We start from the raw sequence: 576,716 nt of genomic DNA on the forward strand, positions 1-576,716 counted from the left end.
ATATACCCCCCACCCACAAGGCTCAGGAAGAGGAGGTGGAAAGAATGTAAGAGTCTCAGTATGGGAAGCTGCATTCTGAGGAATTGTCCCTCCCACAAAGAGACTGACTGATACATTCATAACCCCCCCATCCGGGCCTCAGGGGAATGGGGTGGGGGGAGAGAATATAATAATGTAACCCTATGAAAATATGATCATTATGCAATATGTTCATACAATTAAGTTATCAATTTAAAACCACTTAAAAAAAGAACTCTGAAAAAAATTAGAAGTTTGAGAGAGGATTAGATTTAAGGGCGCTGTGTTCATGAATGGGATTACTGCCCTTAAAAATGCTTTAGAGACGTTTCCTTCTTTTTCTCCTTGTTCAACTTCACCTGATTGGACAGAGCACTCCCTGTCTCCAGAGAACCCAACAACAATGTACCAATTAGGAATTAAAATTCCATTATTTCTATATTACCAAGTATGTGATATTTTGTCATAGCAGTAGGATTAGACTATGACAGTGTATCAAAATGCCACAAGATGACAAGATGATGAGTGAAATTGTATCCTGGTTAGTTCCCAAATGCCTTAAAATCCTGTCTACGTGTGGATGACAATAAATTAGTGCATATTTTCCATATGATGCAAGTAAAGCTCTATGAAAAGCCACAAATAAAAGTAATTATGCTTGGCCAGGCATGGAGGCACCTTCCTGTAATCTCAGCACTGAGGACGCTGAGATACGGGAACCATAAGTTGGAGGCCAGCCTAGACTACATAGAAAGATCCTATCTCAAAATCATTAAGTATGTAATATAAAAACTAACTGATTCTAGCACAAAAGTTTGGGATTGTATCATGAGTTTTTTCAAATGTAAGGGAAATAGGGTGTAGGAGAAAATAATTTTAATGTTAAAACTAGAAGAATTTCCTGTGCATGGATTTTGGGGTCTATATTCCTGTGTTTGTATTCCTGGTTCAGTTCCTACCTGGGTGACTTTAGAATCTATAAAACATGGCTTATCCATAGTTTTTGCGTTTTGTGGTGCTGTTTAAGAATGACATCTAACTGGGTTGCATGAGTACATGGTTGACATTAATATTAATGCTAATCTTTACTACAAAGCCCTACAGTGAGTCAGGGCATAAGCATCAACAGTAACATGCACTGAAATAACTTGGAACACTCTCATCATACATTGGAAGTTGTTTCTTTTGATTGTCAAGGCTTTAATAATTATGATGGAAATGCACATGGGTGAACCCTTCCAACCCTTTTTGGTTTAATCCTTTGATAAAAATGGAATTTCATTAACTTTCTTGGGTAGATTTTCATTTTCTTTTCTTTCCTTCCTTTTCTTTTTCTTTTCCTTTGAGGTAAGGTGTCACTGTAGCCCAAGCTGACCAAGAATTCACTATGTAGTCTCAGGGTGGCCTAGAACTGATGGTGATCCTCCTACTTCTGCCTTCCAAGTGCTGGAATTAAAGGTGTGCACCACCACACACAACCTTAGGTGGATTTTCTAAAGAACATTATGAAATGTAGTTGTTCCAGCTAAATTAATTGTGGAAAGAAGTGGAGGACAGGTGGTGGGTGGAGTGGTTGATTCCATGGTCAAATAAGCTTGGGAAACTCCTCATGAATTTTTTTTTTGAAAAAAAAAAATATTTGAGAGAGAGAAACACACACACACATACAGAGACAGAGAGACAGAGAGATAGAGAGAATGTATGAGCACAACACGGCTTCTGGCCACTGCAAACAAACTCCAGACACATATGCCACTGTGCATTTGGCTTTACAAGCAAGTGCCTTTAACCTCTGAGCCATCTCTTCAGCTCCAGTGCAACTTTTTAAAGACTTTTTTCAAAGACCTTTGGTGTTTAACAAGTGTGAGCTATTGTCTGCATTTTATAAATATTAATGTATTAAACCAACTTCAAAAGAGGTATTATCTTTATTTTACCAATATAAGAGCACAGAGGTTACACATAGCTTATGGATCCTGGCCTCTGCTTTTAATATGGCTCTGGTATTTGTGGAATGCTCTGAGCTCCCAGTGGACACTGGCCTTCTGACTCATTAATTTCTCCCCAATTTATTGGATCACAGAATCCACCTTTTTTTGCAGAGTGCCTTTAAGACTAGGTTACTCCACATTTCACTAATTTGTTGACCTCAGTGTGGCACTTCACCTTTATTTAAAGCTGCTGTATAGAAGGTGAGGTGATGGAGCTTTCTTCCCAACAGTAGTAGTTAGTGAGCCTGAAAATAGCTGACTGCCTGCTGTGTGATAAATGGAGCCTCTGATATTCCATGGCTATGTAGCTAATCCATACTGCTGGATTTTCCTATCTGCAGGACACAGTTATTTATTTTATCTGCCAGGATGAAATAAACTAGTTCTTGAATCATAAACAACAATCTCCAATTAGATCACAAATCACCTTACAGCAGCCAAGCCCATAAGTTGAAAGTGCGCATATTCATGCACAGTCTGATGGCTCCAGCTCTTGGAGACAGCCCATCTCTCCAGGTAGGCCCTACCAATTCAACTTGAGTCTTTTTCTTACCAAGCCATTTCAATTCTAATTGTTCTAGAGTTTCCCTCTATGTTGGTAAAGAATTTTTTTGCCTATTACCTGAGGCTTACAATCCAAAGCATGACAGAGTAAACTCCAAAGACAGAAATAAACACTCTACAGTCACCAAGCTCCTTAGGAAGTTAAAGGGGGAAAAAGACACACACAGTAGAAATGCAATGCAGTGATCTTTTTTTTTTTTCATTTTTATTTATTTATTTATTTGAGAGCGACAGACTCAGAGAGAAAGACAGATAGAGGGAGAGAGAGAATGGGCGCGCCAGGGCTTCAAGCCACTGCAAACGAACTCCAGACGCGTGCGCCCCCTTGTGCATCTGGCTAACGTGGGACCTGGGGAACCGAGCCTCGAACCGGGGTCCTTAGGCTTCACAGGCCAGCGCTTAACCGCTAAGCCATCTCTCCAGCCCTGCAGTGATCTTTTATAGCTGTCTTGGCAGCTATAAAATATGAGATATTTGAACCACAGTGTGTGCTTGATTTAAGACAGCTAAGCCTGAACACAGAGTCAGAAAAATGAATAAATTATCAGTAGCCCTAGACTTCTTATTCTCTAAACCTAAATGACAAGCCCATCATGATTCTCAAAGCAAGTAGAGTATTTTATAACTAACCTGTGCTTTGAGTCTTCTGCTTTGTTCAAACATGTGTGCCAAATAAATTTCAAGCATTCCTGACTACATGGAGTAAATATATTGTTTGTTACATATCACCTATTAATCACCTGAAAAATAGCAATTCTGAGAGACTTTTATGTGTTTTGTTTTAAATGTTTTTAGGTAGGGACTGTTTAAATGTGGTTGGGTTGGACTGAGGTCTTCATCCACGATAGATAGTGCTCCTATGCCAGCTTTCACTACTATGCCAGCTTTCACTACTATGCCAGCTTTCACGTGCTAAGGGAACACTAAGAAACAAAGAGGGCCGAGGAGTAACTCCATGAAGTGTCTGCTTGGCATGTGTGGGTCCCTGGTTTTCCCAGCACCACAACAAATAAACAAACGACATCAAAAACCCAGAACAGCATTCATAAGCCTTGGTGATTTACAAGAAATAAAACAAAAAGCTAAAACAAAAATATCTCCTCCTTTAAAATATGTCAAAAGTTAATATATACTATACACACTAGAGAAAAGACAGCATCTTTAACTAACAGTGTTGGAGAATTTGGATAACCACATGTACAACATGAAATTAGACTTGCCTCTCTCACCCTGCACAAATGTCAGCCCTAAATGGATTAATGGCCTCAATAGAAGACCTGAATCTTTGAAACAATTAGAAGAAAAAACAGGGAGTACACTCAATGATATGGGCATAGGGGAATAGTTTCTGAATAAGACCCAATAGCACAGGAAATTAGATCAACACTCAATGACTGGGACCTCGTGAAACTACAAAGCTACTGTACAGACAAGAAAACCATCAATAGAGTCAATGTACCAATAGAATAGGAGAAAATCTTCACCAGCTCTACCTCCAACAAAGGCTTAATATATAAAATTTACAAAGAACTTAAAAAACTAAAGAACATAAAAATCAAGCAACCAAATAAAAAATAGGGTAGAGATTTGAATAGAGAATCCTAATTCTGACTAGTATTGTACAAGATGTTACTACCAATAAAGAGGGAGGGAAACAGTCCAGACAGAAGGTGGAAAAAGTTTAACCCTCTTAAAAACTGTAGACTCTGGCTGGTAACATCCAGGCCGAGAGTTGGGTTGCCCCCACAGTGAGTAGACACCACAGACCCCAGTCACAGGACAGCGGAATACCATGCTGGAACGGAAAGGGAAACTGCCCCCCACCCCCGCCCCCGCTAGCCCTCATAGTGCTGGAAAGCCCTGTTGGAGCCACTGGAGGACAACGGACAGCAACGGCATGAACAAGCAGGGCCTGCAGACTATGAAACCAACTACCAGACAGGAAGCACACACTTGTGCAATAGTGACATGCAGCCTCTGGGTAACCAACTGTCCTCTGATAGGACATGAGGCCGGCTCAGTGGGGGAGAACTAATGTCAGAATCCTATGGTCAGGAAGCCCAGACTTCAGAGAGAAGCCTCCACTGCTCTCTGGAGAAGAACAGTGGGCTTGCATACCACAGTTCTCTCCAACTACTTTGCATACCCCTTTAACCCAATTTGCTCTCTCTTTTGGTTGGAGAATCTGCTTCATTTTACAGTTGGCAGAGAAGATGGAGGAGATTGAAGATCCATTGATCAGACAAGAAGATAACTGACTGCTCACCTCATGACTTGCTGCCTCTTTCATATCTGCCAGGGTCCGGGACAACCAGCTCCAGGCATATGGTGACAGACACAGTGATCAAGTAAGGCCCCAGGAAAATGAGAACAGGGAAAAGGGAATAGAAGAGTATTACATGTTTTTAAAATAATCATAAAAATCATTTAAAAATAAATCATAAAAAAAAACTGAAATAGGGCTGGAGAGATCGCTTAGCGGTTAAGCACTTGCCTGTGAAGCCTGAAGACCCTGGTTCAAAGCTTGACTCCCCAGGACCTACGTTAGCCAGATGCACAAGGGGGCGCATGCGTCTGGAGTTTGTTTGCAGTGGCTGGAAGCCCTGGCGTGCCCATTCTCTCTCTCTATATGCCTCTCTCTCTCTCTCTCTCTCTGTCTATCTATCTGTCACTTTCAAATAAAATAAATAAATAAATAAAAATAAAATAATTTTTAAAAGACTAAAATAAAGTCAATGATAAGGAGATACAGTTTTCTAGAAAGCTCTATCACTACATGAAAATACATTTAGGAGAAAATAATTAATCATATTGAAACAAAAGCCATCAATATTTGATGCCAAACTTCTTGTTCACACTCTCATTTTGTTAAAAGGGGCATCATTCTTCCTTTTCCTTGGAAAGTCGGGGTCATGACCCAAGAATTTTTTTTTTTTTTTTGAAAACTGCTTATTAGGAGAGGACTCACAGTTGGCTACGTCAGTAGTATTTCTAGTTTATGGTTTCGTCTTTTGTTTCCTTCCTTCTCTCTTTCCTGCTTCTTACAATGAGAATCTCATTGCACAAAGGTTCAATTCTGTGCTTAAGCTTGTCTCATTCATGTGGCAAAGGAGAGATCTAAATTTAAAGGATCTTGGCCCTAAACCCTAAGAAAGCATTTTATTAATTTAGAAATTTTCTTGGCTGGGCTGTGGGCAATAGAATGAGGCTTCAGGGTATGCCTAGGAAAATGCTGATCAACCTCCACTGTGCCAGTACAGACCACAACTTACTTTCCCAAATTTAACTAGACTCAAGAATGTCAATGTAAAAAGGTCATTAGGAGGGGCACTCTTGATTTCTCAAAGCTGCAGTGTACCTGTGTCATGAACCTGTTTCCTCTGTAGCAGGCTTTGCCAGGCCTGCCACCGAAGCAGCATTCTTTTTAGAGGCACTAATAAGACCTTTGCAGTAAACAGCATCCTGTCCAATGAAAGCAAAGCAGTTTGCCCACCCCCTGATTCATTTCAATTAGCAGATATCAATGTGATGCCCACTATTGCTGGGAAGTCATGTAGGTACTGAGCATAGATAACATTACCTCTTTTACCCTCCCCATGTTTTCTAGGGCATTGATTGAGAGTGTAAGGAATCTACCTCTGCTGAAAGGCCACCTCTCTTTCCTTAAGTGTGGAACCATCTACCAGGAAGGCATATGAGTAATTTAATAATGTTTGCTACAATGAAATGACAGTGTGGGCTTATGGCTGGAGAAGTGTTCATTGGGAGGTCAGCTATAAAGGGGCTTCCTGGTCACTGTATCTGGGAACCTTAGCCATGAGTACTCTAGACTCCATTTCTGACTAACAGTAAAGTGAATATCTGGGCCAATTCTATGATTGAAACATTTAAAAATAGATTTAGGATTATTCCCTGTATATTATGTTAACTTGCCTTCTGGAAAGTTTGTCCCATTATTATGTTGTAAATTGTTGGAACCCCACCCTATATCTTTAACAACAACATTAACTATTTGCTAATCAGATCTAGTAGAAACTTATTGTCATTTTTATATTCAGTCATTGCCAATAACTTTAAGAACTTCTGAAATGTTGAAATTCTGCTTACTAACATTCTGAGGCACTCTGCCCACTAGTGTTCCTTCTTCAACTGTCTCCCCTTGGCTTCACTTATTCATGTTGCAGTGTCTTGAGTGTTCATTCACTTGGCCACATTTTTATTTTGCCAGTGTTTACTTTTCGAATGATCTCATTGGATCCCATGGCTTTCAATACCATGTTTTTGTCAAACACTCCCAAATTTATGTCCCTGTTCCAGACATCTCTCTTGACTTTAGAGCCATAAATTAATTTCTTATTCAACAACTTCATTTTGATATCTGATTTTTTAAAGCATGTTAAATACAAAATGTTACAAACAGAACTTCCAGTGTTCCCTCACCCATGTCTGTTCTGAGCTTTATCTATTATAGTCCATGGCAATTGCATTGATTAAAAACTAGGCTGAGATACTGGGGTTTTCTATGAACTCTTTTTTGTCCCATATCCCACATCTAAACTACTAATAAACTATGTTGGTTCTTCCAAGTGTAGCCACAGCCTGGCTTGTTCATTCCCAGTATTACCTCTGCTTCACTGTAACTTGACTTGGTTTGGTTTTATTATCAGTGCTATGATGATCCAAATTTGATGCCCTTGCTGAGATATATTCCCCACTTTATTTGATGAATAGATACATATTATCCATTTATATCTTTTTGGACTTCACACTTAAGATCACCATACATTCACCCTAATTACCCCAAAGGTCAAGACTGACAAAAGACAATAGTCCTAGGTCCTGGAGCTCTCAGAATCACATATTTTTCTTGGCCAGGGGCTAAGTGGGCTTTTCCTACCCTGCTTGCTACAGGTTAACTACTCCCTACAACTTTAGCTTGCTGTTGCCTTGCCCTGGGGTACACTGTCATGTGATTCTGCAACTTTTTCCCTGTATGAGTTGTTCCAGAGAAGGGAGAGCTGAATTAATCGCAAATGGCCAGTGATCTAGTCAATCATACTTCTGTCTTGGTATTTCCATGCAAACCACTGAATGATGGGATTTGGAGAGCTTCCAGCATGGTAAATGCATTGAGCTTCTTGGAAGTTGTATACTCAGAGAGGACATGGAGTTCCCCTTTTCCCATCCCTCACTCTATAACTTCTTCTATCAGTGGTCTTGAGTTGTATCCTCAACTATTTGTGATAACAAATAGTCTTTTTTCCTGAGATCTGCGAGTTGTGTTGGCATTGATCCTGAAGTCGGACCTTGGAGAAACCCCTAGCTTATAGCTTATTGGAATTTCAGGAGGTCTAACACTTGCCATTGATGTCTGGATTGGGAGACAGTCTCAGAAAGCAGTGTTAGTCCACAGGTTTGTGGATCTGTGTTCACTCAGAAGTAGAAGAATACCCATAGAGCTGGATAATTAGTTGATGGAAAACAGTTGTTTTTGTTCAAATACCATACAGCTTCTTGTCTCCTCAGGATGACATAGACACATTTGTTGTCCAAAGTGTCTTCTGAATAGGAACAGATCAGGGGCTGGATTCTGTGACATGTGCTCTCAGTATGGAAGCTTGTTTATATATGAGTAAAACATTTCATATTTTATAAACTTAATTTTAAACCTCGTAGAAATGTTTTTATGTGTGTATGTTTGTGTGTGCATGCACATATGCATGTGTGGTGGCCAGACATCAATGTCTGCTGTTTTACTTAAATTCTCTCCACTTTATTTTTGAGAGTGTCTGTCATTGATCCTGGAGCTCACTGATTTGACTAGACTAACTGGCCAGAAAGGCTCAGGTATCCTCCTGCCTCTGCTTCTGTTGCACTAGGATTATAGGTACATACGGCCAGGCATGTTTATTTTACATGGGTACTGCAGATCCAAACTCAGGTGTTTATGCTGGAGCAGAAGGCACTTTACTGACTGAACCATATCTCCATCCCCCATTTTCCCTGTTTCGCAAAATGAGAAATTAGATGCAGACATACAAAAAGTTATGGAATGATACAAGCCAAATTAGTAGTGAATAAACAAGTTATAAATGAATAAAGACAGGAAAGGGAGGCATGTCTATACCCCACTATGTGTTCTGAATATAATCTTACATTTTTGTGTTCTTCCTTTTCACTCTTCCATAGCTTAGGATAGGGACTGAGTGATATAACTTGGAAGAGGAAATAAAAGTGACATTTTCTTTATTTTATTTATTTGCAAGCAGAGATACAGAAAGGGAAGAGAGAGGGGAAAGTAGAGATATACCAGGGTCTCTACCCACTACAGACAAACTCCAGACACATGCACCACCATGTGCATCTGGCTTACATGGGTCCTGGAGAATTGAATCTTGGTTCTTATGTTTCTCAGGGAAGTGCCTTAAGTGCTAAGCTACCTCTCCAACATGAATAATGAGATTTTTGACTTCTGGTTAAGGTGGTGATATAGGAACCACTGCCAAGCAGCATAGGTAAGAAAAAGACCTTCCCCAAATAAAAACAGCAAAATACACTCTTCTACTAAAAAGTGAGGTGTATAAGAAATGATCAACAGCAGCAGAGAAGTAGGAGAGATCCAGAGCATGCAGAATGCAGAGCCCACACAGGCCCGCAGAAGTGGGTCCAGAAGCAGCGGCACCAGGCCCACAGGGCCACAGCTGCCAGGCTCAGCTTAAGCCACAGGAAAAGCCAGGTGAGGGGATTTTCCACTCACACTGGAGCTCCTCACAAACTCAAGAAATGTGAAGGAGGACCACAGAGGCCAACAGAGGAGCAGATCATGAGGTAGAGAATCACATGGACCAGCTAGAGAACTAGAGCCACCATCCACAGCCTCCCCTCCCCCACTGCCAGCAAGCACAGAGACCTGGGTATGGGAGCTCATAGCACCCAGCACTAGTGACCAGAGCAGCGATCTAGCGACCCAGCCAGCCTACTTGAACCCAAAGCACACCAAAGAGGGTACCAACCAGGAGCACAGCATAACTGAGACCAAAATCATCCCGAAAGATAACTGGGATTACACCAGGTGAGAACCCACCAAATAAGCCTGGCATATAGCCTTGAATTGGAAGTGCAAATTGCACCTTCCATATCAAGATAAATTACATGTTAAATATGATGGATGATTGGATATGCCATTCTTAAATAAGCTATATTTGGGGCTTGTTATTTGTTGCTTCTTGATTCATAGTGGCTTTGTTTCCTCTTTTCTTGTTCATTAGGGAAGGGTCTCATTTGGTCACAAGCTGAATTGGAACCCTTAACAGACCAGAACTCTTAACCTCCTAGGTGACAGGATTAAGGGTGTGAGGCAACACAGACCCTAAGGGACTGTGACTGTGATAGAGGATCTGGTTGTCATAATACCTACTCTTGCATAAATACTCTATGCTGTTTTTTCATTGAATGTATACATTGTTTAGTTACATTTTAGGATCTGCCTGCTTTTTTTACCACTCAACCTACTTACTCTCATAGCTAGAAAACCCAACATCAAAGGTCACCTTTGTAGACATTCTTAGAGTCTTAAGGGCCACATCTAGCACCTTACACTCCTATACTGAAGATATATAACATCAGATTGATTGATACATCTAATAATACTGTAGCTAACTAGAAAATCCAAGCATTAAATTAATCCAAGATGCAAAAATATGTACATTATAACACAAGAAACACCAAAAATCAAGACAATATAAATCCACCAAAAAGTATTAATGCACCAGAAATGACCTCCTATGAGAATGAGTTAGAAGAAATGCCTGAGAAAGATTTCAAAGGAATGATTACAAATAGGCTCAAAGAAGTCAAACAGGAAATCAAAGGAATGAAAAGGGAAATCAAAGGAACCAAAGAAGTCAGAGGAAACCAATTTAATGAAATAAAGAGGTCAACACAAGACATAAATAAGGACATAGAAATAATAATGAAAAACCAGTCAGAATTACTAGCAATGAAGAACATAGTCAATGAAATTAAAAAAAACTCTGTAGAAAATCTCACCAGTAGAATGGAAGAAGGAGAGGACAGAATTTCTAATCTAGAAGACCAGGTAGCAGATCTAATACAATCCAAGAAAGAGAAAGTCAAACTAGTAGGAAAGTATGAATGGGAATTTCAGGATATTTGGGACATTATGAAAAGATCAAACATAAGAATTCAGGATATAGTAGGAGACAAATTTCCCTCCAAAGGCAGAGTAGGCATTTGCAACAAAATTAGAGAAGAAAACTTCCCCCCAAATGGAAAAGAGGTGCCAATGCAGATACAAGAATCGTTTAGAACACCAACCAGACAAAATCTGGAAAGAACCTCTCCTCGCCATATTATAATTAAACTACCAAACCTACAAACCAAAGAAAACATATTTAAAGCAGTTAGAGAGAAAAATAATATACAAAATATACAAAATATATACAAAGGCAAGTCCTGAAGGATCACAGCAGATTACTCAACCCAAACTTTAAAAGCCAGAAGGGCTTGGAGTGATGTATTCTAAGTTATGAAAGATAAAATTTGTCAACCAAGTTTACTTTATCCTGCACAGCTATCTATTCAAATAGACAGAGAAATAAGGACATTCCACAACAAAAGCAAGCTAAAGGAATATTTGAAGACAAAACCAGCTGTACAGAAAATTTGAAAGAAGCTTCCATGTTGGAAAAAAAGAAAAGCATACATATAAGGAACCTGGAAAAAAACAAACCATATGCAAATACTAGTTAATAAAATAGAACAAAAGTAAAACTGGAAGAACTACAAAAAATGGCAAAAGTAAATTCACACCTTTCAATAATATCTCTTAATATCAATGGCCTCAATGCCCCAACCAAAAGACATAGGTTTGCAGACTGGGTTAAACAGCAGGATCCTTCAATTTGTTGCCTTCAAGAAACTCACCTTTATAAAAAGGATGGACACTTTCATAGGGTAAAAGGTTAGAAAATGGTGTTTCAAGCAAATGTGCCTAGAAAACAAGCAGGGGTTGGTATCCTAATATCTGATGAGGTATACTTCAGCCCAACATTAGTTAGGATAGATAAGGAAGGTCACTTTATATTGATTATAGGCTCATTCCAACAGGATGACATCCATGGGGACTCTCAACTTTATCAAACAAAAGCTATTAGAACTAAGGTCACAAATAACACCAATCACAGTTGTACAGGGTAACTTCATCACCCAGTTATCATCAATTGACAAGTCATCCAATCAAAAAAATAAACAGAGAGGCATCTGGATTAAATGAGGTCATAGAACAAATAGACCTAACAGATAGACAGAACATTTCATACAAATGCTGCAGAATACACATTCTTTTCAGCAGCACATGGAACATAGCCTAAAATAGACCATATATTAGGACACAAAGCAATCTTAACAAATACAGGAAAATTGAAATAATTCCTTGCATTCTATCTGATCACAAGGGAAACAAACTACAAATCAATAGCAAGAAAAGCTATAGAGCATACACAAAATCATGGAAACTAAACAACACACTACTAAATGATGAATGAGTCAATGAAGAAATCATGAAGGAAATCAAAAAATTCAGAGTCAAATGATAATGAGAACACAAGATACCAAAACCTTTGGAACACAATAAAGGCAGTCTTAAGAGAGAAATTTATAGCTTTAAGTGCCTATATTAAGAAATTAGAAAGGTCTCAAGTAAATGACCTAATGCTTTGCCTTAAAGCCTTAGAAAAAGAAGAACAAGGCAAACTGAAAATCAGTAGATGGGAAGAAATAATAAAGATTAGGGCAGAAATTAATGAAACAGAAACCAAAAAAAAAAAAAAAAAAAAAAAAACAACCCAAAGAAAAACAAAGAGTTGGTTCTTTGAAAGGATAATCAAGATTGATAAACCCTTAGCAAATTTGACCAAAAGAAAGAGAAAAGAGACACAGATTAATAAAATCAGAGGTGAAAAAGGCAGCTTCACAACAGATACCAGAGAAATTCAAAAAAAATGATAGGGACATACTATAAAAACATATACTGTACAAAGTATGAAAATCTTAAAGAAATGATGATTTCCTTGATTTATATGACCTACCTAAGTTAAATCAAAATGAGACTAATCACTTAAATAGACCTATAACAAGTGTAGAGATCCAAGAAGTTATCAAAACTCTCCCAACTAAAAAAAAGTCCAGGACCAGATGGATTCACTAGTGAATTTTACCCGACCTTCAGGGAAGAGCTAACACCACTGCTTCTTAAACTTTTCCATAAAATGGAAAAAGCAAGAATCCTACCAAACTCCTACACAGCAAGCATCACCCTAATACCAAAACCAGGCAAAGATAGAACAAGAAAAGAAAATTACAGACCAATCTCTCTCATGAACATAGATGTAAAAATTCTCAACAAAATATTGGCAAACAGAATACAAGAATATATCAGAATGATCATTCACCCCTACCAAGCAGGCTTTATCCCAGAGATGCAGGGATGGTTCAACATATGCAAATCGATAAATGTAATACATTATGTAAATGGACTGAAGGACAAAAATCACATGATCATCTCCTTAGATGCAGAGAAAGCAATTAACAAAATCCAATATCCCTTCATGATAAAAGTTCTACAGAGACTGGGAATAGAAGGAAAATCTCTCAACATAATAAAGGCTATTTATGACAAGCCTACAGGCAACATATTACTAAATGGGGAAAAACTGGAAGCTTGTCCACTAAAATCAGGAGCAAGACAAGGGTGTCCACTGTTTCCATTTTTCTTTAATATAGTACTGGAAGTCTTAGCCATAGCAATATGGCAAGAGACACACATAAAATTGATACAAATTGGAAAGGAAGAGACCAAGTTATCATTATTTGCAGATGACATGATTCTATACATAAAGGACCCTAAAGAGTCTATCAGCAAACTGTTAGAGTTGATAAACACCTATAGCAATGTAGCAGGATACAAAATAAATACACAGAAGTCAGCATCCTTCCTACATGCTAACAACAAACATACAGTGAATGAAATCAGAGAATCACTCCCATTCACAATTTCACCAAAAAAGAAAAAAGTAAATAAATAAAGTACCTTGGAATAAACCTAACCAAGGAAATGAAGGATCTCTACAATGAAAACTTTAAAACACTCAAGTGAGAAATTGCAGAAGACACTAGGAAATGTAAAGACATCCCTTTTTCTTATATCAGAGGAATCAATATTGTGAAAATGGCAATCTTACCAAAAGCAAAATCTCAAATATCTAAAACAACACTGAGCAACAAAAATAAGGCTAGTGGTATCATCATACCTGATTTTAACCTATACTGCAGAGCCATTGTTACAAAAACATCATGATACTTGCACAGAAGCAGACATGTAGATCAATGGAACAGAATAGAGGACCCAGATATAAGGATATAAGTCCAGGTATGTATAGCCACCTGATATTCGACAAAAATGCCAAAACTACTGATTGGAGGAAAGACAGCCTCCTAAGCAAATGGTGCTGGGAAAACTGGGTATGTATCTGTAGTAGAATGAAAGTACATCCTTCTGTCTCTCCATGCACAATAATTAAAGACCTTAACATCAAACCTGAAACTCTGAAACTGCTCAAGGAAAAAGTAGGGGAAACCCTTCAACATATTGGTCTTGGAAAGGACTTTCTGAATATATCCCCATTTGCCCAGGCAACAAAACTACAGATTAAGTGCTGGGACCTCATGAAATTACAAAGATTTTACACAGGAAAAGACACTGTGAATAAAGCAAAGAGGCAACATATGGAATGGGAAAAAATCTTCGCCAGCTATATATCTGATAGAGGATTATTATCTAGGATATACTAAGAACTCAAAAAATTAAATAATAAGAAGTCAAACAAGCCAATTAAAAATGGGCTATGGAGCTAAATAGAGAGTTCTCAAAAGAAGAAATACAGATGACATATAAGCATCTTAAGAAATGTTCTACATCACTAGTCTTCAGGGAAATGCATATTAAAACTACATTGAGATTACATCTCACTCCTATCAGATTGGCTACCATCTTGAAACAAATGACCATAAATGCTGGTGAGAATGTGGAAAAGAGGAAACCTTTTACTCTGTTGGTGGGAAAGCCATCTGGACCAGCCATTGTGGAAATTCGTGATGAGGTTCCTAAGAAAGCTAAAAATAGATCTAACATATGACCCAGCTATAGCACTCCTAGGCATATATCCTAAGGACTCATCTCATTACCTTAGAGATACTTGCTCAATCATGTTCATTGCCGCTCAATTCACAATAGCTGGGAAATGGAACCAGCCTAGATGTCCCTCAACTGATGAGTGGATAATGAAGATGTGGCACATTTTATACAATGGAATTCTACTCAGTGGTAAAGAAAACTAAAGTTATGAAATTTGCAGGAAAATGCACAGATCTGGAAAGGATTATACTAAGTGAGGTAACTCAGGCCTAGAAAGCCAAATATCACATGTTCTCTCTCATATGTGGATCCTAGCGACAGATGATTGGACTTCTGTGTGAGTAGAAAGGAAAATAAGTAGCAAAGGCCAGTAAGCTAGAAAAAGAGATATAAAGGGAAGAGAAAGGGGCTGGAAAGATGGCTTAGTGATTAAGCACTTGCTTGTGAAGCCTATTGACCCTGGTTTGAAGCTTGATTCCCTAGGACCCAAGTTAGCCAGATGCACAAGGGGGCGCATGCATCTGGAGTTCATTTGCAGTGGCTGGAGGCCCTGGCATACCCATACTCTCTCTCCCTCTTTTTCTGTTTGTCATTCTCAAATAAATAAATAAAAATGAACCAAAAAAGGGAAGAGAAAGGAAGTGGGGATACTTAATAGGATGGCATTATATATATGTAAATAGAAGAATAGATTAATGGGGGTGCAAAGGCCCAAATGAGGACAGAGGAAGAGATTGAGTAAAGGAAAAGTGGAGGGAGGGCTAATCAAAATCTAAGATGATATAAATAAATCATCTGGAAACCTACTTTTTTGGAAAATGGAACACTCAGGAGCCATAGATTGTTACTAGAAAATTTTCAGTGGCAGGGATGGTATACCTCCAGTGAGTTGTTGGCCAGGGAGGTCCCTGATGCCCCCAAAACATTCCAGTCCATTTCTGAGGCTCTTTGTTTCACACCAGGAATAGATGGTAAGACAGTATTGCTGAAGACTCCACATACTTTGGCTGAAAAGCCACTGAGAAATGCTGCTGGAACTGAGCTGATAACCTCCTCCATGTAGACCAGCTGACAGAAACCTGGAAGAAGCCATTCTGCATGCAGTTCAATGGGAGAGAGAGAAATCACCAGTGAAGATACTCAATAGTGGACACTATTTTGCCAGCCAGGCTAAATGAGCCAATGGGTGCAATAGTCTGTCATGGTGGAAACCAACTGCTCTCTAATTGGACTGGTGGCCTGCTCTGTGGGAGGGAATACATCCATGATACTGAAAGCCTAAAACAGGGGTAGTCATGAGCCCTAGGGGTGTAACATCTGCTGATGTCTGGATAAATATATATACTGTGCTCATAAAGTTGCCCAGTAAAGCACTTCTCTTAATGTTCATACCCATATATTAATACTATGCTCACTTTTTGTAGGTAACCTTCTCTTTTCCTATGGCAGTAACCTTGGGATGACCCAGAAGGCATCACAGTGCTGGAAAGAAGTGACAAGAGTGCTCATCACTGTAATATCTCTATCACATTTTCCAAGGCTCAGGGTCCATTGTGGAAGAGGCGGTGGAAAGTATGTAAGAACCCAAGGAAGGGTAAGACTCCTTACAATGTGCTCCTCTAGACAGAAAATTGCCTGGATATTCATGATCTCACAGTGCCTTAACTACCTACACAAGACCATCATAATAGGAGGAAAAGACCATGACATCAAAATAAAAGAGATACTGATTGAGAGGAGGAGGGTATGATGGAGAGTGGAGTTTCAAAGGAAAAATGGGGGGAGGGAGGTCATTACCATGGAATATTGTTTATAATCATGGAAGTTGTTAATAAAAAGACAATAAACTAATTTAAAAATAAAGAATAACATTAAAACAAAAAATGAGATTTTCAATATGGATAAGAATCTGTACAAGTAACACTGGCTTTTACCCAGGTTCTGTGGCTCTGACCTCAGTCTTCATGCTTGTACAGAAGTGCTTTAATATCCAAACATAGCATCTCCCAAGAGTCAAGTTTGCAATTTTAAAACATCATTATTTGGTGACACAAATCAGCACATCTTTCATAGATTATAAAAATGTAGCATGGCTGTTATTGGGCAATAGAAAATATAAGGTTAGTATTTTAGATCTTTTGTTTGTCACACTAATCCTTGGAAATAAGACTGTTTTATGATCATCTCATAGGCAAACTGAGCTTTGAGAGGTTAGATGAGTGATGTCACAGAGCTTGTATTACTGTTGGCAAAGATGCCATTTATCTTAGGACTCTGCACTGGTTTGAGTATGCGAGCAGATGCTACTCTTCCAGCTCCTCTTGGTCCAGGCCCTGGTTGGATGCTTATGAGAAGCTCAGAGCAGCCATCACTGAACTGTCCTCTGGATTTAGTGAAAGAGTGAAAGCTTCCAGGCTCCTGAGCAGGGCTGCCTTGGGAAGTATTTGCACAGTTATATGTCAAGAAACTCAAACCTTCTGTAGAATCTGTGTGAAGAAAATGAATTCTCAGCTTAGTGCCTCAGCAAAGAGTCCCATCAGCAGATAAAACAAAAAACAAAACAAGTCGCCTCTGCCTTTTATGCTCACATGCTCTGTCAGAGTTCATTACATTCTACACAACTAGGGAGTCTCCTAGACAGCACAGCCCTCATTTTAACCTTTCTCTCTCACAAAAGTGCTCCTATTCTTTTTGGCTTATTACTGTTTAACTGGCTGGGAACTGGTCTTGCTTATATGTGATACATCTTCTCCTCTCCTTAGGATGACATCTAATTAAATTCCAAATGAACCCGTTTTACAACAGGGTTTCTCATCATCTTCCTCCACCTTCTCTTCTTTCTCCTCCTCCTTACAAGTCACAAGCTCTCTTTCTTTATTTATTCTTGCTTATTGGATTTCTCACTCTAAGACATCCTGAATCAGATTTGAAACATACTAGAAAAAAATAGAATTCAAAGTCTTGTGGCATTTAGAATAATTTATGCATCTTCTAGGCTCACAGCCTAAAACAGCAGGAGAAATGTACTTCCCAGTTTTACAAGGTTCATGTCCCAATGAATCCTAGAAAATTTCTAAATTCCAATTGCACAAAGAAATTCTGGGGACAATAACACCATGTGATTTTGTAACCCTTAACTGTAGAGTACACTATAATAAGCATGCCATGTGATAGAAGTACAAATGCTGGAAGAAGAGTCTGTTGCCACGATGAGAATGATGCACAGTAGAAAGTGGTTGATTTAGCAACAGATATTGGCATTTCCAAATTGTATTTACTCTGTGAGGCCCAATGCATCTGTCTTTAGAATAACTGCAACTCACAGAGAAACAGAGAACCCATCACTACTTAGAAGATGGGATCTCTTTGGAACACTCATTGGTTTTCTCTTGAAATTTCCAAAACAATAATTGCCCTACACTTACACTTAGAGAAGCAGATGTCTAACTGGCATTTCCCAACGTACCCAGTACCTGGATCAGCTCATTCAGTCATTTCTATTTCTGTGCTTTCATCTTTCCTTCCTGTATATATGCTACCCTCCAGGGGAGTAGAGTGCATGCCTGAAATGTGGCTTCCTTGAAGTGGGAAACTTGTTAGCTTCTGCTCTGTCAGCCCCCTGTGTCACCTAGGCACAAGCCAGGCTCTCTGGCTCTCAGTGCAAATGAACTTGAATCACAGAAGCTGTGATCTTTAAACACAGAGCCAGTTGGCCTTTTTACTAGTGACATCTTCACTGTTTCCCTGATGATTAAATCAGTTATTCATCTGCTACCTTGGAGAGCTTTCAAAAATTTCAATATTCACCCTTTGAAATCCTCTTGCTATCTGGAATATTGGATACAGATTTAAAATATTCTAGACAAAACAGAATTGGAGACTTAGTCTTTAGTTTTTTGTCAGTCATGATATTCAGATCACCCTGGACTTGAAGTTGTTCTGTCCCCACAGATTTGCTGAGTTTTGTAGTAACTGCAGACACTTCTGAGTACTTAAAAATTAATTAATTCTGAGGATATCCTGGTAGTTAAGTACTAATATTAAAAATAAATAATTTGCTAAATTATTTATTTCAGAGAACATATCTTAAATTCAAGCCTCTTTATCCAAATCTTCTACATCAAACCTCAAGTTATTTATTATGTCTACAATGCGCAGAAGGAAATGACAATGTTTGTCTGTTTTGTCACATCATAGAGGACGGTTACCTTCCATCCCAGTCAGTCAGTTGTCTAGGTCACCATGAGCTTTTTAGGAATTAAAAAAGGGACACTTGGTTTAGGGAGATGGGCAAACCTGGGAAAATTTGGCCAAATCCACATGAAAAGATTGCATTGTATTGTGTCATGACTGTGGGGAAATGGAAATACAGAATTTGCTGGAAGGGTGGCTCTGAGGGGAGAATTATATCACACATGGGGTCTGGTGTTATTAAGGGCAAGGGTTATGTCACACATGTTCAATGGGCCTGGGTGTTTAGTGGCGACTGAAGATATGCAGATGAATGTGGAGAACTCAGAAGGGCTGGTAGTCTTGTAGCAGCAGCTAGATTTTAAAAGTTGCATTCAGAACTGCCAGGTTTTCCCCATGTAACTCATTCATCACCCAGCCTGATGAGAGTTTGGGCTGATTGAAAGCTGGAGTTGCTTTGAAGATGAAAATTGAGGGTTATAGATGCCAGTGGGACTCGTTGGCTTTAGCCACACTGCATTGTGCATACCTTGTTTGCCTACTGAGGCACTCTGCTATGGTCAGCCCCTTGACTTCAGAGCCCACATTTTCCTGGGTTGACTGTGCCTTGTGAAGATCCACTTACCTGCCAAGATCAAGTTTAAGTTCAAATACCACTTGCTTAAGGAGTGCCCTGGCCTTTTCCTTACAGAATTAACTTTTCCCTTCTGCGATTTCACAATACTATGAAAATATTTTTATCCTGGGACATATAACACTTGATTTACTATATTTTAAACAAATATTTGTCTTCTTCAAGATAACTGAAAGATCATAGTTCTGTTTATTTTCTGCACAAGCCACTACCTGGCACAGGTGTTCACCTAGTAAACTGTGGCTAAACCAAGGGGGACAGTATCCCACATGCATGCCAAGAGTCCCCGACTCTAAGCACAGTGGCTTGGAAGAAGTCAGCGAGGAGATCTTGCTTCTAGAGTTCTAACAGATAAATATGCAGCCAATGTTAATATTGTGATTGTCATTAGCAACTTTGTCCTCTAATATAACTCATTAAGGTTCCTTCCCTGCATTGCTCAAAGGAATGGCATACATTAAGTGACTAGCTGACTTTCTGTTTTTCTAGTGTCAGGGAAAGTGATATCAATAATATTTGCATTAACAACTTTTCCATTTTGGCATCACAAAATCAGTCCATATAATTTGAAGTTGAAATTATGTATTTACTTCATAATATCCAAGCATAATCAAAGCTGTCCAAAGGGTGCTAGCAGAAATCAAGTTTCAAAAATAATTCCATAGGTGCTCAGGGAATTCCACCACATGGAATTCCTGTGAGCTTCAGATAGCCTACATTTCTTGGTCCTAGGGTCAGGCCTATTTGTACTTGGTGGTGTTAAAAAGATAGTCTAGAAAGATGTATTGGGAAACATAAGAAACATTTGAGATTTGAAATGTCACATATTTCATATAAGTTACCTGAAGCATATATCAGATAATTATTTCCAGTTTGGGGAAAGAGAGGTTAACTAATGGAGGACCTTCCAGAATTTATTAGAAAACACCAGAGTAATTTGTAGAAATAAGACTAGTGAGGGAGGCAACAGCTGACTGGAACTATTTAGACCAATTTCAGCTTTAGAATTTAAGTGGATATCCAAGGTAGGAGAATTCAACCCTCCAGCAGGCACTGGCTATAGAGAGGGCAAAGTCTGTTCCCTGTTGCATGCCAAGACACGCTGCTTCCTATGTTTTTTAAAGCTCACTGGACTTGGTGTCAGTCCCCAGGGCAGGCGGGGTTAGAAGCAAAAGGATAGGCTAGCATGCCATTAGCCTGGTTGTAATCAGCTTCTTCCATAATTGATAAAATAAAGGAAAGGAGACAGAAATGTTTTGAAAGACCAAGAACATTTAAGAAATTAAAACAAAATGCTCATTTATTGTTTTTAATATGCAGCCAAATATGACAGCAGTGTTATACAAATAGCTCCCTTCTTCCGCTTCTAAAATCCCAAATTTGTTGACTCCAACTGAAAGTGAAAAAGACATGGTTTACTTCTGAAAATAGTAATCAACTGCAAGAATATAGGTAACATTTGGTCACCACCAGCTTCCAGACCTTATTATATAATCTTTGAGGTCAATACAGTGAATATCAAATTTTTGCTAGGAAGAAAAAAGATGCCCCCAAACTGTATTCAAAATCAAAGAATTGCATAAAAATTGGTATAAGAAACTATGTAGAAAAAAACATGAAAGAATGATTCCAATGATAATGATCTCCATGTAAGTGATAGATGGCAAGTTAATGAACTGTAAGGAAATATATTCAAACTTAGATAATTCATCTTACAGTGAAAATAGTCAGGAAGTTTGCAGAATTATGTAGCAAGGTTCCAACAGAGTCCACACATCTTTTGCTCTCAGATGCCATCAGTATGAGTTCAGATACAACTGTTTGCACATTTGCAGGTTCAGGTGTCCAGCGTGAGGTCAGGATGAAATATGAGCAGGCTATGCGGGCACAACTCGGGCAGCCTTGGCATGCCTCACTGACAGAGCACAGCCCCTGGGAATGATGTCCAGAGACCTGGAAGAAATTCAGAGCGCCCAGTTTTCTAAGCCCTGTGATAGTGAAGGCTGGGAAAACCTTCTGTAAAATTAAGCTTCACCTGAAAGGCATGCACTTGTTTTGGATGTAGCGAGCTCTTGCAATGGACCCTGCTCCCCCACACAATCTTGCTTTTTGTTTGTGTTGACTGGTTTTGTAGGGTAAGATTTTCCCCAGTGTTCTTTTTAGCAGTACCACAGTGAGCTTTGTGATTGTGAGCAAGGGAAAATTATGCTCACTTTGAAATGCTTCGCAAATATCTGCCCAGGTACAGTTGGCCAAAAACATGGGCAGAGTTCCCATGCTCACCCCAGGTGCTCAACTTTTCCTCTTTGACCTGTCAACGCTTCAAATGACCACAAGTAGTGTGGCCAGAAATAGTAGTAAATTTTGGGCATTTGAAATTTCCAGGAAAGATGCTCTCTGTCCTGTTTTTCCTCTTGAAAATAATGTACTTCCCAGGCCATGTCCAGATGCTTCAGTTGGAAAATGAGAGATCTGTTTGAACTCGTCAGAGAAGGGCCTTCTCCCTCCTCTCAGTGAGCGCCACCCTGGCTGAGATTTGGGATACACAGACTAGCTGTGCCTGGAGACACATAAGTGATTTCCCTCAAATGATTTTGGGATTTATTTGCAAGAGCAGCTCTGATACTTCATGGTATTATTTTTACAGCAGCTCAGTGGAAGACACTTGAGTTTATTTCCCTGCTATGCATATGACAATCTGAGGATGTCACTTTTCAAGCTACCCTCAGAATGGTATGTAGATATCACTATGTCTGTTCAATAGCACTGGGGTGCAGGCCTTTTGATGGTCAAATTCAACAAAGTCAAAGCTCTGGGACCCCAAATAAAAGTGCTCTTTAGTATCTATTCTTCAGGATGATAATTTTTAAATTTTATTTTGTTGCTTTTATGTGCAAGGGCCTCAGTGGTATTAAGATTGGTGGGTGATGGTTAAATTTTAAACTGGGTACATCCTATGCTTTTGATTTACCTCATAATGCTTGGTGTCTCTTGCATAATCTGTTCTTCCCTGTCTGGATGACTGAAGCCAGAGCTGATATGCATTGAGTATTCATTTGAGTAGTGACATGGGGAAGTTGACACTCTCCCTCATTATACATCGAGATCATTACTGCTTCCCTTTGATTCATGTCCACTCATCTAATACTGTGTAAATATTACTCCCAATGTAGCAGACTGTTACAATGACTCCAGTGCTATGTCTGTATTAGATAGGCAAGCCTGTTGGGCTCTGGCTCTTGATACATTTTGCTTATTAGCTAGTACAGAGGCTTGGGCAGGAGATATTTTGGCCAGTCTTTCTCTTCTTTCCAACATGGGAACAGGGCTAGGTATAAAGGTATCTTTAGTTAGAAGAACTCTATGCTTTTGTCTTATCAATAGAAGCCATGAAGGAAGGCTCCCAAATACTACAAGCTGCAGAACCATTTCCTCACTCAAAATAAAGAATTATCAGGCCCCAGATGTCTGTGGTTTTAAGAAAATCTGAGAAGGTCTGATACATGACAACAGCCACCACAAGTGTGCATGCTTCCTGGACCCACTAGTGCCTTGAGTGCTAAAAGTGGTAATGCTGATCATTTTAAAACTACGACAGAAATATTTGTGCAAGAAAGTAAAGTGTTAACTATTTATATCTGCTTAGTAAGAATGCAAGAAAGCTGAGAAGTATTCTGGGCCAGGGGCACGCTTGAGCCTGTTCTCTTCATGCATGAAGTTAACAGGTAACTTGAAATAGAGTGAAGAGCACCAATATGCAATGATGTACTATATTTCATAAGCATTCTTCAATCTAATTTTTTTCTAACACCCTAAGTAAAATATGGACTTGCAACTGGAACTTGATAGAGGAATATAAATTTTACCTACTTGTAAGGTTACGTTTGAGGATATGATTGCAATAGGAGAGGTTTCGTTGCCTGAACTGTTTCTCACTACACACACATAACTAGATCTAGCGGAGTAATTTATCCTAGTGGATACTCAGCACACAGTAGCGGAATTTAGTGATTTAATGAATAAACAAATACAGAGATGAAACAAAGTATATGGGAAGTGTGAAGTATGTTGGAAAGGTAAGATGATATGGGTGTGGAGTGGACAGTGTGACTGACTTCACATTATCTGTTCACCTTAATAGTTCCAAATAGTTTATCGAAGAAATAAAAACTGTGGATATATATGTAGTAGGAAAACCTCCAATGAATAGTTTTGGTTCTAAAATTCATCCAGGAAGAAATGAAACACAGACAACAATTTTAAATGGGACAGATAAGTACCAATAGTGTGGATGTCCCCAGCTGGGGAGAGAAAAGAGGGTGTTATGCATACCCAAATAATGATCCTGCAATACCTAGAATGTGAAATCACTGCTTGTTATAAAAATATAGCATTCTTAAGACTGGTCCAATGATCCATATTATAGGAAAAAGTAGATAATCCACATGTAAACATAGTTAATTCTGATAAAAACTGGACCTTTAAGTTGTTTGGCTGGTCCTAATTGCTTATAAAGGGATGCAAGCAATAAGAATTAGAACAAAAATGACCACTTGGGAGTGTGAAATTTAAAACTCGGTCCTGATATTGGAAAAATTACTCAGTCTCTTTGGGTCTTGGATTTCTCCTCCGTAACATGAACTGGTACATGAACAAGAACAGAACAAGGGGTGGGGTTAAACAAGGAAAGCAAGAGCTAGATTTAGGAATTGGTGGAGCACATTGCAACAAAATATTAGGGAAATATCTAAAGAAATTCAAAGCAAAAGAATATTTCACAGTAGCAAGAAATCATGCCCAAAGGACCTATTTCTAAACTAGTTAAGTAGTAATGCTTCGGAGTATAAGTATCTCGTACAAAGCATGGATTCTAGCAAAACATATTTTTCCAGGCAATTGATGTAAGTAACTTTTTCAAATTTATACTTACTACAGAAAAAGTACCATTTTTTTTTTAGAAATTGAAACATGATGCTAATTTAAGACTACACATTCCTTTCTAAAGTCTGCATTTGCAGAATTTTACGTTCAAAAGCAAGTCCCACATAGTTTTATATTCTAATAACATATCTCCTTACATCTCTGTAAGAGAAATAAAATAACTATAGGATTATTTATGTCTGTGTTATGGAAGCCTCTGCTGAACTCCTGGGCTTCCTTTTACTGTGAAGAGTAACATAGGATAGCAGAAGAAATTAGAGACGTGGAGTGACTCCACATACATAATAGAGCTCACGTGTGCAGAATGAACCCAAGCACATTTGGCAAGATGGTGGACAAACCTTTCAGTTGGATGTTATGTAGAGCAAATATTAGACATGGACAGGAAATTAAGCAATTTTGCTATGGCTTTGGATGACTTCTCCTTTGCTTTTGTCTTTGATCCTTTCTGGACTGTTGTTCTTTCTTTGAGTGCAATTTTGAGCAGGCACTAGACCTACAGATGTGCTTTATATGGATTACATTAACATATATTTTCAAAACCCTGTATTTCTCTACATTTAACTAGTCTTCATAGTAATATTTCAAGGAAGATAGGATAACATGTTTTTATTTTTCCAAACCTGGAAATTGAGATTTATGAAGATTCAGTTGATTTTTCCAGGATAATCTAGAAGAGACTCAAGGCTGTCAGTTTGTCATTCCAGGGGATCTCTTGATTACAGGAAGAAAAAAAAAAAATCATTGTTTGGATGTCTAAAAGCTGCCAAGTATTCTTTCTTTTCTGCTTCTACAAGGACCTAGAATTAAAAGGAAATATTTCTACAAAACGTTCCAATAGCAATTTCTACAATGACAGAGTGTTCTTTATAGCAGCCGTGGGCCAAGTGGGCTGTTGCTCACTTGAACTGTCACTAGTGTGATCGAAGAACTGAATTTTAAACTGCATTTTATTTGAATTAATTTGAGACTTACCATACACATCTGTCCAGTATATATAATGATGTGCATCATAATTCTAGATAGTCCATATAAGAGTCTGTCAAATGCTGTAGATATTTCATACCAAAATAATTGTGTTCAAGTGACTTTATCTTTGATCTTCAGCTTTCTATTTTTAAGTATATTTTAAGGTCCAAACTCTACATAAGCAAGCCAGCATATGGTATGTGCTTCTATTTGGCTTAAGATAAATAATACATTTATCATGACCTTTAGTTTCCTTAACCACTGATTATTATTTTTTTATAAATCATTAAGGCAAAATAGCTAAGTTCCTTTGAAGTGCCATTTCCCTGTTTTTTATAAGGTTGTATGTGTCCCTTTGTTATTCTTCTTTTAAAACTATATCTGTCATTCTTTCTCCATGCTTATAGCATTTTGAGTAATGTACAAATGTGCATTACATATGTGTTTTAATACATAATCCAGGTAAAGTCCAAGGTATTCAGGTCAATTATGACATTTCTAAAAATTATCTTTCCCTTGTAGCAAACAGGCACCAGAGGTACAGAGTGTGAAAGTTTCATAAAGGAATGGATTCCACTACTTCTCTTATTATTCCACTCAGAAAATTTTATTCCCTTTAACTCTTAGTTCTCTCAGAAAATTTCCCCACACTTTAGCAGCCATTTTTACTTCCAAGAAATTATCCTTGTTACTTGGTGCTTTGGTTCACTGAATATTTCAGAGTGTTTTATTTGTTTATTCATTTAAACAGGCTTATCAATTCTTTTAACTCTAAAATGGAAGGTGACTTCTGAAGAGTGTGAATATGACATTATGATTTATATGCATATGCAAGATACTTAAGTGACTGTCACTTGCAGTTGGAAGCCATACCAATACCAAAGGTATCATCATTTTATCCTGAAAGGAAGTCGTCTATATGATCTATATATATCTCCACCCATAGAATACCAGTTGCACCAGTTACATTGGTTAGTCATTTGGTTATTGCTGTCTGAACAAACCTATTCCACAAGAATTAGTTGTAATATTTCCTATAAATTGGACATAACTGCAGTAAGATTGTCATCACTTCCTATTATCACCTTGCTTTCTATTTTTGCTGTTATTAATTAAGAAGACAAGGAAAAAGTTGCCACTCATATGGTATTTAAAAATGTAAAGCACAATAGATTTAGCAGAAAGGAGCACTTGTTAATGTCATACACATGTGATGTTAAACTGTGACAGTCTGTTAGGGGACTGATGTTGTCCAATGCAGCCGTTTTATACAGCTGTGAGTAAAGTGCCACTTTTGAGACATCTTTGCCTTTTGAGACCTGAATCTGCAAACATTAAACACTGTACCTTATATGAACCAAAATTTTCTTGGCACAGAATAAGTTTCCTGGATTAGGCTATTGATGGAATTGTACTGCACAGTATACAGAGTACCTGCATGGACGCTTCAGAGATCAATAAATATTAACTACTCTCTTGCTGGAATGATGCCTTTCGGGATCTTGATTGCAATCACAGGGTAAACGGCAGCTACCTTTAAGGAGCCTTTGCATTTGCTACATTGCTTGGGGAGGCAAGGGGCTAACAGAAAGAAAGACTATGGTCAGGGATGGAAGGAGTCGATAGAAATGAAAGAGCAGCTCAAAAGGGCAGCCAAATGGTGGGTGCTGCAACTGACTGATCCACTTGTGGTACATGACAAAAATATTCTAATTTTAAGGATTATTTTACAACTCTGGAAGTAATGCAGTGATGTTGCATTTATTTTGTCTCAATGACAAAATACACTCTTTAGAGTCACAAGAGCCTGCCTTGTGTTAGTTATAAACAAAATATATTTATATATTTATATATATTTATGTAGCTACTATGTGCTTTAAAGAAAATTACTGCATGATTCAGCAGGGTTCTTTCACTATTTTTATCACCAAGAATTGAATGTGGACTTGAATGGCTTTTTAGACAGGAATTGACAATAACATGGGCTTTTCATACAGAAATAGCGTATTTTTTAATAACCCATATATTTTAAATCCTGTAAGATCTTTGTCTCAAAAATGATCACAGGACTCTTTATATTATTTCCTTTTGTTCCTCCAGCCATAAGAGAAGGAAGCTTCCAGGATGGGAAATGGAGCCAATGCTTCTTGAAATGAACCACATGGTCCATTTTAAGGAATGAGAATGGAAAACCCTACTTACAACGGAACCTCCTTCAGATCCTTAGCTGAAAGTTTGGACATTTTAAACTCTATAAAGTGCTTCCATTACCAAGGAATAGATAGGCACAGTTCAAACCTCCAGTGCAGATGAAAGATTGATCCTGTAAAGTAATGGACTTGTTGAAACAGCTGTATTTAGAGCAGATAACAAAATTCTTTAGCCAGAGTTTTGTGGGAAAGATAGAAAAGCTCTTAGTTGTGTTTGTTTTGCTCTCACATGAGCTATTGTTCCCAACAATTGTGAAATATTCATACTTGCTCTTTTGAGTGAAAGGGTTCAGGTTTTGGAACACAGTTGTCTTTGAGACATCAGAGAGTGCATTTGAGCCAGAGGTGTATATCCCTTGTGAACTAAAGCTTTATTGTTACTTTGTTTCCTCGATCCCTTTAAAACCCTGCACCTAGGCCCAGAGCTCCATCACCTTGTCACACTTCCAGAAGTCCACAGGAGATGTTCCTAGTGAACCATGAATACCATTCCCCTAAGGAGTCTATATTCAGTGTACATGGTTTCTTGTACAAATTTCCTTTTTCCTTTTTGTTAACTTCCTGTGCTGGGCTTATTTAGAAATCTCGTCTTCTTCCAGCTACAGCAGCTTATGGTCCGTGGTGTGTGTGTGTGTCTGTGTGTGTGTCTTAAAGGTATAAGCAAAATCTTAGTCTTAACACCTGTAAGCCAGTACTGGTGCTGGTCTGTCCTAGTAACTTTAGCACTGCTCTGATACAATGAAGCCTTCTTTCTCTCCAACTGGTTCTACTTCAGCATAAGCAGGATGTCCTGAACCTCGTCGAAACTTCATCGCGGGCCATCTGCTTGGGCGTCTCTAAAACAGAAAACATAAAAGCAATGCATGTTAGGGAGACTTTATCATCAGAAAATATATTTGTCAAATATTGTGGCTTAACCTCTTAATTAAATTTCGTATCACAATAAATGATTGATCACCAGTATAGTTGGGATTAATATGTGTTCTTCTGTAAATTCTCTGAACTCTGAACGCGCAGCAGGTGAGATCCATTCTTCACACCTGACCTCAGAGGACTGAGGGCTCTAGACAGCGAGATTTAGAACATGCCTTACAATCCTTTGTGTCTGAGATGTATAAATATATAGGTGAAGATGAACTATAATTTACAAGTCTTCTTAGAAGGTCTTACTCTGGAGCTCAGACTGGAACTTACAAAACTCTTACTCTGCCCTCCTGAAAGCTGGGATTACAGGGGAACACCACCGCACATAGCCACAAGTCTAAATTTCATCCATCACCATTGATTCTTCCCCTTTTCTAGAAATCAATTCCAATATCAATTTGGTGTGTTTTTTAATTCACTTAAAATATAAAGTCATGAATGTAAGTTCCTAGAACTGTGCTTTTAATTAGCTCTTAGGCTTCCATCAAATATGCTAAAGAAATGCCACCTAATATCATAAGAAACTAAAATCTAGTATACACATTTATGACTTTTTATGTTTGGACATTAAAGATACAAAACCATATTATCAAAGTTCATGGACAGTTCTGAAGCCTATGAGATTAATATTTCATAGTAGACACTAGTGCTACAATATGGGATATCTGTGTTGACAAGAAAGCATTTCTCTCCAGCACTCTGTCCAACAAACATTTTGTGATTTGCAAATAGATGTGCTGAAATGAATTATTAAGTTACAGCCACAGAAGACATTAAAATGAACTGCACAGTCATAGTGACACCAGAAATGATTACTCCATTTATCAAAGTGCCTGCAATTTTTTAGTAAATAAGGCAATAAATATTGAAGGAATTTTATTCTACCTAAAGAATTTAATACAAAAGGTTAAATATCAGTGCACATATACTGACACTTGGTATCTTGCTAAATTTGCCAATGTTCATGATTAATGGCTGTGGGAGAAGTAGTTCACATCAAGTTGAAATGAGCATTAGCTCTACATTCTGGAAAAACAGCAACAAAGATAATTACATTCTTTCCACTAATAATATGTGCTGTCTGTATAACAGTGTGTGGTTACAATCCCTGATGAAACCTCATATGATAAGTGACATTTCACGATCTTTACTACTCAAAAGAAAAAAACTAAACTAAGGTGTCTCACAGCAAAACACTATTCCTGTGGTGGGCCCAAAGGACATTACAGGCTAAGCCTCCCTAGGTAGAGTAGTGCTGGAAATCAGCTGCTCCTTTTTGGTCATGGAGGGGATATAGGACACACATTTGCTATGCTATTTATTTCCATGATTTTTGTGCAGGGTTTCTCCAAAGCCGTGATTTCCCTAAGAAGCAGCATCAAGGCTTCTCTTCGGATCTCTCTCTTTCCAAAAAGGAAAAACCAAAACGAACAAACAAAAAACAAAACAAACAAACAAACAAAAAAAAAACCTATAGCCCATGAGTCAAGCCAGCCAGGACAGCTTTGCCAAATGTACTAATTCCCACACCTAGCACTTAAAGACACAGTGCTGAAGGTAACTCTTTCTTAGATTAAGATAATGATGCTGGTGATTGTTGGATTTTATTAAGCTTAATATTTATGCTATATACTAAAGGATTAATGGACAGGACCTCCTTTAATATCCACAATTCAATTAGTTATACAAATCCACAAAGCTCCAAAACAGGGAGTCAGGAATAAACCAAAATTTATGTACTTCCAGAGTGTTGTAGTCCTTCTTTTCGCTGGGACAAAACACCTGAGCAAAAGTATCTGATGGGGAAAAGAATTCACTTTGGCTTACAGTCTTAAGGGGAAGCTCCATGATGGCAGGGGAAAACAAGGCATGAACAGAGACTGGACAGCACCTCTGCCACCGCAGGTGGAAAAGAGCAGCAAGAGAGTGAGTTAATCTCTGGCAAAGGGGTGCTGGCTAAGCATCCCTAAGCCCGCCCCCAATAACACACCTCTACCATCAAGGCTCCACCTCCTTGGGCCACCCACCGGGGACCAAACATTCATGACACATGAGTCTATGGGGGACATTTGATATAAACCATCACACAAAGTTAATTTTGCCCACTATAGAAATTGCTATTAATTCAAAAGTTTATATATAACTCAGTCTAGAAAAAAAGTAGTTTTGGGAAAGAGCCTTGTGTTGGATTTGGACAGCTCTGGAAAGGGAGTTATAGGCACTCAATAAAGAAATGGGGGTAATTTGAAATTCAAGGTCCAGATAGAAAACACCCTTGGTACACAGCACCAATAGGTAGCTGATGTGAAAATTCTCTATGCCATGCTGCTTTCCTCTACAAGAAGGACATGAAAAGTGGTTAAGGTCAAGTCCAAACACAATGGCCTGTTTCTGATGCAATCTCACCTGGAAGCCAAAAGAGAATCCCCCAGGGCAGGTGTCCTTTAATTGTAATGGCAGCATCAGTGTTCCAGCAGTCTCTGAACCCTGAGGTTGTCTACCCATTTGCTTTCTTAAACATGTTTGTTTGCAAGCTGTGGACCAAAACTTGAGCTTCCCCAGTGTGAACATATAAATCCACAGGGTCATGTTCAGACATAGATTCTGGCTCAGAAGGCCCAGGAAGGCCCCAGACTACATTTCTAACCAGCCCCCCGAGCTGCTGCTGTTGGGCCACACAGTACACCTAGGAGCAAGAGTGACAATTCTTTCAAGTCTCTCCAAACAGAAACATTCTCCAGAGAAACAATACTGGGCTTTGACCTTCTTTTGAGTGCTATACGCCTTCTTGAGACTTAACTGAACACACTTTTCTTTTTTTTTATAGCTAATCAACTTTTCAATATTTACTTTTGATAAAGTCAGATTGTCCATAGAAAGGGTGTATTTTTGTTTTCAAACCCTGAAACACAAGTCCTTTCCCTATTTTCTTCATTCTGTGTTAAGTATTTCTTTTCTTAGCCCATTATAATGCTGTGTGAATTGCCAAAATTAGCAAATAATTGTAGACGATGCCAGTTGCATTTAAATTTCAGATAAACAAGCCATTTTAAACTGCTTAATTTAACATACTTATAAAATGACTCTTTATTTGAAATTCAAATCTGGCTAGTGTTCTATACTTTATTTGGCAACCTACCTGTAGGATAACACACTGTCCAGTGAATTAGCAATCTAGTTAAAGTAAGTTTTTTGCATACAAAGAGTAAGTTATAATGGTTATTTTATATTATGGTGAGACCATACACCTCAAGTAATAACATGTATATAACATAAACCTTGGGTGTTGCTTATTTTAAAACACATTTCCAGCTTGTCTATTTTGGTTCTTCTTCACGTAGAAATTGCCTTCATTCCAGAACTATCCTGTGAGCTAAACTGAAATATTATTAATAGCCACCATTGATACAAATGCAAGATGAAAGTTGTCCCACAGCTCATTCTGGGGTGTGCAAACATGTTATACTGTTCATGTGATTTTTCTGAAAGCTAACATCCAATGTACAAAGTAACTGAATTTCCATTGGTTGCTAAATTAAGTACAGACTCAGTATATTTAGAAATGCTTTTAAATCATTTATCATAATAATTTATCATTTTATTATCTATTACTTTTTTTACTGTTGGATTTCTCTAAAATGACTGAAAATAAAATCATTTGGGAGGTGGAAGTAGAAACATATCCCAATGCTGAGAGCTGCCTCTGTGACCCAATCTCCCAGTGGGTCCCAGGCAAGCGCATTGTTAAAGTTCCCCAGTGAAGAGAGAAGGGAGAAGAGAGCGCTGGCCTCTGTTATCCCATCCACTGCCCATCAGTCCCCACACAGTGATACTTCCACTATCACGTTATCATTTTTACTTATACAAACTGCCAATTTCACTTAATTTCCAGGAAGACTCCAGATCTCCATTTGCAGATGAGCCCTCAGTGCTGCTCGTTCTCCTGTGTTGTTTCAGACATCCCCTTGTGGTTTCTTACCACCCCTCATGATATTTTAGCACAGGACTGGTTGTTTCTGTGGCTGCATTCATGTAACTCATGGGCATATGTCCTGTTCTCTCTAGAGATCTTAGACGGCTCATTCTGCTTTACTCCAAAATATCTACAGCAGAAGTCTACTGAAGACGTTCGAAAACTACTCATATGTTAGTAAATTTTATTAACTTTTAACATGCACTCTGTAAACAGACAGTGCTCCCTCAGTACCCACAAGGGGAGCAGACAACTTTTGTTCACCATGGCCACCAAAGGAGATTCACCGTGAACACTGCTGATGGTAGGCATACGTCATTGTGTATCACAGCCCCACGTTCTTGACAGGCAAGCTATGTTCTTGACTTGTTTGTTGTCTTTGGCTTTAGTTCATTATCAATCACCTTGTTGTCCTAACTGAGCATAGTAGTCACGCCTAGGCGTGAGGATGTTCAGTCATGCATTGAAGTTATCACACATGCATCCATTGGAAACACAGTGCTAACATTCAGGGATATGTAATATGTTGAGGGTCATGTATTTGCTTGCATCTAAAATTGCAAAGAGGAACTAACCAATACTACTAAGATACAGTCACACAGATGAGATTTGAGACTACATAAAATCAATTGTCTACTGAAAACTTTCAGTAAATTCTGAGATGCCAGGAAAATACCTTCAGTTGGATTTGGGTCAATAAGGATGGTTCCATGAGAAGAGTGGATATAGACAAGACAGAATTCAGCTCACCATTAATTCAGGACTCCTAGCCCATGACCATGCTCCTTATAGAGCACACTTCTGTAAAAGACCAGCTGCCATTCCTGCCAGCGACTTTAATTACGTGGCTTTCTGATACTAGACTATACTCCTCCTAGACCATTTTGGAAATGTCCATACTCATCTCTATGCTGCTCACTCCACTTCACCACAAAGCAGCCCCCTTGTGTGTGGCACATGGAGCTGTGCTGCATTATAACCTTTGGACACAAAGGTTGGGCTTTCATTAGTCTGAAATTAATTCTACAATTATGCCTTTGCTTACATTCCTGTCAAGTTCTGGGCTGTTTACATATTTTAAGGTTTCCACCTTCCCTTCTCCATAGTGTCCTTTTTTCTCTTGGATTTCAGCTTCCATTATTATAATTTCCATATTTCTCCCCTCTTTTTATCCTCAGTCTTTGTTTTTCTTCAACTGCTTTTGTGAAAAGACCCAGTTGTGATGTGACTATCTGTTCAAATCAAACATACTTCCTGATCACCCTCACTTACCTATGTGAACATTGCCTCTTGATGCTCCTAATTCTCTTACTAGAAATTTGATTTCCTATTTGCTTGCATTCTGCCCTTTGGTGTTATCTCTTGTTTTTTTAAGAGGTAGGGTCTCAGGTAGGTTCAGGCTGACCTGGAATTCACTATGTAGTCTCAGGGTGACCTCGATCTCATGGCAATCCTCCTACTTCTGCCTCCTGAGTGCTGGGATTAAAGGCGCATACCATCATACCCGGCTGGTATTATCTTTTATTCTTTTCTTCTTCATTTCATATACTTAGTGAAATAATCAGGACACCGTCATCACCTTTACCATTAAGGAGCTATACCAGTTTTAGATGTGGCTTAATTATTTGAAATATCAGTCACTTTGTCTGTCAGGGAGGTAGAAGAATTCACACATTTACTGACCTCACTGGAGAAACAGTGAAGATTAAAAATAATTAATTGGAAGCATTTTTAGACACAGGTATTCACACATTCATACAAATGAATAAGTAAATTCTATCTTCCTCCCTTATTTGGCTATTGACTAAACCCTATTCCATTTCCTCTATCAAGACTCAAATTCAACTCTCAGCAACTCCTGACACATGCACTGATACAATCTTCTCCCTTCTGAGATTCTCAATTGCCACAAGTCATTATTTTGCACTAAAATTGAGCAATAGTTTGCTATTGGGCAGGCAATCTACTCTAAAGAAAGCTCATTTGTAGTAGGTGTGGAACCATGCCAGCTAATTGCACAGTTCCACCGTCTAACTGACGAGATAATGCTCTGTAGACCATAAACGTTCTAATAAAGTCAAACATGAGTTAATGCTGCTTACTACAACAATAAGACTGGACAAAGTCTTCAAAAACCTGTCCTCATAAAGGTATTATATGTGTCAGGAGCGCATGCATTTCTATATGAAGTCAAAGAGCTGGCAAGTTTGGCTCTTATGAGCTGTGATTTTAGGGTCCATAAATATGAAGTGATTTTCTACCTTAAAGCAGAAAGATGTGTGCTTTACTCACATTTTAATCAAATAATTAGGAAATAACCCAACCTAGTAGGACAATTCATGACATGACATCTATAAGAAAACATTATTCAGAAATAGAAATAAAATGATGACTATAACTATAATCCTGACAAGGGGAAAGAATATAGCATTAATGTGGTAGGGAAATAAAGACTATGTGATTTAGAACATCAGTTGCAATGATATTAAGAGACACACTGTTATAAACAATAGTGAGGTTTTACCATGTCTTACATTGAGCCTCAAGTGATGCTTCTTCCTGACTTCCACAGAGCTTCACTGAGGACGTCTTTCATTCATACTGAGAGAAGTGCTGATAGCTTGATAAGCATTGTAACAGGGTTACAGGAGTCACACTATCATTTTGAAAGTGATTCTATTTGCAACATCTTACAAATGAAAAGAAGGAACAAAAAAGAAAGTTGCCTGTGATATACCAATTAGCAACTGTTTTTGATTGTCCATTCAGTGGCATAATACTGAAGGCTTCATGATCAGCACTGTGAAATATTGAGGTCACTTTTCCCTTTCTTCCCTTCTGTTCTTTGTCATTTGGATAACTCCCTTACAATTGCTCAAGAAAAGAGGGAAGATTGAGAAGTTGATACACTTTGTGCAACTAAAATGAATGACAACTGTTTAAAATCATGCTTTTGAATGGTTCACATATATAAGATGTAGAAACAATGTGAAATAACATTTAACATGCAAAAAAGACAGTTCTATTCATAACATGGAATTATAGAAAACTTGTGCTGTATGAAATAGGCTAGTAATGAAAGAAAAATACTGCCTGGTCTCATATATGCAATTAATAGTTGAATGCAGGGCTGAAGAGATTGCTTAGTGGTTAAGGCACTTGCCTGTGAAGACTAAGGGCTCATGTTTGACTCTCCAGATGCACAAGGTGACACAAGCATGCAAGACCACATATGTGCACAAGGTCACACACATATCTGGAGTTCTATGGCAGTGGCTAAAGGACCTGGTGTGCCAATTCTCAATCTCTCTCTCTCTCTCATTCTCATACAAAAAAGGCCAGCCTCTTGAGCTTGCCTCAAAAACAGTTTTTAAAAAATATTGAATCCATAGAAACAGCATAACAGCATTAGCAAGAGTGAGAATAGAGGGTGAGAAAATGGTGGAAACTATCAAAAGATATACAATGTGGTCTGTAGTTAAGACACTTGCCTGCGAAGTCTAAGGTTCCTTTTACATGAGCTGGGTGTGAGTCAGCCACACGTGGACAGGAGAGTGGGAAGAACCAGGACTGGAGGCTCCCACCCTTTTACATGAGCTGGGTGTGAGTCAGCCACACGTGGACAGGAGAGTGGGAAGAAGCATGTTCTCTACCTGCAGTGAATATACTATAAAGGCACAGTGACCATTGATTGCAATTAAATAGAATTGAGAAATATGAATCACAATTTAAGAGAAGTTATTGAAGGCAAATATTTTACAAATTCCCAAGGTCACTTGACAGAGTATGGGACAAAAAAAAAAAAAAAAAAAAAAACAGACATGAGTTAAGTGGCCAGAGCTTATGTTAAGATGACCTATGAGTGGTCAATCTATGAGTTGTAACAAGAGCTTAAGTAGGACTGGCTCAGCAGTTAAAAGGAGCTTGCTTGCAGAGCCTAACAGTCTGGGTTCTATTCCTCTTATATCCATGTAAAGTCACAAAGTGGTGCCCATATCCAGAACTCGTTTGCAGTGCCCTCATACTCACTTTCTGTTTCTGCCTCTTTCTCTGTCTCCCTCACAAATTAAAAAGAAAAAAATTAAAATATAAAAAGAGCTAAGAAGATGATCTTAGACAAAAGAAGAGGATAAAAGTAGTGTTAAAAACCTTCAAAGTGGCTTATTTGTAAGTAAAAACATCAATAAGTTCTCCCTATCTCTTTAAAGAAACTTTTAATTGCTTAGCACAATTAAAAAATGTTTGTGGAAAGGATTGTAGAAGAAAGTAAAGAAAAACTTTCACCATCTTTGGCTCTGTGACTTTCTCCTATCCTAAGTAATTCTATTCAGAAATATAAGTTTAAAGCATTTAAAACACTATTTTAGTAATATATTCAATTTTTATGCATACTTAACTCATAGCAAACTTCTCATATTGTGACATGACCATGAAATTTAAGAGATCACTCAGTACTCCAGACTTCTATGAAAGGAGAAAAGTTGATTGTCTCTTCCCTTAACTAGTGCCTCCCAAATAATCCTAATTTTTGGATAGAACTAGAATATTCCTTACATGTGTATGTGTTATTTTTTGCTCTAAGTTTCTCAAAAATAAGATGTCTTCAATGCTGCATTCTCGGGCTCAAGCCTACAGGTTTTCTACTTTTCTGAAATATTCAATTCTTGGGAAAGAGTCTTCCCCTATTAATAAAGCTAATTTTATAGGGAAGATATACCTTAAATTCATTCCACTTTGACCCATTCATAACGTTTTTACTTATTTATTTTTTGAAACAGGGTCTCATGTAGAGTAGGCTGACCTTAACCTTGCCATGTATCTGAGGACGACAAAGAACTTCTGATCCTCCCGGCTCCCCCTTCTGAGTACAGAGATTATAGGCATGTACCACCATGCCTGGTTTTTGTCTTTACTCTGTGCTAGATCTTTAACCCAGGGCTTCATGTATGCTGCTCAAGCACTCTACCAACTGACACAGTTCTCAGCTGTATTTAAATACCCCCATGCTATGCTAGACAGGCATGCTTTGCTGGTGCAGATCTCACGGCTCAGGAAGCCTGCAGCATCTCTGATTCCTTCTAATTAATAGACAATGTTCAAAGACAGCCCACCTCATACCTTTCCAAGTTATGCTTCTAGATTCTGGAGTTTATCACACAGTGCTTTCAGGAGCAGTCAGCTACTTGGCTCATAGGAAAGACCTTTACAACTAATGGGAGCCATGCTGCTAGAACTTTTCATTCATTGGTGGTGTGAGCTTCAAGTGTTACATGTTCGTACTCCCTCTCCTCTGACCTTTAAAAGTGCATTACTTACTGTTACTTATTTTCACTTATATGTGTGTGCGAATATGGTATGTGTGGAGGGATCATGCACGGGCATGTGCCCTTGTAGTGCCCCATGCCCCTGGTGCAGAGGAGTGAGCCTGCCTGCCGTGGTTGGTTTCCCTTCCATCACTCTTCTGCATCTTCCTATTTGAGCCAGTCTCTTACTCACCCTAGAGCTTACCACTTGTTCCATGAGCTCCAGCAATTCTATTGTCTCTTCCCCTATCAACTTGGGTACAAATGCATGTGGCCTTACTCAGGCCGTTTATATGGGGCCTGGATCTGGAATACAGGACGGTCTGTCAGATGCTCACAGAGGAAATGGATTCATCATTGCAAACTCTTCTGAATATGTTCGAGGCTGACTATGCCCTTCTATCAATATGGGGCTCAGAATAGACCCCACTGTTTTTGAATGAGAGCACCCTTCTTTTCAAGAAGCATAAGATTCATTTTTTTAAATGTAATTGTACAGTGTTGGGAATTGAACCCAGGGTCTTGTGCACGCTTGTCTAATACTTGGCAACTGAGCCATGCTATTGGACCCATATGATATATTTTTAATTATCAGCCACATACTATGAATGATACATTTTGTGATTACTTCTGAACAGAACTCAATATTCTTTACATAGTCTCATGAAACATCTAATTTTCTCCATATTCCATCTAAGTATAGTCAAGATTTGAGTCTAGTTATAAGCAACTAATATACATATATATATATATACATATATTAATATACTAAATATTATACTGAGATATTCAAAGGTTAACTCTGAGAAAAGAAAGAAAAGATACCAGATTACACATTAACTCAGTTATAAACAAGGAAAGAAAAACTTGATAAACTAATAAGAGAGGGTAGTCTTTATAAAACCCACGGGACTTTAAGTCACCCTATGATGACTATGTTAAGCTGAATTACTGACAAACTTCTTTTCTTATTATAAATGAAAAGTTTGTTTCTTCTTCATAATGAAAGTGTCATTTCCTTCAAAGTCTGTGCCACACAAACACACAATATTTATAAACAACTTTTCAATGGATGGTTTTTCATTTACACAAAATTTATCTCATGTATAGTAATTTTAATCCCAATATTTATCAAATTAGGAATATAGTAGTGAGCTGAATTTGGCAGTGTAGGCACAGAACCAATGGTTGATAAAGATTCATTTTGTAAAGTTGCTTTTGTTTTTAATTAAAAGCTATTTATTTTATGTTGAAATTTTAGAGTTATCATCACAAGAAAGTATAGCAAAATAATCCATTTGCAAATTAAAATGCCTTTGTTTAAACATTTTTAAAAGATGACAAAAACATAATTACTGCAATCATTTGTAATAAAGTCCTTTATGTTTATATTCCTAGATTCTTAGTTGTGTGTGTGTGCGCGCGCGTGCGCACGTGCACTTGTGTCACAGACTGATGTCAGAGGTCTTTCTACATCATTGCCCTCTTCATTTTAATGAGACAGGGTCCAGCACTAGAGCCCATACCACAGGTCACCAGTTCAGCTAGACTAATTGGTCAGCTTGCCTTGGCATCCTCTGTTTCTGCTTCCTGGGTACTGGCATTGTAGGTGGTTACCACACCCACCTGGCTTTTACATGGATGCTGGCAATTCAAATTCCAGTCCTCATACTTGCATGAAAAGTGCTGTTATGGTTAAGCCATCTCCTTAGCCCCTCCTTAATTCTTTTATCTCTGAAATTCAAAATTTAAATTGTAGTTTGTACAATAGCAAAATCAAGCATGCTATGATAATCAGCATATTTCACAGAGTAGTTTTAGATTTCTGCCAGAGCAAAATCATATTATGTGGGAATAGTGGGCTGTACAATAATATAGTGTATTATGTTTATTATCACATGAAACAATAATTATTGTTGAAATTAAAATATATATTATCTATTCTGCAAATAGAAAGCTAAAGTATTTATTTATTTTAAATAATTTTATTTTTATTTATTTATTTGAGAGAGAGAAAGGGTCAGAGAGAGAAAGAGAAAGATAGAGGAAGAGAATAGGCCTGCCATATGCCACCTTGTGCTTCTGGCTTATGTGGGACCTGGGGAACTGGACCTGGGTTCTTTGCCTTTGCAGGCAAATGCCTTAACTGCTAAGCCATCTTTCCAGCCTGTAAGTATTTATTTTAATCACAAGCAGTTACCAAAGTCACAAGGACAACAAACTCAACAGTTGCTTCCCCATGTACAGTAATATTCTCTTCAAGATATAACAAAAGTACCCAAAAAACTAAAACATACATAATATGCTTAAAATGACATAATTCAGGTTTTCAAATGCTCAGGTGCACTATAGCTTTGCAGGCTATAATTTACTTATTTATGTGATTCTTTCATCTGTTCTGACTTGCCCTGAGGGGACTGTGTGTGTGGGTGGAGGGGTTGTATGTGTGTCCATCTATCTATTCCCACAGTCTTATGTACCATTAAAATAATCAGTTAATGGTCTGGAGATATTGCTTAGTAGTTAAGGCACTTGCCTGCGAAGCCTAAGGACCCATGAGTGACTCTTCAGATCCCATGTAAGCCATATACACAAAGGTGAGGCAAGTGCAGGGTTGCACATGCCCACTTGGTGGTGCAAGTGTCTGGAGTTAAATTGCAGTGACTGAGGCCCTGGTGCACTGATTCTCTCTCTTCCCCTCTGTCTCTCTCTCACTCTAAAAAACAAAAATTATCAGCTGGGGAATAGTAACTAAGAAGGAATAAGAGTACAGAGCTAAGTGTTATATAAGATATCTCATTCAATATTTTAAATAGTTCTTCCTAGTAAAGGTAAGAAATATTTCATAAAATTAGAAACACTATTTCAGTTTTTTTGAAATTAAATGAAAACATGTTAACCATCAGAATAAATTAAAGAGACAACTATGATAGAAATGTGATTTTAATGACTACATGTGAAAAGGTAATTACCATGAGCTTGAACTGATGTTTCCAAAAACATCTAGAGATGTACATAGTTAAAATAAATAACATAGGAAAATCAGTCATCCAAGTAGTGCATCTTTACTCCCTCCAAACAACCCATTCTTTTACTCTGTTTTCCCTCATTTTCTGCTCTCATTCTATAATTCAGCTTCTTTACTTAGGAGCTGAACCATTCCAGCTAGGGTTTGCCTCATCTTTCTTTTCTCACAGAAGCTCATCAGAAGAAGAATCTTTTGTCATCTCTGAGAATAGATACAAGAAAGATTTTATTTCAGTGAATCATTTCTTCATCTTGATTTTTCCTTAAGACTGAAATAAGACCAAGAAATTCCTTAAGGGTAAAATTCAGTAATAAAACATGTGTGACTTCAGCATAAAAATAGATTTATGGTTGTATGAAATGATTTCTCTATTTACTATCTAGGTTAGTTAACCAGTGTTGCTTGCCTGAATCCCAAAAGGCATTCATCCCAGAGCTGTACAGAGAGAGAGGGAGAGAGAGAGAGAGAGAAAGAGAGAGAGAGAGCGAGAGAGCACAAACTCTCAGTAAACACATCTTTCTCTCAAGGAGTAGGCTCTGAGTTCTTTCCTGGCTTCCTTCCTGCTGACAGTTCTGATTGCCAGGAAAAGTTGAGGGCCACAGCTGCCTGTGTTTCTTCATGTTGCCCATGCATCCTCGTTAGCCACATATACTCTAGTGCCCGATGGCTGTGGGGCTGTCGCTGCGCTGCTGCTGCAGGCACAAAGGCTGAGGTCCGAGGGGTCTTGGCGCTGGGATGTGCTGTCACGTGGCCTCAGCAATGGCTTCACCATCCTGAGTCTCCATGTCTACATTAGATTGAATGCCGACAAATCAGCCAAAACACACTGCTTCCTTCAGTTCTAGGAAGCCTGGTTTCTTCTGGTTTGTGTTTATGTGGGTACACATAGTTACAGAAGAGATAAGAACCTGAGTTGTGGAGGTGGTTCAGTGGGTGAACATGCATGTCCTGAAAGCATGAAGACCTGACTTTGATCTCCAGCACCCACGTAAGAAAGCCTGGCCATGTGTCTGTAACCACGTAAGAAAGCCTGGCCATGTGTCTGTAACCTCCACACTGTGGAGGCAGGTGGAGACAGGAGAATCACTGGGACTCCTGGTGAGCTTCAAGCTCAGTGAGAGACTATATCTTGGGGAAATAAGGAAAACTATCAGATGCATCTTCCTCTGACCTTTGGGTAGCAAGTACATCTGTATACACACATGCATAAATAACACACACCAACACCACACACACACACACACACACACACACACACATACACACACACACACACACACAGTGAGAGAAAAAAAGAAACCCTTAACAATATTAACGATAGTTTGTGTGTTTTTTCTATGTTATCACATGTGCCTCTATGACAGAGCATATGCAAAGTTGTTTTCAGTTGTACAGTCCCTAGGTTGCCTGCATGTTGAGCTCCTGTGTGCTTGACTCCACGTGAATCTGCTTCCATGAAAGGAAGGTAATTCTGTCCCCTCAAAAAATGACACGCATTTTGAGGCATGACGTGAATAGTGACTGGTATCTAGGCATTTATATGTTTTTTTATTGTGAAAACCTTTTATAGCTTCTAAGTCAAACCAATGTACCAAATTGAATCAAGGTGTGGCTGCTTTCTCCTTTAAGTGAAGCGAACTGTCTAGGAAGGCAGCCTTTTTATTTGCCGGATATTTTATTTAGTGTTTCTTAAATAAATATATGCAAACGGTCCATAAAAATAGTGGCAATTATCACCCCACTTGTCACAAGTGATAAAAGATCACGACAAACTCATATATTTGGTCATTTGGCTAATAATATCTTACTACTCAAAGAAGGTAATATTTGAAACATTCAAAACTACATATTCAATGTGAAAATGCCTAATTTAAAATATGTGCCTCCTCTCTCTCTCTTTCTCTCTGCTGGTTGGGAGTGACGCCCTAAGTGTAAGAATGGGCTCTTGCCTACTGTGTTTGGGACAAGCACATGGCACAAGCATACAATATGAAATCAGTGACCAAGGAGATGGTCAAAATACCACTTGTCTATGTCAGAGTTCTGCCTCTCAACAATTTTAATCCACTTTCTGTTTTGCTGAAAATCAGCTGGTTTCTTCCTTATAACAAATCTGGAGATTAATATCATTTTTTTAATTCCCTGTCCTCGCAAAGATTTTTTTTTATAAGCCTACATCCTCCAATAAAATTATAGTGTGAAACACAGGTGATTTTATAATTGTGTAGTAGCCACAATAAAAAGTAAAAGTAGGAGAAAATTTTTCTTGAGACAGGATATTATTATAAAACCCAGGCCAAACTCAAACTTGTAATACATCTACCTCAGCCTCGTGAGAGTTAAGATTAGAGGAATATGCCAACATGCTTAGGAATTAAATGTAATTTTAGTAACGTATTTTATTTAAACTAGGATTCCCAAGATCTTTTTATGTCAACATGAAATTACATGAACTAATTTTGAGCTATTTTAAATTCAAATTTTTGTACTGATGCTCCAAATTCAGTGTGTGTCTTGGATTTACTCTTGCCATATTTCGATAGGCACATATGTGTACTGGCCACTATATTCCCACACTCCTCTTTCCCCTGCACTTTTTCAGCCTTCAGAGTCTACCAAGCCCTGTTACCAGAGCACCATGTCAATGTTTTTTTCTGAAATGAGAGCAGCATTATTTCTATAGTCATTGCTGTCTACCTTGAAATCTTGAAATTATCCTTTTGTTCTGATGTCTTTTTTTTTTTTTTTTTTTTTTGAGGTAGGATTTCAATCTAGCCCAGGCTGACCTGAATTTATTCTGTATTCTCAGGGTGGCCTTGAACTCATGACAATCCTCCTACCTCTGCCTCCCAAAGGGTGGGATTAAAGGCGTGTACCACCACACCCAGCTGTTCTGATGTCTCTCTCTAAAGATATTTCCAGCAGAGTGAGGTACTCTTACTTTTCTATTAAAGATTATTCAGAGAATATTTTACAATACAATCTGTTTTTCAAGGTTTTAGTCATTTTTGAGGTTCTTATAAATTTCCCACTGTATGTATCTAGAACAATTAAACTTGCATAGGTAATGTTTAAATGTACTAAGAAAATTCCAAACAGTGTTCACCATTGCTTTTTTATCATAATTGCTAATTTAAATTATTTTGCTTCAAGTCTAAATAGAATGTTTTCCTGGGGAGTGCTGGGGGTGCAAGAATATGGATTTAATTACCAGAGCATAAAAAATATTGTCATGAAGCCAGGCGTGGTGACGCATGCCTTTAATCCCAGCACTTGGGAGGCAGAGGTAGGTAGATCAATGTGAGTTCAAGGCCACCCTGTGATTACACAGTGAATTCCAGGTCAGCCTGGGATAGAGTGAGACTCTACCTCAAAAAAACAAAAACAACAATAAGAAATTGTCATGGGAATAATATAGTTATCATTATATAATGTTATTTTTCTTTACTTTCACTTAGAGTATATTGCATGTGTTTTACTTAAAAATCTTGAATAGTGATAGGTGAAAAGAGCACTGGATATCACATTGATTTCTATGACTATATTTGTGTAACAGTGAAATTTATCATAAATCACTGAGTATATGCCTAAAATATTCAGCAGTAATTCAATTTGATTTTGAAGCTCAATTACTCTGAACCACCCAAAGAGATAGTGGTTTTATTAATATTTAATAAAATTAGTGAATACATGTTTATTTTAATATTTGTTCTCTGCCAGTTTGTTTCAAGATAATAAACTTCATTTAAAAAGATTTTAAGGGCTGGAGAGATGGCTTAATGGTTAAGGTATTTGCCTACAAAGTCTATGGACGCAGGTTTCATTTCCTAGTACCCACATAGGCCAGATGCTCAAGATGGTGCATGTGTCTGGAGTTCATTTCTAGTGCTAGAGGCTCTGGTCCATTCTCTTTCTCCTCTTTCAAATAAATAAAAATAAAATATTTTAAAAGCTTTTTAGCAAGGTGTGGTGGTGCATGCCTTTAATTCCAGCACTCGGGAGGCAGAGATAGGAGGATTGCCGTGAGTTTGAGGCCACCCTGAGACTCCATAATGAATTTCAAGTCAGCCTGGGCTAGAGTGAGACCCTACCTCGAACACACACACACACACACACACACACACACATATATATATATATATATATATATATATATATATATGATTTCTAAAACATATATATATATAATATGATTTTTAAAACATATATAGATATGAAATATTTTGAGAAAAATATTATTCTTGTAAAATAACAGAAAAGGCAGTAAGATATATAAAATGCAAATAATGCAGGATAAAAGTAGAAGAAACAGCTCAGTGGAGACACTTGTTGGTTAGAGGTGATTTGTTGAAAAGAATCTGTGTGCTGAAGGAGGCATAGTGGTTTAGGAGACTGGAACTGTGGTTCCTGATCCTGTATATGCAGACACCAACATAAACTGGTCATTCTCTTATCTAATCCCAGTCTGTAGAGTGATGACTCACTTTAGTACCTCATTTCCTTCCTACAAACAAGTTGTTTCAAAGCTGAAGTCCATGTACACATTATATGAGGAAGAGTGTCTGCACACACAAAATTTATAATAACTGGTCCTTATTTTCTGTGGGAACAAAATATACAGGCTACAGTCCCTGCCATTATTATTGTCACTCAAAATGGACAATAATAACAACAGTTACACAAATGGGTACCACTTTAGGCAATGATTTTGGCAACATTATCAAAAGTCTTTAAACTTCTTCTTTCCCTCGATTCTACTTTCAAGGATCAATTGGAGGGAATACTGCATGGTCTAAGATATACCTCACTGTACATTTACACTGCAATGAATACAGAGAAGCCTTCCCGCAGGGAGAAGGAGAGCAGCCTAATGGTTAAGGGTGTGTCCACTGAGGTGGGAGAGTCTGGGCTCAGATTCTCACTCCACCATTGAGTGGAGGAGTGACATTGAGTAAGATGTTTATAATTGCTGTCTCAACTTTCTTATCTTAGAGGAAGATAATCTTAGTGCCCCATGAGGTTATCATAAGGATTCAATGAGGTGACTGGAAATCACTTCCCTTCTCATTAATATGCCCATGAAGTGGCTAACTATGAAAGGAAGAAATGAGAAAAGCACACTTTGGGAAGGATACTCTACATTAGAAGATTGGATATGTACATTATAGTACATCTACATAGGCTGTCACTAAATATAATCACAACAAATACTGTCTCTCACACAGGAAATAATCTATAATTTCTGTAGCTAGTCATGGAAGCCAGGATATCACTATGAAATGCACATGATACGTACTAGGTGGAATTTTTTACATCAATGAACTTTGAATAAATTAGTGAAAAATACAACACTTTGCCCAAATCAAAAACAAGGACATGTTACACAATTTAGTGGGTGGTATTCAATGAATTTTGTATTTGACACATATGTGGCTGTCAGAATGACGGTCCCAAAGATATCTGTGGAGTTACCTTCAAAACCTATCAATGCTAGCTTATATGGCAGAGCATGGGGTGGAGAAATTATTTTGGGTTACTCGGATGGGCCCAGTGCGGTCAGCATAGGCCCTTACAAGGAGGTAGAAAGGTCAGAAGTAGCTGTTAAAGAGGTGATGATAGAAACTCAGAGTGGAAGGATTGAAGGAAAGACTTAGAAACAAATAATATCAGCAGTCTCTGGAAGCTAACAGCAAGGCCACCATTCTCCCTGGGAGCCCAGAAGGAACCAATTCTGGCAACACTTTGATGTGGTGACATTGACTTTGGGCTTTGATCTCCTGCATTATAAACTGATGTGTTGCTGTCTTGATCTACCAAGTTTGTGATGACTGGTTCCAACAGCAATAGAAAATAGCACTCCAGTTTGAATTGGGTGGGGAAAGCAGTTTGATGTGTAGTCATGTGACAGGCCTTTCTGTTGTTGTCAGCATAAGACTCAATCAATGGAAGGTTATTGAATGGAACAGTTGATAGCCTTGAAAACCATCTTTGCAAAGAGTTGATAATGGAATAGAAAGATGATATTAAAAATAAAATAAAAATGATATTATATGGGCAAATATTAAGTTATAAATAAAATCCAGAAGCAATTTAGTTAAAATATTAATAGTGATTATTTTTGCATTCTAGATGTATAAATAATTTTCCTTTTACACTTCTACAAAGTCCAGTTTTCTATTAGTATCATTTTCATCATGGAAAATCATTTATTTCATTTAAAAGTAGATAACATTAAAAGTAAAATTCAATGTAAGCAATATTGCCATATTCCATTCCCTTTTTCATTTGTATTTATTTATTTGAGAGTGACAGACACACACACAAAGAGAGAGAGAGAGAGAGAGAGAGAGAGAGAATGAATGGGCACGCTAGGGCCTTTAGCCACTGCAAATGAACTCCAGACATGTGTGCCACCTTGTACATCTGGCTTATGTGGGTCCTGGGGAATCGAGCCTTGAACAAGGGTCCTTAGGCTTCACAGGCAAGCTCTTAACCACTAAGCCATCTCTTCGACCCTCAATTCCCTTTTAAAGTACCAAAAGTTCTAATGTAATTTCCATATCCCTAGTTGTATGGCTACCATGTGGTTTGATTTGAGAATATTCTTTATCTTAGTAGTAGTAAAGTCATGATCATCACCTTCCAGAAAGCACCCAGCCAGTAACCACCCATTGTGAGCAACATGACTAGAGAAGAGTGCTCTGGAGGAATGACTTAAACAGGCTGGTATTTAACTTGACAGAGCACAGAAAGACAGAATAGATATGGAATCTACTGAATGATTCTTCAATGGAAAGATGTGGTATTCCTAGAAGTATGGTGGGTTGGATTAAAATAAATCCTTCACTCTGAGCTTCAACAGGATTAAAGGAAGGCTAAGTCCCCACCTAGCTTCAATATTCTATAGATACATATGCATATAAATCATTCCTACAGAGATGCAGATGTAGTTAGAGGCTCTTACTACTAAGCAACAGGACTGATTCACAAAGGCAATGAAAATTATCCTCTGCTGTTTTATAGTCTCAAGTTGTAGTCATGGGGGATTGCTGTGACCCAGCTTCAACCAGGTCCATTGCACTACCAAACTTGCTGCTAATACCCACCACCACTAGTTACTTTATAGTATCCTCTTTTTTCACAATGTCAGAAAAAAACTGCACAGTGCACTTAAGAGGTTAAGCATGATGGCTGTAGCAACAGTCTGACATCAGGCTGGTCACTGTGACACTCAGCTTGTTACTTGGGATCACCTTCTGGAATGCATTCATAATCATGGGGAAGAGGCCTGCATTCTTGCAGGAAAATCTGGCACATTAACAAAACTGGTTCCCACCTAAATATGGGTTGATATTTTCAAATGACTCTAGAGTGAAATGAGATTTCTATTTCAGGAGAATGAAATTTCACTGTAAGTTTGAAATACCCTAAGATATTTACTATGCATTTTTTTCCAAGAAATACTGGTAAAAATGTACTTTTAAGAGAAACAACTCATTTAATATGGGTTTTAATGAACTTAAAAGTCTTTCAGATTGGAATGAATTGTGCACATATTTGGTGCCAATGTAATGCAGAAAGATAAAGGTCAGAGAAAGATATGGAAAAGGAAAGTAGGTCCACATATACTGGCAGGAAGATGGCTGGGGAAGTGTGTAATGTACACGGTACTGAAGGCCACTGGACACCTGAATCCTAAAACTGAGGTGAGGGAAGAGCTTTCTTGGGGAAGAAATAGAATGAACAATTTTTTAGGGGAATGGAGCACTTAGGGTGTATATGGAGAAGAAATAGGAGTGAAATATAACAGCAATTCTAAGTCCAGGTCGGGGAGTAATGGGGTAAAGTGTGAAATCATAGATAAAGCCTGGATTTCCACAGATGAGAGCGCCATGCAGGACTTTGAAGCAGTTATTTAACTCACTCATGGTTATTATACAGGTCACAGATAATTGTCAGCCTGTTATTCAGAAACATTATACTCTCTAACTCAGAAAATGAATACAATTTCAAGGAACATTTTTATATACTGTGCAATGAATGAGACTTGACCTTTACAAGTTTGAAACTCTGCAAGGCATCTGATTTCTGAAATTTCTCTAGTATTTCTGCTTCTGTTTGGTGTTGCAAACATGTTACATTGAAAGCTGCACTTAAAAAGGACAACTTCTGTGACCTTCAGGGGCTGACATGGGACCCTGTCACAAACACGGTATACAGTAGTCTCTAGCCTTCCTGCTTCTAGACTTCTGGACACACAGACTTCAGTCGCTGTAGACACCCCCTACTCCTCCTTGTTTTGGCTCCTGGCATAGGTACTAGATTTACATTCTGTATACGAGAGCACAATGCTGATTCAACATGGTACTCGTACTGTGTGCCCATGAATGTGTGTGTACATTCACACATAAATGAATAAATACATACACATCATTTAAAATGGTAATATCATAGAATGAATTGTTTTTATATCTGACATTTGATAGTTAAAGTCATATTTTGTGTATTTTATGAGTATTTTCAGAGTTGGACACACCATATCTGTCATGCAAACAGCTGAATCTCAGCATTTATCTCTCAACCAGGTCAGGTTTTTCTACCTTCGGGACATGATGAATTTCAACCTATGATTAGAACACCCAGTTGACATACTTGGTATAAAAGGATAGAAAAGTATGGTTTTTATTTCCCTGTAAAAGGCACTATGGTTTGTTAGTTTAAGAACTTCAGAGATAAGGGAATGACCTCATCATGTGAAATCAATCTATCGATATATCTATGTGCATGCAATGTGTATGAGATTAGCCAGCTAGAAAATGACTCATCACATGCTGAGTATTAAATACAGGTGGTGTTCACAAACACATGTGGTTTCTGTGCTGGTATGGCTTTCATGTGCTGTGTGTATGTCACTCACCTCAATGAAGAAGATGCTGGCTGCTGATGTTGGGTGGTGATACATATAGACTGTCACTAGAATGGCTGCTGCTACAATGAGGGTCAGGATGAGGACTCCAACGATGAGGCCGGCATGGAGCGCTCCTCCTTTCTTCTCAGCTGCACTGTCATCTGTGGAGGCTGAGACAACATCTATCTGTCAGGACTTCCATAACTCTTAGCTTTGAATTTTATTCACAGGGAAATTTATGTTTTTAGGAAAATAACAATGAATCTTTATTACTTTATATTCAACTGTTCCTTTGTCCTTAAGACCAATATTTGAAGGTATTTGAGCAAAGAAAACTATATGATATTAATTTGTAAAAATAAATTATGATTTTTTTTATAGCTTAGGGATCAAATCCAGGGCCTTGCTCATACAATGCAAGCACTCAAGCATTGAGCTATATCCATGTCCCCATAATAATATTTTTATTTCTAGTTCAATAAGCAAAACTAATACATTTTAAACTAAAATATAAAAAAGTAATCTCAGGTTTTGATTAACCATTCAATCAATTTAGCTTCCATTTTTTCCACATTAAACTAAATTGCCTATAAAATAAATCGCTTTTTGAAAACACCCTAATTTCTTTATTAAAATTTGTTGGTGCGAAATTTAGGCATTTTCAGAAAGTCTGCATGAACACAAAACATAATTTTCAAAATTTGTTTGAAACTGAAATGCTATATAGCAGCCCAGTTGTGCTGGATGCTAAATACCTTTTCCAGTGTACACTTTCTACCAGGAAAGCTATGAGGATGAGAATACACCTCAAAGCCACACCCTGGTACCATTTTCTCTACCTTTCCTGAGACACTTGCAGCTGTAAAACAAGTTTTCTGAGTTAGAAAAAAGGGGGAATTCAATTCTCAAAGTTATGACTACCCAACCCAAAGTCAACCAACCAAATAAAACTAATCTCTGAAGTCTTCTAAGATTCTACAATCTTTGGTGATTATTCAGGCATTTAGAGCTTTCCCTAAATTATGTGCAGCAGGTAATTGTATCTTAGTGCATAAGAGGATTGGTATTTTTGAATCATTAGACAATTCCTCAAGACTGATAGGTGTTGCAGAACAGAAGCTCCCAATATTTTCATTAACGATTTAGCATTTTAAAAATTATTTTTACCTTTGACTCTATGTGTTCACCATCTCTGTTCTATTAAGTCTCATTTAATAAGCACCAGTTTGTTTCTATTTTAAAGCTATTGTTAATTTTAAAAGGCATGATTTCCTATTAGAATGAGTGCTCTACATTAGCATAAAATTTTTTAAAGCAAAGAAAAAAGTAATTCTTTATAGCAACAACCTTTTGATAGATGAGATGATTGAAGTGAAGGAGAATTAAGAAGTTGGCTAAGATTGCCGCTAGGGTCAATCATGACAAACTGACATAATCTTTGAACTTCTGATTAACTTTTCCTCAGTTTACTCTAAAATGTAAGTACTGCTTCTTCTCACTTTATGGTAGGAGTTCTGGCAAAGAACTCAAGACTTGGCACTGTGCCCCAGTAGGGCACAGAGTCACTTCTGTGGTCAGCATCTACTGTCAGAGATACTTTTTCATGTTTTGTGGTAGAGTGGGAAGGACAATGAGAGGAGAAGAAAGATAAAAGCTATTGAAAATGGGTGACCGACGTTGGAATTATTTTTCCTATAAAAATTAAATGACCACATCTGTTTTGTCCCAAGTCACCTAGTCTTCACTATATGGTCAGTGATAATAACTACCACACAGGTTTTCTGGGAAAACTTAACATTTTCCCACATACACAGTTCTTGGAGAGTATTTGACATGTAATTAGCACTTAACTAATGCTTAACTATGTTATTCTTACTGCATTTGCTATGAGCAAAGTCAACATGACTTTTTCCTTCACCATTTCTTGCTTTGAAAAGTTTGACCTCATTATTACATATGCTTGTATGACTGCATCCTTAGAACTTCACTCATTTTTTTCCAAGATGACATGTTACTTTCATAGCACAACAGAATTAATTAAAACTGTTGACATGTACTTGGGTTTTTTTAAAGCCTTGAATGCTACTTTGAACCCCATGTGCAATTTCATTCATCCTTCCCTACCTTCTTTCAACTTTCCTTCAAGAATCTTCTTTCCTCTCTGTCCCTTTTTCTCTTCACCAATTCATTCCTCCCTTCAATTATTTCCATTGTCTTTTCTTCCCTTCCTACAAGCCAGTCAGCAACTATTCTATATCTTGGGTTCACAGACTTTTGTATACAACACATTGTTTCAGCTTCATGTCTTTTGTATGTGCAAAAGGCACTGAGTTGACCTCAGGCTGTCACTTTCCATGTGGACAGGAGGTCCACGTTGACAGGAGACAAGAGGAAACAGATTTCCCTTCCCAGAGAAAAAGAAGAGAAGAAAGCAAGGATATGTTTTATGCAGTAAGAGCCTGCTAGCACAAAATTTTTCTTTGAATTTTAGTAGCTACACTGCCAATCTTTGGAATATAAAGTAAAATCAAGCTTGTATTTTCAGTGTTGTAAACCTCATTTACTCTCTGGTCAAGGCACACATATTTACTCTCACTATCATTACTTAGCCACACTCTCTGTAATGATTTAAGTTACATTATCACCCTTTTAAAATGTACATTTATTTTGCTGATGTATTTTAAGACTGTTTGTATTTAAGGCTTGTTATAAAGCCTAGTTTGTAAGTAACCAAAAAAAATTTCATAATACTTTGGATGATGATTTTAATAAAATAAGCCATGTTTATGGTTTCTCAAATAATCTTAGGCAATAGACACATGTTTATAGATCTATGAGTATCAAATGACTATGGTGTGTCAAATGTGTTATTATTACAGGAGACCTTTAAAGGTTTGTTTTCATTTATCCTCTCTTCTTCTGCTTCTTTCTTTTCTTCCTTTCTTCCCTCCTTTCTCTCTCTCTCTTTCTTTCTTCCTTTTTTTCAGGTTTTTGAGACAGGCTGACCTGTGTAACTCAGCCTGGTTTTGGACTCATAGCCAGATGAGTGATGAGAATGAGCCATCAGACCTGGCTAACCACTTTCTTTTTGGCTGTCTTCAAGATTATAGAATTAGTGAAAAAGCACCCTTATACTAACTGTTTTCTTAGAAACACCATATACTTACTTATTAATGCACAAAACCAAACAAAACCATTCACCCATCAATGCTGGTCTCAATGTGATATCACATGCAGGAAACATCAGATCTTATTTGGCTTTAAAATATGCATTAAAACTATAATAATTAATGATAAAAGGCAATAATATACCATCAAGTGGGATCTCCAAGTTAAAAAGTACATAGAGAACATCACAATAAACTTCTACAAAATAAGGGCCTTTGTTGTACCCAACACATCAAAAGTATTATCCACCTTGATCAAGTAGGCTTCATTCCAGGGTTAAAGAGATGGTTTAACATACAGAAATTGGTCAATGTGATATACCACATAAATAAACTGAAGCATAAGAACCACATGATTGTCTCAATTGATGCAGAGATGGCCTTTGACAAGATACAATACCACCTCATGATCAAAACACTTGAAAGAATAGGCATGGAGGGTTTATATCTCAACACAATAAAGGCTATGTATAAAGTTCATAAAGCCCAAATAATACATCATGGGTAAAAACTCAAGGAATTCCCACTGACATTGGGAAAAAGGCAGGGGTGCCCTCTCACCACTGCTCTTCAGCATAGTACTAGGAGTCCTAGCCCAAGCAATAAGACAGGAGATAGAAATAAAAGGGATTCAAATTGGAAAGGAAGTAGTCAAGTTAGCCCTATTTGCAGATGACATTATCCTATATGTAAGAGACCCAAAAGTCTCCAACTCAAAACTTCAAAAGGTGATAAATTGCTTCAACAAAGTGGCAGGATACAAAATCAATGCACAAAAATCAGTAGCTTTTCTATATGTAAAGAACAAATATACAGAGAAATAAATCAGTAAAACTGTCCCATTTTCAAAAACAACAAAAACATTAATGAAATATCTTAGAATAACACAAACAAAGGATGTGAAGGAACTATATAACTAAAACATACAAACACTCAAGAAAGTAATAGAGGTGGACTTAAGGAGATAAAAGACCTCCCATGTCCTGGATAGGTATAATGAATATTGTGAAAATGGCAATTCTACCTAAAGCAATGTACAGATTTAATGCAATTTCAATAGCAATAACAACATCATTCTTCACTGAGACTGAAAAATTGATCTCAAAGTTCATATGGAATGGCAGAATGCATTAGATATCCAAATATATCCTCAGCAAAACAGACACCTCTGATGGTAACACAATACCTGATCTAAAGCTATATTGCAAAGCTATAGTGACAAAAACAGCATGGTACTGGAATAAAAACAGAAACATATTCCAATGGAACAGAATTGAAGACCCAGACTTTAGGGAAAGCAACTACAGCTGCTTGATCTTTGACAAAGGTGGCAATAATGTAGACTAGAGGTAAGACATCATTGTCAACAAATGGTGCTGGACAAATTAGATGATCATATGTAGAAAATGAAATTAGACCCACTCATTTTGCCATACACAAAAATCAAGTTCAAATGGATTAAAGACCTCAATACAAGACCTGAAACACTTCAGCTACTGGAAGAAAAAATAGGAAGCATGCTCCACAATATAGAACTGGGAAAAGACTTCCTAAACAAAATCCCAGTAGCCAAGGGAATTAAACAAACACTCAACCAATGGAATCTCAGGAAGCCAAAAAGATTTTGCACAGTCAAACATACCATAAGCAGAGCCAATACATTACCCACTGAATGGGAGAAAATCATTGCCAGCATAGACAGAAGCCCAATATCTAGAATATACAAATAACTCAAAACACTAAACAATAAATCAAACAACCCACTCCATAAGTGGTACAGGGAACTAAATAGGGAGTTCTCAGAGGAAGAATTACAAATGGCTAACATATACTTAAGAAAATGTTCAACATTCCTAACCATTAAGGAAATGCAAATCAAAACAACTATGAGATTCCACCTTACCCCAGTAAGGATAGCAAACATTAAAAAATCAAATCACAGGCTGGAGAGATGGCTTAGTATTTAAGGTACTTGTCTGAAAAGCCAAACGATTCAAGTTCTATTCTCCAGGATCCACATAAGCCAGAGGCACAAGGGGCACATGCATCTGGAGTTTGTTTGCAGTGGCTAGAGGCCTAGGAGTGCCCATTTTTGCCTCCCTCTCTCTCTCTGTCTGCCTCTTTCCTCTCTCTCAAATTAATAAAGTATATACTTTAAAAAAATCAAATAAAAACCAATGTTGGTGAGGCTGTGGAGAAATGGTAACCCTCATTCACTGTTGGTGGGGTTGTAAGGTGGTATAACCACTGTGGAAATCAATGTGGAGACTCCGGAAAAGGATGAATATAGAGTTATCAGCAAGCCCTGTTATTCCCTTACTGGGCATTTACCCTAAAAGCTACATATCTCAGATCAGAAATATGTGCTCAACCATATTTATAGCTCAATTTATTTTATAGCTGATCAGTTCATAATAGCTAAAACCTGGAATCAACCCAGGTGCCCATCATTGGATGAATGGTTAACCAAGATATGGTATATCTACATGATGGAATTCTACTCAGCAGTAAGAAAAAAAATGACACATTGAAATTTGTAGAAAAATGGTCAAACTTGGAACAGATTATTCTAAGTGAACTCACACAATCACAGAACCACAACTGTCACATGATCTCACTCATGCAGTTACTAACCTGGATCAGCCCAAGTTGTTGACATAACTGAATAGCATCTAGAGGCTTGGACAACAGGGAGGGCAGGGCTTTGGGCAAGGAAAAGGGGTAGGGAAACCAAATCTGAACCCAAATCGAGCTGGTACCATAGAATCATGTATCCTGGAAATCAGACTAAAATGTGGAACTCTCAATCAAACCTTAGAAGGAACATCTGACTCAAAGGGACCTGGAGAGAATGAGATGAAATCTAACCTAAAATTTCTCCTGCTTCTCTTTTTCTCTGGCTTTTTCTTTTTCTTTGACTCTGGCCTGTAATCCCCTGTACCAGGATGTGGTCTACACCCATAATCGGTTGTTGATCAGAGAGACCTACTAGATCTCCCAAAACAAACAAGACAGTCTTCTGTCAAAGCACTTGATTACCCACCAGAGGTTAATGGTAAGACCCTACTGCTGAAGACACCAATTGCTGTTGGCACAGATCATGGAGAGACATGATTTGAGTCCAGAGGAGAGCCAGACCCAGATAATTAGCCCATCTTGTGCTGGAAGGTGATACATGAGTTACCAGGGGAAAGTGGCCAACATTTGTCCAACAACTCAAAGTCTCAGTGACTCAGCAGACAGCCTGATGTGATGTTCACATAAGTGCAATAGTGGCACACAGCCATGGTGGGAAACCAACTACTCTTGGATTGGCTAACCAATCTACTCAGTGGAAAGGAAACCATATTTGGAACTGGACAACAAGTCAGAATCATTATCCAGATAATGACTCTGCTTTCTATTATCTAGTTCCCACTAACCTTACACTATAAAATTGTCTAAACCCTTATAATTCTCTCTAAATTAATAATGGTTATCCTATTTAACTGGCACTGACTTCACTCTCTGTTGAAGAATCTGCTTCATTTTTTTTTAGAAGGGAACTGGATTTGAGAGGATAAATGACCCAGAACACTCCACCCTGCCCCCCCCAGCTGAAACTATAGAGGAATTGGGGAAATGAGCAAGAATTCTGCTCTGTTAGTTAAGCTACTATCAGCACAAGGGTGATGGAGAAAGATACTGAGGACACTCAGCACCTGCCAAACCAGACATCATGCTCCTAAGTGTCCATCACTGAAGTAGACTTAATATGTTCTCAGCACGGCTCAGGGAATTTTTTGGAAGAGAGGGTGGAAAGATTGTTAGAGCCACAAGTTGGGACATCTTGCACAGAGACACTGCCCCTCCCCCATAACTGACTTCTGCCCCCATAATTCATGACTCATAATCCCCATGAGGTTGACATGCACCCCCAACAAGGAAGGCCTCTTCAGTAAAGGGGCAGAGAGGGTTGAAAGGATGGTACCAACATGTGATGTTTATGTACAAAATATGTCCATATCTAATAATAAAAAAATGAAAAAAAATTGCCGGGCTTGGTGGCGCACACCTTTAATCCCAGCACTCAGTAGGCAGAGGTAGGAGGATCGTCGTGAGGTCAAGGCCACCCTGAGACTACAGAGTTAGTTCCAGGTCAGCCTGGACCAGAGTGAGACCCTACCTCGAAAAAACCAAAAAGAAAAAAAGGAAAAAAAATAATATAGGAATATAAATGGAACAGCAATTATATCAAAGAAGACACACCCTTCTCAGATGCCTTGAGTGACCTGTGCAGGCCTGAGGTTTGTATTTTTCACAGGATAAAGATGGACATTCAGACACAGAGAGGACTGAAACAATTGTCACAATTGTCAGGGCAATATGCTATTGTTTAGTGTCAGTCCCCACAATCATGATCACAACAGATTTATAAAGCAATGAATATTTAAGACCTATGTCAATATGATTCTATGTTTCAATTGTCTACTACATGAAAAGTATATGACTAAATGAGTTTATAGGAAAGAGATGAAAATTATAAGGAAGTAGGCAAGAAGGAAGGAAATTCAATATTTCTTCAAAGTGTTACACTAATTCTATTTTATTATTATTTTTATAAGATTTATATTTATATAAAACTGACATTCTGTACTTAGAAGTATAATTCTCTAATAAAAGATTTTTACACATTGATAAAAAGATTTGAGCTTATTAATTACATCTTGTCATTACAAAGTCCAAGAATAAAGTAAAACTAAAATAGAAATATCACTTGTCAACTTTATTCAGTCTAGAACTAATTCTTCTAGACCCACAGTAAAACCCTTCAGCCCATAAATTCTACAGTGTGTTAATATCCTCTTGGGGCTGAGGGTGTGATGAATTGCACAAAGTCCTGTACAAATTTACTCAAAATGCATAAATCTTAAAAAGATGATGTCGAAATGTTCTTTCCTAAAGCTTCAGGTTGAAGTTAAACTGAAGTGTTCCACATTTGGAGTCAAAACAGAGATGGACAGCTTTCCCCCTGGGGTCTTATCTAACCCATGTACACATTAAAACATGGATCAGAAATTAATCAACTGCTGAAAATTTTAACTGAATTGATTCTCCTGCCTAAATTTTTCTTGTATCAGATCTGACTTTGGTAGTTTATGTACTTTGGTCTTAGGTTTTACTTTCTATGCATGTGATCATGAACTTGACTGAATTCAGTTTCCCCTGGTGTTTCCTAATTTATTGTAATTCAGTTATTTCAGGTTCTTAATTAGGGGTTTACTGTTTTGTAGATGTTTACCAGTCTACCAATATTTTCAGGCATTAAGATGACTCTACCCTATTATAAAAGGTATAGTAATATCACAGTAGGTGTCACTGTGACAGTCCACTTAGAAGTCACTCTATGATACTGGCATTTGAAGGCTTCTAGCCTCATGACATAAGTAGAGCTTTCCCACATTAGTATGCAAGTCATCAGAAGGAGTGATTATGAAATTTTTATCTACTAGAAGAGGGAAGATACTTTCCTGGAGTAAACCATTTTAGTTTATTTTTTTTAAATTTCTAAAGTATAGGTGCTTTTCTGTAGTAATCTACCTATGCCACCAAGATCTTTAGCATTTATATGTTTTATCCTAGCTTTTAAATATTTCTAATGTTAGCTTCCTATATCATCTCATCTTTCTTTATCTCAAATATTTTTAAATTATTATTATTTTTTTAATTTTTTTTGTTCAATATTTATTTATTTATTTGAGACTAACAGACATAGAGAGAAAGACAGATAGAGGGAGAGAGAGAGAATGGGTGCGCCAGGGCTTCCAGCCTCTGCAAACGAACTCCAGACGCGTGCGCCCCCTTGTGCATCTGGCTAACGTGGGACCTGGGGAATCGAGCCTCAAACCAGGGTCCTTAGGCTTCATAGGCAAGCGCTTAACCGCTAAGCCATCTCTCCAGCCCTTAAATTATTTTTGAATTAAATCCACATTAAAGAAATCCTAGTATTTGAAGTTTTTAGCTAATTATGAAACTGAAGGATGTCACGGTAAGTTTGTTTACTGCCGTGCTCACCCCTTGCATGGTGAACACATTAGAATTTCATTCACAGAAAGAATGTAGCAGTGTTTCTCAAGTGTATATACAGTGACTTTGAACACCAAAATAAGGTTGTCAAAGAACTGCCAGGGTCTAGTCGTTCAGAACCGAGTAGCTCCTCATACCTTTAACCTGAACATTCTAGGAGGAATACTTACTTTGAAACAGCATTAAGTCTAGAATCACCACAATAAATGCTTACTGTTCTATCAAACACATCACATCCTCAACATAGAATAAGAATTCTGTTAAGGGCTGGCCAGTAGTAGGCTACTTATCTAGCATGTGCAGGGCTCTGTTTCCATTTCCAGTACTAGGGTAAAATAATTAATTCACTGTGTTCATTGTGGAAAGACAAAAGTATATATAAACTACTAAGCTACCTTCAGGGCTTCTGAGAACAGTCTGAAGAGCTCACCTTGTCCAATCAAAGGGCTGATCATCTCCCCTCTTCTCTTCTATCCTCTCTGCTGTACAATACGCATGAGAGTCATCCATTGCACAGTGGTTTCTGAAGGTGTGAGGCCATGCTTACAAAGTGCTTCACATAGTCCCGAACAGTCAGTATTCAGTGAGATATTCACTGTTAGCACCACTCAGACTATCTGCTATTCTCCACAGTACTATGCAATTCCTGCCCTCCTTCCTCTCAATCAAGGGTACATTATCAGGGCAATATAAGGCCTCTTGGAAGTGTGTATGGAAAAAGGGCTCCAGTCCCTCCCTGAAGCTTAAAGGCTTGCTGGGTGAGAGGACCAGTAACTCAGTAACTTGTTTTCCATTGGGAATATCAAGGTCAATGCCATATTCACTTGCCCCACACCCCACCTCTTGGGAAATATATTTCCTATGTAATTTCTTGGGCATGAGAGATAGACTCAGCCACCAGCATTTGAATAGTGAAACCCCAGCTGCTGAGGTTCAGTCAGGTAATTAAGTAAAATCCCACCTTTAGTGATGATAGGAAACAGCTACTTTTGTAAACTACAAGAAATTAAGCCAATCACAAGTTCATTGGGGCCATGTTGATGCTGTAATGAAAATTTTCACATCTCAGAAGAGGGATTGGGCTCACTTAGTTGATGGAAGTATTAATTTGGCTATGTGTATCTCAACATTAGTACCAGAATTCATGGTATGCTTAAAATACATACACAGCTTCTATAATTTGTTGTGGTTTGATGTCTACTACCACTTCAATGGAGGAGAAATGTGCTCTGTATATCTCAAAAAGAACTTGAAAATTTTCATTTATTATTAGAATTGACACATGGTACATAATACTTGAAGGGTGACATGAAAGCACAGATGTCTGTTTTTGCAGAACACTTACATTTCACCAGTTAGTATCAAATCAACACTGGTGTGATATGGCTTATATTGTATCTCTAGCAGGAATGGCTGTTAGCCTGTTTGGAAAGAAGGATGTCACAAAAAGTTGTGTTTATACACATTCTGCCCCCTTCCTATGGAAGCTCAGTGTGCTGGCTGTGGGCAGAAGATGGTTAGTGCAGAGGTGAGCAGAAGCTGCTCTTGCACACAAGAGACAAGATGAGGTGAGCCAGAGGCCTTGCACAGAGCCCCAGCAGTGGGGCAGATCACAGACTACCAGTTGGATTGCAAGGGACTTGCTTTCAATTGTTGGGGTGTGTGACTTGAGGAGCAATAAGGCTCCTTTTCACACACATATTGTGGCACACACGCCCCCGTTCCCACATTCACAAAACATACATAAATGAAATACACACTTATGAAATTGATTCGGTGGTTTTAATTAGGTGTCTGGCATAAACTCATGTGTTTTCAGTGCTTGTTCACCAGTTGATGGCAATTTGGTAGCTGGAGCCTTGCCTGGAGGAGATGTACTTAAGGGGGCAGTGGGGTAGTGTTAGAGGCAGCTCACTAGCTAGGCCTCAGTTCACTCCCCTGCTGCTGTAGAGGTGATGTCTAGCCTTTGCTCCACCATCTTTTCCCTTGCCATCATGGAGCTTCCACTTGAGACTTTAAGCCAAAATACCCTTCCTCCCATCAGCTGCTTTTTGTCAGGTGTTTGGGGCTAGCAGTGGGAAGGTGACTACATCTCCAGCATTTGTTACCGTACATCATAGCTTTAGCAAGAAAATAACCCACTAAATGCTGACCTAGACACCTGTGTCACATCAGAAGCAGTGCTCCTGCTAGGTTATACTTCATGGAGGCCTAATTTCCTATGAATGATGGGACTATAAAGTGTGAATGCAATGACAAGAGCACTTTCTTCTCAGCGTGCTGCACAGATTAAGTTAACCATGCCGATCCCCCAGAAGGTGCCTGGTGTATAGCTTACAGCTCAATAACTCCTAGCTCAATTCATCATAATTTCCATGGTTAAAACTGTAGTGTCTTAACTGTGCAAGGGCTGTGCAGGGAAATAAAAAAGGAAACTTTTCATGAAGTACTTCAATTACATAATTAGCTGTGCAGGAAGGTTGTATTAATAATTGAAATCAAAACATGAATCAAATAACCAGGAGTATCATAATCTATCCATAGTAATTACAATCTGGCTTGCTAAGGATGAGGCTTTCTGTTTACTGGAGAATTTCAGGTAACCTCAAAGACCTTACTTATAATAATTATTAAGAAAGCATGGGGTTGGAGAGATGGCTTAGTGGTTAAGCGCTTGCCTGTGAAGCCTAAGGACTCTGGATCGAGGCTCAATTCCCCAGGACCCGCACACATCTGGAGTTTGTTTGCAGTGGTTGGAGGCCCTGGTGCGCCCATTCTCTCTCTCTGCCTCTTTCTCTTTCTGTCTGTTGCTCTCAAATAAATAAAAATAATCAAAAAAATTAAAAAAGAAGGCATGTACACTGTTGCTAGAAAGATGGCGCAGTCAAAAGGTACATAAACATAAAAACTTTACTGTGACCCTAGCACCTACATACAATGCTGGGGATGGCCGTGCAGGCCTGTCACCTCAGTGCTGAACCACTGGCAGTTCTTGGTTCAGAGAGAGCATCTTTCTCCAGGAAACAAAGGAAGGAGACTAGAGGAGGGACACCAACACCATGGTCTCCTGTGGCCTCTGCACACATGTACATGGGGTGCTCGTCTGCATGCAAATACATGTATCATACACACACATGTCACATACACACGTGCATGGGGTACTCATCTGCACACACATGTATACACCATATGCACACATAACAAATGCACATGTATATGCACTTTGATAAAAAATATGCCTAACTACCTCACTTTTCTCTTTATTTAAGAAAGGCAAAATTTGCATCATTGAAATGCATGGTCAAGAGGTGTATAATTTAGCAAATTTAAGTAAGATTATATATTAAGTAGCCCTCATTAAAATAAAGTTTGGAATACTTTCATCTCTCTAGAAGGTTCTCTTTCCCATTGGTAAGTCAGCCTTTACCACCCCTCTCTCATAGATGACTACTGCATTGATTTAATTAACTTTGCATATCTGTAAATTTAATGCAAATTGAATCAAACTACACATACTCATTTGATGTCTTTTGCTTAGTAAGATGTCATTAGTTCATTTTGTTCCATTATTATGTCATTAGGGTATTTAAAATTTTTTCCTTATGTTTTCTTCTTTTATTCATATATTACTTCATGTTATGGATAGTTTGCATTTCTGATCATACAAGATGTTACGTATTCTTAAGCATACTTAAAATTGATAGACTGCATATATTTGCAATAATGCTTTGTTATATGATTCATTGTGAAATGATGCACTCAAGCTTATAGCCATCACCTCATCTACACTGCATTGCTTTTTGTGGGAAGAAAATTTAAAAGGAACTTTGATCTATAGGCAATACAGTTTGATTGATCCTCTTTGTTGGCTTTTGTAGTTCAAGAGCATGGTGTATATGGTTTCAATATTTTCAAATTAAATATATTTATTGCTCAGATTATGGTATACCTTGGTGATATCTATATTTTGAAATACAATTATATTCTTTAGCTTTAGGAACAGAACTCTAAAAAAAATCAATATATTTAAAGTGATTTGCAGAACAGGTCAAACTACATCTTTTTCATTTTTAAATATTTTGGAAAATAATATTTTAAATAAATATCTTAAATATTTTAAATAAATATTTTAAAAATACTTGGAAAATATTTAAAAATTGTAATGCTTTTCTGATGAACTGGCCACTCCTTCATTCTTGTATTTTCTTCTTTCTCTGTCAATGCACATCATAGTTTGACATATAAAGTCACTCCAGTCTTTGAATGGCTATGTTTGAAATGTATATATTTTTTGTCACTTTACTTGAAGCTTTTTATGATTACCTGACTTTCTTTTTAATGTAATTTCTCCTGCATAGCATAGATGTTTTGTGTGTTTAGTTTTCTGTGGTGCTGTGGATTCAAGGCATACTGGGCAAGAGCTCCATGACAGGAACACGTCTCTCTCTGCATCTTGCTTTTTAAAAGTCAGTATGTTAAGCTATGCTTGAGCATTATTTATAATTAATATGCTTATTATCATTTTGTTGTTTGTTTTCTTTGTGCCTACTTGCTTTGTGGTTTTCTCCTGCCTTTTGTAGGTTAAACTAACATTTCTTAGACTTCCAGTTCTATGCCTATAGTATTTTTAGCTCAATTTTTTATAGAATTTGATTTTTAATCTTTATTAAAAATATTTTATTTTATTTATTTGAGAGAGAGAGAAAGAAGGTGTGTGTGTGTGTGTGTGTGTGTGTGTGTGTGTGAGAGAGAGAGAGAGAGAGAGAGAGAGAGAGAGAGAGAGAGAGAGAGAGAATGGGTGCACCAGGGCCTTCAGCCTCTGTAAATGAACTCCAGATGCATGCACCACCTTGTGCATGTGGCTTACATGTGTCCTGGGTAATTGAACCTGGGTCCTTTGGCTTGGCAGGCAACACTTTAACTGCTAAGCCACCTTTCCAGCCCTAGTTCAACTTTTTAAAACTATTTCTTCTTTATTAATAAAATGCATTAAAACAGCTGTGATTACTTTATTCACCAATTTGGCAATTCATTATTATAAGTGAAATAATAACATTTGTTCAAAGTAGCAAACAACAGTGTTGTGAGTTAGCTTTATATAATCAACTCCTGTCTGTACCACCTAAGACACATTCAAAATTTTGTATGGAACCCTGCAGGAAAACCAAAGCTAAAATTAGTGTTAATAAAAAAACAAGCTACTTAAAACTTATCTATTAAAAACTGAATGAACTAAGTTTATCTACTTATGGATTAAAATACTCTCTAGAGTGCTATTCTATTTTAAAATTACTTCATCTTATTCTCTGTATCAATATTTGTTTGTTTTTCTTTTTTTTTTAATATTTTTTGTTCATTATTTATTTATTTATTTGAGAGTGACAGACAGAGAGAAAGGCAGATAGAGGGAGAGAGAGAGAATGGGCGAGCCAGGGCTTCCAGCCTCTGCAAACGACTCCAGACGCGTGCGCCCCCTTGTGCATCTGGCTAACGTGGGACCTGGGGAACCGAGCCTCGAACTGGGGTCCTTAGGCCTCACAGGCAAGCGCTTAGCCGCTAAGCCATCTCTCCAGCCCTGTTTGTTTTTCTTAATGGACTTATGAACAGAATTTAGGGCTGAACATTAACTGCCTGGGAACCGTCACCAGGTCAGGGTCTCCAAACATCTCCTAGCCTTTATCATTGGTAGAGGATTCCCTTTCCTACTTCCCCTGGAACTATTGTGAGAATTCTCTCAACTGCTAAACATAAGATTCTGATCTCTTCCTAGTTACTATCATGATGTTACTTTGCTTCTTACAATAGCAGACCTCACTTATTCCTGGGGGACAAGTCCAGGACCCATGAAACATCTGTCAGTACAAACTCTTATGTTTTGTTTTTCTCTATGCTTCTCAGCATTGCTATATAGTAATAGAATTAATGTTCTTTCCATATTTTATGTCCTTTGCATCACTACTCCAGTACTTGGAGAAAGTTATTAAATCACATAAGAATTCCTTGGGTCCAATCACTACAGTATGACAATAGCTGAAAAAGCTAATGAAATGTCTAATAGACAGGTTGTGCAGGGTGGATACTCTGGATAAAAAGAATATTCATGTGCTGGGAAGGATGGAGGGAGACAGTGTGAGATACATCAATTTACTCAGAATAACATGTGGTTTAAAACTTATAAATTATTTCTAGAATTCTCCATGCAATAGTTTGGAACCATGTTGAATGCAGATAACTGAAGTACAGGTTACTGTATGCTAGAATAGTTGAAATACCCTTCATTACCCTGTCTATCCCCACACCCGTGCTGACTGCCCCTCCCTCCTTGCAGATACACCACATCATGCTCAGTCATCTTTTAACTCGAGTTAATTCATCCCAACACTAATATGTAAGTAATCTCTTAAAAGAAAACAGTAGCTGTTTTCCCTTTGTAATCAAGCTTCTTGAGAAAAGTATCTGTCCTTGTAACTTTTCATACTGTACAAACTCTGAGACTCTATAAGTGGGTTGTAGAGGAATACAATCAATATCAGCTATTGTTCTCATAGTACTTCATGTGATGTTACTGTTTGCATTGTGTTTGTTCATTTACTTGACCTGTCTGTGCCATTGGCACTATTCATAACTTTTTCCTTGAAATGTTTTCCTTTTTTGGTTTCTGTGATTCCTAACCTTTCTGAGTTCTGTGATACCCAATGCTTCTGGGCTTCTGTAATTTCCAATTCTTCTGGGTTCCGTAGTACCCAATCCTTCCAGGTTTCTGTGATACTTGATACTTCTGGGTTTCTTATTGTCTTTTAACCATGTAGATATTTTTTTCTTCACATAACTCCCTATGTTATATTCCCTCTTTAGTACTTTGCTTTCTTCATTTTATAGTATTCTTGTGACCACCTCCCACTGACATTTTTAAGTACAATTTTCATATTTGTGCTGATAATGGCTAAATTTCTTTCATATGCTCACATTTCTCAAGAGGGCTTCAGATATGTAGAGACCTGCTCCCTAAACTTCATCCAGATGCAATAGCCACTTCAAATTAACATATTCAAATTCAGCTCATTATCTTCTTCTAAACTTATCTTTGTTCTTCTATTTCCTATCAAATTGTCACGATCATGCACCCAGATAACAACTCAAGTCCTAAGAGGCTTCTTATTCACTCTTCTGTCACATAAAGCACACATCTAATCAGGAATTCCCTATGTAAATTCCATTTCACCATAACATTTTACACAGCCATTGTCTTTATCAAACTGTATGTTATCCCTTTGCCTTTTCTCAAGACTATATTTTCTGGACTCAGTAATGTTCCTTTCCCACCCACAATACTTCAAGGATGGCCTACTCAACATGTGAACTACTCATGACACGCCCTGGCTAAAGGAACTATGGCTCCATTATTCCCTTTCCTTTTCTCCCCTCCCCCTCTCTATCCCTCTGTCCCTTCTGTTTCTTCCTTCTTTCTCGCTAAGACTCATGTAGCCTAGTTTATCTTCAGACATGCTATGTAGCTAATAACAGCCTTGAAACTCTTATCCTCATAATTACATCCTCCAAGTGCTAGAACAGTATGTGTGCATCATGTACCACTACACCAAGCTAAATTTCTAGGGATGTATGTGTATGCCAGTAGTATACAAAGCTCTTATTATGACTACATGTTTTACCTTTAAAATACAGTAACTTTATACATGTTTAAGACACTGGAAAGATACCAGTGCCCAGTAGCCCTCATAAGTCTCAAATCCCCAAATCCTATATATAAGCAAAATGTTTATTCCCATGATCAAGAATAGGGCATATAGGGGTGGGCAAGGTCGTCCGGAGTAAGTACTCCAGACCCGTTTCCTGGCTCCTCCCACCTCTCCAGTCTGAATTTCTTCTGTGGACAGTGTGCTGGCAGATGTGGTGGTCTGGAGTGAGTAGGCCAGAACCCTGTTTCATGTCTCCTCCCACCTACCTGGGTCAGGGTTCCCTACACCTGTCTGTGTGTGGACCAGGTGGAGGTCTGAATGAACAGTCCAGAACTCTGTTTCCAGGCTTCCCTACCTCCCTGGTCTGGGTTCCCTGCACCAGTCTGTGTGCTGGAGGGCACAGTATGGAGGAAGTAGGCCAAACCCTGTTCCCTTGCTCTCCCCATCCCCCTGGTCCTGGTAGGTCCCATTGTGCCTTGCTTGTGGAGGCCTGGTCCTTGGGTGAGCTGTGGAATCAGGCCTTTTGCTTTTGTATCCCAACTGGCCACTGGGTACCAACATCCCTGTTCACCTGACTCAGAGGGTGCACAGGCCAAAGGAGAAAAACTAGCTTCCTAGCTTCCACCACAATAAAATAAAGAGTCTAAGCCAGGCGTGGTAGTACATGCCTTTAATCCCAGCACTTGGGAGGCAGAAATAGAACTGTCATGAGTTCAAGGCTACCCCAAGACTACATAGCGAATTCTATGTCAGCCTGGGCTACAATGAGACCCTAACATGAAAAACAACAACAACAAAAAACCCAAAACCCCAAACCAAAACCAAACAGACAAAAAGAATCTTCCTAATATGGGTAGACAACAACATAATGTGTAGACACAACAAAAGTCAGAAAACTGAGATATCTTCACCAACTATGCCTAGCCCTACAATGGAAGCCTCCAATGAAATAATAAAGAAATCAATAGAAATCATTTCCAAAATGAAAACAAAACCAATGAGACCCTGATCAAAAAAATAGATGAACTCGAAGAAAGCCATTATATCAATGAAATTGAAGAGAATAATTTCCTAGAGAGTTCAGCTTTTGACAGTGTGCTTGACTTGATTGAAGAAAATGTTAGAACCCTCCAAAGAGATATAAATAAATTGAAGGTAAGTCAAGAAATCAAAGATCTCAACAAAGCTTACTGAAGACTTGATCAAATGCAAGAACCAACTCCAGGAAGCATCAAGAAAATCAGATCTCAAATTGAAATTGTGCTTCAAAAAAGAGATGGACACGATGCAAAATAACACAACAGAAAACAAAAATCAAACAGAAATTATAAAGACCTCTCTAAAACACCTCACCAACAGAGTTACTCATGTGGAATATAGAACCTCTGACCTGGAAGACAAGAGGGAATAAATTGATCAGGAGGCCAAAAACCTTGCTAAGTTGCTAAAATATCAAGTGAACAGAATATGAGGGAACTGTGGGAAACCTTAAAATGATCAAACACTTGGATCATGGGTATAGTAGGAAAAAAAATCCAGGCCAGTGTCATAGAAAACATATTCAACAAAACTATGGAAGAAAATTTTCTGAATCTCTCTAAAGAGAGGCCCATCCAGATATAAGAAGCCCGCAGAACACCTAATGGACAGGACCAAAGAAGAAACTCTGCAAGACACATCATAGTTAAAACTCTTTACAATGAAAACAGAGAGTGTTAACAGAAGCAAGAGAGAAATAATTCACAACATACAAAGACATTCCCATGAGAATTGCATCAGATTTTTCAATGGAAATCCTGAAAGCCAGAAGGGCCCGGGAATGGCACATTTCAAATTCTGAAGAACCATGGCTTCAAACCCAACTTACACTACCAGCAAAAGTATCCTTCATAATAGATGGTGAAAGAAAAACTTTCCATGAAAAAAGTAAAGTCTATAATTATATGAGCCAAAGCCAAACCTACAGAGAATACTTGAGGGAATACTCCACACAGAACAGTCAAACAACCAATCTCAAGAACCAACAAGAAGAAGATCACAATGACCAAAATAGACCAGTCTCAAAATAGTACAAAACACAGGAAAGCACCATAACCCATAAAACACACCATCATGGCAGGGCTTAATTCAAACCTCACAGTGATAGTCTTAAATATCAATGGTCTTAACTCACCCATCAAAAGACACAGGTTATCAAGATAGATCAAAAAAACTGGGACCCTTCAATCTTCTGTCTTCAAGAAACCTCACCACTAAAGATGAACACCTCCTCAGGGTAAAAGGTTAGAAAATGATATTCCAAGCAAATGGCAATAATAAAACAAGCAGGAATTGCTATATTAATATCTGATAAAATAGACTTCAAACCAAAAGTAATCAAAAAGGACAAAGAAAGATACTTCTTACTCATCAAGGGAAGGATCCAACATAAGCACATCTCAGTCATAAACATATATGCATCAAACACAGAGGTACCACAGTTTATAAAAGAAAATCTACCTGACAATAAAACAGAAATAAATGCTAACACCATCATAGTCGGAGACTTAAATACTCCACTATTATCAATAGATCATCCAAGCAGAAAATCAACAGGGAAATAATAGAGCTCAACAACATCATATATCAACTAGACCTAATAGATATCTACTTTCCACCCCAACTATACAGAATATACATTCTTCTCAATATCCCATGGAACCTTCTCCAAAATTGACCATATATTAAGTCATAAAGTGTGCCTTCATAAAGTCAGGAAAATTGAAGTAACCTGCATCATGCAGACCACAATGCTTTAAAGCTAGAAATTAACAACAAGAGACACATTAAGGACTCCTCCAGCTCCTGGAGACTAAACAACACACTTTTAAACAATGAATTGGTCATGAAAAAACTCAAAAAATAAATTGTTAAATTCCTAGAATTGAATGATAATGACAACACAACCTACCAAAACTTATAGGACACAATGAAGGCAGTCCTAAGTGGAAAATTCATAGCACTAAATGCCTTCATTACAAAGTCAGAGAGATCCCAAATTGATAACCTGACTGTCCACATAAGGGCACTGGAAAAAGAAGAATCCAATCCAAAGAGCACCAGACAGAAGGAAATAATCAAAATTAGAGCAGAAATTTATGAATTGGAAACTAGAAAAAAAAAAAAAAAACTTAAAACTTGATGAAGAAAAGAGCTGGATCTTTGACAAAATAAACAAAATTGACAAAGTCCTGGCCAAATAGATCAAACAAACAAACAAACAAACAAACAAAAAACCTGAAGTCTCAAATTAACAAAATCAGAAATGAAAAAGGAGAGATCAAAACAGTCAGCAATGAAATTGGAAGAATCATTAGGGCATATTTCCAAAACCTCTACTCCACAAAATTAAATAATCTAAAAGAAATGGATAAATTCCTAGACATATACTACCTAACAAAACTAAACTCAGAGCAGATTAATCTCCTAAACAAACCTATCACATCCATGGGGATTGAAAATGTAATAAAAAAATATCCCCCAAAAGAAAAGCTATCCAAGACCTCATGGCTTCTCAGCTGAATGCTATCAAACCTTCACTAAGGAACTGAAACCAATTTTTCTTAAACTGTTCAGCAAAATCGGAGATCAGGGAATCCCCACAGACTCTTTTTATGAAGCTAGCATCACCCTAACAGCAAAGCCAGTCAGAGATGCAACAAACCTTCATTGAGGAACTGAAACCATTTTTTTCTTAAACTGTTCAGCATAATTGGAGATCAGGGAATTTTTATAGACTCCTTTTATGAAACTAGCATCTCCCTAACATTAAAACCAGACAGAGATGCAACAAGGAAAGAAAACTATAGGCATATATCCTCAATGAACTTAGGTGAAGAGATCCTAAACAAAATCCTTGCAAATTGAATTCAATAACACATCAAAACTATTATCCACCTTGATCAAGTAGGCTTCATCCCAGGGATGCAGGGATGATTTAATGTATGGAAATTGGTCAACATAATACACCACATAAATAAATTTAACCATAAGAACCAAATGGTTATCTCAATTAATGAAGAGAAGGCCTTTGATGAAATACAACATCACTTCGTGATCAAAACACTGGAAAGAATAGGCATGGAGGGTTATATCTTAAAACCATAAAGGCTGTACATAAAGCTCCTAAAGCCCCAATAATACTTAATGGGGAAAACTCAATGAGTTCCCACTGGGATTGGAAACAAGATAGGGGTGCCCACTCTCACCATTGCTCTTCAATGGAGTACTAGAAGTACTAGCCCAAGCAATAAGACAGGAGAAAGAAATAAAAGGGATTCAAATTGGCAAGGAAGAAGTCAAGTTAGCCCTAATTGCATATAACATGACCTTATAGATAAGTGACCCAAAAGTCTCCATCTCAAAACTTCTAAAGGTGATTAATTCCTTCAGGAAAGTGGAAGGATACAAAATCAATGCACAAAAATTAGTAGGTTTTCTATATGGAAAGGACAAATATACAGAGAAATAAATCAATGAAGCTGTCCCATTTTCAGTAGCAACAAAATAATTAAATACATTGGAATAACACTAACTAAGGATGTGAAAGACCTATATAAGGTAAAAATAAAAACACTCAAGAAAGAAATAGTGGAGGACTTGAGAAAACTGAAAGACCTCCCATGCTCCTGGAAAGGTAGAATTAATATTGTGAAAATGTGCATCCTCAGCAGTAGGAAAAAAATGACACATTGAAATTTTTAGAAAAATGGTCGAGCTTGGAACAGATCATTCTAGGGGAATTCAACCAATCACAGAAAGACAACCATAGCATGGTCTCACTGCTCTGCAGTTCCTGACCTGGATCAGCCTGAGTGGCTGGCATACCTAAATGGCATCTTGAGGCTTGTACAATGGGAAGTGCGGGGCTTCGGGTAAGGGAAATGTTGGGGGATTTTTTTCCTCTTAAGCCCAGGCCATGTGTGTTGGGGATAATTCTAAAGTATAATTTATTTGAGCTGTGGAGGGGCAGGCAGACACACACCCTCTCTCCCTAGACCTGTGGCAGCAGCACTCTTGGGTCCTCACACTGGAAGAAGTTTCCCTCTCCCACCCCCGCAGTTACGCTAGCATGGGAACAGACACATTTTACTTTTCTTACTGTCTTCACCTTTAATCTTTCTTGAAGTGCACATTTCTAAAATCCCTTTTCATGTTTTTTTTTAAATTTTTTTCATTTTTTATTTGTTTATTTGAGAGTGACAGAGAGAGAAAGAGGCAGATAGAGAGAGAGAATGGGCGCCAGGGCTTCCAGCCACTGCAAATGAACTCCAGACACGTGCGCTCCCTTGTGCATCTGGCTAACGTGGGTCCTGGAGAATCTAGCCTCAAACCGGGGTCCTTAGGCTTCACAGGCAAGCGCTTAACCACTAAGCCATCTCTCCAGCCCTCATGTTTTTTTTTTTTTAATCTAAAATCCATGTTTGTTTACATGAGCTCCATGTGGTGATCTCCCTTCTCCCCACTTCACTTTCTCTTCCTAAGCCCTCAATTTTCTCCCTTCTCCACATCTTTGTAATATCTGAATAAAATGTGGTGCTTTAAAAGTCATTTTCTTGAGCCTGGAGTTGCCAATTCTTTGGTTAATTTGCAGATATGAACTTAGGGCTTGGGGTTCCAGGAAGCACACCAGAATCTCAAATCTTCCTATTACACTTGGAAGTCACATGATTATTTTCTGAGAGGCTCTATCATGTTCTTTGATTCTACCAGCAGCAAAAACTTTACCTATAAATCCTATCTCTACATCAATATAGTGGGGGAAAAGCATATTCTGATGTCATTTTTCTTTTTATTTTCTCTTTTCTCATGATAGAAAACAATATTTTTCAAGGTTTTAAAGTGAACAATGATGCTGCCTGCAACTTTAGAGGTCAAAATTATTTTAAAATATTATCAGCTTCTAGAGTTCATTAAAACAGTGAAACATAGGTAGGTGTGGTGGCACACACCTTTAATCCCAGCACTCAGGAGGCAGAGGTAGGAGGATTGCCATGAGTTCTAGGCCACCTTGAGAATCCATAGTGAATTCCAGGTCAGCCTGGGCTAGAGCGAGACCCTACCTTGAAAAGCAAAAAAAAAACAAAACAAAACAAAAAAAAAACAAACAAACAAAAAAAAAAAAAACAGTGAAACATGAGAATCTTTGCTAAGACATAAAAACTGCCAAAATCTTAAATGGACAAATTTTCACACAGTATATTCAGAGTTACAACAGTTAATAGATATAATACTTTCAATAGATATAATACTTGCCTCTGTGGAGCAAGGTTGCATGCGGTTGGAAGCATTTTTCTTGTTGCCAGCTATTAAAATGTTGTTTCAAGGAAGTGATAGAGTGGAGAGCAATTGATAGATTGAGAGTAATATGTAATATGTATCATTATTATTCTGAGGAGTTTGGCTGAAAGAAATTGAGAACTGACTCAAGCTTTGATACTCTAATGTACTCTGAGAGGGGGTGACAACTGTATTAACTGAGCATTTTGTAAAGTGAAACATCTGTATTTGGGCTCTGTTCTAGAACTTAGATATTAGATTATCAAATTATGTCATGTATTTATGTATGTGATATATGTATGTATGAGTGAATGTATGTATGTATCTTTGTATGCAGGCATGTATGTATTGCAGTATTGGGGATTGAACCTAGGTCCTCATACATGCCAGACAAGCATTCTTTCTGTGAGCGATATCCTCAGTTTTCTTATCACTTTTAATTTGAGGTAGGCTCACCACATTGCTCAGGATAGCACTGAATTCAGAGAGGCCTTGACTTTATGGTTTCACTTGCCTCAGCCTCCTCAGTAGCTGGGACTACAGGTCCCAGGACCCATTATAAACCTGCATTTTTATAAGATTTAGCCCAATGAGTTTTTAAAAGTATTTTTTGAGAGAAAGAGAATAGAGAAGAGGGAGAGAGAGAGAAAGAGAGAGAGAGAAAGAGAGAGAGAAATAGCAAGAGTGAACCCGAGCCCCTGCCACTGTAAATTAACTCCAGATGCATGTGTTATACTGTGCATCTGGCTTCTTAGTAGCATTGGGGGAATTGAATCCAGGCCATCAGGCTTTGCAAGGAAGTACTTTTAATTGCTGACCAGCTCTCTGGTCCACAATCCAATGATTCTAATATTTCTAAGTATTCATGGCAAAACTATTCACTCTTATAATGTTACTGGAATCACGTGGAGTCAGAAAAAATATTGATCCCTGAGGTTAAGATTTAATTCATCTAAGATACACTGTTTAGAGTTTTTATAAAGCATAATAAAATTAGATAATAACTCCATGAGTCCACAGAAAAAGTAGAGAATCACTCTTCTAAACAAACATTTAGGAGAATAATGCTAATACTGGGGAAATTTCAAAACATTGAAGGTAAAAGCATTGTTCACTATTACAGTGTATATGTGCTTAGAACAGAGTAAGGTTAACATGAAAGGTAGTCAAATACAGTCAAAGATAAAACAAAATGCCATGACATTTTATGGTGCTAGAAACAGAAAGTGATAGATATTTAATAGCCTGTCAAAAAGAAATAACAATTTCCCTTTGCTTTTAGAACTGTGATGTACATTAAAGAATATGAAGAAAATAAATAGTAGGAAAACCAGTAAACAATATGCTGCCTCAATGATTTATATATGAAAGTCAAAAAACAATTTGACTAAATGATAAATGCAACCCTAGACACCTGACCTATCACTAAAGATGAAGTAAAAATATAACTTTAGAAGCATTTCACTGAGAAAGTCAGTCGGAAAGTCAAAGTTTGAAGAATATTCTACTATCTTACCTCTAGATAAAAAGTCTTAAGATGTGCCCAGAAATAAGACACTGAACACAGTGAAATAGGAATTCAAGCCAGTCCTTCTATAAGAGTTTCAAAGTTTATTATGTTAGCTCTTTGAAACTACTCACTCTAGAGGTGCGCACTTTTGAACTACTCAATCGGGTGCCATCAGTCTAGCTGGCTTAGCATTCCCTGCATGGAGACCCCAGCCGCAGACTCAAACACATAGCTGCTCAGTGTCAAGGCTGAGTGAGATTTTCTAGCACTAAAAACAAAAATGACAATCACAGCACCCTTCTATTCTATGTTAGGTTTGAGTATAAGACTGATACTTTAAATACTAGCAATTTAGGATTTCTGTTTAAACAATTTTTAATAGGAATTTGACTCGATCAAATAGAAGAACCATTAAAGAAATCAATGGGGAATGCAATTTTGGTACGTTAATAAAATTGTCAACAAATTGAAAATAATGAAATCTGATTAGGATTTTGGTACTTGAAATAAGTTTAACAATCACAGTATAGCAGAATGGCATACTTTACTTTGCTACCTTGAGTTTAATTCTGGTTGGAAACTTTATCCTTCAATTAAAAACCTTGCCAGTGATTCAGCTAGCAATTTCTTCTCAGTTCTGAGTATAATTTTATTCAGTTTTCATCTTGAAGACATTTATATTTCTAATTACATAGTCAGTGCCATTTTAAAGCTGCTTATTCAAATGCCAAAAGAAAGGCATTTAATGGTTGTACCCACAAAAATGTATAGCTAGGTCATTCTTTAAAGATATAAAACTTCTAATCATTATCCTCAAACTTTAAAAACCTATAGAAGATGTTTGAAATATATTCTCATCTGCTCAGAATAGTCTATTGTAACTGCACATGAAAGTTTTCAGAAAATGTATTTTTAAAAAATATTTTAAGTAAATGTCATTTATCTATTTAAGAGAGAGAGAGAAAAAAGAGAGAGTGAATGGGCACACCAGACCTGCTTACTGCTGCAAGCAAACTCAGATGCATGTACCACTTTATGCATCTGGATTTATGTTGGTATTGGGAAATCAACTCTGAGCCAGCAGGCTTTGAAAATAAGTGCCTTTAACCAGTGAGCCATCCCACAGACAAAGGAAATGTGCTTTTAAAATGAGCTCAGACATGAACAAAATTGGGTCTTACTATGATATTTTAGAACCACCTGCTACTTGATGCATCTAAATATCTAAGAAAATAAGATCTGAATGCCTAATATACCAAAAACCCTACATTGAAATCTTAGAGCTTATTTAGCTTGATTTCTTAGTATCATAAGCTATTTCTTTTTTCTTTTTTTTTTTTTCCCTCCCGATTAGAGTCTCACTCTAGCCTAGGCTAACCTGAAATTCACTATATATTTTCAGGGTGGCCTTGAACTCACAGCTATCCTCCTATCTCTGTCTCTTAAGTGCTGAGATTAAAAGGCACATGCAACCATGTCAGGCTATCAAAAGTTATATCTAATGCATTGCTTTAAAAATTGTTTGCTTTTAGGATTATTTGATACTTTAACAAAACTAAGAATTGTACTGCAGACAATTGGTAATAATTGAGAAAATTACTTATAAGTGTTTTTCACAAATATATTACATTTATGACATATTAGTTGTATAAAGGTTTTATGACTAAATATTAGAGAAATTATCAGATCAAAAAATCTCTATAACCATCTTGAAGAATCTTTAGAAGGCAGGCTTGTTGGAAGCAAAGCATTTGTTCAAGCCTTGCTCACTGATACAGCTCATGCCTGCGACAACACTTTATAGTTAGCAAGTCGCCAGCTGAAGTGAGTGAAGTAACTCAGGTGGTGGTAGGGCTCCAGCAAAGAAAACTCTACTCTCTCATGCAGAGAATCTCACCCTATATGGATCAAAGTTTACAGAAATACTTTGCTTTTTCTTGTTAACATTACAGAGTATCTTTTTTGTTGTTGTTCATTTTTATTTATTTATTTGAGAGAGAGAGAGAGAGAGGGAGGGAAAGAAACAGAGCAAGAATGGGTGTTGTGCCAGGGCTTTCAGCCACTGCAAACGAACTCCAGACGCGTGCGCCCCCTTGTGCATCTGGCTAACGTGGGACCTGGGGAACCAAGCCTCGAACCGGGGTCCTTAGGCTTCACAGGCAAGCGCTTAACTGCTAAGCCATCTCTCCAGCCCCAGAATATCTTAAGCAGGCAAAAAAAAAAAAAAAAAAAAAAAAAAAAAAAAAAAAAAAAAAAAAAAGGTGGAAAGGGAAAAAAAGCAACATGGAGAATTCCGAGTAAGATAGCTGCCTAGGAGGCACACCGCCCAACTCAGAGAGGGATTTGAGTATAACAATAGCAAAATACACTCTTCATCTGAAACGTGAAGGTGTGTACGTTTTCACACGCCACAGTGTAGAGGCAGGAGATCTATCAGAAAGGAGGAAATTGGCGAGAATTCCACCAAGGGGCTTGCGGACCTGAACCCAACCCACACGGACTCTGCAGATCCACGCACCTGCCCAGCACCCAGCTACAGAAGCAGAGACCGAACAACCTCATCACCCTCCTTGCAAGGTCAAGAAATCTGAAGAGAGACAGAAAAAGAGCTGCTGAAGGGGACAGAGGCGGGACCAGCTGAGCAGTTCCAGTACAAATCTAGGCTTTCTGCACTCTCCCATCCCCCAACTGACAGAACAACCCTCCAGAGAATGCATTGAACTCACAGCGGCAAGTCACCGGCACAGCTGATCAGAGCACCAGATTCTCAGCACAACACGGAAGGATGCAGGTGTGCACTCAGCATTGGTGAGATTTGAAGCCATCCCAAAAGGTAATGAGGCTGACTGACAAAAACGCAGGTACATAGGCCTGCACGGGAAGTGCGCATCTCTCTTTCCATATGAGGGCAGGTTATGGGTTACATATTCTTGGTTGGCTTTCCTATTCTCAAGCTGTATTTGGGGGATGACTACTGTTGCCTCTGATGCTTTCAGAATCATAGGGCCTCTGTCTTTTTCTTCTATCATTATTGGGGGCAGGGTCTGACTCGGACCCAGGCTGACTTAGAACCCATTACAGAATAAGTTTCAACCTCCCAGCTGACAGGATTAAGGGTGTAGAGCAACACACACCCTTAGGGGTTTTGGCTTTATCAGGTTATCTGTTTGTTTCAATCCCCATGCTTACATACTCTGTGCTGGTTTTAATTGGATGTTTATATTGTTCAGTTGAATTTTAGAAACTGCCAGCAAAATGCTCCACCCAGCTAAACACAATACCTAAATACCAGGCAAACTGAACCCCTAGGATTGCTTCTGTGTTTGGATGGAGCACAAGAGCCACACATGCCCCCTAAACTCCTACTCTGAAGGAACATGAAGTTGGGTTCCCAAGTCTAAGAGCACTGCACATTATTAGAAAACACAAGTATCCAATCAACTCAAATTTAAAAACTGCACCACTGTAATACAAAAAACACAAAGAATCAAAACAATACAATCCCACCCCAAATTATAAATTCATCAGAAATGGCCCCCAATGAGACTGTTTCAGATGAAATGCCTGACAAAGATTTTTAAAAAATGATTTTATCTACACTTAAAGAAATCAAAGAAGAAAACAAACTAGTGAAGGAATTCTAAAAGAGCAGAGAAAACCAGCTTAATGAAATAAGGAGATCATTGTAAGACATGAGTAAAGAAACAGAAATACTGAGGAAAAACCAGGCAGAAATCTAGCACTAAAATACAGTCAGTTAAATAAAAAACTCCATGGAAAGTCTCACCAGCAGAATGGATGAAGGAGAGGACAGAATAAATATCTAAACTGGAAGAACAGGAGGCAGATCTAATACAGTCCAACAAAGAGAAAGACAAGCTAATAGAAAAGTATAAATGGGAATTTCAAGATATCCAGGATACTATTAAAAGATCAAATATAAGAATTCAGGATATAGTAGAAGGAGAAGAATTTCAATCCAGAGGCTTAGTAGGCATTTTCAACAAAATCATAAAGAAAAATTTCCCCAAATTGGGAAAGAAATTCCAAGGCAGGTAAAAGAAGCTTTTAGAATACCAAACAGACAAAACCTGGAAAGAACATCTCCTTGCCACATTATAATTAAACTAGTAAACATGCAAACATATATACATGCATGCATGCATACATACATACATACATACATACATACATACATACATACATATCCTTGGAAAACCTTAAAGTTTGGCACCAATTAGATGCTATTTTAAATATGCAATTTGTTAGCTTTGCTTCAATGAACAGATGAAGACCAAGCTCAAGACATTTCCACACTTAACGTCCCATTTCTTAATTTTGGTACATGGGTACAGATTAACCATTTGACTGAGTAGAAGGACATTTGCTCCTAGGGCCTGTAGCTTTGTACATAACAACACAGAAACTGCAATGACCGGAACAACACAGAATAGTGTGGGTGAGTTTTCCACCTAAGAACTGGTGATGGCCGTTAAGTAATGCACATATAGTGATAAACACAGGGTTAAGATTTCATTTGTTGCTTCAAGCCAACGCTCTGATTTCTTTCCTGACATACACAAATAAGAATAAAATGCCACCTCACTCTGTCTGGGGAATCCCATATGCCATTTGTCATATTAAAATGAATTAGATGAAAAATGTTTATAAAAGAAAATGTTAATTCCTACCTCCAGTATCTTTGAGATGTAGTGCTATCTTGGTATCATCTGCAATAGAAATTGAAAGTTATAACAAAAATGTTTTAAAGATTCATAAATGTCACATACAATAATTTATTCCACTCAAACAACTTGATTTTGATGACTTACTGATGCAATTTTTAGTTCAATTACAGCAAGATCTCCCTTTATATGATGTAGTATTGAAATTTCTCACAGAAATTGTTAACTAAGACATGAGTCAGATATATGATCCTTAATTTTGTTACAAAGGTAAATAGTTACAATTAAAACTTGAACCCGGCCTGGGGAGATGGCTTAGCAGTTCAAGCATTTGCCTGCAATGCTCAAGGACCCAGGTTTGATTCCCCAGTACCCACATAAGCCAGATGCACAAGTGAGCTCATGTATCTGGAATTTGTTTGCAGTGGCTGAAGCCCTGGCAGCCCATTCTCTCTCTCTCTCAAGTGAATGAATGAATAAATAAATAAAATACATTAAAAAAACTTGAGCCCATGTATTTTTAGCTATCTAAAACAACGTTTTGTAAAAGAACTAGGTGCATCTAAAATCATAAATGAAAAAATACAGAATTGGAATACTCTAGATTTGTCAATATTTACATAAAAATGTTTTTGCATTAATGACAAATGTAACCAAAAATCACATATGGAAAAATCTTATCCTGAAGGAACAAACATTGGGATATATATTTTTATTTCAATGATTATATTTCAACCCAAATAGGGCTCCAATTACAGGAATATTTTCATAGTTTTTAATAAAATAATAATCCAAAATAATAACTAATAAAATGCATTTGACTTTTGGCCTACATACATTAAAAATTAATGTTTCCCATTGTTTTGGGAACTTCACAGTATCTGTCTATAGATCACGGACTAGTATTTTATTATTCTATTCAGTCAATATGAATACATGAGTACAGATGTATAATTGTATAATTATCTACTGCTCAGGATCCAAAATCAGTGGACATTTTGCTTTCCAGTCCTGTGTTAAGAATGTAGAGGTTGGTGGCTACTAAGTTTAGCAACATGAAAAAAAAATCTATATTTGTTTTTCTAGGAAAAGAAAGAAGCCATCTCACAGGAACCAATTAATACCTAATAGGAGGAACAGAATATTTTAAAAATCCAGCATATATTCTGTCTACATTTTTGAGATTTAGGAATTCAGTTTGCCAAACAAAAATTATCTCTTCAGGAAGCAGGAAGTGCTTCTTTATATGCCAACCTAGTGATAATTTCCCTCTTTTAAACAATAAGCAAATAGTCTCCTGGGCACCTTCTGTGGGCAGGCTGGTGGGCAGCTGTGATGTTGCGGCTCTCCGGGTGGTGGTTAGGACCCTGACTTGCGTGGTGGTTGTGTGTGTTGTTGTGGTGGTTGGGGAAGACGTTTCTACTGGTCCTATGTTCTCACACATCTTCTCTTTTGACTAGTAAGAGACATGAAAAGGAAAATCAATTGAGTGATCACATGTGATTTTCATAAACACATCAAGGAAGTCGAGCTGCAAAGCAAAAATAGTTTCTCAAATCATGAATGAATTTGTACCAGACTACTTGTGGATATTCTAATTCACAAAGTATATAAAATAGGAGAGAAGTGAAAAATGGATGTTACAAGGAATGTCTGACTTTAGATCTTTGGATTCAAATTTCTTATCTATTTAATTTTTCATAATTCTATTTTATCTTGACTTACATTTTATATGGATCCACTTTAAAAATAAATGACATCAAAGGGGAAAGATAAAGTTATAAGAAAAGCATACAGTTATAAATAAGGTTTTATGCATTATTGGGTTGTGAAGGAAGAGTACATGTGGTATAGTAAACTGGCAATGCTACATACAAACCCTTCTGAATGCTCTGGGATACTTCACAGTCTCAAAATTAATCTGCAGTAGCTTGAATGAAATTTTAAATTGTATTTTTTTCTTATGAAATATTCAAAGCCAAACAAGTAAAGAACTCATTTAAACATAGCCTCATTCTCCCTAGGAAAGCTATGCCAGAAACTACTCAGAAGATGTGCTCCAATAAAAAGAGAGGTTTTAAAAGTTCCCATGGTTTATAACTATGTGATAATGCACAGTTAAATGTACTATCAAATAAAATGTAACTAAGAACTACTGATTAATCATTGAGGATCTTCACAAATTGAGCTTAAAATTTATAAATATGGAAAACATCCATAAATAATTAAAAACATTCATGGAAAAAAGTTCTATAGACAGAAATATTACTTACAAAACTACCATGAATATGCCATTGGCCCAGGTAATGAGTATAGCTTTAGACAAGGAGAAGCCAGGAAATATACTACAGGTGTTGTGGAAAGATATTGCCATGATGAAATATTCAATAAATGGAGTTTGGGATTTGGCTGTCTTGGGACAGGAGTGAGGGAGGGGGTAAGTCCCCAAAAGTCAAATTTCTATGCTCTTTAACATACAAAACCCAATTCTTTTTTTTTTTTTTTTCTTTTGGCTTTTAGAGGTAAGGTTTTACTCTAGTCCTGGCTAACCTCAAATTCACTATTTAGTCTCAGGCTGGTCTCAAACTCATGGTGATCCTCTTATGTCTGCCCCCCAAGTGCTGGTATTAAAGGTGTGTGCCAACATGCCAGATTCAAAATCCAATGCTTAATGAAATAGACTTAAGTGTTTTGTCGTTGTTGTTTGTTTCTTTTGCTGTGTGTGATGGCTTAATTATTTAATTAATTGATTGGCATCTTGATTGGCAATTGATTGGCATCTTGACAGGACTAGAATCACGCATGGGGAATTCTTCCAATTGGGTTGATTAAGGTGGGTGGGAACTTGCCTTAAAGGTGAGTGGCTCCATTCCATGGGCTGGGCTCCCAGCGTGTATGCAAGGGGAGAGCTGGGTGAGTGACAGCGTCCTCCTCTCTCTGTTCTTCCCTGTGCAAGAAGCGTGTCCTCAACTGCCATGCTTTCCTAGCCAGGAGAGGTAATAACCACGAACTGCAAACTGAGACAAACCCTTCTCTATGGTGCTTTTTTCAGGTATATTGTTACAAAACAAGAATGGAAACGAATTTGTCTTATATTCTTTTGCTGTTATTTGGTTTTTTTAAAATGTTTTATTGTTGTTTGTTTGCTATGTAGCCCATGTTGGTTTTCAGGCATAGTTTTTAAATTAGTAAGGTTTGTAAGGGGATTGCACATAAGGTCTACCGTGTCTGTCCCATACAATCAACAAATACATACTCTCCAGAGAAGAAAAGTAGAAAAAAAATGATTTAAAATATATTTGATTTTTTTAGACAATGGAGAAATGCAGATTAACTTTATGGCTAGAAACATTTTATACCCATTAGATTTTCAGTAATGAAGAAACCTGAAAACACCAGAACTATCAGGAATACAAATGACGGAAACTCAAAAGAGTTCCAGCACTTCCATTTAAATTGGTGAACCCAAAGTAATTTGGAAAGAAACAACTAATAAGTCTAGAGAAATTTTCTACTTCAGATGCAGCAGCTATGCCTAAGTGTTTTTCTAGTAGCAAGACTCTGGAAATTAATAAAAAGCTGAATGAGAAAAATATGATTGGAAGAAGGTAAATTTCAAGAAGGCAAAATTTTTGTCTTTTTTTTTTAAGTCTGCATCCTGATCTACCTGGGGCATCATGAAATCATAATAAATATTTTTAAGCAAATGAATGTTGTATTCTGATCATAGAATACAGAACTATGAACAATGAAGGCCCTACAACTACAGGAACCAACATGGACACAGGCAAAAAAACAAATATATTAGTAACAAACCCAAATTTTGAAGTCTTTTGCTCTTAATAAGGAAAGCTGGGGATACATTAGAACAGGAACAGACAACTTCTTGTCATTGATAATTTTAGTGCTTCAATCATGGTGCAATCATAAGTACCAGTTTTCTTATTGTGCTTCAGAATTACATTAGTGTTATTAAAATGTTAATGAAGACATTTTTAAAGAATAAAAAAATTAAAAAATCTTCCATTCAGCCAACTACACAGTGATTCTCCTGTCATCACCACGTTCACAGTGGACTCCAGAGGCACTGAGTTAGTTAGACACTGGCCTGTCTGATCAATACGGCCAAAGTACTTGTCTCACCACTCCCAGGGTGACGCCTGGCTCTGCAGGGCATGAGGTTGTGCTGGTCTCCTGAACCAAGCATGCTGGCAGCTCACACACAGAGAATGACATTCATAACTAACACAGGAGATTCTCTTTGCTATTTACAGAATAAATCATCTCCTGGTATCAGACATAAAATCGAATCCTAGTTGGAAGTATGGAAAATGGACTGGAGTTGGTCAATTTTTTTTCTTACCTGTAAAGGAATGGATCATTTACCACAAAGCTAGTGATGCTGATAATTTAATTAGAGAACAAAGTGAAACAATGCATATTGAGGAATGCATTAGATTCTTCTCCTTGGGGAGAAGGGGAACTTTCACATTTTCAGTGGTGGAGACGGTACACAGAACATAGTGGATTCTCCAGCAGCACGCTCAGCAGAGATGGTGGTTTGTAGTGAAGCAGGAAAACTGAAATATCTGAATCACATTCTGAAACTCTCCCAGTCATAGACAGATATGCATTCTGAATATCCTTGGACTGTGATTACATATGAGAAACAATGACCTGAAAACACAATCACCCAGAATTTTTCTTTTTATTAATGCATTTTCTTTTGGATTGTATTGTTAGATAAATGAAATAGATGGCTTTGTATATAAACTGTAATGTCCTAAGTGAATGCCATAAAGTTAAGTAAAGCTGCCCTGGTAATACTACTATCCCTAAAACTCAAGAATGCTCATTGATGACTGGTTAGTTAGATTGTGGAGCTAAGGTTCACTGTGCAGGTCAGTCTCATCTCAAGCTCAACAATTTTCCCATATGCTGGGATGACAGGTTCACACTACCATGTTGGCTTCAAGAAAGTTCATACAGGGGACATTGCTCAGTGTTAAATGCTTTTGCTTGTACAGCCTTTTGGCCCAGGTGCAATTCCCCAGCCACACATGGGAAGCCTTATTGGTATTCATTTGCACCTATAAGAAAGACCCCCAACATGCTCCCCACCCAACAAAGCAGAAATCCAGAAGCTGCTTAGAGCTCAACACTAATGTAGACTTAAAACACACCTGACCATGGCTCAGGGAATTTTGCAGAAGAGGTGGCAGAAAGACTGTAAAAATCACAGAGTGGGAGGGAAGGTCTAGAGGAATTTTTCCACCCCTCCCCCACCACACTGACTGTTGCTCTCACAACTCATAACCCACAATTCCATGGTAAATACCAGAAGTCCCACAGAAATGAGGAGGACCCTCAGTGGAATGGGGGCAGGGAGGACAGGAATGATGGTACTTAATAATATTAAAAATTTAAAAATATGGTGGCACACATCTTCAATCTCAGCACTTAGGAGGCAGAGGCAGGAGGCTCACCATGAGTTCAAGGTCAGCCTGGTACTGCAGATTGAATTCAAGGTCAGCTTGCACTCAAGCAAGAACATAACTCCAAAAACCAATATATGTATGTATGTATGTATGTATGTATGTATGTATGTATGTATGATATGTATTTTTGAAATGTTCTATTCATTTGTTTCTTATTTAGGTATTTCTAGCACTGAAGATTGAATCTAGGGCCTTACACAGCCAAAGTAAATGCTACACCAACCCACAAATATTCTCAAAGGTGTATTTTTTTAAGCTCTTTATGAAGTACTCTACCCCAAATGAATTTTGACAAAGCTTCCACTATGCTGCTACCAACAATTTTTTAAGATAACACCTTGGCATGAGATATTTTACTGAATAAGAACATTTATATAATTGTTAACTTTTCTTTAAATTGATGACTTAATTAGGGAATAATGAATACTTTTCATTAGGAATCTTAGAGGATTATATAACCTTCAAATGAAATTCACTAGAACACTTTTAAACAGGCTACAGTTGCTACCATCGTCTACAGTTAGTAAATCATTCCACTGTACCATCTTCTCTGCCATGTTTATGTTGGTAATTGTTACACTATTTCTCTCATATTGCTGGTCTTCTTAGTTGAGCAAAAATGAAGAACAATGATTTCCTACACGGTAACCAAGCAGCCAGTGTTTAGGAAAACTGGCATCTGTGGGTATGAATTCAAATCCTGTTCCCCATTCTCCAGCCAATACTAATGCTGTGATTCCTTATATATTCCACCTACATTCTTTCATCCTTCCTCTTTTCTTCTTGGAAACCATGGCAGCTACCTCATAGCATGGAAGCAAGAGTAACCTGAGATGAAGCATGTGAGTATCTAACATCAATCACTATCTGGAACATCATAAGGCTCATTTTCAGTAACTGTTAAGTGCTTTTATAGCTAAACTGACATTGCTCTCAATAAGTTGTGATGGGGCAATGAATGACAGTTTTGTTCCAGTAATTTAGAGGAAAGCATACACATACCTCTTCTGGGCATCCACTGTCCACCCAATCTTGGCGATGGCGATCAAATCCACTAGAGCATCTTTGGAGAAAGCCCCATTGTAGTGGAGACAAAAAGTACATGGTGCAAGGAGCAGGACATAAAGAAAAGAAAAGACTGGTAAGTAGGCAGTTCTCACCATTTTCTTCTACAGAACGGGGAGGCAGGGAGGCACACATGGAGTCCTACTCTTAGGACCACACATGACAACACGGCACGCACTATGCAGAGTACTTCGTCCTTGCACAAAGATAAAATCAGCCACTAATCCATCATATTGGCTTTCTTCTTTTTTCACAGTTGCCTCCTCATCATTAAATCAGGTGAATTTAGACATTTTTTTGTACTAATCTTTTCTTTGATTGTTTGTTTTTTGAGGTAGGGTCTAACTCTAGCTCAGGCTGACCTAGCATTCACTCTGTAGTCTCAAGGTAACCTTGAACTCACAGTGATCATCCTACCTTTGCCTCCTGAGTGCTGGGATTAAAGACATGAGCCACCACATCAGGCTCTGTAGTAATCTTTTTTTTCTCACCGATTCTTATTCACCTATTTGTTTATAAACTGACTTCATCACACAAACTATTGTGCAGTAAAGGGATTAAGTCAGCAGTTTGGAGGTTTTCAAATAGTTCCTGGGAGAAAACCTCTTAACTCTGTAATATCCTGATGACTGGAATGTAAATTTAGGTCTTGGATTGTGCAAGACAGTCTATGCTGACAATATGATTTACTACAAATGTTAGCATATATTCAGCTTGGCGACCTGAGCCATAATATAACTGACCACTTGGCAAGCTGCAGTCTTAGACATAAATAAGATTAGTCACAGGGGTGTTCCCTCCCTGGGTGCCTGGTCCCCAGTGAGAACCCTGGACTCCCAGGCATGAATGAATGCCCTTGGTCAACAACACTTGTGTGTTGTTGTATGTTGTTGCTGGGAGGATTGAGGGCTGTAACCATGGTTTTCCTGGGAGAAAACAATGAAAATCTTGTACCTGTCTCACCCCCACTTTGCCCTATATACCCTTTTCCTACTTTTAATTCATTTCCTTTTTCTATAACAAATGACAGCTTTGAGCATGACATATTTTCTGAGCTTTGTGAATCCACTGAACTTGAGTGTGTTCTTGGGGATGTGTAACTACATTATAATTAAGCCATGCCATAAAGGTCTGAGTTAGCAAGCACCAGGTACTTAAGACTTTGTTCATACTCTTTTCCTTAACTAGAATACTTCTGTCTCTTTGCCTTCCCAATTAAGCCCATGGTTTCAAGGTCCATCAATTGCCATTCTGAGCAAGTTCAGATAAACCCTTATCATTACTGTGAGTACCTCCCTTTACCATTAGGTTTTCTCCACATTTCATATGCTTATGTCTTAATGATCAAATCTGTGAACATTTTAGATTTCTGCTGTCTTATACTGATCACATCTAATAATCTAATATCTGGTATTTTTCTCATAGAGAAATTCAACTTTTTGTCAGTTTATTAAAATTAAATATTTACATTGATCCTCAATTATAATATTTAAATATGCATTATATAAGGCTCCATGGTGATATATTTTAGTCAAATAGACATTTATTTAATTTACAAAACAAATGGTAGTCATTCAACTTGTATATTTCTTATAATGTTTAAGGTTTTCATTTGAAGCTTTTTTTATCTTCAAATTTTTCTTGCAATAAATTCATATGATAGTGGCTTTAACTAAGAATCCTATCCAGAGATCACATTCCATGGCAAAAACTAATACAATTTAATTCAAGTGGAATGTGCAAGCAGCATAATGTCAACAACAACAACAACAACAACAAAAAAACAAATCCATTATGCTTTCCAGAAATGATCCACAGAAGCCTTGGTGTGTCACGTCTACCATGTGTGTTGAACAAACTTAAGTGTGGAATAAACATAGTATGTGATTTGGCATCCTGATGGTCATAGCAAATCCTCAGTTGGCTGAGGGCACTTCTGGTTACCCAGTGAGATTCTGAGTTATGGTGGTGTCTGATAGATTCTGGATTCCTGTCTCCAATGAGATGATTTAAACACACACATACACACACACAAGCACACACCACACACAAACACACATATAATGATATTAACCATGTCATATATCAGTGTATTGTTTTCCCAAGTTTTTTAACAGTGATCCACAAAGAAGCTTCCATATTAGAATTACTAGTGATGTTTGTTGAAATGCTGTTCATAAATGTAACTGAGTAAACTGTGAATGAATTTTGGGCAACTAGGGCTCAGCAATTTTCACTGCAAACAAGCACCCTTCCTTCATGGTTATTACCACACTGAGATTCAGAATCATTACTTCACCCTGTAGGATATGCGCAAACCCACACCCACTCCGGCTGCCTTCTCAGTATAAGCCAGCACCATGCTCCCAATGCACGAACAACAGTAAACTGCTTGTGGCTGTGCTCCTTCATGATGCCATCTTTGAACAAGCCATTGAACACATGTGCTGGATTACCCAACTAGAAAGCTCTCCTCTCTTTTCCCTCCCATCCAGCTATGTCAGTAACTTTTCATAAGTGCATCCAATATCAAGGACAAGCATGTATTATTATAAAAGCATGCATTACTATATTATAATTTGGTTCTTTCAAGTTTATCTTATAAGACTTTGGAGAAAATATGGTTAAAAGTAAGGTGCTTGAGTTAGAATTTTGTCTTAAGCACAATGTAGTATGTGATCATAGCCAGGCAATTGTGTTTTGTTTCTTCTTTAAATTTATTGTATTATGACAAATTGGAGTTATATGTAGTTATTTGGTATCAAGCAATGTTACAATATATGTGTTCAATGTAAAATGATTCAGCTTAATTAATTAGCATACATTATATTTCTCCAAATACTTTTCATGGTGAGAAAACTAGAATATTATTTTCTTAGAAACTCTGAAACATACAATATACTGTTGTTAATTATAACTACTATCCTCTGCAACAAATCTCAAAAATGCTTCTTTCTATTTTATTGGAACTTTTTATCTATGAAATGAGCTAGAAGACACTAAAACAAAACTTAGGGTCAATACATGGTAAAGATCTAGAAAGAATCAGTTGGTTTAATACTGAAGTAATACTGAAATAATGCCTTTTAAGTAGGTATGCAGCAAAGCTGACTAATGAAAATGACCAGAACAGGGTCTTCACCTTAAAAACAAGACTCATGTTATCTGATTATAATAATTATTATAGATTACTATGAGAAAAAAATGCAAGTTTCTCTTGCATGTGAGCCAAATCTCTATCTGATACATATCAAAGGAAGTTGTACTGTTTTGTAAGCAGTCTTCACAGAGTGCTTTGTAAGGACCTTTGAGCACCAGTGATTCCCAATGCTTTTGTTTCCAAGTTACTTGTTTCTTACTGGAACTTAGTTCCAAAATCACAGAAGCCTATGCTTCTAAGCAACTCCACTCTTTACTCAGTTTCAATGAGATGTTGATTTCCAAGTCTCTCAAACCATGTTGGAAGAACTCTACTAGACAAGGCAGTCTAGCCAGGCATGGTGGCACACGCCTTTAATCCCAGCACATGGGAGGCAGAGGTAGGAGGATCTCCATGAATTTGAGGCCACCCTGAGAATACAGAGTGAATTCCAGATGGGCCTGAACTAGAGTGAAGCCCTACCTGACAAACCAAAAAAAAAAATAATAATAATAATAATAATAAAATAAAAAGAAAAAAAGGCAAAATAAATGAAAATAAATGATATTCTACCTGCTCACAGCATCTGTCAACTAAAGAGATAAAAAATAAATTTCATATTTCTTGCTTATCTCAGTTTTTAAAGAAATGGTTTCAGAAATAGAACTACGTTTGCAAGGATAATATATTTGATTGAAGGGAATAAATGTTAGAAGGCATGCATATGCAATAGACAAGGATAAAAAATGAAGCACATAACTTACTAAAGGAGTGAACATGTATCATTTTGCCAAAAGACAAAATTACAGAAGAAAACTTAGGAAAGTGATTCCTTCCGCATAGTCTAATGAGCCAGTTAAGGATTATTTCTGAGATCAGAAATCAGCAAACTTTTCCTGGAAGGGAACAGAGTGAATGTTTCAAGATTTTCAAGCTCTCTATGCCTTTGTCCTAACTGACTAACTCAACCATTGTTAGCTTAAAAACAAATAAATGTATCAACAGATAGGTATGGCTATGTGCAACAAACTTTAATTGCAAACACAGTAAGTTGGTCTATTTGGTTTACTAAAATCTGTTCTATATTCAAGGCCTGCAAAATTCTGAAGATCTTGGGACAAATGTCTCTCTAGATGAACCTTGATTATTTATATGGTTCCTGCAGGCTTCGGTATATTTTTCAGGGTGTGCAATCTTAGTGGAAAAATCAATGGCATATTTACTAAAGTTTCTTGCCAAGTGAGAAAAACAGCATCTTTCATGAAAGAAATGAAAAGATTTTGTGAAAGAAAGGTATTTTAGATGAGATGAAAATTTTAACTATAACATATTTTATCCTACAGAAAAATATAAAATAGAATGGTGGCTATGAGATATTAAAATCATCCTTTGTTTGAAATATTGGAAAACTTTAAATTTGAAAAGTGGGTCATAAAATTAAAGATGTTGTTAATTATTAGTATTTTAATAAGAATGGCAAAAAGTCATATTCCATCTGCTATATGGGGTGTCCTTATTCTTCCTAATTGGTTTTAAGTGTGGTAGAAACAAAGCTCACCTTTAAAATGTTTCTCCTTAAATGTATGAAATTGGAATCTGAGCCACTTACTAATACATACTTCTGTGAGAATGACAGATGAGTCTACATGTAAACTATTGAAGAGACAACACTGCAGGATAAGTTATAACATTTTACACTGGTATGTAAGAATGTGGATATTAATTGTACAAAGTCAAGTATATTACTCTATGTCCATAGTTGCATTTAATGTACTCCCCTTCCACTTCCCTTTCCTCTTCTTTCAATTTTTTTAATTTTAGCTCATTTACTTAAAGCCTTTGATGCAATTATTGCTCAAATTCATAATTCAATATGAATAAGAAGTGTTAGAAGTCGAATATAGGGATTTTTTTTTCTCTAAACAGGAAATATAAAACTTGGATAAAATCACTAGATATTACATACTGAGAATGATGTCATTCATGAATCAAGTGTTCACACATGTGGCATCTAATAAAAGCTCAATCTCTTGTAGATGTATAGACTATACAGGTGCCCTTCTATATTGCAAACTTAACAACATCAGGGACTTTTATACCCACAATTCTGCTATCTCATGTAAAAACTAGCATCTTATTCCTGTCCCAAAATAGATGGTTAAAACAAAAGCAAAATCCTTTCACTTTTTAGTTTGTCTTCCATTGATACTATTTTCATAAGGATAATGGATATTATTACCATTGACTCTTGATGCTGGAATTCTTCCTGTGAGTGTCAGCTCTTATGAGATGAGCTCTTTTCAGATACAGACTTGTGTGGGGGAGGAACGGAGTCACTGACAGCTTTGAAGCTTATCTGAATTAGGTTAATCCTTCCAGAAATCATTCTGACTAAAAGGCACTGCTCATATTGGCAAAATGTCCACATTTTTGGTGTTTTAAAGAAATAAAGAACACATAAAAGCAGAAGGAAATATGAATTCAAATTTTGATGCATAGAATCAAGCCAGTTTTATACTCCACAAACCACTAATCCAAAATTATGGCCAAGTAATTTCTATTATCTCAGTGACATTAAATTTCAGCATGTTTTCATCAAAGACATAGAAATAATCTTATCCCAGTTATTATACTCAGTATTCATTTTAGATCCATGTTAAGAAATGTTTGGTGTTTAGTACCAAGACAATGAGGTATTTCCTTATTCAGAAATAGGTAACAGCTACTTGTCTCACAGCACCTGATGCACTTGCTTGCAGAGCTAGTCACTGAAAATTTCAGTGTGTCTCTTGTTCTCTGCTTCACTTTCAAGTGCTGCTGCCTTGGGTGGAGTAGCTGCTTAGGGTGTGGGGTTCGTGTGTGTTCACATGCATGTGGACACGTGTGTGCACAGGTTTGTGTAGATCAGAAATCAATGTCAGGTGACTCCTCAATCATTTTACATCTGGAAGCACAGGCACATGCCACCATTCCCAGCATTTCTTGTAGGTGCTGGGCATCAAGCTCAGGCCTCATGCTTGTGCGGCAAGTGCCATGGAGCCACCTCCCTTGCCCTAATCAGGAAACTTTAAAAGATGTGAGTGTGGCCAGGGTTGGACTGCAAGGGTCTTTCATTATAATTTCACAAGTTTAAGCTCCTTATTTGGATGTTGTGCTTGGGTTTTGTTTTCCCTTTTTTGTTAAACTAGAAGAGGCAGACCTAGCAAGAACAGAGCTTTTCACTGACATTCAGGTCTGGATGCTTTGCCTGCATCTTGCACATGTGAATAAGTGAGAAAGACAAAGCATGCAATTTTAAAAGAATCATACATAGATTATGGTACCATAGACTTTCAAATCTTTTGAAATAAACCACAATGAGAAATATACTTAGTATCAGGTGTTTCTGTATGCACCCAAGCTAGGTGGTATAGTGATTTAAGTTCCACATGAAATAGCTGTATTTTCTATTTCACTTTAATTCATTAAAAGAACAGGCTGTTTTCAATCTGATGGGTATTTGAAATTATGGCCTTAATTGTGAGCCTCAATTTCATAAACATTTTAAAATTTAAACATATTTGTGCCTTAAACAGCATTGTGTGAAGATTTAATTAGCCATTCAACTTGAGATTTATACAAAGTATAAAAACAAAGTTATATGCCATTGCTAACATAGTTTTTTTTTCTACTCAAGTCTTTAATGTGCAGTTATTTATGTAGTAGTGAAATTGGCATCTTAATATACATATTTGCATGCAGATAATAGTTTGGCCATAAATATCCATTAAAAGATAGTTCTTGACAATAGCATAAATTCCATAAGTCCTCTTAACATGTTATTCTGTGTATACATGACGATTTCCATGTCAGTTTATCTTTTATTGGTGCTTTTCTAATGTGAACTAAACATAGGACCTTGTATCTGCTCAACAAGTGCCACTAAGGTACATCCCAGCTCCCATGTCCAAAGACATGCTTTAGCATCTGGCTCCTCATTTGTGAAATAGTTTCACCTTCTTTAGAAATAATCATAGCTTTTCAAGCATGAATGATAATCAGAGGCTGAAACATGGTGATTGAGGAAGATTATGACCATAGTTTGATTTTCTTGTTTTACAGTTGTATATACATAAATGTTACTGTTTTCTTATTGATTGACACTTGTTTTTCCACTGAGGTATTTTATTCATATTTGTGCTTTCTTTATACCCCTAAAAAAAAATCCAAGCATTTTCCCTCTTGCTCCCTCATGGTCCATGGTGCTTGCTGGGGTTGTCAATACAAAGAAACCAAACTGACAGGATGGGAGCCAATTATTCTGCCATGTTTCTAAGTCTTTGAGCTGTACACCAGATCTGGAGCTGCTCATTCCCCACTTGTTTAACCTGCCTGTGAGGTTCACAACAATTTCCCAGCTCAGTGATCATCGGTGATTTCAAATCCGCCAATGTGACCACACTTCACCATCACTGTCAGAAACCTAATAGTGACTTTGGAGGATGGCCTCATAAGGACATGGATTTGGCCTCTTGTTTTCAGCATTGTTGATGCTCCCAACAGCATCGGCCAGGACGATCATGATGGCCACATGGGAAGCTGGCGGAAAGCTGGATTGACACTTTCAACACATGTGTTTTGATCATAAACACCTTTCTTTACCTTTACTTGAACCTCTCCTTCCCCACTAGTTCTTCATCTATTTTGTGTTTTTTTCTTGTGTTTTTGTGTGACCCACTGGGTTTAATTAGCTTTTCCTGCATGAGCATGGGTGAGAAATTATTTACCAAAGCATGTGCAACCTGCCAATAGCTACACTACTGCCGAGAAAGTGTCCTGCTCCCTTAGCCAACCACCATTGATTGCCAGTAACCCCCCTGGGTGGGATGGGTCCTCACACCTTTCCCTGTCTCCCACGATGAAATGTTGATGACCCCAGTATTGTGGGGGTCTTGTACAAGTTACAAAGCTGCTGTGATGACATGGAGATATTTTTATTTTAAATAATGAAGATCCTAATTATTACTGCAGTAAAGTTAATCCCCTTTGTAGCTTTAAGCATAGGTTATTACAGAATGAGAATTTCCTTTAGTTAATGCTGCTAGGTTTCTCCTTAACTAGATGCACTTCTAGAGTCCCCGGGTTGTGGCACACTAGCATAACCTGCAGAAATGAGGAGCACGCGGCTCAGTTGACTTCAGTTTTAAGTATTAAAAGCAACTTGAATCAACAATCCTAGAATCAGCAATCAACAATTTGATGAGTAATTTTCAACATGCATTTTTAGTGAAAAATATTGCCTTGTTTTGTATGACCTGCAGGAACAAGTAATGGGAAAGTGGTGGAAATTTGTTGGCGCACGTATGAGTTACCTGGCATGTACCTATGGCACATCTGTCAGTTACAGAATTCCCATCCTCACCGTGGCAGTGCCCTTCACATTATTCCCATTTGACTATTGCACAGTGTGGAGCATTTACTAGCCAGCAGAAAGAGCCTGAGCTTTAAAGATGCACGAGCACCAATGGAGTCAGGCTTTGGCTTCTCGGCATATTGCACTGGGTGGAGTAAACACGGAGACTCCTGTTTTGTGAAAACAAAGATTGTAAAGTCTACCATTGCTGTATTTTTGTGGAGATTAAAATGATAGAGAAAACACTTTTATTGTATTACATAGTAGATTGTGAATAAATGTAAGTTACTTTTTTACCTGCACCCTTCCTGACAAAGTGCCTGTTGAGCAAAGACACTGTAACCTAATCACAAGAATGCACTGGAAGCCTCACAGACTACCCCGGTTACCCCACAAGTCAGTGCCGTAAAACAGAGAGGGGAAATCCTCACTTTTTAATTAACAAATTCTTTCAGAACCTAAAAGTATCCTAACAATGTCCAACTTTGCAATTCTGATAGAAAATAAATGAGTTGAGTCTTAATGGAAAGAAAGAAGAAAATGAAAAAGATTCCATCCCCATGGCTAGGAGTTACTGAAGCAAACACAGAGCAACAGAGACATTTCAGGATTCCATTTTCTAAAATTCTTTATTAAAACATTCTCACTTCATACCAATATTACACTAAGTAGCACTTCGCACTGCCTGGACATCTGCAGAAAAAAGCCATAAGTAACTCTTGCTTTATTTTTGGCTCTGAGAAAGGAATATAAAATCATGGGGGTTTAGGCTTGCTGTGTCTTTGTATCCTTTTGCTTACACGGTTTTACTCCACAGCATTTAGGTTTATGCTTCTACTCTAAGGACCGTCTGTCTTCTTTAGGATTGTCAACAAGTAACTCACCCTCACTCTGCCCCCCAACACCGCCGCAAAGAAAAACAAACAACAACAACAACAAAAAACTCATAAAAAAAATAAGCTGAACTCTAGCAGTGAACATGATGTCCCTTTGTAAATGACAGTCTTCTCAAAGAAAGGTTTCATTTTAATCTCTTATTTTACTGTGCTAGTACTCAGAATTTGCTTGGGAATAGAGATTGACAGAGACAGAGATAAAGGTGGTATTTGTTTAGTTTCCCCAAATGCTTGCCTGAATTGTTCCCACTGTGAACCATCAGCATTTGGAAAAGGGCCATATGGGAATATAAGAGACCATTTACTATTCTCCAGCCTCTTCGGGAAGACTAACCAATAAAGTGTCCCAGCAAGTCATGCCTTTGTCTTCCTCTGCCTCCTTAGATGACTAGCAAGTAATGGGTGGTGAGTCAACATATTGTGGGTCCTTAGAAATGAGTTGCAAAAAATGCATAGATAAAAACATTATTATTATTTTCAACCAGGAAAACATGGTATAGCTTTCAAGTTGTTCAGGGTCCAGAGTCTAGTTTTGCTAAGGACTTCATTCAGTAGCTGCGGGGGGCAGAGCCGAGCCGGCACATATATCGGGGAACTCCCACCCCACCCACAGACTGATTTCAAGGCAATCTCATTTTATCTGTGGTATAGTTGGAGTTTCACTTTTCAAAATATTTATTCTGCTCAAAAATAAAAAGGTTGCAAACCATTTTAGTAGATCACTCCTACACTTTACCTACCAATTAATCCAGGCTTGTTATCATTATGTTTTATAATGTCATTAAATCTTTCAGATAAGCACTAAAATCTCATTTAAAATATAATATGACATAGGGAATTTTAAGAAAAGAAAGTAATGTTTTTTCTCTTTAGGTTCCTAGAAAATAGAATGTGAGGCAATATAGAGCCAGATACTAGTAATGTGGAGAATATCATAATCATTCAAAAACACAAAAATTCAGACACTTGTTGACATATTTTTCAAAGTGCACTTTTACATTCTATAATAGATATAACATTTCTAAGATAAGTTTTCTAAGACCTCAGCTTAGCTCAATCTACTTTTATACCTATATGGTAGTCAATATTACATTACGTTAATCACTCAAAATGAAAATACTAATTGTCCTATCTCATCAATTTATTTTGAGTAAATTGTTCCCTCATTGAGATTTGAAGTCATGGGCCAATTCAATTTTATCTCCTAAATTCTTAAGAGATTATTATAAGTCTACATAAATTAAGTTTGGTGGAAATATTTTCCTAAGATTTAATAGAGATTGCTACAATATTACCAAGATAATTCCATTATCATTGCAAAATGTCAAATTGGAGACTTTTGATGGATATATTACCTATCAGTGTCCTATTATATGTGGTGTGTGTGTATGTGTGTGGTGTTCAATTTCTCTCTTGAGTTCCAAGATGCAACAACAATGAGATGGTTTGGCTAGGGTGTAGATCAGCAGAGGAAAGCGTGCTGAGCATAAAGGAGGCTGGGTGTTGCCACCCTGCTCCGCAAAAGAAAAGGTGTATGATTTTAGTAGTGGTTTTTAGACTATAGAAATTTTGACTTGGAAGGTTGAAAGGTTTCTGAGGCTCCTTAGGTCCAGATCTTTGGATAGATGGCCCACAATGCATTAGGAAATTAGTTCCACTTTAACAAATGATTCTGGACATCAAAGAATGCATTCTTCCATATTTCCTTTATTTACCAAGCATATAAAGAATCAAATTAATAAATACTAATTCTACTACAGTTGTACGCAGCTTATTTTTACCAATGTTATTTGTCTTACCAAAAACAGCAAAAAAAACAAAAAAAAAAAACCCTAGGATTTTAAGAATTTGGGAGTAAAGTAATTTTCTGTTTTATAAAATACAGTCAGTTTCACCTTATGCTAACAGAGGAATTCTTGGCTATGTAGTTGTTTCTTCAGATTTGTTTTCTTTTCTTATGTTTTCATTTTTTGAGGTAAAGTATTGTTTTAGCCCAGCCTGACTTGAAATTCACTATGTAGTTTCAGGGTGGCCTTGAACTCATGCAATCATCTTACATCTGCCTTTGGAGTACTGGGATTAAAGGTCTGTATTCCCATGACTGGCTCTCTTACAGATTTGCTTTCTTAATATTGCTTTAGGGTAGCATACAGGGCAATGGATTTTGTTATGGTATTTCATACATACTTTGTTCTTATCCATCACCTTTGCAACTACTCCCTCTGGCCAGTTCCTCTCTCCTCCACTCCCTTTACCCAGTGATCTTCTCCACTACTCCCTCTGGCCAGTTCCTCTCTCCTCCACTCCCTTTACCCAGCGATCTTCTCCACTACTCCCTCTGGCCAGTTCCTCTCTCCTCCACTCCCTTTACCCAGCGATCTTCTCCACTACTCCCTCTGGCCAGTTCCTCTCTCCTCCACTTCCTTTACCCAGCGATCTTCTCCACTACTCCCTCTGGCCAGTTCCTCTCTCCTCCACTCCCTTTACCCAGTGATCTTCTCCACTACTCCCTCTGGCCAGTTCCTCTCTCCTCCACTCCCTTTACCCAGCGATCTTCTCCACTACTCCCTCTGGCCAGTTCCTCTCTCCTCCACTCCCTTTACCCAGTGATCTTCTCCACTACTCCCTCTGGCCAGTTCCTCTCTCCTCCACTCCCTTTACCCAGCGATCTTCTCCACTACTCCCTCTGGCCAGTTCCTCTCTCCTCCACTCCCTTTACCCAGTGATCTTCTCCACTACTCCCTCTGGCCAGTTCCTCTCTCCTCCACTCCCTTTACCCAGTGATCTTCTCCACTACTCCCTCTGGCCAGTTCCTCTCTCCTCCACTCCCTTTACCCAGTGATCTTCTCCACTACTCCCTCTGGCCAGTTCCTCTCTCCTCCACTCCCTTTACCCAGCGATCTTCTCCACTACTCCCTCTGGCCAGTTCCTCTCTCCTCCACTCCCTTTACCCAGTGATCTTCTCCACTACTCCCTCTGGCCAGTTCCTCTCTCCTCCACTCCCTTTACCCAGCGATCTTCTCCACTACTCCCTCTGGCCAGTTCCTCTCTCCTCCACTCCCTTTACCCAGTGATCTTCTCCACTACTCCCTCTGGCCAGTTCCTCTCTCCTCCACTCCCTTTACCCAGTGATCTTCTCCACTACTCCCTCTGGCCAGTTCCTCTCTCCTCCACTCCCTTTACCCAGTGATCTTCTCCACTACTCCCTCTGGCCAGTTCCTCTCTCCTCCACTCCCTTTACCCAGTGATCTTCTCCACTATTCCCTCTGGCCAGTTCCTCTCTCCTCCACTCCCTTTACCCAGTGATCTTCTCCACTACTCCCTCTGGCTAGTCCTTCTCCCCTGTGCTCCCTCTGGCTAGTCACGCTTCTCTCCCCAACTCGTCTCTAGTCACTCTTCTGCTTTTATGTCACATGTGTTCCATTATAATTTGAAATGCCCCTTACACAAATGCCCTTACTCACTAAGACCTCTTTTCTTCTCTCATGATTCTACTCTTATGGCCTAACATGCACACACACACACACACACACACGCACACACACACACACGCACATTTAACATCTAGGTTTCACATATGGGAAAAAAACATGAAGTATTTGTCTTCCTCACTGGTTTATATCACTTAACATGGTGATGAAAGCAATTCAGATGTGCTTTTTATGAAATTAACTAGTATACCTCTTTAATCCACATGGGAAAATATGTACAGCAACATATATATATGTATATATGTATATATTGCATATAGAGACCTGAATTTTCATGATTCATTTTTCAAATTACTTTTTTCAATTAAATTTAATTAATTAATTAATTAATTAATTAATTTGACAGAGAAAGAAGAAGAGAGAGAAAGAGAGAGAGAGAGAGAGAAAATGGGCGTGCCAAGGCTTCCAGTCACTGCAAACAAACTCCAGATACATGCGCCCCTGTGTGCGCCTCCTTGTGCATCTGGCTCACGTGGGTCCTGGGGAATCAATCCGGGGTCTTTTGGCTTTGCAGTCAAGTGCCTTAACTGCTAAGCCATCCCTCCAGACCTCAACTTACTCTTTATTGTTCATTTGCAGAAACTGTCATATCAATTTGCTACTTTAAAAAAAATGATAGTATTAGGATTGTTTATTTATCCTAGAATCATGATATACTTTACTAATCCATCAAAACCATAGTCAATATTTTTCCAATTAAGTTTTTTAAATACATGTTTTATATTTTTATTTTATTATGGAACATGCCCATTATGTGACATTCATTTATTTGCCCAACTTGTCCTGTAAAGAGCCAAAGGATAAATCATGGGAATTCATAGGCCATACCATCACATGATTTCCATCCTTGGAATTCCAGAGACATTCCACTGTTGGCTTAAATTTTGGATATATCAACACATCTTAAACTCAGAAACAATAGCAGGGATTGGAGGGTATTCAGAATGCCATGATCGTATTTGGTGCAGTGAACATGTGATTTATTGGGCAAACGCTCCAAGTCTGAGGGAGAAGGAAGGAAGTGACTGAATGGAACCAGAGAAGAAAGCCAGGGCCGGGGCCCAGAGACCAGCCCTTGTGTTCATCCCACAGATCAGATGCTCACACTCCATATACAGCACTGACTTCTTTACAAATTCTAGGTTTAATTTCAGTATTTTTGTTACACATTTTTTCTGTCACCTAATATGTGTGTATTCTTGATCACCTTGTTATGTTAGATAACTCAGGTTCATGTTTGCACAGTAGATTGAAGTATTTTCAATGCTTTGAGCCCATTCTTCAATTATAGATCACAGAATATTGTCTCTTTTCACAAAACATATGGCTCCAGTAATTACCATTGTGTGACCTTGGCTTGTCATTCAATCTTTCTAATTCTCATTTACTGAATTTATTAAACAGATGTCCTAACAATTTTTATGTGATTGTGAGGATTAAATAAATAACAGAAATAATAGATTTCAGTGTCAGGAAATGGTTTCAGGAGGTATGTTGCACCTAGTAAATACAGTACAAAGGAAATTATAATTGTTTCAAGCACCTTCATAAATATGGCATCCCTAGTCTTCCAATAGCCTTCCCATATTCTTTCAAAGCCTTTAAGATTGAGAAGGAACAGCAGCAAAAGAAAATCCAAGCAAGGATAAAATAACTCTATGTGTTAGTGGAGTGCAAAGAAGGTTTGCATTAATTTTGATAAGGGCACAGGTTGATGCAGAGGTCTTCTCTGGAGCAGGTCATCAGACAGTGCTTTAAGAATATACAAAAAAAATCTGTATTTTTTTAGGAGAGACAATCATTAGATATTGTTGCAGTCAAGGTCATGATTCATGGAGAGAGTGACTGACAGGTTCTCCCTTGACTATGAATTCTTACTGAAAACAGAATTCAATACCCAAGGTTAAAGAAAGAAAAAGGCAGATTTCTAGGAAGGAGCCAAGAAATGAATCTCATGAATCCAGAATCTGCCAGTCCCTGTCTATAAAATTCAAGAAAGTGAACAGGGAAATTCTGATATTTATCCAACTGCCCCCAAACTCCCATGTTTCTACTGAATTGTGTCTATGTTTTCTCTAAAAATGGGTCTGTTGCAGTTATCTTTATTGCTGGAACAAATACCCAACCAAAAGCAGCTTATGGGAGAAAAGGGTTTATTTCAGGCTTACAGAATCCAAGAGAAAAACCATCAATGGCAGAAGGAGCTGGCTTACTTCCATAGATAACAGCAAACAGACAACACCAAATAGCCAGCAAAGAACAGCCAGAGCTCGAACAGGCTCTCTACACACCAAGTAGAGCTGGACTCACTATCTACCCCCAGTGGCACACCCTCCAGCTGGCTTCTGCAGACATAAGTTGCAAGCTTAATCAAAAATATCTCAGGCTATGGGCGACATACATTCACATTAAAACCATCACAGAGTATTCAGTTGTTCTGATCACTGTACTCTTATTAAGAGATATACCTTCATAATAGGATTACTAGAAGTTCCTAGGAAGAAGCAATGCAGTTTTTACATGCATTGATAAATGCATTGACTCTTTCTATTAACTACTATTGTTATGTTTTCTTTTCTTTTGATGTGTGTGGGGGGGGGCATTCATGTATTTATGTGGACACACACACCACAATGTGGGCATATGAAGGTCACATGGGGAAGCTAGAGGAGAACTTTTGCATGTTAAGCATAATCTTCCACCTTATTTGAGACAGTTTCTCATTCATTCATCAGACTACTTGATCCCCCAAGCTGCCAGAATATTGCGATGTCTCTGTCTCCTATCACCATGTAGGTGGGCTGGGATTACCAAAGCCTGCCATAGCTTCTAGCTTTGACATGGGACCTGCAGATCTGAATCCATGTACTCAGGCTTATGAGCACAAGCACTTTATCAAGTGAGCCATTCCAGCCAGCCCCTTGGCAGTCTTCTATAAGAAGTGAATTTGTCTCTCTTACTCAGGACTTGGCAGAAAATTAACACTCTAAACATTTGGAAAATATCATAAAATAATAAGCCTATGCTCCTATCAAGAAATATGAAATTGTCCTATTTTAACTGTGCCAAAAGATACATTTCAAAAGAAGGTAGAAAATTAGAAACTATTTCAATGACTTTTTAATTTTCTTATATAAACTTTGAGCTGTCCTGAATGTTTCAATGTTTGTACTTTGTATGTCTGTGTTTTAACATTAGAATCCGAGAAAATTGAAGAAATCATTAACTATTCTTGTTAATGCTTTCATTAATTAAAATATTAGACTCTTAAATACAAGAATGTCTATTTAAAGGTACTCCATTGTTCAATACTTAGGTCAAATTTTTAACAGATGCCAACTATAAACTTTACTTTTAAAAAAACATGTTCAGTTCCTTGTAGTTTAATGATTATATTCTTTTTTCCAATAATAATTTGGCATCTACAGTTTTTCTCAAATTGCACATATATAATTTAATTCTTGGGTGATTAACTTTTAATTATTTCAGAGGAACTCATTAGTTTATTAGTGCAAGTTGAGGGAATGGAATTATAATTTAACAATAAAATGATCCATTTTTCTATGCTACGTTGTGTTTTCTAAGTTGAATTTATTGAAGTAGAGCTTTCTAAATTATAACCACATAAAATGTAGTTAATGTAGCTGCCTAACACATCAAGAAACTTTAGAATTACTTGAAAACTCTTGAAAAACACAGCCTTTGCTGCCTAGAAGATCAAAAACAAACTAAAAGAATGACTTGACTATCTTAGCTATCAGGAGGCTTGATTCTAACACCTATTACTTTAGTGTTTAGAAAAAAGAAAACTGGCTTCTCTTCTGCATCCATATCCATGTTTAGGACCTGGCAGAGGCCCACTGTCAAATATGGTCATTAGGCTTTGCAGGCAAATGTCTAAGCTGCTGAGCTGTCTTTCCAGCCCTTAAGATTCCTAATTAAAATTTGAAAATGATTACAAAAAGTCTTATACTAAAATACATTCAAAACTTACTTCACTCCCTTTAGGAACTGTAGCTCAGAAACAGTTTGGCTGTATGAAATTTCTAGAAGTACCCAAATTCCTTTAGAACATTTATCACTTCAGTAGAAATAATTTCTAAAAAATATGCTTTGACCTGGATAATGACATTCCTAAAACTTCTGATATATATACTGTCCATCCTGAAAGTACTTTAAATCAAGCTTTATTTCATTCACTACTAATACATCTTAACAGCATGTGTGTGTGTGTGTGTGTGTGTGTTTGTACATGTGTGCCTGTGTGAATGCCTGTTTGAGACAATATCCATTCCTGTAGCCCAGGCTGTCTTCAAACTCACTATGTAGTCCAGGCTGGCCCAGAACTTGGGACCTACATCCTGGCTGAGTTCCTAAGCAGTTAGGTCATAAGTGTCCACTACCATATCTAGCAAAGAGCAAATATCTTTGTTTACATAATTTGTTTTTGTAGTATTGCTCAATTTCATAATAAGAACAACTGTTGGAACACAACTTTGGCAAATCATCTCCAGTTTATATTCATGCAGATGTGCTTGTAGAAAGTCAAATTTCTATGGTGTTCTTTTCAGACAACCTCACAACACCCTGAAGAGGGCAATTAAAATGTTGGATTCCCAGTCTACACCCTGGGTTACTGAGTACATGAATTAGCTAACTGGTTATCCCACTACATATCCTTCTTAACAGCCCTTTCATGAGGACTTTTGTGACTCCCTTGAATAATTTAGAAACACTCCTTTGGGGATGTTTCTAAAATTTGGCTGGCCAGATGGAGAAATACCTCCTGATGTCCTAGAAAGCTCAATGTAGTTAATTGAGACTATACTAATGAGGATGAGTCCAAGACCACATTTCGTGAGCATGGCTACCATGTCATTCTTTGGTGCTGACTGTGGATCATCTAAGCTGACAGTTGTTCTGATTTCTTCCATCAGAAGTGACAGCAACACTCTCCTTCCCTGTTTGTGATCACATGGTAAGTGATGACAAAGCTTTTGAATCAATTTTTATTTATCTGATTTTGAGGTGTTTCTGAGTGTTTCTGTGCAGATTGTGACTATAGGTAACTTCAAATATGAGCTTAGAATATAATGGCCAGATAGATCTAGGCCCAGACTTTCTCCAGGATAGAAAGGGCAAGAAACCACAATTATTTCATCCACTACTAATAAATCTTAACAGCAGTTGTTTGTGTGTGTATTTACATGTATGTGCCTGTGTGAATGCCTGTTTGAGACAGTAACTATTTTATTTTATTTACTGATGTGTTTTAATTTATAAATTTCACCCTTGATCCTATTTGGCCACCATATCTGGTTTCCCCATTACCAACTGTGGGTTTCTGATTCTCTTCTCCCTTTCATCTTTAAATCTTGGAATTAATTAACCCTCTCAGATAAATTACCTTGCTATTCACTTAAAGAAGACAGTAAAGTTTGTATCTATTGGAGAGTGAGATTCTGAGGAGAATAAGAAGGGAAAAATAGTTAAAATATTCTATGAATTCTCTTAGCATACTATCTCTCAGAAACCAGAAATATTGTCTTTTAACAAGCCCCATTCTTCTTTCGGGAGCATCAAAACAGACAGTGAGGTTTCATTGATCTTAAAGTTGTTGGTTCACTTAGAACCAAATGATTTCAAAAATACCACTAGGGTTATACTTAGCTCTTCAAATGCACCCACTTTAAGAGTTGCAGAGATAACTCATAAGGAGAGAGGTCATCCCCCTGATATCACTATTTAGAAGCATAAGACTTCTGATGGGAAAGGTTGAGCTCACTATACTAGATCAATTGTTACTTTGTATCTTTTCTCCTCCACAACCTAAGGTGTAGTTTTAATTTCCATTAGCTAAATGAATATATGAGATGGACATTATACTTTGAAAATTAGCTATGCTATGTAAGAAAGGTATTGTATCCTTAATTATTTTATGAAAAATATATTTCATATTGTTAATGAATTATAAGCCAGTATTTCTATATAATTTTTTCACTATTTTTCTCAACTTTTATTAACATTTTCCATGATTATAAAAAAAAATCCCATGGCAATACCCTCCCCCCTCACTTTCCCCTTTGAAATTCCATTCTCCATCATATTCCCTCCCCATCTCAATAATTCTACTTACATATATACAATACCATCCTATTAAGTACCCTCCTCACTTCTATATAATGTTTTGAAATGTATTGTTATTTATGCAATTTTTGTTGCTGCAAAGGAATTCAATTCATTCGATGAAAAATAATGGTGAGTGTGGTGCTTTGAATGGAAAATGTCCCCCTTCCACTTAAGTGTTTGGATAGTTGATCCCCAGGTGGTGACACTTTCAGGGTTCTGGAACCATTAGGATGCAGAGCCTTGCTAGAAGTAGTGTGTCACAGGGGTGGGCCTACAGGTCTCATAACTAGGCCTCATGTGGGATTTTCTCTTTACTTCCTTTACGCTAATGTGACGATGTGATACTGGACCTTCGCTCCTGTCATGGTTTTCTTGCCTTGATGGACTCTAACCTTTGGAACTGTTGGCCAAAATAATTCTCCCCTTTCCCAAGCTGTTTCTGAACAGCTATTTTGTCCCTGCCATAAGAAAGTAATTCATATGGTCAGTGTGGGATAAACTCAGGGAAATGCAATAAAACTAAGAAGGTCAAAAGAGTACGTGATGCTCGCACAAGTGCAATAGTGGCACACAGTCATGGTGGGGAACCAACTGCTCTTGATTTGGCTAATTGACCCACCCAGTGGAATGGAACCCATAGCTGGATCTAGGAAACAAGTCAGAACCATATCCTAAAAATGAGCCCACTCTCCACTATCACTACCACCAATCATGGGCTATAAGAGGGCCTATACATATTAAATTCTCTCTAAAATAATAATGGTTATCTCATTTATTCAGTGCTGACTTCACTCTCCATTGGAGAATTTGCTTCTCTTTTTCAGATGGATGCAGATTGTGATGAGAAAATCAGCCCACTGCACCTCAACAGTGCCCCAGCTGAAACAAAGAGTAATTTGGAAAATGAACAAGAGTGCTGCTTTCTTGGTGAACCTGGTATTAGCAAAAGAGTGAAGGAGATAGACACAGAGAGCACTCAACTCCTACCAAACCAGATATCCAGAGACACAGAGGCTCCCAAGACCTCATCACTAAAGTAGACCTAAAATGAACCCAACATGGCTCAGGAAAAATTGTGGAAGAGGGGGCGGGAAGATTGTTAGAGCTACAAGTTGGGTCATTATGCACAGAGATATTGCCTCTTTCTCATAACTGATGGCTAACCCCACAATGCATGACCCATTTTCCCCAAGGAGGAGGGTCTTTGGGGAGGGGGAGGACAGGCTGATGATGGTACCAACATGACTGTAGACATATGGTGTACATAACTAGTAAAAAAAAAATAAGCTGTGAAGGAAAGCTCTAGATTTCAGCACAGATTCATTGTAGCTGGAATAGATGCTGCCCTGGAAATAAACTTGTTTTATTTTATTTTTTTAAAAGAGTATGGATAAATAGACAGGAAACACTTCCTTTCTACCATGCCCCATTTATTTTAACTAAATATTTTATGTTATTATTCTATCAAGACATGTTTGCTCCTTTCATGAGAATTTCATTTATTCTTTCAGAGGATAGAGTTATGGAATAACTGATTACATAACTTTGATTAGGTCCAAGAAAATGTTAGGTGCAAAAATATGTACAAGCAAGACACCAAAAGGTTATTGTTACAAAATCAAACAAGAGTATGACATGCTTAATTGTGAGTGTTGACATCTTATGCCAAATCTCAGTTTAGTTCTCTATATAGTAATTGGGTTAACATTGTCAAAGTCAGTGGGTAGGAAGAGATTAAATTAGCAATTAGTATTCTCAGGACAATGGACATTTCTAGCCTCAATTAGCTGCATAATTCAATCCAACAATATTGTTGGGTATTTATATTCAGACAGTGTGAGGAGCTATGGTTGGTTCTGAAGTAAGAAAAGCTGCAGTTCTGTACCTCAAAGCACCTTCACACATTGTAATTTGCTCATATTCATCCCTATTTATCCTTTTTTGTCTTCTGCTTCTTCTGGCCCATTTTCTTCCCCTATAGATGTGATATTTATCTTTTTTCTCCATGCCATTATCCTCTCTTGCTGTCCCGTTTCAGTTTCCTTTTGAGAAGCCACTGGTCTAATCAGCCAGCATCCTGAGTTCTTTTTCACTGGGCTCTCCTGCTTTCAGCTCCAGAGAGTGACAAATCGAGTCACTGTTCACTGGATTTCCTCAGTAACAAATATTTTTGTTAATATCCCTTTCACAAATATTCTTTGTCTATGAAAACATGCATGCATATATGAATATACTTTTAAAATAATTTTGTATGTAAAGGAAAATTAGCATTCTACTTCATTATGCTATGCCATAAGGCTTACTGCTGGCACCTTACAGGCTATTGCCAATTTCAATATTTTCCATAGCTGATATCATTCGCCCTAATGGGCTTGAACTTAGTATGGGTTGAGTATGCATGCAGGTTCACAGATTCCATGCACACACATGCAGAGGTCAGAGGAGGATGCGAGTGTTCTCTTCTGTCTTTCTTCCACCTTAATTTCTTTTTTTTTTTTTTTTTTTTTTTTTTTGGTTTTTCAAGGTAGAGTCTCACTCTAGCTCAGGCTGACCTGGAATTAACTATGTAGTCTCAGGGTGGCCTCGAACTCACAGCGATCCTCCTACCTCTGTCTCCCGAGTGCTGGGATTAGAGGCGTGCGCCACCACGCCTGGCTCCACCTTAATTTCTTGAGACAGTGTCTTTCACTGAACATAGTGATTGCCATTTTTATTTATTTATTTGTTTATTATTTTAGTTAGTTAGATTGTCTGAACAGTGAGCCTCAAAGTTCCTCTTGTTTCTAACCCACCTCAGCATTAGGGTTACAGGTATGCATGGCCATGCCCAGCTTTGTACATGAGTGGTAGGAATCTGGAGATCAAACTCAGGACGTCATGCTTGCACAGCCAATGCCCTTACATAACGGTCCATCTCCCCAGCCCCCAACTTCTTTCAAACCATAATGACTCTCCAATCTAAGCATTTAGATTTTTCTATTTCCTATTTAACTTTTCCATTTGAAGTCTGACAAACATCTTAGACATATTCCCAATCCAAATTGTTTCTCACCCCTCTTGTTACATTCCTTATGCTATCTTCCATACCTTAAAAACAGTGTGAATGTCAACACATTATGCTTAAACAAAAGTTTAAGAAGTAGCCTCACTCATATCTTTCCATCTACCTTCACTTCTTATACATTAGAGTGTAATTTCTCTCTGTCCAAAATGTGCTCTGCATTGTCTCATCATGTAGTATTCCCAGTTATTATCCATGTCCAACCTACTTGTATCCCCCTGTAGACAACTGATCATGTTTGCTACCAGTTCTTCCTTTCTATTGTGATTTACCTTCACAAAGAAAGACAACCAGAAAGAATATTGTAAAGAAGGAAGGAAAGAAAGAAGAAATAAAGAGGAAAAGGAGGAAAGGAAGCAAAGAAGAAAGAAATCTAGCTTGGAGCTTTCAGAGTTATAGTTTGAAAATAGAGTAAAATCACATCTCCCCTCATTAACTTCTAAGATCTAAAAACTTTCCATTATCCTGAGGATAAAATTTTATCTGGCTTATAAAGCCCCCCATAGGCAGGCACTTAGCCATCTTGCTGACGTCATGCGGCTCCACTTCCTGTGCCAAGCTTCTCTCCTCTCTTCCTCAGATCAAGTGGAACTCCCCTGTTGTTCTGTCACTTTCTCTGAAATGCCTTTGGCTTTCACTGCAACTATTCTATATCTGTCAAATTTTTCTTCATTACCTCTTTCTAGGAACCCTTATTGGCTTCCTAGACCAGAAAACTACCTGCTTTTTTTTTTTTTAATTTAACAGATCAATCCTCATCATTACAAGTTCCATTTAATTATTAATTCAACTATGTTCTGGTTTTCTCAATTGAACTCCAAACTCTGTGAGAGTTGTGGCTTTAATACCTGCTTACCCTTCTAATAAGCTCAGGCTTTGAGTAAATGCCTAGTGATACATTACTATTAAGTTAAAAATGGTAAAATAGTCCATAGATATAATTTAAAATTTTATTTTAGATTTTATATATTTATTTTATATATAACAGGCTATACACTTTTATCCCCTTGCCCCAACTCCTGTTACCCTTGTGACCCTCCTCAGTGGGGTTATGGTAATCACTGTGGGGTCATGAAGGCCTCAGTAAGTCCCTATGGAGTAATGGGGACCATGCCTCAGGGTATTCCTACCCACTCTGTGGCTCTTACAATCTTTTCTTCCCCTTTTCCTCAATGTTCCCTGAGCCATGGCAGACCTGTTGGCAGTCTGACTTACTGTTGAGTTCTCCGTGGCCTCTGCATTTCTGCTTTCATAGGTTTTGATTGATCTTCATGAATGCTTCTCTTACTGCTAGTCTCACAATCAGCCCCAGGATGATGGTGACAGACACAAGGATTAATCAATGCATATTTGCAATTAAAAATTCACCTTGGGTGCTGATGGCTGATCAGTGTAGTGGCTCCTCAAAAGGATAAGGAGAGGGGGGAACAAGAAAGAACAATAGGGTGGGGATTAAGACAAATAACATGCTTCCCTTCAGAAGCATTATCTTTGGGGACAAAAGGGAATCAGCAGGAGGGGGAAGACAAGAGAGGGAAACAAAGGGAAATATGAGCAAATCTCAATGGTGGGCATGTAAGAAAATGCCATCATGAAACACATTATTTTCTGTGTTGTTTTTAAAAATCTTACTAAAAATAAAGTCAATAAGTAAAACTGTTTTATTAACCATTTTGCTACAAATATGCTAACATTACCCTGTATATTTCTCTTACTGTAGGTCTCATCACTCCACATTTCATTTAATACATATTTATTCACTCAAAATATATCTTTTCATTTTAAAAACTTCAGTTCTATTGGGAAGGAGATTTTTGTCATTTCCCACAACTGAATGCAGTCTTGAACATGAACAGAGGAAGGCAGTGTTTGTTGTTGAATGAGTGAATATGTAAGATGGAGATGAATGTGACTGATTCAAGTCCTCTCAATTTCCAGTGAGGAAATAATACACACTTACCTAGAAAAAAATTGAGCCAAATATTTTAAGAAAGTAATTTCAATCCTGGGTCTCCTCATATGTTCCTGTAACTCAATGCTCTTAGACTTTGGGCAAGCCACTACACACATTTTGCCTTAGTTTTTGCTCCCTAAAAAATAGGAATTAAGGGAAATGAACAAACCAATGAAAATTATCTTTTTTGAGAAAACCCAACTTGAGAATTCAATAGTTACTGGCAGCTGATTATCATTCAGGGCTGAAAGAGCACTTGGAAGGAAGGAAGAATGGAGAGAGGAAAATACTCACAGGTGCAACTTGTCTTCCTACTTAGGGTTAGACTGCTTTTGGTTAATGTTTTTTTCATGAAAGCACTAAAGTCTAGGGAAATAATGTTAGGCAGTAAAATAAAGTTTTGAGGCTCATAGGTCCAAGGAGAAATGTACAATGCAGTGGGGAAATTAAGTTGAACAAAAGAGCAATGAGGCATAGTCAAACCAATTCATTGCACAGGCCGTGATATGTGTATAATGGGGTTACTGAAGAAGCCAAAGTAAACCCAAGAGTTTGAATTAACATTTGGTGTTGAACAAACAGAAAGCAGTACCGCACGGAAAATGCACACTTGTAGAAGCATTATGTGATGAGCTACTGTGAGTCACCACTTCCATTAATGGTAAAATGTACACTTTCACTAATTTATAAGAGCCTTAGGTATGTTGTGATTTTTTTCTATATTTTTCTTGTACCAATTTCAAAATCATATACTGGTCTTGCAGCATCAACTATCAAAATACTTGTATTTTTAATAGCATGTTGAATGCTTTTCAGAAAGCAACGAAGATTTGTTTGCTGAATGTACCAGCCACCTACCAGATTTAGGCAAACCCAGTGAACTGTCCAGGCCCAAACTTGGGAGTCATATGGACTGGCGCTCAGTTGCAGACTTAGCATGAAAACCTGGAACCCTGCAGAAGGAACTTAACTCAAAGCCCCTGAGGTTCCTCTGCTCCAAAACTACTGTTAAACGTAATATTTGAAGAGTCTTGGGCAAAACATTTGGCTGAGAAGTCTCTCAGTGAAATTAAAGGCTAGCAGTAGAAGAAGATTCTCATGCAGGATGTTTTGATTGTTCAAATGGCACGTTTCAAACTTTAAACATGTATTTCCACAGAAAGTATATATTTTAAAAAGTGGCTAGTGGCAGGTATATTTCTACATAAGCCTTCCAAGTTTTCACGTACCATAACATTATTTTGCCTATAATTTCAGCACTTGGGTGGCTGAAGCTGGAGGATCAAGAATTCAAACCCAGCCTGGATTACAGAGCAAGATCCTGTCTCACACAGTAAAAACTGAACCCACTGCACTCTGGCTTGTGCTTGTTTTCCTTGGACATTCCCAGCATTAGCACTGCAAACGCTCTTTTCCTGAGTCTCACTTCAGTCCCAGAAAAATCTACTCAAGATTCCTTCATTTGGCAACTAATTATAATTTATTCAGTTTCCCATTTGTCTGCCTATAGTACCCAGGTACATACCTAGGCTGTAGAGATGTAGGACACATTATATATGGTCTTTTCTTTTAACAAGCTTAACAAGGAAGACAGACAAATAAACAAGCATTGACAATTCCATCCTAAATGCTAATCATGGGACCAGAGATATAGCTCAGTACATACAGCATCTATCTAGTATGCATGAAGCTTTGAGTTTGAGGAGGTAGAGGCAAGAGGATCAGAGAAGTTCATGGTCATCTTCGGCTTCATAGTAAGTGAGTTTGAGGCCAGCTTGGAATAAGTAAGATCATGTTTCAAAACAAAACAAAACAAAAAGCACAAAAACTCTCATGATGAAAGTTTGTTCAAGCTAGTAGCCAGTGAACTTGATCTTGAAATGGGTATAAAGAAGCTAATCAGTGTGTTCACTTATGTTTTCAGCATTTTCACATCAAAGTCAGTACTACTTAAATATACCTGCAAAAATGCCATCTCTTAAATTCCCTTTGGTTGTATCTAAACACATTTTGCATAATCCTGATATGAATGTAAGCTTTATGAAATCTTAGCAAAACATAAATAAGCACTAACACTTGGTTTTACAGCAGTTCTTCCCACTCTGAATATCTAAATAAGTTAAAATGTGATTTTAAAGAGGCCTACTGCCTGCTTGCTTTTTCACTATGAGAAATTCATCACTCTAAGGAAATTATTGGCACGACATGTTCAATTGAAGACAAAACTGAGGTTACCACAAATAATACTGTTCATACCCAACATTATAGTTGTTACCACAAATTAGAAGGTTAAAATGTTTCTTAAAACTTGTTATGAGAGAATTGCCATCTATTTTTATTCTTCCTAATGTCTCAGAACATGCCTCTAACATGGCAGTCAATGTTGGGTGACAATAAATAGCCTATCTGTCCTGTGGGAATAATAGTCGTTGAGTAACAGATTATATTTGCTTTCTAATCTGATAAGGTGATTTTTCAGTGACCTTGAAGGTGTGATGGGACTTATTCCCAGATAGATTCTAACCTCATGGGTGGGAGGAGTCATCTTTATATGCTCATTGCTGGTTGCAAGCATCTTGGGCATAACTGACATCAAGAATGGTTGAGCAAACAGCATACATTTACAAGTCTAAACCTTATGTTCCTGGCAGGTGGAAATAGTCATAGGATATACTTAAGAGTCCCTCTGACACCCACTAAGATGTGTTTACTTTGTCCAGAGCCAAAAGAAGTTCAGATGGTTGCTTCCTTCACTGAGTTGGCTCAGTTTCCATTAATTTCTTCAAGTGTTTGGTGGAAGTATGTCCATCCATCATTGTGGGAAAGTCAATCTTCTCTCCCATATCACCTATCCCCCACTTGTCCAGCTTCTGAAAAACTCTGAGGATAAAACCATCCTCTCTACCAATAAAGAAAATCACTAAGCATTTTTCACACCAGCAGCTTAAGTTTACAAGTCAATTATAGGATGAGGTTGAAACCATCTACATGCCCTATTTATGTAAAGTTTGGGTAATGCCATCTTCATATTATAGCAGCAGCTTTGAGTAATAACCTGTAGGAAAATATAGGAATTTTTAAAGATTATGCATGTGATTATTGTAGCCCATTCTTGCCAAGGCAAAGCTAGACCATACAATGTTTTCTGTTGAATAGGGACTGAAAGCATCATTGTAGATGTTCAGCAGCTCTCTCAGCATGTATGCTTAGTCTCAGAGAAAACTACCAATCGATGTCAGAGCAGGATCTTATTGACAGTGAAGGGTCCTAGTCATGGTAAGCATTCAGACAAATGAATATATTAAAATCCCCTCTTTTGGGTAGTTTGTGTTTGTATTTTAATAATGTGATTATATACACATTGTGTATATATTATATTTATTATATATATTATGTGCATATTATATGTAACATCACATGTATATATTTAATGCTTGACATACATTTAAAATTCAATAATAATGCATCTTTCTAAACATGGTAAATTTCTTATTACTATTTTTACCTTTGAAGTCTACTACACCAACTACAGTTGAAGCCAATCTGAGAGGACACACAGGGACCACAGCTATTGAACTGCAAACAGGCTAGGAAATAAGAGAGAACAGACTCATCAAGACCAAATGACAGCAGGGAGAGGCAAATAGCACTGCTTAGCAAAAATAAAAATACCGTTTATGTGTACGTGCTCAGGGTCAAATTGCACATCTATGCCAAACACGTTTTTACTTACGTAATTGGTACAACTACTATACTGGTTTTTACTGAACTGATCAGATTGCCAAATGTGCAAATCTATTTCCACTTATGTTCTTACTTAACCAACTTACTAGGCAGTGGGGTCATCTCCACAGCGGAAATGTTGGTAATTTTTGACATTTGTAGCTCAACTCGGTGATATTCATAAATTGTTCTTCTTCGAACATCTATAAAAACAAAGGAGAGAAAATGAACTTTCAACATTCCTGATTTATAAAACATTGGAATAAATTATAAACCACTGTAATAGTGGACATAGAATTACATACTTATTTTAGCCTCATATAGCTTCAAAGTCAAGCATCATCCCATAAAACAGTTATTATTTAAAACGAAACCATGAAAATTTTAAAAAGACTTATAATCATGTACCCCTGCATCAAGAATTTCTTCTTTAATTGGCAAAGTTAACAGTCCGAGGAGGGCGTCTCTAAGATATCAGACCCCCACCTGCTGACACTCAGCTTCAGAGCACACTTGCTAAAGATGCTTCCTGGTAGGTCGTCATAGTTTGAGAATTTTTGACATATGAAAGTACAAAGATACAAACGCATAGATACAATGGCATAGTTTCTCCAAAATTAAAGCTAAAGTAAAATTTTAAGAATAGGTAGTAGTTAAATTTTTTCAGCATATAAAGTTAATGTAAGAATAACAATATAAGTGTCTTAATGATTGGAAATAGTAAAAAAATAAAAGCAGTGTTCTGGTACACACTTTGAGAGGTACACACTTAGAGAGAAGATATAAATTTATTTATAACTTATACTATATAAACTTTTCATCCCTCACATCCCTTCACATATGTTTCATTGCTCATCAGGAGATTCTGCTTCAGGATCAAAGGGAGGAATGCACAACAGAGCATTTCTTGGGCTAGTTATGGTATAAGAGCTACTCAATGAAAACCATTCAGGTTTGAAAAACTGGGAAACTCTTGAAAAGCCCCAATCCAAGCTGAAAATGGTGGCTTGTACCTTTAATCCCAGCACTCCAGATGCTGAGAAAAGAGGATTTCTATGAGTTCAAGGTCAGCCTGGGCTAAAGTGAGACCCTTCCTCAAAAACCCCTAAAAAACAATTTCTTTTTGACATAATTGAAACAGGCATGTACATTTTCTGGAGGATATAATTTCTCAGTAATTATAGAAAATAATGATTCCACAGTAGAAGTTTTACTGAGTTATATAAATCATGGTATCCTTTTAACTTTTTAACATGTGCATCCTTATGTGGGGTGTGTGTGTGTGTGTGTGTGTGTGTGTGTGTGTGTGTGTGTGTGTGTATTTACTTTCTTGTGTTCCAGTTTATTTATTGAGGTATGTCTCTCACTTGGGCCCAGAGATGGCTGATTCAGTGAGTCAGTATGCCCTAGAAATCCCTTGTCTCCACCTTCTGAGTGTTTATATTGTGTATGAGTAAATAACTACACCAGATGTACTCACACCTGCCTCTCTCCACCTTCCAAGTGCTGACATGATGTATGAGTAGACAATTACGCCAGGTGAAATCACGCTTGCACGACAAGTGCACTATCCACTGAGCTATTTCCCTAGGCTCTTTCCCTCATTTTAATTTTAAAAACAACAAAAATTATTGCTTATCTTTTGCCTTTGTCCAAGTACAATGAATTTCCATGTATTTTGTCCATCAATTTAGCTCTCAGATTAGAGTGGTTTCGCAGCACACCTCGAGGAGGGATATTCTTGAGTCGTTCAGAGTGTCCATCATATTAGTTTATGATTAACATATTAGTACTCTTTTCACTTCATATAATACTTTGAAAATCTCCAGTACTGAAAATAACTGGGCAGCCCCTGGAGAGAATGAGCTTTTGCTATGCTTATTCTATTGTATGCTCAGAGACCTCCAACTATTGGGAGGAGATAAATTTAATAAGACCCAAACTAATGAGAATGATTTTTTGTTTGATGAACTGCCAATCAATGACAGCTTCCAAATGGTCATTTCTGTAGTGTTTCAGAGACAGCTCTGCAAAAACAAGTCATTAGGAGTTTATATGCTAGCTGTCTTTGCCAAGACTAGCAGCTTTTATTTGAATCCAGAGATGTCTTTAGTTTGTAGGTCTCCAAAAATATAAGCCAAAAATTATGTTGAAACTAATGCTCAGTCTTACAGTTGGTGATACAATTTCAACAACTCATTTAATACATTAAAAACAAACAACAAGACTACAGTACTTTTACCTCCTTCTGGATACTATTCTACAAAATATAACTACCAATAATGGAGAAGAGGGATGGCCTGAACAGAAGTACTTTATATAAATTGGAAAAGGATTAACCCAAAAACCATGGTCTCAGGCTAGGTAATCCCAGGCCCAGAACTGAGTTATTCCCCATAGTGAGCTGTTGGCTAGGGAGAGTCAAGAAACCCTCAGAAGGATGCAGGTCTTTATCATAACTCTTGATTACCTGCCAGAGCTAGAAAGTAAGACCTTATTGCTGAAGACACCACAGGCTGTGATCATAGGACATCAAAATACCACACTGGAAGTAAAAGGGAAGCCAGCAGTGACCCCCCCACCCCCATGCCAGATAAGCCCTCATATTGTTGGAAAATGCTATGCGAGTTACAAAGAGACAATGCTCACTAACAGCGTAGATAAGTAGGAGACCTTGCATGCTATGAAATCAACCAGCCAGGAAAGAAGTACACATCTGTGCAAAAGTGGCACACAGACTTTGGGGTAACCAGCTGTTCTCTGATTGGACATGAAGCCTGCTCAGTGGAAGAGAACTCAAATCTGGTCCTGGAAACCAAGCCAGAATACCAAGGCCGGGAAATTAATGCTTCAGAGAGAAGCTCCCACCTTTCTCTAAATATGAAGAGTGAACTTACACAGTAACAGCTTTACCAAATCATTAATCCAAGCTGCTCTCACCCTTGGTTGGAAAATCTGTTTCATTTTATAGATGGTAGAGAAAACTCAGGAGATTCAACACCCATCAACACAACAAGAAAAGATAGTCACTGCCTTCCAAAAGACATGCCATGACTACCACATCTACAGGGGCCCAGGAGAAATTTCAGAGGAAGCTATGACATGAGTATAACTCCCACTGCTATCCTTAACATCAGCTCCAGGGGAACAGCGACAGGCAGTGTGGTCAATCAAAAGACACTGAATCAGAAATCCCGAGGTTATAGAGAACTCAAACTACTAACAGACCTAGTAAGGCTCAGGGACCACTGCAGAAGAGGGAGGCAGGAAGATAGTAAGAGCCATAGGGTGGGTAGAAAGATTCTGAGACACAGACAGCCCCCCCCCCCCCCCGTCTTCAGGGAATGACTAAGATCTTAATTAGTCAACAGTGAACATCCTCAACTCATTGAGGAGAGCCCTATGGGAAAGTAAGGGAGGGGGATGAATATTAAACTACAACTATTGTTTAAAAAAATAAATTAAAAATAAACATGACCAGAGTAGCATATAGGGAAAATGTAGCCAGTGATTGTTGTGTGCAAATAATGAACTTTAGGTTTGAGAAAGTCTGATCACTTTCAGTAGGGTACAAGTTGATCATATGAAAATTAAGATTCCTTTTCACCCTCAGGGAATTAAACATGACTCAGCTTATTTTTTCTCATTGTTTTGAAAATATTTACACAGAGAATATATGAATAATTTCCTAAATGAATCTATTTACCATATTATCAAAATATATTGTTTTAAAATAATCTATTTATGCATACACACACATACACATACACACACACACACACACACACACACACACACACACACATATATATATATATATATAGAGAGAGAGAGAGAGAGAGAGAGAGAGAGATTGAGAGAGAGAGAGGGAGAAAGAATGGGCACACCAGAGCCTCTAACCACTGCAAACAAACTTCATATGCATGTGTCACTTTGTGCATCTGGCTTTACCTGGGTACTGGGGAATCAAACTCCAGTCCTAAGGTTTTGCAGTTAAGTGCCTTAACTCTCTCCAGCCCTTTCTAAATCTCTTAATGTTTTGGTCAAATATGTGATTTTCTAGCACTTCCTTTTATGTGTGTGTCTGTTGCCCATGCTTAATAGGCCCCAAAGGGTTATATCTTATATCTTTTCTAGTTCCAATTGAACCTAAGTCTTAGAACTGGTTGTTGAGCACACTTTAAGATTAACAGTCCCAGCATGAAGACTCAGAAGAAAAAACAGACTCCAGGTTAAAAAGGGATGGTTTTATAGGACTTATGAGCAGCCTATATGGTGATGCAGCAATTGAATTAGCTAGTTGGACTTGTGAAATAAAGCATGCAGAAATTTTAAAAAATGCATTAACTGGGCTGGAGAGATGGCTTAGCGGTTAAGCGCTTGCCTGTGAAGCCTAAGGACCCCGGTTCGAGGCTCGGTTCCCCAGGTCCCACATTAGCCAGATGCACAAGGGGGCGCACGCGTCTGGAGTTTGTTTGCAGTGGCTGGAAGCCCTGGCGTGCCCATTCTCTCTCTCTCCCTCTGTCTTTCTCTCTGTGTCTATCACTCTCAAATAAATAAATAAAAAATGAACAAAAAATATTTAAAAAAAAATGCATTAACTGCAACCTTTTCTTCCACTTTGTTGCAGTCAGGTTCACATGGCTGGCAGAAATCACCAGAAAGAGCAGCTTCTGGGGAAAAGGGTCTTATTTTGGTTTATAGACTTGAGGGGAAGCTCCATGTGGCAGGGGAAAACAATAAACAGAAAACACTTGACCAGAGGGTGGACATCACCCCCTGGCCAGCATAGATGGATAATAGCAACAGGAGAGTGCTAAACACTGGCAAGGGGAAACTGGCTATAATACCCATAAATTCGCCCCCAACAATACACTGCCCCCAGGAGGCATTAATTCCCAAATCTCCAGCTGTGAACTTAGTATTCAGAACACCTAAGTTTATGGGGGACACCTGAATCAAACCACCACAATGTTATAATTATATTAAATAGTAAGTAAGGGGAAAAAAAGTTACCATTAGATAAAGCCACTACACCTTCGGTGACCAGGAAGTGTTAATATATCCTCTGGGTTGTTCTCTCATCATTTCATTAGCACCTGCAGCTTCTGGACATTGCTGAATCATAATGAGCACATTTCACAAGTTACTTGCTCATACATAAAGAAAATCAGACCTATGACCTAAAAACAGTTGCCACTTTCTTTCCTTCCACACATAAGTTGCTAATTTACAAACAAGCTACTATTACTGATTTTCTTCAAGAATTATTTTTCTCAAGAAGCAAACCCGGCCAGTGCTGGGGCAGGAGGTTAACATGAAGTCACAGTGGACTGCAGATCTGTGACTAACGCCACGGCTCTACCAGCCTGGGAGACGCAAATCCCTGATCACAAGATTGGCAGGAAAAGTGCAATGCACGCTTGCTGTCATAATATGTCATGTCATTAAGTCATCGCATGTTAAATAATAATTATTAAATTATTATCGTTAAAGGTCATACTATTTTTTTCAGAAATAAATGCATGACATCATTAAATGCAAGTTGGTTAATGGAGTAAAATTTCCTCATTTATAATCAAGTATTCACTGAAACAAAACAAGAAAGGAAATACCAGTGATAAATCAACCAGGTCATTGGCACTCACATGAGGTCATTAGGCTTTGTAGGTAAGTGCCTCAACCACTGCACAATCTTCCCAGCCCCTCATTCACAGTTTTTTAAATCTTTTATTTTTATTTATTTAGTTTTATATTTTATTCATTTGAGAGAGAGAGGGAGAATGGGCATGCCAGGGCCTCTAGACACTGCAAATGAACTCCAGATGCACCTGGCTTATGTGGGCTCTGGGGAATTGAACCTGGGTCTTTTGGCTTTGCAGGCAAGTGCCTTAACTGCTAAGCCATCTCTCCAGCCATACTTTTACTTTCTTACAAACTGTAAATTTGAGTTGGAACAAGAGTGCTGTTTTCTTGGTGAACCTGATACCAGCACAAGGGTGAAGGATATAAATAGAGAGAACACTCAAGACCTACCAAACCAGATATCCAGAGACACAGAGGCTCCCAAGACCTCCTCACTGAAGAAGACCTAAAACTAACTCCACGTGGCTCAGGGAAATTCGTGGAAGAGGGGGCAGAAAGATTGGTAGACCACATGTTGGAACATTATGCACAGAGACATTGCCTCTTACCCATAGCTGATGGCTAACCCCACGATGTACGACCCACGTTCCCCAATGAAGAGGTTCCCCGTGGAGAGGTGAGGACAGGGCGGAGGCTATCAATGGTACCAACATAGTAGTATACACGTTATGTACATAACTAATCAAAAAAATTTTTAAAACTACAAAAATAATTTTAAAAAAGACCAGAGGGGACATAGCTGAGGCTGACTCAAAATGATTTAACCCAGTTGTTGAACAAGAAATTATGGAAATATCAGGTGATCTTTGAATATATGACAATATTAAAATTTCCTGGTAATTAAAAGACAACTAGAGCAAAAATGAAATATCATAGTCTGTTATTAAATTCACAATGTTCCAAATGATAACAGTGTCTGACAACATGTGGTGAAATGGGTGTCTAATATAATGTAAACAGAACAACCAGCTGGTGTAACACTTATGATAGGCAATTTGCCAAAATGCATTAAGACATAACTAACATTTACCATCAACAAATTTACTTTTAATGAATAAGATGTGTATAAGAGGTAAAATGCAATGATTTTCATCATCCTTTCACTAGTGATTAGTATGCAAACAGATATAACAACAACTGAAAAGGAAGTTTCTATGAACTATGAAATATAGGAATTTACTGTAGCCATTATTGCCTATATTTTAAATAAGTATTTAGCTATGCAGAATAATGTAAATCTTAAAGTTATAGATGCTTACAAAATATTTATAACACAATGTCAAATTCCTCAGTGTATGTCTAAATATGCACATACTGTTGGTGCAAGATTGCATGCAGAAACATGAAAATCTTGACATGTAGTAGTAGATTTCTAGGTAGTTCACATATTCTTTGGAGTTCTGTTTTACAAATTACTTTGAACTTGAATTGACTATATTCCTATCTCAATATGTGTAATTATTAATTAATAATCTATAAATTCCTACTTCTGAGAAGTTGAATAATGTTTTGTATACAAATCCCCATTTATATCTTTGTACCAGTGGAAACTGAAACAACTAGTTTATGTAGTTCTCTTTCTGTTAACTAAAGTATTATGAATATATCTTATGAAAAATAGAAGTACACACAGACAGCTATAGGAATAGATATTGAGAAATACATTGTCTCAAGCATGGAAAATGGAAAGTGTTTCATAGTACATATTTCCTATGGGCCCTTTCTCCTGGGTACCTGGGCTGGGTCACCACCTCTGGATCAGTACCACTATCTTTGCAAGGATTAAAAATATAATAATTGGGCTGGAGAGATGGCTTAGCAGTTAAGTGCTTGCCTGTAAAGCCTAAGGACCCCAGTTTGCGGCTTTATTCCCCAGGACCCACGTAAGCCAGATGCACAAGGGGACACATGCGTCTGGAGTTCATTTGCAGCGGCTGGAGGTCCTGGCATACCCATTCTCTCCTCTCTCTCTCTCTCTCTCTCTCTCTCTCTCTCTCTCTCTCTCTCTGTTGCTTTCAAATAAATAAACAAAATTTTTTTTTTTTTTTTTTTTTTTTTGGTTTTTCAAGGTAGGGTTTCACTCTAGCCCAGGCTGACCTGGAATTCACTATGGAGTCTCAGGGTGGCCTCGAACTCACAGCGATCCTCCTACCTCTGCCTCCCAAGTGCTGGGATTAAAGGCATGCGCCACCACGCCCAGCTCGCTAACAAAAATTTTAAAAATATAATAGTTATTGGTACAAGCATTTTCTTACTTTGTGCCCATTTTACACATAAAGAAAAGATAGAAAGTAAACAATATCTTCAAAGTCTCTTAACCAGTAGTCATCCTGCAATATTGTGTGTACTTTCTCTAATTGAAAAAAAAGTTATTATTACAAATAAAAGCATTAGTTACACCAAAATTTTTCTTTTTCTTTTTGGAAAGAGCAAAGTAATTTCCCTTATAATCTCAAGATTGTCTATTAGCTCCCTAACAACACTTTAATTTCCTTTGATATTTTAACTATAGATCATGGGGAAAGAGCTGCCTTAATTACACTTCAAAGTTAATTCAGAAATCATTTGCTATTTTGAAGCATTTACAAACTGAAAAAAAATGAGTTTTTTGTTGATGCTATGAGAAATGGTCAAGCAGAAATTTTATTCAACTTAAATTGCTTTACAGCATTTTGAATGCTTAATCAACTCTAAGAATACTATGATAATGGCAAGGTCATAGGAGTATGTGGGTTTTTTTTCATCAAGGCTGAGTCCCATGTTCCTATGCTGCTGTGGCTACATTACATCCAAAGCCTAGATTCTAAAACCTGTATAACTAGCATGGGTTAAGCAACAGAAACCTCACCTTGTAAGAACAGGGTCCTGCGTAATGTATCTTGGAATAGGGCAAAGAAGAAATCACCCATTCTTTAGGATAATAATCAGTTGTCCCCTAAATCTTTTCAGGAGAGGAAAAGGTGGGGGCTTGAAACAATAAAGGATTCATATTATCAACAGGGATTACTCCCAATAGTGAGAGTTGTTAACATGGGAACAGAATTTTGAAAAGGGCTTAAATATTTACTTACATTCTGATAGTATTAATAACTAACGTCTCTAGGAATCATCTTATTTCTCAGTAAAAAAAAAAACACAAAAAACAACAACAACAATGAAAACAATACTTGTTTAACTTGTATTATATAAATCTTGATTTATCACAATCTCTGGTATAAGAAATATGGCAGTTCTCCCCTTTTTAAATTGGCATTAAATGTAAATTTATTCACTTATACAGGAGCTCATATCATAAACTTCTGTATTTTATTACATGGGAACAAATTCTTAAGATTAAAATTTCTTCTTGATAAAAAGTCTGGAGTAGATCACACCAATTCCAATTTTCTTGATTCTGTATGGTGTCATCTATAACCAGGCTGGAGACATTCAACATTCAGAACTTGCATTTCTTCTTGGCTGATCTTTCTTGGGATGAAGTAGCCTGATCAATAGGTACTTGGAATGCCATTCCATGTGGGCAGCTTGCCTAGACAAGCTGTGCTTCGAGCTGTAGCCCTCAGTAATACTTGTGAAATGCGTGCTAAGCCCCAGACATCAAACATAACCTGGCATCAAGATTCATAAGAATTTTCCAAATTTAATTAATTAAATTCATATTTTGAAGAATACTTTCCCCCTAAATTAAAACAACAGATCTGAAACTGAATTTTGAGATCATGAAGTCTATAAAAAAGGAAGATTGAATATAATAATCACATGCCAAAATACATTTATAAAAAAAGTCTTTTTGCATTCTAGAGGGTTCTGTTCTCTAAATTATAATGTATCAGAATAATAAAGTGCAGTAAAATATCTTCTGAGAAAACTCTTCCATGGATGAAAAGAAGCAACAAATAAAGTAGAACTAACATTTTCTTTTCTTGTGCAATAACTGACTCGAGTCATGCTTGATTTAACACCTTTGAAAGAAAGAATGTGAGTACTCCCTCTGAGCTCTCTAGGGCTCTGGCTCTCATTTAAGAGTTCTGTCAGGAAGCCATTATGTTGCCTACACATCTGCATATATCCTTGCTTTGTTCTCAGTACAATTTAGTTTCTGGAAAATTAGTCTTGATTTAACAATTCCCTTACACCATCTTCTCAGCTAACACGGAGAAATGCAACAAGGAGAGGGTGAACATAGAGCTGCCATTTCTAAATGCCATTTAGAAGTAAGATAAGCCTCGTACTGCTGTTAGGCAAGTCGCAGCTCTGAAGAGGCTGGTTTCTACTTCATTTACTCTCTGCAAGTGAGAGATGACGTATTTAAGCAGAATCAGTTTAAGTCAGTCCCAGAAGCATACACATGTGATGAATTATGTCTACTAATATATGAAAAAGAACTTGAATGAAAGGAAAAGAAATGATCTAATCTCTACGAATATTTTATTATCTCTTATTTTAAAGAAACATTTTTTAAAAAAGCAAATATTACTAGGATTAACACCTTTAGAAATTTTTTGATAATTTTGGGAGTAACTTTTAAAAGGCAATGTTTACATGGACAGAACTGCTAAATAATATAGTCGACATTTTGACATTCTTTCTTTTTGCTCTTTCCCTCTGGTGCTGGAGCTGGACCCAGAGTCTCCTGCACGCTGAGCACGTGTTTCATGGAGCACATCCCAGCACCATGTGACTGAGTAACTCAATGCACATGTTTTGGGTCTACAAACTAGATAAGCAAAATCAAACAGAGAAACATGTTTTCTCTGGTAGGTACAGATTCTCCTACATTTTTATTTGTCTAAATAGTTTTTGCTTCTTACTTTATCCCCCCCCCTTTTTTTTTTTGGTTTTTCGAGGTAGGGTCTCACTCTAGTCCAGGCTGACCTGGAACTCACTATGTAGTCGGAGGGTGGCCTTGAATTCATGCCAATCCTCCTACCTTTGCCTCCCAAGTGCAGCGATTAAAGGCATGAGTCACCATGCCTGGTTTATTTTCCATTTTTAAGTGTTATAAATAAAGCATGGCACAAAGCACTAATTACACAATTATATAAAATAAATAAACATGCCCATTTGCAGGCCTATCAATCAATCAAATAGTCAATCACTGATTTATGTTCATTTTTCTAATAACTCTCTCCACTCAACCAAGCCAACTATCCAAAGAATCCAAAATTAGCCAAAGCAATTAATTACCCTTGGATGGCCATGTGATTTCTCTTTCCTTAAACTTATTAATACTGGAATAATGGAGATGGGAGCCATAAACCAAACTGCAGAATTAGCAAGCAGCAATGACATAGGTGATTCTTTCTTCAGTTTTCATCAGCTTAAGAGCAATAATACCCTTGTGATTTACCCACATAGAAGGTTCATATTTTCAATTCCCTTCTACCTACTGGGGATTTGCTGGATCCTGTGGACAACGACAAACGCATCAGACAATCCCACTTTCACTGGATGATTGGTTGAACTTATCTGTGTGACCAAGACAGGGATCTGCAAAAGTAAAAGCAGAATTATATGTGTTAGACTCAAATGATATTCAGGGAGGAGACTGTGATCATCTTGCTTAATGAGCAAAATTAGGTGATGGAGCAGAGGGAATGAGGGAGACCACAGAATAAAGATGAGAGGATCAAATTTGCTCCACTTTACAGTTAGGCCTAAGCTTCAGTTTCCCAGAGAGACAGGCAAGACTTCTGGAAAAAACCACAAACAAAAGGCATGTCCTCGGTGGTGTGCTCTGGGGCCTGAGTCAGTTCCTGGAGAAATGTCCAAACATACCCAGACACGTCACTTTCGCAACCTTTCTCCCCTTCTTCCCCAACCAATCAGAGATGTACAACTGTAACTGCTGCTTTAAAAAGATTACCTAGCCCGCCTAAAATTCCCCTAGCTGTGCTTAAAAGGGGCCTGCATGCTCCTTTCAGAGTTGCCATTTTGTATGAATGGTCGACCCCCTCATGCTGGCTGATTCTGCAGAATAGACACATTCTTTTTTACATACTATTTGAGTCTGGGGTCTTTCTTCAGCTATCCTTGGACCCTTACAAAGACATACAATATACCTCAGAATCTTACCAATGTATTCTATGAGATCAAGAGAAAAGAGACCTCCTGGTCCATTAGAGGGCTACTTAATATTGAAAGAAATAGATTTTCAGAAAATCTAACTGATGCAAGATTCTATAAACTTATCACACACCAAGGTGGATCATAAATAGAGCCAGCCATAGTTTCATGTTCTTCTCTCATTATTTGTTTTCCTATATGCCTTTTTAAAAATATTTCATAGACTTTTATGAGCCTCTATTTGTATGTGATCTTACAGATATAAAACCTAGAAGAGCAAGTCTTTATAATACACACTTAATTCCATAAACACTGATTACTGTGCAATATTAGTCATAGAATGTATGGCTGATTTACTACACAGGTAAATTTGTTTAATTGTAATGCATGATGAAGTGTACTGTTCCAGATGAAGCTCCTATGGAAAACACTCAGTGAGCTATGGGACCTTTCGTGGTCTCATACCCTAAATTTGAATCTTAAGAAAATAAAAGATCTGGGGCTGGAGAGATGGCTTAGCGGTTAAGCGCTTGCCTGTGAAGACTCAGGACCCTGGTTCGAGGCTCGGTTCCCCAGGTCCCACGTCAGCCAGATGCACAAGGGGGCACACGTGTCTGGAGTTCGTTTGCAGAGGCTGGAAGCCCTGGCGCGCCCATTCTCTCTCTCTCCCTCTATCTGCCTTTCTCTCTGTGTGTCTCTCTCAAATAAATAAATAAATAAATAAAAATTAAAAAAAAAGAAAATAAAAGATCTGTTTATAAAATACAATACTTGTAGTTACAAAACAGAACGAGGGGCTGGAAAGATGGCTAAACTGTTAAGACACTTGCCTGCAAAGCCTAACAACCACAGTTCAATTTCCTAGTACCTGCAATAAGTCAAATGCACAAAGGGGCACATGCATTAGAGTTTGTTTGCATGGTCTGGAGGCCATGGTGCCTATTATCTCTGTCTCTCTCTTTTTTTTTTTAAATTTTTTATTTATTTATTTGAGAGTGACAGACACAGAGAGAAAGACAGAGGGAGAGAGAGAGAATGGGCGCGCCAGGGCTTCCAGCCTGTGCAAACGAACTCCAGACGCGTGCGCCCCCTTGTGCATCTGGCTAACGTGGGACCTGGGGAACTGAGCCTCGAACCGGGGTCCTTAGGCTTCACAGGCAAGCGGTTAACCGCTAAGCCATCTCTCCAGCCCTCTCTGTCTCTCTTTTCTCTCTATCTCTCTTGCTTAAAAATAGATATATTTTTTTAAATCTAGAAGTTCAAAACAACAGAACTAGGATGCATTGAGAATATATGAAGAAATGATTCATTGTTGTAAATGAAGTAAGGTCTTTGTGTCTATTCTTCTACACAAAGAAAGATACCACTAAAGATAAAATTCCTCTATTTCTAATTTACAGAATTAAAAATGTGCATGGGGGCTGGAAAGATTGCCCAGTGGTTATGGCATTTGCCTGCAAAGCTTAGTGACCTGGGTTTGATTCCCCAGTACCCACATAAAACCAGATTCAGAAGGGGGCACATGCATCTGGAGTTTGTTTGCAGCAGCTGGAGGCCCTGGCACGTCCATTCTCTCTCCTTCCCTCCCTTCCTCTCTTTCTCTCTCTCTCCCTCTCCCTCTCCCTCTCCCTCTCTCTCTCTCTCTCTCTCTCTCTCTCTCTCTCTCTCTCTCTCTCCATGAAAATAAATGAATAAATAAAAACTGGGCATGGGACCATATTCAATAAATAACAGTACAAGAAAACAAATGGTAAGAATAAATGCATCAAATACCTTTAGGTAGAAAGCAACTGTGAGCCACATGTGGGTATCACATTTATGTATATGTGTGTGTGTGTGTGTGTGTGTGTGTGTGTGTGTGTGTGTATGTATAATCTGACATTATTATATTATCCATAACAAACAGGATAGCACCATGAATATGGAACTTGAGTCAGAGGATAGATATGAAGAGTTCCCATGAAATCATAAAATTGTGTTGAACTTTTCACATAGCTTTATTCCTGAAAATTGTGGCATTATCTTGAAATGAGGAATGGAAACTGGCATTTTCCCACTGTATACTATTTTATCACACTGTTCCATCTCTTAAGGGATGCTGAAGTATTACAAGTTTTATAGCAGCATGCCCAGTTCTTAACCAACATCACGGTGATACACCCTATTTGGCGACCTAGAACCAAGATTAGAATCTTCCAGTGGCACATGAAGGACCTCCTCCATCCACAAACCATTATTTCATGATTTTGAATATTTTAACCCTATACACTTTCAAGAAGTAGACTATTAAAAATGATCCAAACAGAGATTACACGGTGAAATATTCCACCTATATGTAAATAGAGAAGTGAGTAGAAACTGTCAGCCAAATTCTGAGTACTACCTGACAAATCACTCCCTCCCATGTTACTATCTGAGTCATAATTAACTGTGGGAGTATATAAAGCAGAAAGGAAATTTCTGAAAATAATATTTACTATGCAGAAATTTATTCCAGAAAGCATATACACTATCCATGATTGATAAGAAGCTATAGAAAGTATTAATTATTCATCTATCCATTCAGTCATTCATCAGATATGAGTAGAACATGCGTCTTACATTACTTTGGTCACTGTGAAGAACAATACCAAGATCCCACTTTGACAGAGCTTCCAAGCCACAAGGTAAAGACAAGCATCGGAGCAAGTGAAGATAACAGGGCAGAAGGCTAGAGGGCAGCTGGTGCTAAGAGGAAAACTACAGAAAGGTGAAGGACTAGAGAAGGCTGGAAATATCTGTGAAGAGGAGAGCCACAAGGCATCTCTGATAGGAAGACACTCTTCCACCATGTCACAGGGAGTACATAAGCTTGACATGCGGTGTTTGGGAAACAGCTCTGGGTGGTGAGGCAGCCAGGGCTTGACTGAGGTGCTTTTGCTGTGCTTTGGAAAATAAAGGTTCTTTTATAAGTGAAGCAGAAATAGTACACATAGAGGCGGCAGTGCAAGGAGAACATCAAAAGGGAAGTTTATTCCTTGAAAGCTATGATAATGACGTTAAGTTTTAACGTAAAGTATAGGAAGATTCAGCAAGACATGGTGACACATACCTGTAACCTCGGCACATGGGAAGTGGAGGCAGCAAGTTGGGAGTTTAAGAGTTTAAGGAGCTAGCCTGGACTACAAAGCAAGATTCCCAAGAAACAAAAACAAAACAACAACAACAAAAATCTTTAACAACTAAGCCAGGGCTGGAGAGATGGCTTGTCAGTGAAGGCGCTTGCCTGTGAAGCCAAAGGACCTTGTGATTTCCCCAGTACCCACAAAAGCCAGATGCACAAGGTAGGGCATGCATCTGGAGCTCATTTGCATTGGCTGGAAGCCCTGGCACACCCATTCTCTCTTCTCTCTCTCTCTCTCTTCTCTCTCTCTCTCTCTCTCTCTCTCTCTGTCTGCCTCTTTCCCCCTCTCAAATAAATAAATAAAAATAAAAATATTAAAGGGCTGGAGAGATAGCTTAGCAGTTAAGCGCTTGCCTGTGAAGCCTAAGGACCCTGGTTCAAGGCTGGATTCCCTAGGAGGACCCATGTTAGCCAGATGCACAAGGGGGCGCACATGTCTGGAGTTTGTTTGCAATGGCTGTAGGCCCTGGCACATCCTCTCTCTCTGTCTCTCTCTCTCTCTCTCTTTTCTGCCTCTTTTTATCTGTTGCTCTCAAATAAATAAATAAAATAAACAAAAAATTAAAAAATAAAATATTAAAAACTAAACCAAACTCAAAATAAAAACAAAAACATGGCCAAGATTTGAAGAGTTTTAAACAGAGAAAGGAAATTCTTTTACATCTCAAAAAAAAAAAAAAAAAAAAAAAGAAACCTACTCTGTCAGTTGTGCGATCAATGCTACACAGTTTAAAGGAGTCAGAGAGGAGGCATTGCAATTGTCCATGACAGGTGGCAGGCAGATCTACGCTGGACCAATGGCAGAGGTGGCAAAGAGAACCAAGTGATGAATTATGGTTGAACTGTACCACTATCAAAATGGATTTAATAGGGCTGGAGAGATGGCTTGGTGGTTAAGTGCTTGCCTGTGAAGCCTAAGGACCCGATTCAAGGCTCCATTCCCCAGGACCCACGTTAGCCAAATGCACAAGGGGGCGCACACATCTGGAGTCCCTTTGCAGTGGCTGGAGGTCCTGGCACACCCATTCTCTCTCTCTCTCTCTCTCTCTCTCTCTCTCTCTCTCTCTCTCTCTCCTCTCTCTCTCTCATCTCTCTGTCTCCTTCTCTCTCTCCCTCTGTTGCTCCCAAATAAATAAATAAAAGTTTAAAAAATGGATTTAATAGTAAGAGAAGAAGTAGGATTAAAGGGTGACCCTAAGACTGTGTTTCAGAGATAAGACAAATGGAGATGAACACTTCATCAGGAATTCTCCCAGGCCAGCCTCAGTGTGCTTAGTCACGTGGAAGTCTGTAAGAAGGGCATGTCTGTGCATAGAGAACCTGGACACCTCTAAAGAGCAGGCTAGGAAGGTGGAGAAGCCAGAAGGGCAACGGGTGGGGAAGATAAATTCACAATAACACTACTGGCTTCAAACTTTTCTTTAAAGTTATGTACAGTTCATGAGCAAGACTGGGAATTCTAAAGTGATGCTGTTTTTTCTTGATGAAATATTAAAATGGATGAAAACATACAAGAACTCTTCAGTTCCTTGTGTTTCCCAAAAAGATACTCAAATGTTTCAATAAAACTATTATACCTCAGGTTTTGGGAAAAAAAATCTGCTTTGGCCAGTTGAATTAAGTTCCTAATATCCTTAAATATGTCTGTATCTCTCTACTCTGCATATAATTGTTTCACTTCTTTCTCCATTTATATATGCTGTTATTACTTCAAAATGCCAAAAGCTAGCAGATAGAGCTGGGATGTGAGTGGGGTCTGTCTTGGTATAAAATGAGACACCAGTGTGATCCGTAAATGTTCCAACTGTGCTTTGTAAACTGAGCAGCTATTCCTCTTATATGAGTCTGCTGTTATTTTCCAAGTATATTCTGACATAAATAATAAAATAAAGACACAGTTTTAAACAAAAGAATGAAAGACCAATAAGATGTCTTAGAAGGAATATCAAAAGGCACATTTAAATAAACTGTTTTTCATTAGTATCAACGAAGCATGTGTGTGTATGTGTGCATGTGTGTGTGTTGAGTGTGTGTTTGTGTATATAAACAATCTGTTTAGAATTATAACAACTGCTTGATAAAATTAGCACAAAAATGGAGTCTGTCATATTGTTAAGATTTAAAGATTGGTCTATACTTAAAAGGATACAAGTATCCAAATCAGTGAAATATGACAAAAAATGTCAAACTACCAAAACTAAGAATTTTATGAAAAGATATTTTGTCCTTTCTACATAAATTGATATTTGTCCTCAAAAACCTCTTGTGAGTCAAATTGGGGATGTCAGTAGGTTAGTGTGAAATAAAAACCTCCAAGTACACACATTTTATTTTAGTTGAAGAAATGTGTCTGCATTACCTTCACATGCCTGTAGAGTTGCCGTTCAGCGATTAAAGCGGAGGCAATCGTGAATGATAACTCTCTGAGAGAGACTGGCAAGCGCCCTCACTTCAGAGGCGACACGGGAGGGACATAGACAGGGAGAGCTGGCATCGGGGGGAGCACAGGAGCCAACCCCGATATGCTTCCACTTTGTTTTACACAGCATGTATAAATACTCCTTTTTCCAACATATTTTGATTATTGTTCCACTTTAAAAGTTACAGATGAGTTTGTTATTTGTTACAAATTTTTCTGAAATGTAATATTGAGGCAAATTAACCACAGAAGCTGGACGGCACTGGAAAAGCTAGAGGAGATGAAAGGCAGGAGTGAGCAATGCTAGGGCAGGATACCCTGGCCTTTATTAGATGCTTCACACACAAAGGTTGTGGTCTCTTCCACACTATTGTATCATTTTCCAGGATATAGGGCTTACAAGATCCTTAAGACATCAGATTTTACATCTTTTAAGAAGTAATGGAGGCTGGAAGGATTGCTTAGCAGTTAAGGCTCCTGCCTATGAAGCCTAAGGATTCATGTTCCATTCTCCAGTTGCCACAGGTAAGTCAGATGCACTATGTGATGTAAGTATATAAGGTCGCATGTGCACACACGATGGTGCCTGCAGTTGGAGTTTGATTAAAAAAAGAAGAAGAAGGAATGGAATTTCATTTTGTTCCCTTCTTTGTTCTTTCCTGAAACCTCACTAAAATATTGATTTGTTTTCATGATGGCTCTACTATCTGCCTGACCAAGAGTGCAGTACATCAGCATGAGCTTGGCTGAACAGTGTGGGGAAACATGTGCCTATCAGAACTTCACTGGAAAAGAATTACTCTGAAGTTAGTAAGATAAAATAGTGTCTAGGCACTTATTATTTAGATTAACATTCCAGATCCGATTTCTGCATTGTTCAGTAGGTAAAAGAAAGTCAAGTTCAGGCCTGGGAAGATGGCTTAGCCCGTGAAGTGCTTGCTTTAGAAGCTTGAATTCCTGAGACCTATCCCCAGAGCCCATAAAAAAGCTGGGGATGATGCTGCTGGAAGAAATTGAACAAAGAAGCAAGGCCCAGATGATATCCTAAAGCACAGTTCACAGTTCTAGCTATGAGCCTTGACCAGGAGGACAGCACGAGCCCGGGTCTCCTCCCTATCTGTGCAGCTACACCTGTTTGTATGCTATCTCCTCAGCACAGCCTTGGACACCGACACTGCTGAACAAACAGCTTTATGCTCTAGGCTTCTACTCTTTTATCACTGACTGATTGCTAAGGAATTTTCTGTTTGTGCCCCCAAAGCATGTAATCTTAGAAACTTGTAACCCATCAATAATGTAAGGAATTCAAGCTGATGTCACACTCCCTGCCACATTTGTCTACAAAATCTCTGAGCTATCAGAGCTCAGTACTCAGGTTTTAGAAAATAATCCCTCAAGTCTCTGTCTATATGAATAATTTTTCTGATTCTCCACTCTGTCTGGTGCCATCTCTGAGTGACACAGTCGCCTGTAACAGCAGTATGCACCTGAATTCCAAGAGGTGGAGAGGTCCAGGCCAATGAGAGAGTATATCTCAAAAGGACATGGACAGAATACTTGAGAATGATTGTCCTCTGCCCTACACATGTGCCTACACACGTACGCACACGCACTCCCTCCCCACTGGAACACTCACATGCAGATGAACACACATGCACACCACAGAAAAATGTCCATAACCAAAAAACAAACAAAAAGTCATACTCTTGTTAATGACAAACTAATGCATGAAGCTGAGACTATTAATGCCAAATTGCCTATAGCTACATTTGAAGAAACTTTAGTTAAACTTAACATTATACATTCTAATTTGTTTCCTTTTAGTGCATAGCTATTGAACTCTCATATGTCAGACACTGCATAGCAAACTGACCATTGGAATGCAGAGATGAATGAACTTAGAATCATTTTTCACATCCCACATGATACATGCCTATAATGACCACACAGAGGTGGCTGAGGCAGGAGGATCACCAGTTTCAGGTCAGACTAAGCTACATAGCCAGCTCTATCTAAAAAGAAAAAGTAGTGATATTCCCTTTGCCCCATCTGTAGAAAATCTGAAAGAAAATATGTAAAATGAAGTTGATAAAAAAAGCATCCCTTGAATTCAAAGTGGGGCTTCAACACAAGCATACACTGACCCAAGAACAACAAGAAACTGTCAAGGAAACAGTTAGGTAAGCATACTTCACACATTTCCCAATTGCTGTTGTGAATAAATCTAAGTCAAATGCTTTCATGGTTTCAGACATCTTTAACAATTGCACATCCAGTTTTAATTTGAAACCTTCTAATGTTTAAATGTTGGGGATACATTTATTTTACAAACACACACACAATCTAAGACCACAATCAGTGTGACCTCTGATTTAAAGACTGCCCACAAAGGAAGTGGCCAACTAGTGTTTGGCCTTCATGGGAAAGAAGACAGTGAAGGGATGTCCACATAGCAAAGCCTAGGCAACTGGCTCAAGGTCACAACGCCTGAGGTGGTGAGTTGTCTGGGCAACAGCCAGACAAGGGAGCTTGTGGAGACATGGCCCGAGAGTGAAACACTGAGCGGAGAGAAGAGATCAAGGAAACACAAAATCTTGCATTTGTAAGAGGCACCTGAAAGGTATGAGGTTGTGACTTCAGGGGCAAGGAAACTCACTAGTTATAGACCATCAGGTCAGGACAGCCGGGCATGACCTGACCATGGGTAGGAGCACCACCCTATGAAACAAACCTCCTCATGTCACCAAAGGCAAAGAGCAGGCAGCAGACAAGTGCCGTCACCTCATACAAAATGCCCCACGACAACATGACCAAGAGCAGAGCTGACAAAAGGACACACTGCCTCTTTCTGAAGTCATTTCCCAGAGAACATGCACTTTGATTCTTTGTTGTTTTATTAACTTACTGATTTATTCCCAGTGTTTGTTATTAGGACATAATCAAGGAAGAACCACTCAATTTGTCATATTTTTACATTTAGAGGGAAAATAAAAAGTTAAAACACCAAGAGCTTTTCTATGTGGGATAACTAAAATCATATCCAAATATGGAAATGAATTAGATCCTAATATATCTATAAAGATACAATTTTATACTTCAAGTATTTAAAATTCAGACAAATGCTATGATATACAATTGTTTGCATCTACAGTTTTCTTAGAAACATTCTTTAAGAGCTTATAATCAGCATTTCATTCCATCTGTTTTTAATCTTCTATTAGAATATATATATGTATATATATACATATTCATATGTGACTTATAGAACACAAATATATAGATTTTGTACTTACACATTTAGGTAGCTTATTGGACAAATATTATCTTACAATTTTATATTTATTGTACTCACACATAGCGCTCAATACTATACTATAGCATAGAATTGAAGTTATTTTATGGGTTTTTTTTTTTTTTTTTTTGGTTTTTCAAGGTAGGATCTCGCTCTAGCTCAGGGTGACCTGGAATTCACTCTGTAGTTTCAGGGTGGCTTTGAACTTAAGGACTTAAGGCAATCCTCCTACCTCTGCCTCCTGAGTGGAGGGCTGGGATTAAAGGCCATCATGCCCGGCAATGGGTAAATGTTAATGCGCTCTCTGTTGAGCTCTTCCTGGCCTCTCTCTTGAATTATGTTTTCTTTATAAATTTAGCCAGCACCATCTTTAATACTGTCAGGCTGATGACCATGCATGAGGGTCATTACTGTATAAATAAGGAAGACAGTCTTCAAAGAAATTTAAAAGATGCATTAGTGGACCCACTGAAACCTACAGCCAATCGGCACTGGTGAGTTTTCACCATGTGCTCTGCTTTTGCCAAACACTGAGAACAGCAGGGGCGCGGGAAGCTGCCGAGAGGGTCAGCGCGAGCCTCCGTGGCCATGACGTCTGGCAAAGCACCATTTACCCCGCCCACAATACAACACTCTTCAGAAGTACAGAGAACATCTAGTTACCAATCAAAATGCAGAGGGATGCATACTGGCAAATATTACAAAAATAAATTCAGAAACAATTATTTTTTTCCTTGTCATGCTAGGGATTAAGCCTGGAGCCTTGGACATGCTAGGCCAGTGCTCTAGAAGGAGCTAATCTGTTCACCATTAAATTTTACAAACAGAACTTCAGCAAGATAATGTATTTTAAATTTTCAGAAAAAAAAAAAATCTAGAAGGGAAAGAATCTGCTTTCTGCCAGAAGAAAACATGCTGAGGCAAAGAAACGACATCTGTGAATCCAGAGGACAGAGATGCTGAACCAGTCTTTGAAGCCAGATGACAAGAAACTGCTAATATTCCCCACAACCAAACAGGAAAACCATAATGAGAAATCGTTCTTCAATTAAAGTAAAGAAAAAGAAAAACTTGGTATTTTAAATACCAAGCCAGAACAAAGGGAGGATAGAGGAATCGGTCCCTTACTCAGCAATGCGAGGCACCCTTTGAGAACAATGTAAATAAAGACAATTTTGATAGTAAGACTGGAGAGAATGGCCACATTAAGAACACAAACCTGTTTTGATAGTGTCTGGAGTTGGTGAGAGCTAAGACGCTAGACTTTCTGACCCCAATCATTCCAGAAACCTTACCACTGTAAAACTGTTGAAAATTTAAAAACAAACATTTCCCAATGTACCGCTACCATCCCAAGAATCCATTAGATTACAACAAACAATAAGAATGAACTAGGCCTTTGAAATCATTCCCTCAGCTTCCAAGGAATGTGCTATCAAAACATAGCTCCAGATAAAGCAATGTAGAGCAGGAGTTATCCCATATTATCTTCCACTTACATACGTTCCCAAGTAAACAACAGAAAGTTTCACCTAGAATTTCTCTGGGAGAGAGTGAAAGCATCTGCCACAGTTACCAGATCTTAAAGGTTGTTCTACTGAGTTGAAATTCCCCTAGCTATCACCTGATGAAATAGATGAATTTTAGAAGATTTGATCATAGTGACTTATTACTACCAGTCTTTTTATAACTAGGGATTTGTTTTTAAAAGAAAAGGTAATCATTGAATTTAAAAGAAGATAAAGTGTCTGTATTATTATGAGTAAACAATGCCCATTAATGTACATTGTATTTCTCTCCTAACTACCAACTGTCCAAAAAGCACATCTGTAATTCTTGGGGCTTTATTCCTACATCAGTTATCAAGTAGACTTTAATCACACTGTCAAGGTAATTTGAAATCAAATACACTCTTACTCTAGTCTAAACCATTTGCAAACTTAAGTCTACAATTTAGCGAAGCTTCCTTTTCTTTTGTCAGTTTGTGAAATGAAAGAAGTGTAAATATAAGCCCTTTCTTTCTTCAGTCATTTAGGTTCTCATTAATTTTTCTTATCAAATTTAATCCTTAAAATAAGCCTTACCCAACAGGATAACAGGGTCCACTCCTGGAGCACTCAGTACTGTGAAGCTATCCCCATTTTCAGTTTTAGAAAACTAGAATACAAACATTTTTTTTGTTTTTATTTTAGAGGTAGACACTTGGGAAAGCTTGCTCACTGGAAGCTGGCAGCAAGAACCAAGGAGGTAACCACCCCTTGCATATCAGTCAGGGACCAGGCGAAACCACAGAGGAATTGGCAAGATGGGCAAGAGCGCTGCTTCCATGTGAGCCGGACAACCTGTGCCAGGGTGATGGAGACAGACACTGAGGATCCTCGAATCAACCAAAGCAGACATCCTAAAGCCTCCGAGAGCTCAACACTTTAGTAGGCTTCAAACACACCCACCAAGGCTCAGGGAATTTTGCAGAAGAGGGTTCAGAAAGACTGTGAGATTGGATACCCCCCAAATGACTGACTACTGCTCTCACAATTCATAGCCCACAACTCTGTAGGGAATACCAGCAATCCCACTTGGTATCTCAGTGGAATGGGGGCAGGGAGGACAGAAATGATGGTACCAACCCATAATGTGTCCATACAAAGTTTCCACTTAATAAAAAAGAAGAAAGAGAAAGAGATACAAATTGAAAGAAGATTTGTTTACTTATTTGCATGCAGAAAGAAGAGAGATACGGAGAGAGGGAGGGAGGGAGAGAGAGAGAGAGAGAAAGAAAGAAAGTAAGAGAGAAAATGGGTACAAATCTAGCTACTGCAAGCAAATTCCAGAGGCATGGGCCACTTTGTGCATCTGACTTTATGTGGGTACTGGGAAATCAAGCCCAGGTTTTTGGGGTTTGCAGGCAAGTGCCTTAAATGCTGAGCCATCTCTTTAGCCCAAATGTGAACATTTTATAGAAATCAAGTAGGCAACCCTAAAATCCTATAAATACTAATATTGGTACATAGGTGTAGAATCTTGGGCTGGGTAGATGACCCAGCCAATAAAGTGCTACCATGCAGGCATGAGAACCTAATTTCAGATTCTAATTCACATTGTGTCATATTAAACACCAACGATTCAGCTATCAGAATGTATTATATTAGCTGGACTAGCCAAACTGGTGACTTCAGGTTCAATGAGAGAACCTGTCTCAAAAAAGTATGATGGCAAGTGATTAAAGAAGACACCCAATTTCAGCCTTTGGCTTTCAAATGCACATGCACACGTGTGCACACACACATATGCACGCACATGCAGCCAACACATACAAACAAATACACACACACACACACATATATATGTATATATATCAAACACACATTACATATGTAGAAAAAAAATCTTCACAAATTGGAAATGGATTTCCTCAGACACTTATTGTAATATTGCTGCAGCGATTTTACAAAACCATGGGTCATAATGGCAATGCTAGCAGAGGTCAAAACTTATAATATTAACCACCAACGAGCGATATTTGAAGACCAAAACCGTTTACCTATTACTTACTTCTTTGTACCCAAAGATGATGCGTCCGTCCTCGAGCAGCGTTGCCTGGAACGTGAAGCTACCCAGGTTGTAGTTGTCCTGCAGGTGCACGTGGTCCCACTGCACAACCAGCGCCGTGCCTGCGGCCCCAAGCACGTGCAAGAGAGAAGAGACGCACTGAGAAAACGCACACTCCCTAGTTTTGAGAACATCTATTCATAAAAACATTTGCTTTCACATCAAGTAACTGCATTGCTTTTCTCTTTTCTAAGTAGGGTCTCACTCTAGCCCAGGCTAACCTGGAATTCACTTTATAGTCTCAGGGTGGCCTTGCTGAGATTAACTGCATATGCCACCATGCCTGCCTAAAAGTTAGTTGCCTTAGGATTTTAATATTAATGGGTATTACCTGCTGAAATTTCCATGAGCTGTTTTCTACTTTAAGAACAGCCCAGTGGATTGAACAGACTTTAATTTTTTTTTTTTTTTTTGACAAATGCTGACAAAGGAACACATTTGAAACAGTTAGGCCTACTTGTGATAATATCTTTGTGTATTTAGAATTACACTCTTCCACACTGAAGAGGTGCCTTTAAAACTAATGGGAATTGTCCTCTTTAATTAACAATGCCTCATTTCTGTCTTTGTGGCATTGATTTGAGGAACACAAAGTAGCAGAAAGGGTCATGGTCTAGGATCCCCGAAGCTCTCTTGCAGGAAGTAAGGGCAAAACTGCACAGCTAATATAATACATTCTGATAGCTGAATCTTTGGTGCTTAATATGACACAATGTGAATTATGAGTTGAAAATACTATCAAAGTCAAGTTGCTGATGAGAATTCATTGGTTCAATTGACATCATGCATTTTTTATATTTTAAATAGAAAATGAACAGTAATGAGTTTTGCCTACTCTAGATTTTGGATTGAAAATTAATCTTGTCACCAAAAATTTTGTTGAAAATGAGATTTACAGAACTAAAAGAACAAAATCTCCTGGAAGGAAATTCATGATTTTTAAAGAACCATTACTTTTTGGTAGAACTCAGTTTTAGCAACTGTTTTGTGCATTAGTAATAAATATCTCAAGATAATTGACAATTTTTATTAGACTTCTTAATTCCAATATTTTAAACACCTGATCCTTAAAGAATGTTAACGTACAGAACTATATTTCTTTTGAGGTAAAGCATTAGAAATAACCACAGAATACTGTTGAGCCTAAATTTGGTGCTTTAAACTATGGAACATCCATCAAGTTTATAGGCGACGTCCAGGGCTCTCCCTTCTTAGGGCCATATATATATATATATGGAATGACTTTTTTTTAGAATGGTAAATGGTAAGAGAGCGCTTGCTAGGAATCTTCCCATAATTTTATAATTTCAAGGGTAGGTATTCTCATCATGAGGGTCTTTAAACTTCTTTCTTATTCCCTACGCCTATAACACTCACATCCATAGTACCTAATCTGTGGCACACCTGGTAGTATATTTCACTTTCAAGACAATTGTTTAACTGTTCTTATAACTTGCTTGTGTAAGCTCGGGCCTAATTCACCTGTGTGGACCTGTTTCCTCTCCTGTAACATAGGAAGGGTAATTCTTTCTATTAAGGAATTTCTACAGTTTATACAACAGAATATAACAATTCAAATTCTTTGTGAAAATGAGAGGTCTACATAAATTAGTATTTATTGTGAATTATGATACTGCTATTTCAAATATATTATTAGAAATAGACATGAGACAAAACAGAGTATACAGTATTGGGTGAGTATTGTGCAGTACTGGGACCTGCCCAGGACTTGCTGATATCTGAACCTCTCTAGAGACTAGTGGAAAGTGTTTTGAGGATCAGTGTTTTCTGGAAGTTTTAAACTTTGCTAACTATTTATATTTGTGCTCATCAAAGGACCAGTATTTCAAGCTTCAACTTTGTTGAAATAGTGCTGCAATATAATACTTTCTGGTGGGGAGATGAATAGGAATGGCTTTTAAAGAAAAAAAAATGTTTATAGTAATTTATTTCCTTCTATTTTTTGCATTAGACAGTGACAATTTAAGAGACTATATGGGCATTAGAAAACAATTAACTAAGAACTAAGTTTATATTTGCAAAGCTCTGAGTGAACCACTTTCAGACATGCCTGACCTGCATTCTGTCTCGGAATTTACTTAAGCACACCAATCAGAAGAGAGGAGTCGCTGGACCATCATATGTATTATTAGCATTCAGGTTCCTGAACCATAATTAACTGACAGGTAATGGATATTATTTCTTTTTAAGCTTCCAAAATACAAACAGAAGTGGAATACCCTAGTGCTATTTAAGGATGCTGCTAACCTGGGTTTTCTGATTTTGTGCTCCACCAGGCTTCTGCTCATTGGTAAGAAGTACAGTGTCTGATTTGCTATTTGTGAGCCACCAAATTATTTTTCTAATGAAAGGGATCATTTTAAGAGGTTTTCTCTTTTGTGCTTTAATGGTCTGTTCTTGTGCAGACTGCAGTTATCTTCCGGGCTGGCTAGAACGCCTGGAAGCAGGGGCTCATGTTTAAAGTCTAGTGCTGTGGTTCTTACAGAAGTTGTCTTAGAAGAGCCTGTCTTCTCTGCCCCTTCTCTGGAGGGTACTTGGAATTCCTGACATGTTTGAGAATATTTCAGAAAGTAGCTATGATATACAGAACCTTATACTATTTAAATTTGCTTCTCTTAAAAAACACAGATTTACTTCAATAAGATAAAACATATTTTGAATATTAATAACTATATAATTCTTCAAAATAAAAACTCATCTTAAGATTTGAGTTTTTATTTATCTACTCATTGAATATTTTATTGTAATCTTCTTGTGAAGTACCCATGCGCAGCTCCAGCAATGTCCTATTGGGTGATCACAGTCTGTGTTTCCAATAATTTAGGGGCCAGTGGAGTGCTAAACATTGACTTTCACAAATCACTTAGAAAAGGAACAGGGTATATGTAAAAGAAATGACAGGAAAGAATTACTTAGTTCACTTTCTGGTTTTGATGCTGATACTATACAAATGTGCTCATTAAAGTCCCATACTCATAATGAACGCCCTTGCCATCATGTACTGGGACATAATCAACACTCTTCAAACATGTTTATTTAGTTGTAATAAGTTTCTCAGGTAATTCTAAATGGAGACCATGAATTAGTTTGATAAGTTCCTGGCTATAGACCTGCCTCATAAATATACTTACAAGTTAGTTGAACACACTATGGCATTAACAGTCATGAGTTTGAACAACAGATAAAAAATAGAAGGACAGAATGCATTACATTTTATAATAATAGTAGAAAATAGTTTCTATGACTAACACGTAGAGTTTTAATATTGTATTTCACTTTGGTATGTCTAAAATTGTTTAAAATGCCTTTCCCAAGGTGTATATCTAAGCGTGTTTAGTGATTATGGCTACCTATGAAATGGCTTAACCACTGGTTTTTAGATTGCTTTTACAGTGAAATGATACCATTTTTCCTAAGGCTACTGTCACCACCAGGCCAATAACACTAGTGTATTTTATAGTTGATTGTCAGAAATAAGACAATAGTAGAAATACCATTGTGTACCCTAAATGTTTCCCATATTTTCAGAGATGAAACTGTCATTTGTACAAATTAATACTATCTTATACAGTATGGAAATTTTTTAAATTAATTTTTTCCAATGCAAACTACTCTTTGCTTATATGTTTTCCTTATATCAAAGTTACATCTTTCAATAAGATATTGAGGTAAAGATTCATTTCTAGCTCTATGGCCTTGAATTTCTTATTTTTAATTTAATTAAATTAACTTATTTATTTGGTTTTTCAAGGTATAGTCTTGCTCTCAACCGAGATGACCTTGAATTCACTATATAGTCTCATACTGGACTTGAACTCACAGTGATCTTCCTGCCTCTGTCTCCTGAGGGCTGGGATTAAAGGCGTGCACCACCATGACTGGTTCTTATTTGGTTTTTAATGACATTTAACGATGTATTGTATGTTTTTCCTATTTTATACATCCTCCAGAGATGTAGAAGTTTACATTGTTGTCAGTATATGCACTAAGGTCTTGCTGTGACTTATTTCATGCTTTAAAGTAAGAAAGTTTTATTTCCTTACATGAAATTTAAATAGTTTCCATTTTATATTTTTGACAGGGCATGTTCATATACACAGAGGCTATCATAATGTGTAAAGATTTAATTTCAACAGAGAACACTACTTGCCTCTACTTATATTCGCACTAGCAAAATTTGTACATATCTGTTATTTTTTCAATAGGAAAGACTTAATGCAAATAGCATCACTTACATGCATTTGCTTAATTTGAGATACTTTCTACAACAACTCATTTATTAAAGTGTGTTATAAATGTGACTAAACATTTTGTGAATGAACAAATTAGTGAATAAATGAATTTGAGCCATCTGACCATGTAGTTTATACTGCTTTGAGCAGGGTTTTTTGTTTGTTTATTTGTTTGTTTTTGAGGTAGGGTCTTGCTCTAGCCCAGGCTGAACTGGAATTCACTATGTACTGTCAAGGTGGTCTTGAGCTCTTGGTGATCCTCCTACCTCTGCTAACCAAATGCTCAGATTAAAGATGTATGCCACCATACCTGGCCCTTTTTTTTTTTTCACAGTTTCTTACTTATCATCTCAAAGTATTTATATTAAACAACTTACAAATCTAGTCTATTGAAAAGTTTCCAAAGAATTGATATGGATTTGATGCTCATACCATAAAATATATATTAAATAAAAGTAGGTTAACTGAGATGGCTCAGCTAAAAGCATTTGCTTGCAAAGTCTGCCAGCCTGGATTTAATTCCCCAGTACCATGTAAAGCCAGGTGCAAAATTTGATGCATGAGTCTGGAGTTTGTTTACAGTGGCCAGAGCCCCTGGCATGCCCACACTCACTCTCATGTTATCTCTCTCTGTCAAAGAAAGAAGGAGTGAGAGAAGGAAGGAAGGAAGAAGAAAGGAAGGAAGAAAGAGGGGAAGAAAAGGTTAATTAACATATACCGTTATCAAAATATCTGACTGTAGAATTTCTGGATACACTGGGATCGAAGTTTGCCATTAAAGGTGCTATGTACTGTGTGGCTGTTAGCATTCGGTGTACAACTTCTCCAGTGTAGATGAAACCTGGAATTAGAAAGATAGGAAATATGTTTTAAAAACATTTTTAAAGCAATATATTTTTAAAACATATTTAAACAAAAGATAAAGTTATAATTAAAATAGTTATAGCTCAATTACAAACATATTTACGACTATTACCTAGGACAGATTATTAAGTTAAAAAATTCACTATAGGGCTGGGGACATGGCTTAGAAGTTAACAGCCTTGCTTGCAAAGCCTGCATGTTAGAATTTAGTTCCCCAGTACCCACTAAAGCCAGAGGCACAAAGTGCTGTATGTATATGGAGTGTGTTTGCAGCAGCAAGAGATGATAGTACACAAGTACCCTCTTTCCCTCTCTCTCTGCAAATAAAGAAAACTCAGGGTTTTTTTAAATTTACTATAATACTAATGTGAATCAAATATTAATTTTAAATTTTCTTTTATTTTAATGTCAATCAAACATTCAAGTATGTTTTAAAGCAATGATTAGTATCAAACTCAGGGCCTTGCACACACAGTAAGAAAGCAATCTAACCATCATTCTGCCCATCCACAATCCTAGGTTCCCTTAAACTGCAGTTTTAGTGAAGTACATTACAAATCCTCACATGCTAAAATGCCGAAAACGTTCCTAACCCCTCTCTTTCTCTTTAATAAAGAGAGTTAAATACCCATGACAAAGCTTTCAAATTCCTCAGATTGCCAGAGCTTTTATGATTCTAGGACCCTATCAAGCAGATAAATTCTATGTACTTCAGATAAAATGGTAAAATACTGACAATCTACAAGTGCACCTTCCTGGATCATACTAACCGACTTCAGCAGATGCATGGTGATAGCCATTGACTATGGAGAGCTTTCAGGTATGAATTAACTTTCTATAAGTTCAATGTTTCCACTCTAACCCCTTTTCAATTATTCATCCCAGGTTTATTTACTTTGTATATTATCCAAGACAAATTGTTAATTCTACCCTGGTGTTTTAGTTCCAAGGTCTTTAGCTGTCTAAAGTAAGAGTCAGCTCAGGGAGTATTCACTAATTTCAATATTAGTCCCAGAAATGCACAACTGAGAGTGAAGAAGGAAACACACGTGCACACAGTGTCCCGTGATACATTTAAAAGCCCATTAATTGTGACAAAGAGTTGTAAGGCCTCAGCTATTATGACTTAACGAGATAGATGAACCTTTATAAAGTCTTAAAAACTATAAAATAATGTCTAAACCTCAAAATGTTAAATTTTACCACACCTTATGGTCTGAGTAAAGGTTTCATTGGCATATTCTGGTCTTTATTGTTTTAAAATATAAGTTATGATTTCTAAGTGAGTTATTCCATAATTAAATCTATAGTTATTTATACATTTTATAAACTTTTCTTTTAAAAATAACAGGTATGGCTGGAGAGATGACTTAGCAGTTAAGGCACTTGCCTGCAAAGCCTAAAGATACAGGTTCGATTTCCCACTTAAGCCAGATGCACAAGGTGGTGGATGCATCAGGAGTTTGTTTGCAGTGGCTAGAAGCCTTGGTGTGGCCATTCTCTCTCTCTCACAATCTCTCTCTGCCTCATTTTCAAATAAATAAATGAATGCTTGAAAATAACAGTTATGCTAATATGGTCAATGCTTTATTATATTTATTCCCAGATTGCCAGTCATTCTCTGATGTCCACTTTGAACTATTTTTTTATGATCTATAATTTATTTTACTTCTCCCTGATCTTTCCCAAGATTTATATTTTCAACATTAAAATCAATAAAAAATTTCTGAACATGAAACTTTGAAGGAATTAGACTCTGAAGGAAGTTTTCAGAAAGAATAGCTACATGTAATTATTATCGACTCCATTTTCTTTATACTTTAATAGGAGAGACTGTATGACTCAGTGTGTAGACCAGAGGAAGCTAAACTGTCATCAGCACAAAATCTCTTCTTCAAACCAATTGTGTAAGAAAAACAAAAGCAATTCCTTGAAACATATAAGTTACAAAATTCAAGAACACTGATGATTTCTGCTACTTCTCTTTTTTAATTAATTTATTTTTTAATTGCCACATAGTCTTTGTATATATTTGTATATATTGTATATGTGAGATCCTACCTTGAAAAAGAAAAAGTTACTTCTTTTTCTTTTTTAATGCATTGGCTTATTAATTCATGAGGAGAGAGAATGAAAGAATGAGAGAGAGAGACAGAGAGAGGAGAGTGAGGAAGTTTTGGCAGAAATGCTTTCTGCAAGGGCTTCCTGCCACTGTAAATGAACTCCAGACACATGTACCACTTTGTGCATGCACTGTGCTGTGCATTGGCTTTACAAGGGTCCTGAGAAATTGAACCTGTGCCAACCCAGGCCCGCGGACTTTGCAAGCAAGTGCCTTTAACTGCGGAGCCACCTCCCCAGCCCCAGTCTTTTTATTTTTAAAAATAACAGGTTTCAATAGGAATTTTTAAAATATATTTCATTTTGGTTGATTTCTCCTCTCCAGCCTTCCCCCACCTCTTTGTACTGTCTTATTCCCAATATTGAACTCTCTATTTTGTTCTATTGCCCAGTTCTCAATAAGTCGAACATGCAAGTTGGGCTGGAGAGTCGGCAGTTAACTGAGCTTCCTGGACAAACATGAGGCCTGAGAGGACTTGAAACCACCTGGTTCAAATCTCTAGATCACATATAAACAGCTGGATGTGGCCAAGTGTGCTGGCAACTTCAGGTCCACAAAAGAAAGCGGAGACCAGGAAAAATCACCCTGACATGCAAACAGCAAGCTTTGCATCAGTAAGGGACTTCAGCTGGATACCCAACTTCAGGTCCAGGCTGCCGCAGGCAAGTGCCCCACCCTTCCCCACAGGTGTGTGCATAGGGTGCTGAGGGGCACATACACATGCACCACATGCATACACCACACACACCAACCTCACACATGCCACATTTCACACGTGAGAGAAGGAGTCAGGTAGCTTTGTCAGGTAGTTTAGGGTGACTGGACCCCTGAAAGCAAAAAGCAGGAATGTCTTTAGGCTTGCCCTTGCAGTCTGAGCTTTACTGAAGATCAGAGAAGAATCTGGCTCCTCCTTATCTCTTGTCTAAGCAGTTCCCTAGACCTTATTTTCCACATCTGAGCACCTTCCTGGGAGGGAGGTCTCCTTCCCTAGAATTTAAGTCTAATCCTGGCAGCATTGTTGGTTAAGCTTAGACTCCAGAACTTGGCCTCATGGCTGACCCTTTCCTGAGCCAGCCCTTAACCCAGACCAGTCAGCTGTCTCTCTCTGCTCACCTGAGGCAGAATGTGAAATCTACTGTCATAAGATTATAAATAGATAATTGCCAGGACTCAAGCCTCTCTAGGGGCTGCCTGACCACCCCTTCTGAACCTCCAGGTTCAGGTGAGTTTCTCCGCCTCTTAGCCTGGCTGGGCAGAGGGAGGAAGAAGACCCCTGTTCCCACTTGGGCTCTCTGCCGCCGCCTGCCCTCTCCTCGGCCATGGCGGGAGCTCTTTGCACTTTTTTTCTTTCCTCTCCAACTCCCTATTCATGGCTCTTCCCGTCCCAGCGCGTGAGCACTCAGAGCAGTGGTACATTCATCTTCCTCCCCTTGCATCTGTACTTTCCTCAATCAATGCGTTGACTTAATAACTATCCTCAGTTTGGTTTGCCTAGAGTTTGGGGTTCGAATGCCCTGTAATAGACATGTAAGCAGAATAGAAAAACACTCATCTCTAACAAAGGACTATAGTTAATTCTAAAGTTTCTGTATTTTACTTACAGAAATATTCCAGCAGAATTTGATACTAAGGGAAGAGAAGCATAAAAGTTCTGCAAGAGCAGGGAATACTACTGGGTGCTGCATAGGAACCAGCTACGAAAATTAATACAACCAGATTTCTCCAACTTGATGCTCACAGCTTCCAAGTCGTTATTTTTACCTTCATCTCTTGCATTTGGCTATTCTATGCAAGCTCAGTTATAGATAATATTTATACTCTTATTGGTCTCTCACATTTTATGGTAATCTAAGGAATGCATTTCAATTATTTTCTTCAGATTTCTCTGAAGACATCTGAAGGGCTAATCAAAATTCCTTTGTTCATCACGAGCTTCAAGTATAAATAGAATCATCTGTGTAGTCATAAGATTGGGAGAAAAGTTATTATCACGGTAATTTAGGACTCAGAAAAATATCATCACTAAAAAGAACCAAGAGAAGCAAGCATGTTTTACCACAGCTAATGAATTTCTCTTCCTTTGACACGATCCACTAGGAATCCTGGAGCCAAGTTCTGAGCTTAGTCATGGCTTTGTCCTTGCTCCAAGGCTTTCCTTGAAATGCTTTCTGCAAGTGGCACAGGGATGGGGAGAGAGCACAGTGGATAAAATCTTTCCTCTTAAGCATGGGAGATAGAATAAAGCCATCCTGTCCTAACTACATCCTGACTTCATTTGTTGGGGAAATAAAACAGCTGACACTTGCCTGCCAGGGCACCTTTCAGTCGCAAACTCACTAACTCTCTGAGGGCCACATCTGCATTGGTAACACTTTTGAGATTTCTTATGTCCCCAAACATAGCTCAGATATGCAAATAAGTTAACTCCAGGATAAGTGAAACAACTGCAGTTCAAAGACAACCCCAAGATACAAGAGGCAACCTACATCTGACACGAATGTCATTATTTTATGGTCTGGCCTTTAAAAACACTGTACCTGTGAGCTTCTGGGCTAAAAGCATTTCGGGTATAAGGCCCCTCTCGGTACCTACCAGCTTAATAGAAGGGACTCCCAACTGGCTACAAAAGTGTGGTGGTCTGTAATTCTCTCACACTGACTATAACAATTACCCCAGCACCCACATAAAAAGCCAGGTGCAGTCAGTCATGCATGCTTATACGCCCAGCTCCGGGGAGGCAGAAACAAGTGGGTCCTGAGACTTGCAGGTGAGCTCCAGACCCACGAGAGCGGTCTCTGAAAAGGTGGACAAGGCTGGGACATGCAGAACACCTGCTGTCAAGCGTGGGCCTGTGAGAAAGCCCAGCGCTGCCGTTTGATTCCATGGTACCTATCAAAGTAACCATGTGGGTATGTCTATGTGCTTCTGTGGCCCAGGCCTGAGATGGAGTTATGGAAATCAGAGGTTAGAGCATCAATGGGCTTACACACACACACACACACACACACACACACACACACACACGTGCAACACAGTGACTTTAGATTTAATGACATACTCCTCAAGAAAACAGATGAATGAAAAGAGGACACCCGGGTGCTTCCCTGGCCTCTATGCACATGTGCTCAGGATATGCACATATGCCCACACATGCATATACTCAACACACACATCACATCACCCATCATGATACACATTCTACACATGTGCAAGTTACATGACACCTGACACTTAGACATTGTTCTAGCTGATGGTAAGTTTATACAAGATACATGATTTTGAGATTGTGGTTCAGACCAAAATGTACAATCTGTGTTTACATTATTCTTTTTCTCTTTGGTTTTTCAACTTAGGTGTAGCTCAGGTTTACCTGGAATTTACTACTTAGTCTCAAGGTGGCCTTGAACTCACAGTAATAAAGGCGTGCGTGCACCACCACACCTGGCTGTGTTTGTGTTATCCTTACCCAGGTTAGGTGTACCATTGAATTTAACTGCAGGGTAATAAATAGTAAAATCTCTTAATGTGCACAGCCTTTGGTGCCACTTTCCTTACATTCTGTCACAACTAGCACCTTGGAAATGTATTAACTTCCCATTGGTTGCAAATGATTGTTTGATTTAACTGGAAGTGTCATAGAACTAAAGGAAGCATGGGGAGGCTATAACCGCCTGTGCAAAGTCTATAAAACTTTACTGCACAAGGGCCACATAACATATTCTACTTGATCAACTTTCTGTTGATATTTTTGACCCTGAGGCAAAGCTGGAGTCAATCCATGTGCCTCGGAGCATTGAAAATTTGCAGTTAAATGGTTCCTTTGGAGTAAAATAACAATAGTGAATGATACCTGTGTTATCTTTGTTAATGCATATGTACTGTGATCTCTACTCATTAATCAAATAGATCTGAAATTTCTGGATAACGATTTAGAGAAAAAGTTCCTCTTTCTGATTTCTCACTAAACTCATATATGGAATGTTCTGTTTCTGCTCATGCAAATCTGACTTGTTTATAGGTGCTATTAATATATGTGTGTTAGTCATGGAATGTTCATGGAAGGAAAGCTGCTTGAAACAAAACAATGAAGTCTATGCAAAATTCACTTATTTTTCCTAAGCTTCATTTTATAAATCAAAATAAATTTTCACACACTATACACTATCACCTTTAAGACAACTAACTATTCATCCATAATTGAGTTAGCCTCTTAAACAAATCTCAAATGACAGAGGTAATTTAGAATTTAAAAGTTGTGGTAAATTATCTGGAAATGTGAATGTCTGATAATTACAACTGTACAATGACAAGTTTTATATAACAAGCTTCCTCTAGGAAAAAAAATGTTGCTTACAGTTCATGCAATTCACTGAGATGATACTGGTTTTAACGTGCAGCCTAGATAGCTAATAAAATATTCTGAAATTCATGAGAGCCTGTAATGTCAATCACGAGTATTTTTCCTTCAGAATTCCAACCAGCTATCAAGTTTACATGTAATAATGTCATATTCTATATTAAAATATATCCATGGGCTTGTCTCAGGCAACATATAATGCTGTCAATCATCAAATATTTCCCTTATGTTTTCAAACAGCTGGCAAGATGAACCTATCAAATATATTTCATAAACTAAATTTAAAAATATACCTGTTAAAACATCTTTCATAATAAAGATTCCACAGTGTTGGCTTAAGGCACAACTGGGTACCATAAACCATCAAAATGCCATTTCCTATGGGAGAGAATTCAACTGATAATTTGGTAATGTTCCATAGACCATGTTCATGAGATTACTGCTCTATGTGCTGTGTTGAACATAACAAGTGTCTCTCCAACTGCAGAAGAAAGAACAAGAGCCAAAGGGCAGACGAGATTCTGAAGAACCATGATGTTGATGACAATTTCAGCCATTTTAATTTTGAACTAGTAAATTTTATTACTATAGTTTCTATTTTTCAGTCTTGTTCTTTAAATAAATCAATGTAAGTTGTTCTGAGTTCATTCATATTAATACCTCACAGTTACTGTCAACAGGCCCTATCTTCTCAAATACTACTGATTATCTGGAATTTCTAGATTTGGGCACCCTCATTGCAGACTGTATGAACAGACCCCTCTAGAACTTCAGAGTTCACAAACTACATGCCTCTTCATAGAAGCTCAAAATTTGACTTTTTCATTTTGAAAATTGAGTTTATCTTTTCTCTTCAAGCAGATCCAGGGAATGGTTAAAGTCTCAGTTATTCAGGGAGTGATTCCAAAACATAGCACAATAGGTATTTACAATACTTTCCACACTCAAACAACTCAAAAATCATCCACTGAGAATAAGAATCCCTTTGCAGTGTTAAAACATCCAAGTAAGAGGTGGTAAAGCACAACAGTAAGAGAAGACCCATCAAGACAGCAGGAAAAATAGCTTCGGATTGCTCACATTATCTTTCCTCAAGACTACACTGTCCCAAGGGAGCCGTAATGTTCATTTGGCTGTCCTGTCCTTAAAACTCCAGAATGCTTATCCTCACAATTCTAGCTTCAAGTCCATCCCTGTTGACCTAGTCATGAGGGTTCCCCCATCTTAATGGCCTTAGTTCTTACAGATCCATGATCCAAGCTGTATGCCTGTGATTCAAGTACTAGGATCCAAGTACTAGGTCTATTCATGACTCCAAGTTTCACTAATGTACCCACAGTATCAAACCACAGGTGAGCCCATGTGGAGTCAAGAACTAAGTCCACCCCCACCTTAGCTGAGTAACTGACTCTAGACCACCAGCAGCAAGTCTGCCCTCAGACTCCATTGGCTCCACTTGTTTAAAAAGAGTGAGGGCTGGGCTGGAGAGATGGCTTAGTGACTAAGTGCTTGCCTGTGAAGCCTAAGGACTGCAGTTCGAGGCTCAATTCCCCAGGACCCATGTTAGCCAGATGCACAAGGGGGTACACGCATCTGGAGTTCATCTGCAGTGGCTGGAGGCCCTGGCGCGCCCATTCTCTCTCTCTATCTGCCTCTTTCTCTCACTGTCTGTCACTCTCAAATAAATAATAAATAAAAATAATAAACAAAAAAATAAAAAAAGAGCGAGGAAAGTGGATAGGGCTGAAGGACACCATTTAGCAAAGCAGTGTATACATATAGATGGTTTAAAAAGAGCAGAAAAGGCAAGAGAATTGTTTAAAAGAATACTGGAACACTCTTCAAGTCTGGGGAAAAATAATAAACATTCTGATTCATGAAGCCCACAGTACTCCAATTAGATTAAACATAAGTCATCATGAAGACAGATAATTTTTTCTAAAGTAAAACCAGAATTTTATATATATATATATATATATATATATATATATATATATATATATATACACACACACATATATACATACATATATATATACACACATATATACATATATATGTGTGTATGTACGTATACACACACATATATATATAACACAACTGTACTGACATAAGACAGACATTGAGACCAATGATTCAGTGAAAAGCTTAGGAGTAAATCCACTTATTTATAGTAGCTTGATCTTCAATAAAGGTGATCTTCCATAAATGGGATTAGAAAACATGAAATTCACTTGTAAGTAAATGCAACTGAACCATACTATACATTGTAAACAAAATCTTTGCAACATGTAGTCACCTGTTATATATTCACATATATGCACACATAGAAATAGAGAGAAAGACAATCTTAAATTACATAACTCCATAATTAACATGAGCCATATATTGAGCATCTTAAAATCCAGGCACAATAAAATCCAGGCAGTTTGCTTTTAAAGACATTTCAGCCAAGGATTTTCCTTTACTTTTTGCTGACCCAGATGCATAGACCTATCAATCTCTTGGTTAATAACAGCTGGGTTGAGCTGTTCAAAATTGCATTTCTTTTCAGATATAATGAATTCTCCATAAAGTCTGCCCGCTCAATCTTAGGAAGCACTGTAACTGCTGAGAGAAGTGAAAGACTAAAAGGAACCCAAAGCCTTTCTGCCTTTCTTTCACATTTACATATTACATGTCTCTCCACAACTCCAGCTGTAAAAATAAGCAAACAGAAATTAAGTGTATCTTTTGTGAGGTGAGTTTCTTGAAGACAGCAAACTGAAGGCTCAATTTTTCTGATCCACCCTGTTAACTGTGTTTTTTGATGGGTGAATTAAGGCTATTAATAACTGTGAGGTTTGATTTGATTCTTGCCATGTTGGAGTGCTTTGTGGGGTTTGCTGTTTTCTTTGACTTTGTGCTTTTTTGATCTTCTTTAGTTTTGGTAATTGTAGTGTGCTTCTTGTAGGGTCTTGAGATTGGTTGTTTGACTCTTCTGTGTGGGGAATTTCTTGATGTATACACTGTAGATTTGGCTTTGTGATCATAAAATCGTAGAGCTGGCTTTTATCATAGAAAGTTTTCCTTTCACCATCTATCATGAGGGATACTTTTGATGGGTACAGTAGTTTGGGTTGGAGCCATAGCTTTTTAGACTTTGAAGTGTTCCATTCTGGGCCCTTCTGGCTTTCAGGATTTCCATGGAGGTAATTTTGATGAGGTTGCCTTTGTATGTAATGGGGAGGGAGGGGCTTGGGGGGAAAAGGAAGGATGTGTGGGGGACCCATAAAATCAAACCCAAAGTGAACTGGTACCACAGAAACCTTTATCCTTGAACATAGAGTACAAGGTTGGACCCTCAACAGGAACAAAGAAGGAACACTTGAAAAGAAGGGCCCTGGAGAGGGAGGGATGAAACTTAACCTTAAATTTTTTATTTTTTATTTTCTTTTTCCTTGGCTCTGGCCTATAACTCCCAGTATCAGGATGCAGTTACCACCCACAATGAGCTATTGATCTGAAAGACCTACCAGGTCCCCAAAACAAGACATATTTCTGTCAAATCTGATTATCTGCAGAGGTAAATGGTAAGACCAGACAGCCTGTCTAGTGCAGACAGGCTCTACATTAGCTACCGGGGGAAAGTGTCCAACAACTGTCCAAGCAACCCAGGATCTACGCTATTCAGAAGCAAACACTCTGACAGGATGTACACACCAGTGCAATGGGGCACACAGCCTTGGTGGGTAATCAATAGCTTTCTGATTGGCTAAGAGATCTATCTGCTTAGTGGAAAGGAACCCTTATCTGGAACTGAGAAACAGGTTAGAATCCTAAGGAGACAAAAATTATGCTCTCCGATGTCAAGCTTCCACTAATCTTTGGCTAAAACAGGGACCACATCCATCAAATTATCTCTAAATTAATAATGCTTATCCCATTTAACATGAGAAAGAGATGGTAAGACCCTATTCCTGAAGACTTCACATGCCTGAGCTGCAAAGTCACTGAGAAATCAAGTTGGTGCTGAGCAGAAAACGTTCTCCCTGTAGCCCAGCCAACTGAAAGCTGGAAAAAGCTGTACTGTATGCAGGCTTATGTGAGACAGAAGTCATCAGTGGTGAAACAGTGGACACTGGAAACCTCAAGTTTGGCCTGACAGGCCAAATGACTGAAAGAGTGCAGGAGTGGCATGTCTGCTCTGGGGGAAACCAATTACTCTCTAATTGGACTGAAGGCCCACTCTACAGGAGGGAATACATGCCTGCTACTGAAAACCTAATCAAAAGCCTTGGCAGGGGAGGTCATGAGCCTTAGGTGTATAAAGCCTGCTCTTGTCTGGATAAATTCATATATTACTCTCACCAAACTTCCCTGAATCACTACACTTAATGTTTGTACTCCTATATTAACACTGCTCTGACTTCTCTTTTCAGATGGTAATGACCACTGGGATGACCTAAAAGGCAACATAATGCTGAGAAGAAGGGATGGAGGAGTGTCCAGCACTGAAACATCTCACACTCTCCATGGCTCAGGGTCCATAGTGGAAGAGGTGGTGGAAAGAATGTAAGAGCCAAAGGAAGAGTACCACTCTCTACATACAAATAAATGTCTGGACAGAATTTGGCCTCAATACCCAAGACCTCACAGTGCCTACCAATACTCACACAATACCCTCGTAATAGGAGAAAAAGGGCTGGAGAGATGGCTTAGCGGTTAAGCACTTGCCTATGAAGCCTAAGGACCCTGGTTCGAGGTTCGATTCCCCAGGACCCACGTTAGCCAGATGCACAAGGGGGCGCATGCGTCTGGAGTTCGTTTGCAGTGGCTGGAAGCCCTGGCGTGCCCATTCTCTCCCTCTGCCTCTTTCTCTCTCTATCGCTGTCAAATAAATAAGTAAATAAATAATAGGAGAAAAAGATGTTGACATCAAATTAAAAGACAGACTAAGAGAGGGAAGGGATATGACAGAAAGCAAAGTTATGAAGGAGAAAGTGGGAGAGGGGAGGGAAGGGGAGGGAAATATCATGGTTTGTTGTCTGTAAATATAGATGTTACCAATAGTGTGTGTGTGTGTGTGTGTGTGTGTGTGTATATATATATATATAAATGTATATATACATGAAAGCTTACCAAAATTATTTGTTATTCTTAACTGATTTTAAAATAAATAAATATATATCCTATAAAAATTAGAGCTTGATTAATTTTACAATCCTTATACACAAAACAAGCACTTCACTGTGACATTGTTGTTCTAGCTTTTGAATTAAATGAAATAAAATGTTAGTTTATATATGTATTTTACTTAGAAAATACCCATGACTTCAAAGAAATATATTTTCTCTGATATCAAACTGGTTATTTTTAGAATTCTAAAGCTGAGTAAAAAGGTTTAGTTATTTCTAAGGTATCATATCACTAATTGGTTAATTAACTACTTGATGGATTGTTATTTTCCTTTAGAGGTCTAACTCAGGGTATCACATATGCCAGGTAATAAATCTACTATCAAGCCATTGTCTCTGACTTCACACATTTTTTTAAAATTACTTATTTATTTATTTGAGAGTGACAGACACAGAGAGAAAGACAGATAGAGGGAGAGAGAGAGAATGGGAGCGCCAGGGCTTCCAGCCTCTGCAAACGAACTCCAGACACGTGTGCCCCCTTGTGCATCTGGCTAACGTGGGACCTGGGGAACCGAGCCTTGAACCGGGGTCCTTAGGCTTCACAGGCAAGCGCTTAACCGCTAAGCCATCTCTCCAGCCCCACACATTTATTTTTAAGGAAATAAAGTCATGAATTTATTTAAAAGTGACATGAAAAATTTATCACTAAGGTTAAAATAATTAAGCTTAATGAATGAACTTAAAAGTAGTACATTTTCAATTTACTAAAATGTATTAAAATAAAATTTATGAGCTGGGTATCATGGCACATGCCTTTAATCCTAGCACTCGGAGGCAGACGTAGGAGGATCGCCAAGAGTTCAAGTCCACCCTGAGACTATATAGTGAATTCCAGGTCAGCATGAGCTACACAGAGACCGTACCGTGAAAAAATATTATGAAAATGAAATATAAGCCTCTTTAGATATTGTTCTGTTTTGAGCACTTGGCATTACAATTCTATCCTCCACATAAAACTTAAAATCCTTCCAAAGTCTGGGGTCATCTGCTATTTGTACCCACAACTCCCCTGTTCTGTGCAGCACATAAAGCTTCTCCATACCTCTGTCTGAATTGTCTCGTATAAGTAGGGGAGAGTTGAAAACACTGTGTTAGCTTTGCTTGCTCTCACTACAATTTTAACTGATATCTTGAGGAGGGAGTGATCACTGACAAAGAAGCCCAGTTTGGAAGTAGCAGTGATTGGAACAAGTCAGGTGTGAGGTGGCAGGAAAGCTTAGTAGGCATAAAGAAAAGAAAGGAAGAAAGGAGCACAGAAAATTGAAAGAGAAATGGGGTTAAAGTTCAAATGTGCAAGCAAAACAATCTTAAGGTTAATTTTAAACTTTTATTTTTCCCTACAAAACCAAGAGAGAAATGGAAAGATTGATGAAATTGGAAATAAGGGTTAGAACAGGAGCAAATGATTTCTAATTCTAAAAATTTTCAAGTTCATAACCTAGAGGATGAGGTGGAAGTCTGGTAAGAGGCTGGTGGTTATGACTGCTGTTCTGCAAGTGGACAAAGTGCCTTCTAAATATTTATTATTTTGCCCATTGGTCATAATGCTCCTCTCAGCATTGGACATTGAAGTGTACTATGAAGTTGGAGGCAGTTAGTAAAGGAACTCATAATTGGTCAAAGTGCTTAGAATAAGCCTAGTCACTGGCAAGCTGCCCACGTTGTATTATATAACTCCTACCCCCCCCGCTCATGGAAGCTGCTTTAACTTACCATAGTAGGTAGCATTAAGACATGACTGTAGAAGGGGCTAGTTGGGAAGAAGAAGGGGTTCAGTGGCTTTGGAAGGGGGATAAGAGAGGGGAAGGGGGTAAATATGATCAAAATATATTATACATATATATAAGAGTATCAAAAATAAATAAGACCTATAAAAACAAATTTTAAAACAGACTAGAGGCACTGCCATGATTGTACTTAGTCAGGTCAGGGATGCTAAGAACAACTATTGATGTATAGGAATAGCAGGCCAGGAAAGGTCTGGAAAGATGGTGCAGCCAGGGAAGACCAATGGCAGCAGTGGAATTGTTCTTAACAGAGAGGTCTGCAGTAGAGCTCTCCCACTGGAGGGAGCGTGTAGCAGGAAGCCTTCTGACCTGGTCTTCATCTGCTCATGAGAAGAGACCTATTGAGGATAAAAAGGCTCAAGGTGGTAGTCCTTGTCATTTATTGCTTTCCTTACCAGTTAATCTATTATATCTGTCCTCAAGTAAGCCAGGTAAGGGCTTCCACCCTCCGTGGCATTCCATTTTCTTTCTGCCAATTCTCAACATGGCTAAAAAGAGTCCTGCTCCCAAACAGCTGCATCTGATAAGTGTTCCTGGTCTCCGGCCTGGCAGCCTCCTTTCTGAGCACCTCCAGCTCTGGCTACATTGCTTTGAACTTTCATGTCAGGTTTTCAAATTCTCCCTGGCACTTACAGTGCTAAGTTCACATATATGACTGTGTGTGTTTTCTTTTTACTTTTGCCAGACATAGTTCTTATAAGGCAGAAAAGATCTGATTCAGATTTTGCTATACCTTCATGAATATCTGGAAAAGAGCACTGAGCTTTATGATTCCATTTAGCAATCTGTGGGCAGATTCCATGGCAGATGCGGTGTTGGAGTGGGATGCAGAGACGAGAAGATAATTGGTCTTTCTGGCCCCAGGAAGAATGCTGTCTTTGTTTTGGACCCGTGTTGAGTAAATATCTTTCCTACTCGAGTAATCACTTTTTAATTATAGTAGTGTTTTGAAAAATGCATTTCAATATTTTCCATTGAAATTTTCTTGTAACTGTTTTCTGTCTTAAAGAAAAGATCAGAAAGATAACTTTCAAATAGAAAATCCTTTGTTCCAACCACCAGGAGAAAATTTATATACACAGTGATAGTTGCTCAGAAAAAAATTCAATTGAATGTAATTCTTTAGAGCTAAGCTTAAAAACAGAAGCGGAGAATATCCTAGAAGAAGAAAGACTAGTATATAATGAGTTCTTATTGTTGTCAAGGTATCACTGGAAATGTAACTGAATATAGCAGCTTAAGATAGAAACTGATTTCACTCTAGAAGCAAGAACTTGATCTATTGTGCGTATAAAAAAAAGTGTGTATTAAAAAAAGTATACAACCACTAGAAGACAGTAATTCCTATTGGGGAAACAATGTGGTAACTGAAATAAACAATGCATTATGAGAAATGATGACACAGTAGATCATTGAAGCAAAGTCCAACACTCCAGAGCTAGTGCAAAAGGCACTTTAGGAACAGGAAGGTGAAGACAGTGTTTAATAAACAGCTCCTTGGTCCTGGGGAGATGGCCCAGTGGTTAGTGGTACCTGACTGTAAAGCATGATGTCCCGGGTTTAATTTTCCATTAGTAGCACATGCATGTGCAACTTCTTTGCAGCAACAGGACACTGTGGTGCACCTCTATTTTTTTCTCTCTCTCTGTAAGTCTGTCTCTCTCTATGCATGTTTCTCAAAGAAATAAACACATTTAAAAAACAGTAACTGGTGTAGGTAGATATTTGAAATAATGTAATGTGCTGTTGTATTAAAGCAAAAATATAAATTTTATTACCTTTCTATGCAGCAGGTTAGCTTTTAAGGAAATGACCATAGCTCCTTTTCACATTTATTAAACAATTTACTATGCAAATTTCAAAGATTAACTTCTCAGAAAGATGATCAAGGTTCTATTGATCTCAGTTTTGATCATTTTAGCCTTTCTTCTACTGATTAAAACGGAAAGTAGTGGAACCTCTTTTTGGAGGAAATACACAAATAGAGAATAAAATATCTATATAATGGAGAAAAAGATCTCTTTATATAACTTTCCTTTGATTGCATTATAAACTGTTTGGAACCACATATTTTGTATTTGTCTGTAGTCAGGTGTGTATCTATCATAAAATTGATAGTTACTGAATTTTTGAAGATAGCAAGTAAAGCTTTATGGTTTTAAGGTAAAATTTGCTAAGCTTAGAAGGCTGCAAGATTGAAAATGAATGGTAACTTAGAATAACAACAAATGATACACTTCTACTTTTAAAATTTAACATTGATCCAAGCCTACATCCATCTCTATTCAAATGCAGATGAACCAATGGGACACCCTTTCAGCTATACTGTGACTATGCTCAATGTCATCCGCAATTTTCTTTATAGAAAGCAAGTAAGGGCATGCGGCCCAGTGGTACAGTGCTGCCCTAGCACGGACAAAAGCCATCACAAAGCAATTAAGTTAGCACATATTCAGAGTCATTTATGACATATTCAATATGTATGCCATGTCCTTTGTTCGTATTAATACTCTACTACCCAATATCACCCCTTACCCATCTCCCCTCCCCAAACACACACACATACACACAGAGATCCTTTTCCTCCCACAAATAGTCTGTCTTCTACTTTTATGTCAAATATACATATATACTACAAATACACACACACACACACACATACACACATATACATATATATAGATAGATAGATAGAGAGAGAGAGAGAGAAAGACAGAGACAGAGAGAGACACAGAGAGAAACAGAGACAGGGACAGACAGACAGAGAGAGATCTACATATGAGAGAAAACATGTGATAATTCTTTCTGAATATAGCTTATTCCACTTAATATGATATGATGATCTTCAGTGGCATCCATTTTTCTAAAAATGACAAACCTTTTTCCTTTTTATGTCTAAATAAAAATCGTGTGTGTGTGTGTGTGTGTGTGTGTGTGTGTGTGTTCTCCATTCTCTATCCATCCATTGATGGACACCTAGAAGGATTCTATAGTCAAGCTATTGTGATGCATGGATGATACACAGAATGTCATAGCAGTCACTAATGACTTTCTTGTCTCCCTCATATAGTAAGTATCCACTATCCACCTGCACAGGGAGAAACATAGTGTTGCTGTTATACTTGTCCTCTGCAACTTAAGTTTTTACCCTAAGAATTTATTTATTCACCTAAGCCCAATATTTTCTAAAAATTATAGGAAGTCTTAGAGTTGTTATTAAATATTAATTTCCAAGACTGCAATCTTGAACAAATCAGATAATCTCTGAGTTTAATTGAACAGATATCATTCATATGCATGTGTGTGTGCATGCAAATAGCTTTTTTAACTCTTTTTAAATTTTAGAGAGAGAGACAGATGGACAGAGAACGAGAGAATTGGCACACCAGGGTCTCAGCCACTGAGATTGAACTCCAGATGCCTGTGCCACCTAGTGGGCATGTGTGACCTTGCACTTGCCTCACCTTTGTGAATCTGGCTAACATAGGATCTGGAAAGCCAAACATGGGTACTTAAGACTTCACAGGGAAGCACCTTAACTGCTAAGTCATCCTTCCAGCCCACATGTGTATATCTGTAAGCCCACAAAAACCACTGAAAAATAAATTTCTGAGAATCCATAGGCATGCACTAATGCTATTGAGCTGAAGTACTGACTGATTTTTCATTTAGTGGTTATTGGTAACAAGATCTAGTAGCTTTTTTTCCCTAAGGTTTCTCTATTACCTGAAATATGGCATTCCCTTACAACACAAAACCTAATAAATGTAACAAATGAAAGATGAAATTTTTCTTCAGTGAATTTCTAAGGATATATTGAAGATTTATAATTAATATCTTATTGCATAGTCTGAGAATGAAAAATATGCAGGAAATAAAATCCAGCAATTTATCTGTGCGTGATGGTGCATGCATTTAATCCTAGCACTCAGAAGGCAGAATTAAGAGGGTCACCATGAATAAATTCAAGGCCATACTGAGACTACATAGTGGATTCCAGATCAGCCTGGGCTAGAGCAAGACCTCAGGGTCGGGGAAGGGAACGGGATTAATAGGGAGAATTGCAAAGTACTTAATTTGTATTTAGAGTCATATGGAAGCTAGTGCAAGTATCAACCTAGAAGAATCATTAGAAAGAATTTCTTTAGGCATGATCATCTAGATTAACTAGTCCCTTCTTTTGTTCAACTTTTCTTGTGAAATTATTTTCAGCTAAATATATACACTCTTGCTCTTAAATGATACCTTGAAATGTTTTTCATTCTGAGAAAATACAACAAAATAACAAAAGCTAAACATCAATCAATGTATTTTATCTGGTGGAATGTCAAATCAATTGCTTCCAGGTGCTCATTCTTTATTCTGTCTGTTAGACCAACAATGATAGTTTCTAACATTGGGAAATCTGGCTGAGGAGATGACTCACTGAATAAAATGCTTGCTTTGCAAGCATGAAGCTCAAATTTAGATCCCTAGAACCCATGTAAAATGTTAGGCATGGTGGCATGCATTTATGATTCCAATGCTAGTGGAGACAGGTGGATCCCTAGGTCTCATTAGCTATTCTAGCCTATTTAGTGAAGTTTAGGTCCAAGGAAATATCATACCTCAAAAGTAAGGTGGAGATCAACTAAGGAGGATATCTAATAGCAGCCTCTAGCCTCCGTATGCATGCATACCCACTCACACATGGACATACATGAAAACAGAACAACATACACACACGCATGCTTACATCAAAGTTTTTAAGTGCTTATGAGAGAGTATTTAACCAAATAACTTGCACTGACATATACTAAGAAACCATTGTAAATGTTATGCTATGAAGAAAATGTACAGGATTTTATGTAATGTAAAAATGTTGTATGTAGTATATAATGAGCACTTAGTATACATTATATACTATATTGTACACAAATAGAATATGCTGTATATGATGTTGCTGTGTATGATTCTGCATACAAGTGAAAAATATGTGGTATACTTCATGCACAGCATGTGCCATAGCTGACATAGGACATAGCTAAGGGCAGCTGGGAGCACCTTGTAAGGCTAGAGCTGAAAGATTCTGGACAGTTGACAGGTAACAGTTTCGGGAGATGTTTGACAGTTCAGGTCAGAAGAAACAGGTTAAATAAGAGCTACTTACAGATGAACAGCGATGCAGTTCCTTTGAAGATCTAAATAGCATAAAGAGAAGAATAACTCCCTTGGGAACTGGATTTTGTTTTGCAGTAGAATGTTTGTTTAGCCAAATCCTAGTTCCAACCCTCAGCATTCTCCACACCAAAGTCTTTCAAACTTGTCTCTTTGCAGGCACTTCCCCCAGCTTTTCCCCACAGGCACGGCCATCTCCACACTGCCAGCGAGGGCCTGGGGAGGAGACAGAGGCTATTTCCCAAGCAGACCATGAATTTGCAGTCATCTTTCTGCCCCAGCCTCCTGACCGCTGGTGTTTTAGGCATAGGTTTTAAGGGGCATGGTATCAGATTGTATAGTGCAAACTTTAGGAGTGAAGCCACAAGGAGGGAGACACTTGTGACACCAGTGTAGAAAGGAGTTATCTTTCAACAATCAGTGCAATAATGAAGGGATTCTCTGATGGACTCCTTCGGAGCCTCCATGATTCCTTTGATGTAGACAAAATTCCTAAAATTATCCAGGTCACCTGGTAAGCCTTGCCCTGGCACATGAGTTACACCCACCTCCTTTAGCAGGTCTCATTCTGACTTCTGCCCTGCTCCAGAAGTAAACAGGCTTAATGGAAATATTGATCTTGAACATCTGGAGAACATCTATTTTCTTTTAATTTAGCCTATGGAACATGGAGTCTGTATGGACAGATTTTAAGTAAGGCAGTTAGCTGATTCTTCAATAGATAAATTGTATAATTACTTTCTTTTCTTTTTCCTTTTCTTTTTTGGAAGCAGGGTCTCACTCTATTCCAGGCTGACCTTGAATTCACTATGTAGTCTAAGGGCAGCCTTGAGCTCACAGGATCTTCCTACCTCTGCCTCCTGAGTTCTGGGTTTAAAGGTGTGTGCCACCATGCTTGTATAATTATTTTCTTAAAATCTGAAGTTACTATGTTGTTCTGTGAGGTCACAGGGCAAGGATCTGTAGTAAGTCACGTGAAGTAATGATTTCTCAGGGCATTAGACCCCTGGGGTGGCAGCCAGAGCCCATGGGGACAGCTGAGCCAGGAGCAGATGAAGGACAGCTCATCAGGAAACAGGCTGCTGTTCAGTTTTACCAGTGACCATTCACTATTATTCCACCTCGCTGAAAGTTGCCAGAAACAGAAAGAAAGGAAGGGCTGAGAGAGACTAAAGTGCCGCTCTCATACCTGACAACCCCCCTTGTGAATTAGCAGCAAGATGCGCTCCCCTGTCGCTCACCACCTCTGCCACTAGCCTGGGGAGCACACAAACTGCTCTATGTGTTCCGGAACTAAAGAAGAACCAATGTTTCACTTTTAATGCATATGTTATTGGTTCCAGCCAATAATCTGGACAATCATGACTGTCAATGTAGGTATTTGATATTAAATACTATCTATAATTCATTTTACCTAAGGCTCAAAATTAGTTTTCTATGAAAATGACATTACAGATTGTGGTTATGTCTGCAGGCCAGTCTGAAAATAAGATAATGATTTATGTGACACAAATACTTATTGCACATGTGACATTTCTGTAACAGAATGATGTAGCAAATGAAACTAATACTATCTTTCCAGATACCTGTGAAACTCTGCTTGGAGCTGCAGTGCTACATGATGGTCACCTCTTCCCTAAGGTCCAGCGCCAGTGGTGCTGCCCCCACCCACAATCACGAGGAAGCTCTGATAATTCTGAGGGGCTTGGAGAGACTGCAGAAAGTCAGGCAAATGGCTGTGGAAGATGTTTTATTTTGTTTTTCCTATTTCATTATATCTTCTTCTTTCGTGCATTATGGCTATCACTGTGACCCTGATTTATTTATGCTCCTAAGCCTTAGAGTCTGCCCCTGCTTCCTAGAGGTAGGACATCTAGACAGCCAGCTTGTAGTGAGGTTTGAGGACATGCCCCTAAAGTCCCAATTGCAATAAATGGTCCCTCACAGCACAGTAAACGGTGCTCCCCCTGTAACAACGGCTGTCACTTACACCACACTTACCATTGCTATTCAGTGTATTGTTCTTTAGAGTAAAAAATGGGCAGATCACAGAGCATACCGTGATTTCCACGAAAGCTTTCCTCAGACACTTATCAGGAGTATCTAGCTTGTTTAGATAGCAGTGTTTATGGTTTAGAATAAAGAGATGGCATGAGCATTCCCCTCTCACAGTTTGAAGCTAATTCCTGCTCCTCCACACAAGCTGAGATTGGACACAGGGCAGAAGGTCTTGTGGTGGTTTGGGTAATTCTCTCCCTTGTGGTCTCTGCTCTCTTGATGCAAACTGGTAAACTCTATTTCCATCCTACTGACCATGCTTTGCTGAAACAAGTACTGTGGGTAGGAATGATAATAAAAAGAACATGAGACTGGCAGAGATGTCTCTCATCTCCTCCTCCTCCTTGTTCACTATCTTCAGGTTCTTTTATCTAAGTGCAGAGTTTATGCCCTCAACCAAACTAACAGGTATTTGAGAAGAGACTGAAGCAACAGGTACAACAGCAGTAGTCTGAAGATAGCAGGTCCTCTAAGAAGATCGGAGGCTCTGCGTAGTAACAGCGAAGGTGAGAGAAACGCAGCATTCATAGGCAAAACACTTTGTGTAAACAGATGCACCAAACTAACAAATGTCCTTGAGAGACTTAGCTGTTAGGGAAAATGCCTTGGCAGTATTATTAAAAACACAAAGTATCCTACAAAATGAGTTATAAGAACCTATAAAACATATATGATACATGAGATTAAGTCTTAAGGAGGTTTTAATAAGAAGCTGAAGTTGGTCTAGGAAAAGTTCTGATAGAAAATCTAAAACACAGCAAGACATTAAACACAGGAAAGCTATTTTTTATTGTTAATAGTTTTTTGAAGTGAAAAAAGTACTTCATTGTAAACACTTTAAAACGAGTTTATTCAAAAGAACATAAAAATCACATTTGATCTTACTGCCCAGAGATAACATAGCAGTTCATATTTTCAATTTCCTTATATCCTTCTCCCTCTGAAAATTTACTTAATTTTCTTAGGTGATACAATTTCTCAATGTAAATATGACTATGCCATACTTTGTCTTCTTTGCTCAAATTTTCTATCTGCCCACAAACTTCCTTACTCTTAGCTGATGAATAAACTTTATTTCATCATGAGTGTAGAAACTATTAAGAATTTGCTGTATTAAATGTTTTTGAGGGTGATTCTTATGCCCTTCAGCTCTGTTCGTTCAATTTAATGTTCTGAAAGATGTCTTTCACGTTCTCTCACCACCCCCCTCTCTCTCTCACACACACACACTTTTGCTCCAAATCACACAAAACAAAACAAAAGCTAACTTTGGTGCTACATCTCTACCAGCTGTGGTTTTCTTTCTTTCCATCTCTTGACAGAATCATTTTAAAAGTTTGCTACATAAAATGTTCTCCCTGTGGTCATATTCCAGTTCTCCTCTTAGACCATGCTTCTCAGGAGTCCTTCAAAGCTGTTCTTACCAGTGTCAGAAGTGAAGCCCCCACTATTTACCTGATACTCAACAGGGTTATGGTGAGACCAGGGTGACACTTTCAAACATACAAATTATTTAAAATTATATAAGTGCATTTAATAAAGATAAATATAACCCAGACTGGATTCATTGTTATAATTTTTCTTTCTTATTATAAAATAAATTAACACATGAACATGTCATGGGTTCTGAAAAGTGTCAGAGGCCTCTGCACTGGGCTCTAGACCCAAGGGGTATGTGTGCACCTCAATGAGTTAAGTCTTTCCACATTCACACCAGTGCTCCACAGAGCAGCTTGTCCCCTTGTGAACTTTAGTGCACCTCCTTTTAGTGACACTGCGCTCTGGTTTCTCTTTTCCTAGGCATTGACTGCTATTTTGAAATCTCTTGGAAGCAGGAACATTTTTTACTCATCTGATAAATCCTGAGGTGTTCCTGGTCTGACCCCAGGTCCTCCTCTCTAGTCACTGATGCCAGACATTGGCTGTTCTTGCTTGCTCCTGTGGCTTTAGAAACAGACCAGTCAATGTATACCTCTTACATTTAGGCTCATAAATCTTAATTGCTTAATTGACATCTCCACTCGAATATTTTATAGACATCTCAAATTTGACTTGTTTGAAACAGAATCTTAGCCTCTCTTCCATACTTGTTTTCCGTGGAATTTTGCACCAAAATGTGACTTCCATTCAGTTAGTGGCTCAAGACATTTTTTTTTAACTTTTTAAAAAATTATTTTAGAGAGAGAGAAAGAAAGAGAGAGAGAGAGAGAGAGAGAGAGAACTGCATGCCAGGGCCTCAGCCACTGCAATCGAACTCCAGACACTTTCGCCACTTAATGGGAATGTGCTACTTTGCACTTGCTTCACCTTTGTGTGCCTGGTTAACATAGGATCTGGAGAGTAGAACACAGGTCCTTAGGCTTTGCAGGCAAGCGCCTTAACTGCTAAGCAATCTCTCCAGCCCTCAAGACAAAATTTTTAAAATCACTCTTGGCTTCTTTTTCTTATATCCCATTGCCTAAGTCATAGCAAGTATTATCAACAAGCTCTTCAAAATATATACAGAACTTGCCACGTGTGGTGGCACATGCCTTTAATCCCAGCACTCGGGAGGCAGAGGTAAGAGGACCGCTGTGAGTTCAAGGCCACCCTGAGACTACATAGTAAATTCCAGGTCAGCCTGGGCTACAGTGAAACCCTACCTTAAAAAAACTAAAAACAAAAACAAAATGCATACAGAATTCTCTTACTGATGGAGTATGTCAGAAGGGATGTAAAGCCCGTTCAGTAAATTAAAGAGGTAGTATGAAGTGACTATTGGGGAAGAGTCTTCATTCATTGAGAGAGACAAGGAGAGAGAAAGACAGAAAGAATTACCCAAATATATTGCAATTTAGGACATGTGAAGCTACCCATCTCAAAATATTGTAAATACCTGTAAGATAATATTCAGATAGACTAACTAGATGGCATTGTAGGATGCATATTTTCCAATAATATGACAGGCAAAAAGTATGAAATACAAAGATAAAAGATGAGAAAATCAGAGTCACATCTTAGGGCATTCTTATACAGATACAAAACGTTGGAAGGAGCTCAAATGAGAACAAAAGCTACAAACAGCTGGGAGAAAACCCCCAAGATTCTGCCAAGGGCAGAGAATGTTTCACAAGTAGATGATCAGCAGAACTTAATGGTGCAAAGTCAAGGACAAAGATGTGTCAATGGTATTACATTTGTTAAGGTGTTGAGCACTAATGACTTTGGGAGTTTGGCTGTGGTAATAACAAGCCTAGAAGGTACAGTAAGAACATGAAGGACTTTTCAATGAGATACATCCATCAAAGATTCCTAGTAGAAGAAAAGAAGCAGCCTAGTAAGAAAGTAGAAAATCGAGTGGAATGCATTATGAGACACAAAGCACATGGAAGATGAAGGAAGGAAGCAGGCACCATCAAGCAAAAGAGAGGCATGGTACTAAGCATGGATACATAAGGAGTCTCAGCATGAAGAAAACAGTGGAAAACAGTAAAGTGCTCGTGGTAGCACACGTCCTTAGTACCAGAGCCTAGCAGACTGAGGCAGGAAGCCTGCTGTGAGAGCGCGAGGTCAGTCTGGGCTATAGAATGAGTCCCAGGTGAGCCTCTCTAGATTAAGTCCCTGCGTCACTCCCCACCCCAAAAGTGAAGATTTAGTTTACTTTATTTAGGCTTAGAATTCAACTGTCTCTTTATTCACTTGACATTATGAACCTTCTGCTAGTTCCTTTCTGAATAGACCCCAGAGTAATCTACACGCTTTGGAAGAATGTGAATAAGGAGGTCAATATTACTCTATCTTCAGAAATATTTAAACCATTTGTTAGGAGTCACTATATTTTCAAACATCAACCTTTCCTTTTAAGTTATTTTTTTTTTAAATTTTTATTTATTTATTTATTTGAGAGCGACAGACACAGAGAGAAAGACAGATAGAGGGAGAGAGAGAGAATGGGCGCGCCAGGGCTTCCAGCCTCTGCAAACGAACTCCAGACGCGTGCGCCCCCTTGTGCATCTGGCTAACGTGGGACCTGGGGAACCGAGCCTCGAACCGGGGTCCTTAGGCTTCACAGGCAAGCGCTTAACCGCTAAGCCATCTCTCCAGCCCTTAAGTTATTTTAATTGTTGTTTTTTTTTTCATCACAAATATAATAAAAATATAAACCATGACTGTTGGCCAGTGAATAAGTTAATACTTAGTGGGTTCAAATTCAATTCCTAAAATGGCAAGGAAAGCATGCAAGGTAAGATGGCAATTGCCATGTCATCACAAACATATTTTACAATTGATTGTTCTATTTTGTTATATGTTCTCTTATCAAGGATGGATACAACTTAAGCATGCAATTTTGGTTTCAGTTTAGATGAGAGCTAGCCAAACTGTGTTTTGGTAGTGAACATTTTGAGATCACTATAGTAGACATTAAATCAGAATGTAAACTATACCAAATTATTAGTGAAAATTATTTCATTAACCTGAACACTCTCATTTTCTTTTCTATCACCCCTGATGCTAAGCCGCTGATAATTACTCTACAAGCCAAAGCAATTTCAAGTTAGACTACATACTAGGCAGGAGGAGCAAAGCCCCAGGAATGGCGTGTCCTGAGCAGCAGAGTCATAGTCAAGCATGAAGCAAGTGTCTTCTGAAGTTCTCAAGACGTCTGCACTTGGATAACTACACAATGACAATTATATTCCATCCTATACCTAGAGAAAAACACGTATACCACATTGCCTCTATGCTATTGATTTTTCTGTTATGTTGCTATGGAAACCTACCATTTCCTTTTATTATCCCACAAATACATAAAACAAAAATGGAATACAAATATATAAACAGTTGGTTTCTAATTCCCACATGCAAAATAAGCATTTGGTATCTTGGTCCAGTGAGGAGGAACAGTGTTGGGTTCTGTCTGTGAATCATAGATTTAACCAGTGGCCATTCAGCATGCTTTTTTTCCAGCTGCTACTCTTGGTTTTAGGTGGTGGGGAAAATTTCAATGGACAGGCAGCAGTTGCTAAAGCAAGATGCTATTACTCATTTTGCAATGACTGTCTATTTATTTTCAGTGACAAGAAGGAAACATGTTTCTGTTTGTTTTCTTGAAGCCAGTGGTCCAGATCCTTCCTATAAAGTTTGTGACAGAGAATTAATTGTTAGACTCAAGCTTTCAATTATTTAATTTTCAGAACAGGTGATATGTGAAATGTTTCCTTTATTTTGACATCTATATTGTATAATGGATGTGTTCGGATAATAAACGCAGTTGTATGGAAGCTGTGTTGATTAAAAGAAACATTGCACTTTAGAATGAATTACTAAATTACTAAACTATTAGAAAAATAAATTATTAATCAAACAAGTGCCTTTAATCACTGAGCCATCTCCCCAGAATAAAGAACTAACCAGTCAGAATTAAGGGAATCTTTAACAGCTATTCACTCTCTCAACCAACACAATGCTTTTTTATTTTTTTGTTTATTTTTATTTATTTATTTGAGAGTGACACAGAGAGAAAGAGGCAGTTAGAGAGAGAGAGAGAAAATGGGCATGCCAGGGCATCCAGCCACTGCAAATGAACTCCAGATGCATGCACCACCTTGTGCATCTGGATAACCTGGGTCCTGGGGAATCGAGCCTTGAACCAGGGTCCTTGGGCTTCACAGGCAAGCACTTAACCACTAAGCCATCTCTCCAGCCCATAATAATATTTTAACCTCTTAGAACCTTCCCTTCAGTCTCTTCATGAGAGATGATGAGCTAAGATGAAAATAACAATTTTTTTTATGATGTTGAGGTTATAATCCAGGAGCACATTTTTGCTTGTTTTTCTCTTAAGCACTGTTGATTTAGATCTTCTTCCCTACCACTAAACAATGACAACAACAATAATAATCATGATGATGCTAAACCTTAAATCATTGTTTTGAAATTCTGTATGAGGGAAATAAAAGTACTCAAAATAATCACATTTTAGTAAATTTTCAGTGCAAGATTATTTAATGATGATTTGTGAAAATACTGAATTGCAACATAGACATTAGTTTGGGAGTTAATATTTAATCACATAAGAAAAGTAGTCATAACATTGTTATAATCAAAACAGCAAGTTGTACAATACACATTTCCAGATTCCTTTCATATGCCATGTCAACTCTATCAAAAAAGGTTAACAGTTATGGCCTTTTTATTGGTATTAATAGTGATATATTTTGTTTGTTAATTCTCCTTAGTATTTTCCAAAATTTTAATACATAATTCTTAGAAATGCTTTTGGCTTTAATAATAAGTTTGACAAATAGCCTAGATAAATTTCTATTTTATGTGTTATTTCATTATTATATTTAATAGATTATTAAGTTTGGAATCATCAGTTGTTGAGATAATTATAGCTACCTCTTTTTGACTTCTTTCTTGAAAAAAATCTACATTCTTATGTTCATCATCTTTTTTAAAAAATATTTTTTTGTTCATTATTTATTTATATATTTGAGAGTGACAGACACAGGGAGAAAGACAGATAGAGGGAGAGAGAGAGGATGGGCACGCCAGGGGTTCCAGCCACTGCAAACGAACTCCAGACGTGTGAGCCCCCTTGTGCATTTGGCTAACGTGGGACCTGGGGAACCAAGCCTCGAACCGGGGTCTTTAGGCTTCATAGGCAAGCGCTTAACTGCTAAGCCATCTCTCCAGCCTGTGTTCATCATCTTTTCTTGTATGTATGTTGACAATTGCAGAAAGCTCCATTCCAGATTTGAAATGATGTTTAGTATTAAGGTAGAAAATGGGGGCGGGGCGGAGTGTTGGTTAATACATTTAGCATCTTTATTGGAGCCAGTTTCTCAGCACAAACTACAGAATAAATATTTTCTTATACATATTTTCTAGAACCAGTTTGTGGGCCATCTACAAGTTATATAGTCTGTAGATAGTAGAGACATATTCTCATAATTAGTCTGGCTCATGGCAAGATGCAATGATTTTGACCCAATTATATTCATTTTGGACTGCTGTGAGTAAATTTATGGGTAAAGAGGCTAGTGTATAGACATTTTTTTATAGCAGCAAAGGAAACATATTGAGATAAAAATGGCATACATTAGCCACTTGGCACATCATCCCCTAACAAAATATGTGCATGTATGCATCATGCATATGTGTACATCTCTGTAAAACTTTCAAAGTTATTTAATATATTCATTTAATATCTTCTTACTCCTAAGATATTACTTAAAAATTAACATTTTATTAAACTTTCCATTTCAGAGGATGATATATTTTCAGCAAGGTGCTGAATCAAATTTGAGAAACTCTGTATGAGCCACAGATGTCTATAATCAAGTTCCCCGCACTTTTGCAGAAATATCCTGCATTTTTTTAAATGGCTATTTGGTTATACAGTATACATTACTGATATTCTACTAGCTTTTAACTCAGCAACTTTTTCCCTATTCAACCATAATTTATAATTAGGAAAAGAAATTTATAAGTAAAATCAAAATAGAGTCATCCAAGTCCAGAATGGGTAACAATGTAAATATTTCAAGAAATAAATTAAGGAAATGGGCAAAGGATCCTGCTTTCCCAATTTTCCTGTAAAAATTAAATTAATACACTAATAGTATCTCTAACCTGCCATGGAAAATAAAGGCGGGATAGACATCAGAACATTGGTTTCTACTTCAAAGTCCATGATTAAATTATTCCTTTCTTCCTTACAGAACTCAACATGACATGGGTTATTTTCAGGCCTCAATCTCTCTTTCATCACAGTCTGCACTGGTGGAGCAGACCACCTGCTCCATGCAATTACCTTAATACACTCTCCACGTCACCAAACTCAGATGACCTACTTATCGATCAAACAAGACATCTCTTAACTTTGTATGAAATATGCCCGCAAGTTTAAATTACTTATTCACAGGAGACAAATGCAGCCTAACCTGTACCCCAAACTGTGGTTTTTGTCTCATTGGCTCATCAGAACCCTATTCCCAAGGGACACATTACCATATAGAAATTAGATAGAGCTAAAAATCAGGCACATGGAGGAAGAAATAGGAGCAAGATAGTTCTTTTTAAACAGGTAAAGAACAAAGATCCAAAAAGAGAACAAGGAGATACCATCTCACTTGTCCTGGCAAAGCTGGAACCCAGGGTCTGACCCAGTCTCATTCAGGATGACTATGAACAATTCTTCGTAACAGTGCCCCTACTTCTCTCTGACATATCTAGGTATGCTGGCCCCTCCTGATCCAGTCCCTTGAGTCCAAAACCCCAATCAGCTCTCTCCCTTATCCACCTGAGCCTGAAGGTACACCCATCCCAATAAGCTATATAAAGGCTTGCCAGATGGGTAAGAGGGTTTTGGTCTTGGCTGTTCTCTTTTCTTCCTAATGCCTGAGCCTTGGGTCCCTGTTCTGGAAGGCCCTTCTCCCATTCCACCCTGGCTAGAATGAGGTTTGGAGAGAGGAAACATTTATTCTTGGTTTTGCTCCTTTCTTGTATGCTACGGGTCCTTTACTAACTGATCTCTTAGCTTTTCTTCTACTATGAAGGTAAAAATACTATACCCTCCTGCCTTGCTTCCAGTTTGTGTGTGTGTTGCTTTAAGTTCTGCCCATTTTCAGTTTCCCTAGAAATCCCCTTCACATTTTTCTCCACTCCCATACTCAGCTTCTGGCAAGGGCTCCGAGATCCTGCCCTCCACACCCTTCACATATTCCTTCCAGTCTCATGCTCAGATTCTGGCATGGGTTCTCCGGTCCTGCCCTCCATGTAGGTGTGTGCCTATTCCAGCCAATCCCTGGACACCACTTTCCCCCAAATAAATATCACAATTAATAATTTAATTTTTTCTGAGTCCGTTTTGTTAATTATTTGACTTAAGATGGACAAGAATCTCAAAGTTGTGTTCATCAGTACCCCAAATTCTGTAACAACATGGAAAACTGCAGAACTGTTCACTGCAATCCTCTCAGCTAAAACCAAGAAGGCAATTGATTTTGATTTTCTGTGCATATAAAATAAATATTCAGACATAACTTTCAGGGCATATGCTTTTTGTCCAATATGTGCCATACTTTTATTAACATCTTTTTCTCCAACTTCCTTTCCCAATACTTGCACCTAGAAATTTGCTTGGACTTTCAAGTTTCAGGACTTTTTGAAAATATTTGTTGTGATTTGAAAATGAAATGTCCTATAGATTTCTGTGTTTGAATACTTGCACCCCAACTAGTGAGGTTGTTTTGGGACCTTTGGGAAGTGAGATCTAGCTGGTGAATGTGTGTCACCAGCAGATGACCTTGAGGATAGAAACTAGTCCCACTTCTGACCCAAGCTATCTGCATTTCTTGTCTGCTCTCATGATCTGACCAGCTGCTTCATGCTCTGTCAGCATTGACTGGACCTGGTCTTGCTGCCATGATCCATTGCACCTCGGAATCCTGAGCCAGCATACGCTCTTCCTCTATTCAATTACTATCACAATAAGGACATGCATTCTTCTTCCCTTCAATTATTATTACAATAAGGACATACATTCTTCCTCCCTTCAATTACTGCCAATCAATCACAACAAGGCAGTAATCAAACATACAAAATACTAAGTTTGCTAATTATTGATTGTCAGAATGTAAGCCTGGAGGCCTCATGCCATGGAGATTTCTCCCACTTGATCCTCTTTGGTGGACTCAGGGATACCCTTCCTTGAAATCTGTGTAATGTTCCTATTTCCTCTTCTTTCCCCTGTGCTCTGCCTCTTAGTTTCCTTCATTAGCTATTTGACTGCCAACTAAACACTCCTTTTTTACTCCATCTTTTCCCTCACTTCCCTTTCCACCCCCATGTCCTTTACTCTCTCTTTTTCTCACACTATCTTCATCTTTTATCTGTTCTTTACTTTTTGTTCTTAGTTTATTGATAATTCCAGTTTTTCCAAAATGACATTTTCTCCTCCCATAATCAGGTAATTATCTGTAAGAGGGCAACTCCAAAATTGGCCTCTTCAGCCCAGATGTAAAGGAAAGTAAAGTATGCAGTGCCCTTTTGTGGGTGTTCCAGAGCAGGCTGATAGTTTCTTGGACTAGGCAGGATCCACCCTTAAGGGAGGGATCTTAGGATGATCCCACGTCACATCCTCACCATGCCGATCCAAGCTGGTCTGGTCTTGCCTATGTCAGCTCTGCTCTCTACCTGCCCACTTGTGGGTGGATTCCTCCTTTGAGCCCAGGCTGATTGGCTGGGCACCTGGTACAGGGGTAGATTAGCATGAACTCGAAAATACATCTATTCTGAGGACAGATTGGCTCTCTCTGTAACTGTGGAAGCAATAGTTTTGGGTGTTAGCTCCAGTAAAAATTTCTCTCTTCCACCCCAGGCGACAATGCCAAGGTATGAAGGGACACTTTTGATCACTGTCTTTACTTTTAATCTCTTCAGAAGCATGCATTTGTTTTTAATCCAGCTCGTATTTCTTCATCTCAGGCCCGTGGTCAGCCACACAGGCTCCTAGACCCCGGTGTGTTTCCCTTCTCACTCTACCGTCCCTTCTCAGCCCTTTCTCTGGGATAGCTGAGTAAAATAGGGTGTTTTCAAAATCAGAAATGCCAATTATTTGCTTAATTTTCAGATATGGACTCAGGGCTTGAGGCTTCAGGAAGCACCCCAGAACCCCAATTTATTCGTTACCCTTTTCTTAATTTCAGATAAGACAGTTTCCTAAGTCAGCATTGCAAAAGTGTTACAAGCAACAATGTTTTCATAAGATCATCCTTAGGAACAATATATGGTGTCTCTGGCCATATTCTTTGAAGCAAATCAGCATATCATGACCCCCATTCATGAATTTAAATTAACATTGTAAACCATGAACATAAATCTTAGAGGAGATACATTTATCTAAAAACTTAACCTAATATTGTATAACTAAATGTGACCTTGTAACTTGTTTTGTAAATCATCTAATCTCTATAACCATTTCTTTATCAATTTCCATAGCTTCTAAACTCTAACCATCCCCACACTAAACAAAAATAAAACAAAATAAATTGACGATCTTCCATTTTGTCCAACTGTTAGCGAGTCCATGTACCTAGCTTTCGTATCGCATTTTCAATACTACGACAAAAAGCCCCGAGTGAATTTTGAGCCTCTCGTCCTCGGCTATGTGTCGCGGTAGAAACAGCTATGTGTGATCTTCTGAAAACCTGAAGTATGGCTAGACCAAAGTGAGATTTTTTAAATGCATTTATTATAAATATTATTATTATTAACAACATATTTTGTATGGCTACATCATGTGTTGGCACCCTCTTTTATCCAGTCCCTGCCCCCATTCTGCTAGGGATGCTCCTCATTGGGGTGGCAGGTATTCCCCATGGGTTGTGGTTGATGTGCTGTGGGAGCAGCAATGCACATTGATTTTGAAGAATGTGAGAAAAAAATTGAACATACATCACTGGTGATTTTAAGTAGTGATAATATTTTCAAATAGCAATATTTTGGAAGTATTTGGTTAAGTATATTCTTAGTCTTGAATACTGCATTTATTTTTCATATAATTTCAAGAATATTTTAAATTGCATCATCTCACATTTGTGGACAGATTATATTTCATTGAGACAGCGTTATCAAGACTGCTGACATTGTTATCTACACTCACAGCATCTGGCTGTCACTTATACATGTTTCTTTAACATATGAATATATAAATTAGCAGCAGTGTTTCCATATTGTCTTATAAAATGCTTACAATCCACTAGTATGATATAGGTCTCAGATTTAAAAACAAACTTCCAAACTAATAATCTTAATATTTGGTGGCTCTGAATGGTATCAGCTATCACAGTGGTAACAACACTCCTTTACTACAGAAGGAAAGAGAAGGAACATTCCAAGGTCACTTTGACCCTTTCTGCCACCTCTGAAACATGAACTAAGTTAAGTTAGGATGCACATGAAACCACATCGCAGCTTCCATAACTTCCCACGAGATACACACCGTGGGACGTTGATGAGGACAGAAGCTTCCCAAGCTTTCTACCACCTCAAGCCCCAGGATTTCTTCTATGAGTTACTTTGCGAACACCACCATTGACAAACTTGTAGCACAAAGCTTGGCTCAAGACTGGAAGACAACCAAACCCGCAGGAGCTGTCGCCTGTGCCTTAGCCATCCTGGTGTCGAAAGCCTCTTTCTACAACAGTGGTAACTCCTCAAAGATCTGAAACCATAACAAAGGTGTTTCCACCAATGTGCATGATTCCATCATCTTCACTTCAGCTAAAATGGTTATTTTGGGTACAGAAAATTTAATAGAAAAATACATTATGAATTATCTAATTTGTTAACTAAGTTTTCTTCATTTATTTTTAAATCTCTTCCTTTATGCTGTTTCAGTGAATATGGGGAAAACAGAAGGAGCTTCCCATTTCCAAAATTATTTTACCTTTTTGATCTCAAATTGTGCCCAGTCCTAAGTTTCTCCACCTTGATTAGAACAGTGTTTATTCAGGGCATGCCTTATCCTGGGTGACTCCATTTTATAAGTAGCATCCAACTCCATCTTCAGGGTAAATACAGAAGTAGGATGGCTTTGTACATCAATGGACTGTTTAAACATCATCATTTACCCAGCACAACCCAGAAGGCTCAGACTGATAAACTATTTCTGAAAGTAGCAAGTGCCATCATAGAAATTTGCCAAAGCAAATTTGAGATATAGGAGCACACAGCTTGTCTTACAATGATATTGGGACCATCAGGACTAAGAACATATCAGGAATACCAGAACCAGGAAAGGGTGAATGTCTGTCATCTGGACCCCATGAAGAGCAGGATACCAAACATTTACCCCATCAAGTGTTGCATATGTCAAGGGACAAGCAGACAGGGAAATCCGAACTGTCTCGGGGCTTTATCTCAACTTGGTACCCACTGTTGATGTGGCCTACTCAACATACTGTCATTCTGTTTAAGTGACTGTGTTGTCAATCTTTCTCCCCATGTGTTCACCTGCATCCTGTCCTGCCCTCGCCTCCTACAGTTTCCATAGTCCTGCACCTTGCTTCAGCAGCTAGACGCAGCCCCGCCCCCCAGGCTTAGCTCAACACTACTCCAGCAGCCTTACTCCTGGGGCAGCAGACTTTCAGCGGACTGGTTATCTGACCTTGGCTATTGTAGAACCCCTTTTGGCCAACTTTTGACTTGCAGGCTTCTTTGAAAGCCCTTGATCTCTGCTGTAGCCCTTTAACTCCTTTGTGGCCATTCCACAAGCTCTATACACGTATAGATGATGATAGGTAGACAGATAGATAGATGATAAGTATATACTGCACATTGTGTAATGTGTGGCCTGTCACTTAAGATTGGATTAAATGGGCTGGAGAGATGGCTTAGCGGTTAAGCGCTTGCCTGTGAAGCCTAAGGACCCCGGTTCGAGGCTCGGTTCCCCAGGTCCCACGTTGGCCAGATGCACAAGGGGGCGCACGCGTCTGGAGTTCATTTGCAGAGGCTGGAAGCCCTGGCGCGCCCATTCTCTCTCTCTCCCTCTATCTGTCCTTCTCTCTGTGTCTGTCGCTCTCAAATAAATAAATAAAAAATTTAAAAAAAAAAAGATTGGATTAAATGACCCTGTACTTGTCTTCACTATGAAAGAAAACAAGACTACTTGGCAAGTTACTCCAAACAAGACTACATTACCTTGCAGTTATTCAGTAGATTCTGACATTATGGAAAGACACAGAACTGTTACTATGTTTCTAACATAGTACACCCACAAAACACCCAAATTTAAAAGGAAAGTTGTTTCATGTCTTTTCTTTTTCTGTGTTTTTTTTTTTTCTTTGAGACAAGGTATCAGATGGGTTTTGAAAATGCACTGGCTAGCATCTAATTTGTGGTCCTCCAGCTTCAACATCCTGAGTTTATTTATTTATTTGACAGAGAAAGGCAGACAGCAAGAGAGAATGGGTGCATCAAGGTCTCTAGCCACTGCAAACGAGCTCTATATACATGTGCTACCTTGTGCAACTGGTTTCACTTGAGTACTAGGGAATTGAACCTGGATCCTTTGGCTTTTCCGGCAATCAACTTAACTGCTAAGCCCTCTCTCCAGCCCAGGCATTGTGAGTTTATAACTCCAAGCTCAATCAGACAAATAACAAGCAAGCAAAACTCCCTTTTGATGCCGAAAGACGTGAACACATGGGCAGTTTACAAAATGCCTCTTATGAATCTGTGTGTGTTCAGCTTATACTACTACATCCTATCTGTAAAGTGCACTTTTTAAAAATTGAGGGTCAGACCTAGATGCCGGCTCAATGATACTGATTTCAAGCTGTCAAAGAATAAGTTTATGTTGCTTAAAACCAAACCAAATCTTCAGCCATTTATTATAGGATCCAAGGCAAAGTGAATATGAAACTTGTCTGCAACATTATGGAATGTTCATATTGGTAGTATGCAGGAACAGTCTCTGAGTTCAGAAGTTCTGGAGATTTCTCTTAACTTTGTTTTGACTGCTAATGATGTTATCACTGAAGCCATTTATTGCACTATAAATATTATATTTGCATAGCATAAAATAAGGAAAAGTTAGCCAGAAGAATGCAGATACAAAGAACTTTAAATCTATGCACACGATTGCCTCCAGGGCATCGAAGGGGAAGGACTTCTGAGCCCATCCTTCATGTCTCCCTTTGTCTAACTCACCCACCCACCTCACACTGAGTCACCTTGCTTGGATTTTATGCCTTCTTAAATTCTGTTGTTCTTTCAAATTTTGCCAATGAACCTAAGAGTGATGTCAATTGTGTTTTTTTTTTTAAATTTTATATGGGAAGTACTTTCAGTTACTCAATTTGGGTGGGAATTATATTTGAACTTTAAAAGAATAACTTGGGTCAGACGTGGTGGCACACGCCTTTAATCCCAGCACTCAGGAGGTAGAGGTAGGAGAATCGCTGCAAGTTCAAGGCTACCCTGAGACTACATAGTGAATTCCAGCTCTGCCTGAGCTACAGTGATACCTTGCCTGGGAAAAAAAATAAATAAATAAAAGCATAACTTGGTATTTCATAATATATGCACACATTTTCTATTACTATTTAATTTCCCCATTGTCTTCCAGAGCTTGGCACAGGATTTGAATATGGACCATGATTGAATGCCCGTGGGCACAAGATGGCCAGCACTTAGGAGAGCTGCTTTGCCAAGCAGTGAAGGTTCCATTTCACTTGTGGTAAGCCAACTTCCCTGTCTTCATTCCCTTTGCTGCTGGTGGTACTCTAACCCAGCCCCAGGGTTTACCAGGGAGTCGCCCTCACAGCAGCTAAGAGCCTGCATTCTAACTTACATACACTGGAAAATGTTTAAAAATGGATTTCAAACTCAAGCTTACTTTACAAATGAAGATGGATCCCGTGTTACGGTGGGACCAGCAGAGCACGAGTGAGGGCTCTTAGACTTGGGTCCCTTGTATTAGTTCGTGATCCTTCTTGAATTTTATTTTATCTTCAGTGAATTCTATACAGTAAAAGTTCTGTCAAAGACCTTTTGTTGTCTCCTTTCTAGTTTTCCATCTTGGCCTCATTCAGGTGCCATTATTTGTAACTACAAAAATGATGAAAAAAGCCTGCCTTTCATCTATTTTTATGACATGAACAAAGTAATGACTAGTAATTTTCTATACAATATCTTGAATGACCCACCCACGGAGTTCCTATAGATGTTAATTTTATCTAACATGGGGGACTTTCCTATAATGTCCCTAAACTGTCCACTTAACTTTCTCAGTGACCTTCTCCATAAGTCTGTAGATAAGCCAGCCAGCGATGCCTCACCATTCTCCAATTGCTATAAACAGTGCCTCTGCCTCTGGTTTCTGGGTTTGAAATTCTTCTTGCCAGTGTTTTGACCTTGAAAAACTCTATGCTTGCTTTAAGACACAAGACTTCTCCTATGAACTCAATTTTGACTCAAGCAATAGAAAATGACTTTTTTTTTCTGGTCTTCCAAAGTCCTTTTGCAAGACCTCTCCTCTCCTGTCTCCTCCTCTCCCTCCTTTTGTCTCCCCTCCCATCTTCACCTCTCTTTCTCTCCCTCAAAAGCATACACACCTTTTAATTTACAAGCAGAGCCATTTAGTAATCCCCATTATGACTGTGATTGGATCTCAAGGTCCATGACATGCAACACCTGTGGTTCGTCAAAGCACAGATTGAATCACCAAGGTAAGAACATGCTCGAAGTTTTACAACTATGTGAGTCCAATTTCTGCCCACAAATCCCCGAAATTAGGTGGTTTACATAAGATTAAATGCACATTTAAATATACCTATATTGACATGTACATATCTTAACAAATATAAAAAGTAGGTTGAAACAGCTAGCCTTTATTAAGTATTTGTAATTTGCCAAAGACTGTTCTACATACTTTATAAATAGTGTAATATATAACCATCATAATACTTTTTAACGTAAGTACTATAGACATACTGTAGTGTTTTGAAACAGGTATCCCCGCAAAACATATGTGTTCTGAATGTTTGCTCCCCAGCTGGAGGAGATTTGGGAAGTGGAGCTTGCTAGAGGAGGTGTGTTGTTGGGGCTGGATCTTGAGGTTTATTAGTCAGCAGTTTGCCAGTGCTAGACAGCTCCCTCTCTTGCTACTGTTTTCCACCTGCTATGGCAGAGATGATGTTTGCCTCGACGCATGCCCTGCTGTCCTCTGCTATCATGAAACTTCCCTAACAGACTGTAAGCCAAAATAATTCCTTTCCTCCCTTAGCTATTTTTTTGTGGTGCTTTGTGCCAGCAACATGAAGGAAACTACAATAGATACCCTTTTTATAGATAAGAGCACTAAAGGAAAGAAAGTCCAAAGCTCTTATGAGCTTTGAACTGTGGTCACATTACTACCTAGCTCACACCTTTCACCCACGGTCTTTGCCGCTTACTAGGTGGTTATCATAGGTTCTCTTTACAATCCATCTCCTTGTCTTGGTGACAAAGATCATCATATTTTTGGAATGTTTAATCCATGGGGCTCACCATTGTCTCATAAGCAAACAAACAACAACAACAACAACAACAAACTCTATTACTGACAATAGATTTTACTAGTAACAAACAGCAGAACCCCAGATGAACTGCTGCTTACTAAAACCCCTGAACCTCCAGGATCTTTTTTCCACCCTGAAAACATGTCTTATTAGCTTTTAATTTTGCTTTCTTCTAAATGCAAAGCTAACATTCTCATTTGCCTTAAGGATTTCCAATAAAATGCTTCAGTCCATATTGGAACACTGCACTCCCTCACTGTAGCGTGGGCAGCGATATGCAGCTTTTGAAGCTCTTCTTGCTCTTCCCACGCAGGACTGCTTATCAGAAGCTATGAGTTTAAGGAGGTTTAAAATACCTCCAGGCCACCTGGACCCTAGCTATGAAATGTTTTCATTTTCACTCTTTGACTCATTGCTATTTATTTAAATAATTTTAAGAAAAAAAAAAGATTTACAGAGCATACTCTATAAGAATTTATATCTCTCACCTCTCCCCTTTTTTTGACAGGCTTAAACAAACTCTATTAGCATTCCCATTGAAGCAGGAGGAAGGTAGTATTCCCAGAAACTATAATTAATGTGTCTATACAGAAAATACCAGAAAGGTTCAAGGTTATGTCAGAAGCAGTAGGTAAACCATTATGAAAGAAGATTTTAATGAAATAAACCTGGGACATGAAAACCACAACCCAGTTCAGAAATGCCTACTTACGTTTTCTTTAAAGCAAACTGCAAAGATATTGCCCTTGGTTGTAAATTATCTACTTCATTAGGTTCAGAAATTATGTTTCCATTATTAGCAAGTGGCTTTTCATCAGTGCAAGAGTTGGCGAGACTTAAATACTTAAAATGCATCTGCTGAAGGAAGAAAAATCACTGAAGGTTTGGAGCTGATTGGACTCCATGTTCACACAGAGTTTTATATGTAGTTCAAATATGTCACTGGACAGCACCAATATATATTGGCTTGAAATTATTCCCTGGGCAATGCAAATGGAAAGAAAATGATGTGTGTAGGTGGCCTTTCTAAATAGAAATGGATAGCTCCGAAATTTTAAAAACAAGTTACTGATCTAAATACTCTTAAATAGTCCGAGTTACAAGTAGGTCCTTATTAAAATCAAGCTGACTAGTTCACATAACAACCTCCTCTTAAAGTCCAAGATGGGGTTGAGAACAGGATTTGAAAATTTAATATGTGATTGCTAGAGAGCATGTGATAAAAATATGGGGTCCCCATTCGCCTGTGTGACCCCGCCTAGCAACAAGAAAGATGCTCCATGGACACTGGAACTAATAACCTAAAACGTACTTCAGAATACCTTCACAATGACATTTTCAACATAAATTGTTCTTATTTTTTAAATTTTATTTATTGATTTGCAAGCAGAGAGAGAAAGAAGAGAGACAGACAGAGAAAGAATAGGCATGCCAGAGCCTCCAGCCACTGCAGATGAACTGCAGATGCATGCATCTCTTGTTCATCTGGTTTACGTGGGTCCTGGGGAATCAAACCTGGAATCCTTTGTCTTTGCATGCAAATGCCTTAACCACTAAGCCATTTCTCCAGCCTTTAAAAAAATTATTTATTTTGTTCTTATGTTTTACTTGTCCAATATTAGGGGCCCACAGGGAGCATTTTCCTAATTATAAATTTATGCTGTATCCTTTAAATTTTAGAATAAATTTCTGATATGTTGTTTGCCTTGCATTTAGGATCCGTAAGGCTCAAAGAAGTATGCTTTACTCTTACACAAAACATTGCCTTTAACATAAGGCATGTAAGTGGCACGCAGGCATTCAGACCTGCACCACAACATTCATTTATGCTGGAGTTTGCTGCTTTGAGGAACTCCTAGATAGTCATGTAAGAACGGGTGTTTATAAGGTGGCTGGGTAACATTCTGTTTCATCAAATTCTATTCTTAATAAGGGAAAAAAATTCCTCTTTTACTATTTTTTGAGATTGTGTCCAAATGGCACATGGCTCTAGTGTTAAGTTGGATTAGCCACCCTAAATCTCACATTTGCACAGTCCTGAGAGGAAAGTGAAAACAGGCTTTGCACTGGGGAAAATGTCACACACACACACACAAAAGTAAAGATTTGCAGAGTGCACTAATTTCCTAAAGAAAACATCATAACAAAACAGAAGGAATGGCCATGCATAAACATTACAGCTGGGAGCACAGATCTGGACAAAAGTTAATCTACACCAGGCACTCACTATCTGTAGGTACTGTCAAAACACAAAGCAGTGAAAAGAAGTGTGTCCCCAATGGAAAACTCTGGGAAAAGAGTCGCAGCGCAGAAGTGACATTGAGCCTTGTCAGAACAATCTTACTCTCTGTGGTCAAAATTTTGACCTGTCAGGCAAACTATAATGAGAAATTAGATCCTCTATGAAGGATTTGTGGTCACTCTCATTTTCTTTTAACTATTTATAGGCTGCTGGGGTTGAATTTATGCATAAAACTTCTAATTGCTTTCTCTAAGGTGTAAGTGGAGAGTTTTATAAGTGCATTTTGACTGTAGTCTTTACAACCAGGTGTTACATAAAGACACTCTGGTTCTTAAAGTGTGTTTTCCCCCTTAGGCATGCATAGTAAACATGAGAACCACCAGGGGAGCTGTTGAAAACTACATTCCTGGGTTTGGCTGCCAGAGGCTAATGAAGTGGGAGTGAACCTAGAGGGGCTCAGGGGGAGTCTTCAGTCCTCCGTCTCCACAGCGGCCTTCCTACATCCGCTCATATAAAGTCCCAACAATGAACTGAAATGCAAATCTTCTACATTTGATAAATGAAAAATTTAGAAAACTGGCTTCTTTCATTCAACTGAAACAGCAGCACTTTTGCAATTACTGTGCGCATGCTGACTAACCTCCGCTGCAAAACCATTTTCTAGGTTGATCTCTCTGAACCTGCCCTCTAACCAGATGACTGACCTTCGGCGCCTTCTATACGGAACCTTCCAGCAGCCTCTGGAGGCAGCCCTCAGATAGCTTTTAAAGAAACATTCCTGACAACTTTCATGCAGTTGTTATCCATTCAAGCATTTTATGAGCTCTGTGGCAGCTATCTGCTGAGTATAAAATGTTGCAAACCATGGTTGTTGTTTTGTCCATGAAAATAAGATTATAAAACACAAACTGAAGTGAATAGCAGCTCTTCTTAAACCAGTAGATGGCAGCCAGTTTAGTACCAGCTGTTTGAGCAAGGCTGTGGTGTCAGACTCTGAGCAAAGCAAGACATAAGCTCTGCAGGGACAAAGAGATGCATGTGTCTAAACTTGACCTTCAATTTTTGCCATACAAAAGGGCAAGCTACAAAGTTGTCACTTGGAAAACTTTGAAAAGTTACAAAATTCTCATTAGGTATATTTTTACAAAATCTCTTGACTTTACCTCTGTGATTGCCTAGCTTAGCACATTCAGGAGACTCTTCCAAATATTCCATCCGGTGTACCCTTGGAGGCATGTGGGGAAGCAGGGCTTGTGGCCAGCCTATCAGGCCAGCCTTTCCTTCTGCCCAACAGTTATCTACTGAGAACAGTTATCTACTGAGAACTGCTGTGCTCTATAGGTGTCCCGTTTGAAGAGTCTCTCGGTTTGAAATTCATTCTCCTTGGCCTGGGCTAGCCCATGGTCCTGTGTCTTCACTGAAAAGCAACCTTGCCCGTCTTTCACAGGGAAACCCTGGTTATTCAGAACAGCTGTCCACTCTGGTCTCATGAATGTGCCATCCTTTCTTCTGACTACCCTTCTAGCAGGCCTGCCAGGCTTCTGCTTCTCAGAGGATGGCTCCTCTCCTTGAGCTCAGCTCAAAGACTGGATGGACAGAGCAACAACACTGCCTGAACTGAGGGACCTCTGTCCCACAGCATCTTGTGTCTGAAGTTCAGTTCCTGCCCAAAGTCACCAAAGGCTTAGACATCCTAATTACAAATGGGCCAGATTCCTTTTGGTTGGTTCAGCTTCTTTTATTAGAATGGGGTGACCTCTTCCAAACTCTTTATAATAAAGGCCTTAAATCAGTTCCTGCAATTCATTGGTAATAAATGAGCTTTGGCATTTACTCATTTTTTAGCTACAACATTTGTCTTAAAACCACTTTATTAATTAAAAATTACTAATGATCACCAAACTATAGAAAAATGACCCCAATAGATGAGTACCAGTCTATGGGAAGATGACTCTGATAGATTTTATCCAAGGCAGAGCCACAAGTTAATCTTTAATTTGTAAAGAAAAATGAATTTTTGTCAAACATTAAATCTGAGTGTAATAAAATAAGTTGTATCTTTCTGCAATCTTATCAATATTTCCTCTTCTGTTTTCTAGGCTTTATAACACTCAGGAAAATGTTCCCAATCTCATGTAAAACACTTTTTTCTCTAATTTTCTAAAATACTTCATATTTATAATAAATCATGTTAATTTAAATACTATTTTCAAATCCTATGCAAAGAGAAATTTAAATTGAAGAAACATCGCATATTGATGGTAGAAATGAAATATAATAAATACTATAAAATACATTTTTAGCTATAGATATCAAAAAGTCACTTGGTCACTTCTTATGATATTATTTACAGGGGATAGAATTTAAAGTTAGCATTGTTCAGGGCTCTAGGCATAGCTCAGTGCTACAGTGCTCGCCTAGTATGTGAAAGCCCTGCATGCAAACACTTACAACTATTGTTTTTTCCTTTCAAGCGAACATTTGGAAACTAAAAAATGCAAAAACAATCCCTCATAATGCAAACAATCTGTATTTGCTTTCCTTTGATTCCATTTGCAATGCATTTCTCAGTAATTGCCATCATAGTGTTAAGTGTTTATGTTAACACATGATAATAACGTATTTAGTTATGAAATGTACTTTAAGTTTTATTTTAAACTATGTAGATATTGGTAGTTTATTCTTTCAAGCCAATTTACTCTTCTTTAACTTTTCTATACATTTCTAAGATAATTTTTTTTCTTTTATAAACTAAAAAAAATTTATTAGCATTTTCCATGATTATAAAAAAAATCCCATGGTAATTCCCTCCTTCCCCACCCCCTCCACACTTTCCCCTTTGAAATTCCATTCTCCATCATATTACCTCCCCATCACAATCATTGTACTTACATATATACAATATCAACCTACTAAGTACCCTCCTCCCATCCTTTCTCTTCCCTTTATGTCTCCTTTTTAACTTACTGGCCTCTGCTACTAAGTATTTTCATTCTCACACAGAAGCCCAATCATCTGTATCTAGGATCCACACATGAGAGAGAACATGTGGCGCTTGGCTTTCTGGGCCTGGGTTACCTCACTTAGTATAATTTTGATGTATAGAAAAGTTAAAGAAGAGCAAATTGGCTTGAGAGAATAAACTAATGTAAAAGTTTAGAAAAAATATGGTTTCAGGGTATTTCAGAGAGAATAAATGAATTACCTAAAGAGAACATGAGAACATATTGAAGAGGCAGAGGTGGAGGTGGAGACACAGAGGGGAAGCAGAGGAGGAGGAAGAAGAGGGAACTGAGAGGAAAATTAAACTTTTACCTTGTTTAATGACAAAATAATAAATGGTTATTTCATAAACAGCACATTTTATGCTATGTTTACTTTGCCACAATTTAAGATGCTTGTGTGTATGTGTGGCATATGTACATGCATGTATACATTCGTATGTGTATGGGTACATATGTGTACAGACCATGTGCATGTGTGTTCATGAGCATGTGGAGGACAACAGTTGATATCAGGTGTCCTTGAATGTTTCTCTGCCTTGTTTATCAAGACTCCCACTTGAACCCAGAGCTCACTGATTCAGCACCCTACCTCTGTCTCTGGTTGCTAGAGTTACAGGCTGAAGCGATGCCCACTGAACACTTACGGAGAGCTGGCATGTGAACTTTGTTCTTCTGGCTTGTGCAGCCATCTCCACAATCCCAACAATATACATTTTTTAAGAAAGAATTTTCATTCCATAATTTATACAATATTGTTTCGTGAAATAAAATGGTTCTATAGTCCCTTAAATTTCTATATAACTATGAACTGAGTTTTTTAATGAGCTGTAGAAGTTGGAAATATAAGGTACTTTGTTCCATCTTCTTTGTCTTCAGCAGAAACCTTTCATTTTAACAATTCTAGCAATATATCTCACAATATTTCCATACTCCTCAGGATGGGCAGATCAACAAGGTAGTGGGACTCCGTCACAGCCCACTGTGATCGGCCAACAGAGCACTTGACCTATTGCTTTCTGGATTTACGTTCAAGCTTCAGGACGAGCAAGATGGATGCTAAATCAGAATCTGGAGAAAGTCTTACCTTTCTACTAGTTCTCCATGTGTTGGAGAAAAGGTACTGAAAACAAAGATAACATTGAGACAATGACCATTTAGAGAAATCTGTCCTTTAATCTAAGGCAAAGCTTTATAATAAACTTAATTCACAATTTATATTTGGAGTTAGGCCCATTTCTGGTAAAAATTTTCAGTTTTCATCAATTTCTCATTGTTAGAATAAAATACTCTACCAAAAGCAGCTTATATTAGACTTTATTTCGGCTCACAATTCCAAATGGTACTTCCACCATGGTGGGCAAAGTGTGGTAAAAGCAGGAAGCCAGAGTTAAGTCACAGGGAGAGAGAGAGAGAGGTGTGAATGCTGCTCCTCAGCCAGCTCTCCCCATCTATGCAGTTTAGGACACCAGCCCATGGAATGGCACTGCCTACAGTTAAGGTGGCTCTTCCTTTCTTAATTAATCCATACAAGATAATCTCTCACAGACATGCATATAGGACAATTCAATTAAATAATCCCTCTCCAGTGATTCTAGGTCTTGTCAAGTTGACCAACAATATAAATCATCACAGATCTCCTATGTGTTATTTTTTAGTCTTGCAGATTAGCACTTAAATGGATCTCAAGTCTAAGAAAGGCTTCGCATGTGCTATCAGGGTGGAGACCCTCCCATCACTGAGGCTTTACCATGGCTAACTGTATGCCATGAAGATTGTCCTCTAAGATCTTGTTATAGAGATCACAGCCTAAGAAGCCGAAAAATGTATGTTACCTAGAAACTATAGGAATTCTTGTTATACATTGATATGATTCCACAATTAAACATCTCAAGATTCTGTTTTCAAATTCTCTCTCTCTCTCATATATTTGGATTTTTGAGGTAGGGTGTCCCTGTAGCCCAGGCTGACCTGGAGTTCACTGTGTAGTCTCAGGCTGGCCTTGGATTCACAGTGATCCTCCTGCCTTGGCCTCCTGAGTGCTGGGATTAAAGGTATATGTTACCACACACAGCTAAATACTTCATTTATTTATTTATGAGAGAGAGGGATAGAGCGGGAGGTGGGGGGAGAATGGGCACCACAGAGCCTCCCAGTGCTGCAAGTGAACTTGACGCATGCGCCGCCTCGAGCGTCAGTGGTGCTGGGGAAGCTAACCAAGGCCGTCAGGCATTGCGCACAAGCACGTTTAACTGCCGAGCCATCTTTCCAGCCTACACACTGCCTGTTTTTTTGAAGTTATCTAGACAGTCCTGATGCCACCACAGACAGTCTTTGGAGATTTAGAAATTTAGAATTTAGAAATTTAGAAATTATTTAGAAATGCAGATATAATCATTTTCATGGGGTGGAAATTCCAAGCTATTCACATTCTGTTATGTTGCCTAGTCATGAATGGATGAATCAGTTTAAATCAGCCATTAAAAAGTTAGAGGTGCACTGAAGGGAAGGCTTAGCCATTAAGGCATTTGCCTGTGAAGCCAAAGGACTCAGGTTTGATTGCCCAGGACCCATGTTAGCCAGGTGCGCAAGGGGGCTCATGCATCTGGTGTTTGTTTGCAGTGGCTGGAGGCTCTCTCTCTCTCTCTTCCCCCCGCCTCTCTCTCTCTCTCTCCCCCCCCCCTCTTTCTCTGTCAAATAAATAAGTAAATTATATTTTTTAAAAAGTTAGAGGTGGCAGGCTGGAATTATGTAGCTTAGTGGTTAAGACACTTGCTGGCAAATCCTAAGGGTCGCAGTTTTGATTCCCCAGTACCTACAAAAATCGTATGCACAAGGTAGTGCATGTATCTGGATTTTATTTGCCGTAGCTGGAGGATTTGATGTTCCTTGTATCTCCCAAATAAAGAAATAAAATATTTGTGAAAGTCAGATGTGATGAGGAGTCAAATTCCTTAATGAACCCCAAGTTCCCTCTTGTGTTTTGTGAAGGGAAATAACAAATGATGTCACTAAGGAAACAACAGAACAACTAACTTAATAGGTAAGCCACATTTTATATGTAAAGTATTTTTAAAAGTAATAAAAGAAAAGTTACATGTAAAAATTGCCATAGTAATACAAACTAGTCACACTTTCTATGAAGTATCTATTTATAGCAATAATTAAGTCTACATCAAATCCTTATTATGTTCTGTCACTGTTAGGGAAATTATGATGTGAGAGATTAAATAATTCATTTAAGATGATATAGCTATGACAAGTTTGGCCTATGAACCTAGGTATTGTGAGTTAGGAGTGTATCTCACAATATCTCTTCTACTTTTTTCAGAAAATGAAGTTTAATTTGTAGATTTGATTGGAATTTATATAAAGAATTTCTTTATTTCATTGCTGAGATGGCAAAAGTCTCATATCGGTCTTGCAGTGCTAAAGACATTATTTTCTAGGATCAGACAATGTCATGTGCCCAGTGTTTTCACTTTAGTAAGTAAACATAATCATTTAAAAATATTTCATTTATTTATAAGAGAGAGAGAAAGAGGCACAAAGGGAGGGGAAAAGAGAAACACACACACACACACACAGATAGAGATAGAGAGAGAGAAAGAGAGAGAGAGAGAGAGAGAATGGGCTTCAGGACCTCCTGCCATTGCAAACGAACTCTGGATGCATGTGCCCCCTTGTGTACCTGGCTTACTAGGTACTGGGGAATTGGAGGTCCTTAGGCTTTGCAGGCAAGTACCTCAACTGCTGAACCATCTCTCCAACCCTAGACTCATCTTGATTCCCTTTATTTCCAACTGGGTGATGTTAGTAAACTTAATTTTTTTCTGAGTCCTTGCTGCCATGACTAGGAAAGAATGCCAAAGAGCCCTGGCCTCAATGTTTCCAATGAAGCCCAGATCCACAAAGAGGTGAAGGGTGATTTTCAGAGATAAAAATGTCTGAGTGAATGTCCAGTGCTAATGACAGATGGCCTCTTCTGAATCTGCTATGGCAATGGAAGATGACCACCCCCCCTGTCCCCCATGTCCACCTTGTGTGGATGAACCTGTCAGGTTGGTTTGTGTGTAACTCTCTCCTCCTTCAACCCATGTTTCCACCTCTGATAGTTTTCTTTCTAGTTAATCCTAACATGGCTGTAGCTCCTGGTAGCCTCTTGGAACTTTTACTGTTCTAATCTCCACCTACTGGTCCCAGCTGCAGGGAGCTCTTGCTAATGAAGTACCAAGCAAGGAAACAGAGAAACTAAGGATGCCTGAAAATATGTAGTAGATAAAGCCGCAGGGAAAGGAATTGCAGTAACGTCAGTGATACTGCTGACTCTGCTGCTGACAATGGATGGTTTGTAGGGAAAGGAAATGATCAAAAATGAGCTCACGAGTGTTTCTGAGCTATATTTCAGAGCATCATTTAGATACAGCAGTTCAGATGACACACGATTTGTTATTCTGTCCCAACATGCTTGAGGCATGAGTGTGTATTTTAAATTGGTAGGCCAAAATGGAATGGGCTTGCTTTTGACAAACACGTGCTCCTTCAGCATCTTCCCACCATGCACCTGGATGCTCACATTCATTGCACTCTGGTAATAATAATTTGAATAGGCAAAACAACTCCATTCAGAAAGCTAAAGGGTACATCAAGTTCTGTTTTATGTGGTTATACACTAGAAAGAAGACAAGTTGGTACATATAAACAAATCATTGTGGATAATAGCTGTCTCCCTCTCTTGGAAAAACTTTTATTTCTGATATTAATCAAGTCTTTTCAAAAAACATAGCATATTATTTGGAATTATAATTAAAATATTACTATTTGAAAATCAGAAGGAAAGAAAATAGAAGATTTAATAATATACTTACTGAAAAGTTAAACAAGGAAATATATATGAAAATACATTTGTTATTAAACAACTTATTGAAAACTTATAGGGCACAAACAATTAATTACTGACCAGGCATAGACAATTACACTAAATTTGCACTTAATGTAACATTATCAAAAAGAGTAACTTTTTTTGGGAGGAGGGACTGGCTGATAGACTAGGAGGGAAGAGAAGGGACATTTATACTTTATTTTTACCTGCTTTTAAATGTCCATGGATTAGTTTCCTGGTATTAAAAAAATCATTACTTTACAGAAAGTTTTATATGTTGTTAGTTATATGAGAGTTAAAAGAAAATGTATCTAAAGTTTTAAATAGTTTTTAAGTGAAATGTACTATTAGGAATTTTCTTAGAAAGGCACATACGGCAAACCCTTCATACAGTCAAAGTAGGTAACATATATTCCAAATTAGCTTTTTAAGATATCTTTGATTCCCAATCACATATGCAACTATTTGTGATTCCATCAATTATTTGATTGTAAATCATCACCTGTCCACACAGTTTTGTTCTGTGAAAGGGGTTATCTGAATCATCTCACCTCTTCTCTATCATGTTCTATGAAGGAGCAGTTAACCCACCTCTCCATACCTAACTTCTCACAACCATATGTACACATGATGGGGTCAAGTTAAAATACCATCACTATTTATGGCCAGAGGAATTAAAACTGAAATTCTCTAACTTAAGTCTACATTTTAAAAATATTTTATTTACTCATATATATATATATATATATATATATATATATATATATATATGGACAGAGAGAGGTAGATTGAAAGAAAGAGAATGGGCACACTAGGTCCTCTAGTCACTGCAAATGAATTCCAGACACATTCGCCATCTTGTGCACCTGGCTTTAAGGGTGTACTGACCTGGCTTTAAGGGTGTACTGGGGAATCAAACCAGGGTCCTTAAGGTTTGGCAGGCAAATGCCTTAGCCATTTAGCAATCTCTCCAGCTCCAACTCTACATTTAAAATCTTTTAAAAAATCACATTAGGGACTTCCAGTTAAGATGGTGGCATAGGTACCACGCCAAAGCAGCCTAGGGGGCAAAAAAGACCGAAAAAACTCAGCAAAATACACACTTTTACTAGAAAGTGAGGTGTATAGGAAATAGAAGCGGCAGCAGAGAAGTAGAAGAGTTATAGAGCATCCAGAGCCTGCACAGGCGGGAAAAGCGGCTCCGGCAGCTCGGCCAACCGCCGTGGCCGCGGCACACCAGAAAGCCACCAGGCTCGGCTCCGGCCGCAGGACAAGCCAGGTGCGGGCGCTTCCCCTCACACCGTGCTCTCTGCAACTTGGGAAACGTGAGGGGAGAGCGGCAGCGAGCAACGGAGGTGCAGACCTCGAGGTAGAAGAACACGTGGAACAGCGAGAGAACCAGAGCAGCCGTGGCTCCCTCCCCTCCCCCACCGCCGGAGCCCAGCTCCAGCGAACACAGCAGCGGCCCGGGACCAGCCATGGCAACTTGGGCTGACAGCGGGACCCAAGCAGGATCAGAGTTCGGCAGCAACATCAGCGGCTCCAGCACTGGTAACAGCGACCCCAGCAGCAGCGGACCCAGGAGCGGCAGCAGCAGCAGACTTGGCAGCAGCAGCTTCAGGGGGAGCAGCGGCAGTGGACACAGCAGCAGCAGCTTCAGCAGCAGTCGTGGCTCCAGCAGTGGCAGCTACAGCAGCAGCAGAGGCAGCAGCAGTGGTGGGTCCAGTAGCAACACCTTCAGCAGCAGTGGCTACAGCCCAGCAGGGGCAGCTTGAGCAGCAGCAGTTCCAGCAGCAGGGGAGCTGATCTGCAGGGCCACATTTGCCAGGCTCGGATGGCCCCACAGGAAAAGCAAGTGCCCAGCTCCAGAAATCAGAACAGCAGCCCGACGACCCAGGCAGCAACTTGACTGAGACCAAAATCATCCAAGGTAACTGGGATTGCACCAGGGAAGGGTCTCACTTGGTCGCAAGCTGACTTGGATCCCTCAACAGACCAGAAATCTTAACCTGTTTGTTGATAGAGGATCTGGTCGTTATAATAACTACTCTTGCATACATACTCGGGGCTGTTTTTGATTGAATGTGTACAGTGTTTAGTTAAATTTTAGAATCTACCTGTATTTTATTCCACTTAGCCTACTTGAATACTCCATAGCAGGGAAACTCAACCCCTAAGAACATCTTTGTAGATACTCTGAGAGTCTTAAGAGCCACACCTTACACCTTAAGGTCCTACCCTGAAAATATATTACATCAAATCAATTGATACAGCTAAGAATACACAGATAGATAGAAAATCCAAGCATTAACTTAATCCAAGATGCAAAAATATATACATTATAACACAAGAAACACTAAAAAGCAAGACGATATGAATCCACCTAAAAGTTTTAATGCATCAGAAATGTCCTCCAGTGAGAAAGAGTTAGAGGAAATGCCTGAGAAAGAGTTCAAAAGAATGATTATAAATTATGTTCAAAGAGGTCAAAGAACACATGAAAACAATCAAAGAAGAAATCAAAGAGGAAATCAAAGGAATCAAAGAAGATGCAGGACACCAATTTAATGAAATAAAGAAGGCAATACAAGACATAAATAAGGAAATAGGAATAATAAAGAAAAACCAGTCAGAATTACTAGCAATGAAGAACACAGTCAATGAAATAAAAAACTCTGTAGAAAATCTCACCAGTAGGATGGATGAGAGAGAGGACAGAATATCTAAGCTAGAAGACCAGGTGGCAGACCTAGTACAGTCCAACAAAGAGAAAGACAAACTTATAGAAAAGTATGAATGGGAATTTCAAGATATTCAGGACACTATGATAGATCCAATATAAGAATTCAGGACATAGTAGAAGGAGAAGAACTCCAATCCAAAGGCATAGTAGGCATCTTCAACAAAATCATAGAAGAAAATTTCCCCCAAATTGGAAAAGAGGTGCCAATGCAGATACAGGAAGCCTTTAGAACCCCAGCAAGACAACACCCAGAAAGAACCTCTCCTCGCCATATTATAATCAAACTTCCAAACACACACACCAAAAAAAAAAAAATATTGAAAGCAGTCAGAGAGAAAAATCAAGTTACCTACAAAAGCAAGCCCATCAGGATTACAGCAGATTATTCAACACAAACTTTTAAAGCCAGAAGGGCTTGGAGTGATATATTCCAAGTTCTGAAAGATAACAACGGTCAACCAAGGTTACTTTATCCTGCAAAGTTATCCATTCTAATAGATGGAGAAATAAAGACATTCCATGACAAAAGCAGGTTAAAGGAGTATTTGAAGACAAAACCAGCTCTACAGAAAATACTTGATAGAATTCTCCATGCTGAAGTAAAGGAAAAGCACACATATAAGGAACCTAGAAAAAACAAGCAATGCTCAAATACTAGTTAACAGAAGAGAGTACAGGTAGAACCAGAAACACACACACAAAAAAATGGCAAACATAAATATACACACCTTTCAATAATATCTCTTAATATCAACGGCCTCAATGCCCCAATGAAAAGACATAGATTTGCAGACTGCGTTAAAAAGCAGGATCCTACAATTTGTTGTCTCCAAGAAACTCACCTTTCTACAAAGGATAGAAATTATCTTAGGGTGAAAGGTTGGAAGACGGTGTTTCAAGCAAATGGGCCTAGAAAACAAGCAGGGGTTGCGATTCTAATATCAGACAGGGTAGACTTTAGTCCGACGTTAGTCAAGAAAGATAAGGAAGGTCACTTTATATTGATTATGGGCACACTCCAACAGGAGGACATTACAATCCTAAACATATATGCACCTAACATGGGGGCTCCCAAATTCGTCAAACAAACACTATTAGAACTAAGGTCACAGATAACACCAAACACAGTGGTGGTGGGTGACTTTAACACCCCACTCTCATCAATTGACAGGTCATCCAGGGAAAGAATAAACAGAGGCATCTGGACTAAATGAGGTCATAGAAGGAATGGAACTAACAGATATATACAGGACATTTCATCCAAAGGCTGCAGAATATACATTCTTTTCAGCAGCACATGGAACATTCTCTAAAATAGACCATATATTAGGACACAAAGCAAATCTTAACAAATTCAGGAAAATTGAAATAATTCCTTGCATTCTATCTGACCACAATGGAATTAAACTACAAATCAGTAGCATGAAAGGCTATAGAGCATACACAAAATCATGGAAACTAAACAATACACTACTAAATGATGATTGGGTCAATGAAGAAATCAAAAAGGAAATCAAAAAATTTATAGAGTCAAATGATAATGAGAACACAACATACCAAAATCTCTGGGACACAATGAAGGCAGTTCTAAGAGGTAAATTTATACCCTTAAGTGCCTATATTATGAAATTAGAAAGGTCGCAAGTAAACGACCTAATGCTTCGCCTTAAAGCCTTGGAAAAAGAAGAACAAGGCAAACCAAAAATCAGTAGATGGGAAGAAATAATAAAGATTAGGGCAGAAATTAATGAAATAGAAACAAAAAGAACAATTCAAAGAATTAATGAAACAAAGAGTTGGTTCTTTGAAAGGATAAACAAGATTGATAAACCCTTAGCAAATCTGACCAAAAGAAAGAGAGAAGAGACACAAATTAATAAAATCAGAGATGAACAAGGTAACATCACAACAGATTCCAGAGAAATTCAAAAAATCATAGGGACATACTATAAAAGCATATACTCCACAAAGTATGAAAATCTGAAAGAAATGGATGATTTCCTTGATCTATATGATCTACCTAAATTAAATCAAAATGAGATTAATCACTTAAATAGACCTATAACAAACATGGCGATCCGAACAGTTATCAATAATCTCCCAACTAAGAAAAGCCCAGGCCCAGATGGATTCACTGCTGAATTTTACCAGACTTTTATGGAAGGGCTAACACCATTGCTTCTTAAGCTTTTCCAGGAAATAGAAAAAGACGGAATTCTACCAAACTCCTTCTATGAGGCCAGCATCACCCTGATACCAAAACCAGGCAAAGATAGAACAAAAAAAGAAAATTACAGACCAATCTCCCTCATGAACATAGATGCAAAAATTCTCAACAAAATATTGGCAAAGAGAATACAAGAGTATATCAAAAAGATCATTCACCCTGACCAAGTAGGCTTTATCCCAGAGATGCAGGGATGGTTCAACATACACAAATCTATAAATGTAATACATTACATAAATGGGTTGAAGGACAAAAATCACATGATCATCTCATTAGACGCAGAGAAAGCATTTGACAAAATCCAACATCCCTTCATGATAAAAGTCCTACAGAGACTGGGAATAGAAGGAACATATCTCAATATAATAAAGACTATTTATGACAAGCCTACAGCCAACATATTACTAAATGGGGAAAAACTAGATGCTTTTCCACTAAAATCAGGAACAAGACAAGGGTGTCCACTGTCCCCACTTTTATTTAATATAGTTTTGGAAGTCTTAGCCATAGCAATAAGGTAAGAGACACACATAAAAGGGATACAAATTGGAAAGGAAGAAATCAAGTTATCATTATTTGCAGATGACATGATTCTATACATAAAGGACTCTAAAGACTCTACTAGCAAGCTGTTAGAGCTGATCAAAACCTACAGCAATGTAGCAGGATACAAAATAAATACACAGAAATCAGTAGCCTTCATATATGCTAACAACAAACACACAGAGGACGATATCAGAGAATCACTCCCATTCACAATTGCATCAAAAAAAATAAAGTACCTTGGAATAAACCTAACCAAGTAAGTAAAGAATCTATACAATGAGAACTTTAAAACACTCAAGCGAGAAATTGCAGAAGACACTAGAAAGTGGAGAAACATCCCTTGTTCCTGGATTGGAAGAATCAATATTGTGAAAATGGCAATCTTACCTAAAGCAATCTACACATTTAATGCAATCCCTATCAAAATTCCAAAGGCTTTCTTCATGGAAATAGAAAAAACAATCCAAAAATTCATTTGGAATCACAAAAAAACCTCGAATATCTAAAGTAATACTGAGCAACAAAAAAGAGGCTGGTGGTATCACCATACCTGATTTTAACCTATACTACAGAGCCATAGTAACAAAAACAGCATGGTACTGGCACAAAAACAGACATGTAGATCAGTGGAACAGAATAGAGGACCCAGATGTAAGCCCAAGTAGCTATAGCCACCTGATATTCGATAAAAATGCCAAAAATACTCATTGGAGAAGAGACAGCCTCTTCAGCAAATGGTGTTTTGAAAACTGGATATATATCTGCAGAAGGATGAAAATAGAGTCTTCTCTCTCGCCATGCACAAGAATGAAGTCCAAATGGATTAAAGACCTTAACATCAGACCGGAGACTCTGAAACTGCTACAGGAAAAAGTAGGGGAAACCCTTCAACATATTGGTCTTTGCAAAGACTTTCTGAATACAACCCCAATTGCTCAGGCAATAAAACCACAGATTAACCACTGGGACCTAATGAAATTACAAAGATTTTGCACGGCAAAGGACACAGTGAAAAAAGCAAAGAAGCAACCTACAGAATGGGAAAATATCTTCGCCAGTTATATATCTGATAGAGGATTAATATCTAGGATATACAAAGAACTCAAAAAGTTAAATAATAAGGAATCAAGCAAGCCAATCAAAAAATGGGCTATGGAGCTAAATAGAGAGTTCTCAAAGGAAGAAATACGAATGGCATATAAGCATCTAAAAAAATGTTCTACGTCACTAGTCATCAGGGAAATACAGATTAAAACTACATTGAGATTCCATCTCACTCCTGTCAGATTGGCCACCATCACGAAAACAAATGATCATAAATGTTGGCAGGGATGTGGAAAAAAAGGAACCCTTCTGCACTGCTGGTGGGAATGCAATCTGGTCCAGCCATTGTGGAAAACAGTGTGGAGGTTCCTAAAACAGCTAGAGATTGATCTTCCATAAGACCCAGCTATAGCACTCCTAGACATATATCCAAAGGACTCATCTCATTTCCTTAGAAGTACGTGCTCAACCATGTTTATTGCTGCTCAATTTATAATAGCTGGGAAATGGAACCAGCCTAGATGTCCCTCAACAGATGAGTGGATAATGAAGATGTGGCACATTTATACAATGGAGTTCTACTCAGCGGTAAAGAAAAATGAAGTTCTGAAATTTGCAGAAAAATGGATGGACCTGGAAAGTATTATGCTAAGTGAGTTAACCCAGGCCCAGAAAGCCAAGCGCCACATGTTCTCTCTCATATGTGGATCCTAGCTACAGATGATTGGGCTTCTGCGTGAGAATGAAAATACTTAGTAGCAGAGGCCAGTAAGTTAAAAAGGAGACATAAAGGGTAGAGAAAGGAAGGGAGGAGGATACTTAATAGGTTGATATTGTACATATGTAATTACAATGAAGGTAATGGGGAAGTAATATGATGGAGAATGGAATTTCAAATGGGAAAGTGTGGGGGTGGGGAGGGAGGGAATTACCATGGGATATATTTTATAATCATGGAAAATGTTAATAAAAATAAAAATAAAAAAAAAAATCACATTAGGGCTGGAGAGATGGGTTAGCGGTTAAGCGCTTGCCTGTGAAGCCTAAGGACCCTGGTTCAAGGCTCGACTCCCCAGGACTCACGTTAGCCAGATGCACAAGGGGACACATGTGTCTGGAGTTTATTTGCAGTGGCTGGAGGCCCTGGTGCACCCATTCTCTCTCTCTCTAGCTGCCTCTTTCTCTTTCTGTCTGTCACTCTCAAATAAATAAAAATGTACAAAATTTAAAAAAAATCACATCAGCAGCTTAACAAATAAATTGATATTCATATAGAAAGAAAATAATGCTGAAATCCAAACAAAAATTTAGTGATACCACTAATGAAAATATACTTTATCAATGGCATAGAGGACTAATTTTGTAATGCTTGAAATATTTATATTCTGATCTATTTTTTAACTAGAAAGATGATTAAATGCTTCCAGATTCTGCTATCAGTGAGCCAGAAAATACAATCATGGTTCTCATTCATGACGTTCTTTATTTGTATGAGTGAATGAAGCTTGTGAATATTAAAATGCTTAATAAGTATAGATTGTATTTTATAGCTTATAAATAATGGTGTTTAGTTTTATTTTACATTTTAACTAGAAACTTAAGCTTATCCATAATGAGATGTTACAAAGATTTGCCACAGTAATTTCTGAATTATTTTCTAACTTGAAATTGTATTGCTTTTAGGAATAACAGAAGACATCTTAAAGTCAATCCAGATCTCCATCTTAAATAAATCCATGACAGATGGAGAGAGAGAGAGAGACTGAAGTTTAAAGGCATGGGAAAGGACCCAAGTTGAGGTCAGATGAAAGGAACTGTGGTTTGAGTTATCTACTTTATTTGTTCAGCTTGTTTTCTCCACAAAACATTCCATTTTGATATTTTCCCCCACGTTCAAGGTAGAATAGGTTCAAGAGTATAATACACAGTCAAAAAAAAAAAAATGGAAGTCATCAGAGTAAACAGCAATGTGGTCCTGCTAAAAATCCCCAGCCCCTCACCTATTTAGAATAGCATGAAAACAAATTTTCAAACCTGATTGATAATTTTTATTGTCTCGCAAGCCTTCCATAGTTACTGACCTATTTAAGATTTATAAGGTTACTGAGTCCTTTGTCAAGTGAATCTTTCAGTTTATAACCTGCAGCTAATCACAGAACAGTTCTGGAGCCTTCTGCACTCCAGTTTCTCACTATGCATCACAGTGCACCGTCTGGGCTGGAAGACTCCCCAGCCACAATGATTAAACAATTCAAAAGGCAAGCCTTGCACTGCCCACTTCTCACCTTCTCCACTGCGGTTCCTGTAGGAAACTCACATCTACTTTCCCTGCCTTTGCCTTACCCTCCTACTTGCCCACTATTGTTATGTTAGGGCAAATCTCGTCTAAGGATCCCAGAGGTTTCAGGATTTCTCTTGAATTACCAATATTCACATCACTCTTGAAACCTTCACTGAACTCTCATCACCACCTTGTATTTGAGGTAGGCTGGTTTGTCTGCTAGTCCCACAAACATCCTCAACAAGGCTTTATTATTTTCGCTTGGATCGTCATCACTTTACTCTAAATGACACTTCTCTCTTCAGCTCTTTTCATCTTGCTTCTTTTCCGGCCAAAAGTCTGCCTTCCTTTTGGCCAACACCAAAGATTATGTCTTTCACATCTTTTTTAAGCACCTTCCTGCTTTTTCAGTACTGCTGAGCAGCCTTCTTCTTTACTGGTGATTCATGACACACCCTTCCTCTCCTTCAGTACTAAGCTCCTGGTCAAGAGGAGCAGCTTATACTTTCTGTACATCGAAGCTTCTTATGCAGTAAGTACCGTTTGCAGGAGCTTAATCAGCAGATTAAATCAATGAGAAATCGCTATTTATTTAATTAAAAATATTTATTGAGAGCCTATTTTTAGTTTGAAGAAACTTAGGTTAGTGTCTCAATTATCTTGGTGAGGCCTTTTAAAACAAGGTACAGACATTTTTATAGATAAATCCCATACTACTATAATTTAAGAGAAAGAAAAGGAGTATCTTTGCATTGTTATTACAAAGAAGGTAGAGCTCATTCAACACACCAGGTTTTCCACTTAATACTGAGGATTGTTTTGAAGGAAAGGGAACATACTTTGAAACAATAAAGATGGCACAACCATCTGCTTGGATTTGTTACCACCCACTCCAATAAGAGAAATCTTAATTCATATGAGATTAATCATTGACGTGAATTTTAAAGTTCAACCAATTTGAGAAATTGAAAATGTCAACCTGTTTATAATTATTGTATATGTAGTTCTTTAACACAACTAAGAATGCAGTTTTTAAATTCAGTAGAACCCTGGAAAACTAAATGTCAGAAAGCACGTGTAACACCCCTATTATGAAGTCACCATGTTCCAACCTCCCTTTGGAGATGACAGGCAATGGAATGTGACACCAGCTGAAGCAGATCATCTTTCACTTTACCTTTCTGCTTTTCATTAACTCCTTCCAGAACATTAACTAAAGGGCTGGGAATGCAGTAGCGTATGTCCCATGAACTAACAGGTTTAGTCTTAGTATATATTTTACTTTAATAGAGTCCTTTTTCATCAAAACATGAGTAGCTTTACAACTGAAGATTTCACTCAAACCACCGCCTGTTTGGCTGTAATCAGTGCTCACAGTGCCATTCCTCTTCTTGGGTTGAAGTAAAAGAGTCACCAAAACCACTCACATAAACTATTAGAGTATTCTTCCAAATGAATATACTAACTGCAGGGTTTCCATGATTAAAAGAATTATTCAAATGTCTAGAGTCATCTTCTTAGTGTGTTACTGAGTTAGGGATTAAATTCTAACTGAGCCCTAAGGCATTATTTAAAGTTGTCCCAAACTACTTTTCTTAATATGCTGTATTTTATTTTGTAAGCATAAACCTAAGTTTACTCATATTTCATTATTTACTGTCCCAAACATACTCTGCCCTTTTCTTCTTTTATATATAACTCAGACTTAGTTATTCTTTATTATAAAATCATAGATATTGTAACAACTTCCAAGAAATACCTTATATATAATTTCTCCATAGAGTCTTGGATGATCCTCATCCAAGCTTATCATCCTTGGAAACCCACATTTCAGGCTCTGTATTTTATAAATGATTCACACATTCTGCTCGGCCTTGTCTACTTGCTCCTTGAATTAAGCGTTCCTAAGGCAGAATGCCCAGAGTAGGTGCTCAAAAAATTAGCATGCTGATACTTGTGAACAGAACTCTTATTTTGTGATTTTAACATACATACTAAGTTTAAATCTTCTATTAAAATATGGCAAGAATGGCTTACATGGGCTCCTTGTCACCCAGGAGAGGACCTGGAAAAAGAAAGGCCTTGTGTCTGGTCCTCCAGCCGCAAACTCCCACAGCCCCTTCCTCACCCTGTGCACTCTAGCACATGCTGTCAGTCCCTTTCCTCTTTACTGTTCTACTATTTGTTTTCATTAACTTTTTTTTTAACTTTATTTTCCTCCCATGTAAAGCTGGGACACTTTCTAGCACTTTGGTTATCTCTTTTGGTATCACTTCAAAATCATCATGTCTAACTTCTAAGGCCCACTATAGAGGACTACAGCAGCCTTGTGTTCTGTTGCTTGTCTCTAATCTAACCCTTTGCCTTTGTAGAGAAAAGTAAATATTTAAAACTTTAAATTGGATGTCAGCATTTACTTTAAAGATTCACAATTTGTCAGTCGACATAGGAGACATGAAAGGAATATAAAATAATTTAAGCTGATATAAATGGCTAATATACATGTAGTTTATGTCAGTTTTAATAATAAAAGAAAATAAAAATATATGGATAATTCCTTTAAATACCTTTTAGTTGTAACTCTATTTCACTTTATTTTTCACTTGCATATTCTTAGCATAGTTTCAGAAAGTGAAATAAAACCTACAAGGAAGCAGAACTGAAGCTAAGCTAAAATTACAGTAACTACACTAACTTTGTTTTGCTGAGGACTTCCCCAAAGCTGTTTTTTCTTAGGTTTTGTTTATTCTCATGAGTTTTTATTTTTTGTTAGAAGACAATGATTTTTCCAAAAAAAATTTTTCTCTTGAAATATTGGGTAAATTAAAAACAATAAGTAGAGTGAAAAGGTAGATGCTTTATAATGATTCATAGAGAACCACTTACCCCCAGTTGCCACAGTGATTTCACGTAGAAAATGACCATAAAACGGAAAATCGAAGGACAGATTCACTCTCTGAAAGGAACAAAACCAGAAAAGAATCAATAATGTGCAGAACAGTAAATGTAAAATAAAAAGCTTTCCAATTAAAACAAACGATGCTTCTATTTTTCCCCATTAGTATTATAGTTGATCTTTAAAAATGAAATCTGGGGTAGTACAAGACATATTTCCTGGTAATTAGACATCTGAAGTATGTGAAAAGAAGGGGCTGTGGGAGGCTTTGTTCTATTGCACACTTCCTGTCTTACAAAGAAGACCTTAAACTTTAGATTCTAAACCAAGCTCTTCTCCCCATCACAATCACTGCTTCCCTGTCTACTGACTGTCACCCCGGAAGAGCGACGGGTCCTGGGAGCTCTGAGTCAGTTTATCAGTTCCTCCAAATTAGTAGAGCATGTTGTAAGACAAGACACACTGAGTGAACAATAAACTTCATTTACACTATTATATGTTCAATTTGTTTTCTATAAATCCTACAATAAAAGGAAGTTTCATGAATGAACATATTTTGCACCCACACATATAGAGATGAAAATATTTTCATGTTTTAAATTTAATGGGTTCTCTATATTTATTTATTTTTAATGCAATTGTTTACTTATTTGCAAGAGGAGAGAGAGAATGAATGGGTTTTCCAGGGCCTCTAGTCACTGTGAACAAACTCCAGATGCATGAACTACTTTTGGCATCTGGCTTTATGTGAGCGCTGGGGAACTGAACCCTAGTCATTAGGCTTTGTAGTCAAATGCCTTAACTGCTGAGCCATTCTCCAGTCCCAGGTCTACATATGTGCAGAGTTGTAGGATAAAGAATAATGCTTAGTAAAGAGCTACTTTTATTTGGTATAGAGGAAAATATGAGTGCATTAGATAGAAAGATCATAAACATTGATCTTCATTTTTTTTTTTCTGAAAGGGGACTTGAAGTCTTACTGTGTAAATATAGTGCATATGTATTCATTTTAAAATGATACATGCAGGACCTGGAGAGTGGCTCAGCATTTTAAGACTGCTTGCCACTTACACTTGAGGGTTTTATAGCCTGAACCACCAAGTTCGAATCCCAAGAACCCATGGATAAAGCTGTGGGTTATGATACACATCTGAACAGGATGTCTGTTATAAAAAGTGGAGAATGAATGGGGCTGACTTGTTGGGTACAGTTGAGGGCCCCAGACCACAGGAGACCGTGGCAGGCCCAGACCATGATAATCGAGACTGGCAGGAGTGAGGCCGCTCCCTTCTCCCACTTGGGGCACGTGGGTGCCTGATAAGACTTAGGTTTTGGTTTCCCCACGGACATGTGACCTTCTACCACTCACCCAAAAGGTCCCTACATGTTAATGAAGTATCAGCCAACAGCCCTCACACAGCTAATTCCCCTGTGACCCAAACCTCCACCCTAACCCTGTATGTTAATGAGGGATCATCCAGCAGCCTTCACACAGCCCTCTTGTGACTGTACATCCACCCTAACCCTGTGTGTTAACGAGGGATAGGTCAGCAGCCCCCACACAGCCAATACCCCTGTGACCCATACCCGTACCTTTTCCCACTACTACAAAATGCTTATAAGTCCATTCCCCTAATAAACAAATGAGCTGTCTTCTGACACAGTCTCCTGTCATCTCATCGCACTCGTGGCCACTCAAGACTCTGCTCTGCAGCTGCCTGGACGCCCCTGGGAAACTGATGTGCAGTGGCCTAAGGGTGGTCATGAACCTCAGCTGGCACCTGAACAGGGACCCTATGAGATGCAATGGGATAAGTGAGTGCTCCCCCTGAGGGGCATCAGGCCCCTGTGGCCTTGCCTTCATGACTACGAGCTAGCAGATTTCTCCCTTTCCTCCTTTACTTTGATTTGTGCCATCACGAGGGACCAATTTGGCCAAGGTCACTCTTTGGCACTGACTGAAAGCCCTAGTTGTCTGTTTGGACCCCACTAGCCCACATAGGTGTTAAGCAACAATCCCCCATCAATTTCAGTAACACAATGACCTCTTAAAAGCCTGTAGGGCAGTCACCTGTCTCTTGAACTTGTGGACAGGCTTGTGTTAGGACTTTTGGGGAATGCCCCCTGTGCTCTCCAGCCCTCGGGAATGTTCCCCTCTGGTCTTGGCATCTCCACACTTTTTCTATCATGGGTAATGTCATTTCCCACCAAAAGGAGGCATTAAGCTTTCCCAGAAGGAAGCCATCTCCTTTTGGGAAGAAGTCCTCCAGATTGCCTCCTGGATGATTTTGGAGGATCCATGTGACCCAGACATGTGGACCCACATAGCTTATCTAGCTAGGTAATGAGAATTTCAGGAAGGAAATCCCCCCTCACTCCCTTTTCAACTCCTTTCAAGCTTCTCTAGGGCAGTGGCCGGGCTGCAAGCCGGCCATGCAAGTGCCCTGCGGCAGCTCGGGTCCACTGGTAGGCATGTGTGCATGGATACAGTGGCCCTCAGCTGTGTCTCCACTTCCTTCTCTGGTGGCCCCAGCCCCAAAGAAGAAGAAGGTAGTGAGTTATCTCAGTTGATTGTTCACAGTCACTTAAAGATTGAATCCCTTGTTCTACACCCTCCCTCCTTTTCTCCCAATTATAGCCATTATTAGGCAATGCATTAGCCCTCCTAAGTCCACCACACCAAAATTAGATGATGACTCTGATGAAGAAGGCCCAGAGGACAGGCCAGTGGCAAGCCTCAGTTCCCTTGAAAAGGCTATAGAAGAAATTAGGAAGAAAATTACCCCAGACTCCTCTATGCCCACCCCCCTTTATCTGCCCCTACTATCCTACCCACCTCCTGGCCTGGGCTGCTCCCCTCCAGACTCATGTTAAATGGGCCAAAAGAATCCCAACATGATAAATTCCCCTGAACAGGACCCTTCTCCATCGGCCCCTTCACTGACATTCACACCACACCTATGCACGCTCTGAGATAATACTGATACAGATAATCAAGCAGTTGCAGCTTTTCCTGTTAATGTCCAATTAACATGAGCTTGGACCCTACAGCAGTATCCATAATCAGGCCAATGACCTAAAAGACCTCAGACAGGCAGTCAGGGAGGATGGACTCCATTTGCCATGGACTAAGTCCCAAAATCCAGAGCCTATGGGGCTCCGTTAACACCCCCTAGGACTGGCTTGATAACTGCCAATCTTCACTGCCTAGTCCCCTATTCCTTCAATGTGAAGCCCTCTGTAGAGATGAATTCCTCCAACAAAAAATCTCCTATGGCTTTGATGTTCAGACAGGTTAATTTTTCCATAGGTGATCTACAGGCCCAACAGCGCCCAGGGTACTATGACCAAGTACACATCTTTGCTCTCCAGGCATGGGACAGAATAATCTCTGCCCCCAACCTCCAGGACAAAACCTCTTCCTTACTGCTCCTTCATCAAAAGCTGGAGGAAACCCTCTAAAGAACAAAAACCAACCTAGAGAGAAAAATTCCTAACCCAACAGTCAGGGACCTCCTCCTCAAAAATATCATTTGGAAAGGCATGACTTCAGAATGTAGGCTAGCTTGTCAAGGCCTCAAGGATAAACATTATGATGAATGGATAGTTGTTACTCAAAATATTGTGACTGCCTCACATAAGGCCACCTCTTTAGCACAGGCCTTCACAGCAGCCTTGAAAACTAAAGGAAAATGCTTTAATTGTGGGGATGAAGGACACTGGAAAGGGTATGTCCTCAATACCAGACCACTAAAGGCTAAACCCTCTTTCACCACTGCTGATACAAGTCTCTAACCTCATATGCAAACAAATGGCCTTCCTGTTGGTACAACACATAAGGTCTCACAGCCCCTTACCTGGCCCCCTCACCAAGGAGAACACATTAGCAGACCAGGTGGCCTCCTATGGAGGCTCAACAGACATGTTCCTGGCCACCTTTGAGGAAGCTAAAAAATTCCATGCTGACAAACGCATAAACCATAAGGGATTACAATCATGCTTCCCTCTTTTCCCTAAAAAGCAACTCCATCGTGTATTAAAAATTTGCACTCTTGGGCTTCACTAATAACAACACTTACCCTTCAAACAATGGGCATCAACCCTGGAGGCTTCAAGGCCAATTCCCCCTTAGGCAGATTGATGTCACTCACATCCCCCAATTTGGCAAGTATAAAGAATGTACACTATCCATAGGAGATCCCCAGGATGAACACTGGCAGACAGGGGGGACCGGAAAACTCTATGCTCGTAGCCTCTTACTATCTCCCTCTGTTGATCTTCAGATCTCCAGACATCTTACCCCTGCCTCCCTCCCAGTTTGTACTAACCACAACATTCTCTCACAGGAAAAGCAAGTCACAGAAAAGATACAAGCCACCATAATCTGGGCACAATACATCCAGTACATGGCCAACCTTCTCCCCTTTACTAACCACCCCAATGCTTCTAACTGCTTCTTTTGTGTGTCCACCACCCACCCCCTGTTGATGGTGGTCCCTATTAATGCCACCCTTGAATACCTCACATCTAAAGCGAGCTATTCCCAACCCTCCCTTACTGATATTCCCCTCTTTGATTCCAGTCAAGGTATGCCTCTTTGCCTGTCCAGCTCTAAGCTGACCAGAGCTGAATGTCTCCTCAATATTTCCATAACCAGAGCTGCTTGTGTCAAGACACCCACTCTCCAATGGTGTCAAGGCTAATCACCCCTGCATAAATGCTTCTTCTCCCACTTACTGTTCCCCAGTCTTGATTGTTCCACAAATGTATCTCTATGAGAAAGAACAGGCCTACAAACTCCACCCATCTCAATCAAGAGAGATTTTCATGCCCCTGCTGGTGGGCCTCGGTGTGATGCTGTCCCTGGGTGCCTCTGGTGCTATAGGAGCTGCTCTTGTCCAAAACCTCATGGGGGGGGCTTCCAAAACAAGCCTGACCAGGACATGATATCAACTACTATCAGCTTCGAGCCTCTTCAGAGACAATTAAACTCTCTCACAGGTGTGGTACTCCAAAACCATAGAGCCTTAGACCTCAACACTGCTGAACATGGGGAGACATGTGTGGTCTTGGAAGAAGAATGTTGGTTTTTTGTCAATGAATCAAATGTTGCTGAAAAAAAAATCTTAAAGCTCTCAGAAAAACTCTGCGAGGAGCTACTTGACCACTATAAACCTGATGAGCCCACCACCTGGTTCTCTAACCCCTTAGTCACTTGGCTTCTCCCCTTCCTTGGTCCCCTCCTGGCTATAGGAACCCTATTACTTGTGGTCCCCTGCCTTATCAAGGTTTTCAGACAACAAATAACTAATATTGCTAAGGTTGTTACCAATCAGGTCCTCATGCACCATCTAGCTCTATCTAGACCTGTGATAGACTATAAAGTTTTCACTCTATAAGATAATGCTGCCCCATTATAAAAACAAAGGGGGAGTTGTCAGGCACAAGTGAGGGCCCCAAGCCACTGGAGGTTTAAGCAGGCCTGAGCTGTCAGGGCCCCAGGCCACAAGAGGCTGCAACAGGCATAGACCCCGATAATCTGGCCTCAAGACCTGCAGGAGTGAGGCTGCTCCCTCCATCTCCTGGGGCACCTGGATGTCCTGATTAGAGTTAGGTTTCAGTTTCCCAGTGCTCATGTGACCTTTCACCACTCACCCAGAAGGTCCCTAATATGTTAATGAGGTATCAGCCAACAGCCCTCACACAGCCAATGCCCCTGTGATCCATACCGCCACCCTAACCCTATGTGTTAATGAGGCATCAGTCAGCAGCCTTCACACAGCCAATCCCCCTGTGACCTGTACACTGTACCTTTTCCTGCCACTACATGCTTATAAGCCCATTCCCCTAACAAACTAATGTGCTGTCCTCTGACACAGTCTCACCAGTGTTTTTTTTTTTTTTTTTACCCCCGTCACACTAACAGTCACTTATGACTCTGCTCTGCGGTTCCTGTACAACCCTAGGAAACTGATGGTCAGTGGCCCAAGGGTGACCAGAAGCCACACTCATTGATGGGCAGCTATTCTAGGTCAACAGAGAAACCCAGTACCAAGAAAATAAATATCTGAGTGATAATAGGAAGGACCCCTGAGGCTCTTTCTCCTCTGGCCGCTGTATGCATGTATATGGGGCACACATCTGCATACACACATGTGCATACAGCACACATGACCCATGCCAAACAACATATATAATCTACACACACACACACACACACACACACACACACACACACACAATAATGATACATGCAAATCCTAGGAAAACACAGGAGTGTAAATTACTATTCTATCTGCGTGAAGTGATATGAAGTACCCACAGTGATACTAGTCAAGAAGCAAGTTAAGTATTGAGGTAAAAGAAAGACAATCACTTGAAATTCTAAACCCCCCAAAACAAAATCCAAAGGAAAAGTACTTAGCTAGTTTGAAAACCAACAACACATACAGGCTTCCTAAACCAAAAGCCATTATGTTAAAATTCTACCATTTATATATTGTGTTTCTCTGAATATACCAATTATAAGGGAGAGAAGAATATCTACTGGAATTTAGCACTTTCAAATTTTGCAAATAAATGCCTTTTCATTTCCATCAGAGATTTCTAATGACTTATTTGATGTAAAATTAGTCATTTAAAATTTACAATAACTTTCAATTAAGTTTTCTTTCCTTTTTAATGAAAGCTACATCTTCAGGAAAGGTTTCTCATCATTTTAAATTTTTGCTAACAGGAACAAAAATCCATTTTTCTTATACTACCTCAAATGAGTGGTTGCTCATAACAGTAATATGAAAGCAGTGGTGAATGATAAAATTACTTATCTCAAAGAAGATGTAAGAAAGAATTCCCTAACAGCCCCTTTGTAGGTAGTGGTTTCTCACCATTCTCCTCTCTCGCTCTCTCTCTTTATTATTTATTTATTTGTTTGTTTGTTTGTTTTTTGAGGTAGGGTCTCATATCCCTGGCATGCTTGAAACTTACTCCGTAGTCCTGGGCTGGCCTTGAACAAACAGCTCGGCACCATCATATCTGCCAGTTTCTCATCACTCAGACCTGCTTACACACTCACACAGTGTAAACCTGTCAGTCACAAACTCTATCAGTTGTTACTAGTGAAGAACTAGGAGCACATTTCACGAAATTTCCCACCAAAGCAAATATTACAATGTTTGAAATTAGACTAGTACATATAAATAATACAAAATTTGTATAATTTTCTTACAAACCAGGTATGTATTGAAGAAGGTGTATTAATACATAATTCTTAAGAGTACCACGCATGACTACAATGCTTCTCTGCTGCTGTGGCCAGGTTACCTGCTTCTCACCAGGACCTATCACATTCATACAACAGTGCAAGTCTCTTCAGCCACTGCTGATGCCCTTCCTCTCGAAGAAGCCACAGACTTCCTCATAGGTATCTTTGTTATACTTCCCTACTTCCCTTTGACTCATGCTATCTAGCACTTCACTCCTCTTCTTCAAAATAATTCAGGGCACAGTACTTTGTTCCTCAGAATAGTACTAACACACTGAAAATGTGTTCAAAGTCCTGCCACTAAGTGCTACTTCACAACTTTGTCCCTTGTATTCTCTTCTGCTGGTCATCACAAGAAGTTCTTTGAAAATGCCACTCTTAGCTGTGGCTCCTGTACTGTGTGACAGCTCTCTGATTAGAATAGTCTCTCAGGCTTAGATACCATGACTTGTATGTGTTTAGCTTGTCTACCGAAACCAATTCATACATAAAATCTTAGTGAGATTATTTGTAAAATATGTTTAGAAGTCATTTGTTAAAGGATGTAGGGAAACTGAGAAGAAACAGTGAGGGTTGGGGAGATGGCTAAGTATGTAAAGTGCTTATTGTGCAACTCTGGGTGCTGGAGTTTGGATCCCCATCCCCTACATAAAGGCCAGAAGTTATAGAGGACTTCTGTAAATCCCAGTGTGCCTATGGCAAAAAAATGGATGTGGAATCAGGATGATTTCTGAGAAGCTCTTGAAAAGGAGTGGTGAACAATGAAATATCCTACTTCAAAACAAGATGGGAGGCTATGGCTGCCCCAAGAGGACTTGGCCTCTGACATCTACATGTACAGTGGCAGGTGCATGCTTCTACTCACCTTTATGTGAGCACAAAAGCACACTCAGTAAAGAAATAAAAACTGAAAGAAAACCCACAACAGCTATTTCATTGGACATACTGCCTCTACAGCCCATTGGGTCTCTTTGTGGAGCAAGACTAACAAGAAAACATGCCTGAAAATCACTTGAGGGCAGGAAACTGAGACATTCATCCACTGATACCCATTTTCTGTGTCGACTGGGGGTGTTTAGCTTCCTACGTTGGACTGTGCAGTATAATTTAGACAAAAAAGGAGACATTACTTGATCTGAGAAGTTGTTAGCATGTTAGAAACAGTCTTCCAACCCATCAGTGTGGGGCAAAGAATCAAAAGCAGGTGCTGATGGGGAGATGCTTGGGTTTCTACCCTGACTTCTTGGCTCACATTGTGTCTTCCTAGAATATTTCACTTAATATTCTCAACATTTACATGCACACACAAGCAACTAAGTATGGCTTCCATTACAACTATGTCAGAAGGAACATTTCTGAAAATCATATGGTTAAGTATGACCAAGTGGGAAACTAAAAATTTGAACTTAGGTCTGATTAATTATAACAACATTAACTTCAGTTTCTAATACTTAATCATAGTGAAATAGATATGTAATATCAAAGTTAGGAAAATTATTTCCCACCTTAAATATGCAGATAATAACACAAATAAAAACATTTAATCTCCAAAATTTCATGAAGTGCCTTGAAGTTTAATAATTACATATTTGATGTAAGTTTCCATGACTAATTGGATAATTAAATGTCTCAGGATGGCATAATGGAGGTGCTGGAGGGAGCTGAAGAGAAGTTTTGTTTGTTCACTTTGTCATATAATTGGACAATAATATGTTAATTAACTTCTTATATAGAACAGGCACCAAGTCTAGGAGCCAGAGTTTGCCAGTAAACACCACAGGGTCCTTTCAGTGGCGGAGGGTATATCAGCAAAGAATGAACAGCAGAACCTTCGGGAAGCAGTGTTCATGAAGAGAAGGGCTCTGACCCAGACACATGGCACTAAAACACATTTTAGAACAGTACCTAAGTTCTCCACAAAGTCCTTTACATAAAACCTCTAAGTTTGAAAGTATTAGATGAACTCATGTGGGAAACGCTTGGAATTCAGGCACAGGCAATGACTTTCTGGATATAACACTAAATGCTGAGGAATACTAGAAATCATTGGAAAATAGGATTGCATTACACAAAACAACTGCTAAATGAATGGCAGCTTACAGTAAGGGAAAAAAAATCTTTACCAGCTATTTTCCAATAGGCAATTGATGTCCAGAACACACAAGATCTCAAAAAATAAACACAAGAAGTAAATAATCTAATTCATAAATGGGGAAGGGCTAGAGAGATGGTTCAGTGGTTAAGGCAATTGTTTGCAAAGCCAAAGGACCTTGGTTCAATTCCCACAGTACCCATAAGGCCAGATGCAGAAGATGACACATGAGTCTGGAGATCATTCGCAGCGGCTGGAGGCCCTGATGCATGTGCACTCTCTCCCTCTCTTCCTATCCGCCTCTTTCTTTCTTACTCTGTCTATCAAATAAATGAAATATTAAAAAGTAAATGGACAAAATAACATTCTTAAATGAAGGATACAAACAACTAACAAATATACATGAAAATGCTGATCATTTTCAGATCATTGGGAAATGCAAATAAAACTACACTGAGGTTCCATTTCACCCCAATCTAAAGAATTAGCATCAACAAATCAAAAAACAAACAAACAAAAAAACAAATGTTAATGAAGCCATGATAAATGAATGCTTGAGCCTGGGGAGATTCCTCAGAGGTAAAGATGCTTGCTCCACAAGCCTGCCAATCCAAGTTCAGTTCCCAGCAGCCACATAAAGTTGGATACAATATAGTGCATGTGTCTGTTATCCCAAAGCACCTACAGCAATGGCAGGCAGAAGCAAGAGAATCCTGAAGCTCCTGGGCCAGCTAGCCTTTCCTTTCCAGTGGCAAAAACAAATCTGACCCTCTCAGGAAATAAAAAAAGGAGGATGGAGAGGACCAACCATCCAAAATTGCCCCTCATCTCCACACATGTGCTGCCATGTGTGTGATCTCATAAACACATACACATACAAAAGTACATATGTACACATATTTAAAAAAATGCAATAGGCTACAGAGAGAACTACTACTCTCTAAGAAGAGTGGACATACACATCAATCTCTCTCCCTAATAACTAGACTTATTCTTTTTTGTTCACACTGTCCTTACTTTAGGTTGGAGAATCCGTTCTATATTATAGATGGAGGATTATAGGGAGAACAAGGATGCTGACTATCTACATGAGATGTGTTGCCTCCATCTCATCTGCCTGGGCCCTAAAGTCATTACACAGGAAGCAGTGACACAAATGCTGCACTCATTGCTACCAAGAAAACCAGTCCTACGGACATCTTGTAACTCTGTGGTTGCTCAAACCTCGTCAAAACAGAGATCCAGAGGTTACACAGAAAGCAACACTAACTCAGATCCATATCTTGCCTGCTAAGGCTCAGGGAACATTATGGAAGAGGGGTCAGGAAGTTTGTAAGATTGTGGGAATAGCTTGAGGCACTGTGTTTCCCACACCCCCACAGAGACTGACTGAGGCCTATTGGCCCCACAATCAATACCAATAACCCATTGAAGACCCTCAGCAGAACTGGGGCAGAAGAAAAGGAGTCTAAGAGTACAACCATTTTGCTTTATAAAAGAAATACAAAAAGAGCTTTCAGGGTTTGGAGACATGGCTAAGTAGTTAAAGGCACTTGCTTGCATACCCTCAAAGTTCAGGTTCATTTCACCAGAACCCATGTAAACCAGATATACAAAATTGATAATATATCTGGAGTTATTTGCAGTAGCAGTAGACCCTGGCCCACCCATACTCCTTCCCTCCTTCCCTCTCCTCTCTTTGTCTGCTTTCTCTTCCTCTCTCTCCAATAAGAAATAAGATATTAGATAAAACTTTTTTAAGAAAAAGGAACTTTTCTACACTGTTGGTGGGGATGCAAGTTACTTCAGTCCCTACTGAAATCAACATGGATATTTCTCAACTCTAAGACTAGAACTTTTAAAAGAATGGTTTTTGTTTATTTTTTATTTATTTGAGAGCGACAGAGAGAGGGGGGGTGGGAGGAACAGAAAGAGGGAGAGAGAGAGAGAGAGAGAGAATGCTTATGCCAGGGCTTCCGGCCACTGCAAAGGAGTTCCAGATGCATGTGCTCCCTTGTGCATCTGGCTAATGTGGGTCCTGGGGAATCAAGCCTCGAACCAAGGTCCTTAGGCTTCACAGGCAAACACTTAACCACTAAGCCATCTTTCCACCCCAAGACTAGAACTTTTATGTGGGCCAATTATACAGAACTGGTTATATACCCAAAGGTACACCTAAAGGCATTATATCATAGAAATACCACATTTATCATGGCACTATATAATTAAGTCTAGAACCAGCTAAAGTGCCCATCAATTGGTAAATGGGTAAAGAAAATGCACTAAAAGGGAGTAGTATTCAGACACTGAAAAGAACAAAATTATATCATGTATGTGTTGGAAAAACTGAGTGGAAATAGAAATTATCTTACAAGTGAAATAAACCAGACATCAAAAGACAAACACAAATTTCATACATTTCCTTCATACGTGGAATCTTAAATAAGACATGGAAATAGAAGGGAGCTTCATGGAAGACGAAAATAAGTAAAAGGGGATAAATATGATAAAAAATATCACATAGATATGTGTGAAAGTTCCATAGTGAAACCCGCTATTTAGTACAATTACCATATGCAAATTTATAAAAAGGTTACAGCATGGCATGGAAGGGAAGGATGAAATTGTAGGATGAAATGCAGGAGAAATTCATCACTGGGAAAATCTAGAATAGAGCCCAGATTTTTAGTAGGAAGAATGATAAGCCACCAGGCCACTGAGGTACCATCACAGGAGTAAGGGCAGCTTTGGCTAGGTGTGAGAACACTCACCGGGACACTAATTACTTAGGCATCCTTTAACTATATAACAAAAATAAACTCAAAATGACTCAAAACTCTCCAGGAAACAAAGAGGTGTTACCAACTCACGAGTTTAATGGAAGCCTGGGCTTTGTAAAAATTGCAAATGTAAAAAAAAAGACACTGGTCTAATTAACCTACCTTAGATATTGTGCTATATTGGGAAATAATAATGCCAATGTTCAGGGAAATGGCTATGTGTAGCATCACATAGTGGAATGATCAAAATGTGATATGAAAACTCAAAAGTGTAGCAAGGCCCTAATTTGATCCTCAGAACTGGTGGGGGTGGGGGGTATTCAAGCCAGCTCTGAAGTTTCAGAGAATAGAAAGCATGGTCACAGTAATAAGTTTGCCAACTTTCTAATTTTCTATGAAAGGTGGAGAAATGGTCATTTTGAGATGAGCATAAGAAGTGTAAGTTGGTCATGCAATGGAAGATAAATTAAGGGAGCATGCTGTAAAGAAGTAATGGGATCATCAAGTTTAGGTGGTTTGGTGCAACTGAGGGCAGCTACACTCATGTGTGGCTATGACATGACCAGGTACTCTAGACTGAAAGGATAGGTTCCCAAAATATGTCCTCTTGAAATTGCTGTTGTCAAGGCAACCAGACACACTCAGGCTCATCCTGCTCAGTTTCCACGTGTGCCTGCATCTCTCCTCTTTTTGCTTTCTATCTGATCAATTACATGTATTTTAGACTGATTGTGATTTCTGCTCTTGCTGGCTTCTTGCATGTGTATGTGCTCTGCATGTGTGAATGAAGTTTCATCAGAGTGTGGGCACATGAGTGAGCACGCATGCACAGGCAAGGTCAGGCCAGAGGTTGTTGCCAGGTGTCTTCCCCAATATCTCTCCACCTTATTTTTGAGACAAGGTCTTTCTGGACCTACAGGTGAGCAAGAAGGCTACACTAGTTAGCCAGAAAGCCTTAGCACTCTGCTTATCTCTGCCTCCCCAGCGTTGGTATCACAGGGAACGAGCACCACCTCTCTTTGCTTCGGCTGGAAAGCCAAACTCAGTCCTCATGCTTCAAGAGCAAGGCCTTGATCCATTATGTCATCTCCCAGAGGGAGTAGAGCTATTGTTCTTATGACACAAATACTCTGACAACAAATACGCTCTCTTCTCATTTACCTTGTCTATTGTTCAGAGTATTACAGAGACAACTTATTAGGTACCTTGAATAAAATATTTTGAAGATAAAGACCTATTAATAGGATTGACAGTGAAGCATGGGCATATTTTTAATTCTCCAAACCATTTTTTAAAGAAACATCATGTAAAAGTTGGCTTTTGTTTCAAGATACCTCCTTATTTTAGTGATAAAGATACATTTTTCTATTTCCCCTGATCTCTATTTTTCCTTTATAAGAGACACTACAGCTTGAAGTTGTTTGTAGGAAGAACATTTGTAAGAACCAAAGTTTTAAAAATTACTAATCTTATAAGATCATGACAGCATAGGTCATAAACAATACAGTAAGTACATATCAAAGCATTTTACACATGTTTCCATATTCTATTTTTAATCATTCAAATAACTTTTTTAGAAACATATATTTATAGCTTGAATCTCTTAGCTAGGAGAGATATTGTTATTTTTACTTATTTATTTGAAAGAGAGAAAGAGAGAGAGAAGGAGAAAAAGACAGAGGGAGAGAGAGAGAGAGAGGACACAAGAGGGCCTTCTGCCACTGCAAATGAACCCTAAGCACATGGGCTACTTTGTGTATCTGGCTTTTCTTGGGTATTAGAGAATTAAACCTGGGCTGTCAGGCTTTGTATTCAAACACTTTTAACCACTGAGCCATCACTATAGCCTAAAGATATTGTTATTATGTAACTTATTTCATTTTAAAAAAATAAAACAATTTTCTGGCAAGAGAGATGGCTTAAGGCACTTGCCTGCAAGGTCTAAGGACTCACTTTGGACTTCCCAGGTCCCATGGAAGCAGATGCGCAAAGTGATGCAAACACTCAAGGTCGCGCGTGCTCAAGGGGCACACATGACTGGCGTTCCATTGCAGTGGCCGGAGGCCCTGGCATTTCAGTTTTCTCTCTTGCACACACACTCTCACTCTCTCACATAAGGGGGGGGGGCAGTTGTTGGGCCTGCATCAAAAAAACACACAATTTTATATAAAATACTGAGTTAAGTGTATGAAAGTATGAACTCAGGAAGAACTCCAAAATACGAGAATACTATTCAGTGTTAGTTTACACGATGTCCTAGTGACGTTTGCATGGACATTAAATTCACAACTTAGTTTACATTTAACTTCCATGGACATTTCTAGTAACATTTACATGGACATTTAATTTACATGGACACACTAGTAACATTTGGCTATTTTTTAGTAAGATTTTGTTTTGCTAAGTGAAAATGATGAATAAACATTAGACAAACTTGATTACTTCTCTGAGTTTGGGGATCTGATACTCATGCAAGATGCACATAGCAACTGAGCAACTTTGTTCAGATTGAATAAGGCTCCCATACAATTCATCCATCTATAAATGCTTAGGATATGTTTTTGGCAGTACTGTTCTTTTACTGTTCCCAAGGCATATATTTATGTAGTGATTTGAATTAGATGCCCCCAAAACTCGTGTGTTTTCAGTGCTTGATCCTCAGCTGTTGGAAATTTGGGAGGTGGAGTCTTGCTGAAGGAGGTGTATTGCTGGGGGTGGATCTTGAGGTTTATTAGCCCTAGCTTGCCAGTGTTAGTTTGACTCACTCTCCTCTTGCTGTTGTCCAAATATAGGCAAGGCGGTGTTGCCAAGTCTTTATTCTACCTCCTTTTCCCTGTCATCATGGATCATCCCCTTGAGACTGTAAACTGGAATTAAGACATTCCTCCCACCTGCCACTTTGGGTCAGGTGTTTTGTCCCAACAATGGGAAGGTAACTGTAACACTTCATAATCTTCTTGAAATGAAGGTTTATTTTGAATTTTGAATTATCCTCTTCTAAGTTTTGAATGTCTTATAATAATTTTATAATTAGAGAGACCTTAAATTACATTCCAGCTTTTGTAGTAGCTGTATGACTTTATAAATCATTTTTCTGTCATGACAAGACACTTCTTTAAAAGGTTATTGAAAGGATCAAATGATTGAATACTACCTGAAACTTCATAAGCACAAAGTAAATGATAGTTCACAGTATATCACGAACAGGAAGTTGTCTAGCATAACAACAGATTTTTAAAATTAGTTTACTAAATATAATTACCTTTATTTAATTTCTAATTCAGAAAATGATTATATGTTCTTTCTAGTACATGAATATATTATAATATTTTAGAAAATTCATTAAACCAATTTAGGTAAATTTCTTTCTAGTAAAATTGATTTTATAATGACACATGATATTTCTGTGCAGTGTTATGGTGCTTTCATTTTGCTTTATTGAAATAGTCAAAGCTATTATATCTATCAGTGGAAGGAAAATTGTTTTAGGATTTAATACATCAGACATCATGGTATGTATTTTGCCTGCACCTATCTTTAATGTGAAATTTAGTAAAAGTATAATGATAAGCAATATATTTTTTAATTATAAAAGAAAAAAAACTTGGGGCTGGAGAGTTGGCTTAGCATATGAGGTGCTTGTTTGAAAAGCCAAAGGACCCAGGTTTGATTCCTCAGGACCCACATACGCCAGATGCATAAGGCGTCACATGTGTCTGGAGTTTGTTTGCAGTAGCTAGAGGTCCTGGCGTGCCCTTTTTCTCTTCCTCTTTGTATCTCTCAAATAAATAAATAAAAAGAGAATGTAGTATAATTATTAAAAATAGAAAAGAAAAACACATATATCCACAAAGCATGCACACAACACACCCATGTGCATACCAAAAAATTATTTCTAGGTTTAGGAGACAGCTACATGGGAAATGTTTTGCAACTTTTTTTTTTTTTTTTTTTTTTTTTTTGAGGTAGGATCTCACTCGAGCCAGGCTGACCTGGAATTCATTATGTAGTCTTAGGGTGGCCTCAAACTCATGGCGAAACTTCCACTGCCTCCTGAGTGCTGGGATTAAAAGTATGTGCCACCACACCTGGCTTTTGCAGGTTTTTTTAAAGCTTGAAATTACTTCAAAACAAAATTACAAAAAAAAATAAAGTAAAAAAATTCAGGCTTGGCATGGTGGCTCATACCTTTAATCCCAGCACTTTGGGAAGCAGAGGTAGGAGGACTGCTGTGAATTCCAGGCTAGCCTGGGACTACAGAATGAACACCAGGTCAGCCTCGGATAGAGTGAGACTCTACTTCAAAAATAAAAATTCAAATCACGTTTGATTTTTGATTGATAACAACCACATCTTTCTATCTCCCTGCTTTATACTAGTGATTCATTTACTCTACATTATCAGGCCTTCAATAATTGTGTTTCTAATTTAGAATCCAAAACATTTACAAATGACTTTCATGTTTGGGTGCTTGGTAGACATAACAACTCAGTTGTTATGTGAGTCTCATTGTTTATGGGTCACCCAGGGCCCTAGTAGGTCTTAGATATTTGCTAACTAAAGAATGGGAACTGAGTGTAGAGCTCAGTTTGCACCAAGACAGTGAAATGTGTCCAAATGTCCCTAATCACATATTTTTCATTGTACTTTTTCTCATTTTTTTCCCTTAAAATGTGTAATAATGAAACATAGGCAACATGCAAATATGTAAGACCAAATTAAAACAAGTTAGAAAATGCGAGTAAAACACAGGACGGTCTCAGCACAAGGGCTGGACTTGCAGAGCGCCATTCTGGGTAGAGTTCTAGGATGGCTACAGAGCCATGGCAAACGGTGTCCCCTGAGACCTTGTGGACCTTGCTCCCTGAGTCCTTCCCAGATGGCCTGCACAGCGTGAGCCTCCCTCACACTGACTCGACCGCCTGAGCCCTTCTCAGATGGACTGCCTGGCCTGGGGGACCAGATGCTTCTCCAGCTTACCTTCCAAGGAAAGGTCCAGTAAGTTATGTTCTAGATTTATATGACATTTATTTATTTTCTTTTTAAAAGCATTCTATGGTAATTGTCTTTACTGTGAAAAGAAATAACTAAGTATATTTGCCTATACAAGTAATAGCAGGTGAAATGAAATGGAAAGATAAAAATGTAATGTGCTGTGTAACAATACTCCAGGTCACTCTAGCCACATAGTCCCCTAAAATTAGCTGTATTACCTTGTGTAACTACAGTGTGTAATGCTTGCATAATGACAGAATTACCTCAGTATGCAGTTCTCAGAATCTATTCCCTCTACTCAGTGGTGTCTGACTGTGCAGAAACATGGATTAAAAGTGGTATGTGTGGTGACTGGAACGTGGAATGTTCCCCAGAGCCTCATAGTTCTGAGGTGAAGCCCCATGCTCAATCCCTAGCTGGTGGAGCCTGTGGGAGCTGCAGCTGTACCTGAGGAGGTGTGCTACTGGGGTCCAACTTGAGGTTTATTAGTCGAGCCTTAGTGGATGCTCACTAGTTTACTCATGCACGTCGCCTCCCAGTTGATTTTCACGTGAGGTGAGGCCCAGTTTCCGCTCGTGCCACGCTCTCCCTGCCACCATGCAGCTTCCCCTAAAAACTTCAACTTGAGGTCAGGCGCACGCCTTTGATGCCAGCACTCAGGAGGCGGAGGTAGGTGGTTCGCCATGAGTTCCAGGCCACCCTGAGACTACGTAATGAATTCCAGGTCAACCTGGCCGAGAGTGAGACCCTACCTCGAAAAACAAAGCAAAGCAAGCAAACAAACAAAAAAAACCCTTAAACTTGAATACCAACTTTCCTCCCATGAGATGCTCTGGCCAGGTATTTACCCCAACAATGAGAAGGTAACTGCTATTTTAGGTTTAGGTTTCTACAACAGTAAAATATTAAAGATATAATTTATTTTTCTACAACTTAAAGTAAGATTCTGCTTTCAAGCTACAAATTATTCTTATGTAGTCTAAAATACAGAGTGTAGTGGGTCAAATAATTAATCCTTTTCCTATATAAAACTTGAAAAACCTGTATTTTAACCAATTTTCACTTTGTGGGCAGAGTCAAGAGGATCTGAATAGAGCTGGGCATGATGGTATGCACCGTTAATCCCAGCACTTGTAGGAGGATCACCATGAGTTCAAGGCCACTCTGAGTAAATTCCAGGTCAGCCTGAGCTAGAGTGAAAAAAAAAAAAAAGGAGGATCTAAATAGTTAATACAATGGTTGGAAACCTAATTAAAAGTTCAAAATGTTCATAAAAGGAGTGATCAATATGCAGATATACAGATAGAGTAGCTACTCTTCACAAGGACTGTCCATCAATTGAATTGATTTTCAGAGTTAGAAATTCTAACCTCTTCATCATTCTCAGAGAAGAACTGACAATTTAGTTAAGCCTTCATGTGGAGTGACATCAAGGGAATATTCATAAACTTGAGAAAAAAAATGAAAACATTTTGCAGAAACCTGATGCTTGCTCCTCTGAATTTGACATTAAGAAAACTATTGACATATGCTTTTCCCCCTAATTCAGCAAATGTTTATGGTGTCTACAATGCATCTGGTGCTGCATAGAATGAAGAGAAGCTTGTGGGTGAGTATACAAGGACATCATCCTTCGCTGAGATGTAGATACTCTCTCAGCTTTACTCTGATCTCATGAGTAAATTTCTGAAAACAGGAAATTGAAAGGAACTTCTTTCTCTGTATCTTCTGACTGGCATTGCATGATTGTCAGCACACCAAAGGCTGATAACAACTCACAGGTACTTGAAAGTGTTGAGACCCATTCAAGTTCACAATGTGACTTTTGCCATTCAGTAGAGTTCATAAAATTGTATTGCTTATGAATTTTGAAAATCATCTTTGGAGGACAGCTAAGAATTTTGGATTTCCCATGTCCTTCTAGAAGCCCGGTTTCTCCAATTTGAGTGTGCAAATGAACCACCTATGCTTCTTGCGTAAGCTGAGTTCTGGATTCAGGAGGATGGGAAGTAACCTTCCATGTTTCTCTCCCACTCCAAGAGCTGCTGGTTCTGAATGCCTGAACTCATTTTGAGTAGCAAGGCTACATGCTACATAAATGGTCTTTAGAATTAATTCTGAAACCATCACTGTGAGGAGACTTTGGCAAGTGGAAAATAGGTTAAAAGGACGAGTCGGTCAGCTTTTGGATAACATCTTCTCATTGTATTTGCCTGGTTGTACTTACAGGCACTGAAACTTTCTCCTGAAGGAGCAGAAGTGATGATTTCAAGACTCGTTTCTACCTGAGTTCACAGGAGATGCACCACACACAGCAGTACTTCATGGGCCCATGATCCTCAAACAGGGCGGGCCGGGAAAATATTCCTCTGAGTGTCCTCTATAGTTTAAAAAGAGCCTCCCTGTCTTCATTGACTACAACTTTATCTTCAGGAAATTAACTTCCATATCCCCAACAGAGGAAAATGACTGTTTAAAATTGAGTACATGCATGCATATTCTTCTTCTTATTATTATTATTATTAATCTAAAAAGATTGTGCTAAATACTGATTTAAGCATAGTACAAGTACTGAATCATTCAATCCAAATGACAATCTTAGAACTAAATTGCTATTATTATTCCCATTCAGCAGATGGGAAAAGTGATTAAGAAGAAATAAATACCATCTCCAACGTCACGCAGCTAGTAGTTAGCAGAGTGCAGACTTACCCCAAGCAGTCTGGTTCTAATCTGTACATGCCAACATTTTATCAAGCTGCTCACCAACTGGCAGGCATGCCAAAATTGGGACTGCCATGGGCAATGCTTGTCATTCTTAGTTGAAACAGAGATTCAGATCAAGTGCCCTATTAACCCTTATACTTCTCTGCTAACTCATATCTCTTCCTTTTTTTATTGTTTTTGTTTTTGAAGTAGGGTTTTGGCATAGCCCAGGCTGACATGGAATTCACTATGAAGTCTCAGGGTGGCTTCCACTTAATATACCTTTTTGGAAATAATTTTAAATCAATTATATATTAAATCAAAAATAAAAAGTACTCTTCTAATTTTACTAAGATTCATTGATTTTTTAATGAATTTTATCACATTTTATTAACTTCCTAATTTTTCCAAGCTAAGCAAATTATGTAGCCCTCCTTACAGTAGCAGATTCTTTCCTGCAAGTTAGCCTACATGGCATCAGGACTTATGTGCCCAGCCCCAGACTATTCATCACATCAGAGAATTACTTGCAATTTGTTTTCACATGCTGAATGATGAAAATAATTCCTAGCTGAGTTGGAAGTCCTGTATAGAATGGAACACAGATTGATCCCTAACATCATGAAAGAAAATGAAGGAACTGATTTTTTTCAAGGTCTTACATTGTAATCAGCTTGGATTTGACCTTATGATGCCTAATTCCATGCTTTTGAACTCTCTTATTCTTATAAGCAACTGTTACAATATAAGAAAACCACAGAGAAGTCTCCATAGGTAGTCTCCATGCCTCTCCTTAAAGAAGCATTATCTAAATATAATATTAATAGAAACGATCAATGTAGTAGTGTATTCCTAAAGAAAACAATAACTCTTCAGAAAACTTAATTTTTGTAACGAAGATATATGTGTACATTTACGCTATTAGAGAACTCAATTAAGGACAATTTAAAATTTTGAAACAATTACCACATCAAAATTATTCTGTTTTATCAAAAGCCTTACCTGGTAGCAGACAGGGAGAGAGACAGGAGGGTTTATCTCATAACAGAGAGGGAGAGGGACAGTTGTGTTTTAAGCATCTCACTTTGCTTTCTTCATTTAAACACTCAACCTCCTACCGTCATGGAAAAGTCAAGACAAAGTAAGTCATGGTGTATCTAGGTTTTGCAAAGAGACATGGCAACTTTTTGGCAGATACAAAACGTACAGAGAGACAGTGTAGGTATGGACATCTATAATATCGTTATCAACTCAATCCATCCATCCACACAATGCTATGTGTCTGCCTACCTTTGTGCATCTGTTCCATCTGCCCCTTTTTGACCAAACCTGGTTCAGTTTCCTATGAGCTGCCGTCTCTACTAAGTTTTTGTCTACATTTCTGCAGCACTCAACTTTAACCAAAATTCCAATTTTAGCAAAAAGATCATCCTTGCTATGTCATCAACCTATAACAACAACAACAACAAAACATCTTTCCTTGCCCAAGCAAGTGAAGCTTCTGAATCTTCTGCTAGAACCACCTTTGTGTGCTCCTGTGCAGCCCAAATTATTACTAAATATTTATTTATTTGAGGAAGATGAGGGAAATAGACAGGTGGGGCAATGAGTATGGGCATGCCAGGGCCTTCTGCCACTGCAAACAACTCCAGGCACATGTGCATTTTGTGCATCTGGCTTTACATGAGTAATAGGTAACAGAACCTAGGCCATCAATTTTGCAAGCAACACCTGTAACCACTGAGAAATCTTTACAGTCCCACTTTTAACAGTAACAAAACTCTGCTAATTGAGCTTAACAGAGCCCTCATTCTCACACTTACGATCTGGCGAGGCTCCTCTCTACTGCCATATTCATGTAGCGTCTTATCTCTCTTTCCTGCTTTACACAAGAATCCCACAGGTCAGTTTAACCAGAATCTCTCTTACTCCTGAAATTTCTTTTCAGTATTTACCCAGGGTCTTCCCCTCCCACCCTGCTTCTCAGCTGAAAAGTAGAAGAAAAACAGTAACTTTGTACTTTATATTCAGAACTGAGCCCAGTCCTCTATCAAGACCATTCTATCCCACTACAGTAGTCTCAAATAAAATACTTTTACAGTTTCAATTGCTATTATCCTGGGATTTTTTGATAGATTATTTGTTTTATTTAAAGAATTAGAACTTTCAAATAATAAAACTATAACCTCATTATTCTTTCGAGGGTTCAGTGTACATGCATGACTATTTTACTTTTATTCTCATAAACACATGGTGAGTATTCAAGGCAGGCATTGTTATTGCTTTCTTCCAAGTTAGAAAATTGAAGTCCAGAGGAGGCAAAATCTAAAGAAAATAAGTGGGGGAATCCAAGGTCTCATAATGTCTACAACCACCTCTTTCTCACAGGGTAGTAATCAAGCTTGATATCCAGCAATATGTTAAGTAATAGGGATATAGAAATATACCAGAAAATGACAAGCAATATGTTAAGTAATAGGGATATAGAAATATACCAGAAAATGACAAAAATGTGAAATATGAAAAGTCCACATAGAGGAAAGTAAACATGTCTGGGCTGGTTTCCAGCTTTATATTCAGAAAATTCTAGACCAGCAACCTGACAAGTGAATAAAAGATGAAATGGTCAAAACTATGAGAAATTTTATATAACATAATGGCTTCATTGCTTGCCATATGGTAGGAACTTATATAAAACTTTCATTTTCTTTACTTAGGAAGGCATGTGTCTTGCTTTAATTTGTCAACTGCAAAGGAGATTTAACATCTGCCTTATTGAGTTCTTAAATGATGATCTAAGAAGTTCAATTTAGACGAAATATGAATGGAAAAATGTGAAAGCACATGGAATGGGATTCTAGTCTCCATTTATATAATATAAACACTAAGATTATGATTCAGATGACAAAAGGAGAGAGAGAGAGAAAGAGAGAGAAGGGACATTCTGACATGCCAAACATGAATTAAATAATTCCTGAATTTTATTTTACTTTCGATTTGCTCTGAAGTGACACTGTTGTGGATGAAAAGGAGGGGAACCTCTGCTTTATGTCTACGCTCCTCTTCTTTTCAGATTTTGCCGATGGTGGGGCGGAGAGTATTTTTTTTTTCTTTCAATTGCCCCATTCCCATGTCCTGTCTGGCCCCTCATTCTACAAAAGCAAAGGAGAATGGAGAGTGGCCTCTTTAGGTAGGTCTTGCTCTTGCCGAGACAGATCAAGCTTATTGAGCTGGCCCTAAGTATTTCCCAAGCAAGATCTTTCTTTGCTTTTTTTTTTTTTCTGGATTAATTTGTTGACAGAATGCTTACAAGTGAGCATGCAAATTACATCAGTTGGTGATAAGATTTAGGAAATACACACTTATTCCCTTGTAACTTATTTAAATCACCAGACATATTTTCATCAGAAATTGTCTATTAGGTCATGAGTAAATCTTTTCCATGAAATCCATTTTCCATAGGTAGCGTTTTCTTCTATTTCAACCTCTGGTATCAAAGAATTGCTATGGCACACACACTCATATGAGTGGACGTACATGCGCATGTGTGATTTTGATAAGAAATCATGTGTGTGGGTATTAATAAGCATTCTTAGCCATAAATTTATTTTAATATTATAATTCATTTTCTTAAACATCTAAAAAATTTAATTTATTTTATTTGAGACAGAGAGAGGGGGAGAGAAAGAGAGATAGAGAAAGAGGGAGGGAAGGGAGAGAATGGATGCACTAGGGACTCCAACCATTGCAAGTGAACTCCAGATGCATGTGCCACCTTGTGCATCTGGCTTACATGGGACCTGAAGAATCAAACATGGGTCCTTAGGCTTTGCAGGCAAGTGTCTCAACCACTAAGCCATCTCTCTAGCCCTTAATATTATAATTCTTGCATGCTCTCTAACAACTTGATTTCTCTTGATATGTGTTTGAGGTACATGTGGTGTGTATATGTATGTGATAATGAGTGTGCCCCACACACTCTCACAACTCTGATCTTTTTCACACTTACAAAGCACAACACATACTCAGACACATACCTGTACTTATGGGAAAAGGATTAAGAATATTATTTTGTTTCCTTTTTTCAGAAAAAAAAATTCAACTTGGACTCCTTCATTTAAGTAAATCTTATATCTTGAGACAACTTTACTTAATAGAATATTTTAATTTTTTTAAATTTCCTGAAAACTTTCTTGGAACAGTAATTAGAAAGTGATCCATATGTTAATATTTCCTCAATTGCCTTCCCCACTTTTATAATTTTTCCTGATCCTCTGGTTCTGTTTCCATTGTGCCTTCTCTCAAGATGAATCAAGTGTCAGACTTGAAACTACAGAATTTGATGCTTCTCCTATTTGTTTTAAATCTTGCATTGGTTCAGTCTTTTCTTCCAATGCCATCTTTTGCAATGTGTTTATTCTGTGACATTATGTGTTTTTGGTTTTATACCTCATGCTTAAGAGAGTTTGGACTATGGGGATGTTTGAACAGTATTGGGATTGATAAAAATTATGAGGACTTTAAAAGTTGGACTTAATGCATTGCATTTAACATCATGGGTGGTGATGGGTTTACAGGGGCCAGGGACAGAATTCAGTGGTATTAACAGATGCTCCCCCCATAAAATCTATGTTTTAAATGTTTGGTTCCCAGATGGCAATTTAGGACATAGAGCCTTGTTAGCAAAGATACATTGTTGGGGGTGACCTTAGGGGTGTTGTAGACATCACCTCCTTGCTGTTTTCCACCTGCCATATCAGAATTTATATTCAGTCTCTGTTCATCCCATGCTTTCCCCTGACACCATGGCACTTCTCCTAGAGACTATAAATAATAATTAATAATAATACTAATAAAACTTTGCTGCCATGAGGTGCTTTTGGTCAGGTGAATTATCCTAGCAATGAGAAGGTAATTTCAAGGTGTGATAAATTTTATATAAACATATTAAGTAATGGTCTGACAGTTTGTCTATGTTAACATTCCAGCTTTACTTCCTGACTAAATACTTGTGCTTTCTCCAGAACTTAATTTTCTGATTTGCAGTGTTTGGATATTGAAAATATTAGATTCATAAAAGTATTGTGGAGACAGAAGGAGCCGACCCATTCAAACAGCCTAATACAGAGGATCTGATATCGATGGTTACTCAAGGTAAGTGTGATTACTTTACATAGACCCTCCTTCACTTTCCTGCTACATCAGGTACCTCAGAATAAATTATTTGCTTAAAGAAGCACAGCTGGTAAGAAATGAGCCCAGGCTTAACTTACCAGCTAAAGCCTTCCATATTTTACTCTTTCCCTTATATTAAATTCCTTTGATAAAGCCCCAAGTTATACTAACATATGTTGTCTGAATCACAGATTCATCTTGGTAAATGTTTCCTGATATCAAGATCAGTAAATCCATGTCAAGTGGAAAGTATGAAGGTCAGATAATTTTTTCAATGTTCCCTCAATTTATGATATAAACCTGAAAATCATCAAAGTGGATTCTTGAGTTTGAATCAAGTGTGTAACTTAACAAATACACTGTGAAAATTGGGTCAAATAATGAGTTTATCAAAATCATTCTCTCATTTTCCTTAATGATTTATGTGCAGCTATTCATGGTATGCATTGTATAACAGAATATACTTGGAAAGTGATCACATGGATAAGGCTATGCATTAATTAATCAAACAATTTTCTTGCAGTAGGAAAGAAGAGATCTTAAATGCCCAAGTACTTACAGCTGCTTGTCTATGAGTATTGGACAATATCCCATGAATCTTCACTTTGTCCTTTTCCATTTGGTCTATGTTGACCCACAAATCCCGGCTGGCAGAATCAGCTGGACCATATATCCTAGATATATAGTAATTGTGATCTGTGTCCTCCTGCAACAACAGAGAATAATGTACATTAAAGACTGAGGTCGTTCCCATAAAGTGTTTAAAAGAATCCTATCAGTAATCTTCAAAATAAGCAAGTGATTCAAAAAACCTCTAAGAGAAGTAAATTAAGATCAAAATAATATTTATAAAATTAGCAATATTCCTTAGAAGAAACTTAAATGCAAAAAGCTGAGAAACAAACTTACATTCTGTACACAATAGTCTTTTGTTATATCCATGTTAAGACTTAGTTGCTAGCTAGAAAAAAGTCTAATTTAGAAATATGTACTCCAAGTTTGAGCTATAATTACCACTTAATGACAACAAATTCACATGTCATTTTTCTTTATAAATAATGATATATCAGGGTGTGCTTTTAGTTAATGGCCTTAGATACTTAGATAATAGACATAATTGTGGTTAAAAAATCAGTTATCTAAATTGTCATTACTGTTATCACCATAGAACATTCACAATGCTTTCATTTTTCAATGTTTCTGACTCAATGGGAAGATTTAAATGTGTTAAAGATGATTTTGTCTGAGGAACATCCACACAGATGATCTAATGTTTGGATAATTCAGATTATATTTTTTTAATTACAAAATGCAGTGGTGGTGCTGGAAAGATGGCTTAGTAGTTAAGACACTAGCTTGCAAGGCTTAGGGACTCAGGTTTGATTCCCCAGTACCCACATAAAGCCAGATGCACCAGGTGGCACCTGCATCTGGAGGGCTGGAGGCTCCAGCGCCTCCCTCCCCCTGCTTTCCTTCTTTCTCAATAAATAAGTGAAAACACACACACACACACACACACACACACACACACACACACACACACGTATACATGGTCTTAAGTAACCCATCAAAAGACACAAGTTAGCAGAGTGGATCAGAAAAATCAGAGTTCCTTTGCAGTGGCTAGAGGCCCTGGCACAGCCATTCTCCCACTCTACCTGCCTCTTTCTCTCTCTCAAATAAATAAATTAAATTAAAAAATAATTTAGGTCTGCAGAGATTGCTAGTGTCTAAGGCACTTGCCTGAAAGCCTAATAAGCAAAGTTCAGTTCCCCAGTACCCACGTAAAGCCAGATGCACAAACTGGTGCAGCATCTGGAGATGGGTGTAGCGGCTGGAGGTGCTAGCATGCCCATTATGTCTGTCTGTCTGTCTGTCTCTCTTCTATCTCTATCTCTCTCTCCTTGTAAATAAATTAATTAGTTTTTTAAATGGAAGTGGTGCTTTATTAACGTGAGGTGCTGCTAGATCAAGTATGCCTTGGAATGTTCAGATAGATATCAGAAAAAAGGTTAGTGATTTAAATAACGCCATTTAGGATTGAATCTGTCCGATATATTTATTGTTTAAGAATTAATTGAATAAGACACAAGTAATTTTGAAATCCACGCAAAACAATATACATGCATATCCACAAATCTTCAGGCTAATGTGTACAAAGTTGATTATAGACAGGAAACAGAATATTCTAAGCAGTATTCTGAAGGGATTTTGCCTCAGACTGAAAGAAAGCCTATGACTAAAAATGTCAGTGATGAGAAGAGAGTATGAATGTAACCAACATCTTGACTTTTTTCTTCCTTAATAAAGATTCTAGGTCAATTTCCAGTTAAATTTGGTTTGTCATGCAGAATTCTGCGTGTGCCCATTCTGGAAGAAAATAAAGTCCGAGGAAAAGAAATCAAGGAAGGGCAAATGAGGAAGCAAAAATTAAAAGTCAGGCTGGTGAAATGGTTTAGTGGTTAAAAGCACTTGCTTGCAAAACCCAAAGGCCCGGGTTCACTTTCCTAGTACCCATGTAACAAAAGATGTATAAAGTGGCACATGTGTCTGGAGTTGCTTTGCAGTGGCAGAGGCCCTGGCATGCCCATTCTTTCTCATATATAAAAAAAGAAAAAAATCTTTTTAAAAAATGAATAAAAATACATGCCAATGGGGTAGATATCCTTGAGTCCCCAGGCCCCAGCAGCACATCATACTGGACCAACGCCGTTGCAGATGTGTCCCCGCATGCATTTATTCACTTTTCCTTTGTGTGCTTCACCTCTGTAACTCCACCAGGGGCAGCGCGTTTCTGGATTTGACACATGCATCTACACAATCCAGTTTTATCTATCCCATTTGTGGGAGTATATCAACATGTCTAAATGGACCAATTAGAAAGACCTTCAGGAGTTCAAATTGACAGATTATATTCTACTTGTGTGAGACTTGGAACTATGGCTGTCATTTTGCTAAAATGAGAAAAGCAAGCCTGGAAATAAAGCAAACAACGTAAGGACAGAGCCACAAGCATAGTGTAGGAAAAACCATCTCTCTGGTCATTTTATCTGTACATGATGGCTGCACTTGGTCAGTTTTTGTCTTTTTTTTAACTGAAAATTGCCTTAAATTAGCTTCTCAACGAGATGAAATCTAACTGGAAAATGGTTTCTCTAATTTAAAACAAAACCTAAGAAGTGTAAATTTTGAAAAATTTGAATGATTTATAAGTCTGGATAACAAAAACATCTTAATTCTGGCCCTAGGTAGCCACACAGCAGAAAGGAAACATTTAAAACTTACTCAAATGACATAAAATGACAACTTAATTTCTAAACATTTAAATATATATATTTTTGGGGTGTGTATGTGTGTGTGTGTGTGTGTGTGTGTGTGTGTGTGCGCGCATGCACACGTGTGCGTGCATGTGGAGGCCAGAGTTGATGTCAGCTACCTTCCTCAGTTGCCTCCATGTGATTGCCTGGAGACAGTGTTTTCCACTGAACCAGGAGCTTACTAAAGGTTAGATTAGCTAGCAAGTGTGCCCCAGAGATCCTCCTATCTCTGCCTCCTAGCTCTGGAGTTACCAGCATGGATCAGCATGCTGAGCAACGTGGGTGAGTGCTGGTAATCCAAACTCAGGTCCTTATGCTTCTGTAGCAAGCACGTTACCCACTGAAACATCTCCTTGCCAAACCCACTTAATTTTTAAGGAATGCTTTAAAATACAACTGTAGAAGATCTATCCAGTGAAGTTTTCTATTGTTAGTATTATTATAAATGATCCACCAACACTGCAGCCAACTCTATAATCTTTAGGAAAAAATATGTTACAGATTAGATGATGCCACCAAATTTTCATATAATTACTCATGCATAAACTTTTGTGCTTTTACAACACAGTCCAATACAATTATATGAGACAACATTTATAAAAAGGATGGGTACTTTCCTTCATTCTTTAATCTTTGTAATTACTTAAGAACCAATCTTACAGCTATAATGCCATTGTAAAAATAAATTATTTATAGATATATGCACAACTTTGTTTAACACAGTTTCAATTTTTAATTAAATCACCACTGCCAAAACCATATCACATCAATGAAAATAACAACACCTCTAGACTAGAAATTGGATTGACTTCAAAATTTAAGCTTGCCAAGTTGCCATGGCAACTTTTATTTAACGAAGACAATTTATTGTTTGCCTTGGAATGTAGACACATGAGTTGTGAAATTCTAGAGAAGTGTTTTGCTCAGATATTCAGGAAAACCATAAAATAGAAGTCTGAAAAATGTGACATTTTATCACTACTCAATTATTCACACCACATCTTGTTCTTTTTTTAGCATAATGGTATTTAAGTAGTTGTTGAAAATCATTCTAGGGACACGGCTTTTTTATTATCTGTTCTAAAGCACAATTATTTCAAATACCATAGACAATGAAACAAAGAGCTACTGTGATATGACTAGTTGCCTATTCATTTAGGAAAACAACTGTTACTGAAAGTAGAGGGCACAGTGGGTGCCTTTAAATGCTATAAATCTATGTTTCACAAAATTCATGTTTTTCACAAATGCCTGGAAATGTGCAGCCGAAGACAAACAGAAGGCATACACCAGAACTATGTAGAGCAAGCCAGGGTAACTGCTGCCACCCCACATCTGCCTTCTCAGTTCCTGACCCAAATGTTCTTCTCTTCGACCATGATGAAGGAGTTGGCTGTATGACAGATAACTTCCTTTGCGTGTATGTGTGGATGTATGGTTAGGACAGTGGTTGACACTGCCTCCCTCTACCACCCTCATCTTCATGTATGGAGACAGGGTCTTTTACTTGTACCCAGCTATTTCTGGCTTGGCTAGTCTAGCTAGACAACTTGTCCCTGAGCTTTGGGACTACAGACAGACCACCATATTCACCTAAATTGGGTGTGGGTGCTGGGGATCTGAACTCAGCTCCTCATACTTGCACAGCCTATGTATGTAGCTGGACTACATATGTGTGTGTGTGTGTGTGTGTGTACATATATGATGGATAATTTTCACAGATGTTTCACATTGCTAGGTGATGAACTTCAATTTCATTTCATTAAGAAGTACATAAATCAAGAACATATTGTATGGACACCAATGTTAGTCATTTAAAATATCTGGGTATTTCATAATAAAACTTCTTAGGCAAATTCTAACTGGCTACCACATGAAGATAATTTAATAGCAGATACAAAAATGTTATGATTCACATAGTCTTGTCATATGTCAGTAGATCTTGAAATCCATATTAGAATGTTATCACATTCATAGTAATACACAATTTTAAAATACTGTGTGTATTATACTTTTCAGAAATAAATAGTAACAATAGTTCTTCATGATCTAAAAGTTATGTTGCTATAACAAATCAAAAGGTAGTTATTAAATAAAACAGGAGGGGGTGGAAATATGGCTGAATGGTTAAAATGCTTGCATGTGAAGCCTAAGGACTCACATTCGACTCCCCAGTACCCACATAAGCCAGATTCACAAGGTGGTGTGTGCATCTAGAGTTCCTTTGCAGTGGCTACAGTCCCTGGTGCACCCATTGTCTCTCTCTCCTTCTCTATCTCAAATAAGTAAAATATATATATATATTTTAAGTGCAAAAGCAGAAGAAGGAACTGATGGCACTCAGTTAAGACATCACAGAGATGAGAATACAAAAGAACAAGAACAGAGGAAAAGCGGTGATATAAGCAGTCTTTCCTGATAGTCCTGAGAAGCAAACAACATACATGAAAAGAATAATGAGATACCCTTGTAGGATAGATGTTATCAACTAAGTATTTGTGACCTTTCAAATGTTCCATATGTTGAAGCATCAATTTCCAATAGAGCTGTATTTGTGATAGCATCTTTATAGAGATAATTAAGGTTTAACAATGTCATAATGGTGGAAATTTGACCCCAATGGATTAGTGCCCTTATAAAAAGAAAAATTCTCTTCCCTTTTGCACTGCTCTGCTGTCCTCCTCTCATTTCCTCTCTTTATCAGAACAAGTGTGAAAGCAAAATTGCAAAAGAATTTCAAATACTAAAAATTTTCTTCTTCTCCTTTAAAATACCAGCTTCATCACATTACATATGAAGAGTCCAAGATTTTATTACTATTCTGGATATGAAATTTAGCACTAAAAAACATAAGAGGTCTAGATGGATGGCTTAGCAGTTAAGGCATTTGCCTTCAAAGCCAAAGGACTCAGGTTTGATTCCCCAGGACGCACGTTAGCCAGATTCACAAGGTGGTGCATGCATCAGGAGTTTGTTTACAATAGCTGGATCCCCTGGCACACCCATTCATTCTCTCTCTCTCTCTCTCTCCAACCCCCTCTCTCTGTCAAATAAATAAAAATAAAAAAATAATTTTTAAAAAAGACAAACATAAAATATTCATGTGGAGAGCTTAGCATTTGAATATTTATGAAGTGATTTTGTTGCATTTATATAGGCATTTCTATGTAATCATATATTCCATAATTCTAGGATTCAACACATTTTAATGATGGTCATTTTTTATAGAAAGTATAGAAAACTTAAGAATTATTCAATAAAACTGATAATTAAATATTTATAATAAAACCAAATTGTTTTTAAAGAGTAATTCATGTTTCCCTTTAAGTTATTATCCAAGTATAGTCCATTGGTATATTTTCATGTCCTAATTCAAGGTACTCAGAAAAGGGCTGAAGGATATTAATTAATTAATTAATTAATATATTTATTTATATATCTTAATTACAGAGCAGTAAGATAGCAGAGGTAACATCTTTATTTGTCTTTTATAAATTCAAGCTAGTAATTATGAGTCAAGTAGTGGCTTCTACAGTGGTCAACTGCTACCTTGCAAGGGAGGTTTAAGGATTTCACAAGTCTACCAAAAATGTGTAATTGAAAAACATTTTAAAATATGTATGTCATTTCTATTAAATGCCTAAACTGAACATCAGAAATAATGTAACTCTGAGTTTTTGGCAGGGTACTAGTTCTGACTCTAAATCATCATTTTTAAGTTCTGGATTTTAGTCTATATAGGAGAGAGTTGAACTAAGTTGTTTTTAAACTAAGCTCTTGAAACTGGATGTCCACAAAGTAAATAAGAAATAATGCCCAGATACACATCAGAGGACCCTCTGATTTAGGTGATCCTCACCAAAAGAAGAGTGTGAGGTTTGAAGAGCCAATTATACTACTTTACTCAATGCTGAAACAAAATACTGGACAAAAAGCAACTTCAGGGAGGAAGGGCTTGTCTAACCTAAAGTTCACGAGCATACAGTCCATCATCACAGGAGAACCATGACAGCAGAACCATGAAGAAGCTGATCACGTTCCATCCACAGTGAATGCTTGTCCTTAACCAGTCTTCTCCTTTCTTTGAGGTCAGGGAACCCTGCCCAGGGAACCTTGCTGCCCACAGTTAAGTCTTCCCACCTCAATGTACCTAACCTAGAAACACTCTGAGATTTGTTTCCTAGGAAATTCTAGATCCTGTTAGTTAACAATCATGATTAAACAACAAGGATAACAAGTTCACGTGGGGCTGGCACCACTTCATTAGAGACAAAATCATCTTTTAAAAGAAGTTGCAGATTAATTGCAATATTGTACACAAATTCCCAGACTTCTCGAAACAGGATCTAAGAATTCCACAGGCTTCTCTGCATCACTTGAATAAACTGATTAATTTTGGGTCTTGCAGGTAAGTGCACAACCATTTTTCACTGACGTAAGTAAAATGTGTGCTCATCTCAGAGTACCATTCAACGTCTCTGTAATTCTTGATACGGCATATTTTTCTAGTCAACTAGAAATAGACAAGTATACCATGGAGGGACCCAAAATATGACAAAATCACAAAAAGACTATCATGCTTTTAAAGATGAAAAATTTCTATTTGACATATAAGGCTACAGGTTGTGTACAATACACACACTGCCTTAGCCAGCATGGATACTATAACAAAATTATGTGCATTGGGAAATATTATCAATGAAATTTTATTTTTCAAAGTGACTGTGTTTTCAGTAAGGGCTGTTCTCTGAGTGCTTATGTGATGAAGAGAAAGTGTCTGCCCCTCTTCATCCTCGCCCTTACATAAGAACATCAATGTCAGGCTTAGTCTCAACCTTATGATCTCCTTTGGCATAACTGCTTCCTACAGTCCCCATATCCAAATACAACCAAACTGTGATCTAGAGATAAAATACATGAATTTGAGAAGGGCACAATTAGGTCCATATCACATATGTAGATATTTCTGTTATTAAATTTGGATTTATCAAAATGCCTCAGGTATATTGCCTTTGAAAAGTCATGCAAGTTCTAGAACTAATAAAACTTGTCATTCAAACTTACTAATAAAAGAGGGCTTTGCGAAAACCTAGAGTTGTCTGTCCTAGTGTATTTCTTACAGAAAGAGAGAGAGAGAGAGAGAGAGAGAGAGAGAGAACTAACTACAATTTATAATTTAAAAATTATAGAAAAATTATTCTAAAGAAACTTTAAAAATATATAAACAAGTTAAAATTTTACATAAGAAACATGTGTGGAAAAGTTGTAGATTTTATTTCTGTCAATTGATCACCACTTAGCCAATATTCTTACTTTTAAAGCAACCATTAGAATAGCTAAATTATGCAGCAATGTATTGCAAATAATATTTATATTAACATATTTTAATTAGCTGGGCTTAATCCATATCAATGCTCATAAATACAATGCTTCTCTCAGTTATTTTTCTCCTTTTCTAAAGTCCACATATCTTCAAAATCTTGGCTTCCTAGGGTCACATAATGGCTAACAAGAGTGAACCAGGTGTAAATGGAATTGTTCTGGGCAGTCTGATATTACTCTGCAGGTATAGAGTTAGAATTAAATGTTGTTTTACCCTTATTCCCATCATTTTGTAAAGAAGCTTAACTTAAGAATAATAATAATAAAGGTGCAGCATTAAAGTAAAGTCTGCATGAGATAAAGATGTGAATACATGCCAGGGACTACTGCTCATAAATTGTGCTTTAGTTGACAGAAGATTCCCATCAAAATCACAAAACATCAGATATTTTGCATTAGCATTTATTGAAGCAGTAATTCTCAGCTTTCAGATATCAACTCATAATAAACAGAGCAAGCACATGACCTACCTGCCACCCATTATGGTGGACTTTGCTCCTTGTTCCATTTGTAGATCCTTCATTTTAAATCTAAGAACAGGTAATCACATATTACAAAACTAATGAGTTCTTACTAAAGTTAGGAGACCCTCACACTCTAACACGTTGGTTTGGCACATAATATACACAATATACTTAATGGTTATAAGACTTCAATAATATAGATCACAATTTACAAATGAGAATCTGAGACAATGAGTACCTTGCTTATAGTACATAAGTCACAAGGACATAATAAGCTCTGTATGACTCTAAGTCTATGGTTTATTTCCAGAATACCTTATAAAATAGAAATCTAACGACAGCACTCATCTGCTGTAATGAGGGCTTCCCACCACACAGAATAAGAACCAGGTCTTTCTCACATAGTGAACTTGATAGGTCTTCCTCACACCTTACTTTCATGCTCACTATAAGCACCACTCAAGCTACCTGGCCATGTACGTGAAGATGCTGCTCCGCTCTGGCAGCACACACTCTCCTACATTCCATGTGTCTGCAGTGATAGTCCTCACCTGGTCTCTTTCTTTCCTTAGTCCACATAAATTCCTTTTAAAAGTCTTTGATCGTCACACTTTATTTTGTCTATTGTCAGCACCTAGCTCCTTTAAGATCTCTTAGCAGTCCATCCAACACTGGCTGTACTTGAATGATTACAAGATTGTCTGTACATTATAGTGCTTCACTCACAGTTGTTAAGGTTAAGTGTCTTCCCATTTTATAAGGTTTTTAATAGATTTGTCACCTCATAAAAATAATTCAGAGTGGCCATTTTTCAGAGCAAGGACAATGCAACTGTTCATTCCACACAGGCTTGATTTTTTTTAATGGATATGTTTTATCCACCATCCAGGTTGTTATTCTTGGTATTTTTATGTTTTATGTCCCCCAAGCTATCTGTAAAGGTACTCTATTTCTGGGCAGGCATACACTTAGTAGCTTAGAGGAGATTTCCATCAGTGGAGGACTCAGTGTGGATACCAGGGAATAGACTGGGGTCATCAGGGCATCGGGAAGTCTGCACGCTGGTAGGCCAGGGCTTGGTAGGACATCACTCTGCTCTCAGTAGCGACAGTTTAGTTCACTTCTGCTTTCCACCTTGCTGGTGTATGGGCCACAGGCTGATGGGTTCCTTTTGCTTTGGGAACATGTCTAGGATCTGTGTTTCCATTTGCTCTCGCATTCTTATGTAGGCTAAAATGGCTTCTTCACAGGAGACAGACTAGCTGAGGAGCTGAGAAGAGGGAGAGGCACACTTGGAAGAGGTGTGCTATGTTGACACAAAGCAGCTGAGCTTCTAGGTGGCAGATAATAGGTCCTACCACCGTGGGAGGACTTTTACGAATCTGTGGCCATTCTAAATTTATCATTTGAGTGGTTGAGCAGTGTGGCTAGTTGTAAATATGAAGTCACTCTGTATCCAGGAGCTGATGTCCCATTTTCATAATGCTGAGAGACCATAGTGCCCATATTCTAGGTAGCTTCATGTTTATTATCCAAATAATCTTTAAAAGTGTTTTCCATTGGCACAGAAGTACTTTCAGCAATATAAATCTTCATACTGCTATCTAAATAAAGTTAAAAGCCAGTGTCCAATGATAAAAATTGGTCTAGAATCACAGTTAGGAAAAGCAAACCATTGTTGGCAGCTCACTTAATTTCAGGTAACTATTGTGGAGGTCTAATACAGGGATTGAAAGGAGAGAGGTTACAAACATTTCATGATCCCTTCAAAAAAAAAAAGAAAAAAGAAAAAGGAAATCACAATTTCTTGAGCGATTTTTTAAAAAATTGCCAGTGCTATGGGCTGGAGAGCTGGCGTAGTGGTTAAGCGCTTGCCTGTGAAGCCTAAGGACCTCGGTTCGAGGCTCGGTTCCACAGGTCCCACATTAGCCAGATGCACAAGGGGGCGCACGTGTCTGGAGTTCGTTTGCAGAGGCTGGAAGCCCTGGCGCGCCCATTCTCTCTCTCTCCCTCTATCTGTCTTTCTCTCTGTGTCTGTCGTTCTCAAATAAATAAATAAAATTAAAAAAAAAATTACCAGTGCTAGTTTCAGAAAAGTATTTTCATATGTGGACTTGCTTTGCAGAAGACTCTCTGTAAAATCTATAAAGCTAACATTTACATCTTGCAATACAATTATAGAATAAATTAGAAGAGACTTTTGTTCAGGACAGTCTGAGAAGTATACTTTCCTTCTTACTTCTGTCTTGTAAAATCACATGCAGGAAAATCAGTATTGCTGATTTCTTGCTTACCTAAGAACTAGTTGGAAACACACCAAGAAAAAGTTCTGCTGCTAAAATATTCAAGAAAATACAGTAAAAAGAATGAGGATTTATCAAACAGTTTATTGATTTAAACAACTTCTTGAAGGTAACAATCATTCAAATTAGTGAGTATGCATGATGAACTGATTATGTACATGAAAGGCATTGAGATAGGTGCCCCATAGAATAGAAACACATGGTGATGTGTGTGTGTTTATGTGGAGAGAGAGAGAGAGAGATGGAGAGAGAGTGCTCCTTGTTCTTCTAAAACACGGAACAGAAAGTAAGATAACACGGGATAACATGGACTGTCAAATGTCCCTTTTTCCAATAAATATATCTGCTACACTAAGAGATGGCCAGTAATGTAAATCTAAGGAAAATAAATTTTTATGCAGCATTATAGATAAGAAAAATAAGGTTCAGGGCTAGAGAGTTGCCTTAGCTATTAAAGTCCTTGTCTGCAAAGCCTAAAGACCCAGGTTCAATTCTCCAGGTCCCATGTAAGCCATATCCACAAGGTGGCACATGCACCTGGACTTCATTTGCAGTGGCTACAGACCCTAGCACAACTTTTCTCTCTCTCTCTCTCTCTCTCTCTCTCTCTCTCTCTCTCTCTTTTTCTTCTTCCTCTTCTCCTTCTCCTTCTCCTTCTTCTTCTTCTTCTTCTTCTTCTTCTTCTTCTTTCCCTCCTTCTAACTCCCTTCCCACTCTCTGTCTCAAATAAAAATAAGTTTTTAAAAATAATGCTCAAACTTCCAGTCAAGATGGCATCTGCCTAAACACACTACACCTTGCTGGGAGGAAAGGCAAGATTGGTGGGGATTTTAGGGTCTGCAGGTCCTAGCAGACCTCCAGTGGTAGGGTGCGGAGGAAAAACGAAGGGAATTCAGTGATTTTCACACGTTCAGGTAGCCCAATCCCCCAAACCCCTCAAGAAGTGGCCCAGCTGCTGCTGCAGACCAGGTTCATTCTTGCACTACCTGCGGGCTGCCCGGGTCCAGGCTTCATCCCCCTCCCTTTCATGGCTTTCCACCCTTCCCCTGCCATGGGACCGCAGCCCCATGCCCTGGCCCAGGTTTGTTCCTGCACTGCACTACCTGCAGGCTCCACTGACTCAGGCCAGCTGGCTCTCAGCCCCCTCTCTCCCTCATGTGGCTTTCCTGCATTTCACTTCACCAGACTGCTGCCCTCTCCCCTTCCCACCCCCCAGCTGCACTTTTCTGTGCAGGTTCCATGGATCCAGCCAGCCAACTCTCATTCCTCATTGTCTCCCTCCCATGGCTATCAACCCTTTCCCAACTACCAGACCACCACCAAATCCGCCTGCCCTGTTGCATCACCATCCTATGCCATCCCAAGAAGCATTAAGAATATCAGAAAATGACATGAAAAGGGAACTCACCAGAGGGCTGGATACTATAAAGAAAAAGGCAATAGAAAATACAAATTAAATTGAAGTCCATAGAAGCTCTCAAGAACTGTTAGTCAAGTGGAGGACAGAACCTCAGAATGGTAATACAAGAAAAAAAAAGAAAACAGTTGTGAGTCCAAAAATTTGAAAAGTAAAAAAAAAAAAAAAAAAAAAAAATTGCGAACAGAACAAGAAAATACTGTGGGATACCCTTAAATGTCCCAACATTTGGACCATGGACATACCAGAAGGTGAAGAAATTCAGGCCAAAGCTATGAGGAAAGTATCCAACAAAATTATAAAAGAAAAGTTTCCCACCCACTCAAAAGAGAGTCCCATAAAAATACAAGAAGCTAACAGAACAATAAACAGACTGAACCAAAGGAGAAATTCTCCAAGACATATTATCAATAAGGCTCTAAACATCAGTAACAAAGAGAAAGTCCTCAAAGCAGCTAAGGAGAAGCAACACATTGCATATAAAGGTAGCCCCGTCAGAATTACTAAAGACTTGTCAAGGGAAACCCTGAGTGCCAGAAGGGCCTGGAATGGAACACTGCAAACTCTAAGAACATATGGCTTCCAACCCAAACTACTCTACCCAGCAAAAGTATCCCTCATAATAGATGGTGAGGAAAAACTTTCCATGATAAAACTCAGCTCTACAACTATATGAACATAAAGCCAAACATATAGACAATTATTTCAAGGAATTTTCCACACAGAAGAGTCAAATAACCAACCTTAAGTGCCTACAAGAAGAACACAATAACCACACTCAGAGAAGGTGCAAAAAACTACAAAGTCCAAGAAAACTCCAAATCATATGAACCACCACCATAGGGCAGAGATTAAATCATACCTCACAGTCATGACCATTCACCCATTAATAGACATAAACTAATAGAGTGGATTAGAAAAATAGAACCCTCAATCTGCTGTCTTCAAGAAACCCACCTTGCTACTAAAGACAGATACCTTCTCAGGGTGAAAGGGTAGAAAATGATATTCCAAGCAAATGAGAATAAGAAACAAGCAGGAGTTGCTATATTAATATTGGATAAAATAGACTTCAAACAAAAAGTAATCAAAAAAGAAAAGAAGGCCACTCTTACTTACCAAGGGGATGATCCAACAAGAGGATATCATGATCATTAATCTTTACTCACCAAACATAGGTACACTACAATTCATAAAATAAATCTATGTAACAACAAAACAGAAATAAATACCAATACCATCATAGTCAGGGACTTCAATACCCCACTATCAGTAATTGATAGATCATCCAAACAGAAAATGAACAGGGAAGCAATACAGTGCAACAACACCATATATCAACTAGACCTGACGGAAGTCTACAGAACATTTTACCCAACATCTACAGAATACACATTCTTCTCAGCAGCCCACAGAACCTTCTCTAAAATAGATCAAATTCTGGGCCACAAAGCCTGCCTCCATACATTTAGGAAGATTGACATAATTTCCTGCATGATATCAGATCATAATTCTGTAATGCTAGAAATTAACAATAGATGCACCAAGAATTCCCTCAGCTCCTGGACACTGAACAACACACTTTCAAACAACAAATGGGTAGTGGAAATAAAAATTGAAATTGCAAATTTTCTAGAATTGCATGACAATGAGAACACACTGTACCAAACCTTATGCTACACAATAAAGGCAGTCCTTAGGGGAAAATTCATAGCAGAAAATGACAAAGATAGAGAGATCCCATATAAATAACCTAACCATCCACCTAAAGGCATTGGATAACAAGAAGAATCCAACTCCAAAAGCTCCAAATGGAAAGAAATAATTAAGATCAGACAGAAATTAATGAATCAGGAACTAAGAAAACAATTAAGAAAATTGATGAAACAGAGAGCTGGTTCTTTGAAAAAATAAACAAGATTGATAAACTCCTGGCCAAGTTGATCAAGTGTAAAAAGGAAACACTTCAAATTAACAAAATTAGAAATGAAAAAGGAGAGATCGCAGCAGACATAAGTGAAATTGGGAGAATCATCAGGACTTACTTCAAAAACCTTTACTCTAAAAAATTAGATAATCTGGAGGAAATGGATGAATTCCTGGACACATACCACCCACCAAAGCTAAATTCAGAGTAGATTAATCTTCTAAACCAACCTATCACACCCATCAAGATTAAAAAGGCAATCAAAAACTTCCCCCAAAAGAAGAGTCAAAGACCAGATGGATTCTCAGCCAAATTCTATCACACCTTTATGGAAGAACTGAAACAAATTTTTCTCAAACTGCCACATAATTGGAGAACAGGAAAAGCTCCCCAACTCCTTTTATGAAGCTAGAACCACCCTAGTACCAAAATCAGGTAGAGACGCCACAAGAAAAGAAAACTATAGGCCTATTTCCTTGATGAACTCAGATGCCAAGATCCTGAACAAAATCCTTGCAAACCAAATTCAATAACACATCAAAAGCATTATCCACCTTGATCAAGTAGGCATTATCCCAGGAATGCAGGGGTAGTTCAACATTTGGAAATCTGACAATGTAATATACCACATAAATAAGCTTAAACACAAAAACCACGTGATCACATTGATAGATGCAGAAAAAGCCTCTGACAATACATAGCATCACTCATGATCAAAACATTGGACAGAATTGGCATGGATATAATAAAGTCTACATGTAAAGCACCTAAAGCCCAAATAATACATAATGGGGAGAGAATGAAGGAATTCCCATTGAGATCCAGAAAAAGACAGGGGTGTCCACTCTTGCCTCTGCTCTTCAACCTAGTACTAGCCAGTCCTGCTGCAAGCAATAAGACAAGAGAGGGCTGGAGAGATGGCTTAGTGGTTAACCGCTTGCCTGTGAAGCCTAAGGACCCTGGTTCGAGGCTCGGTTCCCCAGGTCCCACGTTAGCCAGATGCACAAGGGAGCGCACGCGTCTGGAGTTCGTTTGCAGAGGCTGGAAGCCCTGGCGCGCCCATTCTCTCTCTCTCCCTCTATCTGTCTTTCTCTCTGTGTCTGTCGCTCTCAAAAAAAAAAAAAAAAAAAAAAAAAAGACAAGAGAAAGACATGAAACGGATACAAACTGTAAAGGAATAAGTTAAGTTAGCCCTGTTCTCAGATGGCATGATTCTATACATAAGTGGCCCATAAGCCTCCATCTCAAAACTCTTAGAGGTGATTAATTCCTTCATCAAAGTAGCAGGGTACAAAATCAACACACAGAAATCAGTAACCTTTCTATATGCAAAGGACAACAATACAGAGAAAGAAATTGGTGATACTGTCCCATTTTCAATAGCATCAAAAATAAAATAAAATACCTTGGAATAGCACTAACCAAGGATGTGAAAGATTTATATAACGAAAACATAAAAACACTCAAGAAAGAAATCGAGGAGGACTTGAGAGATGAAAAGACCTCCCATGCTCCTGGATAGGCAGAATTAACTTTGTGAAATGGCATTCTTACCAAAATCAATATATAGATTTGATGCAGTACCAATAAAAATACCAGCATTTTCATTCACAGAGATATAAAAAAAAATTTCAGGGCTGGAGAGATGGCTTAGCAGTTAAGTGCTTGCCTATGAAGCCTACGGACTCTGGTTCAAGGCTTGATTTTCCAGGACCCACATTAGCCAGATGCACAAGGGGGCGCATGTGTCTGGAGTTCATTTGTAGTCACCCATTTTCTCTCTCTCTCCTCCCTCTCTCTCTCTCTCTCTCTCTCTCTCTCTCTCTCTCTCTCTCTCTCTCTCTCCCTCCCCCTCTTTCTCATTGTTTGTTGCTCTCATATAAATCAATAAAAACAAAAATTTTAGAAAAAAATAATGTCAAAATTCATATGAAATGGCAGAAGGCTTCAGATATCTAAGCATATCCTCAGCAAAAGAAACAACTCTGGAGGCATCACCATACCTGATCTAAAGTTATATTACAAATCCACAGTAACAAAAACAGCACAGTACTGGCATAAAAATAGGATTATAGACCAATGGAAGAAAATACAGGATCCCAACTTTAGATCAAGTAACTATAGATACTTGATCTTTGACAAAGGCCCTAATCATGTAGACTGGAGAAAAGACAGAATTTTCAACAAATGGTGTTGGACAAACTGGATAACCATGTGCAGGAAAATTAAAGTAGATCCACACATCTCACCATGCACAAAAATCAAGTCCAAATAGATCAAATACCTCAATATAAGACCAGAAACTGCTACTACTAGCAGAAAAAATAGGAGCAGCTTTCCACAATGCAGGAATGGGAAAAGACTCCTTTTAACAAAATCCCAGTAGCTCAGGATCCTAAACAATCACTCAACTATTGTGATCCCATGAAGCTGAATTTTTTTTTTTCAAAGACAAACCTACAATAAGCAGAGCCAATAGATTACCCATAGAATAAGAGAATTTTTTTGCAGCTATACAACTGATAGAAGCCTAATATCTAAAATTTACAAAAAAATCAAAAACATAAACAATAAAGAAAATCAAACAACCCACTCCAAAAGGGGTCAAAGAACTGAACAGGGAGTTCTCAGAGGAAGAAATATAAATGGCAAACACACAATTTAGAAAATATTCAACATCCTTAATCATCAGGGAAATGCAAATTAAAACAACTATGTGATTCTACCTTACCCCAGTGAAGATAGTAAACATTAAAATACCAAATGAAAACAAATGTTGGCAAGGCTGTGGAGAAATAGGAACCCTCATTCACTGTCGGTGGGAATGTAAGATGGTACAACCACTATGGAAAGCAATATGGAGGCTCCTAAAAAGGTTGACAAAAGAGTTACCAATAGACCTATTTATTCCCTTACTGGGCATTTACCTTAAAAGCTCCATGCCTCAGTTCAGATATATTTATTCAACCATGTTTATAGCTGCTCAATTCATAATACCTAAAAACTGGAATCAACCCAGACACCCATTATTGGGCAAATGGATAACCAAGATGTGGCATATCTACACAATGAAATTCTTCATAGCAGTTAAAAAAAAAAAAAAAAAAAGGCACAATGAAATTTGCTGAGAAATGGTCAAACTTGAAACAGATCATTCTAAGTGAACTCACACAATCACAGAAACACAATCACCACATGATCTCACTCATCTGTTGCTCCTAACCTGGCTCAGCCCAAGATGCTGACGTACCTAACAGGCATCACAAGGATTTGATGATAGGGAGGGTGGGGTTGGAGGGGAGGGTAAGGGTGAAAGGGGACACAAAACTGGGCCCAAATGGAACTGATACCATAAAATCCTATATCCAGGAAGACAGACTAAAAGGTTGAACCCTCATCAGGATGTTAGAAGGAAGATCTGAATCAAAGGGTTCTGGAGAAGGTGAGATGAAACCTAACCTTAATCCTTAATATTCTCCTGTTTCTCTCTATATCTCTCTCTCTTTCTCTCTTTTATATTTCCTATTTTTTTCTTCTTTTCCCTTGGCACTGGCCTATACCTCCCAGTACCAGGATGCAGTTAACACCCATAATGAACTGTTGATCAGAAATATCCACAAGGTTTCCCAAAGAAGAAAGACTTCTGTCAGAGCACTTAATTACCAACCAGAGGTTAGTGGTAAGACTCCACTGCTTAAGATACCATATTCTGTCAGTGATGTCCATGGAGAGAACTGGTTGGAGCCTGGAAGAGAGCCAGTCTCCAGACAGCCCAGCTAGTGCCAGAAGCTGCTACATGAGCTTCTGGGGGAAAATGGCCAACATCTGTCTGAGAAACTAAAGATCAAAGCTACTCAAAAGCAAACGACCTGACGTGATGCTCACCCAAGTGCAACAGTGGTGCACAGTCATGGTGGGTAACCAACTGTTCTTGAATTGGCTAACAGATCTTCTCAGTAAAAAGGAACTCATATCTGGAACTGGAAAACAAGTTGGAATCATATCCAGATAATGAGTTTGCTCTCCAGTATGAAGCTCCCACCAATCTTGGGCTACCAGAGAAACTACACCTATTAAATTCCCTCTAAACTAACAATGGTTATCCCATTTAGCCTGTGCTGACTTCATTCTCCACTAGAGAACCTACTTCTCTTTTTCAGATGGATGCAGAAACTAAGGAGAGAATCAGCCCATCACACTAAACCAGGGCCCTATGTGAAACCATAGAGTATTTGGGAAAATGAGCAAGAGTGCTGCTTTCTTGGTGAACCTGATATATCAGCACAAGGATGAAGGAGAGAGACACAGAAGACACTCAACTCCTATAAAATCAGAGATCCAGAGACACAGAGGCTCCCAAGAGCCCATCACTGAAGTAGTTCTAAAACGAACCCAACATGGCTCAGGGAAATTCATGGAAGAGGGGGCAGAAAGATTGTTAGAGCCACAAGTTGGGACTTATGCACAGCAACATTGCCTCTTCCTCATAACTGATGGGAACCCCCACAATACATGACCCTTAATTCCCATGGCATCTCCAGTGAAGTGAGTCCCTTGCAGGGGCAGGGATGAGGGTAGGGATTATATCAACATGTCCTATTTACATACTAAGTATGTTCACAACTAGTAAAAAATCAAAACAGGATGTTTTTTAAATAAAAAGATACACCTATTGACTTGAAAAAGTAATGTTTATAAAAATATGAACATTTTTCTAGGCCTTGAGAAATGCAGTGAATTTTGGAAGAGTAATTCTGGGCACAAAGGCTGACCTGAGCACAGGGGACATACACACAGAAACCTAGGAGCAGCACTACCTAGAACAGCAGGTATAGAGAAGGTAACAGCATGACCTGGGCACAGTGTACAGGTTACATTGTACAAAGCCTCAAGCATGGGTCTAGGTCTGATCTTCCTTCTGTAAGAGAGAATAGGATCCTTTGAGGGATCTGAATGAATGTAGAGTTCTAAGGAACAGGTTAAAAAATAAGACGGATTGGCAAAGGGAAAAGGATTAGACTCAGACATTAACTTGGAGGATATTTCAATTGGTCAAGAATAAAACCATACTGCAAACTAGGTTGCTTACAAGAGTGAAAGAAAATGAGGCCATGGTGAGAGTGGCTTTGAAGAACTGAAAAGATTTTGCAATATTTGAGAGGAGAGCAGCATTTAAAACTAACCCTGAAGTGTTTGATTTAGTACAACTGGGACAACTCAGAAAATTGAGTAACTAATGCCAGCAACCCTTTTAGAGGAGAAAGTGTTGTATCTATATATCATGCTAAATGTTGAAAAACACCCACAGGAAAATGAGTATCACAGATAACTACATAGAGTGCATGTACAAGACATGGTATAAGACCTTAGCAGCAGTCAGATGTAAGCACAAACTCTGTTCTCCCCAAATAGCAACCCTACTGACGTTCTGCCTCAGTACACGTGCTCCAGGTGGGACAAGGCCAAGAGCTAACAAATGTCTCTGGACTACAGCAGTGCTTCGCAATGTTGTCTGCACCCTGAAATCATCTAGAGACCTTTTAAAATCCCAACAGTCATGCCACACAACAGATGGATTACATCACAACATGGTAGGGGTTGCAAGGTGTGATTTAACATGCAGACAAGCCTGCAAACCACTGAAGAACAAATGCTGGACTGAAATGGCTCTGTGGAAAAAGTGCTGGCTGGGTTTTCAGAACCTGCATAAAGTCTGACATCCGAGAGCTGAGCAGCCGCAGTGTTCTGTTCGTACACCTGCACCGTGGTGGCGGAGGTGGCAGGTGGAGAAAGCAGAACACGCACGCGCTTGAGTCCTGCTGTCTTGGACAAGGCAGTAGTGAACAAGACCTCTCTTCCTCTCCCTCACACACACGCCACAACATCTCATTAAGTAGCTGAAATTTCCAAATGGCAGCTAAATATGTCTTCACTATACAGAGTCATGCCTGAACCAAGACATGGAAAATCTATAAAATGTTTCAAACTTATTTTAAGATAATAATGAAAACTTACAAATTTTATTACTGTTAATACTATGCTTACTATTTCCAACCCACAGACAACAAAGTTTAAATTCCCAAATTCTGTAGGAATAATACATCCTCCTTGGACTTTTGGAAATCATGACCAAAAGCTCCTCCTGTGTGGAAATCATTCTCACCAAAGTTGGCTGTATCCAGATTTCTTTTTTCTAATAGAAATCATATCAAACAGTTTCTGAGATGTTTGTTGAATATGTCACTGGTTGGATTACTCAAAGTCCCAAACACTATAGGTGCAGAATTCTCATCTTTTCCATTTAATTGTCTTGATGTAATATCTTTTATTTTTTTTCAGGTTTCACCAGTTTGAAACAAATATAATCACCGTCAAATATGCAGTGAGCCGGGCGTGGTGGCGCATGCCTTTAATCCCAGCACTCAGGAGGCAGAGGTAGGGATTGCCATGAGTTCTAGGCCACCCTGAGACTCCATAGTGAATTCCAGGTCAGCCTGGGCTAGAGTGAGACCCTACATCGAAAAATTAAAAAAAAAAAAAAAAAAGCAGTGAAAAGCTTCATTGCTTGGAGGTATTTTACACAGTTTTAAAGATAACAAATCAGGGTATAAACATACTATTGCAGTTACCTTCTCATTACTGAGGTAAAACATTCAACCATTTTAAAAACTGGAACTGGACTGGAGAGATGGTTTAGTGAGCAAGAGGTGTTCACCTGTGAAGCCTGAGGACCCAGGTTTGAATCCCTAGCCCCCATTTAAGCCAGATGCAGAAGGTGGCACGGCTTCTGGAGTTTATGTGCCGTTCTATCTTTCTTTCTCTCTCCCTCTTTCTATCTCTCTCTCTCTCAAAATATAAGTTAATGAAAAACAAATTTTAAAATTGGAACTATTTTTCAAGGTGATGTTCTTTAGAGTCAAGTGGTGTGACCAAATTGACTGGTTCAGTCTTCTTGTGGCACGTGAGAGCTCTCAGTGGACACACGAGACAGAGTTGTTTCTAGGTGCTTGAGATCCCAATATTAAATTTTCTAAGTATCCTTTTCTTTACTGTCATATATTGCAGGCATCTATTCTGGAAAAATTCATCTCAAGAAATACATAATAAGCAGGCTAGTCATTGGTGTCATATGCCTGTAATGACAACACTTGGGAGGAAGTTGCAAGAGGAAGTTCAAGGTCAGCCTCTACTAAATAGTAAGGAGATTTTGTGTGTGTACATATATGTGTGTGTGTGTGTACATATATACGTGTGTGTACATATGTATGTATGTATATATGTGTGTACATATGTGTGTATACATATGAATATATGTGTACATATATATATGTGTGTGTATATATGACACATATATAAAATAACAAAAGCAAAACAAACAAAAAATATATCATTAATATCACATATAGTATAGTGAGAAACAGGCATGATGTCAGAATCAGAATATTGTCCCATGTAATCACGTAATAGTCTTGAGCATAGCAAATGAAATCTTCAGAAGAAAGCAGTATATTATTGAATGCTCTTATGCTGAGATTTTCTGTCTATTCAAATGCTACAGATAGCAGATAATTATTAAGCACACATGAATTTCCCATGAGGATGAGAACAGTGAGGAAGAGAATGGAGAAGAAAATGCTTATGTTCATTCAGAGGACAAAGAATAGAATCAGGATGGAGGACAGGCACCACAAACAGCACACCTATGTTCAGTAGTAGCTAGTGTAAAATCCAAAGTTCAATCCAGGTCTTTGCACTGCTATTTTGATGTGATGATTTGCCACTAATCAATCCAATATGTAGAACATAGTTTCTTAGATCCAATACATATTTGGTCAATTTATGTAGCTGACGTTTTATAAAACTGCACAAACATTGCCAACTATAGTTTAAAAACATGTGGAAGACTAAGAGGAATAATTTTTCAGCAAAATAAACAGATTGCCTTCAAAACTATAAATGGATACTTCCACTAGAATATTATGAATCAATGCAATTCTTTGTAGGTTAACTTTATTTTTTTTTTCCCCTTTGGAGAGTAACTGGCTATAATTAACTTTAGTTGCAAATTGCCTGACTCTGTTTTGTGCTGCTACAGCATAATATTGTAGACGTTGTAGTTTATAATGAACAGACATCTACTGACTCAAGTTTCCATATACATTCACATGGCACTCCTTGCTGTATCCCCATGGATGATGAGCACAGAGAGGGCAATGGAATGCAAGAGGGTGTTTATAAGGAATCTACTCCTCTGTGATAACAGTTTCATATGGCAGAGTTCTAAGAGGCAAATCGCCTCCCCCAGGCCCTACCTCACAACATTGTTACATTGAAGATTGAATTTCCAACACAAGCTTGGTCATAGGACACAAAAAGACATTGCAAATAATTATCAAATTGTGATGATTTGGGTGCAAAATGCCCCTCACAGGTTCATGAGTCTTTCTGCTGTCGTAAGGACAGCTATCTGAGTAACCCCTATTTGGAGGCACTTTTGAGGGGATGTTGTAGATCCTCTGGCATGTGGGTCCCAGCTGGTTTAGGTAGGATGCTGGGTTATAATGGCTTCTGGTTGGAGCCTGAGCCATCAGCGCCCTTGTTTGACCAGAAGTGTGGCGTGTCCACTACATGTTCCTGCTAACATAAGCTCTCTCAACTTCCCCACTGTAATGGAAAAATTTTCTCTGAAACTGTGAGTGGAAATATTTTTTTCTTACTTTAAGATATTATTCAGTCACAGTGATGAGAAAAGAAACTAATGCTTTAGAGAAATAGTTTAGACCCACAGTAAGGAAGTCAAAAGAGTGGTTCCTATATACTTAAAAGGAAAGTATAAAAAAATAATAAGAGCACCATGGTGAGTTTTTATGAACATATGTTAAGATATTACATACAACTTGCTTTGTACTATTTTTTTCTGAAATGATACATACTATGCATTACACACACACACACACACACACACACACACACACACACACTTTTCAATATCCTTACTTTAAAAAAATATCAAAACTCTCACCCCCTTCCAAATTTTGTTCTATATTGACATCCAAACTCTAAAGACTGTTTACTATTTACTATTTAATATTTAATAGATACTTTTTGGAGAAAATTTAAAACATCTTTAAGTTTAAAAAGTATCATGAAATTGTTGAGCATAAGGGGAGAGAATTCCTTTTGTACTGAGAATGTGTTATTTATTTACAAAGATTATGTTGAAACACTCTGTGGTGAATAGAATCAGATTTTGCCCATAAATTCCTTTGTTTTGAATGTTTGGTCCCTAGCTAATGGCAATTTGGAGGTGGACCCTTGCTGGTGGAGGTGTGTTGTTGGGGTGGGCTTAGGGGCATTACAGCCAGCTCTTCCTTGCCAGAACTCCACTCACTCTTCTGCTGCTGCTGTTTTTCACCTGATGTTGGGAAGGAGGTAACATATTTCTGTTCATGCCACGATGTCATCATTTGACTGTAAGCCAAACTGAAAACTTTCTTCCCATCTGCTGCTTTTGGTCATATGCTTTATTCTAGCAAAGAGAAGGTAACTACAGCAGAAAATTTGTGACAGTGGAATGGAGTTAGTTGTTGCTGCTAGAAACCTCACTGTGTGGCAGTGCTGTTAGCAAGGTTTGGTGGACCCTCCTATAAGAGCTGAGTGATCTAAATGCAGAAAGAACTATGGGCTGTGCAGGTTTGGCTTGTGAGGGGAAGAACTTTGTCTGAACTGGGCTAGAAGCAGTTTGTGTGAAAGCGTGGCAGCATTCTGCCTGTGTCCTGAGACCTTTCCCAGGGTTACATTTAGAAGAAATGACTGGCATGAACAGAAGGATATTTTACAGAAAGAAATGAAAGTTCGGACAGAAGACTATAGCTGCAATCATTTGGGAGATTCCCACCAGTGAGCCTGGACCAGCTGCTCGGCACTGAGCCTGGAGAAAGAATGCAGACTCTTGAAAGTAGGGGGCCCGAAATCTAAAGGAGTGTCCTGCTCTTCCAAGTTGGCTTTATTCCCCCTGGATTAACAATTTGTTATCCCACCTGATGCTATGGAGTATAACAAGTACAGGCAAGACAGGACCATTGGATTTGTAAGGTGGTTTGGTTGTTGAAATAGCCACTGGGCAATGAAAGACAGGGTTATTGGAATCCTGTGCAGCCATGAGGATGAACCATGGGTTTCAGTGGAGGTCCCATGTATTTTTTGGACATACCATGCCTATGGACAGCTGCCATGAAGGACTAAAGGTTTGGGCTGGAGTTTTCCCTGTTCTGTGGGCAGCAATACAAAACTTCTATGAAGAATAAAGTAGTGGCCCTAATCTTCCATCAGGTGCAGTACTGAAAATCATGCTATTAACATATCTATAACAGCTCAGATCTGTTTCAAATTCAACCTACAAAAGGATTATTTTGTTTATCACTCAGAAAAATGATTTAAAAAAATACAGATCCTTAAGGAAAAAGATCATGAAAGAAAGGTGTGGCCAGGACATGGTCACAGTGGTTATTTCTGTATTTCCAAGAAACCAAATAGGTGAAGAGGTAGGTTTTGTCCTCAGTGGGACATGAGCTGAGATGATTGCAACATGTAACCACAATCAGTATGTTCTTAAACTGCTGGTATATTAACTGGCTCTACTCTGTGCTCCAATGTTCACTTCCCATGTGTCCTCCATCCATGCTCATGAAAGCAAGGAGACATGCTCCTCCCTAGAGAGTAGTCCCACCATGGGCACCTCACACTGCACACTGCTCCAGGACTTGCTGCCTGCTGTGAGTTCCAGCCCACAGCAAGGTGACATTTGAGCCTGTGCTCAAAATATGCAGTCTGGTTACATGCTGAACTATGAAATGATTGATGCAGAATTTCCACGTTTCTAAAAATAAGTTACCTTAGAACCAACTTTCTCCATAGAAGATATGTTCTGAGATCCCCAGTAGATGTCCAATGCCACAGACAATACCTAACCCAAATATGCTATGATTTTTCTTATTTATTCATTGTGCGTATGATGAAGTTTAATTTGTTATTTAAGCAGATGTGATATTGATAACAGTAATAAATTAAAACAATGATAGAAATATACCACAATAAAAATTATATGCATGTGGCTTTTTCCATATATCAGATGGCCAGCACCACTATGCTTATGTTTTACAAGCGACATACGTAAAAGGGATGTACTTTTATGGTTTATCTGAGAACAATGATGCCAACTATGGTACTGATGGGGTTTAGCAAACACAGAATGGGCATGCTGACCAAAGGGAGGGCTACTTGAGTTCTGGAGAAGACAGAAGACAAAATGGTATAAGATTTCATCTACTCAGGTTGGTGTGAAATGTTAAAATATATGAATTGTTTATCCCTACAATATTGCATTTAATATTTTCAGATCATGGCGTACTGCAAGTATTTGAAACCACTGAAAGCAAAACCATGGATTTTGGAGGATAGTTACGGATATATGTATATGTAGTTTCAAGAATACATGATAACCTTTCATATCAAAATAATTATTTTCATAAAAATATAGTTTAAATGCTTGTTGGAAATTAGGCTGGGTAGAAAAAGGTAATACAATAGTTAAAAGTTGAAAATATAAGTTAAAATGATTGGCAGTACCTGAGATTCCTGCACTAGAAGTTTACTGTCAGGGTCACCATTTCAGGCAATAAGAGGATGCAAAGGACTTTTCATGAATGTGGAGGGACTGATAGGGGAGAATCTCTGAGTGATATTCTCATAGTTTATATCAAGAAAGATCCTCCCAGTGATTGAGAAATGTATATTTCTCTACATGTATAGAAAACACAAATATGATTCACACTGACATTTAATTATAGTTCTAGGAATAAATGATATGAGTAACATTCTTAATATTTTTAAATCTTGTATTTGTCAACCTGAGACTATTTTGACGTCATTATTTTAAGCAAACTCACACAGCAAAGTAGCATAGAAAAAACCAGGATCTCTCTGAAGGATAGTTATAGATCTTTGTCCCCCATTTTTGTTTCAGTAGAGAGCTGACATGTCAATCTAAGAATAATCTATATTTGAGCAAGATCCCCTTTTTATTTTATTTATTTATTTATTTTTTTTTTTTTTTTGGTTTTTCGAGGTAGGGTCTCACTCTGGTCCAGGCTGACCTGGAATTAACTCTGTCATCTCAGGGTGGCCTTGAACTCATGGCAATCCTCCTACCTCTGCCTCCCGAGTGCTGGGATTAAAGGCGTGCGCCACCATGCCCGGCTTAAGATCCCCTTTTTAAATCCTCATTGTCATTTTAGAGGATGAGTAGTAATGACAGACATCATCCTGGCTTGCTTTATTATTTCAGTGTGTTTCTTCTTTGCAAAGTACAAGGTTTCATCAATATTCTTAAAAAAAGGTAATGAGTAGAATCTAATTAGAAGGTGAAAATCATGTTTTCTTTCCAATTACCAAAACAGAAGAAAATGAAATAGTTATTGTAAGTTGACATACGATCTTTGGTAATACATGGTTCAAGAAACGAGGCCAATTCCTAGCCCACAATAGATGGGCATAATCAAGGTGGGAACAAGTCTCCCTCTCAGATCAGCACTAAGTGTTCAGAATCCAGAGAGCACCAGAATGCAGGTGAAATGCTTTGTCACAGTGGTTCATTCAATTAATGACTGAAATATGAATAGTTTTTAAACTCATGGTCACCAGTAGCCTTGTACCTGCAGAAGAGCTCATGGCCCAGTGCCACAACATCCACCTTCATTTACTCTCCTTTCCTCTGCTAGACATGGACACTCTCAATCAGACCCAGTGGCAGTGTTTGAGGAGCATCAATGGGTCTTTTCTTTTTCCTATTTAAGATCTCCCAGTGGCTTCCAAGCACTTTCTTCAAAAGTCACAAACAACTTCACATAATACACAAAAGTTTACATATTTGCTACTGCTTATGTGTACAAACCTTTACAAGTAGCTTGTTCCTTAGTCACTCTCCATGATTTGTTCCAGTGATAACCTGCCTTTACACTAAATCTGATTCTGCAAAATCAGGGTACCCACTGTTTGTTAATTAACCTATTTCTACTCCTTTCCAACTGAATGTCCACACATGCTTCCTCTCTTATCACTTGTGGAAGCCAATATGATGACTGCATGAACATGTGAAATTTAAATATGCTTTGAAGGCAAATATACAGCTTCTTAAGGATTAATCTTAACATTCCCTTCACCCAGCTTCCTGAAGCCATAGCCAAGTACTGAAATTTAGACAAGTAGAAGATCTTTTTAAATAGAAATACTGTATTAAAAATCATCTCGGTCAGGTTTTCACACCCATAATAAAAACAGTAACAACAATTTGAGATCAGTCTTTTCAGAAAATGGTCACAAGTTTCCATTATCACATCCTTTTTGGAGTCATCAAACCATACTCTTATCACACACTTTAATAAAATATGAGGGCTTATAACTACTTCATATTTACATGTGTTATTCATATTGTTTTGATTACTTTAGGGTAACCCAGGCTCAAAAAGACAGATACTGAATGTTGTCTTTAGTGTAGAAATCCTACCTTTTAATTATATATGTGTATATAGGATATGAAACTAGAAAGTGCCCCACAGGATTGGTAAAAAGGGGTGGTATAGTAGCAAGGAAAAGATAATAGAATGCATGTACTGCAAAAATGAAGAGGTTCCTACAGGGGGATAAAAGGGTCTCAGTTGGAGAACACAGGAGGAGGTGGGAGAACAGTATGGGGAAAATATCAATGAAAAAAAAAGTATGATGTCATGATGGAAACTATAACTGCATGTTAAATAAAAAAGCCAAAGAAATAAAAAACATAAATTTTATAAGTGAGATAACTTGCCTTTTTCTTCATACAATCATCAAAGTAATTGTATTATCATTTATGTTAATTTTTGCCAGTGACTTTATTCACTGAAGCTGGATAGTTGAAGATTGAAAATTGTGCTATAAGCCAAACAAGTAACCCTGTGTGGAGCAATTAACCATTGCTTATCATAAAAGAAACATACTGTCCAATTTGATGAAATAAGATGCATATACACCTGGCTATAGGTGCCACGCAGAACAACTGCTCAGCCATCTCTACAGCCCAAGATCAAAAGAAATTAACAACATGGCACTTCTGGCCAAGATGGCGACTGCCTAGCCGTGCTGCAGATCCCAGGGAAAGAAAGACAAGACATTAAGGGTTCACTGAGTCTTTTAGGGGAGAGCAATCTCCAATAGATTGCCAGTGGGAGGGCACAGAGGGTGGGGGGGGACAGGGAATCACTGATTCTCTTGTGTGTGGGTAGCCCACACCAACCCCCAAGTAGCCACCATATCCACATTACCACCATGCACTGATGGATCCCAGTGTGTGGAAGCTTAGACTGCTCAGCCCACTCGACCACTTACTGCTCTGGCAGCTGCAGGTTCAGTGAGCCAGGCAAAAACAGAGAATTACTGATTCCCTCACAGGCGGGTAGCCCACCCCTCCCTCCAAGTAGCTACCATATCCATGGCACCCCACCCACCGATCAATCCCTGCATGTGGAAGCTTAGATGGATCTGTCCACTCACTCATTTACTGCTTCTGCGCTGCACGTTCAGCAAGTCCAGGCCCACAGCAACTGCCACACAAGGTCAGACTGTGTCTGTCGCTTGCACCAGCTCAGGAGCCATCCCCTACCTGTCTGCCACCAGGCCATACACCATTGTCCTGTGGCGAGGGAGCACAGACTGCTTCCATGTCCCAGTGTTCCCATGCCAGAGTTTGGGCTGCTTTAGTTCTTGGTGGCTCAGTGTACCACCTAACTCAAATGTAGGTAGGTTTGGTGCATTACTGCTTGAGAAATCAGTCAAATTTGGCACCCCAGCCAGGCAGTAGATCAGGTGGCTTTGGCAAGTGAGAGCCAAAGCCCAGGCTGCTTGGCAACTGCCTTAGGCTGCCTCAGATTCCCATTGTCCTTCACCCCAGGCTGATCCACCCACCTATGTGCCCATACACTGTGATGGGAAGACCACTACACAAAAGAAATAACATGAAAAATCAAATGCAAGAAAATCCAGTTAGATCACACAGTAATACAATGAACATCTCTAATCAAAACATAGAAGAGGGGGCTGGAGAGATGGCTTAGCGGTTAAGCGCTTGCCTGTGAAGCCTAAGGACCCCAGTTTGAGGCTCGATTCCCCAGGACCCATGTTAGCCAGATGCACAAGGGGGTGCACACATCTGGAATTTGTCTGCAGTGGCTGAAAGCCCTGACACGCCCATTCTCTCTCTCTGCCTCGTTCTCTGTCTGTCGCTCTCAAATAAATAAATAAAAATAAACCAAAAAAAAAAAAAAACAAAAAACAGAAGAGTCATTAGGATCTGAACACCAAAATGAAGCTATGAGCAATGCAAACCTTGACAAACCTACTGGTAGAACTTGCAGAAAAGCAACGAAGGACTGATAAATTGTGTGGATGCTACCATCACCTAGTAGATAAGGAAATGGAAGGAGTTAAAAGAGAGTTAAGAGTTTTGATGGAGGAGAGAAAAAATAAAATAAAATAAAACAAAACAAAACAAAAACAAAAAAAAGACCTCAAAAATCAGCTGGCCATGCTAAATGAAGACATAAAAAAATGCAAGGATGAATTCCAAGAATCATCATGAAAATAAGAAAATGATGTGAAAAGGGAGCTTGACAGAGAGATGGAAATTATACATAGAAAAGTAGTAGAAAATACAAACCTAATTGAACAAGTCCAAAACTCTCTAGAACCTCTCATGAATAGAGTCAGCCATGTGGAGGATAGAAACTGTGATCAGGAAGACAAGATGGAAGGAACAGTTCGAGAGTTCAAAAATTTCAGAAAGTTCAAAAGTTTCTGTGAACAAAATATGAGGGAACAGTGGGATACACTTAAACGACCTAATATCAGGATCATTGTAATACCAGAAGGAGAAGAAATTCAGACCAAAGGCATGAAGAGTTTATTTAACAAAATAATTGAAGAAAACTCACTAGTCTCTTAAAAGAAAGGACCATCAAAATACAAGAAGCCAACAGAACTCCAAACAGACTAGACCAAAGGAGAAACTTTCCAAGACATATTGTCATTAATACTCTAAACATTGACACCAAAGAGAAAATGCTGAAAGCAGCTAGGGAAAAACAACATACCAATTTCAAAGATCAGAATTAATTCAGACTTCTCAATGGAAACCCTGAAAGCTAGAAAGGCCTGGAATGACACACTAAAATCTTTAAGAACCTATGTCTTCCAACCCAAACTACTCTACCCAGCAAAAGTATCCCTCATAATAGATGGTGAAAGAAAAAAATTTTCCATGACAAAATTCAGCTTTACAATTATATGAACACAAAACCAAACCTACAGAGAGTATTTCAGGAAATTTTCCACAGAGAAGAAACAAATAATCAACCGCAAATGCCTATAAGAAGCAGATCACAATAACCAAACTCAGAGTAGGTACAAAAAACTTCAAAGTTCATGGAAACATCAAACCACATATACCATCACAATATGGCAGGGATCAAATCAAAATGCATAGTCATTACCCTAAATATTAATGGCCTTAATTCACTCATCAAGAGACACAAGCTAACAGGATGGATCAAAATATTAGACCCCTCAATATGTTGTCTTCAAGAAACCCACCTCACCACTAAAGACAGACACCTCCTCAGGGGGAAAAGGTGGAAAACAATATTCCAAGCAAATGGGAATAAGAAACAAGCAGGCCTAGCTATATTAATATCAGATAAAATAGACTCCAAGCCAAAATAATCAAAAAAGACAAAGAAGGCCACTTCCTACTTATCAAGGGAATGATCCAACAAGAGGATATTACAATCATAAATCTGTATGCACCAAACACAGGGGCACCACAGTTCATAAAACAAAACCTACTTGACAATAAAACAGAAATAACCACCAACACCATTATAGCTGGGGACTTCAATATACCATTATCAGTAATAGACAGATCATCCAAACAGAAACTCAACAAGGAAGTAAGAGAGCTCAACAAAACCATAGATAACTTAGACATAATGGACATCTACAGAACTTTCCATCCCAAATTCACAGACTACACATTCTTCTCAGCAGCCCACGGAGCATTCTCTAAAATATACCATATACTGGGTCACAAAGACTGTCTCCACATATATAAGAAGATTGACATAATTCCGTGCATGATACCAGATCACAATGCTATATTGCTAGGAATCAACAACAAAAGACCCACCAAGAATCCCAACGGCACCTGCAAACTGAACAGCACACTTTTAAACAATGAATGGATAGTGGATGAAATTTCAAAATTTCTAGAATTGAATGACAATGAGAACACATCATACAAAAACTTATGGGACACAATGAAGGCGGTCCTCAGGGGAAAATTCATGGCACTAAATGCCTTCATAAAAAAAACAGAAAGATCCCAAATCAGTAACCTAAGTATCCACCTAAAAGCACTGGAAAAGCAAGAAAAATCCAAACGAAAGAGCTCCAGAATGAAAGAAATATTTAAAATCAGAGCAGAAAATAATGAATTGGAAACCAAGGAAACAATTAAGACAATTGATAAAACAAAGAGCTGGTTCTTTGAAAAACTAAACAAGATTGACAAACCCCTGGCCAAATTGATCAAGGAAAAATAAAAGAGAGAAGCTTCAAATTAACAAAATTCAAAATGAAAAAGGAGAGATCACAACAGACATAAATGAAACTGGGAGAATCATCAGGACTTATTTCAAAAACCTCTACTCCACATAACTGGATAATGTGGAGGAGATGGATAAATTCCTGGATGCATATCATCTATCAAAGCTAAACTCAGAGCAGATTAATCTCCTCAATGAACCCATCACACTCATGGAGATTGAAAAAGTAGTAAACAAAACCTCTCCCCAAAAAGAAGACTCATGGAAATTGAAAAAGTAATAAAACCCTCCCCCAACAGAAGAGTCCAGGAACAGAAGGCTTTTCAGCTTAATTCTGTCAAACCTTCATGGAGGAACTCAAGCCAATCTTCCTCAAACTGTGCCACACAATTGGAGAACAGGGAAAGCTACCCAACTCCTTCTATGAAGCTAATAACACCCTAATTCCAAAGCAAGGCAGAGATGGCACAAGAAAAGAAAACTACTGGCCTATTTCCCTGATGAAATTATATGCAAAGATCCTGAACAACATCCTCACAAACCGAATCCAACAATACATCAAAAGCATAATCCACCTTGACCAAGTGGGATTCATCCCAGGAACACAGGGGTGTTCAACATACGGAAATCTATCATAAACAAGGTTAAACATAAAAACCACATGATCATTTCAATAGATGCAGAAAAGGCCTTTGACAAGATGCATTATCACTTCATGATGAAAATTTTGGAGAGAATTGGCATGGTTGGTTCATATCTTAACATAACAAAGGCAATATTCAAAGCTCCTAAGGCCCAAAAAATACTTAATGGAGAGTGACTGGAGGAATTCCCATTAAGATCAGGAACAAAACAGGGTTGTCCACTCTCACCTCTGCTTTTCAATAGAGTACTGGAAGTCCTAACTAAGGGATAAGACAGGAGAAGGAAATACAGGGATAATTTGGAAAGGAAGAAGTTAAGTTAGCTCTATTCTCTGATGACCTGACTGCATATGTAAGAGACCGAGTGACTCCATCCCAAAACTCCTGAAGGTGATTAACTCCTATAGCAAAGTAGCAGGATACAAAATCAATGCACAAAAATCAGTAGCCTTTCTATATGCAAATGACAAAGATACAAAGAAAGAAATAAGGGACATGGTCCCATTTTCAATAACAACAACAACAACAACAACAACAAAAATACCTTGTAATAATGTTAACCAAGGAAGAAAAAGATCTATTCAACAAAAACATAAAAACTCTTAAAAAAGAAATGGAGGAGGACTTGAGAAAATAGGAATACCTCCTATGCTCCTGGATAGGCAGAATTAACATTGTGAAGATGGAAATCCTACCAAAGGCAATATATAGATTTAATTCAATTCCAATTAAAATTCCTACAGCATTCTTCAGAGATAGAAAAAATGATCTCAAATGTCATATGGACAGGCAGAAGGCTTCACATATCCAAACATATTCTCAGTAAAAGAAATACCTCTGGAGGCATCACCATAGCTGATCTAAAGCTACATTACAAAGCCATAATAATAAAAACACCATGATACTGGAATAAAAACAGTATAGACCAATGGAATAGACTTGAGGACCTGGACTTTGGGTCCAGCAACTACAGCTACTTGATATTCAACAAAGGCCCTAACAATATAGGCTGGAAAAAAGACAACCTCTTTAACAAATGGTGCTGGACAAACTGGATAACCATGTGAAGGAAACTGAAACTTGACCCACATGTTTCACCATGCACTACACTCAAGTCCAAATGGATCAAAGACCTCAATATCAGACCAGAAACTCAACTGTAAGAAAATTTAGGAAGTACTTTTCATGATATAGGAATGGAAAAAGACTTCCTGAAAAAAAAAAAAAAAAAACAGTAGCTCACTATCTTAAAAAGTCACTCAATTTTTTGATAATCATGGAAAATGCTAATAAAAATTAAAAAAAAAATTTAAAAAGTCACTCAACCAATGGGATCACATGAAGCTGAAGAGATTCTTTACAGACAAGCATGCAATAAGCAAAGCCAATAGATTACACACAGAATGGGAGAAAATATTTGCGGGTTATCCAACTGACAGAGGCCTAATCTCTAGAATCCACAAAGAACTCAAAAATCTAAACAGTAAGAAGTCAAACACCCCACTCACAAAATGGGGCAAAGAGCTGAACAGGCAGTTCAGAGAGGAAGAAATGGCAAACAAAGAAAATGTTCATCATCCATAACTATTAGGGAAATGCAAATTAAAACAACTATGATATTCCACCTTACCCCACTAAGGATAGCAAACATCAAAAAATCAAATGAAAAAAATTCTGGCAAGGATGTGGAGAATTAGGAACACTCATCCACTATTGGTGGGAATGCAAGCTGGAACAACCACTTTGGAAAGCAATCTGGAGACTCCTGAAAAAGCTGACTGTAGAGATACCAACAGACCCAGTTATTCTTTTACTGGGTATCTACCCTAAAACCTTCAAACCACAGGCCAGAGAGATTTGCTCAACCATGTTTGTAGCAGCTCAATTTGTAATAGCTAAGAGCTGGGAACAACCAAGATGTCCATCACTAGACAAATGGATAACTAAGATGTAGTATATCTACACAATTCTATACAGCACTAGAAAAAATGACACAATGAAATTTGAGGAAAAATGGCTGAACCTGGAACAGATCATCCTCAGTGAATTTACAGAATCACAGAAAAAAATCACCACATAGTCTCACTCATCTATAGCACCTAACCTGAATCTACCCAAGATAGGTTACATATCCAGCAAGCATCTTGTGGACTAAACAATAGGATGGGTTGGGAGGGAGGGGAGGGCAATGGAGGGGTGGGAAACACAAATCTGTACCCAAATGGCAATGGTACCATAAATTCTACTTCCTAAAAGGCAGACCAAATGGCTGAACCTTCACTAGACCCTTAGAGGGAACACAGGAACCACAAGACACTGGAGAGGGTATGATGAACACTAACCTTAATCTTCAACAGCTTTCCTCTCTCCCTCTCTCCCTCTCTCCCTCTCTCTCCCTCCCTCTCTCTCTCTCTCTCTCCCCTCTTTCCTTTCTACCTCTTGTATATTAGTTATCTTTTTCTTCCTTTTCTTAGTGGGCACTGACCTGTAACTCCCAGCATGTGGCTATCATCCACAATGAGCTTTGGATCAGAGACACCTACAAGGTTTTCTAAAAGAAAGACAGATTTCTGTCCAAGTACCTGATGACCCACCAAAGGTTAGTGGTAAGACCCTACTGCTGAAGACACCTTATGTGGTCAACACGTAAAATGAAATGGCATGACTGGAAGCTGGAAGAGAGTCAGTCCCCAGACAGTCAGTGTGTCTAGTGCCAGAAGATTCTACATAGGTGACTGGGGGGAAAATGACCAATACCTGTCCAAGCAACTCATGGTCTAACCTACTTAGCAGCAAATAACCTGCTGTGATGCCCACACAAATGCAATGGTGGCACACAGCCATGGTGGGGAACCAACTGCTTTTGATTTGGCTAACTAATCCACTCAGTGGAATGGGACCCATAGCTGGAGCGGGGAAACAGGTCAGAACCATATCCAAACATAAGCGTGATCTAGCTTGTTACCCTCAAAGTGTATTCCATGTCCTGGCATTAGCTGTACCACCTGGGACATGGTTAAAAGGCAAAGAATTGAGACCTCAAAAATTCCTAACTCCCCTGTGATTCATTAGGATATTCAAGTATCAAGGTACTGGCTTACTTCACAGTCTCTGTCTCTGTTTGTATATGAAACAATATTTAAACAATTCTTAAGCCTTGTTTTTAAATCCTTCCTTCTTTGGGTGATCCAGGGGGGTGATAATTCTAGGCAAAAAAAATTACATTTTCTCTCTATTTCATATATGGATCTGTTGTCTCAAGAGTCATTAGGAGAGCTCTGAATATTGTGTCTGATTGGAATGTTTAATCCACATCATTGGGTTGGTGTGTCACACACAAATCTAAGACTATCTTTTGTAAGAAAAGAACTGTTATATGCCAACACTTTTCAACAGGAACAGGCTGTTGAAAGGGAGCTGTATGAAACATTTGCTATTCTCATCATTCTCATTCTTGTTACAAGACCTCCATTTTGAGAAAGGGGAGGGCAGATATACTCCAGGTGGAGACATAGGTCCTGCCCTATCTTGTTAGTCTTATATTTTTAGGGTTATGGATTTGACTAAAATTTGCTCAAACAAGGAGGAATCTTGAAGGGAGCCCAACCTTCACAAAATCCACACAATTACATTCCTAAAACAATTACAACAAGTAGCAGAATTCCTAGTTGTTCCCTCAAACCACATGTTTGGTTACTAGCTAAGAAGCAGAACTGGACAGGATATGTCCTATAAACAGAGGACATCCAAAAAAATAAGACTTAGCAATCAGCATTCAGATCAACAGTGACAAAGGCCAGCAGGCGGGCCCTGTGCATTCTCTGGGAAATGCACTGGACTGCAGAACATCTTTATGTTTTTATAAAAAGTGACATCTAGACAAAAAATATAATGGAAAGAAGTTTTAACAGAATGCTAAGTGTCACAGAGATTCTATTATTCCCAAAACTAAGTTAATTGAATAAAAGTTTTTAGTTATTTCACAGTGAATTTTTGCATAATTAGTATACATGCTCTTGTCTTTGTTTATTTTTTTCGTCTTATTTTAGTAAAACTTAAATACAGTCTGAATAAGACAAGAAAAATATGGTTTTATCTGACTTGAATATGACTTTAACACCTACCAAAGAGCCAGGGTTTCAACACAAAATATTTTGCTTCCTGACACTGACTCTGAAAGCATCATAGGAGGAATGTTCACAGAGGTCTTTACTGCTCACATTAAGAAATAACCTGCATATTTTTTTAAATAATAAGAGAGGCCTTATCATAATTTCTAATCCAAGAATAATCATTCTATAGGCATTGGTTTCTTCCCTTTTCTTTATTTTTAAGACATTTAGGCAACAGTGTTTCTTCTAAGGGAGAAGCAACAGTGTTCTCCAACACTATTTTAAGTGTGAGGATAAGGTAGAATTTCCAGGAACATGTGAGATGCAATTGATGCCTGATGCCTCACCTGCTGAGGTTAGGAAGTCTGGTAGAGGCACCTGGGGAAATTTATACTGACTGTGGCCATGGAGACAGGGTTCAGCAATGGCCGAGCTTCTTACATCTACATAATTACAGTGGTGTACAATTTTTTTAAAGATGTCTCCCATGAGGATAATGTAACGAAATGATAACTTGATGCTATTTGAAGGACTATGTAGTATCTGCTTCATGAGTTATTTTCCTAAATAATTAGTAAGTCAGAGATTGTGATGTAGTATAAAGAGGAATGCTTGGTTCTTCAAAAAGTATTAAGCCCATCTTCTTTAAGAGAGTAGAAAGTGCAGGCAGGTTGAAAACAGCAGATAATAGACCATGTAGTATAAAATAAGTCTGTTCCTCAACTTTACAGCCACCAAGCTCACCCAACAGAACACAGCTGTCCACAGTCAGCTTGGAATGGTAGGTGTAAGAGTAACTGAGAGCTGCATGTTTGTTTTGATTTCAGCTCAGGACCAACAATAAAAATGCAAATGGGTTTCCCATCTCTTCACCTAAGATACTCTTTCAAGTTATCCCAGGAGTTTCCCAGGCATATAGCTTACTGTAAGAGAACACGTGAAGTTTTCTTCTTTTGCCCTAAGCACATTTCCAGTCATTTCCTTTCCGCTGAGTCTCTGGTAAAGATAAGAGATGGGGCACAACTCCCTTTCTATAGCAAAATAAATGCATAATTTCTGTTTGTTCTCTACTTGGGTGGCCTTTGCTTTATTCCCTCAGTATTTACTTGTTTATTTTTGTTACATTTATTGTACAATCAAGATCATATTTTACAATTTGTGATGTTAATAGCTGTGGAAATATAAGAAATACAACATCACCAAGTCTATGTCAAGTGTGTTCTTTCAAAAGTCATAGTTCCCCATTGTCACCTGTCACCCTCCAACCATCCTCTTCCCTTTTCTTCATGGCTCCAACCACAAAAGAGAAGGATTTAAAGCCATAGAGTCATCAATCACCCCAGTATCCTCAGGATTGTCTCTTTCATAGCATTCAATATCTTATACTCCAGGAAACTACCTCAAATATGGACAAAATGAGACAGCTGATTAACCCTGAAAGAATCTTTAACACACTGTGCTGGTAAATCATCAACCACTGCAGATGCAAGGTGGAATGTTCTTGTTTCCTCCCATAAGCAGTTTATGAGACAGGTGAACTCTTCCCAGTCTGCTAAATCTCTGGCTAGATGCTCATTTAAATGCTCTTTGTCAGCTCCCCCATCTCCAGTCCCAAGCAGGACTGGCTGACTGTGTTCTTCTGCATGCCACACTACTAGGTATCTTTATATATGTCACATGGTTTAGGGGTGATTGGAAAGTATTCCTGCAGAACCTGTACTGCCTGGTCCCTTCTCTGTCAGCACCACTATACCCAGACTGTGTTTCTTTCATAAGGCAATGGAAAGTGCAAGACGAAATGGCTTAGCTATTATACTTATGAATCAATTGAGCAATTATTTAAATAAAAATCCAAAAGATTTAGAATTGAGATGAAGAGATTCCTTTTAAAGCAGCTTGGAATTTGCAAAGAAGTCTATTCATTGATTGATATCAATTCCCCAGATTATTTTCCTACCTCAATCTGGGTGGTGTTGTCTTGCCCATCATCCAGCAGCAGGTCTGTGAAGCCTCTGGGCTCTGGAGAGTCTTGGCCCATGCTGGCTCGGTTTGTGTCCACTGCCTTGAGAAGGTCCAAGTTCCTTTTCCACCTGTGGCTATAGGCATTTGAGTCCACTTCTACCCACTCTTCTGTGTGAGGGAAGGCTTGTGTAACTTCATACTTCCAGTCTGAAAGGGAAAAAAATATGCAACTTCTAGGTATGACTCACTCAACATAATACCTACCAGAATGACTAGTCATAAGAATGGGAAGCTAACTTTCCAGTGAAATTTGTGCTGCTATGAACATCTCTGAGTATTATGGCTTGAATGCAAAGTGCTTCCTCAGGTTCATGTACAGAATATTAGTCTCCAGCTGGTAGCAACATTTTGGAGGTTCTGGATAGTTTAGGTGGTAGGGACTACCTGGAAGAAATAAGTCATGGGGACATGCTATTGAAGGTTATACCTATAACCTGATCAAATTTCCCTCCTTGCTTTATCTGCTTCCTACCTACCATGAAGTGTCTAGCCTCTTCCTACACATGCCTCTACCACTATGAAGTTGGCTCAAGCAATCACAGACTGAGCTCTTTGAAACAATGAGCCAAATCAAATCTTTTTTTGCATTTAACTAGTTTTGTTTTCAGGTATTTGGATAACAAATATAGTATGTACAACACACCTATATGATACACCAGACTATAGTAATGGTTCACATGCAGGTCTTGTAAGATCCCATAAACAGGTGCTCAGCTCTGTAGTAATGCATTTCTCTTCCCTCTCCTCATCCTTTGTATGCCCCCATGCACACTTCAAAAATACTCTCTAGGGCTGGATAAATGGCTTAGTGGTTAAGGCATTTGCCTGCTAAGCCAAAGGATCCCAGTTTGATTCTCCAGGACACACGTAAGCCAGACACACAAGGGGGTGCATACATCTGGAATTTGTTTGTAGTGGCTGGAGGCCCTGGCATGCCCATTCTTTCTCTCTCTCAGCCTCTTTCTCTCTCTCAAATAAATAAATAAATAATAATAAAATTTAAAAATTAAAACAAGCTTTCTCTAGCTATTTTGCAAGCTAAAGCCCAAAGGAATGAAGGCAAGGTGTTCTCAACTTCTTTGAGAATAAAATAAAAGTTGAATATATAAGATTTCACAAGTTGTGCTAGGCTGTAAATGGACAGTGATGTTTATAAATGGGTTAAATCACAGTGGAATTTTCTTCCTGTAAATGTGCTGACCTGTCTTGTAGCTTACAAGCTTGATTGCTCATTGCCTACCTCACTTAATAAGCAACACCCTCAGGAGGTCTCATGAATGCTCTTGTTCATCTGTACTGTACTTACCTTGGGATCCTGTCAGAATGGTAAAGGATGACAGTGATAGGCACTTACAGAAAGATATGGGACAGCAAGGAGATCAAATCACACAGGTATTTCATAGCTATCTGTAGGAACTGGCCTTGCTGACCCAGCTCATCACACCAGCACAGGAGAGAAGATTAAATTTAATCATTACTTCTAGTCTTTCATTTCAGTGGGTCATCAGCAAGAGAAGCAGCCTTCTAGCCAGTCCTTACCCAGAGATAGGAATTGGCAGCCTGTGTAACTGGATGGATATGGGTTCAAAGAGGGCTGACAGAACAGTGATTTAATTATGGCTATGATGTTCCCGCTCAATACAAAAACATTCCATGAAGCTGAGATGTACTTAATGCAAACTATAACACCTCTGAGTCAGCTACTTAAGACTTCAGTAACTAAAGGCCACCACAGTGAATCCCAAGCACAATGGTTGAAAATATCTCACTTTCAAACTCATAAAAGTGCTAATAATTCTCCGAGATTGATGGTTAAATCTGGTTTTACCCCAACTATGTAACATTACCTGTAACAAGATTTGGTAGCAGATAGAATCCAAAGAGAAACCGTACTATTGCATAGTGAGCATAGCAATCAAATAGCAAGATCCCACCAGGAGAAAGCCAAGAGTTTTAGAGAAATGCAATACAAGCTCAGTTCACAGACTTCTACAGGGAAAGAAATACAGAGATACAAGGTTGCACATGCTAAGCAAGCACATGCAATTTGTGCTGTCATCACCACTGCAGAAAACAGTTGTCTCCCTCCCTCACTCTCTCTCTTTCTTTTTGTAAACACTCTGGTCCCTACCAAGTATTTAACAATACTCAAGCACTCATTGACCAGTTGAATGAGTGAATGAATTCATTGCTTGCATTGTCTTTGGAACAAGAATTAAGAAATGAAGGGGAATTAACATGAAAAAAGAAGAAAGAAAAGAAAGAAAGAAAGAAAGAAAAAAGAAAGAAAGAAAGAAAGAAAGAAAGAAAGAAAGAAAGAGAGAAAGAAAGAAAAGAAAAGAACACGGAGAAGGCTCCATGGTGTTGAGCGAGTAAGCAGGACCCCTGTTTCCTAGCTCCTCCCACTTCCCTGATGTTGGTTCCCTGCTCAGGTTTGTGTGCAGGTGGGCCTGGCAGTGTGGAGTAGGCCAAACTCCTGTTTCCTGACTAGTATCAGCTCCCTGGTCTGGGTTCCCTGCCAAGGTCTGTGTGGAGGTGGGCCCAGCAGTGGGGAGAAGACTAGACCCCTGTTTTCCAGTTCCTCCTGGCTCCATGGTCTGGGATCCCTGCCCCTGTCTATTACGGGTAGGTGCGGTGGTGTGGAATGAGGAGACAAGAACGATGTTCCCAACACCTCTCAGTTCCGCAGTCTGGGTTCTGTGAGCAGACAGGGTATGGATGGGCACTGCAGTGTGGACTGAGTAGGCCAGACCCCACTGTCCTGAGTCCTACAAGCTCCCTGGTCTGTGTTCTCTGCCCCAGTCTGTGTACTGGTGGGCATGGTGATGTGCAATGAGAAGGCTAAAACTGTGCTATAGCTCCTCCCAACCTCCTGGTCCTGGCAGGTCCCATTGTGCCTTGACTGGGGATGCCTGGTTCCTGTGTGAGATGTGAAATCAGGTCTTTTGCTCTGATATCCTGACTGGCCACTAGGCAGCCAAAATCCCTATTCACCAGAGTCAGAGTATGCATGAGACAAAGGACAAAATCTTGCTTCCTCCTCAGTAAAATAGTCTCCCTAAAATAGGTAGAAAACAATGCAAAAAAAAAAAAAAAAGCCATTGAAAGTCAGAAAACAGAGAAGTCTCCAACAAGGATGTCTAGTCCTACAATGGAAGCCTCCAATGAAATCATAGAGAAATCAACAGAAATTCATTCCAAAATGAAAATACAACAATGAATAAGACCCGATTTAAAAAAAAAAAAATCATTGAACTGGAAGCAAACCATCAAAGAAACAACAATTGTATGCATTAAATTGAACAGAATCAGCTCCTAGACTATTCAGCTTTCAACATTAGGCTTAACTTGATTGAAGAAAATGTTAGAACCCTCCAAAGGGATATGAATAAATTGAAGGTGAGTCAAGAAATGGAAGATCTCAACAACCGGTTAATTAAACTTAATGAAGACTTGATCAAATGAAAGAATGAATTCCAGGAAGCATCAATAAAAGCAGAATTCAAACTGAAACCATACCTAAAACAAAAAAGAAAAGGATGGACACAATAGAAAATAACACAACAGAAAACAAAAAAATATTATTAAAACCTCTCTAGGATATCTCCCCCTCCCCACCCACCAACCCACCGAGTTACTCACGGGAAAGACAGAACCTCTGGCCTGGAAGACAAGAAAGAAGAAATTGATTGGAAGGCCAAAAACTTTGCTAAGTTCAAAAAAATCAAGTGAACAGGATAAGAGAGATCAAAAAACTGGACCTGACTTATGGGTAAGATGGCAGCTTAGGAGCCACACCAAACCAGCCTAGGGAAGGATTTAAGCAAAACCCCAGCAAAATACACTCTTCTTCTGAAAAGTGAAGGAATATAGGTTATTCTTAGATACAGTAGAGAAACTGGAGAGACCAAGACCCACCAGAAAGGAGGAAAATGGCCAGAGTCCCACTGAGGCAATTGTGGCCCGCTATCCACACATGCCCGTCTGGGGCAGTCCCACCAGGTCCACCAGGCAGTGGCAGCAGAAGCAGAAGCAGCAGAGTCCAAGCAACAAATTTTTCAACTTCATGAGCCTTCTTACAAATTTAAGAAATTTGAAGGAAAGACAGCTGAGATCAACTAAAGAGCTACTGAAAGTGCAGCAACTCCAGAAGTCTGAACTCTCCCATCCCCCACCATCAGAACTAGGAACCTCCTCCATTCAGCTCCAAGTGCAGCGCAGCCAGCAGAGTGGATCAGAGGTACAGCTGCACAGCACAGCACTGAGGGACTGAGGCAAACACTCAGCATGGGTGAGATTAGAAGCCAGCCCAAAAGCTTACCCAGATGAAGTTTAGAATTTGCCAGTAAATTATTCCACCCAATCCATTAGAATTCTTGCTTAGCAAGCAAACTCAACACCTATGATTACTTCTGTGGCTTTATTGTTGGACAAGAGCTACACCAGGCACCTTGAACTCATATCCTGAGGGTATATAGAGGTGAATTGCCATATCTGGAAATACTGCAGATAAGTAGAAAATCCAAGCATCAAATCAATTCAGGATGAAAAGGTGCTACAATATAATACAAGAAAGTCAAAGAATTAAGACAATAAATTCCCACCAAAAATGATAAATCCATAAGAAATGATCATCAATGAGACTCTATCTGACCACAATGGGAATAAACTGCAAATCAGCAACAAGAAAAGCTATAGAGCACACAGAAATTCATGGAGACTAAACAGTACACTATTGAATGATCAGTGGGTCATTGAAGAAATCAATAAATTCATAGAGTCAAATGATAATGAGAACACAACATACCTAAACCTTTGGGACACAATGAAGGCAGTCCTAAGAAGGAAATTTATAGCTACAAGGACTTATATTAAGAAATTACAGAATCCACAAATAAACAATTTAATGGTTCACCTTAAGGCCTTGGAAAAAGAAGAACAAGGCAAACCAAAAAGCAGTAGATGAGAAGAAAGCATAAAGATTAGGGCAGAAATTAATGAAATAGAAACCAAAAAAAAAAAAAAAAATCCAAAGAATCAATGAAACAAAGAGTTGGTTCTTTGAAAGCATAAACAAGATTGATATACCCTTAGCAAATTTGACCAGAAGAAAGTGAGAAGAGACAAAAATTAATAGAATTATAGATGAAAAAGGTACCAATACAACAGATACCAAAGAAATTCAGACAATTATAAGGACATGCTTTAAGAATATATATTCCTCTAAATTTGAAAATCTGAAAGAAATGGATGATTTCCTTGATTAATATGACCTACCAAAATTAAATCAAGATGAGATAAACCATTTAAATAGACCTATAACAAGTACAGTGATCCAGACAGTTATAAAAAGTCTCCCACCTAATAAAAGCCTGGGTCCAGATGGATTCACTGGCAAATTTTATCAGACCTTCATGGAAGAACTAACACCAATGCTTCTCAAACTTTTTCATAAAATAGATAAGGAAGGAAGTCTACCCAACTCCTTCTAAGAAGCCAGCATCAATCTCATACCAAAACCAGGCAAAAACAGAACAAAAGAATTAAATTACAGATCAATCTCCTTCATGAACATAGATGCAAAAATTCTGAACAAAATATTGGCAAACAGAATGCAAGAATATATCAACATGATTATTCATCCCAACCAAGTTGGCTTTATCCCAGGCATGCAGGGATGGTTCAACATACACAAATAAATGAATGTTATACATTATATAAATGGTCTAAGCACAAAAATCACATGATCATCTCAATAGATGCTGAAAAGGCATTTGACAAAATCCAACATTCTTACATGGTAGAAGTATTACAGAAACCTTGACTAGAAGGAGCATACCTCAACATAATAAAAGCTATTTATGACAAACCTACAGCCAACATAACACTAAATGGTGAAAACCTTGAGGCTTTTCCACTAAATTCAGGAACAAAACAAGGGTGTCCTGTCCCCACTTTTATTTAATATAGTACTGAAAGTCTTAGCTATAGCAATAAGGCAAGATACACTCATAAAAGGGATACAAATTGGAAAGGAAGAGGTCAAATTATCACTATTCGCAGATGATTTGATTGCATACATAAAAGACCCTAAAAACTCTACCAGCAAATGTCTAGCGCTGATAAACACTTTTAGCAGTGTAGCAGGATACAAAATAAATACAAAGAAATCAGTAGCTTTCCCATATACTAACAAAAAATGGGTGGAGAATGAAATCAGGGAATCTCTCCCATTCACAATTGCCTCAAAAAAAAAAAAAAGTACCTTGGAATAAATTTAACTAAGGAAGTGAAGGAGCTCTACAATGAGAACTTTTAAACACTCAAGCGAGAAATTGCAGAAGACACAAGGAAATGGAAGGATATCCCATGTTCTTGGATTGGAAGAATCAATATTGTGAAAATGTCAATCATACCAAAAGCAAACTACACATTTAATGCAATCCTCATTAATGTTCCAATGGCATTCTTCACAGGAATAGAAAAAAATAATCCAAACTTTCATTTGGAAGCACAAAAAAAAAAAAAAAACCCTCAAATAGCCAAAACAATTATGAGCAACAAAAATAAGGCTGGTGGTATCACCATACCCAATTTTAAGCTATATTACAAAGCCGTAGTAACAAAAACAGCATGATATTGGCATGAAGACAGACATGTAGATCGATGGAACAGAATAGAGGACCCAGATGTTAATTCAGGAAGCTACAGTCATCTGATTTTTGACAAAAATATTCATTGGAGAAGAGACAGCCTTTTCAACAAGTGATGCTGGGAAAATTGGGTATTTATAAATAGAAAGATAAAAATAGAGCCTTGTCTTTCTCCGCAGGAATCAGAAGAATCAATTCCACGTGGATCAGGTACCATAATATCAGACCTGAAACTCTGAAATTGCTAGAGGAAAAGATAAGGGAAGCCCTTCAACGTATTGGCATAGGTAATGACTTTCTGAATATAACCCCACAGGTGCTCCACAGTTTATAAAACAAAATCATCCCAAAAGAGAACTTTCTCTTTTTAGATAGCAGTGATGTTGGGATGACTCAGGAGGCACCATGGTGCTGAGAAGAAGTGACAGAGGAGTGCTCAGCACTGAAATATCTCAGTCATACCTTTCATGACTCAGGTCCCATTGCAGAAGAGGTGGCAGAAAGAATGTAAGAGCCAAAGGAAGGGTAGGACTCCTTACAAAGTGCTCCTTCAGACACAAAATGGCCTGGATATTCATGACATCACAGTGCCGGACACTACCTATACCAGAACATCAAGATAGGAAAAAAAGATGATGACATCAAAATAAAAGAGAGATTGATTGAGAGGGGGAAGGGATATGATGGAGAGTGGAGTTTCAAAGGGGAAAATAGGAGGGAGGGAGGAAATTACCATGGGATATTTTTTATATTTATGGAAGTTGTCAATAAAATAATATTTAAAAAAATCTACTCTACAATAAGACAGAAATAAACACCAATACCATCATAGTGAGAGACTTCAATACTTCACTATCATCACTTGCTAGAGCCCACCAGCAGAGTCAAACAGTACCCGAGGGGGGAGTGAGGATCAAGAAAAAAAGACAAGAGACAAAAGATGAACTTGGGAGGGCTTTCAGTCAATGCTGAAGCTCCAACTTTATTTAGTTGAGCTATTTTGTACTTCTTCTCAGAGCGCTACAATGCAGGCAGAAAAATGTGAATATTTACACAGGATCTCTTGAGAAAGTCACATCCTCCTACACTGGACAAAGACCAGTCAAATCTTAGCCTCCAGCTCAAAATGTTACTTCTTTCTCAATTCCCAGAACCTCAGTTGATATCTAATCACATGTTTGGCAAAACATTCTGCTTTGCTCTGGCCTATTTTACAAGTGTACACAGGTCATACACAAATGTCCAGGCAAATGGGTCCTGACAGCTCCCCCTTTTTTATTTTTTAAGAAACCATACCCTTTTGAAGTCTCCCACTATGATGGTGTTGGTGTTTATTTCTGTCTTATTGTTGAATAGATTTTTTTAAAAATATTATTTTATTGACAACTTCCATCATATCCCCTTCCCCTCTCAATCAACAAGGGAATAATAAAGTTTACATCATAGACTTACCAGACCTAATGGATATCTACAGAAAATTCCACCCCAACTATACAGAATACACATTCTTCTCAGCAGCCCACAGAACCCACGGCAAAATTGACCATATATTAGGCCATAAAGTGTATCTCCATAAACTCAGGAAAATAAGTAACCTCTGCATCATGTCAGATCACAATGCTTTAAAGCTAGAAATTATCAAGAGACACATCAAGAGCTCCACCAGCTCCTAGAGACTAAACAACACATATTTAAACAATGAATGGGCTGTGGAAGAAATAAAAAAAGAAGTTGTAAAATTCCTAGAATTGAATTATAATAAAAATACAACATACCAAAACTTATGGAACACAGTGAAGGCAGTCATAAGGGGAAAATTCATATCCCTAAATGACTCACTATGAAGACAGAGAGATCCCAAATTAATAACCTGACTGTCCATATAAACGTACTGGAAAAATAAGAAGAATCCAACCCAAAGAGCTCCATATAATAATCAAGATTATTAGAGCAGAAATTAATGAATTGGAAACTAAGAAAACAATTTTAAAATGATGAAATGAAGAGAAGATTCTTTGAAAAAATGAACAAGATTGATAAACCTCTGGCCAAATTGATCAAGCAAAGAGAGAGAGAGAGGGGGGGGGGGGAGAGAGAGAGAGAGGTCTCAAATTAACAAAATTAGAAATGAAGAAAGGAGAGAGCACAACAGACATCCATGAAATTGGAAGAATCACCAGGGCATACTTCCAAAACCTGTACTCTACAAAATTAAACAATCTGGAAGAAATAGATGAATTCCTAGACACTTACCACATACCAAAACTAAACTCACAGCAGATTAATTTCTTAAGCAAACCTATCACATCCATGGAGATTGAAAAGGTAATCAAAAACCTCCCCCAAAAGAAAAGCCTAGGACTGGATAGCTTCTGAACTGAATTCTATGAAACCTAGATTGAAGAACTGAAACCAATTTTTCTCAAACTGTTCCACATAATCAGAGACCAGGGACTCCTCCCTGACACCTTTTATGAAGGTAGTATCAACCTAATACCACAACCAGACAGAGAAGCAACAAGGGAAGAAAACTATAGGCATAACTGGGTGTGATGTTGCATACCTTTAATCCCAGCACTTGGAGGCAGAGGTAGAAGAATCACCATGAGTCCAAGGCCACCCTGAGACTACTCAGTGAATTCTATGTCAGCGTGGGCTTGAATGAAACCCTATCTTGAAAAACGAAAGATAGAGAGAGAGAAAATGAGTGTGAGAGAGAGAGAAGTATAGGCCTATATTCCTAATGCAAAGATCCTGAACAAAATCCTAGAAAACCAAATTCAACAACACATCAAAAGCCTTATCTACACTGATCAAGTAGGCTTTATCCCAGGGATACAGGGATGGTTTATCATACAGAAATAGGTCAACATAATATACCACATAAATAAACTGAACCATAAGAACCACATGATCATCTCAATTGATGCAGAGAAGGCCTTTGACAAAATATAACATCACCTCATGATCAAACCACTGGAAAGGATAGGCAGGGAGCATTTATATCTCAATACAATTAAGGCTACATATAAAGCTCTTAAAGCCCAAATAATACTTAATGGGGACAGATTCAAGATGTTCCCATTAAGATCAGGAGCAAGACAGGAGTGCTCTCTCTCACCACTGCTCTTCAACATAGTATTAGAAGTATTAGCCCAAGAAATAAGACAGGAGAAAGAAAGAAAAGGGATTCAAATTGGAAAGCAAGAAGTTGTTAGCCCTATTAACAGATGACATGATCTTATATATCAGTGACCTGAAAGTTTCCAGCGCAAAACTTCTAAAGGTAATAAATTCCCTTAGCAAAGTGGCAGGATATAAAATCAATGCACAAAAATCAGTAGCTTTTCTATGAGAAAAAGCCAAATATGCAGAGAAAGAAATCAGTGAGGCTGTCCCAATTTCAATAGCTGCAAAAAAATTAAATGCCTTGGAATAACACTAACCAAGGATGTAAAAGACCTATATAATAAAAACATTTAAAAAAAAGAAATCAAGGAGGACTTGAGAATATGGAAAGATCTCCCTTGCTCCTGGATATTATTATTGTGAAAATGGCAATTGTACCAAAAGCAATATACAGATTTAATGCAAGACAAATAAAAATATCAGCATTATTCTTCACAAAGATTGAAAAATGATCTCAAAATTCATATGGAATGTCAGAAAACCTTGAATATCCAAACATGTCCTCAGCAAAAACAACAACAACCACAAAAAAAAAAAACCCTCTTGTTGGTATCATGGTGGCATCACCATACCTGATCTAAAGCTATATTACAAGGCCATAGCGACAAAAACAGCATAGTACTGGAATAAAAACAGAAACATAGACCAACGGAACAGAATTGAAGACCCAGACCTTAGGTCAAGTAACTAGAGATACTTGATCTTTGACAGAAGTGCCAATAATATAGACTGGAGAAATGACAGCATCTTCAACAAATGGCATTGGACAAGTTGGATGACCATATGTAGAAAAATGAAATTAGACACACTCATTTTGTCATATACAGAAATCAAGTACAAATGAATTAAAAACCTCAGTATAAGACCTGAAACTTCAACTACTGGAAGAAAAAACTAGACACTCTCCATATTATAGGACTGGGAAAAGACTTCCTGAACAAAACCCCAGCACAACATGAAATTAAACAAGCACTCACCCAATGGGATCTCATAAAGCTAAAAAGCTTCTGTACAGACAAACATACCATAAGCAGAACCAATAAATTAGTCAGTGTATGGGAAAAAATCTTTGCCACCTATAGCACTGTCAGAAGTTAATATCTAGAATTTACAAAGAACTCAAAAATCTAAACAATAAAAATTCAAACAACCCGCTCCAAAAGTGGGCAGAAACTGAATAGGGAGTTCTCAGAGGAAGAATTACAAATGGTTAACACACACATAAGAAAATGTTCAACATTCCTAACCGTTAGGGAAATGCAAATTAAAACAGCTATGAGATCCTACCTTACCCCAGTTAGTACAGTGAACATTAATAAATCAAACGAAAGCAAGTGTTTGCAAGGCTGTGGAGAAATAGGAACACTCAATCACTGTTGGCGGGAATGTAAGCTGGTACAACTGCTATGGAAATCAACATGGAGACTCCTGGAAAGGATGAATATAGAGTTATCAACAGACCCATTTATTCCCTTACTGGGCATTTACCCTAAAAGTTCCACATCTCAGTTCACAGATTTTCTGCTCATCCCTGTTTCTAGCTGTTCAATTCATAATAGCTAAAAACTGGAATCAACCCAGGTGTACCTCCTTGGATGAATGGAGTAAGAAAAAATGACATAGTGAAATTTGTAGTAAAATTGTCAAACTTGGAAAAGATCATTCTAGGTGAACTCCAAAAGTCTCAGAAAACAATTATCACATGGTTTCACTCATCTTTGCTTCTTAACCTGGATTAGCTCAAGTTTCTGACATACCTGAATGGCATCTTGAGGCTTGGATAATAGGGAGGGTAGGGCTTGGGGGAAGGTGAAGGATTGGGGGCACATAACCAAACCCAAATTGAACTAGTACCATAGAATCCTATATCTTGGAAGTCAGGTTAAAAGGTGGAACCCTTAAGAGGACCTCAAGGGGAGCATATGAATTAATGGGCCCTGGAGAGTGTGAGATGAAGCCTAACCTTAAACTTCTCATATTTCCTTTCATCTCTGTCCTTTTCTTTCTTTCTTTTTTTTTTTTTTCTTTTCTCTTGGAGCTGTCCTGTGATTCCCTGCACCAGGATGTGGTTTACATCCACAATGAGCTGTTGATCAGAGAGACCTATTATATCGCCCAAAACAAACAAGACAGACTTCTGTGAGAACACTGATTACCTACCAGAGGTTAATGGTCAGACCCTACTGCTGAAGACACCATATGTTGTCAGCATGGACCACGTAAAGATCTGATTGGAATCCAGAAGAGAGCCAGTCCTCATACAATTAGCTGATCTAGTGCTGCAGGGCGCAACATGAGCTACCAGGGAAAAGTGGCCAACATCTGTCCTAGGAACTTAAAGTCTAAGCACCTCAGAATCAAACAACCTGATGTGATGCTTACACAAGTGCCTCCACACTTCTTTCCATTCCTTTGATCTTTATTTGATGGTAGGCTCTTTCTATGCTGCAGTCTGGTCTAGGCTCCAGATACTGGGGAAACTGAGGCAGGAGGAATGCATATCATTGATCTCAGCACCTGGTTCCTTTTAAATAGGTGTTAATTCCTCTTCTTTAGTACTACTCTTAACATTTCTTGGAGATGTGAAAGACGGGACATATAGTGTCTCATTAACCTCACAGTAATCTAGGAATCTGAAATGCTAGGAAGGGCTGTAGACAGAACGACCTAGCGTCGTAGGAGCGACAGACTATTCCTCAGCTCTCTCAGGTACCCTTTACCTTCCACCCTTTCTTCAAAAGAACAAATACAAAGAAGCTTCAAAACCTAGGAAGGAAGATATATTTCCCATTTAAGCTGACCTCTGAAGACTGTGTTAAGACCTTGTTTTTGTAACACAAACTCATTCTTTAGTAGGATTATTAACAGAATCAGCACACAGGTGAGGCTTTTGCATAAAACATGCATACAAATCGCATAGTATTTACAAGGCCAAATCTCCAGGCTGTTATTGGTTTTATAATTTTTCTTACTGTTTAGTAATGTTTTCTGATTTTTTACCCTTTTGCTTCTTAATTTGTTTAAAAATCTTAGGCTCCATATGTGTGCGTGTGTGTACATACATATTACATATTAATGGGCTTAAGTATGACATTTCCATGCATCTATAGTGTGCAGTGGCCACGTCCTGCATGCACGATGACCTCCTCTCCTCTGCAGACACGTGCCGCTCTTCTAGCATCTACTACATCAAATATTGAAAACAACTATTTACTAGCTCTAATTGGGTTTACAAAGAGTAAACAGGATCCTAGGAAGGGCCAGAGAGGTTTCCTAATGAGAAAATGTGTGAGTTTAGAGCTTGGCCTCTTTGAATATCCAGAGGATTGCTATTGTTAGGCAAATTCTTTTTCCTCTGATTATGTTATGAATAAGCAAGGGGACCCAGTTGTACATACAGAAAACATTACTACATGTTCATAATTCAGTAGTCCATGGTTCATCAAGTCTGAAGACCTAAATTGGCTTAGATTTTGATCCCATTTCTGAATGTTTTTAAGAGAACATAAAACAAGACAAAATGGATGTTTTACTGAAATAAAGAGGAAAACTGGAATAAACCACAGCGTGGTTATCTGTATTGTAAATTATTTTTCTGCATTTCATGTACTTACAAATACATAAAAATATTTCAAATTATTATTTAAATTGGAAGCCAAAAAAATGCTTGAAAAGTAAGTCAGTAGGATGTGCGGGATATAATTCTTCCCTGGCCAGCTGCAGTGAGAACACAATAAACAAGAGGGATCTCAGATGTCTGGCTGAACAGACTGTTTGGGTATACTCCTGTATGGTAATCAAAACACCAATGGAATCCCCTCACAGATCATTCCCTCCAATATTTGGCTACTGTAATTGATTAGACAGCTCACGGAAACACTAAATATATTTGATGACTTCTATATGGCAATAAAACGAGAAATGAAATATATCTAAGTAGATCTCAACACAACTTGAGATAGTCTTTTAGAACTTACAGAAGATACTTCATTCATTTTCTAATAGGACATTACTATAAAAGCCCATAGTGAGTGGTTACCCTGAGAGGAGAACAGAAATGCATAGCCATTGTCCTGTCATTCTTTGTACTATGTGAAGTCTCTTCTGTACCATCTCGTATGCTATATGTTAAAATGAAGCAAAAGGGAAGAAAGCAGTGCAGGGCAGGGTAACTGTTTTATGTCACATCTTAATGACTCTATTTTAAATACCTTGCAGTAAACTGCTATGCATTAAATATATTTTAGCTTCATTTCTACACACACACACACACACACACACACACACAAATGAATGACATGTTAAGCTGCCATGAAGTAAATGCATAAATGGACACACATCTTAGGAAGTGAGAGTCCATCACTACTGTACATTTGACATGCACACTCCTCTGCACTTTATAGGTGGAGCAAGTCAGCACTGAATTCTCTGCAGAAACATTCATACTGATTGCTGCAAGTACATTTACTGGTTAGTCATCCAAGAATCAATGGAAATATTTGGCTCAGTTAGACTTCCATATGGCTTTGCAACTCAATTTATTTCAGAACAGAAGAGGAAATTCTATGCAAAACAGTTATATCCTTGTTTATGTCTAGTAATGAAATCCAGTTGATATTGAGGTTTTAACTTATTCCACTATTCAGTAAATAAGCTAAAGAAAATGGAGTTCAGGGAGAATGTTGGACTTGGGGTTTGGAGGAGTACTAACCTATGTCTTATTAAAGATCCTGGGAGTCTTTCTGCTTCCTGGGTCTGCTAATAGTTCCTTATTCTCCACCCGGCTATGAAACACCCACACTATTGTGACAGCTATTAAACTTTGATTTCTCCTAATCAAGGCTCTGTCCCCACCATGTATAATTTCTCAATAATCTCTATATCAACAATGTGGAGATTACAGCCCTACCCCAACTCAAATCTTTGGGAAATCTTACAAGTCTTTGAAAATCCAACTAAAGGAATCCATCATTTTAAATTAACCATCCCTTGACACTGCCAGACAGAGAAGGCTCATCTGTGTGCTGATTCTGTTCTCCCCATAATCCTGCTGAAGAATGAGTTTGTGTTACAAAAACAAGGTCTTAACACAGTCTTCAGATTCAGTTTAAATGGGAAGTATATCTTCCTTCCTAGGTTGTGAAACTTCTTTGAATTTGTTAGGAAAGGTTGGAAAATAAAGGGTCTTTGAGAAAGCTGAGAAATAGAATTAATACAATAGCTTCTGCCATGCTAGGCCTTCCTTCCTGCCTCTCCTAATTCCTTGGACTAAAGTGAATTACTAAACACTCTTCTCCACTTGAGCCTGGAAAGTTAAAACAGCAAGGCATTAGCACAGCAGATGTAGTTCCTCTCTTCAGAAAGATTTCCTGCATTCATGTCTCTTGGCTGTCATCTAGGGACTGATCATGAGAGAGAATTCTCGATCAGACCTGATAAAAGTGTCTCATGGTGCCTACACTACTTGAGCAAATCATTTATTTTATAGTGAACTACTACCATACTTTTATGAGTCTGGGATTTGGATACATGTCAGGAAGATGGTAGCTACATGACCAATTCCTAGTAAAACCGTAAGGATTGTTGTATGGTTTGGCTAAAAAGTATCCCTCAGGAACTCATGTTTTGAATGTCTGGTCCCAAGTACAAGTGCTTAGGCTCTGACCGTATCTACTATATTAGTCCATTGATGGATTCATAGCTGAGTAGACTTTGAGAGGTGGGAGAAACTGCAGGAGGTGGGACCGAGTTGGAGGAAAACAGATCACTAGGTACCAAAGACTGTGAAGGGGACAGCTTGCCCCTAGTTTCTTTCGCTCTCTCTCTCTCCCTCCTTCTCTTTCTCTCTCTCACATATATACATGTTCTTTCTCCCCCTCCTTATATCCCTTTCTCTTTCCCCAACTTGCCCTTCCCTGCTTCTAGCAACCATGAGGCAAGCAGGTTTATCTCATCACGCCCTTCCACTATTATGATTGGACTCACCACAGGCCCAGAAACTGTACCAGATAACCACAAGCTGGAATCTTTACAACTGTGAGCCTTTCTTCCGTCAGTAATCTTTCTCAAGTATTTTGTCATAGTGATAGCAAGCTGACTAATACAGAGACTGTTTCTCATGAACTTCCTGTGGATAGTTCTCTACCATATTACCCTATGTACCCTCACTTTCCTGATTTTGGTTGTATCCTTCTGCTGTAATAAGTATTGAAATAAATGTGAATTCACACTTGGGATGATGGAGACACCTTAAAACCACCAAACCTGGAGTGATCTTGAAGACATCTGCCACATAAATGTTTCAGAATAGGGACTGAATTATTTACAGTGGTGAGTGTGTGTGTGTGTGTGTGTGTGTGTGTGTGTGTGCTATTTCTGTCCAGTGAATCTAAACAGGGACACTGGTGTATAAGTGTTTATATTTTAAAAATGAAACAATAAACATTCTGACCCTATTATTTTCCATTTGGGGCAATGTCTTAAAAATGTATATATGTAATCTCTGTCTATCTTCACACTTAAAATTTTTTTGTTTATTTTTATTTATTTGAGAGTGACAGACAGAGAGAGAAAGAGGAGACAGAGAGAAAGAGAGGATGGATGTGCCAGGGCCTCCAGCTACTGCAAACAAACTCCAGGTGCATGTACCCCTTGTGCATCAGGCTAATGTGGGTCTTGGGGAATTGAGCCTAAAACTGGGGTCCTTAAACTTCACAGGCAAGCACTTAACCAGTAAGCCATCTCTCCAGCCTTATTTTCACATTTTAATCAGGCATCTATGTCATCAGAGAAAAGGGTAGAAGAAGGAGAAAATCATGTGATGATCTTGAATCCAAACAATGTCACTGATGAACTGGCTCTGACTAGCAACCCTACTACATGCCAGTACTCCTGTTCTCTTTGCTTAGTGAAGTCACCAAGAAATGGAGTACTAATAGTGCTGACAAGTGCTACATAAGCTCTTGGAGGAAAATGGCCAACAATGTTGTGAGCAAGCAGGTGATCCATATATCCTATATGAAAGCAACCAGCTTGACAAGATGTACACACCTGTGCAATGGTGGCACACAGCCTAGGTGGGTAACAAATGGATTTTTGACTGGCTGGAACTGGGAACCAAGTCAGAATCCTCTGCAGACCAAGATTATAGACTCCAAAGAGAGTTTGCCACTAGCCTGAGGCCAAAAGTGAGGCTACATCCATCAAAATCGCTCTAAATTTACAATACTTATATCCTTTAATCTATCGTGATCTCACTCTTCATTGGAGAACCTGGTTTTCTATTTCAGAAAATAGCAAGAACTGAGGGCAGCCAAAATCTATCAATAAGACAAGAATAGAGAGCTGATTCCCTGGCAGGAGATGAACCACCCATCGCATAGCAGCTGGGGCCCACGTGAAACCACAGAGGAATTGGCAAGATAAGCAAGGGCACTGCTTCCACAGCAAGCCTGACAACTAGCACCAGGTGATGGAGACAGACACTGAGGAGACTCAACATGCACCAAAGCAGAAATCCAGAAGCTGCTGACAGCTCAATACTAAAGCAGACTTAAAGCACACCCAGCAAGGCTCAGGGAATTTTGTGGAAGAGGGAGTGGAAAAAATATAGGAGCCACAGTATGGGAGGGAATATCCAGAGGCATTGCCCTCCACCCCACAATGATTGACTGCTGCTCTCACAACTCATAACCCACAACTCCATGGTGAACACCAGCAGTCCCACTAATGAGGGCACTCAGTGGATAGGGTGTTTTCAGTGTGCGATGTATCTGTACAAAGTTTCTAGTTAATTAGAAAAGCCATACCCAGTACATCTTTGAAGAATGAGAACATGGTCTGGTAAAACCAAGGCAGCATGAAGTGGAGGAGAAGAGAACCATTTCAAACCTTGGTGCAGCATCTTGAACATGGTGGGGTACTAGTTGGTGAAGTACATGTGGAAAATTAATAAAATTATGAGGGCTGAGGAGATGGCTGTGTAGTTAAAGGCACTTGCCTCCAAAGCCAAAAGACCCAGGTTTAATTTCCTAGTATGCATGTAAAGCCAGATGCATAAGGTGGCATATGTGTCTGGAGTTCATAAATGGCAAAAGGTCCTGGCTTGCCTGTTTTTTCTTTCTTTCTTTCTCTCTCACTCTCTCAAATAAATAAATATTTTTAAACTGTGAAAATGTTCTCTATCTTCACTTATCTGCCTGTCTCTCTCAGATAAATAAATAAAAAATAAAATATAAAAAATAAATAAGAGGGCTGGAGAGATAGCATAGCAGTTAAGGTGCTTGTCTGAAAAGCCAAAGGACTCAGGTCCTACTCCCCAGGGCCCACGTAAGCCAGATGCACAAAGAGGTACATGCATCTGAAGTTCGTAAGCAATGGCTGGAGGACCTGGCATGCCTATTCTCTCTCTATCATCTATATCTCTATCTCCACCTGCCTCTCTGACTCACTCAAATAAATAAATAAAACAAATACAAAAAATTATGAAACCATGAAATTGAATAGAAAAGTCTATCAAAAGTTGATCCAGACTATACTGTGAATCGATTTACACTTTTAAATGTGACATTTTACCATTGTACTATTAAATAACATAAAGAATAGACATGCTGGTTCTACAGATAAAAATAGTCAGTAATCCTATAGATAATATATAACATGCTCAGCCTAATAAGCTCCAATAATAAACTTGAACACAACTTTATGGCTAGGCATAGTGGAGCACATATGAAATCACAGTTCTTGGGGGGGGGGGGAGGCTGGTTTGAGGCCAGCCTCAGCATATTGAGCTTCAAGCCAGTCTGAGATATAAGAGGACCTATCTCCAGAAAAGAAACTGTAAGTTACCATTAGCCTCTAATAAAGTAGTAGAGATTAGTATTTAAGATAAATGAAGCCATGCTAGTAGTAACGAACTATATTTATTCTAATAATTTATAGTAATGTGCTTTATTCAATTTTACATTCAGTGATACATGAGAGTGTCTAAAAAGTGGCAATGAGGAAATACCAGATCCCATTGTTTCACTCTGTCAGTATGGGGAGTTGAGCCTCTGCTAGTATAAAAGTGGGATGGGAAATTAATACCACATTAATATTGATATATCTGTTATTAAGTTATGTTTTGAAAAGTTTGGGAAGTAGTTACAAGTAAGCAAACTTCTAGTTGAGGATTTTCTAGTAAGAGCCTATCTTACCTATGAAAACAGGAAAATTAAAGTAAATCTCAGCGCTTATACTATGAAGAAGTCTTTTCAGATAAATTGGTCAGACTGAGGAAAATGGTTCATTTCTACATGGGCTACAACCCACAGCTCATCTTCAAACAAGTAAAGCAGATCTAACTAAGTCAAAGATGCTACTTTTTAATGAGGTCCTTGTGATTTTCCAAAGAACACTGTACCAGGAACCCGGGAGCTACAAGGACAGGTTAGGTATGTAACCTAACATCCACAGTAGAATGGAAGGACACAGGAGAATTCAACTATGAAACTCAAATATTACGGTATTTAGCTAAATAACTTGCTAACATATTTTAGAATATTTTGGGTTATATATTAAATATACTATAGTTGCTATCAAGCTTTCTATTTTATTTGTGAAGATGTATGTATTATGATGGTGTACTGGTCCCACTCCACAACACAATTAAAATGGTAAAATTACTTGTCACAGTGCTTTCCACTTCTACATGTCATTGGTCAACCTAAACCACCTTTGTTTCCTATCTTGAGAATGGCTGAATTTAATTTAGGCAGCAAAAGCCAAATCCTTATGTTAAAAAAAAAAATACTGGGCTGGAGAGATGGCTTAGCGGTTAAGCGCTTGCCCGTGAAGCCTAAGGATCCGGGTTGGAGGCTCGATTCCCCAGGACCAACGTTAGCCAGATGCACAAGGGGGCACATGCGTCTGGAGTTCGTTTGCAGTGGCTGGATGCCCTGGCGCGCCCATTCTCTCTCTCTCTGCCTCTTTCTCTCTCTGTCTGTCTGTCGCTCTCAAATAAATAAATAAAACAAAACAAAAAAATACTGCCAACCAGGGGGAAAAAAACAAATCTGTAAACAAGGACCAGTCATGGACAGTGACTTCTCCACGGAAAATGTAAACCTGAGCCAGATTGAGCCAGATGGAATGAATTGCTATGATAGTACCCAGGGGTAAGAGATGATGTTCCAATGCCTAAGACCCAAACTCCTGAGGGACACCTAGTAAATCAAGGCTGCCAGGTGTGTAATAAACTCAACCTCATCCCATGTGGTCACCACGTCATATGCAGTGTGTGGATCGGAAACCACATGGCCATGCCGAGATTGATTCAGCCACTGACTATAGGTGTCAGCCAACACACGTCCTTCTAATTGATTTTGCTTTGTAAATTGTATCAGATTTGTCAGATAAGTCACATTTTATCAAAAGAGTCTCATATTTCTCTATGTTATATCCTTGTAGGTTGTATTTTGACCAATAAAACCTGCAATTACCTCATTACCAAGTTCTCTATCACAGACTTGTTAAAAATAAAACTTTCAAGTTCTGTCTAGATTTAAGCCATTCCTTCAACAAGTCTGAAGCTTTTAAAACCGAGGTTAGGTTAAGACGAGCAGGTGGTAGCTTGGGAGGGCCCGAGGACCAAGAGGAGCACTGTGGGATGCACATGGACACGAAAGGACGACTTCACTCGACCTCATGGCAGTCCTCGCTACCTGCCTGAGGCCTGCGCAAGACGGGGTCCCTCGGCGCTCCGTGGAGGGTGGTGGGAGAGGAGTCTGAGCGTGGTAGGACATCATGGCAGGAGAGGGAGCAGTAGTCGTCACTACACTTTATCCTTTAAGTACTAATCCAATGGCATCCTTACACAAACTACCGTGAACTAATCTGCGGGTAGGAAGATGGCATGCCTTGTGATCGCCAGGCTCACTTTTACTATTTTAATACGTGGTCAGTACAGCAGCTCAGGATTCCAGCTTGATTCCCTAATCCACACCATATACTGCCAAAGCTGGGGTATGAGTGTACAGACACCCTCTACTCTGCCTTGTAATTCAGGTAACATTATTAATCTACTTAAAATTTGTAGGTTTAGCCAGTTAGATAGATTGGGTCATTGCTTGAGAAAATTAGAACCAGTCCAACAAATTGCATACAGTTTCCTAATTTTTTCTCACCTTTTTGTACATATGAGTTCCGTCTAATAAAATCAGAATTATAGCACTATAATCTCAAAGCAATTTGAAAAATTCAAAGAGATTAATACAGCAAGACAAAGCAATTTTCCCGGGTTATTCTATTCCCACATTTGCCTTGGGTACATAATGAAATAAATCTTCACCCAAACTTAGAACCATAAACCAGTGGGTATTTGGAGATAACTTCAATATCTCCAAATAACATCACAAAAATTTAATGAACAAAAAAAAAACACAGGAAAATTTTATTCCTCTGAAGAGCAAAGGCAATTGTGAAACAGGTTGAGAATGGTGTTTTAGTTACAGCACATCCATAGCATATCATTCGTTAAACCAAACTGAAACATGGTTCCTTACACATACTTAAATCATAAAAATGTTACACAAATTACTAAATTTACTTCATGAGGAAGTCTTGGGACATTTACTACATAGCCTGTATCCTACTCTTCATGCATTAAGTACCCTTGATGGTTACTTCACACTGATATACCATGAAGAATGTCTCTATGCAAGTCTATTATTTTAAGCTGGGCTTGGTGGCGCACACCTTTAATCCCAGCACTTGGGAGACAGAGGTAGGAGGATCACCATGAGTTCAAGGCCACCTTGAGAATACATAATGAATTCTAGGTCAGCCTGAACTAGAGCAAGACCTTATGTAAGGAAAAAGAATCTATTATTTTTTTAAAAAGGCTTCTATCAAATTTATTCTTTACTAGTACTGGAAAAACATCAAGCCAAAAATTGGAGAAATAATAAGTGAAAAGTGGAACATCAGTGTAAAACGTAGTAATGAATTTTGTTATTTATAAGCTGTAACACATCTCAATATATTTTATTTCACTGAATATAGAAATATTTTCTCACTCTTTTGGGGAAAGAAGCAAAATTTATATTTTAATTTCAACCAAGATTCAACCAAATAGAAACTTCAAAATAAAGCTCCTCAAAATTTCTAAAATGCTAGGAAGTACTGAATTCTGTCGTTACTTTTCTGAAAACATTTCCTAACTAAATTGCATGAATGCCTATATTTATGCTGATTATACAACTTAGCAACATTGTAAATAAACCACAATCAACAAAATTATTTTAAAAAGTAAATCAAGACAGTAAAATGTACACTAAAATTAGATTTGGAGTTTTGTGAGCTATTCTTAAAACACAAATAACCTGAGAAGGATGAAGTTGCTAAGTGTGATGTAAACCCACATTTCAACAATACACCACATAAGTGTTAACAGAGCTCTGATCCTTCTTTAATGCGATTGCCTCATTATTTTACTCCTTGAATTATCCTTTTGTGAAAGATTCTGTACTTTAGGAGTTGATTACTATTAATGAGCAAAGCAAATATGTGAATTTCAAAAACATTATTCTTAAGTATTAGTTTTCGTGATTGAGGAAGCACTGCTCAGGTATTGATGAATATTGTATTTCATATATTTGTTAATATCCCACATAAGACCAAGGCAAAGATAGTTTTTGTATAATTAAACCACAGCTGAGGACCATAGGTTTCGGGAAATATAACATGGCTAGACAATTTACTAAATAATGAATTTATGCAATTCCTTTGTAGCAAACATCATCCTGAAAAAAAAAAAAAGACATACTACTCAAGTAAAAGTGAACAATAAGGGTTGGCTGGATGGCTTAGCGGTTGGTATTGGCCTGAAAGACCAAAGGACCCAGGTTTGATTCCCCAGGGCCCACATTAGCCAGATACACAAGGGGGCACACTTGTCTGGAACTTGTTTGTAGTGGCTGGAAGCCCTGGCATGCCCATTCTCTCTCTCTCTCCCTCTTTCTCTGTAAAATAAATACATAAAAAATTTTAAAAAGTGAATAATAAGCTAGGTATGGTGGTGCAGACCTTTATTCCCAGCACTCTGAGTCAGACATAGGATAATCTCTATGAGTTCAAGGCCAACCTGGACTACAGAGGGCTTTTCAGATCAGCATGGGCTAGAGTAATACCTTACATTAAGTCCCCTCCCAAAAAAGTGAATAACCCGAAAGGCTTTAAAAATATTACGAATTTAAAGATAATGAACTTCTAACATAAAAATTTAATCATTAGGAAGAAAATAAGATAGCATTGTATATATGTAAGTAGGAGAACAGATTAATGGGGGTGAAAAGGCCTAAGTGAGGTCAGGGGAGACTGTATGAAGGATTGATGGAAGAAGGGCTAATCAAAATCCAAGAAGATATAAATACATCATATGGAAACCTACTTTTTTGGACAATGGAACACTCAGGAGCCATAGATTGTTACTAGAAAATTTTCAGTGTCAGGGATGGGATACCTTCCAGTGAGTTGTTAGTCAGGGAGGTCCCTGATGCCCCCAAAGCATTACAGGCTATTGCCAACGCCCTTGGTTTCCTACCAGGAATACATGGTAAGACCCTATTACTGAAGATGACACATATTTGGGTTACAAGGTCACTGAGAAATCCTGCTGGAACTGAGCTGAAAACCTCCTCCACGTAGACCAGCTGACAGAGAGCTGGGAAAAGCCACGCTGCATGCAATTTAATGGAAGAGAGAGAAATCACCAATGAAGATACTCAAAAGTGGATTCTGCAAGCCTTATATTTGGTCAGCCAGGCCAAATGAACCAATGGGTGCAATCGTGGCACATCTATTATGGAGGAACTGCCCTCTAATTTGACTGGAGGCACACTCTATGGAAAGGAATACATCTCTCATGCTGAAAATCTACAACAGAGGTAGTCATGAACCCTAAGGGTGTAACGTCTGCTGCTGTCTGGCTAAATATATATACTATGTTCATCAAACTGCCCAGTAAGCACTTATTTTAATGTTCATATCCATAGATTAATGCTACTCTCACTTTTGGTTAGAGAACCTTCTCTTTTCAGACCGCAGTGACCTTGAGATGACTCAGAAGGCATCATGGTGCTGAGAAGAAGTGACAGAAGTGCTCAGCACTGCAATATCTCAGTCCCACCTTCCAAGACTGAAGGTCCATTGCAGAAAGAATATAAGAGCCAAAGGAAGGGCAGGACTCCTTACAATGTGCTCCTCCAGACACAAAATGGCCTGGATATCCATGACTTCACAGTGCCTGACACTTCCTACACAAGGCCATCATAATAGAAGGAAAAGATCATGACATCAAAATAAAAGAGAGACTGATTGAGAGGGGGAAGGGATATGATGGAGAATGGAGTTTCAAAGGGTAAAGTGGGGGCAGGGAGGGAGTTACCATGGGATATTGTTTACAATCATGGAAGTTGTCAATAAGATAAATAAATTAATTTATAAAAAAGAAAAAGAAAATAGAAGAAAAGCTATATATTGATCTACATAGATGATGAGAAATCATATGATAAAATTCAGCATTGTGTCATGATAAAAATGCTGAACAAATTAGGCATAGCAAAAAAAAATACCTTAAGATAATTAAAGCTACATTTAATATGCCAACAAAGACAGTCCTGCTGAACAGGGAAAAGCTAAAAGCTTTGCTCCTCTAAGGTCTGCAACAAGAAAAGGATGCTAAATTTAATCACTTTGATTCAAAATAGGCCTGGAAGTCCTAACCACAACAACTAAGCAAGAGAAAGAAAAAAAAATGCTACCCAAGTCAGAAAAGAGCTACAGTCAATCCTCATTTCCTCTAGTCAGTGCTCACAAATAGTAGTTAATGGTAACTTTGGAATTAGAATTTGAGAGCAAAGTTGAGGTACGGTTTATAGTACACAAATATGGTTAGAACAATTACATATTAATGATAGCACACAATTAATTGGTGGTTTCTAGTAAGCCCAAGGGAAGATTTAAATATTTATACATTATTGTCTCTTCTTTACTGCAGGATGCACAGATGAGGTATTTTCTAATACAGAATTTATTAGTTAGTGCTAAGGTCACTGAGTCTACAAAATCCTAAAAAATGCTATCAGTTCAGATGCCCAGACTGTCCTAAGAATGTGAGTTATAAAAAGACCAATACAGTGCAAAAAGAGGACAGTGACACAAAATGCATTCATCACAGACCACAAGAAGAGTAACGTAATTATGTGGCCCAGTAGTCTACAATGCAAGCAATTAAAATAGAGGGGAAAGAATAGGATAAAATGGATGCTGATTCTGATTTCCTGCACCTGCTTTCTTTAAACAGGAAATTAATAGATAGGAAAATATAAGCATAGCTGAACTCAATCAACCAACCTAAAGAAGGTTTCATCTATTTGAGTCCAGATATGTACACATCATACTGCTGACTACAAGAAGGATATCAAGTTAATGGGAAGATACAAGATGTGAATGTGAGATACATATGACAACAAAAACCCAGCTAAGGCTTTGACAAACAAAGAAAAGGAAAAATCAAGCCAAGAGGGTCAAGTGTGTGGTTAGAATGGATAGCAGGTGTCCAAAAGTGACGTTGGTTACTTCTGAAGAAAAGCTTCTGAGATAAGCAAGTGATCTGACAGCTAGCATCCTTTAAAAGCTGAGTGGCCTGTGGTTTGGTTGGATGTCTGACACTGGGTTTCTCTTTGTACACACTTGCCAAATGGAATTAACTTTAATAGTTTTTCCATTCAACACTGAAGCCTGGGCAATGGCTTTACTCCATTTATAGTTCAATTAATATGAGCTACCAAAGGTTAGTACTTGAAAGAGAAAATTGAAAAAGTGATTAGTGAAACACACCCAGGCACACGCATACCCCAGCACACCAAGCACCTCATAGTTCAAACACTGTGACAGCTTAGAGCACCTCCTACTTCCAACCTCATGGACACAACTTAGTATCATCTGAAAGTAACACCCTGCCTTTCTGCTAGAATAAATTAACACATTTTTCCTACAAACACTTTTTTTCACATTTCCCCAGAGGAAAAACAAAATGATTGGGAACAAACTTTCAAGTGCAACTGCTTATAGAATATGGTATGTACTGAAGAGAAGAAAATATATTTCTGTGTTCTCTTGTTAATTGTACATGACATTTCGCCTCTCACAACAAACTGCTCTACAGTGAATTGTCTCATCCTACCTTTTGTTCTGATTACCTGGCTTGTGACAGTTGGACAGATGAGAAGTGTTATTTTGGGACATCAGTCGGTGCTGTTTGAATGCTGATAGCATGCTCTGTGCTTTTCTCACTTATCAATCAAATACTTCATGAAGCTTAATCAAAATTAAGTCAAAAGGAGTTTCTCTATTTGTATAAACCTTAAATTTGTTAACCTGTTATTGGATTTTCAAAAAATACCTGTTTGGAAAACTGACTTAATTCTCTATCTATATGTAAATTTCAGTTTCTAAATTTAGATTCAGATCCACTCTGAGAATGCTAATCTCACATTTATGAATCCCATCATACTAACTCCATCACCCTTAGATTCATGGTAAACACACTGAGAATGACCTCTGACCAGTTTGCAATGCATGCATCAATCAATAGTACACACTTCAAACATTGCAAGATGCTTATTAAAGTTCCCACTGAAGAACAGTCTGCTTACACTTCATTTCATTGTAAAATCATTCATTCATTCACTCCTCAACCCATTCATTTCACTTGTCTGCCTCAAGGACAGGCCGCTGCTTCAGAGCATGCAGTGCCTCATGACACTGATGGAAATGAGCATTCCAGTCAAATTAAGTAGAAAGCAGGGCAGGGAGGTCAGAGAAAAGTTATCAAAGTATGTTGGAACTAAGTCACACAGGCCTTACATACTATAAAGAAAATGAGTTAAGGTGTACTCCCTCAGGGAGGTTGAAAGCCACTGGAAATGCTAAGGGAAAAGTACATGATCTGTTTGATGCATGCCTTAAAATAATTTCCTCTTTAGTCCCTTCAGAATAAAATGTTTATGTTTTCAGCACCTTAAGCTCAACTGATAGAAATGAAACACAAAATGCTTTTCATTTCTGAACCTGGTCAGCTATCATACCTAACATGTTCTCTCCATGAGGGGATGGCTGATTCCATGGGCTGTTAGCATGGTGAGTGGACAATGAGAAGAAAATTAAGTACTGTACTGGTACCATCTCCTAAATGTTCTTCATGTTAAAGACTTGCCACTAGCTTTGGGCACCATTAGAAAATGGTGGGATCGGGCTGGAGAGATGGCTTAGCAGTTAAGCGCTTGCCTGTGAAGCCTAAGGACCCCAGTTCCAAGTGTGATTCCCCAGGACTCACGTTAGCCAGATGCACCAGGGAGTGCACGCATCTGGAGTTTGTTTGCAGTGGCTGTAGGCCCTGGTGCACCCGTTCTCTCTCTCTCTTTATTTGCCTCTTTCTCTGTCACTTTCAAATAAATGAATAAAAATAAACCTTATTTTTTTTTTAAAGAAAATGGAACCTCTGGGTGGTGGGACATCTTCTCAAGGGAATAATGGGAGCTGGACCCTTCCTCTTTCTCTTACTTTGTCTGTAACAAGATGCACCATTTCCTGCCATCACATGCTTCTGCCACAGTGCACACTCCTGCCTGTGGTCCAGCTGACCACTGACTAAAGACTCTGACATCATGAACCCAAATCAAACGTTCCCCCTGAATTGATTCCTAAGTATAATGGTCACAGCAATGGAAAGCTGACTAACACAGGACTACTTAGGTTAACAGATGACCAGCAATGAACAGATCTATCTTCTCACAAATAACCTTAGCCCTGGAAGGTGGTCTCCTTTCCTAGAATTTAAATCTAACTGTGACATTGTAGTTGGTCAAGATCATCCCCCAGACCTTGACATCATGGTTGGCCCCTTGGTGAGCCAGCCCCTCGCCCAGACCACTCAAGTCTCACTCTGGCTCCCCTGAGCCAGAAGGTAAAGCCCACTACAGTAAGGTTATAAGTAAGATTAAGTAAGATGCGAGGGCAAGTTCTCTTGGTGGCCATTCATCGCTCCTGAACTTCCAGGTTCTAGTAAGTCTCCCATCTTCTAGGCCCAGCTGGGCTGGGAAGAGGGAAGAACCCCTGACTCCTTGGTTCCCCTACCTGCCCACCAAATAGCAGAAGCTCTCTGCACTTTCTCTTCTTTTCTCTCTATATCTCTTTTCATGTTTCCTCTAGGCCTATGTGGGCTCTCAGACTATGTGGTGTATTTATTTTCCTTTCCTTGGTTTTGCACTTTCCTAAACAAATATAAGAATTTAATATATCCTTCTGTTTGGTTTGCATAATTCTTTGGTTGAATACAAACATGAAACTACAACCTAAGACCCTGTTTCAATCCCCAAAAGCCCATTATCACATGAACATATGTTAACTCAAAAATGTATAATTCTATGAAACTACTGCCTCTTAGCTTGGCCTACCCTCCTTAATCATGTGCAGGCTACTTACTGACATTAATCTAGATGTAGCAAGTCATCTAAGGGAAAGCCTGTTATGTAAAGCAATGGATATCTCTCCCAGTCTGTGGACTATTGTACTGAAATCCAAAACAGGATGATTGTGTCAATTTTCCGATCATCTTAGCATCAAAAAATTGTTAGTGGAACCATTGTAAATATAGGACAACTTTTATTACATAAAACACATGAAACATTTGGCTGTGAATTTTCTGCATGTAATTTCCCTAAGTGAAAATATGGACACAACTTGTCTCCAATATCATGCATTACACTGGCAGGATGTAGCACTAGTGAGCATTAGCAACATGTGGCAAGGAGGAACAAAATAACCTCGAAGCTCTACTCCCATTGTCCTTTAATATTTCAACAGAAATATTTCAACAATTATAAAGATAAACAATTTTATTTTAAATTAAAATAAAAGGGATGAGAAACAGAGGAGGAAACTTATGGTGGTTTATTGATCAAAAGCAGAGACTGTGTTTAAAGTTTTTATCTCTACCATAAGTCTGATCTGGGATTCTCACTTAATGTATTTATTGATCCAATAATTTAAAACTACATGAAGTAATGATATTTGTTTGCTGTTTAAATAATCTTTCACAGAGGTATAACTAAACATTTCAAAAAATGCAGGTTTACCCGTTGTATGTATAAATATGGCTTAGCAGTTAAGGTGTTGCCTGTGAAGCCTAATGATACATGTTAAACTCTCCATGTCCCATGTAAGCCAGATGCACAAAGTGATACAAGCATTCAAGGTAGCACATACATCTGTAGTAGATCCTGGGGCTTGAAGCCCTGTGTACCAATTTTCTCTCTCTCTCTCTTTCATTCTTACTCTCAATCTCTCACATAAGAAAAAAGGCTACTGTGTTGGGCTTCCCTCAAAAAAAGTGGAAATTAAGGAATTATAAAACTAAAACAATGTATAAACTGTATTTTAATTGTTTTTTTTTTCCATTTTTTTCCTAAAAGTAGCAATACAACTATATCTAAAGTCATTTCTAAAGATTCAGAATGCATCAGAATCATAGTGTTCCTACTGATTCTGCAAACTTATTCCTTCTCAGAGATTCTGGGATATACTGAGGCAACTATATGAAGGAACTACATTTTGAGATTGATTTTCATAGACCATGCAATCACATTTCCTCTGTGTCTCTAGAGATAAAGGTTATATATTTATTCCTTGAACTTTTAAGAAATGTATGTGTGCAAGGTGTGGTGGCGTACACCTATAATCCCAGCACTCAGGAGCCAGAGGTAGGAGGATCACTGTGAGTTCAAGGCCACCCTGAGACTACATAGTGAATTCCAGATCAGCCTGGACTAGACCAAGACACTATATTAAAAAAGTATATGTTATATGTGTGCATATATATATATATATATATATATATATATACACATATACATATTATATGCATGTGTGCATGCATATGTAATGTGAGAAAAATATAAAATATTCTATGGACATTGGTTCTAATTTTATCCCAATAATGGAAGAGATGTTTAAATATTTGGACACTTGCTAACTCCCTTTCTGCATATGTCCCATGGGAAAGTGCTCTCTACACTATTAACCACTTGATTTTCCCTATAGCCTTTGAGCATTGTGAGTTGAAGAAATGAAACTATAAGTAAAATCTGCACCTCATCTGAGTCTTCCCTATAGTCACTGGATGTGGACACCTGAACTGGGGTTCTGGTTGTCAGCTACCTTCAGCTCTTGGAAGTTTAGCTGGGACACTTAGTGTTGCTATGTGCTATCTTCTCATGATCATGCTGATATTAATTCTTTAATGACCACATCCTAATAACAGAGCATCTATCGTGACTTAAATGTAACAACCAGGAATGCTAACCCTAAAGATGAGGGTCCTTGATGGAAGTTAGCTATAATGAGGTCTAGAATATTCTCTGTAACTAGAAATAAGCATATATGGAATACACACACACACACACACACACACACACACACACACACACACGCACGCATATACATATATAATATCTTTTGCCTTTTCTTGCCATGGAAATATGTTATCTTTCAGAAAGTGTCTCTGGACCCTGAAACAGTAAAAGCATCACCAAAATTGATCAGTTTACACTTATAGCAGGCCTCTGAAAATTCAATAGTAAATACAAAAACAAATTGTTTTAGTTACTGAATGTGATTTCTGTTTTAAGTGTAATATTATCATTCATATGTAAAAATGTAGACATTAATGTTTCTCTTAGCAATAATCTCTACAGCACAACAGTAAAATAGTCTAACTTTGTTTCAATGCTAATCTTAAATCAAACCTTTATTTTATGGATTATATAATTTTAACTATTTGTGTTTAGATTGATAGACTCTAATTTCAGGTCATGTGTAGAATCAGCAAAAGCATCCTTACTTTATAAACTACCACTGAAATCTTTACTCAATCTGTCATGCTGTACAAATATGCATCTAGTTTTCTATGTAAGCTTAATATAATAGGTCAGAGGTCAATGTGATTGCCAGAGTGCCCCAGCAACAATTTGGATTCTCTATTACAAAGGTTTGAAATTAACTCAATTGCATATAACTGAATAAAGTTCTAGTCTCACTTGTATCTCAAACTACGTAAATTGAAACATGAAGAACTATTAACATTTGTATACCATCTCTGGGATTCAGTTTCTTCCATTGTAAAAGTCCATACCTACAATAGAATCTTTAAAGTCTAGTGTGTCAAACAGAATTGGAAGAGGCATACATAAGATTTTTCAAAGCACACTGTCTCTGAAATGAACAAAAAAGAATTTAAACTTAATTTTGAACATACAGACTATTGAAAATTGTTATGGTAAATTACATTCCAATAATTGCATATTCAAAGCTGAGAGTCAAACATGGCAGCTTCCTGCCCTGAAATTTAGCTGTGCTCCCTGAAATGAAAATAACTGGATGCCTACCTTCCTATGAGAGACATAAAAGCAATTTATATTTTGATCAATTTTTTTAGAATTATCAGTCTTAGCAAAGTAGCCAATACCAAATGGAATTGACAAATGTAACAGATATTATGAAATTAGATTTTATGGACTGAAAGCTTGTATCTCCTAAAAACTTACATGTTAAAGCGCTAAGCTCTAGTTTGGCTAAATTTGGAGATGGTATACTTAAGGAAATAATTCATATAAAAAGACAAAACCATAAAGATGAAGCCCTAATTCAGTAGGATCAATATTCTTATAGAAAGAGCCATTACAGGCCAGTAATCTTTCTCTCTCTCTCTCTCTCTTTTTCCTTCCTCATAACCCTCCCTGTTTCTCCCCTTCCATTTCCCTTCTCACCCAACATTCAGGTAAAGGCCAGTTAAGCATAGTGAGAAGTTCCTATAGGTGAGTGGTCAGCTATCTGCAGTCCAGGAAGCAGATCCTGTAGAGTGAGGGGTCAGCTACCTGCAGTCCAGGGAGTAGATCCTATAGGTGAAGGGTCAGCTATCTGCAGTCCAGGAAGCAGTTCTTATAGGTGAGTGGTCAGCTATCTGCAGTCCAGGAAGTTGATCCTATAGGTGAGGGGTCAGCTGTCTGCAGTACAGGAAGCAGATCCTATAGGTGAGGGGTCAGCTATCTACAGTCCAGGAAGCAGTTCTTATAGGTAAGTGGTCAGCTATCTGCAGTCCAGGAAGTAGATCCTATAGGTGAGGGGTCAGCTATCTGTAGTCCAGGAAGCAGATCCTATAGGTGAGGGGTCAGCTATCTGCAGTCCAAGAAGCAGATCTTATAGGTGAGGGGACAGCTATCTGCAGTCCAGGAAGCAGATCCTATAGGTGAGGGGTCAGCTATCTGCAGTCCAGGAAGTAGATCCTGTAGAGTGAGGGGTCAGCTATCTGCAGTCCAGGAAGTAGATCATAAATAAAAACTGATCATAGCCAGGCATGGTGGTACACGCCTTTAATCCCGGCACTTGGGATGCAGAGGTAGGAGGATCGCTTTGAGTTTGAGCCCACCCTGAGACTCCATAGTGAATTACAGGTGAGCCTGAGCTTGAGTGAGACCCTACCTTGAAAAAAGCCAGAAAGAAAGAAAGAAAGAAAGAAAGAAAGAAAGAGAGAGAGAGAGAGAGAGAGAGAGAGAGAGAGAGAGAGAGAGAGAGAGAAAGGAAGAAAGGAAAGAAAAGAAAGAAAAGAAAAGAAAAGAAAAGAAAAGAAAAGAAAAGAAAAGAAAAGAAAAGAAAAGAAAAGAAAGGAAAAAGTGTTCAGGGCTGGAGAGATGGCTTAGTGGTTAAGCACTTGCCTGTGAGGCCTAAGGACCCCAGTTGAGGCTCAGTTCCCCAGGCTCCACATAAGCCAGATGTTGCACAAGGTGGCACATGCATCTGGAGTTGGTTTGCACTGGCTGGAGGCTCTGATGTGCCCATTCTCTCTCTCTCTCTCTTGCACGTGCGCTCTCAAGTAATTAAATAAAAATAAACAAACAAATAAGAAAAAGGGATCAGCTCTCTGCAGTCCACGTAGATCTTATAGATTGAGGATTTAATTATCTGTAGTCCAGGAAGCAGATCCTATAGAATAAAGGGTTAGCTATCAATATTCCAAGAAGTAGACCCCATTAAGTGAGGCATCAGCTACCTATAGTCAAGGAAGTAGATCCAAAAAAGTGAGGGGTCCAAGAAAGAGATCCTATAGAGTGAGGGTTCAGTTATCTATAGTACAAGAAGAATATCCTATAGAGTGAGGGAACAGTCCAGGAAGTAGATCTTTACCTTAAGATTTATTCATACCTTTTACCTAAATCTATAGAAAGATCTATTGTTTATGCCACTTACCTGTATTACTTTGTTGTAGCAAAGCAAACCAACTAATAGCACTAAACTTTAAAAAAATAACATCCTTTCCTAACAATTAATTTCAATTTAAAATAGGACTTCTTTCCAAGTATAACATGGTAAAATTTGCCAATAAACTTTCAACTAAATAAACAGGCTACAGTGATCTATTCATTTTAGCATGAAAGAGAAGCCGACAAAAAGAAAATCATAATGCTATTAAAATATGAATCTATATAATCAAACTGATATTACTCTCTACACTTGTATGCCCTGTTGTCAACAGTTCAGCAAAACATAATTGAAATAAAAAGCCCAAGGCACTATCAAAATCATCAAAGAGAATGTAAATAGCACTTAAGATACTTTGATATTACTTTAAATGGCACCAGCATAAATGATGCTTGCTAGGAAAGAGAGAATTTTTCATGATAAATATTGAATTGGAAAATTTTCCAAGTGTCATCTTCTTAAGTTAGTACAAATTATCTAAGATTAAAATTTATCTCCCAATGATTTTCCTGAAATATGTTAATTTTATGAGGAGATTCAATAGGGAGCTCATGTTATCAAAAATTGAGGAATTTAACAAACACCTGGCTATACACTGGTATCCTTGGATTATCTAAAATAGAAAGGAGAATTTTGGTGGTTTGATTCACGTGTCCCCCAAATACGTAGGTGTTCTGAATGCTCGGTCCCCAGCTGATTGCAATTCAGGAATTAAAGCCTCCTGGAGGAGTGTATTGTTGGGGGCAGGCTTGTGGGCATTATAGCCAGCTCTCTCTTGCCTGTGTTTGCCACACTCTCCTCTTGCTATTGTCACCTGATGTTGACCAGGGGGTGATGTCCACCCTCTACTCATGCCATCGTTCTCCCCTGCCATCATAAAGTCTCTCCTTAGGAGTGTAAACCAAACTAAAATAACCCCCCCCCCAAGATGTTTTTACTCAGCTGTTTTTTGCCAGTATGTGAACCTGAGTGCAATTCAGGAAACCACAATGAAATATCTTAGATTGACAACTAATAAATAATAGAAGTAACTTATTTCTCACAATTCTAGAGGACACGGAGTCCACAATCAAGGTATCAATGGATTCTTCCTGGTGACGACTCACTTTGTGCTTTCACACACAGGTGGGAGCCACGTACAAAGCACAGAACTGCCTGGTGAGCCACCAATCCCAAAGGAAGTGAAAACAGTCTGCCAGGATGACACCTGCAACACTGTTCATAGTGTCCAATAATACGAAAAGCTTAGATCGCCACTGATGGCAGAACTGATGAACATATTTTCTATCCTTTGTCTAACTAACCGAAATAAAGTGAGAAAGACTCCAATTAATAAAATTTGAAATGAAAAGGGAGACATTACATCAGATATCAACGATATTCAGAAAATCACTAGGACATGTCTTTAAAACTTAAACTACAGCAAACTGAAAATATACAATAAATTTCTAGACTCATATGACCTACCAAATTAAACATAGATTAGATATCAAGCTTAAGCAATGAGATTAAAATAGTAATAAAAAATAACAACTAAAACCAGTATAGGCAGAGATGGATTCTCTAGCAAATTCCATAAAATCTTTAAAGAAGGCCTAATACCAGGCCATGTTTCTCAAACTACTCCATAAAACAGAAAGGGGAGAAATACTGATAAACTGTTTTGAAGCCAGGAGTAACTTGATACCAAAGCTAAACACACACACACACACACACACACACACACACACACACACACACACGGCAAATCATCCTGAAGAACAAACATGCAGAAATTCTCAGTAAATACCAGCAAAGAAGAATAAAGACCATATCAAAATGATCAATCACCAGGATCATGTCAATTTCATTACAGATAAGCAAGGATAGTTCAACACGTGCAAGTCAATAAATATATATATAGTATATTACATAGATGGACTCAATGAGAAAAATCACACAATCCTTCATAGATGCATGAAATTCTTTTGACAGAATCCAACACTCCTTCGTGATAAAAGTCTAGAATGAATTAGGAATAGAATATGATATCTTGGTTCAGGAACGTTACACTACATGGGGAAAAATTCACTAAAAAGAAAAACAAGACAGTGATGCCCACATTTTTACTCTTAGCCAGTGTAGGACTAGATGTCTCAGCTAAAGTGCTAAGGTAAGAAAAATACATAAAAGGGATATAAATAGAAAATGAAGACTTCAAATTGTACTTATTTGCAGAACATAAGATTTTAGTACTTAAAGGCAGCGATAAAAAAATCTCTTAGATTTGATAAACACTTTTCAGCAAAGGAGCAGGTTACGAAACTAATACACAAAAATCAGTAGCTGTCCTATACACCAAAAACAAATATGCTGAGAAAGAAATCATGAAAACAATCCCATTCATGTTTACCTAAAATAAATAAATTAATACATACTTTTGAATAAACCTAATCAAGGAAGTAAAATATCTCTACCATGTAAATTTTAAAATACTGAAGAAGCTAGAGAAATTAAGTGGTTAAATGTGCTTGTTTGCAAAGCCTGGAAGCCTGGATTTGATTTTCCAGTACCCATGTAAGCCAAATACTCAAAGTGGAACAAGTGTCTGGGGTTCGTTTGTAGTGGCAAGGGGCCCTGGCATGCCCATCCCCTCCTCCTCTCTCTTCTCTCCCTCCCCCTCTCTCCCTCTCTCTCTCTCTCTCTCTCTCTCTCTCTCTCTCTTTCTCATCAAAATTCATGCATCCAAATGTATTAATGTCATTAATAAAAGACCTACAACTCTAACACCCACAGAGGAAAATCCTGGGAAAGGTTGGGCAGATGGGGACGACATAAGGTCGGTAACAGTTGCAACTGCATTGCGGCACTAGAGTTCTGCAGTGCAGCAGGATAACTATGGTGGACAAAAAATAAGTGCGCATTTCCATAGTGTGCACAGAGCAGTATTTCGTCATAGAAGCCTGAACTGTGATACCAGGTAATAAAACGGTCAAAACAGGGACATTGGCTTATAATCAGGAGCTTACTGAAAAGCTTAAGGTGAAGTGAAAGCTCCTGTCCTATGATTCCTCCTGACTATCCTCATGAAATGTGGATTCCCTGACCCAGACCTCTGGTAGATTAATGCAGTGGTGTTTCCCAGGGCAAAATGTTTTCTTGGAGACCTGGTCAAGAGTAGACTCTGATCAGTAAGTAGTTTTGGAGTGGGGTTAGAGACTCTTCATGAACAAGCTTCCTGGCAATATGCTGCCGATCAGATCAACACATTTAGTAACAGGTTCTATAATCTTATTAACACAAATACTGTGAATCTTCCGGCAGAAAGGGCCTTTGGTAAAGTCAGAATGAGAGCCAATGAGTTCTACAGTATCCCACACCACACATGAGAAAGTGTCCCAGGATGGTATAACCTCTGAGGAATGCTCACAGTGATATGGAAACTATTCTTGATAGATATTAGAAAATCTATTTCCTCTATAAAACAAAATTTTACTTGAAAAAATAAAGGGGTGGGCTGGAGAGATAGCTTAGTGGTTAAGATGCTTACCTACAAAGCCTAAGGACCCAGGATCTATTCTCCAGGTCCTATGAAAGCCAGATGCACAAGGTGGCATGTGTGTCTGGAGTTTGTTTGCAGTGGCTAGAGGCCCTAGGGTGCCCATTCTCTTCCTCTCTCTCTCTTTCTCTCCCTCTCTTTGTCTCTAATAAGTAAATAAAAATAAAATCTTTAAAAAGAAAATAATAATAAAGGGTAATAAAGAGCTTAGAAATTATAATTTTGTTATTAGGAATAAAAAAGAGAATTGTAGCCAATAAGAAGAAAAATGAGGAAAAATAGATGAAAATTTAAAAGAGGCAGCTGGGCCTGGCTAGGTATGCCTCAAATCCTATCTATCCAAGGGACTGAGGCAGGAAAATCACAGACTTGAGGCCAGCTTAAGATATAAGATTCTGTTGCAAAAACAGTGACAGTGTTTGCATAGCATATATGAGGCCTTGGGTTTGATCCTCAGTGTGTGTGGGGCGGGGGCGATGGTGTAGGTGTGGATGTGCACGTGCAAGAGAGAAAGAGAGAAGGATTTTATACCATGGAGATAAATATTCCTGAAGTACAAAGTGTTAGAATGATAGTCTCTAATAAGATATGACAGGGAAAAATGGAGAGAAGAAAAAGGAAAACATTCGGGGCTGGAGAGATGGCTTAGTGGTTAAGAGCTTGCCTGTGAAGCCTGAGGACCTCGGTTCGAGGCTTGATTCTCCAGGACCCATGTTAGCCAGATGCACAAGGGGGCGCACGCTGTCTGGAGTTCGGTTTGCATGAGGGGCTGGAGGCCCTGGCATGCCCATTCTCTCTCTCTATCTGCCTCTTCCTCTCTCTCTGTTGCTCTCAAATAAGTAAGAATAAACAAACAAAAATTTTTAAAAAGGAAAGCATTCATAATTATCAACTATTGGCTGACCTGCGATAGACATTTTCATTCATAATAGAAATATGTCAAGTGGGTTTTCTTTGGGTAGAATAGGGATCAGATTCAGTTCCTGATCCCACGAAGCTTACAAATAGTGAAGAAATATTACATGACATTTCCACCTAACTATGAGAAGATCTTTGTGAAATAAAGTCCCTAAAATTACAGTCTTTGTTCTGTCCTATATTGTTCATGAAAGATGTCTCACCACATACAAACTTGTGACTTCACTTTCAGACATACTAAGCACCAACACAATTATTTTTCCTTTCTCATCAGAGCCAAGGAAAGTCCAGGGATGAGCATGGCCTTTAAGTGACTTTAGATTTCCATGTTGTTTGCTTGCTCGCCAGCATTTTGGCCCAAAGACTGGCTGACAGCCCTCCCTGAGCCCCACAAACCACATGCTGGTTGGAGAACTAACAATTTACATCTTGTGGTGCACTGAGGATCTAGTGGTTCGTTTATTTTTCTGGAAATTGTGGAGCTACATGTTAAATTGGCTACTTCCCTACTTCCTGTTTGAAAAAGAATATAAATCCAACTTAAAGGAACAGCCCCATAAGGTGTACATGCTGAACTATTCTCTCTGTGTCAACTAGTGAAACTCTCCATCCATCTTGCTTTTCCTGCTTTAAGCTCTCAAAATCCTGATTGAAAACTTTAGGCACTTAGTCATGACTTTTACATTTTACAAGTTCATCACAATATTTTTTTTTGAAATTTATAGTTTACCTAAGAGCTCTGTCACAGAAATGAAATGTTCTAGTTTTAGTGTTTTGTTTTGTTTTTTTCCAGAGGTTTCTTGGGACTGTAGCGGCAGCACGTTCTCCACTTTCATTCATTCTGTAATGGGCTGTAGACAATAAGGCTGTAGGCACCACGGTGCCCACTAGCAAGTCCAACCCTGTAATGACAGGGCTCCAGCAGATAGTCTTAGTAATGGTTGCTCTGGGCCTCTCTGGCTGATGGGCCATCAGTCCTAAACCACTTCCTCTCAGCCTGAGAATTAATCAACACACGGAAAGTTCCATTACCATAACTTTTTTTATTTGTCCTGGCCAAACTGCTATTTCTCTAAACGCAAATCTGAACCCTAAGTCTCTAAGGACATAGGATATTCCAAAGGTAACTGTTTGTGCTTACTAATTGTATGTTATAATAAAAACTAGAAATTTATATTTAAAAATCAAGAGACTAACATATCCTCAAGAAAGTAGCTTTTTCTCTTTAGCAAATCCCTTAACATTAATAAGGACAATCATATAGCTATTATATTAGCAATGGCACTAAAAGAATAACTTGAATTCTCTCTGGAGAAAAAAGATCATGTATGGTTCAGGCCTTACAGGATGTAAGACATTCAAAGTATCCCCATCAACTGCAATTAACAAAACTCTCAAAAAGATATAGGACATAACCAACAATAGACATGGCTTACTGAGAAAAATGAAATTCAAAATTCATAATTAAGTGTAAACTTAATTAATAAATCTCATTAGAAATCTCAATTTTTTTCTATGAATGAAAATATTGCCTGAATTTCCCTCATCACATAAAGCTAATTAAAAAATCTTACCATATTTCCTTTTAGCAAAACAAAGTTTATATAAAATGTTTAAGATATCTTATTAACTTTGATTACTTACTGCATGCAAATAGGAAACATTGATGCTTTTAATGTGTTACTTTTATGATTGCTAAAAAAGCAATCAAAGGACATTATCTCAGGCTCTTTTGTGATCAATTAAATGTCACTTCCTTTTTATTGATGCATTAAGTAAAAGTTCAGACCTTGTGACACCTCTCCTGTACTATAAGAAAATAGCTATGCCCCTCTATCTATTCTCCCCATAACGCAGGTATCAGAGTTTACTGTGGTTCAATACTACTTGACAGTGTCAAGTGATCTGATTGAAAACTCCCACTAATTCTGAGTTGTCCACAGGATAGATGTTGAGTCTCTTATTATACTTGAAGCCTCAAGCCACCATTCAAACCTTATAACTGCTCACCCACACTGCACACAGGCATTGTAGCTTTTTCCCTCCAAGCTTTGTGAAGTACGCCACTCCTGCACTTACCACGTCTCCCTCAAGTATACTGCTCTGTCAGCCCTAGGTCCTGATGCCAGACTTGATTACAAATTCAGGGACCTTTTCCCCCCTTGTTCAGGCCTTGTATGAACATGTGCTAACTAACATCACATCTGATTAAATCTCCTTCCCTTGTTTTGGATGGGCTGAGCTTATTTGTTATAATACCAGAATAAGGCACATACATCATGGCATTAAAGGAATTGTTTGTCAAGAGACTAATAAATGGGATGTACAGCAACATTCCCAGACAACATTGTTTCCCAATAAACTGGTGAATGTAGAAACGCCTCAGTCCACTTTTCCTATTTCTTTTACTCCTCGATACCTTCACACTGAGCCCTGCCCTGCTCTCTCAGAAGTGGCAGCATGCTTCTGTAATCCCAGGGTTGGACAGGTGAAGACAGGAGGACCCTTTGTGCCTGTTGGACAGCTTATCTAACTGATTTGGAGGTTCTAGTTTCAAAAAGAGAGCTTGTCTTCAGGAATGAAGTTTTGACAATAATAAATGACTAAGGAAGACACTTGATATTTACCTCTGTCCTTCACATGCACTAATATGTACATATGTACCCACATGTGTTTCTGTACACATATGAACTGGCACATACACATGTGCAAACCACATACAAATATATGCAAAAATATTCAAAAGTCGTGTTAAGAAGGAAAGCAACAACCCAGAACTTGAAAACACTGGGAACAGATACATGGTTCACTCTCAACATGTCCATGTTCTACTGTTTAGGTCCAAACAAATCATTGTTTTGTTAAAATGAAATTCAAAGAGAGACTCTTTTGGTAACACATCAGGGTGGCACCCCTGGCTTATTCACCACCACTTTCAGGCCAGTAGAGATGTTTGCACATTGTATTTTGTTTTCCCCAAATCTCTTGCTGAACTGTGGTGGATCCCTATGGACTACAAATCCACAGAGGATGGTTAGAGAGTTTCATAATAAATAATCTAAAATACAATTGTATGTAGTCCATGGGAAATGATGTCTTCTAGTTAGAAAGAATGAACTGAGTTAGTTTCTTTATTGGCTGAAGGGGAGAGTGGGGAGAGCACCACGGTTAGCAGTGACTGTGAAGTTGGAGGGTTACGTGAGGCAATGCAGTCGAGCACTCATTGCACACAAACGTCTCAAATTCACATCACACTATAAACATCACAATGGTATTTGCAGTCTGTGGCTTGGTCTCATTTTACTCCTATGTACTGACCTGGAAACAATACTGTCATCTGCCAAGGGACTTACTGTTCCTAAACTTTAACTAGATCCAGGCTCAGGATTATGATTATATAGTTGATTCATAAAATGCATGAGGACTGTCATGACCAGAAAGTTATTCTCAAACAACAACAACAACAAAAAAAAAAAAAATCAGCCATTTGTTACCAGAATAAAGTAGTGGAATCCAAGCCAAAAATTTGACAAAAGCCAGTATTGCATAATGTATCTTTTCACTTCAGAGAAAAGATTAATGCTTAGCAGGAAGCAATGCAGCATGGATATATAAAATTTCTCCTAAGATGGAAAAGGTGGGAAGCAGAGGCAATCTAATGCACAATTGTGGGAATAAGATTTAAATCTTCCGAATGGCACCATTTCTTTGTTTAAAGTACAATTTTGGCCACTTCCTGCAGCAGGCTTCCACCTTAGCATCCTCTGTATTGCTGGGGAGAAACGGGAGCTGTGGAGTGAACAACCTCTGATCTGCTGTCCGCTCCCCTCCCACTGCACAGGACGCAGACACGGCGTTAAGCCATTTGCTGCATTGCTTTGTATTTATATCCTGTCGTATGGTCAGTCTCGATTGTTGTAAGAATAATAACTACTTCAACCAAGCAAAAGCTTTTCTGATAAATTACTCAGATTTTGATCACAAGGAAAACTGGCTGAAAATGATGGCCAGTATCTTGCAGGAAACCACAGCGATGTCCCCATGGCAACTTTTCTCCAAACTAACAGCACAGCCTTTGCAGTGAATTCTCACCTTCTAACATACTTTCTAAAGAAGCTTTTGATGTATCACACTTAAAGTTTGGAAAGGCCTCCTTTGGACAATGCTAGCAATATGAGTCTTTATCCATCAATTCTAAAATTAACTTGAGAATCCACTAAGCAGTGAGAAGCTGGTGTTGGAAATACTTGTCAGAAAGTTTAATCACATACTCTGAAAATGAGCATTTCCAGTTCAAACCACAGCTTGGTTATTGTGGGATTTAAGTTCCACAAAAACTAAGAACATATGTATTTGATTTCTTCTTAAGAGTTGGTTATGAATGGCTAGAGAGACCAGAGAAAATGTTGGCACAGGATTAACAAATAAGTCCATCTTTCCTTTATGTGTTTATGATCCTTTTGTGTTAGAGGACAGAAGATTTGGTATAGCATGGTATAGATGAACACAACAGAAGTGAGCCAAGCAAATGTCAAATGGGATCAGCTACATGTACAGCGTGTACCCTGGTTCTCATAAAGTGAAGCTGTGAGGTCCTGTGGCCATTACAAATGTCATCAGCAATGAGCGAATTTGTGTCTGACCAGGACTTTCACAGTAACTGATGACTTGCAGATGCCAAGTCCTCTGGGGAACTTTTGCACCTGTTTTCAATTTGTGAATTAGCAGCCTCTCCCTGCCCATGCTTCCTGGTCTGACACTGGGCTCTCCATCTGATGCAGTGACAGTGGTACTTACCAATGGTTCACAGGATACTTACCATCTCTAAAACTAAAGACATTCCATTTTGATATTTTTCTATGTACTACTAGATTTATAATAGATGACAATAAAAGGACCTGAATGAAATGAATAGTGTTGTTAAAATGTTCAGAGTATTTCCTGGATTGTTAAATAAGTCTTACATGTTTGTTTTTTTTTTTTGGCCTGTATTAGACATAGAATTTTATTTTTATGTTTTTATTTATTTTTGGCTTTTTGAGTTAGGGTCTAACTCTGGCCCAGGCTAATGTGGAATTAACTATGCAGTCTCTGGGTGGCCTCAAGCTCACGGTGCTCCTCTTACGTCTGCCTCCCAAGCTCTGGGATTAAAGGTGTGTGCCACCATGCCTGGCTAGACATAGAATTTTAGAAAGAGGAGAATTGTGAGGTCGTAGATAAGCATCACTCATAGGATTCCTTCTACAAAGAACCAGACAGTTGGCTTCAACTTCTGTTTGAACAAACTTGTCTCACAAAGCTGTTAATTTCTATTAGAAATTTCTGGCAATCTTACAAAACCCTTTCTAATATTGACTGGTGATATGCTGACTGGTAAGTTTACCTTGTTGACTGCTCCTCTGTCTTCTAGAATGACATAAATGAGGGCTACACCATCATTCATAAGATAGCCTTTTAAATATCTAAAATCATTAGTTTTATCCTCCAGCCTTTCCTGAGCTGTTTTTCCAGCTTGAGCTAATGTACATAATTTTATTTCATTTTCTTCATCATTTTAGTTGTGAAAGTCAGGCATGTTTCACTAATGCCAATCAAAAGAATAGTCTCAGTAAACACAAAAGCAAATAATAACTGCGGTAAGATAGTCCTTGATTTTTTTCTGGAAAGTACACTTTTAATACAACTTTATATGCTAAATAAAATTATATGAAATCTGATCCAGTTTTGACTGTTTTATTCATTTCTAAAAGTATGACAGATTCTTGTTTAGTTATACTGTTAAAAATGTTAAACATGAGCTTTTATCTGCAATTTCTTTTCCATGGTGTACAGAAATATCACTCAGTTGTGCCTGGATTCTTGAAGTAATTTTAGTTGGGTAGTATTTAACCTATTTCATTCATTATTAATATGTTTACTATCATCTTTGTTGTTTTTCTTAATGTTTATTTTACCTTTTCTACTTTAAAGATTGTCTCTTGCTATTTTGTTGTTGTTGTTGCTTATTTGAGAGATAGAGTCAGTTACAGAGAGAACAGGCACACCAGGGTGTCCTTCCACAGCAAACAAACACCAGACACATGTGTTACTTTGTACATCTGGCTTACATCAGTACTGGGGAATCAAATCTGGAGGCAAGTGCCTTAACTGCTCAGCAATCTCTCCAGCTCAAGGTGGCCTTTCTTAATAATAAGGAAAGGAGGAAAAAGTTAATTGTTTTCCTTGAGTCTAAGCCCAAATACCTGAATAAACACATTTTTGTTGATTCGATTTGTTCAAAATGATTGAATATATTTTGTTCATTTATATTTGTCTTTTGAAATGCTCACCTTTTTTCTGGATTTACCCAGACATAAATTAGGTAATATCCTGTGTCTCTGTTTCTACCCATTCTTTTTTCTTGTGGGCATGTCATTTGAAAATCAGTAATGATGAGAGAGACATAATAGACTCATCCTAATTGTCTAAGTTACTAATTCCTTTCCAATGAACCAAGGTGAGGTCTTGTGACTTCATCAAAATTTAAAACAAAGCAGTTAACAGTTGTACTAAAAAGCATTACAAAGCAAACAAAGACTTCTGGTGAAGATGGCCACTGCCTAACTGTGCTGCACCTGCCCAGGAAAGAAAAACAAGGCATTAAGTGTTCACTGGGTCTATTACAGGAGAGCAATCTCCAATAGATCAACAGGGGGAGGGTGTTGAGGGGGAAAAAGAGAATAGGCTGACTCCCTTGCTCTTGGGTAGCCCACCAGTCCCCCAAGACTCCCACGTAGCCACCATAGCTATAGTCCCAGGCTCAGGACATTCCCGTACTTACTGTACAAAAGGGGACCCAGGCCAGCATAGTTCCACTTGACTCACTGCACAGGGGCGATTGCCCTGCTACCTCCACCCACACATGACCTAGGGCAGGCTCCACCTGCTGGCCTGCAAGAGCTCAGGCTCAATCTGTCCATTTGCCCTCTGCAAGTGCACCACCCATCCACCCGTGCAAGCTCAGCCTGCTCTGCCCTTTTCCTGTTTGCTGCTCTAGACACCTGCCCACCCATGCACCAACCCAGACCCCTTCCACCTGCCCAAGTAAGCTCAGGCTCACTCTGAACATCCACCTGTACCAGCTCAGGCCCAATCCCCTGTCAGCTGTGCCAGCTGCCCACCCATCTGCCTACCAGCAGTGGCCCACTGCGAGAGAGCTTGGTAGCCTGAGCTCAGGCTGAGCCGTCCACCCACATGAGCTCAAGAATGCTCTGCCCATCTACTTACTTGCCTGTTAGCTCAGGCCAGCTCCCCCAAGAGGTACCACTTCCCCCACCCATTGAGACCACAATCCTGCTCTTCCTGCCCATACACTGTGATGGGCAGACCACGGTGCAAAAGAAATAACATGATAAATGAAATGCAAATAAATCCAGTAAGACTACCCAGTCCTAAAATGAACGTCTCTAATCAAAACATAGAAGAGACATTAGGACCAGAACACCAAAATGAAGCTATGAGTAATGCAACCCTAATGAAGCTACTGGTAGAACTTGCAGAAAAACAACAAAGGACGGATAATCATGTGGAAACTGACATCACTAGACTAGAATTAATAGATAAGAAAATGAAAGGAGTTTAAAGACAGTTAAGAGATATGAAGGAGAGTGAAAAAAAAATAAGGACCGCAAAAATCAGCTGGTGATGCTAAATGAAGACATAAAGAAATGCAAGAATAAATTTCAAGAAGCATCAAGAAATCATGAAATGATGTGAAAAGGGAGCCTGACAGAGGGATGTAAACTATACATAGAATAGTAGTAAAAATTGCAAACCTAATAGAACAAGCCCAAAACCCTTTAGAAACTGCCATGAATAGAGTCAGCCATGTGGATGATAGAAATTCCAAACTGGAACACAAGACAGAAGAAGTAGTTCAAAAGTTTCAATAAGTTCAAAAACATCTGTGAGCAAAACATGGAGGAACTGTAGGATACACTTAAGCGTCCTAACATGCAGATCATGGGAATACCAGAAGGTGAAGAAATTTAGACCAAAGTCATGGAGAACTTATTTAACAAAATAATTGAAGAAAACTTTCACATTCCCTTAAAAGAAAGGCCCATTAAGATACATGAAGGAAACAGAACTCCAAATAGATTGGACCAAAGGAGAAACTCTCCAAGACATATTGTGTCATTAAGACTCTAAACATTGATACCAAAGAGAAAATCCTAAAAGCAGCTAGGGAAAAACAGCACATCACTTTTATAGGTAACCCCATCCAAATTACTTCAGACTTCTCAGTGGAAACCCTGAAAGCCAGAAGGGCCTGGAATGGAGCACTGCAAAGTCCAAGAACCTATGACTTCCAACCCAAACTACTTTACACAGCAAAAGTATCCTTCATAATAGACGGTGAAAGAAAAACTTTCAAGGACAAAAGTCAGCTTTGCAATTATATGAACACAAAACCAGACCTACAGAGAGTATTTCAGGGATGTCTCCACCCAGAAAAATCAAATAATCAACCTCAAATGCCTACAAGAAGCAGATCATAATAACCAAACTCAGAGAAGGCACAAAAAACGTCAAAGTCCATGAAAACACCAAATCACATATACCAACACAATATGGTAGGGATCAAATCAAACCAAAGAGTCATTACCCTAAATATTAATGGCCTTAATTCACCCATCAAGAGACACAGCTAGCAGGATGGATCAGAAAAGTAGACCCTCAATCTGTCCCTCAATCTGTTGTGTTCAAGAAACCCACCTCAACACCAAAGACAGACACCTCCTCAGGGTGAAAGGGTGGGATACAATATTCCAAGCAAATGGGAATAAGAAACAAGCAGGTGTATCTATACAGATATCAGATAAAATAGACTTCAAACCAAAAATAAAAATAACAAAAAAGGCCATTTACTACTTATCAAGGGAACAATCCATCAAGAGGATATCACATTCATAAATCTTTATGCACCAAACACAGGGGCACCACAGTTCATAAAACAAAGCTTACTTGACAAGAAAACAAAAATAACCACCAACACCATCATAGTTGGGGACTTCAGTGCACCATTATAAGCAATAGATCCTCCAAACAGAAAATCAACAGGGAAATAAGAGAGCTCAACAAAGTCATAGATCACTTAGACCTAAGGGACATATACAGAACATTCCATCACAAATCCACACACTACACATTCTTCTCAGAAGTCCATGGAACATTCTGTAAAATAGATCACATACTGGGTCACAAAGCCTGCCTCCATATATTTAGAAAGGTTGACAAAATTCCTTGCATGATATCAGATCAAATGCTATATTGTTAGATATTAACAACAAAAGGTGCACCAAGTATCCCATAGTCTCCTGGAACTGAACAGCATGCTTTTAAACAGTAAATGGATAGTGGAAGTAATAAAAAATTAATTTGAAAAATTTCTAGAAATGAGTGACAATGAGAACACATCATACCAAAACATATGGGACACAATAAAGGCATTCCTCAGGGGAAAATTCATAGCACTAAATGCCTTCATAACAAAGACAGAGAGACCACAAATCAATAACCTAACCATCCACCTAAAGGCACTGGAAAAGCAAGAAAAATCCAACCGAAAAAGCTCCAGATGGAAAGAAATAAGTAAGATCAGAGCAGAAATTTAATGAACTGGAAAATAAGAAAATTCACAAAACAAAGAGCTAGTTCTTTGAAAAAATAAACAAGATTGACAAACCCCTGGCCAAATTGATCAAGCAAAAAAAAAAGATAGATGCTTCAAATTAACAAAATTCAATATGAAAAAGGAGAGATCACAACAGACATAAGTGACATTTGGAGAATCTTCAGGATTTATTTTAAAAACTTCTACTCAAGAAAACTGGACAGGGCTGTAGAGATGGCTTAGTGGTTAAGCGCTTGCCTGTGAAGCCTAAGGACCCTGGTTCAAGGCTTGATTCCCCAGGACCCACATTAGCCATATGCACAAGGGGGCACACATACCTGGAGTTCGTTTGCAGTGGCTGGAGGCCCTGGCATGCCCATTCTTTCTCTCTCTCTCTCTCTCTCTCTTTCTTTCTGCCTCTTTCTCTCTCTGATGCTCTCAACTAAATAAATAAAAATGGATAAAATTAAAAAAAAAAAAACAGGTTAAGATGGCGGCGTAGGTACCACGCCAAAGCAGCCTAGGGGGGAAAAAGACCAAAAAAAATCAGCAAAATACACACTTTTACTAAAAAGTGAGGTGTATGGGAAATTGAGGTGGCAGCGGAGAAGTAGAAGAGTTATAGAGCATCCAGAGCCTGCACAGGCGGGAAAAGCGGCTCCGGCAGCTCGGCCAACCGCCGCAGCCGTGGCACAGCAGAAAGCCACCAGACTCTCGGCTCAAGCCGCAGGAAAAGCCAGGTGCGGGATTTTCCCCTCACACCGTGCTCTCCGCAACTCGGGAAATGTGAGGGGAGAGCAGCAGCGAGCAGCGGAGGAGAAGACCGCGAGGTAGAAGAACACGTGGAGCAGCGAGACAACCAGAGCAGCCGCGGCTCCCTCCCCTTCCCCAACGCCTGAACCCAGCTCTAGCGAACACAGCAGCTGCCCGGGACCCGGCAACGCCAACTTGGGCTGACAGCGGGACCCAAGCAGTAGCAGAGTTCGGCAGCAACTTCAGCGGCTCCAGCACCGGTACCAGCGGCCCCAGCAGCAGCGGACCCAGGAGCGGCAGCGGCGACAGATCCCGCAGCAGCGGCTTCGGGGGGAGCAGCGGCGGTGGACACGGCAGCGGCAGCTTCAGTAGCAGTGGTGGCTCCGGTGGTGGCAGCTACGGCAACAGCAGAGGCAGCAGCAGCGGCTCGGTTTGCCCCGTAGGAAAAGCAAGTGCCCAGCTCCAGAAATCAGAACAGCAGCCCGACGACCCAGGCAGCAACTTGACTGAGACCAAAATCATCCCAGGTAACTGGGATTGCACCAGGGAAGGGTCTCACTTGGTCACAAGCTGACTTGGATCCCTCAACAGACCAGAAATCTAAACCTCTTTGTTGATAGAGGATCTGGTCATTATAATAACTACTCTTGCATACATACTCAGGGCTGTTTTTGATTGAATGTGTACAGTGTTTAGTTAAATTTTAGAAGCTACCTGTATTTTATTCCACTCAGCCTGCTTGAATACTCCTATAGCAGGGAAACTCAACCCCTAAGAACATCTTTGTAGATACTCAGAGAGTCTTAAGAGCCACACCTAATACCTTAAGGTCCTACCCTGAAAATATATTACATCAAATCAATTGATACAGCTAAGAATACACAGATAGATAGAAAATCCAAGCATTAACTTAATCCAAGATGCAAAAATATATACATTATAACACAAGAAACACTAAAAAGCAAGACGATATAAATCCACCTAAAAGTATTAATGCATCAGAAATGTCCTCCAGTGAGAAAGAGTTAGAGGAAATGCCTGAGAAAGAGTTCAAAAGAATAATTATAAATATGTTCAAAGAGGTCAAAGAACACATGAAAACAATCAAGGAAGAAATCAAAGAGGAAATCAAAGAGGAAATCAAAGGAATCAAAGAAGAGGCAGGACACCAATTTAATGAAATAAAGAAGGCAATACAAGACATAAATAGGGAAATAGAAATAATAAAGAAAAACCAGTCAGAATTACTAGCAATGAAGAACACAGTTAATAAAATAAAAAACTCTGTAGAAAATCTCACCAGTAGGATGGATGAGGGAGAGGACAGAATATCTAAGCTAGAAGACCAGGTGGCAGACCTAATGCAGTCCAACAAAGAGAAAGACAAACTTATAGAAAAGTATGAGTGGGAATTTCAAGATATTCGGGACACTAGGAAAAGATCCAATATAAGAATTCAGGGCATAGTAGAAGGAGAAGAACTCCACTCCAGAGGCATAGTAGGCATCTTCAACAAAATCATAGAGGAAAATTTCCCCCAAATTGGGAAAGAGGTGCCAATACAGATACAGGAAGCCTTTAGAACCCCAGCCAGACAAAACCCAGAAAGAACCTCTCCTTGCCATATTATAATCAAACTTCCAAACACACACACCAAAGAAAAAATATTGAAAGCAGTCAGAGAGAAAAATCAAGTTACCTACAAAAGCAAGCCCATCAGGATTACAGCAGATTATTCAACACAAACTTTTAAAGCCAGAAGGGCTTGGAGTGATATATTCCAAGTTCTGAAAGATAACAACTGTCAACCAAGGTTACTTTATCCTGCAAAGTTATCCATTCAAATAGATGGAGAAATAAAGACATTCCATGACAAAAGCAGGTTAAAGGAGTATTTGAAGACAAAACCAGCTCTACAGAAAATACTTGATAGAATCCTCCATGCTGAACAAAAGGAAAAGCACACATATAAGGAACCTAGAAAAAACAATCTATACTCAAATACCATTTAACAGAAGAGAGCACAGGTAGAACCAGTAACACACACACACACACACACACACACACACACACACACACACACACACAAATGGCAAACATAAATACACACCTTTCAATAATATCTCTTAATATCAACGGTCTCAATGCCCCAACGAAAAGACATAGATTTGCAGACTGGGTTAAAAAGCAGGATCCTACAATTTGTTGTCTGCAAGAAACTCACCTTTCTACAAAGGATAGACATTATCTTAGGGTGAAAGGTTGGAAGACGGTATTTCAAGCAAATGGGCCTAGAAAACAAGCAGGGGTTGCGATTCTAATATCAGACAGGGTAGACTTTAGTCCGACGTTAGTCAAGAAAGATAAGGAAGGTCACTTTATATTGATTATGGGCACACTCCAACAGGAGGACATTACAATCCTAAACATATATGCACCTAACATGGGGGCTCCCAAATTCGTCAAACAAACACTATTAGAACTAAGGTCACAGATAACACCAAACACAGTGGTGGTGGGTGACTTTAACACCCCACTCTCATCAATTGACAGGTCATCCAGGGAAAGAATAAACAGAGGCATCTGGACTAAATGAGGTCATAGAAGGAATGGAACTAACAGATATATACAGGACATTTCATCCAAAGGCTGCAGAATATACATTCTTTTCAGCAGCACATGGAACATTCTCTAAAATAGACCATATATTAGGACACAAAGCAAATCTTAACAAATTCAGGAAAATTGAAATAATTCCTTTCATTCTATCTGACCACAATGGAATTAAACTACAAATCAGTAGCAAGAAAGGCTATAGAGCATACACAAAATCATGGAAACTAAACAATACACTACTAAATGATGAGTGGGTCAATGAAGAAATCAAAAAGGAAATCAAAAATTTATAGAGTCAAATGATAATGAGAACACAACATACCAAAATCTCTGGGACACAATGAAGGCAGTTCTAAGAGGTAAATTTATAGCCTTAAGTGCCTATATTAAGAAATTAGAAAGGTCGCAAGTAAACGACCTAATGCTTCGCCTTAAAGCCTTGGAAAAAGAAGAACAAGGCAAACCAAAAATTAGTAGACGGGAAGAAATAATAAAGATTAGGGCAGAAATTAATGAAATAGAAACAAAAAGAACAATCCAAAGAATTAATGAAAAAAAGAGTAGGTTCTTTGAAAGGATAAACAAGATTGATAAACCCTTAGCAAATCTGACCAAAAGAAAGAGAGAAGAGACACAACTTAATAAAATCAGAGATGAACAAGGTAACATCACAACAGATTCCAGAGAAATTCAAAAAATCATAGGGACATACTATAAAAGCATATACTCCACAAAGTATGAAAATCTGAAAGAAATGGATGATTTCCTTGATCTATATGACCTACCTAAATTAAGTCAAAATGAGATTAATCACTTAAATAGACCTATAACAAACATGGAGATCCGAACAGTTATCAATAATCTCCCAACTAAAAAAAGCCCAGGCCCGGATGGATTCACTGTGGAATTTTACCAGACTTTTAAGGAAGAGCTAACACCATTGCTTCTTAAGCTTTTCCAGGAAATAGAAAAAGAAGGAATTCTACCAAACTCCTTCTATGAGGCCAGCATCACCCTGATACCAAAACCAGGCAAAGATAGAACAAAAAAAGAAAATTACAGACCAATCTCCCTCATGAACATAGATGCAAAAATTCTCAACAAAATATTGGCAAACAGAATACAAGAGTATATCAAAAAGATCATTCACCCTGACCAAGTAGGCTTTATCCCAGAGATGCAGGGATGGTTCAACATACGCAAATCTATAAATGTAATACATTACATAAACAGGTTGAAGGACAAAAATCACATGATCATCTCATTAGATGCAGAGAAAGCATTTGACAAAATCCAACATCCCTTCATGATAAAAGTCCTACAGAGACTGGGAATAGAAGGAACATATCTCAATATAATAAAGGCTGTTCTCCACAATGGCTGGACCAGATTGCATTCCCACCAGCAGTGTAGAAGGCTTCCTCTTTTTCCACATGAAGAGTTTCTTAACAGACAAACATACAGTAAGGAAAGCCAGTAGATTATGCACAGAATGGGAGAAAATATTTGCTGAATATCCAACTGACAGAGGCCTAATCTCTAGAATTGACAAAGAACTCAAAATCCTAAACAATAAAAAGTCAAACAATCCACGTACAAAATTGGGCAAAGAGCTGGATAGGCAGTTCACGGAGGAAGAAATACAAATGGCAAACACACACACTTAAGACAAGGTTCATCATCCCTAATCATCAAGGAAATGCAAATGAAAACAACTCTGAGATTCCACCTTACCCCAGTAAGGATAGCAAACATCAACAAAATCAAATGAAGATAAATGCTGGCAAGCATGTCGAGAAATAGGAACCCTCATCCACTGTTAGTGGGAATGTAAGATGGTACAACCAGTTTGGAAAGCAATATGGAGACTCCTAAAAAAGCTGACTATAGAGTTACCAAAAGACCCAGTTATTCCCTTACTGGGCATGTAATCCAAAACCTTCAAGTCTCAGTCCAGAGAGATTTGGTCAACCATGTTTATAGCTGCTCAATTCATAATAGCTAAGAGCTTGAATCAACCTAGATGCCTATCAATCGAAGAATGGATAACTAAGATGTGGTATATCTATGCGATGGAATTCTACACAGCAGTAAGAAAACATAACACAATAAAATTTGAAAAAAAAATGGTTGAACCCGGAACAGATCATTCTCAGTGAGCTTACCCAATCACAGAAAGATAACTGTCACATAGTCTCACTCATCTACAGAACCTAACCTGACTCTTCCCAAGATGCTGACATACCCAGCAAGCATCTTGAGGACTGAACAATAGGTTGGGGGGAGGGAGGGGAGGGAAAGGAAGGGGGTGCGGGACACAGATATGGACCCAAATGGCAATGGTACCATAAAATTCTACATACTAAAAGGCAGACCAAATGGTTGAACCTTCAAGAGGCCCTTAGAGGGAACACCTGAATCACAAGGCACTGGAGAGGGTATGATGAAGATTGACTTTAATCTTCTACAGCCCCCCCCTTCTATCTATCTCTTTTATAGCACTTATCTTTTTCTTCCTTCTCTTTGTGGGCACTGACCTGTAACTCCCAGTAGCAGGAGGTGACTATCATCCATAATCAGCTTTTGCTCAGAGAGAACTACAAGGTTTCCTAAAAAAAAAATGACAGATTTCTGTCAGAGTACTTGATGACCCACCAAGGTTAGTGGTAAGACCCTACTGCTGAAGACACCATATGCAGTTGACACGTAACATGCAGTGACATGGCTGCAAGCTGGAAGAGAGTCAGTTCCCAGAGAGTCAGCACGTCTTGTGCCAGAAGATGCTACGTGGGCGACTGAGGGAAAATGACCAATATCTGTCCAAGCAACTAATGATCTGACCTACTTAGCAGCAAATAACCTGTTGTGATGCTCACACAAGTGCAATAGTGGCACACAGCCATGGTGGGAAACCAACTGCTCTTAATTTGACTAACTGATCTGCCCAGTGGAAAGGAACCTATAGCTGGAGCTGGGAAACAAGTCAGAACCATATCCAAAAATGAGCCATTCTCCATTATCAAGCTACCAGCGATCATGGGCTACAAGAGGGCCTACACCTATTAAACTCTCTCTTTAAAAATAATAAGGGTTATCCTATTTATCTGGTGCTAATTTTACTCTCTGTTGGAGAATCTGCTTCTCTTTTTCAGATAGATGCAGATCCTAAGGAAAGAGCCACCCCATCATACCTCAAAAGGGCCCGAGCTGAAACTAAGAATATTTGGTGAAACAAGCAAGGGTGCTGTTTACTTGGTGAATCTGGTACCAGCACAAGAGTGAAGGTTATTGACACAGAGAACAATCAACTCCTACCAAATCAGATATCCAGAGACACAGAAGCTCCCAAGACCTCATCACTGAAGCAGACCTAAAATGAACCCAACCTGGCTCAGGGAAATTTGTGGAAGAGGGGGCGGAAAGTATGTCAGAGCCACACAGTGGGTCATGATACACAGAGCCATTTCCTCCTACCCATAAGTGAGGGCTAACTCCACAATGCATGACCCATATACCTCAACAAGGATGAGCCGGGGGAGGGGTGAGGACAGGGAGGAGGCTAACAATGTTTCCGACTTGAGTGTATTCACCGAGTACAAAACTAATTAATTAACAAAAAAAGCAAAAACGACGTAGAGGAGGAAGAAGAGGAAGGAGGAGGAGAAGAAGAAGGGGCAGCAGCAACAGCAAACAAGCAAACAAGCTTGGTATGGTGGCGCACGCCTTTAATTCCAGCACTCAGGAGGCAACGGTAGGAGGATTGCTGTGAGTTCGAGGCCACTCTGAGACTACATAGTGAATTCCAGGTCAGCCTGGGCTAGAGCGAGCCCCTACCCAGGGAGAAGGCGGTGCAAACAACAAAAGCCCGCCATTCCTGGTATGTGTGGGGAACTTGCTGGTGTTGTTAGGATCACATTTTACACAAGAGTAGCTGCTGCAACTAGTTGTAAAATCTCTGCCATAAAACAGGCCCTGCCATGAGGTTACCATCTGTCAGCACAGACGAAGACAGGCTGGGATTTGCGTCAGGTCTGGCCGCTCGGAGCTCAGGAACGTAGCTGTGGATGGAGCCACCTGGCCGCCAGCTGCTGGAGCAACACCGCCGGTCCTTGGAGCTAGCCGCCGCTGTTTCCTCCCTGCACGGCACTCCTGGACTGCTAATGCTAGGCATGCAGGAACTGTGTGTGTGAGGGGCGGGGGGGGGGGGGGGATGCTAATATAGATCGCTGCCTTCTCCAGGGAGGCCTGCTAACTCACTGAAACTCAACATGCCTGGAAGGCTCAGGTTGGCTAAGTTTTGTGGGGTGTATATGTATGTATCTATGTATACACACATACTTATGGATACACACACATATGGGTGGAGATATATTACCAAACCCAGTGATTTTTCTTAGTGCTAGCAGCTCTTAGTGACATATTACTCTTTGTGATGATACACAGCCCATTGCAGTGTTCCCAATAAGACTGTAAAAGTCCACCCTACTTTGCCCTTATCAGGAAATACTCTTGAAGTTCTCTTTGTCCCATTTTAATGAAGCTTGAAGAAGCATCCTGTTGAACAGCAAATGTGATTCATATTAATAAGAACAGCATTGTAAACTCCTTTGAAGACCACTGGGATCAAATTAAATTAGAAACTTTATTCTAAAAGTAGGGCACCCAAGCCCAGTCTAAATAATGGCTGCTCCAGCGCATGATGAGGAGTCAGATGTTAATCACCCCAATTTAACGAGGTTCACCGATGTTAGCACATTTACTTAATAATGTAAGAAAACAGAGATTCCAGTAAACCTGTTGTACTCTCAAGAAACTGTGCAGTCCCACATATGCATCAGTAAGTTTCTTGCCTCACCAAAGCCAATGTGTTTGTTGGTTTCACAGCTACAAGTCTACTATTGCACATGAAAAGGTTAGATGTCAAATGACACAGAATGTGTGTGAATATAGTAAGGAATCCCACATGAACTTGCACAAGTTCAGTATCTAAGGGTTACTTCTCTTGTTGAAAGCACACATTGATATTTGCAACAGAAGTGCAAACAAAATTACCCGGTGATCCTCACCAATTATTCAGAACTAGCTGGGAGGAGACTGCAACTGTAGTTGCATTCCTTCTCAACTGAGCTCTCTGCTGCTTGAACTATGGGCTAGATGGGCAGTTTTACTACAGAGCAGTAAAGAAATTGGTAGGAAAGCCACAAGTCTGATGGGCCATTTTGTTTGACAGTGCCCTCCAGCAAAAAGGCAGAGTTGTGTGACATTTGTTGCTGTAAGTAATACCTATTAGTTAATGGTCCTCTGAAGAGTATTGTGGTTGATAAAGGACCAAACCAATATCTAAATTTTTCATTATATGATGTCCCAAATCTCATAAATTCAGTGAAATCTGGGAAGGGGAGACATGCAAGAAGCACCTTTGTTGCGCAGTGCTTTCAGAAGCATCTGCTGATCAAAGCCCTGGAGAGAGGTGTGCTGAGGAGGCAAGGGAGGTGCGAAGTCCAGGGCTGAGCACAGGAGAGCTGCGGAGCTGGGATGGCACTTAGATTACTGTGCCCTTCAGAGGCACTGATTTCACTAAATATGCCAGGCAACCAACCAATTACAGAGCAAGAGCTCAGGCTTTGCTGGCTCTGATTCCAGGATTCAAATGTTTGTATCTCTTGCCAATATTCCCAGTGATATTGATCTGTAGGCTTGAATATAGCCATGATAGAAAAAGGTCAAGAAAATGGAAGATCCTCCAAATTTGGGCTTTTTAATTAAGTGAGAGAACCAGATATTAATTGTTTACTGTATATGATTGCTTACAACTAATAATATGATTTGGCAGTAATGTATTCCTAGCTGTCATATACTCTATTTTCACTCAATAATAATTTCACAATTGCTACATGTAGCTGGTTGTCTTCCAAAAGAGCAGAGCTCTAATTCATTTTCTGCTTTTAGCCATAATGTAATGTCTAAAAATATATAAGCCTAGCTTCAACCATCATCATCAAAAGGTCTCTTCAGACATTTTTCAAAATGTTTCCCCAGAATCTCTAGCATTGGGCTCAACACATCATGTGCCAAATGGGACTACAGTAGTGGTAGATGGTCACAGTCTTGTAGAGTCCCACAGGGGGACTAATTTCAGTGGAAAATAAATGCCAATGGACTCCTTCTCTAATGTCTCCCTCTGAATACTGTGCTGTCATAAGATACAGAATGTGAGATACCCACAGAGCAGAATCATAACAAAGCTTCTCTCAACACAGGGGAGGAGAAATTCTGATCCATAGAAAAGAGAAAAACAATTATGATCAACTGGCAAGTAAAATGGCACTAGGATTTTGGGAGAAGGAAAGGTAAAAGAAAAAAATAGATGCCTGTAAATATGAATAAACTATGCTATTGAATGTCTTACTAGTTTGCTGCAGTGTTTGGATAAGTGCCCCCAGATGGATGGCTTCTATGTTAGAGAACTGTCCTCCAAGCTCTGGTGCTGCTAGGGGGTAGAACCTAGGAGATGGGGCCTGTTGGGCCCTCCAGACTTGGAACAGTGTTCTTGAAAGGGATATGGGTCACTGCATCACTTCTCTCTCTCTCTCTCTCTCTCTCTCTCTCTTTCCTGGTGCTATGAGGTCAGCTGGTCTAATCTTACATTCACAGCCACAAGTTCCAAAAAATTGGGCCAATAAATCATAGACTGGAAGCTTAAAACTCTCAGAGAAAAAGAGAAACTTTTCTTTTTTAAGTTTGATTGTCTCCAGCACTTTGTTCTAGTAATGTATACTGACTAACACACAGTAATCAGGATCAACTAGAACCCAATGCTGCCTTGTCAATGTTTTACCTAGGTTTCTAGTCTGTACCTCATACTTCTTTTGTTCACTTACACACTGAGACATGTTTGAATGTCTTAACTGTACATTTTGGTGAGATCTTTGAATGTAACTATGTATATTTTATTACCACAGAATTAAAAATTTATAACATTTTTAGCTTAATTTTAGTAGCATGGTTTTTGAAATTCATTGGAACAATGGCTCCTATACTATGACTTAAGTGACTTAAGTGAATTGTTGGTTTCTAGTAACATCTGTCATCATTCCCAATGAAGCAATTTCTGTCCTTCAGTGGAAGAAATAGTTTCTGAAGCATGATCTGGGGCTGACAATAGCAATGTCCATGGGACATCTGAGAAAAATGCAAATTATGATGGCTCTTACCAGTCCTACTGAGTCAAGAAGTAGGAAGATTTAGATCCCCAGGTTCCAAGGTTATCTGATCTCATAAAGTTTGAGGAACACTGGATCAGATATGAAAAATAAACTTGGTAAAACATTGTCAGGGTAGCATCTGAGTTCTAGTTGATCCTGATTACTGTGTGTTAGTCAGTTTACATTACTGGAACAAAGTGTTGGAGACAATCAACCAATCAACCTTAAAAACTTTGTCAAGTTCTAGCACCAAAAAAAAAAAAAAAAAATCTTTGTGTCAAGTGGAAGAAGAAATACCACAGATTTTATTCTACCTACACCTGTGACATCAACATGGTCCTCAGTTTTAAACCCCTAGACAGATGGTACTTGACTATGTCAAAAATCCTTAGGATTGAATTCATTGCTTTGAAGGAAATTCGATTTGGAGCCCTGTCTCCAAATTCATTTGGATCATGTTTTATCATATTACTATTAAGGACATAATCCTATCTTCAAAAAGATTATTTTGACTCTCCTCTCATTCACTGTAATTTCTCCAGGAAAGACTGATCAGTCAATAAACTATTAATGATTGTAAATTCAAGATTCACTTGCAATGTTCATTCCTTCTTTTTTTTGTTGTTTTGTTTTTGTTGTTTTTGTTTCCTGAGGTAGGGTCTCACTCTACTCAGGCTGACCTGGAATTCACTAAGTAGTCTCTGGGTGACCTTGAACTCATGGCGACACTTCTATCTCTGCCTCCTGAGTGCTTGGAATAAAGGCATGTGCCACCATGCCCAGCTTTTTTACTTTAAAAAAATTAATTTATTTTATTTATTTGAGAGAGGGAGACAGAAAGAGGCACACAGAGAGAAAATAGGCATGCCAGGGCCTTCGGCCACTGCAAATGAACTCCAAATGCATGTGCCACCTTGTGTATCTGGCTTATGTGGGTCCTGGGGGATTGATCCAAGGTCCTTTGGCTTCATAGGCAAACACTTTAACTGCTAAGCCATCTGTCCAGCCCTACTCCTTCATTTCTTGAAAGAAGTTATCTCTAATACAAAAACATTTACAAAATACTGTCTTCCTAGCAAAAAAAAAAGAGATTTATTTCATTCTACATTTTAAACATGTAAATAAGCACTAGTTATAAAAAGTTAACCCATTCCCAAGAGGAGAAAAAAAAAATAATGCATTCAGCATCAATTGCTTTGATGTTTAGAACAGCAGGAAAGGAGATAATTGCAGAAAATTCTTCTTTTTTAGAGTATGTAGGAATTTCAACAATATCAAGGGAGCCTTGCAGTTTGTAGATAACTTTTCTGCAAGAGCATAATCCCTGAAATCCTGTGTCATCATTACCTAAGGGGATTCCTAGTGTGGTCAAGGCATTACCTGTGAACACAGAAAGCTTCCACTCTGAAGTCCAACGTGACTCGGATGAAGCCGAACACATAGGTTCTTTCAATCGGTCACTGCAGTGCTCATCAGAGCCAAAGTTCCTCCAAGACCTCTATCCTTTCAATGAACCACAGAATCCTCCACTGTGAAGATGAGTGTTGGCACCACTTGATTTATTTAGATGGCCCTACATGTTGTTAACAAGGTCCGAGCTACTATCTGCCATTGCTTGCTGTATGGTGACCTGTTTCACTGCTTGAGTTCTCAAACCAATCACATTATAGGACAAGAATTCCTGCTAAACCATCTTCCGTGTTTCTTCAATGTATTTTGCTCAGTTCCAGTATATGAGATAATGCTAACACTTAATCTCTCACAAGCTTTTGCTAATGTAGTATATGCACCAGAAACATAACCAAATGCTGAGAAGATAGAGTGTTCATTTTAAATATATTCAAATGTGTTTAAATCAATATAAGCTATTCAAAAGTTCAATTGTGTCCTACATTGAATAGCACCACATCATGAGCTTATTTGGTTGGATCACCATGAATCTTATTACATATAGCCAGAATCAACAGGTTATCATTAGATCTTGAAAATGTTGAGATTGTAGAGTCATCTCTTGCCACTATGGACTTATACCCTTCTACATGGATCTGACAAAATAATCATCCCGACTGAGGCTACTCATGAACCTGATGACATCAAAAATTGTACCCAGTGCTCTGTGCAAGCAAAGAAAAAAAAAATTACCTACCTCATATCAGTAAAGTCAAACAGCTTCCAGAACTGCACGACGGCAGAGCAGTAAAGAACAAGGAACTCGTAGATTCTCTGCTCTTTACGCACCCTGAAACTGCCATCACTTTTTAGTCTTTAGTCTCTGGTGACACAAGGCTATGTACTAACAATTTATAGCCAATTGATTAGTAAAACCTGACAGCTGAGAAATAAGTTATTCAAGGACCTTGTGGCTATTGATGATTAATATGGAAATTTTATTGTAATGCAACAGAAAAATAGTAGAAAATCCTCTGGTGCTGTAATGCCTTGGTCAAGGGGTGGAAGGAAATTATCTTTGTAAGAAAAATGTCAGTGTTTCAGTAGATGAGGCTAACAGTAATTGAATATGATTCAACCTGAGAGTATTAGGAGAAACGTATTTTTAACTACACACAGATTCGCAAAATAGAAACAATAAACTAGAAGCCATATCATGGAGGATGAGGAAAGGAGATCTGGCTCAATTGTTAAGTTGCACTTCACTAATGCCATGGAGCAGGAATATCCAAGATGTGCAAAAAGCGAAACTACTTCTGCCATTTTGTCAGGTTTTGTTGCTACTGTTTAAATCCCTACTCCAGAATTCTTCCTTAAGAGTATTCCTGCAGTCACAGTGCTCTGTCGGAAAGGTTGAGGAGGGACTCGGAGGTTTCCTATCTGTGCCACCTGGAATGGCACAGAAAACCGATGTAGGAAGCTGAGTTCTAAAAACTGGAAGCAGAAAACATTCTGGATATTTTCTCAAAATCTGCATGACTTTGTACTTATTCAGGTTGTAAAAATGGGAATGAAATTTAAACTCACTCAAGATAAGCAAGTCTCTAGGTTCACCTCTGGCTTCTTGGTTGTGTGCTAAAGAAGCTGGCATTTCCCTCCAGGGAAGATTTCATATGTGAGTGAGCCACAGACCTTACATTTAGAATGACCACCTTAAGTAAGTTCCTTGGCAATTTATACTACCCTGAGCTATACTTCAGATATCGATAATTCTAAGTTTAATTTCAGTAAGTACCAATGAGACACATCATTCAAATTTCTTAAATTAGGATATGAACTCTCAACTCACAAGTGACCATAAATTAGATAAAAATCTGGACAATGTCCTTGCTAAGTAAAATCCAAATAAACTCCTTGCTACCATATTGCTCCAATGGTGCTTTAACTTCCATGATGAGTTTTTTTTTTACAAGTTTTTATTCTTTCTATTAAAGTAGATTATGACTTGGATAAAATTAACTCCAGTAACAAGGGCTTTGATCTGCTGATGATTTTTTGTTGGAAAACAATCTACAGGTTTACATATATATATAACATATATATATATATATATAATATTGAGTCAGAATGTACACAATTGTATCTAATTTGTAAAATTTTACACATGTAATCTAAAGATGTCTCTAAGTGAAATGCTAGCAGGAGTATTATGTAGAAAACCATTTAAGGTAGCTTTATCTCAGCATCAAAAGTTCAGATATTTTTCTTTGTATTGACTGAGCATCCCTAAGGCAAAATCTGAAATCCACACTAGTCCAAACTTTATAATATATCACTGTTATGGATATTACTATACCTGATCTTGCATCATAAGTCACAGTCAAATTAAAGGGCTCCTGAAACTGTGTAAAAGGGCATGCATATAACCCTGAGCATTTAAGGCTTATATAAAACATAAGAATTCTTTATTTAGAATAAGGTCCTATCTTCAAGATATCTCATCAAATTGATGTGAATATTCCAAAGTCAAAACCAAAACACATCTGGTCCCAATCCATTCACATGAGGAATATTCAATGTGGATTAAAAGTTTGTAGCCAGCATTCAGGAGGTCTCAGCAGGATTGCTCTAGGTTGGAGGTCAGCCTAGGCTTCACAGTAAGGTAAACCTAGGCTAATCTGCATAGAAAGATATTGTGTCAAATAAAAGAAGTTTGGGCATTTTACACACTATTACAATTTATACTGATGGTTAAAAAAAAAGTCCTAATCAATAAAAAACTACAAGGAAATCAACCTCCCTCTTGAAACATGACATTCATTGGTAGTACACTCTGCATGAAAATTAATTTCCACAAGTTACAGTTTAGTGGCTAGAAGTAGAGAAGGGCTACTTTCCTACAGTCAGTCGGGAAAGAAAGCATGTAGACCTTGCTCCTGATGTCACACTCCCAAACTACTGAATTCCACTAATTAAATTGCCATCTATGAAGACCATGAAATTAGCTCACATGTCATAAATTATGCAAGTGGCCATGGTGGAGATGTCAGTACATGCTCCTTAGAGGGAATTGTCTCTGGTAGCATTTCCTCATCCATTACTAATTTTTCTTAAGTTTTCACAATCTCCACTAAAAGTAGTGGTAACCCATTATAATTATAAATATATCTAATATAACAAGTGATTCTCAAAATATGCTACATGAGTCAAAAGCTTGCTAGCACTATGAAGTGAGACCACATGTAGAATATGCATACTTTAAGAGCTATTTTCATTCAGTAGTCCATTATAATTACTTTCATACTTTCATATGTGTAGGCACTGAACATTTTGCAAATGGTTCCTATCCCTTGTATGTATCATGTAACATTATTGAACTATTTCAAGCATAAAATTCAGGGCTTGGAAGACAATAGAAGATTTAAACAATCAGGTTTTTTTTTTCTTGACATGGTACAGTGGCAAGAAAGAAGACACAATTTTTACTTCATAGCCATGTCATTTGGCTTCCTCAGAGAAGAGATGTTTCTATAGAAGAAGGGAGTCCAGTACTAATGAGAGAAGTCAGGAAATGCATGAGGAAAATTGCTGAAGGCTCTTTGGATTAAACTGGATTGACCTAATGCCATATGATATATGGTACAGGCAAAAGCTGTGCAGAATAAAATTATGAATTTAGAAATTATGGAAGACAAACCAAGTCCTTTAAAGGAGAAAGAGATCTTGGAAATGCTGATTTTTACTTAAATGAATCATTCTTAAACTGAGAACACAGTTAAAGAAATTATCCTGCCACTCATGCTCAAATGGGAGCTATGAATCCTATTAAGAAATCTGGACCAGATTGCATTCCCAACCAACAGTGTGGAGAACAGTGTGGAGGTTCCTAAAACAGCTAAAGATTGATCTACCATATGACCCAGCTATAGCACTCCTAGGCATATATCCTAAGAAGTCATCTCATTTCCTTAGAAGTATGTGCTCAAACATGTTTATTGCTGCTCAATTTATAATAGCTGGGAAATGGGACCAGCCTAGGTGTCCCTCAGCTGATGAGTGGATAATGAAGATATGGCACATTTATACAATAGAGTTCTACTCAGTAGTAAAGAAAAATGAAGTTATGAAATTTGCAGAAAAAATGGATGGATCTGGAAAAGATTATACTAAGTGCAGTAACCCAGGCCCAGAAAGCCAAGCCCCACATGTTCTCCCTCATACATGGATCCTAGCTACAGATGATTGTGCTTCTGCATGAGATGGAAAAACTCAGTAGCAGAAGCCAGTAAGTTAAAAAGGAGATATAAAGGCAAGAGAAAGGAAGGGAGGAGGGTACTTCATAGGTTGGTATTGTATATATGTAAGTAGGATGATTTGATGGTGAGGGGATATGATGGAGAATGAAATTTCAAAGGGGAAAGTGGTGGGGGAGGGAGGGTATTACCATGGGATTTTTTTTTTATATAATCATGGAAAATGTTAATAAAATTGAGGAAAAAAAAAAGAAATCTGGAAGGCCACCTTTGTAATCAGGAGTAATGCATGCTATTTCCTCAACCAGAACCCAGTGTTTCTTTACTCATTCACACTTCGATTATAGTGCACTTAAATTTCAATATACCTATTTCCCAAAGGATACTAAGTTGGCAGCCAGCCAGGACCATTAAAATTGCACATGTTCTATGTGCTCAGCACCATGTTTCAATAGTATGCATTTCCATGCCTTTGGGGAAAACACACACCAGTTTCTCTCTCTATGGTCTTAACCTAGAGCAAATATTCCCTAGAATGTGAAAGTCTTTGTACTAACCACAAATTCAAAAGCAGTCACTCTGTCCTAGTCATATTTGTATTCTTTGCATTTGACAGGAATTTGATAAATTTTGTGAATAAATAAGAAATGGACAATTCAAGAATTATGGTCCTGTCTTGAATGCTTACTTCTGCATTTAGTCCTTCAGACTGAGTGCAAGGAGCAAATTTTCAATAATGGCCAACCCCACCATGTCTTTCCCAAGACCCCATACCCTCTCATGCCTTGTATGTGCTTCACACCATATATATCCTAATTGTCTGTCTCCCCCAACCCCTGTCCACACACTGAGAAGGTTAAACTCTGAGGAAGAAGGAACATCTATCTGATCACTGTTGTATCCCAACAACAATATGATCTAAAGGGCAGCAAGTAAATAGTTGTTCATTCATTCATTCAAGTGCAAATGAAATCCATCAGTTGGCAAAAATATCTTGACTTTTTCTGGAGTTGTTCATTCCAAAACTGCAGGGAAGAAAAATGAGAAAAGTTACCATTGCCTTACTCAAAATCAAAAGATCACACCCAGGCATATCAAGTAGCTGAAAGTCAAATTAAGAAGAAAAAAACAACAAGCTTCAGAGCAGTCAGATAAAATCAGCCATTTCTCACAGGTAACACTGATAAGAAGATAGCAAACTTATCAGAGACAATGGAAAGCATCAGAGTATGAAGTGACACCTCTGATGAAATGAGAGATAAACATCAACCAGAATGCTCAATGTAAGGCAGAAGTGTCTGCTAAAGTTGAGATCAAGTGAAAATATGCTGATAAATAAAGACTGGAATCTAAATAATGACACTGGATAGCAACAATAAGATGTAAAGGAAAGAAAAAGAATGCCTGAAATGATGAAGATATTGGTGAATATTGTCAACCACTTTTTTCATTGTTAAATAATTCTTTAAGAAAACAATTGTCATCTAAGGAAAACAGACAATATTGTGTTCTGAGTCTCATAATACATTAAGAATTAAAATAAATCATTATGATTATAGAAATTATAGAAGTATAGAAAAGTGAAAGCATATTATTGGAAATTATTTATAGACATTTAACAATCAAATAATTCTTCATAAAGTTTAATACTCTATAAATGTAGAGAGCAATCCTTTAATTAATCACTAAAAAGGAACATCTGGAAATTCAAATATATCATATAAAATAGGAAACTAACACAAGTATTTGTTTAATTGAAATGAATATAATAAAATGACTGGAAACAGAGAAAGTTAGGAGAAAGAAAATTAACAGGAAGATGGACTCATGCCAACTATCTTAATAAACATATTAAATCGAACTCTAATAAGCCTATAAATTAAAAGGCAGATTGTCTTTATGTCTAAAAAAAACTGTATGATGTTCATAAATATAGGTATATATATATATGTACATGTATATCATCTTATATATAGATATATATATCTCTGTACCTGTTTATCTTTATATCTGTCTGTGTATATAGTTTGGAAGGAAAGGAATGGGCAAAGGTACATTACAAAATATTGATTCAATATAGCAAATCAAACATCAGACAAAACTGAGGTTAGAACTTAAAATATAATTTAGAATAAGCAAGTACAGATTATATAGACACTTCATCAGGAAGACAAAATAACCCTAAGTACAAATGCTTCAATAGGCAAGTTCCTAAATTATGAAGCAAAAAATACAAGAAGTAGAGGAGAAAACTCTTGAGTTGTACTTGGAATGCTCTAACACCCCTTCAGAGCCAGCCCCCAACTATGGGACACACATCCATATTATTGACAACATCAGCAATGCTATTAACCAAGCTCACTTAAATGACATTTACAGAATATTATAATCCCACTGTAGAATATATACCTTTTTTGTTGTAGTTGCCTTCACATTGCTGGTACAAAACACCCAACCATAAACAGCTAATGGGAACAAAGATGTTTACTGTGGCTTACAGCCTCAAGAGGAAGCTCCATGATGACAAAAGAAAAAAAAAAAAATAGATGGCATGAGCAGAGGCTGGACATCACCTCCTGGCCAAAATCAGGTGGACAACAACAACAGGAGAATTAGCTGAACATTGGCAAGGGAAAGCTGGCTATAACACACCTAAACCCACCTCCAACAATACACCTCCTCAGCAAGACTCCAATACCCAAATTGCCACCAGCTAGGGACCTAGCATTCAGAATACATGAGTTTATGAGGGACACCTAATTCAAACCACTTTTTTCAAGTATATGCAGGTTATTCAACAAGATATACTATATGTAAGCTATAAACCTAGTTCTTTTCTTTAGAAATAAAATCATACAATTTAGGTTTTTGTCCATATGGGCTAACTTTAGAAATGGTCCAATGGGTCTGAGAAAAAAAAAAGAGGGATTTTGGTACATTTTAGTTATATATTAGCATAACCAGGACTCTAACCCAGTAAAACTGTGTTATTTAAAGAGTAATATTAGAAAACTTACCAATTTTAGCTACAAAATTTTTAAATATATAGACAAACTTCTCTACAAATCAAGGAATAATTTAGGAATATTTAAATTAATTGAAGATAGTGCTGTAAACAAGCATAGCTAATTAGTAAAATAACTTTATATAATTTCTGGGTTATAAATAGACTCAAACTAGATAAATTTTGTGCCTCTACATACATTTTAATGATAAATAACCAGCCTTCCCACAGGCTAGCTATTAACTGAAGGGCAGAATTGATAGCAGTAAGTCACTGGGGTGCTTTAGTCAACAAACAGATCCATTGACCAAAAATGGAGTTTCATCTTGTGCTTTTCCCATCATGATCTACCTGAATGTCACACGAATATGTCCTTTGAAGTAATGAAAATTAGATCTAAAATTTGTGAGAGTAAGGACATTCCAAATGCATGTTATATTATAAATGCATGTTCCATTAGCAAAATGTTTCTATCGCAAGCCCTATTCATATGAGACAAAAAGTCACTAAAGCAAACATATTTGACAATCTCTAGTATGTTTTGTTTTTAACAAAATAGGCAGCTAGAGAGAAATTATAACAAGATGTGTGTGAGGCCATCAGTCACAAACATTGTGGATTTGAGGCTGCTCCACCCACGTGGCACACACTTTAACTGAAAAAGAAATGTGCTGTTTGCTGCGGGGAGGGGGCTCACTAAACATTGAGACAGACAGAGTCTGCCCTTATGGATCTCTTTCTTATGTCGTCATTTTGTGTCCTTCATTCTGTACCATTGCTCATCATTCACTGGCCTACTCACCCAGACCAGCTACTGTCATTTATTAATCAGCAATTAGCCATTTCTGAAATAAACAAGTTTGCAAGCTGATGGCTTCAGTAGGCACTATTAACACTGAGATTTCTAAATGGCAACAAAGTGTAGAAATGAGGGCTGGAGAAATGGCTTAGTGGCTAAGGCATTTGCCTGCGAAGCCTAAGAACCCAGGTTTGACTCCCCAGATCCCACATAAAGCCAGATGCACAAGGTGGCGTATGCTTCTGGAGTTTGCAGCAGCTGAAAGCACTGGAGCACCCAATCTCTCTCTCTCTCTCTCTCTCTCTCTCTCTCTCTCTCTCTCTCTCTCTCTTTCTTTTAAATAAATAAATAAAATATTTTTTAAAAAGAGCAGAAATGAAATAAGAAATAGGTAAATTAATTCTGAATTTTTCATTTGATAAACTAAATAGTATATTCATTAAACTCAATATACCAACACTATTAGCATTTAATATGTAATCCAAATAGACATGATTGGTGCAATATTTCATATTCACCCCGGTGCTTAGAGATACTCTTGAGATAAGTAGATAGTCATTTACTTATGCTTCTGGCTAATAAAAATGACTCAACATAAAAAGGTGGTGTTTTTTCTGTTGTGTGTTTATCTTTGTATTGTGTTATTTTGGTTTCTGTAGTAGGAAGATAATGAAAAGTAAGTCAATCCTTTAAAGAAACTGACAGCAGCTAGAGAAGCCATGCCTAATATTTATTCGAATATACATAATGCTAAAAATAATAATCCACACAGATCAAAAGTGGATGGCCTGTTTCCATGGTGGCTAAAGAAAACCATTGCAGGCTGAAGAGATGGCTGAGTGGTTAAGGCACTTGCCTGCTAAGCCTAAGTACCTAGTTTGATTCCCCAGAACCCACGTAAGCCAGATGCACATGGTGGCGCATGTGTCTGGTGTTCATATGCAGGGGTTTGAGGCCCTAGCATGTCCTCCCCCTCTTTTTCTCTTTCTCTCTCTCTCATAAATAAATAAGTAAATAAATAATAAAATATTTTTTTTTAAAAGGAAACAGCTGGAAGTTGGTTTCTTTTCAAGATCAAGAAAGTTTCTTTTTCTTCAATAGAAAGACCAGCAGCCCCCACTGCATGCCAGGTATTGTACATGTGCTATCACACTCATTCACCCACTCTTATCAGAACCATATTATATTTTGTAGATGAGGAAATTAAAAGATCAATATGCCAATGTTTCACTCAATCTGGAGTCAGCCTTCAGATTGGTTCTGTTATAAAACCCTGTCTCTGTCCCAAATTCAATAGAATGCTATCAGTGGTAGAAAGAAATCAAGTACTGAAAAATGAGACAGATCTAGAAAGTCTGGCTGTAAGGATAATATTCAAAACATTTGTAAGGAAAATAAAGAAGTAAAATAGTAAATCTTCTATAGGAAAAAAACAACAGCTTCTGCAGGTCTATAAATGCAGGCACACATAAGGCTAAGTTACTAGACTTACTTACAGAGCCTACCTGGGCTACAGTATAAATTCAAAACCAGCCTAAATCCTCTCTTGAAATTAAAAAGGAAAGGAAAGAAAATGGTCAAACATATAGCTTGGTGAAAGGATAGTAGGGTACTTGTCTAGTATGTTTCAGGCCCTAAATTAGAAGTAGGGAGAGAGAGAGAGAAATAAAAATTTACCACATTTTAATCATGAAATAATGTTAAATGGGCTGATAGAGAAACTTAGTCCATATACAAGTCATGGTATACCTTATATTACTTAACTTCAAAGAAATTGCTTTAAAGGAGAACTCCAAGCCTCATTCTAGGTGCCAGTGATAAGCAAATCAAACTTTACCAAGTTATGACCTGCACATGAGAACGTGTTGTATTTGTCTGTCTGAGCCTGGGTTACCTAAATATAATTATTTCTAGGTTCATTCATTTTACTTCAGATTAAAATTTTTGTTTTTCCTTACAGCCGAATAGAACTCCACTGTGAACATGTATGGCATCTTAGTCTTCCTTTCATCAGCTTGTGCACATCTGGGCTATTTTCATTTCCTAGTTTCTGTGAATGGAGCAGCAATAAACACAGCACAGCAAGTATTTCTATAGTAAATGGCAAAGCCTTCAGGGTATATGCCCAGGAGTGGTATAGCTGGATCAAGTAGTAGATCTATCTATCCTTAGCTTATGCGAGCTGCTGGTGGATAAAAATTATCAACAATATGAATAAGTAAGCTTCAAAATCAGCAAGCCAAGCTAGATGAACCCACAGGTGCAATAGTGGCACATTAGTTCTGGGGGTAATCAACAGCTTTTTATTGCATATGAGGCCTACTCAGTGGGAGGGAATTCATATCTGGTACACAGAACCAAGTCACAAGCCTATGATTTGGAACGTCATAGACTCTAGAAGAAATCTTCCATTGTTCTTTGGCTACTAGAGAGGCTATGTCTTTGAAAAAGCCTTTTAAATGTATGTGCTTATCACCTTTGATAATGCTGCTCTCATTCTTGGTTGGAGAACTTGCTTTATACAGATGACATTGAATACCAGGAAGACCAAAGACCCATCAAAATGGCAAGAAGACAACACTCAGTGCCTCACAGTAGATAAGTCACCTCCATCACACCCAAAAGGGCAGGGAAACAGTAGTGAGGAATAGCAGCATAAGTATCAGTGCTTCTCTCCCTGTGAGCCAGAGAACCTTCTTAATGCAGATGTCAGATACTGAGAAGAGTCAAAACTCATCACAGCAGCAAATAAAACTTTGGAAAGCTCAACACTAATGGAGACTAAACATGCAAGAGCCACGGGGTAGGAAGGCATACTGAGGAATACTATCCTCACCACAGGGACTAACTTTCTCATTCATGACCAAAGGCACTGCAGAAGGCAATTGGTGAAGTGTGGGCATACGAAAGGGATCCAAGAGGACACTCCGACGGGACTGTAATAAATCTGCAGGATGTACATGTGGTGGTTTGATTCAGGTGTTCCCCATAAACCTAGGTGTTCTGAATGCTAGGTTCCCAGCTGATGGAGATTTGGGAATTAATGCCTCCAGGAGGGAGTGTATTGTTGGGGGTGAGCTTATGGGTGTTATAGCCAGTGTCCCCTTGCCAGTGTTTGGCATACTCTCCTGTTGATATTGTCCACCTTATGTTGGCCAGCAGGTGATGTCCACCCTCTGCTCATGCCATCATTTTCCCTGATATCATGGAGCTTCCCCCTGGAGCCTGTAAGCCAAAACAAACCTCTTTTTCCCACAAGCTGCTCTTGGTTGGGTGATTTCTACCAGCAATGTTAACCTGACTGCAAAAATTCATATATTCTAGTTCCCCATAAAAATTATTTGTTATAAAAAGATAAGCCCATACATTTAGTCTGTCTGAATCAATTGTTACATTCTACAATTCTCACAACCTCTTTCTGTTCCCATTTCTACCCATCACATCCATCTTTTGTATACCTCCACTGAATTTAAATCACTTGTATAAATTGCTAAGCTCTCCAGGCTTCAAGTCAAGCTTCACCATGATTTATTTATTTTTAAATATTTTATTTATTTGAGAGACTGAGAGATAGGGAGGCACCGGGGTCTCCTACCACTGCAAACAAATTTCAGACACATGCACCACTTTGTGTGTCTGGCTTCATGTGGGTACTGGGCAATCAAACCTGGGTCCTGTGGTTTTGCAGGCAAGTGCCTTAACCATTAAGCCATCTCTCTAGCCCCTTCACCACAATTTAAATGCAGGATCCCAACACCCCTCCCAAACAACTAAAAGCTATCAGCTATCACATTCTCCTTCAGACTCTTTGCAATTAAAAACACTCACCAACAGATGAGGTATATCTTTTCATCAACAAGATGGCACATTAGTTATCATATACTAATTAAAACAAAAAACAAAGGTGTCTAGTGTTCTTTCATTCTGTATCAAGGAGATATATATACATATACATATACATATACATATACATATACATATACATATATTAAATCACTCCTAGAAATCACTTAGGCATGATGATCATAGGCCCCTTTATGAAAAAGAATTTTATCACTCAAGAAGGATACAAGATTGACAGCACTGAAATTGAAGTTTGAAATATCTTTCTCCTTCCAGTCTCTCTAGGTTAAGCCAAATCCAGAAGAATCTATTTGAATGCTAATGCTTTTAGTACTAGTAAAAGCCAGAACTTTTCTTCAGACTGTAAACAAGATTCCTATTTTTAATATATCTGTTATTTTCTTTTATTGTTTAAAGAATAGAACTTCCCTTGATTTTCCTACAGCCTCCCTTTAATTTCTCTATATAACCTTCCCTTAACCCTGAGAGGTATACACACACACACACACACTCACTCACTCACTCAGACCTTCTGTGTTTTAGCACATTCTACTGGCTCTGCTAACAATCTAAATCCCAAAGGCCACTACTTTCTTCATCTCTATACTGCACATTGGTTAGACTTCCGCAACTCTGGACTGTCTGTCCATCATAGACCTAACCCTTCCCTCTCACACCTATCTCCCTGAAACTCATTTCTTTGTGTAATAGTCTAAATTAACTAGTTGCACAAATGATCCTATAACATCTGAAAATTCTTTTCTGAAAAATGTAGAGGATAGCAGAATTCTGAGCGGGGTATGCATAAAGCCATGCATAATGCTACAGAAATATACATATATATATATGGTCACATATTTACTGATTCCCATTGTTTAACTGTTTCCCATTGCACTTCAAAGAAACACTAACTTGTCTGAAATTCATCTCTTTTGTTTAAAGCTTGTTTCCCTCTTGACAAATGACAACAAGTAGCCAATTCTACAATTCTTTACATCTAAATACATTTCAAAAATACCTAAATTTAGAAATCAGGTACACATTAAAGCAGGCCTTTTTATTGCCAATGCAATGATATTGGAAACTCATATATTCAACCTGCCGCTATGTATTCTCTGAACAAAATATGAAGGCGAAGCTCTTCTTCTGCATGGATCCTCCAGGGTCTCTAATTGATTAGAGGATTTTCCAGTCTTGTAACTCCTATTAATTTGTTTTATGGTATTCTTATTTATTTATTTTATGGTATTTTATTTATTTATTTGAGAGTGACAGACAGAGAGAGAAAGAGGCAGATAGGAAGAGAGAGAATTGGCACACCGGGGCCTCCAGCCACTGCAAATGAACTCCAGACACGTGCGTCCCCTTGTGCATCTGGCTTACATAGGTCCTGGGGAATCAAGCCTCAAACTGGGGTCCTTAGGCTTCATAGGCAAGCGCTTAACTGCTAAGCCATCTCTGCAGCCCAACTCCTTTTATGTTATGTAGACAATGATTAGAGCCAGGCATGGTGTGTACACCTTTAATCCCAGCACTTGGGAGGCAGAGGTATGAGGATTACAGAGAGTTCAAGGCCATCCTGAGACTACATAGTGAATTCCAGGTCAGCCTGATCTAGAGTGAAACCCTACCTCGAAAAAAACAAAAAAAAAAAAACAACAACAACAAAAAAAAACCAAGACAATGATTGTTTAAGTTTAGATGAACCATGTTTGGCTTGGTTTTTGGCCATGTAGGGGATCCATATGTATTTACTCAATTACAGTTACAAGTGAATAAATATAATGGCTGATTATCATCACGTCTATGGAGGATTTTCAGAAATCAGTGACATTTTCCAGAAAACCAGTAGCCAGGCAGCTGGTAGGAAGTCCAACATAATGAATAACTCACTTTATGGCCGAAGCAGCTCTTAAGAATCTTACAGGTCAAATGACATCTTGTGGACACTCAAGCTTTCAGACACATCCATTTGTAATTGGAAAATTATTCTATTTGAATCAAAGTTCAGGGTTAAAATCACAAAAAGACAGGCTTCCTGCTTTGACAGGATTGTGATTCTGAGGCAGGAGTTACTTGAAGCCACAGGGAAAACAGTATTACTTAAGTCAAGGCAAAAATGAGTTCCTCTTAAAATGAACACCAATGTTAAATTCATGAACTAGAATTTTAAATCTCATGAATCAAGATAAAATTCAACTCTTCAAAACTCTAGCTAATTAAGTTGAGAAATGAAATTTAGATTTTCATTTGATGACACAATTCAAAATTTATTAGTAGACAAACCAATAAGATCAATCAGAAATAATAATCTTAGCTGGGTGTGGCTGCACTCGCCTTTAATCCCAGCATGTGGGAGAGCAGAGGTAGGAGGATCACCATGAGTTCAAGACCACCCTGAGACTACATAGTGAATTCCAGGTCAGCCTGGGCCAAATAATCTTATTTATGTTTGTCTGTTTTTCTTATTTTTATTTGTTAGTTTGCTGTGTGTGGATGTATGTGTGATGGTCAAAGTACAACCCAGGGTTCTATCCTGAATGAGGCAGGGTCTGTCTTGTTGCTGCTCACTGCTGTAGTAGTCATCTTTCTGGCTAGTCCATGAGCTTCCCAGAAATTCTCCTCTCTTCGCCTCCTTTCTTTTCATAGGCATACTGGGATGACAGATGACCACCATGGCATCTTTTTTTTTTTTTCTGAGGGTTTGGAGACTCCCAACTCAGGCATTCAGGTTTGTGTTTGGCAAATGATTTATTTGCTTATCCATTTTCCCAGCCCTTTTCTTTAAATGTCAGCTTAACAGTAGTAGAGCTATTCCAGATTCACTTACAGTATTTACCACAAAGTCCTTACCCTGAAACCTCCATGTCTTGACAAATCCTGCACATGGCATATAGGACGGCCAACTCTCTCATTCCTGCTGCCTCTAGTCACCCAGCATTCCTGTTACCCCATACATAGCCTGAGCCCCCTTCACACATTGAGGGTCTTCATAGTTGCTATTACCTTTTCTAGCTCAGCCCCAAAGAATCCGTGCTTCCCTCGCCTCTCAAAAGTCATTTGCCCCAGCCATCTGTGTTAGGCATGTTTCCCTTAATATAACAAAATACCTGGATTAGTCAGCTTCACAATGAAAAAGTTCATGTTAGCTCACATAGTCACAGGGCTCTGTCCATGGTCATGTGCCTTTGTTGTTATGGCGCTGTGGTGGCCCAGTATATCAACAACTGAAATTGGATGATGATAATGTTTCTGTCTAAGAGTACAAAGATGTCTTGTGTGACTCACCTATTGTAACTGAATTAATATTGTTATAATATTGAAAATAAGACACATTTATGTGCCAACTGATCTTCACTTAGGACAGGAGAAATTATGATGTTACCATTATATCCCAATGTAAATGTACACTGATTTACAGAAGGTCTTCCTTACCAACCTGAACATTTTTGTGTTTGGATATTCACAGAGTGAAACAGCATATATTAGGAAATATTCTTTGTGCATCCTAATATGAGCACCTTTCCTGATATTTTATCACCCTAACAGCACTCTGAAATATTAATCTTATTTAGTACATTCCAATTGAGGTTAAAGGTGTACCTCTGATTTACCCCCTGTTGTTCATGTAAATTCTTTTCAGTTTTCCATGTAGCAACAGCATGTAATTCTAGGAGACATGAAGATCTCCCTGCTCTGACAAGCCCTGGAAACCGATCAAGTCAGAACAGCTGCTATTGTTTTTAATTTCTGCATATCAATGTTTTCCTCACTAGGCTATTAAGGGCCAGGTTTTCAATTAGCCTTAGCCTTTCATCATCCATAGAATTAGTACTTTACCATGTAGACAGCTGTGGTAAGAATGCAAACACTTCCAAAATGAAGATAGGGCCAGGTGTGGTGTCGCACTCAGAAGGCAGAGGTAGGAGGATCACTGTGAGTTCAAGGCCACCCTGAGACTACATGGTGAATTCCAGGTCAGCCTGGGCTAGAGTGAAACCCTAATTCGACCCCCCCCCCAAAAAAGAACATAGGAGTATACATGCCAATCCTTTGCAAACAACATTATAAGGCAAGTATGTTACATGTTTGTTACAATTTATTAAATAGTAGAATCTTTGAAAAAACTAAATTGCATAAGCAGCAATTTTTAAAATAATGTCTATTTATTCATGATCAACTTCTGCATAAGAAAAGAGGGCACTTAAAGAAAACCTAGAGTTTTTGTTTCCAAGCACAGAGCATTAAAATAGCTACCACATGTGACAAAAATTTTCTGGGCCTAACCATTTTTCCATAAACCATCAAGCATTATTTATTAAAAAAACTGTAAGCCAGGCGTGGTGGCGCACGTCTTTAATCCCAGCACTCAGGAGGCAGAGGTAGGAGGATCTCTGTGAGTTCAAGGCCACCCTGAGAATACAGAGTGAATTCCAGGTCAGCCTGGACCAGAGTGAGACCCTACCTCAAAAAACCAAAAAGAAAGAAAAAAAAAAAAAAACTGCAGCCATAGACATAGAAATGGAGCTAGCAACTGTTGTTCACCCCTTGGGTCTGAGCTGAGATAGAACGTCAACATCACTGCTGGGCTGCAGCGCAGCTCAGGATGCACGGCAGAGTTTTAACCCTGAGACAGTGAAAGTCATTCTGAAATGCCATCCTCTACCTGCTCCCTTCAAAGCCATGTTTCTCTTTTCTCACCTTTGGTGATATGAGAAATGTTAGCAAGAAAGTATTGATATAATAGCTAAAAGGCAGACATCTCAATTAATTGTGACCATAATCTTGTGTTCTGAAAATGATATGCTGAGTGTCTGGACTGTTCATTCACAACACATGCAAAGGATATCTTTAAGTATTACTCTGGTAAGGAGTTTATATTACAAATGGTCAGTTGTCAGCTCAAAACTTCATTTCACAGAAGACTAATAATGAGATTATCTTTTTATTTGATCCTTTAATACACTGTTAATACTGCTGGAGACTAAAGAAAATGCCTAAAATGTTCTTCAACAAAAATTAACTTATTGACTATAGCAAAGGTATACTAATTTAGTCAATCATATGCTTTAAGGAATATTCAATGACATCTTATGCTACTGTTTGCTTCCATAATATTAAAGGGTATGAAAAATAAGCTTGGTACATTTTTAGAACATGAGTACAAGACTTTAATATGGCCCAAACCTATCTCTTCAATGACTTTTAATATTAATACTTACATGAAAACAAATAAAGCCACTGACTTTAGCATAAGTATGACTACATGTGATGCTTAATTTCTGATAGCCAATTTTACAAGTTCAGAATCACCATATAAACAAATACCTCTGATCACGCCTGTAAGGCGTTTTCTAGATTAGCTTAATGGAGGTGGGAAGACCTGTTGGCAGCACCATTTCACGGGCTGAAGGGAAAAGAAGGCTGAGCAGCAGCATTCCTCACTCTCTGCTCCGTCACTGTGAACTGACATGACCGCCTGCCTCCAGCCTGTGCTGCTATGCCTTTTCCCTCATTATAAACTAACCTTGAACTGTAGAAAGAAAAAAGCCCTTTCTTCCTTTGCTGTTTTTTGCCAAGCATTTGATCACAGCAAGAAGAGCACATCAGACATATTAGGTAAGAAGTAAAACACTAGAGTTATAACAAGAGTGAGAGAATCAAGGAGGGAGGGAGGAAGGAGAAGAGAGAGAGAGGCACCAAGAGAGATTAATCAGCCTGAGGGAATCACAGAGAGTTTTTAGGAAATAGGCAGTTTTAGGGTTAGATTCAATGACATGAGAAACTTTTTTCCAAGATTTATAGCCATGACATTAGCAAAGCATGATAGCAGTAAAGCAGGGATGTTTTAGAGAAGGGAATGTTCAGTTACATTAAAGCACTAACGAGCACAAGAAGCCACATCACAGAAACCTTATGAATAACTTTTCCAAGGATAAAACATATGCAGGGTTAGCAGTCAGGGAGCTTAGTCTGGGGTGAGTCTGTTTACAATGTACCATAAAATACTGTATTAATTTCTTCCAAAAATCTCACTTTGAACTTTACTGTGTCTGAAACATTACTGATTTATTAACATATAGTTTTCTAGGATAGAATTCCAATCTGGATTTCACTGGACTAAGATGAGGGCTGCCTTCCTCTGCAGACTTGGGGAAATTCATTTCTTTGACTCCCCATCTTCTCTAGGTCATTTCTATTTCTTACCTGTGACCTCCTACCTCGTTTTTAAATCTTTCTTGCCTCTCCCTTTCTTCCCTCTTTCACTTGCAAGAACCTGTTGGTTTACACTGGAATTAATGAGATAACCTTTGTAGCTCTAGAAATCTGATTAAGAAAATGAATTGCTTTTGCAAACCTACAACTGTCAAGCCATTCGACAAAGTGTAGCCACAAAATCTAGAGAATAAGATGCCAACATTGTTGCTGTGGGGGAGGGGCACTATTCAGCCTATAAAAAATTCAACTTGGGAACATTAAAGTATCGATGATCATAAAGATAGATTATAGAAATGCAAAATATGAGGAACATCCTTTCTGTCTCCATTATTAGAGTTACATTTTAGGATTTTCCTCTGACAGTGCTGTATACAATTAACTAGAGGGTGAGATGATTGGAGGTAGGTGATTTTGTTAGGCAGATTCAGCTGAACTGCCTGGGGAAATTTCTCTCCTGTGCCATGGCCAATTCAGAACGATGTTGACAGTACAGGCAAAATTGATAACATCCTGCCCAATTCATTCTTCCTTTTAGTGGGTAGAGGGGAATGGAGCCACAGACAATATAGTGTCCAACTTGAATGTATTATTTCTTACATAGTCTTGTTCCCACTTATAACTAGGAATTTGAAAGCTGGTGTGAAAAGACATTTTCAGTCCTCCAGAAACCTTTTTCAACAAAACAGGGAATCACATAAAATAAATCCCTTCTTCCTGAGTGGAATGAACTAGAGGCTTTGTCGCATCACCTGAGAGTAGTTTGCTGGGGTATGATATGCTGCTTCTCACTCCTCAGGAATCAGTTAACTCAGCTCTATCAGGAGACAAGTGAATTTACTCTAAGCACACGAGTGCCTGTGAAGCTCAGACAAGATGACAGGAGACGCTGTGGAGTCTGCGGCAGGTCCAGTGAACCTGAAGACAATGCAGGTCGCAGCACAAACTCCTTACAGCTGAGATTCCACCAGTACTGCAGGAAAAGCCATCATCCATGGGAGGAATAAAGAACCAAGATTGAGAGAACTGAATTTAGGCAAGTGTGACCTTAGACAGGATGGTCTGCTGTGAGTGGTGCCAACCTGAAATCCACTTCTGAACAATCTGACAAGGGGCAATTCCTTAGCACCGGCACCCTTAAATGACTCTGTCAGCTACAGCCACAGAAAGACTTTTTTTTTTGTAATTTTATCATATTTCCTTACTAACCACAAGGGACACAAACAGAAATGTACCCCACAATGCTATTACCAAGTTGTCAAAAGAAAGTCTATAAGAGAAAATAAGAGCAGAGTGTTCAAGTATCTGGGCAGCAACATTAACATAAAATTCACTGCACCATCCAATAATAGTAACACCTTTCTCCTTTGTAAATGAAGTTACTAACTATGAAGTTAATAGGTAAGGAGTTATTCAAAGTAACCTGGTGAACCATTGCATCCTCTAAGGTTTTCATTTCAACTTGAAGAAAAACACTCTTTAGCCTGAACCCTGACTCATTTCTCTAAGATACAGAAGCCATGGCTGGCAGGATGTCACAGTAGTTAAGGTGTTTGCCTCTAAAGCCCAAGGTCCAGAGTTCAAGTCCCCATTATACATGTTAACCCAGCTGCACAAGGTGGCTCGTGCATCTGGAGTTCATTTGTGGTAGTTGGAGGCCAGGCAAGCACATTTTCTCTATCTGCCTTTTTCCCTCTTTCCCAAATAAATAAATATTTTAAAAATAAAGATACAGACATCAGTGAAATACAGTGACTTCATTACTATTCACTATTCGTTTCCCTGTTCTTCTGTTGAAGATTTATTACAAGTCCACTACAACAATGTCTTTCTTGAGAAATTCTACATACAATTTTATTGAAAAGCATATCAAACCAATTCAGATTTATAGAAACATTATAGCTAGCTATAATCGACACATCTCAAAGCACCATGAAGTATATGATGTTGCTACTTCTTCATGAAAGTTACCAGAAAGCAGAAGTATGGACAAACACCCCCACCAACTTTCCAGACAAATGTGCTAAGAGTTAACATCAAGTCATTTCAGTGGTACAAAGGCTGCATTCCACCAAATGTGAATGTGCATCCAATGTCAGGCAAAGTGATTTCCCAATATAAACACAAGTTACCTTCCTTAACAGAAACTTGCCAAACAAACAAGTCACTGAAATAAATAAGTTTGTAAGATGAATAGTGGAATTAATAAATCTAAAAGACCATGATAATTCTTTTTCTACTTTATTTTTTTTTTTTCTGATGACTGGTACTATATATAAGGGAAAGGGAAAAGGAAAAGTACTCACTGAAGGGTATGAGACCTAGTGAGCTTTGCCAGGTTTAATAATTCACAAAGCAGCAGCACAATGTTGTGTTTAATGGGTCTTGACCAATAAACTAAGCTCTGCCAACGGTGGATGACAATGTTTGTGTGTTAAAGCACTGCACGGAACAGAGCTCTGAAAAACAACATTTCACTCTGACAAAGGCACTGCCTTGTTTCTAACAGAAAAATAACACAGACATAGTTCTCTGAATTGGAAGGTTACAACAGTCCCCTAGGACCTAATATAGATTGCAAAGAACATCAGAGACATGTTTGAAATCAGCAGCCATGGATGTGAAGCTGAGTGTTTGTAACGAAAGGCTTTCAGATTACCAGACCCTTGTGAGGAAGAGAACACTCTTCTAGGTCTGCAAGCAGTAAAGGAAGGCAAAGTCTGAATGTGGTTAAGCAGAACATCATGTGACAACTGCATACTAAAGCTGGAGTTCCTTTCTCTTTCTCTTTCTGAGCATTACCTTTAGCCACTCTACTGGCCAAGTATTTAGAAACAGAAGAGAAGCTAAACTCAAAACCATTACAATTTCTACACAGAATTGCATGAGAAAGAGACTTTTGTAAGAATGAGATACTATAATTATGGTTAAAATACCAATATTTTATTATTTTTAATTATTTGGGAATAAAATTATTCACAATATATATTTCTTCATTATTAAAAATAACATTTTCACTGTCTTCTATAAATATTTAAATTAACACAGAGTCAACTGAGGATGAAATCTTTTAATGTATATTGAGTTAAAATAGATTAAAAGTTGTTCCGAGCCAGGCATGGTGGCACATGCCTTTAATCCCAGCACTCGGGAGGCAGAGGTAGGAGGATCACTGTGAGTTCAAGGCCACCCTGAAACTACATAGTGAATTCCAGGTCAGCCTGTGCTAGTGTGAGACCCTACCTCAAAAAATCAAAACAACAGCAACAACAAAAAGTTGTTTCAGCTCATGTTTGAAGTTTTCTTTTTAATTTTTGGAGTGTCAGTTAGGATTAATGAGCAATAGCCTGAGTCATGAGAAAGCACACATAGAAATTCAGGAGTTTCCTGCCATGCAGGAAATGTATTGAGTTGTGTACTGCTACCCCACAGCGTAGTACCCAGCATCACTATAGGAAAGATCAGCTACAAATACAAAACACTCATGACTCTGCTTCTGAAGAGTCAGCGGAATGTGCTGCATAACACCCAGTATACCCTGGTACTCAGCCACGCTTACGGTCTCCCAACGCATTTCTACTAAAAAGCATCTGTAATCTGTTGATGTCAGTCCACTTCTGCCCTTTGGAAGAGATAGAGAATGGTCACTTAGTCACTTCACAAACAAGAAGTGATGATCTAAACACGAGTGCTGCTCTCACTGCTAAGGACATCCGCCTCCAGGGAGATGGTGACAGACACTGAGCACCCTCAAAACCCTTCACAGCATAAACTCAGAGACGCAGGTAACTTACCGCCAAAGTCGTCTTATAACACCCCTTCCAGGGCTGAAGCGACATTGCAGAAGAGAGGGTGGGAAGAGTGTGAGAGCTACAGGGGGAGATGGACTGTCTGAGGCATTGTCTCCCCCAACCCACAGAGACTGACTGATGAACTCCTGACCCTGCAGGGGACACCAGTAACTCTGCTGAGGGCCCTCAGTGGACTGAGGGGTGGGGAGAGGATATAAGAGTACATTCTGAAGGGAATATGAACAGTTCCCAGCAGTCATACAATAAAATTCATAATAAGTGTAGGAGAAAACTAGGTGGAGGTAGAAATGGCGCAAAGGAAGAAATAGGGGAGAGGGAAATGACAGAGGGAGGTGAGGCAATGATACTCAACATAACTTTTGTATATATTATAAAAATTATTGATATAAAAAATAGAAGAGGGATTAGCTGGAAAGAAGAGATCGCAAGAAGGGACATGTGAGAGGAGCAAAGAAAGGGTGGGTGGGAGGGGACTGTGATCATGATATATTATATATACATGTACATATCCATTGTCAATAAAAAGTGTTTCAAAATGTCAACGGAAGTTATTAAACCTTTCCCATGGTTAGCGATGCTGATAGTTTCACTAAGAGTGAATGATAGTGACCGTAATAAAGACACTGAGCCCCTGACTTGTGCCCAACTCCTAAATCACTTTGGAAATGCTAATCCAAAACTAAAGCTTGTACAGTTTTTCTAAATCTCTAAAAATTAAAAAGTGTCAACAAAATAAAGATCTTGCATAGGGAGGAAGTATGTTCCATTTATTAAATACACCAACTTAGACCTTCATGAACAGAAATGACAAGGTCTATGTGGAATATAGGGCACTGCACAAGATAAGAACTCTACATGCATCACGGAATGAAATGAAGGAGATAAGGGAGTAAAGAGAATTTAAGGAAAAAAAATGAAATGTTAACCTTTTGTAAGTGTAATAGTCACAATGGAAATCTTTCTTCTTAAAATGTTTAAAATAGGGGGCTGGAGAGATGGCTTGGCGGTTAAGCGCTTGCCTGTGAAGCCTAAGGACCCCGGTTCGAGGCTCGGTTCCCCAGGTCCCACGTTAGCCAGATGCACAAGGGGGCGCACGCGTCTGGAGTTCGTTTGCAGTGGCTGGAAGCCCTGGCGCGCCCATTCTCTCTCTCTCCCTCTATCTGTCTTTCTCTCTGTGTCTGTCGCTCTCAAATAAATAAATAAAAATTTAAAAAAAAAAAAAATAGGGCTGGTTCTTACATGACTCAGCTCATAATTTCTTCCCATGTAACCTGAGTTCAGATCCTTAGCACCCACAAAATGCTAGATGTGGGGGCATGCATCTGTAATATGTTATAGGGAGGCAGACACAGAAGGGTTCCCAGGATGTGCTGGCTAACTTATTTAGCAGAATTGGTGTGCTTGGGATTCAATGAGAGACCCTGTCTGAGAATAATCAGGTAAAAAGTGCAGAAGATATGTGACGTTAATGTCTAGCCTCTGATGCACATGTGCATGCATACATGTGCACCCATATACACCTGTGTCCACACAACTTATCACTCAGACATACACATGCAAAAGTTGTTTAAAATAATAAATATGGGCGGAGCAAGCTCTAGACCTCCATTCTGACTTTCAGAACAGAACTCTTCCAACTGAATTACCCAAGTTCTAAAGATACAAACACACAGGCATATCAACTCATTTTGTATTCTTATATAAAATTAGGTGAGGCTGAATTCTTCCTCTTAAAAAGAAAGGGGGGAGATTCACTTGGGCTGGAAACCATTTAATTCTGTTGGCTGGAGGGCTTGCAGCTTGAGTCCAGTGTCCTGGTGAGGGCTCCCTGGGTGCATTACCACATTGTAGAGAAACAGGAAGGGAACTTACTATATGCAGAAGGGAGTCTAGCTGAATTTATGACAATCTGCTTTCTCAAGAATTACCTTTGTCCTGTGAGACTGATACTAGTCCCTTCTAAGGGTGGTGCTCCCATGGCCTAATTACCTTCCACTGGTCCCATGTCTGAAGAATTCCACCACCTCAACATTGCCACCGAAGGCTGGCAGGAACATCTGGAGAACATACTAGAGCCATATCCAAACTAACACTGGTCATGCCCGGCTCAAATTTTTATAAAAAATGAAATCTTATATTTCCTCAAGTAAAATGCACAATAAAGGAATTTTCTGTCTGGGAAAATCCAAATAAAAAGAATATATTTATTGCATTGTTATTAAATAAAGTTGATCCAAAACTCAGATCTGTTTTATAGGGATAAAATAAATATAAGCAAGGCTGGAGAAATGGCTTAGTGGTGAAGGTGCTTTCCTGCAAAGCCAGATACATGTGCTACCCTGTATATGTGGCTTACATGGGTCCTGGAAAATTGAAACTGGATCCTTCAGCTTTGCAGGCAAGTGCCTTTACCACTAAGCCACCTCTCCAGCCCTGTTAGATTCCTGTCAGCCATCTCTGATAAATAGAATTGCTTCAGGATAATATTCTCTGCCCTTTAAATTCTAAGATTGCATTAAAACATCTAAGTCTTGTCAATTGTTGAAAATTGTAAAAATATGCATTTGTTAAAGCAATCACCATAAAATAAACATTAGCTATGGCTGGAGAGTTGGCTTATTTGTTAAGACATTTTCTTGCAAGGTGAAAGGATCCAGGTTTGATTCTCCAGGACCCATGTAAGCCAGATGTGCAAGGTGGCACATGCATCTGGAGTTAACTTGCAGGAGCTAGAGGCCCTGACATGCCATTGTCTCCTTCTATCTGCCTCTCTTTCTCTCTCTCTGTGTGTGTGTGTGTGTGTGTGTGTGTGTACCAAATAAGTAAATAAAAATTTAAAACTATTTTAAAAAATAAACCTGAGCCAGCCATATCAACAGAGTTCTCTCTCTGCTTTCACAATCCAATTCTGTCAGATTTCATAGGTTATAGTTCAGAAGAACAAGCCTCCCTCTGCTCACGGCTCAAACACTTCTACATCTTCTGCCACACATGCAACATGTGCCCAAGAAGGTAGCAGTAGAGTCCAACAAGTTCGAAGCCTACTCAGCTCTGTATTGACTTCTTTCCCACACACCAGCATGTGACCTTTTCTCAAAGAAAAAAAAGGTGGAGGAATATCTTATCCCTTTTAAACTGTATTTTTCATGAACTTTCAGTTATAAAATATCACATATAAAAGCAAAGTAGGAGTTTAATGGTATTGCTACATAAATGATAGAGCTATTAAGACTTTTTTTTTTTTTCCATCTGGGAAGAATCATGTTTCCGAATGTTAATTTGATAAAACTTTAACCACCATTGAGGAGATTCTAATCAGGTTTCCCTTTCTTGACAGATATAACTCCTTAAGATTCCTCTTTTGTTGTCCTATTTTTCTTTAGGGTTTTCTCCTTATCTGCAGAGAGTAATCTATTGCCCAGTTCCAGTATGTAACAATGTCACTGCCAAAGTATCACTGCTGAGAAATGGCTGCTTCATCACATGCATTAATGAAGGCCTTAGCCCAGATACTCCTGAGGAGGCACTCAAGTGTGTTAATTGGTTAATATATATTATTCAACAGACTTACAGCTGCTTATCACATACTTATCTTTAATAAATTTAAACCTTCTGTCACTCATGCATGAAAACTTGAAAACCTTTTGGATTCTAATCAGTTCCAAGGATAGTTCTCTCTTATTATTACACTCCAAAATAAACAGTATTCAGAAGTGGTACCCCCATCTGTGTTCACAGCCATCTCTCACTGATGCTTGCCTTCACTCCTCCTCTCTAGTCAGGAACCTCATTACTACCTTCCAGAACTGTTGCAGCAGATGTTTTATAGGAAGTCTAGTTCTATTTCTTCTTATCCATTTTATTCTGCACACAACTGTCAGTTTAATCTTCTCTGACCCAATTCTGATTACAACATTCCCCTGATAATTAACTTTCATTTACTTCTGATTGCTTGCCCAGCAGAGGATCATGACTGAAGTGAGACTCAAGGCCGTGCAAAACTTCAACACGTTACTTTTCCAAATGTCTCTTACCATGGAAGCAGCGGCAAGGCTTGCTTGTAACAGAGCAAATACCTGCCCTGAACGGTTTAATGCTTGTGTTAGTTTGTTCCAGAGCATCTCATGGTGCTCTGCTAACAGAATAGGCAATACTTGTTACAATAGTGGTATTGTGAGGTCTTAAATGTGAATGTGGGCTTTACAAATCAAGAAATCTAGCAATGCACTTTGCAAACTAGGGTTTTGTGATTGAAAAACAACCACAGAGAAGTCAAATGCAAAAGACATCAATGACTGAAGAAATGTGTAAAGTGATCATTACCATGTCCTAACGTTACAATTTAAGTGGGTATCATCCAAAGTGAATACCATACCACACAAGTGCACTAAAAGCTTCCCAAACATGATCTGGGGATGGCTAAACTACTAAAAACTGGCCAGTCATAGCTTTCCTCACTGTCTCTATTATGTCAGTTTGACCAGAAATTGTTCCTTGTGCAGAGAGAAATCCCATTTAAATGAGCTCACCCAAAGATCATGGATCTTCCCAAGGGATTGGAGCAATACATTTGCATTTTTCAGCCTTTATGTTTACAAAGTTTTATGACATATATGCCAGAAAAATATATTAGTATACCTGAAAAGTTATGGAGGTGTTATGCCAGAAAAGTTATGGGTGTGTGATACCAGGGTGAAAAAGTGTCTTCACAGAACTCTCAGGTTCAAGGGAGAGACAGACAATTGGACACTGATTATGCTGTGACACATGCTATAATATTAAATTCTGACAGCTTTAGGAACATGAATGAAGGAACAGTTAATGCTGCTGAGGATGATGTTGCAACAGAGGTTAAAGAAAAAGGATGGATATTTGAGGAGGTATAATATCACCTGCTGCTTAAAGACTGTAAAGATGGCCAGAGAAGATGCTGGGCAGAAGATTTTGCATGACCAAACCCTTGGCATGTTCTAGGAGTAAGGCAGAGCTAGTAAAATATGGAAATAACAAGAACCTGTGGATTAGGACCAAACATGATTTGACAAAGAGGATGACACAATTTGTGGACATGAGGACATGTCTTGCCCTAAAGCCATATATATGTGTATGCATATATATCATATATATGCATATATATATATATATATATATATATCACACTTTGAAAAGTTAATCCTGATGACAGCTATAGAAGACACACTAAAGGCATAGAAAATGGAAGATAATTAACAAACGCTCAGGTGGTTGGGGGTTAAATCATATCACAATGTAATTAGAAAGCAGGAAGCAAGTATAGAAAGCATTCCAAAGTCATTAAGAATCATTTAGGACCAATAGTTACAGGTAAAGTGCTAAATGAACTCTCAATACTTGTTAATATATTAAATAATCTTTATAAAGTATTTATATTTATTTTTTATTTATTTATTTGAGAGAGAAAGAGAGGGAGGGAGAGGAAAAGATGCAGAGAGAGAGAGAGAGAGAGAGAGAGAGAGAGAGAGAGAGAGAGAGAGGGAGAGGGAGGGAGAGAATTGCATGCCAGGGTCTCCAGAAACTGCAAAGAAATTCCAAATACATATGCCACCTTGTGCATCTGCTGGCTTTCCTGGGTACTGGGGAATCAAAGCTGCGTCCTTCACAGGCAAGTGCCTTAACCACTAAGCAATCTTGCCATCTTGAATAATCTTGTATACTATCAGTGTGTTGAAATGTGATATCTATATAATAGCCATCATGCAAACTTTAAAGATTGTATCTCTAGATAATTCCATATCCCGATTGTACATGAACAGTTTCAGAAACATCAAATTCACAGCCACTGTTATATGATGTTTTTCCTCTGGGCATAACGGTATATCATCTTGGAGCAGTGTTTGCTTTGTCCAGGCAGCAATGGAAATTTTGGAGGAGAATAATACAATGATAATCAGGTCAAAAACAATAGTAATGGGGGATGAAGAGATGGCTTATCTGTTAAGATGCTTGCCTGAAAAGCCATAGGACCAAGGTTCAACTCCTCAGGACCCATGTAAGCCAGATGCACAAAGTGGCACATGCATCTGGAGTTCATTTGCAGTGGCTGGAGTCCCTGACATGTCCATTCTCTATCTGCCTCTTTCTCATCTTCTCTCCCCCCCCCAAATAAAACAAAATATTAAAAAAGAACCTTAACTATTAAATAACAATAGTAATGGAGTTATTGACAATGCAAGACCCTCACGCCCTCCTTCTTTCCCTCAGCTGCAAATGACCTTGAGAGATGTTAGATTATATAAGAATTAAAAAGTTAATGGGAAGACTGACTCAATGATGCAATTTCCATGCAGTTGCCATCCATGATAGGATGGGACTTTGCTGTGTGCAGCTGCCTTTGAGTCATTCATGTTTCTGCATGTAATCCCATATCCATGCTCTGTAAGTAACCCCAGTAAACTCATTGATTTCTCAAGATTGGATTTTGATGCAGTCATTAATGTGGTTTGTGTTTGGTGCCCTATCTGAGGTGAATGAAGTATGTTTGCATCTCCCAGAGAAAGCCATGTAACAGCCACATAGAGCCAGTTCTGTGTTATTACACATAAAATGTGTGGAGCAGTGGAGGGAAGACATGAGACTTTCTTCGCAACATTTACTTATAGGGAGATAATCCACCATGGACAATTTCTAGCTACCATCCCGAGAGCATGGGATAAAGAGCTGCCATCCCCACAGCATGGCTGGTCATGAGCTAATCTGAGCCAGCTGCAATGCACAAGTTGATGAACCTCACAAACACATTGGCAAGCATTTTGTTAAGAAGAGACTGACAAACTATGATGCATGGGCTGAGCTTCACTGGAACACAGCCATACTCATTTGTTTTATATTACCAAACTTAATTTAGTGGGTACAAAAAAAGTCATGAAAAAGGATGAGGATGGGAAAAAAGAAGGGTTTTAGTGGGAAGGGAAATGGATGTATTTGGGGGAATGGGATTATACATGAATGAATGTGTTAAAATATTTTTTTTTTTGAGGTACTGTTTCACTGTAGTTCAGGCTGACCTGGAATTCACTATGGAATCTCAGGGTGGCCTTGAACTCATGGCGATCCTCCTATCTCTACCTCCCAGGTGCTGGGATTAAAGGTGTGTGCCACCACACACAGCTGAAAGTGTTAAAATATTTTTTTTAATGTTTTGTTTATTTATTTATTTGAAAGTGACAGACAGAGAAAGAGGCAAAGAAAGAGAGAGAGACAACGGGCGTGCCAGGGCCTCCAGCCACTGCAAACGAACTCCAGACGCATGCGCCCCCTTGTGCATCTGGCTAACGTGGGTCCTGGGGAATCGAGCCTCAAACTGGGGTCCTTAGGCTTCACAGGCAAGCATTTAACCACTAAGCCATCTCTCCAGCCCTGTTAAAATATTTTTAAAAGATATGTTTGTTTTTCTACCATCAAATTATACTTTAATAATTTTTTTATTTAAAAACAATATTGAGATGTTCTAAAATAAATGCATAAATGGTATGCAATGGTTTAAAACTTTCTCTTTTAGAACATCAGAAGAGAACTGAGACATGTTTGTGTTTGATTCACATCAGTAACTGAGGGACTCTATAAGTATTAGTCAGTATGTAACTGAGTCCAGTACCTGGGATTCTTGATAAAACTTTTTTAGCTTTACACTCCTGTTTTCATTTCTTTTTGTTATTGTTGTTGTTGTTGTTGTTGTTTGTTTTCACTTCTTTATGGTTCTTGCAGAGTAAAAGACAGATACTTCACTCTTCCAAAATGTGGTTTTTTGAATTTGAATTCTTTGAATTTCATTTATGACTCAACCTGATTATAAGATCATTGTACTTCCTTAGGGAGATGGCTCATGATTATCATGAACTAGACTTGAAGAAATGGAAGACCAGTCACTTACATCATGTTTAACATTCTCATAAGTAGCTCTCTAAGTTAAGAAATGATAAGCACTGGGCGTGGTGGTGCACACCTTTAATTCCAGCACTCGGGGGCAGAGGTAGGAGGATCACAGAGAGTTTGAGGCCACCCTGACACTACATAGTGAATTCCAGATTAGTCTGGGCTAGAGTGAGACCCTAACTCAAAAAAAAAAAAAATTATTTTTAAAAATCTAAAAAAAGAGATGCTAAGCAAGTAATGAGCATAGAAACAGCCAGATATGTATCCATTTGAGCCAAGTAGGAGCAACTGTATGCCAAGTTCCCAGATATGATTCCTAGACACATGGCCTGCTGAGCCAGCTCACCTAGCATACATTTTTCTCCATGGTAACATGACACAAAATTCAGCTCAAACTTCCTTGGGCTTTTCCATATGTCATGTCCCAATTATACAACTTTCCAAACTGAAGATGTATTCCTCTAGTTTCAGGCCTACAGATTTTGACACCTGTCAGGACAGTGTGGTGTTAGCAGCTGGCCAGTGTATTACCTAATCACAATGCCAGGCGGCACCTGGACGCTGGCACAGTGTCTGAGGAAACCATAAATCTTGTCAAAGAGCATTAGGTTCACGATCAGGTTCTGCCAATTTTGAGCCCACTTTTCTAATCCATCTCTGGGGGACATATGCTTTCTGTTTCTATGTAAGGGACAGCCCCAGAGCTTTGGGGAGGCCAGCTTTAAGGTGGGCCATCAGCACTTTCTCTGGACATTTTCAAATACAGAGCCCATTGGCGGTGTCTACTTCACTTTACTGAATGAAACAGGAAAGAGAACATCATTGAAGTCAAGATGAAGACCTCACAGTTATAAATGGTCAGGTGAGCCATGTATGCAGGGGAGCTCTGGTGTAGCACCAAACTTGTGATGTGCTGTCTTGAACAGGAGGCACTGATAAAACTGGTACAACACTCAGATTTTCTTTTGTTTGTTCTCAGCCATATATATATAAATATAATATAATATAATATAATATAATATAATATAATATAATATAATATAATATAATATAACATAATATAGACAGACTATACTCTTCAATTTCTTGCCTGGGCCCCTGACATCCTGGAGAACCTTTCCCATGGTGTCATGGTATTCATTGTGGAGCATGAAGGGCTCAGTTAGTCCTTGTGAGGTAGCAGGGGGAGGGGACAGGGGGACCATGTCTCAGGGTATTCCTACCCATTCTGTGGCTCTTACAATTTTTCTGCCTCTGACCCCATGTACAATATTCCCTGAGCCATGGCAGGCCTGTTGAAATCTCATGGTTAGGAAACTCAGACATCAGAGAGAAGTCCTTTCTGCTCTCTGGAGCAGGGGTTTGCATACCAAAAATCATCTCTCAAATAACTTTGCATATCGCGTTTAACATAAGCAATTCTCACTCTTGATTGTAGACTGTTTGGTTTTACAAATGGCAGAGAAAACATAGGAAGGCCAATATTCATCGATAAAAGAAGAAGAAAGCTGACTGCCTACTACAAAACTTCCCACCTGTACCACATCTGCTAGGGTCCAAGAGAAGTTGCAGAGGAAGTGGAGACATGAATAGTGCTCTTACTGCTAGCCTGACAACCAGCTCTAGGGTGATGTTGATAGACATGATAGTCAATCAAAACCTATCAAAGCAGAAATCAAGAGGCTACAGAGAAGTCAACACTAAATCAGACTGCCACTTTGTTTTCAAACAACTACCCCATAGAGGAAGAGATGGTATTCACAACCAACTACCTACAGGGGGAAAGATGATGTTCATAATCCTTTTCTTAATAGGAATCCTTATTGTGCTCTTTAAAATATGAACACAATATAAATCATGCATATTTCCATCAGGTTATCCTTTTATTTTCTCTTTCCCAGGGCTGTATTCATTGAGAGCTCTCTTCAATGGGGATATGCTTAATCACTGTGGGGTCATAAGTACATGTCAGTTCCTGTGGGAAAGATGGTGTCTCACAGTGCATGTTCTAACGAGTGGCTCATGCATAATTCTTTGTCCACTAAAACATCAGGCAAATTGCAGGTGGCTTCAGTGGGAATTTGAAGTAGAGCTATCCATGACTGTTACTTAGGAGCATCTTTGCTTTTGACTGAGGTGACCAGCACTATAATTATAATAGGAAAGCTCACATGGTGCACACCTACCACAGTCCTAAAACTACATTATCAATGGCAGGCAGAAGGCACCATCTGTGTTTTGCATGAGTATCTTAGCCAAACCCAAATTAAGTAGCTCGTCTAAAACTGAACAAACACCAAGTGGCTCAGCCAGGAGTCCAGCCCAAGCCTAACTGCCTGCCTACAGTACACACTTAGTACTACTCTTGCTTGTTTTTCAATAATTTTCTTTTTGAAATACGTTTTCATAATGCTCTCTAATTTCTCTTTGACAATACAAAGGAGGACAAATACAACAAAGATAATTGAACCTGACAAAACTTCTCTCTTATTGATCCAGCATCATGACCATAGTCCTGTGTGGCTGAAAGGTGATGCCTTAACCCAAGTGGGCCCAATGAGTTCAGAAGAATATTTGGCTGACATAGTTTCATATTCAAATATGCTCAGAGTAAATGTGAGTTTTAGTCCCATAATAGTCAGACTTTGCAACATCTTAAAAACTACAATATGAGATATGAAGGCAATCTATCAAAAGATTAAAGTTTACCTAAAATTGAGTTCATTTGGAAAGCTGGCTTTTGCTCTGCCTCATGGACAGCACAAATGGTAGATGTCTCAAATGAAAACTACATAGGAAATCTTAAAACACCATAGAGTGTGAAACAAACAAAGTTAAGTGAAGCAAGAACATGAAAAGTAAATATTTAATGTTTGTTCAAAGCGATTTGGAGCCTTGTCAGAAATGTCACCCTGATCATGAAAGTAAGCTGCTGACGCAATGCCCTTCACATAGAAAGAAAAACTAGAACACCGAGCTCAAGATCAGGAAAGACAAACATGTGCCAAGAAAAAACAAGAGTGTGGAGAAGGATGGATGGAGAAAGACTGAAAGATGGAAAACACATGAACCAGAAGAGTAACTAAGGGACAAAGTAACACTGAAACTAAGCTGGTAATTTCCCAATAATTTCCATTCACAAAATAGTGTTCACTACTTGGCAAAAATAGTGAACACTATGTAAACATGGTACAAGAAAACAGGAGAGGATACCAATCTGGCACACAGGATAAATATGCTGTTTGAATGTTTGAGCATTCAATATGCCACACCAGAATATTTTTGCTCTGTAAGACAAACTCTTGGGTATGATTTTTTTATAAGATTTCAGTACACACACACACACACACACACACACACACACACACACACACTTACACACTTACCTAAGACAGAACACTTTTCCGGTTTTGAAGTAAAATTTGCTTCCTATATTTTTCATCATTGGAGCCCCGCAGGCATGTTATTTATGTCACTATATCAGTCTTTGTCAAGGTTTATTCACTGAAACAGAGAACTTGCAAGCCAGCCTGGAGGGGGATGGGAGCTTGCCTGCTCATGAAGGAGGGCCCAAGGAACCAGTTTCTTGCGTTTTTCTCGGGTCACAATAGTGATGATCTGAGAAGTGAGTGGGATAATAAGTGAGCTAGTGGCACTCAATTTGGAACTCTCTAGAACATAATGGCCTGAAACTGTTAGCCCACTTTAAATCTCTCCAAAATGGAAGGACAAGCCTTGCTACCAGTGACAGTTGCATTGTAATGAAATTTTCTCTCTTCAGAATGGATTTTTGGGTGTGTCTTTTAAATAGCAAGCCCATCAGAGCATTGAAAATATATTTCAAATAACACATGTGCAGTGTTTCAATAATATACTAACAGTTATGGGGCTGGAGAGATGGCTTAGCAGTTAAGGCATTTGCCTACAAAGCCAAAGGACCCCAATTCGACTCTCGAGGACCCATGTTAGCCAGATGCACAAGAGGTCACATGCTTCTGAAGTTTGTTTGCAGTGGCTGGAGGCCCTGGCATGCCCATTCTCTCTCTCCCTCTCTCTGCCTTTTTCTCCCTCACTCTCAAATAAATAAATAAAAATAAAGTTTAAAAAATGGTTATAACAATTTACTAACAGTTAAATGCCAAATGATCTGCATCTGTAAAGCAGCAGTTTGGATAATGCTGAGAAAGTCATGAAATCATACTTGATTCATAGCCAGGCTGGGCACTTAAAAAATTAGTACCTATACACAAGAGAAAAGTGGAAGGGAAAAGCATGGGGTGTGCTGGAAAGAAGAGAAGGTGGGAAGCTAGCATATTCTTAGGACATATGAGGAATTCAAGTTGGGCTCAGATATGGCATAACTCACACACCTGAAAATCTTTCTCTTATACTGAACCAGTACTCCTAGTTAACTCGGCCATCTGAACTAACCAGACAACAACCTCATCTCCATCTAGGTTTCATTACTTAGAGAAGAACATTTACTGCACCAGGACTCAACAAACACAAGTACTCTCTTTACTTATTATCTAAACTTCCTGGGTTTCAGCTTACTTAGGTATCTTTCCAAATACTGCCAACAAATTTTATGAAATCAGTAGACACTTCTGCTTATCATGGAGCAATGCCCCTCCCCTAGTCTCACAATGTAAGTGAAAGAGGCCCAGAAGTCCTGAGATAAAAACACTGGGTGAGGACCAGCTTCATTGAATGTCATTGGTAACAGTCAACATACCCTCTGAGTTGGCAAATATTCCACTTGACAACCATAAATTATGCTGAGATCATACAGCTAAAGACCTTATTAGTGGTTTGCAAAGAGCTCAAGTGGGGAAAAAAAATCCCAGATGCTTTTCTTTCCTTTTAAAAACCAGCAAATGTTTGCCATTATTGACAATTGAGGTATATATTATTCTCACTTTAAAATTTATTTCTGTCAGCTTTACAATGCAATAATCTTTCAAAATGGAGTTGTGGAATATGATCCTAGAAAAAGTAAAATAAATTACATTGAAGCAGCATTAAAGTAATTTGTTGATAAAAAAAAAATTATCAATCAGTAAAGAAACAATCCTGAAAAATTGGGTTCCTGGGAGGAAACAAGAAACAAATGAAGAATGTGAAGTTCCAGCATTGCAGTTTCCAGGACAAAGGAGGCATTTTCCTCTATAATCCCATCACACCAGCTACCTGAGAACATGTTATATCAGAGTAATTTTGAGACACAGTTGATAACAGTTCCATCAACTAAATGTAGAAAGACTTAAGGATAAGAAATGAACCTGAGTCCCGTGTTAAGATGGCTGCATAGGAGTCATGCCTATCCATCCTAGGGAGGAATTTAAGCAAAACCACAAAAAATACACTCTTCATCTGAAAAGTGAAGGTGTATACATTTTTATCAGTGACAGCGGAGAAGCAGGAGAGACTAAGTTCTATCAGAAAGGAGGAAATCGGCCAGAATCCTGCTGAGGCACTTGCAGACCTGGACCTGATCTGTGAGGCACCCAGCTGCATGAGCAGAGACCAAACAAGGGAATTTTCCAACCTCATCAGCCTCCTTGCAAAGTCAAGAAATCTGAAGGCAAGACAGCTGAAATTAGCTGATGAACTGCTTAAGGGGACATAGGCAGGACCAGCTGAGCAGTTCCAGTACAAGTTCAGGCTTCCTGCACTCTACCATCCCCCAACAGACAGCACCATGAACTGCCAGAGAACAAATTAAGCCTCCAGTGTCAGGAAATCCAGCACAGCTGATCAGAACACCAGATTCACAGCACAACATATCAAGGTGGGCACTCAGCATTAGCAAGATTTGAAGCCACCCCAAAAGGTAATGAGGCTGACTGACAAAAAAGCAGGTACACAGGCCTGTACTGAAAGTGCTCATCTCTCTTCCCATGTCAGGATAGGTTATACATATTCTTTGGATTTACCATTCTCAGGAAAGCTGTAATTTGACTATTATTGCCTTTGATGCTTTCATATTAATAGCGCCTTTGACTTTCTCTTCTGTCATTATTGGGGGTAGGGTCTGACTCAGACCCAGGCTGACCTGGAATCCATTTCAGAACAGAAATTTCAGCCTCCCAGCTGACAGGATTAAGGGTGTAGAACAATATACACCGTTAGGAATTTGGGCTTTTTAAGGTTATCTGTTTTATTCAATCCTCACACTTGCCTACTTTGTGCTAGTTTTTATTGAATGTATATATTGTTCAGTTGAATTTTAGAATTTGTCAGTAAATTGCTCCACCCGCCCAGTAGAATACTTGGATGGCAGGCAAACCCAACACCGAGGATGACTTCTGTGGTTGGACTGGAGTACAAGAGCTACCCTTGGCACCTTAAGCTCCTACTGTGAAGGTAAATAAACTTGGATTTCTGAGTCTAAAACCACAGCAGATACTTAGAACCCAAGTATCATATCAACTTCATATCAACTTAGGATGTAATAATAGCTATATTATAATAAAAGAACCACAAAGGAACAAGACAATACAATGCCATCAAAAATTATAAATCCATCAGAAATGGTCCCTAAGGAGACTATTTTAGATGAAATGCCTGAAAAGCATTTTTTTAAAAAGTATTTTCTTTATACTCAATGAAATCAAAGGAATCAAAGAAGAAAACAAAGTAATTAAAGAAGAAAACAAACTCCTGAAGGAATTAAAAGAACATGGTGAAAAAACTTAATGAAATAAGGAGGTCATTATAAGACATAAGCAAAGAAATAGAAATACTGAGGAAAAACCAGGCAGAAATACTAGAAATACTCTGAAAAACACTATCAGTCAAATAAAAAACTCCGTGGAAAGTCTAACTAGGAGAATGGATGGTGAGAACAGAATATCTAAGCTAGAAGAACAGGTAGCAGATCTAATACAGTCCAACAACAAAAGAGACAAGCTAATAGGAAAGTATGAATGGGAATTTCACAATATCCAGGACACTATGAAAAGATCATACATAAGAATTCAGGGTATAGGAGGAGAATAATTTCAATCCAGAGACATAGTAGATATTTTAAACAAAATCATAGAAGAAAATTTTCCCCAAATTGGGAAAGGAATGCCAATTCAGATACAGGAAGCTTTTAGAACACCAAACAGGCAAATCCTGGAAAGAACCTCTCCTCCCCATGTTATACTTAAACTACTAAAAACAAACCAGAGAAAATATATTTAAAGTACTTAGAGAGAGAAAAATAAGATACCTATAAAGGCATGCCCATAGAGATCACAGCAGTTTATTCAACACAAACTTTAAAATCCAGAAGGGCTTGGAATGATATATTCTAATTGCTGAAAGATAACAACTGTCAACCAAGATCACTTTAGCCTGAAAAGCAGAAAAGGCATTCTACAAAATCCAACATCTCTTCATGATAAAAGTCCTACGGAGGGCTGGAGAGATGGCTTAGCGGTTAAGCGCTTGCCTGTGAAGCCTAAGGACCCCAGTTCAAGGCTCGGTTCCCCAGGTCCCACATTAGCCAGATGCACAAGGGGGCGCACGCGTCTGGAGTTCGTTTGCAGAGGCTGGAAGCCCTGGCGCGCCCATTCTCTCTCTCTCCCTCTATCTGTCTTTCTCTCTGTGTCTGTCGCTCTCAAAAAAAAAAAAAAAAAAAAAAAAAGTCCTAGGGAAATTGGGAAGAGAAGGAAAATATCTGAACATAATGACAACTATTTGTGAAAAAGCTACAAGGAACATAATACTAAATATGGAAAAACTTGAAACTTTTCTACTAAATTCAGGAAGAAGACAAGGGTGTCCACTGTCCCCAGTTTTGTTTAATAGAGTACTGGATGTTAGCTATAGCAAGAGACACTCATAAAAGGGATACAACATGGAAAGGAAGAGATCTAATTATCATTATTTGCAAATGACATAATTCTATGTATAGAGTACCATAAATACTCTACCAGCAAACTGTTAGAGCTGATAAACACTTTTATCAACATAGCAGGATACAAAATAAGCACACAGAAATCAGTAGTTTTCCTATATGCTAACAACAAGCATGTGGAGGAAGAAATCAGAGAATTTTTCCGTTTCACAATTGCCTCAAAATAAATAAATAAATAAATAAATAAATAAATAAATAAATAAATAAATACCTTGGAATAAACCTAACCAAGGAAGTGAAGGATCTCTACAATGGAAACTTTAAACACACAAGTGAGAAGTTGCAGAAGATACAAAGAAATGGAAAGACACCCCATGTTCTTGGATGGGAAGAACCTATATTGTGAAAATGTCAATCTTACCAAAACAATCTACACATTTAATACAATCCCCATTAAAATTCCAATGGCATTCCTTCAGAAAGCACAAAATCTTCAAATAGCCAAAACAATTTTGAACAACAAAAATAAAGCCAGTGATATCACCATCCCCAATTTTAAGCTCTATTACAAAGCCATAGTAACAAAAACAGCATGGTACCAGCACAAAAACAGACACACAGATCAATGGAACAGAACAGTGGACCAAGATGTTAATCCAAGCAGCTACAGCCATCTGATTTTTGACAAAAAATGCCAAAATTTCATTCGAGAAAAGATAGCCTCTTCAATATGTGGTGGAGGAAAATTGGATATCTATATGTAGAAGGATGAAAGTACATCCTTGCCTTTCTCCATGCACAAGAATCAAGTCAAAATGGATCATGGACCGTAATATCAAACCTGAAACTTTGAAACTGCTAGAGGAAAAGGTAAAGGAAACTTTTCAACATACTTTCATAGGCAATGACTTTCTGAATATAACCCCATTTGCTTAGGAAATATAACCACTAATCAACCACTGGGGTCTCATGAACATACAAAGATTTTGTACAGCAAAGGATGCTGTGAATAGAGCAAAGATGCAACCTACAGAAAATGAGAAAATCTTTGCCAGCTATATATTTGACAGAGGATTAATATCCAGATTATACAAAGAACCCAAAAAATGAAACAATAAGAAATCAAACAAACCAATTTAAAAAATGGGCTATGGAGCCGAGTGTGGTGGTGCATGCCTTTAATCCCAGCACTTGGGAGGCAGAGATAGGATGACTGCCATGAGTTCAAGGCCACCCTGATACTCCATAGTGAATTCCAGGTCAGCCTGGGCTAGAGTGAGACCCTACCTCAAAAGAAAAAAAACAAAAAAAGGGGGGCTATGAAAATAAATAGGGAGTTCTCAAAGGAAGAATTACAGATGGCATATAAACATCCAAAAAAAAGTTCTACATACTTATGTACAGAGAAATGCAAATTAAAACTGCTTTGAGATTCCATCTCACTCCTGTCAGAATGGCTATCATCAAGAAAACAAATGACAATAAGTGTTGGCTGGCATGTGGAAAAAGGGGAACCCTTCTACACTGTTGGTGGGAATGTAGTCTGGTACAGCCATTGTGGAAATCGCTGTGGAGGTTTATGAGACAGCTACAAGATTCACCATAAGATCCAGCTATAGCACTCCTAGGCATATATCCTTATGACTCTTCTCACTGACTTAGAGATTGTTGTACAACCATGTGTATTGTTGCTCTATTCACAATAGCTAGGAAATGGAACCAGTCTAGATGTCCCTCAATAGATGTATGGATAATAAAGATGTACAATTACACAATGGAGTTATATTTAGTGGTAAAGAAAAATGAAATTATGAAATTTTCAGGAAAATGGATGGATCTGGAAAGGATTATATTAAGTGAGGTAACCTAGGCCCAGAAAGCCAAATATCACATATTCTCTCTCATATGTGGATCCTAGCTACAAATGTTTAGACTTGTGTGTGAGCTAGAACCAAAAATCAGCAGCAGAGGCCAGTAATCTAGAAAAAGACTTAAAGGGAGGGAGGAGAGGGAAGGACTCAAGAGGATGGTATTCTATATTTGTAAGTAGAAGGACAGATTACAAGGAGTGGAATGTCCTAGGTGAGGCCAGGGAACGAGACTAAGAGAAGGGAAGGGGGAGGGTTAGTCAAAATTCAAGATATTATGAATAAGACATATGAAAGCTTACTTTTTTGGATAATGGCACATCCAGAAACCATAGATTGCTACTAGAAAATTTTCAGTTCCGAGGATGGGATACCTTCCAGTTGCCTCCAACACATTTTAGGCTATTGCCAAAGCCCTTGTTTTCTCATGAGTAACTGATGTTAAGACCCTATTTCTGAAGACTTCGCATGACTGGGTAGCAAGGTCACTGAGAAATTAAGCTGGTTCTGAGCTGAAAAACCTTCTCCCTATATACGAGCCACCTGAAAGCTGGAAAAAGCTGCACTGCTTGCATCCCTATGGGGGGACAGAAGTCTTCAGCAGTGAAAACAGTAGACCTTGGAAGCCTCAAGTTTGGCCAGACAGGTCAAATAGCCAAACAGGTGTAATAGTGCCGTGTCTGCTCTGGAAGAAACCAACTGCTCTCTAATTGGACTGGAGGCCCACTCTATGGGAAGTAATACATGCCTGTCACTGAAAACCTACTCAAAAGCCCATAGCAGGGAAGGTCATAAGCCTTAGGAGTGTAAAGCCTGCTCTTGTCTGGATAAATGCATATATTACTCTCACCAAACTTCCCTGAAAGCACACTTAAATGCTCATATTCATATATTAATGCTACTCTCACTTTTGGTTAGAGAAGCTTCTCTTTTCAGATGGTGGTGACCACTAGGATGACCCAAAAGGCACCATAGTGCTGAGAAGGGATGAAGGAGTGTTCAGCACTGAAACATCTCACACCCTCCAAGGCTTAGTGTCCATTGCAGAAGAGGTGGAAGACAGAATGTAAGAGCCAAAGGAAAGGTACCATTCCTTACATACAACTTTCCACACAGAAACTGGCTTTGATATCCATGACCTTGCAGTGTCTAGCAATACCTACACAAGACCCTCATAATAGGAGGAAAAGATGATGTCATCAAAATAAAAGAGAGACTAATGGAGAGAGGGAAGAGATATGATAGAGAACACAGTTGTGAATGAGAAAGTGGGGGAGGGGAGGGAATTATCATGGTTTATTGTCTGTAAGTATAGAATTTGTCAATAAAAATTTTTTAAAAATGAATGAACCTGGAAGAAAGACAGCACAGCATTAAAAGAACTGCTCCTCTTGTTTCTCATCTCAGAGCCAGGTACCAAAAGGCAATTCTTTCATACCAGCGCACTGGGAAGAGAACCGCTATCTTGTTTCTTGTGGACTCATCTCCAGGCTAGCCATCACTTACGCTGTTTTCCCTTTGGGCACTTGGCAAGATATGCCCATACTTCTGTAACTCTGATAAGCCCCCAAAATGAAAAACTTTCTCCTTTCACTGTGAAGTATTCCAAGTCACATGTCACAAAGTGGTGATGAGAATGGGGAAACCCCCACTTTAAATAAAGCATCCTGAACATACTTCTAGTACAAAGGCCTCCCTTCAACACAACAACCAAGGAGACAGAGGGGAGTAACTCTGTATAAAAGTGTAGGCACTTCTCCCACCTCAGAATCTTGACACAGTAATTCAGTCAGCTATTTTGGGCAGTAGCTCATTCTATTTCGTCAGCCAACATGCACACCCGCCACGTCAGTTGTCGATCTGTGCTGGCCGGTGCCTCTGGGAGGAAGACCGTCCCTGCTGTGTCCTGCTCCATACATAACCAAAGCCTGCTGCCTACCCAGCGCAGGCCCTGAGTTCCAGGAAACCAACCTGCAATGCGGGAAAAGCCCATTCAAACATGGAAAGACACTCACCTTGATACCTGCCTAAGCATGAAGAAAACCTTGTTTTGCTTGCTTACATGTTATTACCCACATATGATATGAAGTCACTGATTCATAAATTAAGGAAATGATTGTATGAGTAAATGACACTCTTGTACTCATGGTTATATCGACAAGGTAGATTTTTATTCGGGGTCACCTTTTCACTCTCCAAAATCCCTATCTTCATTCATACTTATTCTATATTTAAAAATAAAAGAAAAATACCAACTTAACATCCCAGATGCTGCCACCATGCAGATGCCTTAAACAATCCATGTGAGAGTTGTATAATTGCAGCCCGCAGGTATCATGAGCACACTGTTTAGCTCATAAGCCCTGCCATGAAGCAGCCACTCAGGAAGCCTTTGTAGGCTGCATGCTTTCTCAGATCACCGTGGCAGGCAATCCCAAGTGAATGAGTGCTACTCCTCACCTAAGTAGCATCCTACAGAGCCTGAGCAGAAATGGGCAAATGCCAGAATAGGAAAACTGACCCATCTGTGTGGGACTTCAAGCACCCCCTGCCACGTTCTTTCATTCATAAGCGGAGGAAGTTCTGAGCAGAGTGTATATTTGCTTAGGAAAACCTAATTGTGCATAGACTCCAGCGAGTCTATGGATCAAATGGTATTTGCTACCATCATAAGTGAAAAGAGTAGACCAAAAGCCTCTGACATGGAATTCACTGAAACAAGAAATCACTCAGCTCTTTTCTTCCTATGTGCAGATCTGTCATGATCCTCTCAGGCTGTCTTCGCAAGGTCCTCTTCACGCTGCATTGTGTAACTATGGCAAGGCACCAAAAGACTGAGATTTTACTGCTGTGCAGAGGTAATAGGCTTTAATGCCTTTAGCTGCCATGTGGCTCCAGATGATCTACAAGCTTGGCAGGCTTTCCTGCAGCGTGAATTAGCATTAATTAATTAATCACCATTGCAGCTTTCACAAATTGTTAGCAGGGCCACAGTTTACATTCTCTATAGCCATAGTCTACATACCTTTAACTTTACACTCACTTTCTTTTCATCTCAAAAGCATTGAGGACTGGAGAGATTGCTTAGTGGTTAAGGCCTGCAAAGCCTAAGAACTCATGTTCAGCTCTCTAGGTCCCACATAGTCAGGCACAGTGATGCAAGGGCGCAATGTCACACATGCCCACAGGGGAGTGCATGTGTCTGGAGTTGTTTGCAGCTGCTGAAGGCCCTGGTGTGTCCATTCTCTCACCTCCCTCTGTCTCTCTTTCTCTGTCTCTCAAAAGTAAAAAAATAAATAAATAAAAGCATTAAAAGTAATTAAAGCTCATTGTCATACAGAACAAGCTATTGTGGTATCTCCACAGATGGTAATAAAATGAGTTACAGGAAAGTCTGTTTGCCATCTGTGGGGTCAAATACATTTTACCAGGAGTCAAATACATTTTACCAGTTTTAACTCTTTGCCTATACCACAAGTAAATAGACACCATAATCTATTTTTAAAAATACAGAAACTCACCCAGCAAGGAATTGAATTTTCTTTTCAAAATCTATCACTCAGTAGAGCAGGAGACTCATTGACACGATCTTTCTGTCATCATTTCAGATCTCCAAATGATTTACTTACACTGTCAAAGGTTAAACAGATCTAGGAGTTTTAAGCTTCCTTTAGAAGTCTACTCGGGAGCCTGGAGAGATGGCTCCACAGAGAAGAGTGCTTGCCGCACTGGCATTAGAGTTTGATTCCTCAGCATCCTCACAAACAGTTGGCTGTGGCCACACATGCCTTTAATACCCTTCCTGTTGAGAGTCAGCTATGTTTGTTAGGCAGCTTAGGAAAAAGGCTTACCAGAGAGAAATCTCACATCATGTTGTCATTCTGCTGCAGCAGCAGAATGGGAATTCAGAGTCCTATCCAATATCACCTCAGCTCTCTTTTACCTCCTACCCAGGTGTGCTGTCCTGTTCCTGAGCCAGCCCTATGAGCCCAGACCAACCAGCCCTCCCTCAGACACTCCTAATTCTGAGGGTAAAGCCCACCACAGTAAAGTTATGTAGGTAAGAAGATGCTGACCAGGTGGGCAGCTGTCTCGCTGTGCTGAAATAGGGGACAGTCCCTACTCCCATGTGGGCTCCCTACCCCCTCCTATCTTCCACATGGCAGGAGCTCTCTGTCCTCTTCCTCTCTTTTCATTTCTAAATCTAATATAATTTGAAGTGCAAGCCTTTTTAGAAAATCCCTCGTCATTTGTTCCCACCCATGCTCACCTCCCTCTTGGGCTTTCTGGCAATATAGAAGCATCCATTCCCCTTTCATTAGTTTGCAGACTCTCCCTCACCCACCTAGTTCCCTTGAATAAATGCAATAGCTTATAAGCTGTCCTTTTCAGTCTTTTTATTACAAGTCTTCTTAGGAACAGACATAAACTCAGGGTTTGGAATTTAAGGACTTTTCCTGATCCTCAAAATCCCCATTACCCTGTGCAGAGATGAGACCAGAGGTACTCAGAGGGACCCCATCTCATTGAAATATGCAGATGAGCAATATAAAAGGGCACCAAATATTCTCCACAGACTTCTGCATGCATGTGCACAGGGGGCACACATCTTTACACACACATACCACAGCATACATAGTATGCACACACACACACATACACACACACAAAACTTCACAAGCCAATTTTAAACAGCAGTCATTGATGCTTACACATATTATTTTCTATTTCTGTTTCAACACTGACATCTACAAATAAATAAGGGATCATTAGTTAACATTACATGATTCTGCTAAAGATTTAAGTTTAGCAGCCTCCAGGATTGTCAACATTAAATAGAGTCCTATATATGACACTTGAAGGAAATAGATAAATAATATATTGATAAACAATGGCCTGGGAGAATCAGTTATAGATTCTGTATTTATCTTATTTAAAAAACACAGCAGGGCTCACACCTCAATTCCTGCTAGAGGAAAGAAAATCAATTTGCAAGTGAAAGTGAGATTTGCTGAGTCAGAACTTTTTTTAGCATATCTTCTACCAAGAAGTTTTAAGTTACCTTAACTTGCATCATGATAGCTAACCAAGCACAGTGGGTTCACAATGTAGTGAGTTCAAAACCAAATTCACAGACATAAATAATAGAGAATGGAGCTGGGCTCTGGAGGTAGAGATAGGATTGCTGTAAATTCGAAGCCAGCCTGAGACTATATGATGAATTCCAGGTCAACCTGGGCTAGAAGAAGACCCCACCTCAATAAACTAAAAAATAAATAATAACTATTTTTAAAGTACAGCACGGATCAGTACCTCCAGCTGGAAAGGAGGACATTGGGTTATTTCCAAAGTAACACCCTCTTAGAACAAAGGAAGCATGGAAATTTTATTCAAGGAGCCTACTTATATATTCCCTTAGGGAAACTCTTTACTGAGCACACACTCCTGAGCATGCTCAGATAAGAAGTGCATCCCTGAGTTTAAGGTCATAGAATAAGAGGAGAAAATAGTAAACATGTTTTGCTCAAGGTCATTGAGAACAGATTGTAAAAAGCCAAAAGTGTGAGTGCCTCTGGGTGTGCTCAAATGGCATCATAAAATTTCAGCTGAAAATTAAAAAGGACACTTCACAGGTGCATTAATATAGAAGTTTGGTTCTCAAAGTGCCTACCTTGTTTAGTGGCTAACACAATTGAATAATATAACTTTATCTGCCTATATCTAATGAAAATTATTTCATTTCATATACATGCCTCAGAATAGTTTATGAATACAAATACATATTTCAAAAATATTTGATTTTTATACTGATAGAATTATCCCAAAACTTACATATGAATGAGTTTCTACTTTTTTTAACTAACTTAGAGAGATATTGTTCTAGCTAGATAAAACTTTTCTGAGAGTACACCTAAAAAATTTGAAATGTTATTAGATATCTGAAGGCTTGTTCCTCAATAAATCTGTAACTCAAGAACACACTTTTTATTTAGTGTTGAAAATCTGAGACTTCCTGGCTAAGAATAACCAATATAGACAGATGAGCTCTCCTTTGAAATCACAAAAGTCTGAAAATAAAAAGTTGAAAAGAGTTTCACATTTGAGAGGCTCAGGTCCAGTTATTTTTTCAATGCTCAAGAATGTGTGGTACTATATCTGTTAATAAGGAAATAGTTCCATGAGTCAGTGTCTGAGCTCTCGTGGCCTTGAAGCCAGTCCAAAATGGAAAATTCTGGCACTTTAGACAAACTTTGTGAGCTTTAAAAACATGTTTTAGTTTTTGAATAACTGAGCTGTATTTTGTCACACAAATCCCTGGTGCATGCTCAGACAACCCCGAGCAAGGTGACAATCACCGATTCTCCATTGTTGAACCCAGCCCATCCACACAATTAGGCCATCACACAAATGCAATTAGACTTGTTCAAAATATTATTAGCCAAAAATTTACAGTGCTTGATCAGAATATTCTTATGACAAGTCCCACCCAGGTGGAGCCCGGGAGGTTCATGTCAACTTGAATCAGAATTCTCAGAAGTAGCTCACTTCTGGGTAAGGGTTGTTGCTCTGAGCCCCAGCTCCAGTGCTTCAACAAACAGCAAGTGAACAAAGCTATCAATGAAGTGTGTCTAATTGCCTGGATCCCAACACATAACTCTGCCCTCCTGGAACAGCCCCATGAAGGATAAGTTATGACAAGCTTTTAAGAACACTGGCAAACTGTCCCTCTGTTCACAGTGGGGTGGCAGAGGCTTAAGTTTAGCCCCAGGCCTCTGCTAGCCTGAAGAATGTGTTTTTGTAAATCAGAATCAGATGTCCTCTGGGTGGATCTTTTACACACACACTGTCTGCACGGGCCCGGGGCTCTAGGATCAGCAGATGGAATGCCAGTCAGATGACAGCCACTTGCCTCCATTGGCCAGCAGCTCGTTTATGCACAGCACAGGCTGCTTCAGTAGCTCTGGGAAGCTTCAGTGGCCCAATTGATGCTAGACCCAGCCTTAAGAAAGAAGAAAGTTGTCAGCAGGATGGAGACTCCAGTGGCAGAAAGTACAACTACAGGTAAATTTAACATGGTATACTTTGCAGGTTACGCGAAGATATGTTGTCTGGTCAAGGAATCATAATAGAGTATGCACTCTGTGAAAGCAAGAACCTGTCTTCATGGCATGTTTTTCCAAACCTTAAGCCAGTCTCCCAATGTGGAAGGAACAAAGATGAAATTGCTTCTTCTGAACATCCATAACCCAAAAAGGATTTGTACTCTACAGTTTTGATGTCTTGTGAACACATTTCCGTAAATTTAACACATAGAACACAATTTTGTAAAATGTCATATCCAAAGTGATAAATTATGTTACCAAAGTGTTTCAAAAAGTTGTACAAATTGAAATTAGTAAGGTGTTCAGTTAATGAGAATAAAAATTAATACAACATAGCCAATTGCACTAAGCATTATAACCCTGTGTTCCAAAACAGACCTTAGAGGCAAAGGTAAAGCTCAAATGCCTCCTTGGCATTAATGAGCAGGGAGCATAGACACAGCAAGGCCAGCCGGAGACATGCACAGACACTTGGCCTCGCTGCTGGGGAAGAGCAAGCGCTGCGGTGGTGGCAGGAGAAAAGCCAGGGCTGGGGCTGCAGCTCAGTGACAGGCCCTGCTCAAGCCCCGGCATCAAGGTATGCAAAAAGTAGATGAAAGCAGTAGTGCAGAAGCCACTGTCTGCTCAGAGCACTGACTGTTAATTAACACGCTGTTATAAATGTGAGAGGAAGATGGTCAAGTGGCCATCCATTAATCCTAGAATAACGGCCTGCAATTATGTGATACAGTGCACCTCTGGCTTTTCAAACATAGCCTTTCTAATATTAGAAAGCAGTGGGTGGGCTGAAGAGATGGCTGAGTGGTGAAGGCGCTTGCCTGAAAACTCAAAGGACCCAGGTTCGATTCTCTAGGACCCACATAAGCCAGATGTGAAGGGTGACATATGCATCTGGAATTCGTTTGCAGTCTCTCTGTCTCTCTCTCTCTCTCTCTCTCTCTCTCTCTCTCTCTCTCTCTCTCTCTCTCTTTCTCTCTCAGCTTCTTTCTCTTTCTCAAATAACTAAATAAATAAAATCAAAAAAGAAAAATGAGAAAGTAGCAATCATGCTGCTTCCTAGTCATTTCTCCTGCAGGCTGAAACATGGCTGCTTTGGACAATCGCCTCTCTGAGTTCCAGGCAGCTTGAACATGCAAGAAAAGTGCGAGTTTTAATTACAGGCAGAAAAGGAAGGTAAAGACAAACTATCTCCATTATTATACTGCAGGTATATTTCAAAACGAAAAGGTTTAGCCGGGTGTGGTGGCACACACCTTTAATCCCAGCACTTGAAAGCAGAGGTACGAGGGGCACTGAGAGTTCAAGGCCACCCTGAGACTACATAGTTAACTCTAGGTCAGCTTGGACCAAAGTGAGACCCTACCTCAAAAAAAAATTTTTTTTTATCCAACCATCTCCATAGGAAGCAACTATTGAAACAACACACACTGCTTCCCTGTCGTTTTGTTTGTTGTTTTTAACTTGAGTAGATTAAGCATTAGTGCAATTTGTTAATTGCTTTTCTTAAAACCGTTAACTATTAATTATAGGCACAGTTATTAGTGAGCTCCAATTCTTGCAAGCTGCAGATGTTTTTAGAACAGACTCCCTGAGAGACTGGCAATTCATAGTATTCTCTACCAGCAAGCTGCATTCCTTTTAGCAAGTGCCTACATGCAAGATAATGTCCTTTCCTAATGGGGGTTTTGTGCCGATGAAAATGAACACACCACTGTAAATGCACAGCAATGCTAAATGAAGGTAACACATCTGTAAGATGGAATGTTTTATCTTTTCAAATGTAATAACATCTTATCTATTTAAAAATACCTCACATACGTTAACCCTCACTAAAAGGGAAGCCATCCATTCCCTTTTATAAAAGCTCTATTTGTTGTTGAAGGAAAAATCATCACATATATGGTGGTTCACATGTGTGAACATATGGAAACGTGTGTATGTGGGCAACATATGTACATTTAGAAGCCAGTGAGGGTGGCATCAGCTGTCTTTGCCACCCTCTGTCCACCTGCTTTATGGAGGCACAGTCTCTCACTGGAACTGAAAGCCCACCAATTAAGCTGCTCTAGGTGTGGGGATTCAGTGATGGCATTCACCACTACCTAACATCCACGTGGGCCTTAAGGATTCAAACTCGGGTGTTCATACTCCCACCTGAGGCAACTCCACAGCCTCGTGGTTTCTCCAGCTTGTGTTTAATCGACTTGCCATCACGAACCACCATTCTTCTCATGGGGCCTAGGGCTCACTTCTGCTTCTCTTTATTCTCTGGCCTTCCTTTGGTCGCCTTTTGTCCACAGAAAAGGCAGTTACCTTGCACTCTACCAGCTCATGTGTTTCTTATCACCACCTGCTCCACGAGCTGTTTTTCAACTACTGAAACCCAGGTTAATTACCTTCTTTCCAAGACGGAGTGGGAGAAGAAGAGGAGAGATTTCCTGGATCTGCCCCAAGCCAGCTGTGCCTGAAACCGCAGGCATCTTGATCTCTCAGTCTAATCTGTCTTGAAAAATGCAGGATGGGATGACAGATGAAAGCTATCTAAACCCAAGGTTTAAACTTCACCGTTCTCACAAAAGATAATATGTAGCTCACCACCATGCACAGATTAACTTGTGGCTGAAATGGAGTGTGAGAATTCACCTCTCCGCCAGGGAGAACTGACACGTATATCTGATATTCATCATAGAAAGGGGGAAATAGTCGCCTAGTCCACTCAGGCCCAAGGAGCAGTGTTACAGTTCCTGAGGCCCTCTTTGCATACCCACCTGGGAGCAAGCACTGCGGACTCTCAGGTCTAGTCCTTGGCTTTAGCGCGGTGTTGGGAAGAGTACCTGACCCACGGCTGCGTTGTCCTTGCTGTGCCTTGCTCTGCTTCCCGAGCTATCAGAGGAAGCTGAAGCAGAGTGCAAGGAGGGAATTAGTCAGGTAGCTTTATTTTAAAGTAGCCAGTCAAGAGAGGGTCCAAGGGAGAACTAAAAGGGAACGTTACACCCAGGCCTGCTTTAGCAGAACTGGAGTTCAGCATCTGATCCTGCTTGGTGCAACCAGCTCTCTCTTGCTCTCTGCTTAGATGTGCTGGCTTCTTCTGAGCCCGAGCTAACCAGCTTTCTCTCAGACTCACCCTAGCCTGAGGGGAAGGCCCACCACCACCAGATGATGAAAAGATCTGACCAGGTGAGCATGGCCTAGTTTGGGCTGTTCTTCTCTCATGACTCTCTAGGGCCTTGCTGTGGTAAGCCCCCCTTGCCCCAGAGTTGGGCTGGGAGGACAGGGGTAGGGAGTCCCTACTCCTGCGTGGGCTCTCTATGCATTCTGCCTTCCTTCTCTCTCTTTCTCCTAATCTAATACAAGTCTCTCTAAATCTTACCCTGTGGTCTGTGGATTTTAATTCTCTAAATTCATAAAACAAGAATTCGGGGATACTCCAAATTTATTGGTACATCGGTATATGCTGGTGCATTGACAAGAGACCCCAAGATTCCCGTTATAGGCATTTCGTTTATTTATTGTAATCCATTCAGATGAGTAGGTTTTAAATGCCCAATAAAAAGTTTACTCAGCTGTTCACACAAGTGAGGGACTTTGGAGAATTAAGCCTCTGTAACAGGTCCTTCTTTTGTCTGAGTCCCTTTCTTACTTAAAAATTCAGCTATTGAAATTCAGACTGAGCATGGTAGTTTAACAAAGAGAAGCTGAAATGAACTAAGTATTTTAAAGAATTGTAAAATCAGGCTGGAGAGATGGCTTAGCGGTTAAGCGCTTGCCTGTGAAGCCTAAGGACCCCGGTTTGAGGCTCGGTTCCCCAGGTCCCACGTTAGCCAGATGCACAAGGGGGCGCACGCGTCTGGAGTTCGTTTGCAGAGGCTGGAAGCCCTGGCGCGCCCATTCTCTCTCTCTCCCTCTATCTGTCTTTCTCTCTGTGTCTGTCGCTGTCAAATAAATAAATAAAAAATTAAAAAAAAAAAAAAGAATTGTAAAATCATTTGGGAGGATGTGTGTCTGTCCAAAATTCAAACGAGAATCACAGAATTGGCTGGCAATAAGTACAATTAAAGGGTGGTTGTTGTTGTTGTTGTTGTTGTTGTTGTCGTCGTCGGGTTTTTTCCCCCTTTTTTGTCGGGGAGTGCTGCGGAATCAACGCCCCGTCCCAGCACATGCCATGGAGCTGCAACTCCAGATGTCTACGACAGTTTCTATGCTAAGTATCAGACGAATCAGAAATATCCTGGAAACCGTGCTGTTGTTGAAGAAGTCTGCTCCAGCTCAAGGCCGACCACAGAGTTTGTCACAGCAGGAGGGACTCTTGCTATCTGTGCCTTCAGAGGCCAAGTTCTGTGAATGTGGCACTTAGGGACTCAAAGCCCTGTGTCTCTTTCAGAAATATAAAAGCAGAAGCCAAAATTCCTGAATAATCTGCTTGAATACATTCCACATTTTCAGTTTTGAAGAATAGTTGAAGCACTTTTAAATACCAGAATTAAAAAAAAAAAAAGAATTAAAGAGTTTAAATTGGGAGCGGCTAGAGAGATGAATGAGTAAAATGTAAAATGCATCCCGCAAAAACTTACAAGTCCTACAAGTTTGCAGCCACGCAGCACCCATGTAAGTGCTGTATGGCATGCCAGGCGCCCTGTAATTCCTGCCCTCCGCAAGTGGAGACGGGGCCCCTGGAGCAAGCTGGCTAACCAGACAAGCCAAATGGGTTCAAGGGAGAGGCCCAATCTCAAGAGGTAACATGGAGAGCAAGAAGGAAGATGCCTGACATCAACCGCTGGCCTCTACACTCATTTGCCCATGCACAGGTGTGCACATGCACACACGCACCCACTCACACGCAAACATGCATTTAGGCATGCACACATACACATGCCCCAAAGAAAGAAAATCAAGTAAATATGTAAATAAATAAGAACCAATAGCAATCACTATCACTTCAATGATGAAACTTGGTATAGGGGCCCATGCCTACAAGCCCGGCACTGAGGCAGGAGTGCCATGAGATCTAGGCCAGCCTGGGCTATAGTGAAATGCTGTTTCAAAAACAAACAACCAGCCACGGTGGCACATGCCTTTAATCCCAGCACTCTGGAGGCCAAGCCGTGAGTTCAAGGCTACCCTGACACTACATAGTGAATTCTAGGTCAGCCTGGGCTAGAATGGGACCCTACCTCGAAAAACCAAACTAAAAAACATAACAAAACAAAACAAAAATGGACAAACAAGCAAAACCAACTAGCATAAATGAGACATCCAGTCAGTAGCCATTCCTGCATATGCATCCATTGTAAAGAAGAAGAACATTATTCAAAAGCATTACTAGGCACCCTGCCTCTTGCCTAGTGACCAAAAGACTAAGCTTAACCACCATTATTAGAAATTTTTCTTGTTTTCTGCATACACATGAAATTTTGAGCTCCAATGTTGGAAAACAAGTAATGTATCTGGATTAAATGATCCTTTCAAATAAAACACAATGATCAAAAATAATTATGTGTGAAGTGGTTTTTACATATTTTTATTTAGTAATTTTTATTTATTTATTTGGGAGAGAGAGAGGTGGAAGCAGAGAGAGACAGAGAATGGACATGCCAGGGCATCCAGCAACTGCAAACAAACTCCAGATGCATAGGCCACCTTGTGCATCTGGCTTTATGTGGGTCTTAAAGAATTGAACCTGAGTCCTTTGGCTTTGCAAGCAAGTGCCTTAACTGTTAAGCCACCTCTCCAGCCTGAGTTAACTATTTTTGAACATCAAATTGATGCCAGATACTTGAAATGTTTGCTTCTAATGCAGCAATCTGCAGGTAAATCAGAGTGCTCTGGACTTTGTGTAGTGCAGTGGGAGCTTCAGCTACTCTCAATCTCCTGGTCGGCTATGAAGGATAACAGTAACAGTCACGCCATAGAGCATTACAAGGTTTGAAACAGTGAGCACTCTAACATGGTGCCTATAAAAAGCCACCCACTAGTACTATTGTAAAATACACTCAGATGTTTTCCTGACTTTGATGTCTTACTCATCCACATGTATTTTAAAAAGAAGACAAATGAAAAAGAACTATCCCTTGAAATTTTTAATTATTGTACTCTCCATTACCCTTAGGAATATCTAAGACCCCTTCCACATCCCAGGAACGAATGAAACCATGGAAGGTGATAAACCCTGTCTAACAACTGTAATAGTGTGGCAGTCTCTCTAGAAAACAAGGAGCCTACTAAGAGATGAAGGTGTGGGTAGCATACAGAACACAAGTCCTCTGGACAGAGGGTAGTCGACGACTCGGTAGAACGAACAGAAGACTGAAACTTCATCATTAAACAACTGCAATTCAAAACTCACAACTTATTTCTGAAATTTCCCTCTTTTTTCTTTAATTTTACCACAGCAACCCAACCACCAAGAGTCAAACCTGCAGAAAATGAAGCCACAAGTACAAGTCATAGTCTTATCTGCAGGTCGCCCACATCAGGAGAACTTCACTCACGTGATGCAAGAGAGGTGATTGCTAAAGGGTCACCTGATAGCTGGGTTACAGCTGCGGCCAAAGGCAAGAAAAAGGAGCCTCCAACTCCTATGCAGGTTGCAGCGACCTTCCTACTTGAACATGACAATAGTGAAGGTGTACTTTTTGAAAGAATGGATAAACATCCCACATATTACATCCAAAACTCTGAATAAAATGCCTGAAATGATCAGCAGAATTTTCTGTGGTATTCTGAAACTCAACATGAGTATGTTTATGAAATAATCTAAAAAAATACCCTTTTCATCTCCAAACACAGGAAGTGAAACAGAGAGAACATGGAGCATGAGCACAGGGAATCTCAGAACAAGTACCTACCTGGGTAAAGAACATAACAAATTCAGGCTGGAGAGACGTCTTCATGGTGAACATTCTTGCCTGCCAAGCTGAAGGACTCAGGGTCAACTTCCCAGTACCCACATAAGCCAGATGCACAAGATGGCACATGTGTCTGGATTCTGCAGTGGTTGGAGGCCCTGACATGCCCATTCTCTCTCTCTCTTTTGAATAAATAAATAAAACACTTTTTTTAAAGAGCTGGAGATATGGCTTAGAGGTTAAGGCACTTGCCTGCAAAGCCAAAGGACCCAGGTTCAATTCCCCAAGTCAGATGCACAAGGTGGCACATGAATCTGGTGTTTGTAGCAGCTGGAGGCCCTGGAGAACCCATTCTCTCTCTCTCTCTCTCTCTCTCTCCCCACTTCTCTCTCTCTCTCTCTCTCTCTCTCTTCTCTGTCTCTTTATTTTTATCTGTATCTCCATCTGCCTCTCTCTCTCTCTAATAAATAAAAATAAGGTATTAAAAAATATAAAAAGAGCATGACAAATTCATCCTAAATTTTGTTTCTTACAACAATATCATCTTTTAATGTGGTCTTCACTGACAGACATTTAAGACAATGAAATTATAAAGTATAGATGGGAAGGGAATGCATATGGTGGCCAGGATTCGACTCCCCTGAAGTGGCAAAATAATCATATTAGGATGCTAAATGAAGTTTCAAAGGTAGAACTCCCAGAAAAGTCCATAAAAGAAAGTTATAACCCAAAACATTACAGATAAAATAAAATAAAATGCTAAAAACGTTTCAGAAACCCAATTTTTAAAAGTAAGAAAGAAGATCAACAAAAATCACAGAACAAAATAGCAAATTTAATGTATCTCAAAATACCAATAATTTTATTAGGTACAAGTGTTCTAAATGTGCTAACTAGAGGACAAAGATCAATAGTGAATAAAAAGCCAACCTAAATATCTCCAAAGTAAGTCATTTCAAATATAATGGCATAAGTAGTGTAAAAATGAAGATGTCCTGCTCACAATGAAACCCTAAGAAACAGAGATGCTAAATTAATAACCTGTGATTTAGATTTTAGACTAGAATGTTTCAAGTGACAGAAGGAGACATTATAGAATAATAAATGTCTGTTTCATGAGACAAATTTCAAGTCATGTGTGACTAGTCTTTGAATATGCACATGATACAGTGACCTTGGCCTTCCATATTAAACCATTTTCTCTAAGCTTCCCTGTTCCCATCTGAAACACTGATTGGCAATGCATATGCCACAAGGATGCCAGGAGATATAAAGGATGCCAACACAGAAAAGTACCAACCTGTTGTTCTGCATTTATTTTCCCCTCCTCTACACAATGCTTTGTCTACACAACCTGCTTCGTGAGTTCCTCAAAGAACTGGAAACTTCTCGCCTCTTCACAGAGCCTTACTTTGTCATGGGTTCTCAAGCACCTTGTTGTAAGATCATAATCTTTTGCTGTATATTTGTGAGGAAAAATGTACTGGTAAATTCATAAGTAGGTTAGACAATACATTCCTAGGATGTTTACATTTGGCTGTGTAATCAAAGTGACTCATGAAAGATCCTTGTGACATAAGATAGAGATTATACACAGTAAGAGACCAGAGCTCACTATGATCATGTTTTCTTCCATCTGCCTCTTCTACTGAGGAGAGGAAAAGTAAAGAATGGTAGAGAATTATTCAATCATGCAGTTATTTATTACCTAATATTCCATGAAACAATAATTAGAAAAAGAAAACGCAAGCATGATTACTCAGGTAATATAATTTAATATTCTCTCCCCCTTCTGTGTCTCTTGTCTCTCCATGACATTGATACACTGAATACATAAGATCTAAGAGGTGCCTTTTTCCTCTCAAATATCATCTTCCCTGAGGACTGTGTCCTGTATATACCTTAACTATTCTAATTTGTGGATTGGAGTAGCACTGAAATAAAGGACAATAATTGAAACTAAATTTACTGTGCTTTTAGTTGTTGACTCAGTGTTTTACTTTGTATCGTAGCTTTGAACTCACGTTGCATCTCGGGCTAGCCTTGAACTCACACTCACCCAGGCTAGCTTCAAGTTTACGGCCTCAGTCTTCTGGGTGTTGGGATTACAGGCATGTGACACCACACTCAGATAAATTTATCATTTTCAGACTAATATTCTAGGCCAGAATTTAATATTTCAAAAGATACCATGAAATTTGAAAGCAGAAGGAAAAGATAAAAATGACAACTGAAAAGAAAAAAAAGATGACAACTGTACTTCGTCAGCTGCCAGGTGACACTCAGCCTCCCACTGCTTTCCCCCACAGTCAAAAGAGAGTAAAGGAGGGGGATTTACAAATTGGCATCAAATCTTAACTGAATTTTAAAAACAGTCCTTATTACCAAATTAGTTAGTAAATGAATAATTGGAAATGAGACAAACTTTTAAATAACCTAATATTTACTTTGAGGCTATAAATATATTAATAAGAATAAAACTTAAGTTCACCGATGATAATTCAATTAGTTGTATGTGGCTTCATTCACAAACCTACATATACCAAAAATCAGACAGGAGAGCATGTAGATGGATGATCTCTCTCAGATCACAGGTTTAGAAACTGCACACTCTACAGGTTTACTTAAATAACTAATTTGCCTTAGGAAAGAGCTCTTCTGCTCTATAAAGTGAGGACAGGTTGCAATTTGTTTTTGCTTTTCAGGATAAGGTCTCACTCTAGGCCAGGCTGACCTAGAATTCACTATGTAGTCTCAGGGTGGCCTGAAACTCACAGTAATCTTCCTACCTCTGCTTCCTGAGTGCTGGAATTAAAGGCATAAGCCACCACTCCTGGCTAAGTCGCAGTTTTTAAGTGTAATTATAACACTGGGCTGGACATAAAGGTAGAGAAAGAGCTAAGCAGTTCATGAAGTTATTTTACCATTATGTTACTATATTTAATTATCATTTCTTTATTTTTATGTTCTTGGATTTATACCACTAGGTTCTCAAAGATTTATAGCAGCTTCAATAGTTAATGTTAATATTAGATATTATTAGCATTAAATAGAATATAGAGTTTAAATAAGAGTTAAAATAGAAACTACAAATATCTATAAAATGTTACTAATACCTTTGCTCACAATGACACTGAAAAAAGTGCTATACCAGAGTCAGTGTAACACAAGACAGTAACTAGTTCTCACTCTTCATTAGTATATTCTAGCAATGCTTAAGAACTAGCTTTTATGTTTATCCTCCAGTCTTTTGCTTTGTATTTTACATGTATACATGTGTGTCTGTGTGCATGCATGTTCAAATGGGTGCGTGGACATCTATGTTGAGATCAGAGGTCATGTTAAGTACCATGCTCAGTCCTCTCCACCTTATTCTTTGAAACACAGTCTTTCACTAAACCTAGAGCTCAAGGATTCAGCTAGACTACCTAGCCAGCAAGTCCCAGAGATTGTCTGTCTCTGCCTCCCAGTGCTGGGTTACAGGCTCATGTCACTGTGCCCAGCTTTCATGTGAGTGTTGGCAATCAAAACTCAGGTCCTCATGCTTATGCAGCAAGCATTTTACTAACCGAGCCTCTCCCCACCCACAGAGTCTTTTTTTATAGCAAAGATAAGAATGTTCAAGACTATTTGCTTCCTTTATTTCTTTCCTCCCTCTCTCCCTCTCTCCCTTCTCCCTCCCTCCCTCCTCCCTCCCTCCCACCCTCTCTTCCCTTCTTCCTCCCTCTTTGGTGTTTTGTTTGTTTATTTGCTGGTTTTGAGATGCAGTCAGTCACATCAAGGCCAGACTTGCCGAGAACTTACTCTGTAGCCCCAGCTGTCCTCAAACTCTTGTTCTTCCTGCCTCAGTCTCCCTAGAGCCTAAATTGCTGAACCACAAGATTTGCTTATGCTCCTCTGGTTAATTTCATCTCAAGATGAACATGTTGAAATCTGCATCTCTGGACAAAGAGTAAAATAAGGTATTTTGTTGTTTTCCCTTTGTGGGTGTCTTAAAGCGAGCGGCTTGAGGCAGGACAAGCAGCACTGAGCAAACCTCAGCCTCAGCTGCCTGACCTGCAGGCCCCTCCTCCACCCCGCAGAGCACCTGGCAGTGAGACCCTCGGGGCTGTGCATCCACGTCTGAAGATGCTGCGACGGAATAAAACACGTGGAAACAGTTTGAGTAACCCAAAGTGAGTTGAACGAAAATGACACAAGTAATAAACCAAGATAGAGTGGCCAGGATTTTGAAAAAAGGAAATGGCTTCAGGGAAGTATTCTGAAATGTACCAGACAGACCTTTCAAAGCCAGAGCAGCAGAATTTGCTTGAAAGGAATGTACACTGTAAAGTAGTATGCATCCACATGTGCATAATCTCTATCTGCATCAATATTTTAAACCCTGGCTATAAGCTAAATTATATTGTAAAAATACCTTAGTAATGAAATACTTTTGTCCTTTTGTGAATGAAAAATTTTATGTTTTGACATAGTAAGTGAAGCTGTCCACTAGGAATCAGAAAATTGGGTTCTACCTGCTCAGCCAACTAAATCCCTGCTTGTCTGGTTCTCAAATTGTCATAGCTATTAAATGGAATGAAATGACTTCAAAGCCTGTGAATCTAAGCACCTCAGAAGCTTAACAAAGGCTTCATTGAAGCTGACATTCTACATTTTTCATAAAAGTCATAGGCAATTACTATGTAAGATACGTGGAGATTTTCAGTAGTGTAATTGAGACAGGGTCTTTTTATGTAGTCCAGGCTGACCTTGAACTCACTGTGATCCTCCTGCTTCAGCCTCCCCAGTGTTTGACTACAGATGTGAGCCATATGTGTAATCAAGGTATGTGGAAAGGTTTATAAAGCAAAACAATAACCTTATAACAGTGTTTAAAGAGATCTTATTTACAACTGAAAGATGTTTATAGTTAAGCTAGGCATCACGCATTTAAAGTTACATAAGAACGGTATTGAGTATGCATATTTTATAATGCATGAAGTTAAAAAACTGTAGAATTATAAACTGCATTTTTATTTCATTCAGAAGTTACATTTTGGCTTTTACTACAATGTCTGAATCATCAACAAATCCATTTTTTTTTTACAATATAGCACTTTTTTCAGATTATACTCTATATGACTTATTTATTCACTTCTTTTTATTGTTTAATTTTTTAAGTACATATTTGTATGAACACATCATATGTTAGCACCATTTTCCCCTCCTCCCTGTGCCCATTCCACAGGGGGCTCTCCTCAGTGGGGTTGCTGGTATTGTTCTTGGGGTTATATGTTATGGAAGTAGCAGTCAGAAACTGGGGGAGGCAGTGCCTCTGAGCATGACATCCCAAGCTGTGGTTCTTACCTTTCTTCCCCTCTTCTATAAAATTTCCTGAGCCTTAGTGGGTGTGTTTTAAGTCTATTTCAGTGATGAGCTCTCAGAACCCTCTGGATTACTGGCTCTGGTTGTTTATTTTATTTCATTAAGTATTCACATTCATATTTACCCAAAGTCTCAAAGATTATGGTCAAAGGTGGGGAAGGGTAAAACTGGGCCATATCTCCAGCCATATCTTCTGTCCAGAAGGTCATGTTTTGAGTAGTAACTAGGACGTTCTTTGGAAATGGCAGCAAGACTGGCTGAAACCAGGCTGTGTTGTTTTCAGTCCTGGGTGCCATTCTCAGTACCAACCCACTCTTCCAAAGGAAAGACAAATTGCAGTTTGAGAAATAATGGCTCTTTCAGCTAAGTGATCCAAGGTGAAAAGGTGCTTATCATGCCGATGTTGAAAGGAGCTGGCACTTTTCTATCTGACATGAGGCACCGGATCCATGTCACCTTGTCTCTGGATGACTGACTTTCCTTGCCTGGATGGTAGACATAATAATATCTACTTGAAGTTGTCATGAAGATTCAGTGAGATGATCCATTTCAAAAGATATGGAACATGAGGGACACACACGCTGCGGGCTCTCTGCATTCATATACTCTATGTCTAAGATTTAACCAAGTATAAAATATATACTATGCAGTTAAGCCTAAAATATTGTGTTCATAGATACACTATCTTCTAGACACTATTTCCTAAATAACACATTACATAATGGTTCAGAGTGTGGTGGTTTGTAAAAAATGCCCCCCATAGCCTCACGTGTTGTAATGCTTAATTCCCACTTGGCAGCATTGATTGGGAAGCTTGAGGAGCCATTAGGAGGTGGAGCCTTCCAGGAGGAGGTGTGTCACAGGAAGCAGTCCTGGGGCACTGTAACCCAGCCCAGCTTGTGTATTCAGCTTGCTCTTGCTATTCCTTCCCTGCTGGTATGTCTGGCCCACCATGATGAAACTGTAAACTGAGAATACACACTTTTTTCCATAAGCTGCTCTGGCCAGCTGGTTTGTACTAGCAATGAGAAAGAAACTGCTACACATAGTATTTGCAATGCATAAGTATTAAGTGTAATGTAGAGATGGTTTTGAATATATGGATATTGTCTACAGGATACATGCAAAATTCCACAGATGTAGAAAATGGACTTTGTCTATGATAGTAATGTATCCCTGGATTTCAGCATCTGTGCGAGGATACTGGAATGAACCTCTCTACCTATCAAGTTAGGCTGAGTGCATCATATCTCATGAAAATGCTATTGTTATATATTTACAATCATGACAGCAGAAGCATCACTACTCCCTTGACAATAGAGAATTTATTTGTAAACATGGAAGAAGCTGGCAAGGGCATTCATTCAAAATGTGTGGGCAAATCTAGAACACAGACATGAATAACTGACTCCTCGTGCTCTCATGCCCTCTAGAAACCCAATCAACATACACTGCTGAATATTTAGGAAAAGTGAATTTTTCTGGGTGTGGTGGCGCACACCTTTAGTCCCAGCACTCAGGAGGCAGAGGTAGGAGGATCACTGTGAGTTCAAGGCCACCCTGAGATTACATAGTGAATTCCAGGTCAGCATGGGATAGAGGGAGACCCTATCTCAAAATGAGAGAGAGAGAGAATTTTAAGGGTTCATAGCATATTGTTTAGCTAAGGAAATTGTTACAGAAGGATTTGTTACCATTGTTAGTGTCATTCTTACAATGACTTATGTACTTATCTATTTTCTCCAGTCATTTGATAGCAACCCTATCAAAAACAAGAATAATGGTTTGTCCTGTTTTGATAGTTAGCATAATGAACACTGATTAACCTCAGAAACAGTCATCAATGAATGAATAACTGAATATATCAATGAATTCAAGAATGAATAATAAAATTATTAGGAGAGCCCAAGACAGATTTTCTAGACACAGTCTCCTCTGCTGTGGCCATCTGGCCATTTTCTTAACCACTTGCCAGTCTGTTGTCAAGTTTGGTTTGTGGCTTTAGTAAAACATGTGCTGGCTTCCACAAACCTTATGATTTTTTTTTTTTTTTTTTTGCTAACTTGTATGTGGATCATACAATGTTGAGAGATTACAAACTCGTAGATTGTAATTTTTCTGCAGAAATGAAGAATAGTTTGGGATAGATAAATGGAAAATCTGAACAAAAAAGGATCTTTATTTATCCTCTCATCTCTGTGTGAATCTGTGTGTGTGTGTGTGTGTGTGTGTGTGTATGTGCACAACAACCCACATGATAGTCACAAGCACCATTTTGAACAGGAACTCTTGGCTTTCTTGAAACTCACCACCTTCTGTACATCTCCAGAGCTCAACTTCTTACCCATAGAACCTGGCTTGTGATCTAAATTCACAACAGGCTAATGTACAAGCAAGAATGCCAGTATCCACGCACATCCCAGAGATAGGTATAAACATTCTTCACATAATGTATGCTAGTTCCTTGACGAAAACTTTATATTGGTGGGAAAATTATAATCAAAAAGTTGTTTGGACATCAAAAGGATCACACTAAGGAAAGTTGAACGGATTTAATATATTAGATATAATATAACATTATTCAGCAAAGAAGGATGAGGTCATTTGCCCCTTTGCAGGACTTGGGTCTTTTTCCTCTTCAACTTCCTTTGTCAGAACACCCCCTTCCTTACCTTGCCTGTGTTAGCTTTATCTTACTGTGACAAATATATACCAGAGATAATGAAGGTATAGGGAGGAAAAGTTCAGTTGGGCTTAAATCATCAAGGGTTTTGGCTCATGGTGGCTCAGCCTGTTTCCTCGGGTGTGTGGCAGTATAACATATCATGGGACGAGCATGTATTTGGAGAGCTCTGCTCACCTCATGGCAGCCAAAAGGAAGGCAAAGACTGGACGAGGCCAGGTGTCAATATACCCTCTTAAAACCACACCCTTCAGTGATCTGGCTTCTTTCCCCTAAGCCTCATTTCCTAGTGTTTACATCACCTCCCACAGATGGGAGACCACACCTTCAATAAGCGAACCTCTGGGAAACTCCCAAGTTCCCTACTATATCAGTAATCTTAATGAAGAGTGTTGAGTAGAATAAATGAGGTAATATTTGCAAGCTACATTGCCAAGTAATTAGTAGTTACTCTATAACTGTGTTCTTTAAGTTGGGTTCTCTGTACCCCTAAACAAGGATAAAGACTTACTCTCTTGATCCAAAGTTTCATATTTACTATTCACTCTAACTAATCTCCTTGGGAATAACTTTTCCTCTCCAGAATCTTAGTGGATGCTTTCCTTAGGGCTGTCGAGACTTCTCAGCACCGAGCACAGGATAAGTGGCAGCTTTGGAAGGGTTTCTCTAACTGACCAGCCCTGCCCCAGCCTTCTTCTCGGAGATGCATTGTCAGTGCCTCTTCTGTTTCATAACTGCTTAGGAGAGTACACAGAGTGCTGGTGACAGTTTTGAAAAGTTGCATACTTCTAACACTAATAATAAAAGTTACCTCATTCTAGAAAAATAATTTGATATGTTTAGGATTACTGTCATAGAAACATTTTTAAAATCCATTTCAACATATTATAAATTTGTAGACAAAGGCCTATAATAAATTGATCAGAGAAAGAGTTTCCAAGCTTAGAGTGCATTATTTTGGGATAAATATGAGGGACTTAGTCTTAAAATATGATTTTAAGGGTAAAAAGAAATGTATGACCTAGCTATACCACTCATGGGCATATACTCTGTATCTTATTACAGAGACTTCCTTATCCATGTTTACTGCTGCTCCATTCACAACAGCTAGGAAATGGAATCAGCCCAGATGCTCATTAAGTGATGAGCTGGTAAAGTGTGGTGCACAGTCACAATGGAATTTGTTTCAGCTCTAAATAAAACTGAAATGAGGATATTTTGAAGCAAGATGTGTGAAACTGAAAGCCATGTCATAATAACTGACACCACCCACATTCAGAAAGAGAAATAGCGTCCCCTCTCTGCCATATGTGGACCCTATCTCCTAATGCTTGCTTATATATATGTACCTGGGAGTTTATATATATGTACCTGGGAGTGGGGGTAAAGGCCAGGCAACTAGAAAGGGGCCATGAGGCTGGACAACAGAGGACTTAAGGGAGGAGTGTGGGAAAGACAACAGAACTCAGAAGATAAATAAGTAGAAAATCTGAAGGGGCAAATAGCAGGAAAGGGTGAGGGTCAGGGCACTGGAGGGGGAAGAGTGGCCAAAGTACCAACCTAGAGGAAGTATGCATGAAAATGGGTAAGGAAATGTGTTTCTTTGTGAGCTCATTTATTTTTATTTATTTATTCGTGTGTGTGTGTGTGTGTGTGTGTGTGTGTGTGTGTGTGTATACATATGTATATGTGTTTGGGCATGTAAAGGCTTCTTGCCACTGCAAACAAATGCCAGATGCATGTGTCAATTTTTGCATTCAGCTTTACATAGGCACTGAGGAATCAAGTTAGGCCTGGCAGATTTCGCAAACACTCACCCTAATTACTAAATCATCTATCCAGCCCCACTGTTAGGTAATTTTTAAAAAGCTAAAATAAAACATTGTTAAGAGCACTATATAAAAAATTCTGAAATATAAATTCTAAAATTGCATATATATATATATATATATATATATATATATATATATATATACAAGTAAGAAATTTTCTACACTGATTTAATAGTGATGTCAAAATTTTAGTGCCAGAAGTTACATCTTTGCAACACAGCATTGAATACTATAATGAAATATTTTACAAATTAACTTAAAATTAGAGTAGAAATAGATATCTGAATTGTACTTATAAATATACAAGAAAAAGGATTGAAGAACATGGGGTAAACTGATGAAATCTTCCTTCTCAAAAGATGTTAAATTTACATGTCAGTCTCTGATTAAGAAGCAGAGTTAGTAAATTTAATATAATTAGTTGTGCATACTATAGTCTTAATTGAATTAACATTCCATCACCTCCTTAATAATACTGCATTTCACTTCTAAGGTGTCATCAGTCTGTTGTTTTCCTTTGTTTCAAAGGACACTGATAACTGATCTCATGTTTCTATTCAGAGATCGTCATGGCTCTCCACGAGAGTGACCCCAGTGAGCATGCAGAGGCTCACGGCGGTGGCAAGAGCAAGAACGGAAATAGCATGTACAAAACAACAGCAAGGTCAAAGATGACTTCTGGACAACAGGACACAGATGGATAAAACCCGAACTGTTTAAAAGTATTTATTGGAAGTAGAAACAGCCAGATGCTTAAAAGAAATAATAATGTCAACTTACTACTATCATTTAAGGCTCCCAGCTCTAAGCTCCCATGAAAACAAAACTAGCTCATAAAATCTAAAGGTCAATTTAATAAGCACATTTCCACAAAAAAAAAAAAAAAAAAAAAAAAAAGGTCAACCTGATTCAGTAAACCTATTCTAAGGGTTGTGTGGCCAGCTTTTGAAGCTCATTGCCTTTCATTATCAACTTATTGGAGGCCTAATTCCTTAATGAAAAAAGCAAAGATAATATAGAAACCACTTGTCAGGTGACAGACAAGCCAGACATGGCACTGCCGAGCACACCTGGCCAAGAAGCTCAAGTGAGGATTTGAAATCCAATTTGTGTGCTTCTCGCCTAAGTATAACCTCCTGGACATGGACGTGCCCAGAGGAACGTCCTTCCCTTTGCATACGGGCACGCACAAGCTGAGGGCAGTCTGTTTCTCACAGAGTTGGCACCACTTCAGGGCCCAGCTGCTGTGTCTCATGCCTGGCTTGTTGCGATAGCATCTTACCTAAGCTCTCTGCTACCAACCACCCTTCTCCATGTGGGCACAACCAGAATGATGGCATGGAAATGTAAGCCAGATTATGTCATTCATCTGCCCAAGTGTCCAGTTACTCTCATCCACAGTGAATGCCCAAGTTAGTACCGTCCCTTCTGGCCCGTGAGATCTCCTTCATCTTACATCTCTCGTGTCAGCTCCTACCTCTCTTTGCACTGACTGTGTTCAGTAGATAGGCCTTCTTGTTCCCTTACCACGCCAGGCAGGCTCTAGGCTTAAGACATTTGCATTAGCTGTTCTGTCTGCCTGCTGCCAAGATACCTATGAGGCTCTTCTTCCAGAGTTATGTTGTTTATGAGTTCCTTTGGCCACTTTTCTTTAAGAGCATGCTCTTACACACTGTAATAAGAGTGTCTTTTTATTTTCTGATCTCTTATTCCACTGATGGATACTAAACCCATCATGCAAGGCAAGTGCTCTAACACTGAGCTACATCTGCAGCTATAGTCCTTATTTTTGATGCTTTGATATCTGAAATCATTCTTACTCTGGAGGAAATTCCCTTCCATGGTCAGCTATTCCGAGATTATTATCCCTCGGCTTGGGTGTGTATTTTTCATACACAAATTAACCAATTCACAGCCACCTCTTCTCTCTGACACTCCACAGCAATATCTACCTACTCTTATCAGCCCAAATCATAGACTAGACAAATAGGGACAGCCCCTGGGCTTCCATCTAGTACCAGGTGACTCACTCCTTTCTTCCAGCAAAACTATAATAAAGGCTCTTACATTTCCTCTCAGTTCCCTCTGTCCGCCTCTTGACTGAACACAGTGCTTTCTAGAATGCATGGCATTCCCCCTTTCCCAGGAATTTCTGAATATGTTAAAATCTATCTTTTTGGTTTGACACTCCTGAATGATAACAAAGCCTATATTTTAAGCCATACCACATACAAATGCATGCATGCGTATACATACACACACACACACACACACACACACACACACACACACACACACACACACGCAGTGAAGGAGTCAGAGATTTGGTGATATTTCTTTCTCAGTGGTATTCTTGGTGCCTAAAAGAGGATCTAGACATAACATGTATATAAAAATATATGTTAAATAAATGGATGAATGAGGATCAATCTCAGTAAACAACTGCTCCCACTTGCCATCTCTTGTCAGAAAGATGCCATTGCCCATTCTCTCTCTCTCTCTCTCTCTCTCTCTCTCTCTCTCTCTCATAAATAAAAAAAGTTAATATTTTAAAAGGTGTCATGAAATCATCTAAACTAAGATACTATTTGAAAGATATGAACCAAATATATTGGGCTTTGATCAAATGACATAATGGGGAAAAAATCCAACATTTTTGAATATTTTTTTTCCAATTTAAAAAGATGCATTCAGGGGCTGGATTATAACTTAGTTGGGAGAGCGCTTGCCTGGCATGCAAAAGACATAGGCTCTGGTCCCTAACACCACATAACAATAGGTGTGGTGGAACACACCTATAACCCCAACATTTGGAAGGCAGAGGCAGCAGGATCAGGAGTTCAAGGTCATCAATGACTACATAGGTCAGTTTGAGCTTCATAAGACCTTGTCTGAGAAATACTGGAGTATTCAAAAAAGGCTGTTTACTCCAAATCACAGTTTAATTGAAGGTGTAACTGAGAATTTTTTGTATTTTTTTATTTTTATTGATTTGAGAGTGACAGAAGGAGAGAAAGAGAGAGAGAGAGAGAGAGAGAGAGAGAGAGAGAGAGAGAATGGGCACACTAGGGCCTCTAGCCACTGCAAACGAACTCCAGACGCATGCACCCCCTTGTGCATCTGGGTAATGTGGGTCCTGGGGAATCGAGCCTCGAACTGGGGTCCTTAGTCTTCATCGGCAAGCACTTAACTACTAAGCCATCTCTCCAGCCCTGTAACTGAGAATTTCTTATGACAGTTTGGTTATATTAAAGCTTGAAAAAGAAAAAAGGCTTATTATTACAAATTTCAATTTTGATAAAATATCACCAGTACTACCACCTTACCACAGTCTACAGACATCTATGTTTATGAGTTCCTCTAAGGTAACTATTCAGGTTACCATTTTGATTGCTTAGAAGTATAACCTGTCACTGCTTGTTTCACAAAGTATACCAAGAACTCAGTAAGCAAAAACAATATTTACAAAGATTGATTCAAATACAGCAGTTTATCGAAAGGTTTACTATCTCAATAAACTCTAGCCATCAGCTGGCTACATGTTTATATAGATAGTGTTTACTTTGGCATCTAATTGAATTATTTCCACTGAGTGACCTCTTTGATTCCTATCGTTAAACTGGAAATATTCCAGGGCCCATCCACATACTAATTACAATAAACAAAGTGGAATGGAAATTATGCTAAACTATCAACGAGACACACACACAAAATCCAGTGAACCAATCAGAGACATTGGGTTCTGTTTGCAGTGAGGTTTTATTTGCAGTGAGATTCTAGTCAGCCTGGAAGCAGTAAGGATCACAAGGCAGCTATGAGTCTAAGGGAAATGAAGAACTACCACACAAGTTCATGAAATGGGAGTCAACTCAGTATTGCTGTGTAGGAATATTCCCACTCAACATTCCTACCACCAGCTACAGTAGAAATCAGAATTCTAGTTTATCAGAGAAGTAAGCTATGGATTTTAAGATGTGGCCTCAAATCTAAGATTCTTATTAAATCTGTTTTGTTATTGTTGTTTCTTAATGACATGGGTTACAGTGTACTTGCCTTGCACTAAGAGACCTTAACAAAAAAAAAGCCACACACACAAAAGCCCCTTGCATCCATCTTTTGCTAATTTACATGGATTGTTGATGACTTGCTTAACCATACTTCAACCTGAAGCCATAATGCAGATGTACTTTCGTTTCTTTCAGAGATATGGCACCAACTTTCCTAACAGAAATTGTAACTTATATAACTGCTCATCTCTCCTTTTGCTCTAGCCACATGGAAGGTCAAAACCAAAATCCTAACTCAATTACAGAATGTTTGGCAATATATAGTTCAAATATTGTGATTCCAAAACACATTCAGTGGTCACACCTTCCTTTTATTGTTCATGTTTTCTCTAAGTCCTGTTTACATCTTTTGTCATTCAGTTTTACTGTGTGCTTCTCAACTCTTAGTGAAATGATATTATTGCAATTGTCTTCGCATTGCTGGACAAATTTCCAACTACAAGCAGCTTATGGGAGGGAAGGATTTATTCCAGGTTTTCCTCTTCTAAGGGAAGCTTCATCAGGGAAGGGGTAGCCAGCTCACTTCAGCACCCACAACAGAGAGAAAACTGCCAGAAACAGCAAGCACCAATACCCAGCGCTCAGACTGGTTCTGGACACACCCAGTAGGACTCAACATCCACCCCACCAACACACCTCCTCCGCAGGGATCTGCCTGCTAAAGACTTCAGCAGGAAGTACAATCTTAATCAAAAATATCTCAGGCTATGGAAGACATACAATTACATTAAAACCACCACAAATATCAGCAGTTAAAAAGCAACTAAATGCAAGGACAAATGCCTTGGAAATAATTAGTCAAGTTCATTTTAGTGGAAGAAAGAAAAAATTTAATGTGGCCATATTGAAATCCTACATTCTATGACTCTTTTTTTCCCATCATAATATAAGTAGAAGTTATATAGAAAAGATTTTCAATACAGTCATGTCTTAACTATCGAAGAAAACAAAGTGTCAGAAAGTCAAACAGCCAAAAGTTCTTGACCTAAGAAATGTAAATTTGAGGGAGAAAAAATAAAAAATATAAGTTATAGAATATAATAAAATACTGTGGTTTTATTAAAAGTGTTTATTTGGTACATGTGTATAATTTTTTAATATAAAATACTTAACACATACTTATTGTACCATACACATACATAAGTATCTTATGCTATCACATTTGGTAGCAATATGAACATAATTATTTAAAATTTAAGAACAATTTTTCCCAATAGTAAAAATGTAGCTAAGGCTGGAGAGATTGCTTAGTGGTTAAGGTGCTTACCTGCAAAACATAGGGACCCAGGTTCTATTTCCTTGTAAGCCAGAAGTACAAGGTGGTACATGCATCTGGAGTTTGTTTACAGTGGCTAGAGGCTTTAACATGCCCATTCTCTCTCTCTCGATCTCTCTCTACCTCTCTCTGTCTCTCTGTCTCTCTCAAATAAATAAATATTTTAAAAAATAATGTTGCTGCACTTCCAACTATCTTCTCTCTCTACCGTTCTGTATATATATACATATAAACACACACACACACACACACACACACACACACACATACATATATATACTTAATACACATAACCATCATGAAATATCACTGCTTTCTACAGTTTGTATTGACCTGGCTTTCAGAAGTCATTTTGAGGCTACTTAAAGAAGTTCGTGAAGATTTATTCTCATATTGCAATCAAAAACTCCTGTGCTGACTTCCAGGTAAGAACACAGCGTACAGACGTGCCAAAGCAGCCTAGAAATAAATAAGCAAAAAACAAAAAGAAAAATGATCAATGATCAAAATACACTCTTTTGTCTGAAAAGTCAAAGTATATAAGGATTATCAACCACATCAGAGAAATAGGAAAGACCCACAGCTTCTTGGCGATTGCAGAAGCAGACAGAACCAGATCCTGCAGCTGCGCTGGTCCGTGCGGCTGTCAGACTCTGTCTAAGCCACAGACAAATCCAGGTGAACTCATTCTCCACGCACAGCAGCCTCCTTGCAAACTCAAGAGACTTGAAGGATAGGACAGGAGGGACCAGCTGAGCAGCTCAGGAGGAAGAGGATATTGGGGACTAGCTGCACAGACCCAGTACAACTTCAGGCACCCTCTCCCAGCCACCAGTGCTAGAAACCACTGGAGACCTGGGGAAGGGAACTCAGCTACACAGCATCCAGCACAGGCAATCTGGGCAGCAAACCCTCCGAAACAGCCAGCCTAGCCAAGCCCACAGCCCAGTGAAGAGCAACACACGTCAGGCAGCATAGCTGAGAACAAAGCCAACACGAAAGCTAACAAGGCTTACTCACACCAGCTCAGCGCCCACCACAAAGCCTGGTATGTAGGCTTGCGCTGGAAGTGCTAATTGTTCCTTCCATGTCAGAACAGGTTACGTGTTAACTCGATTGATGGCTGGCCTTGCCAATCTTAGATAAGCTATATTTTGGGGCTGTCTTTGGCGCTTCCTGTTTATAGTGCCTTGGTCTTCTTTCTCATGGGGGCAGGCTCTGACCCGGCCCCAGGATGACCTGGAACCCTTCACAGACCAGAAATCTCAGCCTCCTACACATCCTTAGAGACTTTGTTAGATTATGTGTTTGTTTTAATGCCCACCCTTACATAAATACTCTGTGCTGGTTTTGATTAAAGTGTATATTGTTCAGATGAAGTTGAGAATTTGCCTGTATTTTGCTCCATTCAGCCTACTATAATACTCTCATAGCAGGCAAACCTAACACCTAAACTTCTGTTGTTACTCTGGGAGTCATTTAAGTTCCACATCTGGCACTATAAGCTCCTACCCTAAAGAAATATGATGCCAGATTTGCACAGCTAAGAATACTGAAGACAATTAGAAAACCCGAGCATCAATTAACCCAAGATGCAAATAATCTCTACATTATAATACAAGAAAGAAAAAGACAATATATTTCCACCAAAAACTATAAATCCATCAAAAATGAACTCCAGTGAGGCTGATTTAGATGAAATGCCTGAGAAAGATTTCAATAGAATGAATATATTTGAAGAAATGAAAGGAATCAAAGAAAAAAAAGTCTCCTAAAGGAGAACACAGGAAAGCAACTTAATGAAATAAAGAGGTTAATATAAAACATGGATAGGGAAATAGAAATACTTAAAAGAAAGCAACCAGAAGAACTAGAAATGAAAAATACAGTAAGTCTAATAAAAAACTGTAGAGAAAGTCTCACCAATGGAATTATGAAGAACAGAATAGAATATACAAACTAGAAGACCAGGTGGCAAATGTAATGCAGTCCAACAAAGAGAAAGACAAGCTAATAGGAGGGTATGAATGGGAATTTCAAGATATGTGAGACACTATGAAAAGATCAAACCTAAGAATTCAGGGTATAGTAAAAGGAGAAGAATTTCACTCCAAAGGCATAGTCGATGTTTTCAACAAAATCAAAGAAGAAAATTTCCCCAAAATTGGGAAAGACATGCCAATGTAGATACAGTAAGCTTTTAGAACACCAAACAGACAAAACCTGGAAAGAATCTCTCTATACCATATTATAATTAAAGCACTAAATTATGAAAACCAAAGAAAATATATTAAAAGCTGTTAGAGAGAAAAAGCAAGTCACTTATAAAGACAAGTCCGTGAGGATAACAGCAGATTACTCAACACAAATTTAAGAGCCAGAAAGTTTTGGAATGATATATTCCAAGTCCTGAAAGATAAAAACTGTCAATCAATATTACTTTGTCCAGCAAAGCTATCCATCTAAATTGATGGAGAAATAAGGACATTCCATAACAAAGACAGGCTAGAGGAATATATGACCACTAAGCCAGGTCTACAGAAAAAAACTTTAATGGATCCTGCATGCTGAAGAAAAAAGAAAGCACACACATGAGGAAATAGGAAAAAAACAAATCATACTAAAATAATAGTGAAAACAGGAGAGTAAAAGGAAAACAGAAAGCACTACAAAACAAGAAGCCTAGGAGACCAAATCCAAACCTTTCAACAATAACTCTTAATATCAATGGCCTCAATGCCCCAACCAAAAGACACAGGCTTGCAGATGGGAATAAAAGACAGAACCCTTCTGTTTGTTGCCTCCTAGAAACTTACATCTCCATAAAAGACTGATACTATGTTAGGGTGAAAAGGTGGAAAATGTATTTCAAGCAAATGGGTCTAGAAAACAAGTAGGTGTTGCTATCCTAATATCTGATAGGACATACTTTAACCCAACATTAGTGAGGAAAGATAACCAAAGTCACTTTATATTGATTAAAGGAATAATTCAACAGGAAGACATTACAATTCTGAAGATATGGGCACGAAACACAGGTGCTCCAAATTTCATCAAATGCTATTAACACTATTAGACTTAAGATCATAGATAACACCAAGCACAACTGTATTGGGTGACTTAAGTACCCCACTCTCATCAATGGACAGGTCATCCCAGCAAAAGATAAGAGACATTTGGATTAAATGATGGCATAGAATAAATGGACATAACAGATACTGCAAATGCTACAGAATACACATTCTTTTCAGAAGCACATGGAATGTTATCTAAAATAGATAATATATTAAGACACAAAGCAAATCTTAACAAACACAAGAAAATTGAAATAATTCCATGTACTCTATCTGATCACAATTGGATTAAACTACAAATGAGCAACAAGAAAAACTATAGAGCATACACAAAATCAAGGAAACTAAACAGTACACTACTGAATGATTAATGGGTCATTGAAGAAACCCAATAGGAAATTTAAAAATTCAAAGAATTAAATGATAATGAAAACACAACATGCCAAAACCTTTAAAACACAATGAAGGCAGTCCTAAGAGGAAATTTATAGCTTTAAGAAATTAGAAAGGTTGCAAATAAACAATTTAATGCATCACCTTAAGGCCATGGAAAAGTAGAACAAGGCAAACCAAAAATCAGTAGACAGGAAGAAATAATAAACATTAGGTCAGAAATTAATGAAATAGAAACAAAAAAATGATACAAAGAATCAAGGAAACAAAGAGTTAGGTCATCAAAAAAATAAATAAGATTGATAAACCCTTAGCAAATCTGACCAAAAGAAATAGAGAAGAGACACAATTTAATAAATTTAGAGGTGAAAAAGGCACCATTACAACGGATACCAAAGAAATACACAAAATAATAAGGATGACCTTAAGACCACATATTCCACTAAATTTGAAAATCTGAAAGGGATGACCTCCTTGATTATAATGACTTACCAAAATCAACTCAAGAGGAGATAAATCAGCCGGGCATGGTGGTGCACGCCTTTAATCCCAGCACTTGGGAGGTAGAGGTAGGAGGATTGCCATGAGTTCAAGGCCACCCTGAGATGACAGAGTTAATTCCAGGTCAGCCTGCACCAGAGTAAAACCCTACCTCGAAAAAACAGAAAAAAAAAGAGGAGATAAATCATTTTACATAGAACTATAACAAGTATGGAGATCCAAGCAGTTATAAAAAAAAAAAAAATCTCCCAACTAAAAAACGTCCAGGTCCAGGTGGATTCACTGGTGAATTTTGCCAGACCTTCATGAAAGAACTAACAGCAATATTTCTCAAAGTTTTCCATATAACAGAAAAGAAATAGAATTAAACTCTTTCTATAAAGCCAGCATCACCCTGATAGCAAAACTGGACAAAAACAGAACAAAAATGAAAAATACACACCAATCTCTCTCAAGAACATAGATGCAAAAATTCTCAAAAACATACTGGCAAACAGTATGCAGAAAGTACCAGTACCAGAAAGATCATCATGCTGACCAAGTAGGCTTTATGACAGAAATGCAAAGACAGTTGAACATATGCAAATTGATAAATATAATTCACTATACAAATGGACTGAGGTACACAAATCACATGATCATCTCAACAGATGCAAAAAAAAGGTATTTGACAAAATCTCATATCCATTCATGGTAAAAGTCTTAGAAAAAAACAAACAACTGGGAATAGAAAGAATACATCTTAACATGGTAAAGACTATTTATGACAAACCTAAGTCAACATAATAGTAAATGGGAAAAACTTGAAGTTTTGCCACTAAAATGAGGAACAAGACAAGGGTGTCTACTATCCCCACTTTTATGTAATATGGTATTGGGAGTCTTAGTTATAACAATATGGAAAGAGACACACATAAAAGGGGTACAAATTGGAAATGAAGAAATCAAATTATTATTATTTGTAAATGATACGACTCTGTACATAAAGGACACTAAAGACTCCATCAGTGAACTGTTAGCTCCAAATAGATCAAAGGCTTTAATAGCAGACCTGAAATTCTGAAACTGCTAGAAGAAAAACTAGGGGAAACACTTCAACACAGAGACAAAGCCAAAGTCTTCCTGAATATAGCCCCAGTTGCTCAAGAAATGAAACCATGAATCAACCACTGGGATCTCATGAAATTAAAAAGCTTTCATACAACAAATTACACTGTGAATAGAGCAAAGAGGCAACCTACCAAATGGGAGAAAATATTTGCCAGTTATACATCTGACAGAGCATTAATATCTAGGATATAGAAAGAGCTCAGAAAACTAATAGCCCAATTAAAAATGGGCTAAAATGGGGGCTGAAGAGATGGCTTAACAGGTAAGTCACTTGCCTGCAAAGCCTAAGGACCCATGTTCGACTCTCCAGATCCCACATAAACCAGATGCACAAAGGTGAGGCAAGTGCAAGGTCACACAGGCCCACTAGGTGGCACAAGCCTCTGGCATTAGATTTCAGTGGCTGAGGCCCTGGAGCACCAATTTTCTCTCTCTCTCTCTCTCTCTCTCTCTCTCTCTCTCTCTCTCTCTCCCTCTAAAGGAAGGAGGAGCTATGAAACTAAGTAGAGCTTTCTCAAAAGAAGAAAAACAGATGGCATATAAAAATCTGAAAAATATGTTCTATATACTTAGCCTTCAGGGAAATGCAAATTAAAACTACTATGAGATTCCATCTCACTCCTGTCAGAATGGCTATCATCAAGAAAACAAATGACAATACATGCTTGTGAGGATACAGAAAAAGAGGAACCCTTTTGCACTGTGAATGGGAATGTAATCTGATACAGCCATTGTGGCCAGTGTGGAAGTTCCTGACACAACTAAACATAGATTTACTGTGCTGAAGAGATGGCTTAGCAGTTAAGGTGCTTGCTTGAGAAGCCTAAGGACTAATGTTTGACTTTCTAGGTCCCACATAAGCTAGATGCACACTGATGCAGATGTACAAGGTCTCACATGCACACAAGGGGGCACATGCATCTATAGTTCTATGGCATTGATTGAGGTCCTGGTGTGCCAATTCTCTCTTTCACTCTTGCTCTCTTGCATAAAATAGGCCAGTCTGATATATATGTGTATATATATATATATATATATATATATATATATATATATAGTCACTCCTAGACATGTATCCTAAGGACTCTTCTCACTACCTTAGAGATACTTGCTCAACCATGTTTACTGCTGCACTATTTACAATAGCTAGGAAATGGAACCATCCTAGATGCTCCTTAATGATGAGTTGGTAATGAAGATGTGGTGCATTTATATAATGGAGTTCTATTCAGTGGTAAATAAAAATTAAATTATAAAATTTTCTGGGAAATTGATGGGATTGGAAAGGATTATACTAAGTGAGTTAATCCTAAACCAGAAAGCCAAACATTGCATGTTCTCTCTCATACGTGAATCCTAGCTACAAATGTTTAGACTTGTATGTGAGTTGGAATAAAAATCAGTAGCATGGACCAGTAGGCTAGAAAGGCTAGTAGGCTAGGGAGCGAGGGTGGGGGATTTAAGGAGATGATATTGCATACATGTAAAATGATGAACTGGGAGTGCGATGGTCTGAGTGAGGTTATGGGAAGAGATTAAGTAAAAGGGTGAGGGAGGGTTAATCAAAATTCAAGATGTTGTCAATAAGCCATATGGCAACTTACTTTGTTGGATAATGGCATACCCAGCAGCTATAGACTGTTACTAGAAAAACTGCAGTACCAGGGATGGAATACTTTCCAGTGAGTTGTTGAACAGGGAGGTCCCTGATGTCCCCAAAATGTTATGGGTCATTGCTATGCCTCTTGGTTTGCAACCAGAAATAAATGGCAAGATCCTATTCCTGAAGACTCCACATGCCGGGCTGCAAAGTCACTGAGAAATCAAGCTGGAGCTGAGCTGAAAACCTTCTCCCTGTAGACCAGCTGACAGAAAACCAATAAAAGCTATGCTGCTGGCAGCCCTATGAGAGATAGAATTTATCAGTGGAAATAACAGTGGAAACTGCAAGCTTTAAGTTTGGCCAACCTGGTCAAATGACCTAGTGAGTACAATAGTGGCATGCCTGTTATTGGGGAAACCAAGTGCTTTCTCATTGGACTAGAGGCCCACTCCAAGGGAGGGAATACCTGCCTGGTATTGAAAACCTAATCAAAAGCCTATGACAGGGGGGTCTGGGGCTAGCAGTGTAACGCCTGCTCTTGTTTGGCTGAATGCCTGTATTATGCTCACCAAACTACCTGGTAAGCACTTTATTTGATGATCATATCCATATATTAATGCTACTCTCACTTTTGGTTAGAGGTTTTCTTTTCATATGGAAGTGACCACTGGGATGACTTAAAAGGCACCATAGTGCTGAGAGCAAGTGACAGAGGAGCACTCTTCACTGAAATAGCTCTATCATATCTTCCGAGGCTCAGGGTCCACTGTGGAAGAGGTAGTGGAAATAATGTAAGAGCCAAAGGAAGGGTAAGAGTGCTTATAATGTAGTTGTCCAGACTGAAATTGGCCTCAATATCCGTGACCTTGCAGTGGCTAGTATTACCTTCACAAGGCCCTCATAATAGGAAGAAAAGATGATGACTTCAAAATAAAAGACAGATTAATGGAGAGAGGGAGGGTATATGATGGAACATAGGTCTGTAAAGGGGAAGGTGAGAGAGGAGAGGGAATTATCATGGTTTATTGTCTGTTAGTAAGGGTGCTGCCAATAAAAAAGTTTTAAAAAATACTCTTGTTTTCATTTTGTGGAGACAATATCTTAGTTAGACAGCAGTTGAAACATGAAAGTCTAGAATGTTTATTAACCAGAACCTGCCAGCTCTAGTGATAGATAGAGGACAAGTACCCACATTGAGGTACATAAATACATGACTGGAAACTGAACATTCTTTCCTTACGTATTCAGTGTATTAATAAAGAATGCAGGGCTGGAGATATGGCTTAGCAGTTAAGCACTTGCCTGTGAAGCCTAAGGACCCTGGTTCGAGGCTCAGTTCCCCAGAACCCACATTATCCAGATGCACAAGGGGGCGCACGCGTCTGGAGCTCGTTTGCAGTGGCTGGAAGCCCTGGCGCGCCCATTCTCTCTCTCTCTCCCTCTCCCTCTCTCTCTCTCTCTCTCTCTCTCTCTCTCTCTCTCTCTCTCCCTGCCTCTTTCTCTCTCTGTCACTCTCAAATAAATAAATAAAAATGAACAAAAAAATTTTTTAAAGAATGCAAATGTTAATAAGCATAATTCAAAACTTGTGAGAGGCAACTTTAAAATGAAACTTCAGAGACACAAGGAGACTCAAACAAGACTGCACTTGATTTTCTGGACTGAAAAGGAGAAGCAGGAGCAGAGCTGGGTGAGCCGCAAGAAGACAGCAGCAGAAGATTCTTCCTCCTTCAAAGCCTCAAAGAAGTCATTTGGCTAGTGGGTTAGGATTTGAGTAATTTACTTTTTCTTCTGCTTTGTAGCAAAGGTCAAGCGTTTTATAAAGACGGTGAAAACTTTCCAGGGAAAAACTTTTATATAAATATCTCAGTCCAATGGACATATCAACAGAGGTGCTAAGTAATTATTTATTGAATTTAATTCCTGTGTGCTTTGATTGAACATATTAAATGGATATATGCAATGTATCAACAATTGTTCAAGTCATACATGAGTTAAGTCAAAGAACAAGTTCTCTAGAATTTAATAATTACAATAAATTCACTGTGGAACAAGTAAAACTGATATGGAAACTCGCACATCTCCTGTTCTCTCCCAAAAGCCACTGCGTAGCAGGAAAGTGTTGAAGGAGCTGGGTCTGATGTCACACAGCTAAGAGTGTTCTGCCCAGCAAAGTGCCCCCAGCTCTCTCTCTGTGTTCAAGCTCTGTACTGCATTTCCTGGATACCTAAGATTCCTTATCAGTGTGTGGAGGGAGAGAACGCGGTGAGCTGCCAGGGTCCTGACCTCTCCATGTAAGTGCAATTCTAAGTCTATGCAGCCAGTTCTGACCTCACCTATTGATGGTGTCAGCGCTCAGTCATTGTCCAGGGAATTTCTCAGCCAAGATTACGGCAAGTTGATCAAGACATATGTATGCTTATCATGGTTTGGAACTCAAATGACCCTACAGCTAATGTTTTAGAGACAAGCACCCAAACTGCAGAGCACACATTGACTAGGCCATGAGCACTCTGCCTATATCAACAGAATAATCCAGTCTCCCATTCACAACTTGATTATATACTGGGCAGAAACCTTTATGGAGAGTAAGACTAGCTAGAAGAAGCAGATTATTGGGAGCATGCTCTTATAGGGGACATTTTGTTTCCAGTCCCTTCCTTTCTTTCTGTTTCCTGGATGGTAATGAGTGAGCAGCTTTTCTGCCCTCCATGTGTTCCCAGTCATGAGGGACTGCTTCATCGCAGGCCCAGAAACAAAAGAGCCTGTGACCATAGGCTGAAGCCTGGGAATACTTTTTCCATCCTGCATAGCAATAGAAACCTGGGCCCAGGAGCAAGGAAAGAAAAGAAAGACTGATGGGTGAGAAGAAGCTTTGCCACCCAGCCTCCTCTTTTAGATGCCTGCCATCCCTGCAGTGGCTCCGTGGCCCTCCTGGATTATAAAGCCATCTTCACTCTCAGCTGTAGTTTAGATGCAGAAGGTTATACCACATGGTTGCGGAGAAGCCCTACCTTCAGGGCCTAACCAAACAAAACAGTGTGGTAACTTCCAGCTGCATGTAACCACTGAGTGCGTAAAATGGAGCTAGTCCAAAAAGAGATGTGCTGTAAGTATATGCACACTGGATTCCAAAGCCTTTGTGAAAATAATGTAAATTATGTAACACATGAATCATGATTATATTGTTACACAATGAAATGGTACTTTGATAAAATATGTTCATTATAATGAACTTACAAGGCAGGTATGTTGGCTCACAACTTCAATATGAGCACTCAGAGGCTGAGATTGTGAGTTTGAGGCCAGCCCGGGCTAATAAGGAAGTTCCAGATCACTCTCGATTAGAATGAGACTTTGTCTCAAAAAAATTTAAAAAAGCATTTCACTTCTTTTTCTGACTTCTTTGATGCATTTGGAGGGCAGAGGACAACCTGCCTCAGGCCATTCTTCTCAGGCACCTTCCACTTCTTTTTGAAACAAAGCCTCTCACTGGCCTGAAGCTCGCGTATGAAGCTAGACGGGCTGCCAGTGAGCCTCAGTTGTTCGGTGTTCTCTGCCCCACCAGCGCTCGCACTACAGAAGCATGCCATCGTATCTGGTACTTTCCATGGATTACAGAGATCAAAGTCCACTTCTCATAACTGAAGGGGACACTACTGACTCAGCTATCTCCTTAGCCAAATTCCTGTCCTTAATGATGTTTATTTGGAAATTGAGAATTGAAATCTATTTGTGCTTTTCAATTACATTTCTATTGGGTAGCACAGCTACAGTATATGCAAGATTCTAATGTTGTTCCAACTTGATTTTCATGTACCTCTGCCTGTCTTGAAGACTCCTGGTCTTCTCTACTGTCCTCTGACACCTATAGATCCATCATCATCCTACAAAATACAACCTTCGCTGAAGTGGCTCAAGATTTTCGGTGGTTTTCCTGGAGGTTCAATGGGAGAATGTTTGCCGATCATACACAGAGTCCTGGGATTAATACCCGGTAATGACAAAAAATTAATTTTAAAAAATACTCCCCTTATTATTAAAAAAAAAGCAAAACAAAATTTTCTACAAAAAGATACAGACAAATGAATGCTCTATTATCCTTGTCCCTTGAAGAGTATTTAAATACAGGTGGAAACAAAGTGATAAATTTACATGAATTTTCGATCCGTGAGATCAGAACTTATAAAAGCACTCAACACAATGATATAGAAAAGTATGGGAGGAACAAATCAACTTCTCTAGGAGCGAATAAATAACACCAACAAGATACTGGAAAATACCAGTACTGTGCTTTTCAGGGATTCTGAGATGTTGGAGACTTCACGGACACAACATGAAGGAAGGCAGTGAAGCAGTGTCCTTCACCCACACAGGGTGGCACACAGCTTAAATGGCTGCAGCTGGCATCATAGTGAGAATAGAAAGCCCAGATGGCAGAGGCCTTTTCAAGAAAGCATACTTGGTTTTCCTCTAACTCCTTTGCTGGATGATTAGAGTTTTTTGTGTCTGGGAGACAGAGAATGAAGGCAAGGTAGATCCTCTATGGGAAGGTCAGAAACAAAGGAATTCAAGGTAGCGAAGAGGCAGGAAATGGTCTTGACTGCAGCAGAATGTTTCTGGGTGTGCTCAGAATAGGGTCACATGCATCTAAGACTTCTGCAAGGAGGGGTATATTCATATTGGGGGTTATTGATATAAAAGGGAGAAGTACAAAGAGTTACATATACATGCGCATACATCTGACTATACTGAACAAGTACCAGAAGACAACTATGCCACAAGCAGTTCAGTTTTTAAATAGGGGTTAGAAGTGCTTGATTCAACAAAAAGGTCTCTGATATGTAAAAAGTGCATTGAGGTTGGTCAAATTCCAGCACCACTCCCAGAGCCTGCAATGACAGATTCATTTGCTGCTCCCTCGGTGTTATCAAAGTGGTCATTGAATGGACATTAATGATTTAAGGCTGAATTAATGAGTGAATGAACTAATTAATGGACTGAGAATGATCTGAAGTGTGTGGATGAGACAGTCAGGTAGAAAAATATTCTGGAGTGGACTGTCCTATTGGGACCCAACTCTGCCACCTGATCTACTTGTCACTATGCTATGCCTTAATTGCTTCATACATGCATCCTAAGCTAATCTAAAAACTTTCAACCCCCTGGTATTTTCCTGGGAATTCAATAAAAAATAAGACTTAAGTCAGGACATGTATACAATAAGCCTACATTTTCACTGCAAGGGGTATCCTATGATACCATTATAGAGTCTGTGATTCAAGGTGCTCAAGATTCTTGGTCTGTGATTTTTACTTCTGCTTGTAAATGTCTAAAATTAAGCCTAGCAAATGTATTTTGTTTTGAGTTTGAAATGTTTGAACATTTATCATTGGTATATAGTTATAGGCAATGCCTCAATAAGGCTTAATCTGAAAGCCACAGATAGTGGAAGAAAAAGAAAACAAATAAGAAAAAAATAACACAGTTTATTTTACAATACTGGCATAGCTGTGGCCTCTTAATAAACTCTGTTTTCAAGACTAAGTCATTAAATGAGGATACATTTTGAGGGCACTAGGACACAATTTAATTACATGGCTGCATCAAGTCATTAAATGAAACCCTTGTGGTTTGAAAACAATTAATGATCACTTAATGAATTGGACACCAGTATATTTGCAGGGGCCCAAGTAGGTTAAATGAGTTAATGTGTTTCCCAAGCACATGATTAATGAAAGTAAAGGCATGGCCATTAAGAAAAATAAAAATAATTGTCAATAAAAAGAAGCAACAAAGCTTGTCACCATGTAATTTTAAGGAATATACTGATTAAAAGGGGGTATACCACTTTAAAAATTATCTTTATGCATTTTACAAAAGTCTTTAAGTCACAAATTAGAAAAAGATGACACAAGCTTCAAATTCATTTTTCTCAAAAATGAATCTAAATTTTAGATCTATTTTATTATTATAAATAGATCTCTCAGACATTTCAGGTATTCTTTTCTATTACTTCTGAAAGATCAATTCCTGGGCTAAACTTTTAAAAAGCAATTCTAAAAAATAAAATTTAATTCATGTTTACAATAACTATTATTCCTTTGGGGTGGTCTCCCAAGAATGCTGGCTTAAATTGTCAGAGCCATGGCAGTCTTGTCTTATACGGAGCTGACACACACATTGGGTGTCAGTCCCACCTTGATCTGTTCATGTATGATCTGCTCTAACATGGCCCAACAATGTCCCGCACCCTGCATAGAGATCCCTGATGGCGATTGACAACTGTGCCCCATATAAATACGCAATTTGCAACACTATCTCCTCTCCTGCCTGCTCTTGTGCCACATTTCTCAGCCGGCCCCCTCAAATGCCCACGTTTGGAGATCTAACTCACTCGAATCTATTGTGGCCTGCTTTGGATCATCCACTCCTGTTTATTACTAACTGTTGTTTTGGAGGCTGCCCCAGAACCACCAAAGAGCCTGGAATGAAAGTTAAAACCTGAAATTTATGCTATTTCATGGAGCAAAACGCCTACCACTTTTGATATGAACTCAGTTCAATGAGTACTTGTCAAGCAGTACTTGACCAGTGTCTTTAAAAAGCTGACAACACAGGATACTTGCTTACTTTAAAAATTTTAATTATCTAGTATATTATATGCTTATATAGAATTGTCAATGAAACCTGTTATCCTATTAATATCTACTAAAATTATAGTCGGTTTGCTTGAATGTTTAACACGCAATAAATTAAACCAAAGAAATGTAAGAGAAGCTCTTCAAAAGGTACATGCTTTATTTATTGCAGGTGCATTAATAATTTCTCTCTGGTGGATATCAAAGCACCTTGCACTGTCACAAGCAGAGTGGCAGGCATGTTCCTTCCCAAAACTACACAGAAAATGCAATTAAAATTGTACATGACAGAATGTGTGCTGTGAAGCACTAATTCAAAATGTTGTTTTCCTCTTTGGGTTGACTGGATCAGCACTCATGACATCTGTAAGTGACTTACATCCTGCTGATGTTGTCCAAGTATATAATGCTGGTTATTCTATTTCAAGCAATACCTATTTTAGTGTTGGTCTGATGTCATGTGACCTCAGTAAGTTTTAGCACATAAGTGAGCATGGCAAAAAATATTGCCTTTAATACCATGGATGTTTATTTTTATTACTTTCTTCTCGATTGATTAATAAATTATATAATTATATGATTTATATTTATTTGTAGAGCATATACTTCTAGGCATACATATACAGAAAGTGAAGAAAACAGGGCTGGAGATATGGCTGAGTGGCTACAGCATTTGCCCACAAAGCCTAATGACCAGAGTTCAATTCCCTAATACCCACATAGAGCCAGAGGAACAAAGTGGCGCATGCATCTGAAGTTCTTTGCAGCAGCTAGAGGCCCAGGTGCACCAGTCCTATCTCTGCCTGCCTCTTTCTCTCTTTCTTTCAAGTAAATAAATAAAACTATTTTAACAGGGGGAGAAAGGGAGAGACATGTTTTTGTTTGCATGCAGCATTCTAAGCTCATCTTCATTTTCATAAATAATTTTCTAAATATCAATCACTAGCTTCTCTGGTAAGCAGAGTTGTACTGAATAGCAATAACCATACAACATGGTCCTTTTTTTTTTTTTTCCTGAGGTAGGGTCTCACTCTAGCTCAGGCAGACCTGGAAACTACTATGGAGTCTCAGCATGGCCTCAAACTCACAGCGGCGATCCTCCTACCTCTGCCTCCCAAGTGCTGAGACTAAAGGCATGCGCCACTATACCCCGCTTATCACGGTCTCTCTCTCTCTCTCTCTTTTTTTTTTTTAGCAGTAAAAGTATATTTATTTTTATTTTTATTTGTTTATTTGAGAACAACAGACATGGAAAGAGTCAGAGGGAGAGAGAGAGAAGGGGCGCGCCAGGGCCTCCAGCCACTGCAAAGGAACTCCAGACACGTGTGCTCCTTTGTGCATCTGGCTTACATGGGTCCTGGGGAACTGAGCCTTGAATCAGGGTCTTAGGCGTCACAGGCAACCACTAAACTGCTAAGCCATCTCTCCAGCCCCATAAAAATAATTTTAAACACAGTGGGGAGTTTGGTGCATCTGGGAAGACGACAGGAAAGAAAAAGGGACTTGTGAACAGCTCTGATTGTGAGTTACAGGAGGCGCTTGGCGGGGTGTCAGGTAGGCTGCCACCAAGGGTCTCCCAGTACCCAGGTTCTCTGCCCTTGTGGAGTTTGTTTAAGGATGCTGCTCAGACCAGCAGAGCCTTCTGTTTACCTGCCCTTTGCCTCCTATAAGGAAGTCACTTCTATTTTGCCTCTAGGCTAGGGGTAAAGAAATGTAGAGAAATATAACATTTGCTCTCTTTCCTTGTGCAAGTCCCCCAAGGGAAACCCAGACCTGAGAGCTGCTCTGTGGGGCCCAGTGTCCTCCTTGCACTTATGGAGGCCTAATCATGGTCCTTCTTATCAGCACCTACAAAACAGATAGCTCAAAGAGCTAAAAAAAAAAAAAAAAAAAAAAAATACGCCTAATATCAGAACTAGTTATTTTTCAAGTAGTGTGTTCTGAGGGGTCAAAAGGAGCTACTGGGACACTTCGAGCAGAGATATAGGGTCAAAGTATTTTTATAAGAATACCAGTCTATCAGTTTTCATTTCACTCTACTTTCTCAGGGTAGTGGAGTTTTTCCAGAGTTTATATGATGTATAAGAGACAGAATAAAGATGCTGACATTTTCTGTTAGTGGAATACTAAAGGGATTTGCAAAGACAAATATACACATTGCCACTCTTCAAAGTTATTGTTGTTTGTAGAAGCATAGTATATTTTATAAAATGGCATTATAAAAATACACGATAAGCTTATTAGTAAACATTTATTTCTCATTTTTAACTCCTAATATGTAAATATTGATAAATATAACTCACACTGAAGAGATTATTAGGATCTCAGTCCTCCTTAAAACTTTAAACAAATGCTGAGACAAATATTTGAGCACATCTGATCTAAGCCAAGACAACTTTCATCCGCACTGACATGGGCTGAAGCAAGGAAGCTGGATAGCTAGGGGGAGGGGCAGAATCATGGAACTGAGCTTTCTTTTCACCGTTCCGCAAACCTATGGTTCATTTTTCAGCTGTGAAAAACGCCTGCACACCTCCCTCACACACAGAGACAGAGAGAAAATAGAAGTCACAGTATTGATCACAATCTAAATGATTTCACTACTGACGGGAGAAAGAGACCATGGGCTCTTAGTACTTTTTTACCCGGCTCAGTCATTGACAAGCCATGTGAGATAAACCACTAGACACTAATATAGCAGTTAGGGTATCCTATATCAACTTAAATACAGAGAAGATGACTTTTGTAGTTGAATTTCATGCTATGAATCTTAAGTCTGGAAAAAATGCATCTATAAATTAAACAGTGTTGAATTTTCATAATTCATAACAGGCCTATTGAGGCTGGCTCAGAGCTCACTGAAGACCTGCAATTAAGGTAATAATTTTAGTTGTCAAAAGTTTCCTGTAAGTATGAGACAAAGAAAGAAGCAGAGGTCCACAGTATAAAAGGAGATACTCTTCTTGCGCTTAACACTGGGTGATTATGAGCCTGATCAGAACTTATCCTTGGCTAGTTTTCTGAAGCTACGTGAAGCTATGACCTACGCTTCTGTTTAGCCACATCGCCGTCATTCTTCAGTAACTGCCTCTTTGGATCCAAGTGCAATTTTTTAATGTCTTATGTATTGTTTATTTGTAAGCAGAAGCAAGGAGTGGCAAATGGGCATGCCAGAATCTCTTGACATTACAGATGCATGAGCCACTTTGTTCATCTGCCTTCCCATGGGGAATTGAACCCCAGCCATTGGGCTTTGCAAGCAACCACCTTAGGCACTGAGGCATTTCTTCAGCAGCGAAAAGCAAAATTTAATAATTGTCCTTATAAACCTTTCAGACTATTACGTCAGATCAATGGACTTATCTCTAGCACACATCTTGTAACAACTGTTTATGGAAGGCAGATAGTAGAAGTAGAAAAGAAGTGGCTGATTTTGGACAGCAGAGGAAATTGAGTTTAAGTTCTGATCTGCTAGCTGACTTGCCTATTTCTCTAAAATTTGGCTAACCCACTCCTTTCCCCTTTTATCATCATCCTGAACATTTTTCCCCTCCTGGTATTGATCCAGTCTGAGCTTCTTTTTTTTACCTTAGTCAGGAAAACACACCTACTATAGAATAATAATCTGATTTCATTAAGTAAAATGGTGGTAGAAGTAAACATAAGTGGAAATTTTACAAGGAAAACTAAATGACTCTGAATATGTGTTACTCAAACATTATTATAAACATTCAGGTTGTTTCTAGATAAACTCAGAGCAGCATACTTCATAAGCTCAATAAGAATCAACCCGTCATTTCACTAGACACTCACAGCAACATTAATAGAACATTTTAACCCACTGACTTGAGTCAGAACCAGTAGTTAAAATCTTACCAAGACAGGTGATTGAGAGCATATGATGATTTATAAAGAACTAAGATAAGTATATTGGCATCACTAATTCCTATTGTTTTGTCTCTTTAGCTTTGAAAGAAAAAATTAAGTGACTACTGTCTAGAGTGATTCTCCGGTGTCCTCACTGCTGCCATCTCCTAAGAGGAATCGGCTTGTTTCTGCTCATTTGTGTGCTTCAGAAATTCGAATGCCAGGAAGCTGCTATCAGGCTAATATGGACGAGGACAAGAACAGCACACTTGCCGGAGACCAGACAATAGGCCCAAGGCAAGAGCACCAGTAGAAAGAAAGAACGTCTGGGTGGGAGCATAAAATAACAAGGAAGCCTCCCCCACCGTGAGCCAGATTGAAGAATTTTTGACTTTACCATAATGTGAAAGTATATCCATTCAATAGAAAATGTTCTTAAATTCTAGATCTGATCACCTTAACACAAAATAATCACAATCATAACCATAAGAGTAAGTGTTGAACTTGGGCCTTTGTGCACTATTTAGTCTACTTACACAATGCCAGCTGCCAGTCACAAGCCACAACTCTGCCTGACATAATATCATGGGCACAGCAGTCGACATGTTATAGAGCACTGAGCTGCCAAGCTGCAATTTCAGTGGGTTAAAAGTATTAAATACATTTTCAACTTAGAGTAGTCTCAGCTTCGAATTTGAAGTTAGTTGGCATGATGTCACTGCGTCCCAAGTTGGTGAGTATATGTGTTGTGAGGCAGAAGCTGTTTGCCTCCCAGAGCAATGACACCACTTTGCTCTTAATTCTGACAAAAAATCAAAATGCCTAATGAGGGTTATTTCAAAATAGTATGACACCCATTACAAAAACAGAATTCATTTTATATATCCTCTTTAATGTGTGAGAATTTCCAGGGTAATTTGAAGCTCAAAAATTTAGTAGAGGAAAAACACAAAATAATTTGCTCAGCAATGAAAACAAATTGAGCTCTGAGAACTATGTAATGGAATTAATAAATCATAAAGAACTTAAAACATATTAGCTTGAAGTACCCAGCAGGGATAAGGATAATTCATTGACATATTTAATTAAATAACTGCCAACAGCCACATTGTTCATTAAAGGTATTTGTCGAGCATTGGGTACCACAAATTTCTAAAGACTTGGTGGTGGGATTCTATCATTGCAGGAAAAAGTCATTCTCCACATATATGATTTGATATAGCATACTAAGTTTTTGAAATTATTTTATTTATAAAGAGAATATAAATTTGAAAATCCAAATGTGACAGAATACTTTTAAATTAATTATTCCAAGCAGTTTATTTTCCAGAATTCTTTAACCTTAATAAAACAAGATAAGAATTGTTTTAAAATTCCAGGAACATTTTTAAGATAACACAGCCCCAGTGTTCTGTTTTGATATAAAGCTACAAGCAACAGGATTTCAAGAGGTTGATAAAATTGTATATAATGCCCTTGTGATCTTTCCCAAATACTTACACCTCCATATCTTTTAAGATTTATGGCTTATAAAACAATAAATCTTATGCTCAACCATTTGACAAATTACTTTGCAACCCACTGTAAATGACTTCACTACCAATATTTTCCAGTTTGTCTCTCCTGGGTTCAAAGCTGCCTGAAGCCTCACCCAAAGATTTTGCTGCAATCATGCCTAACAGAAGGTGCTATAGCAAGGATGCTAATCGATCATGCACTGGAAGGAAGAGAGGAAGGAAGATTCATTAGAACTTTGGAGACTGTATTGGAACCACTGTGGTAGTTAAGTAGCAGGATAAGCATCCAAACAAGGCCAAAAACACTGGCTCAATGAAGTCATCGGGGTTTTTGTTTGTTTGTTTGTTTGTTTGTTTGCTTGTTTTTTGTTTTGTTTTGTTTTTCTTCCTGGAGGCAGGCACCAGGACACAGTCAGCGTGCAGTTTGGCTCCATAAGCTCAATGAGGGATTTAGTCCTGTCCACTAAAGCGCTCAACTCATGTATGAACCTTACATGCATAATTGAAGCTAGGCTCTCAGTCCATATCTAGCCCGCAGGAGTGGAAGCCAGATTCTTTCAGTAGGGATGAAGATTTTACTCGTCATTTGTATTCATGATTGGCCAAAGCCGAGCCACATAGTCATGACTAGATGTGTGCATGGGCAGGATAATTAATCTTCACTATCCACATGAATGAATTTGTGATCACCATGGATTCACCTCAGCTTTATTATTTAATTTTCAGCCTTTTCATTCTTAAAATACTATAACTGGCAACAGGAGAGGGGTTTTAGAAGACATGGGGGAGGTCACTTAGATGACTCTTCTACCTCCTGAACTAAGTCCTTCTGCAGTTGCTTCCTCCACGTGACAAGCTGAAATTCTTTAGCCTGGCACAAGAACCTTCCAGAAAAGTCTACCTTGTGTTTGCAAAATTCCCTGACTTTTATGACACTATAGCCCAATTTTCCTCAAGTCCATAAGCTTCATGATTCTTTTTATCTGGAATGTTTTCAGGCTCCAAGTCTATTAGTAACATCACATCCATTCTTCAAATCCCAGGGTGTTTGTGTGCATGTGTGTGCATGCATGCATGTGTGTGCATGTGTGTGTATGCATGCATGTGTGTTCAAGAAGCCTCACCTGCATCGTCCCTCAGCTCCCAAAGGAAATCCTCTCTCCTGCCAGTGAGACTCTCCACCCGAGCAGCCTGAACTCCCACACACCACACTGTGGTTTAGTTTGGGTGCTTTTCTCGCTTCTCATTTGGACGTCCAATCATCTGTATGTGAGGGTTTAGCTGTAATTCCTCCATGTTAGTGTTAACCAAGAATAGGCTCTAGAGTCCAGTATGGAGGAAAAATGGAGTGTGGGGAAAGGCAGTGATTCTAATATCCATATGGAAGTCAGAAAGATACATTTCTGAAAGTTAGTTGCTTCCAGTATTATTTGCTTCTCTTGTGGCTATGAAAAACTGCCTGACAGTAGCAGCTCAGGAGAGGTAAGTTTGTTTTTTTTTTTTTTTTTTGGTCCATGGTTTCAGAGGGTTTATTCCGTCATGGTGGAGAAGGAATGTCAGAGGTCTATCTCAGCAGGAGAAGGCCTTCACAATTTACTGCTTATATCAGAAAGCAGAGAATTAAAATAGAAGCTGGATTGAGAATAAGCAGGCGCACTAGTGGCCTAAATTCAACCCTACGCCACCACCTGGAGACCAGGTACGCAAAGACTGGGGCTATGAGAACATTCCAGATTCCTTTCCATAACACTACCTCCATACTGAAGTTGGGGCCCAATGGTTTAAAGAAATTCATTTTCCATTTGCCTGGTATAAATTATTTCTAACCACAAGTAAAGGCTTTTTCTAAGATGTTCTTCCTGTTTTCCGCTTCAGGCCATGTTCCTGCCATTACACTATCACTGCTCTTAAAACACGATGTAGTCCTGCTCTTGTCACCTATTTCCCTGACAGGATCAAGGAGACAGAGTTGATTGTGCTCATCAATGTTGCTGGAGTTTGTCTGAGAGTGACTAGGTTAAGCTATGTCAGCTGGAAAGTTTATAGCTCTTGCTGAACTGAGTATCTTCCTCTCTGCCATCCTTGGCTACCCAGAAACATGTCTGAAGTCATATTAATAAGGAAACCAGGGCTGGAAAGATGGCTTAGCAGTTAAGCGCTTGCCTGTGAAGCCTACGGACCCCGGTTCGAGGCTCGGTTCCCCAGGTCCCACGTTAGCCATATGCACAAGGGGGCACACGCATCTGGAATTCGTTTGCAGTGGCTGGAGGCCCTGGCGCGCCCATTCTCTCTCACTCTCTATCTCTCTCTGTCTGCCTCTTTCTCTCTCTCACTCTAAAATAAATAAACATAAACAAAAAATATTAAAAAATACAAGGAAACCAACCTGGTTCCAAGCTTCAGAAAAGCCTTACCAATCATTTGAGATATGTCTTCATAGAAATCAGTTCTAAGAACTTATTCTCAAGCCCTTTTCTGCTCTAAATCACCTGCCAGGTTCCCCAGCGCCACATACCATCCATCTGCACATAAGTCCTGCTTTGCAGTGGGAAATGATCTTTGGGATAGCATGTACTTTTCTATTTTCCTTTGAGATACAGTCTCATCCAGTAGTCCATGCTAGCCTCATACTTGCAGCAATCCTACCTCAGAGCCCTTCCCAGTACTGTAATGATAGTTTATCATGTAGTATGGATGAAAAAGTAACCTGTAAACAATATTTTATAAGATTCTTTTTTGGTATTCAACGGGAACTTACTGGATTAGCTTCCAACAATAGCAGTTTGCAGGCCTGCGAGTGAAGAAACCCAGTAGCCGCTCAGTGCACAAGGCTGCACGCTCGGCAGTCCCAGTCCAGCACTGGAGGCCTGGAGGCTTCCTGGAGAGCCGCTGCTCTTCAGTCCATGCTGCTCTTCAGTCCATGCTGGAAAGCCGCAAGCAGCACTGGCAGCCAGGAAGAGATTTTTTTCTTCAAAAAGGGCTACCCGCTATGGGGGGAAGGTTCACCCTGGGGGAAGAAGTTCCTCCTTCAGCTAATCCTTCCTGGAAGCAACCTTAGAGACTCACTCAAGAAGAATATCTGTGGATTCCCTAAGAGATCAAGTTGACAACAAAACTTAACTTTCACACCTAGTATACTCTATATGCTAAAATGTTATCATTCAGAATACATATTGTAGTTTTTAAAGATGTTCTACTAACTATAGTTACCTAATCTTTGAAAAAAAAAAAGGCCCAAAATATACTCTAGAGAAAAAACAGCATTTTCAACACATGATGCTGGAGAAATGAGATAAGCAACTTCATGTGAAAGAGTGAATCTAGACTCTTCTCTCACTCTGCTCATAGTGAACTTCAGGTCAGCTTTGGCTAGAGCGAGACCCTACCTCAAAAAACAAAACAAGGGCTGGAGAGATGGCTTAGCGGTTAAGCGCTTGCCTGTGATGCGTAAGGACCCCGGTTCGAGGCTCGGTTCCCCAGGTCCCACGTTAGCCAGATGCACAAGGGGGCGCAAGCGTCTGGACTTCATTTGCAGAGGCTGGAGGCCCTGGCACGCCCATTCTCTCTCTCTCCCTCTATCTGTCTTTCTCTCTGTGTCTGTCGCTCTTAAATAAATAAATTTTTAAAAAATAAATAAATAAATAAAATAAAAAACAAAACAAAATTGTAGAATATAGTATCAGAAGAGGAATGTACAGGATGTATGAAAAAGGATTAATATATTTTAAGTTCACAAATTTAAGAAAAACTATAAACTTTGTCAAGGTTTATTTTTTGCAGCAGCAGAAAAACTTCACTGTGTTCCAGGACAACCTGGAACTCACTGTTTAGCCCAGGCTGGTTCAAACAGACAGCCGTTCTACTACTTCAGCCTCCTTGAGTGCTTGGGTTAGAGACATGAGCCACCATGTCCAGTTACCACTTTGTCAAATTGTATTTACTAAAAGTAAATAAACACTTAAAACTTTCACTTTTTGACTAAGGTCAAAGGATTACAAGCAATCAACTTTGAATGCCTAATAAAAATCTTTTAAAATTTTAAGTTCTTGGGGCTGGAGAGGTGGCTCATTGGTTACAGTTCTTGTCTTTAAGGCCTAGAGACCTGGGTTTGATTCATCAGATGCACAAAGTAGCACATGCATCTGGAGTTATTCTACAGTGGCTAGAGTTCCTGGCAGGCTCATTCTCTTTGTGTCTGTCTCTCTTCCCTCTGTCTCTCTCTGCTTCCAAATAAATAAATAAAATACTTTTAAAAATTTACTTTTTAGCCGGTGTAAGCCTTTAATCCCAGCACTTGGGAGGCAGAGGTAAGAGGATCACTGTGAGTTTGAGGCCAGCATAGGAATACAGAGGGAATTCCGGGTGAGCCTGGGCTAGGCTGAAGCTCTAAGTAGAAAAAAAATTAAATTCCTATGTAGGCTTAGATATTTCTTCCAACGGATACTAAAGCTATATCCGCATAATTTCACAGATAGGAATGGCAGAGGTCATATTTCATCTTTAACATCCTGCTCAAGAGCTAGAGAGACGGCTCAGCAGTTAAGGTGCTTGCCTACAAAGCCTGATACCAGAGTTTGGTTCCCCAGTACCCACATGGAGCCAGATGCACAAAATGGAGCATACATTTGGAATTTGTTTGCAGTAGCTAGAGACCCTGATATGACCATTCTTTCTGTCTCTCTTTCTTCTATCTCTGTCTGCTTGCAAATAAATAAATAATAAAATCCAGCTCAAGCTAGGAAGAGGGCTCAGCAGTTAAAGGCACTTTGCTTACAAAGTCTGCTGGCATGCACCACTTTGTGCATCCATACTGTCGGGCTTTGCAAGAAAGTGCCTTTAGCCACTGAGCTATCTCTCCAGCCCAAATAAAATAAAATAAAATTTTATAAAGAAGTGGTTTATGAGGCCCTACCTTTGTAAAGAGATGCTCAGGGTTCAGGAAAGTCCTTGAACCCCAAGCCCTAGGTAGGTTCATTTCTAATTTTAATCAAACATTTGAATTAAATTAGACTGGAAGGGATAATTATAAAATGATTATATATATTGAGGGAAGTACAAAGCCAAGGAAAAACACTCACATAGCTAGAGATCCCATGCAGAGGGCCTTGGAAAACCATGAAAAGAAAACAGGAAAAAGAAAGTTTAAGAGGTCCTGCCATGTGGAGAGCTGGAGGGGGTAAAGAGCCCATTTGCAGAGTAAGGGCCAGAGAGTTCTCCCCTCAGCTCAGCCCAGCTTGTCCAGGGAAAAACCCTGCCTGCCAGGGGTAAACTCACTGACAGCTAGAAGTTCCCAAGTGGTTAGGCAGCACTGTATTTTATAAAAGTTTTGATAAACACCTTCAGTCAAGTACAGAACCACTGAAGTACATGCACTTCGAATGGCGTTCAGTGAAGGAAGTGATTCTGTCCTTGTGGGAAGCAGGCTTTGATCCACATCACCGCTACATAGGGAACAATAATCTCCAACCAAAACCTGCCTAGCCCAATACTCTGCTCAGTACAATAAGCAAAGAATTAGCCACAATGCTGCATGGCTATCTTCTATCGCTTCCAGCATTTGAGGTGTCACCATAATAATTTATTTGTAGCAAGGAACCAGGCAAGCTCCATGAACAAACATTAGCACTGAGTAGATAAGGTTCACTTTGACTTACATGACAGAAATACTGCATGAACGGCCTTGTTTTGAACCAGTTACAGACCCTTCTGCTATCTTGAGAGATTTTCTGTTAAAACAACTCTTTAGTATCCTGTAAACAGCCAAATGTTAGGAGTCTCTGCAATCATTCGAATAAGCATAAGGATTAGACATGTGGAAAAGGGGAGTTTACAAAACAAGCCCTGACTCTTTCCCAATACTGCTGACCTTCAAGTAGACAAACACAAAGAAACTAAAAGGAAATCTCAGAATGCAACAAAGGGAAATTGTCTACATTTAGGTTGACTTATTCTGTGTATAGAATCCATATCCTATGACCTAACATGTTCATTTCTAGAGGATAAATGCCCAGGATAAAGCTCATGGACATTCCTGCCCAGCTCCCCTGCCCACCACTTGATGTCTCAACACAGCAGCTGCCCACACACTTGCCCTCTAGAAGCATCTTGATGTGGCAAACAACATTTGTCTAGCTGTGGCCAAAACACTTTTGTCTTCACTTAAGATAAGCAATGCCAAAATTATTTAGGAACCTTTTTTAGTTGTGCATAAAAAAAAAAAAAACATTGTACATGATGTCCTTAAAGCAAAGGAATCAATAACTGACACCAACTCTCCTAAGACCTCAGATACCTATCAAGTTGGGATGCTACACTGACTTATTACTTCCTCTCACAGGGCTTTCCTCACAATGTCTGGGAAAGTATCACTGTGATACTTATGTTTTGTTTTGTTTTTTGTTTGTTTGTTTTTGTTTTTATTTTTTCCTATCTGGATGATCACCATTGACACGTCTCTTTGCTTCTGGGAATGGAGTCGCCTGAGACGTCTTCCTAAACATATCCCCTCTAAGTGGCCTAAGCTACAAAAGGCTTCTTTCATGTTCTGAACTATTTTAAGGCTAGCATTCCCCCCAAATTCCTTCTCAAACATAGTGGATGTCCTGAAGAAAAATAATTCTCCCATTGTTCCAGCACTCAGACTAGTTACTTTGAAAACGAAAAGCATTCATTCGGGAAGTATTAATTAAATGACTCATCCAGGCTCTTGAGATGAGGAAACGAATCAAATAGACAGGCTGTTCATGGGGCTTCCACCAAAAGGAAGTGATGAACACAGCAATGCATCCACCAGTTCTGCAGCAGTCAATCCAGAAAACAAGGGTCAGAAGAAAACCAGAGCAGAAAGCCAGAACTGGGGATGCAGCAGGACTGGGCAGGAAATGTCAAGGTGGTCCTCACTGATATGATTTTATTCGAGTAACAACGTAGTTCAAGGAATTTTTTATTGTAATAAAATATATCACAAATGTAATAATACTGTCACAATGGCATGATCTTTTACTTTTATTACTTTTTATTTATTTTACAATTACTAAAAGATTTCAAACTGTGGAACATCCCCATATTCACACAATGGGTTAAAAGAATAATATCTTCAGAAAGCCATTGCCATGTAAGTGAACATTTCATAAAATCATATTACTGGAGAAAGGACAATTGTGTTTTCATTCTCTTTGCCTTTCTGTCCTTGTTTCTGGGAGTCCACTCACTATGATGATTCTTAACTTCAAAGAGAGCCTTCACCTGGCATGTCTCCCATTTCCAATCCTCCACTGTGGTAAAGCATGAAGCCAGCTCCTGGTTCATAGCCAAACTGCGTGGGGTCAAATCCTAGCTTTCATCTTGGGTGCCTCACCCAACCTAAATCTCAGTTTACTCATCTGTATAAAGGAAATAATAATAGAGCCTTCCTTACAGGGTTGTTATGTGGATTACATGAAATGTGCATATAAAGTATAGATTATGCTCTATTTAGTGCACAGCTCATAGTATATAAATTATAGTACTAATTCTTTAGAAAAATATGCAATACTAATACTAAAATATGATAATAACTATATTATAATAGAACTAACATTAAACACGCTTCACAAGCTAATAAATTGAGCATATTAATCAGTAGAAGTAGTGAATATTCATTTAGTACTTACTAGAGCCAAGGGATGAGTTAATTATTTTATATTAGACATTTCAGTTAATTTGTCATCCTTAACCCTATTTAAAGATAAATAACAGATCCTTTACTTTTTAGTTTACATTTTGCTGAATTGATCAGTTCTTTCCCCCTTTCCCTTAAAAATGCCTTTCTGCTCCTCTCCAGACTTCCTTAATGTCAACCAGATGCCTCAGCCTCTCTTTGATTTTAATCACATGCAATAGCCAACTGAATTAGACCCCAGGCTTGTTTTCTTTGTCTCATTCCTGCAAAGCCTTGCCTTCCCCATCTCCAAGGAGCTGTCTCACTTTCTTCACCATTATTGTGTTAGTCTGACCAAATACTATGTTAATTTTGTTGCTGCTGTTTATTCGAGGTAGTATCTCACTCTAACCCAGGGTGACTTGGTGCTCATTCACTAACTCAGGCTGGCCTCAAACTCACAGCAATCTACCTACTTCTGCCTCACTGGTGCTGGGATTAAAGGTGTGCACCACCAAGCCTAGCCATTAAATCCATTTTAAAATCAGAATTATTTAATTTACATTTGATCTCTTAGTGCCTTAAGAAATTTCTGTAAGAGTGTTATCATAAAAGTTAATAACAAAGATAATGGTGGCATATAAAAAGTTCTGAAAATGTTTATTACATATTCCTCAAAATGAATCAAACAATATGTTCTTTCTTTCTGAACAATGAAATAGATGCATCTCTAGCAATCAGAATGTTCAGAAATGGAATATATTAGTATTCCAAGCAAAATACAAATTATGTATTATAGGCAATCAAATCCAAATAACCACTACCCAATAAAATATTAAATATTAAAACATTAAAGGCAATATAACTCTATTATATAGTCTCTAATTTAATCTTCATAATAATTCTATTATATAGTTAATATATTATACAGATGAGAAAATGTAGGCTTAGAGAAACTAACTTAACTTGCTCACAGTTATTATAGTAGAAAAAGACAAAGCTCCATCCTAAACCTTTAGTTCTCTGATTCAACTGAGTATAAAACACTACTTTATTGGGCTGGAGAGATGGCTTAGCAGTTAAGCGCTTGCCTGTGAAGCCTAAGGACATCAGTTCGAGGCTTGATTCCCCAGGACCCATGTAAGCCAGATGTACAAGGGGGCACACACATCTGGAGTTCGTTTGCCATGGCTGGAGGCCCTGGTACGCCCATTTTCTCTCTCTCTCTCTCTCTCTCTCCCTCCCTCCCTCCCTCTCTCCTTCTTTCTCTCTCTGTCACTCTCAAATAAATAAATTTAAATTGAAAAAACTGTTTATCTATAATAATTTTCAGCATAGAACAAAAGTTGTTGCTATATATTTAACTAAACTTTATTGAGAATGGATCCAGATAATACTAAGAAAACTTAGTAGAAACATGAACCTTACATGTTTTAAGGTTTCCCACTTATGAATTAACCACAAATATCCCTTATCCTAATTGTTCTATTTTTTTCATATTTTGAATAATGCTTGAAGAACAGTAAATGTGTCATGGTCAAAAAGCATAAGCTGATATAATATATATAATAGAAATGTAACAGATACATTTTCAAAGATAATGAAGATTTCCTTAAATAAAAGGATACCTCTGCATACATCAACAAAATGCATACTATTGCTATCTTTATCACCTGACTAATTAACTAAATATCAATTTTAAAAAATGGCTAATGCTTTAGTCAGCTTTTCAAGATTCTTAACAAACAACTTGTAAAGAGAAAATAATTATTCTGGCTCAGAGGATTGGAGGCTGCAGTTCAGGACTACCTGGCCCATTGCTTCGTGGAAGTTGGTTATGGGTGAGACAGTATATTATGGCATGGAATGTGTGAAAGAGCAAGGCTGTGTCAGTCATGGCTGACAAGTGCAAGAGAGAGGAGAGAAAGAGGAAGGACTTGGAGTCCCACAATCCTCTTCATGGGCTCCGTTGCCCTGAAGGCCTCCCATTAAGCCTTAGGCTCCACCCCCCTTTGGCACCATACTGGGGAGGAAGCTTTGCCCCACAGATCTTTGGGAACACTTAAAATCTAACCTATAGCAGACATATTTTATTTTTAATTATGTGTGTATCTGTGCTTGGTGTGTGCACATGTGCATATCACACACGTGGGGAAGTCTGAGGTTAACTTCAGAGGGTTTGTCCTCTCCTTCCACCTTGCTTGAGACAGGGTCCTCTGTGGTTCCACACAAATGTATCCATTTCCCTGTCATTGAGTCTGCACTGGGCCCATACAGAATACAGAATTCAAAAGATCTAAAAATGGCAGTAGTTCACCTCATTGATACTTGCTGTTTTCATTATTACATATGTCCTCAGTTAACCAGGGTCCAAACTGATTACATGGAAAATTCCAGAAACAACTCCTATGTTTTAAAGGGAAAGTTGTTCCAATAGCACAACATCACACCATCATCCCAGCCTCCCATGGTGCATGTGTCATATCGACATTGCCTTTACCCAGCATGCTGTGAGGGTTGTTCCAGCTTACTGTTGCTCATCTATCACTGGATCAGATTTATAAATTAAACTTGATCATGGCTACATATGTATAGAAAAACAGAATGTTTAATACTAACTTTAATTTTATGCACCAAACTGCAGTTTTTGGAATGCATCTCTTACAGATAATGGGGAAACTGCCATCTATATATTGAGACATACATACATAATAAAATCTTATAATAAAGTACTGTAACTGAAATATATGTTGTAAAATTTATTGTAAATGTGCTTAGCATATCCTTAAGTCATAGACTCAAGTCAAAATCGGGAGACTAAAGTGATTTGCAAGTGCAACTACTACATTTTGTTCTAAAACTATTTATGAGATCATGGCCTGTCTTAATCCACACACAAAACAGAAATAAGATTAATCAGCACGAAAATATTCTCATATTCAAATTAAAGAGTACGTACTGACAGAACATGAATGACATTTTCTTCAACTCATGCAGTTTACTTCCTCCCTTAAATGTAATATGTTACATTATTTGTAGTTAATTAGTTTTAATTGGACAAAAATAACTTATTTCATTTTTTTAATTTAATACAGATTTAATAATTTCACCATCACCTGCCTTTGACAGCATTAAAGTCTTTTTGTCTCTACCTTGTGACACCCCACCACAAAACAGCAACTTTTACTATCTCTGTCAGCCAAAATATAGCTTATTTACTGACTCAAGCCAAACTTTTAAAATACCTTATATTTTTGGCTGGGTGGCACACACCTTTAATCCCAGCACTTAGGAGGCAGAGGTAGGAGGATCACAGTGAGTTCAAGGCCACCCTGAGACTACATAGGGAATTCCAGGTCAGCCTGGACTACAGTGAGATCCTACTTCAAAGCAACAAACCAAAAAAACATATGAGCTTCAGAAATCATCAGATATTAGTCTTTAAAAAAACAGAAAAAGCTGGGCTGGAGAGATGGCTTAGCGGTTAAGCGCTTGCCTGTGAAGCCTAAGGACCTCGGTTCGAGGCTCGGTTCCCCAGGTCCCACGTTAGCCAGATGCACAAGGGGGCGCACGCGTCTGGAGTTCGTTTGCAGAGGCTGGAATCCCTGGCGCGCCCATTCTCTCTCTCTCCCTCTACCTGTCTTTCTCTCTGTGTCTGTCGCTCTCAAATAAATAAATAAAAAGTTTAAAAAAAAATTAAAAAAAAAAATAAAAAAAAAAACAGAAAAAGCAACTTTTTATGGTGTGAAATAACAAGACATGGAAGCCATGATGCTGAACTTCAGGTACATGCGCCTTGGTCCTGCGGTACAAATCGCTGGCTCATTCCACCAAAGCTCCCCTGCGTAGTCCTCCGCGTAGGAGCGCCCACACCAGGAAGGCTGCGCTGCGCCCGGCCTCCCCCGTGCTGTTTCAGGTGGGCAGTGATGCTCATCTGACTCTGAGATGCTCTGCCTGATAAGGTGCTCCTCACAGTGTTAAATAGCATTCTTGCAGCCCAGCTGACAGTTCACAAGTGGCAGATGCAAAATGTTCCATGTTGTGTCCCAGCCCTGTCTACAGCTGCACTGCAGCGTCAGCTGGCAGCTGCACCGAGCAATTCCCAGAACTAAATCTTGTTTTGAACTAGGATCTGCACAGATGTCTGTCAATACAACCCTTACGCAAACAAAAGACCCAAGATTTATCTAAACTGGATTTTATCTGGATGATAAAACAGTTCATTGTAACAGTATGATGATGACATCCTCTGCATCTCAGGAGCTATCAATCTCTGAAACATGACATGAAGATTCAGAGGGAGATGGACCATTGTGTATCTAAAACAAAATCACCTTTTCTTACTCACAAAGTACAATAGCTGGGTGGAGGACTCCCATTTGTTCAGATTCATTAAAAAAGAAAACCAGGGAGATTGTTGAATGGTTATGAGTTACATGAAGCATAAGCATGAAGGCTTGATACCAAACTGCCCCACATAAAGAGGTTGGCATGAGCATGGCCTTCTACAACACCCGTCCTGCGTGGGGAGGAGAGACTGGAGCAGCACCTGGGCCTGCCGAAGTAAATACACAAATAAATCAAATGGTAAAAATAGCCTGTCTTAGTTGAGACAGACTCCGTCTTAAGGAAATACATGACAGCTGACTTTCTGGCCCCTATTTATTCCACTTCGAATACATACAACTGTGTACACATGTACTTCACACACACATACACACACACAGACGTACTACACCCGTTTAATACACTCAAGCATATACTTCATGCACACATGTACTTCACACGCTTGTACTGCACAGATTCCCACACACACATACTTCACACACATATGTACTTTACACACACATGTACCTCACACACAACACACATACTACACACACAGTAAAGGTTATACTCAGCTTCATAGTGACTTTGAGGCTAGCCTGGGCTACATGAGACCCAATTGCTAAGCATGTATATGAGTGTATTATGAATGTCTGTATGTATATGTATCTGCATATATGTATGTATGTGTCTATGCACATATATTATATATAACCAGAAGGATGGTATGAAATGGACTCCTTTTCTGTGGATTACAAGGTGCACTTCATACCTACTTCTGTTTTCTTTTTTTATTTATTTCTAAACCTTTCTTTTTGACAACTTCTATAATTAGACAATAAACAATGATATGGGCTGGAGATAAGGCTTAGCGGTTAAGCATTTACCGGTTGGTTAAGCACTTGCCTGTGAAGCCTAAGGTCCCCAGTTCAAGAATCTATTCCCCAGGACCCACGTTACCCACATGTACAAGGGGGCACACACATCTGGAGTTGCTATGCAGTGGCTGGAGGCCCTGGTGCGCCCATTCTCTCTCTCTCTCTCTGCCTCTTTCTCTCTGTTGCTCTCAAATAAATAAATAAAAATAAACAAAAAAAATTAAAAACTAAATAAATAAATAAACAATGATAATTTCCTCCCCTTTCCCACTTTTCCCTTCACAAATCCACTCTCCATCATATCCCCCCCCCCGAATTAATCTGTCTTTAATTTTGATATCATTATCTTTTCCTCCTATTATGAGGGTCCAATGTAGGTACTACTAGGCACTGTAAAGTCATGGATACTAGGCCATTTTGTGTCTGGGATACTGCATCGTAAGCAGCCCTACCCTTCCTTTGGCTTACCTCTGGTATTTCTTAAGAGAGAATAAAGTCAGAGTCCACAGATTCCTTTGCTCACTTTAGGTTCTGAAAGAATGAGATATCTGTACCCTGGGGGGCGGGGGGTAGCAAGTAGAAGGCACAAGAAGCAAGCCTGAGTCAGCCTAAGAAGCACATCTAAGTCTTGGAAGGATGTAAACATATATTTCTCCTTTTGCTTCTGTTTCCTCTGACTGAGAAGTTTGTTAAAAAGGTGTGTCATAGAGGAGCTGCTGGATAGTGTGGGCAGTAGAAATGCTTTCAATAGCACTGCAGAAAGCCCGCAGATCTCATTCATGTCCACTGAACTGGTTCAAATTCTCAAAGTTGAAGAAAATATAAGGGAAAATAACTCTTCTTTCTTCCAACAATTGTACTTTATTAGTCTGTTTGCTGTTACTATGACAAATAAATACCAGGGCTAATAAACTTATAAAAAGAAAAGGTTCATTTTGGCTTACGGTTTTAGAAGCTGCAATCTGTGATTGGGCAGATACATTTAACCTCAAGGAGGAAAACTGAGGTAGAACAACGTTGCTTTCATCATTGCTGGGAAGCCAAAACAGAAAAAAGGAGTGAGTTCCCACGGACCTTTACAGGCAGGCTCCCAGAGACTAGAACGACTCCCACTGGGCTCTTAAGGCGCTCACCACTCCCTAACTGCTCCCAGCCAGGACTCTGCATGGAGGAGGCGAGCCTTTGGAGGCATTTAAGATCCCACCTATACTATCACTATTGCCACTCTTGGAGAGCTGATGAACATCTAGTACTTGAATAGTGCCTGGAAAGAGCAGGCATTTAATACATAGTTCTACATGTCTAGACAAATGCTGCTCACTAAAGTATGTTTCTTGAGTGAATGCGACTAATTATTCAATTTCACATTTATAGAAAAATATACACGATGATGTATATAAATACTATCACAAGTGTATTTAGACAGTTTTTAGAGACTACAATTAATTAAAGTATAATTTGAAGTCAGGTGTGATAGCAAATGCCTGTATCCCAGCACTGATGAAGCTACACAGGGAAATTGTGAAATCACAGGTCATCTTGGAGGCTGGAAAGATGGCTTAGTGGTTAAGGCATTTGCCTGAGAAACCAAAGGACCAAGGTTCAGTTTCCCAGGACCCACATAAGCCAGATGAACAAGGTGCCTCATGTGTTCAGAGTTCATTGATAGAAGCTGAAGGCCCTGGCATGCCCATTCTCTTTCTCCCTCCCTCTCTTTCCACTCTGTGTGTGTGTGTGTGTGTGTCTGTCTGTCTGTCTGTCTGTTTGTATCTCTCAGTTTGCAAATATAAAATAAAATAAAAATACTTTAAAGTGGCTAGATATTATGGCACACACCTTTACTCCCAGACCTCAGAAGGCAGAGGTAGAAGAATCACTGTGAATTTGAGACTGGCCAGAGCTACAGAATGTGTTCTAGGTCAGCATAGGCTAGGACAAGACCCTATCTTAAAAAAAAAAAAAAAAAAAAAAAAAGAAAGATAAAATGAAACAAGAAAATATTGGCACAGTGGCTTACATTTAATATCCCCAAACTTGAAGCTGGGCATGGTGGCACAGGCCTTTTATCCCAGCACTTGTGAGGCAGCAGTAGGAGGATTGCCTTCAGGTGGAGGCTACCCTGAGACTACATAGTGAGTTTAAGGTCACTCTGAGCTAGAGGGAGACTCTACCTACAAAAACCAAGAAAAAAATCCCAGAACTTGGAAGGAAGGCTAACAGATGATAGATAGATAGATAGATAGATAGATAGATAGATAGATAGATAGATGGATAGATAGATATAGGTATAGATATAGATATATATATATATATCTATATATATATATATATATATCATAGGAGCTGCAGAAAAGGCCAAACAGGACTGGACACTAGCTGAGGTGTAAAAAGATGTCAGAAATCACAAGCAAAAGAGACGAAAAGAACAGAAATAAATATAACAGACGACACTGCATAAGGCAAACCAGGTCAGCTCAGGGAGGCTGAGGCCCGAAGACATGAACGAGGCTGGAAAGGTTACTTGCTCGCTGAGCTAGTTAAGGTGTGGCGAGGATTTGTAGTGGCTAGAGACAAAGCTATGCAAGCCAAGAGGGGCAAAGTGAGATTTCACTACACACAGCAACCAAGCAAATCACAGAGAGATGCAAAAAGATAAATAAAAATATTTTAAAAGAAGTTTCCTGAATTCAAAACAATTCAAAATTCTATTGAGTTGGATGATTCCCTTAAAATTCAAAATTGCTCCCTTCTGCATTTTCTCCAAAGAAGATTTTACAGTGGCTAATAGATCCATGAATCAACCAACTAGATAATTTAACTCATTATGCATCTCTAACAGGATGGTCTGACAACTGGATATTGAAAATATCTTGTCTTGCCAAAGCCAGGACAAGAACTTGTGCAGAACTGCGGCATGCCTCCCACACATGAGCCGTTTCTCTTTGGCACCCTTCAGCCTTCTCGTTACCGCTGTCTTCCTTTCCTGGTGCCTTTCAATGAATGGCACTAGGCATGCCACCCTCAAGTTATCACTATACAACACAAGGTATACTCTAACTCTAAATCACTTACGTTCCTTCTCTCAAATGCCTCCCTTGTACTTGGCGTCCTCAATTTCAACTCAAGTTTCTTCAGTGCAGCTAATTCCAATTCAGACATTAAAAAGTGGTCTTGGGGCTTGAGAGAAGGCTCGTGGATAAAATGTTTCCCACCCAAGTGTAAGGACTTAGAGCCAGAGTGAGGATCCCAGCACTTACGTATATACCAAGGATCAGGAGTTAGTTAGTTAACCAGAGTGAGGATCCCAGCACTTACGTACGTACCAAGGATCAGGAGTTAGTTAGTTAACCAGAGTGAGGATCCCAGCACTTACGTAGGTACCAAGGATCAGGAGTTAGTTAACCAGAGTGAGGATCTCAGCACTCACTGCAAGTACCAAGCAGGCTTGGTGGCCCACCTGAAACCCCACTGCACGGGAGGTAGAGACGGAAGACTCCCAGGAACAAGCTGACTAGCCAGGCTAGCAGAGTCAGCAAGCCCTGCATTCAAGGAAGAGAGCCTGCCTCAGGGCATAGGGTAGAAAGCAATCAAGGAAGACTGAGTGTTAATCCCTGGCCTGTGCACCCACACCCGCACATGCTCCAAACACACTTACACCCCCCCCCAAAAAGGAATCTCAAACTAAATTAATCCACTTCTACTAACTTCTATTATGATCCCCTAACAATACTAGCAGTATTTATATTCTTACAAGGTAATGTCTGATAATTCAAATGAATGTCTTAAATTCAAGACCCTTGCAGTCTTAAGTATAAATGAGAATGACTTCAAACATTCCTGTAGTAGACATCTATTTACTTTTAAATATTTTATTTATTTATTTACTTGAGAGAGAGAAATGGCATGCCACTACAAATGAACTCCAGATGCATGTGTCACCTTGTGCAACTGGCTGATGTGGATACTGGGGAATTGAAACTGGGTCCTTAAGCTTCACAGGCAAGTGTCTTAACTGCTATGTTAAGCCATCTCTCCAGCCCAACAAATATTTACTGTGAATATACTTGTTTATGGCACTGTGGATTTCACACTGAGTACAGAGGACATTGTATGGGCAAACCTCAGGCTCTCACAAAACTTAAGATTTTCCAGCCAGTAAAGAATGGAGAATGTGTGTGTGTGTGTGTGTGCGTGTGTTTCAATGACAGTAATTGCACGACATCGTTTTGTATGTGAAGAAGACTAAGTCACAGAACAACATACTTCTGTATTGTGTCTACTGAAGACCAATACATAGAATAAAACTTATCAAGTCAGAAAAAATATCAGCCTTAAAATGACTCCTTCCAATAGCTACTGTAGCAGGTTTTCACTAAACACTAAATATAAGCACTTGGTCAATGTGCAATACCCAGATATTTCTGGAAGTGTTTAGAAGAATATGTAAATAAAAGACTGATTTTTAGTCAATGTGCACACACATTGATTAACTTAGAATCTTAAGATATTTTAAAATGCAGACTTTCAGAAGTGTGCACATTATAGACCTAAAAGGGAGGGATTTCATTTTAGCTCACTTTTGTTTTTTCACATCCTCATTAAAATAGAACTGAGTGATTTCAGTTACACTGTGGAAAGCCGGAATGAAAACTGGAGTGACTTCCTGCTCTAGGAATGGTCTGCCTTGCTCTGCAAGTTGTTAGTTGTAAGACAAGTCAAGTAACTTAAACTTTGTATGTTTTAGCTCCTTCAATAGTAAATTGAGTGATGTACAGATTTATAGCTTAGTGTGAATGTTTTAATAAACAATCATTGTAAGAGGCATGGGGTAGTTTCAGGCAGAAAAATTATAATAAATTATGGCTACTATTATTTTATTCCTTTAAAAATAAAACAAAGTCAGCCATGGCCAAAACCTCAGATTCATAAGTCTACTTTGTACGTATGTTGTTTTCTTCATGATTTTCAATGACGAAATTATTTAAGAAATTCTTATTTCCTTTATTCTTATTACCAGGGTGTAATATTATACTTGAAAGATGCAATTAAAGCAGACTTAAGATGACTAGTGAAAGAAATCACAGAAAAATAATTAAACATTCTCTAGATCCATGAAAATTTCAGTGCAACTTATTTGGGTTTTCTTTTTGCATTCACACCAGTGACTTAATTCTTCTAATTTTTTTAATATTTGAATTATTTTTATGAACTCTTTAGGTTGACATACACAGTAACGAGCTTCACTGTGGCATCTTCATGCACATATTATTTTAATTTTTTTAATCTCATTCATTCTGCTCTTCCACTGTACCCCAGATCCCCACTTTCACATTACATAAATTCCATTGCCACCTCTTTTTATTCCTTCCTGTAAGATCTCTTCTTCCCTCTCATGATCCTCTTTCTAGTTTCATGACCTCCTCTCCACACCCCCCTCCCCACATTCTTGGTGAGAAGTAAGTAGTGAAAGGATTGGAAATGCCTGGCAAGAAAGGAGAGGACTTCAAAGACAAACAGAGCACCTGCTGCTCTGAACAAACAGAAGTTCTTGCAGAATTTTACCCTGATTGACTGCTTACTGTCAAACTCTATGTCAACACCCATTTCCAAGTCCCAACTAATCACAGATCACTGAACTAGTAATTTGTGTTTAACAAGCTGTATTTAATTATAAGAAAATGCAATGTGTGTGTCTGCGTGTGGAAGTTTCAGCTATTAGTTACTTTTAATTAAAAAAATACCATAATTTTACCATCCTTAAATATAATACTCCAAGAGTAGGATTCTAGTTTAAAAGACTTAAAAAGGGACATAAATTCTAAAGAAACAAATGAAGGAGGCTGTTGGTATAACTCAGTGTTAGAATGCCCACCTAGCATGCTCAAGTTCTGGATTCTGTCCTCAGCATGCCCCTCCCAATAAAAAATATCATCAAATCATGTTGCACACACATTAAAAAATAGTTCACAAGATAATCTTGCTAGTAAGTAATATAGTAAATTGGCATGGTGTTTCTAAATTATAAAGATCCATTGTACTCAATTTTTAAATAACACACAATAAACTATAATACATATAATAAAAAGAGTAATGACTAATAATTTTAAGTGCTTATTTCTTATAAGCATTATAGACAACACATTATGTTATTTAAGTGTAGGTTTTACAACAGAGAAAATTTAAGACTTATAAAGTTCACCTGATTTTCCTATAGTTCAACAGACAAGGAGCAGAGCTGAAGCTCAAAGCCAGGTTTTTGAGTATCCATCCATTTCAAGAACCATAAAAACAAACAGTTTTTGTTAATTTGAAATGAAACCAGAGGTAAATGAACCTAATACCTGGATTTAGTTAATTATTCAGACAAAAACGAGAGGAAGGTGGCATTTGAGATTTTCTTGTTTGTGGAGTAATAGATTCCTCTCATAAGAAATAGTCATTCTCACCATTGCATATAGAATACTGCATTCAACAAATACTGTATGAATTAGGCACAATTTTAGAATAGCTGGATACATCCATAAACAAATCAAAGCTCTCGGTCCTTAAATAATTTACATGTTAGTTTTACTACAGTGGATCTGTTCATAGCAATGACAAAACTTACCTTAAAAACTGGGAGATTTCCTTAAGTCATGATATATAAATATTACAACTGAAAACTAAATTGATTATAAATGTTGTTTGTATATTTTTAATATAATATATATATCCCTCTATGGAAAGTGTTGTTATAAGTGGTGGTTGAACTCGCTGATGATATATGGTTATTCTAAGCTATCATAACAATATAGACTTGTGGACTCTAGTTATTTAAAAATGCAGAACCGAGGTGGAGGAACCAAAGATCAAAGTTTAACCACCCTTCACCCTTCAGTTAGTTAGGGAAAATGTTTAAAGGAGTATTGGAATTTGCCCATGGCTCTCTGCAGGTCTCTCCAGAAGTTCCCCACAAAGCTCCTGAGACTTCTCTCGTCTTTGATTGCCCCCAAAGGCTTTGGAAAGCTAGGCTAGGTTAGAATTCCAAGCTAAGGATGAGGGAGCAGCAAATGAGGCTTTTACTTCTTTGCTTAATGAACTAGCCTCTTAATAAGAAATCTCTATTCCCAACCTACATCATCACTTCTCAGCCAAGATAAACTGGGCTGTATAATTCTTTGCTGGAGGATAAGGGGGAAGGTCTTATGTATCCCAAATGTTTCACAGCATCTCTGGGTCATGAGACGCCAGAAACACCCTTCTGATTATGACCACACACAAAGTCTCTAGGAAGTAAAATTACCCTAAAGTGATAGGCACTGATTTATATTCAAACATGTAAATCTTTTGCATCACTATCTTAAGCTAATTGGATGATTGTGAAAAGACAAATATTTTCTTTGAGATGCTGTCCTTTTAAGCAGAGATTGTACAAAACACTGTTTATGTGATATCACACTTCTGCTTATGATGCTAGTCTAGGACCTCGGTGGCTGGCCTAATGCAAGGCAGTGTCTTCCCATAGTTTTCACCATCCCTCAGGTGCTATAAAATGTACCTAACTGCTGCTGCAGAGACCTCACCCCAGTGGACAGGTACACTCAGCCTCTCAGAGTCCAGGGCTGAGTTTCTGTATGGATTCCTTATGCCCACAATACGCAATGCCCAACTCTGGCTTAGATCACAGAGATGCTGGTTCACATAGAAGCTGTGAGGAAACCAGGGCAAGTGCAGAGGAGTCAAAGCATTTTGGGGTAAGTCTGCATCAAAGAGAGACAAAAGCTGGGATCAACTAGGAAATATCTGTCCCAAGGTGTAACTTTTCCATGCAGCATATCTCAAGAGACACCTTAAGGAACCAAATATACATCTGTTAGAGACAGAGAGAGAGGAGAGAGAGATTGAGAGAGTGAGAGTATTCCCTTAATGTCTCTGTTCCCTCTTGCTATCTTCAGTGGTTTGAAACCGCAAACTATTTCTGAGCTGAACACCACTGGGAGGTATTAAAGCCCGGAGGAGGGGGTTGGCTGGCAGAGAAGGTCACTAATGCAAGCCTCTGAAGGTCATGCCCAGCCCTGGCTCTGTACTTCTTGGTCGCTGTGAACTGAAGTGGGCTGCTCTGCTATGCCTTCTCCACCAAGAGGGACTGTACCTCCTGACACCATGAGCCAAGACAATCCCTTTGTCCTCTCCCATGAGTTGTTTCTTTCAGGTATTTTGTATTACTGACAAAATGTAATTAATTCCCTATTGTTTACATGGATTATACAATTCTTCCCGCACCTGCAAAAAAATGAATAAAATGTCTCAAGTTGGATGTTTTGGAGGCTCTGCAGTAAGCGAGACTGGAGGAAGGAGAAACAAGAGTAAGATGGGGGAGCGGGGGTCAGGTAACTAATGGAGCCGAGCAGCGAAGCCCACGACAGGCACTCTTCAGAAAGAGAAAGCGGCCTCCAGGTGCTTGCAGTTCCTGCTATAAGAGCAATATATGAATGAACAGTATTGATCCTAATGAACAATGGAACTCAAACCAAGAATAAAAGCCAGGCACTTCCACTTTAAGTGCCACAATTGCGGACAATAAATGTCTCTACACGATACAATTTGTTTTATCCTTGAGCCTGGAGCTTTGCTGCTTAACTGAAAGGACACATTTTAGACTAGTTACACAAATGGCTTTCTTGAAGTGGGTCCAATATTCAAATTACTCTAGATAGTTCATGCCTATAAAATTAGAGAGTGTCTTCCCTCTCAACCTGCAGACAGCTGCATTGCTTATTTGATCATGCAAGACTGAGACCAAGAAATATTTTGAACAAGGATATTTTTTGCCTATTAATTGACTGCAAGTAATCTACTCAATTCAGAGGGACCTTCCTCTAGGTGGCATTCTGTATACCAATCAAGCTCCTGCCCACAGGGCATGGTGGCTCACACTTCCAATCCCAGGCCTCAGGAAGTTGAGGAAAGAGGAATGTTACAAGTTTGCAGTTAATGAATTCCAGGCCAGTCTGGACTCAGAGTGAAATCTTACCTCAACACACACACATAAACATGAAAAGGAAAAGGAAAGGGATAAAGAAAGAAGGAAAGACAGAAGGATGTGAAAAGAAGAAACAAAAAGGGCAAAAGAAAAAGAACAGAAAACGAAAATTATTAAAACTGCCTTGCAAAAACACAATACACAGAGCCCATGACATTGTTCACTTAACTACATGTGTTTCAATGCCTTGAGCATCTATCACTTGTATATTGTTGCTGAGAGTCAGCAAAAATTTCCACAGACTGTAAAATGAAATACAGTGCATCTCGTCACAGCTGAGAGATCCGCTTCTGGTCCAAGTTGTGTTTATGTTTCTTGCGTCTCAGTGACTTTCCTCTCTTCTGCTGCTTGCAACTAATCTCCCTCGACACGTAATGAGCAAACCATCCCTTGCTATCCTTTTATGATGTAGATTCTAATGGGGATATTTGCAATTCTCAGAATTCACTGGGAGTAACCAAAATTTTACATTAGCTTGTAGAGCTTGAGTCAAACTTCCTTCTTGGTTCTAAATTTAAATATCTAGCTATCCATTGACTAAAATCATGCATACTCATACCTGCTAGTTACCAGGCTCAGTGAGCTTCAGAATAGTGAAGAAGAAGGGAAAGAAGCCCCAGGCTGCTCCGCTCTTTGTGAGGCTCATGGATTAAAGCAAGGACCATTGGTCAGAAAATGCTTCAAGGACATGCTCAGGTGGAAGCCAAAGCATGCGCAGAGGGGAGGGCTGCTGGACCTGAAACCCTTGTCAACAAACAGCAATTATAAAGGTGATCGCTTTCAGAAAGGTTGAAAAGTCCAAGAACTAATCATTCCTTGACCAGGCCAAATGAGTAAATATGTATTAAATGCTACTTATGGGAAGGGGCTAGGATAGGCTACCTTCTTTTTATGGGCAATAACAATAAAGAAAACAAATCCTTTTGGAAAATATCAGTATCCTCACAAGTATGTGCTAAAACTGTTTTAACCCTGCTTACTGTCAAGAAATACCTCATTTACACATCCTTGCCTTGTTTGTATATGTATTTGGCAATTATTATGTGATTCTCTTTTGCATGTGTATGTTTAATAGGTGGGTGTGTCTGACTGCGTGTGTGGTGTGGGGGGCGGAATGTGATGTATGCATATATATTTGCCTCTGTGGGGTTTCATGTGCTGCCCTGCAGCAGCGAGAGCCTATATCTGACCTATTGCTTTTCTCCCATTTTTTAAATTTTTTTTCTTTATTTGAGAGCAACAGACAGAGAGAAAGAAGGAGAGAGAGAGAGAGAGAAAGAAAGAGACAGAGAGGGAGGGAGGGAGGGAGGGAGAGATAATGGACGCGCCAGGGCTTCCACCTGCTGCAAAAGAAAACCAGATGTGTGCCCCTTTGTGCATCTGGCTAACGTGGCTCCTGGGGAATCGAACCTCGAACCTAGGTCCTTAGGCTTCACAGGCAAGTGCTTAACCACTAAACCATCTCTCCAGCCCCTTTTCTGCCCATTTTTATTTGAGCCAAAGTCTCTTACCAGAGACTCCTGTGTGTGTATTCGTTTTCGAGGGAACCAGGAGTTTTTGGGTCTCTGCTCCTCATTGGGACTGCTATGCCCAGCTAGCTATGTGGGCCCCAGGGCCCAAACTTGAGGGGATCCCTCAAGCCTCCTCCAGCCCTCATGCATACACAGAAGTGCTCCAGATCCCCTATATTTCTGACTACTTCAAAAGTTATAGGTAGTTTTAACAATTTTTGGATCCTCTAGTTTTCCTATCAGAATGATTTGTATATTGTCAGCATCCACAGGATGTTGCGAAAGAAAATTGATAGGTAAGTGCTTGCTGCATGTGAGATGCCCCTCTGTGACTTATGACTGCTGTATGTAAAATCCCCCTCTGCGGGATGTGACTGCTGCAGGTGAAATGCCCTACCCTGAGACAATGACAAAGACTGTGAGCTTCCGGGCAGAACTTTCTTTCCTAAAGCTCTAGGTTGGGGACTGTCATTAGAGAATTCTGAGTAAGCTACAATTTGCTTTCTTATCAGCAACTTGAAAATGCATTAAAATTTATGCCTTTCCTAAAGTGCAGGCACAGGATATTTTATGTAAAAATGCATGCTTTGGTGGCTCATAGAAAGAATTTAGCAGACAATAACTCAAGTGCTGATTATGTGCTTTGCAGTCTCTCAGTATGGGGTGTGTAAGCAGTGGTCATCTTGGAACAATTAGACTAGGCTTTCATGAAGGTATTAGTCTTCTTAGCAAATTTGCTTTGTATTTCACTTCTTAATTACAACAAGGGTAGAGGTTCAAAAGGTTTAGGAAGCATTATCTGTTTAAACAAACAAACAAAAAAAAAAAAAAAAACCCAGCTGGCTTGGCATGGTGGTGCAAGCCTTTAATCCCAGCACTCAGGAGGCAGAGATAGCAGGATAACCATGAGTTCGAAGACACCATAACTACAAAAACCAAAAAACTTAAGAGAGCTGACTTCTCAATGAAGATTTCGAAGTAAGGAACATTCATTTTAGGTCCTTAAACTCACTTGGGTTAAAAAAATGCATGTTTAATTTTTCTAATTCTGACGTGTGTGTGTGTGTGTTTGTGTGTGGGGGGGGCGTGTACAGCAATGATGTCAGTGAGGAGGCTGGGCAGCGGGGACAGCATTAAAACACACAGGGTTCCTGACCATTGCTCTATTGAGAAGGCACATAATATATTGGTGAAAATGGCTAAGGTAGACTGGTATTGCTGACTCCTACCTTAAGTCTATCCAATTATCCAAACTACATTTAATTGTGATGGAGATTGTTACATTTGGACAATTCCCATTACCCGAAGCACAGAAAGTACAGTGTGCTTCAAAAGGAGAGGTGTACAATCTCTCATACAATTTCCCTCCATGCTTCCCTCTACTACTAAGTGTAGTTTCTTTATATTTCTTTTTTTTTTTTTTTTTTTGGTTTTTCGAGGCAGGGTCTCTGGCTCAGGCTGACCTGGAATTCACTATGTAGTCTCAGGGTGGCCTAGAACTCATGGCGATCCTCCTACCTCTGCCTCCCGAGTGCTGGGATTAAAGGTGTGCGCCATCTTTATATTTCTTTAATTCCAACATAACATCCATCCACAGGCATAGGATAATGTGAAATATAATATATTAGATTTCCTATCATAGTTGGTTTCCATTTTTAAAATTAACAATTGAATGTGATTTTATGAGAGAAGGACAGACAGGCTGAGAAATACACAAAGGCAATATTGCCTTATACATGTATGCTGTGTTATATTACATATCAAGAAATTCATTATATTAAAAAGAAACATGTGTTTGGATTATTTCAGTGTGTTAATTTTGTTGTTTTCCCTTACCTATAAATAAACATGGCAATTTTATCATAAAGATGTTTTTCCTCATTGTGAAAGATACACACATATGTAGCTTACAAAACCATCACAATTTCCACCAAATCAGCTGGCATACAGTGATAATCCCAGCACTAGAGAAACTGAGGCAGGGGGATCATCATGAGTTCAAGGCCACCTTGAGCAAATAGTTATGACCTTTCTCAAAACAAAACAGCAAAAGGAAACAGAATAAATTTCATAAATGTCTGTATTTAAATAAATGCAGGTACACTAGGGAATTAAAGTTTTATAAATAGCACATTTATAAATAAACCTGGCATGACCTGGTAATTGGCATTAGTAGAAACTTCTTTTGCAGACATAGACTTAAGACTGTAGCAATGAGTTCAAATTGTCTTATTTGAAAGCTTTATTTCCACAGGATAAAAAGTTAAGCTTAAAGCCGGAAGTGGTGGCACATGCCTTTAATCCCAGCACTAAGGAGGTAGAGGTAAGAGGATCGTGGTGAGTTCGAGGCCACCCTGAAACTGCATAGTGAATTCCAGGTCAGCCTGGGCCAGAGTGAGACCCTACCTGGAGAAACAATACAACAAAAAAAAAGTTATGCTAAAACAAACAAACAAACAAAAAAAACCCTTGCTATCTTCCTATTCAAAATCTTCAAATTAAACAACATTGAGGTAGAAAATAGGGAATAGGTTGGAAGAGGGAGCGTCCAGAGGTCACAAGGAAGCAGTGAGCCAGGAATGCAGGAGGAAGGAGATGCTACGAAAACGGCTCATGGATGGCGACACGCTCTGGCACGGCTTTGGCATCACAGTCCTGTCCCAACTCACCTACCCACTTCTACTCCTCTCTCTCCCTCCGTCGGTCTGTCTTGAAAATCAGCTGTCTCTAACACTAGCCATATGTTCCTTGTCCTGGGATACAAAAGCCGGGCAATGTTGTCTGATGTCCTCGGGGCCCTCTGGACTCAGCTCATAATCACAGCACATGGTAGTAAAAATCAAGTGTAGCCAAAAGAACTGCCTGTGTGTGCAACAACGACCTATAGGGAGGAGAGAAACTCCAGGGCCAACTTCATGAAAGTGCACGAAATTCCTCAAGCTACATTAGAGATCGTTAAAAACTGCACTGTGGGGCTGGAGAGATGGCTTAGCGGTTAAGCGCTTGCCTGTGAAGCCTAAGGACCCCGGTTCGAGGCTCGGTTCCCCAGGACCCACGTTAGCCAGATGCACAAGGGGGCGCACGCGTCTGGAGTTCGTTTGCAGAGGCTGGAAGCCCTGGCGTGCCCATTCTCTCTCTCCCCCTCTATCTGTCTTTCTCTCTGTGTCTGTCGCTCTCAAATAAATAAATAAAAATTAAAAAAAAAAAAAAAAAAAACTGCACTGTGGGAACTTTCAGCAAGTACTTTCCATTTATTTTAGCCACTTCCCCCAAGTAAATCAGTAGGCTCTATCTTCACCCAAGCTGGAATTTCTTTCATATGAAACAGATTTATGAACTTCCTTGTTACTCAGAACGTGTCCTGGAATGCCTCCCATGCCCAAAGCCTTCCTGTGAAGCAGGGAGAAGTAACCAGAGGGGAGGAGGGCTTCCTCTCACCTGGAAGCACCTGCTGTTCACCTGGGCACTGGATACAAGTATAAGCCCAGTGCCAACCCCTCAACCACTGGGTCAGAGGATTGGCAACCAAAGCAGATGGGGGAAAATCTAAATAAATCCCCCATCTCCCAAGGAAATCATGGTCCCTAGGAGATGCACACGGTGACTTTGGTTCCGGTGGCATCCACATAAGTAGCCTAATGGAGAAGCAAAGCAGTGTTTCCTACATGAAGCAGCACATCGCCGGGGAGCCAGCAAAGACAAACCAGTTTTCAGCATATGAAAACGGGATCCCACCGATTCTGGAACCACAGTATTCTAACACAGCTGCCTTGCATTCAATAACTCTGTGGGAACTCTGGCTCTGTGGGCAGTTACAAAGAATTTGGATTTAAAGTAAGTGCTGTTCAACGCTTGTTTAATCTTAGGAAAGGTTATTACCACTGTAAGCACCAGTTCCTCTACCTTTCAAATGAGTCTAGTTACAGTAGCCATGGGGTGTTACTGAGCTGTTGTAAGAATGCTAACAGATTGTAGAATGGCTGGGTTTGAGCTGCCATTCCCACCAGAGATAATGACAAGGACGAGGGTATGAAAGTGTCAACGAAGAATTTCCAAAATTCATTCTGCATGTGTTTACAGTGGTTATGCATTATTTTATGATACCATAAAAATTCCGTTTGAAATAATTTAGACTACACTGCCCTCCGGTTAAATATAGAAATATGGCTAGTTAGATATTTGGTGCAAGAAGATGTAAGATGCTACCTTATTTTCAATCCAGATTTGAAATAAGAACATAGCTGATGCCAGCTCAGAAATGACATGGGGCCTTAGTTCATGAGACATTTCTCGCCTTCCTGCTCTTCCTACATGGTGTATTTTGAGAGTAGTTCCCTGAAAAATAACTAATTTTAGATCCCCCAAAAATGGTGGGGAGGAGGAAGTTTGCCCTTTAGGTTTTAATATTGATTCATCTAAAAATCAATTGTATTTTATGGATAAGAAGGACTTACAGTAAGGTTTAATGTTATAAAGAGATGTGTCATGCACAAAGAGGAATAGACTGTAGCACACAATTAATGCTGTCCTTTGAAAAGACAAAGAATTCAAGGAATGACTGAGCCATCTATAAGAGCTTGTTTTCATTTTGCCCTCCAATTACTTCGTGAACACACACCCCATGATTTGAATCTTGAATGTCCCAGCAAAGCTCTTGTGTGAAAGCTTGTGTTCCTGGACTATTGGGAGATAGGGAATCCCTCTGAAATGATAGACAGCAGGAAGCCTTTAAGTCACTGGAGTTGTGCCCTTAAAAATGGACGATGGAACCGTGGTCGCTTTTTCACTTCTGTACTTCCTAACCACAGAGTGAGAGGTATGTTCCACCATGTGCTCCCACCAACATACCAAAGCAGGGCCAATGGGTCACTCTGAGTCAAAGTAAGTGTTCCTTCTCTGGATGTTAATTATCTCAGGTGTTTGTTACAATGTCATAAGGCTGATTACAACACTCTCATTTTCCATTTTCAGTCTTAACCTCTTTATTAAAAATATCTAAATGGAATAAATAAGAAAGATAATGTTCTCTTCCCTAAAATAGAATTCCTAACACTACTACTAGATCCAAATTACTCACCTTTGGCATAAGCTTCAGGTTTAAATTCACTCTTTATGGCAGTTGCTATGACTTCAGTTGAGGTATCAAGCAAGAAATGGGAGGACTGACTCATGCAATCTAGTGCATTTTGAATACCAGAGAAGTGACTTAAATGGTTTTATGGTTTTTTTTTTTTTTTTATTTTAGAAAAAGCAAGAGAGAGAGAGAGAGAGAGAGACAAAAGGACAGAGAGAAAGAATTGGCATTTTAAGGCCTTGGCCATTGAAATTGAACTCCAGTCACTTGTGCCAACTAGTGAGCACATGCAACCTTGCACTTTGTGTGTCTGTCTTACGTGGGAATCTGGAGAGCCAAACATGGATCCTCAGCATTCGCAGGCAAGCGCCTTAATGGCTAAGCCATCTCTCCAGCCCTTACATGCTTTTAAAAGTAGCCTCCATAGATGGTCACATTTGGCAGAGTGTTACTTTCGGGGAGAGGTACAGCCTGTCAGGCCTTTGCTTTATCATTGCAAGATTAGAAGAAGAAACATTTTCTCGGGTCCCGTGAGCACCTGCTCCTCTTGGCTCCCAAGTTCAGTATTACACTTACCGCCTTCCTGCCACAAGTTGCCGCCATGCTGCACAGCTTGCTCAACATTTCATCGGACTTTCTTGCAGTACCAAATAAGTCCCACTCATCTATTATCACTTGTCCACACATCTGTGGAAATTTTGTTTGGCACACCTACTGAGAAATTCAAAACTGGAATAAGGCTGTCTTGCACAGACAGGAGACAGCAGAGACACTATGACCTGTCCACCCATTGACTAAAACCACATCTTGGGCTGGCATGTTTGTTTAAAAGAACCTGTATTATGTTCTAGCAAGTAGCCATAACTCACAAGAAATGAATAATCAAAGAAACATATTTTTGTGCAATTAAATTTTGAAAATGTTGGTGGAAAGCTAACCTAGGTCAATATTCCTGCTTCCAATATCCATAGTCCTATGCATTCTGGACATAAATGATTTTGACATTGTTTGAGACAGGGTCTGGCTTTGTATCCGAGGCTAGCCTTGAACTCGTGATCATTCAGCAGATCCAGTGCTGAGATTACAGGTATATACCATTCCAGCTCATAAATGACCTTCCTTCTATATGACTACAAAACAATATCAGAAAACCTCACATCCCTCTAGCCTGTAAATTAAAGTCCTCCTCTGCTGTGTCTGGGGGTTAGCAGTTTAGTCATTTTAGCTTATTCGATGCTAAAAGTCTAACGAGTCATTCATAGGTATCAGACACATTTGCTATCTTGTGCATCTGGCTTTATATGGAGACTAGGTAATTGAACCCGTGTTGTTAGGCTTTGTAGGCAAGCACCTTAACCACTGAGCCATCTTTCCAGCCCAGCTGGAGGTTTTGTATATGACAAACACTCTGCTAGTTACTTAACATGCATTGCATCATCTACTCTCCAAGGTTTCCCTATAAGGAAGGGCTGTCATTATTATTTTACAAATGAAGAAGAGAAAGCAGGGAGGTATGGCCTTCTGTGGTAGCACCAGGCATGTGGTAGAATCAGAACAGATGGAAGAAAGATGATACATCAGCATGGATTTAATTAAAAGGAAAAGAAATCCAGCAGCACTCCACCTTAATCTAACATAATGCAATAGTGCAACATAATCATATACTGGACGTTATTCCCTAGTGGGTAATGGATAAGATTTTCTTCTGTATATTGGTTTATATTTTCTAAGCTCTCAAATTGACAGGATTGCTACTACAACTTGCAAGAAGGAAACCCATTAAATGTCTACACTAAAATGCTGTAACTTCATGAAAAGGGTAGAAAACCAAATTGCAAACAATAAATGATAAAAAGTTAAGTGGTCGAGGTTTTTTTTCTTTTTTAAGTAGAAAGTTTGTGTGGACACATCATTTGTTGGTGTTATCATTTCCCTCCTCCTTGCCCCCACTCCACTGAGGGCCCTCCTCCGTATTGCTGGTGTTCCCCACGGGCTTGTGGGTTTGAGTGGTAAGAGCAGTGGTCAGTCATTGTGTGCTGAGACTGGGGACAATGTCTCTGGATATTCCCTCCCACTTTGGCTCTTACAATTTCCCCACCCCTCTTCCACAAAATTCCCTGAGCCATAGTGGGTGTGTTTTAAGTCTACTTTAGTGTTGAGCTCTCAGCAGCTTTTGGATTTCTGCTGTGGCATGTTTTGATTATTCCCAGTGTCTGTCTGCATCACCTTGGCCCAGGTTGTCAGACTCACCATGGAAGCAATACTGTTGCTCATCTCTCCAATTCTCCAATTCACCTTTTAATCATAACGTTCATATTCCACAGTAGGATGGTGGTCAAATGAATGTAACCAAAGCCAAGAAAAACATCTTCAATGTAAGCTTTGAAAAGTAATTACGTGACTGTGTAAAAATAAATTAGATTTGAAAAGAAAGATTTACAAATTGATGATGTATTGTACATGTAATCAAAGCTGCTTTAAGGTTTTCACTTTTAAATTTTGAGGATAAAGGACACTGATCAGTGCCTATTCTACACAGCAGGAAAATTATTTGTTTCATAAAGATGCCAGGCAGGTTTATAGGATTAAATTGGTGGCAGTAATCATGTTATTAGTGTAATTGCTTTCTGACATCTGTTTCACTGTCACAATCAGTTTTTTAATAATAGCAATGACACGGATGATACAGATCCAATCAGTGATGTTCACTGCTTCACCAAAATAAAAACGAAGTGATATACCAATTATTTGTGCTTCTCATCAAATTCTCTTCAATCATGGAATGTCACACATATAGTGTAAAGTATAAGAGTCACAGACTGGAACTTGTTATTTTATAATAATTAATGTTTAGCAATTATATGTTGATATATAAGTCAGGAGGTCCTTTATGAAATAGGTCTTTCAGAGGAATAAGAATAGATATTTTTTTAATTACTCAAGGCATAATGATGTCTAACTGTTAAGAAAATGTATCTATGACATTTTTATTAATAAAGCTACTTCTCAAGGCAGTCTGTCTGGAAACTGAATCTGCTTGGCAATCATGCCAAATTTAACTTGGTAACAGTGCAACAAAGAGCCTCCTAGTGCTGAGCAAGTAACCGTAACTGGTGATGTCACCTACAAAATTTCCCTAAATCCTCCAGCTCTGAAAGTTTAATGATTCCGTTGGTGAGACACTGTTTTGTTGGGGAGAGGGTTTGTTTGTTTTTACCTGTAGATTAAACTCTTGGCTTTTCAGTTACTGGTAATATCCTATTTCTGTAGTCAAATACCAAAGCCTTTGTTGAATTTTAATCTTAATAGATTATTTTTGTAAAAAAATTTAGCATTTAACACTCATATATAGATATTAAAAAATCAATCCAAAACCCAATTTTCCCCTGACATCTCCAGGACCAATTTTGCAAAGAAAATGAAATCTCACAGATGATCAACTCATTGGAAAAGGAAAGCAGAGCCAGAAGCAAAGTCTTTATATTTTCAGAAACATTGCATAGAAATGTAGTTCAAACTTAGCTTTGTTTTCCAATTATTTTTCCATATCAACAGGTGATATTTAAAAACTCCTTCTAGCCTATTTTGAAAAGTAGAAAGGCACAGAGGCAGAGGAAGGAACTGAGAGAGTTAAGAGGGGAGAGAGAAGGAAAGGGAGAGAGCGAGGGAAGAGCTCCTGTGTGTTGCCTACATGAGCCTACCTGCTGAGGCCACAGAACACTGGCTTTCCATCTCTGCTGCTCCTCAGTGTACTTCCTTGAGGTGGAGGAGTCTCTTCTCTGGACTCAGAACTGCCTTCTTCATGAGCCCAGTGACCCTCTGGGTTCTGCTCCCCACAGCCCTGGGGTTACAGACATGTGTGGCTGCAACCAGCTCTTTATTTGGGTGCTAGGCTGGAACTCTGATGGTTTCTGGGACTCATGCTTATACAGCTAAAACCTTCTACCCTCTCTGCCATCTCCACAGCCTCTAAATGACTAATTTTCAATAAATAAGAACAAATAAATATTGGTGTAGCTTTTATTGCCATTATAAAAAGTTAATACATTATACATCTTAATGTGGTGAAAAAGTAAATGGGGTTTTGTCCGGCCTCCCAAACAGCACTGTTACAAATGACTGCCTATTGAATATCTATAACAACACATCAGTGAATGTGTTCTATGCCCCAAGTAGTGGACTGGGACTGTTCTATATTTCTTCTATGCCTCATAGAAACTTTGTATGGTGAACATTTTCAGCTAGTTATCAGAATGAACGATGAGGAAAGTGGGAGAGAAGCTGCCCCTCCAGCACCACCAGGTTACTCATCATGGGGCTAACTTCAACTTGGGCCAACCTTTAACACTCCTCTTAGTTGATCCACATGTTTCTTTGTTTCAAAGGGGGAGGTGGCAAATTTTAAGCGTTACTTATGAGAAATTATAGCTTGAACTTGCAATACCAAGATTCATCAAAATTCACTAAGGAGCTCCACAATCCAGTTCACACTTGTCACCACTTTTTAACAACCAGTGGATTTTGAAATTAGCAAGTATGTCATAGTAACTTAGTAACTTATCTTCAGAACCAATCATAAAGTGTCCATGAAAATAAATGTAAGTAGGTATAAATTAAATAGAAATGTTTAAACAGGCTACAATTACAATTTCATGCTCCATTTCCAAAAGAGAATGACAACTATAAGAAAAATGTCAACAGTATTGAATGCATTATATATACAAAGAGTGCATTAAGTTAAGAATTAAATTGCCTTCTATGGTAATCAAGTGTCCTTTCTCTCCTTCTCTCTTTTTCACTCACACAAAGTTGAACCTAGAGCCTCATACCTGGTAGGCATGTGCTCTTCATCTAAGCTACATTTCCATCTCTCTTTCCACTTTGTATTTTGAAACAGGGTCTCAGTAAATTTACCAGGCTAGTTTAAAATAGAATTTACTTTGTAGTCCAGGCAGATGTTAAACTTGAGATCTTCCTATCTCAGCAAGTAGGTGGGATTATAGGCCTGCCCCACCAGGCCCAGCATTCTGTCCTCTTTTTATGTTGATTATCAGAGGTATTTCCTATAGTACTAGGAAGGAGAAATAACAAACTATAAAGAATACATACTTTGCCAATGTTTATTGAATATAACGCAACAGGCAGTTGCGTTTTCATGGATTTTAAAAAAAAATTGATGTCATCTCTATCTATTGGAAAATGCTCTTGGAGCAAAGAAAAAGAAATTTTGAGGACTAGATGGTTCAAAAAGAAAATGGCAAATGGCAGCATTTCATGGATACATTTGTACTGGAACATCCCCAGATAACCCACAGGTCTATATAATTCAGGCAGCCCATAAGTACATATAGTTTTTATGCATTAATGTATCAGTTTGAAAATTAGTCCAAAAATGGAATGAAGATAAAAATATAAAAACTCAACAGTGTAGGATATTATTTTACTATGAATACTGAACTAGTTAATATACTCATAATATTTGTATGCTATAATTCATTATATAATCATTATATTAATATAGCATCAGTAAATTATTAATACAATATAAAGTTTACCTAAGCGTATATGGAAAGTGACTCAATAGAGAATATGCATTTATACAAATAATTGGAAAGTAATTTTCCCTGTCCATACCAGCACACACACACACACACATACACACACACTCAGAGGGGGAGAAATGTAGCAATGGTCCATTTACTAAAAGATACAATCTTATTTATCCTGAAAAACAGCCTATATATCACAAAGGGTTATAGTTCTAACTTTTGTGCATTTTTAATCCAAAACTACTTCTTTTTAAGGCCAACCACTACAGAATGTCTTGCTGGGTGGGATTAATTAAACCTTAAACACGAAAAGATTGCGCATAGCTCTGGTAAAAATGTGAACCACAAAATGCGCAGGAAAACTGGATTTTTATAGAGTTGGATTCATTTTTATTTTGACATTTCACTCCTGTGAAGATGGTTGTCATTGTTTACCTTCTCAAGGGGGCATGGAGGATCTCTGTATAATCAGAGCAACACTACCCAAAAAATGCATTTGTCAGGCAATCCCTAAGGCAGGGTAAGCATCCCCAGAGGCAAGAGATTCAGAAAGAACAGGCTATCCTCTTCTGTCTGCACAGCAATGACACAGCACAATGACTCAGCCCATGCCAAACTTTCTGGAAGCCTTGTCTCCTTTATACGCAATTCTAGTTTGTTAAAAGTAAGTTCCTTGAGTGCTCTTTTAATGCATTCATTGTAATAACATTATTCAAATCCAAATCTTGCCCTAGGTTCTTCCTGGGTAAGTGGGAAGGTTGTGAATGACAGAACCATTTAGCATTCCAGGAATCCATCAGGCACATGGAAGTCTGCTGACCTGGCTGTTAGAACCCTCAGATCAAGTTGCATGGCATTCAGGCCCCAGTGGGCCATGAGCATGTGTTTGGCATTAGGTTTTCCTCAATCTCCAACACAAGTCCAGCATGACACAGTTTTATATCAAGAAGTATAAAAAATTGACTATAAATGATAATATTTGTTACTCTTAAAAGCTCCTCATTCCATCACTATGCTGAGCGCCTCGCGTGCCCTTTTTTTTCTTGCTATGTGTTACAGCATTTTTTGATGTACGATTTCCAACTTCCTCATTTATTTATGGAAACTAACTAATCCTTCAGAGAAGAGGAATGTTTCATGGCAGCTATCATTAAAAAATAGGCAGGTGACTTCATTTCTGTATTATGCATGAAGAATTAGAGCTTCCAAGGGCTTTGACCTAAATTCACAAAGCAAGTAATTGACAAAGCAAAGGTTCTGCTTAAGCCTATCTGGTCTCAAAACATTCTTTCAGCAAGTAAAAGACGAAGGAACAGGGTTTTCCTAAGAGTACGTCCACCATGCACACTGCTGCCAAGGTCCGCATAGGCTGTGTTCCTCCAGCAGGTCGAGGTCCAGCAGCATAGTTTGGGCCTCTAAACTAGGCTTGTGCTGCTGGACTTCTGTACTTACATTCATGTTGTGGACAGTGCTGATTTGGATCTGAAATGCTTCCCAAAAGTTCTTGTGCTGAAGACTTGATGCAGTGATGTTTAGAAGTGGAGATTTGGGAAGGAACTTGATTGTGAGGGCGTAATATCATAACTGAGTGTGGTGGTTTGAAATAGGTGTCCCACATAAACTCGTGCGTTGTGAATGCTGGGTTCGGGTGGTGACAGTCTGAGAGGTGGAACCTTGCTGAAGGGGATGTGCTGCTGGGGGTGCACCTTGAGGTTCATTAGCTCTAGCTCGCCAGTGTTAGCTTGGCCCACTCTCTTGATGCTGTTGTCTGCCTAATGTTGGCCAGGAGGTGATGTTCAGCCTCTGTGCTACCATCTTTAGCTACCATCATGAAATTTCCCCTCTAGACTGTAAGCCAAAATAAATCCTTTCCTCCCATGAGCTGTTTCTGCTGGGGTGCCTTACTCAGCAGTGAGAGGTAATTAAAACAGAAAAATTGGTTCCAGTGGAGGGGGCCATTGCTACTTAAAACCTGACAGTGTGGCTTTTGGCCTTTTGAAACTGCTTTATGGGGAAATGTGGACGGATTTAAAACCTCGGTCTAGCAGATGCCTCAGTTCTGTCAGCAGTTTTATAGACGATTCTGGCCAGATTTGAAAGATCCAAATGCAAAAAGACTTATGGACTGTGTAGGCCTGGCTTATGAGGGGAAGAAAGAGCTTTGCCTGGACTGGGCAAGATGCAGTATATGTGAGGGGCTTATTGCATTCTTCCCAAGTCCTCAGAACTTGTGCTGGGTTGCACTGCATAGATATAGATGCATGTAAGAAAAGGATATGGCACCAAAAAAATGAATATTTCAGTCTGGAGACAGCACCCATTCAACTGCAATAGTTTGAGAGATCACTACCATTGAGATCGGGCCAATTTTTCTGTACTGGGACAACAGAGAGGTAGGAACTAATCTGAAGAAATAGATCACTGGAGCATGGTTTTGAAGAGTGTAACTTGTCTTGGTCCACTTCCTCTCTTTCGTTGTCTGCTTCCAAGATACCATGACATGAGCAGCTCTGATCCACTACTACCTCCAAGCCATGATGCTCTGGCTTACCACAAGCCTAAAAACAATTAAGCAAGGTGTCCATGACGGAAAATCTTTATAGCTACGAGACAAAAACAAACAAGCAATAGGACCTTTTCTTTTTTAATATTTTATTTGCTAATTTATTTGAGAGAGAAAGAAAAAGGAAAGAATGAAGGAAAGAGAAAGAAAGAAGAAAAAGAGAGGAAGGATATATAGAGATAACTGGCACACCAGGGCTTCTAGTCACTGCAAATGAACTCCAGATGTATGTGCTACCTTGTGTATCTGGTCTTATATGGGTACTGGGGAATCGAACCTGTGTCCTTTGGCTTTGCAGGCAAGTGTCTAAACCACTGAGCAATCTCTCCAGTCCAGAAATTTTCTTTCTTAAAGTTGATTCTCTCAGGCATTTTGTCACAATGAAGGCAAACTGACTGATACATCCACACTAACCTGCCTGTAGATCACATTCCTTATATATAGTACCTTTCTTTTTCTCATTTAACACACTAAAATATTAAATTAAATTGAATTAGCAGAAATATCTTGCAATTGAAATATTTTGACAGAAGAAAGACAGAACTAATACAAAAACTAGGCAAACTGAACTTCATGAAGTAATTTTAAATTGTACTATAAAAACGTTATGTTTATATATGCCATATAAACACATGTATAACAGTCTTAAAACAACTTATAAAGAATATGAAGGCTGGAGAGATGGTTTAGCAGTTAAGAAATTTTCCTGCAAAGCCAAAGGTTCCAGGTTCAATTCCCCAGTACCAACGTAAGCCAGATGCACATCTGGAGTTCATTTGCAGTGGCTAGAGGCCCTGGTGTGCCCATTCTTCCCCCCACCTTTCTCTCTAACTGCCTTTTTCTCTGTCTCTTCCTCTCAAACAAACAAGTAAAATATGTTTTAAAAAGAATATGAGATAAATAGCTAAGCTTTATATTACTAACAATTACTTGAGATGTTCAACTTATAAAAGGAAAAGTTTTATTTTTGGCTCATGAGTTGGATTTTCTCGTCTGTAACTGGGCACACACTCATTGTCTTCAGATTCCTAGTGGGGATTCCAGAGGGGAATGGGGGAAAATAGATGGCAAAACAAAGCTTCCACCTGTAGACAGAACAAAAGAACAAGATAAAGTTCTTTTCTACTTTGTTCTTACAGAACAACGAAACAAGATAAAGTTCTTTTCTACTTTGGGGTTCATCTCAATGGTCTAAAGACCTCTCACTCAACCCATTTTAACTGTTCTACCACCTCACAATGAGATCTACCCTTTAATACATGATTCCAGAAACACCTAACATCTAGCTTCCAATTAATCCACTGTAGCAGACAGCTTCAGGTTCACTGAGATGAACTTTCAGACCAGACACAGTTATGGAAGAAGGGATATTTATTGAAGCTTACAGAACCAGGGGAAGTTCCATAATGGCAGAAGAAACTGGCCTGCCTTCACAGAACCAGGCAGAGAGAGAAGCACAAGCCAAAAGGAAAAAGCCACACAGCATACTTTAGGAATTCCAGCTAGGCACACCTTGCATATCTTTGGATTGAAATCTGAAACCCACCACCACACCTTAAGATCCACCCAGTGACACTGCCTCTAGCCAAATGGCTGGGATTCTCCAAATGGCTGCAGATGCAAACTATAAACAAATATATAACTGAAAATATTGGGGGCCATCTACTCAAACCACCACATTCTACCCCTGGCCCCCAATAGATTTATAACCATCGCACATTGTAAATTTTACTGAGTTCAATTTCAAAGGTCCCCACAGTCTTGACCAATTTATTATATTAAGTCCTGTAAAATCAAACAAGTTAAACATTTCTAACATACAAAGACACAGAGTAAACATTTCCAACTGGTATAAGGCATAGCAAGGAGAGACTAAAACAATGCAAACTCAACCACCATCAAACAAACATCAAACTTTGCCAGTTCAAGTTCAACACAACCAGGGACAGTCTCCAGATTTTCCAATTCTGCGCCTCCAGCTAGGCAGAGTAGCCAGGGAACACTTCCATCTCAGGCCAACAGCGCACACTATGGTAGCCCTTGCATTGTCCTAGTATATACAAAACATCTTCAGGTCTTCATGCAAACCACAGTCCATCTTCCAAAGGCTCTTTCAGCCTATCAGGGCATCAGGCCCTGTCTCAGGCCGCATCTCAGCAGCAGCTCCTGGAACTGTGTGTAATTCACGACCACTCCATGCATTTTTTATGCTTCTGAAACCAATACCAGATGTGCAGGACGCAGCCATATCCTTAATTCAGGGATGAAACAAATCACAGCCTTGAAAAGCAGGTTCCTTCTCCAGTCAACTCTTTCCAAAAGTGTTGCATTTCTATGATAGTCTTTTCTCAGGCATTCTTTCCATGGTAAAGCAATTGGACCATCTTCCTTAAGATTGCCAATGTGTCTGACAATAGTATATTCAGTAACATAAAACCAATCTCAGCGTGTGTAATTTTAACTTGCTTGAGGTTTTTCATCTTAAAATCTTAAATCAGTCCAATATCTCTAGCCAAGCACATCTGTCCATTACAAATTTAACCTTGATCAAACTCTCTGGGCCTGGGCAGCAGGACACAGCCAGCCCTTATGCCAGTCTCCCAGTTCCAACAAAGTCCTCTGCAGTCTTTCCTTCCCCTTAGAATGCTCATAAGCCAAGCCTCAAAGTTCAATATTATCTACACTTAGAATTCTCAAACTCTCATCATAATATTCCATAAAACTTGGTTTACCAATCCAGAAGGGATCTTCATTTGCAAGCACCAAGTCCATGCCCATTTCTCCAAAACAAAGGTTCCAAAAGATCAACATCCACATGGTCAGGTTCATCTCAGTCCACTCCTCAGTACCAAGTTCTGTAGCAGACAGCTTCAGGCTCACTGAGATGAACTTTCAGACCAGACACAGTTATGGAAGAAGGGATATTTATTGAAGCTGACAGATCCAGGGGAAGTTCCATAATGGCAGAAGAAACTGGCCTGCCTTCATAGGACCAGGCAGAGAGAGAAGCACAAGCCAAAAGGAAAAAGCCACACAGCACACTTTAGGAACTCCAGCTAGGCACACCTTGAATATCTTTAGATTGAAATCTGAAACCTGCCACCACACCTTAAGATCCACCCAGTGATACTGCCTCCAGCCAGGTAGCTGCAGATGCAAACTACAAGCAAATTAAAAACCTGAATATATTGGCGGCAATCTATTCAAACCACCACACCCACAACAACCTGTTTTATTTCTAGTAAACTCAACATTTTCTTTTTAAAAAAACACTTAATTGTGGGATAAATGAATATAGTAATGAGTCAATACACTTACTAAAAGCAAAATAAATTTTTCAATTGAGAACATATTATGTTTGCAGTACAGTTACACAATTTATATTTTATTTAAAAATTTTAATGACCAGAAAATCAAAAGAAAATACTAAATACACAAAATAATTAAGAATTGGCCATGAAACAACTATTGTATTCCTTCTTTTTCTTGCCTATTATTCTTCTGAGAACAGATTTAGATAGGCCAAAAAAAGCTGTAATTTAACCTTCATGAATGAATAGTTTTTAGAGTAGTGCCTGGAATTTTCATACCTGTAAGAAAAATAAAATATTAGGGCTATCAGAGCAAAACAAAGGAAGACATGAAGTTTAATGCAAAGAAAGTTTTAAATAATAAGACTCACATAAAGTAATTCAATATGTAAAAATGAGAAGGCAACAATAATTATTTAAGAAAACAAAGCTGGAGAGGTGGCTCAGTTGGTTAAGTACTTGCTGTGCAAGCTTAAGGTCCAGAGGTTAGATCACCAGAACCTGCACAGAGCCAAACATGGTAGTGCTTGTAATCCCAGTACTCCTATGGCAGATGGGAGCAGGGGATGGAGAATAACTGGAATCTTGTGGGCCACTAGCCAACGAGCATATGCAGGGATGATCAACAATGAGATCCTGGCTCAGTCAAGATAGATGGCAAGGAATGACACCCAGTGATATATGCCCTTCAAGGACAGACCTGTAATGACTTTATTCTTCCAAGGAGTCCTTCAGATTTTCACTACCTCATAAAAGCCCCATCACTAGATTCAGGGGGACCTTTGTGAACCAAACCACCACTATGTATAACATTCAAGAAAGGTCTAATTCCTCTGAGTGCTGAGACAAAGGGGTGAATTGTATAGTCACCTTTGGAACACAGGCCAATCACTCTGGAGATATAGGGCTCAACAGGAGAGCCACAGGGCAGCCAGAGTCAGTAGGAGAAAGTTCTCACATGAGGAGAGGGTGCTGTAACCACACAGAACAGGGGAGATATCAAGCAGATATAAACATCAGATGCTTACACCACACAATTAGTATGGAATATTGGAAGAACTTTGAAGCATGTTCCAAGAAAAGCAATGGCAAGGGTAAGGGAAAGATGCTTCGAGGATAACAAGAACAGATTATTGAATATATGAAGGACGCTGACCCTACCTAATCCCACTTGAGAAAGTAGATCCTATAGAAGACCTTAAGGAGCAATCACTACTAGGCACAGAACTAAGACACATTTTAATTATTTTGCTTAAAAGAAAAAATATAGAAAGATGAGATCAAGAATCTTTTAAGGATTAAGTAATGAAAAATAAATCTCTTTGAGGTTTCTAGGGCTGGTTGTGCAAATCCCAAAGCTCTGCCTCTGATGTTTGTTTCACTCATAGTTTATCCATATACTCTTTTCTTCTATTTATTTATTTGACACACAGAAAGAGACAGAGAGAGAGAGAGAGAGAGAGAGAGAGAGAGAGAGAGAGAGAGAGAGAGAGAGAATGGCCATGCCTGGGCCTCCAGTGGCTGCAAACAAACTCCAGATATGGAGTTTGTATGTGTATCTGGCTTACATGGATCCTGGGGAATTGAACCTGGGTCTTTTGGCTTTGTAGGCAAGTGCCTTATTTGCTAAGCCATCCCTCCAACCCCATATACTCTTTCAAACTATGCAATTCTTCATATCAAAGAAAGGAATATAATTCTCATGTTTTATCAGATATTTCATAATCCATTGTAAATCATGATAGGAAATTAAAATCTTGTCATTTATGCCCTTTGAAATGCTATTCAAATTTACAAAGCTCAGAAATTTAAAACTACTTTTAAAAACTAGTTAAGGGCTGGAGAGAGAAAGCTAAATGGTTAAAGGTACTTGCTTGCAAAGCCTGGCAGCCAGGCTCAATTTCTCAGTGTCCACATAAAGCCAGAGGCATAAATGGCATGCATCTGGAATTCATTTGCAGCAGTGAAGGAAGCCCTGGTACACCCATATAGTCTTTCCTCTCCCTCTCTCCCTCTCTCTCTCTCTCCCCTTTCTCTCTCATTCAAACAAATAAAAGTAATTTTAAAACTAAATTAGGGCTGGAGAGATGGCTTAGTGGTTAAACGCTTGCCTGTGAAGCCTAAGGACCCCAGTTCAAGGCTCAATTCTCCAGGACCCACATTAGCCAGATGCACAAGGGGGGACACGCATCTGGAATTTGTTTGCAGTGGCTGGAGGCCCTGGCACACCCATTCTCTCTCTATCTGCCTCTTTCTCTCTCTGTCACTTTCAAATAAATAAATAATAGTTATAAAAAAACTAAATTAAAAAATAAAAACTACTTAAAATGTACTTTCCTTCATTTTTCCTGACTTACTATATGATTGGGTGACTCCTAAAACAACCTGTATAAATAAATTCTGAATTCCTTACAAATACACTTGAGAATTTCCCTTAACCAACTTTTGAATTGTCTTTACATTTTTTTTTATTCTTATTTAAACCCATGGTACCATGCTATTGAAATTATGGTGGAGAAATGTGCCTAAAATATATTTAAATAAGACATGAACGAAACTCTGCCAGAGAGATCATCTGAATATATGCATGTATACATATGCACTTCTTATCATACACTAAACAAATTCTGTCCTTCAGGGAAGGTCCACAGTGCCTTTCTATACTTGGAACCAGCGGGGGCAGTCCTGTATTGTAGAGTGTCTGTCTGCTTATAGTCTCAAGTCCACTAATGAAGATATGTGATATGTGCAGAGTACACTTTGAATAAGTAACACATTTCTGACTTAGTGCTGAAAGAGAAATCCAAAAAGAAAACAGTTCATTATAGGCAAAGTCAAGTAGTTAAAAAGAGGACAAATACTCAAAAAGAAGATGAAACCATGCCCTAAGAGGAGGTAAGAGCATGTGCTCAAGTTTACAATAAATGCTGTGTGAAAAACTTTGGGGGAGGAGGGAGGAAGTGATAAGTTTGAAGCCAGACTCATATTCCCCAGGCCTTAATCATTATTTTGGGTGCAAAAAGGTACATGAAAGCGTTCTCAACAGAGGAGTGACCTGAGCACATTTGCATATGAGAAAGCTACTTCCAGCTGTGGCATAGTGACTGGCATGATTGTTAATCTTCATCACCAACTGGCTTGGATTTATAACCTAGAAGGTTGCGGATGCATACCTCTGAGTGGATCTGCTTGTACGGGCATTGCCATAGTAGGTTAACTTGATGGACTGGAGGTTCTTGGGATAAGAGAGGAAAGGGAGAAAGGTTGGCAGAGTGCTGATGTGCTCTCTCTGCTTCCCATCTGCCATGACATGAGCTGCTCTGCTCAGCCATGCCTTTGCCACCACGATGGACTGAATCCTCTAAAACCACAGGCACACATACATCCTTCATGCCTTGGGTTGTTTCCATCAAGTATTGTGGTCACTGTGCTAAGTACTACAACTGGATTCTAGACTGACAATATTGGAGGTGAGATAAGAAGGGGCTGAAATAAACCAGGCAGGAATGGTGTCTGACCGGAGCTAAAATAAAGGAAGTGAGAAAGGAGAAAACCCATCAGAAGTCAAATGCTAATGCTTGGTTTAAGAAAAACCAATCTGCTTCTTATTGGCTGTGCTGGTTTAACAAACGTCTCCTCTAAAAACAAATTGACAGAGCTGAAATTGCACAAGTCTGGCTTCCTGTCTAGAGCTGTTCTGCAGTGTCCACACAATGAGGCTACCATCTATAGAACAACTTTGAGTCATGCTTGTTTTTAAAAATATTTGAAATGAACAACAGATGTTAAAAAGATAATGAAGGCTAAGCAAGAATGAAGTAAAGCAATCTGCCCAGCTCGTCCATTTGCTCCAGATTACAAAACACTCAGACTGCTACGCAGGAATCTGGAGCAAGAGCCAGTCATAAACTGCTGATAATGGAAGTGAAGTTTGAACCTCTAATTTTAAATGCCCGTTGCCTAAATCAAATCATGAATTAATTATTTTTAGAATGGTGGGAATTTGTCACATCTGCTTTCCTTCCATGTAATTCTCCCACAGAATTTACATTAGCTAATGAACATATTAATAAGGCTAACCCAAAATTCAAGGGAGTTTACTATTCTGGCCACAGCTGTTTAATATGCAGCAAACTACTTTTTTCACTGGTATGTATTCATTGTACATAGCACTGGATTTTCTAGGGACATTTTCATGTAAGTATATAATGTACTTAGACCATGTTCTTCCCCTTGTATCCTAACCCTAACCCTACAGTTTCACTTCTTTCATGTCATATATACATGATTTTATACGTCTATATAAAATTGAAGATCCATAAATGAGACACAATGTGGCATTTATCTTTCTGAATCCAACTTAATTAGTTTAATACGATGCTCTCCAGTAAGATACAACAAAGTTTTGGTTAGAACTCTCTGAGGTCAGAGACACTGGCCAATCTTCTTCATGGGACTTCAAAGGACACTGTAAAATGCCATCATTTGCACATTATCCTTTTGTTTGCTAACTTTTCTCAGAAGTTACCAATGGACATTCAGTCTCATGAGTGAGCTCAGTCAGAAAGTCTAATGAGTTTGATGTGTGGAGACAAGACTAGTCCCCATCTAGGGACTTTGTTTCAACAGAAAGAGTTCACTACCAAATGGACCCTTTAACAATTTCTAATGAAGTGTTGTGGTAGTTGATCTGGCTGCTAAATGTTGCAGAGAGAAATTACATGATCTCCCAGTTATTTAGAGCTTAAATTTTTAACACATGACCCCAAAATATTTACTGAAACATTTACTGTAAAATGTATATGAAAAAGCAAAAAGCCCGTGAGCACAGTCCAGACTTCTAAGATCAAGAATAAGGCAGGGCGTGGCAGAGCACGCCTTGAATCCCAGCACTCGGGAGGCAGAGGTAGGAGGATCGCTGTGAGTCTGAGGCCACCCTGTGACCACAGAGTAAATTCCAGGTCAGCCTGGACTAGAGCGAGACCCTACCTCGAAAAAACAAAAAAAGAAAAAGAAAAAGAAGGAGGAGGAGGAGGATGGGTTTTCAGCATCATCAGGTACAAAGACTTGCTGTAAAGCTGCAGCAACTAAGACGGGGGTTTCAGAACAGAGATGACAACGGTCTCCTCCTCTGATCTCTGACGCCATTTACCCCAGCAAGACTTACTCCACAGATTATCCTTTCCAGTAGAACATTCACACCCAAGAATCTCTCCACAAGAGCTGAGAAGCTCCAAGTGGAAGAGGAAGAGGCAGGGACACACAGCCCACCCTGCTCACCACAGCTCTACCAGCCAGGGGAGACTGTCTAAATAATGAAATCACAAGTAATTTCCACAAATAAATGAGAAAGTGATGAAAACTTTACCCAACTTAGTCTCAATGAAATTGCTTCATGACATATTCATCAAATCTTGTCATAACAACAAATGTGACTACAATATTCTGATAAAGAAAATGTATTTTACTTATTAATAATATAAAATAAGCCTTCATAAGGTGTTCTTAATTTGAATAGAAGAATTTAAAAAAATGTAAAATTTTAAAATATAAGCTATGACTATAAATAAAGACAAATATATATTCTATAAGGCACAAAGTTCCCTATGATGTTTACAAGTCTCTGGAAATTTTTTAAATATAGTAATAAGAACAAAAATGGAAAAAAGCCTATCCCACTTCTATATAGGGAAATAAATATTTTTTAAATGTTTATATTATGGTCTCAAGCAGATATTTGGAGTTACTACAATAAAAAGACACATATGCACACAACAAAGTATATCACTTCTACCTAAAAATCAGCCTTGCATGTTTAGTGTTCCACACTCCAACTAGAGGACACATGATCATAATCTAAATAAACCAAGCATCATACTTAGGAGACCATATAGGTTATTTGGTTTTCTTACCACTTAAGACCAAGGAATATGGAAGAATTTCACTTTTAAATATCCAGAACTTATTCTGTTTATCCACAGCACAAATTCTTAATATTCTCAAGATGTGCTCAAATCCTCAAAGCTCATATACCTTACTTACAGATGGGGCCTTGATCAGTATAGATTCTAAGGAAAATTTTGAATCAGTGAGTGAAAAATAATAGGTACGGAGTTAAGAAGTAATCATGTCCTAAAAAGTGCAAAGTCTACATCTTTGCCTTTTTGGTCCTTTGGACAAAAGTGATGAATCACTTTCCACTATAACATACACAGGAAAAGAGGATGGTCTGTTTTGATGGAAGGAAAGAAAGACCCATGGTGCTGAGACATCTGTTTGAATGTCCCCTGAAGGAAGAGGTTAAAATATGATTTCAAGTAAATCGCTAGGCCCCCTCCTCAGACACCCTTTACTAATTTCAAACAAGATTCTGATTCTATATAAATACACAAATCCATATCATCATTCCAAATTGTACCACCCTTTTTTATTAATAAAGCACAGAATGAGCATGCCATGCGTTCACTGTCTTGTGAGAAACACAAATTAGAATATTTTATCCATTTTTTTTCTTAGTTAATATGATGTTAATATGACCAGGCAACACATGACAAAATAAATAGTGTAACAACTGTTTCCTTACTTATAAATAAATAGTGTAAGAACTGTTTCCTTACTTATGGTGGTTGGATGCAAAATGTCGCCCACTGTCTCCTGTGTTTGTGATTAAACTTCATCCTTCATCTACAGCTGGTGGGGCCTCTGAAAGCTCGATCCTTGCTTGCTGGGAGATGTGTGTGCTTCTCGGTGTGGACAGGGTGGGGGGAGTCGGGTTGTATAGCCTAGCCCAGCTTGTCTCACTTAGCCCCCTTGCTCACCACTTCCTCTCTGTTGGTAGGACTGTCTACTCTTTCCAGGATTTTCCCACTATGAACAAACTTGCTTTTAAACTGTAAGTCAGAAATAGTCCCTTCCCTTCCATAAATTGCTTCTGGTTGGATGTTCTAGATAGCAACTACAGCCGGGTATGGTGGTGCACGCCTTTAATCCCAGCACTTGGGAGGCAGAGGTAGGAGGATTGCTGTGAGTTCAAGGCCACCTTGGGACTCCATAGTGAAATCCAGATCAGCCTGGGCTAGAGTGAGTTCCTACCTCAAAAAAAAAAAAAAAAGATAGCAACTACATTACTAGACTATCCCCTTGTACTTCCTCAGTTGAATAGAACCTCTGTATGGGAGACAGCAAAATCAAGTGTCCCACATGAACCTGAGGGAAGAACATCCTTACAGACTGGGATGGTCAACAAAGGGAAAGGAGTGAAATTCATCATTCCATGAGTAAGCTGAAAAGCGACTTTCTAGAACCTAAGTGAATGCATTATGGAAATTAGAGCTTATTCACTTTGTTCCTTTCTCGAAACCAATGCAATGTAATTGCCTAAGAGAGAACAGGTAATGTGTAGTCATCCATCTTCTATTTACTTAGCTCATACAGTGAATGTCTAGGAGGGGGAGACCAGCATCTACCAGGCTTCGGGAAGGGCCTCCTGCTGTGTCACATCATGGAAGGGAAACAGAACACCAAGAGGAAGAGGTAAAGCACAGGAGGGCAGGCAGCACACTTTACAACATCAAGCCCTTGAGGTGACTAATCCAGTCCTGGGAATCTGCCTCAATCCTCTTAGCTCTTGACAGCTCCAACATTTCTCAACACTATCACACAGTAAAGCTAATAAAATGTGGGCCAGAAACCTTACATATTGTTGAAGACACATCATAGCTTGTGCTTTGAACTTTCAGGAAACTGACAATGACCAGATAAGAAGCTCTAATATAGATGAGAGGATGAGTACTTGCGTAGTAGACATGAAACCCTGGGTTCTGTCCCCAATCACGCAAATAATCAAAATTTACAAATCATGCATCTAGAAGATACAAGCAAATAAGGCCAAAGGAGGCATATTAAGTATTATTGAAAGAAAACTTATTTTATTATTTTTATAGCTACTCCAGGAACAGATACTGTGAAGTCTAAGACAGCATCTTCACCACCCCCTAGGACATGAATAAAAAGACCCTGGCCTCACAAACTCAGAGCCAGGTCTGACAGAATATATGAAAAGGGTGCAGAAATGGAAAGACGACTACAAAATGACACAAAGGCAAATTCTTTAAAGTGCCTTAAAGGAGGCAACAAGTGAGACAATAGCCCACTTTGGGGAAGTCCTGCCTGAAGTAAGCCTGTAAGGAAAAGGAGAAGCGGCTGGTGGGGAGACGGGTTTAGAACAGAGGAGCAGCAAGACGACATTCACCATGTGGTAATTCTTCCCCAAACTAGTGGTAAGAGAGCTAAGAGCACGGAGCAGGGCACAGTGGGGCAGTGGCTCAGGAAACAAGCTGTGGTTTTGAGATCATGGGGCAAAGAGACTGAAGACTTTTGGTCTCCTGATCACAGCTCTTGGTTAATTTCTTCTTTAAAAACAACTACTGCAACATGAAAGATTGAATTTAGAAAGACAACGTGTTCATTGTCTGTATTTCTGTACAAGGAGATTTGATTCCTGCAGAGAAGAAACCTGCTTGGAGCACACTAATAACTCCCTTTACTAAATTTCACTAAAGCTCACTCTCACTGATGAGAAGCACACTTTGATCACATCCGTGTCTTATGATCAAACCTAATAAATGAGCGTCTTCCCATGGTTATAATCATTTCCCGCTCTTATACAAAAGCCCTCATACCAATTTTCCTAGAGCACACTTATGCTTCAGTCCAGACCCATGTAAACCCAAGTTTACAACTTGCAACCATTTTCTAAATGGAAAAAGTTCTTATTCTTCTTGTTTGAAATGTGTTGTATGCAGTCACAAGTCATTGATACATAAGGATAATTATGCCTCCACTTGCACAATAATCTGACCTGTATATATTTTATATACAACACTCCCTTGAATTAACCCTCGTTTATATCATTTTGCTGTAAGCATATCTGCCAACAGAAAATTCACACTAGTGACGGTATTAATAAACAGGACACTTTCATCACAAATGCTACAGATTAGTAACATTGTAAAACAAATTTTCTAGTTCCAATGCAAATGACAAAATATATATCCAAGCAGAGGAAGGACAGCCGCGATAAGGGTAAATGGTATGTTCAACATGAATTACTTGCCTCTAGAACCCGAAAATATTAAGAGGAATAGAAATTAGTGGTTTCTCTGCCCCCTGGTGGCAGTAAAATCAAGTGCAGCATTTAGTCAAGTAATGCATAATAAAACGTCCCAGTTATGAAATCAGATGTTTTCCTGTGCCAAAATGTCTGTAATAAAAACCCTGACTGCTACGTGCCAAATTTCAACTTTTGAACTTTCTCCCTTGTTCTTAACTTTCAGATAAGTTATTTTACAATGGCAACTCCTATCTTTTCCTTCACCTTGGTCTGTTTTATATATTCAGTAGGCTAATCGTTTAATTCTAAAATGATTTCCTAAAACTGCATGTACACTGACGGCCAGCAAAGCAGCCCGACAGCCTGTTATAACACCTCCCGAGGGTTCTTTCAGTGAGTAAAATTCCTCTTCTACTCAAGGCGAGCACACAGGAATCTCAGAAAAGTGCTCCAGCAGAAGGACTAAGTTGGTTTAAAACACTGCTGCATTTGCCTTAACAGTTTAGGCATTTCCCCGAACAAAAACTTTTCTAATCTGGGGCTGCAATGGGTTTCATCCTCAATTTAAAAACTTAGAATTGCAAACTTACTACCAGGAGACCATTTGTGCCTGCTATTATCCGTAACATAATGAAAAGGTTCAAGGAAAAAAGAATACTTGCTGACCTTTCTTTTACTTTCTTATTCATTTATTTTTCCGTAAATGCAGTATTTACTACCCATGGCAAAGAAGTTTTTAAACAACTTGAGATGCAGTTTGGCGTACACACACCACAATCTCTTTTGTGAAATTGCTTTTAAGTATTTATTCCAAATATGACCGGGATGGCAACTGTCATGATATCTTGTTTTCTGAAGGAGTAAAAGTATTCTTTTAACCAATTAGGGAAATCAACAGAAGGTATGGTCTACTGATGGAAACCATACAGACAAGCTAAGAATCTTTGCCCATTAACTGGGGGACAACTGCAAGAGACAACGAAAATTTCCCATCCAGGAAGTCAAAGTCATCTGTGCATCTGTACTGCCCCATGGACCCTCCACTGGTGCACACACACACACACACACACACACACACACACACACACACACCTAAATCCATCTTAAATCAGAGTACCCAAAAAGTGTCTGCTTTCGCTGTAAGAAATTTACACTGGGAATAGGATTAGTATTAGGACTCTCTTCTGGTCTCAGCTTTGAAAAATGTCACTGAAGGATTTCTTTCAAGCCTCAGCCTCACCTGGAATCCCTGGTATCCCTAGCCTTGAAGCTGAGACTCACTGGGGTTGACAAATGGGGTTGTGTGCGTGCTTTCGGAAAAACCATCCACCGTCTGCTCTCCCTCAGAATTACACGTTCACAAACCAAAGCAAAACAAACTGACCATCCTGACCTAGAAGTTTCCCTCTCTTGCCCCTCTCCCTTTATCTCTGCTCACTTTTCTCCGTCTGGGAGTGCACAAGACTCCCCGGGTTTCTACCATGGCTTCTCTCTGCCCATCTCTCCCTTTTCTGAGGAGCGGGAAGTGGGCAGCGGCGGGCAGCACGGCTGGGGGCAGCGGGCAACGCCAGCCTCGCGCTCGCCCTGCGCGGGGGCGCGGCTCGCAGCAGCACACCTGGCAGGAGCAGCCACCAGGGCAGGGTGGATGGAGCCGGGGCCTCCGGGCGGGGACAATCTCATGACACTCCGAGGAACCTGGGGCTTGCTCAGGCCTGTCTGCGAAGCCAACAGGCGGAGGACAATGGGGCCAGGCTGGTCCTTCGAGGCAGAGGTGCGCCCGCCCCCACCTTTCCCACCTGCTCCCTACCCTGGAGTCTGGCCGCGCCCATGGCGCCCCACCTCCCGAGCCAGGCAGCCCCCATCCAGGTAGCTACTGGGGGATCTGGGGAGCTCTGGGGGATTTTTTCTTGGACACCTCCCTCTTGGGCTGTCACCACCTCCGCCAAGAGCCCCTCCCGTGTACAGACTTAGTTCTTGGAAGGAAAGAGAAGCCCGCGGACCTGCAGGGTGACCAATGAGGGGTAGGCAAGGGGTCCACAGGAGGTTCACTTTCTGGACCTCCTTTGAGCTGTCTGAGGGGGAGCAGTAACCCCCCCCACCTCGCCGCCCAGGTTTAAGGAACCAGAGAACCTCCCAACCGTTCTCAGTCTCCCACATGCACATCCTGTCAGCCCTCTCGTCTCCCCATTTGGGAAGTTCAGGTCCCCCCACCTCCAAAAAAAAAAAAAAAAAAAAACCCTGCAGTAACTTTCCCAAGGGCAGACATAAGGGCTGGGAACGGGGTGAGGGGTAATCTTCAGCTGAGCACAAAATCAAGAGGCAAGCGAAGTGCATCTTACCAGTGAATTGGTGTTCAGGCTCTCCACCAGCACCCTGGAACCGGTCGGTTAAAAAGTGGCAAAGTAACACCATGCCCGCAGCGGCCAGGTCTGCCCGCCCGAGCCTCGCCATGCCGCGGCCGCGACCTCCCTTCCCCACCTCGCGATGCGCCGGGCCGACGCGGCCTCTGCGGGGACCCCGCGCCCCCGGCCTTCGGAGACTGCCGGGAGGTCTCTCTCCGGAACCGGGACTGCCAGTTCGAGCCCAGCCTTCTCGGGACCAGCCTTCTCTTCGCAAGTCGCCACCCTCGCAGCTCCCACCCACGCCGAGCGGCGAGCCGCGGGAGGGAGGAACAGCCACTTGCAGCCGGGGCAGCAACTCGCGGGTCCGGCCGCAGCCAGCGCGCTGCCCGCACTCGGGGTGCGGAGCGCAGGGTCCGAAGCGGGCGGCGGCGGGCACGCGGGGAACTTTGCCCGCGTCCGCGCGGCGGCCGAGGTCTGGGGTCGCGGGGAGGGGCGGCGGCGGGCGGGCGAAGCCCCTCCGACAAGTTTCCGCGCTCGCTCTGCCCGGCCCGGGGCGATGCGCGGCCCCACGACCCTCGCAGGCTCGGGCGGCGGCGGCCGAAGTCCGACGCGGGGAAGGAGGCTGAGCGACGGGCGGGGAGCGCCGGGCTGCCGCGGGGAGAGGCTCCCCCGGGCTCAGGAGCTGCCCGAGCCTCGCCGAGCCCCGGGACGCTGGAGGCGGGCGGAGGGCGGGAGCGCGCGGCCGCGCGCTCCCGTCCGCACTTGGCCGAGGGCGGGCGGCGAGGAGCTGCCGGATCCGCCGCGGCGCCCCCGCCCCCCGCCGGCGCCCTCCCCCGCGCTCCCCCGCGCTTCTCCCACCTTCCTCCCCGAACCCCGCGGCCCGCGCCGACTTGCCCAATGGCTGCTCTCTCCTCGGGGCTGGCGGACGAGTTGCCGAAGGACCAAGCCTGGGAAGCCAAGCCAGGGGGAGCGAGAGGGCCACCCGGGCCCCGGCGCCGGGCAGGGGCCATCGCCCACCAGGCTCCCGGCCCCCGGGGTGCCCGCCTGGGGGAGGGGACGCTGAGGCCGCAGAGGATGGCATCTGCATCCGGTTAACTACAGTTCGCCCTTGCCGAATGGCTGGTCTAGCTGTGATTAGCGTGTGAAAAAAGCAAACCAGAGCCATGTGGGTTGCTGACCCCCAAGAAGCCCCTTTGGACCCCAGACCCGCCAAAGGGAGCTGGAAGAGGCAAGCGGTCTGCAGCGCGGGGTGGCCCCAGCCGCCACCAAGGCTTTGGAAGTGTCACACATAGCAAAAGAGGGAGTTTAAGCGAACCGGAGGGCCCTTGAATGTCCTACCGGGCTTCATAGGCTCTAGCTAGCTACTTTGTTTTTGTTTCTTTTGCAGCTAGCTAGTCTGCCTCAGCATTAACCCCTCTGGGCCGTGCATAAATTTACGTTTTATTTTGCATACAATTAATTGTATTTTAAAAGGGTAAATAGAAAGATTGCAAAGCATTGTTAGTTAAAAGTACACGTTGTGGAGGCAGATGGTCTGGCTGGAATTTCAGTTTTTCTACAGTGAGCAGTTCACTAAATCTCTAATCCTCCCTTCCTGTGCATGGAATCAGGAGAATCTACATCTTTGTCCACCGGTCTCACTCAGCGGCGGATTACACACCCAAGGTTTCCTACGCAGAATTAAAGGACCGTGTTTCTTGAAAGGAATAGGAGATTTAAATTGAATAACATATTTATCATGTTCTGGATTCAAAGGATCCTTGACTAGTCTCAAAACTTGGCAGTGTATTTATATAATTGTTCTGCTTTGCAAATTTGATCCAGAAAGTATGTCTGTCTCCTTGGAAACAAGTATAATGTATTTTTATTGATATGATGCTCATTTTAATCTTTATTTCAGATTTTATAGACTTATAAACATTTAAATATGTCGTGCCTACACCTTTTATTATGCCAACAGGCTTGCTCGGTCCTGAGCTTTCTCTTCACTGGTTGACTTTTTTTCCCCATACTTACCTTGATTCTTTTTTTTTTTTTTTTTTTTCCTGCTCAATCATGAGTGTTTGAGTGTTTTGTGATGTTATATTTGAATCTCGAGTACCTAAAATATGTACTTATTTACCATTGTTTGAAAATACAGTGTACTAATCAAACTCCATTGGCGTTTAATTAATGTTGATTTTTTTTCTTCTGCACTTCCTAGGGCCTCTCTCCCCGTGTCCCTTCTTCTGGATGCCAGTGAGGAACTCCAGGGGGAGATAAGAGCTCTTCCTTAAGCGAGGCAGTCCTTGTGCTTTCACACTAGGGGAAGGAGTAACTGATAAAAGGACTCGCCCCCTTCCCTCAGCAGAAGCAAGGCCACTTCTCAGCTCTCATTTTACAATTCTTTCTCCTGCATTAGTTCATATGTAAAATAGTAGTGGTAATTTCTCCTGTCTTTTGCTGTCAGTGGAGATGCTTTGCGCTCCTGGCTGGGGTTATAAATATATGTTAATGATTTTTTTGGCAAACATTGAAAAGGAATTAAATGATAATTTGGAGGTAGTCTGGGTAGACATCTGTGCATTGCTCTATATCAGGAGTGCTGGTTTGTGGGTGGTTTATTCCCTTTTAATCTGATTCTGAAAAGTTGCACAAACAGAAAACAGCTATAGAAGAAACTCAAATGATAAGGAGTATCATTGTAATAAACATAATGTATGGCACAGTGCCTTAAATATCATAATTGTTTGCCTTTACATTATAGTGACGTAAATTTTTTTAAATGTGTGCAGGATAATATTTTCAGAGTGGCATGGTGAGACACCTGCTCATATCACCTGGCTAATTAAAAGTGACGTACTGTTGGGACTTCAGTGGTTGGAGCTGCTGAATATATTGCACCACAGTAGAAGGGTCTGTTTCACATTTAGGAAGCCTTTATATAAAAGGTTTCATCATCTTCCATCTGACATGAGAGAGGTGTCATAATGAGTGGGGCTTGTCTCAGAAAGGAAGAGTTGTTTCTTTTATCCAGTGGGCTACTCTGAGGTAACCCAAGGAACATTAGCTTAGGAATTATGAAGGTACTCTTCGTTCTGTGCCCCAAGTCACACTCCCCTCTAAGAGCACACATCACAGTCACTTAGAATAACAAAGACATTCGACCTGAGCTACTACCCCTTCGAATTTCAAAGCTAATGGCAACCCCGTGTCTCCCATCCTTTACAGGGTTTTACACATCAAGATACAATTATATGTGTATAAAGGTACTTTCAGTTAACCATCCAATCCTGCCTCCAACTCTAGCATGTTTCCAAGGAGCTATCTTAAATTGAAATTTGGCTGAAAGTGTGATTAAAGAAAACAGCAAGTTCACATGGAAAAAACCTGAGGCGTGACACAACTTCATTCAATATAATCTTTAAAATGAGATGCAACACAGTCTATGAGGTTCCTGCATTCGCTGTAGTCGTCTTTAAAATTATTATCCCAGAAAATAATTTTAGTCCACTTTAGACACATTTGCTAAAATTTTCTACAACTGCCAGTGGATAAAGGGGAAATGAGCAGTGACTGTTCATTGAGTCCTAATGCTATGATCTCTCCTCGAGGTCCTCTCCCTGTGCATCTGATAGGGTTAATTTTTTGACCTTTGCTAGGCACTTCGAAGGCTCATTTGTTCATCTTGACTGACCTACTGTCAGAACTAACTTGAAGTTTTTTGTTCTGTTGATGAATATTTCATCTTTTTGTTCTTTATAATTTTAAGTGGAATTTTGAATATGTTATTTTGAATCAAATAAGCATTAACAATTCTACCTAGGTGTGGGGAAGATGGTTCGGCCATTAAAGATGCTTCCTTGCAAAGTCGGCTGACCCAAATTTGATTCCCAAGATTCCATCTAAAGCAAGAAGCAAAGTGGCATGTGAGTCTGTGACCTCAACACACCTGCACCAAGATGAGGCTGGGCCAGACATTGCTTTGCCGTGGGAAGAGATCCTGGCTGAAATAAGGTGAAGAAGGCCACAGTCAACTGGACGTTTTCCTCCAACCTCCCCCGTCCACATACTGAAAAACTAAATAAATAAATATCTACTGAAAATCACTTTATTTCAGAAACATTTAATATGCAAGAAAACTTAAGGCTCTCATGCTCATATCAATGATACTGCATTTACTATTTAAAGCAAATTCACATAATTTCATTTGACACATTTATAATGCAATACTATGTTGAGATGATATACATTTATAGCCATCTTTCTGAATGTTAATAATGAATATTGACCAGTAAACAGAAGCCCACAAAATAAGGTAACAGGAAGGAAATTAATCATCTGGAATAACACACTCTTTTAAGGCACTGGTCCTAGTTACCTTATTATTTCGAGGAGCAACAATGTGCAATAGAAACCCAGACATTCTTTCAAAATTAATGGGCTCAGAAATGAGTGAAGTGTTTCATTTAAAAAAAAAATTGAAAGAAAAAGTGGGCAAATGCTCAACAAGCATTTAGTAAATTAACAAAACAGTAGTAAGTGTGTCAGAGCGCGTCCAGCCAGTGCATGAGAAGGGAGCCTTGGCCCAGGCCTGGAGCATTGGTGGCTGTGCACTTCATTATCCAGATCTTTCTGAAGTGGTAGTCATACCTGCACTCCATAAACCTTGCTTCTCAAGCTCCCAGGTCAGTCCTGGAGGTGCTGGGCCCCCGCGGAGCCCTGCTGGGCTGCCAGTCCTAGCCCATGCGCAGTGTTTCTGCAAGGGCTGCTAGCATGCTCAGTTACAAAGTCACAAGCTCTGTGAGAGGACACCCCGAGGCCAGCACTGTGTTCACTCTCCCTTTTTTTAAACCTTTTCGTTTATTTTTATTTGTTTATTTGAGAGTGACAGACAGACAGAGAAAGAGGCAGAGAGAGAAAAAAGAAAGACAGAGAAAATAGGAATGCCAGGGCCTCCCGCCACAGCAAACGGACTCTAGATGTGTGTGCCACCCTGTACAACTGGCTTACGTGGTCCTAGGGAGTTGAGCCTCGAACCAGGCTCCTTAGGCTTCACAGGCAAGTGCTTAACCGCTAAGCCATCTCTCCAGCCCCTCTCTCTTGTCTTACATTCATTTTCTCTTCCTTTGTCTTAAATTGCATTTTTGTTTTTGTCTCTGATATTTGAAATCTACATCATTTGGCTTCAAATTGGTTCACCATTTTCTTAAAGAATGCAGTTCAGTGAATTTCAATATATTTCAAAACTATCATCTAATTCCAGAATATTATCTTCAACCTAAAGGAAACTTTATGCTCTAGATTAGCAGTCCCTCTTAATTCTCCATGTTCCTCCACCTCTAGCAAACACGAATCTACTGTCTCTGTGTTTGTGGACAAGTGTCCTCAGACAGTTCAAGGAAGTGGAACTAACTATACAACATGGGCTTTTGCTGATTATTTCTTCTGCTTATCATATTTTCATGCTTCAGACATGACATCAGAACTTTATTTCTTTGTATTTCCAAACATTATTATGAATTGTGGATACAGTTTTTTACATCAGTTATTTGGTCATTTGGATTCCCTTATGTGTACAGTCATATTATTTATGTGGACATATGGAGACCTGCTTCACAGGAGGGAATACATGCCTGGTACTGAAAACTTATGGCTAGTGAGGTCATGAACCCTAAGGGAGTAACAGCAACTGCTGTCGGGCTAAATGGATGTGCTGTACCTTCCACCCTGCCCTCTGACTACCCCAGCACTCTCACTTGTGGTTGTTTGTAGAAGCTTCTCCTTTCCAACGGTAGTGACTGCTGAGGAGTTTCAAAACGCATCCGAGTGCTGAGAAGTGACAGTGGAGTATTCCGCACTAAGTGAAACAACTCTATCACACGCTCCACAGTTCAGGGTGCATTCCAGAAGAGGGGGCTGGCAGGGTATGGTGGTGCACATTTTTAATTCCAGCACTCAGGAGACAGAGGTAGAAGGGTCGCTGTGAGTTCGAGGCCACCCTGAGGCTACATGGTGAATTCCAGGTCAGCATGAGCTGAGCTACAGTGATACCCTCCTTGGGGGGGGGGGGGGAGAGTTGGAAAAAAAAAAAGCAGAAAGAATGTAAGAGCCAAAGGAAGGGTAGGACTGCTAGAATATCCTTGATATTCATGACCTCACAGTACTTGACACTACTTACATAAGATCTTCATCATAAAAAAGGAAAATGATGGCATCAAAATAGAAGAGAGGCTAATAGGAAAGAAGAGATTCAATATAGCATGGATCTGGAAGGGGGTTATAGGGGTGGTGGGAGGGAATTATGATTTATTGTCAGAAGTTGTCAATAAAAAGTTGTATAAAAATCATGAGGAAATGAGAAACTTCTATGGAAGTTTCAGCTTTTTACTTATACATTCTAATTACATTTGGAAGCCTTCAATTTTTTTCCTTATTTCTCTTTTTAAAAATGATAGCATACTATTCATTGTGAAATGGTATCTCATTATTGATTCAATTTGCATTTCCCTACTGACTAACAATGTTACCCATCTTCTCCTATGCTTCTGGAACATATACAAGTATCTTTTGAAGAGCACTCTATACATCCCTTCCCTTTTAAAATGGACTGTCTTCTCACTATTGAGTTATAAATAATTTTACATGTGCACGCATCTCACTGTTGAGTTATAAATAATTATACACACACATACAAAATCTAGGTTCTACATATAAGAAAACAATTAATAACTGTCTTTCCTGAGTGTGATCTATTTTACTTAATATCCTATGTATCTTTATGTCTTTTATACAAAGTATCATAATAGCTACAAAAATTTTTTAAATTATTCTAATATTGGTGCCTTTTGTTTGTTGTGTTGATTAATTACCATAGAATTCCCACACAATGTTAATTAGATGTATTTAGAGTTGACATCCCTGCCTTGTTCTTAATTTTGAAGAAAAATTATAATTCTTTCACCATTAAACATTTGTACTGAGATCTTGACAACTTTCATTGGGTTGAGAAAGATTTCTTCTATCTTTAGTTTGTTTTGTAGTTTCACCAGAGGTTTGCATTGTATTTTGTCACTGTTTTCTATGCATGTATTCAGAAGATTGCTTATTTATTCTCTTGATTCTATTTGTATGGAATATTATCTTGAATGATTTTTCATGTTGAATCAATGTTGCACACATGAAATAAATTCCTCTTGGTCTTGGATACTAAGGTCAAATTTCTGGTAGAGTTTTAAGATATTTACATCTATACAAAGGATGTTAGTTGGTATTTTTCTTTTCTTAAATATCTTGGGTTTTAAGTAGCAAAGTAACACCAGTATCATGGGATCTCTTCAAAATGTGTTCCTTAACATTTTCTTGGAAGATTTTGAAGAATTTTTCATTTATCTTTAATCTCTGCTAATACAGAAGCTTTTGCTTTGTTTTATTGTTCTACCTATGATCACTTAATAGAATTTACCAATGAAGCTATCTAGATAATAGCTTTTTCTTGGTGGGAATGCCTCATTAGTTCATTATTTTTACTTGCCTCTTTAGGTTTTCTTTCTGAGTTGGTTTTGGTATTTTGTGTATTTCTAGAAATGTGTTCATTTATCTAACAAACTGAGCATAATATTCCTTTGAAATAACGTACTCTATGATGTTGGTGGTTGTGATACTTTGAATGTATGCCCCCCAATAGACTCAGATGTTTTATTAAAGCTTGTAACTTGGATTTCCAGCCACTTGGTTGGAAGAAGTGTCACTTAGTGTCCTTAGGCCAGCCCTCAGGTGTTACTGTGGGAGGGTCTGATTACAGACTAAGGTATTCCGAGCGAGCTCTAGGGGTCCTTCTGCCACAGGCTCATGCTTGCCTGGCTTGTGCTGACTGTGTGGTTGTGTTTCTCCGCTTGGATCTGTGAAAGGGGGCCAACAATATCTGCCAAATGGAAATTCCCCTGGATCTGTAAGCTTCAAATAAATTCCTTCCTTCAATAGAATGCATCTGGTTTTGAAGTTAATTCCATCAGTGTTGAGTTCAGTACAACAGGGGTAATGTCTGCATTCTCATTCTTTTTTCATTTTTATTTTTATTTATTTTTCAAGGTAGGGTCTCAGTCTAGCTCAGGCTGACCTGGAATTTACTGTGTAGTCTCAGAGTGGCCTCGAACTCATGGCGATTCACCTATATCTGCCTCCCAAGTGCTGGGATTAAAGGCGTGCACAACCATGCCCAGCTCTTATATTTTCATTCTTGACATTAATAACTTGAATGTTCTTTGTTTCTAGGAAAATTGAGATAAAGTGTTATCTCTTATTATTATTATTATTTGAAAGAGAGGCAGAGAGAGAGAGAGAGAGAGAGAGAGAGAGAGAGAGAGAGAGAGAGGGAGAGAGAGAGAAGGGGCCCATCAGGACCTCTAGGCACTTCAAACAAACTCCAGACACATGTGTCACCATGCACATCTGGCTTTATGTGGGTCCTAGGGAATCAACCTGGGTCCTTTGGCTTTGGAGGAAATGCCTTAACCACTATGCTCTCTCCAGTCCTGTTTTGTCAATTTTATTGATCATTCCAATAATTAACATTTGGTTTTCTTTTTTAAATTTATTATTTTATATTAACAACTTTCATGATTGTAAACAATATCCCATGGTAATGCTCTCCCCCCCCCCCCACTTTCCCCTTTGAAACTTCATTCTCCATCATATCCCTTCCCCCTCTCAATCAGTCTCTCTTTTATTTTGATGTCATGATTTTTTCCTCCTATTATAATGGTCTTGTGTAGGTAGTGTCAGGCACTGTGAAGTCATGGATATCCAGGCCATTTTGTGTCTGGAGGAGCACATTGTAAGGAGTCCTACCCTTCCTTTGGCTCTTACGTTCTTTCTGCCACCTCTTCTGCAATGGGACCTGAGTCATGAAAGGTATGACTGAGATATTTCAGTGCTGAGCACTCCTCTGTCACTTCTTCCCAGCAGCATGATGCCTTCTGAGTCACCCCAAGTTCACTGTCATCTGAAAAGAGAAGATTCTCTACCAAAAGTGAGAGTAGCATTAACATAAGGGTATGAACATTAAGAGAAGTGCTTACTGGGAAGTTTGATAAGCATAGTGTCTACATTTAGCCAGACAGCAGCAGATGTTACATCTCTACGCCTCATGATTACCCCTGCTGTAGGTTTTCAATATCAGGGATGTATTCCCTCCCATGGAGCAGGCTCCACCATGCCTGAGCTGGATATATTATTTTTGATCTAAATGTTTGCTGTGATAAGTTATGCTATTGGTATTAGATTTTTAAATTATTTTTATTTTTATTTATTCATTTGAGTGTGACAGACAGAGAAAGAGGCAGAGAGAGAGAGAGAGAGAATGGGCACGCCAGGGCCTCCAGCCACTGCAAACAAACTCCAGATGCGTGCGCCCCCTTGTGCATCTGGCTTACGTGGGTCGTGGGGAATTGAGCCTTAAACTGGGGTCCTTAGGCTTCACAGGCAAGCGCTTAACTGCTAAGCCATCTCTCCAGCCCTTTTTTAAAATTTTTATTTGAGACAGAGGGAGAGAAACAGAGTGGTATAACAGAGAGAGAAAGAGAATGGGCATGACAGGCTCTCTAGCCACTGCAAAAGAACTCCAGACACATGCACCACCTTGTGCATCTGGCTTATGTGGGAACTGGAGAATTAAACCTGGGTCCTTAGCCTTTGCAGGGAAGTGCCTAAACCACTAAGTCATCTTGCCAACCTATGATGTTAGATTTTTTAAATGTAGACAACTATAGCTATAATTTCCCTCTGATCATTATTTTCATTGTAAATTATAAGTTTTGACATATTTTCATTATAGGTAATATATATTATATAACAAATAAAATATATGTAAAATATAATATATATCTGGTATATGTTTTGTTTGATATATTAATATCAGGAATATTTTCTAAGTTCTCTTGTGAATTCATTTATACATTGATTATTTGAAATGTGCTATTTAATTTATACACATTAGTAAGTTTATCAAAATTCTTTCTGCTATTGACTCTACCTTCTTTCCATTCTGTTCCAAGAACATATTTTGTCTGATGTGCATTGACTCACATGCTCACATGTATCTGGACTTGTTTTATTTCTTATTTTATCGACTATCCTGGAGAATGCCCATTAGTCCTCCAGAAGAATGCATCCCCCTGATAGTCACAGATGCCCTGCACTTGGGCAGAACATTATATAGTTATGTATTTGGCAGAAATGGCTTTTAGCTTTATTCTACATTTCTTCCCGCCTTCCCTCCCACCCCCCCGCCCCCAGCCATGATCAAATTTAAGTCCTGTGCATGCTGGGCAAGTGCTCTTTCACTGAACTCCATTCCAACTTTCTTTTCTTTTCTTTTCTTTTCTTTTCTTTTCTTTTTTTTTTTTTTTTGGTTTTTCGAGGTAGGGTCTCACTTTAGCTCAGGTCGACCTGCATTCACTATGTAGTCTCAAGGTGGTCTCGAACTCACGGCAATCCTCCTACCTCTGCCTCACAAGTGCTGGAATTAAAGGCATGTACCACCATCCCCGGCATTCCAGCTTTCTTTCTGAACAATTTCTATATCATATTTGATCTTCTATCTACTTGTTACATCCACTATTGAGTATGAGGTATTCAAACTGTCAAATACTATTTTTCATTTACTTTTTATATCTAATGTTGTTAGTCAGGATTTAGTTCATATATTTTGTGCTCATATATTTTGACTTTGGTAGTCTGAATGTGAAATTTACCTCATAGTCTCTTGTGTTTGTGATTTAGATGCATACTTAAAGCCCAGCTGGTGAAGAATTTGGGAGGTAGAACCTGGCTGGAGGAGGCATGCCTCTGGGAGTGGGTCTTGAAGTTTATTAGTATAGCTCCAATGGGTGTTTAAAACTCACTCTCCTCCCTCCCTGTTGGTATGGACATGAAATGCCTGGCTGTTATGCTTCCCAACAGTGGTAAAACTTCCCCTCAACACTATAAGCCAGAAATACTTTTGTTCTAAACACTGCTTCTGACTGGGTGTTTTGAGCCAGGATGAGAATGTAACTGATATAGTGGCTACATGATTATAGCTGTTTTATGTTCTTGGTGGATTATTATTTTATCATTATGCATGTCTTTTATGTCTGGTAACACTTTAGTTTTGCAGCATTTTTTGTCACATAGTTCTCAGGGTCACTGCTTAGAGAGTGTATCCTTTACCATTCAATTTATTTATACCTTTGAATCTACCTTTTGTCTCTTAGTCTCAACATATAACTGAACCTTTTAAAAAGAATCAATTTTGTCAATTTAAGCCTTTATTTGCATAATCCAGACCATTTATAGCCAATGTAATTACTGATATACTTATTTTTTTAAGGCAGGGTCTCTTACTTTGAGCAACATCTTGAAGATTCTGCTAGTGTAGCTAGGCAGCTTGCCTTGAGGAGGGAGATCTATCACCTGTGCTTCCCCAGCACTGGGAAGACTGTTACCATGCGTCTCCACTTGGCCTCTCCCTGGCTGCTGGGGATCTACTCCACTCCTCATGCTTGCATGGAAAGTGTTTTATCCACTGTGCTCTACTCTCAAGTCTTTTTGCCTGAAATATATGTATTTTCAAGAGTATCACTTATTTGTTTCCTGATTTATTTACTTTTGTGGAAAAAATAGACCTTTTCCTAGTACTTATCTTGGTGATTATAGCTAATTTTCATTTATAATGATCTAAGTTGAATTAATACCAAAATAAATTCAGGGTTTATGATAATTTTGCTCCAAGTAGATCTTTTAAACCCATGATAGCATAACAAATTTTATGTTTACACATTGTCTACCCATCAATAATGATTTCTAAATGTTATTATATAAAGTTGTCTTTTAAATGAGGTAGATGGGAAAAACTATAAGATATGTTCTTTTATGGCTGCTGTATATTTCTTTATGTAGTTACCTTTACTCACAGTCCTTTTTTATTCATGTGAATGACTGTTAATCTCTTCTGAGGATGTCCCTGTTATTTTTCTTGCAGGGCCACTCTAACGATGAAGCTTTTGTTGAGCTGCAAGTGCCTTACTTTCTCCTTTACTTTTGATAAATTATTCTTGATTTTCAAGGTGTATTCTTTATTTTTTTTATTATTCATTACCCGGAACATTGAACATACCAATCTACTCCTTTGCTGTTTCTTGGTACTTGATAAGTCACTTTTCTCTTAGGAATGTCAGGATTCTTAGTCAGTAGTTTGGTTTTGAAGTTTGCAGGTGTAGATCTCCAGCAATATTCTAGTTTAGGCTATTGAGTTTATTGGATGTGTAAGTTAATTATTGATCAGATTTAGGAAATTTTCAGCATGTTTTTCCTTCCCTTTACCTTTGTCTTCTCATTTTAGAATATTATAGTACATGCGTTGACATTCTTGATATTGTCTCACATTTACTTTTGTTCTGCTCATTTTCCTTCAGTCATTTTCTTTTTGTGTCTCTCAGACAGGATCATCTCAATTGATGAACTTCATGTTTGCTAATTCTTTTTTTTTAACTGCTCAAATATGCTATTCTGCCTCTAGTACATTTCTCACTTCAGACACTACAATGTTCAACTACAGAATTTGCTTTCTCTTTCTCTTTTTAATAATGCTACTAGTGACAGACCATTGTCATAGATTTAAAAATAGAGCATAATTAAGCTTTTTGAACATATTTTAGGTACTTTAATTATATTTTTGTCTAGTTTCCTCAGATACATTTTCTATTGAATTGTTTTTATGAATCAGATTTTTTCATTTCATGTCTCATAATTTTTATTGATAATTTAGATATATGCTGTGATAACTCTGTAGGTCAAATAATTTCTTCTGTAGGATTTGCTGCTTTTACTGCTTGTTACAGTTGTGGTTGGTTCAGGAACTTGGGTTCACTAGTTCCACAGAGCCCCTGTTCTTTGTCACAGGTGTCCACTTAGAGGGCTCTGGAGCATGATGGGGTGCTCTTTCCACACTCCTCTGGGAAGTTCACAACCATGCCTGGAAGCCTTCGTGTGCTTGGGCAGGGAGTCGGAAATGAGCCTTCATGGCTGGCTATGATTTCTCTTCCAAAAGCCCGCGGTATCTTTCTAATGCCCTACTCATGTAGCCTTATATATTGCCAGACATATGTGGAAGCTTTTAAAGTCTCACACAGACATCTCCTTGTCCAGTTTTCTCTTCTAATGTCTTTGGTTAGCATATTTCTCAGCACAGTATTTATCAATGTTCCCCAGAGTCACAAAGGTTAGAAAATGGCCTGGCACTATTTCCAGCAAATGTACCCACAAATACTGCCCATTCCACCCTGGTCAGGCTCTTAGTCTCATAGGCCTTCCAGTCTTTCTTCCAGTCTTTCTGCAAGTCTCCAGACAAGTCAGAGGACAGAGCTACGTAACACATCTGAAAGAGCTTTGAATGTCATTCTAACTCAGATGGCCACTAGCCTGCATCAGAGACACAAACCTAGAACTAGTGTGATAAAGTACAAAAATCCCTCACAGTAGTTATTGAATTTCAACCAGGGCTTTTTTGTGAAAAAATTTCCTTAGTTTGCTTAAATACTATGATTAATTTTTAGAATGCTGAGAAATAGAATTCTGGTAAGCTTTACTAGGTGTGTTTGTATAGCAGAATAAGCTTTTTACTTTTACTGGGTCTTTACTTTACTATTTTGCCATCATCATTATCATGAAAATTTCTGGGATTAAGGAAAATACATAAGCATATCTGATAGAATTAATATCCCAAGTCATATATATGTATATAAATTTATATTATATATACATATATATGCATATTATAACTTTCTAGACATCTAGCTTTAAAATATGAGAAAAGAAAATGTGTACAGTTTGTGTTTAAGGGAGTTGATTAAATGACTTTAAAAATATGCTAGCTAACTTTTACCTTTTAGGTAGATTGGATCAACATTTAAAATAATATTTCTATTTGTAAGCTTATAGGCCTCACACAGCTCACATAAAATGCACACTGCCAATTCCTGGTGATCTCCACTTCCCATAATGTTAACAAGGTAATTATTACATTTTAATCTGTAAAATAAAAATGAGGGGCTAGAAAGATGGCTTAGTGGTTAAGGTGTTTGTCTGCAAAGCCTAAGGACCCAGGTTCAATTCCCCAGTACCTACTTAAGCCAGATGCACAAGGTGGAGCATGAGTCTGGAGTTTGTTTGCAGTGGCTACAGGCCCTGGTGCGCCCATTCTCAATTTCAATCTCTCTCTCCCTCTTTCTTGCTCTCTTTCTCAAATAAATTAAATTAAATTAAAAAAAATGATTTCCATACATGGTAGTTGACATCTATATTCCTAGAAATCATAGCAAATTATTTAAATTAAAAAATGAAAATTTATTTTAATAAGTTTATCCTCACTTGAATTCTCAAGAAAGCATCCTTGTGAAAAACAAAACCTCATTAATCAGCAATTCCAATAAGAACACAGATAAAGAGCACATTATATCATTTCATCCTACAAGTAGAACCATCTGTAGAATTTTTATATGCAAATATTCATGAAAATGATTCCTTAAAATTATTTTAAATTAACTAACATATCTTAACGCTGAGAATCCACTTACTTGTATGTTCCCTTTAAAAATTATTTGGGTGGCTGGAGAGATGGCTTGGCAGTTAAGGCACTCGCCTGCAAAGCCCGAAATGCCATGTTCCACTCTCCAGATTCCAATTAAGCCAGACACACAAGGTGACACGGGGTGCGCAAGGCGGCGCATGAGTCTGGGTTGGCTGGAGTGGCTGGAGGTTGTGGGGGGACAATTCACCCTCTCAAAACGGAATTTCAAAAACAATTGGAGGAGGTTTTTTTGGGGGGGGCATGTGTGTGGCACAGTACAGATGTGGAGGTCAGAGAACTTTCTGGTTGGTCCCTGATGACTAGGGAGGTAAAACAGTTTTTTAGATGCTTATATGCCATCGGTATTTCTTCTTTTGAGAACTCTCTATTTAGTTCCATAGCCCATTTTGTAATTGGTTGTTTGATTTCTTATTATTTAATTTTTTGAGTTCTTTGAATATCTTATATATTAATCCACTATCAGATGTATAGTTGGCAAAATTTTTTTCCCATTCTGTAGGTTGCCTCTTTGCTTTATTCACAGTGTCCTTTGCTGTACAAAATCTTTGTAATGAGGTCCCAGTGGTTAATCTGTGGCTTTATTGCCTGAGCAATTGGGGTTGTATTCAGAAAGTCTTTGCCAAGACCATTATGTTGAAGGGGTTCCCCTACTTTTGCCCCTAGCAGTTTCAGAATTTCAGGTCCAATGTTAGGGTCTTTAATCCATTTGGACTTAATTCTTGAGCATGGAGAGAGATATGGATATATTTTCATCCTTCTAGAGATACATGATCAATTTTCCCAGCACCACTTGCTGAAGATGCTGTCTTTTCTCTAATGAGTATTTTTGGCATTTTTATCAAATATCAGGTGCCTATAGCTACCCAGACTTACATCTAGGTCCTCTATTCTCCTCCAGTGCCATGCTGTTTATATTACTATGGCTCTGTAGTATAGGTTAAAATCAGGTATGGTGATACAACAAGCCTTATTTTTGTTGCTCAGTATTGTTTCAGATATTCAAGATTTTCTTTATGATTCCAAATGAATTTTGGAATTTTTTTTCTATTTCTGTGAAGAATGTCATTGGAAATTTGATGGGGATTGCATTAAATGTATAGATTGCTTTTGGTAAGATTGCCATTTTCACAATATTGATTCTTCTGAACCAAGAAGGGATGTTTTTCCATTACACAGTGTCTTCTGCAATTTCTGGCATGAGTGTTTTAAAGTTTACATTGCAGATATCCTTCACTTCCTTGGTTAGGTTTATTCCAAGGTACTTTATTATTTTTTTGATGCATTGTTAATGGGAGTGATTCTCTGATTTCATCCTCTGTGTGTTTGTTGTTAGCATATAGGAAAGTTACTAATTTCTCTGTGTTTATTTTGTATCCTGCTACATGGCTATAGGTGTTTATTAGCTCTAACAGCTTGCTGGTAGACTCTTTAGGGTCCTTTATGTATAGAATCATGTCATCTGCAAATAGTGATATCATAACTTGATCTCTTGTTTTCCAATTTGTATCACTTTTACCTGTGTCTCTTGCCTTATTCATATGGCTAAGACTTCCAGTACTATATTAAATAAAAGTAGAGACAGTGGACACCCTTGTCTTATTCCTGATTTTGGTGAAAAGCTTCCAGATTTCCCCTGTTTAGTAATATGTTGGCTATAGACAAATAGCCTTTATTATGTTGAGATATGTTCTTTTATTCCCAGTGTCTGTAGGACTTTTATCATGAAGGATGTTGGATTTTGTCAAATGCTTTCTCTGCATCTAATGAGATGATCATGTGATTTTTGTCATTCACTCCATTTATGTAATGTATTACATTTATTGATTTGTGTATGTAGAACCATCTCTGTATCTCTGGGATAAAGACTCCTTGGTCGTGGTAAATGATCTTTCTGATATATTCTTGTATTCTGTTTGTCAAACTGTTGTTGAGGATTTTTGCATCTATGTTCATGAGGGATATTGGTCTGTAATTTTCCTTTTATGTTCTATCTTTGCCTGATTTTGGTATGAGGGTGATGCTGGCTTCATAAAATGAGTTTGGTAGGATTCCTTCTTTTTCCATTTTATGGAAATGCTTAAGAAGCAATGGTGTTTGTTCTTTCCTGAAGGTCTGGTAAAATTCACCAGTCAATACATCTGGGCCTGGAATATTTTAGTTAGGAGTTTTTTTTTTTTTTTTTAGTAACTGCTTGGATCTCCATACTTGTTATAGGTCTATTTAAGTGATTACTCTCATCTTGATTTAATTTAGGTAGGTCATATAAATCAAGGAAATCATCCATTTATTTCAGATTGACATACTTAGTGCAGTATATTTTTGTAGTATGTCCCCATGATTTTTATTATTAATTAATTAATTATTAATTTTATTATTAATTAACTATTATAAAATTATTAATTATTAATCTTTATTATTTCTTCCCATCTACTGATTATCAGTTTGCCTTGTTCCACTTCTTTTTTTTCAAATTTGTGTTTATTTTTTTTTAATTATTTGAGAGCGACAGACAGAGAAAGAGGCAGAGACAGAGAGAGAGAGAGAATGGGCACACCAAGCCCTCCAGCCACTGCAAATGAACTCCAGATATATGTACCACCTTGTGCATCTGGCTTACATGGGTCCTGGGAAATTGAGCCTCAAACCGGGGTCCTTAGGGTTCACAGGCAAGTGCTTAATCGCTAATCCATCTCTCCAGCCATGTCTTGTTCTTCTTTTTCCAAGGCTTTAAGGGGAAGCATTATGTCATTTACTTGAGACCCTTCTAATTTCTTAATATAGGCACATAAAGCTACAAATTTCCCTCTTAGGACTTCCTTCATTGTGTCTCAAAGGTTTTGGTATGTTGTGTTCTCACTATCATTTGTCTCTATGAATTATTTGATTTCCTTCTTAGTTTCTTCATTGACCCATTCATCATTTAGTAGTGTATTGTTTAGTTTCCATGATTTTGTGTATTCTCTAAAGCTTTTCTTGCTATTGATTTGTACTTGATTCCATTGTGGTCAGATAGAATGCAAGGAATTACTTCAATTTTCTTGTAGTTTTTAAGATTTGCTTTGTGTCCTAATATGTGGTCTATTTTAGAGAATGTTATGTGTGCTGCTGAAAAGAATGTGTATTCTGCAGCATTTGGATGAAATGTCCTGTATATATCTGTTAGGTCCATTTCTTCTATGACCTCATTTAATCCAGATGCCTCTCTGTTTATTTTTTGCCTGGAAACCTGCAATTGATGAGAGTTGGGTGTTGAAGTCACCCCCTGCAACTGTGTTTTGTGTTATTTGTGATCTTAGTTCTAATAGTGTTTGTTTGATAAAGTTGGGAGCCCCCATGTTAGGTGCATATATGTTTAGGATTATAATGCCTTCCTGTTGGCATGTGCCTTTAATCAATATAAAATAACCTTCCTTATCTTTCCTAACTAGTGGTGGACTGAAGTCTACCTTGTCAGATATTAAGATAGCAACCCCTGCTTGTTTTCTAGCCCCATTTGCTTGAAACACTGTTTTCCAACCTTTCACCCTAAGATAGTGACTATCCTTTGTAGAAAGGTGAGTTTCTTGGGGGCAACAAATTGAAGAATCCTGCTGTTTAACCCAATCTGTAAACCTATGTCTTTTGTTTGGAGCATTGAGGCCTTTGATATTAAGAGATATTATTCAAAGGTATGTATTTTTTTGCTATGTTAATAGTATTTCCAGTCTTACCTTTGCTCTCTTGTATTAACTAGTATTTGAATATGGTTTGTTTTTTCCAGGTTCCTCATATGTGTACTTTTCTTTCTCTTCAGCATGGAGGATTCTTTCTGGAGACCTGATTTTTGTCTTCAATTATTCCTTTAGCCTACTTTTGTTGTAGAATGTCCTTATTTCTCCATCTATTTGAATGGATAGCTCAACCTACTTGAATGGATAGTAACCTTGCTTTACATTTGTTAGTTTTCAGAACTTGAAATGCATCACTCCGAGCCCTTCTGGCTTTTAAATTTGTGTTGAGTAATCTGCTGTGATCCTGATGGGCTTTTCTTTGTATGTAACTTGATTTTTCTTTCTAACTGCTTTCAATACATTTTCTTTGGTTTGTATGTTTGATAGTTTAATTATAATACGGTGAGGAGAGGTTCTTTCCAGGTTTTGTGTGTTTGGTTTTCTAAAGGATTCCTGTATCTGCATTGGTGTCTCTTTCCTAATTTGGGAAAAGTTTTTCTTCTATCACTTTGTTGAAAATGATCATTATACCTTTGGAGTGAATTTATTCTTCCCCTTCTACTATACCCTGAATCCTTTTGTTGTTGTTGTTGTTTTGGTGTTGTTTTGTTTTGTTTTGTTTTTTGAGATAGGGTCTCACTGTAGCTCAGGTTGACCTGGAATTCACTATGTAGTCTCAGGATGTACTTGAACTCATGATGAATCTCCTGCCTTTGCCTCCTGAGTGCTGGGAATAAAGGCTTGTGCCACTACACCCAGTGATGACCCTAAATTTTTTTGTTTTATCTTTTCATAGTGCCCTGAATATCTTGAAATTCCCATTCATACTTTCCTATTACTTCTTTCTCTTTGTTGAACTGTGTTAGATCTGCCGTTTGGTCTTCTAGTTTAGAGATTCTGTCCTCTCCATTGTCTAGTCTACTGGTGAGATTTTCTACAGAATTTTTTTACTTCGTTGATTGTATTTTTCATTGCTAGTAAATCTGACTGGTTTTTCTTTATTATTTCTACTTCCTTATTTATGTCTTTTTTATTTCATTAAAATTAATTTAATTCATTAAATCAGTTTCCTATGTCTTCTTTGATTCCTCTGATTTCCTCTTTTATTTCTTTAAGCGTATTTATAGTCATTCATTTGAAATCTTAGGCATTTCCTCTGCCTCCTTCTCTATGGAGATCATTTCTGATGAATCAATACTTTTTAGTGGATTTATATTGTCATCTTGATTTTTGGTGTTTGTTGTGTTATAATGTACATATTTTTGCATCTTGGATTAATTTAATGCTTGGATTTTCTAGTTAGCTGCCATATTATTAGATGTATCAATCAATCTGATGTTATATATCTACTTGGTTGGAGCTTAAGGTGGTAGGTGTGGCTCTTAAGACTCTTGGAGTGTCTACAAAAGTGAACCTTGATGTTGGGTTTGCCCGCAATAAGAGTATTAAATTAGGCTGAGTGGGACAAAATACAGGCAGATTCTAAAATTTAACTAAACAATGTACACATTCAATGAGAAAGAGCACAAAGTATTTATGCAAGAGTAGGTATTATGGCAACCAGATCATCTAACAAACTCACAGTCCCTTGGGGTGTGTGGTGCCCCACACCCTTAATCCTGTCAACTAGGAGGTTAAGATTTATGGTCTGTTGAGGGTTCCAAGTCAGCTTGTGACTAAATGAGACTCTTCCCTAATGAACAACAGAAGAGGAAACAAAGCTCTATAAATCAGGAAGCAAAAAATAATAAGCTCAAAATATAGCTTATTTAAGTTGGCAAATCTGACCATCCATCAGATTTAACATATAATTTATCCTGATATAGAAGGTGTAATTAGCTCTTCAGATTCAGCCCTATATACCAGGCTTATTTGGTGGGTACTGACCTGGTGTAATCCCAGCTACCTTTTGGGATGATTTTGGTCTCAGTTATGCTGTGCTCCTGCTTGGGTCCCTCTTCAGTGTGCTGTGTTGGGTTGTTGGATTGCTTCTCTGGTCACCGATACTGGGTGCTGTGAGCTCCCTACCCCTGGTCTCTGGTGCTGGTTGGTGCTTGTGCTGGCGGTGGGGGAGGGGAGGCTGTGGATGGTGGCTCTAGTTCTCCAGCTGGTCCACGTGATCCTCTACCTCATGATCTGCTCCTCAGTTGGTTGCTATGGTCCTATGTTCACATTTCCTGAATTTGCAAGGAGCTCTGGTGTAAGTGGAAAATCTCACCTGGATTGCCTGGCAGCTGTTTTGTTTGTTGTTGTTGTTGTTGGGTTTTTTTTTTGTTTTGTTTTGTTTTTTTTTTTGCTTTTACTCCCCTAGGCTGCTTTGGTGTGTTTCCTATGCCACCATCTTAACTGGAAGCCCTCGTATATTTACTCTTGCTAATTTATTTTATGCTGTATTTTAACTTTGGCTTTCATTGTCATTTTAAGTTTTTTTCCTGACTAGCTTCCCTTAAAGGTCTTCTTTGGTTCCTTAAATAATGCTGTAGCAGACAGCTTCAGGTTTGCTGAGATGAACTTCCAGACCAGCACAATTATGGAGGAGGGGATATTTATTGAAGCTTACAGATATAGGTGAAGTTCCATAATGGCAGAAAAAACTGGCTTGCTCTAACAAGACCATGCAGAGAGAGAGAGAGGAAGAAGAAGGAAAAACAACAAACAACAACAACAACAAAAAAAAACAAAACCAAGCCACAGCACACAGCACACTTCAGGAACTCCATCTCAGCACGTTGTGTATCATTAGAATGGAATTTCAAATCCACCCCCACACCATAGGGCTCTACCCTGAGTTCTGCCAAGTGCCATTTCTAGGTGGCTGCAGATCTGAATTACAAACTGTGATAAACACTGACTATATTGGGGGCCATCTATTTAAACTAACACAAGTGCTTTCTAATTATTTTTTTTCTATTTGTCTTTCTTTTAAAATCATCTAAGGCTAGAAAGATGGCTTAGCATTTAAGGCACTTGCCTGAAAAGCCACAGGATCAAAGTTCAATTCTTCAGGACCCACATAAGCCAAATGCACAAGGTGGCTGGAGGCAATGGTGCATCAATTCTATCTCTCTCTCTCTTTCGCTCTCTCATAAATAGGTAAATAAAACTAAAATATCAAAATTGTGGTTTCTAATCAATGGCTAATAAAAATGAAGACTATAAATTGTAACTACCTTTGTTGGCCTTTAAAAATTCATCTAATAAAATATCATCTAGTGTGGCTGGGGATATGGCAAGCCTCCTGTCCCTGGTTTGATTTCCCAGTACCCATGTAAAGCCAGATGCACAAAGTGACATGTGCATATGGAGTTCAAGTTCAGCAGCCAAAGACCATGGTGCACTCATTTTCTCTTTCTCTTCTCTCTCTAAATTAAATTTTTTTTAATTATTTATTTATTTATTTGAGAGCGACAGACACAGAGAGAAAGACAGATAGAGGGAGAGAGAGAGAATGGGCGCGCCAGGGCTTCCAGCCTCTGCAAACGAACTCCAGACGCGTGCGCCCCTTGTGCATCTGGCTAACGTGGGACCTGGGGAACCGAGCCTCGAACCGGGGTCCTTAGGCTTCACAGGCAAGTGCTTAACCGCTAAGCCATCTCTCCAGCCCTAAATATTTTTTTTAAAAAAATGTATTTACTATAAATATATCACTAAGAAGGAAATTTTATATCTTGCCCATTACAAATATACAACATTAAAACATTTTTAATGTTTATTTTAATTTTATTTATTTGAGAGACAGATAGAGACAGATGAAGAATGGACACATCAGTTCGATCCTTCAGCTGCTGCCAACGAACTCTAGATGTGTGTACCGCCTTGTGTATCTGGCTTATGTGGATCCTAGGGAATCAAGCTTGGATCTTTGGGTTTTGCAGGCAAGTGCATTAACTACTAAGTCATCCCTCCAGCTCCAAATAAAACATTTAATCTGAAAAAGTTGCCCTTGAGCTATCATGAGTGCAACCACCTTTACTAAAGCACAGGAGAGGAGGCAGGCTTGCTTAGCCTGTTGGATGCAATGACTTGAGAAGGCAAGAAGTGGGTGTGTTGAAAACTAAGCTGTGCATGAGGACAGCTGGTGCTGCCTGTTCACAGCAAGTTTCTCCTCACCCATGCAGAAGCTAAGGCTAAGATCTAAGGCAGGCCTCTGAGGGATTCCTAATTTGGGTCATGTTTTGATCAGTATAAGAGATATTCACACTTGTGTAAGGGAGTACGCTGGCCAGCCTGGGACTGCAGAATGAGTTCTAGATCAGCCTGTGCTAGAGTAATAGCCTACTTCAAAAAGTAAAAAAAAAAAAAGAAAAGAAAAGAAGAAGGCTATGTAGGTAGAAAAAATACAGTTTTATAACCTTATATTTAAAGAATTAACAGACAAGTAAACAGGTTCTTTTCAAGTACTAGAGAAGAATTAACAGACAATTAAACAGGTTCTTTTCAAGTAATCTTCAGGACCATTCCTCACTCAACAGACTGTTACACAGAGCTTTCACGCAGAGCTGATGGGGTGGCACCGTCAAGTGGAGTAGGGCTCCCCCTCACTCACATTGCATGAAAACCTGCCAAAGTAAGTTAGCATCTTTCATGAGAGGAAGATTCAGAGTCTTGGTTCAGAAAGCATCTGTGTTGCAGAAGTTCAAAATTGTCATTAAATTTTTTTATCCTGGAATAAACATTTCCATAAAAATGTCATGAGGCCTTCCTGTCAAGATGGTATCTGCCTAACCAAGCTTCACCTCAACTGGAAGAAAAGATGGACGTAGAACCTGAGGAGATATTCAGCCCATGGCACCTCACTGGGGCCTCAGCTAAAACCATAGAGTAATTGAGGAAATGAGCAAGAGTGCTTCTTTCTTGGTGAACCTGGTACCAGCACAAGGGTGAAGGAGATAGACACAGGGAGCACTCAACTTCTACCAAACCAGATATCCAGAGACACAGAGGCTCCAAAGACCCCATCACTGAAGAAGACCTAAAATGAACCCAACATGGCTCAGGGAAATTCGCAGAAGAGGGGGTTGAAATATTGTTACAGACACAAGTTGGGACACATAGAGACATTCCCTCTCCGCCATAACTGACTGATGTCCCACAATGCATGACCCACAACCCCCATAGGGATAGTTGTCATCCCCAATGAGGAGGGTTCCTTCAGAGGGGGAAGGACAGGAATTAGAGTAAGGATTGTACCAGCTTATGCTGTTTACACACTGAGTAAGTACATAATCAATAAAGAAAAATGGTAAGCAATAATAATGTCATGATATATGTTTGACTTAGAGACACCATAGAAAATTGTCAGGGCAGCCTAGAAATCTTTTTTTGTGATTGTCGGTCATAATTCTATTGGGATTGAACCTAGTTCAGAAAAGAATATTGACAAAAGAAAATAACATATATCTTTATTATTATATATTGAATGAACATATAATAATATCTAACTCCTTAACCTAAACCAAATAGGATAAAAATATTTCAGAAAAATACATGGGATAATATTACATCAGTATTAAAATATTATGAATAAGTACTGTGAGATAGTAATATTCTACTATAATATTACAATAATCTAATGATATTGTGATTTAATACGATGAGAAGAATAAAAGCAACAGGTCCCCTTTATTGAGTTTATAAGTGTCCCTTTTGAGATTTTCAACAGATTTCTGTTGAGTCATTGAGCTTGTAAGGGATAGGTACTTTTAACTTTGAAGCATTTCATTGCAATTGTATTTTTTGTGGTGGAACATAAGTTATTTCATCATGATTGAGTCACTTGAAATAAGATGAAAGAACATTTAACCTCAAATATTCTGTAACCTACTTAACATGACAAATACCGTATTACTTATTCATCAAAAAGTAAATTAAACCTTTAGCCTCTCTTATAGTACTGAACAATGTTAATAAATGCTGATATACTATTGTTAATGAATGCTTTTTGCACATAACTAGAAAAGCCAATTAGTTTCTGCTAATACTTCAAAGATTCCATTTATTATTAAGTAATTCAATACTTATCATTTTAAAGCTATATTATATCGTTATTTATCTATTTGAGAGTGAAAGAGGCAGAGAGAGAAAGAATGGGCATGCCAGGACCTCCAGCGTCTGCAAACGAACTCCAAACACGTGTGCCACCTTGTGCATCTGGTTTATGTGAGTCCTGGGAATTGAACCTGGGTCCTTAGGCTTTGCAGGCAAGTGCCTTAATCACTAAGCCCATACGTATCCTTCTAAGTGCTAGATAACCTGAGTGTGCTTTCACCTTTTTAAATTCTTGCTGTCTTGATAAAATTGATTTAAGTTTAAGCAGATTTTTCTCCTTTATTGGTCTTGGAGCTGCATCACTAACTCTACCTCTTAATTACTTTCTCTTCCTGATATGTAACTTTGAAAACATTTCAGTGACTTGTGAAAGTTAAGTTCTCTGATAGCATTTTAGTTTCTGTTCACTTTTCTATGTCTTATATCTTATGCTTTTTCTATCAGTAAATGTGAGTTAGATTTGGAACACTCAAGTTTTTATATTTATTTGGGACCTCCAATAAAATAAAGGCTCTTTTACAGTATGTTTAGTAATGCTGATTTTAATCTGTCATCACATAACTTGTGAATACTATATGACCACTAAACCCAAATGGCAAAGCTAACAGCCTTGATGTTTTGGATTTGGATGATCATATTAGTTGCAATAATGGCAACTGGATTAAATATCTGAATTGTTACTCTAAATATTTTACTTCATATCATTATGATGAATTCAAATTTATGTCTTAGAGCTTAACTATTTGAAGAAAAGATGACACTGAGCATAGTGACACATCTTTAATCCCAGCACTTTGGGAGCAGAGGTACGAAAATTGCTATGAGTTCAAGGCCAGCCTGGGACTGCAGAATGAGTTCTAGATCAGCCTGTGCTAGAGTAATAGCCTACTTCAAAAAGTAAAAAAAAAAAAAAAAAAAAAAAAAAAAAAAAGAAGAAGGCTATGTAGGTAGAAAAAATACAGTTTTATAACCTTATATTTAAAAAGTACAAGCTATAAAAGTATAGCTAAGGAGAATATGAAAAAGATAACTGGGATTGGGATAAAGTAGGGATGCTCTGGCAATGTAGTTTACCAGAAGCTTTAAGAAAAAGGAAAGAGATGTGATTATTAAAGTAAGACATGAAGTATCAGTTCTGTACACATAGTCCTTTAGTGCTGTCAATCCACGGTTAGCATTTAAAGTAGGTTTTATAGCCTGGTGCCAAACTGAGAATTAGGCTAATTTACAGAGTCTATAATGATTGCTATTATTTTGAGCAGTTCCACAAAATGAACAATCATTAGTTTTAAAAAGATGCTTCAAAAAATGTGCAATAGATATTCCTGCCATCAAAGTGTACTGTACATTAAGGAAGATGGGTAGAACAGACTCCAGATAGCACTTAGGTTAGCTCTGCTTGCAAGCATCTCATGAGCTTTCTCCACCAGAATCACCAGCTCAACTCGTTTCTTATGCAGGTTTCCGAGCCCCACCTTGCCTGGTGATTCTGGTTCAGGGATACTGTGTTAGGGTGGACCGTGGGAAGCTATGCTGTTAATAAGCTCTTTAGGTGATTACATAATACACATCATCTTCATTTCATACTTGGACAGCAGTCCTGGGTGTATGGCATGACAATAAAGATCTGCTTACCATGCATATGTATACATTCCATCATTCTAACAACTCTCCCAATTGTTTATGATGAATGGTAGTAAGCTTCAAAGAAAACCCTCCTATGAAATACTACTACTTGATATTCAGTCATCATTTCTAACACACATTTCTGAAGTTGATTTTATTTGGAATAGCAAATAAGAAGTATAAACAAATGAAATGCAAAGCACATTCCTCTAAGATTAAGGCCACTTACAAAATGGGATGTTATTATTCAGATCTTAGAAAGCAGTAGATGAAATAACTCCATCTTGAATACACCTGTAAATTTAAAAAATACATAAGCATATATGTATCATTAACCTTTTTAGTATAACTTTTAATTATTAAAATTAATAAATGCATTGTTCATAGTGAGAGGGGGTCAGGTAGCTCTTTTAGGCAGTTAAGATAACTGGGCCCCTGAAAGTAAAGAAAGCAGGAATATCTTATGTTTGTGGTCTCCAAGTTGCTAGAGATCAAAGCAGGATCTGACTTATCTCTCACTTAGATATGTTTTTTCTACAAACAACCTGGTCCCTTACTGGGAGGGAGGACTCTCCTAGGATTTTTATCTTGCCCTAGCACAAACCGATCAGCTGTCCCTTAGGAAGGGCAGGAAGGTAGGGCCCACCACCATGAGGTTATAAATAATGCAGGTGGGGAGAACAAGGTCTCTGTGCTGCCTGGCCTCTCCTGAACTTCCAGCTGCTGGTGAGCTCCTCCTTGGCTTGGTCTAACTGGGCTGAACAGAGGGGAGAGCTCCACAGCCCTTACTCTCCACATTGGCTCTTTACCCCCTCCAGTTCCCCACATGGTAGGAGACCTTTGCATTTTCTTTTCTTTCTTTCATTTAAAAAAAAAAAATTATTTATTTGACAGAGAGAAAGTAGGAGAGAGAGAGTGAAAAAGAGAGAATGGGAGCACCAGGGCCTCCAGCCACTGCAAACAAACTCCAGATGGATGTGCCACCTTGTGCATCTGGCTAATGTGGGTCCTGGGGAATTGAACCTGGATCCTTTGGCTTCACAGGCAAAAGGCCTCAACCACTAAGCCAGCCCTCCAGCCCTCTTAACTCTCCACAATTTTCTCGGGCCTTCCAAGCAGGATCTCAAGCCAAGTGGGTATCTTTCCTTCGTTCTGTGCTTCCTTAAATAAATATAATAATGTAATAATTATCCTTCTCAGTCTTTTTTTATTTGATTCTTTGATTAAAAGTAGACATGAACCTAGGGTTTAAAGATTTTCTTGAACCCCTTGCACCCCATTATAATAGCTTTAGCTAAGAAAATATTCTACTTTTCTTGAGTCATGCAAGAAATGAAACAAATATTTGTGTTTCCATTCTTGCATAAATTCTAGTTTTTAGCCTTGCTAATAGATTTACTTGAAATAAATTAATATAAAATTTGTGGTTTTAAGGTTTAATTAGTTTACATTTTATTATGCTTGTTTAATTTACATTATCTATAAATACATTGCTAGAATATTTGGATTACCCTTCCAAATAAACCAAAATGATTGTTTCAGTGAAAATTAAAAGTGTCACAGACACAGTTGTAAGGTAAATCTACTTAAAAGTTCCAAATATAGAAAATTTTCCACATGACATGTTTCAATTTGAGAATTCCCTTAACTCCAGTCCTTAGCTTTGTGATATCCTACTCCCCCTACACCCGGACCAGTCCCTGCACCCTGCAGAGCTGTGTTCTGCATGAGTAGGGTGTTTGCCCAAATTATGACTGAGCTTGACAAAGGGACTGATTATCAAGCTAGAGTGTGAAGTGGTCACTATGACACCCTAACAAAACAGTAGAGTTACAGTAAAAGAAACAATATTCTTTTTATTGCCTTTCCTTCACAGTTCAAATCACAGGCTAATGTGACTAATTAGGGAATAGTGACAAAATTAGTAATGGCTTGTGAATGCATAATTAAAGATTTTATACTTTTATGTTATATTTTAATACTATGAATGTCAGACACAATCAGCGGAGAAAATGAAATTAAAGTCTAGGGGTAAAGAGCTCATTTTGGTTCACTACTCAATCCTGCCTGTCACTTTCTTGTCCTCTTTTAGTTATTATATGTATTTATACTTTTTATGAATGTTCATACTTTGAATCTAGGTTTGTTGTTATACATAACCTATTGTTTGTAGCCATGCTGTTTCTCCAACTTTAAATTTTTACATATTTTTATAATTTAGTTATTTATGTATTTATTTGCAATAACAGACAGAAGAGAAACATAGAGATAGAATGGGTTTGACAGGACCTCCTGCCACTGCAAAATAACTCCAGATGTATGTACCTCTTTGTGCATCTGGCTTTATGTGTGTACTGGGGAATCAAACCCAGATGCCTTAACTGCAGAGCCATCTCTCCAGTTCCGTCCAATTTTTAATAATAAACATTTCCAAGCCTGGAGAGATGGGTCAGTGGTTAAGGTGCTTGCTTTCAAAGCCTGATGATCCTGGTTCTATTCCCTAGATCCCACATAAAGCCAGATGCACAGTGTTGAGTGCATCTGTAGTTCATTTGCAACATCTGAATACTCTAGTACAGCCATTTTCTTTCTTTTCCTCTCTTTGCAAATAAATAAATAAGATATTCTTTTTAAATCCAAGTACATGTTTGATCAATATGTACACATTGCTAATTTCTGCCCAGAAGACCAGCACAGCCATAGTGAGCAGTGATTTTATTTCTAGGTTTTAACATGATAAGTACTGAGAAGAGCATGCTAATAATTATATAAAGATATTCATTTCATCATTATTTATACTAGAAAAAATAAATCTAAAATCTGAGTAATCCAGAAATGGTAAAAGAAATCATAATGATAATCATATAGTCTGGCAATATTATTTTGTGTTACTTTATCATTGTGTCTCTAAAGGATTACCACAAATGTATTGCCTCACAGCTCTAGGGTCAGAAGTTTAAACAGGTATTGCTAGGAATGTTGTCAACAAGCTTGGGATCTTTGTGGGTAGAATCTTGTCTCTTTCTAGGCTATCTGCATTCCTTGGCTCAATGGACCTTGCTTGAAATCATCCTAGCTTCTGAGTTCCATTGTTAAACCTCTTACTGTGAAGTCCGACCCCCACCCTGCCTCTCTCTCATAAAGGTTTTTGTGATTACATTACATCCACAAAATAATGAGATAACCAGTCTATCTTAAAAGATCTAAGGTCATCACTCTCCAGCTACCATATTTGGTAAGAAAATAAGAATGTGTGAACAAAGTGCTTTAGAAGGATGCCTGAGACCTGACAATCATGATGAGTGGAAAGTGATTTACCTCTACTTTCACAGTCTCTTCTAAGCCTTACAAATGTCCTCTGAGGTCTTCTTCTCTTTTTATTCAATCTGGGACCACAGGCCAAGGGATGGCACCACCACATTCAGGGAGGGGTCTTCTTTCCTCAACTAAGCCACTCTAGAAACACCCTCACTGACACACCCAAAAGTTGACACATTAATGTCCTAACAATAAAAATCTACTATCACAACTCCACCCCCTGTCTACTTAAAGCTCAGCATCATTCTTTTAAGTAGTAATATACTCTTGGTAGTCTCATGACACAAAATACATTCATTCCTGTTTAAAAAGCCCTTATGATATTAATAATTATAACACTGAAAGTCAAAATTAAGATTCAGTCTCTTATGTATTAAGTCTAAAAACAAATTTCACACTTTCAATATATAATGGCAAAGAGAAAACATTCCCATTCCATAAGGAAGGAAATGGGACTCTTCATAGCTTTACTTCCTCTTCTAGTTCTACAACCTGCAGCACACAGAGCCTATTCCACTCAATGCCCACAGCTCTCCTTGACAGATATCCCATGCATATGGTTATCTCCTACATTCTGCACCACAGTGGCCTCTGGAGCCTCCATGAGGGAATCTCATCCTCCTACATATTGACTAGGTTCAGCAGCTTTCTGAAACCTTGATGGAAGCCTTTATGACGCCATAACTCTTGAGCTTTGCTTATCTGTAAGCTGGATATCCAGCACCATGTGAACACTGATGCTGCTGACAATTTCTACTGCCTGTTTGACATACAGCATGACCCACTTCTACCATAGGTACAGTGGCCTCTAAATATCTTGGTCAATAAAGGAAGGCAATTCCCCAAGCAGTTGTTTTCAAGCAGGAAAGAAAGCCCTTTAGCTGAATTCTCAGTTAAAACTCTGTCCTTTCAAATGAATTCGCATTTTACACACTGGAGCTCATGATGGGCCGGGTCCTGCCCTGAAAGCACCTTTCCTCTTATCCCAAAGAAAAGCATGAGCTTTCTCTTTAGCAGCCCTTTAGCTTTAATAATTATAGTCACTTTATGTTGGAACTGCTGTCATGCCTAAGCTGCTGCTGCACGCTTGATCATGTGCACAGCACTTCATATCAAGATTGCCTACATGCCAAGAGTTTCATAGGCATGTGTGCAGAGGTAGATAAAGAAATACAGTCACCCTTATGCTAAATTAGTTTAAGAAGTTGAATCTTAACCAAAGGACGTATGCTCTGATTGCCTTAGCCAAATTCCTTCCTAGAAAACTTATGGTCTGTTTATCTTAGTTTCTTTCCTAGCAAACAATCTTGTTGTCTTAAAACCACAAGTCATGAAACCAAATACCTTCTGTCAAGACAGTCTGTATTATCTCACAGTCAATATTTTTGATGCATACATAGCCTGAGTAATAAATATACAGTGGTCTGTTAGCTCAAGATGGGCTTCTCAAAATGGAGTCACCAAAGACAGCAGCATGGCGACAGACACGAGGAAGTGGGTCATCCACACTCCTCAAGAAACTGCCCAGCCATTATCCCTTCCTTGCCTAACAATGCCCCTGGTCTAGGTTTCCTGCCTCTTATCTCCTACCTGGTCTCACACCTTAGCCTTGTGAAATTGATAATGTAAAGAACAAAGGAGTTGTTTTTTATTTTAACTTCCTCACCTTCCCCCAACTGAAGAGCTCTATAGGCCACTATCTGTAGTCAGTCCCAGCAGCTTGAACTTCTCCTCAAGAAAAGCTTCCATCTTTGCCTCAGGGTAGTCCCCATGGTCTTAGTCACTCCCAAACATTCTACTAACAGCAGGGCACCTCTTCAACTGTAGCACTTTCTTTGCCAAACTAAAAATTGTTTACAGGTTTATGCACCTATTTATGCATTCTTTAACTGTAAATATGAATAGATGCACAAAGCAATATCCATGTCACAGCCTAGATATTTGCTGTCTTGAAATTCCCCCTGTAAACAACTTAGTCCATTACTTTTGAACTCAACCTCACTGAGGATTTGAAGACACAGACTAAACACTGTTAAAGTCTGACTAGAATATAATGAGTGGCCTATAGCTCAATTCCCAATTAAGAAAGCATTCTCTTCAGAAACCTCATGAACCAGGCCTTTGCTGTCCACAATTCTCTGGGCATTCTGATCTTCCTCACTGCCACCATAACTGCACATTAAGCTCTGCTTACAGCATTCTAGGCTTTTTTTTTTTTTATTTCACAGATGTAAACTTTTCCAAATTTCCTACACAAACCAATTCCAAAGGCCTAAAACCATATTTTCATATAGTGGCAGAAATGCAACCACTTTTTGGTAGCACTATTCTGTATTGGTTACTTCCCTTGTTGCTGTGATGAAATCCTTGACAAACACAGTTTAATGGAAGATGGGTTTAATGTGGCCCATGGTTCAAAGGTCCATGTGGTGGAAAATGCATGATTGTAGAAACAGCTGAGTTGGTGGTCCTGCCTGGAATACAGAGAAAGAGGGTTGGAAGAGCTCACCTTACTTTCTCTCCTTTTTCTATTTTAATCATTCTGGTACCCAAGCCTGTGGTATGGTATCACCCATATTCTGGGCGGAAATTCCCTTGTAAAGCTTCATAAGGGATCCTGCCCCTCACAAATATATCCAAAAGTGTCTCAATTTTGATTTCTTAATTGAAATTAACCCATAAACATCCATTATTTTATAAACTTTTTCTGATGAAATTCATCAATGCATCATCATTTGTCTGACAAGAAAACAAGTTTGGAATGCCATCTAATTATTCATAATGTTGCAATATCTGTGTCATGGCACTAACTATAATTCTACTGCTTTCATATGTAGATAATCTGATTATGCTACCAAACCAATAAGATGGGGGTCAGTAAGGCACCTGGATGAATTGACTTTACTTACAAGTAGTGCATAATTCATGGAGAACCTGTGCTGTGCTTAAAGACAAATATATCCCACATTCCTGAAATTTCTACATAACTGATAACTCAGAGTGACTTTTGTTGCTGTCTTTTAGGTTACTACTTTCAATTAGAGGACAAGTAATCCACAACTGTCTTGTTGCCAGGGTGTCCTGGAGCATGTCACCCACACCCTCTCAGCATCACCATTTTCATGTGTAAAATATAAAGAACAATCCCTACTGCAGAAGGCAGTTAAAATGAAATAATGCAGATACACATTATAAGTAATGTGGAACACATGGAACTATGTGTGGGTCAATTATAGTGTTAATTTCAAGCTGAGATAGTAAATGCTTAGATAAGAACCTTAAAGATAGTTTTTTTAGATACTTAAAACTGTGAGTGAGCCCCAAATTGTTGAATTTGTTGGTAAATTATGTCTTTATCGAATTTTTTGCTGTTACCAAGGTAATCTTTTTGGGAATGTTATATGCTTTCCCTTCAGCACATCAGCTCTCAGACAGCTATCTACCTACCTGGGCCCTTTTCCTATTACCTCTGGAAATTGATAACTTAGTCTTCCCCCCCCCAAAAAACTTGCATTTTCCTGGTTAATTTTCTCAGGATTTTCATTTTCATTTGTTGGAAATATAGTGGTAGGTCACCAACACCTTAAGCCCGTTCACTTCTGCATGCATCCTCACCCATCACCTTTATGAGAGAAGCTTCTAGGGAAGGATATAAATTGCTGCACACACCCTGTTAGGTCAGGATGGGCTCCCAGAATGTAGTCACCAAGGACAGCAGAATGGCAACAGAAGCATAACGAAGTGAATTATACACATTCCTCAAGAAACTGTCCAGCCATCATCCTTTTCTTGCCTAACACTGCCCCAGGTCATGGTTTCCTGCCCTCTTATTTTGTAAGTTGCCTGGTCACTGTTCTTGTCTCACACACTGGCTATCTTAGTTCTCCCCTAAAGAAACCTTTTGTATCCAATTTTTCCCTTCCTCACCTTTCCCCATCTGAAGAAGCCCAATAAAGGCCATTATCTTAAAACTCGAAATGGCTGTGCTCCTCTCTTATGAGCCAGCCCTGGCAGCTCGTGTGTTTACCAAACAAAAACTTTAATCTTTGCTTCAGAATAGTTTGTGTGGTCTTGGTAACTCCTAAACCTTACATCTGGTGCCTTGACTCAGATAGGAGGCTTCCAGTTGTCCTTTTAGGTGGCCAGACCTTTTTTTCCCCTACAGGCCACTGAGCTGCCATTGACCCTCTGATGTCTTTGGACCATCTCTGCCTGATATCAGCTTACACACACACCACAATTTGGCCCTGCTGTTCTTCCCTTCTTTGCCTCCACCCTTTTTCTTGGAAAGTATCCCTCTCTGGTTGTCCTGCTCTCAGGTTTAATCCCTCCTTGTGGAAGCCATGCCAGCACACCAGGGTACACCCCTTGCCTGCTTCTGTGCTCCAACATCAGGTCTTGAGAAGCATGCACTCTTGACACCTACTGGTCTCTCACTTTCTGGTCCACCATACCTTAAGTGGAGCCTTTTGATTCAGTTGCCCCATCTTGGGATACTCATCCTACTTCTTCTCCCTCATCTTCCTGAGGTCTCATCTTTCACTGCAAGCCACTTATGCCATTGGGAGCATAATCACCCATCTTACTAACAGGCTAAAAAGCCAACAGTTGTGACCTATATGGTCTCTGCCCATGTGGGAAGTATAGGCCCTGTTCAACTTAATGGGCCAGGGGGCAAATTGGTGTTCTGTCTAAACCCAGATTAAGCCCTGGTTCCTTTCTTGCATCTTTGTTTTGCTCTTTCCCTGTCTCCTTAAGAATGTAAAGCCTCTACAAGTCTTGGATGACATCTTATCTTTCTCTGTAACTCTGCCTGGCCACAATATAAGCTGGACAATGGGTACATGATACTTTTGATTTCCAAATTCTCATTGATTTAAAAAAGCTCTGCCGTCTTCTGGTGAAGATGGCGGCGTAGGTACCATGCAAAAGCAGCCTAGGGGGGAAAAGACCAAAACAACTCAGCAAAATACACACTTTTACTAAAAAGTGAGGTGTATAGGAAATTGAAATGGCAGGGGAGAAGTAGAAGAGATCCAGAGCATCAAGAGCACTCAAAAGCCAGAAAAAGCAGCCCTGGCAGGTCCGCCAACTGTGGCAGTGGTGTTGGCGCACCAGAAAGCTGCCAGACTCAGCTAGAGCCACAGGAAAATCCAGGTGAGGGGAGCTTCCACTCACACTGGAGCTCTCTGCAACTCAAGAAAAGTGAAGGGTGAGTGGCAGTGAACAATGGAGGAGTAGACCATAAGGTAGAAGAACACGTGGAACAGCAAGAGGATGATAGCCCCATGCTGGTACTGGGAGTTACAGGTTAAAAAAATCATAAAATGAGGAAAAGATAACTAATATACAAGAGTTAAGGAGGAGAGAGGAGGGGGAGAGGGAGGGAGGGAAGACATAGAAGATTTAGGTTATACTTGATCCTACCCTCTCCAGTGTCTTGTGGTTTAGGTGTTTCCTGTAAGGGCCTGGTGAAGGTTCAGCCATTTGGTCTACTTTTTAGGAAGTAGAATTTTATGGTACCATTGCCATTTGGGTCTACCTTAGTGTTTCCCACCCCTTCAATTCCCTCTCCTCCCTCCCCATCCATCCTAGTGTCTAGTCCATGAGATACTTGTTGGGTATGTAAGGTGTCTTTGGTAGATTAAGGTTAGGTGCTGTAGATGCGTGAGACCATGTGGTGAGAATTTTTCTGCGATTGGGTAAGTTCACGGAGAATAATCTGTTCTAGGCTCAACCATTTTTCCTCAAATTTCTTTGTGCCATTTTTTCTTACTGCTGTATAGAATTCCATTGTGTAGATATACCACATCTTAGGTATCCATTCTTCTAGTGATGGACATCTGGATTGATTCCAGTTCTCTTAGCTATTATGAATTGTGCTGCTACAAACATGGTTGAGCAAATCTCTCTGGCCTGTGGTTTGAAGGTTTTAGGGTAGATGCCCAGTAAGGGAATAACTGAGTCTGTTGATATCTCTATAGTCAGCTTTTTTAGGAGTCTCCATATTGCTTTCCAAAGTGGTTGTACCATTCTACATTCCCACCAACAGTGGATGAGTGTTCCTACTTCTCCGCATCCTCGCCAGCATTTATTTTTGTTTGATTTTTTGATGTTTGCTGTCCTTAATGGGGTAAGGTGGAACCTCATAGTTGTTTTAATTTGCATTTCTCTGATGATTAGGGATGATGAACATTTTCTTAAGTGTGTATTTGCCCTTTGTGTTTCTTCCTCTGTGAACTGCCTGTTCAGCTCTTTGCCCCTTTTTGTGAGTGGGGTGTTTGACTTCTTACTGTTTAGACTTTTGAATTCTTTGTAGATTCTAGAGATTAGGCCTTTTTCAGTTGGATAACCCACAAACATTTTCTCCCATTCTGTGGGTAATCTATTGGTTTTGCTTATTGTGTGCTTGTCTGTAAAGAAATTCTTCAGATTCATGTGATCCCATTGATTGAGTGACTGTTTAAGATCATGAGCTACTGGGGTTTTGTTCAGGAAGTCTTTTTTTCATTCCTATACCATGGAAAGTACTTCCTAAATTTTCTTCCAGTAGTATTCGAGTTTCTGGTCTTATATTGAAGTCTTTGATCCATTTGGATTTGAGTGTAGTGTATGGGGAAATGCGTGGATCAAGTTTCAGTTTTCTGCATATGGTTATCCAGTTTGTTCAGCACCATTTGTTGAAGATACTGTCTTTTTTCCAGCCTATATTTTTTAGGCCTTAGTCAAATATCAAGTAGCTATAGTTGCTTGACCCAAAGTCCGGGTCCTCAAGCCTATTCTATTGGTCTATACTTCTGTTTTTATGCCAGTACCATGCTGTTTTTATTACTATGGCTTTGTAATATAGCTTTACATCAGGTATGGTGATGCCACCAGAGGTATTTCTTTTGCTGAGGGTATGTTTGGATATGCGAGGCCTTCTGCCTTTCCATATGAAATTTGAGATCCTTTTTTCTATCTCTGTGATGAACGCTGTAGGGATTTTAATTGGAATTGCGTTAAATCTATATATTGCCTTTGGTAGGATTGTCATCTTCACAATGTTAATTCTGCCTATCCAGGAGTATGGGAGGTCTTTCCATTTTCTCAAGTCCTCCTCAATTTCTTTTTTGAGTGTTTTTATGTTTTCGTTGTATAGATCTTTCACTTCCTTGGTTAATGTTATTCCAAGTTATTTTATTACTTTTTTGTTGCTATTGAAACTGGAGCTATGTCTCTTATTTGTTTCTCTGTATCTTTGTCATTTGCATGTAGAAATGCTACCAATTTTTGTGCATTTATATTGTATCCTGCTACTTTGCTATAGGAGTTAATCACCTTCAGGAGTTTTGGGATGGAGTCGCTTGGGTCTCTTACATATACAATCATGTCATCAGCAAATAGAGCTAACTTAACTTCTTCCTTTCCAAATTGTATCCCTTTTATTTCCTTCTCCTGTCTTATTGCTTGAGCTAGGACTTACAGTACTATATTGAAAAGCAGAGGTGAGAGAGAACATCCCTCTCTTGTTCCTGATCTTAATGGGAATTCCTCCAGTCTCTCTCCATTAAGTATTATTTGGGCCTTTGGAACATTGCATATTGCCTTTATTATGTTAAGATATGTACCAACTATGCCAATTCTCTCCAATATTTTGATCAAGAAGTGATGTTGTATCTTGTCAACGGCCTTTTCTGCATCTATCAAAATGATATGTGTTTTTTATGTTTAAGCTTGTTTATGTGGTATATTACATTGACAGATTTCCTTATGTTGAACCACCCTTGTGCTCCTGGGATGAATCCCACTTGGTCAAGGTGGATAATGTTTTTGATATGTTGTTGGATTTGGTTTGCGAGTATTTTGTTCAGGATCTTTGCATCTAAGTTCATTAGGGAAATAGGCTGATAGTTTTTTTTCTTGTGGCATCTCTGCCTGGTTTTGGGACTAGGGTGATACAAGCTTCATAAAAGAAGTTGGGAAGCTTTCTCTGTTCTTCAATTGTGTGGTACAGTTTTAGGAAGATTGGTTTGAATTTCTCCATGAAGGTTTGATGGAATTCAGCTAAGAAGCCATCTGGTCCTGGACTCTTCTTTTGGGGGAGGTTTTTTATTACTTTTTCAATCCCCGTGAGTGTGATGGATTCATTGAGGTGATTAATCTGCTCTGAGTTTAGCTTTGATAGATGATATGTGTCCAGGAATTTATCCATCTCCTCCACATTATCCAGCTTTGTGGAGTAGAGGTTTTTGAAATAAGTCCTGATGATTCTCCCAATTTCACTTATGTCTCCTTTTTCATTTTGAATTTTGTTAATTTGAAGCATCTCTTTTTTTTTTTTTTTTTTTGCTTGATCAAATTTGTCAGGGGTTTGTCAATCTGGTATATTTTTTCAAAGAACCACCTTTTCGTTTTGTCAATTGTCTTAATCGTTTCCTTGGTTTCCAATTCATTAATTTCTGCTTTGATTTTAATTATTTCTCTCCTTCTGGAGCTCTTTGGGTTGGATTTTTCTTGTTTTTCTGGTGCCTTTAGGTGGATGGTAAGGTTATTGATTTGGGATCTTTCTGTCTTTTTTATGAAGGCATTGAGTGCTGTGAATTTTCCCCTGAGGACTACCTTCATTGTGTTCCATAAGTTTTGGTATGATGTGTTCTCATTGGCATTCAATTCCAGGAATTTTGCAATTTCATTTTTTATTTCATCCAGTATCCATTTATTATTTAATAGTGTGCTGTTCAGTTTCCAGGTGCCGTTGGGATTCTTGGTGGATCTTTTGTTGTTGATTTCTAGCAATATAGCATTGTGATCTGATATCATGCAGGGAGTTATGTCAATTTTCCTAAATATTTGGAGGCAGTCTTTGTGACCAAATATATTGTCTATTTTGGAGACTGTTCCATAGGCTGCTGAGAAGAACGTGTAGTCTATGGATTTGGGATGGAAAGTTCTGTAGATGTCCGTTAGGTCTAAGTGATCTATGGTTTTGTTGAGCTCTCTTACTTCCCTGTTGAGTTTCTGTTTGGATGATGTATTACTGATAATGGTGTATTGAAGTCCCCAGCTATGATTGTGTTAGTGGTTATTTCTGTTTTATTGTCAAGTAGGTTTTGTTTTATAAACTGTGGTGCCCCTGTTTTTGGTGCATACAGATTTATGATTGTAATACCCTCTTTATGGATAATTCCCTTGATAAGTAGGAAGTAGCCTTCTTTGTCTTATTTGATTATTTTTGGTTTGAAGTCAATTTTATCTGATATTAATTTAGCTACACTTGCTTGTTTCTTATTCTTATTTGCTTGGAATATTGTTTTCCACCCTTTCACCCTGAGGAAGTGTCTGTCTTTACTGGTAAGGTGGGTTTCTTAAAGGCAGCAGATTGAGGGGTCTAATTTTTTGATCCATCCTGTTAGCTTGTGTCTCTTGATGGCTGAATTAAGGCCATTAATATTTAGGGAAATGACTGTGAGATTTGATTTGATCCCTGCCATGTTGTGGTGGTAGATGTGTGTTGGTGTTTTCATGGGCTTTGAAGTTTTTTGTGCCTACTCTGTGTTTGGTTGTTGTGATCTGCTTCTTTATTTTATTTTATTTTATTTTATTTTATTTTTTATTTATTTGAGAGTGACAGAGAAAGAGGCAGAGAGAGAGAGAGAGGATGAGTGTGCTAGGGCTTCCAGCCACTGCAAATGAACTCCAGATGCGTGATCTGCTTCTTGTACGCATTTGAGTTTGGTTATTTGTTTCTTCTCTGTGGAGAATTTCCTGATATACTCTCTGTAGGTTTGGTTTTGTGTTCATATAATTGTAAATCTGAGTCTTGTCATGGAAAGTTTTTTCTTTCACCATCTATTATGAGGGATACTTTTGCTGGGTAGAGTAGTTTGTGTTTGAAGCCATAGTTTCTTAGACTTTGGAGGGTTTCATTCCAGGCCCTTCTAGCTTTCAGAGTTTCCATTGAGAAGTCTGAAATAATTCTGATGGCTTTTCTTTTGAAAGTGGTGAGCTGTTTTCCCTAGATGTTTTTAGGATTTTCTCTTTGGTGTCAATGTTTAGAGTCTTAATGATATTGTGTCTTGGAGCATTTCTCCATTGTTCCAGTCTGTTTGGAGTTCTGTTCGCTTCTTGTATCTTGATGGGCCTTTCTTTTAAGAGACTAGGGAAGTTTTCTTCAATTATTTTGTTAAATAAGTTCTCCATGCCTTTGGTCTGAAATTTTTTCTCCTTCTGGTATTCCAATGATTCTGATATTAGGACATTTAAGTATATCCCACAATTCCCTCATGTTCTGTTCATAGGAACTTTTGAACTTATTGAAATTTTTGCACTCTGGAACTGTTTCTTCTATCTTGTCTTCCAAATCAGAGTTTCTATCCTCCACTTCGCTGACTCTATTCTTGAGAGCTTCTAGAGAGTTCTGGACTTGTTCAATTAAGTTTGCATTTTCTACTACTTTTCTATGTATCATTTTCATCACTCTGTCAAGATCTCTTTTCACATAATTTTCTGATTTTCTTGATGATTCTTGGAATTCATCCTTTCATTTCTTTATGTTTTCATTTAGTGTGGCCAGCTGATTTTTAAGGTCCTCTTTTTTTTTTTTTTTTCGCTCTCCCTCAAATCTCTTAATTCTCTTTGAACTTCTTCCAGTCTATTATCAATTTTTTCTAGCTTAGTGATGGTAGCTTTTACATAATTATTGGTCCTCTGTTGCTTTCCTGCAAGTTCTAGCAGTGGGTTGATCAGGGTTGCATTGCTCATAGCTTCCATTTGATGTTCTGATCCTAATGACTCTTCTATGTTTTGGTTAGATGTATTCCTTGTAGGACTGGATGATCTACCTGGATTTTCTTGCATTTGAATTTTCATGGCATTTCTTTTGTGCTGTGGTCTACCCATGACAGTATATGGGCAGGTAGGTAGGTGGGTGGATCAGCGTAGGCTCTGGAACAATGGGAATCTGAGGCAACCTGGGACAGTTGCCAAGCAGCCTGTACTTTGGCTCTCACTTGCCAAAGCCACCTATCTACTGCCTGACAGGGGAGCAAAAGTTGCCTGAATTCTCAAGTGGTAATGCTGCCAAAGCTGCCTGCCTTTGAGCTTGGAGGGGACTGAGATACCAAGCCCTGAAGCTGCCCAAACTGGCTGGGAATACTGAGACCCATAAACAGTCTGTGCTCCCCTGCTGCAGAGGAGTGGGGGATGGCTGGGGCAGACAGGTAGGGGATGGCACCTCAGCTCCCGCTAGTGAGAGACTCAGTCTGGGCTTGTGTGGCCCTTGCTGTGGGACTGGGCCTGCTGATCATGCCATCGGAGAGCAGAGGCACCTGTGGCAGTGGGCACACAGTTAGAGCCCAGCCGCGCCAGGCCCCGGAGACACATGATCGGAGCACAGCGCAGCGACCTGGCAGGCGCATGATCAGTGCACAGAGGTGGCCGGCCCAGCAGGCACAAGATCAGAGCATAGGGCAGCAACCCGGTGGGAGAGAGATCAGAGCACAGCGGTGGCTGTTTGGGGTGAACCCGTCCAAGAGGGGATCCCTGATTCCATTTTCCCCCCTTCTGTGCCCTCCCACTGACTAGAAGACCCAGAAAACACTTAATGTCTTGAATTTCTTTTCCAGTTATTTTGCAGGGCAGCTAGGTGGTCGCCATCTTGGCAGGAAGTCCTTATTTAGCTTTTTAAAGTGATAAATCTCCTCATGAAAAAAGTATATAGTATATAAAAATATCCCAATACTGATAAACTTTAAAAATTATGAATTTTTTTCATATCTTCATACTTAACCCAAAAATGTTCCTACATAATATAGATTTCTTGTTTATTTTCAGTTCTATCAGCAAATCTTTTGTTCATAGTTTATTCTGTATAGCCTCATGTGCCCTACGAATGTAAACTCTACTTTTTGTTAATAGCAGACTTTTTTAGATATCAGAATTGTAAGGATCAGGAGTGACCAATACCATGCAAAACATTTTAAGGCAAAGATGGAAGCTTTTATATGGGAAAAAGTGCAAGCAGCCAGGTCTAACTCTCAAGAGTGGAGCACAGCCAACTTAAGATTCCAGATAGTGAGCTTTATGGGGCTCTTCAGCTGGGGTAAGGTGAGGAAGAGAAAAGTTGAAAAAAAAAGTTTTTTGTTTTTTTTTTTAGGGGAGATCTATGATAGCCATGGTGTGACACCAGAACAGTGACCAGGTGACTTACAGGAAAATCATGACCTGGAGGAGGCATTGTTAGGCAAGGAAGGGATAATGGCTGGGGCAGTTTGTTGCAGAATGTGGACGACCCACTTCCTTGTGTCTGTTGCCATGTTGCTGTCTTTGGTGACTCCATTTTGGGGGGCCCATCCTGAGCTAACATTCCAGCCTTTTGTTAATGACAGGGACCATGGTTTTTCTCTTCTCTAGTACCTTCATGCTGACCATAGGAGATGACAAACTATTATGAGAGAGGCTGCATAATGTGGTCAGTGTGTCTCTCTTCAGGGCAGGTGATGAGGAGTCGATTCCTCAGTGCCTAAAGGCTGGTAGGAGATAGAGGAGGGACAAGTCAGTAAAAGTAGGTTGAATTTTCTGTGAGTGAATTGGCCCACCTGATTTTGGATGCATCTCAGAAGGCAGGGGGTCAGGGAAAGTAGCAATAATAGTTCAGACATAGACCCAAAGAGTGGCAAAATCCAGGGCCAGACCACCCCAAAGATGTTCCATGTCTCAGAGGGAATTGGTGTTCATATCTGAAGCTGATCAGCCAGCTTTTTTAGTTTTTTAATTTCGACCCCTACCTTGCCTGATCAGGTAACAGCATTCCTCATTTAGAAAAAGGCAGGTCCTCCTTTGTAGGCTGCCAAGAGGTCTAGGGCTCAGTGGTTCTGTAGTACAACTGAGGCCAGAGAAATAAGTTTTTGTAGCAGTTGCAGGGCCTCAGTGGACCCTGAACTGCAATGCTCAGCTTTGTAGAAAGCCTTTCATAGGAGATTAAGTTATATCTCAGGCCTTCTACACACAGTCCTGTGGCTCCTGCACACAGTCCTATGACAGCTATAGAGGCATCACAGGCAGGTGGACAGCTCTTTTGTAATGATGAGCCTGCTTAGGAAGGATTGCCAGCCCTCCCTGTGTAAATGTGGTGAGGCTAGGTACCAAAATGACTGGGGAGCAAGGTCCCGAGTGATTTCTTGGAGAGATGCAAGTATACAGCATAAAGTGAAACCAAAAATAAATTCCCTTAGAAAAGGTGTGAGCTTTAACAATAGAGTTATTCTTGAAATTTCCCAACCAGCATTGAGAGATGTCCTTATACCAGCAATCAAGATGGTTCAGAAGAGAAAGTGGGATAGAGAGCTTGGAGAGGAGATGCCAGAAGCAGGGAGTGTCTGAAGCAGAGGTGACATTGTGTAGGGGATTGCAGTAATGAGGGGGCACTCAAGGGAAGCACACACAAAGCAGGCAGTGTGACTAGTAAATTGAATTGATTGAGGAGGGAGAGAGAATAATTAAGGATGGATATCCAGGGGGTGGTGTGGAAGGTTAGATCACACAGATATTCCTTGTCATTATCCTGTTTGATGCCCATAACTGTCTGTATATGGGCATTTGGGGTGGTCTTAGGGGCATTTTGAATGAATATAAATATTTCTATTCAGCACTCACAGCAAGAGCCCACAGTGTATTCGGTCACCACCCCTACCATCCCCTCTGCCCACATTTGGTTCCATGGGTCTGTGATGGACAAAAATTATGAGTACATCCTGAGATTTGAGCTGTGGTGGTTGGATGCCACAGGCTTTAGTTGGATGAAAGCAGTGGCACTAACAGGATGGGGAGATCGATAGTGAGCACCCTCCAACACAGCCAGTGTAGCATGATGTTTTGACTTGGTCCTGAGTAAAGCAGAGACCTCTCTCATACCATCCCTGTATTGAGCTGGCTTCATGGCAGTTGTTGGCAACATCTGTTCTAGAGGAGTTGAGGGAGATGGGCTCTGCACATCCCATGAGAGGACAGAAGGAAGAGTTAAGGAGCTTGTTATCCTTGTCAACAGCTATGACATCAAAACACCAGGCACCGGGGGTGGGGGGGCAGGGGAGAGGAGGCAGAGGGGCATTAGCGTCCAGAGGACTATTCTGGGATTGGGGGAAGAGTGGGAACATGAGAGAGTTTAAGTTTAAGAGGGCTTATTGGAGTGGTGCACTTATCCCTGGATGAGGTAGGGTAGGACAGAGATGGCTTGACTCTCTTTAGCTGTGATAAGGTGTGTTGCAGTCTGGTTCGCATTGCTGGTAGAAATCACCCAACCAAGAGCAGCTTCTGGGAAAAAGAGACTTATTTTGGCTTACAGGCTCGAGGGGAAGCTTCATGATGGCAGGGGAAAACGATGGCATGAGCAGAGGGTGGACATCACCCCCTGGCCAACATAAGGTGGACTACAGCAACAGGAGGGTGTGCCAAACATTGGCATGGGGAAACTGGCTATAAAGCCCATAAGCCCGCCCCCAACAATACACTCCCTCCAGGAGGCATTAATTCCCAAATATCCATCAGCTGGGAACCTAACATTCAAAACACCTAAGTTTATGGGGGACACCTGAATCAAACCACCACATTCCGCCCCTGGCCCCCATAAACTGATATCCATACATGAGATAACATATAATGCATTCAGTCTGACTTTAAAAGTCCCCATAGTTTTTATCAAGTCCAATGATGTTCATACATCCCCATAGTTCAAGATCTTTTAACTGAGCCATAATACCAAAAAATAATCTCAAAAAAAAAACCCATAATGGCACAGAATAAATATTCACACTGCAATAGATGGCATTGGGCATAGCAAAGGAACATTCAACCAATACAAGATTTAAAATAACCAGGGCAAACATCAAACTCTGTAGCTTCAAGTCCAGCAATTCTAGCCAGTGACAAATCTTCAAGTCCGCTAATTCTAACCAGCAACAAGTCTCTGGCATTCCAATTCCACCCCTCCAGCTAGGCTACTCACAGTCCTGAAAAACTTCATTGGGGCCGGCAGCTCCTCGGCAGCCATCTCATGGTCCCGGCATTTCCACTGGGTCTCCACTGCAAGCCACGGTTCATCTTCATGGCCCCATGGGGTCTCTATGTAGGCAACCAGCAAACCTGCTTCACACTGCCCATGGCCATTTCCAAAACACAAGACCAAGTTGCAAACTCAATGACCCTCTTTCCAGCATTTCTTATACTCCACGATACCAGGTAGGGTGCCAATTTGTTAATCCAGGGGGGATTAAAGCAGACTTTGAAGAACAGGACTCCTTGAGCACTCAGGCCCCTTCAAAAGAGTCTACATTCTTCTTGTTGCCCCAGCACAGGTCAGCTAGCCCAGTCTCATAGGTTGTAATCTCTCAGTTGCAGCTGAACGGGCAGCAGTTCACCCAAAGATTTTTCTTTCTGTGCCATATCCTTCTGCACACACCAGTTCATTTCTACGCAAAGCAACCCTGCACAACTTCTCAGGACATGGGCACAAGAGCAAGCTTCTCACACAAACTGCTAGCCCAGTCCAGGCAAAGCTTTTTCTCACCCTCATAAGCCAAACCTCACAGTCCATAGTTCTTACTGCATTCAGGTCTTGCGGCTCAGACCAGAACAGTCCATCGAGCTGTACTTACAGCACTTCAAGGCATCCCTTAGGCCAAGGTTTCAAATCCTTCCACATTCCTCTTGAAAACCAGCTCCAAAAGGTCAAAGCCACATAGTCATGTGTCTAGCAGCAATCCCACTCCTTGGTACCACTTTACTGTTGCAGTCTGGTTCGCATTGCTGGTAGAAATCACCCAACAAGAGTAGCTTCTGGGAAAAAGAGATTTATTTTGGCTTATAGGCTCGAGGGGAAGCTTCACGATGGCAGGGGAAAATGATGGCATGAGCAGAGGGTGGGCATCACCCCCTGGCCAACATAAGGTGGACTACAGCAACAGGAGGGTGTGCCAAACACTGGCATGGGGAAACTGGCTATAAAGCCCATAAGCCCGCCCCCAACAATACACTCCCTCCAGGAGGCATTAATTCCCAAATATCCATCAGCTGGGAACCTAACATTCATAACACCTAAGTTTATGGGGGACACCTGAATCAAACCACCACAAGGTGGATACAACTTGGGATGGCCTGAAGCTTTGTGGCCATGGGGGTGATTAAGATCACCAGATGAGGTCCAGTCCAGAACAGCTTGAGACCCTATAGGCAAGACTGCTTAAGGTAGACTTGATTTCCAGGGTTAAGTGAGACAGTTGTAATTCCTCTGGTGGTTAGGGAAGAAGGTGGTCAGCATGTTCCCAGAGAAGGTTATGGATAAAGCTTAAAGTTGGTAAGTACCCATGGAGAGGGGTTTCTGGTAGCAGGGGGAGGTTGTTTAACAGGAAGAGGTGCCTGTACATGACTTCAAAAGGGCTAAGGAGGGAGGGGGCCTGAGGAGTAGCTCTGATTCAGGCTAGGGCAAGTGGGAAGAGCTGAGGCCAGGACAGGTGAAGTTCAGAAATCAGTTTAGACAGGTGAGTTTTGAGAATGGCATTTTCTTTTTCTACTTTACCTGAGGACTGAGGCCTGTATGGAATATGGAGTTTCCAACTTATCCTAAGGGCTCTGGAGACTTTCTGGGTTACCTTGGGAATGAAGGTTGGTCCATTGTCTGATTGAATGGTAAGGGGAAGGCCAAAGTGGGCCAGAATAGACTTCAGAATATGAGAGGCAACTGTGTTTGTAGTTTCTCCTGTCATAGGAAAAGCTTCAACCCACCCTGAGAAAGTATCCACCAGAGTGAGAAAGTGTTTAGGTTTTTTTCTTTTGTGAGGAGGCATGTGAGTACAATCTATCTGCCAGTCCACCTCAGGAAGTGAGCTCCTGTGTTGGTGGGATTTGAAAGAGGGAGGGGGATGGACTCCCCCTTGTGGAGAAGCCTTGGCAGAGGGTGAAGAGGCCTGTGTCAGAGAGTAGAGAGGAGAGGTAAGGATGAAAAAGGAGCTGGGTTAGGAATTTTTGTAGAGGGAAAGCTCCCACATGAAATAGACTATGTAGGTGGGTCAGGATGGTAGTAGCCTGGAGGTCAGGCAAGAGGTAGAGGTCCCCCAGGAGAAGGCAACCTTTTGGTCCAGGGATAGCACCAAGTTTTGTTAAGAGTTTAGTATTGTCCTGGGGTGCATGAAGGAGTACAAAAGGTAGGGGCAAGAAAAAGGCTGAAGCTGAATATGTACTTCAGAGGCTGGATTTCCTGGCAACTCTGCCTGCAAAAGAATTTCCCTTGGCCACCGGTGAAGTTAAGAGCTTGGTGTGCCTTACAGTGAATGACAGCTGCCTTTGTAGGAAGATGGGAGGTGTGTAGCAGTTTAAGGATAAGGGGCCTGTTAGTAATGGGGGTTCATTTAACTGAAAGGAAGCCTCTCTCCTTCCAGATATCAGCATAGCAATGTAGAATATGGAAGGTATATTTATAGTCAATATAGATGTTAACTGTCTTGCCTTGTGCTAAGATTAGGGCTCTAGTGAGAGCTACCAGCTCAACCTTTTGGGATGTACTCCTCTTAGGCAATGGGCCAGTCTTTATTATGTGGTCATCTGAGACAATAGCATACCCCACTATCCAAGAGCTCTGTGAGTTGGTAGAAGAGCTGGCATCATTATATCAGGTGTGATCAGGGTTGGGGAGAGCAGATATACAGATTCTAGGATTATCATAGGTGAGTTCCTCTAGGGTTTCTAAGTAGGAGTGTGCAAGTTGTTTGAGTAGAGGCAGGAGGGTAGGCGAGTTAAGGGAGGACAAGAGTCAAGTGTGATGTCAGGGTTATCAAGGAAAGTGAAATTAAAGAGTTGAATTTAAATGGAATCAGAGTAGACAGGCAGGAGTTGGAGAGTAGATCTTTAAGTCTATGGAAGGAGAGGACAGTGAGTTGTTGTATAAAAGTGGATTTTTGTGTCTCTTGGGCCAGAAGAGAATCTATAGCAAGAATGCATAGGCAAGGTTGCCAGCCCTGGACAGAGGTTTCTAGTTGTTTAGATAGATAGACTACAGGGGCAAAGGAGGGGCTCTTAATTTGATGTAGCACTCCTGATGCCATACCCCCTTTTTCTATGGAATGAGAAAGAAAAGGCTGCTGAAGGGCTGGAAGTGCAAGGCCTAGAGCTTCCAAGAGGGCATCGAGCAGGCAGGACAAGCAGCATCTGCCTCTGACTAAGGGTCTAGGGGTTCATGATGGGCTTTCCCAGGTGGGCAAAGTTTAGAATACACATTGTCGGGAACCCAGCAAAGCCAAGAAGAGAGAGGATTTCTTCCTTAGAGGTAGGCGGGAAGAGTGAGTGAAGATGTTGTGTGTGGTCTAGGGCAAGTTGCTGTGAGGTGGAGGTAAGGAGAAAGCCCAGGTACCTCACTTGGGTAAAGAAAGTTGAGCTTTTTTTGTGGGTGGGGCGCAGGGGGAACTCAATATCCCTCACATTTGAGAAAGTTAAGAAGGTTTTTTATTTTTATTCTTCTTTTTGAAGTAGGGTCTCACTTTAGCTCAGGCTGACATGGAATTTACTATGTAGTCTCAGGGTGGCCTTGAACTCACAGCAATCCTCCTACCTCTGCCTCCTGAGTGATGGGATTAAAGGCGTGCACCACTATGCCCAGCTAAGAAGTTTGTTAGTATGTAGTTTAGATAGAGAAAGAGAGTGTGAGCAGAGCAAAAGATCATCTACATATTGTAAACGTGTGCTGGGCAAGAGAGCTTGACCAAATAGGTGGGGGTGGTCTCTAAAACCCTGGGGAAGGACAGTCCAGGTGAGTTGAGAGGTAGTATGAGTACTGGTGTCATCCCAGGTGAAAACAAAGAGATTGTAGGAATTGGGGTGGAGGGGGATGGAGAAGAAGGCATCTTTGAGATCAAGAACTGAAAAGTGAGTAGTGGGGGAGGGGATGTGAGAGAGGAGAGCATTGGGGTGGGGGACTACTGGATGAATATGCATAACGACAGCATTGACTACGTGCAAGTCTAGGACTAAGTGGTAGGTCCCATCAGTTTGATAACAGGCGAGATCAGAGTATTGCGAGGGGAATGAGTGGGGTGAAGGGGACCAGCTTGGAGCAGGTGAGAAATAATAGGTGTGAGACCTTGGAGATGTTTAAGTGAGAATGGATGTTGAAGGCAGTAGGGAAAGGATGTGGGGTAATTGAGTCTGATGAGGATGTGGATGTGATGAGTCCTGGTGAGGAAGGGTCCCACACCATGGGATTAACTTTGGAGGCAGTGAAACCTGGACCCTTTGTAAGGGGGGGAAGGTTGGTGTGAGGAGGAATACAGGGTGTGGTAAGTCAGAGAGAGAGAGAGTTTATTGCGTAAGATCTCGACTCAGGAGAGGAACAGGACAAGTGGGTATTTTGAGAAATGAATAGGAGAGGGGAATATCCCAGACCACACAGGGTAAAGGGGAGTGACGTGTGGGGAGTGGGATAGGCCAGCAATACCTGACATGGAGATCTGCCAGGGAAAAGTCTTACCAGAATAGGATGGCAGGATTGACAGTCTGGCCTCCATATTGTTCACAAATGAGATAGGCCTTCCTGCCGGCTGGGCTGTGACACTGGGTTCCTACGTTGTGATAGGTAGAGTTGGTGGGGGCTGAGGCACCAGCCCTGCCAGTCTTCAGCTTCCAGTCGCAGAAGATTGGCAACTGGCTCTCATGGGGGATGAGGTTCCCCTTAACTTGTCAAGGCAAAGAAGGTAAGGCTGGCCTTACCTTGTCAAGGCAAAGAAGGACAGTTGACCCTCTAGTGTCTGCAAGTCCGCAGTGAGGCTTGGGCTGTGTCAGGCTTTTGCCCAGTGGCCGGCTTGGCCACACTTGAAACAGGGCATTGGTGGTCCACGTTGCAGCCCCATCATCTTCTTGGAGGAGACTTCAGGGCCACAGTCAGGAGCTGGAGTTGCTGCCTGTCTGTGGCCACTCTCTCAGCTCATTTCTGGCCTCTCTGTTTTTAAAAACTTTAAATATCAGGTCAAGCAGATCTCCCTGAGGGGTTTGAGGGCCCTTTTCTAAGTGTTTATGTTACTTCCTGACATAAGGAGAAAGATTGGGACAGGAACTGAGTATTGAGAATTATCATGCTTTCTTGGAAGCAGGGTCGAGACAAGTGTATTGGGTGAGTGCCTCAGTTAGGCATCCCATAAACTCAGTTGGATTTTCATTAGGCCTCTGAGTATGGGATGCATTTGGATGTCTGCCAGGAGGGAAAGAATCATTCTTTCATAGGCCACTCTCCCAGGAGAGTTAGTGGGAGCATGATGTTCCCAGTCAGGGTCCTCTCTGGGGACAGCAAGTGTCCCCACTGGGAAAGTTCTATCAGTTAAGTGAGCCACATCAGCATGAGCCTGACACATTCTCATTCATCAGGAGTGAAAGTGGAGGAAAGAACTACAAACAGATCATTCCAGGTTACATCATAGGCCTGGGTAAAGTAGCAAAATTCTTTGATAGAGTGAGTTGGATCAGTGGAGAAAGACTTTAGGTGTTTTTCAATCTGAGATAAATCAGACATGGAAAAAGGAATGTGAATGGGAATGATTCCTTCAGCATCTATGAGCTCATGTAAAGGGTAAATACCATCCCTGTGAGAAAGCTGGGTTAGAGGGGATAGAGGAGGAGAAGAGATAGGAGATGGTGGGGGGGGGGCATGGAGACAGAGCAGGAGGCAGATGAAGGGAGGCAGGAGGGGTATGGGCATCAGGCAAGGGGTCAGGAGGGGCTAAGGGAGTTGGAGGAGCCAAAGGAGCTGTTGGGTCCTGATCATCTATGGTGTGCAGGTCAAAAGCAGAGGATGAGGATGAGTATGGGAGAGGGGTTGAATTAGAGCACATTTCTGATACCTTGGCTAGAAGGGCCTGGTGAGAAGAGCAGGTAGAGCAGAGAGAAGGCCATGTACGCAGAGTTAAAAATGCTTGGACATAGGGTATTTCAGGCCACTTGCCTGTATGTTGGCAGTTTTATAAATAAGTGAGAATGTGGAAATCGAAAGTGCCATGTGCAGGCCATTTGGACCCACTGTCCAGCTTATATTGTGGCCAGGAAGAATTGCAGAGAAAGATTAGACAATGAGGTTTGATGTCATTCAAGAGTCGTAGAGGTTTTAAGTTCTTAAGGACACAGGCCAGGGGGGTAGTAGAAAGTTGTTTGGAGGTCTTATTTCCCATGGAAATGTGAGAGTATAGTAAAAGGGCTAGTGACTCCCTGGCCCATTACAGTGAATGGGGCTTATACCTCCCACATGGTCAGAGGCTGTACGGGTTACAACTGTTGGCTTTTTAGCCTGTAAGTGGGCAAGGAGGGCACCTGTACTCCTGATGAAGAAAGTGGCTGGCAGTAAGAGAAAAGACCTCAAGAGATAAACAAGGGCAAGAGGAAGGAACTGGAGCCTAAGCTGGGTTTACACAGAATACCAATATGACCTCCTGGCCCATTAGGGTGAACAAGGCCCATACCTCCCATGTGGGCAGAGGCTGTACAGGTCAAAACTGTTGGCTTTTTAGCCTGTTAATGGACAAGGAGGATGACTGTGATCCTGATGTTCACCATCAGCAGCTAGTAGTGGAAGATAAAAATGGCTCACAGTGGAAGATGAGACTTCAGGAGGGATAGGGAGAGGAAGGAGGGAGAGAGAGTGTACCAAGATAGTGCATCTGAACCAAAAGGCTCCTATTAGGGTACAGGAGACCAGAGAGTGAGAGACACGAGATGTTAAGAGTGCATCTTTCTCTAGACCTGGGGTTGGGGCCTAAAAGTGGCCAAGGGATGTAGCCTAATGTGCTAGCGTGGCTTCCATGTGGAGGGATTAAACCTGAGAGCAGCCCAACCTGAGAGGGATACTTACCAAGAAGGAGGGAGGGGATGGAGAAGGGAAGAAGAGTGAGGCTGAATTGTGGTGGATGTGAAAGCTGGTATGAGGCAGAGATGGTTGGAAGCCTTCAGAGGGTCAAATGTCTGTTGAGTGGCCTGGTCAGGATGAAGGAGTTCTAGTCACCCAAGAGGACACCTGGAATCCTTCTCCAAGTCATGAGCACCATATATAATGTTTGGGAGTGACAAAGACCACAGAAACCATTCTGAGGCAAAGATGGAAGCTTTTATCTGGAGAAAGCACAAGCAGCCAGGACTGACTCTCAAGAGTGGAGCACAGCCTGAGATTCCAGATAGTGTGCTTTATAGGGCTCTTCAGTTGGGGGAAGGTGAAGAAGGCAAAAGTTAAAAAAAAAAAAGAAAGGTTTCTTTTGGGGAGATCTAAGATAGCCAGGGTGTGACACCAGACAAGATAAGGGGCAGTAAATCATGATGGGAGGTAGTATTATTAGGCAGGGAAGGGATAATGGCTGGGTGGTTTCTTGAGGAATGTGAATGACCCACTTCCTTGTGTCTATCACCACCCTGCAGTCTTCAGTGACTTCATTTTGGGGAGCCCATCCTGACCTAACAAGAATATTGTAATTTGGTTTATACAAATTCCATGATGTTTGGCCATCAATAAGCATACATCATCATGCCTGGCTAAAACTCTGTTCTTGTCTTGTTCATGATGGTTTTGCTGGATGATTATCACTGAGATTATAATCTAAGTCTTATAAAAGGTGATTTTGTTCTTAGGAAAACTAAGAACGCTCCACATGTCTTAGGGAAATCCACTGTATATAAACAATGTTAATATAGGTTGTCTAAGCTTCATGTAACAGTCATAAATATTTCTTTAGTTAAGCCTTAAAATTGTTCAATGGTAAAAGGTACTTATTTAAGAAATTGCATTGTTTCTGGAAGGTGTGATAGAGATATTTCAGTGCTGAGCACTCCTCTGTCACTTCTTCTCAACACCATGGTGGTTTCTGAGCCATCCCAAGGTCACTGCCATCTGAAAAGAGAAGCTTCTCTAAACAAAAGTGAGAGTAGCCGTAATATATGGGTATGAACATTAAGAGAAGCACTTTACCAGGCAGTTTGGTGAGCATAGTATATTCATTTAGGCAGACACCTGCAGGTATTACACCCCTAGGGCTCATGAGTCCCCCTGTTGTAGGTTTTCAGTATCAGGGATGTATTACCTCTCAAGGAGCAGACCTCCAGTCCAAGTAGAGAGCAACTGATTTTCCCCATAACAGACATGCCAGTATTGCACCCATTGGCTCATTTGGCCTGAATGGCTAAATTTAAGGCATCCAGTGTCCATTGTAGGATATCTCCACTGGTGGTTTCTCTCTCTCCCATTGAACTGCATACAGCATAGCTCTTTTGAGCTTTCTGTCAGCTGGTCTACATGGAGGAGGTTTTCAGCTTAGCTCCAGCAGGATTTCCCAGTGACTTTGCAGCCCAAGTATGTGGAGTCTTCAGCAATAGTCTCTTACCATCAATTCCTGGTGGGAAACCAAGAGCCTCAGCAATGGCCTGTAATGCTTTGGGGTTATCAATGGCCTCTCTGGCCAACAACTCACTGGAAAGTATCCCATTCCTGGCACTGAAAATTTTCTAGTTACAATTTATGGCTTCTGAGTGTTCCATTGTCCAAAAATGTAGGTTTCCGTATGACATATTTATATTATCTTAGATTTTGATTAACCCTCCCTCCACCTTTCCTATACTCAATCTCTTCTCCTGACCTCATTTAGGCCTTTCACCCCCCAGCAATCTGTTCTTCTATTTAAACATATGCAATACCATCCTACTAAGTCCCTCTCTCCCTCCCTCCTTTTCAATTCCCCTTATAGCCCATTTCTAGCTTACTCGTCTCTGCTACTGAGTTTATTCCCAATCACATAGAAGGCCAATCATTTCCCTGATGGCTAGGGATGTAGAACTTTTTTTTAGATGTTTATCTGAAATCTGTATGTCTTTTTTGATAACTCTCTATTTAATTCTATAGCCCATTTTAATTGGGTTGTTTGATTTCTTATTATTTAGTTTTTTTTTTTTAGTTGTTTGTATATTTTGGATATTAATCCTCTGTCAGATGTTTAGTCAGCAAAGATTTTTCTCCTATTCTGTAGGTTGCCTCTTTGCTCTTTTAGGGAAATGCAAATTAAAACAATATGTGATTCCAGCTTACCCCAATAAGGACAGAAAACATTAAAATATCAAATGAAAACAAATGTTGGTGAGGATGTGGAGAAATAGGAACACTCATTCACTGTTGGTGGGAATGTAAGCTGGTATAACCACTATGAAAATTAATATGAAGTCTCCTGAAAGAAGGAAATAAATATATAGCTACCAACAAAGCCTGTCATTCCCTTAGTGGGCATTAACTCTACAAGCTCCACACCTCAGTTCAGAGATATTTGCTCAACCATGTTTATAGCTGCCTAAGTCATAATAGGTAAAACTGGAATCAACCTAGGTACACATCATTGGATGAATGGATACACAAGATGTGGTATATCTATATAATGTAATTCTACTCAGCAGTGAGAAAAAATGGCACAATGAAATTTGTAGAGAAATGGTCAAACTTGGAACAGATCATTCTAAATGAACTCACACAATCACAGAAAGACAATCATCCCATGGTATTGCTCATCTGTGGTTCCTAACTTGGATCAGCCTGAGTTGCTGACATGCCTGAATGGCATCTCGAGGCTTGGACAATAGGGCGGGTAGGGTTTGGGGGGAAAGGAGAGTGAGGGACATAAAACTGAACTCAATTTGAACTCGTACCAAATAATCCTATATCCTGGAAGTTAGACTAAAAGGTGGAACCCTCAAGCAAACCTTAAGGAAGCACCTGAATTGAAGGGCTGTGGAGACAGTGAGATGAAGCTTGACTTTAATTTTTTTTCTATTTATTTTTCTTCTCTTTTTCTTTTTTCTTTTCCCTTGATGTTGGCCTGTAACTTCCTTTACCAGGATGTGGTTTACATCCACAATGAACTGTTGATCAGAGAGACCTACTAGATCTCTAAACAAATAAGACAGACTTCTATCAGAGCACTTGATTATCCACCAGAGGTTAATGGTAAGACCCTACTGCTGAAGACACCATTAGCTGTGGATAGACCTGATTGGAATCCAGAAGAGATTTAGTCCCCAGACAATTATCCCAACTAGTGCTGGAAGGTGCTACATGAGCTACTAGGGGAAAGTGGCCAACATCTGCCCAAGCAGCTCAAAGTCTAAGCAACTCAGAAGCAAACAACCTGACGTGATGCTCACATAAGTGCAATAATGGTACACAGCCATGGTGGGTAACCAACTGCTCTTGGATTGGCTAGTAGATCCACTCAGTGGAAAGGAAACCATATCTGGAAGTGAGAAACAAGTCAGAATCATATCATGATAATGATTCTGCTTTCCATTGTTATGCTTCCACTAACCTTACACTATAAGATGCTCTGCACCCTTTAAATTATCTCTAAATTAATAATGGTTATCCCATTTAAACTGTGGCAGGTTCATTTTCCACTGGAGAATCTGCTACTCTTCTTCATATGGGAGCTGGACCTGAGAAGATAAATGACCCAGCGCATTTCACCCTGGCCCCAGCTGAGACCACAGAGGAGTTGGGGGAAATGAACAAAAGTGCTGCTCTCTCAATAAACCTGATATCAGCACAAGGGTGAGGAAGATGGACACTGGGAACACTCAATACTTACCAAACTAGAGATCTAGAGGCTCCTAGGTGCTCATCACGGAAGTAGACTTAAAATGCACCCAACATTTCTCAGGTTATTTTGTGGAAACAGGGGTAGAAAGATAGTTAGAGCCACAAGTTGGGACATTTTGCATGGAGACATTGCCTCTCCTCCATAACTGACTGCTGTCCCCACAATACATGATCCACAATCCCCATGGGGTTGACCTGCATCCCTAGCAAGTAAGGCCTCTTTAGAAAAGGGGCCAGGAGGAGGGAAAGAATGGTACCAACATGTACTGTTTACATACTAACTATGTCTATATCTAATAAAAATAATTTTAAAATAAAATAAGTATAGTTGGAAACAAAATGGCTCACATTTCTTGCATGACTGCTGACTTTTGCTTGTTTCAGTGGCAGCCCTGGGGATGGCATGGAATCTCCTAAGGCCTTTTCAATGTCGGGCAAATGGAGAGGAGCACTTTCAACACTTCTTGCAGCTTAAGTTTTAGATGTAAATTATGTGACTGCTATTTTTCTTAAGATACTTTTCTTGTTTTCCCTAAGCAAGGGTAACAATAACATTATGATTTGGTATTGTTTTGGTGATAATAAAATGTGCCCACATCTTGTTCATTGTTGAATTTTAGGGAACAGCTCCTCTTTCCATTTATCATTGTCATGCTTAACAGAGGCTTGTCACTGCTTCTCACACTCCACTCAGGAGTATTTAGGAATTTACTAATACTAGTTTTTGTTTTGTTTGCTTTTTCTTTGCTTTTTTTTTTTTTTTTTTCCAGGTAAGGTCTTGCTCTTGCCCAGGTTGGTTTGGAATTCACTGTGTCTCAGAGTGGCCTTGAACTCACAGTGATCTTCCTACCTCTGCCTCCCAAGTGTTGGGATTAAAGGTGTGCACCACAATGCCTGACTTTATTAATACTGTTTTAAGGATCACAAAATTTATGGGAAGACAGGTGAATGTGCTTTGAATTTTTAAGGATTTTTAAAGGGAAAACTTTAATTTCATTTAGTTGTTTCCACATCTTCAAGATAGAAATTTATTTCAATCCAATAAAAAATAATTACAGTTAACATCATGACAATAATACTATTCCTTATGTGATATACCCTGAATGCCTCATATTCATATATTGATATATAGTAAATAGCATTTGTTATCTAATATATTCTAGATGCTTCTCTAATCTTCACAATAATCTTGAGTGAGCAATATTTTAAGATGCATTTTATAAGTAAGAGAACACTTGCTAATCACATAACTTACAAGCTTACATGGTTGATCAATGACAAGGTCAAAATTTTAATTTTAAGCAAACCTACATAGTTATTTTTATTATGATAACATGTGAATTCAGAAAATTTATAAGATTATGTAAGATCTATATAAGAACCCATTATAACCTGAAACAAACTGATGCAAAAAGCGTATAGGTTAATACCTTCGAATACTCAAATTTATAGTAGAGATCAACCAACTCTCTTGAACTATGCAATGCCTGTAGATACCTCTAGGTGTCACTAGTAAGCCTAATGTATAGCAGAAAAAAAAAAGGTAAAAAACAATAATGAAAAAGAAACAAAGAAAATGGAGTAATGAAAGTGAGGGATATTTTGTTAGAGACCTCAATTAAGTGAACTGACTTTCATACTTAGCTCATTTCTGAAGATGTATATGAGTCAAATAGTCAAATATAGGAATAATGTCTCTTCATTACCATAAAGGGGAGCTATCTTTTCTCAGTCTTGGTCTTCAATGAAAAAATTCCAATGATCCATACATATTTGTAAAGTTGGTTTTGGTGTTAACTACCAAATTCATTGCAGACTGCTTAAATATAATTGGAGTCTGGTGATGATATGATTTTTTACATATTTTACTGTACTTATTTATTAGAGAGAGAGAAAGAGAGAGGGAAGGAGAGGGAGATATTGGGTTCTCCAGGGCCTCTAGGCGCTGCAAACATACTCCAGATACCTGTGCCACCATGTACATCTGACTTACATGGGGGAATTGAACCTGTGTCCTCAGGCTTGACAGACAAAAGCCTTAACTCCCTACCAAGCCATCTCTCCAGTCCAAGATATGATTTTTTTCCAAGATATGATTTTCAAAACTTAATTAATAGCATATAGATTTTCTTTACTTTGTGTGTGTGTGTGTGTGTGTGTGTGTGTGTGTGTGTGTGTGAATGTGCAGGCATGTGCCATGTATGTGTCTGTGTGTATGGGTTGTGTGCCACCAGGCACGTGTGAAGGTAAGAGGACAGTTTTCTTTGAGGTGTGTGTTCTCCACATTCTTTCATACAGGGTGTTTTGCTGCTGCAAACAACTGCAGACTGAAAAGGAACATCACACTAGCTGGCCTGTGACCTTTGGATTCTCCTGCCCCTCCCCCCCATTGCTTCAGGTGTGTTGGCATCACATATGTGTGTGACACTTTGAATCTAGTTTTCCATAGGGGCTGGGAAAATGAACCTAGGCTTTGTTAGCATATGCCCTTAGCTGCTGAGCCACCTCTTCAGGCAAAGATATGAGTTTTTTCAACTTAAAAGTATTTCCAACTTCAGCTGAAACAGATTAAATTTTTGATAGTCATAGTTCTTATCAGCAGAGTCTGTAGGTTTTGGTTTTTAGTGTTTATATTTTTCCCAAAGTTGTAAGGATAGTATGTAATAAGATTAAAGTAATTAATAAGTAGTGGTGCACATCTATTGGACGTCAGAGAAACTGAACGTACCTAGGAAAGGCTCTCTGGTATGATAATTTAAAATGTTTGCCCTCCGACTATTAAAATCTGAATTTAGAGTTTTAAAAGTTGTTTATGAACACTGATACATACTTTGAAAAATTAAGCTTCTAGACAAGTTGGGCACTTCAAGTGAAACTGGCCAGGCTTTTAATTTAATTTATTAATTAATGCATTTAATTTCAACACTTGGAAGGCAAAGGTAGGTGGACCTCTGTGAGTTCAAGGCCAGCCTGAGATTACAGAGTGAGTTGTAAATCAGCCTGGATTAGAGTGAGATGCTGCCTTAAAAAAAGAAAGAGAGAGAGAGCAGCGAAACTGTATCTGACTATCTACTTTTCTTTTCTTGGTTCAATCTTTCATTTGTAGGCTTTCAATACATGCTTGCTGAGGGGATGAATATAATCTACAAAAAGGAAAAGAAGAGAGAAAAAGAAAAGGAGGGCTTGGAGAGAAGGCTTAGCAGTTAAGGCACTTACCTGCAAAGGCTAACAACCAGGGTTTGATTCTGCAGTACCACATCCAGCCAGATGCACAAGGTGACACATGCATCTGAGGTTCATTTACAGAGGCTAGAAGCCCTGGTTTGCCCATTTTCTCTCTCTCTCTCTCTTTCTGCTTACAAATAAATAAATTAACAAAAAAATAAAAATAAAAGAGAGGAGAACAGACAAATGTAAGAACACAAAGAAGGAAGAACTTAGGAAAGAAATAATAAAACAAAAGTATCAGCAGTCAGAGGTAAGATTGAAAATTTTGTGGTCTGTGAAAAATCAGCTGACAGTACACTTAGTAAATGATAGAGTTGACAATGATATCTTCACTTTCTATATTACTACTCTCAATGTTTTTAATAATATAGTAAAATAAACAAATATGTTAAGTGCTTACAATGCATGTAGGAAGAGTAAAGGTTCATAAGGCATGTAGGAAAGGATTTGTTTGCACGGAACACTGTTTGTACCATAACTAGTGCCTATTATCATTAAGTAGGTCCTATCTATAATCCTGACGCTGCTTCATATTAAGAAAATAGAGTTACAAATATCTCTCAAAAAGTAAGTGGGAAAATAAAAGAAAGAGAAATCATGAAAGTGAATTTTAGTATTTTATAATATTAGTCTTGGTTCTTAGGAATAAACAGCTTAGTGAACATCTTTCAATGTCATGAGACGTTTTCTCTTTAAGATAAACTAAGTCCTTCGAACGTGTCTCTAAAATATTCAGTTACACATTATCTCTAGTGTCCTTTGGAAGTATTAAGGTTTATACACTTTGATTTCCTAATGCTGCCTTTCCCCAAGGCTGTTATTCTGTAACAAAATGGAGCAAGCAGCATATCTGAAATAAGCTGCTGGCTTTCTTTGAACAGCATCCCTAAGTCAGCCAAGACTTTAACAATTGCTTTCCCGATACCTGGACATGATGGTGGCCATTCCTGAGAGCTTGCCTGAGGGTGGTGATCTTCCTGGTTAACTGCCTGCATTGCATGCTTCTCTCTCCTTCAGCACCACTGGCTCCTTTGTGAATTGTGGCTTAGATTGGTTTTGCCAAAATGTATCAGTTAGAAGAAATTGTTTTTCTATAATCCATCTTGTATCTACCAGGATAATAGCTGTACCAGAAACCTACAGTGTGATGAATGAACTGCAAGAGGCAGGTGCCGAGGAGCTGCAGAGGGATAATTAGCACATATGTTTTAGTCTTTTCTAGTATTTGCTAAGTCTGAATTCAAATATAGGTATACATACTTCTTAAAACTCCTTTTTAAAAACTTTTTTATTTATTATTTATTTATTTATCTATTTGAGGGCATGTGACAAAAGAGGTAAGGGCAAATGACATCCGGATGCATGTGCAACCTTGTACATCTGGCTGTACATGGGTACTGGGGAATAAAACCTGGGTCGTTGGGCTTTGCAGGCAAGGATCAACCACTGAGCCATCTCTCCAGTCCCAGTACTCATTTCTGAGCCAGTTTCTTTGCTACATGAAGTTGTTCAGCCTATATCTTATATACTATACATGGTATTGCAAGATATCTAGTGATCTTAATTAGTAAGCTTCATACTTGTAGTTATACAATTCAAATTATTGATATAGTCACTAAAATAAACAGCCACTCAAAATAAATTACAAGTTTAAGTACTAAAACTTGTCTGTATCGTAACGGGTATTTTTTGTGCTTCTTCATATAACAACACTAAGAACTACTAGAGGTGAAACAGGTCCTATCAAGAGCTGGGTACATTCTAAATAGCATACAAGTACTCTGGCACAAATAACCTCAAGTGGGAAAGATTGTGATATATATGAAGCCTCTGTGGCTGGAGCAGAGAGAGGAGAAGGTGAGTGTATGTATACATACTAATGTCACTGTAGGCCACTGCTGAGACATTGATTTATTTTTCTTTTTGTAAAATAGGAAACTATTTAAAAAGGGAGACATGATGACTTTATTGGGGGGAGGAGACAAGAAATTAAGACTAAATGAAACAACACCTGTAAACTACTATTAGGGTGATAGGAGTCAACAAACCTAGCGAAACTATATAAAGAGGCCACTGCAGTGAGGCATTTGTCCAAGATCTAATGATGACTTATGTATACTAAAGGCTTTAGCAAAAGTGGAAAGAACTTGATGGGTTTAAGGTACATTTTGGAAATACAATCCGAACTTGCTGCTATATTGCATGTGAACAGAAAGAATGTCCCAGAGATTGTATATGTATCATCAAATGGATCATAGTTTGTTTACTTAGATGAAAAAGGATAAAAAAGTTATGGTAAAGATCACTTCTTGCCACACATGATGACCCTACTTTTCTTTCTTGGTAATATAACTTAAATTTTATTAAAACAGAAATTGATCCAGTTCAAATACACTTTTTTTCCTTCTCTTCCTCAGAGCTCTGTATGAGCATTCTAGAATTTTTACAATTTCTTCCACAACCCATTCATTGTTTAAAAGTGTGTTCTTTAGTCTCCAAGACCTGATAGAATTACTGATGTGTCTCTTTCTGTTAATTTTTAACTTTAAAGTATTATGATCTGATATGATGAAAGAAGTTATGTCAATTCTGAATTTATGGAGGTATGCTTTATGGTCCAATATATAATCTATTTTGAAGAAGGTTCTATGGGCTACTGAGAAGAATGTGCATTCTGTAGAATTGGAGTGGGATTTCTGTAGATGTCCATTAGGTCTAGTTGCTTTATGGTGTGGTTGAACTCTGTTATTTCCCTGTTGATTTTCTGCTTGGATGATCTGACTACTGATGACAGTGGAGTAGTAAAGTCCCCAACTATGATGGTGTTTGGTGTTTACTTCTGTTTTGTTGCCAAGTAGCTTTTGTTTTATAAAATGTGGTATGGTACAGCTATAGTTGGTGCATGTAGATTTATTAATGTGATGTCCTCATGTTAGATCATTCCCTTGATGAGTAAGAAGTAGCCTTCTTTGTCCTTTTTGATTACTTTTGGTTTGAAGCCTATTTTATCAGATATTAATATAGCAACACCGACTTGTTTCTTATTTCTATTTGCTTGGAATATAATTTTCCATCCTTTCACCCTGTGGAAGTGTCTGTCTTTAGTAGTGAGTTGGGTTTCTTGATAGCACATAGAAGGGTCCATTTTTATGATCCACCCTGTTTACTTGTGCTTTTTGATGGGTGAGTTAAGACTATTAATATTTAAGGTTATAACTGTGAGGTTTGATTTAATCCCTGCCATGATTGGTTGCTTAATAGGGTTTGGTGCTTTCTTGGACTTTGCAGGGTTTTTTTAATATTTATTTTTATTTATTTATTTGAGAGAGAGTCAGAGAAAGTGAGAAAGAGGCAGAGGAGAGAGGGGGAGAATGGGAGCTCCAGGGCCTCCAGCCACTGAAAATGAACTCTAGATGAATGCCACCTTGTGCATCTGGCTTATATGGTACTAGGGAATCGAACCTGGGTCTTTAGGCTTTGCAAGCAGCTCCCTTAACTGCCCAGCCACCTTTCTAGCCCCAGCTTTGCAATTTTTGAGACTGCTCTACTTTTGGTTATTATGATCTTCTTGTAGGCTCTTGGGATTGGTTGTTTGACTCTTTGCTGTGAAGTATTTCCTGAAGTATTCACTTTAGGTTTGGCTTTGTGTTCATATAATCATAGAATGACTTTTTTTTAGATCTGACTTTTATACACCAGCTGAGCAAGCCTTATATGTGCATGGAAATCCTCCTGAGCTTACCAAATACTCCTGGTCTCCCAGTCTAAGACGGAACAAGGTGCCAAGGAGGCAGTGGGGTGTCTGATTGGGGATGTGGACAACAGGAACAGGGGTGGGAACAAGGCTGGAGCCAGGCAGGCTCCATGGACCAGGCCTGGCCCATTTTGGAGCATTGGTCTGTGAAGAAGATCAGGACAGGAACATGGGATATGGAGGTGGCCCCGGACATGATTTGTCCCCATTCAAGGGAGGCAGCAGAGGTCTGATGTGGGTTCACCTGTGTCTATTTTCCCTAGCCAGCAGGCTTTCCTCTGTGGTTACCTGCCCCCAGTGAGCACTTCCACTGCAGCCACCCACTCCCAGTGAGCAGGTTTTCTCCTTCTATTGTTACCATTGTCTATTGATTGACCTGGAATTCACTATGCAGCGTTGAGCTGGCCTGGAACTCATGGTGAGCCTCCTACCTCTGCCTCATGAGTGCTCCCTTGAGCGCACCACCACCGGAGCTCTGCTCATTTTTTTCAAGGTAGGGTCTTACTCTAACCCAGACTGACTTGTAATTTACTCTGTACTCTCAGGGTGGCCTCAAACTCATGGTGATCCTCCCTACCTCTGCCTCACGAGGGCTGGGATTAAAGGTGTGTGCCACCACACCTGGCTTCCGGCTCTATTAATTCGTTATTGGAGGTATGACAGAACCCAAAATTTGAGTATCATAAATTCTGGTGGACCCCTCCCTAGCCCCCAAATCCTGCATCAATAATACAGGTGGGGATCCAGTGGTTTCCTACCCACCCAACCAGGGAATAGGAAGCCAGGACCTCCTGTTGCTGATCATGTGGGCAGGGTCCCAGCCACCCCATGTCAACAGCAGGAGAACTGGGATCCAGGGAACTGGGAGGTGGGGAGCCTGGCTGGAGCCCAGAGCTACTCACATGGCATGTGCACAGGGTTCCAGCAGCTCCACCCCAGCAGCAGTGGCACCGGAAGCTGGGGAGCCAGGAGCCAGAGAACCAGGAGCCTAGGCCTACCCATGGCACATGCCTGCACTCACCAGTGCAGGGGAACTGGTAGTCTGGACCCAGGAGACAGGGAACTGAGAACCTAGGCATACTCATGGTGAATGCATACAGGGCTCCAGTGTCTCCACACCAGTGTTAGGTGAACTGGGAGCCATGGAACTAGGAGCTTTGGAAGAAGCAGCCCAGGTGCCCTCATGCTGCACACATGCTCCCACCAGCACAGTGGAATCATGGTCAGGGAAGGAGAGGCTGGAAACCAGGAGCGCAGGCCTACTCATGCTGCATGCACACAGGGCCCAAGTAGCTCCACACCAGTGTCTGGGGGACCAGGTCTCAGGGAACCAGGAACTGAGGAACCAGAAGCCCAGGTCTACTCATGCAGCATGCATACAAGGTCCCGCCTCTTTTCTTTTCTTTACATAAAATCTAAATAATAATCTAAATATAATCTAAATATCTAAAATAATAAAGTCTCTCTTAAAAAAAAGAGCAAACATGTGAATCATGGGAATAAAAGATGGGAAGAACAAAAGATCAAAGTCATAGCAAATATCTTCAAGAAAGCTGTAAGAGAAAAATTTCCAAACCCTAGAAAAGAAAGGCCCTCCCAGGTATAATTGACAGGACCAGAGAAGAAATTCCACACATCACATTCTAGTTAAAACATTAAAAAACAACAACAACAAAAAAAAAAACAAAGTTCATCCCTTGAAAAAGGTGTGCACATCAGAGTAACATCTGATTTTTCGATGGAAACTCAAATCCTTAAAATATTGAAAGACCATGGCTTCCAATCTAAACTTCTATACCTATAAAAGTATTCTTTCTAGCAGAAGGAGAAAAAGCTGGCTTTATGAACAGATGCACATTAAGTCAGCCCTATAGAGAATAGCAGATGAAATATTTCACACCAAAGAGAAGAATAAACAGTCTTAAGAAGCTACAGGAGGAAAAAAATAATAAGAAGAACTTGAAGAGTTGTTAAAGCAAATGAAGATGAAGAAAACTCAAAACTGAATGAAATCTTCAGTATGACACGGATTAACTCATACCTTTCAATTTTAACTCAGAATATCAGTGGACTCAACTCACCAATTAAAAGACATATGCTAACAGGGTGGACCAGAAAACTGGATCTATCCATTTGCTGTCATCAAAAATCTCACTTGAGGGCTGGAGAGATGGCTTAGTGGTTAAACACTTGCCTGTGAAGCCTACGGACCCTAGTTCAAGGCTCGATTCCCCAGGATGCACGTTAACCAGATGCACAAGGGGGCACACACGTCTGGAGTTCGTTTGTAGTGGCTGGAGGCTCTGGTGTGCCCATTCTCTCTCTCACTATCTGCCTCTTTCTCTCTCTGTGTCTGTCACTTTCAAATAAATAAATAAAAATTTAAAAAATTTAAAAAAAATCTTATTTGAACACTAAAGTCATCACCTCAGGGTGAAAGCATGGGAAAAGACATCCCAAGTAAATGGAAATAGGAAATTCATGGGTGGCTTCTGACAAAGTTGACTTTAAAACAAAAGTAGTCAAAAAAAAAGCCACTTTATATTTATTAAGGGAATAATTCAACAAGAAGATGTTTCTATTATAAGGATATGTTCCCAAACTCAGGTGCATTAAATTTTATAAAGAAGAATCTACTAGATACTAAATCAAACACTAATTCCATTTTGATAATAATGGGTGATTTTAATACCCCACTATCATTAATAGATAGCACATCTAAACAGAAAATAAAAAGAAACAATACAGCTAAATACTCTAGATAAAATGGACTTAACAGGTATTCACAGATGTCTATAAACATATCAGGCAAACTTTACAGAACACCCGTTATGTAAGCAGCTCATGGAACTTCCCCTAACATAGATAATATACTTTGATACAAAGCACATCTTCACAAATTTAGGAAAATTGACATAACTCCTTATATTATAGCCCAACACAATGCATTAAAGCTAGGATTCAACAAGGGAAACAACCCAAAATATACAAACTCCTGGAGATTAAACAATGTACTTCTGAGCAATGGAAGGGCCATTGAAGAAATCAAAAAGAAAATGAAACAAAATATTCTTGAGTTTATAGAAATTTAAAATACCACATACTAAATCCTATGGGACACAATCAGTCAGTCATCAGTCCTAAGTGGGAAGGTTGTATTTCTTACTGCCTATATTACAAAAATAGAGTGATCTTAGGTAAGTAACTTTACAAGTAATCTGAAGGCTTTAAAAACAAAAGCAATTCCATTCCCAAAGTACCATATGGAAAGAAATGATCAAGATCAGGGCAAAAATAAACTAATTAGAAATGAACAAAACAATTTAAAAGTTAATGAAACAAAGAGATGGTTCTATTAAAAAATTAATATTGATAACTCTTAGACAAATTAACCAAAAGGAAGAGAGATAAAACCCTAATCAATAAGATTAGAGATGAAAAAGGTGTTGTTACAACAGATATCCACCAAACTGGAAAACTTAAAAAGGAATGGATAAACTTTCTGACACATATAATCTATCAAAATTCAACCCAGAGGAGATAATCTTAGTAGAGCTACAATATCTAATGAGATTGAAGAGTAATTGAAAACCTCCCAAACATAAAAAAATCAATGCCCAGTTGCTGAATTCTTCCAAACCTTTATAGAAGCACTAAAACCACTGTTTCTGAAGTTATTTCCTAAAGTTGAAAAGGATGGAATGCTCCTTGACTCCTCCTGTGAAACTCTGATTTGATCCCAGGGATGTATGAACGGTTCATCATATGAAAATTCATAAGCATAGTACAACATATGAGTACATCCAATGACAGATAGCACATGATTATTTCAGTAGATTCAGAAAAGACCTTCAACAAAATACAACATTCCTTTATGATAAAGATACTGCAGAGATTAGGGATGGAAGGATCATATCTCAGTGTAATAAAGGCTATCCACCAAACCTGAAACCAATATCATACTAAAATTGTGAAAAATTTGCAGCATACCCAGTAAGTTTTGTAACAAGACAGGGACGTCTATTCTCCCACTCCTATTTAACATAGTACTTGAAGTCTTAGGTTAAATGATAAGAAAAATAAATAAACAGAAAGCAAATTGTAAAGAAAGAAGTCAAATTAACCTCATTTGCAATGTCCTCATGATAATAAATACTACTTGTGATATACCTTATTTAAAAATATACTACAGAACTACAGCTATAAAACAGCATGGTACTGTGCCATATCCCTCTGCTCATACCAGTTCATTTTTATGCAAAGCAACCCTGCACAACTTCCCAGGACACAGCATAACAACAAGCTTCTCATACAAACTGCTAGCCCAGTCCAAGCAAAGCTCTTTCTCACCCTCATAAGCCAAACCTCACAGTCAATACTTCTTATTGCATTCAGGTCTTTCAACTCTGACCAGAATAACCCATCAAGCTGTACTTACAGCAGTATAAGGCACCTCTTAAGTCAGGCTTACAAATACTTCCATATTCCTCTTGAAACCCAGCTCCAAAAATCCAAAGTCACACAATCAGGTGTCTAGCAGCAACCCCACATCTCAGTACCACTTTACTGTTGCAGTCAGGTTCACATTGCTGGTAGAAATCATCCAACCAAAAGCAGTTGTGGGCAAAAAGAGGTTTACTTTGGCTTATGGGCTTGAGGGGGAAGGTCCACGATGGAGGGGAAAACGATGGGGGGCTTGAGAGAAACTGAGATTTTTAAAGAGAGCATGTGGAAAATAGGATCTAGAAACTTGTTCAGGTACACTTGGGAAGAACCCTGCATATGGTCAATTCAGAGACCAGAGGGAAATCATGCATGTAATCAAAGAGAGGAGTTACCTCAAACTGTAGAGAACAGACAAGCTAAGAAACAGTTTTAAATTCTGACCCCCACCCCTCCCAACCAAGCCAGGCTAGGTGAAGGGGAGGCAGGACTCATGCCCTGGTGAAGAGAGGTAGGTAGGCGGGGCAGAGAAACAGAGCTGAGCTGAGGCGAGCAGGGAGGAGTAGAATGGAGTTGTTGGCTGGAAGAAGACAGGAGCCTTTATAGGCAAGGGAAGACTCCATTTCTTGGTAGATTGAGGGTTGATCCCAGGGCTAGTTATCTGGGGCTGCCCGTGTCAGAAGAATGCTAGACTGGGCAGCAGGGTGCTGCAAATCATTTTCATTCTCGATAAAATATGAGTTCCTTTTTTTTTTTTGGTGACATCTCATGCTTCTCTTTGAGCTTCAATCCCTAACTAAAACTGCTTTTTCTTATCTTCCTTCAATACCAGTGAACAATGCTTCTAGTCCATATACATTTTAATACACGTAAATTGGCTTGGAATTCTCAGGCTTTTACTCATTGCCTTTGTATCTAAGAAGTCCAAGAGTGCACCTTCTGGCCATTTATTACAATATTAATTCTTCCAATCCATAACTATGGAATTCTTTCCATCTGCTCATGTCTTCTTGAATTTCTTTCTTCTGTGTTTTTATGCTTTCTTTGTAATGGGTCTTTCACTTCCTCAGTTAATGATATTCCAAGACATTTAAACTGTGGCTATTGAAAATTGGGTAGTGTCACTTATCTCTTTCTCCATATGTTTATCTTTAGCATATAGGAAGGCTACTAATAATTATGTATTGGTTTTGAATCCTGTCACTTTAATGAAAGAATTTATCACCAGCTATGCCTCTGGCAAAGGTCTAATATCTAGGATCTACAACAAACTCTAGAAAGTAAACAATATAAAAAATAAAAAAATCTCAATCAAAAATAGGTGGGGATCTGTATGGAGAGTCCTGAAAGGAAGAGATACAAATAGCCATTACACATTTAAGAGATGTTCAACATATTTAGTCATCAGAGAAATGCAACTCAATACAATGGTGAGATTTCATGTCACTCCAGTTAGGATGGCCCTCATCAAAAAAGTAAAGGACAACAACCACTGGTAAGATTTTAGGGAAAGAGGAACCCCTGCCCACTCACTGCTTGTGGGAGTGCAAACTTGTATAGCCACTATGGAAGTCAGTATGCAGACTCCTGAAAATATGAAAATAGAGTTATCATTTGATCCAGCCATACCACATCTGGGCATAGACCTTAAAAACTCCAGTCTTTACTAGAGAGATGCCTGCTCAGCCACACTTGCTGCTGCTCTAGTCATAATACTTAGGAACTGGAATCAGCCCAGATGCCCATCAACCGATGAATGGATAATGAAGAATTCTCCTCAGCAGTAATGGAACAAATAACGTAATTTTCAGAAAAATGGATGGAGTTGGGAAAAATTATTCTAAGTGAGGTCATGCAGGCAGAGAAAAACAAATGCCACATGGACACTGTCATCTGTGATTCCTAACTAATTAGAGATGAGTGCAAACAATAGAAAACATCAGAATATGGCCATAAAACTAGAATAAACCCAGGAAGAGAAGAAAGGGAGAGAGAAGATATCTGACAGGATAGGGGAGGGACAGAACATTGCAGGTGGGAAGGGTTTGGGGGGTAGGGGTTAAGGAGGGTGGACAGAGAAAACACAATAGTGAAGACAACATGAATCAATTCTATAGAAACTTTCATTCTGATGAGCTTTCTTCAAGACATAACCACCAATAAAGAGGGAGTATGACCACAGACTCTGGCTGGTAAATCCCAGGTCCAGAATTGGGTCCCTCATTCCACAGAGAGCTGTTGGCCAGGGAGATCCATAAGGTCCCCAAAACAATGTTGGCCATTCCAGAAAAACTGATTACCTTCCAGACCTAAAAAGTAATACCCTATTGTTGAAGATACCAAAGGCTACAGTCACAGTACAACAGAATACCATACTAGAACCAAAAGGAAAAATAGCTCCTCGCATGCATAAGCAGGGGGCTCTGCAGACTATGAAATCAGCCAGAGAATATGTTCACATTTGTGTAATAACAGTGGCATGCAGCCTCTGCAGGTAAGCAACTGTTCTCTGATTAGACATGAGGCCTGTGCAGTGGGAGAGAACGCATACCTGCTAATAAGACCAAGTCAGAATCCCATGGTCAGGAAACTGAGAATTCAGAGAGAAGTTCCTACTTCTCTCTGGAGAAGAGTGGGCTTTCACACTAGAAATATCTTAAATAAGGTTGCAGACCCACTTTAACCCAAGCTGCTCTCAATCTTGGTTGATTAGATGACAGAGAAAACAGAGGAAAGTTGAGATCCATTGATAAGAAAACATGATAACTCTCTGCCCACCATGAGACTTACCACTTTTACCACATCTGCCAGGGCCCAGGAGAACTTGCAGAGCTAGCCTTACACCAGCTCCAGGGTGATAGTGACAGACATAGTGATCAACAAAAACCTATCAAAGTAGAAACCCAGAAGCTACAGAGAACTCAACACTAAATCAAACTGCCAACAGGCCTGCCATGGCTCAGGGATCATTGCAGAAGAGGCAGAAGGAATGCAATCATCCAGTGTGGGTAGGAATACCCTGAGCAAAGGTCCCTCACTTCCCCACAGGGCCTGAGGGAGGCCTTCATGATCCCACAGTGAATACCATAAGCCCACTGAGGAGGACTCCCAGGGTAATAGGAGCCAGGGTCAGGGGATAGAAGAGTGTTACTAACTAACTACATACATACATACATGCATATGGTGACTAGTTGGAAAGAAGTTCAGTAGAGGAGACAACAGGGAAGGTAAAGAAAAGAGGGTAGTGGGAAGAAATTATGTTGTGTATACTGTATACAAATAATGTTTGTTGATTAAAAGTTTTTTTTTTAAATAAAACATTAAACCCCATCATGCTAGAAGTCAAATAGCAGTTACTTGTAGAAGAAGGAAGGCCTGACGAGGGAGATCATGGGGATGAATATCAGGCTCCTGCTGCTCCTTGTTTTGACATGAGCATCACTTATATAAGTCGATTTTCATGTCTACATCCCCAGCACCTGTCATTTTTAATTAACATTTGTTAATGACGGTGATGGAGGAACTAAGGAGAATTGAAGGCAGGAGGAAGGGGCTTCCTGAGAACACAAGAGCTGTATTATTATAGTACTCTATAATGACATTCAGCTCTATCTGAACCAAAGTGTTTAGAGTAAGTGTCATCAAAGAAATGCTTGCCAGACATAAATATTTTCCTAGTTCTAAATATTTAAATTAGTAAATTCATAATAGGTGAAAAAACTTATCGAGATTTCTTCTTTCCTGATGGTAGTTAGCTGTGGGAGTAAAATCATGTAAAACAAGATGGAGAATGATTTTCTTTGAAGTCTACAGAGGCAATATTAAAGCCAACTCTGTAAGTTTTAGGCGGTACCTTAAGAGAAAAATACAAGAGTTTTAAAATGTCTCTAAAACAATAAGTTTTCCAACGGCATGGTAATAGATTCTGAAGAATAATTGGAATGCTTAGATGCTGTTATGCCATGACAAAAGGGAGTTAAAATATGTTCTTTGTCTAAATGTTTGTAGAACAACAAACAGCACAGATAAACACTTCCTGAAGAATCACTCACCCATAAAAATTTCAAATTTATGAGCTATTAAATCCAGAAAGTATTGCAAGTGAAAAAAAAAAATGAATCTGCTGCTGGTCTTTTGTTTCCTTTGTAAAAGAAAGCAATGGATTTAAAAGGGAATGGGGGAAAACAATTCTTTGCTTTAATGCTCTCCTGTCCTATTGAATTAAATTTCAGGTGGATTACCTTTTATATAATAATATTGAGAAAGAGGAACAATACCTAAACTGTGAATTATTCTTTGGACTAGACTCTGATACTCTATAACTGTTTGCATGTCTAAAAGGTTATTAATAAATAGTCATATCTAACAACAACAAAAATCCTGAATTTTCCACTTTTGAAGATCACTCTTTCTGCTCCAGGTAGCTTCCCTCATGAGGACCCTATTCAGGGGAATCAATGATTTAGTTCATTATAACCTATTAAACTTACTGAGAAACTATCTAGAGCATGCTACATCTGTTACCACCATTGTGAACGGCACAGAGCCCTCAGAGTTGAAAATGCAGCCTCTGGACAGCCCTACTTTGAATCTGCCTCTGCCACTTATAAGCTATGCCATGGGGCAAGCTATTCATCTATTAAAGCATCAAAGCTATCACCGGCCTTGATGCAATCCCAGCCATTTTGGGCATGGTTGGAAAGAACAGGGCAAATCAGCTAGTCCCATGATGGTTTGTGAATACACCGTGAGGTTTTGAGGCCAGGTGATGTTGAGACTCTGGGCACAAATGGCATGCAGCCATGAACCCACGTGATGGTAGTTCTGGAAATCCTGGGCATGTGCAGAGGTTGGTAATTCTCTAACAAAGTTAAGCTTGAGCAATATTTTATGAAACTCAGATCTCCCCACAGTCACTGATATCATAGCCAAAGTGTTTCAGTGTTGGAAGCTTTGGGGCTTAAGATCCAACTTCACTATCTGTTTGAACTTCTGCCCTCCAATATGCAATTTCTGTTAAAGGCTTGAATTTAAGTAGTTGTGTTGATGTGAGGGGGAAGGCACTACCTCATTGAAACAGTATAAGAGTAACAGGAGCCACGAAGTGAGTGGCTTTCTGTTTTCTAAATATGAGAATTGTCCTTGACCCCATTAAGGAAAAATTTGCTTTTTTATTATTTCCTGAAATCTCACCAGAGGAGGTGAATAAGTGCCTCCATTTTATTTTGATTTTTACTTTTTAAATATTTTGAATATTTATTTATTTATTCACAAGCACAGAGAAAGAATGAGGGAAGGTGAATAGAGAGAGAATGGACAAACCAAGGTCTATTGGCACTGCAAATGAATTCCAGATGCATATGCCTCCTTTTGCATCTGGCTTTACATGGGTACTGGGGAATTGTGCACAGGTCATCAGGTTTTTGCAAGCAAGCACTTTCAAGCACTGAGCCATATTTCCATCCCTATTGCCTCCGTCTGTATCTCTGTGGACTGACCATCTTTGTCCTCACTCCCATAAAAGACCCCAACCTAGGGCTGCAAGGTGTGGTTCTCTATTTGCAGACATGTCTCCTGCCATACAGGATCTTTGCCTTCCATCCTTCTCTTACACTCTAACCATAACCCAATAGACATTCAATCTTATCTTCGGGTCTGTGAATCCCATTCATCATAATTCATAAGACAAATATCCATATTTGAGGGCAGCTGACTCAGTGCGAGCTCTGTCACCTGATCTTCCAGGGCCCTGGCTTCTGAGTTACTGCTCACCCATGAGCAGAGGTTAGGCTTGAATGCTCTCAAAGACAACCCAACTTTCATCATGAAGGAATAAATTCCAAATGTCTAAACTTATAGAGGTTTGACTTTCACTAAACTGGTGACAAATAGTTTACATTGAGACAATTTGGGTTTTGGAACTTGGTGACCAATTTCTGAAATACTTTGTGATCAGCCAGAATATGAAGTGCAAGTGTTGGTTGAGGTGAGCACCTAGCTGTGGCCCAGCGTATGCTGGAGCTCTCCCGGTGGATCTAAATGGCAGTATATTTCATACATAATTAAGACACTTGCTTCTTTAAAGATCCATGTACAAATAAATGAGCTTATTCTCCAACTGTGAAGTCTCCTGTGTGGGTGCTCCTCTGTCTCCTGCTCTGCATGCATCCCCATGCTGCCGGGTCTTTGGCGTGTGTTTGACTTATGTTTCAGCTGTGTGTACTCTCTTAGGTTAGGCTGCTTTAGGAACACATCATTGATTTGATGGCTTCAGTGGCAAACATTTCTTCCTCCCAGCTTGAGAAGTGCCAATACCTTTCCTGGCTTGCATCTCCTTATGTGGAGAAGGGGGAAGGGAGGGGAAGGAAGATGAGTGAATGAATGTGAGCAGTGACTCTGGCTTTTCTCTTTCAAGGACAGTACTCCCATCATAGTGCCCCATCTAAACCTAATTTCCTCCTGAAATCCTGCTTTTAGTACCTTCACACTGGATTAGGACTTCGACATACGCATCTGGAGGGAGTACATTCATCTATTCCATGAAAGTCTGTGCACATGCATATGTGAGTCCACCACATTTATGTATGTAGATATGACTCCTTTTATTCCTAAGAAGGGTATAGAGGGAAGTATGGGTAAAATATGTTCTTTCTAAACATTCTAAACTGCATTTCTAATCCTCTCTTTTTCTAGTTCTCTTAACATAGAACTTGTTTTGTGACTGTATTAGTTGTGATGAGACTATCAAACATATAGACTGTTGGCAAATAGCCTCAGCAAAGTTAATACAGATGTTTGCATCAAGTCCCCAAGCAAGAACCATAGCATATTGTAGCAGCCATCATGCTTAAGTGCAGACATTCAAAGGTAGAGAGGCCCAGCAGGAGCACAAAACAAAAGAGACCAGAGATAAGTTTCTTCCTGCTACATAAACTGGGAGCCATTTCCCTAAGTCCTTTTTGACTGAGCCTCAGTTTCTCCTTTTATATGACATTGACTCACTTCTGCAGTCGTTGCTCTCATTCATACTCCTGAAGTCACTCCAACCAGAATGGACACATAAGTAACAGGTCTAGCCAATAATGTGAAAATACAGAGGTGAGGAGTGCATGAAGTGTTGTCAGTATTGTGAGTGCCCCGGAAATCACTGTCTGCAGGCTGAAGGGGAGGGAAAGGCTTCCAGAGCACAGTGCTATGCTCCGCCTGGTGTTCAAGACTAGCTGAGCGAGATGGGCACTTTAAATTAGTTGATACTGGCAGAAAGCTCTGGGTGATAACGATTGTATACAGTGAGATGAAAAGAAGCTTTTGCTGATAATTAAAATTACAAGGTAAGTTTGGGGTAAGTAGGCTGCAGTTTGTCTATAGCTCAGCCATCTCCTTTTGTCTAGGAATGTCTCAAACAAAGAAACAGACTGCTATATACAGTGAAAATGATCTGGCAATTGTATTTGTTGCTAAGTTTTGCATTTTCTATTTGTTTTATGTGATTAATGGAATATAAACTGGAAAAAAATCATTATTTACCACATTTTCCACTTTAAGTTTTTTAATACAATAGCATTCACTTCATAGGAAGGGACAGACCCCATTAATAGATAATGTTATAAAGCAAATGAAGCATAATAATAAATTATTTTTTATTTTTAAAAAATGTTTTATTTATTTATTTATGAGAGAGAAAGAGACAGATAGAGAAAAAGAGAGAATGGGCACACCAGGGCCTCCAGCCACTGCATACAAGTTCCAAACACAAGCACCCCCTTGTGCATCTGGCTAACGTGGGTCCTGGAGAATTGAACCTGGGTCCTTAGACTTCACAGGCAAATTATGTAACTGCTAAGCCATTTACTCAGTCCCAAAACATAATAATAAAATCTCAACATAGGTGTTGTCTTTAAGTCCACAACTACCCACCTGATACCTACTGTGCACTAGGCTCTGTTTTAGATATTGGGCAAAACAAATAAGAAGTGCTCTGTGAAGACACATTTTATTACCACAGGAAGTGGTCAGTCAACAATGCAAACTAATCTAATAAATGGTATGAAATAAAAATTACTCTACTGTAAAAAATTAAACTGACAAAATTTGTCTACAATTTTTTCCAAAGAATATTAAAAACATTTTACCTTGATATATTAACACTGAGTCTGCCCTGATATATAACAATTTTTATCCAACAATATATGTTATAATGTCATTCCAGATGATATAAATATTATTTCTAGCTGCTAGAGATGACTAAATTTATCATTTTGAAAACACTGTATTTATTTATTTAAGAAAGAGAGAGAGAGAGAGGTAGATCTATAGAGGGAATGGGCATGCCAGGGCCTCTAGCCACTGTAAATGAACTCCAGATGAATGTGCCACCTTGTGCATCTGGCTTATGTGACTACTGGGAAACTGAACCTGCATCCTTGGGCTTGCAGGTAAGTGCCTTAACCACTAAGCCATATCTCTAGCCACCTAAATTTATCATTTAACTATTTCAAATTATTTAGTTGACAAACTAGTAAAATTATTGAAATTTTCATAAGTGTCTATGAGCTCCATTACCTCATCTACAAAATAAAAGGGTAGTGATGGAATTTGGATATCACTTCCTGTGAAATTTTTGTGCTGCTGTTTAATGACAGTGGCTCCTTGTGGGGAAGGATGTAGATGGGACTGAGAAGATTGATACAGGATGGGTGCAGAGTTGCCAGCTGGAGTTCAGAGTCAGGAGAGAAACATTTCACTGATGTTTTAATGCTATCTAGTATTTGAAGCACATAATTATAGCTTCTTAACACAAATTCAGTAATTCTTTACAAGGGTAGGAATAACAAAACAGGAAGAAATAGTACTTTTTTTTTTTTTTAGCTTGGATAGGCCCATTAATGTGACTACGAGAGCCTCAATATGTAGCAAACATGCCCTGTTATGTATACATGAAGCAGACAAGGTATTTTATTTGTGAACTTTTCCATTTCAATATTGATCTGCAGCAGACAGCAGCATGTTGCTGAGAAGGACTTCCAGACCAGGCACAGTTATGGGAGGAAGGAATTCACTGAAGCAGAGCTCCACAATGGCAGAAGACGCTGCCTCACATCCACAGGATGTAGAGAGAAAAGCTGCCACCAAGAACCAAGCAAGCACACTTAGGAGCTCCAGGCAAAGCTCAGGCACTTTGCGTGCCTCCACCCCAGAATACCAAATCCACCCCCACAGCTTAGGACTGGACTCTAGGATCCACCCACAGTGAAACCTCGTTAAGCCAGGTGGCTCCAAATCTAACTTATAAACTTTAATAAGCTCCTGATTATATTTGGGGACATCCATTCAAACTACCACATTATCTATTTAGCATTTAAAGTTTACTACTTGCCATGTTTTAAAATTTTACATATGTATTTACTTACTTGTTTTCCACTTTGATACTATTAGTCATTTTTTCAATGACAAACACCTAGGATTATACTGATATTCTTTGTCATTACAAGGGGGACACCTGCCCATTTCTCCATGGCTGGATCTGAAGTTGTATGTTGCACTGATCAGGCAGCTGTTATTTTTACACAAGATAATTCATAAAGAGATCCATCAATTCCCAAGTGTATTCTAAGGGAACAGCTCTCTTTCAATGCTTCCTAAAAATCAAAGAATGAAGGAGTCCTTCTCATCATATTGCTTTCATCCTCCTGGTAAAGAAAATATTTTAAGAACATTTGCCATTCGTGGGTTCAAAGAAAAGTACAAGATAAAAGCATTGCATCATCACAACAGCCAAGATGCCTTACATCTCCAGAATCTTCCATATAATCCTCAGATACCTCACTTAAAGCACTGCTGTACATCTCAAGAGAGTGTCCATGTGACCCCTCAGTACCATAGTACTGTCTTACATCTCGAGAGAGTCTTCTATATGAAACCTCAAAAACACCACACTTATAGCACTACACTTATATTATAATTTTATGAATAAGGAAATGAAGGCTGAAGGCACTCAGGGACTTTTCTGCAATTACAGAGGGGAGGAAAATAAATTCTCAGGAGGACTCTCTTTCACATCTTTAATCTTTACGTACAGGGTGGAGTGAATGCCTTATACAAACTTAGAGATGTATATGTGCACACAGTATTAATAAGTGACTTTATAATGCTGTTTTAGAGTTGTCAGGGTTGGTATTGGACAGTCTACCAAAGATTCACATTTAAAATTTTTGATCTTTATTTTGGGAAACAGCAGTACTTTTTTAAAGTATACCCTTGCTGGCTGAAGTAGGTCACTAAGAACGCTAGTTTCTATAGCTCTTGCTGTTTCCCAATCCACAGCTTTCATTACTCTTTACAATAAGCTGAGTTGTTATACCATGCCTTCACCATCATGGGTAACTGGACCAGTACTCACTAATATTGTGAACAAAAATAAATCTTTCCTATCTTAATTTATTTCTATGAAGATATTATGTACACAGTAACACAAAAGTAAGGAAGATAGAATATTTATGCCATCCACAATCTTTATGGTGGCATCAACTGCTCCATGTGAAGGGAACCTTGATTTTGGGGGAGGTGATTCAGTCACAGTGGTGAGGGAATAGAGAGCTTTCCCATTCTGTACACTTGTGAGGATCCGCTAAGAAGAGTGTATCTATGGAGGAGAAATAGACCCATCAGACACTGTTTGAGGGTCCATCATCTTTAGAGCAGAAAGTAGACCTCTCCAGACACTGTGTGACCGTCCATCATCTCTGGAGCAGGAAGCAGACCCTGTCAGACACTGTGTGAAGGTGTATTATCTAGGGGACCACAGCAGTCATCGTGTGAGAGTCCATCATCTCTGGAGCAGGAAGCAGACGCCATCAGACACTGTGTGAAGGTGTATTATCTAGGGGACCACAGCAGTCGTTGTGTGAGGCCCATCATCTCTGGAGCAGGAAGCAGACCCATTGCTTTTTCCCATTTCTTCTCATGATCTTAGAAAAATCTTTATCTTTACTTCAGTTTTGAATCTGTCAATAAGGAGTTTTAAATAAGAAAGTACTTTTTTCCTAAAAATGTTTGGTTGACTGTTTTCATGCATGTATATAATGCATTTTGATCTTCACCTCACCCTATTACCTTCTTTTGTCTCCTTTCCCTCATCCTCCTTTCACTGAAAACAGACAACACAGTAGAAGAGGGATGATCAGGAAAGACAAAGCAATTTTTAAGACTTATTTTTATGCATAAATCTTATAATTCAAGATTTTTTTCATGTGAACATTTTCATAATGTATTCATAATTGTATGGTTCTATTGGAAGGGACAAGAAGAGAGCATACTTGTCCTCATATGCAATATTTTCACACTGAGCCATTCTTGGTTAATTATAGCTCTGTGCTGCAGATGTCCAGCATAAACTGGATCATTTAATGTGTAATTATACCTTTCAGATGAAACTCTGATCTATTGCTGTCATTTTCCATGGATTACTGCAGTTATGTGTCTGGACAGAATTAAGTTCCCATCATCCTATGTCATGGGATATTATCTCATGGATGATGAAAGAGAAACTGGAACTAGCTTGAAGAGAAAGTGTTCTTCTAATAGCAAAAGAGTGGCTTTAGTGAATACTCTGAGGTTCCTGATGGCCAAATGACACTAATAGCTCCTGTAAAACCTAAGTTCCATTTTACAGATGGAGAGAGTGACTGTGAGCACCACGCAGCCTCACCACAGGTAAAAGTTTTCAAGAACTGCTTTGTAGTATTGGAAATGAAATACTGTTCAGGTGTTTCACCCTTTCTAATGTAACAATATTTATTACTTAAGTTCAAGAAAAAGTAGATTATTTTTTTAAATTATTTATTTATTTGTTTGAGAGCGACAGACACAGAGAGAAAGACAGAAGAGGGAGAGAGAGAATGGGCGTGCCAGGGCTTCCAGCCTCTGCAAACAAAATCCAGACGCGTGCGCCCCCTTGTGCATCTGGCTAATGTGGGACCTGGGGAACCGAGCCTCGAACCTGGGTCCTTAGACTTCACAGGCAAGCGCTTAACCGCTAAGCCATCTCTCCAGCCCAAGAAAAAGTAGATTATTGAATGTATGAGTTGACAAAAGGAAGCTTTTGGTTTGCTCTGAACTTTATGATATCAGCATCATGAAACATAACGAGTTTTTTTTTGTTGTTGTTGTTGTTTGGTTTTTCGAGGTAGGGTCTCACTCTGGCTCAGGCTGACCTGGAATTCACTATGTAGTCTCAGGGTGGCCTCGAACTCTCAGCAATCCTCCTACCTCTGTCTCCCGAATGCTGGGATTAAAGGTTTGCACCACCATGCCCAGCCATAACTAGTTTTTACACACTGTAGTTACAATTTTTATAATTTGATTTGGTTAATGCATAATATTAGAATTTCAAAACAATCTGGAGGTAAAAAGCAGCATCAATTATATCTGGGTCACAGGAAGTTCTGCACACCATCACGAATGTTGAGCCCACTGGATGGCAGGTTTGCTGTGACTGGGTTATATGCTAAAAATTAGAAGCTATACGTGCAAGATCATTTCTACAGCTGCACGGAGATGACTAATGTTATATAAATGATGAAAAGTATAGTACAGAACACCACAAGGAAGTGTTGAATACACTGTACTAAATAATTGAGTTAGTGGTCTAAATATGAGTATATTAGAAATGTAAAGGGTGATGAAGATCATGGTTTATTTTTTAGTAGGTCTGAGTATATTTATAGTCAGTAATCAGTAGTACAAATATTAGGACAATTTTATTATTTTATTTCTTCTCATTCTGCTTCTGAAACTACCTCAGTGGTAGTCCTACCTCTGTAGAGCATAGATGGGGGGACGTTGTTGCCTAATATAGAAAATATGTAGACTAATTACAGATTTAGAATGTAGTAGGCCTCAAAACCATGCAACTTCTCATTAACAATAGAAAAAAAAAGATAACCCATAAGATCATATTCTGGGGTTGTGGAGATGTTTCAGCAGTTAAGGCACTTGCCTGAGAAACCTAAAATCCAGGTTCAAATCCTCAATACCCATGTAAGCCAGATGCACATGGATCTGGGTATCAGGCCCATGCATCTGAACTTTGTAGTGGCTGGAGGCCCTGTCACAGCCATTCTCTCTATCTGCCTCTTTCTCAAATAAATATATAATGTATTTTTTTTAAATCGTATTATGCTCAGAGATCTCAGGCTGCAAAATAAATAAGTAGTCAGAAGTTTTAGTTTTTTTTTTTTTTTTCTCAAAGATCAAAGTAGATATGATATTTTCCCTTGATGGTACCAAAAAACAAAGGGAGGTGGTGGACATGGCACCTGAGATAAGATTAGGATAGACCTTCAGGGTTCAGGTAAAAACTAGCAAAAATTACAACCATTTAAATCCAATGGAAATGGTAGAAGTATCAAAATCACATGAAGACAATCTGTTGAAGGACATATATTAGAATCCAGTAAGAGAGGAGGCTGTGCCCTCTGCTCCAAGAACAATATTCCTGTGTCTCTCAGTTCAGTGATGCAGACTCTTCACGCTGTGGCCACTAAGGAAAAAAGGCCTTACTTCTGACTTTCCAGACAGAGGCCTTTCCTTCCAGGATTCGAAGAGTATCCAAGCTTCTGCTTCATGCTTACAGTTGCCTATTGCTGAAGCCAAGTCCTTGGTGAGTACAACTATAGAGCATTGTGTTCCTTTCTGTCCAGATCTCACTCACAGAGCAAGTTTGCTGTGGCTGTATCATGCTAAAATATGCAGATTATGATTATTGATTCCTCTATTAAGGGCTGGACACCTATAACAGGGTTGTCACTCATGGAGACTGACACTATATCCACCTCTAACTCTAAAATCTTGGTTTGGAGACTTTCCTGGTGAGAAAACAGAACAAAAATCAGCAGACTTATGATGTCTTCTCAAGGACCATGCTTCATCTGCTCAGAGGACTACAACCAAAGCTCTGCCAAAGTAGTAGAGGCTGTGCAGAAAGGCATGGAGAGGATATTGGTGATGCAAATACCCTAGAAGACCATCACCATGTGCATATTAATGTCCACAACAGAGCAAACATCATAGCTTAGTGCCACTGTACTCTGTAGAAGAGTTTGCACTGGTGATTGCATGGCTAACTGCCTGTCTAGGATTTTAAAGGAGGCATTCTGTATACTGAAAGCTGGAGAAAGACCAGGGTTCAAGAGGAACAGTTTCTGGTGAGCACAGATTACTTTCACACAATACTAATGTCTTCATTTCATAAATTCAATCATTGTAAGTTGCTGACAGGTAAACTGTAGCCTAGCCATCTTTCTAGCCCATGAATAGGATATTTTTATGAACATAAGGTATATCTCAATAAAGCTTTCACAGTATTTAAAGCACATTCCAGGTAAAGATTCTCATTTTGTACTGACAAAAGAATCCCTGCTATGAGGAAGACAAAACATTTTTAAACACAAATAACTCAATGACAAAGTACCGAAATACACAAAGGAGAAGTTGGGAAAATTTAAGACAAAAGTAGATGATTTGCTAATACTAGCTGATAACTTAAACATACCCCTCTAAATAATAGAAAAACTAGATAGAAAATCAGCAAAAATTAGAAAACTTTACCAGCATTATAAACTAATTAGTCCTAATGGACATCTTTATAGTGGCACCTCTTTCTTAAGTGCACAGAAATATTTTCCAGAATGTGCCATATACCTGGTATATGACATGTATACCTCAATAGCTATAGAAATAATATACAATATGAGCTACCACAACAATGGAATGAAAATAGAAATCAATAGCATGAAAAAATTTATAGTCATAAATATGTGAAAATTAAACACTCTTATAAGCAATCAGTGAATCAAAGAAGAAATTAAAAGGAAAATCAGAAAACCTTTAGCAATAAATGAAAATGAAGATAGACATTGATTACAACTGAAGCAGAGAACACAAAGTTCTAGCAGCAAATATCTATGATAAGTAGAAGGAAGTTCACAAACTAGTGATCTCATCTATTTTGACACTAGGAGAATAGCAAACACAGTCTAAAACCAGTAGTAAGGAGAAATGATAAAATTAAGGAGGAGCCAAGTTTCCCAGTGGCTCCTGGAGGGTAGGTAGGCCCTGGTACCCTGGCCCCATGCACATATGGGTTGGTAGGCACTGGTACCTCATGGGGGGTGGGCAGGTACCAATTCCTTGGCTGCTTGTGTGGGGAGGGCAGGTCCCATTTCCCAGCAGCATGCACTTATGGGGTGGGTAGGTGCTGGTTCCCTGGATGTGTGTTCCTGTGGAGTAGGTAGACAACAGTGGATTCCTACACAAGAAGTGTTGGGGCAGGCTCGCAAGCAGAAATCCACTCACAATCATTGATCCCAGACTACCTCCACAAATGCATAACCCAGGCAGGCCCATAATCACTATGACTGAGGTCCAACCCTCCAAGCAAGATCTTTGCTATCCCTCAACCTACCTCCCACCAGTTGCCACACCCAAGCACAACATCTAGGACCAGGAGGGAGTATCAGAAAGGCCAGAGGACCCTGCATGGTCACTGAGTTGACCAGGCATTCCAAGGCCTCAGCCAGAATTTCCAGAAGAGTGAATCTACAAGAAAGACCCAGCTCAGGCTTAATAACACCCAGCCTAAACTTGTGAATATGCCACCATTATACTCCTACATCAAACAAACCTGAAAATACATTCCAATGAAAATTCCACAAGAAATACTAATTATTAAAGTCCTGGAAAAACAATACAACTAGCGTAATATTGGCAAATACTAACACAAAACAAAGAACACAAGACAAAAGCCAAAAGATCCCCACCTAGGACACCTACTCCTATAATGGCAGCCCAGAGTGTAAGCCTAGGGGAAACTCCAGGCATAGAATCCCCAATTAAAGCTATAGCAAGTATATTCAACAAACTTAATGATGCCATATAGAAAAGGATAAAAGAATTAGTTGAGAACCAAAATAAACAACTTACAAAAGAATTTAAAACATGGCTGAATAAAGAATATCAACAAAACTAATTCAGAAAGGAACTCAAAGCATGGCTGAAGGAAATTGAAACAAGTCAGCAAAAAGAAGTTAATACATGTCTCCAGTAATTTAAGGGAATCAAAAAGAACTTGACAAAAACATAAAGGCAATGGAGGAGAACCAACAAAAATGATCTCAATGGAGTGTGGAATAAATTGGAGATATAACCAAATGCATAAATAAACACCAAAAAACAATAAGAAAATATAATCAAGAAATGAAATTGGAATTCCACAAAGAGATGGAGGTGCTAGAAAAAAAAATACACCAATAGACAACAAAATGAAATATCTCCTTTAAAGGGCCCTGCGAAAACCTCACCAGCAGAGTGAACCAAGTGGAATATAGAATATCAGGGCTTGAGGACATGGCAGAGGAAATTGTCCAGCAGTCATTTTTCAAAAACAATGTTAAATTTTAAAAATGTGAACAAAATCTAACAGAAATATGGGACACCTCAAACAGTCCAAATATTCCAATCAATGACATAAAGGATGGGGAAGAAATACATTTCAAAGGCATAGAAAACATCTTCAACAAAATTATGAAAGAAAATTTCCCTAATTTCACAAAACAGAGCCCCATCAAAGTACAAGAGGTACTCAGGATACGTAACAGGCAGGACCAGAGAAGAAACTCCCCACATTATATTATAGTTAAAATTCTTGACATTATAAACCAAGAAAGTTTTCTAAAAGCTATAAGAGAAAAACAGCTTGTTACACACAGAGGAAATCCATCAGAATTACCTATGATTTTTCAATAGAACCTCTAAAAGGCAAAGGGATTGGAATGGAGCATTTCAAATTCTAAAGGAAATCCAACACAAATGCTATGCCCAGCGAAATTATGTCTCATAAGTGAAGGCAAAAGAAAAACTTTTCATGATAAAAACCAGCTATGCAATTATATGAGTACTAAGCTAATCCTACAGAAAATATTGCATAAAATAACCCAAAATGAAGAACATACATAAAAACATATAATGTCTAAGAAAACATCAAACTCCACAAAACCTTAAACTTGACCCCATAGTTATAACTCTAAACATCAATGTTTTCAACACCCTAATAAAAAGATACAAGTTGGGCTGGAGAGATGGATCAGTGGTTAAGGTGCTTGACTGTAAAGCCTATCAACTTGAGGTTGATTCCTTAGAAGCCATGTAAAGCCAGATGCACAAGGTGTTGCATGTGCCTAGAATTTGTTTGCAGTGGATGGAGGCCCTGATGTGTCCATTCTTTCTCTCTGCTGGGCATGGAGGTGCATACCTCTAATTCCACAGGATACACATTTGTCTCAGCACCTCATGGAATATTTTCTATAACAGAGCATATATTGGGGCATAAAACAAATTCAGGGAAATCACCATAGTTCCATGTACTTTACCATACCACAAAGCAATAAGGCTTGAGATTAATAACAAAGGAAACAACAAAAAATTCACCAACATGTCAAGGCTAAACAATTTAATATTAACTAATACATGGGTAGTTGAAGAAATGAAACTGGAAATATAAAAAAATCTGGAAGTGAACAATGATGAAACACAGGATAGCAGAACTTTCTGGACACAATGAAGGCAGTCTTAAAGGAGAAGTTCATAGCACTAAATGCTTTCATTACCAAACAGAGAAATCTCATGTCAATAACTTAACCATCCACTGAAAAAACAAGATCAGCCCAAACCCAATAGTGCAGACATAAAGAAACAATCAAGATTAGAGAAGAAATCAATGAATTAGAAACAAAGCAAAGGAAAAAATCTAATTAATCAAAATTAATTACTCTTGTGATGTAATAATGCTGTCTCACATTTAAATGCCAACAACCATTATAAAAAATATTTTATGAAAATATACAACAAATTCTATGAGTATGACTGCATAGGCATTTACAGTAACACCACTGACATCTGGTTGTGGTTGCTATTAAATACTGTAGAACCATGGAAAGAAAAGAAAAAAAATTCATGGGAAGAGACTTAGATCCACACTATTTGACATTGTAGTTTGCGGGGAGGTTTTCGAGGTACGGTCTCACTCTAGCCCAGACTGACCTGTAACTCAATATGTAGTCCCATGGTGGCCTTGAACTCATGGTGATCCTCCTGCCTTTGCATTGTGCTTGCTAGGATTAAAGGCATGCACCACCATGCCCAGCTCTATTTGACATTCTTATATCAATGTATGAGGGTTCTTATTTCTCAGCATTTTGGGCCACATTTGATATTTTTGAACTTTTTATTTTAGCCATCATAATTTGTCTGGCTAAATGAATATATCATGCCTAGCAAACTGCCCTCTAAATACTTATATAATATATAATATATGCCCATATATTAATTATATATTATTATATATAATATAATAATACTTATATATTATTATAATAATATATAATATGTTATATATAATATATATTACATATGTATAATATATTATAATAATATATAATATAATATATATTAATATTATATATTAATTCTAGTTTCACTTTGGTTAGAGAAATTTCCCTTTTTAGATGCCAGTGACCACAGGGTGACTCAAAACTCACCAAAGGTCTGAGAAGTGACAGTGGAGAGTACAATATTCAGTGAGACATGCCTATCACATCCTTCAAGGCTCAGGGACCACTGCAGTAAAGGTAGCAGAATGCATGTAAGAACCAAAGGAAGGCGAGGAGTTATTATAATACTGTCCCCAGACCCAAAGTGGTCTTGATATCATGACCTCAAAGTGGCTGGCACTACCTACCCAAGACCTGAATAATAATAGGGAAAAATACAACTTCAAAATAGAAAGGAGACTGATTGGGGAAGAAGGATTCAATGGAAGAAGGATATAGGGGGAAGTGTGAGGGTGGTGGAAGGGGATTACCATCATGGCATATTGTTTATCTCTATGGAAGTTGTCAATAAAATGTTTAAAAATAGTTTGATAAATGTCAGAAGCCAATCACAAGTGATCATCTGTTATGTCATCATCCTTAGGAAATCCTAGAACGCAGATATCTATAGACACAAAATTGACTGGTCTGGGCTGAGAGACTGAGGAGGGGTCATCACTTCAAATGGAAGGTCATCCTTAAATGTCAGAATTTTTCCAAAATATATATCTGTTGGTTATACGTCTCTTTGAATATATAAAAATGAATTATATACTTAGAGAGGTATTGCATATGAAGTATATCTCAATACAAGTTATAGAAAAAAGAAATAAGTTAAATATTCTAATTTTTCCCTTTGTATTTAGATCTTTAATGAAATGCAACTTAGAACAAAACAAACCAAAGAGATTGGCTAACTTTTGTGTCTATGTTCTGCTTATCGGGTCATCCTAAAGAGGGACTAAATGGGCCTGTTGTAGGAGGGCAGGGGCTTCACGCTAGGTGAATGTCCTCTCACCTATTCAATGCACTAGACAAGGGGCCAATGATTAGTCATACTGATAGCTTCCAAGAGCAGGGGTTCTAACATTCTGGACAGCAGATGGTTATAGACCTGGTCAAAAGACAGTTTTGCAGGGAAATATATGGATGACCTAGGATCAAGAAGAATCTGCCATACAAGAAAGTGTGTGTTATAGAACCAGGGTGACAGAGTCTGCCAGGGGAGAGTAGACTGGGAAGAGCCTTTCATTTGCATTTGACTTGGTTCAGAGATTGAGGGAGAAACATCTGGCCCCAAAACAGGAATAGAATGATAGCTAGCTAGCTAGATAATAATTAAATAGATAGGTAGATAGATAGATAGGATTTTAATACATGCATATACTGTAGTTTGATTATATTTCTGGACTAGCACCCTATTTGTCCCCCCTCCCTGCCCCTGTTCCATTTCGCACCCTGTTCTTTCCATGCCTCATCAAATTGACTAGAACAGAAAGCCCAGTGTTAAAGAACTAGATGAATCATCTCTATCGCACCTTCTGGTGCTCAGGAAACATTGCAAAGGAGATGGTGGAGCTGTGATCAGCTTCTCTAGGGAGATACAGTAGACACTGAAGAGACTTAAAACACAGCAAAGCTGATAATGGGGTGTTGAAAGTTCAATGCTAAATATGCCATCTCTGGGGATTTCTTCTTTGGTAATATTATTGGTGACTGACTACTGCATGGGAAAAGCTTGGACTATCACCTTTTTCTGGAATTCCTTCTGAAGTATACAAGCCTTAAGCCAGGTACCAAGTACTCGTCTGGAAGTCCCTGTCTCCAGGGAAAGGAAGGAGTAATAGCCACTGACTTGTAGAGGAAGAGTGACCCTCTTGTCTTTCTTCTATTTTATTTCCTCTCTTCCCCATCAAGTTCTCTCTCTCCTCTCCTCCCTCCATCCCTTCCTCTTCTTTCTTATCAAGACATCTAATTGAATTAAGACTCATTCCAGATGATTTATTTTGACTTAATCTCTTCTGTAACAGTCCAGGCTTTAAAAACAATTGTATTCTGAAATATTAGGGGTTAGGGTTTTTAACATTCAAATTTTTTAAATGACATGATTCACCTTGTAGCAAAGTAGGCCTTAATCTTTGTAAGATTCAGAAAAAAAAAAGTCATCCAGAATCTTAGATGAGCACTCACATGAGATCAGCTAAGGTTGAACTATGGACTAAGAACCTAAAGCCAAGCCTTTCAACATGATACTGAACCCTGCCACTGTTCCTGAGACAGACCACCACACCCAACCTTCCATGGACACCAGGCAGTTTTCTGTTGGAACCTGTTAAATTCACTGGTAGTTAATAATACATTCTTTGAGTCTGTATTGAAGACTTGTTCCATGTTCATTTTCTGTCTGCCTCATTCCAGATGAGGCAGATGCTAGACTCTCCTGTGGTGTCTTGAGCAAAGGCTGCCCATCAAACAGACAGCAGGACTAATTCATGCTCATACCAGCCATCTCGAATACCCCATGGACCCCTTGAGGCAGCTATGCCAAAGTCTATAGCTGATCTTCTCCTGTAGGCACATATCTGCCAGAACTGCTGGAAACAGGACCCAGGTGTTTTGCAATCACCAGCTTGGATGAACCATTTCCATTTTTACCAGAGGGTGAAGGCTGCTCTGGTGGAAGACATACTGTGATTCCTGGCAGGGACTTACTTGGACCAAAACACATATCTTAGTGATTATAATTGGTCTACCATGAATGGCTGTGATTGGCCAAAGACTGGCTACTGAAAGGGCAATACAACAGTGTACAGAGGCAAGTTTCTATTAGACTTACTAGAGTCATTCAGAAATAGAGCAAGAACTAATGAACAAAAAGTAGGTGTCAGTTAACTGTTGAAAATGCTTATTGAAAATAAATGTCAAATGATGACCTTTTAATTTTGTTATTTTTATTATATATATATATATATATATATATATATATATATATATATATTGTATATTTTATTATATATATATATGTTCTATACTATGAACCATGGTATTTCCCTCCCATCCTCTGCTTTCTCCTTCATAACTCTGCTCTCTGTTGTATCCCCTCCCTCTCTCCATTAGTCTCCCTTTTAATTTGATATCATCATCTTTTTATACTATTATGAGGGTCTTGTGGGTATTGCTAGGCACTGCAAGGTCTTGGATATGGAGGCCAATCTCTGTCTGGACAGTTGTATGTAAGGAGTTGTACCCTTCCTTTGGCTCTTACTTTCTTTCCAACACCTCTTCTGCAATGGACCCTGAGCCTTGGAGGTTGTGATAGAGATGTTTCAGTGCTGGACACTCTTCCATCCCTTCTTCTCAGCACTATATTGCCTTTTGGGTCAACCCAGTGGTCATCACCAAAATGATGACATTTTCAAGTAAGTAAAAGTTTATAGAATTTATTTATTATCTAAGTTAAGCCTGTGATTGCTAAGAGCAGTGTCAATATTAAAGCCCTAAATTCCAACATGAAATGGCCTCTTTGTGGTGATTTGGGTTCCAAGGTCACAAGGGTAGGGTTCTCTTGATGAGATTAGTGCCTTCACGAAAAGGGACACCAGGGAGGCCAACCACTTTCTACACAAGAGAATGCGCTGAGAGCAGTCTTGTGAGACGATGGCCACTGGAGAACCAGGTCTCAGGATCTCAGGATGGAACTTGCTCAGCAAGCCTATTGATCTGAAACTCCCAGGCACTAGAACCAGGGGGGCTAATTTTTCTTTTGTTGAAGTCACTCAGTCTATGGTATTTTATTATAAAATGTGGAGTTAAGAAATGCCCCAGCTTATGCTTTGGTTGGTGTTCATGATTGCCAGCAGCAGAAACTGGCATGGACCAATTTCAGAAAGAAAGGCAATCAATATATTAGAAGGGTACCATGTAGCACACAGAATTCAAGTTTAAGCAGATCAACTGGGACTTGTAACGAACTGTCATAACTTTTGCTTCAATTGTCATTGCACCTAAAGGAAAGTCACCATGTAGATCATCCCATTTCTTGGTATTTCCAATGACTGCTTCAACTGCTACTGCGCTCTGTCCAACCACTTTTCAGTCTCCCAACAGAGAGGATATATTCAGAAACTTTGTGTTCAATTTTGTAAGTAATCAGACAAAATTGCATTTTTTTCTTTTTCCTTGTTGTCTTTTAGTTTTATTTGTGCAGGTGATATAACTGAAAAAAGACACACACACACACACACACACACACACACATGGTAAAAAGTCAGTTCCTAGAAATTTGGGATTTTTTTTTGGAAAACACTTGCTTTTGACTTTCAGGATTATGCTTTGGTTATTACTTCATGTTTTCTGTCTTACTTTGAATTATTTAATTTATTTATTTACGAAGAGAGAGTGAAAGAAAGATAAAGAGAGATAGAATGAGAATGGGCACAGCACACCAGGATCTGTAACTCCTGCAAATGAACTCCAGATGCATGTGTCACTTTGTGCTTTTGGCTTTACATGGATACTGGGAAATTGAACCCAAGCTGTTAGGCTTTGTGATCAAGTGCCTTTAACCAGTGAACTATCTGTCTAGCCTGAATTAATATTTTAATATTGCATTTTCCCTAGAAATGTATTTACTTTTACCTGTTATAATTTGTTTTACTATTCACCAAACAAATTACTTTTACAGTTACAAAATTGAGCTGTCTTTGTAACTGACTTATTATTTTTATTTCCATATTTTTGTTGGACTAGTAAGGGGTTTGTCACTTTTATTATTGATGTAGATCCTAGGCCTGTCATTATTAGCTTTAATATACATGCATGTGTGACAATTTGTTAAAACTCTCCTTTAGTTTTATTCATCATGTTGAATGTAACCCATGAGTTATTACTTTACAAATCAATTTGTCCCTATTTAAATATATAGCTATCAAATTATCTTTATATTTATTTATAAGTACTAATAAAATATTTTTTACATGTATTAGTATCATACTCAGATTTCTTCTTGTCCCCTTTACTCTTACTACAAATTCAAAAGTTATTTTATCATTTATTCCGTAGAGTGAACGATAGACATATTTAGGAAGTAAGACTATGGAGATGGCCCAGCAGTTAAGGCACTTGCCTGCAAAGCACAAGGACCCAGGTTTGATTCCCTAGTACGAACATAATGCCAGATACACAAGGTGGTTCATGCTTCTATAGTTCACTTGCAGAGGATAGAGGCCCTGGCACACTCATTCTTTCTTTCTCTCTATCAAATAAATAAATAAATAAATAAGTAAAAGTATTTTTAAAATGAATAAGAATTAGTGTGATTATAAATATACAACATTCAAATTTATCATAATATAAAGTTTTATAATTTAAAATGTTAACTTGTATGGTATATTAATTATTTCTCAATTTAAAAATATTAAATTCTAACTATTTGTGAATTATCAAAATTATACTTATTTAAAAATTCTTAAGTCAGAAAAGTAAAACATTGCCCATATCACCTTTCCAGTTTTTTTAGTTTTACCTAAACTGTGACTTGTAAATCTAATTACCCCATTCCTAGTATGAGCGATGTTTCTGCGTCTACTCTACTTATTCAACATTATGGGTGTGAGATTCTTCAGTAACACTGCACATAGCTCCAGTGTGCTCATATATTTTTTTAGTGTATTGTACTTTACTTTTCATACCATAGACTACTTAGTGTACACCCAGATTCTTCATGTGTTCTCTGTGAGGCAACAGGAGGGGAGGTGCTCACTTCATGGCAGTTGGCAAGCAGAATGAAAAAGGAGGTAGCATGGGGCCGGGAACAAAGTTTATTCTTCAAAGTCACACCTCAGTTACCTACTTACTGCAATCAGAGCTATACTCATCCGTTCACTTGAAGCTAAAGAACTCATGATAGGACGATTTTATCAAACCCCGCCTTTGACTTCACTCTGTGTTCAGATCAGATTGGTGCAGCCTATCTTCCAGGTTCTGTTTCACAGACACTGTCATCTGTATACTGCTCCACTGAGGATAGGCTTTCAATACATGAACCTTCTGAAGGGAATACTTCATGTGTTTCATATGCAGACTGTAACATGTATACCTTTCATATCATATACATATGTAATTAGTACTCTGCTTATGTGTTTAAGATTAATATTGGCTAAAATTTTCTTTTATCTTTGTTAGAGTTTGCATCAAAATTTTGTTATCCTTATATTAGAATTTATTACCTCATTTTCCTGTTTTACAAAAATATTTGTATGAGTGTGGCATTAATTCTAAGTGTATCATTAAATCCACAAATGAACAAAAGTTTGTTTTAAGGACTATTATTAAATATAGATCATTTACAGGGCTACTTACATCTTTTATTTCATCTTGCATTTTCCTTAGACAATGTTTTCCAGGCATGTATTTTTCCCAAGTTTTTATATTTTTTTCATAATTTTATGTTTTGTAAACAATCTTAATATCCTTGTAATGTTTGTTAAGATCTGTAGTAACTGTACCATTAAGGACTATTTTTTCCTTTGGTTTATTTGCTTCCATGTTCATGATTCATTTTATGAAAATTTTTCTGAGAGAGAAAGAATGGTATGTTAGGGCGTGCTGCCCCAAAGAATTCCAGATGCATACCTCACTTTGTGCATTTGGCTTTAAATGATTACTGGGGAATGGAACCTGGTGTGTCAGGCTTTGCAACTAAGTGCCTTCACCACTGAGCTATCTCTCTAGCCCCCATTACTTATTTTTTAATTCATTCACTTTGGACTGTTATTCCTTCTAAGGAACCAACATTTAGTTTTGCTGATGCACTTCATTTTACCTGCACTTTCTATTTTGTTAATTTCTTAACTTGTTTACTTGAAAACAACCCTAGTGCTAACAACATGGGGAATAATTTTGAGGTCAGCAGCTGGGAAGGAGAGAGGTACCATGTAGACAAAGACCCATTACATAGTTTGTTACTTGCATTCTTCCTGTCTTGCTTCCTTCTCTTCATTCATTTAAATATTCATTAAAATATTTGCTGAACAAATTTGTGGCATGGCTATTTTTTCTACAGTGACTAAGTCTTTTTATTGACCATTAATCTGTGATTCCAGTAGATGGTTAAATGTTTACTTAATATCTGTTTTATGAAATTTGTATAGAAGCCAGGAATGGTAGTGGTTTGTGCTTGCTATTCTAACACCTGTGAAGTGTAAGCAAGAGGAATATCATGAGATGCAGGTCAGCTTGGGCTATGGTGTGAGAACCTTTTTTCAAAAACCAAAGGGAAAAAAAAAACCTGATTTGTTATTCCTGATCTGCTATACTTGTCACTGATTAAAGTTTGTATTGTATTGACAGAAGAGAATTATTCTAATTTTCTGTGGTGACTTCCTAGGAAGAAAGGTCTGGACCAATGTTATGAAGTTCTAAGGAAATTGTCTCTAAAATTGCCAGAACCATATCTATGTAATCAGATGTTTTAAAGACTGGAAAATTTAAAATCTCATTATTATTGCTCCTACACTCTAGAACAGAAAATACACATCTTAGAAAACTTTCCTTCTTCAGAATGTTCAATGACATCCATCAGTGTATTATCTAGGATGAAATCATAAGTAGTAGTTTTGTTTATTTTATGTGTTCTTTAACTGATTCATAGTTAAGGTATAGTTTAATTCAAGATATGATAGGAACTTAGAGTTACTAACATTTTACAAGTGGGTGCTTGTAGAAAATGGTGACTTTTCACTTATAATGAATAAAGAGTAAGAACTTCAATTATACTTATTGTAGTTGTTAATCCCTGAAATGTTTTTTATATGTATTAACAGAAACCTTCCAACATATTTTGCAAGTTGATGCACAGAGAAGCAGAATAGTGTGAAAAATCACCCAGATGTCTTTGCTTTGGCAGTGAAAGTTGTATTTGAAGTCTTACTTTAAAGAAGGCTTTTGGGAAGGAAATGCCCTCAGTACTATTACATGTCGACATGAATTTCTCTGCTTTTTTTATTTGTAGAAAACAAGTTTAATATCAGATACTGAAAAAGACATTGCCTTCAGTAATTTCTCTTTAAATCTCAACAAGGTTCTTACGTAGTAAGCACAAAGGAGCTGTTATTCAAAGGAAAACTTTATTCTTTCATTCTTTATGAAATGGATATGAAAATGATTGAAGGTCAAGGTAGTGAAAAGACAAAAACAAATTATTATAGTGTTTTTAAGGTTTCATCCAAACAGGAAGAATGACAGGGGTGAAGATGATGTGGGTCTGCTGCAGTGGCTATGACATTTATACAGCAAGAAAGCAGAAAGAAAAGTATTCATTTCATCTACTTGTTAGCTTCCCTCCAGATTAACGTGCTTTGTTTGATTTAGGATCTGTTATTAAAGGAACTGCTTCTGATCAAAATATGCATGTGAAAGAAAACCTTTTGAGCTGAACAGCTTTATAGTCATTGCTACTTTATTACTGAACAACATTATCACAGCATCATTCAACTCCAATGTCATCCAAGAAAAGTTACTGGGGTGATGGGGATAACCCTGTGTTGTCCAATACAGATACCACTGCTCACACGTGGCTATTGAACACTTGGGCTGTGAGTGGAACTAAGGAATTGCATTGTTTTAACTAATTTAAACTTCATATTAAATAGTCCAATGTGAATAATGATGAGTATAGCACAGTATTTATAATTCAAACACATAAAATCCTTCGGATAGTATTTGCCACATAATCAATTTTAGTGTTTACAATTGTTATTGCTATTAATATTATGCTATAATTGCAGTATAGTTTGAAAAATAGGATGTTATTTCCATGAATCAGGTTAATAAAAGATGTTGTCTTAAATTTTTGTGCACTAAAAGCCCTGAGAATCTGTCAGCACTCAGCCCTGGGATCCATTCTTCTACATTTATGACAGTAAAAAATAGTTGTAATTTCATGCTAGCATGAAGCTTCAGGTGGCATAGTTTATTTGGTTTCACTTGCTGTATCTGCTTCTTGCTAGTCACTCCTCTACCTAATGTCAAGATTGCACTAGTACAAACTTGGACTATTTCAAACACATTTTCAGAGAAATAAAGATGTACAGAGAAGTAATTTCTCCATTACTGTATCTCATACTGAATTAGGAAGATTCAACAATGGTATTTATGTATTTTAGTTATTGCATAGGAAAAGTTTAATTCTCTTAGTTTCATTAAATTACCCTGTATATCTATATTTTAAAAAGTTTAAAAATATTTTTAATGTACAGATAACTTACCCTGTATCTGAAAAAAAAATGTAAATACTCTTAAGAGAATTCTCTTTTCTCTTTTCTGTTAATTTCCTATCACTAGCCTAAACCTACAATACTTTACATGTCATTAATTATCTGACCATTTCTCTGAAACAGACCAGTTTAGATTAGATAGTCATTTTCATCATCACTTTACTTTTTTTTCATATAGTAAGCTTGACTTATTTTCTGAGATCATACCTTAGTTTCAACTCACTCTTCATTTTTTTTTAATCCTACATCATTACAATAAGGACTATAGTTTTAAACTAAAATAAGTGTGACTTCTGAAAATGCTTGTGCCCATTAGATGAGGGGCCAGACTCTAAAATTAAGAAGCACTTCTGATATTTTGTCATTTTTTTGTAGACATAAATTTTATTTATTTATTTCTTTTGGCATTGGGCAAAGCAAGGAATATCCAACCAACACAAGATTTTAAACAGGCAGGGCAAACATCAAATTCTAGCTCGAAGTCTGACAACTCTAGCCAGTGACAAGTCTCCAAGTCTGATAATTCTAATCTCTGGAGTTCCAATGCTGCCCCTCCAGCTAGGCTACTCACAGTCCTAGAAAACTGTGTCGGGCACTGGCAGCTCTCCTTGGCAGCCATCTCATAGAACTGGCATCTCCATTGGGTCTCCACTGGAACCTAGAAATTCTAGAGTCATTGTGAAAGCAACCTTTGGGGAAATGTATAGATATAGAGCTAAGCTATAGTGTAGCTAGTGGGACTCCAAAAGTCACTCAGATAAAAGATAAGCTTGATTCATTGTAAAGTTAAATAAAAATAGCAAGCAAAATGTTAGCATAACATGTGTAAAACATCCTCCTAGATAACTCCAATGTCTTTTTTTTTTTTTTAATAAAGAACACCGTTTTTATGGGTACACCATGTGTTGGTGTCATCTTTTCTCTTCCCCCTGTCCTGAACTCCAAAGAAGGCCCTACTCAGTGGGGTGGCTGGGTTGAGTGTTATGCGATAGTTATTTGGGGAGACCATGCCCCTTGGGTATGACCTCCCAACCTGTGGCTCTTAGAATCTTTGCACCCCATCTTCTACAAAATTCCCTGAGCCTTGGTGGATGTATTTTAAATCCATCTCAGTGATGAGATTGTATCAGTTTCTGGATTTTTGCTTTGGTATGTGTTGAGCATTCTCAGCTTCTCCTTCACCCTGGCACCGATTGTCAGGCTCACCAAGAAAGCTGCACTCTTGCTTATCTCCTCAATTCCTAGGTGGTTTCATCTGAGCATTGGTTGAAATGCGAGGAGTGGAATATCTCCTTGGCTCTCTGTACCTTCTGAAAAATGCAAACAGATTGCCCAACAGAGAGTGAAGACAACACAGGTTAAGTTGGATACAAGTTATTAATTTAGGGAGATTTTGATGGACATAGCCCCTCTTTAAGCCAAAGACTAGTGGGACCTTGACATTGGTCAATTGATTGGAGCACAATCTTTTCGCCGTAGGATTCTGACCTGGTTCCCAGTACTAGGTAATGGATTCCTTTCCACTGAGCAGATGTCTTAGCCAATGAGAAAGCCATTGGTTAACCACCAAAGCCATGTGCCACCAAAGCATTTGTGTGTGCTTCTTGTCAGGGTGGTTGCTTCTGAGTAGCTTAGTCCCCAGCTTGCTCACAACATGTTGGCCACTTTCCCACAGTAGCTCATGTAGTGCTTTCCAGGGCTAAACAGGCTAAGTGTCTGGGACTGGCTCTCTTACAGATTCCAGTCAGGTCTCTCAGTGTTCTGTGTCAGCAACATATGGTATCTTTTGTAATAGGGTCTTACCTTTTACCTGTTTAAATTGCATTTCCCTTATGATTATGGGTATTGAACATTTTCTTAAGTGTGTGTTAGCCATTTGTATTCAGTCCTCTATCCCATTTTTTTGAGTGGGGCGTTTGATTTTTTTTATTGTTTCCTTATTTGAGTTCTTTGTAGATTCTAGATATACTGGCTAAAATTTTCTCCCACACCGTGGGTAATCTATTTGCTTTGCTTATGGTATGTTTTTGCAAAGGCTTCTTAGCTTCATGAGATCCTTTTGGTTGAGAGATCGTTTAATTTCCTGGGCTAATGAGTTATTGTTCAGGATGTCTTTTCCCACTCCTATATTTTGGAGAGTTCCTCTTATTTTTCTCTACCAGTAGTTGAAGAATTTCAGGTATCGTATTGTGATCTTTAATCTATTTGGAGTTGATTTATGTGTATGGGGAGAAGACTGGATCTACTTTCATTTTTCTACATATAGTTATCCAAATTGTCCAGCACCATTTGTTGGAGACGCTGCTGTTTCTCCAGTCTACATTATTGGTACCTTTGTCAAAGATTAAGTAGCTGTAGTTATTTGACCTAAGGTGCAGGTCTTCAATTCTGTTATATTGTTCTATATGTCTGTTTTTATGCCAGTAGCATGCTGTTTTTGTTACTATGGCTTTTTGGCATAGCTTTAGATCAGGTATGGTGATACCTCCAGCAGTGATTCTTTCACTGAGGATATGTTTGGATATGAGGCCTGCTGTCATTCCTTATGAATTTAGAGATTAGTTTTTCTGTCTCTGTGAAGAATGATGCTGAAATTTTTATTGGTATTGCCTTGAATCTGTATATTGCATCTGAAAGGATTGTCATTTTTCACAATATTAATTCTGCCTATCCAGGAGCCTGGGAGATTTTTACATACTCTCAAGTCTTGCTTAATTTCTTTATTGAGTGCTTTTATGTTTTTATTGTGTATGCCTTTCACATCCTTGGTTAATGTTACTTCAATGAATTTGAGTATTTTTGTGGCTATTGAAAATGGGAAAGCATAGTTGATTTCCCTTTCTGTATATTTTTCCATTGCCTATAGAAAGGCTACTGATTTTTGTGTGTTGATTTTGTGTCCTGCCATATTGCTGAAAGTATTAATCACCTTTAGAAGTATTGAGGTGGAGACTTTTGGGTCACTTATGTATAGAATCATGTCATCTGCAAATATGGCTAATTTGACTTCTTCCTTTCCAATTTGTATATCTTTTGTTTCTTTCTCCTGTTTTATTTCTTGGGCTATGTTGAAGAGCAAGTGATGAGCATTGGCACCCCTGGCTTGTTCCCAATCTCCATGGGTAATCCTTGAGTCTTTCATCAGTAAGTATTATATTGGGCCTTAGGTGCCTTATATATAAATTTTATTATATGAGATATAAACCCTCCATGCTTATTTTCTCCAGTGTTTTGGTCATGAAGTTGTATTGCAGTTTGTCAAAGGCCTTTTGTGCATCTATTGACATGATCATGTGGTTTTTGTGATTAAGTTTATTGATGTGGTGTATTATTTTGACTGATTTCCATATATTGAAACAACCCTGCTTGATAAAGGTGGATAATGCTTTTGATGTGTTGTTGAATTGGTTTTGCATGGATTTTGTTCAGGAACTTTTCATCTAGCTCATCAGGGATATAGGCCTATAATTTTCTTCTCTTGTATCTCTGTTTGGTTTTGGTATTAAGGTGATTCTAGCTTCATAAATGGAGTTGGGGAGAATTCCCTGTTCTGTGATTATATGAAATATTTTGAGAAAAAGTGGTGTTAGCTTTTCAAGTAAAGTTTGATAGACTTTGGCTGAGAAACCAATTAGTCCCAGACTTTTCATTTTGGTGACGTATTTTATTATATTTTCATTCTCAATAGATGTTATAGGTTTGTTTAGGATATTAATTTGCTCTGACTTTCATTTCAGTAGGTGGTATGTGTCTAGGAATTCATTCATTTCTTCCAGATTATCCAAATTTATGGAGTAGAGGTTTTAGAAGTTTGCCCTGATGATTCTTCCAATTTTATTGATGTCAGTTGTGACCTCTCCCTTTTCATTTCTGATTTTGTTAATTTGAACTTCTCTTTATTTTTGTTTGATCAAATTAGCTAGGGGCTTATCAATCTTATATATATATATATATATATATTTTTCAAAGAACCAGCTCCTTGTTTCATCAATTTTCTTAATTGTTTTCTTAGTTTCTAATTCATTAATTTCTGCTCTGATCTTGATAAATTTTTCAATTTGGGGCTCTTAGAGTTGGATTCTTGTTTTACCAATACCTTTAGGTGGACAGCTAGGTTATTAACTTGGGATCTCTGTCATTGTTATGAAGGCATTTAATGCTGTGAACTTTCCCCTTAGGACTGCCTTTATTGTGTCCCATAAGTTTTGGTAGGTTGTGTTTTCATTATCATTCAATTTTAGAAATTTTACAATTTCTTTTTTGATTTCTTCCACAACCCATTCATTGCTTAAAAGTATTTTGTTCAGTCTCCAGGAGCTGGTGGAATTCCTGATGTGTCTCTTATTTCTAACTTCTAGTTTTAAGCATTGTGCTCTGATATGATGCAAGAAGTTATGTCAATTTTCCCGAGTTTATAAAGACATGCCTTAAGGCCTAATATATGATCTATTTTGGAGAAGGTTCCATGAGATGCTGAGAAGAATGTGTATTCTGTAGACCTGTGGTGGAATGTTCTGTAGATGTCCATTAGGTTTACTTGATCTATGGTGTTGTTGAACTCTATTATTTCCCTGTTGATTTTCTGCTTGGATGATCAGTCTATTGATGATAGTGGAGTATTGAAGATTTCAGCTCTGATGGCATTAGTGTTTGATTCCATTTTGTTGTCAAGTAGGTTTTATTTCATAACCTGTGGTGTACCTGTGTTTGGTGCATATACGTTTATGATTGTGGTGTCCTCATGTTGGATTGCTTCTCTTGATGAGAAAGAACTGGCCTTCTTTGTCCTCTTTTTGACTTTTGTTTTGAAGTCTATTTTATCAGATATTACTATGGCAACACCCATTTGTTTCTTATTTCTATTTGCTTGGAATATCATTTTCTATTCTTTCACCCTAAAGAGGTATCTGTCTTTAGTGGTGAGGTGGATTACTTGAAGACTGCTGATAAAATAGTCATTTTATCTGATCCTCTCTGTTACCTTGTCTCTTTTTATGGGTGAGTTAAGAGCATTAGCATTTAAGTTTATAACCATGAAGCTTGATTTAATCCCTGCCATAATAGGGTACTTTATGGGGTTTGATGCTTGTGTTTTATACATTTTTGAGCCTTCTCCAGTTTTGGTTATTGTTATCTTCTTCTTGTAGGCTCTTCACTTTGGTTTGTTGATTCTTCTGTATGGAGTAGTCCCTGAAGTATTCTCTGTAGGTTTTGCATTGTGTTCAGTATAATAATAGAACTGATTTTTTTTTTCATAAAAAGTTCCTTTCAGCATCTATTATGAGGGATACCACAATGGATATGGCAGTTTTAGATGAAAGCCATAGTTTTTAAGTCTTTGAAATATTCTATTCCAGGTCCCTCTGGCTTTGAGAGTTTACATTGATAAATCTGAGGTAATTCAGATAGGATTCCTTTTTATGTAGTAAGTTGTTTCTTTCTTGCTGCTTTTAGCCCTGTATTTTTGATTTTATTGTTAAGAGTTTTAACTATGATGTGCCTTGTAGATTTCCATCTTTGAACCTGTTTGTTTGCTGTTCTGTTAGCTTCTTGAAACCATATAGGACTCCCTTTTGTGAGATTAGAAATTTTTTCTTAATTTTGTTGAGTATTATCTCTCTACCTCTGGCCTGGATTTCTTCCTCTTCTGCTAAACCTGTGATTTGGATGTGTGTTCATTTTAGGGTATCCCACAGTTTCCTTGTATGCAGTTTGCATGTTTTTTGACCTTAGCCAAGTTTTTAGACTCCAAGTCACTTTCTTCTGTCTTGTCTTCCAGCTCAGAGGTTCTGTCCTTCACATGAGTGATTCTGTTAATGAGGGGTTCTAGAGAGGTTTTTAAAAGCTCTATTTGTTGTTGTTGTTTTTTTTTTTTTTTCTGGGTGTTTTTTGCATCATGTCTATCTCTTTTTTGAGATACAATTTCAGTTTGAGGTCTCATTTTCATGATGCTTCTTGGAATTCATTTCTGCATTTGATCAAGTCTTCATAAAGTTTAATCACCTGGTTGTTGAGATCCTCTACTTGTTGACTCACCTTCAATTCATTTATCTCTCTTTTGAGGCCTCTCTGGTTTTCCTCAGTTATGTTAAGCCTAGTTTCAAAAGCTGAGTGCTCTAAGAGATGATTCTGCTTAATTTCATTTATGTGACTGTTGGATTTTTAATGATTTCTTGTCTGTTCAGCAATTTTTCTGATCAGGTTCACATAGCTTGTTTTCATTTTGCAATTCTACTTCTTTTGTTTTCTTTCTGTTTTAATTAGGGGCTTCCATTTTGGAACTAAGCATTCTTGGTGGTGATCTCTCAGTTTTTTAACTTTTTTTTTGCATTATATTCTACCAATCTTGGGGTAAAAGTCTTATTTTATTGAGGAGAAAGCATGTATTTGTCCTTGTGGGAACTTTGTGTGAGTGTTCTGTTTTAAGTGTGAACTGGATTGGAGTAGCATGGGGCTAGAACTGCAGATGCACAGGCTGTGGAGGTTTCAAGTGCATCAAGGATGCTGGGGAACTGGCAGCTGGGGAACTGAGAGCTCAGGCCAACTCTCTTCCCTTGTGCATACTCTGCAGCACAGGGGTACTGGGCGTTGGGGAACCAGGAGCCAGGAGCAGAAGACAAGCTTCCACAGTGGCCCATGCACCCCCTGGCACAGGGGAACAGATAACTGGGGACCCAGAGGCTGGTCAATCAGGAAGTTGGAGCTAAAGGCCTACTTCCACAGCACACACACAGCATACAGGCTGCTCCAAGCCATCAGCAGGGGTACTAGGACTAGGGAAATGGGAGGTGGGGAATGAAACAGATAACTCCAATTTCATTCAGGTACCTGCTTTCACTTATATTAAGACTTTAAGCATATGGGAGTACCTCATGGTATAGTGAAAGAATTCATTCAGTTATGGTGTCCTCTATATCTTTGAAATGATTGGCTTAGCCTGGGTTCAAGACTATTCCCACCAATAAGAAGTGGCTGCTAGAAGTACATACTGGGAGAGAATTTCTAGGTCTTAAAGTATGACACACAGAGGTCTGCAGGGATTATTCAATGATTAAAGGCACTTGTTTGGAAACCTGTCACCTGGGATCAACTTTTCAGCCACCAACCTAAGCTAGACAGGCATTTATTTACAAGAGACCTGGATGTGTACATGCACATACACTGCAAAAAAAAAAAAATCATTTTTAATGCAACATGCGGACAAAAGTTAACTTTCCCTATCTTTCAATGTTACTATAAACATATGATGAAGTGAGGCCAGGAAACAACCAGAGTTCTTGCTGAGACCATGGAGCTTTAACAACAGCCAAGCAAAGGCTAGGTATCTCTTAATTTCATGATTTGTAAGTAATAACTGGAATCTTATATTTAATCATTCAAGTGGAATTTGTTTTAAGTAACCCAATGCTTAACTCATATTTTGGCATTTTTATATCTATGTAAAAGTGTCCTGGGCTGAAGAAATGGCTCCATGGTTAAGGTGCTTATCTGCAAAACCTAAGGACCCAGGTTTGAGTAACCAATACCCACATAAAGCCACGTACACAAGATGGCCATGTGTCTGGAGTTTATTTGCAGTTGCCTTATTTGCAGAGGCCCTAGTACACCCAATTCTCTCTTTCTCTCTGTCTTTCTCATAAATAAATAAATAAATATTTTTAAAGTGCTGTGGAACTTGAAAAAGTAAGTTTAGGATCAATTGCCACACATTTTTCAAAATTTAAAAGCTGTTTTATAGTTTAATTGATTTTCTGCAAAACAAATTGTACATTTTTACTATAATCTGGTTCTAAAACATTTTAAAACTTTTTTGTGTGTTCAGAATTTAAATGAGTTTGATTCATCTCTTTAAGAAATAACCAATTCAGAATGTGAATGAGTTTGATCCATCATTTAAGAAATAGCCAATACAAAACCAAAGGAAAACAAGAATGATAGGTAAATAATTTTATTAAGATGCTCAGAAACACACAGCGCAGATTCTAACCATAGGAAATCATTCAACATATTGGGGTAGAAAATCTTTGGTCATTATAATCACTAGCATTTGAATCTATTTTCTACCATTATATAAGAGAAAAAGTAAGCATTTTAAAACAGTAATTTGGAGAATAGAATGTTCTATCAATGGTCTTTATGTTATGATTTGAGATGATAAGACACAGTTTCCAGGCTTCCTGATGTTCTTCCATAGGATGGATTTGAGAAGGAGCAGACAGAACTCTAAACAAGAGGAAACATACATTTCAAAGGTTAGAGTTTCAGACATTAAAGTAGGAGATTTCAGTAATGATCATGAACAGTGCAGCAAGAGCCCAAAATGTTTCCACTCTAGCTGTATTTAGAGCATTCCCAAGACTTTCTCTAGCATCTCCTGTCCTTTATGAACTTCTGACATTGGGCCAGCCCCTGGATATGTCTGGGTCACCTGAACATAGGCACTGCCTAATTTTCACCTATAGTTGGAGGAAAATATGCTTGTTCTCTGCTTGGTTGTATCCAGTATAGTCTGTTGTATCCAATATAGTTAGGTTATAGTATATATTGCAAATTCTAAAATATGGAAAATTCTAGATGACAAACTCATTTCTTCAACAAATATATTGAATGAAAACTAAGAGAAGTTAAGAGCATATGACCTCTAGATATTAATAGAGCTTAAAAGGATATGTATATCCATTTTATTATTATTATATATTCTGATTTTGAAATATGATAAAAATAAAAACCTAATATAAAAGCCTTACTTATTTGTGAGGCACATGAGGTAGAGATTAAACACCAAGAATTTTATTTCATCAAGACAATATTGCTGAATATTTGGTATGATACTATAGTTCCACTTTTTCAGTTCCTTAGTTCTTCAAGATGTAACTGAAAGTGCATAATTAAAGTTAATTAACACCTGAGATGTGCTGAGGTCCTTTTAGAGCTGAGAGGGCAGTGTGATTCTCTGAGATGTGCTGAGGTGTTCCCCAGGGCTGAGAGGACAGTGTGATTCTCTGAGATTTGGTGAGGTACTCCTGGGCTGAGAGGACAGTGTGATTTCCTGAGATTTGGTGAGGTGCCCCTGGGCTGAGAGGACAGTGTGATTTCCTGAGATTTGGTGAGGTGCCCCTGGGCTGAGAGGACAGTGTGATTTCCTGAGATTTGGTGAGATGCTCATGGGGCCGAGAGGACAATGTGTTTCACTGAGATTTAGTGCGTGTCTCCTGGGCTGAGAGGACAGTGTGATAGCCTGATATGTGCTGAGGTGTTCCCCAGGGTTGGGAGGACAGTGTGATTTCCTAAGATTTGGTGAGGTGCTCCTGGGCTGAGAGGACAGTGTGATTCAGTGAGATTTGCTGAGGTTCCCCTGGGGCTGAGAGGACAGTGTGGTTCACTGAGACTTGGTGAGGTGCTCCCCAGAACTTAGACAGCAATGTGATTCACTGAGACTTGCTGAAGTGCTCCCCAGGGCTGACAGCATGGTGTGATTAACCAAGGAGTTCCTCTGATCTGAGGGTGCTCATGGTATTTGCAGTGCTTCACACTATGTTGCCAATATCAGAAGCATGCCATAAGATTTTGATAAGACCTCTTTGAATAATATGTGAGTTAAATTCATCTTTTATTATTTTAAGGAACATAAATTTTATTGTTGTTTTGGAAGTAATAGAAATCAGGAAATGTGTCAGGATTTATTCTCCAATATTCTTTTTTTGGGGGGAGTGCATGTTTGTGTATTTTGAGAGGTGCATGCATAGCATAATGCATGTGTTTGCAGATACCCACCCCAACCTATGCACAGTACAGAGGCCAAAAGACAAAGTTGATGTCCTCCTGTATTGTTCTTATCCTTTGTTTCCTTAAGGCAGAGTCTCAGTGAACCTGGAGCTGCTGTTTTCAGTTGGATTGGCCAACTAGCAAGTTCTGGCCACTCTCTTGGTTTTGCCTTCCTTCATCACTGTGGTGACAGACATGCATGTCTATGTCTGGCTTTTTACATGGGTTCCGGGGATGAACTCAAGTCCTCATGCACATGAAGCCAGCATTTTACCTTCTGAACTCTCTCCCCAGCACCTCTCGTCATTTTAATGAGGGAAAAAGGAATTTAAATAGAAAAAGAAGAATGTAAAACAGGAATACTTTATCATAAGATGAAGTAAAATTACTCTGAAATTTCCCCTTACTGATCAGTTGTACAGCTATCTGCACATAGATAAAAGTAGCTTCAAAGCATGTTGAAAGTTGGCTCTTTGATTTTGAATTCTTCCTGTGCATGCTGGGAAGCACATCCCTGAACTCTAGAAAATCTGTCTTCTCAATGAACTTGAAAAAAATGTATAATATTCTTCTAACTACTTCTTAGTCAGTGAAAGTGTGTGAGGTAGTCATACAAAAGATTTTCAAATCAAAAATGCTTCATATTAATACCTTTTTTCCTCTAGCATTTATCAGTATTTCAAGCTAATTGAAGTAGATGACAATAGATTTAATTATTTTTAGAGAAAGTAGAAATAGGTTTACATTAAGCCTTTCTGCTCTGACTTGTAAAACATTATGTCCACTTATTTATTGCCCTTTATGTACGGAAACATTTTCACTTTTATTCCATTTTGATTCATTCATTGAAACATCCACATTAATTTTCTTCATACCAAGGAAATTTCCTAGTTCTTTGTCTCATTTCTACCAAAATAGGACTACCAAAATAGGACTATAAGTGTGAATCATGCTATCATTAAAGAAGATGTATATATATATATATATATATATATGTGTGTGTGTGTGTGTGTGTGTGTGTATGTAAGTATATGTATATGTATATGTATACATATATGTATATGTATATGTGGAGAGATGGCCCAGTGGATAAGAGCACTTGCCATGCAAGCAATGCAAGCAGGTAGATCTGAGTTCAGTCCAAAGAATCATGTGAAAAGCTAGGTATGACCACATGCATCTCTATACCCAGTCCTGTAGGAGGGTTGAAGACAGGGATTCTCTGGGACTTAATGTTCCACCTGCTTGGCAGCTCCGTGTTCAGTGATAGATTTCATCTCAAGGAAATAAATCAGATGGTCAATGGAGGAGTATACCTGGCATTCTACTCTGGCATCTGTATGCTTGCACACTGAATGTGCAAAGCTGTACACACAAAAGTACATATGCACTCACACACCACATCGACATTAAAGGGTTGAGGGTAAGGTGTCAGTCATGAAGAATGAGCAAGTTCTGGAGAGATCATATACAGCAAGGTGAGCAGTTCATGATGCTACACTGTGTATCTGAGATTCATGAGCAAATCTCAGATGTTCTTCCTCATGCATGAGTGGTCAGCATGTGAAATGATAAGTGTGTTAACTAGTTGGATGACAAAAATCACTCCACTGTGTATCTGTATATCAAACCATGTTGGCTAACTTAAATATATACAACCTTCTTTTGTCAATTAGTACAGCTACAAATGGCTTCAACACTTTAAAAAAAAACAGAAAATTAAGAGATTTTCCTTGACATTTTCTATTGAGCCTCCTTGATATTTCATTAAGAAGGCACAGCTCCAAATTCAACTAAAAAAGACATTAATCATTTAATTTTTATTTTCCTGTAAATGATCAGGTAATGGCCCTCACCAGCCAAATCCCAAATTTAAAGAAAACACAATGTTATTCTTCTTTTAGCCTTTAAGAAGTCATTGAGGAATGAATGAAGAATATTCAGTGAGTCATTACTATGAAGAGCTGACAAAGATTCCATGGATTGAACTGATGTTTTGTAGATTTATCAGCTCTTTTGGAGTCTGATCAGTGACCACAAATCCATTTAATAGTGAGTTGGTCTTCCAAGAAGATTGAAACCATCTTGAAATGGAAACTCTGGCTCATTTAAAGAGACCAAAGCTCCATTTACTCCCAACTGCAATCACTAGATTAGAACATTTCTCTTAGTGGGGATAAAGAAAACATTTTCAAGCACAGCTCCTTGGCTCTCTCTGTGTGTATGTATGTGTGTGTGTGCTTGTTTCTGAAACAATACAGTTCATTCTGCCACTTACCTCTTCTTGTTCTGGGTGATTGCCATTTCCATAGACTGGGTTGGCAAAGGCACAGGTGGCGCCCTCTTCAGATTTCCTTAAAATAGGAGCACCAAAGACAAAATGTCAGTACATGAGTGTAGGATATTTATTGTATTTTGTTTTGTCAATGTGTTTTTTAAAATATTTTTATTTATTTATTTATTTGAGAGTGACAGAGAGAAAGAGGCAGAGAGAGAGAGAGAGAGAGAGAGAGAGAGAGAGAGAGAGAGAGAGAGAGAGGGAGAGAGAGAGAGAGAATGGGTGCGCCAGGGCCTCCAGCCGCTGCAAACGAACTCCAGATGCATGCTCTCCCTTGTGCATCTGGCTAACGTGGGTCCTGGGGAATCGAGCCTTGAACCAGGGTCCTTAGGCTTCACAGGCAAGCGTTTAACTGCTAAGCCATCTCTCCAGCCCTGTCTATGTGTTTTGAGACAGAGTCTTGCCATGTAGTCTAGTCAGGCTTTGAATTCTCCCTCCTGCCTCGGTCTCCAGAGTGCTTGGACTACAGGTGTGTACCACTGTACCTGGCAACAAGTAAGTACTGACATGCACAGTGGTACATTTTCGAGTCATTGTTTGGAAGAAATCTTTTGAGGACACATTGTCTAGCCAGCATATTTATTTTCATGAATGTATAAGACGTTTTGCTTTTCATGCAGGTCACCAAGGTAACCACATTCTGAAAAGCAAGTGTAATTTAAACTCTTTGAGTATTTATCTCCAGATAAACACAGGAAAATAAAAGTAGTCTAAATCTGTTTAAATGTTGATTTTCTAAAATATTACTCAAACAATGCATCATGCTGAGGAACAATGTAACATGAAGCTGAACAGGCTTGATGGAATGTTCTTTGCACTCCATTAGACTCCAGCTGGGCCAAACCACATCCTGACCATGGGCTGTGGCAACGTAAGGGTGGAGATTTGAAGTATGAGCCACAGCATCTGGTACTGTAATGTTTGATGTTAGAGCTTCCTTTCCTGTCCTTGGTCTCCTCACACATTGGTCTAGATGTGTTCAGTTCAATTAAGTAACTGAATTCCTCAATTATCTTCCTTTAGTGCTTTTTATACTTGTTGGAAGACAAGAAGCCTGGAAGACTTGGCCATGACTGAGGAAGAAAAAGTACTGTGCAGAGGAAAGGAAAGTTTCCCACCCAGGCGTGTGTGCCTGTGCACAGAAGCATGAACACACACACACACATACAACAAGGAGACTAGAAGGCCATTTTGGGGATGTCTGTCAGGGTCTTAAGGGAAATCAAGAGGAAAAATTATATAGTACATATTTTTGCCTAATAAGAGTATGTTGAGATATTTTTGCCAGTATTTTACCCAGACACACTGCAGGAAAAAGTGATAATGATGGAGCCTTCGTGGATTGCTATATGACACTTCCAGAAGCTTGACTTCTTATGTTCATCCCCTGAAAACACATGATCGTTTTTCTTTTTTTTTAATTTTTTTAATTCATTTTTTATTTATTTATTTGAGAGTGACAGACATAGAGAGAAAGACAGATGGAGGGGGAGAGAGAGAGAATGGGCGCGCCAGGGCTTCCAGCCTCTGCAAACGAACTCCAGATGCGTGAGCCCCCTTGTGCATCTGGCTAACGTGGGACCTGGGGAACTGAGCCTCGAACTGGGGTCCTTAGGCTTCACAGGCAAGCGCTTAACCGCTAAGCCATCTCTCCAGCCCACATGATCGTTTTTCAAGAGCTGACAACACTGCTAAGCCTTACCTGACCCCCACGACGCCTTTGGGATCAGCAATGTCTTTTAAAAACTGTTTATCACCACATTTTAAGTGGTTTTCTTAAATATGCAACAGATTGAATAATTCATCATTATTAAGGTTGCATTTGATTACTGATGAGGAGGTTCCCATGCAGTTAATGGGCTACAATTTGAAGAAAAAAAATTATAGAACCACCCTTAAAAGGGGCAATAAATATCTGTTAGCTCCTTAATTGCTCAGGGGATACGTCTGAGTTTTTTTCAATTAAATGAAATGAATTAGTTTTGACTATTTGCCTTCACTTCTTCCAAGACTGGTCCAGTGTCAAGTTGTCAGAGCAGTAAATTCACTAAGTGATAGTGAGGGCACACATCTAGACAGGGATACTCTCTACCTGGAGACTGAGAGGAGAATAGAGGACAGGTTGAAATGTATAAAAATGTCAAAGCAAGAGTAGGCCTAGGACAGACTGAACATGAGTTTGGGAGTGTAAAAACAGAATGGAAGTTAGGAATGAGGGATAGCATAGCAGTCACAGAGACAAGGTCTCAGAAATCTTGTTCTAGCCTAGAATCAGGCCTGAAATCAGAAAGCAGAAAGAAGCTTAACCCAGGACTAGACAGGACAGATGTCTTAAGGTCTCGCCAGGCAATTGAAGACTAAAGGGACAGGACATAAGCATCACAAGGTAGCCTGACATAAGACCATGACTTTTGGCTTTGGGCTGCATGGACCTGATTACACAGATCAAGGCTGGCAGACAGAAGTCAGATAAGTTGACAAAATTCCCAAACATCTAATTTATGTATTGGAACCATTCTGGTACTGAAAATATATATAAATCTTAAGTAATTTTCTATTCAAATAACACAAGATGGAGGTGTCTGCATATCAGAGATTCATTAACTGCAAAGAAGGAAGATGATACCTGCAGTAAAGTTGTGGAAAAAATTACGTTTCATGTTCACAGATCTGAGGATGGCTCCTATTCTGAGGGCTATTCTTATGGCTAAATATTGATATGTGTATGAACTTTTTTGACAAACCACAGCTAACTCCAGTAGATAAATTTCTTGTGTTGGCCCATACATTGTTTTAAGTTTTATGATGTAGTTTATTTTCCATTTTGTCAATCATCTGATGTTCAAATAAAAACAACTTTACTTAGGACAATGGATCCTCTGGCAAGGGAACAGTATATTTGATTATGAAGTGTTCTGCCAGTTCTAACACAGTAGAATGATAAGACTGCATACAAGTGAAAATCACAATGCTTAACTTGTTGGATCTGCCAGCAGGCAGGTGGATCATAGAGACCTAAAGTTTCAAAGTGAATTGAATTCTGTACAGGAGCAATGAACTGACATTCTGGGAAAAGAAACTTGCATGGATTATACTGGTTTTCCTCCCATAATTTCCCTTACACTCACTTATTATTAAAGTTCTTCTACATGCAATGCTTTAGTTACTTCACAAGGTGGCATTCTCAGTAGGCACAAGGGACACATTTTAGTACAGAAGTAGATTAATTCTAATTTTAATTTAGTGGGCCCTTGAATAGCTCAAAAGGAATATATCTCATGGCTTATTACCTGAGAATATCGTCTAGTATTGCTAACACTAATAATATTATATACACTAAATTATAGTTGTTTATAATACTAGTCTAAATTATTATAACTGGTCAATAAAGAAAAAAATAATAAAACAAAAGCCTGGGGCTTAGTGGGTGCTTTCTAAGCCTGCTGAATTCAGATCAATTCCCAAGCCATCCAGGTAAGGCACAGGCAAAAAGTGGTACAAATGCCTGGCGTTTGTCTGCAGTGGCAAGAGGCAATGGCATGTCTGTAACTACTACCCCACCCCCACCCCACAAACCCAACACATACAAGCACATAAAAAATAAATAAAAGTTTAACAAAATAAAACTGAACTTGCCTGTGTTGCATCCAATAAACATGGCCTTGTAGTGAATGTTCATATTAGTTATTTTTAATAACTCTACTAGGATATATTTATATACTATATAAGTCACACAGTTAAACACAATTACATGATTTATGGTAATATTTTATCAATCTTTAGTTATGTTAATTGAGATAAGTATATATAACATAAAATTTTCCATTATAACCACTTTAGTTGTATCATTCAATGCCATCCGTTACATGCATAATGGTATGCAACTATCTTTACTTTGTCCAAAATGCTTTCATTACTTCAAACTGAAACTAAATAGGTATTATGAAATAATACTCCATTCCCCTTTATAACCAATTCCTGGTATGCTGGTTTGAATAGACTCATGTACTTGAATGCTTAATCCTCATCTCATGGTACTGTTCAGGAAGGAACTCTAGTGAAGAAAATGTGTGACTGGAAGTAGAACTTTTTCTCTCTTCTCTCTCTCTTTCTCTGTTTCCTCAGCAGATGTGAAGATGTGACACCAGCTTCCTGCTCCTGCTATGTTTTCCCCACTATTATGAGCTCTACCCTCTGGAACTGTATGGTGAAACAAACTCTTTCCTTACCTAACTTTTTCTGGATGAATATTTTGTTCAAGCAATGATAAAGTAAACCTTCTGTGTTTTGAAATTTGTCACATGTTGGGTCATGATACACAGAGACATTTATCCTACCCATAACTGTGGGCTAACTCCAGAATGCATGACCCATATACCTCAACAAGGAGGGGTCAAGGGGAGGGAGTAAGTCACAGATGAGTCTAATAATGGTACCAAACTGACAGTATTTGCTGAGTACAAAACTAATTAATAAAAAAAAAGAAACTTGTTAATTTTAGGTATCATATATAGTGGAATCACACAAATGTTTGCAATTATTGTGTGGCTTATTCACTTAACAAATATTATTTGTAAGGTTCATCATACATTGCACCTCAATACTTTTATTGTTTAATGATTTTACATGGTAAGTATAGCTCATAGTTTTATACATTTATCAATTAGTGGATACTTATATCATTTACAGTATCTATTTTGATTCTTTTGGGTAGACATATGAGCGAAATTGTGCAGTCATTTAGTTATTCTACTTTCACTGTTTGAGGAACCACTAAACTGTTTTCCATAGTACTGAATCATTTTCCAGTCTCACCAGCAAATGTGAAGGTTTCTGTTTCTCCACATCTTCCTCATCACTTGTCAGTTTCTATTCTGTTACTTTCTTCTTCTTCTTCTTCTTTTTTTTTTTTTGCTAAATATACTTTAATGAAAAAGTTATCTTTCTGTAAATATTTTATACTACAAACAAAACATCTGAATTACAGATCATCATGGATGTCATAAAAATCAAAAAAACATTGAAACTTTAAAATTGTGAATAGACGCTAACAATCCTTTTATTACCCCTGCACATTAGCATGCTTATTCACTACTTTGTGACATCAATTATCCAGATACTGTTATTAGGAGCATTTCAGATTGTAATACACTGTAACTATACTCTTCACCACCTTCCCCTACCAAATGAACTCTATTTTACTACATTATTGGTCTCTCCTTTTAGACACAAGTTAAGAGTCAGCTTTTAAACTCAGCTTTTAAAGAAATGTAAACTGGAAGCAATAGCCCCCAAGTGTAACAAAATAACTGCCTCAACCATTTCCTATTTGTTCATCTCCTGGTGCTTCAAGCTCAAGATAATGTCTTTCAAAAACGACAATGGAATTACATTTTTAAAGTAAAATCACTTTATTTCATAAACAAAATGGAATGAAAATGCTTTTAAAGAAGCGTTTCCTGTCTTAGAAAATGTGTTTCTTCAAAACCATGTCAAAGAATTTTGTCATTAAAATACTACTAACCATATTCAACAATTCTACTTTGTGGAAATTCAATCCTCACTTGTGAAAGCCAACATTTTCCTAAGGATGTACTCTGGCAAATGATTTCTTCTTATAATGCTAATCTTGTTTTATAGTCAGCTTTCCTACAATTAAGTAACTAGTAATTTTGACTATCTGTCC

General features: G+C 38.8%; 2 protein-coding genes across 2 annotated transcripts in view; both read right to left on the reverse strand.

Moving 5' to 3' along the window:
- Positions 1 to 20,894: 20,894 nt before the first annotated feature.
- On the reverse strand, positions 20,895 to 465,189 carry Plxdc2 (plexin domain containing 2). Its single transcript, XM_004668408.2, has 14 exons — positions 464,866 to 465,189; positions 266,772 to 266,983; positions 228,118 to 228,264; positions 202,537 to 202,606; positions 142,826 to 142,948; positions 137,798 to 137,916; positions 124,696 to 124,795; positions 113,767 to 113,862; positions 113,442 to 113,523; positions 85,812 to 85,872; positions 80,617 to 80,767; positions 79,318 to 79,356; positions 49,878 to 50,038; positions 20,895 to 28,568 (listed from the first exon to the last, which is right to left on the reverse strand). The coding sequence occupies exons 1-14, from the start codon at positions 464,975 to 464,977 to the stop codon at positions 28,452 to 28,454; spliced, it is 1,590 nt and encodes a 529-aa protein (XP_004668465.1). The 5' UTR covers positions 464,978 to 465,189; the 3' UTR covers positions 20,895 to 28,451.
- A 101,877-nt stretch (positions 465,190 to 567,066) lies between these two features.
- Positions 567,067 to 576,716, reverse strand: part of Malrd1 (MAM and LDL receptor class A domain containing 1) — a 771,085-nt gene continuing 761,435 nt past the window's right edge. Inside the window, exons 39-40 of the mRNA XM_045134762.1 lie at positions 570,971 to 571,046; positions 567,067 to 567,150 (exon numbers count right to left, since the gene is read on the reverse strand). Coding sequence (XP_044990697.1) covers positions 567,067 to 567,150; positions 570,971 to 571,046 — 160 coding nt within the window. The remainder of the gene's footprint in view (positions 567,151 to 570,970; positions 571,047 to 576,716) is intronic.

Source organism: Jaculus jaculus, chromosome 15, assembly GCF_020740685.1.
Source record: "Jaculus jaculus isolate mJacJac1 chromosome 15, mJacJac1.mat.Y.cur, whole genome shotgun sequence".
Lineage (NCBI taxonomy): Eukaryota > Metazoa > Chordata > Mammalia > Rodentia > Dipodidae > Jaculus > Jaculus jaculus.

Coding starts and splice junctions, on each gene's coding strand:
- Plxdc2 (XM_004668408.2), bottom strand. CDS start 464,977: ATGGCGAGGCTCGGGCGGGCAGACCTGGCCGCTGCGGGCATGGTGTTA. Junction 202,607..228,117: donor ATACTCATAGACAAGCAGCT/GTAAGTACTTGG, acceptor TGTTCCTTTCAG/AGAGTGAATCTGTCCTTCGA. Junction 137,917..142,825: donor AGTCAGATATTTTGATAACG/GTATATGTTAAT, acceptor TTGGGGCCGCAG/GCACGGCGCTGGTTGTGCAG.